This window comes from Drosophila gunungcola, chromosome 3R, assembly GCF_025200985.1.
Source record: "Drosophila gunungcola strain Sukarami chromosome 3R, Dgunungcola_SK_2, whole genome shotgun sequence".
In the NCBI taxonomy this organism is placed as follows: Eukaryota; Metazoa; Arthropoda; class Insecta; order Diptera; family Drosophilidae; genus Drosophila; species Drosophila gunungcola.
The window spans coordinates 14704931-15260139 of NC_069139.1; the positions used below are offsets into that span (position 1 = coordinate 14704931).

At 40.7% G+C, this 555209-nt stretch overlaps 65 protein-coding genes, 4 long non-coding RNA genes and 6 other non-coding genes across 148 annotated transcripts in view; 38 read left to right on the top strand and 37 right to left on the bottom strand.

Moving 5' to 3' along the window:
* Nucleotides 1-12870: 12870 nt before the first annotated feature.
* Nucleotides 12871-15620, bottom strand: LOC128251925 (RNA polymerase-associated protein LEO1). Its single transcript, XM_052979198.1, has 3 exons — nucleotides 15389-15620; nucleotides 15289-15325; nucleotides 12871-15233 (listed from the first exon to the last, which is right to left on the bottom strand). Exons 1-3 carry the CDS (start codon nucleotides 15429-15431, stop codon nucleotides 12935-12937), a joined length of 2379 nt encoding a protein of 792 aa, XP_052835158.1. The 5' UTR covers nucleotides 15432-15620; the 3' UTR covers nucleotides 12871-12934.
* Nucleotides 15621-16628: 1008 nt separating this feature from the next.
* On the top strand, nucleotides 16629-17513 carry LOC128251931 (uncharacterized). 3 transcript variants are annotated; one of them, XM_052979210.1, is made up of 4 exons: nucleotides 16645-16825; nucleotides 16887-16904; nucleotides 16961-17107; nucleotides 17158-17513. In XM_052979210.1, coding segments are annotated over exons 1-4 (369 nt in total). In that variant the 5' UTR covers nucleotides 16645-16823; the 3' UTR covers nucleotides 17360-17513. The 3 variants fall into 3 exon arrangements, with proteins under 3 accessions (XP_052835169.1, XP_052835168.1, XP_052835170.1); XM_052979209.1 differs by having other exon boundaries at nucleotides 16629-16825; nucleotides 16887-17107; nucleotides 17164-17513; XM_052979208.1 differs by having other exon boundaries at nucleotides 16634-16825; nucleotides 16887-17107.
* A 24666-nt stretch (nucleotides 17514-42179) lies between these two features.
* On the top strand, nucleotides 42180-43553 carry LOC128251928 (opsin Rh3). Its single transcript, XM_052979202.1, has one exon. The coding sequence runs from the start codon at nucleotides 42180-42182 to the stop codon at nucleotides 43329-43331; it is 1152 nt and encodes a 383-aa protein (XP_052835162.1). The 3' UTR covers nucleotides 43332-43553.
* A 7579-nt stretch (nucleotides 43554-51132) lies between these two features.
* Nucleotides 51133-70191, bottom strand: LOC128251929 (E3 ubiquitin-protein ligase RNF113A). 4 transcript variants are annotated; one of them, XR_008267258.1, is made up of 3 exons: nucleotides 69199-70191; nucleotides 68766-69136; nucleotides 51133-51846 (listed from the first exon to the last, which is right to left on the bottom strand). XR_008267258.1 is itself a non-coding variant. In XM_052979205.1 (3 exons), exons 1-3 carry the CDS (start codon nucleotides 70095-70097, stop codon nucleotides 68899-68901), a joined length of 1074 nt encoding a protein of 357 aa, XP_052835165.1. In that variant the 5' UTR covers nucleotides 70098-70191; the 3' UTR covers nucleotides 68705-68898. The 4 variants fall into 4 exon arrangements, 2 of the variants coding, with proteins under 2 accessions (XP_052835165.1, XP_052835164.1); XR_008267259.1 differs by lacking the exon at nucleotides 51133-51846 and adding an exon at nucleotides 55880-55917; XM_052979205.1 differs by lacking the exon at nucleotides 51133-51846 and having other exon boundaries at nucleotides 68705-69136; nucleotides 69199-69925; nucleotides 69989-70191.
* Nucleotides 60550-61310, top strand: LOC128251934 (uncharacterized). Its single transcript, XR_008267260.1, has 3 exons — nucleotides 60550-60753; nucleotides 60815-60977; nucleotides 61040-61310. It is a non-coding gene; the product is annotated as an uncharacterized LOC128251934 (long non-coding RNA).
* On the top strand, nucleotides 67978-71701 carry LOC128251930 (S-formylglutathione hydrolase). 2 transcript variants are annotated; one of them, XM_052979206.1, is made up of 2 exons: nucleotides 67978-68194; nucleotides 70732-71701. In XM_052979206.1, the coding sequence occupies exons 1-2, from the start codon at nucleotides 68066-68068 to the stop codon at nucleotides 71593-71595; spliced, it is 993 nt and encodes a 330-aa protein (XP_052835166.1). In that variant the 5' UTR covers nucleotides 67978-68065; the 3' UTR covers nucleotides 71596-71701. The 2 variants fall into 2 exon arrangements, with proteins under 2 accessions (XP_052835166.1, XP_052835167.1); XM_052979207.1 differs by lacking the exon at nucleotides 67978-68194 and adding an exon at nucleotides 70591-70660.
* Nucleotides 71702-72303: 602 nt separating this feature from the next.
* LOC128251933 (uncharacterized) lies at nucleotides 72304-94763 on the top strand. The gene is made up of 3 exons (XM_052979211.1): nucleotides 72304-72861; nucleotides 79770-80026; nucleotides 91258-94763. Exons 2-3 carry the CDS (start codon nucleotides 79966-79968, stop codon nucleotides 91401-91403), a joined length of 207 nt encoding a protein of 68 aa, XP_052835171.1. The 5' UTR covers nucleotides 72304-72861; nucleotides 79770-79965; the 3' UTR covers nucleotides 91404-94763.
* LOC128251927 (protein I'm not dead yet 2) lies at nucleotides 81409-85096 on the bottom strand. 2 transcript variants are annotated; one of them, XM_052979201.1, is made up of 13 exons: nucleotides 84970-85096; nucleotides 84779-84911; nucleotides 84608-84724; nucleotides 84252-84400; nucleotides 84088-84202; nucleotides 83742-83797; nucleotides 83558-83683; nucleotides 83159-83494; nucleotides 82908-83089; nucleotides 82655-82848; nucleotides 82228-82560; nucleotides 81997-82098; nucleotides 81409-81939 (listed from the first exon to the last, which is right to left on the bottom strand). In XM_052979201.1, exons 1-11 carry the CDS (start codon nucleotides 84975-84977, stop codon nucleotides 82306-82308), a joined length of 1671 nt encoding a protein of 556 aa, XP_052835161.1. In that variant the 5' UTR covers nucleotides 84978-85096; the 3' UTR covers nucleotides 81409-81939; nucleotides 81997-82098; nucleotides 82228-82305. The 2 variants fall into 2 exon arrangements, with proteins under 2 accessions (XP_052835161.1, XP_052835160.1); XM_052979200.1 differs by having other exon boundaries at nucleotides 81997-82102.
* Nucleotides 85240-87899, bottom strand: LOC128251926 (protein I'm not dead yet 2). Its single transcript, XM_052979199.1, has 13 exons — nucleotides 87748-87899; nucleotides 87575-87692; nucleotides 87399-87515; nucleotides 87108-87256; nucleotides 86891-87005; nucleotides 86781-86836; nucleotides 86599-86724; nucleotides 86211-86546; nucleotides 86046-86140; nucleotides 85902-85988; nucleotides 85654-85847; nucleotides 85454-85591; nucleotides 85240-85395 (listed from the first exon to the last, which is right to left on the bottom strand). The coding sequence occupies exons 1-13, from the start codon at nucleotides 87759-87761 to the stop codon at nucleotides 85255-85257; spliced, it is 1686 nt and encodes a 561-aa protein (XP_052835159.1). The 5' UTR covers nucleotides 87762-87899; the 3' UTR covers nucleotides 85240-85254.
* A 298-nt stretch (nucleotides 94764-95061) lies between the features above and the next one.
* Nucleotides 95062-96906, top strand: LOC128254309 (endoribonuclease ZC3H12A). Its single transcript, XM_052983333.1, has one exon. It carries the CDS (start codon nucleotides 95211-95213, stop codon nucleotides 96861-96863), a length of 1653 nt encoding a protein of 550 aa, XP_052839293.1. The 5' UTR covers nucleotides 95062-95210; the 3' UTR covers nucleotides 96864-96906.
* On the bottom strand, nucleotides 96828-103233 carry LOC128252193 (uncharacterized). The gene is made up of 10 exons (XM_052979718.1): nucleotides 103077-103233; nucleotides 102530-103008; nucleotides 102336-102470; nucleotides 101983-102180; nucleotides 100494-100647; nucleotides 99115-99306; nucleotides 98042-99057; nucleotides 97642-97776; nucleotides 97473-97583; nucleotides 96828-97117 (listed from the first exon to the last, which is right to left on the bottom strand). The coding sequence occupies exons 1-10, from the start codon at nucleotides 103200-103202 to the stop codon at nucleotides 96970-96972; spliced, it is 2694 nt and encodes an 897-aa protein (XP_052835678.1). The 5' UTR covers nucleotides 103203-103233; the 3' UTR covers nucleotides 96828-96969.
* LOC128254318 (zinc finger and SCAN domain-containing protein 12) lies at nucleotides 99878-102118 on the top strand. 2 transcript variants are annotated; one of them, XM_052983352.1, is made up of 6 exons: nucleotides 99878-100124; nucleotides 100182-100978; nucleotides 101037-101171; nucleotides 101241-101351; nucleotides 101409-101602; nucleotides 101991-102118. In XM_052983352.1, the coding sequence occupies exons 1-5, from the start codon at nucleotides 99978-99980 to the stop codon at nucleotides 101563-101565; spliced, it is 1347 nt and encodes a 448-aa protein (XP_052839312.1). In that variant the 5' UTR covers nucleotides 99878-99977; the 3' UTR covers nucleotides 101566-101602; nucleotides 101991-102118. The 2 variants fall into 2 exon arrangements, with proteins under 2 accessions (XP_052839312.1, XP_052839304.1); XM_052983344.1 differs by lacking the exon at nucleotides 101991-102118 and having other exon boundaries at nucleotides 101409-101915.
* Nucleotides 103234-103363: 130 nt separating the features above from the next.
* On the top strand, nucleotides 103364-104847 carry LOC128254331 (transcription factor Ouib). The gene is made up of 5 exons (XM_052983367.1): nucleotides 103364-103535; nucleotides 103594-104087; nucleotides 104149-104283; nucleotides 104415-104525; nucleotides 104587-104847. The coding sequence occupies exons 1-5, from the start codon at nucleotides 103389-103391 to the stop codon at nucleotides 104723-104725; spliced, it is 1026 nt and encodes a 341-aa protein (XP_052839327.1). The 5' UTR covers nucleotides 103364-103388; the 3' UTR covers nucleotides 104726-104847.
* Nucleotides 104848-104916: 69 nt separating this feature from the next.
* LOC128252247 (phagocyte signaling-impaired protein) lies at nucleotides 104917-109751 on the bottom strand. Its single transcript, XM_052979834.1, has 7 exons — nucleotides 109367-109751; nucleotides 109076-109300; nucleotides 107559-108051; nucleotides 107102-107501; nucleotides 105756-107039; nucleotides 105480-105678; nucleotides 104917-105415 (listed from the first exon to the last, which is right to left on the bottom strand). Exons 1-7 carry the CDS (start codon nucleotides 109431-109433, stop codon nucleotides 105231-105233), a joined length of 2853 nt encoding a protein of 950 aa, XP_052835794.1. The 5' UTR covers nucleotides 109434-109751; the 3' UTR covers nucleotides 104917-105230.
* Nucleotides 109752-110228: 477 nt separating this feature from the next.
* LOC128252249 (N-acetylglucosaminyl-phosphatidylinositol de-N-acetylase) lies at nucleotides 110229-113463 on the top strand. The gene is made up of 4 exons (XM_052979836.1): nucleotides 110229-111240; nucleotides 111961-112251; nucleotides 112398-112491; nucleotides 112549-113463. The coding sequence occupies exons 1-4, from the start codon at nucleotides 110721-110723 to the stop codon at nucleotides 112724-112726; spliced, it is 1083 nt and encodes a 360-aa protein (XP_052835796.1). The 5' UTR covers nucleotides 110229-110720; the 3' UTR covers nucleotides 112727-113463.
* Nucleotides 113443-118514, bottom strand: LOC128252251 (uncharacterized). The gene is given in 6 exon segments (XM_052979840.1): nucleotides 113443-113782; nucleotides 113848-114628; nucleotides 114948-115145; nucleotides 115208-115850; nucleotides 115853-117868; nucleotides 118351-118514. Coding segments are annotated over 6 exon segments (3882 nt in total). The 5' UTR covers nucleotides 118387-118514; the 3' UTR covers nucleotides 113443-113574.
* A 348-nt stretch (nucleotides 118515-118862) lies between these two features.
* LOC128252250 (uncharacterized) lies at nucleotides 118863-120572 on the top strand. The gene is made up of 2 exons (XM_052979839.1): nucleotides 118863-118997; nucleotides 119761-120572. The coding sequence occupies exons 1-2, from the start codon at nucleotides 118941-118943 to the stop codon at nucleotides 120457-120459; spliced, it is 756 nt and encodes a 251-aa protein (XP_052835799.1). The 5' UTR covers nucleotides 118863-118940; the 3' UTR covers nucleotides 120460-120572.
* LOC128252248 (mediator of RNA polymerase II transcription subunit 25) lies at nucleotides 120550-123380 on the bottom strand. Its single transcript, XM_052979835.1, has one exon. It carries the CDS (start codon nucleotides 123261-123263, stop codon nucleotides 120747-120749), a length of 2517 nt encoding a protein of 838 aa, XP_052835795.1. The 5' UTR covers nucleotides 123264-123380; the 3' UTR covers nucleotides 120550-120746.
* A 483-nt stretch (nucleotides 123381-123863) lies between these two features.
* Nucleotides 123864-202728, top strand: LOC128252980 (heparan-sulfate 6-O-sulfotransferase 2). Of its 3 annotated transcripts, none has more exons than XM_052981232.1 (6): nucleotides 123864-124246; nucleotides 125923-126306; nucleotides 193921-194250; nucleotides 194339-194887; nucleotides 194952-195136; nucleotides 201925-202728. In XM_052981232.1, the coding sequence occupies exons 2-6, from the start codon at nucleotides 126121-126123 to the stop codon at nucleotides 202058-202060; spliced, it is 1386 nt and encodes a 461-aa protein (XP_052837192.1). In that variant the 5' UTR covers nucleotides 123864-124246; nucleotides 125923-126120; the 3' UTR covers nucleotides 202061-202728. The 3 variants fall into 3 exon arrangements, with proteins under 3 accessions (XP_052837192.1, XP_052837191.1, XP_052837193.1); XM_052981231.1 differs by having other exon boundaries at nucleotides 123864-124231; XM_052981233.1 differs by lacking the exon at nucleotides 123864-124246 and adding an exon at nucleotides 124565-124752.
* On the bottom strand, nucleotides 154919-162418 carry LOC128252978 (retinal-specific phospholipid-transporting ATPase ABCA4). Its single transcript, XM_052981227.1, has 7 exons — nucleotides 162014-162418; nucleotides 159882-160276; nucleotides 159361-159820; nucleotides 157548-159276; nucleotides 155952-157361; nucleotides 155539-155751; nucleotides 154919-155481 (listed from the first exon to the last, which is right to left on the bottom strand). Exons 1-7 carry the CDS (start codon nucleotides 162059-162061, stop codon nucleotides 155069-155071), a joined length of 4668 nt encoding a protein of 1555 aa, XP_052837187.1. The 5' UTR covers nucleotides 162062-162418; the 3' UTR covers nucleotides 154919-155068.
* Nucleotides 183135-183796, bottom strand: LOC128252983 (uncharacterized). Its single transcript, XM_052981235.1, has 2 exons — nucleotides 183677-183796; nucleotides 183135-183613 (listed from the first exon to the last, which is right to left on the bottom strand). Exons 1-2 carry the CDS (start codon nucleotides 183733-183735, stop codon nucleotides 183421-183423), a joined length of 252 nt encoding a protein of 83 aa, XP_052837195.1. The 5' UTR covers nucleotides 183736-183796; the 3' UTR covers nucleotides 183135-183420.
* On the top strand, nucleotides 190284-190813 carry LOC128252981 (uncharacterized). Of its 2 annotated transcripts, none has more exons than XR_008267358.1 (2): nucleotides 190284-190414; nucleotides 190473-190608. XR_008267358.1 is itself a non-coding variant. In XM_052981234.1 (2 exons), exons 1-2 carry the CDS (start codon nucleotides 190329-190331, stop codon nucleotides 190685-190687), a joined length of 297 nt encoding a protein of 98 aa, XP_052837194.1. In that variant the 5' UTR covers nucleotides 190308-190328; the 3' UTR covers nucleotides 190688-190813. The 2 variants fall into 2 exon arrangements, 1 of the variants encoding a protein (XP_052837194.1); XM_052981234.1 differs by having other exon boundaries at nucleotides 190308-190410; nucleotides 190473-190813.
* On the top strand, nucleotides 197608-200395 carry LOC128252979 (myosin-10). Of its 3 annotated transcripts, none has more exons than XM_052981229.1 (2): nucleotides 197608-199595; nucleotides 199668-200395. In XM_052981229.1, the coding sequence occupies exons 1-2, from the start codon at nucleotides 197802-197804 to the stop codon at nucleotides 200295-200297; spliced, it is 2424 nt and encodes an 807-aa protein (XP_052837189.1). In that variant the 5' UTR covers nucleotides 197608-197801; the 3' UTR covers nucleotides 200298-200395. The 3 variants fall into 3 exon arrangements, with proteins under 3 accessions (XP_052837189.1, XP_052837190.1, XP_052837188.1); XM_052981230.1 differs by having other exon boundaries at nucleotides 199686-200395; XM_052981228.1 differs by having other exon boundaries at nucleotides 197608-200395.
* Nucleotides 202729-203575: 847 nt separating the features above from the next.
* LOC128266547 (solute carrier family 22 member 19) lies at nucleotides 203576-206302 on the top strand. Its single transcript, XM_053003136.1, has 4 exons — nucleotides 203576-204458; nucleotides 204522-204676; nucleotides 204928-205554; nucleotides 205612-206302. The coding sequence occupies exons 1-4, from the start codon at nucleotides 203893-203895 to the stop codon at nucleotides 206160-206162; spliced, it is 1899 nt and encodes a 632-aa protein (XP_052859096.1). The 5' UTR covers nucleotides 203576-203892; the 3' UTR covers nucleotides 206163-206302.
* An 885-nt stretch (nucleotides 206303-207187) lies between these two features.
* LOC128264824 (solute carrier family 22 member 13) lies at nucleotides 207188-210958 on the top strand. 2 transcript variants are annotated; one of them, XM_053000533.1, is made up of 5 exons: nucleotides 207188-207581; nucleotides 208751-209457; nucleotides 209513-210019; nucleotides 210235-210378; nucleotides 210437-210958. In XM_053000533.1, exons 2-5 carry the CDS (start codon nucleotides 208782-208784, stop codon nucleotides 210832-210834), a joined length of 1725 nt encoding a protein of 574 aa, XP_052856493.1. In that variant the 5' UTR covers nucleotides 207188-207581; nucleotides 208751-208781; the 3' UTR covers nucleotides 210835-210958. The 2 variants fall into 2 exon arrangements, with proteins under 2 accessions (XP_052856493.1, XP_052856502.1); XM_053000542.1 differs by lacking the exon at nucleotides 207188-207581 and adding an exon at nucleotides 207732-208490.
* A 25-nt stretch (nucleotides 210959-210983) lies between these two features.
* On the bottom strand, nucleotides 210984-214016 carry LOC128264836 (putative fatty acyl-CoA reductase CG5065). Of its 2 annotated transcripts, XM_053000552.1 has the most exons (8): nucleotides 213565-214012; nucleotides 213285-213509; nucleotides 213157-213224; nucleotides 213002-213097; nucleotides 212490-212944; nucleotides 212161-212438; nucleotides 211895-212105; nucleotides 210984-211806 (listed from the first exon to the last, which is right to left on the bottom strand). In XM_053000552.1, the coding sequence occupies exons 1-8, from the start codon at nucleotides 213635-213637 to the stop codon at nucleotides 211740-211742; spliced, it is 1473 nt and encodes a 490-aa protein (XP_052856512.1). In that variant the 5' UTR covers nucleotides 213638-214012; the 3' UTR covers nucleotides 210984-211739. The 2 variants fall into 2 exon arrangements, with proteins under 2 accessions (XP_052856512.1, XP_052856519.1); XM_053000559.1 differs by lacking the exons at nucleotides 210984-211806; nucleotides 211895-212105 and having other exon boundaries at nucleotides 212301-212438; nucleotides 212494-212944; nucleotides 213565-214016.
* A 529-nt stretch (nucleotides 214017-214545) lies between these two features.
* Nucleotides 214546-216950, top strand: LOC128254631 (solute carrier family 22 member 13). 2 transcript variants are annotated; one of them, XM_052983818.1, is made up of 2 exons: nucleotides 214546-215501; nucleotides 215751-216950. In XM_052983818.1, exons 1-2 carry the CDS (start codon nucleotides 214808-214810, stop codon nucleotides 216752-216754), a joined length of 1698 nt encoding a protein of 565 aa, XP_052839778.1. In that variant the 5' UTR covers nucleotides 214546-214807; the 3' UTR covers nucleotides 216755-216950. The 2 variants fall into 2 exon arrangements, 1 of the variants encoding a protein (XP_052839778.1); XR_008267571.1 differs by lacking the exon at nucleotides 214546-215501 and adding an exon at nucleotides 215540-215694 and having other exon boundaries at nucleotides 215751-215887.
* A 571-nt stretch (nucleotides 216951-217521) lies between these two features.
* LOC128259667 (uncharacterized) lies at nucleotides 217522-218183 on the top strand. The gene is made up of 2 exons (XM_052992199.1): nucleotides 217522-217848; nucleotides 217918-218183. The coding sequence occupies exons 1-2, from the start codon at nucleotides 217623-217625 to the stop codon at nucleotides 218049-218051; spliced, it is 360 nt and encodes a 119-aa protein (XP_052848159.1). The 5' UTR covers nucleotides 217522-217622; the 3' UTR covers nucleotides 218052-218183.
* Nucleotides 218105-218531, top strand: LOC128259677 (uncharacterized). Its single transcript, XM_052992211.1, has one exon. The coding sequence runs from the start codon at nucleotides 218105-218107 to the stop codon at nucleotides 218447-218449; it is 345 nt and encodes a 114-aa protein (XP_052848171.1). The 3' UTR covers nucleotides 218450-218531.
* A 649-nt stretch (nucleotides 218532-219180) lies between these two features.
* On the bottom strand, nucleotides 219181-227956 carry LOC128257089 (rho GTPase-activating protein 92B). Of its 3 annotated transcripts, XM_052987912.1 has the most exons (5): nucleotides 227754-227956; nucleotides 227278-227534; nucleotides 224483-224658; nucleotides 221166-222132; nucleotides 219181-220682 (listed from the first exon to the last, which is right to left on the bottom strand). In XM_052987912.1, exons 1-5 carry the CDS (start codon nucleotides 227801-227803, stop codon nucleotides 219907-219909), a joined length of 2226 nt encoding a protein of 741 aa, XP_052843872.1. In that variant the 5' UTR covers nucleotides 227804-227956; the 3' UTR covers nucleotides 219181-219906. The 3 variants fall into 3 exon arrangements, with proteins under 3 accessions (XP_052843872.1, XP_052843881.1, XP_052843889.1); XM_052987921.1 differs by lacking the exons at nucleotides 224483-224658; nucleotides 227278-227534; nucleotides 227754-227956 and adding an exon at nucleotides 223117-223939; XM_052987929.1 differs by lacking the exons at nucleotides 224483-224658; nucleotides 227278-227534; nucleotides 227754-227956 and adding an exon at nucleotides 222260-222351.
* Nucleotides 222481-223961, top strand: LOC128257105 (uncharacterized). Its single transcript, XR_008267836.1, has 3 exons — nucleotides 222481-222796; nucleotides 222849-222944; nucleotides 223054-223961. It is a non-coding gene; the product is annotated as an uncharacterized LOC128257105 (long non-coding RNA).
* A 270-nt stretch (nucleotides 227957-228226) lies between the features above and the next one.
* LOC128266832 (surfeit locus protein 6 homolog) lies at nucleotides 228227-229458 on the top strand. The gene is made up of 2 exons (XM_053003636.1): nucleotides 228227-228491; nucleotides 228547-229458. The coding sequence occupies exons 1-2, from the start codon at nucleotides 228323-228325 to the stop codon at nucleotides 229362-229364; spliced, it is 987 nt and encodes a 328-aa protein (XP_052859596.1). The 5' UTR covers nucleotides 228227-228322; the 3' UTR covers nucleotides 229365-229458.
* Nucleotides 229459-229596: 138 nt separating this feature from the next.
* On the top strand, nucleotides 229597-234405 carry LOC128266830 (ATP-dependent Clp protease ATP-binding subunit clpX-like, mitochondrial). The gene is made up of 6 exons (XM_053003633.1): nucleotides 229597-230253; nucleotides 231625-233000; nucleotides 233059-233208; nucleotides 233386-233607; nucleotides 233664-233858; nucleotides 234144-234405. The coding sequence occupies exons 1-6, from the start codon at nucleotides 230196-230198 to the stop codon at nucleotides 234177-234179; spliced, it is 2037 nt and encodes a 678-aa protein (XP_052859593.1). The 5' UTR covers nucleotides 229597-230195; the 3' UTR covers nucleotides 234180-234405.
* A 546-nt stretch (nucleotides 234406-234951) lies between these two features.
* On the bottom strand, nucleotides 234952-242965 carry LOC128266828 (uncharacterized). 3 transcript variants are annotated; one of them, XM_053003632.1, is made up of 9 exons: nucleotides 242575-242965; nucleotides 239858-241363; nucleotides 239657-239784; nucleotides 237099-237187; nucleotides 236780-237013; nucleotides 236031-236301; nucleotides 235486-235935; nucleotides 235271-235429; nucleotides 234952-235212 (listed from the first exon to the last, which is right to left on the bottom strand). In XM_053003632.1, exons 2-9 carry the CDS (start codon nucleotides 241134-241136, stop codon nucleotides 235147-235149), a joined length of 2676 nt encoding a protein of 891 aa, XP_052859592.1. In that variant the 5' UTR covers nucleotides 241137-241363; nucleotides 242575-242965; the 3' UTR covers nucleotides 234952-235146. The 3 variants fall into 3 exon arrangements, with proteins under 3 accessions (XP_052859592.1, XP_052859590.1, XP_052859591.1); XM_053003630.1 differs by having other exon boundaries at nucleotides 239858-241379; XM_053003631.1 differs by having other exon boundaries at nucleotides 239858-241379; nucleotides 242371-242965.
* A 2978-nt stretch (nucleotides 242966-245943) lies between these two features.
* LOC128266831 (opsin Rh1) lies at nucleotides 245944-248052 on the top strand. The gene is made up of 5 exons (XM_053003634.1): nucleotides 245944-246138; nucleotides 246204-246764; nucleotides 247100-247247; nucleotides 247309-247586; nucleotides 247646-248052. The coding sequence occupies exons 1-5, from the start codon at nucleotides 246131-246133 to the stop codon at nucleotides 247770-247772; spliced, it is 1122 nt and encodes a 373-aa protein (XP_052859594.1). The 5' UTR covers nucleotides 245944-246130; the 3' UTR covers nucleotides 247773-248052.
* Nucleotides 248053-248151: 99 nt separating this feature from the next.
* LOC128266827 (mitogen-activated protein kinase kinase kinase 15) lies at nucleotides 248152-254919 on the bottom strand. The gene is made up of 10 exons (XM_053003629.1): nucleotides 254520-254919; nucleotides 254236-254430; nucleotides 253328-253497; nucleotides 251769-252666; nucleotides 251367-251705; nucleotides 250509-251311; nucleotides 250294-250440; nucleotides 249096-250001; nucleotides 248749-249021; nucleotides 248152-248691 (listed from the first exon to the last, which is right to left on the bottom strand). Exons 1-10 carry the CDS (start codon nucleotides 254637-254639, stop codon nucleotides 248454-248456), a joined length of 4089 nt encoding a protein of 1362 aa, XP_052859589.1. The 5' UTR covers nucleotides 254640-254919; the 3' UTR covers nucleotides 248152-248453.
* Nucleotides 254920-255205: 286 nt separating this feature from the next.
* Nucleotides 255206-256826, bottom strand: LOC128251673 (short-chain specific acyl-CoA dehydrogenase, mitochondrial). The gene is made up of 3 exons (XM_052978762.1): nucleotides 256653-256826; nucleotides 256355-256564; nucleotides 255206-256295 (listed from the first exon to the last, which is right to left on the bottom strand). The coding sequence occupies exons 1-3, from the start codon at nucleotides 256684-256686 to the stop codon at nucleotides 255322-255324; spliced, it is 1218 nt and encodes a 405-aa protein (XP_052834722.1). The 5' UTR covers nucleotides 256687-256826; the 3' UTR covers nucleotides 255206-255321.
* Nucleotides 256827-257091: 265 nt separating this feature from the next.
* On the top strand, nucleotides 257092-258513 carry LOC128251674 (uncharacterized). Its single transcript, XM_052978764.1, has 2 exons — nucleotides 257092-257276; nucleotides 257340-258513. The coding sequence occupies exons 1-2, from the start codon at nucleotides 257201-257203 to the stop codon at nucleotides 258332-258334; spliced, it is 1071 nt and encodes a 356-aa protein (XP_052834724.1). The 5' UTR covers nucleotides 257092-257200; the 3' UTR covers nucleotides 258335-258513.
* Nucleotides 258514-259175: 662 nt separating this feature from the next.
* On the top strand, nucleotides 259176-268080 carry LOC128251668 (probable multidrug resistance-associated protein lethal(2)03659). The gene is made up of 10 exons (XM_052978751.1): nucleotides 259176-259415; nucleotides 260142-260295; nucleotides 260361-260446; nucleotides 262879-263038; nucleotides 263120-263316; nucleotides 263377-263558; nucleotides 263951-265542; nucleotides 265598-266091; nucleotides 266159-267354; nucleotides 267423-268080. Exons 2-10 carry the CDS (start codon nucleotides 260219-260221, stop codon nucleotides 267459-267461), a joined length of 4023 nt encoding a protein of 1340 aa, XP_052834711.1. The 5' UTR covers nucleotides 259176-259415; nucleotides 260142-260218; the 3' UTR covers nucleotides 267462-268080.
* A 188-nt stretch (nucleotides 268081-268268) lies between these two features.
* LOC128251676 (transmembrane protein 256 homolog) lies at nucleotides 268269-270712 on the bottom strand. The gene is made up of 3 exons (XM_052978766.1): nucleotides 270454-270712; nucleotides 270072-270380; nucleotides 268269-268534 (listed from the first exon to the last, which is right to left on the bottom strand). Exons 1-3 carry the CDS (start codon nucleotides 270544-270546, stop codon nucleotides 268391-268393), a joined length of 546 nt encoding a protein of 181 aa, XP_052834726.1. The 5' UTR covers nucleotides 270547-270712; the 3' UTR covers nucleotides 268269-268390.
* Nucleotides 270713-271189: 477 nt separating this feature from the next.
* On the top strand, nucleotides 271190-272988 carry LOC128251672 (venom serine carboxypeptidase). Of its 2 annotated transcripts, none has more exons than XM_052978760.1 (2): nucleotides 271190-271347; nucleotides 271424-272988. In XM_052978760.1, the coding sequence occupies exon 2, from the start codon at nucleotides 271445-271447 to the stop codon at nucleotides 272891-272893; it is 1449 nt and encodes a 482-aa protein (XP_052834720.1). In that variant the 5' UTR covers nucleotides 271190-271347; nucleotides 271424-271444; the 3' UTR covers nucleotides 272894-272988. The 2 variants fall into 2 exon arrangements, with proteins under 2 accessions (XP_052834720.1, XP_052834721.1); XM_052978761.1 differs by having other exon boundaries at nucleotides 271222-271355.
* Nucleotides 272989-273016: 28 nt separating this feature from the next.
* On the bottom strand, nucleotides 273017-273973 carry LOC128251675 (rRNA methyltransferase 2, mitochondrial). Its single transcript, XM_052978765.1, has one exon. The coding sequence runs from the start codon at nucleotides 273966-273968 to the stop codon at nucleotides 273129-273131; it is 840 nt and encodes a 279-aa protein (XP_052834725.1). The 5' UTR covers nucleotides 273969-273973; the 3' UTR covers nucleotides 273017-273128.
* A 546-nt stretch (nucleotides 273974-274519) lies between these two features.
* Nucleotides 274520-282228, top strand: LOC128251669 (serine/threonine-protein kinase/endoribonuclease IRE1). Its single transcript, XM_052978752.1, has 7 exons — nucleotides 274520-274953; nucleotides 275093-275207; nucleotides 278333-278776; nucleotides 278839-279061; nucleotides 279122-280391; nucleotides 280557-280721; nucleotides 280787-282228. Exons 1-7 carry the CDS (start codon nucleotides 274825-274827, stop codon nucleotides 281663-281665), a joined length of 3225 nt encoding a protein of 1074 aa, XP_052834712.1. The 5' UTR covers nucleotides 274520-274824; the 3' UTR covers nucleotides 281666-282228.
* On the bottom strand, nucleotides 282204-289191 carry LOC128251670 (calcium uptake protein 3, mitochondrial). Of its 19 annotated transcripts, none has more exons than XR_008267224.1 (11): nucleotides 288865-289191; nucleotides 286031-286172; nucleotides 285864-285974; nucleotides 285340-285387; nucleotides 285197-285279; nucleotides 285019-285084; nucleotides 284738-284815; nucleotides 284202-284294; nucleotides 283695-284097; nucleotides 282708-283629; nucleotides 282204-282570 (listed from the first exon to the last, which is right to left on the bottom strand). XR_008267224.1 is itself a non-coding variant. In XM_052978755.1 (11 exons), the coding sequence occupies exons 1-11, from the start codon at nucleotides 289114-289116 to the stop codon at nucleotides 282487-282489; spliced, it is 1518 nt and encodes a 505-aa protein (XP_052834715.1). In that variant the 5' UTR covers nucleotides 289117-289191; the 3' UTR covers nucleotides 282204-282486. The 19 variants fall into 19 exon arrangements, 6 of the variants coding, with proteins under 6 accessions (XP_052834715.1, XP_052834713.1, XP_052834716.1 ...); XR_008267223.1 differs by having other exon boundaries at nucleotides 283695-284100; XM_052978755.1 differs by having other exon boundaries at nucleotides 283472-283629.
* Nucleotides 289192-294754: 5563 nt separating this feature from the next.
* Nucleotides 294755-295976, bottom strand: LOC128259997 (uncharacterized). Its single transcript, XM_052992672.1, has 4 exons — nucleotides 295747-295976; nucleotides 295339-295690; nucleotides 295167-295280; nucleotides 294755-295093 (listed from the first exon to the last, which is right to left on the bottom strand). Exons 1-4 carry the CDS (start codon nucleotides 295818-295820, stop codon nucleotides 294920-294922), a joined length of 714 nt encoding a protein of 237 aa, XP_052848632.1. The 5' UTR covers nucleotides 295821-295976; the 3' UTR covers nucleotides 294755-294919.
* A 4548-nt stretch (nucleotides 295977-300524) lies between these two features.
* On the top strand, nucleotides 300525-346206 carry LOC128262079 (uncharacterized). 5 transcript variants are annotated; one of them, XM_052996135.1, is made up of 5 exons: nucleotides 300525-301123; nucleotides 308723-310007; nucleotides 339602-339705; nucleotides 342797-344112; nucleotides 345942-346206. In XM_052996135.1, exons 2-5 carry the CDS (start codon nucleotides 309227-309229, stop codon nucleotides 345997-345999), a joined length of 2259 nt encoding a protein of 752 aa, XP_052852095.1. In that variant the 5' UTR covers nucleotides 300525-301123; nucleotides 308723-309226; the 3' UTR covers nucleotides 346000-346206. The 5 variants fall into 5 exon arrangements, with proteins under 5 accessions (XP_052852095.1, XP_052852086.1, XP_052852101.1 ...); XM_052996126.1 differs by having other exon boundaries at nucleotides 300525-301075; XM_052996141.1 differs by lacking the exon at nucleotides 345942-346206 and adding an exon at nucleotides 344778-345933 and having other exon boundaries at nucleotides 300525-301075.
* On the bottom strand, nucleotides 337193-337266 carry Trnat-agu (transfer RNA threonine (anticodon AGU)). The gene has a single exon. It is a non-coding gene; the product is annotated as a tRNA-Thr (tRNA).
* A 3040-nt stretch (nucleotides 346207-349246) lies between the features above and the next one.
* On the bottom strand, nucleotides 349247-349319 carry Trnaa-agc (transfer RNA alanine (anticodon AGC)). Its single transcript has one exon. It is a non-coding gene; the product is annotated as a tRNA-Ala (tRNA).
* Nucleotides 349320-349510: 191 nt separating this feature from the next.
* Trnav-cac (transfer RNA valine (anticodon CAC)) lies at nucleotides 349511-349583 on the bottom strand. Its single transcript has one exon. It is a non-coding gene; the product is annotated as a tRNA-Val (tRNA).
* A 650-nt stretch (nucleotides 349584-350233) lies between these two features.
* On the bottom strand, nucleotides 350234-350306 carry Trnav-cac (transfer RNA valine (anticodon CAC)). Its single transcript has one exon. It is a non-coding gene; the product is annotated as a tRNA-Val (tRNA).
* Nucleotides 350307-355854: 5548 nt separating this feature from the next.
* LOC128252196 (uncharacterized) lies at nucleotides 355855-360946 on the bottom strand. Its single transcript, XM_052979725.1, is given in 8 exon segments — nucleotides 355855-356970; nucleotides 357359-357475; nucleotides 357540-357934; nucleotides 357993-358203; nucleotides 359048-359240; nucleotides 359243-360027; nucleotides 360080-360591; nucleotides 360647-360946. Coding segments are annotated over 8 exon segments (3324 nt in total). The 5' UTR covers nucleotides 360791-360946; the 3' UTR covers nucleotides 355855-356003.
* A 300-nt stretch (nucleotides 360947-361246) lies between these two features.
* On the bottom strand, nucleotides 361247-363845 carry LOC128264684 (luciferin 4-monooxygenase). Its single transcript, XM_053000315.1, has 2 exons — nucleotides 363049-363845; nucleotides 361247-362525 (listed from the first exon to the last, which is right to left on the bottom strand). The coding sequence occupies exons 1-2, from the start codon at nucleotides 363714-363716 to the stop codon at nucleotides 361565-361567; spliced, it is 1629 nt and encodes a 542-aa protein (XP_052856275.1). The 5' UTR covers nucleotides 363717-363845; the 3' UTR covers nucleotides 361247-361564.
* Nucleotides 363846-365270: 1425 nt separating this feature from the next.
* LOC128252726 (luciferin 4-monooxygenase-like) lies at nucleotides 365271-368160 on the top strand. 2 transcript variants are annotated; one of them, XM_052980686.1, is made up of 4 exons: nucleotides 365271-365390; nucleotides 365456-365691; nucleotides 365749-366260; nucleotides 366314-368160. In XM_052980686.1, exons 2-4 carry the CDS (start codon nucleotides 365548-365550, stop codon nucleotides 367269-367271), a joined length of 1614 nt encoding a protein of 537 aa, XP_052836646.1. In that variant the 5' UTR covers nucleotides 365271-365390; nucleotides 365456-365547; the 3' UTR covers nucleotides 367272-368160. The 2 variants fall into 2 exon arrangements, with proteins under 2 accessions (XP_052836646.1, XP_052836647.1); XM_052980687.1 differs by lacking the exon at nucleotides 365271-365390 and having other exon boundaries at nucleotides 365443-365691.
* A 145-nt stretch (nucleotides 368161-368305) lies between these two features.
* Nucleotides 368306-399291, bottom strand: LOC128252727 (glutamate-gated chloride channel). Of its 19 annotated transcripts, none has more exons than XM_052980695.1 (13): nucleotides 398993-399291; nucleotides 385841-385984; nucleotides 384648-384760; nucleotides 380895-380965; nucleotides 378622-378691; nucleotides 378311-378547; nucleotides 377658-377792; nucleotides 375105-375257; nucleotides 374305-374469; nucleotides 372931-373038; nucleotides 372004-372160; nucleotides 371036-371152; nucleotides 368306-370813 (listed from the first exon to the last, which is right to left on the bottom strand). In XM_052980695.1, the coding sequence occupies exons 2-13, from the start codon at nucleotides 385900-385902 to the stop codon at nucleotides 370804-370806; spliced, it is 1398 nt and encodes a 465-aa protein (XP_052836655.1). In that variant the 5' UTR covers nucleotides 385903-385984; nucleotides 398993-399291; the 3' UTR covers nucleotides 368306-370803. The 19 variants fall into 19 exon arrangements, with proteins under 19 accessions (XP_052836655.1, XP_052836654.1, XP_052836656.1 ...); XM_052980694.1 differs by lacking the exon at nucleotides 380895-380965 and adding an exon at nucleotides 382560-382627 and having other exon boundaries at nucleotides 374290-374469; nucleotides 398993-399290; XM_052980696.1 differs by lacking the exon at nucleotides 380895-380965 and adding an exon at nucleotides 382560-382627 and having other exon boundaries at nucleotides 398993-399286.
* A 17698-nt stretch (nucleotides 399292-416989) lies between these two features.
* LOC128262965 (uncharacterized) lies at nucleotides 416990-417664 on the top strand. Its single transcript, XM_052997569.1, has 2 exons — nucleotides 416990-417208; nucleotides 417260-417664. Exons 1-2 carry the CDS (start codon nucleotides 417097-417099, stop codon nucleotides 417424-417426), a joined length of 279 nt encoding a protein of 92 aa, XP_052853529.1. The 5' UTR covers nucleotides 416990-417096; the 3' UTR covers nucleotides 417427-417664.
* Nucleotides 417665-426559: 8895 nt separating this feature from the next.
* LOC128253707 (nicotinamidase) lies at nucleotides 426560-454233 on the bottom strand. Of its 2 annotated transcripts, none has more exons than XM_052982362.1 (7): nucleotides 454093-454233; nucleotides 438447-438614; nucleotides 437381-437567; nucleotides 429115-429219; nucleotides 428373-428507; nucleotides 427849-428289; nucleotides 426560-427258 (listed from the first exon to the last, which is right to left on the bottom strand). In XM_052982362.1, exons 2-7 carry the CDS (start codon nucleotides 438530-438532, stop codon nucleotides 427139-427141), a joined length of 1074 nt encoding a protein of 357 aa, XP_052838322.1. In that variant the 5' UTR covers nucleotides 438533-438614; nucleotides 454093-454233; the 3' UTR covers nucleotides 426560-427138. The 2 variants fall into 2 exon arrangements, with proteins under 2 accessions (XP_052838322.1, XP_052838407.1); XM_052982447.1 differs by lacking the exon at nucleotides 454093-454233 and adding an exon at nucleotides 438763-438858.
* Nucleotides 452832-452904, top strand: Trnav-cac (transfer RNA valine (anticodon CAC)). Its single transcript has one exon. It is a non-coding gene; the product is annotated as a tRNA-Val (tRNA).
* Trnav-cac (transfer RNA valine (anticodon CAC)) lies at nucleotides 453293-453365 on the top strand. The gene has a single exon. It is a non-coding gene; the product is annotated as a tRNA-Val (tRNA).
* A 27-nt stretch (nucleotides 454234-454260) lies between the features above and the next one.
* LOC128253326 (uncharacterized) lies at nucleotides 454261-474764 on the top strand. 3 transcript variants are annotated; one of them, XM_052981755.1, is made up of 6 exons: nucleotides 454261-454382; nucleotides 470028-470195; nucleotides 470818-471510; nucleotides 471788-473104; nucleotides 473453-474062; nucleotides 474514-474764. In XM_052981755.1, the coding sequence occupies exons 2-6, from the start codon at nucleotides 470073-470075 to the stop codon at nucleotides 474762-474764; spliced, it is 2994 nt and encodes a 997-aa protein (XP_052837715.1). In that variant the 5' UTR covers nucleotides 454261-454382; nucleotides 470028-470072. The 3 variants fall into 3 exon arrangements, with proteins under 3 accessions (XP_052837715.1, XP_052837790.1, XP_052837643.1); XM_052981830.1 differs by lacking the exon at nucleotides 454261-454382 and adding an exon at nucleotides 454439-454570; XM_052981683.1 differs by lacking the exon at nucleotides 454261-454382 and adding an exon at nucleotides 468551-468990.
* LOC128253475 (plasminogen) lies at nucleotides 454901-460581 on the bottom strand. Its single transcript, XM_052981933.1, has 7 exons — nucleotides 459996-460581; nucleotides 457422-457508; nucleotides 455930-457358; nucleotides 455763-455873; nucleotides 455389-455701; nucleotides 455229-455328; nucleotides 454901-455173 (listed from the first exon to the last, which is right to left on the bottom strand). Exons 1-7 carry the CDS (start codon nucleotides 460036-460038, stop codon nucleotides 455115-455117), a joined length of 2142 nt encoding a protein of 713 aa, XP_052837893.1. The 5' UTR covers nucleotides 460039-460581; the 3' UTR covers nucleotides 454901-455114.
* LOC128253549 (glycine receptor subunit alpha-4) lies at nucleotides 462034-466725 on the bottom strand. Of its 3 annotated transcripts, none has more exons than XM_052982149.1 (5): nucleotides 466392-466725; nucleotides 464591-464678; nucleotides 464068-464522; nucleotides 463306-463952; nucleotides 462034-462678 (listed from the first exon to the last, which is right to left on the bottom strand). In XM_052982149.1, the coding sequence occupies exons 2-5, from the start codon at nucleotides 464659-464661 to the stop codon at nucleotides 462394-462396; spliced, it is 1458 nt and encodes a 485-aa protein (XP_052838109.1). In that variant the 5' UTR covers nucleotides 464662-464678; nucleotides 466392-466725; the 3' UTR covers nucleotides 462034-462393. The 3 variants fall into 3 exon arrangements, with proteins under 3 accessions (XP_052838109.1, XP_052838197.1, XP_052838016.1); XM_052982237.1 differs by having other exon boundaries at nucleotides 466633-466702; XM_052982056.1 differs by having other exon boundaries at nucleotides 462035-462678; nucleotides 466396-466725.
* Nucleotides 474765-475285: 521 nt separating the features above from the next.
* Nucleotides 475286-477781, bottom strand: LOC128254908 (spaetzle-processing enzyme). Its single transcript, XM_052984275.1, has 3 exons — nucleotides 477682-477781; nucleotides 475893-476460; nucleotides 475286-475833 (listed from the first exon to the last, which is right to left on the bottom strand). The coding sequence occupies exons 1-3, from the start codon at nucleotides 477746-477748 to the stop codon at nucleotides 475422-475424; spliced, it is 1047 nt and encodes a 348-aa protein (XP_052840235.1). The 5' UTR covers nucleotides 477749-477781; the 3' UTR covers nucleotides 475286-475421.
* Nucleotides 477782-478031: 250 nt separating this feature from the next.
* LOC128257922 (spaetzle-processing enzyme-like) lies at nucleotides 478032-480527 on the bottom strand. 2 transcript variants are annotated; one of them, XM_052989210.1, is made up of 3 exons: nucleotides 480459-480527; nucleotides 478604-479189; nucleotides 478032-478536 (listed from the first exon to the last, which is right to left on the bottom strand). In XM_052989210.1, exons 2-3 carry the CDS (start codon nucleotides 479092-479094, stop codon nucleotides 478137-478139), a joined length of 891 nt encoding a protein of 296 aa, XP_052845170.1. In that variant the 5' UTR covers nucleotides 479095-479189; nucleotides 480459-480527; the 3' UTR covers nucleotides 478032-478136. The 2 variants fall into 2 exon arrangements, with proteins under 2 accessions (XP_052845170.1, XP_052845161.1); XM_052989201.1 differs by lacking the exon at nucleotides 480459-480527 and adding an exon at nucleotides 479852-480120.
* Nucleotides 480528-481109: 582 nt separating this feature from the next.
* LOC128264817 (developmentally-regulated GTP-binding protein 2) lies at nucleotides 481110-483039 on the top strand. Its single transcript, XM_053000503.1, has 4 exons — nucleotides 481110-481398; nucleotides 481517-481717; nucleotides 481799-482463; nucleotides 482837-483039. Exons 1-4 carry the CDS (start codon nucleotides 481335-481337, stop codon nucleotides 482996-482998), a joined length of 1092 nt encoding a protein of 363 aa, XP_052856463.1. The 5' UTR covers nucleotides 481110-481334; the 3' UTR covers nucleotides 482999-483039.
* Nucleotides 483002-484783, bottom strand: LOC128264810 (nuclear pore complex protein Nup58). The gene is made up of 2 exons (XM_053000491.1): nucleotides 483875-484783; nucleotides 483002-483817 (listed from the first exon to the last, which is right to left on the bottom strand). The coding sequence occupies exons 1-2, from the start codon at nucleotides 484649-484651 to the stop codon at nucleotides 483101-483103; spliced, it is 1494 nt and encodes a 497-aa protein (XP_052856451.1). The 5' UTR covers nucleotides 484652-484783; the 3' UTR covers nucleotides 483002-483100.
* Nucleotides 484784-485240: 457 nt separating this feature from the next.
* Nucleotides 485241-491224, bottom strand: LOC128262678 (polyadenylate-binding protein-interacting protein 2). Its single transcript, XM_052997080.1, has 5 exons — nucleotides 491044-491224; nucleotides 490562-490809; nucleotides 487010-487161; nucleotides 486849-486949; nucleotides 485241-486786 (listed from the first exon to the last, which is right to left on the bottom strand). The coding sequence occupies exons 3-5, from the start codon at nucleotides 487151-487153 to the stop codon at nucleotides 486657-486659; spliced, it is 375 nt and encodes a 124-aa protein (XP_052853040.1). The 5' UTR covers nucleotides 487154-487161; nucleotides 490562-490809; nucleotides 491044-491224; the 3' UTR covers nucleotides 485241-486656.
* On the top strand, nucleotides 488667-491961 carry LOC128262688 (uncharacterized). Its single transcript, XR_008268363.1, has 3 exons — nucleotides 488667-489022; nucleotides 491551-491807; nucleotides 491858-491961. It is a non-coding gene; the product is annotated as an uncharacterized LOC128262688 (long non-coding RNA).
* Nucleotides 491634-494134, bottom strand: LOC128262663 (sialin). 2 transcript variants are annotated; one of them, XM_052997059.1, is made up of 6 exons: nucleotides 493606-494134; nucleotides 493126-493359; nucleotides 492754-493062; nucleotides 492158-492440; nucleotides 491856-492097; nucleotides 491634-491798 (listed from the first exon to the last, which is right to left on the bottom strand). In XM_052997059.1, the coding sequence occupies exons 1-6, from the start codon at nucleotides 493882-493884 to the stop codon at nucleotides 491634-491636; spliced, it is 1512 nt and encodes a 503-aa protein (XP_052853019.1). In that variant the 5' UTR covers nucleotides 493885-494134. The 2 variants fall into 2 exon arrangements, with proteins under 2 accessions (XP_052853019.1, XP_052853027.1); XM_052997067.1 differs by lacking the exon at nucleotides 493606-494134 and having other exon boundaries at nucleotides 492754-493007; nucleotides 493126-493264.
* LOC128262682 (uncharacterized) lies at nucleotides 492322-492973 on the top strand. Its single transcript, XR_008268361.1, has 3 exons — nucleotides 492322-492452; nucleotides 492536-492665; nucleotides 492736-492973. It is a non-coding gene; the product is annotated as an uncharacterized LOC128262682 (long non-coding RNA).
* Nucleotides 494135-498456: 4322 nt separating the features above from the next.
* Nucleotides 498457-506385, top strand: LOC128252703 (uncharacterized). 2 transcript variants are annotated; one of them, XM_052980647.1, is made up of 10 exons: nucleotides 498457-498894; nucleotides 501965-502272; nucleotides 502327-502444; nucleotides 503038-503673; nucleotides 503990-504109; nucleotides 504170-504289; nucleotides 504358-504762; nucleotides 505213-505344; nucleotides 505404-505556; nucleotides 505880-506385. In XM_052980647.1, exons 2-10 carry the CDS (start codon nucleotides 502162-502164, stop codon nucleotides 505978-505980), a joined length of 1896 nt encoding a protein of 631 aa, XP_052836607.1. In that variant the 5' UTR covers nucleotides 498457-498894; nucleotides 501965-502161; the 3' UTR covers nucleotides 505981-506385. The 2 variants fall into 2 exon arrangements, with proteins under 2 accessions (XP_052836607.1, XP_052836606.1); XM_052980646.1 differs by lacking the exon at nucleotides 498457-498894 and adding an exon at nucleotides 500538-500675.
* Nucleotides 506386-506514: 129 nt separating this feature from the next.
* LOC128252704 (probable aminopeptidase NPEPL1) lies at nucleotides 506515-528482 on the top strand. Of its 2 annotated transcripts, XM_052980648.1 has the most exons (7): nucleotides 506515-506775; nucleotides 506871-506996; nucleotides 516762-517792; nucleotides 518051-518207; nucleotides 520311-520487; nucleotides 528016-528126; nucleotides 528194-528482. In XM_052980648.1, exons 1-7 carry the CDS (start codon nucleotides 506629-506631, stop codon nucleotides 528323-528325), a joined length of 1881 nt encoding a protein of 626 aa, XP_052836608.1. In that variant the 5' UTR covers nucleotides 506515-506628; the 3' UTR covers nucleotides 528326-528482. The 2 variants fall into 2 exon arrangements, with proteins under 2 accessions (XP_052836608.1, XP_052836609.1); XM_052980649.1 differs by lacking the exons at nucleotides 506515-506775; nucleotides 506871-506996 and adding an exon at nucleotides 515481-515678.
* LOC128252707 (uncharacterized) lies at nucleotides 506873-509127 on the top strand. 2 transcript variants are annotated; one of them, XM_052980654.1, is made up of 4 exons: nucleotides 506924-506996; nucleotides 507660-507711; nucleotides 507824-508001; nucleotides 508459-509127. In XM_052980654.1, the coding sequence occupies exons 3-4, from the start codon at nucleotides 507952-507954 to the stop codon at nucleotides 509057-509059; spliced, it is 651 nt and encodes a 216-aa protein (XP_052836614.1). In that variant the 5' UTR covers nucleotides 506924-506996; nucleotides 507660-507711; nucleotides 507824-507951; the 3' UTR covers nucleotides 509060-509127. The 2 variants fall into 2 exon arrangements, with proteins under 2 accessions (XP_052836612.1, XP_052836614.1); XM_052980652.1 differs by lacking the exon at nucleotides 507660-507711 and having other exon boundaries at nucleotides 506873-506996.
* LOC128252705 (probable cytochrome P450 304a1) lies at nucleotides 509502-512489 on the bottom strand. The gene is made up of 4 exons (XM_052980650.1): nucleotides 512208-512489; nucleotides 511900-512151; nucleotides 510306-511162; nucleotides 509502-509923 (listed from the first exon to the last, which is right to left on the bottom strand). Exons 1-4 carry the CDS (start codon nucleotides 512299-512301, stop codon nucleotides 509594-509596), a joined length of 1533 nt encoding a protein of 510 aa, XP_052836610.1. The 5' UTR covers nucleotides 512302-512489; the 3' UTR covers nucleotides 509502-509593.
* On the bottom strand, nucleotides 512973-515378 carry LOC128252706 (kinetochore protein Spc25). Its single transcript, XM_052980651.1, has 3 exons — nucleotides 515155-515378; nucleotides 514872-515088; nucleotides 512973-513695 (listed from the first exon to the last, which is right to left on the bottom strand). The coding sequence occupies exons 1-3, from the start codon at nucleotides 515279-515281 to the stop codon at nucleotides 513377-513379; spliced, it is 663 nt and encodes a 220-aa protein (XP_052836611.1). The 5' UTR covers nucleotides 515282-515378; the 3' UTR covers nucleotides 512973-513376.
* A 17022-nt stretch (nucleotides 528483-545504) lies between the features above and the next one.
* The window catches only part of LOC128266510 (uncharacterized), a 14198-nt gene continuing 4493 nt past the window's right edge, over nucleotides 545505-555209 (bottom strand). For both annotated transcript variants that reach the window (XM_053003082.1, XM_053003083.1), the window contains exons 3-7: nucleotides 551869-552022; nucleotides 548873-549081; nucleotides 546999-547132; nucleotides 546641-546941; nucleotides 545505-545901 (exon numbers count right to left, since the gene is read on the bottom strand). In XM_053003082.1, coding sequence (XP_052859042.1) covers nucleotides 545759-545901; nucleotides 546641-546941; nucleotides 546999-547132; nucleotides 548873-549081; nucleotides 551869-552022 — 941 coding nt within the window. In that variant the 3' untranslated portion in view covers nucleotides 545505-545758. The remainder of the gene's footprint in view (nucleotides 545902-546640; nucleotides 546942-546998; nucleotides 547133-548872; nucleotides 549082-551868; nucleotides 552023-555209) is intronic.

The window sequence follows — 555209 nt, forward strand, 5'->3', positions numbered from 1 at the left end:
CTCTGTCCCTTTCTCACTGGCACTATGCGTCTCTTTCTTTTGGTTGCTCGTTGGCAAAGTTTTTGCATGGCGTTGATGGAGTTGGTATCCGGTTTCTGCACTCGTCTTGCTGATTGCCTCAAGAGCAGGCGCTTTATCATTTTTTTTTGTGTGCCCTCCAGAAGTCTCCGGATTCACCATCCTCCACATCTATGCACACACTTGATTATGTGCATTTACAGTGAAATTAATTTCTACTTTACAGTTGCTGGCAAATACGGCAAAAAAAAAGAGAGTAACTGGCAAAAAGAGGGAAAAGTTTTTATGCCGCTTGCGGCTTTGCACTGGCAATTAGCAAAACGAAAACAAAAGTTCGAAATGCACATGGAAAAGTTACTGCGCAACCGATAAAATAATAAGAGGGCGGGAAATTGTCACAAATGCCCGTTTGTGACATCAGCTAAGGGGGCGTGTCGTAAGCGGCTTAACAAAATACTTTTTTGTGTCCCGGGACCGGTCTCCATTTTATCATATTAGCTGTGCGTTCGAGTGCATAAAATTTATTTTCGAAAACTTTTAACGAGATTTTTTATTGGTCCAGTCCAGTGCCAATGAACGTTTTCAATGCACTTACTTAATTTTTTTTCAGTGTGCTGGCAGGGATAAATAACATGTGCGGCAGATGAGGCGATTGCGATTAATCCGATTTTAGTGTAACGCAAATGTCTCAACTGCCAGACAAGCTAAGACGATTTAATTGATGGCTCTTTTCCGCTAAATTTTAACTCTTTTGACCTTTGAATGATAAATGTAATATGCATCGCAAATGAAGTCGAATGTAATACAAATTTCGGGTTTTCCCTTTATTTACAACCTGTTACGGCGTCAATTCTAACACATACTTAAATGTAATTTTCCGTAAAACGGCCGAAAAACCGAGAGCCAAAAGCCAGAAATAGCCGGGCACACATGATATATAGCCCCAGAGCCTGGCCAAAAGGAAAAAGCGCGGTAACAACAACAATGAGCTCGGCGATAAACAGAGTCGGAAAAAGAAAATAATGGGGGTCGATGGGTGGGTGGAAAATAAACCAGCCCGAAACCTTTTTATTGATGCTTTTTACATGTCATAAAATATTTTTATAACATACTTTCGGGCCCAGGCCAGAAACATTTTGTAAATGCTCCGCACAAGAAGCAGCATTAAGCACACACACACCAGCACCCACATCTATAGTGGCATTTGCATTTACATGATGAAAGGCAACCACGAATGAAATTTAAACAATTTAAGCTCTGTTTTTTAGTTGTGTGAAGCAAAAGACAATTTCTGCCTCCGTCCATTAAATCAACTTGTCACTTTTCAAAGCATAATTTCCCTGAGGTTAGGGGAAAAAATAAATTTGTCTTAGCCCCTCCTGCCAACTTTTGGGACTGTTGTTTAGCATACTTTGAGGCCCTCATTTGTAGCATGTGTGTTGGAGATGTCAATGAATATGGTCTGCTGCGCTTGAAAATATGCAAAGGTTGGCAAGGATAAAAATGTTTGGTCAGATACATTTGTCGAATTCCAAATGTGGTGAAATGCAAATGTTTGTCAGACCTTGACTTTTTCATCTTTTTAATCCCACAAAATGCTACTTTCGTTTGTTATTGAAATTTGTTTTAAAACTGTAGCATAGTTGGCGAGCCAAAGATTTTTAAAATTAATTCTTTGATGTGAAATATTTACAAATCGAAAAGTTCCCAATCCACCCCACCCATATGAGTATGAAGAGCTGGCTTTTGAGAGCCTTAAACAAAATTCTAAGCTGCCTTTCTTACTTTTATTATGATTATGGGCTTTGTGACTTTTCCTTTCTACCATGTATTAATCTACTTGTCCTCTCGGATTCAGCTTTAGTTTTTGATTGAAGCATTTTTGTAATACTTTAAGTGAGTGACAGGAAACGTCACACAAGGCGTATGCTTAATACGCAAAGTACGTGAGCCTGTTCCGAAATAAGCATATTAAATGCCAGAGTGGAAGGATTCCGTCAAAGGAGCCCGAAAGCCAGGAATAAGTTAAAGGGTTGCCATGCATCGTGCTTCAAAATGCCATAAAGAACATGTTGGCCGGCCAATAAAGCGTAGACAGGAGAGGAAATGACGGAGGTCTGTAGGAGAACATCTAAATGAACTTCGCCAGGGACGAAAAATAACAGGGGTTTCGGCAGAGAAGGAGTCACGTTTCAGGAAGGACGACATGCGACATGCAAAAGGCCACAGGACGATCGAGCGATAGCACAACACACTCGCACAGCTACGTGAGGTCATTTGGTAAATGTTTTAACAATTTAGATAAAGTTAACACATTTCGGTTTTTCTTTTTGCCCCGAAATTGTAAAGGGCTTCTGCCGCAGGGCGGTGCTCTGCAAATGGGCATAAAATTAGTTGGGTCAGTCGAGGGATGTGACCAGAGGCGAAGTCGGATGCCCTTGACACAGCCGCACACACAGCGAACTTGGCCTTCAGCTGCCAGCGTTTATTATTCCGATAAGCAAAGTATAAAAAATCTACCAAAGAATACAATAGCAAAAAATACTCAACTCATTTGCCCCAAATTTACTGCCCAAAGCTGTGACTGATAACCGAGCGGAAGTGAACTTGTATAGAGATATTCATCTATTACTTGTCATGCAGATGGGTGACTTGAAGCCATAATTTAGGCAAATTTACACGAAATTTTTCACTTTAACCAGCGGTCCTTAAAGTCCGAAATCGTGGCATTCAATGTTCGTAATCTGAATCATTTGCATAATTTAACGTGCATTGCTTAAGCTGATATGGGCTTATGAGGCGAAGGCATAATAGCCACGTAATTCCAGCAATTAGTGCATGTTAAATAAACAATTCCACTTTGAGAAAGGTTTCATGCAATTTTGCATTTTGACAAGAAAATGATTTTAAATTTAATACCTATTTTGGTAGTATAGTATTGATGAAAAGCAATTTAAATTTCAAGATATTTCCGAGTTTTTGCCCCTAGTCTACTCTCCGGTGCATTTGACTTATATCGCTTAAGCTTATACCCTTTGGTTACTGATTTTGCCCTTAAATTCCACTCAATGGAGTTCCCTTTACAAACAAAAATATTCGCTTCTATACTTCCTATCACGAAAGTGGCTTTCATGATGCTTCCGAATAATGCTTACCCACAATATGCCCACAAATAGCGCTTTTTTTCGCATTGTAATCAACATTGCGAGGGCCATAACAAGCAGTGCAAAACGCAGCTGAAAAGGAAAATTAAACTGCAAAAACAACCGCATTGAGTTTGCCAGGCGAAAAGGCTCTTAGACACATTCCCATTCATTATGCAAGCCATGTGCAAAGGGCAGAAGTCTTCGAGTGGGCCGGGCCAAGTGATTCCGGGCCAGAAGCGAGGATGCACAGCTCTGAAAACGAGATCGCCGTTGCCTGCTGCCCGCAGACATTAGCATCCGAGCGATTTGGACAGGCAAGCCGAAAGCGAATCCGGCATTGCTGCTTGGAGAGTGCTTAAAATATAATTTTATGGTTTCCTTTTTTCCGCCCAGCTTTTGGCCCCTCCTCACAACTGGCTGTTAACATTTCGATTATACTTTTTAATTAAATTTCCAGACACTCTGAATGCTGCGCCATAAGTGCATTCAATTATTAAACAGGGCAAACATCTAGCAGCTCGTTCAATGACCCAACTCTATAAAATGCACCCTCTTCAAACGTTCGACTTCGATTGTTGGGTATTTTATTTTTTCGGGAAATGGGTTAAGTATTAAGCCACTCGATTGTTGTTCTTATTTTGTAGCCTCGGATTTGGTTTTTTTTTTTTTGGGATATTCCTGCATCCGTCAGCAGGCTCCAGGTTTTGGTCTCTGACGTCCTGTCCGGCTTGGCTCTTCCTCAATTTTGCATGAAGTGGCTGGAGGGGTGGGGAAATGGAGAAACAGAGAGTGGAACTGCCGGGGCCGACTGGGAAAACTAACCGGCAAATCAGAAAAGTGCAGACTTTTCAGCTGTCATGGCTCGCTCCCAATATTCCCCTTTTTTCCTAAATTTAGTTTCGATTTGGACACACATCTAGAACTTCGGTATTGATCTTTTGATTCGTTTTAAGGCAGTTGCAAATTAGAACAGTTGATAGTGGAGTAAATCATAAATGCATAAGGAATCTTTTGACATCCGGCTTGACCAACCCTTCTCGAATGCCTTACTTACTTGACTGAGCCTAATTCTAATTCAGTTAAGCTTTCGAGTCTATTTACCAACAGGATTCCCCAACCTGAGATACTTGTCCGAAATCTACATAGGTAACCAGACTAGCCATCTCTAAAGAGCAAACGTTTTGGGGAAAAATGGAAAATGCGCTCAATCTCCATCGTAGGCAATTTCAGTCTAGACGGCATCAGAATCAACCTAACAGCTTAATTATTCATCTAACGTTTGATTAGAAAGTACGGAAGTGGATGCACACGAGTTGAGTGATTGTAACGATGTTGATGAGCAGCAAGTTCAGTCATCGGTTAATAAAAGGAAAACAGACTTGATTTCCGTTTGACGGAAATATATGCCAAGATGACCAGGACTTTGTTTATGATTTTAACTAAAGTTTTACCAGGTGTTGCTAGAAAAATATATAAAAAGATGATGATTGTCTCTCATTATTTTGTGAGAGCCACATATTTCAGCTCAACAGCTTTGTCAAAATAAAGTAATAAATAAAGCACTCCCGTGAAATAATTATTTAGCTTTTGTTTAAAAACATTTTTTATTTCATTTAAATAAAAGCAATTTTTAAATTCTAATTTTTTGCTGCGATATAATATTAAACAATATTTTTGTATTTATTTCATTAGCAATAAATACATTAAAATTAGTATGCCCTGCTACTGTTTAATCTCAATAGTAATCAAAATTTTTCACATTTTCCTTAAAATATTTTTCAAGATTTGCAAAGAAAATTTTTCAAAATGTAACAAGTTTTTTTTTTTTTGGAAACTTGCTAGCAATTAGGAACTCGTGGTTCTGTGTCATATTGGGGATGCGAGATGAAAACGAAAACTCACCACGCGCATTCAATTTGCGTTGTTTGGCAAGCACCGGCTGAGTTTTTGAGCACGGCCTTAGGCCACAATTTTTGGATGCTAAATCACGGGACGGCAATTGGCGACGCGTGTCTCGGGCCTGTTGACATGGCATCATCGTCGTCGTCACTGGGCTCCGGGTCCTCATCATTGGACACCCGCATGCTGTAGCCGTTTTTTCTATTTCATAAGCCGCAGGTCAAGTCATTATGCATGCCCTTTGATTGGCGGGGGGTCGAAAAATGAAGCTAATTTCGTTGGCATGGCCAGCCGGCGTTTGAATGGGCTTAGAGTCTGGCAAGCCACTTGAATTAATTTATCTTATCGCCGGCTGCCTGCAGTGGGAGCAGAGATGTGGGGGGCTTACGGGGAAATAGGTCCCTGACCAGGGCCAGTCCGCATCATGCATTGTTGACGCTCAAGTTCCACTTATCAGCATCAACAGCAATAAAAGCAGCAGCAGCAGCAACAGCAAAAGCAACAATGACTGGCAGCCATCACGGGCTTCATTTGAGGGCATAAATTGTTATGCCATGCGCTTTTCACGCGACGACCCGGTTTTCTACGCCATTAGCCGCTCAAGTGGAGGGCTGGAAAAAAGTGTTGCATACTTAGGCGCGCCGTTTGTCCTTCGGTTGAAATTCAATTTGCGCTCTCTTTAAGAACGCTTCACATTGGCCCATAGTGTGTGTTTGTGTGCGGCCAGCGTGCCTCACATTGTGGCAAGTCAATTATTTTCTTGTTTAGCAAATTGCTACACATTCTGGTTTTGTGTAGACATTGTTGGGCCCGTGCTTTGCTCAAGTTCGTTTTACCCCAAGTTACCCGTGTGTCTGTGCCACATCCTTCTCATCACTATCATCATCATCATCATTGTGCCGGCTTCGTTAAAGTTACTTTTTCTTGGCATGATTTTTTGGTTAACAGACACGTTTGTTAAGCGAACAAATACACGAAAACAACCATAGACAAATGGGAAACAAAAACCAAAGTCTTATGAGGTTGTGCATCGCGTCTGTATGTTCTTCTTATTTAGATGCAAATCTGCGAGCTTCCAATTAAAAATGATATCAACACATTTAGTTACAACACATAAAAGTCTTGTATTAAAAAGGGATAACAAACGACTAAAACTGACTAAAAGGCTTATGAAATATGTTGAAACTAAGCTTGACATAAGTTTTTGGTTATGTAAAAAGGCAAAAGCAAAGCATTTCCTGTGCACAAACAAAAAAATTTACAAAAAACAATAACAATTTAATAAAATAATATGTTTTTGTGGGTATTTAGGAGTATTTTTACTGCATTCTTCGTAAAATAAAAATATATTTCTCTATAACTCAAAATACCCAAGAAACACAACTGAAAAACAATGAAATGATATTTAAAAAACAAGGATTTTAATTTTTTAGAATTAAAGGCTTATGCCATTGTTATACATTAAATATCTTAAATATTTTATCTCTCACAATTTGTATTTGTATATGCTGAATATGGTTTTGTTCTAGGGTTTTTTGAAATATATTAGTAATAGTTTTTATATAACCAATAGATCGAGTTACTTGGAAGTTAATTAACCTAAATGTAGTGTCAATTTTTAAACTATACCAGATGGGTTATTGAAAGTGGGTTGTTGATTTCATTTGGATTTTTTCTCAGTGTTATTAACTCCAAAACGTGTCTGGATTGAACTAAAGTAGATTTTGGCGATAGCCGGACTCTAATGCTTGATAGATGCCTTTCGCAAGTGCTTTGCAAGCTTACTCGCATTCAGCTTACCACTAGTAAGGATGCAACTAGAAATGCAACTGACAGCTGTAAGCCATTGATGGGCTGTGGAGGGCCAAAGATTGAGCTTAAATAAAATATCCTCAAAAATGTCCCATTTTAGGTCGTCAATGGAGGGTAGCCAGGAGAGGGCAGCCAAATTGACCAATTAGAGGAGCTGGGTGGGGTCGAAATAGTTTTTGGTTGTTAAGGCTTGCATAATTTTTATGCAAGCGTGCATTGTTATTTGCCTTGTTAACAGCAGCGTCAGCAGGAGTCGGGTTCAGAGTTCTGGCCCATGCATTCATGGCAACCTCAACGACAAAGTCAACGTCGTTGTTCAAGTGCACCATGAAAAGGACACACACACGCAGCAAGCAGGAGGCAGGAGTCAGGAGGACGAGGAGCAGAAAGCCAGGCCAGGCAGCAGAGTCATAATGCAAATATGCCATAAACTCAAAATGTCAGAGCAAAGTGCAACAAGAACAGCGGAGGACGAGCAGGAGCACAAGGATATAGGACACAGAACGCAGAACCCAGGAGGCAGGACGCAGGACCAGGGATAAGGACAGCAACGGCAACATCTCAACATGATGTGCCTTTGTTGCTATTGCTACTCAGAAGACCAGGCTTGCAGAATGGCCAGGAAGACAGGTTCTGCGATTGATGGATGGAAGCAAAGGATGAGAACGAGACGGAAGAAACGACCGAGGAGATGCCACAATCAACGTCATTATCCGATGGCATTGAGCGTGCTTAAATTGTCACCTCAAGGAAGACCGGCTGACCAGGACAAGGCGAAGGAATTTCAATTAAACTCTGCAGCTGATAGAAATATTTGCACATTTATTTTAAGTGTTTAAGTAAATAACACCAAATCTGTTTAATGAAACACAAAGGCAGCTTCGTCTAAATTAATCTGTGCAGCAAGGACAACGGCCAGTTTTGTAGTTTTCCGTGTGCGTGTCAGCCCTAATTGGCTTAATATATTAAAAATACGTATGTAAATTGAGCAAAGCCAAAGAGGGATCAAAATGAAATTTAATAAATCAAAGCATATTGTGCATGAAAATGAAGGTAAGCTTGGGCTAAATACTCTGTTTTAAATTCCTGAGATATTCTCTCATTTAATGCCATTAAAGAACGTTTCCTGAAATGAAAATGAAACATCTTATGATCCCTAATAAACCCAAAGCGAGCTCGGGGATTATTTAAGCTAGGAAAATGTTAAGGATAAACAAACATAACCTCGTTAATTATGAAAAATTATCTATTGATGTGACTGGCCCGAAGGTCCAACTTCTGGGCAAGTCACGTGGCGAAAGGTAATTTTCACAGCCATTAAAATGAGCAATAAGCCCCCCGACAGCTGGACTCCAGGGCATTAGTGCGTTCTTCCATCGTTTTGTGGCTTTTATATAATTGCACTTTATTAAGTGAATTCAGAGTATACGAACAAAATTCTGATTGTGTGCGTTACAGTGTTGCGTTGAATTTGCAATAAAGAAATATTTAACAAACTCAACTTGTATTCGAAAAAAAATTACACGGATTAAAAAAGTTTACAACAGTACAACTTAAGTACAAATTGTTTGTTCGGCGTGTAAGTATAAACGCTTTTTAAATAAAGAGTATTACACAATCTTAAATTCATTCATTAATTTATCGATACAAAAACGTAAAAAAAATTTGTAATCTTACACGACTTAAAGCACTTAAAATAACAATATATTTAGAACTAGAATATTGGAAGATTATAATAAATTATTTAAATTAACTACAGGAAATGAGCCTAAATATTTCCAACATTATTTTGCGTCCAGGGGATAGTTAACATTGATATAATCATGGACAAATTCAAATTCATAAATTGTAAAATGTTTATCCTATTGCTAACAGAAAGTAAAGTGCATGAATTATACATTTTTATTATAATGTATATATGTGGTAGAAGTGTGCTGATTTAGGTGTAGATTGAGATTGCAGTTCTCAAGCATCAGATGATTTATGAGCTCCATAGAGTTTCACTTTCAAAAAGTATGTTTTTCTCTTAAAAAACATTTACACAGAACATTTTAAACAAATAATGAGATTGCATTAATTTATTCAAAAAACGTTTCTCAATTTGGATATTTTTCTAAAACATGTAACCCAAAACTAACAGAACTATTTAATTATTTTTTAAAACAAACTGCAAAACTATCAGTGATTGCTATCTATTTCAGCAATTAGTCGAATCAAGCAGATTTGCAATTTACAGTTATGCATGTTTATGTGAATTATTTATTCAATGAATACGGCTTTAATGTGATCAACGAAAAACGCTTAAATGCATTGCGGGTGTTTGTGTTCGAGTGTTTGTGAGGTGGCTAGTCCGCCTGTTTCACATTAAGTGTAGAGTTATTTATGAACATTAATACATATTCAACTAATGACCCTAAAACACGTACACATTCGGTTTAAAGGCTCTTCTCTGTCTGCAAACATTTGCATGGTAATGCCATTAAAACCATCTCGCCTGTAAAATATAATAAAATTAAATGGAATAGTTCCGCTGCCTAAGCGTTCATTGATTTAGGCAAATATTAGCTTAATAAACGAGCACATACGCATTGAGACTTTTTGACATAATTGGCTATGGTTAACAGGATACTCTGAAATTTCAGCAACTGTCATAAACAGCAAGGGACAGTGGCACTGAAATGGTTTGAAGTCGCCCAGGGGATCAAAGAGCCTACGCCCTTCCCACCCGCTCTCTATTTGCCACGTTGGAGTATGCCACTAATTTTATAATGCAAGCCACAAGACACAAAGCCAAAATACTAGAAAATACAAGTCAAGTTTCAGAGGTGTGACATAATAACAGGTAAGTACAATGCGCCTGATAAGGTCTGAATTAGGAAAACATTATTGAAGATTCTTCAAAATAAAATATTTCTTTGAAAATTAATCGAGTTCCGCAAGCAAACTTGGATTTATATAAACAACACACTAAAGTCAAAACATTTACTATATTTTACATAATCATTCAGATTAATAAAACTTAACCTTATTATTTAAATTATTTTTGTTTATTTTTTATTTATCTTAATAAATTAAATAAATGGTAAATATACTTTTTACTGTTAGGAAATGTATATAAAAATATAAGTGTACTTTCTTTCTTTTTTGTTTAATTGTAACTGAACATCTTTATTTACTTTGTATTGAAAACGATGATTCCTCTAATGCTTGAACAATTTATTTGTTTTATTTTAAAAGCTCGTAATGTTGCTTTAAAAACCAATAAAACAACATTCTTTTAAAACATTTTTACAATTTGTTATTATTAATTTTATATTAAGAATTGGCTAGGCTCAATTTTTTTTTTAAATTCTTGTTTATTTTTTTGACTTGCATTATATGTATCAAATACAATGTTATTAATATTTCTGTCTCGCACTGTTTTATAGTTTTCCTGCTCTAATGGTTTGTCTCGGTCAGCATTTGGCTTCGTTTTTGTGGTTTCACCATTCTTGTCTTTGTGGAAATGGATATATCTGGCCATTTCTGTGCGGGTCCTGTCAAATTGCTGCGTTGACAACTGACATGTGCCTACAGTCTCCTTGTCCCTCCATCTGTTTTCTCGAGAAACGTTAGCTTTATTATAGCCTTTAATTACTGTTGGCCAGTTAGCCAGCTTGCCAGTTGTCACGGCCAGCAAACTTAATACCGCTTTCACTTGCTTGAATTTCAAAACCTTTCGTGTTTACAGCATTTGCCTGTAATTTTATTACATTCCTTTCTCGCTCTCGTCGGCCTATCTTCGACTCTTTCTCCCTCGCAGTGTCTTCTATTTCAGCCTGTCTCTTCATAAATAATTAATGCCTTTGAGGTATGTAAACTAACAGGATACGGTTGTTCAACGGCATGTCCTTGAGTGTGTGTGTGCGAAAACGAGTGTCTACTTTATGTCCTGTAAATAAATTTGAGTGCGTTAGCGTAATTGTGTTTGCTTTGGCCAACAAGTATTACCTTCCTGCATATGTATAATGGCTATAAAGCCAAGACTTTCGGGTTAATGAGTGTATCTAGTTAACGGTTGTAAGTGGTCCTCCTGGTTCATCAGACATAGTTAGAAATTTGAAATGGACATGGGTCGATCGTAAAAAGTTTGTTGCTTATAATTTTATTAGATTATAATACTTAAAGCTTAACCATTGAGTTAATTAATTTTTAGTGTGGTAGTTATTATTTTGTTTACCAAGACTAAATGATTTAAAATACATTTAAACGTTTTTCAATTAACTAGGTGTATAACGCTCCTTACGACAGCTAATATATTTATTACTACAAGTCAAGGATATTTAAATTCAATGTGTTTTACTCAATGGCAAATTATTCCCTTAGTTCAATAAATCATTGCCATCAATTTATGTTCATTTTGAAAACCATTGAAAATGTGTTAAGCCATTGCATATCGACAAAAGTCGGACACTTAACTTCATGTCTCGAAACAAATCGATAGAGCACATAGGTGCACATCTCAAGTTTCTATTCTTTAATCAGCCCTATCGAAGTTATTGCTTTTTAGAAAACAAAAATGCACCTGCATAAATGCAGGTAAACCGACAAGCTGATGCTTATGACAATGGCGTGCAATTTAAATACGCCAGCCAGCTTAAATGAAAAGCAGCCGCCGGAGAAGAGGCCACATCGCAACATTGCAGTAGGCGAAAATTGGTGTCTAATAAACACATAATCAAGGTTCATTTGCTGCAGGAGGAACTGAATTGCATTAGCACAAAGGCTGACATGCCACCGCCCACTTGCCACCTTTCGCCCGCACAGTTTGCCAACTTGTCGACAAATATGTGTGCAACATATTTGGCCTACAGGCGTGTCGTGTGGCTGCTCATTTCTCCACCCGTCCCCAAAATCCGTGACAGTTTAGTTTATGGCCCATAGCATTTTAAGGCGTATCTCAGTTACATTCGAATGCACTGCTTCGGCAAGGGCAACAACAAAGTAAGAGCATTGTAATGAGCTTATATGCCTTCGAAGCATGAAACACAATGCTCCCTTTGGCAAGAAAGCTCTTAAGCTCCAGAAGCTTCTGATCCAATTTCACCGGTTAAGTGAGCAAATACAAGTAACACCATCCCTTCAAATAATGATTGAATGCTCACCATAATCAATAGTGTCGGGCTTATTATTAATTAAAATAGATTTAAGATCAGAAGCCGGTCAGGCTGGTATTAACTTAAAAGAGAAGGAAAATTGCGTTAATAAGGTTAAAATAACAAAAGGAAAACCAATTACTTTACTGATACAATTTCTCGAAAACGTTGTACAGATTTTTTATTCCATTTGTATTTAAATATAATTAAAAATCTGAAAAGAATGTTCATAAAACAATTTTTTTTTTTTATAATTTTGTGAAATGATTTTTTTATTTTTCTACAGCAGAGCATGGACAAATTGTTTTAAAAATGGTTTGATGAAATCCATAAACTATTGCGATCCATTTCCTTTTTTCCTTTCCTTTTTTCCTTATTATTATAAAATAAGTTTGAAGTCAGGCATCAATGGCAACAATTTTACGCATTTTCAAGTGCCATGGTACGCAAAAATAGGCAAAAATACCAGAAGTTAATCGAAAACAATTTGCTACTTAATTTAAACTTCACTGTTACATAGTTTTCGAATATGTCTGGTACAGACTGCACTTTAGGTCTTGAGAACCATAAGTTTGTAATCAGAGAGCAGAGCCCAAACCACCCACTTACAGAACCACCTACACAATAGTCACCCAGTAGCCCAATTTCCCAAAAACACCAGGCAACACTCTAGTGCACCTACCCACTAATTGCTTTGGGCGTTGGAATGCCGGCCAGTTTGGCAGTCGGACAATGGCACTCGGTTTAGAGTGCTCCTCGCTGCCATCACGACCCCATCGTGACCTTAAGCAATGGCTTCTAATATGTGCCACGCCCACTAATTACAGCAATGGCTGTTCGCCCAGCGGAGTGGTTAGGGAAATTGTTAACTAATTATCAGTGAATAACGCATTTATTTATTACGCTTTCGAGTACAGCGGATAACTAATCGGAGTCAGAGTCGGAATAGAACAACTGCTTGGTTTTGCGCTTAACACATCTAATCTTGGGACCCTCGTCGGAATCCGATTCCTTGGCCTTGGAAGTGCTCCATCTGGGTTCATCGGACATTTCCCCGTCGGCCTCATTCTCACTTGAATCCTCTTTGTTTGAGTCATCTACATCTTCATCCCCATCACTATCCTGCCCATCGATCTCCGCTGGCTTTGTGGCCGTATTGCGGTTGCTAAGTATGCCTTGGGTGTCCTTTGCTTTGGCACCAAACTCCCGACCACGTGGCCTATTGCGAGTCATCTCGCGACTTTTCTCTCGCTCCTCTTTTCGAAGTTGGGCCAGCTCCTCCTTGACCCGCTGCTCACGATCCTGCACGGGATCAACGCCCATGTCCATTACCACCTTGACACAGCCTGTTTGCGGCTTATTCATCGCGCGATTGCGCATGCCTTGGACGTGACTCTGTCCGAATTTAGAGTCCAGTTTGGGGCGCAGCGTCATCTTGTCCTTGATCAATCCCTGGCCTTGGTAGCATGTCTCTTGGCGCACATACAAGTGGCTTAGGTCATCGGTCACCGGATGGTGCATCACATCGAAGACCTCGGCGCCCACATGGAAGGTCTCGCTGCCGTCGGACCAGCGAACCAGCCTCGAATTCGACTCCATCACCTTGTATTGGTTCTCCCGCCATCTCATTGTTGTCTTGAGCCGGTTAATGAAGTCCCCGCGAGACTGCTCGTCCTTCAGATCTTCTGCCGTCATGCGGTTCTCAAACAGCTGAGCTTTGTAGGCTGCGGATTCCAGTGGTATAAAATGAGGTACCCTTAAGAAATGAGACGGACCTCCAAGAAGTCCACTACTATCAGCTGGTACGGACATCTTGAATTTGCCCGTCAACTTGTCTCCAAAGATTTTCCGGTACTTATCATCAATTGAATTTTCTTTGGGTTGGCCCGTTTCATCCTCGCTGCTAAAGGAAATCTCCATCTCAGGCGATTCATTGCGAAGTTTTTCCAAATTTTCTTTGGGTTGGCCAGTTTCATCCTCGCTGCTAAAGGAAATCTCCATCTCAGGCGATTCATTGCGAAGTTTTTCCAAATTTTCTTTGGGCTGGCCAGTTTCTTCCTCGCTGCTAAAGGAAATCTCCATCTCAGGCGATTCATTGCGAAGTTTTTCCAAATTTTCTTTGGGTTGGCCAGTTTCTTCCTCGCTGCTAAAGGAAATCTCCATCTCAGGCGATTCATTGCGAAGTCTTTTCAAATTAATTGTTTCTCTTGACTGCTGATCGGAATTTATATGAAGACTGTCAAAAGAATCTGATTGGTCTTGCAGTAATTTCATCTTGCCTATAAATTCGGTCGGTTCATCTCCTGAGCATGGACTTGGAATGTCTGGCGATGTCCTGGAGAGCAACGATAATACATTGCCATTTGAACTAGAAACTGGAGAAATTGGTATTTTTTCCTTGTCATTATTATCTCCTTTCGGTTCTTCTTCTAAGCTTTGACTATCAGGAAATGACTGGTCCTTGGAGTTCGATATTTCGGTAGGTTTCATGGAGAGTGATGAGGGTACACTCCCACTTGAACTGGGAATTGGAGGAAATACTCTGGGCATTATAATCTTGTCATTATAATCTCCATTCGGTTCTTCTTTTATTCCGTGGCTATCAGGAAATGACTTGTCCTTTAAGTTCGATATTGGCGAGTCTTTCATGGAGCGTGATGAATATACACTGCCACTTGATTTGTAGCGATTTTTCTCGATTCCTTCCAGTTCTTCCTCTGAGCTACCCACGACTTCTATTGGTGAAATGTTTCCTATCTCGGATAAGATTGTTATGGAGTCACTAGAAGAGGACATCGAGACTGAATCAGCTTGTTTTGAGGGCAATATTTCGTCCCCATCCACGCGTTCATCATTTGGTTCCGTTTTAACGATCAAGCTTGCAGAGTGCTCAACATCTTTTGGAGAGTGTTGGGGGGATTTCACCTCGGGGCTAAAGCTGGGGCTTGAGCTGGAGCCAGATCTGGAGCCAGAACTGGAGCCAGAACTGGACCTTGAGCTGGAGCCAGATCTGGAGTCTGAACTGGAACCAGAACCGGAACCGGAACCCGAAGAGGTGGAGGACCGTGCCCCATCCGGCAGCTCTTTAAGGGGCTTTTGACCTGTGTTCCCCACAGCACCGTTTGATGTTGGTCGCCGGGTACGGGAACGGCTCTTATGCAGCTTACGGTTAGTTGGGTTCCCTAGTTCATCACCGCTGGGGGACGACTCTTTCCTTGAGCACCTAGAAAATTAATTGGTCTTACTAAAGCCTGCAAATTGACATAGCCACAACTCACCCATTATCGAAGATTCTCGAATTTTCCTCATTCAAGCCTAACACAAAAAAAAAGAGGTAAAAGTAACTTGCTGACAACGACACTTTTTATTTATACGAACCACGCAGACTTAAGCGATAACGCTGTGCATCTGGATCAACCATAAGTGAGCTTCCCACGTAGATGTGGTAAAATAGTAAAAAAAAAACTACGGCAACGGAAACTTTTTCACAAAAGAATGTATGTTTCCCGATGACAGCAGATACAATCGATAATAGGCAGAGTTGCCACCTTTAATTTTATCAATAAGTGTTGTTAAACACGTTAGGTGTTTAAAATTACTTTTATGTGTTGGTATCTACCAATAAAAACAGATAAACATAAAATGTGTTATTTATATAAACAGACAGAATAGTTGTTGTAAAAGGCTTTTATTTTAATTTAGTTAAAAACAGGATATTAATTACTCAACTCTGGATAAATTATGAAAATACTCATAATTACATGATGGTTTTTACTAGAATGAAGAATTCGAGCCATGCCATATGCCATAATTTCCTCCAATTAAAAAAGCAAAAAATAAAATCCCTTATTCATTTAATATTTTGCAGACAGCAAGGACCTTTGTGCCTTTGGCCCGCTCATGCCACTCGTTCCACTCATGCTCATTTTACATGCCAGGGCAATAAAACATGCATCGCCATTTCCCACTCGTCATCGACTCTTGACGATATGGCCCGGCCCTTTTCCATATTGGCATAAGCTCTGTGCGTTTTTCCATTTTAATATTTTTATGAGTTCTCGATTAATTAAAACTCAACAGCAAGCACCTGCCCTGCGAATCGGCGGCGCCACGGAAACGCATATTGGATATTATCCGGCGAAGAGGTCATCAACTCGAAAGCAGGACAGCCCCTGGCGAATGCGGATCAAATGATTTATTCATAAATTCCGCATACGCTAAGGGCACAAAAAATGCTTGTAAGCCGCAAATAATTATTTACAATAAGTCGCCTGTAATGAGGTTACCGTGGCAGCCGTAATAACATGAACCCGTCGTTAAGGATTTTCAGCGTAAATTAATAAACGGAGAATTAAACGAATGTGCCGAGTAGTTGATGGCCATATATGGGTGCAATAATTGCCTGTCAACTGCTTAACGCTTTGCTTGGCCCGAAGCACCTAAAGGTCACCAGAATGGTTTTAAATTAAGGTGATATATATGAGAGAATTAAATTTAATTAATTGATCGGAGTACAACTTTAAAATGCGAACGAAAACTTAATTTAATTTTAAAGTATGCCTTTTCTTTGGGTGTACCGTACGCAAATACAACTTTATAAGCATTTTAAAATGTATTTAGCCAAGTGAATTGCGTCAAAAATGAATTCAATTTTATTTACTCAAAATCATCCGTCTCCATGGCAACAAGCCAGTTCCGCTCCAAATTTCTGCTTTTAAAATATCAAAATTAACAAAGTTTTTATTTTCAAATTAATTTTTAAATTAAATTATGGCACACAGCGGCGTTCGGCTTCCCGGAATTTTTTGTCCGGATGTAAGATTACAGTAATAAAAAGTAGCCTATCAATTCAAACGAGTTTTATTTAATTTACCAGGAAAGCATTGAGCAGTTTGTAAAACTTTACGGAAATGATAATTTTAGCAATATGATAATGGCTTTGACCGTTAGTCCTCCACATGATCGTCCTATTAACGTGCACACCACACCAGCTGATCCGCCACCGAGTATGATGGAGGTCAACCCGTTCCGGCTTAATGGGAATCCACCACCAATTGATGAGAGAAATCTTAAATTTAATCCTCGATATGGAGCCCAGTAGGTATTCAAATATAAGTTTTTCTTTTTATCTTATTAAATTTTCAAAGGATCAGGCCCGCATCAAATGGTGGCTTTGGTGACCAATATAGCCATTTGTCAAGTTTCATAAACTTCAAGCCCGCAATTCCTGAGAGACATGCCCGGCCAGGTATCCAAGATCAGCGTGAAAAGTATTACCACTCTGAACAGTATCAGCATATGAATTATATGTATCCACTTCCACCTGGACCACGATTTCCCTGGCTTTAAAACACAAATTTTTGGCTAAGTCCAGTTAAGCGTTCCCCTTCGCTAGTTTGTTAGTTTTCATAGATGAACAGTGTGCATATCTGTAACGAAAAGATTATTTTGTATTACAATTCGGCGGTGAATCCCTGAACTAAGAATAAAACATAAACAAGTATGTCTTCAAATTATTATTTAATTCCGAGTGGCAAAAGTTCTCATTGGATCCAAAAAAAAAAAATCTGGTATTTTCTGCTAAATTTGATAATAGCACAAGCAGAAAAAGGAAAATAGTGCAGAAAAAACCTTATAACAGTTTAAAATAATTTCCACAAAAGTTTTCGGACAAAACAAAAGAAAAACAAAGAGTGAGCAAAAGTGAAATAGAGCTGGAATCGTTTGTATTTTCTTTCTGTTTGTTTGGAGCTCTCAACTGCGGCATTCAAGTTTGTTAAACATTAAAATGGAGCTGCAATAGAAAAACGTTAACTAAACGCGAGCAGACAGCAAACAAAGCATCCCGCTTTAGGACATGTGTGTATGTGGGGGTAAAGCCAACACAAACACACTTCAACTCACACACTGGCTTAGCCTTCCAGGCATAGTGCAAAATAAACCAACAGTAAAAATAAATATTAAAATTTGTGCAATAAAATGCCGAGCAATAAAACTAAAATAACTAAGAAAGAAAAACCGAAAAAAAAAAAATAAATGGAAATCATCAGAAAAGTTTTATCCCCAAAGCGAAGTGTTTTCTTATAGACCGCCAGCGGAAGTGGCAAGAGGCAAGCGCAACCACCCACACACAACTGCACCACTTACTGTCTGTCTGCCAGTGTTGAAAAGCGCCTGGTGGGAGGGGCTGCCAGGCATTTAGTTTATCGCGCTTTCCAAATCTGAGGAACCGGCAGGATGTGGAAGGCACCAGGGCGCGGGCACAAGTAATACACAGTATATGAAAATAAAGAAAGAAATGCTGTAAAAATAAGTTTAATATATCCGCATTAAGATTGCCCAAGATTACCGCTCCCCGAGTGTTAACACACGCAGTGCTGTAATATTTTTAGCTCGAAAAAATGCATCCAGCGAAATGATATTTAAACTAAGTAAACATAACGTAAGATCTTAAATTGTGTGAATTGTGAACCTCACTGTTTTATTATAAGAAAATAATAATGTAATTTTTATAAACGAAACTTATATTTTCGAATTTTTCCAAAAGACTGAATTCGGTCAGCTGTTCGTCAGCTGTTCCATACAAATTCAACTATCTGGAATTTCTGCATTTCAGCAAACATGATATATTAACAGTTTTGCTTGTGCGTCAATCCAATAATTCGTTGTTTTAGCTTTACATAGGCAATTCAATCAAAACTTAGATTATAAAACGCTATTGCAGTTTACAAATTTAAAACAGCTGTTTAACATTTTCAGCAGGTAACAGTTTGGGACAGTAAACCAATTTCAAATTAGTTACATACATCATAATTACGCCTATTTTTACAACAAAAAAAAAACTTTAAAAACTCGACAAATTTTTAAATTTGCTAGTTTCCGAAAAAAAGCCAACTTGGGCACACTAGCTCCTTCAAGATGGCGGATGTCGATGGCGGAATTCATTTTGCGGTTGACTTTCGTCTTTAAGTATGCAACGTTCTCCTGCATTTTTTTGGCCGGGCAAAGCAAAGCAAACAGCACGAAGCAAAAGCAAGAAGCCAAAGCTTGCATGTGTTGTGTAGGAAGGAATATCAAGAAAAAAAAATCGAAGCGGAAAAATGCCAAGCAAAGGCCATCAAGGGGGTGGGAGCTGGGGCGGAAAGCCAACACCTGCCGGTGGAGGGCGGAAGTAGGCGGGGCCTGTTGTGCGGGCTGCTTTCGGTTGCCGCTACCGCTCGGAATTCAATAAAGTGCCGCAAATGATTACTGCATAAAAGAAATGTGCAATCCTGTTTGCCGTTGTTTTTGCAGCTTGTGCATCCGGCAGCATTTAGTAGATGAGAAATGGTGGAATACAAGATAAAAGTTATGTGTGCACAGATGTGGTTAAAACAATAGCACCGCCAATCGAAAAATGAAAATGCTTTCCTAGTTTAAAAGTTTTCAACAAAAGTAACACACAAAAAACAGCATTTCAAAAACAGGTGCAATTTCTTATGTACAAGATATTAAAAAAATGTAAACGTATTTTAATCGGATACATTCTTTATTTATTGCTTGAAAAAGCTTCAGAAATTTGCATATCAAATTGTAAATTGGCTTTTATATTGTAACGATTTGCTTTGGTTATTTTGTTTGTTGTTGCTGTCTGTTTATAAAAAAGTTTTATAAACATTATTATTCTTTTTTTGGGGAAGATCATTTATAACCAAGGTTAAGCCTATTATATTTGCTGTCAAGCCACCGCTATGTTTTTAACCTTATCTGTGGTTGTGTATGTAAAGGAATAAGCAAGTGACGAATTGCTATGCGGCGGTAATAAAAATTAGATTATTCCATTGGGAATGAAATTGATTCTCCTCCTGCATCCCGAGGCCAACACAGAAATCGATTTGATGTGCACTGAGGGCTTCTTCCCGTCTCCACTTTACCGCCCACCCACCTTGAAGGTGGACGTAGATAACCAAGCGGAACTGTGGCCTTTTTCCACTTTGCTTGGCGGCTGCTCGCCCAGTTAGATGGCTATCAACGCCCTCGACAGACAGTCGGGAAAACATCTCGATGGCATAGGGACGAATGTCAAAAGCAAATGCAACGGAAAAACGTCAACTTAATGGTCCACAACAGTTGTAATGTTCGCCACGTTGCTGACGATGTTGCTGCTGGGTTTTCATGTTGCCGGGGTGTCAGCATTAGTCAATGCTCGAGGGCGGGGTGGCACAAATGATTTTATGTATGGCTTGAAGCATTGCACCACCAGCCGCGACAACAGTGGCGACAGCAACACCAACAACGGCAATGGTGCAAAGCAACAAACATGCTACAATAAAGTTTTGTGAAACAACTGCAACTACGGGAAAAAAAAACCCTTAACTTGTTGTTCTTGCTGCTATTGCCTCTGATACTAGTTGTTGCTGTTGCTGCTGCAGTTGCTGTTGCTGCTGTTGCTGCTGTTGCCGCTGCACCTGACGCTGCGTTGAACTCATCTCCGACGGTGCTGTCGCCGTTGTTGCTTTCGGCCATTTCCGTCGCCCAGCGCACTTAGTACGACGCAGCAATACAGACATGAATACACAAATACACTCAACGAATTCATTTTTGATTTTTGGAAAACACCAAACTAATTTCAAAGGTAAAACATAAAACCGAAAACACAAAAAGAAATATTTTAATGTGTAAAAAATTTTTAAAGCAATATTAATTTTTATTATTTAGAGCACCGCTTCTTAACTTCTCAAATCCCTTTTTATATGCAAGTTGTTGTGTTTTTTTGAATTTTGAACAATTTTGTTAACATTCTTTTAAATTTTTTCTAAAGAAAACCTGAATGGCACTTTATCCAAAACGCCTTTATATATATTAAATTTTAAAATTTTACAAAACTGAAAAATCGTTTGCATGGCAAAGCTAGATAACAAACAAATTAAATTTACTTATAATGCACCTCAGCTGCAGTTAATCATTTCAGTGTACAGACTGAAAATTGTAGACGAGACGCGCATGCAAACTTCCCAGTTAATGACGCAACTGTGGCGTGTTTGTAAAGTGTTGAAATTGAAATTATACCTTTGGGGGCTTTGGAGTTGTTTCCATTCTTATTGTTGTTGCTGGCGATGTTGTTGTAGCTATTGCACAAAATGCATTGAAGTGTAGTTGCGTCAATGTTTGTTGTTGTTGCTGTTCTTGCTGGCCGAACAACAATAGCAACAATAATGTTAATGAAAACAAACATTACCGAGAACAGCAAAAGCAGCAGCAGTTGGGAAATAGAAAGGATCGCAGCCCAGGACAACAAAACAGCAAAACGCCCTCAGCCAAATTGCCAAAGCAAAGACATTAGACCTCACAGACTGAGCAAAGTTTAAGCCTGGGTTTCAGCAACGGCAACTAATGCATATATGAAGGCAATTCCAGTTTGGTTGTTGCTTAATTAAGTTATGAAAAGTTCAATATTGAATGAATAAAATATACACACCGAGTGCAAAAGGGAAAACTTAATAGGCTAAACTAAACTGCTGATTTAAAGTTGGTTTTAGATTACACATAATCCTTGAACACATTATCTTGGCACTAAATTGATATATTTTTAAAGGATTTGTTAAATCAAATGGCGTTCTCTGATCTTAAAAGCAATAACGGGTCTTCCTATACATTTTTCAACCACCCAAGCGACTTGAGTAAACAATGTGTAAAAAGTATTATTTTCAATCTAAAAAATTGTACCTTAAAGCATAATTATATTATATTATATATATTTTAACTTTCTAACGTTCGTTCTTTCTTCTAAGTGAATGTGACCATGCTGTTACAATCTAGGGTAATTATTACGACATCAGCTGCAGGAAACTTTATTTTACAATTTTTTTTTGTCTTGTAAAAAGTTTGAGCCATTTAATTAAGTTCAAATAAAATTGGCATTCAATTTGCCTTCGCCGCGCGATTCGTATTCATTGTCTGTGCAATGCCGTGGACGTCATTTAAAGGCACTAATTCCGATTTACGAGCACCCATCTATGTAGAACGCCCAAGCCATGAACACGCTCACCTCATCTCTCAGCTGGCATTCTCATTTGACATTGCCAACCAATAAACTAAAATAAAATGCCAACGCAGGACACTTAAAAGTCTGTAACTTTTTATGGCCAACGGACGAGCGCTGATGATGGCTGGCCACATCATTATCAACGTCAACGTTGGTGCTCGCCCCATCCTTTGTCCTTTTGCCCGCCGACACTCCACCATCACATCACTCCAATTCTCCTCTATCCTCGTTTTGCCGCTCGCATCTCATCTGCTGATGAACCGAAGCCGGGAAGACAAAGGCGACAAAAAAAAGAACCTACTCAAAGTTAATCAAATTAAGTTTCGGCTGCTTTTGTAAATCTGCGCAAACAATGAGCCCGAGTCCCATTGAAGGCGGTAGCCCCTAGAAAGGAGAACGGATGGACCAATGGACGCGTAAATTAATCATACTTTTTGCCGCACTCCTCATTCTCCTGCTTTTGTGTCTAGCCTAGAACTTTGCCTTCGGATGGAGGTTTTGCGGCTTGGCGACAGTTGAATGATATTTCCTCTTATAGCTGCTAAAAAACGTGCGAATTTATGAAGAGCATTTGCTAGATAGTTAAAAGGATACTACGTTTTCTATAAAGTTTACTTTTTTAATTAATCTTGTATGCCTTGTGTTCGCTAGGGGACAACCGTTAATTCTCTGACCAGAGCTCTGGACTTTTTAATTTGGGTCATTTAAAAATCAAGAGATTCTAAAACAAATGTACTTCTTTTCTAGAGTATTCTCTTTAACCCCACTAATCAGGCTCCTTAAATTCCATTTGTACCACACTTTTTTAGCCGCTTTCTTGGGTTATTTATGTCCTTGCGGTTGCTTTATATCCATGGACATCCTTTGGCCCTGCCCGGCAACTTATTACGAAACTTATTAACAAAGTCAACACGCTTTGAACGCAACAACAAAAGTTCCGAAACGAAAGAAACCAACAGTTTATTATGCCAAGCAGCGTTTCCCATTAGCAATAACCCCGCGTCAACCCTTCACGATAATCCCCATTACTTGGGCGGAAATGTAATGGCGGTCAGGGATGGAATACTCTTGGCCAGACTTCCGCTCACTTCCGGTGCGACATTTATTCATTATGATTTGCTCATTTTTCGGTGCGTACTTTTCGGTTCTTAATTGCAAGAGTTCGGACGCCTTTTATTTGCAAATAATTAAAAATGATTTTCCCCGGCTACCGTTGGACTCTAATTTATTTACCCAAGGAATTGTACAAAGTTTTGTGGCTCGCATCTGAATGGAAATCTTGGGTCCGACCGTTCGTTACCCCAAAAAATGTTGACCCGCATTCGCAATTGAATCAGCAATTTGGTGCGCTGATGTGGGTTTGGTGTACTCTGAGTTATGTGTGCCTAATTGAATGGGAAGTCTGTTGTGAATCGGGTGAGTGAGGTCCCAGCAAACTTTGCTGCCATGGCAAGTGTATATCTGTCCACATCTAACTAACTGCCCTGCTGCAGCCTTTCCAATTCAATCTTCTGGTCCCCAACAAAATTGTAATAAATATTTATAGACACAGACAAACGAAAACACAACACAAAAAAAAAAAAATGCTTAAATAATAGCCAAAGCCATAAAATTGCTAGCCAGCACTCACGCAGCAACAAAGTTGGTCGATGTGTTTGTCCAGTTTCTATACACACTGCACTTTGCGTGAGAAGCCCACTCATTTTTAATAGAAAACCACAATTGCCCATTCAATTTACTCTAAGTGTGTGTGTATATGGGACAGGATTTCAACGGACTCCGCAACATTACTGCATATATTTGTACTTGTTACTGGCTCGGTTACAGTTAATATGTAATACAAATGTCGGGACAGAGCTAATAGTGTTTGCATTGCATAATAAAATAATGAAATTGAATCAATTGAATCAAAACAAATATTTGAAAAATATATAAGTAATCAGAAGCATGCCTGTTATTGTTAGGTGAGCAGAAATGTATTTATAATGTTGTCTTTTAAATAAAAACCAAAAAATCGAATGAAGCTCACGGTCCAAATGGCAATTTATTTGATTAATAATTATAATGATTATAGATTAGATGATATTATATTAGATTTTATTAATTTTTTCAAGTACTGAATTTCTTGTGAAAAATTTATCTTAGTTAAATATTTTCAATTGCAAACAAATTTTCTGAATGCTTTTAATTTTTCTCTCATGAATGAATGCCTTTTAATTACGGCAGCTGCGTTAAGAACCCTTTGTCGATCCCATTTCACACGCAACGTGTGCTCAAGCCAAGTCAAATTAAATTTTACATTAATTGTGAAAAGAATGCAAACGGAAATGGCCAAATACAAAAGGCAGCCAGAGTCAGTTACTTAAAATTCATGACTCGGCACAGGATGGCATTGGAAAGTCTTCTCGGCTATAACACTTAAGTGGAGGAACAATCTGTGTTTCTGTATGTGTATTGTTGTAGGTCATAAATTAACTCTACGCGGAAAAAGAAGGAAAAAAGATGGGAATAGAGTCGCTGAGGGTATTTTATTTATAGGGAGGGACTCTAGAACTCTTTTGTTGAGTGTGTGTAGCGAGGCCAAGCTGTAAAAGTATCTTTGCTGGTGCTAGTGCTGGTGTTGCTGTTCTTTTCCGCTGCTGCCTCTTTCTGTTTCGGATTTGGTTTCTGTTCTGTTGCCACTTCCTGGCCTTTTTTACGGCCCTGCACACATCTCTTACAGCTTCACTTTACGCTCCAATTATAAGCGGAGCACGAGCATATCCTGTTCAAACACAAGCACATGCCAAGTACTGAGATTTGAGCCTGTTTCCCCTCATTCTCCATACCCCCACTTGCTGATTGCTCCCCCTTTCTCCGTTTGCGGTTTACTGTTTTCCCGTTGATTTTGTTTGTTTATTTCCGCTAAATTAATGGCGTCCACTACTGACACTTCCGGCTCACTCGCACAAGCCCACAAGTGTGCTGCGAGAGCTTAAATGAAGTTGTGTCCTGCCTTCCCTGTTAATCAGCCTCTTGCCATTATCCTTTTACATGCCACTCCGATTATGAACATCATTAGTTACCGCTCGCTGATTCTCCAGGCAAGCACATTGAAGATTTATGGCCCGCCCGCAGTGTTCATTCCCTGTCTTCTATTACCCCCAGCAGATTCTATTACTTGGGCGTAGTTACACTTAATTTGACATGCATAATTGTGCGTGTGCTTGGTGATACACTTCTAACTAACTGGCAAACAACTCCTGTGGGGCTCTTGAAGGAGGACCTATTTAAGCCTGAGAAAAACCAATCAATCAAGACATGCTCTAGGTCCACCCTAGAAAGCATATAAGGGTTGGACCATTCATCCTCATTATATAAGTTATGATTGGGGATTTTCATCAACTACTTCGAGTTGAGGCATCGCAGGGTAACGCTTTAACAAAACCAACAGCTATTTAAAGGACAATAACTCAATGGGAGAGAAGTGAAACTTGTTTTTATGTGCCGTCCTCGGTACAATTGACCCTGCACAATTCAACAACTTCTGGGCCACTCCCATGCCCCATTGCCCATTTCGTTCAGTCAATTGACGCCAACTGTGGCCTGGCTACTACGCAACGTGTCGCTTAATTGATAACGACGTCAACAAAATGGATGCCATGGTCGCAATTGGGCCGAAAACAACAATAACAGGCAGCAAGAGAGCTGGAACTAAGGCTTAAACCGAAACGGGCTGAATTCGAACAATCAAAAGGACGACAACAGAAATGCGTTGGCGGAAGCGAGAAAAAAGTCCAAGTTCGCACACACACATGGAGAGAAAATTGTTTTCAAGTAGACGGCCACTTGACATCAAAAACATGCACATGTCGAAAACAATATGGCGACCAATACGCCATATATTTGTGTTTGTGTGAGAGGTCAAGCCGGAAGTAGCAAACACAAACGCACACACGGAGACCTTTATTTCTTCCCGAGAAAAAAAAGACTAATGTATTTTTAAGAGTTACAATTTTCCAAACAATTATTACAATTTGTATTGACCAAATAGCGTGGACTGCTCAAAAGGGAAGTTCTGTACAAATGTATAGATATTAAAGTGTTAGTCAAGTGTTAATGGGCAATCTTCAAAGGTTAAGGGTTACAGTTTTGTGGCAAAACACTTATGCAACTATTTGGATCGTTCCGTATTGCTAGTTTCAAAATAAAAGAGAACAAAAACTAAATGCCATATAAAATTAAAGAATAAGAACTTAATCTTAAAACAAACCTTAACAACGACGGCTAACTCATTTTAAAAGGTTTTTTTTTGCAAGTAATATAAAGTGGAACATATTGATATCTAACGCTACCACAAAATTAAAAATAATAGCGATGGGAATATATTTTTTATCAACTGACTAAAAGTATAACTTTCGTAGAATAAAAATTAAAAAAAAAAATAAAACAACGCGTACTTAAGCAGTAAGCAAATAATGACAAGCTCTTAGATTAAGACATAATAAAATAATATAAAGCTCAGAACAGATAAGGCCTAGGTTTATAAGTCATATTTGCTGTTGAATTTTTGCACACTTTTTTGCGCCTTGTGTGAAATTTTAAAATGCCTTTTGTATATCCCCAGGCTCTCTGTAGCCCAACAGAACGGAAAAATATTAAACACAAATATATCCATGGCTGCTGCTCAACCGCCCACTAGCTGCTGCCCGGAATTTATCTGCATATATTGCAATATCGTAAAAAAGAGATAGGAAGAGTACACAAAGACTTGTTATATTTGAATGAAATTTCACCACGGGCGCTGAAAATTTATGATTTTAATTGGTTTGGTCAAGTGGAAATTTCAAAAAGCGTTTTTAATATGTCGACCGAAAAGGACGGATACTTTTTGGCTTTTGTAATATGCTTTTCAGCAGCCTGCCCTCCATTTCCCTTCCCTGGAGCCATAATTCCGCTGTTGTTCTTTATAATAATTTCTCGCGGTCATGCATTTCTATTGATTGCCTTGTTCAACCGGAAAATGCGTTACAGAGCAAATAAAAGAAAAGTTTTTCCCCCAACTTTTCCCATTTTTTCTTTTTGATCAATTGGGTAGACAAATTTGCTCTCAGAGCAATGAAAAAGTTTATTTGCAAAAACAATATTAAAAATGCATAAATACATTTGCATATGGGCATAAAATGCGATGTCTGCATAATGCTGGATGATGGTGGGCTCTGGTTGGCGCAGAATTGTTTAACGTCGTTATGTACATTTTTATTTCATTATTCCATGAGTCATGACTGTCTGAAATATCATTCATTATTTTTGAGCTCTTGTCACAGCACTAATTGATAAATTGATCTACCTGTTAAATACTATTGGAAGCGTTTTTAAAGGGACGCTTTTGCGATATCCCACGAAATTTAAGTCAACAGAACTATTAGGGATTAATGCTTCTAGCAATACGGAAAAATTTTTTGATTTTGAAATTTTTGGTTCTCATTTTCTGTTACCGAAGCATCAACGGGCTCATGTTTCAAAATTGAAATAGAGCTGTAAAAACCTAAATAAAGAAAACAAAAGGCATAAAAATCCTCATAACAAAAGCATATTCCGAAATGGGGAGTTCTCGTATAGAGATACAAACATACATGAAAACACAAGTTAGAACTGAAAGTAACAATGAGGTCTGTAACATATCTGTGTATTTCATAATTAGCAACTTAAAGCCGTTCAAAAGTTGGTAAAAAAAATTGTTTTAAAAATTTAATTTCGTTATGTATTTTACTTTATTTAAACTTTAAGCTTTAAAGAAATTCAAATACCCTCAATAAAGCTATAAATATCAACATCTCAAACAGCCCACATATTCTCTCAAAATATTTTGCAATTACAAAAACTTGATGAAACTTTAAATAAAAATCATTGCTTGTGTTTTGGAGTTGATATTCATTCCATTCCACCCAAAACATTGTTTTAGTTTTTTTTGATTTCTATATTCGACCAAAATTAAAATGAAATTATGGTTTAAATCCTTTTTTAATAGCAGGTTGGTTATACCGACGCCATCCCCATTTATATTTTTTATTGGTTTTGGTTTTCCTTTGGCTCCTGTGGGTGGAAAGCCTTTTATTTTATTTCTACAACCGCTGAGCATGAAGCAATTGTTGGATATAACAATGCCATATAAATGACCATTAACAACAACAGCAAATGCAATAAAAGTCTTGCTGCGAACGAATATATGTGAAAAGTCTGAAGGAGGATGGGGGCATGAAGGCCCACACACAGAAAAATTGCCTTGGGTTTCCGGCATTTTTCAGAGCATTCAATTTTGTTCTTTTCGGTTGCTTTAATTTCGAGTATGAGTGCCTGTCCTTGGGTCCCCGAAAAGCGATTAATACGCCTTAACTTGTTGGAACTCACACCCCACCGACACGCCCAATGCCCCAGGCATTTCACGTTTGCTTGGACAAGGTCCTCAAATTAAATTACCCCCCCCCCCCCCCCCCCCACCAGAAAAATGAAATAAAAATGGCTAGCAGATCAATTGATTTCCAGTCCAGCCAGTGGCAAATTCATTCAACCGGAATTAGTTATTCGGCCGGGCCATGGGGTCCCATGGTCCCAGGACTTCTCCCCTCCTCATACCGCTCCGCCTCGCATTACCGGGCGCAATTAATCAAGCGAGCTGCGTGTCCTCGGACGGATTGTGAAATGCGAATTGTGCTTCGGGCCGCTCCAACGGAAACAGTCCGGGCATTAGGTTTCCTTCCTATCCGATCCGCCAGCGAATCGTGCAACGTTTTGCGGTTCCGTTGACAACCAATTTGATGACGGCAATTTTGCCCACATCCACATGATGTGTGTGTGTGTCACAATCTCCGCTGTCCGTGCTCTGATTTGCGATACAATTGGAATAATTATGTGTTTACGGCATTTATACGTCGCCATTCGGGTATGCCGAAAATCGGGTTGTGGTATATAATTCTGATGAGCCACCAAACAGGCAGCAATTATGGCGGGATTTACAAGTAAAAGGATTTGGCATACAATTTGTAACAAAAGATTTTAATGGATATGTTTAATTTCGGAAATTTAATTGGCCACACAAGTCTATAATAAGTCTTTGGTTATATAGAATATTGAATTTTCAACACTTTTTATAAATTTCTAACCATTTTTTATAAGAATACAAATATTGAACTTTTACATAATTCTTTTTATTTTTAAAAATGTGAACAATTTTTAATATTTATACTATTTTTTTTGGGTGTTCTCTGAGCTTCGGACGAGCAAATATTAATATGTTTACATAAATGATAAAAACTAAACGTTTCTTTCCTGTCTTCATTTAACATTCTCTTCTGTTTCCACATCATCCATTGAATTACAGATAAATCAATCCTTACTTACCTTTATACCAGAAGCTTTCTTTAATTTGTAAGTGCTTTGACACCTCATCCAAGCAGCTAGAGCCCCACGTTGTCTGTTAAATTGTCAAAGACAATTACAGTTCTATCGTTCTAAAGCAGTTCCAGAACTTGGGATTTGGCTCTTTGGCAATGAATACCCTGATTGATTGTGTGGCAGCGATTCATATATCAAATCATCATGTAAATGCGTTGATTCCACAGAAAAGGATTGAGTGGTACGCAGGAAAAGCCAAACAGTCAAGACATTTAAGACAGACAACTGGCTACACGCAGCAATTTAAAAGCCCATTTGTCTGCGCAAAGCGAGCGGAGCAGGTTGGGAAATGGGGTAGTCAAGCGAGGTCACTACGAACCCTTTTATCAACGGTTTCATTTTCTAACACCCTTTCAGAGAGTTTAACAATTTCGATCCGAGGTTATATATTGTATTAACTCTTGATGAAAACTATAATTTATAATTAGATATGATAAAATAAAAAGATTAGAAGAAAACAAATTAAATTACCAAAAACGAAATTTGGAAGGTGCACTGAAATCACTTTAAAATTATTATTAAAAGGTGGCTTAAAGTTTCAAACTATAGGTATTTCTGTAACACCTCCCATGTTATTCGAAATTTTTAAAGCAGGGTAAGTCTTATTGCAGTTCACGAATCAGAAATTTCTTTTGAATTTTTATCCGCACTCGGACATGACCGTCACATGCTGGCCCGAAACGTGCTGGGGCCCAAGATAGTGAATTTTTTGCCGGCTAGCGGGCATAAAACATGGCGGACGACACGCCACATAACAAGTTGGCGAACGGAATCCCGTCCAGACTCTGTCCCCGGGTTGAGTCAATGGCCATGGAAATGGCTGTGGCTCTGATTCAGAATCTGAATCTGCTGCTGACGAAGTCGCTCCTGTGGCTTTTTAACTGGCTGCGTGTGAAACAAGTTAATTTCCGCTTAGCCCCGCCTTCGGCAAAACTCCGGAGTTGGAACTTGGGAATTGAGAGTTGGGGTTGCGGAGTCCGGGAAACCAACTCTCCTGCTCTCGCCGTGTTCACATGCGTGTAACTATGCATGTCTGCCCGAAAAGAGGAGTGACTTGGTGTTAAAAATTCAATTTACACTATTTGGAACGCAATTAAATTGGAGCTGTGCCCGGGTCTAAGTCCGCAGCCGACATCCTTTGCGCCCTCCGATTAAGCCATGATGCACGCAACTTGACTGTGGTTTTATTTTGCTTTATGGCATTTTTTTTGCGAAACGTTGTGGTTTTTGGGTTTTTACGCTCACATTTCTTGCACACATTTAAGTGCTCTATTAAAATTTTTGTTGTCCTCCCGCTCTTTATAACCCATTCGAAAGATAAGGAGTTGTATGTATGAAATAGCGATTCCATTTCAATTTGAACTCTGTCTGAGACTTGTTTATCGGACGAAGAAATGGCATAAACCTTTGGCCACGCGGCGTATGTGTGATATTTAGTTGACTTCCATCATTCGTAAAGAGATTGGGATCTAAATGCAAAGTATTTTTGATTCGGGGCTCTGCGGTTATTATATTAGTTAAATACAGTATATAACTAATTTTATTTTATATTTTAAAAGCCTAGAGAACATAACTTAATGCTAAATTGTTTCGAATTACTTAACTCTACCAGCTGTTTTAGTTTGTAGACTATTAGAAAAATGGTATCTTATCATCTCGACTTTATTTTTAGAACTTATTTCTGCTTTAATATAACAGGGCCGTAAAAATGTTCTTTAAATTAAACTTACTCAGTTATTGACCTCTATTTCATTATGTGTTCATCACGACCGCTGCCCATGTTTTGTTGAAAGCCGAACTCTTCAATATCTTTCAGCCTTCCTTTACTATAAACTTTGACCCCATAAACATTGACAACAGGATCACGATATCTGTTTATTTGTTTGCCTTGTTATTGTGAACTTTATGACCGCAATGCCTTTGATGACACACACATACGAGAAGAATTTTTGGGCCATGTAGCGGAAATCGGCTTAAAATGTACTCCATCTCACACAAGTGCAGACCAGCACCAAAGGCAACGCGTGCGTGATTTATGGTCTCCTTGCAGCCGAAAAAGCGAAGAGAAAGCTGGTGAGAAATAGAGGGAAAATAGAAGGTTTTGGCCAACACTTTTGTTAAGACTAAGCCTGGTCTTGGTTTATGCAACTAATGCAACTGAGCGCCATTGTTGCTGGCCCGCACCAAGTGGCAAAAGAAAAAAGTTATTTACGGCAAACTTCCGCTAAGAGTGGATGGCGGGGTCATTGTTGACTTGAGGCCTAACACTCGTACCTAGGCAAGTTTTTAAATCATTTCTCTTTTGCATTTGCAACTTTTTTCGAGCTCAACTTGGCCGCCATTTTGCAATTTTGCCCTTTTGCCACTTTGCAATTGCACAATGGCGGCCGCCATGGCGTTTTGGGTTCGCGTTCCCGTTATTTGCAAATTATGTTACTTTGGCCAACTCGAATAAATCTTGGGGAAAGTGTGCAAGTAGCTGCCTCCCACACAAATCACAGGCAAATTAGTTGTCCTCCATCTCGCTCACTCGTTGGCGCCGTCCCTCTCGCTCAGGCAAACTTGTTGAGCTGCAAGTTGGCGCTCTTCTAAAATATATATGACCAAAACTTGCTGCTAATGAGTAAATGTGGGAAAAGTTTAAATTAATTTTTGAAATGTGTTCCACTCTAAAGATTTTCAATTTCCTCTGTGACCAAGCTGGCCATATCTGTTTTAGTATCATGGCACACACTTTATAATTATCTTTTCGATACTTTCGGTTGACCCCATACATTTTTATGGTCAAACTTTGCACCTCAAGAGCTCCATTCTTTTCTTTGGTGCCGGTGCGTTGCCGGATGTTCATTGAGACTGTCAAAAAATGAAGTGATAATACAGGATAACAACCAAAAAAATCTGGGTTGACTTTTTTATCGCCAGCCATAAAAACAGATTGCTTTGAAAATTGTTTATATATTCCAGTTTCTATACCTTGAAAGAATGTTTCTCCTTAAAACATATTTACGGATTCTGGTAAAACTATTAAATTAAATTACATTACGTTAATAAGTTTTTATTAACAAATACGCCACAGTACGCCATGTATAACAACACTGTCAAGCCGAAATATTTGGTCGTGTATTAGTAGTGCCTTGTAGGTAATTTACGGTATTAAACTTTCCGTTATTTATATCTAGTGTAAAATTCTGTTTTTGTATTTTAATTTCAATACGATACAGAAAATATATTTATAAAACCCTTTGCCAAAGGTACATTTCCATAATCAAGTGTAATATATTAAATCAGCAAATTTACTTTACAAATTCTACCATGATTTTCATCAATTAAGGCAATTACACAGGATAGAGATTCAAAATGGCATTAATATTAACTTGAATTTTCTGGCTGGGAAGAAAAGGCAAGGTAATAACAATTGCCTTAAATCTATTTGTGCATTATTGATTGTGTACGCTTCGATTGCGCTAACTTTTGCATTAGGAGCAAAATCAATAGAATTTAGATATCAGGGGCAGAGGCAGAAGTTTCCCTCAAATTTACCGAGCTGGTTGTCTTCACTCCTGACAAGTCCGCTGGCCATTTCGACTCATGTGTCACTATTTTGTATATGCTGCGAATTTCCGGCTTTTCTTCCTAGATGTCTGTGTGTGAGTATCTGTCTGTGTAGCCAGCTCTTTGTGTGAGTTTGTGGCTCACTGCCTCGCTTTAGCTGCCAATCACAACTGCTTGACAAATTGCTTTTGGACACGACTGACATGTTGACAGGCTTACTCAACTGTTCTGTTCCCACCCCGTCCACCACCGATTTCTTATCTCACGAGTATCGTTCTTTATTTAAAGCTTCAAAACAAATAGTTATGTCACATTTTTTAAGTAAAGAGTCACGTTACACATTCTTGGATAATCATTTTTTGTTTCAGATAATTTAAGTCGTTTAAGCTTATCATCAGAAAACTAAATTTTAAAAATATTTAAAATTTACCTCTTTCATTATTGGTCTATTATTATTAAGCTTAAATGTCATACTGCAAATAGCACTTAACAATACCGTGGTTAAAGAGTATGTATGCCTTTCCCAACACTGTTATTCAAGCGATTAATTATCATTTTCTAGATTATTAAACTTTTGCGAAGTAAATTTTAAGTTATCACCGTTTTTTTCTTCTTTCCCATCATTATTAAGCTCCAAAAAAGTCAACCAGTTTTTCCCTCTTTTATTGCACTAACCAACACTGGCATTGAAGCGACCCACGTTATTCGGTTTTCCCTTTCAGAAAACTTATCCATCCGCCAGCGGGCAACATTTTCAGTTTTCCAGCTGAGAAACCACAGACAAACGCGCAGTCGGCCCAAGGTGCAAAAAATACTCGTAGAAGATGAAGCAATTCACGTTAAATTTAATGTCACACGAACCCAAAAGTGAAAGTTGCATTTGGCGAAGGAAAAGCAGAGTGAAAGATAGACAGAAAATGGGAAAAAGAGAGGTCAGGCAGAGAAAAAAGTGGTGCAGTTAGAAAATTACTTTTACTTAATGCCATTGAAGGGTTCCCCAAGGATATTCGAGAGTTTTAAGTGCGACGTTTGCATTTCCTCCTCTGCTCCAACAATGTGCAATAGTTTCGCTTCGCCATTGTTTCGCTGTGAATACGAATAGGAATACGAGTTCAAGGACCACTCGTCCGCCAAGAAATATATTCCCATGTCATGCGAGAGTTGTTCTTTCGTGAAAATTTCTCATATGTAATAGTGTCGGGCGAGTGCACATTAGGAATTTCGTATTCCCGTCCTGAAGCTAAGGCAAGATCTTATACAAACTCGGTGGTTAAGCTGCTAGGTGGCATAGATGGCTTTCCAAGAATTAGATTTCTGCCATGTCAATAAATGATTACTTTATAATTTTTAAATATAAGCGAAGGAAGTGATGCTCTCAAATTGAATTATATATTTCTTGGCCTTACTTTCTTTCTTATGAAGATGTCAAGGCATGTGCTTGCGGTATCCTGTCATATATCAAAAAACGTCATTATTTCTTAAACACTCTGGGTTCAGGCCGAGTTCAGTCTGGGTCAGGGCCTAGAATGTCTACTCGGACTGTTGCCAGCGAGAGGGAGAGTGACATAATGTGATAAATGATGATTTTATAATCGTTTGCATGACAAACACCAGCGGCGGACCAGCAGTTTGCCCGCCTCCTCCCCTGCTCGCTCAAAAGAGTGTCCGTTTTCCTTAGTCAACTATCCTTTGCAGACATGTTTGTGTCAGCCTCGGCTCAAGTGACAAGCCCCGAGGCTGAGCCACCTTGCATGTAACGAGAATTTTGGGCTTTGCCCAGGCTGTGGACATGTCCTACACTTCCTACACCTGCTGGCAAAGCCTTTTTGCACATTTTCGTTTGCGCTTCCAATTTCAAAATCCCGAAACCCGAGGCCGAAGCTTCGTCCACCCGGCAATTGTATTTCCTGGACCTGAAAATGATAAATTATCGTTTGTCTACGTTCTCTGATGCAATATGATGTCGTCCGCTGTGCCCGAAGTCTCTATGGCCCGCTCCCTTTTTAGCCCATCTAATTCACATTTTTGATTAATTGGATTTCACCCTGGGACAAATAGAAATTTCCATTTCATTTTCTATTTGCTTTGCGGGCCGACTGTTTGTTGTGACATCTTTGTCGCTCTTCTTTTGCTGAGAAGTATCAAATTGAATTATGGGCTGGAAAAAAATTCATATTTGATATTCGGGATCAGATTGCCCATAAATATATCTTCGTCTTGATAGTGGGAGTTAACTGCACATAAAGCGAATGTCTCCATTCAATGCCATTATCGTTGTCCTCGAGCTTCGTCGTCAATGCATTAAAGTGCATTTTAAAATAGAGCAATAAATATTTACTCGTGGGCAGAAGTGGGGGCGGTTTGCAGACAGGGGGCGTGGCTGATTGCCAACCCATATCGTAATTGCAGATAAACTTTATGCCATTAACCTTAGCGTTGTCTAGGCAGCCCCACGTTTCCCTCGGTGCGCTGCAAAGTGCTTTAGAAACATTTCATGATAAGCTTTTGCCATTCGCCGCCCCCTCCTTTAGCCTTTTTGCGCCGTCAACAACTTTACATTTGCGGTCCTTCCCGGGAGGATAACGAAGAAATATGCAGAAAGTGGAGGATGCCATCATTAAACTTGTGCGCAAACATCGGCAAAATGCATTAAACTTGGCAAATATCGTAAAAATTAACGACAACATTATGTGGCAGCCGGCAACTCAGCTCCGGCTCTCGTTTTTGCCAGTCGTCCTGACCAAGTTCAAACCATAAATTGCGACAGTAACCAAGCCAAAACATGCTCTAAATAGTTCTCGTTGCCCTGAGTATGCAGTTGATTCGTACTAGTAATTGGAAGTGCGATTAGTTTTCTGGGAAAATGGTTTTCTAAGTGGACTATTATGCAAATCGGAAGAATCAACTTCTTAGCTGTGCCAGCTCTATCAAGATAGGCTGGCTTTTCGCACTTTTCCCGTCTTATCCGTGGAAATCAGCACAAGGCCAACACAATTCGTAACAAACTGAAAACAGTCCCGCAGGAAGTGACAGCAAGGCCGGCGTAGAGAGCTCCTTCTCTGAAATGCATTTGTGCACTTGCCTGTTGACATTGTGGCATGTGTAGCAGGCGCAAATTAAAGGAAATCCAACCAGGACAACGACAGACAACGGACAACTGGTCGTACACAGAGAACAACTTAGCAATGTCAACTTCATATTCCATATTAAATTATTTTGAGAGGTTGCATTTGGACTTCGAAGGGACTAAGTGTTAATAGCAGTTATCGCTTGCATATATAAAAAGCGTATTTGTTCTAAATAATACAAATAAGAAAGCGTTACTGAATTAAAGCAACTAATCAAAAATCGTAAAATAAAAGCAATTGTTAAATAATAGTTCCAAACAACAGAATTTTTAAGTGTCATGTTGGCAACTCGAAAATTTAAACAAACTTTTCAGTGATGCTGTCACATTTTTGCCTTGTGTCCTTGGCCATGTGTGTGGGCGGGTATTTGGGCTGTTTGTTTAGCGCCAGCATAAACAGTTGTAACAGTTGGCCGTACAAGCCCGCCCGGCTCGCATCAGGATCCGAATCACAGTCCGAATCCAGGGGCTCGTCCACAACGGTAATTACATAACAAAAGTGCACACAAAACAAACTGGCAGTCGAGTCGAGCAGTGAAACAGCAGCAGCCTAACCATGGTCATCTGCATCTGGACCAGCACTTAAATGAGTTATACAAATAATTGTGCCGTGATTATTCCACTGACCACGTACACACGGGCACAAACAAGCCGGTCACAATGGTCATTTGATGAGTTGGCAAAGGGCCGATAAACCAACTGCAATGAAGATAGCAAAAACATATTAAAGTTACTTTGTGTAAACACAAACGTGCAGAGATATGCGAGCGAAAAAAATTGAAGTTAATCATGTATTGACTCATGCTAACAGACAGGAAGGAAAAATATTAACGTTTTACTTCGAGGATCATCATAAATCTCCCAATTCGTTAACGGATAAGCGGGGGTTATCGCACCAAATGACGCATACGCAGCATGAGCCCGCACACAATTGCCTGTAAACATTGCAATTTGTTACAGCCCATCTGAACTCTATGGTGTACAGTGCGTGGCATTAAAAAAACGACAGTTAACCCTATCTTATGCAGAATAGGTTTTCTGAGTTTGGAACTAAGACCACTATTAAGATAATATAATATTAAAAATTTAATTGGTTCAATAAATTTCATTAAATTTTAAAACTATATTTCAAAGACATTTTTTTTTAAACCAGATATTATTGATCCCTTAAATCTATTAATATACCTTTACATTTTTACGTTATTACTACACATTCTAGTTGTTTTATTTATGAATAGTATTTTTTATCTACAAATGCATAAAGAATAAATTAAATTAAATTCGCTTGACTTATACATTCGCTGCACACTGTAGCTGCGAAATCAACTGTAGTAGAATTTCAATTTTAGCGGGCCCACCGCCTTTGATGGGACCACTTGTCCGAGTCGAAAGCCATGACCAAAGGCGTGTGATTTATAACTAATTGATGAACACAATCATGCAGTCGATGGCCACATGGCCAAGTGCGGGACGTGTCCTTGTGGCCGAGTACAGTTGTGCTCAAGGTCACGAGTTGGCGCTGCCTCGAGGCAACTCAAGTGTTCAGTCAAGCGTTTCGCCTGAATAATTTGCGGCATAACCAAGTTTATTATGCTTAGGAACGACGAAGGACAGCAAGGGGAAAGTTTTGACTGGGGGCTCGCCTGAATGGCGTGCTCGCATTTCCGTTTCCGCTTTAGGTAATCAATTCGAAATTCGCTTTTTATGTTGCCTCTTTGTTGCTATTGACGTTGCTTAGCTTTTATTTTTAATTGATGAATAAATTTAATTGAACTAAATGGATTTCGATTTGCGTCGTATATATATATATATATATACAGTATTTGTACTTTTAGAAGCCATTAGGCAAAACACCAACAGTTTCAGTATATATATATATTCAACCCCTCCCCCCATCACTCTCTTAACCCTTAACCCTTACGCATTTATATTTGTGGGCTTTCTACAAAAGTTTTAGCCAGCTGGCAACGTATTTTAATTGAATTTCAATTGATTGCAAAAATGTTCAATTTGGTGCCGCAGCCAAATTTCATTTTAATTAATTAGAATTGATAACAATAACGGGTTTCCATGCACTTTTTTGTTTCGTTCTCTCTGAATAATAGATGCCTTAATGGCTTTAATTTTGTAATAGCCAGCGGTGAAGGGAGCCATTGTTACATCAAGATCCAACCGGAAAAGTTATTATTGGGAATTTTGGGGTGAGGGTCAGAAATGTATACCAACCAATGGCCGGAATAATTATTGATTGAACGCGTCAAGATATTTAAATAATCGAATTGATATTGCGGCTATATTGAATGCTGACAAAACAGTAATTATACAAAGCCTTTGGGGAACTTAATAATTAACCGTAAATTGCGTTTGCATGTCCTTGATTTTGACATGGAATACAAGCAGAATTTTATATAGCTTCTATACCCACGAAATTTATTAATGTTATGCAAGGTATGAAGATAAACTGCTTACGCAATTTTAATATCTTCGCTTGGTTTATTGCTGAAATTCGCATGGTTTTCACTTGTTTTCCTTCTGGTTTTAGTTTAGATAAGTGAAAGCATAGTATTTGCATACAAAATATCGAAAATTGATTCCGGCTAGTTGTTTAATAGTTTTGCTAACTGCTTTGGAAAGTTTTTTCGATTTGGCGAGCACAAGCTTTCGCAAAGTGAATTCACATCTTTCGCTTTGCTGCAGCACACACCAAACACACATGCACATTAAAATATGTTCACCAAACTGCAATCAAAGCGACATAGCACAAATTTCACAGATTTTTGCACATTAAAAATATGTTCGCTACTCCAGCAGCTACACACACATGAGGCCACGCCTCCCATGAGCCCATTTTTAGCATGCCAAAAAAAAAAGAAAGAGAGCAAAGTTTTTATGCCAACGAGGAGAAAAAAAAATGTGAATGTGTTAAAGTAATCGAGGAGCGGCAACCAGAAGAAGCTGCCGGGCAGAAAAGAGGACTTTGTGGCCAATGCTGCGATGCGGCATCGCACCCCCTCATCCTCATCCCTCAGCCCATCCTTTTATGGCCCAGAGCCATGGCAAAATGCAGCGCTGAATTTGATAATCAATTACCGTGCCATAGCCGAAGGGATGGGGTCCTGGCGAGGTTCTGGAGCCACATATGGGCCACATTTAGTACGGACAGCAGACAGCCGCAAACACAAGTAAATGCCCTCGAATACACTCGACTTTGTACAACGCCACGTATGAGTAATATGCGGGATTGTCTATGCAAAGGGCAAGTATGGGAATTGCAGGAGGTAATTCACATAAATATTCAAATTCCCTCAGATTTGCTGAAATTTTTCATTACAAACTGCAAATTGGTTTGTGTCTCCGCAGCAGCTGCTGCCCGCTGGCCATGTCCGTGTACATTTTCTTGTCGTTGCATTTCTTAAACCAATTAATGGATTGCCAACCATAAATGCTAAAAATTCCACAAATCTTGTTCGCATTTGGGAGCTAGGGATTTATGACTGGCAGCAGTTTAAGCCAACAACTGATTGCTTTGTAAATCTGATATGCAGAAATACATGTATTCTACCTAAAGTGTACCAAATAACAAGACAAAGGTTGATTAAAAATACAAATTTCATATTTTTTAAAGAAGTACATTTATTTCTAAAAGCTTATCTTGCTTATCTTAGACTAGTTAAACGTTGAACAATATCGTAGTTTATTATCAGAGCGAATAGAATAGAGTTATTAAAGCTCTTCAAGCTGTTCTTTCTTCGGTTCGCTTTGCAATTACATTTAGTCCCGATTTTTTTCAACTCCATCTACTTCCGCTTGTCATTAAATGACATGCTCAGCTTTGGCAGCAATCACTTAATGAAATCATTTAATCAGTGCCGGCGACAATCGACAAAGAGGAAATAACAGCTCCACCTTTCTAGAAACATATGTTCCATTAATGCTCCACACTGCGAGCTCGATTCTGGTTGTGTCGCCGTATCCTTTGGCAGCTCCAATGACACTAGGGAATTGTGGCCCGCCGACAGCTGTCCTTAATTACATGGAAATCCACACTAGATTCGTACCCCCCACTCAGCACTGGCAAACGAATTCCCCACAGAGTCATTCACCTTGCCATCAAAAAATAAAAAAAGGCAAGGAACAGAACACAAAGTTCATTTCAAAGGCTGAAGCATACCCTAAAAGATCGAAATTCTAACTTTATAAATGATTGTATAATTCTAATAAACTTTTAATATAAATGCTAACAGGATTTTTATAAAAACACTGCTTTATGTTCTGATTAAACACGATTTGTAAATTCACAAGCCATCAACAACGAGTTTATCAAGTAGCACACACTTAGCTATCATTATTTTATTTAGTTTGTTTTAATTGTTTGGAAGGTAAAGAGAATAGCGTGGTGATGCTGGATAAGGAATATATAGTTTATAGGTACTTCCCTAACTGAGTTGGCAACCAAAATGATTATACCCCAATCTAGGGAATGCAGCGGAAGGCAAAAGGCAAAAATCGAAATCAAGTGAATATAACATATTATTTCAACAGGCAACTCATTCAGCATATAATATTGCCACCCGTGGCGTTGTGTGTAGTTGATGTACGTAGCCCAGTGGGTGGTGCCCGCGATGGGGGATCTGCGGATGGGGATGGGGTTGGAGTTGGAGTTTGGAGGGGTGGTAAAATGGGGGCTCGAGGGAGAGAGTGTTATTCCATGGCATGGCATCGCGTAGGCCTGCTGAATTGAGGTGAATAAGCGAAGAACACATTCACACACTAAAAGGCAAACAAAGGGAAATCAATCTTTGTACATACTTTTAGCATATGCACACGTATGATCCCCTCCCCCTTCCGCCTCTCTATGCCACACACACACACAAACACCCAAAAATACCCACAAAGCCATAAATGTATGTGTGGCTTTTGGCTTGGCGGGGAATTGGGGAATATTTGCATGCCTTTGTGTACTTTTTCCATATGATTTATGACCCAAATTGTTGCTGCTCGCTCACATATAATTACACACACATCGCTGGGGCAATGTGTGAGTTTGTCGTCTTGGGACGCGCGCCAAAGTATGCTACACTTTTTGTTTTATGAGTTAATAAGTGGGCGTGGCCCGAGCCCAATTGCTTCACCATGATTATGGCGCCCGATACCCAACGCCACCCCACTGCTAGATGGGGAATATTCAAACCTATATGTGTGCAGATCAGATAGGAAAGCACAAAACTTGTTCAAGTATACTTTTGGGGCAAGCAATTTAGAAAATGTACCTCGGCGGCAACGAAATTTTTTTACGCTCGACTGAGCTGCACTTGCTTGTGGGATTGAACGCCGTTCCATATGGAAAAGTCTTCTAGTTCAAGTTTAAAGAAAACAGTTAACAAATTGTTAAAGTGGTTAAAGTAACGAACATTTATCCATTAAATATTTATAATGCTTTTGTCAACAAATAACATTGCTTTAAACCTGCATTATTTAAACTTTTTCTGCTTTAAATTTTAAAAAATATATTTAATAATCCGAATCGCGTAAAAAGTTTTTTTTTTGGGGGTGCCAAGAAAATGGTCAACACTAGAAAAATGGTATAGGAAAGTTGGTGCAACAGATTCAAAATGCATAATTTTAAACACTTTTAAAAGTAATTTTAATATCTTCGTGTTTTCTGTGACACCTTCGCTTATTTAACCCAAAATATACTTTTATTTAAGAGTAATATCAATAAAAATGTATGCTTTGAAATTGGTCAGGAAAATTATTTATATGTAAAAAGATATCTGGGACATGTCACCTATTCAAAAAAAACATCAATAGAGACAACTTAAGTAAATCAGTTGTTCACACTGACCTTCAGTCGAACTGCACCCTCAATCGAGAATCAATGCTAATGCAGTGTCAGCGAAAATGTCAGCAACGGATTAGGCCAATCCACAGCGGCTAATCCCCTTGCAGCAATGCTAATCCAATTCCGTAGGGCCGTATAAAAGCCACCAGCCGTGCTGGCTGTGATTTCGTCTTGGCCCGAAGACCGGAGCATGGAGTCCGCTAACGTGTCATCGAGCTTGTTTGGCAACGTGTCCACCGTGCTGCGGCCGGAGGCGCGACTCTCCGCCGAAACGCGTCTGCTGGGCTGGAATGTGCCGCCGGAGGAGCTGCGCCACATACCCGAGCACTGGCTCACGTATCCAGAGCCTCCCGAATCGATGAACTACCTGCTGGGAACCCTCTACATCTTCTTCACAGTGATGTCGATAGTGGGCAATGGACTGGTCATCTGGGTATTTTCGGCGGCCAAATCGCTGCGCACTCCCTCCAATATACTGGTCATCAATCTGGCCATCTGCGACTTCATGATGATGATGAAGACTCCGATATTCATCTACAATAGTTTCAACCAGGGATACGCCCTAGGTCATATGGGCTGTCAAATCTTTGGAGTTATCGGCTCGTACACGGGCATTGGAGCTGGTGCCACGAATGCCTTCATAGCCTACGATCGTTACAACGTGATCACTCGTCCCATGGAGGGCAAAATGACGCACGGCAAGGCCATTGCCATGATAATATTCATCTACATGTACGCCACCCCCTTTGTGGTGGCTTGCTACACGGAAACTTGGGGTCGATTTGTGCCCGAGGGCTATCTGACCTCCTGCACCTTCGACTATCTCACCGACGACTTCGACACCCGCCTCTTTGTGGCCGTCATCTTTTTCTTCAGCTTTGTGTGCCCCTCTACGATGATCTTGTATTACTACTCCCAGATTGTCGGCCATGTCTTCAGCCACGAGAAAGCTTTGCGGGATCAGGCCAAGAAGATGAACGTGGAATCGCTGCGCTCGAATGTGGACAAGAGCAAGGAGTCGGCGGAAATCCGGATAGCCAAGGCGGCCATCACAATATGTTTCCTGTTCTTCTGCTCCTGGACGCCGTACGGGGTAATGTCCCTGATTGGCGCCTTTGGGGATAAAGCCCTTTTGACGCCCGGTGCCACAATGATCCCCGCCTGCGCCTGCAAAATGGTGGCCTGCATCGATCCGTTTGTGTACGCCATCAGTCATCCCAGATACCGCATTGAGCTGCAGAAGCGATGTCCCTGGCTGGCGCTCAACGAGAAGGCGCCGGAATCGTCGGCAGTCGCCTCCATCAGCACCACCCAGGAACCGCATCAGACCACCGCCGCCTAATGCAAAGTGCCATGCCACCCACCCGAAAAACGCCGACAATGATGATGAACTGAGAGGCCAACGAACTTGTAATACAAAGTGCTGCGGAAAAATTGTATAAATGTTTCACTGAGTTTAAGCCACTGTGCAAAATGTATTAACATGTTTTTCCAATTATGTTTTGTAGGTTATTTTATGTTTATCAATGAAATATAGTCGAATTATTGCAAGCAACAGAGAAAAGCGTACCAAAAATTATATTTTAATTGGAATGGGGAAGAATAGACATAATAAATACTGCATACAGCCAGAGAAAAACTGCAAAGTAAAATTAAACACGCTCATATATTTTCCCTTGATATATAAAATAAAAGTTAAGTGATTAAATCGAATCGAACTAAGCCATCATTAAATTTCAAATGGGTGTAGAAAAAATTGTCTAGAATTTTTTTTGGGTTGGGTTTAATAAAAAACACGAAGCCAAAACATGGATTTCGTTTTTAACTTATTTATATATAAAAATTGTCTTATTTTTCATATTTGTATACCCTTGCAGAGGGTATTTTTAATTTCAGTCAGAAGTTTGCAACGCAGTGAAGGAGACATTTCTGACCCTATATAGTATATATTCTTGATCAGCATCACTTGGAGATCTAGCCATGTCCGACTGTCCGTCCGTCAGTCTGTCTGTATGTCCGTATGTCAGTCTGTCCGTCTGTCCGTCCGTTTCTACGTTTTTAAAGCTATGTGCATGAAACTTTCCCAAAAGTTGTCTTTCTAAAAGTCGGAACGAGCCGGATCGGACGACTACAGCATATAGCTCCCGTTCGAAAAAAATAAATACAATAAAATTATAACTTTGCTGTTTTTATACCCTTGCAGAGGGTATTATAATTTCAGTCAGAAGTCTGCAACGCAGTGAAGGAGACGTTTCCGACCCTATAAAGTATATATATTCTTGATCAGCATCACTAGTAGAGTCGATCTAGCCATGTCCGTCTGTCCGTCTGTCCGTCCGTTTATATGCAAACTAGTCTCTCAGTTTTAAAGCTATCTGCATGAAACTTTCCCAAAAGTTGTCTTTCTATTGCAGGTAGTATATAAGTCGGAACGAGCCGGATCGGACGACTATAGCATATAGCTCCCATAGGAACAATCGGAAAAATAAATGAAAAAAAATTATAACTTTGCTGTTTTTTAATTTTTTGTTTAGTTCTTCGACATATAGAAATGATTAATTATTTCAGAATTATGGTATACATTTTATCAAAATCGGACGTCTATAGCATATAGCTCCCATAGAAAAATTAAAAATATATAAAATAACTATCTAATAATTGAGCTGCAAATCATCATAGTTTCAATGTTTTTTTTTAGCACATACTCAAGTAAATCATAATTTAAATGTTTTCAAAAGTATTTAATTAATGCAATAGCTGCAAGGGTATATGAACTTTGGCTTGCCGAAGTTTGCTTTCCTTCTTGTTAAATTTTCTTGTTAGTTCTTCGACATATAGTAATGGTTAAATATTTCAGAATTACGGTTTAAATTTTATCAAAATAGGACGACTATATCTTGGAAACAATAAAAAAAAAAAAATTTTTAATGTAACTTCTATTTTGTAATTTTGTTTAAATTCTTTTTGATTTATTAATAATTTGATAGTTCAGAATTACGCTTTTAATATTATTGAAATCGGAAAACGATTTCATGTAGCTACCATAGGAACTATCAATTAATTAAGCTGCAAATCGTCATAGCTTCAATGTTTGTAAATATATACGCAAGTAAATCATAATTTTAATGTTTTCAAGAATATTAAATTTTGCAATAGCTGCAAGGGTATATAAACTTCGGCTTGCCGAAGTTTGCTTCCTTTCTTGCTTCTTATTACATAAATCAGTTAGGTTAAAGTAAACATTAAAAAGGTATATTTGCGTAATGCGCAAAACTTAAAATTTTTTCCTAAATAAAGAATGATTTGATTAGGATTTGATAAGGACTTGACGCAGTCCTTTTTTAAAGAATAGATTTTTCAATAACACCACTATAGTTTTTAATACCGAATGAATATTGTAATGTGAATTTTGAATTGCCCATTTTAAAGTTTTTAAAGAGGGACCGTAAAAAATGCATATGACGGAAGTGTGCATTCGTCCTCTATGAATAAATCATATCTCCCCCATGTGGATAATGTATAAATGTATAAAAGCCAGCCCAGCCCCGATTTCTGAACTCTGGCCCGTTGTCGGTTGTCAATCGGGCACTTAATGCGGCCATTGCAGGTCACTCAGACGAACCGAGGAAGCCGTCTTTATGTTTTCCCAGAAGCGGAGATGGCCAACAACAAAGGAGTTGGCCAAGAACAATGGCGAAAATGTGCCAGATTCAATGCGATCCACAAAGGGGAAAGCTTTCTCTCTCTCTCGCTCTGCCCTTCTCTTTTACACTCTCTTACTTTGTCCCGAGAGCGACAGCTTTCCAGCTGGAAGGATCCTGCGCAGGAAACGCCTGAAACATTTTGGAAATGAAACATAAAGAGGGAATGGCGAATTGAATACCGCCTGGATATTACACGAATTTTGATAAATAACAAACTTGGGATCCACACACTTAAATACCTGCACGTGCCACCCGAGGGAATTTGCATTTATTTGCTGGCCATCAAAGTAAACAAAATAACGGGCAACGTCCACATGGAGTCCACTTGCGATCCAGCCTCATTAATCACGCTGCCTTTTGCATTTTTGAGCAGGGTAACTGGGTGCAAATCAGAAGCTCCATGGCCACAAAGGATTCCTAGATTTGTGTGGTGGCTTTTTCCCATGCATGGCTTCCACATGGCCTCCACTTTGGCTGACGCCCACCGCTTACCACCCACCAACCGCCCACTACCCCCAGTGGCATTTAACAATTTGTTGGCCAAAGTGTTGCACCGTGTGTTTGTATGGCGCCTCATTATTATTGTTTTCCCAGCTACCATTTCTTCCGCACTTTTCCCCCCGTGTCTATCTCTTCTTTTTTTTCCTGTATCGCCCTCTTTGTCTATCTCCTTGGAGCCTAGCACGCTTTTCCACTTATTGCCTGGCGGGCATTTGCCAGAGCCTTTTTCCTGCGTCGTTTTGCGGCGAACCCAAAAACCGCACACAGACAGCCAGCGAAAACGAGATGGGGAAAAATGGCCGGGAAGGGAAAGCCAGGGAAAGCGAGGGAAAAGCGGGCGAAAAGCGCTGAGCGGGTAGCGAGGCCATAAACCAAAATCGGCCGCAGCCACCGACGCTTGCAAATGGTAAAAACGAAGTAAAATTAATGAAAATCACACACACCCTCACACTGATATATACAAAAACAGACAGGCAAGCCAGACGCAGCGGTTGGCGGGCAGAGACAATTAAAATGGCACCCACAGAACGTCCTTGCACCGCTGAGTGAATGCCGCCAGCCAGCTCTACCCAGCAAACGAATCCATCACCCATCCCAAGCCAGAAACCACCCACCGCACGACAGCCTGGCACATTTGTCTTCCACGAAATTCGCTTTGGCTCTCATTAATTAAGATAATTAGTCCTTTTCGACGCCTTCAAAGTTCAACGTGCAAAGCGAACAAAAAAAATGGAGGCAAAACGCACCGAATACAAAAATACAACAAAATGTGGGCAGTCAGGACGTCGCATTTAGTGACAGTTCAATGTTCAGCGTCGCATGTTCCAGAACCTTACAAAAAAAACGTCTCTACAATTTGCTTCAGTGCATACCTAGCGTGGAACACACTCTCAATTCACCTTAATAAGTGGTTAGCGCCGTTCTTGGGTTTGATTGCCCCACATGGTCGCAAAACCACTCACTCGAGGACCCCCATCTTCCATTTCCTTATTTTCAACAGCCCTCAGGACCCCGGAGATTGCAACCGCAACAGAAATAGCGGCGAAGGTGGTTAACATACAATAATGTTTCACCGGCAGGGTTAATGGTGAAGCCACTCATCTTGAAACAGTACAAATTAAGTTACTTGGCATTAACTCTGTTAACTTTATTCAATTCAAACATTTTATACCTTTGCAGAGGTATTATAATTTCAGTCAGAAGTTTGCAACGATGTGAAGGAGACATTTCCGTCCTATAAAGTATATATATTGTTGATCAGCATCACTAGGAGAGTCGATCTAGCCATGTCCGTACTGTCCGTCCGTTTCTACGCAATCTAGTCTCTCGTTTTTAAAGCTATCTGCATGAAACTTTTGCAAAAGTTGTCTTTCTATTGCAGGTAGTACATAAGTCGAACAGCCGGATCGGACGACTGCAGCATATAGCTTCCATAGGAACAATCGGAAAAATGAATGAAAAAAATTTTAAACTTTGGTGTTTTTTAATTTTTTTTTTTTTAGTTCTTCAACATTTTGTAATGATTAAATATTTCAGAATTACGGTTTATTATTGCAATAGCTGCAAGGGTTTATGAACTTCGGCTTGCCAAAGTTTGCTTCCTTTCTTGTTTTAAATGCATTGTTCATAAATAAGCTTAGTTTGTAGGTCCATATTCCTATAATATAAGTGCTGGCACCTTTAAAGGCAATTTTATTGCCGATTACTTATTATTAGTCAAAATTCATCATTCAAATTATTTTTAATATACGTTTAGATAGTATACTATTATTAAAATTGTTATTTAAGTATCATTAATTGAAACTGCCAAAATAATATTGGCGTGTTCAAAGTATGAGCAGCATAACTTCCTTGGAAGTCCCCCAATTTGCATTGCATACTTTTATATTGCTTACTGGTCTTTGATGAAGCGAAATTCGATTTCCTTTTGACTGGCAAAAGGCAATTTCTTTTCATATTTTTGCATATTGCCCGAACTGATTAAAATCACTTGCAGCTGCACTCTCGATGGCTCATAAAAATGTCAGCTAAATTAGTTATAAATCAGCGGGGAGGACCACGTCCCTCCCTATTTCTGGCAAAATAAACTTGAAATGCACAAGACACAAGGCAGCTCACAACTTTGTGAGCCAAAATGAAGCCATAAATTATACGAACTAATAATTATATGCCATCAAATTGTTGTAAGCAGAGGCAAAGCAGAAGCAGGAGGCCAGGAAGGCTGAAGTCAGCCAGCGAGTTTAACGGCCAACATAAATTATAGACATTTAAAAAACGGGGTGGCAGCCAGTGGAAGCCACGTTCATCTAGCGGATGCTAAAATGGGCTGTGGGCGGTTGGTTGGTGCGCGGAACAGCGGGCAATGCCGCGTGGAATATGCGATTTTTATCACAGTTTATGCACCTGCACACAAAGTCAACATAATAAGGTCAACACGCACAGGACTAAGGACGAGCAGCATGGGTGGCTTGGCTGGGTGTCGCTTTAATTAAATGGCAAACATCCCGCGCGTCAGAGAGCAAAGTTCGAGGTCAGCTGCCAGTCGACATGGCTACACGGCAATTTCGCTGAGCTCACCCCCGTCGCATTTTTTACTGCCGAGCAATTTGCAACAAAATTAGCCCGAAAACGTTAAGCGGCCACGGCCGTGCCTCATTGAGAATCCACATAAACAAAAGATTGGGTTAAGAATGGTACTGGAATGGTGGCGGCATACGTCTAAGTGTCTCTCCATGGGCCATCATGACAAATGCCTCTTTGCCACCTCTTTTTGCTGGCGATACAGCCTCCGCATACGCATCTGGATCCGCATTCTCATCCATAGTCGTAAGCAGTCGTAAAGTTCCTGCGATGGCAACAAAAAGAGCGTTTAAATTTTGTAATTTAAATGCAAATTGACAGGCAAATGACAAACATTGCAATTAACAAGGGACTAGCGGGCGTATACGCAATGTGGCCACAGACTCACAACGGCCGGACTCAACCAGCCAACAGCGACTCCGCAACAGGACATAATTTAGGCCCTGCTACGTGAAGCTCTAAAATTGCTGGAGCCACATCTGCGGGCAGCGGTCTGGCGGCGAAGGGCGGACTGGGATCCGGTAATGGTCTGGACTCGAAATGGGAATATGCAAATCTTTCCACTGGTTAGCGCCTGCATTTGCAAGTCATACTCGGAGTACTTGGGCTGTTGGGGGAAATGGTCCCCAACAATTGAGTGACTCGCTGAACCAACCTCGCTTGGAGCCCTAAACGAGGATATTAAAGGAAATTTCAGGCATTCAAATCCATTAAAAATTCATAATGGTGTTCTAAACTATTTCTAAATCAATGAAACTGTGATTTAGGCAAGGAAATAATAATTACCTTTCCACCTATAATTTCTCATTACTGACATTGTTACATAACATGTTGCTTGTTTATACTGTAAATAATTAAACACTTAAGTGAAATCAAAAGGCAAAAAAAAATCCTATTTAGAAACAAACACAAAATGCCCAAATTAAAAGTTGCTTTTAAAGTTTTAAAGAAACTAATCAAATAAGTTATTCGGCCCAAAATAATGACAGTAAAATCGCTAAATTGGCCACATTTGACATGACCTCTTGGCTTCATTGCCCAACCTCTGCCACCAAGTTCATTTTTGGTTAGAAAATGGAAATGAAAATGACACAAGCTGCATTGCGGCCCAGGCGCGTCAAAAAGTATTCGTTTGATAAGTTCTAATTCAGAGTTTGTTTTTGTTTCTGGTTTTTCCTGTTGTTTTTTTTTCCTTAACTTGAGTTGTTGTTGCCGGGCAAACAATGAAGAAAAGTGTTGGCCTGTCTGAGGCAGGCACTTGGCTGGCGGCCAAGCAAATCCAGAAGATACACACAGACACATCCATTTCCGCTGCCAAGTAAGTCAGGGGAGCACTCTACGACCAAAGACGTCTTTAAAGCCATGAAATGACGTCGCCAGGCATCATAAAAATGCCAACTATGCGCATTAATTATACGCAAATTGTTCATTGTTCGCAGTTGCCCCTAATCGCATTAACCATGGCAGCGAAGCGGGCTAAACTTGTGGTAGACTTTTCTAATTTATGCGCCTAATTGACTCAAAGTAAAATTTGCTCTTGCTTGACATATTTCGCGTGGGTTATCTGCCCCTCAGCGTTTCGCGTGTCATGTAAATGTCAAACTTTCAGCCAGATCCTTAGCCGCGCAGGGGAAACTTTCGTTTTATAAATAAATTTGCGAGTGGCAGAGAGCAGAAATACAAGCTACTAATTTATGCAAATTGTTTTGTTTGACAAATTAAATGAAAATTAAAATTATTTTCCCCTGTTTTTAAGACACAACATAAATATTTTCCATTAGCTAGATGATGAAATTCTGCGAAGCTGGGAACTAATGGTTGGCACGTGTTGTCTGAAAACTGATTGGCTGTCTCACAGCTGATAAATGGTTTTAACCCATTTTAGAAAGCTACTATGCCTGATAAATTAATAAATAACAAATTTAAAACCAAACGTAGTGTTTATCTTAACAAATTAAAAAAAATACATACGGTATCTTTGTGTTTATACCAAATTTGGATCCAATAATAAAAAAAATAAAATTACATTATTTATCACCAAGAATAAAAAAAACTTCACATTTCAATATTTTTAAAATAGGACCGTGTTTTAAAAATAAATTAAGAAATTTAAATTAAATCTTTGTTAATGCTTTTTACCACGGTAATTATTTAAAACGAGTCAATTTTTAGAAATTTAGAATAATATTTTGAAATAAAATAACATTAAAATCGTTAAAGATACATTTTTGTTAAACTATCATCTAAATGGGTTAAATTCAAGGTCAAGGGCAATGAAAAGCAAAAAAGATATCTTAGCATATTGTCAGAGCCAAAAGACCAAGTTGGGAACTCCTTTATTTAAGGCAATTAGCTCACCTGAGTGATGGCAGATTAGCCCACACACATTGCCTGCGTTGGGGCCACTAAGGAGTGGTCCGGGTTGCGCATACGCCCCGGTGTACGTGGCCCCACTGGTGATTGCCTCCGCTTTGCCAGTCATACGGCCCATACGCCACGTTGTATTTATTTGTTCACCCTGCAAACTGCAACTGAAACTCGTTAGCCAGCCTCGTAAAAATCCAATTGCCCGATCCAGAGTCAGCCAGGCTCAATCTGCTCGGCTGTAGTAGTAGTAGTTAGGCAGGAAGGTTCAGGCTCCCTACGAGCGGGTTGTTAAAAAGTTATCCTTGGGCGGCAGTTTTACGAGCTCAAGTTGGTATGTAGTTGCCTGCCATTTTCTGCTTGTTAGCATCGAGTTTTAGTTGACAATGTTGGCAGCTGCATTAGGCAAATATCCTACTGGCGTAGCACGATGTTTCCACAGCTACCGCCCGCTTGTGGCTTCTGCATCGGGCTGGTGGTCTTTGATTTGCGTTTTGCCTTTTATGCTCGCTCAACTTTCAACCAGTTCGATTTCAAGTTCAAGTTGCACAGATGACACAGAAAACCTTTAGCTTGTTATATTCTTAATGCAGGGCTTTCGCAAAAAGTTTTTATTACTTGCCTTGGCTGCTGATTTTGATCGCTTTTTTTTGGGCCGTTCGGGGAGTTTCCGTTGCCCTCGAGCACATTTCAATTTTCTGTGCAATCCTACAAACGAAAACAATATTTTATATATTTTAAGCGCCTTGTTATAGTTTGTGGCAACAATAACAGAAAGTTATTTCCTGGCAAAGCTTATTGGGCTGGATTGAGAGGACCCCAAGTCTAATGCGAAATTGATTTGTTATGCCACAAAGTATAAAAACTTGGCCCCGAGCTACTCTCAAATCGAACGACAAAGGAAACAAAAACTTTTGCCCTTCAAGTTTCGAGAATTCCTCAAATTAGGAAAAAAAAAAGCTTGGATTTGCTTGGTTTACTCGGTATAAACAGGAAATCGCCATTGTCTTTGAGTTTCCAAAGCAGATATTCGGCTCTTTATTTACAAGAACATGAGCGATTCATTGATAAGGTGAAGAAAAATAAATTGCAAATTTTGAAAGTAAATATTTTATCGATACAATTCTGTAAATGTTTTGATTCCCACAAAGTCGATATTACTTCTCTATCCCTGACCAAACTAAAGCAACTAATTTACACAGTTTATAAAATAATATTTCCATAACAAAGCCGTGCTCCCAAGCGACCAACTATTTTGCATATTGTCTACAAGTAGAGAAACAAAGTGAAATACAAAATACTCTTACGTTTTCCAACAACACAAACGTGTATGTGCACCATTCCCAGCACAGATACAATCAATAAATATGCAAAATCTCTGGTAAAAACATTTTATTTTAATCCCCAAAAATAGGAAATCAATATGCTGCAGTGCCATACAGAAAGTTGTGGCAGTAATTTCCACAATGAGACTTAGAGAGGGGGATAGACACAGTGCCGGCATGACAAGTAGCCCCACAACTTACATATAAATATATATATATTTGAATCCAGAGCACTGCATATGCTGGCAAGTGTTGCCAGAGTCAAGTAAAAACAATTTATTTTTATGTGTCTATGTATAAAATTAAAATTTGCATACAGCCCACCAGTGGCAGTGGCCGTGGTTCATCCCGGCTCCGCCTGTGGCTCAGAGTCTGGGCCATCATCTCGCAGTCTGGCTGTGGAAAAGTTCACAGAATCGTGACTGAAACTGAAATCGCTGCCTGTCTGCCAGTCAGTTAGTTTGTCAGTCTGTCGGTTTGTCAGTTAGTCAGTAAGTCGCTTTAGCGACGCTTTTGCTGTTGAGTGTGTGACAACTGATCTGATGGTTCCTAACTTACTATCCTTCCATTTTTCGAAACGGTGGTAAGCAATATATTAAATGATTGAGAAGCGAGAAAATTGAATGCTCAGCTAATATTAATCTTTATTAAAATAAATGAAAAACGTGAAACTAAAAAGCTTTTGACTTCAAATAAAATATTTTGTTATTTTTAAGAACACGTAAAACTTACTAAGTGTAGCACATTTTTTGAAATTCAACCGAAGTAAAATCATTAAAATAGTTTTATAAATTTAAAATATGAAATATTCAGCTTCACCCTCCTCAACAGATAAACTAAAGACAAAAGTTTATTCTGTTAACTTAAAAGCGAGGTTCGTTTTGTAGTTTAATGAATATTTTTAATATGACCATGTACATAATATAGTATATATAATATAATATAACAATATTTTATAAAAAGCAGTTCGATTGAGTTTTTCAAAACGAACGTGTACTTAATCATCCCTCATATAAACTATAGTAGTCATTCTGCCCACTGTGCACTTCAAGTGCAGTTGTGTAAATGACTACGTGATGTCTGCTACCGATTGTAAAGCAGACAGTCTGAATGCTGGTGGGTCTAAAGTCAACGGATTTTGGTGGCTATGCGTTGGCTTATGGCACATTTAAATGATTTCAATAACTTGCCATTTAGAATCATTAGCTAAGCCGCTGGCCACCAGCCACCAGCCACTTGAGTGCGGCTTTGGGAGGTGCCCTCATAGACTGACTTTGGCCCATGCCCTGCCCCTCGTAAGTCAGTCTGCTAACCGGATCTGGATTTGCTGTCATTCGAATGATAAAGCCATTTGACAAAGGCACAAAAAGCACACAAGCGGACAAGTTGGGACGCGAAAAAATCCCCATTCCCTTCTCACACTTCCCCCAAGCGATGCAGCAGCTCACAGGACATGTCTGGGCGATAACAAAGAGCCAGCGGGGAAAGGAAACGGATGGTGGGGTACTGGGGATTGGGGACTCCGAGGGGCGAAACAAAAGCGACATATCAACAAATGTTGGCGGCATAGAAGACGCAGCTTCCGTTACAGCCGCACGCCTGTCAATGAGAAGACAACCGCCAGGGGCACAAAAAATAGAAAAATCATGACTTTTAGACCTTGAGTTACCCGGTTTTTATAAATAATTTAAACCTTAATTCAGCCGAAATCTATGAACTTAAAATCACAATTAACAGTCAACACCCGGTGGTAAATTAAGGTAACTTGTATTTTAAAGTATTGTTAAAAACCATATATCATTTATTTTTCAAGCTGTTATAATTTAAATGTTTTTTTTAGTTCAAGGGATCGTTTATAAAGATGCAACTATAGACAATTCATGTAAATCTGAGTATAGCGCACACTATACAGGGCTATATAAAAACACTAAAACGAGGGGAAAACACGACACGACGAAGAGGACTCTGCAGGGCCATCGCCCAAATGCAAATCACACGAATACGTTAGGCGAACGTGTTTAGTCCCCGAACATTTCATTGGAATTGAATGGAGGGGAGTGCCAGAACGTCATGAACAGCCCCGAAAAAAAACAGACTATAAATTTATTGTTAACTTGGCTCATGCAAATTGAATCCTTTCGCTTGTCCTTGTCGACTGTCCAGACCGGTTGTGGCTTCGGTTTCGGCTTACATTTCTTGGCCAGCAAGGGGTAAAATGAAACTGTTTTGCTACTTAATAGGCCACGCTCGTTGTTATCTGCCCGGTTGGGATTAAACGTGACTGCTTAATGAGAGGTCTGCAGCATAGCAATAATCGTAATTTAAAGACAAACAATTGACCGAGAATATATTATGGGGCTCTTGGAATTTAAATTATTAATTTGAGATTAGAGGGAGCCTTTGTTAAAATGGTTTTTATATTTCACCGTATTTTCCAACTTATTCAATTTAATAATTGGAATTTAATCGATTCAAATAATATTTTATTTTCAGATCGTACTTAAATTATATATAATTCAATGCACAATCCTTAATTTTTTTCGCAGTTACAATGTATTTAAGTTAGTAAAATTAAAAGCTTAAGTCAACAGAAACTACGCAAAACAAATCCAATATTGACAATAGACACGAGCAACAGAAACACGGATAAATAGCACTCGTACCCGCCTAAAAATAAACCAATAGATGTAACTTTGATTGCCTGATCAGAAATTCCGTGCTGTCATGGGCAATTGAATAAGATTTTTATATGACAACAACGCGTGACCGAATAGAACATTTTTTGCCAGATAAATTGTGTTGTTATCCATCAAAAACGTGTCGATGATTTGCCCCCACGAAAAAGAGTACAAATCTTTAGAAACGTGGCCTGCCTCACATTATCCCAGAAATTAACATTCTATGTGGCCCCGGCCGAGTTGCCATTTGCCATCCAGTAGCCAATTTTAATGGCAGTCGCAGCACAATTGAATTAAATTATCAATCGATGGCCCTGGCACAAGGGTCGAGACCAGCAACAGAATAGGAGGACCAAAAAAAAGGACAGCACAATCAAATTGATTGTATTTACTTTGACACCAAAGCCAACAACATCCACAACGGTCACACCTCCAACCGGTCCCACACTCCTCGACAAACGGCCGGGACATGGGTTTGGGTTTTGTTTTTTGCCGCCTCGATTTGACTTAAATACGGTTTTTGGCTCGTTAAGTGTAACTAACAAGTTGCCGACGCTGGTTCGTTGTGGACGCCTATATTGTTTGCCATCTTGTTTCAGCCTCCTTTTTTCTTGTTTTCCGTTTTTTTCCCGTTTTGTTTTCGACCAACTTGAAATTTTCTACGCCCAACGAGGGTGGGCATATTGATTGGCCTTCTACTGGAGGCCACTCCTTAAAGCAGATGGTCGAATTTAAATGTGCCTTCGATGGCATATGGTTGGGTAATAAAATGGATCCTTAAATAAAATAATAACCGGGATTATTGTACTGGGTGTGGCTAAATTAAAAAGGGTTTTTAAAGTTAGGTATATCACTTAAGGTTAATGCATTGTTTATTTGCCATTGAAAATGAAATCAAATCAACAAGTTTGGCAGAACGCTTAAAGGTGTAAGGCATTCTTAACCAAAATTATTGGTTTAAGTTAACAAATTGTATAATATTAAAACAGTTCATTGAGCATGTTTAATTTAAGCTCCTGAAACTAATCCCCAATCTCGTTATTGATCGCCACAATCTGAATCGCTTCACATTATGGCTGCAGATACTTTTTTGAAGAGGTACAACGAAACAAACGAAAGGTGAAGTAATAAATAAAAATATAAGAAAATAAAATGCATACACCATAAATAAATAAAAACATAAAATAATCATGTCACGTGCGAATTGATTGAATTTCTTTCTCGGGCGTCTTTTGTTTCGTTTCGTATTCACTTTTTTTTTTGGTCATCGATGCCATAACCCTTGGCAGAAATTCCGACCAAACCTGGGCTATGGGTCGTGTAAAACCTTTGGTATAGGACCAAAGTCGTTTCACTTAATGGCCACAGACAAAAGGTATTTAATTTAATGCCCGCCCCACTTGGTCAGGTAATTTGAGCTATGACCACTTCGCGCACACTGACAACATGTAGCGAACAAAAAAAAATAGGGGGAAAGTCGAACTGGAAAAACTATCAACTAAATTGGAAAGCCAAGAATGCCAATATTCATGCGAGTCACAACGCTAGCTGCAATCGGAACAGAAACCGCGGCTTAGATCGTGACAAAAAAGCCAAAATCCTTTTGGTCTTATATAGCTGCTAAGTCATAAAAAAGAGGAATTGAAAGCTGCCATCAGCCTGACAGCAGCAAAATGTTTTCAGACGAAATTTTCAAAAACTTATCTTTCACTTTTTGCTCGGACTCGATTTTGTTTGCGTTCTTTTCGACAGAAAACTGGCCAACGGTGCAGTGCAAAATTGTTTCAAGCCAGCGTTCACACAAAAGCTCACACTACGAGTCCCCAAAAGGGGATTCACCCACACGCACACCCAAAATCACCCACAAACACTCAGGCGCACACACACAATCACACAGTGAAAGCCATTGATTCCCTTGCAATGAAGGTGTCATCATATTTTTTCATTCATTTTTTGCCCTTCTGTTGCCTTAGACCAATAAAATATGCACAAATGAAAGTGTTTCACCAAGAAATGGCCCTTTAACTGTTTTCGCATCTATGGCAAATAACTTAAGAATTACTTTGTATTAATTTTTTTTATATTCATAAATATTTGTCTGGTTTTTAATCAAAATATTATTTATAAAGGTCAACACATATAACTCTGAAATATAAGAATATCTCTAAAACTTTCTACTAAATTATTTTTAAAAAGAAATCTTTTTAAAATAGTACCTTACATTTCAAGTATTGGGTAGGGATAAAATATACAAGAAAAATATTTCATATATACGAAAATATTTATTACAAATATCATGCCTTAAAAAGCCTACCCAAAGGAAAAATAACCATAAAGGTGCTACCGACGTAGTAGCAAAACTCCCTTTCATCGCCCTTAAAAAATAGAAAAAACTCCGAAAAGTCAGCAAAAATATGAGCGCGTGTTTGTAAGAGCGGTAAAAAACGAAAGAATGATTGTTGCAGTTTATGTAAAAAACTCCAGCAGAGCTTCAGTTTTCCGGTAGGCCTGGGAAAAGTGCTGGATGTGTGCAAAAGAGAAAGTAGGCGACGCTCACGCACCATGCAGCATGCAGCATAAAGGCTGGGGGGATAGAGAAACTAAAAATGCGCACACTTGCAGTAAAAGCACGAAAAACTCGTTACAAAAACCGTTAGTTTTTCAATTATAGCGCGTAGATTAGTATTTGAAAGCAGTGCCAGTGTCTGTGTGTGCGTAAATCCCTCTTTCACTTGCCTTCTTTCTTTCTCTCTCTCTCTCTCTCTCTCTCGCTCTCTAAGCCATTATTGGATTTTGGCTCGCTACTGGCGATTTCAGAAGGTGGAGAAAAAAAAGGAAACTTTCCTGACAGCAGCACAATAACTTTTGAATAAGAAAAACGTGCAACGCTTCAGAAAGAAGACGCAGAAAGTGTGGGCGGAATATTGGCATCAGGACCGGACTAAAGAGGTTGAAGGTTGATCCAATACAGTGACAACAAGGGACAGAAAAAAACAAACTTTTGCAGCTGCAATTTTCTATTCAACTTTAAGCTTTCTCTATCGAGAACTGGGAAAATCAGTTTAGGAAGTTAGCAGTTTTTATGAAATGCCCTCTGTCCTTCTGCCGCTTCCATCTTTATTCTCTTCTTAGCTCCTTCCGTTTGGGCTTTTGCTAATTTTACAACGCACATTACGTATATGACGTGGTGGAAGCTGCAAATTTATGCAGGAAAAACAGTCAACCAGGTGGCCCACAGAGTTGCCACACTGTAATTTTAACCGATTTTTAACGAATAACGCACAGGATATATTTTTAAAAATATTATTTGTCGAAGTGGTTAAAAAAAATTTTAAATACAATACACTCAAAATAAATTAAATACAATTTTTAAGAAATATAACAAAAGTACATTTAAAATATAGTTCAATACAAATAGTAGAAAATATATAAAATGAACATCTCCAAATTTTAAAGTGAATGATTCTAAACTTAATAAATCATAACTTCATATCTTAATAAATTATAAAACTGATGCACTTTCTAGAATAACTGATAAACTTATTTGTTATTAGTATACAATTAGAATTAGAAGAATGTACTTTAATTAAAATGATTTTAAATCTATTAAACACTTATTAAGTAAAGCTAAAAATTAGAAAATAAATTTAAGTAGACAAAACAAAATAGGCTAAGTGAATACAAAAAAATCTATCATCATTAAATTAGAAAACATACATCAATGTGGCAATAACCGAAACAGTACAGGAACTTTTAAAAACGCCTTAAATAAACTCGACAGCTAAAAGAACTGCTTCGACCACAAAGAATCCTGGAAGATTTTGCGCATTCGCACGCCGGCACTCAGTATATCACATTGCCATCTCTGAATTCCCGGCAAAGTCCTCGCCTTGATTTTCTTTTATGGGATTCCCATTTCAGTGGCCAGGTCCACGCCAGAGCCCGCCTTTGTACCGTCTTTAGCGCTGCTGCAACGCCGTTTTATTGTTGAATGAACGGACTTACGTGTGAACTAGTAGGCGACAACAACTTATGCCATTTCCGTTTCCGCTCGCATCGCCATTCAGCGCAAAAGGCAGAAATAGCAACCGAGGCAGCCAAGGAACAGGAACACAATTGTGAGGTCATGTATGTGACAAACAATAAAGACGATAACTTAGTGCAGGGGAAGCCGTGCCTGAATGCAACAACGGGCGGAAACGGAACTGCAACTGCAACTGCCTTGCCTTGCCTTGCCTTTCCATGCCTGGATTGCGTAGGTGTGTACTGGTGTTTGTGCTTTAAAAATAGAATTAAGTTTTTCGTAAACTTGGACCTAATGCGCCCCTTTCTGGCTTTGCTTGGTTTAAAAGTTTGAAAATATATATTTGAAAAGCAAAGTTTATTCCTGTTGAAAGAAAATATGTCTGGCGCTTTTTGTATACATACAAGGTGTCCCGCCGGCAGCACAAAGCACCAGCTGCCAGTTGCCAGTTGCATGGCAGGGTTCTGGTTTTAGTTCTGTCTCTGGTTCTTGTCCTGGTCTTGGTCCTGCTAGTCCTGGGGGTCCTGGTTGTCCCGTGGACTCCCACGGAAAGTTTTGTTTGCCCTGACACTTAAAAAGTCGTAAAATGCACATTCAGCATAAAAACCACTGTTGGAAATTATGGCCACACTGCATATACCCCCGTTTTATTTTCTCACCCCATCTTGGCTATCCTCTGTTGCCTTTTGTATCATATTTTCCAGTTTGAAGTTGCCCGAGCTGCAGCGGCTTTTATCTTTAATGCATTCTACGTGCACTCTGCACACTCGCAGAAAGACACACAGATGCACATGTTTCCGAACAGTATTTTTTCAATGAAAACTTGAAACCATTCACTTGGCAATGATTCCAAATTTGGATATATGACTTCGCCGAGAGAGTATTGAAAGGAAAACACGTTTAATGCAATTTTAAGTGACCTCAATTTTATTTATATGATTGAGAAACATTTGAAAGCCTATATTCAATTTTTGCAATTGTGTTCATTGATTTTTTTGATTTTTTTTTGCTTAGTACTTAAATATTTATTAACACACCAAAAATTTCATTAATTTGAGCGCGATATTATAATTGACTTAATATTTGAAAAATTCTGACTGTAATTATAAATCCTTTGGAAAGGGTACATAAATGCAATTACTTTTAATATCGTATTTTGGTTTCTGTGCAAGCATTGCTGAGTGATTTAAATTTTCTAAAGAAGTAATTCTTATAAACAAATAATAAAAAACCTAAATGTTGCTGATAACCTTATTAACATAATAATCAATTTTTTTATATATAGTCATTGGCTGATAGCTTCCGATTCTCAGTTCGCTTCGAGCTGATAGCTTCTGATTCTCAGTTCGCTTCAAGCCTCTGACAAAAGAGATTCATTCCAGTAGAATGTCAGCCACTTATTTTATTTTCGGATGCTTCTTTCTAGGCACCACAGTGGCCTTGATTTTTCCGCAACATAATTGCTCCGAATATTTTACGTATGGCATAGGACGAGGACGGGAGTAGCATAGGCATTTTCACGGCCAAAGAAACAACACGACCGCAATTGAATTTTAGTGTGATTTTCGCATGGAAAGGATCTGCTGATGTAAGTGATAACCCGATCCAATTGGTGTTCTAGCCAACTCCATTCCCTTATTTTCCGGCAGATCGTGCCTATAAGGATGTATCCCAATACTTTTGAACTATATCAGAATGTTCAAATGGGTTTGCGTGCCCAAGCGTATGTCAAATTCGTTAACGTCACCGAAATGATGCCTATGCCAGCTAGATTCTATTTTAACGATGAGTTACTCTGCTTCATAGAATTACGTGAGTATAACAACACTTCATCGCATAAATTTTAAATTTATTTTTTGTTCTCTCCATTGAAGGAAGGGGGATCGTACCATATCAAGGAATAGCAATGGAATTATCCATACCCCTTCAGACTTTACGCAATGTCCAAAAGTCTCGCCCGAAAATGCACCCAATCTTTCCGAGAATACAACCCTCAATCAACATTGTATAACGCAGAATATGTTAGGAACTGTAAAAAAATTTCTAAAAACATTTTCCTGCTTGAAATATATGCCCCAAACAAAAAAAAAAGCAGTTCCCAATTCAAATGTGTCAAATATTGTATTTCCTATTGAAGGACAAAGATATGGTAAGTTTATCAAAGATATTGTATAGTGTATTGTATTAAGTAAAACATAAATATATAAAATAGACTCATAGATTCATAAGTATTTCAATCTTGTTTATTTGAAAAGTGCTGAGGTGGATTTTAGAATAAAAACAGAAACCGCTTTGGGAAGCAGATAAGCTTGAAAACCACTTTACTTTCATCTGAAAGTTTAATTCAGTCAGCAGAAAACTAAAAAACCAAAAAAAAAAACAAAGAAGGGCACAAACCGCAAGCAAAAAGAACCTACTAAGAAGGCCACTAGGAAACCACCTACTTTGTATCAACAGATAAAAGTAAAGTTTTTCAACATCGTTTACTCAGAACCAGAATCGTAGCCGAAGCGAAGTCTGACTTAATTCGATGGTCGAGAGGTGAATTTCCTCGGAAACCTAAAACAAAATACATAAAAGTGTCTTCTTATTTTTTTGGGGGGGAGCGACTGTGGTTAAAAATACTGTACAACCTGTTGTCGGAGTTCAACTGGCAGCGGAAACTTTTTTAATACGTTACGAAACCTAAGGTCCCCCGCAGCTTCGCAGCTATCGCCAACAAACTTATTTCACTTCGGGCTCCATTAAGGTAAGGAAAACTTTACTTTCGACGGTAATGCTGGGGCACAAACCATGATTGAAAGGTGCAGACGTACACCAACCGTCGGAGACTCCCTCTTTTTGTGGGGGTGTATAAATATTTTGACCGCAGGGTCACTGCTTCCCGCTTTCTTGCTTTTTACCATCCACCTTGCGGTTGTTATTGTTATTGCGCCTGATATTAGCAGGACATTATTGAAATTATTTACCTCTCCACCCCTCTCAACACGTGCCATCACTCCACAGCCCTTGGTTTCACCCCACTTCCGTCGAAAAAGTTGCATAAATTGTTTTGTTATTAATCCCAGGCCGGGCCATTGAACGCTGAAACGGCCGACAGGTGTTTAAATTTCAAAACTTTTATTGGCAGCGGCAGCCACAGCAATGATAATTATTATTATAATTATAATGGATAACAATAAGTTTTGATTGCATGATTATTAAAATAAGTTAGGGAGAGGAATTTAAAGGGAAATTAAGCTAAGATGTGGAGACAATGTGTCACTTATTGTGTGCTCAATGCAGAAATGTAATTGGATTAATGTATTCATTTATGAATGAATTTATATTGTATTGATCTTTTTTTTTTCAGCTAAAAAAGTTGTATAAACAATTAAATTAAGTTATGCTACTGTTACAAGAAATATTTTTTATTATTTGTTGTTTGGAGTACTGAGCTATTTAAATTTTAAATAAACGGATATATAATGAAATAGTAAAATATATAACTATATCTAAAATATAACATACATTTTTGAAAACAAACCATATTAACTCTAATTTTTCGTTGATTACGGTCAAGCAAATCAAAAAATTAGTGTTAATCAAATCAAGTAATTATAATTGTGCCATAAATTAACTAATGAAAAAATTAACGTATTCAATTATTTTGAGGTAAACGCAAATGGAAAAAAATTTACTATAACAAGCCTCAGTTAAAACTTAATTTTCTCTATTAATAACTTTGTACTTCTTTGAGGCGAGCAATTAAAAATTTTCATTTTTCACCGGGCTCTGTGCCATTTTCTCACTATCAACTTTCAATGGACTCTTTAAGCTGCCCCTATCAACGCCTGGCACATTGTCAATTTGTCAAGTTCTCAGTGTCTTGTCCACACATTCTCGCTTTCCCGGGCTCAGTGCCATTCCTATTCCCATTCACATTCCCACTTCCCATTCCCGATCCCGTTCTCATATTCGCACTCATCTGGGTGTCGAGTAGGAGTCAACTATCAAGTTAGTTCCCGAATGGAAGCTTGGGTCACTTTCCACAAAGACCGGGAACATATTGTAGCACGATTTTTAAAATAAAATTAACTTGAATTTGCTCTCTGTGCCGGCGGACTGAAAGAAAGGCTGTTCCCTTTGGCATGTTATCCTTGGCTGTCACACAATCACCCGCAGACAGAAGCACAATGTGGAGAAAAGTTCTCCTTCAGCGAGGAAAGAAAAGTGCAAAAAGCCAAGTCAGTAAGTAGCAAAGAATTTCCAACACAAGAAAACCCAAGTATACTATATGTGTGAAAGGCACCGCAATAGACTGTCTGTTGAGTAAAAAAAAATATGCCACAATTGCAACATAACTTTTCAGCTTATTATTTTTTATTGCAGCTAATAAGCTTGACTTGCCAGTTAATGGCGCATTTCCGTTTCCGTTCACCGACACACAGTCACCCACACACACACGCGCACACATTCAGAGGGGAAAACCTGTCGCAAAGTTTTGAGCTTACCAACGACCAAAGAAAGTCCGGAAAACGGCAAATGGCTACTTGTTGTTCAAACCTTCACAAAACTCTCAAAGAAAACCCTTGACACACCCTAATACACACATTCACTTAAAAACATTTTGCTTTTTGTCTTTTCACTCTCGAGCTTATTAAAGTTACATTTTTTAGACACTTTTCATTTATTTTATTTGCCCATATTTCCTTATTGAAACTTTTTAGACTGGACAATGGTTTTCCATCTGACCAAACCTCCCTGGTTTTCCTCCGCTTTCACAGGCTTATCCCAGTAAAATGGCCTCATTTGCTTAGACTGAAAAGGACACGGAGACCAGTCAACCATTCTATTGTTGTCTTAGTTCCTAGCTCATTGCAGACATGCTGTTATTATTGTGGGTGGAAATGTATTTTGTAGCTCATTTGTGTGCTTGGCCGGAAGTTGTAACTGTGCACAGGATACGTTGAGTGCCCCGATTTCACACGAGAATGGCCGGACCTACAACATTCGTGCCGGAGGTTCACGGGCAAGGTGCTAACATTACATTCGGACTTAGATTTCTAATGTTTTTGCTTTTAGGACAATTGCTTGTTGGGCGGTCATTAAATTGAGTTTAGATAACTTTCCAAAATAAAGTTAAAAGCTATTAAATGAAAAACAGAACTGCCCTGTAAAAATATAAAAATGCATATAAAAAAACCGAATAAAACAATGTTTTTTTTTTTGGTAGAAATCTCTCCCTTTTGCATTTTTTTTTTTTTGTGTTTCCCCTTGAACATTTGAGTCTTAATATATTCACCACTCTATCGCTTTTAAAAATATCATATGCTTAGACCGTAAAAAATTTCAATTTATTTTTTATTCGATAAGGATACATTTTTACACATCAATAAAGAAAATATTGATTTTTGCTGCCACTGCTGGCACTTGTTGAAACTTTTCACGCAATTGAAAAAATGTCAGATAAAATGACACAAACTCTTGTTACATTCTTATTATTTTTGTTTTGTTCATTTTTTTTATTTTTGAATACACCGCTGCGTTACGAGTGTAATAAACATCAATATGGTGGAAACAGCAGACATAAGGCATCTGGTCCTGCCTTCAATAAAGAAAGGGCGACAAACAAACAGAAAGCCGAGCTGACAAAAGTTTGCGCCAAAATCATAAAGTGCAGGCAAAAGTTTTTGGCCAAAAGCGGGCAGCTCTCGTGAAGTCGTAAACCAGAAAACCGAAGGGGGATACTGGGGGGGTGGGCTAGTGGGGCCGAAGAAATCGACCAACATCAATTCGAAAATGGCTTAAAAGTAGCAGCGATCTGTTTGCTTTCTGTAGCTGCTATTGTGGCTATCAAGCATCCTGGTGGACTGCTGCATTTGGCCAGTTTTTGCCCATTCTGCATTTTATCTTTATTTGCATTGCGGCTAACCAGTGACAAGTATTCTTGCGGCCGGACATGTCGAGTGGTTTTTGTTTTGAAGAAAACTTTCTATTTCAGTTTTCGAAGAGGAGCGGGGAGGGGAACTTTGGATAACTGCCAGCGCAATGCCAGTGTCAAAGATTCGTTGGAGAACCCAATCCACCCACCAAAAATAATGTTTGTTATAAATTAAAGCTGCGGTCGGGTCTGCAGGGGCATGAACTTTTATCAGAGGCACAGATTTGTGGGCCATAACTTGTGATGCTCGGCACACACATTCGCTCGGGGCCTTGTTTCCGTTTAGAAAATGGTTTTTCTTTTCAATTGAGGATTTTCATAAATTGTTATCTCTTTAAATTTGCATTTAATTGGCCGACAGGGGCCGGTGCAATTGTTGTGCTTAATTATTCGGTACTATTAAGTGAAAGATTAATGAGTTGAGGTTTTTGCGGTGGCATAATATTGTTGTTCTCTATTATTTATGGCCAGCAGTTGGGGGTACATTTACACAATAATTACACAGCCAAAGAGTGCTCTCAATTGTTCGATTTTAAACTAAAGTTAATCCTTAACTGAAACATAACTCCTGGTCAATGAGCAAAACTTAATATTGAATAGACAATAAATTATCAAGAGTCAAAGCATAAATACAGATGGCAAAGTTTGGGAAACTTTAAGAACGCCAGGTCACGGTGTCCTCAGTGTCCTCGGTGTTTTGGTGATAGAACGCACAGGCAATAACAATTTATACGGCCGAAGGTGACATTTCAACATGGCCAGGACACGTACTGGCTCAGGGCAGTCCAGTTTCATTCAAAAAGGTGCTAGAACCTTGTGCGGACAGGAGAGCAGGAGAGCATTTAGAAATTAATGATAATTGACACAATAAGCGACAAGTTGAGCTCGAGCCCAGGCAGCAAATCCAAGTGTAGGGCAACTTGGCCTCGACTCTTCGTCCCGTGGGATAATAGTCAACGGCATTAGAAGCCAATAAATAAAAGCGAATGAAAACAAACAGCGTGCAGTCCAGCAAAACGTGCAGACAGCTGCCATTACATATACAAATACACACAAAGAAAATTATATATCACAAAGAAACGAAAAATAAACAATAATATTTATAATAATCTTATATAAATATAGTAAACATGTGTCTTTTAAACACAAACATTGTCACACTAATCCAAGCTTTAAGAGCAAATAACTAAAATTATTATAAATAATTAACTGTTGCCATTTCTATCTATTTCTTTCTGTCGTTGCAAAACTAATTTATACCTTATTTGGGTATAACACAATTTAAATTTGAAAGGTAACAAAACATTTATGTAATTTAAAGAAAACATTTTACAATTGTATTACTTTTTCTGCGTGCAAATATATGCTTTTACACAAAACAAAAATTGTATAAACTAAACAACAACATGGTGGCCTTTAAAGAACGAATCATAATCAGACGAAGGCGACAAATACATTTAACGCTTAATTACAAGGCAAGCTGAAAGGCAATCGTGTGAGAAAACCGCACACAAATTTCTACTTCCTAATTAGGCGGAAAAATTAACCACCCTTTCCCAAAAACCAACCATATCCCCAATCCGCTTATTGCGCTCTGGCAATCAAAGCCACTGACAGAAACTATAAAATTTCAGTGCTCACGTATGCCGCTTACTTTCGCATTTATGGAAATAATTAAAACTGATTTGGCGCCCCTCTCATTGGCGCCTCAGCCTTTGGCCATAACAATCATTGCCGCCCCTTAATTAAGTTGCGTTCATCATGCACGACTTTCTCATTCAATTAACCATTGCACTGCCAATAAGTGAGTGGCACATAAAATGTGCGAAAAAGCGAACGTGCCTTTCTATCAGCGCAATACTGTTAAATGAAGTACTGTGATTGTTATCCTAAAAGAATCCTCAATTTCGGTGAATTTTCTCTGAAGATAACTCCATCACACCACAATTAAGCTAATATTAAAATCGAGGGTTACACAGAAATCTCTTCGGTTTAAATTTGTTTGATATTAAAAAAATTGACAGAGCCAAAAATATACAAATTGAATTGAAGTGACGATTATAATCGTATTTTCTTTACATTAAATATATAAAATACCTTATAAATAAGCATATGATGTATTTGAAATGTAGGCAACTATCTCAAGAATTTTTTCTAAAAAAGTGGGTATGTGCATTGAAATATTAAAACAAGTTATTTAAAGAATAAGGCTTATCAAACTTTTTATGGATCGAAAATGCGACCTGACTTAATGAGGAATAACTTCTTGCCAACGCCTTTCGCCAAGGCATCATTTCAGAGTACCCGCAGATTCCCTTGATGCTAAGCAACTATCCCTTCGACATTGCGGACATCTACGGGCCATTTTTGACTCAGATCATGGAAGGAAGCCTCAACTTTTTGGCTCAGCCTTGGCAGTTGCTTTGTTCCTAGAAGCTTATACGCTCATATTTTGCATGTCCTGGACTGGGAAAAGGGGTGGACATGGAAGCCGGAACGGATTCTGGAATTTGTGGCTTAGCTTCGATTCGTTACAATTGGCCTATATTTCGGCTTTGTGCTGTGGAACAATGCGGCCTAAAAGTTTGGCAAGAGATTTTCGATTTTAGCGGACCAAAACCAAATGAATTCTCTTATGTACACGTTTTGCCTCTCGGTTTTTCTATTCCCTTACTTTCTTTTGCGCCTGTGCTTTTTGATGCGCACGAACCCGGAAATGAAAGTTCTGGCAATTGAATTATGGATATAAAATTGCGCTTGACTTTGGCAAGCAGCTTGTTCTAATACCTCACCCAACTGCAACATTGTGTTTGATTGTTTTTCCCTTGATTGCCCCCGCAGGAAAAGGTTGAAGTTGGCCGTGAATCATTCAAGCCAAACGTCAGGCAGTATTCGTATCGGAATTCTAAAGTTATTTCAACTCCACTAGGCATTTGTCACATTAACACTAGCTAAACATTTTAAGCGGCCGTTGGGCATGGGAAGGTACTCTGTACGCCTGCCAAGTGTTAGTGGAAGAAGTTCATTCGCATATTCCATAACCGCGTTCTCAAATCTTCCCAAGCGAGTCAACGGAGTACTCAGCTTTGGCCATATCATGACCGAGGTGAGTAATTTTTTTTTAAATTGTAATTTAAAGGTAAAAGGTATAAAGTACATTACTTAATACAACAAAATAATAAACACCTAATATTCTTTTAAAACTTGTATTTAATCGGCGTTTTATCTGTGAGCTGTTTTATTATTTTTAAATTAAAAGCTTGTTTTCAAAAGTAAGAAACACATTTTGAGGCGCAAATGGTTAGAGCTTTATGTACATTCAAACCGATTTTTTGGAGTATGTCCTTTTTGTCCTTAAGGCGCCATCTTTTGGTGTTGTATACTTTACATTACTTTTTACACGTCAAAAAAGAGAGAGAGAGAGAGTCCTTTTTCAAAGATTCTTAAGGGGGTATTCTGGTCTAGAAATTGTTTATCATTATTATTATTGTATCTCTCAAAATGTCAATAACAAGCATATACAAAATTATTTTTGTAATCTTTTTTGAAAAAATGTCCAATATGCAGGCTTCTAGACCAGAATACCCCCTTAAGAAATGCCCACCTTACAAGATAATTTCCTTTTCTTTGAAAATACGTAGAAAACATTTAATAAATACAGTTTAATATATTCTTACCATCAAAACTGTGAAAGTTTTCGTAGTAGATAACAGTAGCGAACTGCTCAACAAATTGTTGACCCCTGAAAAATTGGTTTGCCGCTCGCAAACTGATGGCTATAAAACTGCACGCGCTGAATTTGAATTTAATTTAATCACTCTCGTCAGAGGAAATTTCTTGAGCCTCCGGCTCCTCTTCGCCCTTCTCGTCCTTTGCTCCGAGCTCTTCCTCATCGCTATCCGAATTCTCCATTGGATTCGTCTTAAGGCGAGCAATCAGATCCTTGGCGGGGTTGAAAATGCCACTAGTTTGCTGGGAGCAGACAATGCAGCGCTGTGACTTTTTGTACTGGGCCAGGGCGCACTTTTCACAGAAATAGTGTTTGCATCTAATAAGAATCGGGAGTTTTTATACTTTCACTTGATAATGTAAGTTTCTAATTCTACTTACTTGGTAACCACGGGATTGACAAAGCTCTGTCGGCAGATGTGGCACTTAAAAGGCAGCGACTCCTCGTCCGAGTGAATCTCGTACTTGCCATCATCGCCATCGGAGTCACCATCTCCCCTCCGCTGATTCTCGTGGTCCATTTCCATTTGCCATCCGGCTTTGTAATCACTGCGATCATGCAAAAATTTGCAACTGTCACCGAAGCCACAGTAACCCGTTTCCTTGTAATCCTTGCAAATGTCCGGTTGGTAATCCCACCTCACAGTGGCTCTGAGATGGGCGGGTGCCCTAATGGGACCACTTCGCACCATTCCGGAGCTGGCGTTTCCCGCCGCCGTATCCTGTTTTTTGTAGTACTGGGCATAGTTATTGATTCCGCGGTATATCTTATCGTCCGCCTTGCCCTCCAGTTCCTCGTTGATTTTTAGGGCACGAGCATGGATTGCCTGGGCGTCGCGGTCCAGTTCGGTGTCCATTTCGTTGACGGACGTGGCACCCTGATCCTGCGGCCCACTGGGCAGCCCCTCGCGCTTGGATTTGTAGGCAATGCCCAGCTTATCATCATCGGAGGCCGAGGATGTTGCTTCCTCATCGTGTGCTCCTGCCTGGCGCTTCGCCTTGCTCAATGTCTTGGTGCTCTGAAAGTTGGGATTCGTGCGCTTCCTGCGGTTTTCGGCTCGCACTAAGGCACTGGCTTTGCCTTTTAACTCCTCATCGCTGCTTTTTGCTGGATTTCGTTTAAATATATTCCCTATGTATATCACTTTTTGGCGGTACAATATTTGCTCACCTGATTCGTTGCTGCTACTGCTTTCCTTTTTGCGACGCATTCCAGCTCCTTTGTTGATATTGCGCTTCTTAAAGCCAAAGGCCGAGGTGCTGGCCGCTTCTTCCGACATTCTCCGGCTTTTAATTAAGCGTACTTTTCTCTAAATTAATGGCAAAATCAAACAATTACAATTTCGACAATCATCTTGTATTCTTCTTCTTGACTAGTGATGGGAGTTTTTGTGTCTATCGTTTTTGGTGTTGGTATATTTTATAATGTGCCAAAATACTTAAATAATTTGGCGGTTGATTCAAAATTTAAGAGACAAAAAAATATTTATATCATTAAATTTGTCATATCATGAAAATAAAAATTACCATATGCCATCTAAAATATTAAACACTGCGCTTCTTATTCAGCATGAGAGTGGTTATATTTAAATCTATAACCACTTCTTCCTAGGAACAAATGTATCATATATTACGCAAATTTCTAAAACTTTTTATTATCAGAAAACGTTTTAATTTTTCGAAAACATTATGTCTCCAAGCAAGGAGACAAGGCCAAAAAACAAAACCTATGCTGAACATCGATACTATCGATATTTTGAAAGCTCAAAAAAAGTTTTTTTTTGGCGCTCTGTATACGGTCACACTGTTTGTTATCGTTTATTTTTAGAATCCGCCGAAACACGTAAATTAAATGATTTTTGATTAATTTTGAACTGTTGTATTTGTTTTTTAATATTATCTTCTAACCCGCAGAACATGACGCTGGAACTGGTCTCCACTGCCAAGTGCTACGAGGGCGAGCAGCGGGTGTACCGCCACCACTCCGGCACGTTGGACTGCGACATGACCTTCGGAGTCTTCCTCCCGCCGGCTGCGCTGGAGGACAAACCCTGTCCCGTGCTCTTCTTCCTCAGCGGACTGACCTGCAGCCACGAGAACTTCATCCAGAAGAGCGGCTTCCAGGCGCACGCCGCCCGCCACAACCTGATCGTCGTGAATCCGGACACTTCGCCCAGGGGCGTGGAAATCGCCGGACAGGATGATGCCTACGACTTTGGCAGCGGGGCTGGTTTCTATGTAGATGCCAAACTGGAGCCGTGGTCCAAGCACTACAAGATGTACAGCTATGTGACCCAGGAGCTGGTGGATGTGGTGAATGCCAATCTGCCCGTGGTTCCCGGCAAGCGGGGAATCTTCGGTCACAGCATGGGCGGCCATGGAGCTCTGATCTGTGCGCTCAAAAATCCCGGATTGTACCAGTCGGTGTCGGCCTTTGCCCCGATCGCCAATCCCACGCAGTGCCCGTGGGGCCAGAAGGCCTTCGCCGGATACTTGGGACCCAATCCGGATGACTGGGCCCTGTGGGACGCCACTCATCTGGTGTCGCAGTACGAGAGCACGCCACAGGAACTGTTCATCGACCAGGGTGCGGCGGACAACTTCCTTGCCGGCAAGCAGCTGCTGCCGGAGAACCTTCTGGCTGCCGCCGATGGCAACGACCACATCCAAACCATCTTCAAAAAGCGGGAGGGCTATGATCACAGCTACTTCTACATCGCCACCTTCGTCGGCGAACACATCGCCTACCATGCCGCCCTGCTCACCGCCGTCGCTTGAGGGTCTCCTTCGAAATTTGATGCCCCTGTTGATTGTACTTATCCATCGGTTTGTATTCGACTAAAAATATGATTATGTGAATAAATCAAGAGTAAAATCAAATCTATATTCCAAGTAGAACATATTTTGACTGTTCACAGACTTTATTCACAAACTTCTTAAATGTGTGGTAGACCTGGTCACAACATTAACTGGCATTTTATATAGAACACTCAATTTTCAATATACATTTAAGATTAAATTTTAATAAGCTTGTTTGACTGGTTGTAGACAAAGTAGATACGATGACCACTTTTACAGCTTTTTATATAGTACAATCCATAGAAGAGCTTGAGAATTGCAATAAACATTTATTTTGTTGTTGATAACTTTAACTTACATTTTATATACTAAAATCTATGTGTTTGTAGTATTTACATTTCAATCGATATATATTTAAATACATTTTGTTGACTTAATTACCAGTCAATTAAATTCTATTCTATTAAATTAATTAAAGTAGATACGATGTCGACTTTAATATACAATAGTACAGGCTTTGCTTTTAAGGTGCTTTCAATTTTTAATATGTATTTAAAAGTAATTTTTAATAATTTGATTGGCTATAACAAATTATATAACAACCAAAATAACATTCTATACAGTTGTGGCTCTTCGGGGTTTTATTATGAAACCTGAAATAACCTTAATAATTGTTATCATTTAAATATTAATCGGTATAGCTAATTCGTCGAGTTCCGCAGGACTTTGGCTTCACCCCGGACCTAGTGGTTGGGGTAAAAGCTTACATCGTAGTAAAAGCTCTCCGGCTGTTGGTCCACGGCATGCTGGGAACTTTCCGCATCCTGGCATCCTTCGGTGGGTCCATTCATCAGTAGAACAAACGCCGTCAGACGGGACAGATGTGCTAGTGGCACAAGGGCACAAACCGAAGCGAACGGAGGCTCCTGAACTCGACATCCTCGACTCGTTTGGCGCCATATTTACTCGGACCAATCGGAGTCGGTTACTCCGTAATTGCGTGCCTGCGTGTGTGCGCGAAATAGTCCTCTTTTTGACCCTCCTCCGGTTGTTTGTGTAATTTCGCGCGCTTTTGTGTCGCCCGCTGTCCGGACGACTTATATACCAACGGGTCGGAAAATCGGGTTCCAAAAAAAACGGATTTGAAAAAGGCGTGAGATTTGCGGCCAACTGCTGGACGACTGCCAGTGGGCTGAAATTTTAATTAGCCATTTGATGGCAGTTGGCAGACAACAAAGGCTGATGGTAAGCCCCCGCCATATGGCCTTTATAAATCAATTATATACCGCGCGCAGATCTTGGCAGTCTGTCAACCTCCCAGGTGTGGTATTGGAAACACATTTCTTCATTTTTATGGACAACTGTACGACTTGTTTTATGGGCGACGTTTTACTGCTCGCTGGCATTTTTACACTTTCATCAGCACTCCATTTTTCACAGTTCAGAGCCAAGTTCACGCTTCGTCTCCCACTTTACAATCCATCCATCAAGTTGGCCGAGGGCCTTGTGCTTTAAACTTATTTAAAGTATTTAAGCCTTATTCTCACTGGCCATCATTTGCATTCTGTGATTTGGCAATTGAATTTAAAGGTTTTATTATCAAATGGGACTTTGAAAATGGCTTGGAAGCTTTTCAGAATTGTTTTAGAACTTATTATAAACAGTCTTTTATTACTCTTTAAAGTATTACTCAACCTTATGCTAGCTTTTAGCTAAAAAAAATAAATGTCTGCTCTTGTTTGGCTTCTCATTACCAAAGCTTCATTTGCATTTTCACCAATTTGTTTAAGATTGCGATTGCTGAGATTCTTTGACAAGCGGCCATGAACTTGATTATTGCAAGCAAAATAAATTTTCAGATTACTTTGGTATATCACCCGTCAAATTGCTAAAGCAAGTCAAATTGTACTACAAAGAACTAAGCCTTTATTTTAAATGACATCCCGATTAAAATTAGAATGTTACAAGGTTGCGTCTATGGTTAGCTTTTCTTATTTGCGTTAAGCAAGAAAATAGTCGCATTTAATTTGATTTACTTCAAGATAATAGAAACATGTTGCTCTGGGTATATTCCCCCATAAAATATTTGCATTAAAAGACAATATTTCAAATTATCTATGACCATAAATATATAACTTTTAGCAAACTTAAGCAACGTGCTGCCATAAAAGAGCTTTGAATTATATCAAGTTATTCGCTTAAAGTCGCGCTTATGCAAACACTGAACGGAAACAAGTTGATCTGACTCTACTTTCAATTGACATTTAATCAACAAAAAACTAATGAATATATGGTATACCTCAAGTAAATTTCCATGAAAAGTGTCGCGCAAAGCATATAAATTTCTTCCCCAAAAAATAATTTCTTTCTACTCTTGCGAGTACCGTATATTAAAAGGAATTTCTGACTTTAAAAAGTCTATTAAAAATAGATTTATTTCCTTAGCTGTATTAAAAAAATTTGCATTAAAAAGGAATAAATCAATTGAGTGCCGACCATTAAAATATAAACTATACCAAACTTCCATAAAACAGCTGTTAGCTGTTAAACGTTTTCTGGTTAAATTTTTTATTAGCGTCTTCTTCTTACTTCATACATATAATTTTTCAAGGGAAGTGGAACACTTTTCGCCGTATTAAATGCAACCGACTCGTGCATTGTTTCCTATTCTGAAGTGGTTATTGGTGCAAAAGGCTCTTAAACTCCTGGGTTTTCAATTTTTCAAGAAAAGCCACAACAAGCTAACCATCAAGTGTTTGAATACGTCGGTTTTCCTTTGACCTGTTTGGAATTCAAAAAGAAGAAGATACGAAACAGGAGAAGCTGGGAAGGTGGCTTGAATTTTTGGCCCACACATGTACAATTAATAAACATCTTGGTCGTAAAGTTTTCCCCAGTCTAATTACAGCAAAGCCTGTTCGACCATCTAACCAAATCCCTGGTGGATCAAAATATTGTTGACTGAGGTGGCCAAATGCGATAGGTAAATAAAAGTGTTTACCTCTGCAGTTGAAGAGAAAACCGATTTGTTTGGGAGACTTTACAAGGGAAAATTCTAATAAAATGAACGAAAAATCAATAAAAGCCAATATAAGAAATGTACAAAGAAAAACGTTGTCATTATTTGCCATTTCGCGAATCTGACTACGATTTATCTATTTGAAGAATGATATCCGCTTATTTGTCAAAATTGTGTCGCTTGATTTCCATCAACTTTCTTCGATTCATGTATCTAAAGTTGCAATTGTATTAAACTTAAATCAATCTAAAATGGTTAAAATAATAAAACACCAATACACATTATTGAAATAGAGTATGTTAAAACCAACTTAAAATGTTTTTAGTTATTTTCCAATTAAATAGCATCGACACAGTAGAAATAAGAGAAATTCTAAAATAAAGCATCCATTAGCACATCAATTAAGTCCGTGTACATATTGTACCTGGAACACAAGCCACACGTGCGTGCTAGGGTGGACCTTGGTTATACGCTTATCAAGCTTACGCTGTGTTGACACATTTTATTAAATTCAGTCATGCTAAGCTTTATACGTTGATTTTATTGGATCATATTGGGAGGAAAAAGTAGTTCTTAGAAAAAATAAAACACAAACAATCAAGAAAATTATTATTGGCTCAATATAACTGTTTATTGTCATGCTTATGTATAAGCTCACTTTTTTTAAAGATGTAGACTAAAGATTTGAATGGTGCTTAAAGGGTTTACTTTAAAATTAAATATTTGAAAACTCCTTTACCTGATACAACCATAATATTATATATTTTACTTATAAGCTGATAAAACGTTAATTCTTTATTAACAGAGATAATATTGTCATTGATAATATTATTAGTTTTTTTTATACCCTTGCAGAGGGTATTATAATTTCAGTCAGAAGTTTGCAACGCAGTGAAGGAGACGTTTCCGACCCTATAAAGTATATATATTCTTGATCAGCATCACTAGTAGAGTCGATCTAGCCATGTCCGTCTGTCCGTCTGTCCGTCCGTTTATATGCAAACTAGTCTCTCAGTTTTAAAGCTATCTGCATGAAACTTTCCCAAAAGTTGTCTTTCTATTGCAGGTAGTATATAAGTCGGAACGAGCCGGATCGGACGACTATAGCATATAGCTCCCATAGGAACAATAAATGAAAAAAAATTATAACTTTTCTGTTTTTTATTTTTTTGTTTAGTTCTTCGACATTTAGTAATGGTTAAATATTTCCGATTTACGGATTAAATTTCATCAAAGTCGGACGACTATATCATATAGCTCTCATAGGAACAATCGGAAAAATAAATGAAAAAAATTATAACTTTTCTGTTTTTTAATTTTTTGATTAGTTCTTCGACATATAGCAATGGTTAAATATTTCAGAATTATGGTTTAAATTTTATCAAAATCGGACGTCTATATCATATAGCTCCCTTAGAAATAATAAAAATATATAAAATAACTATCAAATAATTGAGCTGCAAATCATCATAGCTTCAATGTTTTTAAACATATACGAAAGTAAATCATAATTTTAATGTTTTCAAAAATGTTTAATTCTTGCAATAGCTGCAAGGGTATATGAACTTCGGCTTGCCGAAGTTTGCTTTCTTTCTTGTTTTTAATATATTTTCGTCGTTCCTTGCATTTACTTCTAAATTAATTTATTCAGGTTTCGACTTTTATTACTAAAACCTATAGTCTTATTAAGTCTGAAGAGGAACTGCAGCTCTTTAAAAAACCAGCCCAACGTAAAATGTACTACTTAAATGTAAACTACTTGAATTGAGTAAGGAGAAAATGAAACGATCGAATCGGTAGTAGTCAGGGGTGTGGGAGTTTCTGACCTGACTGACAATTAGGCCAATCATGAGGAATCACTTGCCTTGACAAACACCCGGGCCACGTGCATACGTACAAATTGATGTATTGTTTTTGGGACGTCGAGTGCCCCATCAGAAGCCATCAGGGAGCTCTCCGGAAAGTGCTGGGTGAGAAGTAGGATCCATGGACAGGCACTCGGTGCAGAGAACGCAAATTCAACGGAAAATGTACGCCACCCAAATAATTTAGACAATGGCACTCGTGCGCACACGCCATGCCCAGGAAACAGGATGTGACGAACTCCACACATATACTCGCAGCATCGCAAACCGTCACCACACTTACAAAAGCCACCATAAACACACACCCCAGTGAGGCCACACACAGATAGAAAGCGCCTGACAAAATTCAGAGAAACAGAGGCGACAATTTTAGTGCTATTTTCGGTCATCACTTGGCTTTTCAGGAGGTCAGAGTCAAAAACGGCTGAACCTATTGGGACCCGACATAGAAAACCATCATTCTGGCCAGCCTCCACGCTCCCACCTTTTCCATCTGCCCCCCTTATCTTATTCCTATTATACGCTGGTGTGTATCTGCTAGCCAACATATGTTCTAACTAAGACTGCGGTCTCCTTTCTTTGCCTGCTATCTCAACAGCTGCAACTACACTTAAGGAAAAACAGACATTAAAACCAACAACAAAAAGAAAAAGTATGCGCTCACTGAGAAAATTTTCCAACAATATTAGAAAACAAATCATTAATTTAGATGGCATCACTTATGAAGGCTCTGTCATATTACTGCTTAATTAATATTGCAATAATATTTTCTGCTTGGTAAAACATTTTTAGTCCTAACTTAATTACGTTTTGTTTTTATGATTCAACAATACTGAGCAATAAAGTTTAAATACTTCTATAGTGTTTCTGCCAAGTATTAAAACTAAATTTACAACAAATTGAAAATTATTTTGTTAACAAAATTTAAATAGATAAAATTTAAGTGATCATTTTGACAATGGTTTTGAAATAATTATAAAGGTTACTACCAGTATGCAATACTATATTTAAAGTAAAGAAGTCCAGAGGATACCAAAGATGACGGTTTATTTTTACTGCATACTGTAGAACACAATTGGAAGTGATTTCAAAACACAAAACGTTGAAAACGTGAAACGTTAACCATTTTAAAATTAATATTAATAATTTTCAGGTCGCAGTTTATCTTAGCTATCTGAAAATGTATTTCTTAGTGTGTAACAACAGCGCAGTAGAAAATACAAAACACACAAACAGCAGAGCGGAAAACTTCTATTATTATTTGTTTACCACCTTTCTTGAAAGGAGGACCAGGATATGTTTTTGGGGCGCAAGAGGAATTGCTCTTTGAACGTGTAATTGAGTTTGCAGGCAGTACGTGCAAGAAATTTTCAAAACTGATCCAGTGAAAACTTTGGCTCATAATCGAATTTGAAGCCCCGAAAGAAGATGCAAAAGGATGCGTATTTTTATTTAAATAAATTTAGGGTTACAACATATTGTTGTGCGTGGAAGTCAATAAATTGGATTAGGCGATAGAAATTGCCCAACAGAAAAGTTTCCCATACAAAAGTTCGTCTGAATTGGCAGGAACCTAACAGCACTGCCGTAAATGGATTGTTTCTAAGTGAGTGATGTGATATGGTACACAGATAAGCTGTCCTAAAAGTTGGACTCTGTTCAAACTTTCACAGCTATTTAGCCAGACAACCAAACTTGCCTTGATTGATGATGTAATATTAGATAAGTTGCCTATGATAAAACCTGAGTGTATCAGATGAAGTTTCGCAAAATGAATTTTCATTTCACGAAATTAATAGAAAATCCCATTACTACACTTTATTATCTTAACGTTGGTTGACATATGCATGACAAATATCCAAATAATGAAATGAAATCTTTATTTTGGCCTTGAGACTTTAATTGAGCTAATAAAACCATATACACCTTTTTAATATTTTCTTTAATGTTTTATCACAAGTCCACATGTTTAATTTGCTTAAAACAAATTTCTCTAGCTTAACAGCCTTTTAAACTATCCGATAACACGGTTCTGCCACTTGATTCCAACAGCTTTCGCAAAGTTTTAATTTAGTTATAGCCACACTTTGCATACTCAACAAGGGGAAACCAATTTGTGCTAAGCTCTGATTTTAACTCGGAATTTATAGTCAGCAAATTGCAATGTGCCCACTTGCCATGGCAAATCGCAGAGCTCATTTGGCGCAATCCGCCCCCTTGTACTGGCCCCATCAAAAGACCACGAGCGCAGTAAATGGAGCAGACTAACTAGAGAAATGCATCAGGCATAAACCGCACAGCCTCCACCTTTAAGCCCTCCTGTGATCCCTGTGCATGCAATTTCCAAATTGCTTTCCCTTAGCTGGGAAACAATTTATGTGTGTAAATTGGCCACGCCCACTGACACACAATCGCACACACTCTACGCCCATTCACCTTTGGTTGGCAAAGCTTCTTACACTAATTACACAAATTGAACACAATTTATTGTTGCCCTGAAAGTAAAACGCGATGGTCCTGATGTTGCTCCTGGCGACACGCTTGAAGTGGCAGCAATTTGGTTAATATTAAATAAGTACTTGCATATTAATTATATGCATAATTACACGACCAGACGAGGCGAGCTCTTCTGTTTGGGTGTTTGCTATAATTAAAACATGCTGACATTGCGTATACGTATTGTGACTAGCCGCTCAGCTGAAGTGTTCTCAGAAACAAATTATCTTAAAGCTGAACAAAGGAAAACAGATTTACATGCTTTAATAGCTCTATGGAAAGACTTATTTAAAAATTAAACATGTCGCTGCTCTGAAAAAATTTGTATGGAAAATCACGTATGCGCAACTTTGACTATGCTCTTGGCAAAATTCAACCATGGGAACGTTAAATCTTTAAGTTTCGAATCTATAATTTCAAAATCTCCTTTAGCTTTAATTAAAAATATATATATATTTTTATTCAGCTCGTTGGAATTTTAAATAACTAATATTTTTTTAATATTTGTTTCGAATTTAAGAAAATATTAAATTCTCATTTATAGAATTTTTTATTCTTTTCATTTTTGATCTTTCCAAAACGCAGAACACTTTATGAATTATTTTCATATCCTGTTTCCCGATGCCGTCGGCATACGTTGCCTCTTTGGGTGCGGGATTTGTGATTTCTGCGTAGTACGGAAGTTCATTATGCTTCAGACAGAATCATTAACAATTTGTTGGTCTGGATTTACTGAGATTTTATTTGCATTCCATTCCGCTTTTCCCTGTCAGTTGTTTTCCCGGAAGCATCAGAAGCAGCAGCAGGAGCAGGAGGAACCAAAAGCCGATCAACAAACCATTCAGCTCTGAGTGTTTTATGGTCCCGGAGTGGCAGCGACAGCCCTAACAACTAACTAACAAGAACAACACCGGCCTAGGGCTGCAGGAAGTATCAGCACGAGCCAAGGAAACAAAGCAATCTATAAAGATGGCCGGCGGGGGCAGAACAGCCGGCAAATACGGTTATTCGGACAACAATTATTACAGTGGTGAGTAGATGAAGATAATACGGACAGTGGCGGAGAAATCCAGATAAGATTGGGACATAAATATAAGTGGGCTATGTCGGTAATGTTCTTTAACTTTGAAAACATGATAATAATATTCTTATTCCATTATAAAGGTACTCTTGTATTTGTAAAAAGTGTCATTGTCCGTGCAAATGGAAAAAATAGCATTTATTGTATTGATTTACAATATCTTCGAGAATAGGTACTCCATTTTATTGGGACGCATTATTTTAGGTTTGCAATAAAATTTTCATATTTTTTTTTTTATTTATTGGCTTATAGTTAACAATGAAATAATAACTTACATCTACAGGGCTACAAACTAAATTAAGTGTTATTTAAATTAAATTAAATGATTATCCAACGATTTAACAGGATATACTGCATTATAATTTAAACAAAGGACCTGAAAAGGCTCACGGAGGGAAAAGTTGGATCTACAAATTGGCAAGTAAATATATGAGTAAATCTTGCGGGCACAGCGATGTCAATATAGCTTCGAAAGGAATAAAGAGTTCACTCACCTATAAGAAGCTTATGCAACAAAAATGACTCCGCTGCACATTGGTCGATGTTTTTAGGACTTTAAAATCAATTAATTTCAACCGTGATGAGTAAGGTGGCAAACGCCTCACCGGATCTTAATTTTTGTTGTATACGGGTCGTAGTTGGGTAAAGCTCATGTTGTGGGTTTTTAAGTAGACGTGTTCATATTTATTCCAAAACCATATAAGGTGGTGAACAGGCTTTTAAACATACGAAGAAATATGTTAATTATAATATGTTAAAATAAAAAAAAAACAAACAAAAAACGCAAAAAAAAAAAATGAAATAAAAACACGCTTTTTCAGCCTCTCAACAATAAGCTTGTGAAATATTTAGTACTTTCACTGTATTTTCACCGCTGTGCCTTGAAAGCCTCTCAAATAAAACATCGTTGAAAAGCTTTCAATAATGTAGAATACTTTAACTGAGAGCTATTGTTATTTATATCTGTTTATTAATAATTGATTACACCCATTCACCTTCTCTGCACGAAACGAACTGAACTTCATGTCTAAATAACAAAAATTATGTTCATTGAAATCTGTCATAATTATTGGTATATGAATAAATGACAAGCCTCATTGTTATTTCAACCCCTAACCACGGTATAATATGTACATTCCCTCCAGGCATTTTGGGGTGGTGGGTGGTTGGTGGTTCGTTGTCCGCACTGTCGCCCATTTGGCGGGCTTATGTTGGCCCGCCGATGGCGTCGTCCTGACATCCTGCTGATGAAGTCCTGCCGCATGCCTCACCGTAATCAGTGTTGAAAAGCGTGTTTTTATTCGTGTCTTGATTACGTATGTATATTCCGCTTGTCAGGGTTTTTATTACATTTATTTCGGTGCGTTTCTTATACACATGAGTAGTACTCGGATTGGAATTTTTGTGTGCTTGTACATTATTTGTTTATGCGTGTGACGGCTGGGGATTTGTGCGCTATAAATGGTACCTCATTTGCTCCGCACATCATTCATGCATGAAAGCAATATAATTCAGTTGCTCGGAGTAATGATGTTTGGCTTGATTTTATCTCACCTTAACGCTGTGAATGTGAATGAGTTTAGGTGAAGGGCCAGCCGAAGTACTTTTTGCTTTGTTTGCACAAAGTTTTTGTTTTCTTCTGGTCCAAAATGTCTGCTAAGTGAGTTTGCACGTCCTTATAACGCCCACCCGCAGGCTAGATTTCCGCCCATCCCCAGTTATCATTTAGCCATCGAGAAGACTCTTGTACTTTTCAACAAGTTCGCCGTGTAGTTTTTATTGCCACAAATTGTGCGTTAAGTATTTATTGGTCTTCAAACAAGAAACTGAATAAGCTTGACATCAAAGCCCAACACCTAGAACTGAAAGTAGTATTGAATAAAGGAACATTGGCAAAATTTAAGATGAGTGGTACTTACATTTTGCAATGCCATCATATCATAACAATTTCTGTCAAAGCTAAAAACGCAGTTCTTTTATTGTTGGTAATTTGATTTGACAGAAATGTTTTGTGAACTAGCCTGTCTGGAAAAATATTTTAAATTAGTTGGTGTTCTTACAGTTTAAGTAGATGTTTTAATTAGATGTAGTTGTGTTTTTTCTGGGTGCATACATACTAAAGGTTTTTTTGGTTGTGGGTTTCATTTTACCTTAGCGCGTTACTTGTACTCGTCATAAAAACATCAAGATTTTTTAAATATTTTTTCTGTATGGATAGATTTCAACGTCTACTCAGCCCATTCCGGGAATTCTTTGGTACCCGGATAGATCAGCATTGTCCACACGGTTCCGGTGAAAAGCAAACAGAAGAAGGACCAAAATGTTGGCAAAATGCCGGCCAAGGCCATGTACTTAGTTTTCAGACCGGTATAGCCGGATATGATGGCATTGGGTGGAGTGCTTACGGGCAGATGAAAGGCCAAACTGCAGGCCAGAGCAGAGGGAAAAGTCAATGTGATGGGATGTACTTTGATGGCCAGGGCCTAAAGCGCAAAATTAAATAATAAAATAATATTTAAAAATTAATAAAACTGTAAAATTAGAAGTCCAAACCACTTTAAAGTGTCAGCAACTTACCATTTCCGAAAATATCGGAATCAGAATGTTGCAAATGGCCACGTTAGAAGCAAAGGCGGTGCAAAATAGTGAAATTAAAATGCACATAGACACAACCAAAACGTAGTTCATTTTTGCGGCAAATGACAACGACTCTCCCAACATTTTGGCCATTCCGCTAACACGGCTTCCCTCGGCCAGAGCAAATCCTCCACCTGCCAAACAAATTAAGACAAATTAATATATCATTTCCTTCTCTCTGATTGTTACATACCCAGTAGAAAGCATAGACCAAATGGCGTATATTTGTGACAGTACAACCAGGAGAGACAGGCATCCAACGTTTGTCCTGGAAACGGAGCCTTTCCGCAGCAGTACTTAAAAAATGTATACTGCGTGGGCAGGGCGAAGAGTAGCATGGTACAGAAAAATACAGGCGGGCCACTGCCAATTTTTCTAGGATTCATTGAAAACAGACGGGAATGGTAAATGGGAATCAAATGGTCAACCAAAAGGAAAACTTACTGAGCATTCAGAAAGTCAGCCCAGCCGGTAAAGAAGCCCGGCTTGCGGGTGAAAAGAAGGAAAATCATCAGAAGGAAGAGCAAACCCACTTGGATCTCGTGGCAGCTCATTGGGCCCAGCTCCTTCTTGCGCTCCTTGATCAGGGCCTTGACCACGTTCTGACCCTCGGCGCCCCTTTTCACCTCCTGGCCCACCTTGCTGTTGGGCCGGAAGAGACCCATGTGGGTGATTTGCAGGGAAAGGAATGTGAGAATGATGAGCACAACGACCACAAATGGAATGGCGTAAGCCATAAAAATGGGAAAGTCCAGCTTCTCCTCGGAGTTCGGAAAGCGCCTATGGAGGATCAAAGGTGTGGGTATGGCGTCAGAACAACCGACCATATCAACCCATTCTTACGTATCGTATAGCCCCTTGTAGGTCAGATTTGTTCCAGTTCCGATCAGGGTTCCACAGCCTCCGATTGACGAGGCATACGCGATGCCGAAATAGAAGGCCATCGATATGGTAGATGGGTGCGGTGGGCTGAGATAGCAGGACTATGAGTGAAATATGTTCCTATCTGCGAAAATTCAACACTTACTCGCCCTCCTCCACCGGCTCCTCTTCCTGTGACTTATAGATCGCAAAAATATTTTGCTAAAAATAAAAAAAGTTTCCCTTAATAATATACAAAATTGCAAGGCATTGTTACAAAGTAATGAAAACATTTTTTTTTTAATTTTAAGCACCCATACTTATGCTATATTTTTTGTACCCTAAGCAAATAACTATTGTTTTAAGTCTTCAACAAACACTTTATAACTTAAAATGGAAAGGTGGGCTGCAATTACAAATATCACCTTTAAATATAATAGGAAATATATTTATCGGATCCATTTAGTTTTCAAATAAGCCAAGTTATATCAAAATATTAATAAATATCGTACCGCATCCATTTCATTGAGCACTGCCTTGACAATAGGGCACATCATGGCGGTGGCTGCCGAGTTTGAGATCCAAAGTGATATGAAGCAGGTTACCATGATTAAACCAAAGTGCAAGCTGTTGGGACCGATCTTAGTTAGCAATTGACTTTTGGTCAGAGACTTACCGCCTTGGACTGCAGCCCACTATAAGGATAGTGGTAAGTGCGATGCGCTGATGAAGATTGCTGTATTCGATGGCCAAGGCTATCAACAAGCCCCCTAGAAACATGACCACGGTATCGCTGAAGTAAAAGCTGCACACCTTTTCCGAGGGCTTTGAAAATGAAAGCGAGAATAATTGTAATGGTTTATGGTAAACCATTTGGAAACTTAGATATAAATTGTAATAGTTTGTAGTAATTTAGGGATTGAGTTAATTCTTTATAGCAATAACTAGAGCATGTTTAATAAACACTATTATTGGGTATTCAAGCTTTAAAAGGCGATCCCAACATGTACAAATTTTTGCACCAACACTTACCAAAATTCCAAAAGCTGGCAAAAAAACAACCGGAAACAAGGCGGTCAAATATAAAGGAATGGCCTCCGTAATCCAGAAGAGCGCCATATTGACCACCAGGTACATGCATACCCATGCCTTCGAGAGCGGAAATGAGTCAATCCACTATAGGATGTGGTCTATTTTACTTACTTTTACATCTATCATATATCCATGTACCAGCAGCGGCAACGTGACGATGGGTATTATGATGGACGCTTTGCCCCTCCAATGGAAGCCGCAACAGTTTTTTATTGCCCGGCCACTTCCTATTTTATTGTCAGCACTGCAAGACAAGATCTAAAGTCAGCTGGTCATCGCAAATCGGTTTTTCAAAAACTTACTCAGCCATTTTGTCGTGGCTTGTACCACTTTTGTAAAGTATATCTTGTAATTATGAATACAAATTTCTCATGGCTCACTCTTTCACTGTATAACGTTTAAATCATTCGTTTGACCTTAATACCTTTGCTATATTTTCAACAAATCTAGATTTGCATTTACCAATTATTTCGACTATCACCATTTTACTAAAATAAATATTCTTTAGCGAAATATGTTCAATAATTTTTTAGAGAACAGATTACAAATTTAATTTTGAAAACAGTTTTTTAATAAAATATTCTTCATCAGATTTTGCTCTGGTTCTTAATTTCCTGGGCCCAGTCTGGAAAACTTTTGGCTTCCGGAAAGATAATCATTCCCCAAGTGTTCGTGTTCAAAATAACCAGCCAATATCCAATAATAGTGGGCAGTATTCCGCAACAGGCCTAGAAAAAGTGTGTTCAAAATGGGTGTCACGACAGCATTTGAAAATGCTCCACTCACAAAGTATTTGGTCTTGATGTTGGCATAATTGCAAACAATTGCATTTGGGGGCGTGCTCACTGGTAGAAAGTAGCACATACTGATGCTCAAACAAGATGGCAGAGTCAAAACCAAGGGATGCATTTCCAGAACGAGGGCCTGTATAAGAAAATGGATCAATTGGCATGATGATAGATTGTATACATGATTATTTAGCTCACCATTTCGCATAAAATCGGTATAACAATGTTTGCAATGACCACGCTTGAGTTAAAGGTGGAGAAAAACATGCTTAGTATGATCGTGATTAGCTGCACCGGAATTGATGGCATTCCGATAAGGACTTGCATGGCCCTGGCTATCATTACGTTAACACCACTATTTTTGCTGGCCTCGGCCAAGGCGAATCCGCCACCTGAAATAATATGGAAAATTATACAAAATATTTTAACAAATCCAAGGAACCTACCAAGCAGAAACAGTAGACCCCAGGGTATTTGGTCATGCACATAGTGCCAGGATAGCATCGCATCTAGGGCCTGGCCGGGAAAAGGAGCTGTAATTCGGGATGTTAAATGAGATCGAATATTGCTTAAGGACTAGAGAGGCTCACGTTTGCCACAACAGTATCTAAAGAACACATATTGGGTTGGCAGAGCAAATAAGAGAAGAACGATAACAAACACTCCAGTTGAACTACCCAATGGCCTAAAGTGGATGTAAGAAATTGATTAAGATTTTGAAATTTTCTTTTGTATCTCTGTAACCGAGCACCTACTTGGCACTGAAAAATTCACTCCATCCTGGAAGGAATCCTGGCTTGCGACTAAAAAGGACTATGATCATGATAGCAAACAAGATGGACATTTGGATCTCGTGGCAGCTCATTGGGCCCAAGCTTTTGTAACGCTCTCTTAAAACATCCTCCAATAACTTTCGGTTCGCGGTAGCCTCTTTTATGATCAAGCCCGTCTTGCTTTTGGGTCGAAACAAGCCCATGTGAGTTGTCATTATAACGATGATCACCAGCGCTATGTTGCATAACACCATAATGGGGATGGAGTACATCATGAAGTTGGCAAATGTGACGTCCTCTTCGGAAGTGGGAAATCGCCTGTGAAAAAAGCTCGACTTTGGCTTCGGCCTAATCAGATGCATTATCTTACTGAGAGTAGATGCCCTTAAAGACCAGATTCGTGCCGGTTCCAATCAGAGTTCCCAGTCCGCCAATTGTGGAGGCGTAGGCCACGCCAATATATAAGGCCATGGTAATCATGGACGGATGTGGTGGTCTGCAGGAATTTGGCAGAAAAAATAATAATCCGATTTTAGATTCACCATAACTTACTCGCCTTCCCCTACTGGCTCCTCTTCTTGTGTCATATATACCGGGTATATATTGTTCTGCAAATACATAAGAATGGTGGCAACGTTATATTTGAATACCGCAATACTTACGGCGTCCATTTCATTGACAACCGCTTTGACAATGGGACACATCATGGCTGTTCCGGCCGAGTTCGATATCCACAATCCCATGAAAACGCTAACACTCATCAGTCCCACAAATAACCTAGAAGACGAAAATGTTTTTGTTAAGTTCTTATGCATATAAATAATTTATCAGACAAAAAAGTGATCTGAAGTTAATTTTAGTAATCCAAAGAATTTTTACCGCCTTGGACTTCCACCGACGATCTGGATGACACTCAGGGCGATTCTAGTGTGCAGATTGCAATACTCAATGCCCAAGGCCACAATAAGACCGCCCAGAAACATGACAACTGTGTTGGAGAAGTACAGTTGACATACTACGTCTATACTCTAAAAAAACAAAGTTGTATAAATATCAAAGGTTTTTAAAAAATCCGATTATTCTAACTTCAGTTATGTAATGGTAAAACATTTTTAGATGTACTCTTCATACTTGCTATTATTAGAATAAATATAAGTACATTTTACTCACCACAAGACCAAGCATTGGGCAGAAGACAATGGGAAAAAATGCAGTAACGTAGATTGGTAGGGTTTCGGTAATCCACAGGAGAGCCATGGTAACGATGAGGTACATACACTTGTACTCCTGACACATTAATTCGGTATGTTTTACGGCAAATCCAAAGGACATAACCTTTAACTTACCGCCATGTTGTATTTGAAACCCATCACGAGAAGCGGCAATGTGATAAGGGGTATTATAATGTTGGCCTTTCCTTTCCAGTGGAACTTACAGCAGCGGTGCAGCAAAAACTTCCTGGGTCTAAGGGAATCGGGATATAAGTAGTTCGGCTATTTGAGCTACTTTCCATTTTTACTCTGGTTCTGCCATCGTGTTTGGTCTTCAGGCCTGTAGCTTGAATTGAGGCCTAAAACCCAGTTTAATATGTGTAGGGGAAATATTTCTGATCTAAAGAGCAGGGATCACTAAGTTATTCTAACATCTTCAAGGCCAGTGTCCTCGATGCTCTTTTTGTATCCCGACAATCAGCGTCAATTCAAAGCAAGAAATTTAAATCTTAACACACTTTGATGTCATCAAATTGATAATTTCCTCTCGAACCCTCACAATCAAAGAAGGTGAAATGGAAATTAAAAAGAGATACACAGAAAAAATGAGAGCAAACTATTTCGTATAATATTTATACAATAATAACGCAAAATAATTTTTTTGGGTTAGTTTATGTTATTTGTTAAGTTAAAAAACATAAAAAAAAAATAATAAACAATCAACAATGCATATTGAATTACGGTCCCACAAAATTATTCTCGTTCAAGTATTTGTGTTCTTTTCGCGGTGTGCCCATCATTAAATATTTACTTCAGGCGGTCGCATTCTTGTTTGAGTGTTCTAGAAGTCCTGCTTCAATCTGGCCCAAATGAAATTCCTTAATGTTGGGCAAATCCTTGTGGCCACAAAACATTTCGAAAGATGTCAGAGACAGCACAAACAGGACGCACACATACGCACGAACGATGAACACACTTGCCAGAGGATATTACATAATGCTAGACGAGTGTGAGACCCCTACTTTTATATCTTTTGTATTCTGTCTATTCACATAATCTGTCAAATGACTTTATTGACTGTATTTTCGGTCGGGAAGAAAACAATAAATGGAATTTAATACATATCGGCTGGCAGGACATGTGTCCTTGGCCGGAGCACCGAAAAACGGTTAGGCTCATACACTCGTGAACCCTAATAATTTACGCTCAGTTTAGCTCAGTTTAGCTCAGTTTTTGCCCACAGGCTCCGACAGTTTCCATTTCGTATTTCAATTTGCGGATGAGGCGTTCGCCTCTTGCATTCGTTTTGCATATTTCACGCTATCATAACTTACGTTTTGACAGCCTGAACTTTGTCAGGCATTTCGGTTAGGAATCCCCATGAATTATTATTTTATATGCCCAACTTTTGTTGCGCTTTTGATATTTTAAGCAACCGCAAATTCGTGGTCTTGGAATAAAACTTACAATTGTAACAAGGAGTGTATACATAGCAAAAGCCCATAAACTCTGACCGCACTTGAATGCCATTGAAAACTTTGGCCAAAGTGGCTAACGATACAATTGTCGGTACAAAGCTATTCTTAATTGGTATATGATAGTTTTGAAACTCTTGGGAGACTTCCATTTCCCTTGACTTAAAACGAAATATCCCTGTGGTTTATTCGATTCTAAATCGTTTAACTTTAGCTACTCCAAGAGTGTTGTCATCAATTCGGTTTTTAACTGTCATTAATTTAATTTATTATAATTTATTTATTGAACTGCATTAATAATTATATAAATCACAATTTTGCATTGTTTAATTTTTTTGTGCTTAATACAATTATGATGTTAATGAGTTTTCTATATTTGATTTAATGTTATATATTATTTGTGTGCACATTTATTTATTTATCTTCTGATTAAAAATTCACGTTCGTACGTATCCTTTAACAAAATCCCATTGTACAGACTTATTTGGCTACTCTTGATTTTCTCTACGTTTTGTCTAGAAACACTGATCAAAAGCTTAACTAATCTTTCCGCTTTTGAGCTTTTTGCCAGGAGTTTGGGTTCACGAACAAGCGTTTCAAGGCACTCTCGCTTTCCGTTCTATATGGGTCAAATTTGTCGGCAGCAATTTCATCCTGCAAGCTATACAAAATATTTTCTCTGCTAATTAACACTCACGGGGAAGTACACATATGTACTGATGTAGATAACCACAACTTGATAACATAAAATTCATAAGATTAATTATTATAGAAAACTCAAAATAAGTTTTAAAGTGGAATTTAAATAGTTCATTGAATATTTCAAATTGAATATTTCAAGTTTCTATCTGTGTTTTTAGGAATTTAAGTATCTATGATTAACAAGGCTTGGAAATAATACTCTTCCATAAATCTTGTTTATCTTTAGGCAATTTGCACACCATTTTTTGCATCCATTTGAATTATATGGCCTGCCCAGCAGGTGAGGCGTTTGGCTATGGGAAAGCAATCGAAATGATTGCCTATTTATCAGGGCCGAGTGAACGTGAACTGTGAACCATGAAGAACACTCAACGCCTCGATGACGACAATCAGGCACATTAACCGCAAAAACATTCGTATGCCAGACCATGCATATATTTTATGTACATACCATATATTACATTATACATAAAGAGAGATTTATGGTTAGCCATAGCTTTGGGCAATCGGCCATTGGGCTTTGAGCCTTCGTAATACGAACCTTCTAATTAACAAATCTGTGACGGCGTCGCTTTGGCTGCCTGTAAACAAGATTTTAATTTGTTTGATGTGTGTAGGGCGCTGAAGGCGAGTGAGTATGCTCGGCATCGATTACGTGTTAAATTACCCATAAAGCAAACATCTGGCCCAAATGGAGCCGAACAATGAGAGCCTATTTGCAAAAAGTCGGCAGAGTGGAAATGGTTTTGGTTACGCCAAATTGAAATTCCACAAACCGCGTTTTAAATGAACGATTTAAATTTGCAAATGACATATAATTAGAGCCAAGCCTCTTAATCCTAATGGCATTGAAATTCATTAAGCCGCAATGCAAATTATACAAGAAATTAGGATTAAAATGCTGGGATGAGAATAATTATGATAAATGCAAATTAAAAATTTGAGACATGGTTGAGTTGTTAAATCAATACATATTAAACTTAAAATAAAAACATTAAAAACTTGGAAAATTTTTTAAATGATTCTTTGATGCTTTAATAAATTATTATTTTTGAAAAAAGCTGTCTACGCTTCGTTGACTAAATTATACTTTTTATAACTTCAGTTCAGTTATATTTTCATTATTTTTTTTTGTTGGCATGTCGGTAAGCCTTTTAGGTTTGATAAGTTCAAACGTAAATCAAGATTAAAACTTAATCCCAGACATGCAAGCATTTCGAACATGTTGTTTTCCCGATAATTGCGTTAATAATCCAAACCGTATGTAGCGAGCTCGTGAAACATATAAAAGCAGCTGCTGTCATGAAAATGTGAATTGGAAATCCAATTTTCATATTATTTTTGTTTATGGCAAATTTTTATGTCTCTTTTGTGTGTGCGTGGGTTGTCATCCAGATTGCTTCTGGCATATGGCCATCGTTTATTCTTTACAACAATGCATTTGTCATGGTCCGGCTAAATTTTTTGTTTTCCGCATTGTTTGAATATGCATGGGAGCCCTTAAACCAGAAACTTTGATTGGCAAACAACAGCAGGGAATAACCTTTTTTTCCCACCCACTTTTCCACCTGACAAGAATAATTGCCGGTAATTTGTCAGCGAGGCCTCTGAATCGTTCTCTTTTCCTTTTTCCTTTTGCAGGTCACTCGTACAAGAGCATCAACGACGAGATTATCCTGGTCAGCATCATAATGGGGATTACCATACTGGTCCTCATCACCATCGCCCTGTGCTACATTGCGTATGAGAAATGCCAGAAGAAGCGGGAGTATTATATCAACGCCTAAGAGGCTTCCATTGGAATCGGAATCGGACTCGGCACCGTAGGATGGGTCTTCTTTTTGTTTTGTCCTGTGTTTGTTTTCTTCTGCAGCGGTGGCACTGCAAGGCTAAATGTCAACACGGTCTGCGACAATGTTGACGTTGACGATTTAGTTGGCCAACAAAAATAACCCAGAGTGGCTGCAACCGGGCTTCATTTTTCCCCCAGAAGCCCCCAGAAGCAGACACGTACACAAATCGGAAGGCAGTGGAATTTGTGCTGCTTAAACGTTTCGCCATCTCTGTTGGTTTTGCCACAGTTACAGTTTCTCGAGTGTCAGGCAACATGGCTCTATTGTTTGGCCACTGTGCACAGTGGGTTTCATTTGGCACTTGACATTTGTCCAGCCAATTAGGCTTTCGCGTTCGCCATTTTTTTGGTCGTATTTTTTTAGAGGTCGTTAGGAAAATAATCAGCACAAAGGATAGCTTTGTGTTTGGCAAGCACTTTTTAAATTTTGCACTATTTTGCTCTGCCAGACAAAGAACTTTTTAGGACATCAATAAATTCGAATTTTTATGCCGCACCCTGGCATTTCAATTTAAAATGCAATGCACTCGAGGTCTCCACCATGCAGCAACCTTTTGTTTGTCAAACCGAGAGGGAATAATAAAAAAGAGCCAACCGAAACCTCGCACCACGCAATAATGGAAGCGAAAGAAATATAACCGATACTTTTGCAAGTGCGCTGTGTCGATATTGTTGCCTTTGCCTCCCAAAACTGAATGGTGGAAACATTGTGCATATGTAACACTGAGAAAACAGTTAGTTTTAAACTGTTAGTTTTAACTAGAACATGAAATTTATTATACAACTGGTAAAACTTACAAATCAATGCAATAAATTTTCTATTATTTTTTAATTTAATGAGTTTGAAAATAAAAACAAAAATGGGTTAGAATAATTTCTGAATTTATTTTTAGTTTCAAAATATTGCCAGGAAGCAAACCATCATATAAATTACGATTAAACTCTTTTAAATTTTTTTAAACCAAAAACAGTTATTACAATTAAAGCGATATCCGAACACAAAATAAAAGTTCATTTCGAATACATTTTGTAAGGGTTAACATCAAACCATTTAAAAACAGTGGTACCGGTTTTTTAGTTTTTTCATTTATATTATGTTTTTGTTTTGTATGTTATAGTTTAATCTTTTCAAACCGTAATTGACTGTTTTTAAATGCTATTAAGATTTTAATTATTAACATTCAGTTCTATATCATATTACGAAGCTCTAACTTTATTTTTTGTGTGTTCTGACACAAATATTCCAATTGCCAATATTGACAGCGCGGGAGCATTTAACCAACCAATGGATAGGGACAAGAGACATTCCCAGCTAGTGAGTGACTTTTCTTATATCCTTTTTTTGTCCTTTTTGTCAGCTTTCTGTGTTTGTTTCCTTTTTTTAGATAGGGGGTGCTTAAGACCGTAGCTCGAGGCTGTAATAACAAAAACAGTAAGGGAAACTCGGTGCAATGCACACGAACAAAGCATAAAGGAACAATAAAAGAAATCGTCCTGCGATATCGTGGTAGCAAAGCGATTCCGAACCGGAGATAAAGGCCAGAAAGAGTTGGCATTAAATTAGAGCAAAATGGACCACTTTTAAAGGTCTTTCCACAAGCTGAGCTGAGCTGTGGGCATAAATTAAGGCTCTTGTCGGCCGGAAGGCCACAAAAAAATATATGTATGTTCAATATAAAACGTAATCCGGCTCACATCCCAAATAAAAACCGACACACATCCGCCTTTTTGGGCAATGTGTCGGGAACTCAATGTTAATCAGCTTAGACAACCTCCGTCATCGGTTTCAGAGAGTTTTGTTGTTGTTTTTCCTGCTTTTTTTAGGCACATCAAGAGGGCTAAGAGCAAACAAATAACTCGAGTTTGTGGGCTATGGGGCCGTTATCCCCTGGAAATGCTTTTAAAAATTAAATAACTGATAAATGACAAAGTTCGTTGGACCAGAAATTATCGTTTGACAAATTGGCAGGCCATGATGAGAGCTCATCAATTGCCTGGCAACCACGTGGCGACCGAGTCTTGTTATATCCTTCGGCTAGAAGGCACTTACGGCAAAGCCAGACGAATTACTTATGACTAAATGGGTCTATTGACATGGAAAATTAACCCTGAGAAGATTTTTCGTTCAAGGATTTACGATAAATTACGCTTTAGCTCAAATGGAAACTTTTTGTTCATAAAAAAATAAATTTTTCATATTTTATTTTTTTGTCTAATGTTAAAGTTATTTATTTTCTCTGATATTATTTTTAAACCAGTATTTATATTTCAAAGTTGTAATACTCCCGCCAAAGAATCCCTTCTTTTCACAGCACAAAACTTTGACCACAAACTAAACACAAAAGTTAACTTGACACTCAACCACCGAAATGTAGTTTAATAGTGCATCACCAACAATAGCCATGGAAAGCGAAAAATGGAAAGATAAAAACTTTACTAATGATCAGTTAAGCAAAAAAAATCCCAGCGTAAAAACGCAGACACGCTCAAAGAGCAACAATAAATTTTACGATGACCATAATAAAAAAAAAAGATTGGAAGGACACGCGGAGCACATATTTTAGCACTTGTCGTGTTTCTGAGTCAGGAGAAAAATTGAGTTTGGGGGCACTCAAAATGCATGCTTATCCTTTGAAGGAAACTCACTTTCACTATTTGCGAAAAGAGTGACTCGTAGCTTTTTAAGCGCTCCCAGATACATAGCCACCCCAAAAACCATCCCACCCCATCCAACCGTAGTCAACTTTACGTCCAGTTTTATAGTTTTTTTTATGTATGGCTGTCTCACTAATTGCCGCATGACTTGGCCAAAGATGAAAAGAATGTTTCCGGGCGAAACGAAATTAATAAAATTACCATCGCTGGAATGGACGAGTATTGTGTATTGTATATGCATTTATCCAATTGCACTTCTAGCGTAGCATATAGATATCTATGTAACCAAGATAGATGTGACCACTTATACCTAGTAAACTATTGAATTTGTAGCTAATTCGAAGGCAGTGCATCCTTTTTTGTCATGAAAAGGGGGACCAAACGTACAATGAAACAAAGAATTCAATACGAAAAACGTGTACTTTATTTTAACTAATTAAATCTAACATAAGTGAGATCTATAAATGTTGATAGTAGTGTGAAAATTGTTAAAACTATATTCGATATACTTTATGTACAACAATACAATAAAGAAATGTTTATGCATGTTATTGAACTCAAGTTGGGGTTTTAATTAAAAGAAAAGTTTTACTTTGCATATAAGCACATATTTAAAAACAAATGCAACAAAGGAGTAAAATAAAAACGTTAATAGAAATGAAAAAAGTGTTGTTTTTTATGGGCTTCAATATTTTTTGGTATTTAGTTTGATTGGCTTTGCTTAATTTAATTTGTTTAAAACTGTTATTTAAAAACACAAAAGCTAAATTAAGCATATCCAACTAAGTACTTAATAAATGTTATTATTTGTAAGTCATACATGGTTTTCTCTATTTAAAAAAAGTTCAAAAACCGTTACAACTGCTATGTGACCAGCTTATGAGAGCGCAGAACTGAGGTATTTTTTGGTGCCCAGCCTCTGGTCACACTACTCGTCAGCAAGCACCAACAAAAACAACAACAACACGGAAGTCTGTAAATGTAAATAGACGGAACTTGCTGCAGAGACAGCTAAAAACACAACAAATCGGAGTTCCCGCACAGGAGAAGTGAGCAGCCGAAGGAAAGCCAGCCGCTGGACAATTAAATGCGCATCAAAATGAACTGTGAAGTGCAGGAGCAGCAAAGACATCAGCAACAGCAGCAGCAGCAACAACAGCAGCAGCAGCAACAACAACAGCAGCAGCAGCAACAACATCACGGCAGCAGCAACAAGTTGCCAGTGAGAAAGCAGGAGAGCTTCTCCGACGACGATGAGATTTGCAGCCGGACGACGGAGCGCCAGAATCTGGAGTTTGCCAAGAAGCTGGGCTACAGCGAGCAGTCCATCCACTCGGCGTTGACGCGTCTGGGTTCGGAGGCCAAGCAAAATGAGCTGCTGGCCGAGTTGATCAAGCTGACAGCAGATGCACCACGACCCGCCCACATTGGAGGCGGTAATCCATCCACCATGTCCTCCTCCTCCTCCTCCGCCTGCTCGCCCAACCCAGCCGGAAACAACATCTCCGCCTTACGACACATTGTCATCGATGGCAGTAATGTGGCCCTGTCACACGGGAACAACGTGATCTTCTCCTGCCGCGGCATCCGCATCTGTGTGGATTGGTTCCGGCAGCGGGGTCATCGCGACATCACCGCCTTTGTGCCCAATTGGCGCAAGGAGCTGGCGAACAACAATATCGCCGACCAGGAGCTGCTCTACGAGCTGGAGCACGAAAGGTACTTGGTGTTCACGCCATCGCGACACCTGGATGGCAAGCGGGTGTCCTGCTACGATGATCGATTCATACTCAAACTGGCCGTGGAAACCGATGGCATTGTGGTGTCCAACGACAACTACAGGGATCTGATCCTGGAGAGCAACGAGTTCCGGCGCGTCGTTCAGGAGCGCCTGCTAATGTACTCGTTTGTGAATGACATCTTCATGCCGCCCGATGATCCGCTGGGCAGATCGGGTCCAAATCTGGACCTGTTCCTGTGCTCGCAAACGCAACAGAAGATGGCGGATGCCCAACAGTTGTGTCCCTATGGCAAGAAGTGCACCTACGGGCAAAAGTGCAAGTTCCGGCACCACAACCAGGGTCCGCTGCTGCAGCGTCTGCCACTCCAGGCCTCCCACAGTGCTCCCCTGCACACGAATGGTGGTCAGCAGATAGTCAGTCCGGGTGGAAACAACAACAATGTCAAGATCAACTCACCGATTAGCCGGGAGCCATTGGGCCGCACCAAGTCCAATACGATCGAGCAGGTGTGTCAGGGCTTCTCGGCGCAAATGGAGCTGTCCGAGGGGTCCATGGAATCCAGTCAGCCGAATCGCCACAAGAAGCTGCAGCGCCAGCAGCCGCCGCCCTCCTACCGCCTCCTGGTGCCCACTTACAGTGCTCCACTCCAGCAGCAGCATCAGCAGGTGCAACAGCAGCATCAACAGTCCAACTCCAGCTCCACCTATCACCACCAGTATCTGACTCGCACGCCATCCGCCCCGGTCACGGATCAGGGATTGGGTCTGCCACTGCCCGCTCACAACTTCGCCCATCTGTCCGCCTCCGATTCGCGCATCAACGAGGAGCTGCACGCCTCGCAGCAACTGCCGCGGGAGGAGCAGCGCCGCCTGCTTCGCTATCACCTGGGCAGCCTGTTTCCGCCGCACCAGGTGCACGCCGTGCTGCAGCTCTATCCGGAGGAGACCGACGCCAAGACCATCTGCGCAGCTATACTTAATTTATTTCCGCATAATTAGGCTAGGCTTAAATTTCATCAATATACTTAGATGTATAATTACACGAGTGTGTCTGTTTAATATTTAAAATGTCGCTTTGGAACGACGAGGAGTCCTCGCTCGAAATTTAAATCTCCAGGCCCACAATATTGGCCGTATCGTATGGCATCAGCCCGCTGACGGATTCCCGTGCGGATTGACCGCGTCGCTCGTGGATGATCCGGTGGTTGCGCAGCTTGTACGCCTGCGGGAAACCCTTACCGCACACTTCGCACCTGGAGGAAGAACGGAAAGTTTACAGTTAATTTAGCTATATCAACTGTTTAGCCACATTAAAAATAATGTATGAAACATAAAGTACTATTAATTATGAGTTCAAAAGAATCAACAAGGACAAAAATATAGCTAACTTTCGCTCAAACTATTTCTGAATTTAAATTGCTTTTTTTGCATTTTTGTACATTTAAATACATTTTGCACTTTTAAACAACATAAGGAAATCATAACTAAAGGTGACAATGTTAACTTATAGTATAGTATGGTATCTGGAATTTCTAATAGTGAATCCCATATAGTGAAAGTTCGTGCTAGAGAATTTGGACTGTATTTGCCAGGGAAAGCTGAACTTACACATGCGGCTTCTCTCCCGTATGAATCATCTTGTGGAACTTCAATGTGTTGGTGTAGGTAAATGTCTTGTGGCAAACATCGCATTCATAGGGACGCTCATTTGTGTGGATCCTGAAGGAGATAGTTTTGGAATCAGGTCGTCTAGCTTTCCATTCGTTCACCAACTCACCTGTGGTGCTTGTTGCGGGTGGACAGATCCGCAAAGGCTGCCGGGCAATAGCTGCACTTGTACGGTCGATTTCCAGTGTGGGTGTTCATGTGACGCGCTAATTGCTGAGCCTGGGCAAAACAGTGACCACAGATTCTAAAAATCAGAAATTCTTATTAAAAAAAAAGCTCATTTGGTAATAAAACCTAGAACAAAAAAGTTATATTATAAAAACTATTAACCAAACTTAGTTAAGGTAAACAGAAATTTGGAAATTATACAAAAATATAACTTTCAGAAATAGTCTCTGATTTAAAAATTTCAAATTTAAGATATTAAATCAGTAACAACAAAATTACTATTTTTCCTAGCCATTTCGAACTGACATCATCTTCATGATTAATCTCTCTCAATAACTTACTCGCACTCGTGCGGCTTCACGCCGGAGTGGACCTTAATGTGCTCAGTGAGACGACTCTGGGAGGGATACATGTTGCCGCAGACGTCGCAGATGTACTTGAACTCCTTCTTGTCACCGACGAGGATCTTGTGGCCGCCCTTGGTTTTGATGCCGGCGTGCTTCCGCGCCAGCACCTCCCCAATGGAGACGCCCTCTTCGGAGTTGATGACGATCTTGGTGGCAGACGCATTGCTGTTTCCCCGCCGCACTTTAAGAGGATTGCCGCGAGGGGCGGTCTTTGAGGTGCCGGTGCCCGATGCTGCAGGAACCGGTGCTGAGGATGCGGACGCGGCTGCCCTGCGGGGATTAGCTCTCCGCTTATTGCCGCCTCGGGCATTGAGGGAGGCTAGAATACTTTTGGTGGGGACGAACTCCTCCTCGGTTGAGTTCATGTCGCCTTCCACCTCGTCTTCGTGAGCACTTTCGGTCAACTGGTCCTGATCGACCTGGTCCAAGTACTCGATGTCCGCTGACAGTTCGGAGAGCGATTGATCGGCCACTTCCTGGTCGTAGGCGCCCTGCTCTGTGATGATATCGCCCTCGTAGGTCTCGTACACGTCGTAAACCTCCTCGATGATGCCGTCCTCCTCCACCTGTTCACTCTTCACATGTACAATTCGATCTTTTTCCAGTTCCACGAGGATGCCCTCCTCGAGTTCGTCGTTAAAGACGCCGCCCTGGGCCTCCGCGGATTCGTCCGCCTCGGCCTCAGTGTATTGACTCTCGTCCAGGTCCTCCTCCTCCTCTTCCTCCTCGTGTTCCTGCTCCTGCTCCGTCTCCTCGGACTCCTGTTCCAGTTTAGGGGTTTGTTCTTCACTCTTCTTCTCCGGCGTTCGCTGCTCCACCTCCACGGGACCCACAAACTGCCGCAGATGACCGTAGGATCGCTGGCAGGTCTCCCGGAACTTGAATGCCATTTTCAGAACCCTAAAGCACTTCTCGCAAATCTTGTCCGGATAGTGGTCGAACTGCTTGATCTGGGAAAGATATTGCGAGGATATAAGACAGTGCGGGGAAGAGTATGACGTGCTTACGGGTACTCCGCCGCACTCCCGGATCATGTTGGTCAGGTCCTTCTCCGCGTCGTCGTGGAAAATACTGGCCATGGGCTCCTTGGGCTGCTGCAGGCAAACCCGGCAAACGATCCACTTCTGCGTGGCCGCTGGCGCCGCCGCCGGACTCGCTTGTGCCGCCGAGTCTCTCATTGTTGCGAATAGAACGTTAATCTATTCCGGATTCCTATTCTCCGCCTTAATATTTCGATGAACACCCTCGCTGGACGAAGACGACGCCAAAAAAATATAATGTACTCTGGAGGCAAGATGGTTGCGTTGCAACGCGAATGGCTGTGAAACAGGGTGACCACTGCATTTGCGGTTATAGCATTAAGGGTGTTTTGTTTTGCGGGTACAAATAGTTTTACTTAAATGTAATTAATTTAAAATTGTATCCTTTTTTAGTGGGAAGTTTTAATACTGACATTTTCTTTAATAAATTAGGCTGCTTGTAAGACTGTCTAACAATTATATTGTCTGTATTGAACCCATTTAATGTATCGGATTTAAAACGAAAAAAATATTAAATAATTTAATTATTTACTTCCATTATTTTTATTATTACCTATATAAACATATGTTTAAAACATGACAAATTTTGTTTAAAATTACGGTCAGTAAAAACTATTTTGTATAGAAATTGTTGAAATAGCAATGTTTAAAGTACATTTTAATTATATTTTCGGTTGAGATTTAAAAGTAATCTTCAATCCGATACTCACTGTACCTTCGCAATGACCGCGTTTCATTGTGAGTGGCACCCGGACGCTTGCATTCAGCTGTTGGAACTTGAGTTCTTCCCTAAACTACGTCTAAATAAAAATAAACAATAATAAGTCGCCATGAAAACGGAGTCGAACGAGAAGTGGGTTGTGTGTCGCGTCTGCCTGAACAATCCCGGCGAGGGTGAGGAGCTGCTCCACGACATATTCAGCCAAACGGCCATCACACGCCTGGACCAAATGCTGCACATTTGCGCAGGGATACCTGTAAGTAGGACTACTGGGTTGTTTAGCAGTTTAATTGGTGAATCTTATACGGAAAAGGTCAGTCTGGATGACAAATTTCCGGACAAGATGTGCAGCAAGTGCGTGCGCTGCTTGCGACTGAGCTACAAGTTCCGGCTGACGTGCCAGCGATCCCATCAGCACATCATGGATATGTTGGAGCGTGAGGCCAGCAATTCGAGTGCTCCCGGCGAGGACCAACACCTTGACCTCTCGGACGACATTACGATGGAGAGCGTGGTCAAGATTTGGGAGGAGGATACCAGCCAAATGGATGACAGTTTTAAAACTAAGGTGGCGAAGGAGGAGTGTCAACCGGCGGGACAGCAGCAACAGGAGGTTATTACCTACGTAGTGGAGGGTGCAGAAGGTGTCGAAACCATTTTGTTCGATGGAGAGGATCCCACGCAGGCGGTTTTCGATGTGGAGCAGACCGTGATCGAAGAGGCGGAACCGTATGCGGTTTATGAGGAATACGAGCTGCTCACCAGCGAGAATACCGCCACTTTAAGTGAAACCGCCGAGAGCAATGTGGTCAAGGAAGAAGTTGCAGACGATGATCTATGCCAAGATATACTTAGCTCCGACGAAAGTTATGTGCCGGAGACCATAACAGCTACTAAACCGCCTGCAAGCCGTCAGCGATCGAGCAGAAAGACGGCTCCAGCCAACATATCGAGCCAAGAAGATGAAACCGCCAAAAAGAAGCTAGGCAGGAAGCCACGCAACAAGCTGAGCAGCTATATATGTGACGTATGCGGGAACATCTATCCCACACAGGCCCGCCTCACCGAGCACATGAAGTTCCATTCGGGCGTCAAGCCTCACGAATGCGAGTGAGTCAAAATTTACAAAACAAATGGTATCGCTTGCTAATGACAACTTTTTTTGCAGGATCTGCGGACGAGGTTTTATCCAAAACCAGCAGCTGGTGCGGCACATGAACACGCACACGGGGAACCGGCCCTACAAGTGCAACTACTGTCCAGCTGCCTTCGCGGATCGATCCACCAAAACGAAACATCATAGGTACATCATATAATCAGCACTTCTGCAGTGAACTAATCAAGAAAACTAACAAAATGTGAACCCTCTCAGAATTCACACCAAGGAGCGCCCCTATGAATGCGATGTGTGCTCTAGAACCTTTACCTACTCGGACAACCTGAAGTTCCACAAGATGATTCACACAGGGGAGAAACCACATGTGTAAGGTTTTCATTGCTGTTCCTTTGATCCGCTTGAATAGTCCTCATCCTTTTCCAGTTGTGATCTTTGTGGCAAGGGCTTTGTAAAGGCCTACAAGATGCGTTTGCATCGGGGGACGCACGAAAGGCGAGGCGCTTGTTCCTGGAAGCCTGATGTTGAAATGGGTGCCGAGGGAGAGGAAGTCAAGGAAGAGGAGCAGGAGTTCCATAGTTGATTTTTATCTCGTATAAATAACAAAACAAGGAATTATTGTAAGTTAATAGAGTAAGCATCTTTAGTATTAGGATTTAAATAGCCATTGTTAAAGCTTCGCATCAAACAGTTTGAGCATAAGTTAGGACTAGAGCTATCTGTGAAAACAAGTGTTTTTTCATTAAATATGCAGAATAAAACAAAAATTATATATGAATATATATTTAAAGCCTTTAAAAACTACTTATTACAATGATACAATTTATTCGTTATTTGTGCTTTTTAAGATTTATATTTCTTTGCCATGACATTTAGTTACTATGGTAACGTATGTTTTCAGTAAAAATATATTGTATTATAACTTATTTTTAAAAGAACAATGTCTAAAAACAACTTATTGTCTATGTTTTACAAAGTTTCTCTTACGTGTCATCCCCACATTTCCAGGTCTTTTTTGGGTTTGTGCGATTTTTCATGGGCGTTTTTGTGGTGCAGTTGGGAAAAAGTCTTCTGGCAGTACTGGCAGCTAAATGGTCGCTCACCCGTGTGCGTTTTTAGATGCACCCGGAGCACATTTGAGTAGGCGAAGGACTTGCTGCAGAACTTACACTTGTACGGTCTTTCATTGGTGTGGATCCTAAATTGTGTTAAGGGTAATATAAGGTTTTGAAGAGTATGCTTTACAGCAAGGGTGTCATAACTTATAAAAAAATTTCTTAATGTTTTCATTTTAAATTCTTATATATAGCTTTTTTGTTTTAGTTATCGACACCTTTATGAAATTATACTGACCTCTGGTGCTTGATGCGCGTAGATGGATCTGCAAAGCTGGCGTCGCAGTAATCACACTTGTAGGGACGATTGCCGGTGTGGGTGTTCATGTGCCTCGCCAGCTGCGGTGTCTGCCGGAATCGTTTATGGCAGATTCTGCAAGATATGTGAATTAATCTTTAAGCGAATGCTATTAAACCAAATCATCAGCTTACTCGCACTCGTGTGGTTTCTCAGTGCTGTGGAGCTTCATATGGGTTGTCAACTTCAAGCGGTTCGTGTAGACATTCTGGCATATGTTACACGCAAATGAGGGTGCCTGGCTGGAGTCCTCCTCACCACCGGTTTCCGCTTTGGGACTCAGTGAATATATGGACTCCTCCGGGGCAGAGTTGGTTGGTTCGATGCTGACCACTTCGTCGGCACTATAGGCGGCCTCTTCGCCGCTCTCCAGCGTTACATCGTACGGTTCCAGGTACTCGTACTCCACCTCGCTATCGCTGAGATCTTTGGACTCCTTATCCAGCTCCATTTCCTGGTCGTTGCATATTAATTGAATGTGAACCTCCTGCTCCTCAGCCTTCAAAAGCTCCTTCTCCGCCTCCTGACAAAGGGATCGTAGTTTGAGGGCCGCCCTAAGGAGCAAAGCGCAGCTTGTGCAAATGTGATTTGGCCAGTTGGGGTTCTCACTCATCTGAGGATACGAAATCAAGTTTTTATTGGTCAGAAGATAAACCATAACAAACCCATTTGGAAACTTACCTCAACACCCGTGCATCGTTTTATTTGCTCCGGGAAATCCGGCTCTGTGGGCAAGAGGGACTCATCCTTCGGCTGCAGCAGGCAGATGCGACACTGCAGATCATTGTTCTCTTTCTCGGGAAGCATTCTTCTGTTATCACAAGTCAAAATTCCAAAATACCAAAACGATTGGACCAAAACAATTACAATTTATGCGGCTTCGGGGCGAATGTCATTTGGTCTAGCGATAAATATCGTCGAATGGCAAAATTGCAAAGAGGAAGCAGAGTTATTTTGATCGTTAATTTTGGTCGTGACATTCGTTGGATTTAAATGGAGCTACGGCTGGATATGGTGACCCTTTGCAGGACCTGTCTGCAGGATGGTGAGGCCCATATGGTCTCCATTTACGATGCGGATGACAAGCTTCACAGTGGCATTTCTCTCTGCGAGAAAATCGAAAGTTTAAGCGGAATTCAGGTGAGTCAGTGCGGTTGAATTCTATTTAACTTTGTAAGAACCCAGTGTTTATTTACAGATAAAGCCCACAGAGGACCTGCCCACCAGGATATGCTTTAGATGCAAAGCCTTTCTATCCCTGGCCCACAAATTCCGTCAGATTTGCCAGCGTTCCAACGAATTTCTTAAGAAATATGTGGTAAAGGATGGTCCAGTGGAAAAGGATGTGGCAGAGACGGTGGATACAACTAGGTCACCTACTCCTCCTCCTGTGGAAACTGCGCAGTACGAACAACTGGAGGTAGAGGTGCTTGAGGAGGGAGCTTGGTCCACCGAAGATCTAATGGAGGAGACCACAACACCACCGGCGGACATGGAAAAGCCCATGGTTCTGGTCGTGCAAACGGTGCCTGCTCTAGATCCTGCTCCTAATCCTCCATCTGATCCTCCTTCTGTGCCTGCAGTCAGCGGTAAACTTTATGTGTGCGACACCTGTGGCAACGGATATCAAAGGAAAAGCACCCTGGACACCCACATGCGAAGGCACAACAACGAGCGACCCTACGAATGCGAGTAAGTGTGGTGTTCTTCGTTACTATCTATGTTTCCACATGTTTACATCGCCTCCTTTTAGGATCTGCCACAAGTGCTTTCACGTCAACTACCAGTTGAAGCGCCACATTCGCCAGCACACAGGAGCAAAGCCGTACACTTGCGAATATTGTCATCGCAGCTTCGCAGATCGCACTTCCCTAGTCAAGCATGAAAGGTAGACAACATAAGATAGCTTCTATTTTATAATTTTTATTTAAATTTTTATGATTTATGATATGACCTGAAGTAATCATGAATTGGGTTTGTTTCTAAGCAATAACTTATATGAAAATGTATCCCCTACAGAACTCATCGAAACGAGCGACCTTATTCTTGCCAGACCTGCGGAAAAACCTTTACCTACGCCAGTGTCCTCAAGGTTCACTACAAAACGCACACGGGAGAAAAACCTCACACGTAAGTGGATATAATTTGAACTCAAACCTTATTTATTTTATTAATTTATATATCCCAAAAGATGTCGACTATGCGGCAAGAGCTTTGCTCGCATTCACAATCTCGTGGCCCACCTGCAGACCCAACAGCATCTCAATGATCCGCGATTGGCTGACTATCTAAATACGACCAAAGTAGGAAATACTTCAGCTGTTGCCTAAGGACATAATTTTAATAAGAGCATATTTTTAGTAGTAAGGAAAATTAATACAAATTTTTAAAGACGAAAAAATATGACTAGAAAATGTGTATACAAATTATGACTTTGAAAATTTATAGAGAAAAGGGCTTTAGGATAAATAATTTCTTTATATATTGTTTAGTTCATGAAAATAAATTAAAAACGTAGTTTTTTTTTTGTATTTTTTACAATTTCTTCTTTTATTTAACTTACTCGCAAGCGGTACGCAATCTTTTTTCTTTGTTTGGTTTTTTTTAATTATTGTTTTACAAATTTTACAACTTTTTATATGTTGTACGAGAAAAATGCCGAAAATTGATTGAAAATTGCTGAGTTGGCTCTTGTGTTCAAGATAATTATAGTGTGGGAGGAGTAGGAGGTCGGTTGTATTCGTTAACAAAATTAAATAACAAACTATGAACTTGGATCGTGATTGGGCAGCGATGGCCGGACTGGCCGATGGCCTTTGCACAGCAAAGAGACATCTACTTGGCCACCATGCGTATCTTGTCCTTTAGCAGATTGCGCAACTCGGTGACCATCATCTCGTGCGAGTCCTTAAAGGTGGCCGAAACATCTCCGATGAGCGTGGCCTCCACCTCCGGCTTCAGCGACATGTCCGACATGAAGGAGCTGAGGTCGCGTGGCAGCACCGGTGCTTTCCAAGTGCCTGCGGATTGAGAAGTTGGTAATACGCATTTCTTACAACATACAAATGTAACAGTTCTACTTACGTATGGCCGCGTCGCAGGACTCAAGTTTGTGCTTGAGCTGTCGCATCAGCTCCTGCAACATCTGGCTTCTCTCCTTCTCACTGATCGGCTGGGGTCCATCCAACTTGTTGTCCACCGGCCTCTTCTTGGACTTGGTCTTCGAGCTGACCTGCAGCTTGTCGTTTAGCACGGACAGCAGAAAGGCATAGAGGGATAGCATCTGGAACAGCAATGCGTTGAAAGAGTACTTAGGATTGAATAAAGATCACTTTAGAGGTTGCACTTTTAAGAACGTACCTCCAGACTGGCAGCCACCTTCTGCTGTTGCGCCCGCCGCTTCCACAGACCGTCCATGCCGTTGCACTCGTTGCTTTCGTTGATGGTCTGCACGCACATCTCCATAACCGATATGACATTGTCGCCCACCCTCTTGCACTGCTCGGCCAGCTTTCCGGATCCGCTCTGCAGGTCAAGGACCAGTTGGGCCAGGTCGTCAAAGAAGCGTTCGTACGGCAGATCGAGCAGCAGGTGAAGGCGTGTGGGCAGCAGATTGACTAGAAACTTTTGCGCCAACGGCTTGTAGTTCATCAGACGCAGTCGCTGGAATAGTCCCGTCCAGGACTCGCGCAAGAGTTCCAGGGTGGCGGCCTCCGCTCCCGCTGGCGAATCTTTCGAGCTGGCGCCGTGATACAAATCAACAAAGGAGGCAAATAGTCGGAGCATCAGCGATCGCACCTGCAGCACCTCTACTTCTTGGTCAAAGGACTCCTTGCGCTCCTCGCCAGCATCTACCTCGTGAAGGGGATCCCACCGGATGACAGCCTCTAAGTCGCGATTGTCGCTCAACTCATGCCAGGCGATCCGGTCTTCAGCCGGCTCAATGCTCATAGCGGCATACGCTGTCAGGTTCTGCTGGATATTGCCATAGCAACTGACTAGGTCGCAGATCTGCGCCTCAACCGAGCAGGCCACGTACTGCAAGCTGTTGGTCAAGCGTTCCTTGAAGTTCATGAACTCCTCCATCTTGGAAAAGGTGCAGAAGCGATAGGTCAAAGCAATGTACTCCAGGCGTTCCTTGTAGCTGTTGGTGAAGAACTTCAGAGTAGCATCGAACACATTCCGGGTACCCGAGAAACGACCGCCCAGCGGCAGCAACTGGCAGTGCACATAGCCCATAGAGTCCAGCTGGATTTGCTTAATGTCCAGGTACTCGTACATCTCCTGGGCGCCCACCTGGCAGCCAAACAGATGATAGATCTTCAGACTCAGCAGCTTCACGTGGAAGTTACTCGTGCTGTTTCGCAGGACATACTGCAGCAGGCACAGCGCCTCGAACAGGTGATCCGACTTGTTTTCTCGTCTACTCAGGTCGTACATTACATTCGCCGCCAGCAGGGCATATGCATCCGATGGTCCCATTTCCGTGGACAGCAGCTTCTTACCGAAAGTACTCCGGCCGTGTTCGTAGTGCAGCTTAAGGGCCGTGTAGAAGGCAAGCAGGTGGTCCACGGGCAGATCCATTTGGGAGCCGCACATCCGCGAGATTTGCAGAGCGCAAAGGTGCTTTTGCATCTGCTCTTTCTGTAAGAATTTAATACAAGTTATTTAATAAAGAGTTTTACTTGTGATTCGGTTCTACTAACATTCTTCGGAAGCGACGTGGAGCTGACTCCGCTCTCCAACAGCAACTTGCTGGCCAACGCCTGCCGCTGCTTCATGCTGATCGAAGGCAAGAACAAGGCGATATCATGGGTGCAGCAGGATTTGTCGCCAAACAGACGGAAGTACTCTATGACCATCTCGTCGAAGTCGCCGACGAGCTTTTCCGCCGGCAGTTGGTCAGCTCGCATGCGCTGGTGGAGTTCCAAACGCGCCAGATAGGGACCCCGTTTCTTGCGCTCCGAGGAATCGATGATGCCCTGAAGGAACTCCTGACATCTGGCCAGCGAATCCTTCTCCCCGTTTTCCTCAGCCTGTGGCGCATGTTTCATCAACTCAAACGAACTTTGGATGTACTCCTTGTAGAAGTCCCAGCGGTCACGACTAAGGAATTTATGAAACATTTAAATATGAATTTATCTACAGTCTAACAGAACTCACTCTGCGTCAAGGAGCTGCTGCAGCAGCTCATTCAGCTCCCGCCAGTTACCCAGTTCCTTGAGCAGCTCAAACTTCATGCTGACTGGAGCACCCGGATAGAGCTTGGCGCACAGCTCGCCAGTGAGGAATTCCCACGCCTCCTGGAACTTGTTCTGTAGCTTCAGGATGTGCAGATAGAGAAAGGCCTCCTGCTCCGTCTCCAACTTGCCCTCCTTGATGTGCTTGTCGACCATGCGCTGCGCCAGCCCCAAATAGATTTTCCGCTTCTCGGGCAGCGCCGACTCCGGTCCTCGAATCCCCTGGAAGACTACACTGATTACGGACCAGAAGTAGTAGGCATTCTTTGGCTGAGCCTTGTACAGCTGCAGGGCCACCGCCTGCTGCGCCTTGTAGTCCTCCACTCTAACATGCGAGATGAAGAGGTGGGCGAGCAGCTCCTCGTTGCCGGGATTCTGCTTAACCGCGTGCTGGTACAGCTCCACAATTTTGTCCACTGCAATGAGGCGGAGGTTTGTATATATAATTAGCAATTTCTTTAGCAGGTACAATATATATTCAGATCGTTGGCACGCACTTGCCACCGTCGTCCGACTAGTAGAATGCGATTTTAATTAGTCGGGCGAGGTGCGCGTGCCAAGAAAATACGAAAATATGAATTGTGGGCACTTCGTGTGCGTGCCAGGGGCGTCCCTGGGGGATAAACTTAGCGGATGCGAATCGGCGGATGTGGGAATAAGAAAATGAGTGAATCCAGATGTTTTTGGCTAAAATAATCGGACTTGATTATAATAAACTGTCGAATATGTTCTAGGACGGTTTTATCATTATTTGTTTTATTAAGGCTAAACTTTTGTTGTCGAAAATTTTATCTTATTTGATGAAGAAATATTATATATATTTCCCTTGAAAAAGGAGGCATAAATCCAAATTCTTTCTTTACAAACTTTTTTTCCTTTTTTTTAAGACGAAACAAATTATTGACTGAAGGAAAAACATACATCGATTTTAAATAAAATCTATTCGTTTTTTAAAAATCTTTTTGCATCTTTTTTAGGAAATACTAATGAACTTGTTTAAATATATATTATAATTTCTAGAAAGTAATTTAACCAGCAAAATGTAACCATTAACATTTTCGAAATTGCATAAATGATTTATTTAACCTATTTACTTATCTTTATTACTGAAGTAACTTATTTGTTGAGCTGAAATAATGTCATAAATATATTAAATATTAATTTTATATCTTTCGTAGAAGTTAAAGTTCCCTAAACAAAGTTATTAAAGATAGTTTTCATATATTGTCGTAGCTCACTAAACCGAGATATTTGACAGAAAAGCTGTTTGAACTTAATCTTATTTATCTATTCTTTGTCCAATAAAAAATCATGCCATGTTTCTAATTTATCCAGGTGATAGGTACACAGGGCTTTTAGTTCACAATTGTCTATACTTCTACCGTAAAAAAGTTGTTTTAACTCAGCCGATTAGATGGCCAAAGTCCGACCCATACGTACGTTGTTCCATTTCGCGGTAGCAGAAGGATAGCACCTGCAACGTGGAGTCGTCCGTGGGCTTCTCCTCGGCGACCGTCTGGAGGCATCCGTGGCTCTCGTCGTAACGACCTAGTCGGAGGAGGGAGAGACCCTTCAGGGCACGGGCGCAGAGCAGGGTGGGATGTTTTCGGAGCAGCTTCTCGGACTCCTGCAGTGCCTTGCGGTTGTTGCCCACTTCCAGGTTGTCTGCGGATGAGGATTGGGGTTAATATGAGAGACCTGAAGGCCATCCGAGTTCCACGGCACACTCACCGTAGACCGGCCGCAGTCGCCGCTCAAACAAGGCCGAGTCCATGCCCTGCTGCTGCTGCTGTGCCATGTTAGTGTGTTATGTGGTGCTGCTATATGCTGCTAACCTAATTACAACGTGCTGCATGCACCTCGCACTGAGATCCGCTCTCTTTGGCTTGCGGCACGCTGTCGGTTTTCCGATTTCTGGCTTTTACTTTTCGGGGCCTCTCCTTGGGCTGCCCGCAATGATTGGGTGGTCGGGGGTCGGGCGGCTGGCTCTTGGACACACGAATCGCTCGGTCAAAGGCTAATTAAATGCTTAATTTCATAGAAATTAGTGACTTTAAATTTGATTCAAAATAAAAAAAACCTCAGACTGCATGTTCGGAGAGGAGAGAGCGGTCTCTGGTATTTTCGGGGGGTATTTTTATGGTATTTTACTGGCAAAGAGTGCAAATAGTAGGGGTGTTCACAGAAAAATCACTGATTTAACTTTTAATGAGACAAATTTGTATAGGACTGTATTATAAATGTTGTATTTTTATTTATTTTTATTTTTAAATAAAACAAGCTTAAGGTTTTAAACTAAAAGCTAACTATTAACTTAGAGCATAAGCAAGGTGATTTTTATAATTATTACAGTTAGTTAGATATTAGATATAATTTTTTTTCATTAAAATGTAAACACCAAAAAAATAAAGTATTAAATTGAATTATTTAATTTAATTAAGGAGTTGCAGGTTTAATTTTGTATTGCTTAGCCATCAAGTTACTTTTATTTTTTGTAAAATCTTTTCTATATGTAGTTATTTAAATACTTTTCACAAAAGTGCCAAGAATACCCCTTCTGCATACACTAAGCCCAAACAGCTGACCGCTAGAGATGGACCAAAGCGTTCTCAGGACGCTCTAATAGCGAACGTACGATGAATGGCAGAATAGTGTTTATCAATTTATTCGAGTGCTAATTTGATAATTTCACCTTTATAAATGCACGGCGCACCTGACAGGTCTATAAAAAGCGGAACGGAAAACTTGAGAAATCGTCGTGACTCACGCACCTGCCACGCACCACGACAGTCGCCCATCGCTAGCTGCTGCCCCCGAAAGGCGAAAACACGTAAAGTTTTCGACTAAAATGCAGAAATTAGCCGATTAAGAGGCGCGCGGGCTCGTAACCAGACGTTTTCAAGTATTAAACTACCGATTAAGCAACACATCCACTTAGTGACATAGTTTAAGTACCCGCCCGAGCACCGTAATCGCCGCAATCGCCGCTTTTCCGCTTTTCCTTGCTGCCGAAAACCGCTGTATGTCCATTTTTGGTGAAGAATTTCTCGCCAAAATTCTCGCCCTTGGCCGGTTGCAATGAGAGATGAGATTTAACTGGCTGAGCGAGTACGTGGCCAGCACATTAAGCAGCATCGCATCAACCTCTCCGTGGCGCCAACTGCAGCAGCAGGTGCTTCAGGTGCAGCAGCTCGTCCCCAATCCGCAGGCCATCTACTGCCGTATCAGGTCCTCATCCGCCGAAGCACTGGAGCACGTACTGATCGCCTGTGCGGTGTACTTGCTAGTATGCCTTGGCCTCTACAAGCTCACCTTCTGGCTGTCGGGATCCGGAGCGCCCAGCGACAACAACAATGCCGGAGGATCCAGATCCGGCGACGAGAGCGGAGATCGGAATCCAAATCAGGAGGCGGGTGGCGGGCTGAAGCAGGCCCTTCAATCCGGACTCCGGCTGCGTAGCGTCCGGCTGCCCAAAAGGGCGAACATGGAGCGCGTCCTGCTGATCACTGCCCATCCGGATGACGAGTGCATGTTCTTCGGACCGCTGATCTACTCGCTGACGCAGCGCCAAGGCTGCCAGGTGTACATACTATGCCTGTCCAACGGTGAGAGCCTACCAGCAGTGACATCATCCTATAACCATTATAGATACGGAGGCATTAAGCGAAATTACACGTTTCGAAAGCAGTAGCGAATCTCAATTAGGCTTTAGTGCGCCCAAATGGCTACGACCATCAATAGATCCCCTGCAATTTAATCCCATATGGAATATTTATTTATGTTTAGTTAGAAGAATAATTGTTTTACCCCGTAAAGGATTTTGGTAAATCCTTTGGTAAAGTAAAGCTTTAGGACCATCATTCATTATACTGTTTTGAACCTTAAACTAACATTATTTGGCTTAAGTACAATACAAATCTCATATATATTGATATTGATTAACAATCAAAGGATTATAATTTCTGGGAGTAAAAAACAGATACATACATATTTATTTTATATAAAGGTTTTGGGTCGATCTTTTTCACACAAGCTATTAATAAATCTATTGCCACACAAAACCTCAAGTCATATTAGTTTATATTCAAATTTCCCAAATAAAAAACCTTTTTAATGTTATTGAATTTTGAAACTAAAAATTAATTTTATAGATGTATACTACTTGAAAGCAATTATTTTACAGCTTAATACTCTAAAGGTTTTCAAAACGTTCATTAAAATCATATAAAAATTTGATAAGTTAGAAATATAAATTTTATTTATTTCTATTGTAAACCTTATCCGTTCATAAAGAATTGTATTAATCAAGGGTATTTCTCGTACAGGCAACTTCGAGCACAAGGCTAAGGTGCGGCGTCAGGAACTGTGGCGCTCCTGCTCGAAACTGGGAATTCCGGAGTCGAACATCGTGCTGATGAATGCCACCAACCTGCCGGACGACCCCTATGTCGACTGGCGCCCGGATGCGGTGGCCAGCCTGATACTGCACGCCGTCGAAAGCCTCGACATCCAGGCGATATTCACGTTTGATCGCGATGGCGTCAGCTCACATCCGAACCATTGTGCCGTGTACTACGCGGCCGCTTCGCTCTGTTTGGCCAACCTTTTGCCCAAAGGTGAGGAGGCGTGTGAGTCACGCGGGTGGCGACGGATGCAAACAATGGGTGCATGTTAATTGGCGTGCCCATCGCTGCAGTTGGTGCTATTAATAGCCTTAGATATTATAGTATACAGCAATTTTTTATGTATCTTCCCAATGCAGATTGCAAGTTCTACACCTTGGACTCGATCAATGTGGTCAGAAAATATCTATCCATCCTCGATCTGCTCTGCACGTGCTTTATGTCTACGCATTGGTATGAGATGTGGTCCAAATACTATAGAAATTCTAATGTGAGTGTTTTGTTATTTAGGTGCATTCTTAACTGGAAGGAGGCTGCGATTGTGAGGAGCGCGATGAAGGAACATCAGTCGCAGATGAGGTGGTTTCGTTGGCTCTACATATACACTTCGCGCTACATGTTCATCAACTCGATGCGGCAGATAAATCTTTCGGATGTGGAACTGGAAATGCAGATACATGACAACTAGGAAGGGAATGGATACGAATGAACACCAAAAGACAAACTACCTTCAAGATCGGATGCTCCAAAGGGCAGAGCGAGTGGTTTTTATTTTAGACTCTGACGATTCTACTAGTATATATGTTTGTAACTACTGTTGGCCAAATGATCGATAGTAATTGGAAAGCAATATCCAAACCAACCAGGGAACAAAAAACCGGCAAAGCGGCAGTACCATAGGCAACCGAAACCACAAAACAGTCCATTAATTAGTTCCACACTCACATACAAACTGGCATATCTTTAAATCTTATTAGTTAGCTCTAATTATTATTTATACTCAGTCCAAGCAATGTTCCAAAGTGTGCGATGTAGTCAAATGCTTAAAAATTAAAAATGTATGCGCTATTATAATTGTTGCTAGATTATGTTATTTTCATTTCCGTTTCGTGTACATTTATTCCCCCCTTTAGCATACACACCTTTAGCAAGTCACTTTCGTTCTTGTAAAATTGTAAAATAGTTTGTTGTAAGCAGCGAAGTACAATAATAATTTTATAAAATATATTTACATAAATATATATGTATATGAACGTATGTATACAGAAACAAATCAATTGATGAGCCAGAGAGGATAGATTATAGAAAGCTGTTAAAGAATATTTATTTAAAGTATTTTAATGAGCGCACTTTCAAATTAATTGTTTTATGGGCCCACGCAGAACTTAGTAAAATGCGAAGCGATTTTTGTTGCAATACTTAAAATTTATTGTTTTATTTTCGTTCCCTATTTGAAATCGAAAACACAAAGTTGTCTTTAAGTATAATAGAATTCTTTGATGCGTTCTTCTACACAGCTGTTACAATCATAATTTTCTACGATGTCGATTTGGCATTTTTCCCCAGACTATCTCCAAAATCCACTTCTTCCGCACAGTTAACAATGATCTTCCCCAGCCCAATGTTGGACTCGTGCTGGGCAGTTCGGAAGGCCTCGTCCGCCCTGCTTAATGGATATGTGGTCGTGATGAACTTGTGCATAGGTGCTCGACCAGATCGCATGAGTTGCAGGGCAGTGGGATACCTATGAAGTCAAAGGAGATACCAGGCTAAAATGGGTAATTTTTGATTACTGGTTAGTTAACCCACATATTGGCGGACCGAAAGCTGGGCACCAGGCGGATGTTCTTCATCAGGACGTCCAGGGCATTAAAGCTGGCACACTCCGAATCGCATTCAGCCAACACGCAGACGCCACATGGCTGCAGGGCCATCACCGCCAGATTCATCGTCATGGCCGATATGGAGCAGTTGATGACGCAGCTGGGCCAGTCCTGGAACTTGCTGTAGATGGCCTCCAGCACCTCGCCGAACAGGGCGTTGCTGTCGAACTCGACGGCCTGGAATCCAAAGTCCCGGGCCACCACATCCAGCGCGGGAGCCATACATCCGGCAATGGCCACACGCTTGGCCCCGATGGCCTTGGCGCATATGCCCGCCGCCACTGCCGTTGGACAGGATCCCAGGATCAGGACGTTGCTGGTGGGCGTGATGTTGCCCTTGAAGCATGCCTGACAGCCCAGGGCAAGGGTTTGGGTCAGGGCACCCTCCTCCATGCTGATGGAAGGCGGAAGTCGGTGGCACAGGTCCGCCGGATGCGTTTGGTAGGTGCTCAGAAAGCCATTGTACACCAGACTGGAGCACATGTTGTACAACCCCTGTTTGCACAACTCGCAGATGCCGCAGGACAACGCTGACTCCACGACCACGCGGTCACCCACGTGCAGATGGTGGACGCACCGACCCACTTCCTCCACAATTCCCGTGGCATCGTGGCCCAAGGACATGGCCTCCACGTCGCGGTTGCCGTTCTCATAGACATGGATATCGGAATTCGAGATGGCCACTGAACCCGTTCGAATGAGGACATCTGTTTGTAATGATATTTGGGAGAAACATTAAATTTATGCTAGATCAAATACGATATATTTTCCGCAATTAAACAATCCTAAATAGTAAGGACTACATTCTACATTATAATCGAATCAGCAAAAGCTAATTATTAATCGTCAATAATGTTAGTTTTAGTTTACCAATTAGGTCGAGTTCTTCTAGTCCTTTAAAAAATGACTTCCTTTTTACGGTCAAAATTATAATGGCTTAACATTAATTTGAAATTATTATATTATTAAATCGTTTTTACTTTTACTATTTAAAAAACAATTTTAAATTTAGAAGAATTTTCTTACCGAAATCCTTTGGTGAAGGTCTTGAAACGGGAACCACTTTGATCTCGTAGGACTTGGAAATTTGCAACGCATATGCCTGTTGAGCAAGGATGCGTTTATCCTCCGACTTTGGATGGCAACAGACCCGCGTGCTGAAAGATCTCCGCTGCGGCTGCAGTTGGTCAAGAGCATTCCGGGCCAAGAGAATGCTTATTCTGCCTTGGGGAGAGAAGACCAACCTGGGGAAACTGATGGCCACTACGAACTGCATTTCTACGCACCATCATCCTTTTTCTCCTTGCGCTCGCACTTCTTCTTGGGGAACTTGACCTTGGCGCATTTGCCGGTGCAGCTCTTGATGCCACAACCGCCGTCCTCGTTATTGAAGCAATCCTCGCGGAGACCAGTCCGCTCCTTGATGTCCTTGCCACGGCTCTTGGGGTACTTGGGCGCCATCTGGCCGCACTTGCCGCCCTTCTTGTCCTTCTTTCCCCGCCAGTTGGCATTGGCCAGGCCTCCGGGCAGGATCTTGTTCGTCAGTCCACTGAAGCGTCGTCGCAGGAAGGTATTGTTGATCGTAAACTTGGCCGGAGCAGTTGCCTTGTGGAGCTGAAGCCTCTGGCACAAGGAACACTGGCAGAATTCGTCGTTCTTGGCAGCAGGGACACGATAGTGACGGCGCACAAGAGTGGAGTAGACATGGAAGCGGGGGCCACCAGGAGCGGCATCGGATTCGCGGAAGACCTGGTCCAGAGCGGTGGACAGGTAGCGCCTTGAAAAGGTTGAAAACTTGCACTTATCCTTGCCATCTTTGCCGCCTTTCTTGAACTTGGCGCAAGGATCTTTCTTTTTCTTGTCACCCTTTCCGCCCTTGGCACAGGGATCCTTTTTCTTGTCATCTTTCTTTGCGCAAGGATCCTTCTTTTCTTGTCATCTTTCTTTGCGCAAGGATCCTTCTTTTTCTTGTCATCTTTCTTTGCGCAAGGATCCTTCTTTTTCTTGTCATCCTTTTTGGCACAGGGATCCTTCTTTTTAGCGCAAGGATCCTCCTTTTTCTTATCCTTTGCACAAGGGTCCTTTTTCTTTTCGTCCTTCTTGGCACAGGGATCCTTTTTCTTGTCATCTTTCTTAGCGCAAGGATCCTTTTTCTTTTCGTCTTTCTTTTTTGCACAAGGGTCCTCCTTTTTCTTGTCCTTTGCACAAGGATCTTTCTTCTCCCCGGACTTAAATTTGGCGCAAGGATCCTTCTTTTTCTTATCGTCTTTCTTGGCACAAGGATCCTCCTTTTTCTTGTCCTTGGCACAGGGATCCTTCTTTTTATCCTTGTTACAACCATCCTTCTTGTCGCCATCCTTGCCACCCTTTTTGAACTTGGCACACGGGTCTTTCTTCTTGTCCTTGCCTTTGCCGTCCTTTGCACAAGGATCCTTCTTGTCGCCTCCCTTGGCCATAGACGTTATAGACGTGGTACTTTCGGCCTTTTTCTTGGGCGCTTTCTTCTTTTCTGGACGCTCGCAGGGATCTTCCTTGCAGGGATCAGTGATCAGTGGACATTTGCCAGGACACTTGCGCTTTGGCTTCACGGGTGGATTCTTGCAGCCATCCTTGTCCACTGGAACCGGCACCTCCACCTCCTGGATGCCCGGCAAAGCGGAGTCCTCTTCGGCGATCTTCTGCTGGGCTTCCCGCTGATGTCCTATTTGGGTGGCCGCCGACATGAAGGACGTATCGATGATTCTGGTCGGAAAGGCCTGCTCACCCTTGGTCAGTTCAAGATCGGCAATGTAGGTGTCCGAGGTTTTCGAGTTTCCCGAGAAACCCCTCTCCAAGGCGGTGCTGCAAAGGTTGGCAGCCAGCGTGGTGAGGTCATCATTGAAGCCGGGCATCTTGTCGTCCGTCAGTTGGGCGGAATTCAGCTTCTGGGTATCGATCTCCACGACGCCAGAGATCAAGGCATTGAACCTGAGCGGGACAGTTTGTTCCACTGTTCCAGACGCGTCTAGCTCCACCTTGGTGTGCATACAGATCATGGGATCCTGCCGGGTCACTGCATTTGAGCCCTTGTTGTCCAGGGCATCACGCAGGCTGGTCATGTCCATTTCGAACGACAGCTCCATGGACGAGACGGCCATATCGTTCAGCCGATCGGTCAGATCCTGCGGCACATCCACTCGCATCTCCTCCACAAAGTCTCCATCCTGTACGGCGAACTCCGTGGGATTAGCCTCCAGAGTAGATTTCGGAACGGGTTTGGCCTGGGTCAGTGCCGACATCGCCTTGGTGGTTTTCAGCGAGGGACTGGCAACTCCAGGATTGCCCATAGCGTTCTGGAGGCAGCTACTGACCGCTGCATGGCGATGCATGGGCATGTTGGTGGCACCCAGGCCCGCGTCCACAGTGGTTCCCACGGCATCGATGTCCGACGCTGTCGCGGAGGGGTAGGTCTCCCAGAACTTGCGATCATCCGCCTTGACACCTTTGGACTGGTCCTCCGATTTCACATCCTGCAGGGCCTCGTTCAACGCACTGTATTCCTCGACCATGCTGCTGGAGAACGTCTCGATGTGGTTGGCGTACAGCCTCAACTGGTTGATGGTATCCAGCGTATCCTTCAGCGCATTGGCATCCATGCCAGACAGGTCCAGAGGCACGATGACGATCTTCAGGTCCTTGCCATCGCCCGTTTCCGGTGTGATCAGGCCAATGGGCAGGATCTTGGGCGCTTGACCCGAAGTGCCGGAGCAGCTGATCCTCTTGCGCAGCATGTCCGCATTGTCGCTGATCGAAAAGACACTGTTGCCCTTCTGCGAATATTTCCGGATGCGACCCGTCGACTTGGGCCCGTAGGTGGCACTACTGCACAGCTGCTTCAATCGCTCGGCATGGAGCAGGCTGCGTGGGCGGAAGAGTGGTGGAGCATGGTAGCTGAGACATCGCGATATCTGCAAGAGATGCAGTCCAAAACGATTAGACGAAAGGCTGCCGAATATCCGTGGCATTTTATATCTTTATGTGTTAAGAATTTAGTTTTTGCTTTATTAAAAATGCATAAGGTAATCACGGTAGAATTTCACTTTGATTAGAAGGGAGAAACCGAAAATTAGTGTGGAGTGTAAGACGTGAAGAAGGAAACTGAGAATCGAATCCAGTGACAGGCTAACATACAAATGGGGAGCCTACTAATTCTACGTTGTCTGTCCATCTTTCCATATTTTAATAAAAAGCAGATTTTTTTCTTCAGATTTTACTTTCTATAAATTTAATTTTTATTTTTAATTGTACTTATTTTAAATGCAGAAAACATTTAAAAGCCCCTTAAGAACAGCGCTGAGAATAAACTAACTAAACTCTTATTAATAGTTATTATGCCATTACTAATCCATTCTCTTATTAACTATCTCTGCCATTAAATTTCTAAACTTACCTGTATAAAGTGTGTTATTCTTCCAAACAAGCGCATCCTTAAACAAGCAAAAGTATTGAATGGTCTAGAACTAAAATTTGGAAATTTGGAATTTTGGTCGAATTTTTTTTAAGGTTTAAAAAAGGTTGTGCCAGCTGAGGGCTATGCTTAAACTGAATCAGATACATGAAATAAATGTCTGAACTTAATTCTACGGCCTACTGTTTTCCTTTAAATTTCGCTTTTATCCGATGTGAAATTCAAATCGATCCCAAAGTCCTTGATAATCCATAATGTTATAGAGAAGGGATACCATATTTCATACCTGTGGATCTATATTTATACATGAGAATCAACATTTTTTGGAGACCTCTAAATGCACTTTGAATTAAGTTTAGGTACCACAATTGCCCCTACCGTTGCTGCATATTAATTAATTGCTGACCGGCCGACTGCCTTCAGCTGGGCTTTGGTCACCCAAGTACTTGTTGGTCATTCGTTCGATTTTAGTTTGATTTTTGCTTTTGCTGGCTGAGGTTTCGGCACCGAGTTCGGCTTCAGTTTCAGTTTCGTTTTCTATCCAAGTGCTAGATCCGTGTATTTCATTGACAATGTTGCGATTGACCACCTCCACATATAGTTCCATATGTTTTATTGTCTTTTTAAATGTAAGCATACACTTGGCTTTGTTTTCGAATAGGCAACTTGATGGTAGTTTGATTCATAACGTGGGTTTTTTCAAAAACAAATAGTGACTCAGAAACTAATTCATTTTTTTGTAGGTCAAGCATAGATTTTTTGTTAAAATGTATTGTTAACCTTTTGATATTTTATCTGCAATATTTGTTATATGTATAAATTGGACAGTTTTTGAGCCTTGGTGACTCTCTATGTTTAATATTTTTTTATATATAGTAAGAGTTAGACCGTTTAAAACAAATTTAGTCCTGTACAAGGCTTATTTACATAGTTTATAAAATTGGTATTACTATTGTAAAAAAAGAAATTACTCAAGCGTTTCAACGTTCTTAAAACAACGAAAAACAGATTTTCATGGCCTTTGTTTTGTTTTTTTTTTTTGAGAATAGGTAGCATTAGAATCTTTAAACAAAATGGGGTGGTAAAGTATATATATATTATATATTTATATTATATATTTCATTAAATAATTAAAATATATATTTAAAATTCTTAGAAATATTCGATTAGCCCCATTTTGAGACTTTTTTTGTAACCCCAAAAAACTCATCCGTGATTTGCAGTATAGTCATATCTTTTAGAATGATTTCAAGGTCTAGAGACGCGTGTGCGCTTGGATTTGAATATAGAAAGCCTCATTATCGATCGTATTTCATATTTATTTACGTACGTGTGTGTGGTCGGTCATTAAGCGCCATTTAAAGATTCCATTTCTCCCGTATATATCTGCAGTTTGTGTGGCTGCTGCTGCTGACGACGACGTCCGCCAAGCCGGCCAACTCCAGTGAATCCAAGCCTACTAATGGAATGCAACACGTGACCAGCTTTGTGGACCAAAAACCGAAAACTGGAGCCCGTGAGGAGTTCGACTTCGAGCGGAATGAGGCGGAGGCTGTGAACTCGGCGCAGTTGCAGGTTCTCTTCGGCAGTTTGCTGCAACTGCCGGGTAAGGGGAATATGAGTCTGGAGTTATCCTTGGAAACGGATGACGAGCCGGTCAGTGAACGCAACAAGCTAGACGATGAGGTGGAGGCCACTGGGGAGCAGCACGAGGGCCTCACCGAATCACCGGATGCCTGGCATCGCGTCAAGCTCAATATTCCCGTCCTGGAGCCGGTCAAGCACTTGATCAATGCGGTGGGCGGCGGGGGAGTCAATGACACCCATGTTAAGAGCAACACCCATCGGCTAATCGGACATCATGGCGTCCACGAAACGCATCATCCCGCCGGGAACATCAGTTCGCCGGCAATCGAAACGGAGGAGGACCGGGAGACGGCCATCGACAGCACTGGCTTCGATGTCCTGGAGACTTTGGGCACTGCGGGAACGGTTCTCTTTGGCATTCTGCAGAACCTTCGAAAGCTATTCGCTGCCAGCGCTGGAAATGCCAGTACCGCATCTTCGGGCGGCGGCGGTGCAGCAAATTAGTTGGCTTCTTGAGGGGATTGTGTTCTGTGATTAATATTAGCCCTACGTTACGTCCATCAATCTTGATTTTAACTAATAAAATAAACGAAATATGATGAAAGTGACAAAAGTAATTGCGGTTTTATGTTTTAGTTTTGGGAAATTTTAATAACTAACCGACGGGAAAACCTTTACAGGTATTCGGAATTCCTGTATAGAGACTTCGCGATAGGAAAGTCATGGTATTGAACTGTATAAAATATTTTAGTGGCTTAATTCTATTTTGCAATACCACTTTTTGAAGGAACCTACATATTAAACTCGTAGCTACCGTCGTCAAAGTTGCGATTGCCGACCATTGGACCGCCGGCTCCCATTTGGTTAGGATTCTGGCCGCCCATCTGCGGGCGGAACTGGTTGCCTGGCGTGGTCTGGTGCTGCAGGAGCTGGCGAAGTCCGGGGTTGTTGTTGCTCATCATGGGTCGAACCATGCGCTGTTGCTGTTGTTGCGCCTGCTGCTGCTGCATGGCGGCCACGTTGGGCGCCACCTGTTGCAGCTGCTGCTGGAGATTAGGGTTAGGCACGCCACCGGGACCAACGCCCACGCCGAGCGGCATTCGCTGTTGCTGCATCATGTTCATCTGCATCTGGTTCTGCTGCATGGGCATGCCGCCCGGCCCAGGACCCGGTCCTCCGCCCGGACCTCCTCCGCCCATCTGCATATTGAGCTGGTACTGGTTGTAGTGCTGTTGCTGTGAGTTGTCCTGCTGCATCTGTTGCTGCTGCTGTTGTTGCTGTTGCTGCTGCAGCTCCATGGGCGATTTGCCCTGCTGCTGCATCATTTGTTGCTGTTGCATGTTGCCGTGCTGCTTCTGCTGGATGACTTTGCGCAGGCGCTCCACGAACATCGCCTGATTGTTCGGGATGAAGCCCAGGAAGGCGTTGCGATCGGGCGTATATAGCAGGATGAGGACCTTGAGCTCACAGGCGGGCAGGTTGGGAATGGATGAGAAGTGAACGCAGCCAGCGTATCCCGAAGTCATCATCTTGGCCAGCGAATCAAGTGCTTCTCCCGGAGTCGGTCGAAAAACAACCATCTTTGAGTCCTTCAGGAACTGGCCGCCGATGTTGCCCACCAAATGCTTGGGCATCAGCTGCATCAACAGCTTAGGCGGCCAGTTCTCAGCCTTGATCTCGGGCTCGCCGTCTTTGATGTTGGTGCAGACGGTGCACTGGAGCGTGTGCGGAATCTTTTGCTGATCCGACTTCGGCTTCTCTGACCACTCCAGAATTCCGGTCCAGATCTTTTCCCTCAGGGAGGCCTGCTCCTGCTGCGAGTTCGGCTGCTGTTGCTGCTGGGGATTGCCTTGCTGTTGGGGATTTGACTGCTGTCCCACTTGTTGTTGCTGTGGATTGGGCATATTGCCCGCATTGCCCGACGGCATCATGTTGTTGCCGGCATTAGGGTTGCCCTGTTGTTGTTGTTGCTGCTGGGCCAACTGTTGTTGTTGCTGTTGCAATTGCTGATGGTTGAGCATCTGCTGCTGGTTAAGCAACTGCATCCTCTGTTGTTGTTGCTGTTGGGCCTGTTGCTGCTGTGCCTGCTGCTGTTGCTGCTGCTGCAGCGAAGTCACGGTTTGGTTTGGCGGCGGCGCATTAATGCGCGAGATTAGAGCAGAGTTGGGATTCTGTTGCATGCCACCGCCTTGGCCGACACCGCCCACATTGCCTGCGCCCTGCATGAATTGCGGACGGGCCTGTCCCGGCTGATTGGGATACATCCAACGGTTTTGGCCGGGCACCACGTTTTGCTGGAAATTGGGATTCTGCATCTGGTTGGGCACAAATTGATTCTGCTGCTGTTGTTGTTGCTGTTGCTGCAAGAGTTGTTGCTGCTGAGGATTAAGAAGGCCGGCCTGGGTATTTTGACCCGGCTGCTGTTGCTGCATCGAATTCATGTTCATGACCTGGGGATTGCCTTGCTGCTGCTGCTGTTGTTGTTGCTGCTGCTGCTGCTGTTGAGCGGGCGTAGTGTCCATGGACATGCTCTGGCCTGGTTGCTGCTGAGCGGCTGGGTTCTGTTGCTGCTGCTGCACTGCAGCTTGGGCAGCGTTGGGAGCAGCCATCTGGGCCGCCATGCTGTTGGGACTGGGAGCTCGCTCCTTGAGGCTGTAGCCCTTGAGCAGCACTAGGTGCCGGATGTTCTTGGCATAGTTCTTGCTGGTAATCGGCTGATCTCCGTCGGCCTTCATGAACAACTTGAACAGCACCGGCATCTTGCGGGGAGCAATGATGGAGAGATTGATCTTTCGCTCGTTAAACAGCGCCGCCAGCTGTTCGCAGGATTTGCCCGAATACTTCCACGATTCCGTGGTGGGCATCTGGTACGGTGGACTGTTGCAGATCAGGATGCAGTGCCGCTGGACGTTGGTCTGGTCCAGCAGTTGGCGCCTTTCGCTAATGTCGTCGAAGCAGCCGTGGGCCGCGGCAAATCCCTCTGCCATGTGGGCACAGGACTCCATTCCGCCTCCAACTAGCGGCAGGCGTTCGATCGTCTCCATTACTTTCTGGGGCTGCAGGAAGGGTCCGTAGGTGGCGCACACGGGCTCCAGCAGATTGGCCGCGGTGCGGTAGACCACAATCCCGTACAGCGTGGCGAAACGCTCTGCGATGAGATACTCCCGCTCGTCAATGGAGCCAGTGGTGAAGTGCTCCAGCGTCGGCAGAATATAGTTGGTCTTGAGCTCGTTGATGTACGCGCCGTTGATGGCGCTGCCCTCGATGATGAAGACCACGTCGGCCAGAGGCATCTGGTCCACCTCCATGGTTAGCCCGGAGAGTGGGAGTTGGCTTTAAATGCGAAAACTTGTTGCAATAAATGCAAACTATCTTGTCTGTTTTTCGCTACTCTTCTTCTTTTTCTGCTGTTTGTTATGACTATCGACCTGCTGTTATCGATAGGTTGATTTGTGGGCATCAACTAGTGTTGTCTAGTTGGCTTAATACCAAAACTTAAATTGAGTCTATTAAATTCTGTTATATTTTTTACTTATGAGTTTTTAAAAATCTAACATACATATACAGTTTGTATTTTGTGGTATGGTTAGTATTAAATTTTATTTTATAACTTAATTTTTTGCGAAATTTATCACTCTATTATATTAAAAAAAAATTTTGATATATAAGTAAAATAAATATTTAACAAATTTTTAATGGAGGTTAATAATATTTTTCTGTTTGCATTAAAAGTGTTTTTTTTTAATAATTAATTGCTTAAATTGGAGCTGGTACCCCTTTGCACCACGAACAACGGGAACCGTATGGCAGCTCTGTCAGCTGTCCAGCATGCGCAGTTTTGCTTTGTTCATTTCACCTACCCGATGAGTCTGGCAGCCCCGTCAGCTGTTTCAGAGGTCCAACTTGTGCAGTTCCGTTTTGTTTAGTTCATTCGCCGATTTTGAAGAAAACGGACGTTGGCTGTTGGCTTCGCGTTCTCTTATCTAAGAAATTCGTAAAAAACTCATTCAAAACGCTTAAAAAGTGACCAATTACCAAACAATAGCTGGTGAACAGAGCAAAGTGCATGAAAAACGATCGTTAGGCGCGTTGGAAACAGACACAAGAGCAAATTGCGGGCTTTTTTTGGTGGCCGTCTCCGAAAGGGTGGCACAAAGCGGAAAGCCCGCTAAACGGACGTGCGAGCGCCTTAAACGCAGAGAAATGTAAATAAATAAACGTGTGACGCCGCGATATTTGTGAAAAGTCAACAAACACTCCAGTTGGCCAGTGAAAAGTGAGTGAAATCTGGGTAAATTTGTTCAATTTGGCCAATTTGGTTTTTGGACAGCAAAACAGCTGTTGTTTTCCATCTCGCTCTGTCTGGTTGCACGCTCCCTCTCTCTTTCGATTGCCATCTCTCTGTTTTTATTGTTCCTCTTTAGTTAGTCTTTTTGTATTGCAATGTTGCAAAATCGTTTGGTTCTATTATTATAATTATGCTCTTTGCACTGACGTCACGCATTGGCAGAAACCGATAATTTAGTTAGGCAATTAGCAATGTTTAAAGTGTAGATTAGAGTACAGCGAAGTGAATTAAATGGCCATGTGTCCACATCGTTTGTTATTGTTGCCTGGCAACATGTTTCGCCACATCTGCGTTTTCTTGTCTGGTTCCCCCGCATTTTTTTTTCCATGTTGCCAATAAGCAACTCTTGCCATTTGTTTACAACAATTGCTTTCTTGGCAAAATTAAAGCGCCTACATTTAAAACAGCAGCAGCAGCGGTTTGGGAGTCACACTGACTACCGATTGCAGGTTAGTTGGGTGTTACTACACTTAAATACACTTCCTGTTGAAGTGGGTGCTTAACTATCAGTTCTCAGGTGTGAAGTCCAACATACAAAACAAACTTAAGTCAAAGACATCATAACTTTTACATATTCCAATTCGCAATTGGTGTTTGCAAAACCCGTCGTGAAAATTCGTCATTATAATCTTTGATAATAGTTTTGCATAAGATTTGATCAAAAAGGTAACATTCTGTTAGTTTATACAATTTTTTTTTAATTTCGATGTAAATATCTCAACTGATAAATATAATTGTTACAATAACACTGGGATTTCTATACCCGTTAAAGAGTCACATGTTAAATTGTTATCTTAGGAAATCAACTAAACAAAGCGTGTTCAATGTATAGATTGTGTTTATTACATGTTACATGTTAAATTGTTATCTTAGGAAATTAACTAAACAAAGCGTGTTCAATGTATAGATTGTGTTTATTACTTATAAATTAATAAGAACATTTATTATCAGCTTTTTTATTTTGACATAATGGAATTTTTCTAATTGGATTACATACTCCAAATATTTTGTATTTACTTTACTCTCTAAATTAAAATCGTATAAACTTAACAGATGTCAATCACTAAGCACAGTCAACTTTAGTTTATATGATTTGGGTTAGGGTCTACAGAATTCGTTTGTTTTTTTTCTCATTCATACATCCTACTCTTCCGTCATGCATTTCTGATTTATGTGTTTTATCTTAATGCTATATATTTCGCAGATCGCAGTTGCTTGTGCAGTCTATTTCAAGATTTCCCACACAAATAAATATCATTTTTTATTGCACAAGCAGAAATTTCACGCCATATCTGCAATTTTAACCTATGGGTTCAAATAGCGGCAGATTTTTAAATAGCTTAATTGTATTTCTGTGTAATTAACAAAAATTTTAATCTTATTTAAACTAATAAATTAGGACGTCTTATCAGTCAAGACTATAGTCAAACTCCTTTGAATTGATTCTGTTCTCTTTGAAAAGCTTTTACTTTCGAAGTAAGTGCTCCGATAAGAGCTAGACAGTTTGACAGACCTATCTATCTGCCCGGTCAAGTGGTAACTAGCCGGAATTAGCTTGCTCATAATTTAAGAGCTCCCAAAAACACACATTAACCATTTGCCACTCGCTCTACTTGCAGTTTACTGGAAAACACGGGACAAGGAAACCCACTTCCGCGCTGACTATGATGGGCGAAGGTGTTCCCATTTTCAGCATTCTTATCGGGCAACGACTGCAGTATGATTGAGTTGGCCTCGCCTCCGATTCGCGGCTGGTTGTGGGTTCGGGTGGACCTTTGATGGTCTGGTGCGATTAGGTGGAGGCCAGGGAATGGAACATGCCCGTGGATATGCATAAGAACGTATCTGTTCAAGTCGATAGTGATTTTGCCTTATTGCTACCCAGTGGAGTTTATGAAATCAAGAAAATGGAACCGCGCTCCAAAATACGAACAATCATTGTATTTTGTCTTTTTCTGGCCATCGCCGGCATCATTGGATTCGGATACTTTTGTCAAGATCAGGTAAGCCCCAAAGCCCCTCATTAATTCTCATTGCGTTGACCATAAATTACTTATCCCTTGTTTTTTTTCTGCCCCTTGGCGCCAATGCAAATTAGGCACCCATTGGCAGAATGCTGAATTTCATAATTTATATTTGCCGTTTTGTGGGATTTTTATTGAAATTACCATTCATTTTTTTTGGGACGAAACTTGTTTGTCTACAGCACATCAATAAATTTATTAGCTCGAGGTTCGCATATATTCGCACTATAAATACACATCGAAATGTTTCCCAGCGGATTACAAGCATCTTTTTAATACAGAATATTTCTCACTGTTTATCTTTTTTGTGAGCTTTAATTAGACAAAACAAAATGTTTTGTTTATAACCTTTCGGTTGGCGCCTTCGGATTTTTTAAATTGTTTACTCAAATGTGTGAAAGAAGTTTGCCCTGAATGAGATTTTTGTTTTTATTTGGGAAATCTGTATTGTAATATAATACTATTGCGCTTGCTTTTGATTTCATAAATCTACAACACACGCCCTTTATTAAATGCATCTAATATTAAATATACAGAACTATTTTGAATTGTCCTATTTAGGTCACTCTTCACTTTCCGTCTAGCCCGTAAATCATTGGCGCACGCACTTGATTGAAATTTGTCTAATCTGTTGGACTAATTAGGCGTCTTCCACGTTTTAATGAATGATTTAATGGCCTAGGTGTAAAGTGCATTCGTTGGCCATAAAAACCAAGCCGAGAACTGACAATGGAGGCAAAACAGCGCATTAAATTCCACCCTGGGGAGACATAAACTCAAGTCAGACAGAATTAACTCAACTTTGGCATAGTGCGGTATGAATATTGCTGTGGAGATGTGGATTTAACAATTAATCTAGCTCGTGCCAGTCATGTCTAATAATAGTCTCGATAAATTTGTTAAAGGAGGTCATAAATTTCCAATGCAGCCCTAAAAAATTTTGCTCGAAAATGTTATATATGTGGCTGATGATAAATGTTTCAATTTTATTTTGTCGATCTTTAATTAAACAAGAAATAAATTCGTTGTTTCTTTAAAAACCGAAAACAAAATCAAGTGGGAGGGGCTTTAGAATGAGTTCAATGTCATGTGTCTGTGTTTTATGATGTAGATATTTTGTATATGTTTATTCTATAGATTCGTAAGTCAGCTTGCAGTATATATGAAATATTTCCCAAATTGAAATAGCGAGCAATATGACATAAATTGAGCGCAGCTGCCTCTCTTATATTTTCCTCACGCGATCTTGCCAGACATAGCGACGAGCAGGGCGTGGCCACGCCCATCTGCCGATGCCCTGTGCGTGCGTTCGAAAATTCGCCTTCTTTAAAAATAGCTTAATTAGTTGTACGCGCCATAACAGAAAACATGCTTAAATGAATAGTGTGGCGAAAGCCAAACATGAAAATGAAACTCATTCGTTGCGTGTCCAATGGAAAACAGACAGATTATTCTATTATTTCGGATGTGAGGGCGGCCCATTGCTGGAGTACTCAGATTTGTATTCTTAATGGGCCAAGTTAAACATAAATTACTCGGTCTCTGCTTATCGGAGAGTTGATGTGGAAGTATTTTATTCCCAAAATACTTGAACCCTTGGTACTTTGTCTGATTAATTACCAACGATTTTTAATTGTCCTTCCTTGGGGAAATTCGGTTGCAATTACTGCCTTTTTCAGATCATTAAGTCAGTAATGTTACTACTGTAAGATAGGGAAATTTTTGTTTATTTGTCTAATTCTTAAGAAAATGTGAACAACATTTGTGTATTTTTTATTTCTATAAAATGTGGACCTTCCTGATAAAAGACGTCTTTAACAACAGTTACGCTTAAAAGTGATTCGCCATGATGACTGGATTTTCAAATAAAATAAAATAAAATAAAATAAAATAAAGTAAAATAGAGATTGGCTTGTTTGTTATAATTTTATTTGATATTATAATACTTATTTAAATCTTTTATTAATTATTTAGATATTTGATTATTTTACTTAAGTTAGATTAGTTGCTTTCTCTGTAATTTTATAAACTCTTCTATTTTATATATTTCCAACCTTTTGTTATCTTACACAACTTTAAATGGCTGCTAGGAATTCGATAGTCTTTAGCACTTTAATAAATGTGCTAATACTTTGTCTGGCACTGTCTTGAGGTAGCCACAAATGTGTAAGCACAATCGGGCACTTAAACACAAACAAAATCGTTGACTTTTACTCCGAATATTCAGTTCTTTAGTTTTGGTTTGACTATTTCTTTTTTCTAATTTGTCTTTATCTATTTCAATTTATGCAAATTTTAAATCACTGAATATTTATTTAGTCTTGATAAAAAGTCATTAATTAAATGCCGCTGTTCGAGTGGCTCGAGTTGTAAATAAATTGTGGTTAGAAGATTTTGTGATTGTTGTGACGTCCGATCTGTAATTGTTTACGCCATCTTCGAATAGGGTCCAAAGTTCAATTACAGGTGTCTGTTTTTGTTTATGTATTCTTCTTTGCCTCTTTGGTTTACCTGATTGAATAAACAAAACCAATGCTTATTATTTCTGTACGGTTGCATATTCAGCTTTCATATTTGTTGCAGTGGTTGCCTGAATTTCTGACCAATTTACAAAACGTAGCTAATGAAATGAAAACTATTTATGAGTTTTTCGGTGTTGTTTGGCCTATTGTTTTTCGAAATGTATACCATTGCCCGCAATCCACAATGAAAATGTTTTGTTTTTAGTTTTTATGGCGCCTTTTCCACATATCTATGCGTTTTGTATAACTTTTTTGTGGGCTTGGTTTATTTACTAAATTACAGGGCATTGAACAGTGTATGAAATTCCTGTATTTATTGCTGTTTTTACGTCTCTATCAAAACTGCAAAACACTTGTCGTTACCGACTAGATCGTGCCAAACTTTGCTTCAGCTTTTGGGGCATAAAAAGTTAACTCCATGAATACATGTTTGGTTTTTGTTTATGCGTTTTATTAGCAAAGATTTGTTTGTTGCCTGCATTTTATTGTCGCCTTTTTATGGCAGCGTTAATCAATTTAATTGAGTGTGGGACTTATGGGTTTATACAGATTTTTATAGGAAATTTCGTAGAATGCTTTATCAGATTTGTCAATGAACATTTCAGAAATGCACCTCAAGATTTATAAAGCTACAAGAGACTTAAAATCTTTTTAGGGAAATTGAGGCCCTGCTGCGACTTAAATGTCTCAATTACCTTTAACTCTTTGTTTGCTAGCGTGTATACGGTTTATTGTGTGATTTAATACTGCAGTGTAGGAAATGTATCGTTTTAAACGGTGTGGCTCGCATTTAACGTGGGCTTTCCTTAAAATTTCCAGCGGTCTTTGTGTCAAACGCCCATAAACCGCTGGAGAATTCCCTGAATTGTTTTGGCTGCACGATCAAGATAAGTTTCAGAGGCTACATAACTATTTCAGGAACTTTGGCATAATCAATTAGCATTAATATGCCTGCCATGTGACGTCTTCATTACCCTCGAGTCAAAGACCAGTAGCTACAGTAGAAAAAAGGCACAAAAGCAGCCAAGAAATAAGACGAGGGCAAACAAAAACCGCAAAGCACATAAAGTCCAGACCAATTAAACTATCAGCCATCTGAAATATGTGCGGAAAGGGAGGGGAATAAAGAAATTCAAGCACCACACATGCCGCAAAAAAGCAAGAGCCGGTCATAACTCAAACCGCACATGTCATAAAACTTGTCGAAGGGCAGAATCCAAGGGGAAGTGTGTCAGGCGGCACTTTAATGTGGCCTCTGTGGGGCAAATGACTTTCCAGATTCCCGAAAAGCAAAAGACAAAAGATCAGCAGGGCATTATTCACGCCTGTTTGAAGTTAATTCATGCGCAAAAGATCAAAAAAATGGTCAGCCTGCAAATCAGATGCTCAGATATCAGTTCTCCTTCCATCCGAAAACCGAGCTCTAAGGATGCCAACGTCTTGAATATCGAAACCCCTGGACAAATTAGCCAACAACAAACGACCGAAATAAAAACCCGTTGACTGGTTTAGCTTTTCTTTGTGATAAAAGATTTTTGATAGCCCAGCTTTCGTTCTCCCTTTTTCTCCCCTTGCGAGAAACAGGTTTTGTTTTTGTCTCGGCAACTTTTATTTTGGTGTATGTGTTCGGGTGAGGTGTTTGTAAGGAATATTAAGTTTTAGTGACTATTTTAAAATTTAAAAAAAAATGCATGTATTTTTTTTAGTAGACTTCATTCTATTTCACTTTTAAATAAAGAACAAGTTATAAAAACATTATTAAAACACTATGAAGGGTGTTAAATAGTCTTATCTATTTCATGTTCTGTGTTTTTATTGAGTCCCTGAAGCCGGGTCTTCATGATGTTTTGAAAGCACTGTAAACTGATTGCCGTTTATGATCTTAAATGGCAATGCAGGTAGATAGGAAAAGTGCCGATGTATATAATTTTTTAAGCCTTTAGGACGTTCATCAAACGATAACATTCAGCGTCATAATCATAACTGTTTGGCCTTTTAAATTCCATATATTTTTCTTAAATTCCCATTCATGCCGTCAGAGATCGAAATAAATCTAAATTTGTGATGCCTTCAACTGCATATTGATTTGATTGAATGGAAACGTAAAATTTTTGGCGAATTTGTTTTGAATGGTCATCAGTGGTGGTAACAGATGTGCGCCGCCGGCATTTATAAAATTTCCAATCGTCTGTTTTTCCACTCTTGGCGTTTCAGAATCCATTTAGAATTATTCATTTATGTGCAAAATCATTGTGCCGCAGCAATTGGCAATTAGAAATTCAATTCAAACGTTTTGTAAAATGCAATTAGCGTTTTGTAATACTAATTGGAATCATTTCGTCGTTGCAGCAGCATGTGCATTTAAGTCCTGGCTAATTGGATTATTTTGGGCTCAGCATTATGCAATTCGGGCGTTAGGGAATCAGACAAGGTGAATTATCATTTTGGTGCAGAAACTCATGGTACAATGATTTGTATAAGTCGGACTCTTGTGAGCAGCGCTGAAGCCTGTTTATGGCTTAAAATATCTTAAAAATAAGAAGCTCTTAGTAATTTCTGTATAGTAAAGGCATTGTAAAATCTTCTTTGTTAGGCTAATGTGTTTTTAAATGAACATGAACATTAAATGTGCTCTTATTAACTGTTTAAAATTTGCATAGCTTTAATGAAATACATTGCTTATTTGGTAAACGATGTTTTAAATAATTGTAAATGTTTTTCATTGATTTTAAATGAACATGAACATTAAATGTGCTCTTATTAACTGTTTAAAATTTGCATAGCTTTAATGAAATACATTGCTTATTTGGTAAACGATGTTTTAAATAATTGTAAATGTTTTTAATACTTTTTCTACGACTTTATTGGCCTCAATAAAACATTCAAACTCACTTACTTTTGACTTTTTTTCTGCCCATTTGGGTTCTAACTAACAAATACCATTGCCAACAAAAAAAAAATGTGTGGAGCAGAAAAGAAAACGAGCAAATTTGTGTAATAAGCATCCAATTAAAACTTTTTCACACAATGCAACCCAACCCAAGCAACTAAAAAGTCTACGGACTAACATTGAATGCAGAGTGTCTAAAAGCGGGAAAGAGATGGAACTTTGCTCTCGACTGTCGCCAATTTAACGAGCTGCAAAAATGTGAGTTGGCTGGAAAAGCCGGGCAAAACCGTTAGTATTTATTATAAAAGGCAGGGGAGAGGGGGTTTGGGTGGTTAAAGGGGGCTGGGGGTGATGAGTGAGCGGTGGGGCATAAAGGATTTCCGCTTGGTTGACTGAAATATGAGCAGATTTTTGACAATGCTATACTTTTCTAAGTACATCGACACCGCCGCATTGCAAAAAAGATAAACCAACAATTCATTATTCTGCGTGGAAATGCTTTATATTTCATTCTACACACTAAACTCAATCATCGTCATCGCCATAATGACAGTGATAATTACAATCATTGTTATTTTCTTCCCCATATATACATTATACATTATACGTATACATATACATATATAGATCAAGTTGTGTGACAATGTGAGAGGCGTGTTTGGGTTTCGCAATTGCAAAATGTTTCGCTTTATGGTTTCTATCTATGTTTCTCCCGTTTCTCCCCGTTTCTGGTTTAACTTCTTCGTTTCGTTCTTTATGTGAGGGATTTGTGAGCTGTGATAAAAATAATCCATTGGCAGACGTTGGAAACAGAAGCCCAAAGATGAGAAACAATCTGAAGTTTTTGCACACTCCAAATGTTATGATGGTTTCATCGGCTTGGTGCCCAGTACTTTTTGGGGTATTAAGAATCTGTGCTGCGATACGTACCTTAGCAATCTCTCTTGTGTCTTAAAAAAAACGATTAACTTTTTGTTTTTTCTTAACCTATTTGATCAGTTTTCGAGGACAGAGTTTCAAAAAAGTTCAAATCGATTTTCTTAATATATAAATCAAACGGTCTAATGTTTTTTAAAGATTTACTCTGTATTGACAGTCCAACTACTTAGGCTTACATAGATTTTCAGTTTTGGAAGTTCAAGTTAACTAAGTTGGATTGCACATGATTTCTTGATCAGGACTTTACAATGATTATTTATCGACCTGTCTCTTACCAAAGAGATTTTTTTATATAGTTTGCTTTGAGAGTGAGCAATAAATAATGGGTAATTACGAGTCGGGACAATCGTTCTTTCTTCTTCATTTGTTTTTTTTTTGGTAACAATACAACACTTGAACATTGTTTTGCACTTGGCTATGACGCTGCTTCTCTTTCTATACGACACCCCCTAAGTAGCACTCACTCCACCACATCCCTGACATATTTTTCAGTTTGCTCACGTATTAATTGCTCAAGTGGAAGCGACAAGCAAAGTGAAAAAAATAGAAGTAAAAAAATCAATTGCCATTGACCGAAACATGTTTTTGATGTTTCCCAGCACTTGAACCCAAGACATACTTCGTATATACTCGTAAGTAATATGGATATCCTTAATGGTGGCTTTTTCTTTTTGATTTATGAAGGGTTTCTGTAGGTGATTAATTGGGTGTGGCGTGGGAGAGGGCAAAACAAATTAGCTGAAATTAATGACAGTATTGTGTCTGAAGTGTTGGGGTAATTTAATTAGTCGCGGTGTGCAAAGGGTAGGTGCCAAGATAAGAGTTTTAATTATGAAGTTTAGCTAAAGGAAAGTGAGTGGATTTCTTGGCGTTAACATTGCCGAGCTATCCTGTATATTTATATTTTCAATTGCTGCTTCAGTTGCATTTTACTTTCTATCATAAAGCCACTTATTCCGCCTCAATATTTAACATTCGTTTTCATTGCAATATCTTTTCCTTATCCTCTTTGGATTTTCTTTTCGCACAAAATCTATTTTCAGACTGATAAATCAGATTAGATTCTTGGACCTCCCAAACAGATTTTGAGTGGGTTTCCATCACCGCCAGCACACCCATTTCATCTCGGCTCCCCCACTTTTTTCTTAACCCAATGCTCTCTCCTAAACTCACATTTCCAGAGTGCGAAAGTTGTTTGTGATATGTTTAAAAATACAGTAAAACTTCGAACGGACGCACCAAGGAAAAGAAATAATCGATTTGTTTGTTTAAAAATAAGTATATAATTCATAAAAAGTTCTTGTTAAAACTGCAATGACATAACACTGCGACATAATCTTGTTAAAGATTTTATAGAATTTATTTTTCTAGCTCCATTTAGAAATATGACATAATTGAAATTCTTTGTGAAGAAACTATGAACGTTTACTGAAGTTTAGGCTGCAGAGATTACTACGGAATGAGGTTTATTCCAGGAAGTTGCGACTGTATATCTCTTCTGCCGCATTGGATACTTCTTGCAATTTCCATCAATGCAGACATCCGAGGCATGAGCTGCATACCAAACACGCACAGGCAGGCTTCTAGACGTTTAGGTGAATGTCTGAGGATTTGTATATTTAAATCTGAGGCACTCCGTGAATGCCGATTGCATACTGGCCACTGAAAGTGCTTCACGGAAGTCGTAAATTGCCTCAAGAAATCGAGCTGACCGAGGACTTTGAGGGAGCGGTGCAAATGTCAATAGTGTGAAGCGAGGGCTATTTATATGGAAATATCAAACGATTCCCCAGATAGATACCGAAGCACAAGTGTATTTATAGGCGCAACCCATTAATGGATCTCAAGAAACTCCCGTCCCTAAATCTGGCTATCTGTTATAGTTCAATAGCATTTGCCACTCATCTTTTCATCTTGACCGACAGGCCATCAGCAGATGCCGTCTGCCACTGCCTCAAGCCATTCATCATCGCAACTTCAAAAAGTGCAGCCAACTTTCAACACCCCATAACGAATGGCCACTTAGACAGATTCGAGATGCCACACATTCACCAGACTTTCGAGCGACTGGCTGCCGGAATTGTTACAAAAATGTGTTTGCCTATTTAGCATAAGCCGCTCAAGTGGTCGAGAACAAAAAGAAAACAAAAGACACTACACAAAATAAAGGAAAATCCATTCAACTCATCGAATCTCCTCGAATTAAATTCCAAATGCAGAAAATTGAATTTCGGTTTCCACTCCCTTTGCCACTCGGATTTTTCTTTTCTCCTTCGATGATGTTTGTGTTAAAGTAATACCCTAGCTTGTTTGTGATTATGTTGAACATATGTTGACAAAATCAGAGGCAAGGGAAACCGACCCAAAACCGAACATGGACCGCACACGAGAACACAAAAAAGCAATTGAGACCAAACGGAAGCAGCCTCTGTCCGTCTTTATGTTTGGCTTATTCTTTATTCTTTATTCTCCTATTTTTCCTTTTCTACTAAAGAATACGTTATAGTTATAAGTATGGTATATGTTTCATGGGTAGTAATGCAATGCAGTTTTAGGTAATGGGAATTGGAAAATAGTTTTATTTATTTGGAAATATTCATATAAAAAGTACTATACATAAGGTCATGTTTCTACTTAAAAATTCATACTTAACAATCTTATGTTAAAATTCTTGTTGTTCGTTATCTTTCAATTAAATTTTTTTTTAATCATAACTACTTATGGTTCTTAAGCAAGCGAGTTTCTTCATAATCTGCCACAAACAATTATTGTTCTGTTGCCAAAAACTTTGCCCATTCTATTCTTTCCTTTTATTTAAATGGGAACATAAATTAGAGAAAAATGCTTTTTCAGCATAGAAAAAAAAAGTTCTGTGGTGACTTCTATTCATATTATGGCCTCATTGTATCCCATGCAAATTGTCACATGAATATGAATGCAATTCCGCTGTTGCTGTTGCTGCAGTTTAAAATGCGTACTGGGGTTACTGGAACTGGAAATGGAGATGGAAATGGAAATGGCAGTGGGATGGGGTCAGGCGACGGGGAACGAAGGAGACGGAGAGCTGGACAAATGGGCGGCCAACGAGGCGTTGAGGCCCCGCAGGAGTCATGCAAAATATGTAAAATATATACAAAAAAAAACAAGGCAAAAAAAGAAAGTTTTGCCCTGCAACCACGAATTCAGACACGCTAAACAACAATTTTTACATTTTAGAATTTACGAGAGATTTTTGCTCATAGTTTTAATTTATTTTTAGACATTTTTTATATGTCAGAACCATGGCAACTATTCATATTTTGCGTAACAAAATTGGGAACTAGAGCAAACATTTTCAAGCCAAACTGATAGGAATAATTAAAAAGCGTCTTTTTGTTGCATACTTAAATTCCGTATGCTTGCCTAGTCCCTTCAGACCAATAAATGTACCATTTGAGAGAGTATTTGAACGAGGGACAGAAGAATTAAATCGTCTCTATGCGTCACGCGGCATTTGAGGCAGTTTAGTGGAACGAAGAGTGAAGCTGACTCCAATGACTCCGACTTCGGCCTGGCATTTGGCATTCGGTCGTTTGTCGTCACTTGAGAGCTAAACGAATGCGGGTTCAGTAAAGCAACAAAATAATAAAAAAAGAAATGAGACAACGCAACAACAATGGCAAAAAAAGAAGGAATTAAAATTGGCATGGGCTGCCAATGAATTTAGCAATGTGGCAATGTCAATGCACTTTTGTGGTTACGAAAATAGACAACGGGTTTCAAGAGGAACTCCATTTAAGAAGCGAATTTGAAATTGAAAAGTAGCCGATCCCAATTGAGAACTTTTGAAATACTCGCAGGCAAAAGAACATACGAAATTCTGGCCCAACCAAAACATTAATCTTTCTAACCCTTTTCTGGAATTCATAACCAAGAAATTTACGTATGCCAGCGACATACGGAAATGTATAATAAAATTAACAACTTTTATTAACAAAACAGAAAAATCTACAGGTTATTAGGCTTTGAAAATTTCGGTGGAATTGAAAACAGTATTTAGGCATTGCAGTCACGACCCGGTTTCCTGTCCTCGAAGCATGGACAACAAACAACCAGCCTAATATCTATTAACACGTTCTTTTCTGTTCCCTTACGCCTGGCCTGAGTTCAGATAAGATCTGGCTCTGCCTGTGCCTCTGCCTGTGCCTCTGCCTCTGCCAGTGTCCTGTGGTACGTGGCCATTGTTTGCAGTCCCCACGAGACCCTTGCACACCAACCCACACACCTACACACTTTGCCGGGGCTTAGGCTTTGTTTCTATTGATTTCCCCGGACCTTCTTTGTGGCGATATCCTGTGTTTGTGCTGGACAATTGTGTGTGTGGAGTACATCTACCTAAGAGTGCAACTAAGAAGGACATCAGCTGCCACAATGACAACGGAAAGGTGTCGAATCAGGAAGGAAATATCGATTTCTATTTATCCATCATCAAAAAGTATTAGAGCGTGTTTTGTTTTTAAAGAGTAAACAGGAAAGAAAGCAGACAAAACTTTTAAAAATTTCAGCCAGTAGTTTTTTGTTCTGCTTAATGCTAATAATTAAGATATATTTAGTCCTATATTATATCGTTTAAAAAATAAACAAAACTTAAAGGATTTATTCTGTACTGCACATTAATATATTCGTTTACTAGGCTGGACGTTCTTTAATAGCCATCCTTAAATTGAACTTAATCTCTAATGAAGTGGAGGTAATTGAAGCGATAGAAGTGGCTTTGGACTGTAAACTCAAAGTGGTCCGTGTCAAAGACAAGTTGCATATTATTACACCTCAAAGGCTATGATGTAATTGGTGTCTTTAATTTAATTGAATTTAAAATTTTACTTGTTTGATTTAAAATAGTCCAAATATAAACTGAAATGTAGCAGATTGAAAAAACAACTAGATTAAATTTCAGGAATTATATTTAAGTGAATACTGACCATTAATTGTCTTACTATCAATCAACCATTATTGAGTTTACTACTATACTATACTGACTTTATTAATATTTATTCAATTTATGTATTTATGCTTGTGCCTCTTCAAATTCACTTAACCCGCAGATCGTCAGGACTGGGAAATTATATAATACAAATGTCGATTATCTTAATCTCGCTCTCTTCGTCCGGACTACCCATCAATCATGTTTGGCTGTCTGCTCGGGGCAAATGCCACTTCAGCATGTCCCCATCTTGTTGGCAGCTTGCTGCGGGATCCAAGGGGTTAGAGATATAGGGGTTGCGGGTGGATGTGGATGATATATGTACGCATGGAACGCATTTGTCCCAACCGAGTCGCCCCAGTGAACTTCGAGTGATGGGGCGGTGTGGGAAACATTGTTCTCAGGCCGGACAGACGACGTTTGTTAACATTAACTACACTTAATTCAAATTGCCAGCAGTCATGTCACATAACAACTCCCCGTTTTGCCGCTTTTCACCGCCCGTTAACGTTGAATAAATTACACCATAAAGCTGCAAATTGTCGCCAACAATTGAAGAGTTGCGCTGTGCGTTAAATTGCATAAAAACTGCAACAATTATCGCATGTGTACAACAATTAATGACCAGCAAGTGATTAGAGCTCCTCAACTCTACACTTCATTCAACTGAACTGACCTGGGGGAAGAAGAAAAGAGTTTGTATTTCCACAATTTGCATTTGCAAGGCGGCTTCCGTGGGGCGCGTTTCTTTAATTGCCGATAAGCTTTTCTGTAATTGTTCTTTGTGTTTGTTTGCTTTTTCTTCTCGTTTTTCTTCTCTCCGCTTTTCCTGTCCAGTTCTTCTTAGTTCTTTATTATTTGCATGCCTGCGAAGTGTTGAAGTGCAGCTGCAGCTGCTTCAGCTGTCGACTCCAAGTGCTTGGACGCGGGGAAGTCTGGAATGGATCCAAGTAATTACCAAGTAGAGTTACTGTTAACAATGATTTTACAAATTTTTATTGGTATCGTTTAATAGTTCAAGCTACTAAAGCTCGATTAAGTAAATTAACGTTGAAAATTATAGTACCATTTATTTTTATTTGCTGACTTAAAGACAGCATACTACAGTCGCAAAATCAAATATATTAATTAACTTCGTCATTAAAATTAAGACTACTTTAAGGGAGAGATATATTTAAAAATTCTACTAACCGAGCACCCACCAACCTTTAAATCTAATTAAAGTATTTAGAATTAAGAGCAAAATTTAACCTTTTCAATCGCTAAACTCAACATAATGCCCTTTCAGGGAACTTGACGCACATTCCCAAAAATTCATGGCACACGTGTCATTGTCAGTGGGGCAATTTAATTAACCCATACGACATCCAGTAATTTGTTTGCACGACCCACCTTTTCCAACGGCTGCGTTACATTACCAGGATAGCAGTGTGCTCCGTTCACCTTTCACCTTTTAGAAACGCATCGCATATAAAACTAATTTTCTACGACTGAATATTAAAAGCAATTTTCAGCCTAAGATAAGATTGGGTCGGCAGCTGTGGCTGTGTATCCCAAATGGGGCGAAAACTCAATCTTGGCAGGACGTTTTATTATGAGACAGAGGATTGGTTAACCTTTCCCGACCTTATCAATATTCATAACTTTTGCCGGTCGGTGGAAGTATGTATCTCTAAGATATTTTCGTCGGTGCTAAAAGAGATTTATGCTTTAAGTTCTGTCCTCCCCCGACGATTGATAAGATTTAACACAAATTGTCTGCGGCACATAAGCCTCGAACAATTTCTGGCGCCCCGGTCCTCTTTAATTTAACGCCACGCCTAGCTTCAATCTGGGCCACTCACTCACAATCCAAAAAACCGAAAGAAATGAAGAAAACATTGAATCAGCATAAAATCTACATTATGAAAAGCTTGAGCTCCACGCTTCGAGTACGAAAATTTTATTAAAATTATCCACCCCATCCGGAAGCCTGTAAAACGGCATGCGGCAGCCCGATTTTGGTCCTGGACTCTTCTACCTGGCCCGGTGATAAAATTAATAGCCTACGCCTGGTTTACGACATCCACACAGACAACGCCAACGAAAAAAATAGCTATTGCCTCGAAAAATGTTCAAAAGCTTTTTTGGGGGATATTTTTCAGTCCTCCAGTCTTTCTCAGGCCCAAAAATGTTCTCCCTGCCATCCCTTTGATGGCAATCACTAGGCTTCATTTCATGGCGAGGCAGACACGAAAATATTCTAAGTAATTTCGGCTAAAATATGTTCACGATAGCCACGGATAGGCCATGGCTATGCTATGTGGCTAATTTAGTTGGTTGGAGCAGAGGCAGCAACAAAAATGTTAACTGCCATCCATGGCAAAGATACTATTTAGGCGGAATTCTGCCACCAGATTGTATCAATGTGGGACAATCTACGACAGCTACCAAGCCTGGTTTAAGATTTTTGGACTCAAATACCAAATTTTATTACATGCCAATGAATTTTGGAATATGTAATATAAGTTTCAGGAAGATTAAACATTCTAGTAGCTGACTAGTACTTTTACGTACCCATTAAAAACTGATTTTAACTTAAGCCATTATAAACCCATATAATTTAGTTAAATTTCATTGATTTCAGTATTTTTGCTTATAACAAACGTTCAAAATCATAAACATTTGACATAAGCCAATCCTGTGTATAGTTGAAAGTTCGAACAAAACATTTTTGTTTCCATATTTGCCTAGCATCAAAAGAAATAAAAGAATAACCCAAAAACACAAATATTTGCGCGAAAATAAAACTCGTTTTTAATATTATCCCTCTTTCATTTTATGGTGGCAATAAAAAATTCATCCTTTTTGTTACAAGTCAGTGAATCCGGCAGCCAAACGCGAAGGATGGGTGAAAAACGTGGAAAGCGTGTGAAAAGGAAAAATAAAATGCAGTTGCATCATAAGCCTGAGTTATTGGTGCGAGAGTTTCCATTTTTAATAATTTCCATTAACTAAATACTCGTTGAGGTCTGCAATTTGTTTTTTTGGTTCGGTTTTTTGTTTTACCCTGACCTCCATCGGACTGGAAAATTCGAAATAAAAGAAAGACACCCGACAACAAAATGGGGAAAAAGGAATTGCGTAAGGAAAATTCGCTTGTAGGAAATGCGGGCATCAACTGAGGCATCGATGTAGGTCAGTGTATATGTCTATATGTATATTGTTGCTTGTTCACACTCACACACTGGGAGCCAAAGTCAACATGCACTTGCACCGCATGATATTACACATTCGCTCCATGGTACGGAAAATGGGAGGGCGGGAAATTGGGACGACAGGCAGTCTTTGCCAAAGCCCATTACCCATAAAAGTGTGTTCGGGTTTTTAGCGCCTTCGCCTTGCCCCAACATTCGAGTGTTTGACTTGCCTCACTCACTTTTTTACTCTTCACTATTTTCTCCCACTTTTTGGTTAATTTCTGTAGTCCACATTTTTATTTTTTTTTGGGGCCATGCCAACGGAGGGGCAAGTGCAAGTAATTGTTATAATGGTCCACGAATATTCATGGCCTGTGTGTATGTGTGTTCCGGTTATTTACCTACTTTACAATGCGCCACAGTTTCCGCATAGGGCTTTAATTTTCCCTCGAAAACTGCGTCTGTTCCTCGGCTTTTTCCTTCAATTAGCAGCAAGCATAATTGCGGCTTATTTACATTCTTTTCGGGTGCAAATTTTAGTTGCGAGCTGGGTTAATTAGACGGCTCGTAAATTATGAAGTCAATAAATGTGCAAATTGGTGCACAAACTCAAACGAAAATGCTAAATGGCGTTCAGCTTTTATCAGATAATTGTCGATAAGAACTGCGATGTTATACGCTTTTAAATGTATTTGGAGTAATTGTTGTATGTACAAGAATAAATTGCATACTAAAATAGAATTGGCTGATAATAAAATTTTCAACCTTGTTTACTTGTTGTGTTTGCTAATCAGTTAACTCACAAAAAAACATGTTTAAACATAAAATAAGGATATTATTATTATCAATTAGGCTAGTTTTAATTCAATATGCAAATATTCCCATTTCATAGGAGACATACAATAATGCGCACTAGCAAATTGAAAACTTATTTCAAAACTTATAAAAAATTGCCAATAAATAATATGCTTTGATAACATAATTAATGGACAAAACTGTTTGTTTATTTAATGCTAAAAAATGTAAACACAATGTTGTATTTCCCAACCTCGATTACATTTTTATAAGAAAATACATATTTGAATAGCAACAGCCATTATAAATAATATGGTTTGATAAAACAATTGAAACAAAATGGTGTATTTATATAATGGTAATATTGTATTCTCAACCTCCAGCAAATTTCTCTTACAAGTAAAAAACATATTTGAATAGCAATAGATACAAACTTCAAAAGCCATTGAAAATCAGCAATGACGCTTTTGTTTTGGCGCCAACTGCCTAAAACAATAAAAAGGTGGAGGAGAAAAAATCAAACATCCGTATAAAATTTATGCTGGCGCCAGTTTTCATTCAGTTTCCATTCGCAAGGCACTCATTAAAGTCGAATAAAAGTTGGCTAGAAAATCTCAAACAACAGCGGTCGCAGCGTGAAAATGTGTTAAGCATATGCAAACTGTTGGGGCGACAAAAACGTCAAAGCGACTAGACAGTCGGGGAGACAAACTGACGCGTTGACACAGCCACAAAAAAAAGGCAAGTTGCGAAAAAAATGGTAATAAGATAACAAAAGATAACTAAACAAAACACCAACTCAGAACACCGCCACAATGTCATTAATTATATTCCATATTTACGTTATGCTCTGCCGATTGCAAATGATAATTTATCTCTGCGATGTGCATTGATAGCATTCAGCCATCAGCCATCCACATGTGAGATGATAGAGGGGCGTGGGGTCGCGTTAAGCGGCTTGTTGAGTTGGCTCCAATTCCAATATCTCTCGCCTTCTCCGGCTAATAAATCATTTCGTTTATGACCGCCGACGTTGTCGTTGAATTATTGGCGACAATGTGGCAGCTTTTTTCCTATATTGGCGCCGACACTCCCAGCTCCCGACTTACCCGATTTCGCAGCTCCCATACTGACAATGACGAAGGCCAACTTGAATCTTTTGTACGTCTTCATATACTGTGCATATATGTACGCATGATTTTGTGGGAATGTGTTTAGGGTGTTGGCTGCCGATGACTTGCCGTTTAGATACTTTTTTAAGGACGCTATTAATTAGGGATTGCTCAGCTACTTTTAAAGAGTTAAAGCTGTAGAAGAGTTTAAATAGAAGAAAAAATATAAACTAATTTTTTCCCATTTAATTTTCTAATTAAGGTTGTAAGACTAAGCGAAAATACCTTTGAACTTGTTTTCTACTCACCTGGCCGACAACCCTTACAAGCCATTTGACAAAGCTGTGACCCAAAAAACGTAAATGAAAGGCAAAAACTGAAGACCCAAAAAACTTTTTTACCTTAAGCCTTTAAGTACTGGGAAAAGTTAGACAAATCCCTATTTTTCTAATGGGATGGGGGTAAGGGGATTGCGTACTTAAGTAAACTGAATTGAAATAAAACTAATTGCTAATTGAGCGGCGTGGAAGAAGGGGATCAAACCCAAACCAAACCAAAATTGGGCTAATGGCCCAGAGTTGTCTGTTCCGATGACGTGTAAGGAGTCAGTCAGCATGGACACACGTAATTACCATGTTCGACGGAAACAGTGGCCAACTTTGGTCTGTCCTGTTCGGCGCTGTCATTTTCGCTCCCTTTGCCTTTAGTTTAGTTTTGTTTCGACTTTAGCTGCCCTACTTCAACGTTTTAAATCCTTTTTTATGCTGCCCCTAGTTGGTTGCTATTGCTTGTTGTTTTTGGTACAACTCGTTCTTTTTGGCCATGTTGTTCGTTTGCGGCTTTCTTGTAATTTAATTTTGCGGTCAACCGACATGACACAGGAAGAACGGAGGGCATAAAGTAGCTGGCAGCCCGGACCACAGGCCATCGCCACAAAAGCATCCTTTTCTAGCTACTTTCCTTTAATTTCATGCCATGCCTGCTTTGGCTTCTGATTTTGTTTTAATGCACTTGCAAAATGATCTTTTATTTCAAAAACAGAAAACCAAAATGGTGGGCTACGAAATTTGATGTTTTGGTTCTTCAAGAAATATTAATTACTTATAGTTTCAACAATTAAACGTTTATAGATATTAATAATACACTTTTAATGAACCCACAATATTTATTTGTTAATGTTAATGTTAATATTATAATACGAGACTAAAATAAAAAAAAAAAGTAAAAAAAAAAACAATTTAGAAATGGTATTGCTTTAGAATTTTACCTATTGTCCAGGAAATTTTTGCAATGAAAAATGTGATAAAATCTTCACACCGTTTTTTCGCAGTGTATATATGCTAGAAGACGCATTGCAACCATTTTACAGATTTTGCCTGAATTTCTGTCAAGAGCGTTAGCGACGACGTCGATGTTCGCGTTGACGTTTCCGGTGATGTTGGCACGTGTAACAGCAACATTTTGCTTTTCTTTCACGCTTTTCTTCCTCAAGGGTTTTTTGGTTTTCTAGGGGTAGGCTTTAGAGGGTCTTTGTGAGTTTTGACACTCTTTTCGCATTAATGACGTGACACGAGCAACATTGTTGTCTTTTCATAAGGTGAATTTGATTTAAGCTGCTGAAACACAATTAAAAAACATAATATTCCATTATCGAACTTTTTAATTTAACAATTTATTTATAAATTTATACTTATATACTACTTCCTGGTAAAATAATTTTTTAAATTGCTTAACTAACTAGTTAAGATTAAAATCTGTAATTTGTTTAAAAGTCACAAAAGGTTGATCAAAAATTGTTAATTAAGCAATTTAATTATTTTTCTAATAAATAAGGGATGCCTGCTCTTGTCATCTTACCCCAGAACTCTGACCCCAGAACCGTGATACTTAAAATATACTTTGTATATTTGTGGACTTAAATGAGTGGTGCCCTGGAGTTTTCTTGGACAAACGTGTGCCAACGATTTAGCGCCTGCTAAAAAAAAGATACATGAAAAATATTAAGGGTCTTTCTTGGGCAGTTTTCCCCGGTATTTGTTTCGTCAACTTTCTCAAACTCATTTTTAATTTTTCCTTTTCGGGCATCCCTTTTGACCTTCCCTGACTGTGTGAATGTGCATTTTAATAGGCTTTTGGGATGGTCTCGGGTTACTCGCCTCTGGGCCGACCCAAAGAAAATGAGCCGGGCGGAATATAAATTGTATATAATTTAGAATACACAAACCAGATTTAATGACTGAAAATATTTTTCTTTAATTTTTTTCTTTGTCTGTTCTTTCAGGTAAGAAACGAGCTTTCAATTAACGACGATTTTAAAGTGGTAAGAGTAAAATATCAACTATATAACTATCTATAATTAAAAACTTAAAAAAGATAACTTAAGTTACGATTATTTTAGTTTGTGACAATTGTTGATTTGTTTCATTCTCCTTTTGTCCTAAATTGGGACATTTACTGTTGCCGAAATCATTGTTCACAGCCATTATTAATAAATATTAGTGTGTTGTCTTTCTTATAGAGACAGTTTATTAAATATAATTAAATTGAAAGGCAATTTCCTTTAATGATTTCCCGATGCGCTCTTTGCCAAACAAACCGCGTTCAAAGCTTAAATTAATTTGAGCAGAGACAAACCCAGTAATGTGCTTAAGCGCCAAAACAATTAAGCAAATCATAAAATCAATTAGGCGAGCATTTCATTTCATCTTAATGTCCACTGGACTTGACAAATAAAATGGCGAAGCCAAAGTCAAACAATTTGACATGGAGGCACGCACACCACGGCACGGGCACCCCATTAAATACACACAAAACACACACGTTGGAGAGCGGACAAACATCTGCCCAATTAGAGCATTAAACCTAATGCCAACACGATTGCAATTAATTACCAAAGAAATTAAATTCCATGTTCAACACGTAAATGGCGAATATAAAGCGCGTTTCCCCCTCTTTTCCATTGCTTTTCCCGTCCTGGACGCTCGATGAAATGGGCCACCGTTATGTGCGGTTATTTTGTCCCCCCTAATGCCACGCCCCCACTTCCACCTGCCAACTACGCCCCCTTCGCCCGTCAAACAATAACGTGTTGCCACGTTAATGACGCCACATGGCAGCGGACTAGACCAATCCATGGTTGCACTTAACGTGTCCCGCGTTTTATGTCTTTTTTCCGCTTTTCTCGCGTTTTATCTGAAACTCGACAGCGCGAAAAGTTTTCATGAGCTTTGGCTGGAGGTATGAGTTCATGATGGTAAACCATGGGGTCCAGTCGCCAAGTGACTATATGACATGACCTGACCTCCATGCCAGTACGACACTACAGTTCAGTTGCCGAAAGTTATTATGTGTGGTCGCGTTAGATATCACATTTATGTTTGCTGTTTGGCACTGCTTAGTGTTCAGAAAATCGTTTATTGGTATGATAGTTTTGAGTAGAAATTAAGAATTGCATTGCATTGTCCACTTTACACTCCCCAATTTAGCCAAAATAAATTGTGTTAGCACTTAGTTTGATTACTATAATAACATCCAATAATGTTTGTACCTGGGACTTTGACTTCAAAGTCTTAATCTTGTCATTATGTCAAGTCCGTGCTTCATATAAGCCAAATCACTAGGAGGCGTTAACGGGGTGTGTATATTTTGACTTTGACCACGCGAGGCACATTCCCTGTTTGTTTTCTAAATATATACCCAAGCTGAAATTATTGGCTAATTGGTTTAATGCCAACTCGTCGAGTTCATGGTACAATGGTTTCTTCGTTTCGAGGTCATTGAACTTCGTGGTTCGTGCTGAAATATTTTTTTTGCCAGTAAAACATAGAAATTAAATAATTCTGATGGAATAATCGTTACCGTTTTAAATTCACTCTACAAAAAGTCTAAAAGTATGCTGTATAAAATCCTTGTTGATTCTTACCTTATTTATGGCCCAAACACTTTAATATTAATAAGAATTACTCTTATACTCACACAAATTTCTCGGCCTATTATACATATCAATTAATACCCTTCACATTTTCGTAATTTGAAACCTGTACAAGCCTATTGTCTGGCCTCAAGCAAGCGTCCATTACCAATGATTAAGTTGATTGAAAACAAATAAATGGGGGATTGTGGGAAGTACATATTTGGGGTAGACGTCGGGGCAGGAGGTAGACGGGTTCCGATAACGTTTGAGGCCAGGTTCATATCTTTTGACAGGCTTTGCCGTCCATTTACAGTTCATTTGCTAATGAGCCAATAAGGGGGCCACGCGACTGAGAACGATTCAAGGCTTCTTCTCAACCCGTTCCCCTATCAAATGGGGCGGTGGTTGTCCAGATATTTATGTTTGGGAAAAGCTTGTCTTTTGTTCTTGCCCCATGGAGGATGGTGAGTGCTGGTGGTGGTTGTTTGCTAGCTATTGTTTGTTTCCACTGCATTGTGAACACGTCTTGTATTTGCACTTTTTGTAGTGGTGCAAAAGTTTGCACTGCAAGTAAATCTGCTGTAGTCACATCATGTTGCAAAGATTTTATAAAAAAAAAACAGTAACTTTAGCTGATGTAAAAAAATGTATGGCATATACTAATTATTAAAAAATAATTGAATGACCGAATTATATTGTTAAACTAGTTTTAAAAACAGCTTTAAAGCTAAAATAATTTCCAATTCATAAAATTGTTGTAAAAGTGAAATCTTGTCAAGCCTTTGCTGAAACTCAAAACAAACAAGAAGATTACGAAAGTTTTATGTTAATTGTAATTACTCTTTCAATCAAGTTAATTACACAATTTTCGTAAGATGTAAGGGTGAATTGCCACTTTATGTTTTATTCAATTTAAACTGAAACAGAAAATTAAAGTCTTCAATAAGAATTACTGGTTGATATAAGAGGGGTGCAAACCAAATTTAAAAGAAAATCAAAGTCAGTCCTATAACAGATTAAAAAGTACAAGAGTAGAATTAATCCACCATCAGCATTAAAAACAATCTTGAGGGGTAAAAAGTTTCGCAGAAAAGTGTTAAAGGGGATTTTATTAACCTTAGACTTTTATCCATTTAATATGTATTCATGTTTATGTTACACCGAGGCAGGTGTGCAGCTGACAGATGTTACAAGGCGTATTAAAAAAAGAAAACAGAGAGCAAAAAGTTAAATAATGTTGGAGGAAAATAGCAGCAGCCAGAGAGCAAACAAAGTTCCTTTTTACAGCCCCGCCATTTTTTTAAGGGGTTCCTCGGCAAATCATGCGAAAACGCTTTAAGCTAAAAATTCGCTAAGCGGAAACATGTATTTTTTCTTTTACCAATTTTTGTGCGCCAAATAATAAAGCAACTGAACCGTAATGAGGGAAGGAAGGGAGATGGGAGTACCTGTGCTGAGTTCCATAAAGTTTTCCAAACTTGTAAAGTTTTTTGCACTGAGTTTATGTTGCCTACTTTGTGGGGCATTTTTTTCAAATTTTTAACCAAAAACAGTGTTGCATTCTGGCAAACGGTTTGGGCTTAAAGAATTTAAGAAGAATAGGTTTAAAGATAATAAATTTATACATCATTTTAAAACGCCAGGAAACAAAACTGTAACGTAAAACATTTTACCAACTAAAATTAAGGTTTTTAAAATGTATCAAAATATAAATAATGCTGGAATTCTCTATAGTATTTAAAATTAGTTGTATGTCGATTAGGGGGAATCGCAGAACGCACAGATGCAACTAACAGCACATGAGCATAGTAGTAGTACCAATTTGCAAACAGATGCTAAAAGCCCATAATCACATGTCAAACCGAGAGTCTAGAAGTCGTGGTGTTTCCCCTTCTCTCTGTCTAACCATCAGAGACAAGTGTAATTAATTACTTAATACGTGTTTGCAATGCTTAACTGTGAGCACTGACATGCACACACTGAAACGAAGACGATTGCTTGCCTAAACTATTCGCACTTCAAACGGAATATCTCGTCGAGTACTCCTGTCTGTCTCAAGTGTCCGTGCTTGCTGGTCCAGCTATCCTATATAGCTATGTAGCTATATTTTATTCTCCCCTTTCCTGAATGTGAACTTCTATGATATATATATATATAATTGAACAGCCCTGGCCACGCCCAGTTGTCAGTGCTCGCCTTGCCTGGAAAGTGTTAAATAACAAGTTCAAGTCTAAGTGGCCCACCCCAAGAAAAAACAACTTTTTGCCTTCCAGCCTTATAAATGACTCTCAAGGCTTCTGAGTTATGAAATGAGCTCCTGTACACCCGCTTCCCCTCACCATGCTCACCCACAACTGGAGCAAAATGATAAATTGTGGCTGGGTGCTCCCCGTGAGACATTCGAAATATGCTGGTAATTATTTTGTTGAATGTCGCTCAGGTTTTAGTGCGAGAATTTATTATCTTCATTTGCTCGCCGGACGACGCCCATAGACTAGACCATAATAAATGTGTGCGGGTTAGCTTGCATCGCCCAGGATAGCATTTAAAAACTGTATTCAACGATAGTCTTGGCTTTGAGGTAAACTAGTTGAAAGTTCGCACTTCTCTTAGCATGAAGATAGGGAAAACTACAATATATGAACACTAAATAGGAACTAGTTTTATGCAATTTACTTATTTACCATAGTTATAAATTTTGATATGCAAAAAATATTTGTAATTTGTATTATTATTAAATCCCTTCAAATCCTGTTCATCTAAATTGTAAATAATTTATTTGTCAGGGGGAAGACGAAAAGTGTAAAAGTTTCTTGTGTGCCTGTCAAAACGGAATAAGAATTATACAAGTGGTTTTGGAAGTTCACTGGGAAACAGAATATGACAGGGAAGCCATTTGAATCCAGCCAAGTCAAGTCGAGACAATTACAGACGTTGGCCAGCTGGTACGTAAAACAGCCACAGCGATTTATCCTCCCTGTGAAAAATGTCAAATGCAGACAGGCTGAAGAGTCAACAAAACCAACTGACAACAAAAAAAACTGGCAGGAAAAAACCGAAACCTAAGGTAGAATTGTGTTTTCCTGCGACAGAAATTTGTACACTTTGGCAATAATAAATATATAGCCGTTTTCACCATCCATCTCTGTCACATTTCTTTTACCTGGTCAGCCAGCTGCTGTCTGTTACAATTAAAATTGTGTACTTGATGGCATTTAAAATGCATGTCGGCTAACTGCCAATCGCAAAATAAATTAAATAAATTAGCAAACTTAATAGAACATTTTGTGGCCAGGGCATTTTAACCATTAGCGGTTAAATGAAACACTTTTTGTTGCCTACTTTTGGAATTAGCCTAATCCATGCTGGACTGCTGGAATAAAAGTTTTTATTTGACCCCCACTGCCGGTTTAACAAACTAGTTTCTCCGTTTTTTTTACTCAGCTAATTGCTTGTCCATTTTACGGGCTACGGATTGTGAAGAAGGGAAGAGGATGTTAGTAACTTCGAAACAGGTTGCTATGTAGGTCGCCAATTGGATTTCAGGCAATTAAAAGCGGATTAAAACTGCTGTGCGTTACGGCAAATGAAAAAGAAAACTTGGTTCTTTTTGCATTGTTTTTTAATCTGATTGTGTTCTGTCGCTGACGGCAAAGCTGCTTCATAGGGGATTCTCCGGCTTTCTGGGTTCAAAGAGGGATCCAGTGTCTTCTGTCCCGCTTGTTACAGCATTTTTATGCGTATTAACAAGATAATTGCAGCAGCTTTGACGGGCTTAAGCGGGGCGAGATATTTTTATATAAATGGTGACAAAGATTGCGGTAGACAAGACTGTGCGATGTTAGCTTGTTGTTGTTTATCATATAAGAGGAGGCGGCGGAGAAGCACACCGTCTGGAATTGAAAAGTATAATACTCTCGAGTGGTTTTGTAAAGCTGCTTTAATGAAATCAAAAGCAACAATATTTTCTGGAATCCTTTCCGGATTTAGGCCACGCAAATGGATTTAAATTGACCATTATATTTGAATTAATATGAAAGAAAATCAGTCAGAATTCGTTCGTCCTATTCGTTCTGTTTACAATTTATTTTACAAAAAAGTATACAAAGAATAATTTAAATTTATTATTTTGTGGTGGTCATTTTATTGGGTTATTATAAGTTGCAATTGTTATATAAATTTTTAAATTTCTTTTAAAATTTTTTTTTTTAATTTTTAATAAACTTAATAAAAACTTACACGTAATAATATTCAAAGAATTAATTCAAATTAATTCTAAGTTTTCTTTATATAAATTTATTATTTGAAAGAATAAAAAGCATTATGTTAAAATAGTGTAGCCTCAGGAAAACTAAATAAATGAAATAAAACCAGTTTTTTATATTATATTCCTAATAGAATAAGTTACAACACAAAACGCCCACGCAAACTTTTACGCCTACTGAACCCACGCCTGTTCATTTCGCTGTGCCTCAGTGACGTTTTTGCCAGTAATTATTGCAAAGTTTTTCCAGTTTCCGAGTTATGCGAGCATTAAGTAAACGTCAGGTATAATGTTTATGCATTTATAATACATAATGGGGCAGCAGACCAGACCAGAACATAACAGAACGGGAAACTGTTTTATGGAGAGCTGGGGAACATGATCCTGGGACGAAACACGCTCAAAAGTATGCAACAAAGTTATGCAAAGTGCTGCCAGCAGACGTGGCAAAGACAGCTCCGCTTGCCACTTGAGAAACGCTGCGAAAATTCCCAAGCAACGGGGAATACGTTAAAAAGTAGTGTCACAGTGCATAATGGGCTAAGAGGCAGGGGAAGTGCGTCTGGTCTGCGACATTTTTGCCTGCCAACTGCCTGCAACAGGATGCAGGTTAAGTTCTTGATGCCAGCGCCACATAAAGTGGCAAAAGTTATGCATGAACATGGACCAGTGCTGGAAAGCAGGGCGTGGCAAGTGTCAACTTGTTTGATTTAGCTTCCAAGAAGGAGCCCAGGCGTAGGAAAATGGCGCAAAATAATCAGCACAGAACTTCAAGCGGCAATTTCTCAGGCACCAATCAGTGCCTCATTACATGTAACCCGGCTGGGCAGCCACTCCGCCGAGCCCAAGTATATGTGCTTTTTGCTGCCATAACATGCTGACGTTGTTTCCGGCACACATACGTTAGGAACATTAGGGCAAAAACAAAGTGAAACGAGCGAACAAGCGTCGAGCGAATATATTTTCTGTGATTTATTATTTTATCCCGTCAACAGTGAAAAAAAACGTTAAAGTTGCTTCAAGTTTGTAGAGGAAGTAAAAATAAAGAAGAAAGCAAGGCAAAATCCGTAGTCCGCAGATTGTAATACCCTTGTACCCTTTATTATACCCTTTATGACACCTTTATAATGTGGAAAAAGGGGGTGTCAGAACCGCCAGAAAATGCAGGAAATATTTAAAAAAAATTACAAAAATTGTCGTTGTAAGCAATATTTATTAGTGTTATATAAAATATCGTTTAAAATGTGGCTAACATTTTTAATGTAGTCCCCCTCTTAGGATCTATTCATAATTATACTTATACTTTCATATTGATTAAAATACACTCCAATAACATTATTTTAAAAATATATAATTAAAATAAACTTGAAAAAGTACTCTTGAAAAAACTTATTTGTGGGAATAATCTTTCCAACTTCTTTAAAGCTATAAGCTTATTTTCCCTTAATCTGGCTACAATTAATTCTTTACTTCAAAAGTCAACCAACGGTAACAAGTTAATATATCAACATTACGCCGCTCTAGATGCCAGGACCGAAAGTCAGCGCCTTGATTTTGCGCTTGACTAATTTTAGCTTTCGCTTGTTGCTTTTTCTTTAGCATTTTCTTTTTTCTCATTTTTATTTTGTTTCGGAGAAAGTTTTGTGAGCGAACTCGTGCTAGTTGTCCTTGCGTAGTTGGGCATTTTCCGTTTCCGCGTTTCCTTGTAAAATTAGAATTTGCCATCGTTGTCGCTGGCTCCCCAGCTTTATCTTCAGCGCCATTGCTTGCAGACCAGCAACAATTTGTTTTTCGCTGTGGCAAACGCAAACTGGACCAACACTTGATAAGCGGGAAACTTTCGACTTTCAGTTGCCATTTTTCAAAAAACTCCCCAAAAGTTGAACTTTAATTTAAGTTTGTTGCTTAGCTAGAGCTGTTTTACTATGCATTGCTTCAATTCAAAACTAAACTAATATATCTTCGTTTCCCTTTTCGTTTCAGGTAATAACCAAAGGCTACAAAAACATTATGCGTTAACACATGAAAACAGTTTCATATTGAATAAATTATCAAGTGGATAAGTAGTCACATCGTGATTGTTTTTTTACTGGATTCCTTTTGACTATTTTTTTATTTATAACAATTTATAGTAATTAATAGAGGATTAAATAACCCTAAGACTTTTTTTCGATGAAATTTTCTAAGTTTACTTATAAATGTGTTAAACTAATCTCGTTGTCTGGCATTGATGATATATGTTTACAAACTCAGGTACAATTTTGGTATAAATTGTAACAATATCCCCAAAGTCAAGCTAAAGTCACCACCATATACGTAATATTTAAGCACCTGTCAGCTTCTAGATGAGGCAATTAAGAATGCGCAATTCTTATTGTGGAGCTCGTCCTTGGTTTTAGCTGGTGTCTTCTCGTCCTTAATTGCCCCGTTGTATGGTCCTTGCTGGTTTTCAGCTTGAGCCTCAATTTTCGGTTTAATTTTCCTCTGGGGCTGACGCGATGGCATTTAAAATATTCAAGGCATTTGACATTTTAATCAACCGTTGCCCTCGGAACGCAGCCAGGCTCACTGAAAAGCCAAAGTGCAGGGTCGAAGGATGAGAGAAAAAGAAATGCGGGAAAACTTGCGGAAATTCCTTAATGAATACAAATACGGTCGACTGCTCCGTTTTTTCCGACTGTTGTTTTACTGTTCTGAAGTCGAGGTGGTAAAATGTAAATTGTTGCATAACCTTTAAAAAATATTATATTTATATATTTCTACTTGTACACTTACTAATTCCTCGGAGGCTGGTTTTCAAATCTTAATTATTATTATTTATTATTTATTTAGTCTTGTCATTTCTTAATGTTTTGGTTTTTCTGCAACTTCATTATCACTATCAATACTTTCAGAGGAAGATGCTGGCCTCCTTACTTTCTCCTTTTCTTTTGTTTTTTGTTTTTTATTTTCTTTGTTTTTCCTTTCTTCTTTTTCTCTTTTCTTCTCTAGCTCTTGATTTTTCTTATCAATTTTTTCTTTTTTTTCTTTTTGTTTATCTTCCTTTTCTTTCTTTTTTTTCTCTTCTGCAATTTGTTTTAGATCTGCGACTTCATTAATTTCTTCAGCTAAGTCTGAGTCAATGAGTTTACTTAATTCTTTGCCATTTAGTTCCATGAAAATCTCGTCCAGGGAAGGCTGAGTTATGGAATAATCTTCCAATATTCCATCGCTCCGTTTCAGTTCCATCTCGTAAAAAAGGTTGGACCACGTTGTATCATCCTTACTTATTTGATATCTAAGACTGTTTCCTAGTGCTTCCCTTTAAACGAAACACTATTAATTTATAATCGCCAATTAGATTGTTTAATTTGATCTTACAGTAAAAGTCCCGATGGAAAGAGTTCAGCTATTTCAGCCTTGACTATTTCAATAACTTCTTTCTGTCTGTAAAAAGTTGAAAAAGTAAATTAATGAAGTGAAATTATTATTGTCTTTAAGGAGAACTAATGCTCTAAGAATGGTTATTTCGTACTAAGTTAAACTTTATCGAATATTGATAGTTTTTTTTTCTCGTTTTTAACTTTTTCAATGCACATACTCACTCTTCCGGTTTTTTCTTATGCTTGACCTTAAGCTTTAGCACCATGACATGAGAGACTTCTGATCGCACTTGCTGCAGCGACCCGATTCGTTTCATCTCGCCGGAGACCAAAAAGCCGACCCTCGAGCACAGGGCACTGACCTCTTCCATGTTGTTAGTGCTTAGGAGTACTGCCCGGCCATCCGTGGTCACGGCCTCCAGCTTCTTGCACAAAAATTGGCGGGTCATGGGATCGACACCGTTGTTGGGCTCGTCAAGACAGACGACCCATCCGCTATTGACGGCCAGTGCTGTATTTAGTTTTCTCTTGGTGCCGCCACTATAGGTATAGATTTTCTCATCCAGTTGGTCCTTGAAACCAAAGTCGCTTGCCAACCGCTCGGAGACCCACTTGAAATGGTACTTCGGCACTCCACGGAGCAGGCAGAAAATCTTAAGCACTTGGCGACCGGTGAGAAAGCTGTGGAAAGTGTCAAACTGCGGACAGTAGCCGACCTGTTTCTTGACTCTAGACCTGTTTTCCCGCAAGCTATAGCCTTTGACGTAGATGTTGCCAGCAGACATGCTGGTGTCGCCCACAATCATCCGAAAAATAGATGTCTTGCCGGCTTCATTGGCACCCAAAAGCCCGAAGCACTCACCGCTGTCGATACGCAGGGTAAAGTTATTTGGGTTTCAAAAAAGTGTACCGAGTCCAGTACGTACGGTTTCATCGCGAATGATACCAAGTTGACGGGTTGCGTGCAGCAGAAGTTCTTTTTAACTTGGTCCACAATTAGGGGATATTCGTCTTGTTCGTACTTAGGAATTTCACCCACTCTTTTTTCTTCGTCAAGCACCCTGCTGTTTTTGTGATTTTCTTCCCAGTTTCTGTTTGATTTGCTAGATGTAAAAATAATTCTGATATCGCGGCTAAAATCCGTAATCCAGAGAAAGAAAAACCAGATAAAGCCATGGATCAGCAGTAACCAAAGCTCTGCCCATTTATATTCCTCTGCACAAAGAAAAATATATATAATTAAGGTAACAATAATAAAAGTAAAAGCATCACCTTGGCATGCACAGAATACGTTAGTGCTTTGAAACTTGCATTTGATTTGATTGATTGGAGGAAGTATTTCACGGCCACAATATTCGTGCCTTGAAAGACATCTAAAAATGCCAAAGGCACCAACGTACATTGGAAAAATCGCAAATATTGCAAATGGATCATCCGAACCGACAACGAATCTCAATAAGTAGATACAGGCAAATAGTATTCCACCTATTTAAATAAATCAAGTTTATTGTTATAGTATTTAAATCATTTTGTTTTTTATTGTGCGCATATCTGCACATATATAATATACTGTTAAGTCCCCAAATTCTTATTTAAAAATGTTCGTTAACTCACTGTCAAACTTATTGCATTATTGATATGATCAGCCTGACATTTAATTCCCATCCATGTAGCTATTTACTTACCCGTTAGCAGTTGAACCGTAAAACTAGCAGCGAACGCAGTAGCTGGCCTAGTAAATATCAAACTGCAGAGATAAATAAATGGCAAGCAAGCGAATCCAATAAACAAAAAGATGACTAAAACTTGGTACCATACTGTGGATTGATATAAAGCAAGGGTTAGAGCCAACATAAATAGACAAAATATCAGGAAATCCCATAAAAAGTGGGTCAACCAAAAAAAGAATGGAGTTAATCCTTGCATTTCCTGTTGCAATTTCATTTGCTGCACAAGTTCCTCCTTAACAAAAACGGCAAAAATGCTCAAGGCCAAAGCTAAGTATGCAGTTATTACAATAATTTCACCGAAAACTATGTTCATATTATCTTTTTCATCGAATAACAAAGTGGCTGATTGTGCAACAGACATCTGAGGTGTTACTAGAAAATAAGCATCAGCTTTAGAAGGCTTATAAGTAACAGTTTCCCCAACCCTACCGATACCAGGATTATCATTTTCTTGCGTTTCATTGTCCACACTACGCTGCCGCTTATATCGTTGTTGTATTAACTTATTAGCTTCCACATTATGATATCCTAGCTGTCCTCTGTTTACAACAATTTCGAATCCGTTTCCGTAAACTACTTTTCCGAGGGCATTATAGACCAGATTCATGGCAATAGGTGCCGAGTGTTCAAAGGCAGCACTATTAAACCAGGCTGTGAAAGCCGATTTATTGTTAAATGAAGCACCACAAACAAACTTTCGATTGATATCACGGCGTATCAATGGTGAAGCTTTAACAAGGTACGAATAAATCGAGTCTACCTTTTCTACCGTGGCAGGGCTTTCGACGGATTTCACAAAGGCTTCCCCTTCTCTTCCATACAACGTTTTATCAACTTCGAGTAAGATGATCATGTTATCGTAGTTATAATAGTCCAACGACAACGGAAGCACAATTGGTAGACTATGTTGTTGGTTATATTTTGTATAATTGCCGGTCGCAAGGACAATGCAAGAATATATGAGTGGTAAGATCAGGACCATCAGAAATATGTAAACATGATGGGCTGTGTAGTAAGCCTTCTTTATCATCATTGCTTCACACTGACGCAGGCATCTCCCTTTTCTTCTGGGTATTATCGTTGATTTTTCTTTTGGAACGGGTTCTGTTGGTTTTGGCGTAGCTTCAGCTTCTTTTTTAAATTCCTGTTCCTTTTTCTGTTCTTCATTTTTTTTCAGTTCTGGCTCGTTTTTGGGTTCTTGTTCCTTTTTCGGTTCTTGCTCCTTTTTTAATTTTGGCTCCTGCTCTGGCTGGGATTTATCTTGTGAAGTTGTTGGCGCTTCTGCAGCTGCCATCACTATAGCATTTTCTGCCCTTGTTTTTGCTCGTTTCGATGGCTCAGTTTGGCCTCCAAAATCAACTCTGCCTGCAAAACCAAATTTCGACACTTTATTATTTATTTTTCAAAACAATAGCAATACCTGATGTAACTTTGTTTATTAATAAATATATGAGTATTTTTTTTTACTCAACAGAGAAAATAAGCCAATCAAGACTAGTGCACAAAATAAAAAATCTATAGAAATCACTTTCTGCGCCCAATATGTCTTACCGTTATCTCCTGGATCTGTACCGCCTTTAGGACGTCGCTCCTGGCTCGAATCCAGACTCTGGATGATCTCATCCAGACTAGAATCAGACAAGCCAAAATCGATGACATCAAGGCTCTTTTTGTTATCCTCAAGCTTGCCAAACAATTCCGAAAATTTGTCAATCATGTTCCGTGGCAACTTGTAGTTAATATCCGATCCACGGACAATTGACGTGGTAATGGGCACGTAATGTCTTACGAGCTCCGTAACCCTACCCACTCGGCAATTGGGGCCCATTTCGCAGGATAGCGTGTAGCTGGTGTTGTGCGACTGCTTGAGGAATCCTAGTGTGCCGTGGCAGTGGAGCTGACCATCGCTCATAATGGCGACGCGATCGCCGAGGATCTCGCCCTCCTCCATGAGATGGGTGGTCATCAGGACGGTGCGCCCAAGCTTTTCCTGCTGCAACAGCCGCCACACCTCGTGGCGTCCCACCGGATCCAAACCGGAGGATGGCTCGTCGCAGAAGATCACCTTGGAGCCGCCGCATAGGGCACAGGCTAGGGACAATCTTCGCTGATTGCCAGCGCTGAGTTTAAAGGCATCTTGCTTTCTAAACATTGTCAAGTTGAGCTTACCGATAAACACATCCGTCTCTATTCTGGCCTCTATTTTTTGGTAGCCCTTCAAACGGCTAAAGAAGTATATGTGGTCATTCACGCTCAGTCCCTTGAAGAGGACACTGTGCTGCGGACAGATGCCCAAGCTACTTTTGGCCAGCTTTCGATCCTTAACGATGTCATAGCCGTTAATTACTGCTGTTCCGGCAGTGGGTGTCAACATACCGCAGAGCATCAGTATGGTAGTGGTCTTTCCAGCACCATTGTGTCCCAGCAGAGCAGTAATCTCATTCTCGTACATATTAAAAGTTAAATCCTTCACCACGTCGCGATGTCCAAAAGTTTTGCTCAGATTCCTTATTTCGACACCAATTTTGTTGTCTTTTGCTGCTGGGGTTCGATCGTTTTGATTGGCGAAGGACAGTCCGAATGGATTTGGAAAAATAAAATTCCTTGATTTCGCCAGAAACGATTCCTGACTGAAAGCCGTTGGACCAATTCGGCGTGGACACCAGTAACTTCTTTGACATGGATAGTACCATGGGTGAGGAACTGCAAACTCGCCGGGTCGCACCTTCTCAATGTACAGGCATATCAGCAATTCGATCCAACTGATTGCAAACATGATTAACATAATGGCAACTATGCTCATCTTATGGCCATACGATGCTGTTTTTGCCATGGTGTACCACTGGATACCCACAGATTGCGCCTCCAAGGTGGCCACGGAATGCAAAACATAGAACAGGGCAGAGTTCAATCCAAAACAAGCAGCAATTTGAGCCGCAAGACTTGAACTTTCCGTGCCCACAATCACAAAGGGAATTACCGTGGCCACATAGAGCAAAAGTGCCGCCGTGACGGCCCAATAGCTGTTAGAGCAAAATGAGCTTACTAAAAAGGCAAACAATATGAGTGAATGAATGTACACTAGAAGTACGACGAAAAGACAAAGCAGGTTACTGAATTCATAAACCGTTCCAGTTGCAAATATAATTATCATAATTAACACGCATAAAATAAGAAGCACCATCGATTTCGTATACCAAGCCAGCCAATGAACACTGTTGCTGAAGCCCATTGTATTCAATATAGCCTTTTGCAAGTTCTCCCTTTCGGCAACTATATACTTTGGAAAATCATATACAAAAAAAATTGTCAAATGAGATTAAGAATAAGAGTGGGATTGCTAGCTTAAGCTAGCTAATCATACCTTCGCGATCGTTATGCAGGGAAGAAAAAAGGATACTAGGTACATGTATGCCATGAATTTAGCTGATTTTGCATAGTGATTTGGCACATATCTGGGGTAAGGAAAATGATTCATCCGCACCATCGGAATATTTTTGCCACCTTTATTCTTCAATTTAATAAATAATTGTGATAGCCTTTCTTGCAATAATAAAAATCCTGATTCGAAATATTTGAACCCATTACTTTTTATATAGACTGGCATATATAGTGTAAAATTTAGGGCGTCGGGAAGGGTTTTAATACTTTCCCAGTCAGATGGAAACACTATTCCGACTGCTTTTTGGTTTTTAATCATGTTCTTTTGGAGTGTCTCAGTCGCGTCAAAACTTTCGATTTGTGTAAAGTCGGAGATATTAGCAAGTTCATAAATAAGATTCTCAATAAGCCCATTGTAAGGTGAAAAATAAATATCTTTAAACCTGAAAATAATAATAAAAAAAAAATCAAATTACGCTAGTCTTTTAATGAATATAAACTTACAAACTTGTTTCAATACTTTTAGGACCTGGCGCTTTTTCCAGCTCTATATCGAAGTGAAACATCGATTTAGCGACCTTTGTTCCAATTGTTATCAACAAGGGCATAAGGGCAGCAAGTAAAATTATCAAAACGAATTCAATAACGTTTGCCAATTGTAGTTTAATGTCCTTCCATAGCAGTAACTGATACTTTTGACAAAATGTCAAGTGTCGTCTCATTATCGAATGCCTTTGCCTTTGCCACCACCGATAAAACAACCGTGTTAAGTGTATGCAGTGCTTGATTTTGAAATTATTTACTGAATAATTAATGTATTTTGTGTTTATGAATTTTGACTTATTGAGGTTGGCTTGCCGGATAGATTCTCGCAGGTTACCGGAATCTTCTCGCAAATTCTAGGTGTTTTTTTTAAATAGAGTTAAGAAAATACAAATTGCTGATTAAGAAGAAAATTTATTCACATAAGTGGGAAAACAAGAGCAAAGAGGTAGAGAACATTCGAATACTTTCTTAAAAATAACTAAAATTCGGTGATTTAATATAAGGACAATTTTACGAAAATTTATGTATTATATATTTATATTTATGTAGCATACTTTTTTACGCTTTTCGTAAAATTGTCCTTTCTACTATACGAATATTCACTGGTGCTTTAACCGCACACAAACTCTTTCCCACAAAAGGGAGACACATTACTTGCGAAATTTTGTGGGTGGCAACATAACTAACGGTAATTAGCTACTTTATGCCATGTGTCACACACTGCCACATACTGCCACACATCCACGGTCGTTTGTCAAAGCCCCCGACTCCGGTCGAGTTTATGTTGGAAATTTTATGGCTCATGTTCGTTTTGTGGTCAATTGGGAATTGCAATTAACGCATAGTTTCGTTTTTATTGCAATTCGGGTTCCATGATTCAAGTGTGTTTACCCAATATCAAAACGAAATCCACTCAGTTATTTGCTTGTTATAAACGGGTAAATAAATTGTCCTGGGGAACATCTTTTATAGGATTTTCATTGAGTTTATTTAAAAAGAAGCTAAAATATATGATTTTCGTAAAGTCCAAAGTAACCCAAACGTTACTGATGAATAACAGTAAAAAAAAAAATTAATTATAGAAAAACCGATATCATAATAATAGTAAACTTAAGTTAGAAGCATTTAATACAAATCTATTGGAAAACTCTAAAAAAGTATTGCTGTAAATATAAACATCATTAATTACAGTTAAATTCAATTCAACTATGTCCATTGCCAGTGAAACTAATTTTCAAACTGTGTTTTTTTGTTCTACACTTTTAAGCCCCTCAATTCAATTAATTTGAATACTATATAAAAAGAACCGCCCTCGATAGGTGTATTAGTCAGGTAGTTTAATTACCTTAAATGACCATTAAATGTGGGTGCCGAAATAGTATTGCTGCTGAAATGTCTGCTTTACCTTCACACACGCCATGAAATGAGGAAAAATTCGTGCAGGCTTATAATTAAAACAAAATATTTTTCTTTCCTGCATTTAATTAAAATTTAAAAGTGTAGCATAAGCAAGAACAATGCATGAACGACAGCTAATTAAGTATAACAAACTGCAGGGTTTTTAATTTCAAGTATATTTACACATTATTTTTCTAAACTCACTTAACGGAATTGCTAATATAGATTTCTTGACTTTTGAGTCTAAAATAGGTCAAAAATTTAACCATAAATAACTTTTAAATTCAGTGGACTTTTAATAATTTTGGTCCTAAATAATTTTTTTTGTAAGTTTTCTTTTGCTGCTGCATTAGCTGCTGCATTTATGTAAATAAAATGATAGCTCTCCTGAGAAAATAGCAAAATTGGCTATATTTGAGGATGTAGTAAACACAACTTTTTCTAAATTTCTTTTCCTCTCTTAAAAAAAATCGAAAAATCGTTTGCATTTTAACAGCATCATTTCCATGTTTTCCATTGCCTATCAAAATAATTTTTCTATTTGCATTTAAATTTGATGCAGGCTTATGATCTTGTCAGCCCTCGAAAATGTTCACATACAGACTTTTTGTTAAACATAACTGGGAGGGAGGAGCAAAGTTGATAAGCTACGATTCACTGAAAATTCGATTTGTATTTGCAGACGAACTCACTATTTTGAGTGACTGTAATTTCCTTAGCCTAGCCATGCTCTTTTGCATTTTAATTCAATATGTCAAAACGAGTCGTTAACAGCAGTGTGCGGTCGTCAGAGCTCCAGCAGTCAACAGCTGCCAGTCAAAGTCAGTGTAGGCTCGTCGTGGTTTCTTCTGAAAGGTGGGATACCAGTCCTCAGAGCTCCACCCGGTTCTTGTATGTGGTTTTCAGTGCCAGGCAGCCAGTCAGTTAGCCAGTCAGTCAATCAGTCTGCTAGTGTCTGTTGTCCACCCATCCAGCCATTTAGTTAGTTAGTTAGACGCGCCACAAAACGCGGCTTCAGACATGGCCAGAAGCTCACAGACAGAGTGTGTCTGCCACTCATAGTATCTGTCCTTCAAGCTGAAGCTTAATTATCTAACTTTTTCAACGGCTTTTGATAGAATTCTCACAGCCACTCATACCCTATAAATTATTGTTAGGGAAGGAAAAATAGTTAAAACAAAAATTTATTATTGTAATGAAGTAGGAATTTAATTTAAGATTTTTACTAAAATAAAAAAAAAATTATGTTTTAGTTTATTAAAGCAAAAGAATCCTAATTGTTATGGTTGCCCTTAACCAAATGTTGTAACTGCAGTATAATACAAACTTTATTTCGCCAGGTTATTTACGCACTTCCAATTTTGCGTATGCTTAATGCTTGCATTGTTTATATTTCAATTGAAACAGCTAATTTATCTTGTTCTACTTTGCGATGTGTACAATCTTTCCTCGTTTAATGCCCCCTGTTTGCGTTTGAAATAAAAATTTCAAGCAATTTCGGTGCGGTGGAAGTACAATTTATCACAATGACGCTGATGAATTGTTTGCTTCACACTATGACAACTTTATCGTTGACTCTGGTTGGCACTGGTGTCTTCCTCTATCCCGAAACACCCACTCCCTCTCCTGGTTTACTACTTTCTGCTCTTGTCTCTGGGTTGTTTCTGTTGAATTGCTTGTAAAATGTTTTGTAACTGTCACGGCATGTGTCCTTCTAGTCCTGGCTTCCAGCTGCTCCTTCCGTGTTTTCCGATAATGATTTGATAGCGTCGGTCTTTTTGCAAATTTTATAAAATACTTTCTGAGCAAACTGGATCGTTTAGGGCATTTTAATGGTCAGGCTTTGAAATCATTTAAAATGTTTCACATTCTAGGCCCGGCGTTAATAAAAAGTCCCCACTAAAAATCGAACCGAATAAAATCCTTTAAGCTCTAAAGGATTTGCTTGCAAACCATTACTTCTGCCAGTGGGTCGAGAAACACTTTAAAATGGTTTTGCTTTATGAATTATTCAGCGCAAAATAACCACCCTTTGTTTTGCAGCGAATGTGAATGTGTGTCCCAGCGAGTGAAAAATCACAATCTTCCAAACTTCAATCAGGCGCACATTTTGTTATTGTCGGGCACATGCTTTCCGGCAGCTGTTCCTTCCTCTCGACACACATGAAGTAGACCTCCCGATGATGTACTGAAGGGCTGGTTGCTTTTGGCGTTGTAACTGCTGCCGTTATAACTGTCACTTGTCCTCGATACACTTGTCTGCCTGTCTGCCATGATGCTGCCCCTCATGGTGCTGATGTCATTTCTGCAAAATCCTCTGGCTCCGCTCGTTTCCGGCTGTTCGGGGCTTGAATTTATGCGCGGGAAACCAAAAACTGTAGACGAAAAATTGATATTTTATGGTTATGAATTATTACCAGCGATTATCTGCCAGAGTTCTAGGGATAAATAGTTTTCTCCTTTTTTTTTATTGTCTAAAAGTCCTGGGATAGAACTCACAGCTCGGTAGTAAAATGCATGATGGAGCCATCAATATGGAATCACTTTTCAAACTCTCAGCGGAAAAGGCACATGAAGGGTGAAGTCAACTTACAATGGGATTGTGTTAAAAAGTTTCAAACACAATAAATAAACACACACTGAGGGCCAGAGGATGCGTTAGCGAGAGTTATTGAGAAATTGCATTACCCGCTGTTGAGTATTTGAATTGTAATAATATTGCTGAACGGCGCAATATTGGCTTTGAATGGATATTGTGCACTCGTCGGTAAACAAATATATTGTTGTATGCATGTGAAATGCGATTATAGTGCTCTTACTCGAACCAAAGCTCATAGGAATTTTGTGGAGTGTTTTTAAAATGGATTTATTTGAAACAGCTAAGTGACATCCAACGCTGGTAAATAAAACAATTGAAGTGCACAAATTGCGAGTGAGACCATGTGTATTTGCGATTGCAATTTGATCTTTGGTGGCTTGGACTTGTTTAAAATCAAATGGATGTCAATACATTTTTGCGGAGGAACACTTGACTTGCTCCACTTAAAATTCCTCAACTTTGTGCAGTGCTCAAGTCATTTGGCCGAATGGCTTTTTGAAATAAAGCCAACTACTTGTCACAGCCACTAGAAAGCACATGAGCCAAAAAGAAAAGGAGGCCAAAGAAGACACTTAACTTAGCTTGACACACTCCTCCGCACTCTTCAAGGCTTCAATTGTTTGCCCACCACGGCTGTTTGACATGTGGCGAACAAAAGTATTATCTAAAGATAGTCTCAACAGTGTCGGCAACCTCTTAAAGTCGAGACATATACATTGTGGACAAATATTTGTATAGTGCTTTGTCTTGTGAATATATATATTCTTTCTAAATTATGCAAAAAAAATAGGCATAGAAATAAGTTTTTCTTGAAAATTGAATTGTGAATTAGTATTTAAGTTTCGTTTGTGAAATTAGATATTTGTACAGAGACTTTTTAATTCATGAATAAGTCCTAATAAAAATGTAAATGATAACACTACATATACAGTTTATAAAAATATGCATCACTTTGAATATAAGAACTGAATTTAAACAAACGATTGTATTTATTATCACAACTTGTTTGGAAAATACCAGTAAGTATGGGCAGCTCTTTTAAATTTTTGTTTTGAGAAGCCATCCAAAGATTGATAGGATCATATCTAGTCAAGTCTAGTGCTCATCTCTCTTGTCACCAGGGCAGCACTTCCAGCTCGGCGGAAGTTGACTGTCTTGTCAAGGGTTCCATTCACTTCCTGCAACTCCAAGTGCTGCAGCAGCAACATCAATGGCGTCGGAAAATGCATGTGCCGTTGCTCCGGAGTAGGCGCCATTGAAGTGTCTGACATTCACGTGTGAGTAGCAGCAGCGCCAGCTGACAGTTGACATGCTGACAGACTCTAACTCGTCCTGCGACACGGAAAAGTCCTGCAATAAGTGATGGAAAGTTAGCCTTTTTTAAAGGCATATCAGGTACCTCCTTTTGAAACGATACGGGCGAAGCAAATATCTCCTCTAATGAATAATGTTTCAATGCTAAAATTGAATTTATACTCGGCAAGCCGAAGTTCATATACCCTTGCAGCTATTGCAAGAATTAAACATTTTTGAAAACATTAAAATTATGATTTACTTGCGTATATGTTTAAAAACATTGAAGCTATGATGATTTGCAGCTCAATTATTAGATAGTTATTTTACATATTTTTAAAATTTCTATGGGAGCTATATGATATAGTCGTCCGATTTTGATGAAATTAAAACCGTAATTCTGAAATATTTTACCAGTTTAGATTTAATTTTACCCATTTTAACCAAACGATTTTGTAAAAGCTTAAAGAATTCAATGACATATATACTCCATATATATTTAAAAATATATAAATGTATGTAAATAATATATGTTAAATAGTCATTATTTAATTTATTTTTTTCGTTTTCGGCATCACTGTCCTGTTATATGACTGCGTGCTTGCGGCTCCCCTAAATGTGTATGCCAGTGCTATATAACATTTAATAGCTGCCCTCCCTAAAACTCTTCGGGCATTCAATTTATGTCCCGTAACAAACATCTTATACACACGTTGTTGTGTCGAGCTTTTTGAATTTTTCATATTCCCCTCTCACCACTCGCTCTTACATAATTGCTTTCGGGGCGCTTTGCTGCTGTGACTTTTTGTTGCGATATGCTGAAAGCCATGATTTCATTTTAAATGAGTTTTTGATTTATGCATTAAACACATAATTGTAGCAGATTCCATATTTCTCCTTCTGCCCATTCTCGTTGGCCCTGTTTCCTTTGTCCTCAGATCCTGCCGGCGGATTTGTCTGCCATTTGGTGTGCATAATTTAATGTTTGGCTTGATTTATGCCAAGACGCTAAGGCAGCAAAACTCCAAAAAGGTTTTAATGTAATAAATAAGTTGGGGATTTAGTTAAATGGGTTCAAAAGGCATTTGATCTTTGCCAAGGATGATAAAAAGAGTGCTCAAAAGATTAAAGATACTATTGTTTAAAAAAAAGAACACAGTATGAATAAATGTGAACTAGTCCTGAGGCTAATCGTTCATTAAACGTTGACTAAGTTTTCCAACCAACGCCTCTTGAAAAATTACTTTGTAACTTTTTAGAATGTAGAATATTTTCCATTTTCCACTTAGAATCAGCTTTTGGCCCTAAGCGCATAATTCCATTAAAAGGAACCCCCTCAAAATCTTTCGCACAAAGCAGAGTTTCCAAATCCTTTCCCACTCAGCAAACTCACAGAGATAGACAAGCCCCAAAAAGGCGTCCTTACAGCAATTAAACTAAAAGCAATTAGATGCACTGGTAATAAAAATTAAAATATTCATATTTTTAGTGCAAATTAAATGGGGCATGTAGCAGGAGGGTTAGCGAACTGAGATTACGTACTGCAAAATTATGTCAAATTATTGAGAGCTCGTTAAACATTTCTGCCATCCGCCTCCGGCTTACTCCATTTTCCCCACTGGGCGTAATGGAGTGTAAAGCTTTGAATATTTCTGTACGAACTCGTAACTCGCAGGATGTGGCTAATAAAATGTTGACCGAAAGGTGTTTATGTCGAGGTCAACATGAGGAAAGTAATTAGATTTGAGTTGAGAGAGTTACTAATGCAGCAGTGCTTTTTTGCGGGTTCAGCAATTTAAGAGGATTATAACTGCTGCCTGGCTCCGTAAATCAATAAGGTTGAAAGGTTAGGCCAGATCGTTGCCAATTTCATTAGGTTTGGGGTCGTTTCTCTTTGCTATTTACGCGTGCAAGCAAAAGTGTTTCAAACATTTATACTTTATTGCTATTTTGCATGCATAAATAGTCGTCGAAGGAGGTTGTGGAGCTCCCAGAATAAATTCCGTATCGGGGAGCGACTCTGAAGAGTTTGCCAAGTGGGTCACGTAACGCCAGTATCTGTATCTGCTTGACTTTAACTACACAACTTTGGGAAGTTCTGCAGCATACTTTTCGGCTGATATATACACACATCTATAATACCCCAGTTCGTTTTTCTTGTTCATTGAATCGAATTTCGAACGTTTCTCTACCGCTTTTCCTTGTTTCGCTGCAGAAGATAAAAATTCAATTATGGCTGCTCATTCCTGCCGTTTGTGGAACATACTTTTAGCATTCGTTAATATATTTTTTGTTTTGCTACAAAGTCGTTGTAAGATATTTATTTAAATGCAAAACTGGACTTTTTAATTAACATGTACCAATTGATTTTCGTGGCATTAATTGTCATGTCACACACTCGCAACCTACAAACTGCAATTCTTTTAATTAATGGCTAATGTACAAAAGTTGAGAAAGTATTCGATTATAACATACCCTTTCCGTTGATTTTATTACACGAAAAATATTGAATTCTGATGCGGTGAAATTAAAAGGCTTAAATAATAATTTAAATTAACATTGCCATCAAATTATCGAATCATCTGCCTGTCATGCGTAACTTCTTTCAGTTATTATACTCCCTTTATTATTGAAAAAAAGCCAATTTGCATAATTATAATGGATTATCAATGTATGTACAACATATGTCTGCTCGAATATTAACCGTTAATCAATATAAACATTGAATTTAAGTATTAAACGATGGAAGCAAATAAAATCGAAAAGGCCTGTGAAATAAATAAATGACATATGGAGAGATCGAAAAAAAGAACGATGAGTTGCCCTGGCAGGCAAGTGCGGGCCAAGTGCCTCTAAAATAATGTGTCAATAATGTGCGATTATATCAACTACAATCAGTCCAACTCCCACCCGACTTCTAAAACCCTTAACGTCAGTCAGCCAGCCAACATATTGCGGATAGAAAAAACGAGCGGCACGAGCAAATTGTGTGAAGTTAATAAAAAAAAAGGGAATCGGCAAAGCGTCCCTCCTTGAATGGGGTTCAATGGCGAAGTGGTTCGACTTTTGGCCTTTTTTATGTCTCCTATTTGCTGCCGCTGCTCATTTTTATACTTTTGATATCCCTAAAAGTCACGTATTTATTTTTATATCATTTTTTTCCTGCCCGCCTTGTTTTTGCCAGGGCTAACGGAAAAAATCAATTGCGCTCAAATTGAGTTAATGTCATTTAGACATCCGCTATTCCCGAACAACAAAACTGGCTCAAGAACATAATCATGAGCACAAAGGCCCACACTCACACGCCTGCCACAAAGTATGCGACAATGTGGCATCTGATCCCACCATTGCATAAATATGTAAGTTGACAATTTCCAAGGCTTTAAATAAATATATGCGTGTACTTTAGGGTGGACTGAAGTTGTGTGTAATTTTTATAGTCATATTTTCAAAGCCTTAGAAGCGTTAAAGAGATATATAAATTGTAAGAGATTTGAGGTGGTAATTACTTTTTAATTTTCTTTCTAAAAATAAATTAAATCATTCAATTGTCAGAAAACTTGAATTTTAGGAGTCAAAGTAGAGAATCTATGTTTGTGTTTGTGTTTGTAACAGTGAGTTTTTTATTTTATTTGTATTTTTATGCAAAAACTTCTCACTTTTTGGATTTAAAAGGTTCACCCTAATGCTGATATGTGTGCTTTACCGCTTTGAACACAATCTAATGTCAACAGGACAGACAACGAGAGACTCCTTCACCTTCAGGCATTGCACCATACTATGTCGCCTGCCCGTACCGACTTATAAATGCGGTTTAGCTTCCATCTGGTTTTGTCATAAGTGTGCAGACCGCAGTCTATGTATTTGAGTGTGGGCGGATGTGTAAGTTTATGTGGCTTATGCGTTTCAATGGAGCAGTTAGTAGAGTGGCACTCCATGCTTCTCTTTGACTTTATTGGATTATCAGGCAAATTTAGTAGTATTCCTTGGTCTCATACCCCCAGTCAAAGCATATTGAATATATTCGTGAACTTAAAATGGCTTTACTTCGGAAATGAGTTTTTTTTAAGCATATTTACTTTGAATGGATATGGGATTCAGGGTGGATAATAGCTGAAAAGTAAATATGGCAAACTCAAATTGAGAAAGTTTGAAGCACGTATATGGACAAGTAAGAAAATGACTACTGAAGACTTTGTGAAGCCGAAACATATTGATTTTACTGGCTTTGATGTGTAATGGCTTTTTAATATGTAAAAGATTATTTTCCGGTAAAATTTTATGGGCACACTCATAGATTTTTTTATTTAATTAATAAAGAATTAGTTATATGCTTGATAATAATTAAAATGTTCTTAGCGGATATCAGTTCTCAAGATGACAGTGTTACATTTTCATTCAAGCGATTTTACAGAATAACATTTTCTCGCCTTATTTTCCTTGTCGCAGTGCATTAAAAAGATTGCACATTGACAGACTCGTTTCCTTGCAATATTTCTAATTCCCTCTAGCTTCTGATGTCTGGCAGGAATGTAGTTGACGCACAGCTGCGCTTCTGTTTTTCTCAGCACATATATTGCCAAAGGAAAAAATGTAAAAAATATACTGAGTAGAGAGAAAGAACAACAAGCTCACATTTCGTACAGATTCACACGTACACATGGGTAAATACCGACAAACCCACGACAACTAGATGGGGCGGATTGGGGGAAAACGCTTCGTTTTAATTGTTGAACCACACAAGCGCCCACATAGGGGTTGGCTGGGGAACCGGGCACATCTACCAATGAGCAATGGAAACATTTCCATTTCATTTCAGCTCCAGTTGAGGCCAGACTTTGCCTAACCCACATTAAGATAAATCAACTTGAGTTGCATTTTAATTTACACACCAAAAATTTCCTACAGCAAATACCCCACATCCAAGGGACATAAATAAATAAAACTTCAGCTAAAACTAAAGCAAATACTTTCGGCAGCTCAGATACTGAATGGAGACCAGAGGGACTGGGAGAACTCAATTTGCCAGCAGAAGAGCAAATTCGTTAGAAACCAGGTGCAGGACGGGCAAGGTAGTCCTGCTAAATCGGCGGAAAAACAAGGGCCAGGAAGCGAACAGCATGCAAATCAGTTGGGCATGCGGCAAAAAGGTGTAACGGCATCGGCAACGGCAGCGGCAGCCCAAAAACGAATAAAATCGCCAATCGAAGTTTGGGTAATCGAACAGTTGAGATTCGTCGGGGAGGGATGCGGAATACAGGCAATGGATACACGTTCCTCAGTTGTCGTATTCTTGCGCTTTTCTTGCCCTCCATTAGGTCCATCTGCTTCTAAGAATCACGAGAAAAGGCATTTGCCTTCTACCTGGAAAGTCGTTCAAGCTGGTTTTAATTGGATTGTTTGCCAAAGGGAACAATGAAATTGGAGAATGCGAAAGTCTCAACGAAATCGGTCGGCTATCTGGAATTTCGTAAAAGAATTAATTAAGGTCAAACATATAATAGCATCTTAAAAGATAAAATGTAATTTAAAACAAACCCTCTCAAATGATTTGTGAACTTACATTTATGAGTTTAAGCATATTTTCGATTCAGAGATATACTAACATAAGAAATCTTAAAAGAAATATATTTAATAATATCACATAAAAATAAGAATATGTTCGCTTTAAAAAGACAGATCATAGAACAACCAAATTCCCGTTTTTTCGCCAAAACTCCTACCACAAACAGTTTCCCCCATAAACCTTAAAAAGGGACAACCGGAGGACTGAAGTGAATGCAAATAGCGCAGGTCGGCGCAATAAATTTGAAACGTTTTCACGTCGCAGTTTGACTTTCTGCAGTTCCCCATTTATTTGTGCTAACAATTTTGTCGCTTGCAAACCGACCCCTCCCATCCCCATCCCCATATACATATATATATTTTTTTTTTAACATTTGCCATGACAATTTGCTGCTCAATTGAACTCGCACGGATTGCAGGCTCACCTGTCACAGGCTCTATCTTGCTTACTTTGTCAGTGGCTGCTCACCTGTCCCATTGCACTGTTTTGCATAAGTTTGACAGCTTTCGCTATGTGTGCATGTGCCGCTAACGAAGTCATTCAGCGTGCGTTTCAGGGGCGTTACGTGGGGCCATGGAGTTGGCCAGAAGTGCGGGAGTTTGGTTGAACGCACCAGGTACCAGGTTGCAGATGCAACTTGCCCAAAAAGCCCGTCACGAAGCTGCGTTCATTATGTTGCCACTCTGCCACGTCGATGCGGCATGTGTGTGTGCAAGAGAAGTGTTTGCCGGCATCCGCATACCATTCTATGCTACTGTACCCTTCCAAAAAGTCAGTTGATATTTAGTTTCATTTAATATTTATTTATATTTAACTTTGTTCTTGCGTTTAGCAGAGCAATGAAACAATTTGACATTTAGCACGACTATAAAAATTGAAATTTAATAAAAAAAAGATATTTTTTAAACTAAATTTAAAACAATAAAAAAAATAAGTTTAAATTTCTTAATTTTAAAATCGGGAAACTCCAAGCTTATTTCTCTTAATAAGTTATAAACTAAGAATCGTTACAATTAAAAAATTATTATATTGTTTTTCAATTTGTCTTATTAAATTACTAAGAGCGATTGTACAACAAAATATTTCCTATTCATATAACAAAATTTGTTTTTCATTGTTCTTTGGGGCTTTTGGGATTGACATAAATACCACTGCCATATCGTTTAGCTGGGAGGGTATTTTAAGCTTTGGTCTGCGAGGCCTGCTCTCCTAACTTGTTGTTTTTTTGGGTACTATTTTGCGGCCATTGCCACTGTCGGGCTGTCAGACGGATTGGGGCGGAACGAAATGGGGGCGGGGCAGGTGGTGTGGCTTCTGCTGCGGCACTGCCTGTCCTCTCTGATTTATGTTGCCAATCAGGCATTTTGCTTGCGGTTGCACTATGTAACGCGCCGTGCTCCTCGCTCCGTTGATTTGTTACCCGTACGCAGCGTAAACAAGGTTGCAAATGGATTTGGTGAGCCGCTCTGGCCAAGTTTATGAGCTCCACTTGGCTGTACATCATCCCATTTGCTGTTTTCCGGATAAACCGCTTACTGAATCAAACGGGTCGAGTGGACCGAGTCTCCTAGAAAGAGATTAAACCGAAACGAGCATGCTGTCGATTACTCCCAGACATCCTAAAAAAAATTGCATTTGCCCCAGCTGCTCATCGGATAATGGCAAATATATAGCCTACTTTTCTAAGCTACGTTACCTATAAAATATTAAATGCATTTGCAAATGCACAAATATCCAGGGAGCCAAGCGAAGAAACGAAATCCATGTCGGGACCCATATTTCAACGTTTGAGTCAAGACACTTGCCAAGTTATCTAAATGTTAGCAGGAGCAATCTCCTCTCCGTTTTCGTTTTCTGGCAAGCATTTGGGCCAAAATCTTTCCACTTTGCTAGACACCCGTTTTTATTTGATTTCTCCTCTTTGTCTTCGGTCTCTCCGAAGATTGAACAAGTAAAACGCATTACGATTTTCCCTGACTAAAGGGAATTATAACCTTTTGGTGGAAATTTTAAAGCGAATCTTTCGTGGCCATCATAAATACTGGCAAAAGTTTCCCAAAACGAAGAGGGGTTTTCCTTATTTTCCTTCCTCTTTCGATTAGGCTCCGTGTACTTAATCGCCCGACATCTGTCACGTTTACTCGCATGGACGCACGTGTGATGAATACTTGGCAATTAGGGAGGTCGGCGAATCCCTGTTGACATAACCAGGAAGAAATCATTTAGGAAACGTTCTTCTCAATTCCGGCTGACGTTTGATCCTGGGCCCCGTGGTGGGCTGGAAATGCCAGTACGTATATAAATATTTTATTTATTTACTCTCCTGATTTTGGTTGTCAACTACGTGCTGCAAATGCCTAAAAAGATATTCAGAGATACATATGATGAATTTAATTTTTTTTTTGGGAATTGGTTTACATGTGCATGGTGGGATTTGATTGATCACTTATTGTTGGTATGTTGAAAAAAATTCCTAGTCCGACTCTTGTGTGTTTATCATTTTATTTTGGGATTTCATTGGACAAGTAATGGTGATAAATAATGCGAACCATTTAGGGAACTTACAAACAGAAATATTAAGATTTGCTATGATATGATATATTTTGAAAGATATAAAAATCCAAAAACATACTTATTCTTATACTTTAATAAAAAATATATGTTATAAAAATAAAAATATCTTTTTAATTTTTTTTGTTTGCAGGTATGCTTCCAATCCAATGCCCAGGGTAAACAAATCTATGTGTATGCCTTAGATATCTCGTCATTTGCGTGGGAAATTGAAAGGTATAATTTGTGGGTAAGTTATGCACTCCCAGGGGAGTGCAAAGTGGCACAGTTTAGTGCTGAACGCAGTTGCCAATTGTCGGATTATTTGATTTGTGGTTAAACACAACCTAGACGCAAAGCAAAGCCCCAAACATGGAGGGGCTGAAGGGGTGCTAAGATCAAGAAGTTGTCCCGGCAACGGGTAATTGGGGAATAGAAATATCGCCAAGCCAGAGGAAATCCACAAACGCATCGAAATCCCCTGCGGGAAGGGTGAATCTCTCTCTTTCTCTGATCCACTTGCCAATCCCCCATGTGTGTGTGCAGTGCATGTTGTTGTTGCGCCCTGGCGCTTTAGTTGCTTTTTATGAAATTTGTATTTGTGCGAGTAAATTCCCTTTTGCCGGTGCCACATGACGTATGAGTAATGGCTTTAGCCTGCCCTGCTTTTGTCTCGCACTGTCGGCATTTTTGTTGCAGCTTCTGTTCTTGTTTATTCTGTGGTCGCGTTTACCACCGGGCCCAGCACCCCAACACCCCACCACCCCCTCAGCGGTGCCTGTCCGCAATCGCATATGCATGGATTTTTTCTGAAACTATAGTACATATATCTGTTCTACGTCTGTGTCTGGGCTGCTTTTGTTCCTGTTGTTGCTGCTGCTGGTATTACTGTCTGCCCCTTTCCTGCATTGTCAAATTGGTTTGTTTAAATTGAATACTCTGTAGCGTTTTGTTATCAGGATTTTTTCCCACTAGTGCCGCTGGGGGATAAAATGAATTGTTGTTTAATTTCATCCAATAAAAAACATAGCAAAGAGCTTAAAAGAATAATCGAAAAGTAAAATGGTTGTTTTCAATTTACCTAGTGCTTAAAGTCTATACAACGAAATAATCCCCAAATGAGATTTAATTTTTTTTTATGTCTTTTTATGTATTTTTATCCAACACTCTTCAGCGTCGTTATGTTTGCCCTAATGAACCCTTCAACACAATTCAAAAGTTTCATAGCCATTCATCATTCTGGCGAAAGATTTCGTTGCTTCTGCGGGGCTAAATAAACTCAGAAGGCATGCACTTGGGACCTAATCTGCCGCATAATTCAAAAGCCTCTGCATCACGGTCTGACAGGCCAAAACCGAAGGAACCAAGAAGAACCCACAAAATCAAGGCGAAAAAAAACACGAACCCAAACCCAAGCCCGCACCCAAACGAGCAGCGAAAAGGGAAAGAAACTTTCCTTGGAGGCAGAAAACTTTTCCTCCCATTTAACTGTGCCACCCACGCCGCTTTTTGCTGTTGGTAACTTCATATTTATATAATAACTTTATGTTTATGTTGTAGATTTTCTTCCCATCCACTCCCTTTATGAGTGGGGGCAAATTTACAATAACAGCGATGGGCAAAGTGGATGGAAAGCAAGCCAAGGACAAAGACTAAAACAGCAAACAAAGTGCAAAAACACACATACTGTAGCTGTAGCTGTAGCCATAACAAAAGGCGCGTTGGCGTCTAAAGTTGATTTCTTAATGTCTTCCAAGGATCCACTGTTTGTCTTGATGAAGAAAATGGCAGAGCCCAGCGATGATACACCCACATATAGTCAAGTCGAAAGCCATTGCCCGTGGCAATTTACACTGAAGCTGTATATTTTGAAACACTTGCCTGGGCGAAAAGCGCTCAGATCCAATATTGAATGAGCCACTACGACAAAGGCAGGTCCTTGTCCTTGCCGTCTTTAACAATCGCAGAGCGGAAGCGGAAATGTGCATTATTTGATATGACTCTATTTTTGTTACTTGTTGTTGCGCTTTCGTATGTGCATACTCGACTGGTTTGGCGGTGAAGCAAAGGCACTTTGACATTTCTAGCTGTTTTGAAGGAAAAATGTTTCAATGATGTATGAAGATTAATTTAATTAAATTTCCTTGACCGCAAAGAACGCTTTGTGGCATATCGAAAATTGAAAATTGCTCGAGCATGATAAGGCAGCTTAAGCAATAAGTTTCTTTGCGAAAACTCAATAAATACAAAAGAATTCCCTTATACTTGATTTTAATTAAAGTTTGATACTGATTGCAAGAGGTTTTTAACATAAAACAAAAAAAAATTCTTTCTATTTAAAATTTAAATGATCTTTGCAATTTTACTCTTGGTTAGCTACAAAAAAAGAAATTAGTTTTCGTTTACCTTTTGGGCGAGCTGCAAAGTTTTTCCCAACTAACTTGGATTTTCTCCCAACTCTTCTGTGTTCTTACACATTTTATTATCACATTTAATAATATCCTTGAGATCCATCCTTCAGCCGTTTTAAGTCAATATATAATGCAATTCAGATTTTTCTCCTCAACAAGTTGCAAACAATGGGAAAACTATTTTTGTACTTCCTCCGCCATAAATTTTCTTTTCTGTATAACTTTCACTACTCTTGAGGGTGATGAGAGGCTGCATTTGACAGACTTTGAATTTTAGGTGTAGTTCACATCCATTCTCCACTCATTTATTGTTGCTAGAAAATAGTATGTGTGTGGGCAAAGGCTTCATTCAACCGCAGGCGCTGGTATTCAAAAGCGCACAAAACTTTTTTCGAGGACATAGCGGGAAATTTTAAGCACCTTAGTTTGGTCAAAAGTTTTCGAGCGCCAAATAATAAAAAATAGCACCGAAAAAACTATTTTTACACACAGCTGAGCGGGCTAGACGGAAAACCAATATTCAAAGCTTGAAAAAAAAGACTCTGCTAAAATTGAGAGAAAATATGCAGTACAAAGTTTTGGGCATGCCAGACTCTGTGGTAAATGAAATTTTAATAAACCCAAAATGGTCTTTGGCTAAATCGCTTTTTCGGTTTCTGTGGGAGTACGGCAATGTTACGCATACGCCGTGTGTGCCGCCTTGTGGTACATTTTAATTGGCTTGTCGCGAGTTTTGGTTTTTTCCCCACTGCTGCAGCTTGATTTTGATTTTGCCGCTTGCCGACAGAGGCATGATTAAAAACTTTACATAGTTTCGCGCTGGTTTCGGTTCTGGTTTTGGTTTCTGTTTCCCATTTGTTTTTGGCATTATTACAGGCAGAACTTTTGTATGAGAAACTTGGCTTCAAATTGGCCACGCCCACCCGTCATGGAAAAGTTGGGCCGCTGTCGTTCGTCGGTTGGCATGACAGCGATTTTATATAAGAATAGTTGGCTCACAGTCCTGGGGATACAGGTAAAGTTTAGGATTTTAATTAGTTTCGGTCGTCGCTTAGTGCCAAAGCAATTTGTTAGATAGGGCTAACTCGCTTAATATATATCTCACTCCCCGCTTAAGCATTTAATGTTGCCTGTCTTCTGTGCTTGAAAGTGTATTTCTTTGGACACAATTAATAGTTGAAATCCCTTAAGAGGATTGGTTGCCCAACTTATATAGTTAGCAGCTTACTTACATCAACTCAAATATGTGCTTTTGCCAATTTCACCTGGCTAATAGTATTTACATAATCAATTAATCTATAAATTCTCTACTAATGAACTTGGTCTTAATTACATGGCGGTGATTCTCTGTAATCGAAATCAAAGCCAACACTAACGAATTGTGCGTACATTAAATGACAAATTTAAATAATTCCTCTTGTTTGCTCTTTATCACTGCCATCGTTTGTTGACTTTAATTTATCACCTGGCTTGACGTGAAGGTGTCAACAATATCGTTTACCAACCACTCACATTCCTTATACAAAAAAGCTCAGTATTTTAATTACATTTACCGACACCGTGGTCTAAACTCTCCGGGATGCCAGAAGCATTTTAATTTGTGCCGCAGACGTTGTGCCTTTGGGTATCCATTAATTTGTTGCTCTTGTTTGGTATTCCCCGGGCTTATTATTATGACTTTTCATTGGCTTCTTCACACATGCTGTCCTGGCAAAGCATTTCCCTCGTCTGCTTTTATTTATTGGATTTGGGATTTGCTGATGCTGCACGAGCAGAATTGGGATTAAATTTTTCCAGCGCTTCCAGCTTTCCTTGTTTTTCGCCAGTACCTTGTATAATTAAGTTTGGCCTTTGATATATATTCACCCACCTGTCTCCCATTGGACTGCCATCAGTCACTTCTTATGCAAATGTTGTTGGCCGTCGTCCTGCTCACCCAACCACACGTGTGAAATCCGACGAAAAAAGAACAAACAGTGACTTTTGGATATGCTTACAATCGCGTTTTTTTTCGAAACCTTAAGAATTAATTAAGTAGATTAAACTCTAGTAAAATTAAATATATAAAAACTTTATCTTAAAAATTTGTTATTGTAACTTATCAAAACACTCTTTAACCTTTTTACTTTTTTGTCATTATTTGAACAACCAATGACTCTATTTTAAGATAAATATATTTCCAATGAAAATAAAATATATACATATATAAATTTGTAAAAAAAAAATGATTTCCTAAGCGAAATGTCTGCAGCGCTTTATTAACTGAACTACCTGCCATGCCCTTTATTTCCACGAATATATATCGTTTACTTTCGCATTCAAAATGGCTCCCAAATGTGAAATTTCCTGCCGTTGCACGAGGGCGAAATAAATGTCGAGAACTGAGACGTGGGGTCACGTGCGTGAAAAGTTGTGTGTTGTGTGTTTGTCTGCCGGCGGTGTCCACGGCAACTGCCAGGACCTTCTTGCAACTCCCTCTTCGTAGCTGAGCCAGCAGCATATTCAAATGCATATTGATTCTGCGGTCCATCAGCTGTCACTGTGTGATCCCCGTGCTGCTTGTTTACAAGTGCCGCAATCATGATACGCATCAGCAAACGAGCCACCAGCCAAGGGTCCACCTGATGGCATCAGCCAAAAACCAAAAAAACAGCTTCGAGGGAAAAAGGAAAAGTACCCACAACATACATTACATAGCTGCCAGAAGGCCAAAGCTAAACATATCCCCAGCCAAGTAGACAAAAGTTGGAAAAATTTGCATATTTTCCCCCGAGTGTGTTGTGTTTGCTCTTCTCTCCGACTTCTCTGTCTGGTTTTGCACTTTCCGGTTCTTTGCTTTTCTCCACTATCCCTCATATTGCTGGCCATTTTGAAGCTAAATGCTAAATAGACCTTTCGGTTTGTTAGCGACCTGGTTATTGGCAAGTGGGGAATGTAAGTCAGAGCCACATGAAATCAAAGCAAATTCTGTGCACATCGGTGGCACTTACTATTGTTACTGTTGCTTAGTGTGTTAGTTTCAAATATACTTTCAAATTTGAGAAAATCATTGAAGCTAAACAAATCAAAATTGAAATTTACAAACAACCCCTCAATTATTTTGTCCAGTATTACCTCACTTTAATCCTAAATTGAACAAATATACTTTCAAATTTTCTATTTGAGTGATTTGCTATGTTGCTAGATTTTGGTCTACTAAAACTTTGCACTCAGTAATGAAGGCTATTTCTTTAAAACCTGAAAACAGAAACTTCAAATGGAAACTCGTCTACATAGTGCCCATTTCCAAGCAAACTCAAGCTTCATTAATTTCCTGCCAGAATTACCCCATTTTGGTTTTATATCGAACACCAGCCCTTTCCCCCTTCTAATTGTTTGTTTACGTCCTTCGCCATTGCAGCACCAAATTTGTAGCGTTTTGCTTGTCTCGAAGGGGAAAAAATAAGGAAAGCAGAGTAGAAATTTGCATGAAACAGCAGCAGCAGTAGCTCCGATAAATCAAAAATCTGCAGCCAAGGCAAGAGAGTTACCCCAACCACGGCGCCTTCATCCTTTCGGAGGCGAACGAGTGAAATACATTGGCCATGCAAACTTTGCTGATTGTGTAAACAGCAGTGAGAAGCGGACTGAAGACTTTTTAGGGGAAGGGGTGCCACTTTCTGCACAACAATGAAATTGAATTTCAATGCCATCATCTTCCTTATTGTTGTCAGCCCTGGCAATAATTGTTCGTGCTCTCAGCACGTCTGCATATGTGCTGCATATACTTGAGGCCTCGACAATGGTCCTCACTGCATTCCACGCTATTTGCCAATGATTGCATCTTTTAACCAGACCCGAAACAACAAGGAAAACAGTCGCATCCCGGGAACCATTATCGCCAGCAGCAGAGCAGCAGTGCGACAACGTCCCGATCCTTGGCGCTTCCAATTCCCATTTGCAGTTGCCATTGCATTTGGCATACGTGTAAATCGTAAATTTCCGTCCCCAAAACGAATGGTAACCGGACGGCAATGGAAGACCCAGAACCGGGGCGCAAACCAGTCCAAGACCCGCGCACAGGGCAATAGCTCATTGTGGACAGCGACAGCGGCTGCGGCAACAGAAAACAAAGGTCACTTCCCCGGTAATGGAATAAATATCCATGAGGACCATCTTTCTCTGCTCGCGCACACACATACGGATTGTCCAACATTTTGCGGCTGTTTATGGGACGAACTTTATGGTTGGCAATTGAAAAAAATGGTGCCGAGATGAAATGCATTGTTGCCAGATTTATGTGCACCTGAGATAAAATTTTAATTTCGGAATGCGGAGTTTTGTGTTTTGGTCACTTTACTACCACAATTTAATTAAACTAAACCATTCTGATGAGTGTTACAAAAGTTCTCATTAAAATTACCTTTAGGTAGAGAATATTATGTTCATATAATAACTACATAACAATTTCTTTGCATTTTCCAGTTGACTATTTTCGAAATTGATTTAATTTTAGATATTAATAATATTAAATTCAAACTTAAACCGCGTTTTACTTAAGCAAAATGTTTTTTAATCAAATAGGAATAGTTCCTTAAAACTAATATTTTCCCATTAATAAAATTACTTTAACATTAAATCATGCAATTTAATATGCATTGTATTTAATAATATGATTAAATTTAAAATATCAATTATTATATTTATTTTTTCTGTTAAACAGCAAGTATTAATAGTAGTTTTTAGCTAACCGATGGAGTTGAAAAACTCAAATCATCTTGTTTTACTTACGTTAAAATTGTGTCAAGGTTTTGAATTGACCTATTAAAGATCCCTGCTTTAATAGAATTTAAATTTGAATAGTTCAAATTTCGCGCACTGATTTCCCGGAAATTGTTATTCAAAAATCCAATTTCATCGCATCAATGCGCAAGCAATCCCCAGCTCATCGCCGTTTTTGTATATTTTGCATATTTTTTCACATTGAAGATGACCAGCTGTGAGCTAGGGCACCGTCAGCATCCGCAACCGCTCCTGCTTACCTGTGCTCACTTTTCACTCCTGTTCGATTGGGCCAAGAAGGAAATGCGAGACATGAAAGCTCTTATGACATTGCACCCAGAGATGCGGATGCTGGAGTAGATGCTGACTGTCTTTTATTGTCGGCGGTGTATAATTTTCACACTCCTGGCGCGGGGGCGGATGACAAGGATGGTTGTTTGTGCCACCGTTGGACCTCCGGCGGTTTGGCCCACCCCATCATGGCTGATTTGATTGCACTGAGCTTTGGTTCTTGGTGCTTCTTTTGTGCTCCCTGCGTTTTGCTTTTGCTTCGTTCACCATTTTGATTATGTTGCAGCATTTTTGCATCATAATACTCATAAATATTTATGAGGAAAGTTGTCTAAACATGAAACGGACATAAAATACCGCTTCCACAATCTTTTCTTTCTCATGCATTTAAAGCGATGCCGATATCAAGTAAAATCAACGAAAATGTCTGGACGGAGCTTAGACAAATGATGTCGTATGATATGTGGTCAGAATTGAAATGCAAAAAGACAACATAAAATCACTTTATTCGCACAGAGCTATTGATTTCTGGCAAAATTCATTTAATCGAACTGTTTTTATATGCGGAAAGTCATTTCGTTCACCAAAAAGCCAGCACAATAATCTATCCATTCGTCAACGATATTAATTTGCCTCCGATGTGTGCAAACAAAAAAAAAAAAAATACCGAGATTATTTGCCACTTTGTTTTGCCTCCAAAGAGAATTTCGATTTTTGTCGATAAAATATGTTTTGATTTGCAGACATTTGGTTAGCAGTTAGTTTTCTCTGTTGGGCGAAGTTTTTTTTAGCCAGAATGACAATTTGATTAGTTCGGAATAAGTTAAACTTTTTTTTTTGGCTCGTTTCTGGTTGGCCACAAAACTTTGCGACAGGTTTGATAAAAAAAAATTGGGGAAAGTGTCATCTAGTTTCAATGATAAATTCTAAGGAAAACCTTCACGATGGTGATGACTATATGGAAGTCAATTATTTGGGCAAATATGCCTCCTATGGGCTTATTTTTGTGAAACTTTTTTTTTATAATTAATTATAATGATATTAATAACAGTTCGTTTGTGTATCTGATTATAGTTTTATATTACCTAAATTACACTTCTATTAAACTGCAAAAAAAAAATTTAAATAATGTTGGCTTACATGGCGTATGCGTGATGCCAAAGAACGTTGCATACTTTTAGGACCTGCATAAATCCCTTAAATCTTCTCCAACAGACAAGTGATGCATTTAAACATAACATGCAACAGCATGCTCAAAATTTCTAAGACTACTGCCGACTTTTAAGTTTTCTTTTGTTCAACTCGTAGCTGTATTTCGGGGATTGTCGGAAACTTGTCAACACTTTTGACTTGTTCTTTGTGCGAAAGGAACAACGACGGCAACTACAACAAATGACTCATTTTCCACGCACTTCATTCTACTGTTGCCGCCTTCAGTGGCAAAAGTTTCCGTCAGTCTGTGCAAAAGCAAACAATACTGTCGAGGGGGAGGATGAGCAATCAAACTCGCTCCCACTTCTGACTTCCTTGATATACACAGTGGTAGTTTTGCATTTCAGATAGCCTGGATATTTATCATAAATTTGACTTCGCAGTGCTATTGCTTTGATGCGGCTTCCTCTGGCTATACCGCTCTTATCTCTCTGGCAATCGCCTTGATTCATAAATAATTTCATATTTCATTTCCTCCGCGTGATGCAACAAAAAAGAAATGCTAAAAAAATAAATGCACGCCGAGGAGCCCTGAGAAACACGCAAATATATATCTCTTTTCCGGAACGACTATACACATTTCAGTCTCTGCCTTTCGGCGATGCAATAAAATGTCTGCTTTTTGCTGATTTTGTCTGGTCTTGTCCAAGCATTGGCCAAAGTAAACATAATAATAATAATAATACCAACTGCAACTTCAATTTTCCTCTTAGGGATTCTTTAACATCTCTGAAAAGTGCATAGAATAAATGTAAAGTGATAAAAGGGGGAAAAATTGGCGGTACTTAACAAAGAATGCGTAAAATATATAGAATTTAAAAGAGTAAAACTAAAGAGAGCGTGATTGCGTTTAGCTTTCTTTATGAATACATTACTTGTTTTTACTCATTCATTAATTAATACGACTTGTTGATAGAGCTTACCGCATTTCAGTATCATTAGTAAAATAAACTTTTCTCTACCTTTTTCTTATTTTTTTAAAAGCTAATTCTCATTGTACTTTTAGGTTTTATAAATAGTAAGGATAGTTCGAGTTATGGAGTTCGTCTGTATCTTAAAAATTATCAAAACATAATAAACTGATCAAATTTCCCAATTTAATTTCCCTATAAAAGTAAAACAATGCTGAGTTTTAAGTTCATATCCTGTTGTTTATGTTATTGTAATTGTATGATATTTTAATTTTTTTAGTAGTTTGATTAACTAGCACAAAATTCTCAACATTTTTCTAAACAAAAAGCAATACCATTTTTACGACGTTACGTTTCTAGGTAAATAAGATAGCACATGTTACAGATATTATTACGACTTGCTTAATGAATGTTTTCGTTACTGTGTTTCCTGTAATCTTGTCGCATATATTTTTGATTAACCGTTTAGTGTGAAAAATCACACTGATTGGGGGCCTCCAGAAATTTACTCCTCTATTTTTAAACCAGTTTTGCAATAGAACCAAACATCTGTAAAGCAGACGCCTCCTTTTGTTAGAGCTGCCCAGTAGGCATCCTTGATGTTGTCGGTCACATACTTGGGCCTGCCTGTTGGCACGAAAAACCAGATTTCATAGGTGGGATTGTACGACAGCACCTTGAGTTCCAAAACCTCTGAACTAAAGGAGATGTGAATAAATGTATTAATGTAATGTTATTGTATATTGATGGCAACAAATTACTTTTGCTGGCTGGCTGGCAGCAGCAGGATAATTGCAATTATTATTGCAGCCGCTTTCATGTCGTAGGTGTCGGACTGACTGGTGGCGAATGTGAGTTATTTGTGTTTTCTCCAGCTATTATTTACGCGCCACTCGAGGTTATCGCCTCGCTTTACTGTTGAGTTCGATAAGGCAGTGTGATGTCGGAGTGGCGGCAACGAAAAAAAGCAGAAAGTTGCATGCAATGCCAGCCAAAACGGAATTGAAATAAATTAGACCTCACCTCTGTGTTGCCAGCATGTTTTGGCCAAAAGTGAAGGATAAAGCCAGAAAAAAAGTAGAATGAAATTTTGAGCTTTTTTCTTTTTTTCTATTTTAGACTAATATTTAGCTAGCAGGGTATTATGCAGTCACGTATCTTGTCACCTGCATTCAGCCTGTGTCTACCCATTTTACTGGCCAAAAATGCCACATTTATTTTATAAACACTACGAATAAACACATTATGAACTTAGGGCACCAACAAAAACGTTAAGCCTTTACTTTTTCTTGCCCAGAAATGGGTAAATAAATAAACAAAAGGAAAAATGGGAGCAAGTCAAATAATGGCCAGGAAAGTAATCGTCTATAGTACGTATATCTGTGCGGTATATGAAAGAGCAAACAATTGAGCCAAAACCAACAAGAAACCTAACAATACCATCAAATGCAATCGTAGACAATGGCAGGCACGTTTTTGCAAATTTTCGTGCAAACAAATATGTGTGTGAATATTTGCCTTGTCCGGCAATAACGCCCACAAAGGTATCGCCGCTCATATAGAAATTCAAGTTAGATAGTTTATTATTTCCAGAAAATTTTCGTTTACTTTTCAAGGTGCCTACGCTTTATTGCTCTTATTTTTTTGTTTTAATGCCAACTTCTGGCAGTTGGTTTATTTTCTAGGACAATGGGTTGTCATTCTTCATGATTTGGTGCGGCCTTGCATGCGATAGCACAATAAGCCAAGCGAATAGCTCCACTCCGCCCCCACGTTATGCATCTCGTGCGGCAGTCAACACTCATACGCCTCGTTGCACGGGTTGCTGCACGACTCGCTTCATTGTTGTGGCATATTGTTTCCCATTTTGAAGCAGCCCCACAACAGGCAACAGGCAACTATGCACGCAGAATAACAAAAACAAAAAATTTTATGGAATTCTGAAATTAAATTATTTAAAATCAAGCTCTTATTTAAGTGAATTTTTCTTAATTATAAAAACTAGGTTTGTATTTTAATTGGAAAAATAAATGCCGATGATAATTATACTTGCCATGTCTCTTGACTATGTCACTTATCTTATTTATAGTTTACTAAACCTCTTATTTTGTTTACGTTTGCTACCTTTATTGCATATATTTAAATAAATGTTAAAAATAAAAAAAACAACATATCTTTCTCTAAACTAACCCAAGGCTATGCTCTTTTTTAACAACGAATATATATAGCTTTGAATTAGGCGAGCTTTTAATTATAAAACCTAACTGGCTATAAATTGAAATGCAGTTTTCATGCTGATATAGTGTCCTTCTCTGCACTATTTCATGCTCACTAAAGTCAGTGTTCTCTGAGTGCAGAACTAAAAGCATATCGCAGCGAGGGCACATATGTAAAATCTAGAAACGTGCCCGGCATGTGCTCGGGCCGACAACTGACACGGCTCCGGCGTGGAGTTTTGAGATGCCAGACGGTATGGAATGTGTTGGACCCGGAACTGCCAAAATAGTTGCATATAGAGTGCTTCGAATTTAATTAAATTATAAAGGGACACTGTGACCGGCTGATGGCCAGACAATGTGTAGTTTAGATTTCTGTTTCAATTACAAACAAAATCCCAATTAAGTTGCACTTTGGTGTCCAGTTATGAATAACCGGGCTGCAGACTGCTTGGCTTTGGTTCTCGGTAAACACTATTCTGGCATATGGGTAATACGATAAGTGCTTCCCCTGACTTCACGACTATAATAACAACAACAGAAAACAAAACCCCAAGGGGCAAAAAACGCTTAGCAGATTAGCCTGGGCATTATTTTCCTTTTTGATTAAAGTGCGAACATTTACCAACAAAACTGAGCTGGTCAGGACAATGGCCAAAAGCCAAATCAAATCAGCTGCAAACACGAAACAAAGCGGTCCAAAAACCGGAATAAAATACAAGCACACAAACAAAAGGCAAAGGCAAAAAATGCTGATGGAAAAAAGAAAAAGGACAAACCCAATGTTTTTCTTCCTTATTTTTTTTTTTTTTGACATTTCAATCAGCATTTTTCATGGGACTCACACATAAACACAAACACATAAAAGAAAACGTTAAGGAAATCGCATTATAGGAAAACATTTGACCATTTTTCATGTCCTGCCAAAAGAAATGTCATACAAAAATTGAATTGTGGCTAAAAGATGACAGTGCCAGAACGCACAGTAAATGTTCAAAGTTAAAATATCCGCATTAAATTGTGTATAACCGGCGTGTAAGTAATTTCATTGGGAAAGCACTTTTCTCACTGCATGTCCGCGACAGCAAAGTTGCGCAAAAAATGAAATAATATTATTAGTCAATTAAAAAAGAGAAACAGAATTCGATTACAGTTTGCGGTCGCATGAATGTCAAAGCTTTGCTACGTGCGGATATTTTTTATTTCGCTCAGTTTATCCTATTTGCCTTAAATTAATTCTTTTCACTTATTTCCCTCCAATTTAATATTTAAATTCCTCTGACAGACCACAGACAGAATGCTTACCTTATCCGTCAGCCTCAGACCTTTGTTGCCCGGGAAATACCTATGATTCAGCAACTTCCGCTTAAAGCCTTTTGAAAATCCAGACCTGGCATCGCCGGAAATACATGAAAAATGGCCAAAGTCCGCGGAAATGCTTAGCCTGCAACCCCAGCCAGTAAATTCTGAAAAAAATGGTCTTTCATTTAAATTTACGCGCCAACTTGAGTACAATAAAAGCAATGTGAAACAGTTGCCCCGCAACGAACAGCAGCGCCAGCAAGCAAAATGTAAAGTCCAAAAGTCCACTTAACAAGAAAATTGTTTCCCTGACCATTTTTTATTCAGCCCTGTGCATTAAAACCATTTCCATGCCCTTCGCTTATTATTAGCTTTGCCAGTGTGTAGGTAAAGGTGGCCCCATACAAAATACTTTGCACATTTTTATGACCGTGACAGTGCGACCAAGGAGCCCATGGAAACTGCCGGCTCCTCCTGGCTCTCCCTTGCTTTTCTCATTTCCCAGGCACCTCCGTTATGTCACACTGCTCACCCACGCCAAGGATACCCAAACAATTTTCCCCAAAGTTTATGAGCGTGAAAAAATGTCTGCTGGTTAGAGCTTCAGATGTTTTTTGTTTCGCTATTTTATTTGTTTATTTTTTTGCGAAATAAAGTCACTGTTTTATGCTGCAGGAAAAATGGTAATTAAAATGGCTTTTTTTTTAGACCAAAAACGAAGCATGTTACCGGGAGATAAAGTGCTTTATTTTAAGTTACAAAGCTTGCATTTCTCCTAGGACATCAGCAACGGTGTACTGTGTAATATTGAGTTGCGTTGTTGGAAGGTAGTTTTTCCTATCGCGTCCTAACAAAAATCTAAGACAAAGGAAATTAAACTACCAATCCCAGAAACTACTTGTATTTCAAATGTTACGTTCGTTCTTTTAATTTTGAGCACACTCAATAATTCTACAATTGCTAGTTTGGCTTTCGAAAATCATACGGCAATGCCTAGATGAAAAAGTGTGAAAACAAAAATAAGGACATTGATTTCGTCCTTATCATTCGTTACAAGCCAATTCACTTCATTTACTTCGTTCGAAACAGACACCAAAACACCGAAGCCTAAGTCCAAGACTAAATTCGTTTGCGGTCTGTGTTTCAGTTTCGGTTTGTGATTGGGATTGGGACTGGGATTGGGTTCAGTTTCGGGTGAGATTTGGGTATTTCCTTTCGCATTAGGCATCATCAAGGTCCCCCATTCGAATGCCCGTTCACCGCATCCTCATCAGTTGCGCTTCATTGTGTTTTATTCGCTGCCGCTGTTATCGCATGTTAACACTTCATGGCAAATCCCAGCCAGCCAGGCTGGGATGTCCGCCTGATGTCCTTTCTCATCATCATTGGAATGACCTTTCGTTTTGGGGCGTGTATGGCATGTAGGACTGTGTGAATCCGCAACACGCTTAGTTAGTTTCTGGCACACGCTTTGCGTGCAAAATGTCAAAATACATTTTACTCGGATTTATGGTCACTGGCCGCCACCAACTCCTCCCACTCCAAATGCTCGTCATATATACATGTGCTTGTGGGATTTGTGCTTGTCTTTGGCTATTTTTGGGGATTTACACGCTTATCATACATACACACACATGCTCTGGACGAAATGAAAATATTATGCTACATTTCATTAAAGGCGCTTTCACACACACCCACACCCGAAGTAACATCCGCACATCCTTGAATGCTTTACAGCCACTTAAAATAGATTAGCTTTCAAAGTTTCGGGCTCTTAGGCAAAACAAAACTGACGGGAAAAAGGCAAGACGAATGCAGGAAATAATAAATAGCACAACCATAATTCATGTCGGTTTCTTTCTTGCGAGTCCTCGTCCGCAAATGTAATAGAAAACCCATTGAAAACATAAGCAACTGTCAATGATTTAATGTCTGAAATCAGAAATAGTTATACGTGACAGGTCTCACAGATGCCAAGTTCGAAGACCCCGACAAAACGACACTTTGATAAATGAAATGGCAAACATTTGAAAGCCAACAACTTCTCAATCATGGCCGGCAGCATCCAGAAAAAGTGGCCACTGTGGAATAAATACATCAAGAAGGTGCGGATATAACAGCCATTATAAGAGAATTCTTGGTGTTCGAAGGAAATCAATTTATTTCCTTTTTCAAGCCTGAAATCTTTTAGTCCCAGCGATTGTTAGGCCCCAGACTCTGCCCAAAAGTGAGACTCAGTGAAAGAGATCTGCTCACTTGATGGCCAATCCAAACCCCTTCATATTTCATTTCATTTGCCATGGCTTCTTCAGAGTTATAGCAGCATTTTTGGCCCTTTCGAGAGCCCTTTCACATCATCTCACATCAAGTCGGCGAAAAGGCCAAACTAAAACTGCTCTTTCGCTCCATGTGGCCCCATCAACGCAATCTGTGTCCTGCTGTTGCCGCAGCTTCCACTGCTATTATTGTTCCCTCAGCTTGCTGTTGCTGAGCACCGCCATGGCGGCCCACAAAAAAAAGGGCAAAAATATTAGCTGCCTCTCAATCGTTTGGCCAAGGGAAAACCCTAGCAAAAAAAAAGGGGGGGAATGAAAAGGGGTCAGTGTAGTGGTGGGTTTTAAAAAAATATATAAAATGGTTTATTTATGCAAATTGTCAATGGTTTTTGCTCTTCAAAAGATAGACGAATTGTGAGGCCCGACTGCTTTTAAGCGAATTGCCTGCCAACGGAGTGGCAAGGCCATTGACAGTCCAGAGGCCGTCCCAGGATCTCCTTCTAAACCTTTAATTGAAATATATGCCAATGAGCTGGAGTTGCCGGGGCCATTGTCCACAGGTCCAAACCAAACAAGCGCCGTCGGAAAGCAATTGGTTAGAGCAAATGAGCAGCGCCCAAAACAGGCCCATAAAATATTTACATTGCCCGCTAAAAGCGTGACTTGGCTCAAACCCAAACATACTCGCAGAAACACTTAGGCAGAGGATTTGGCATGCCAAAACATCATAAACTAAACCCTACGATGCGAGGCACTGTTATGCCCGCAATCTACACAATTTCAACTGCATATTTGTTTAAATGATAATCAAATGCAGAGCTCTACCCCCATTTATCACCTACGCGCCAGACGGTTAGGGTAATATTTTGAACCTTTTCCGTTTTTCAAAACCCCGGTCGGCGGTATAGGCTAACAGTATAGCTTTATCTACACCGCAGTGGGGGCTTTGTGTTTTTTTTTGCTTACCTTTGCTGGCCCGAATGACAGTTTGAATAGCCCTTTGGCAGGACACTTTATATATGTGTCTGGGGGGATGTGTGTGTGCCCGAGTGGCTGTTGACCATTGGAATGGCCCGCCATCGTCAAAGCGGATGCCCTCAACATTTATAGCTAACCAATGACAGTCTAAACCATTAAATGCAGCGGAATGTGGTATTTGAGTGCACTTAGCTAAACATAATTGCTGCCATATGTTGTCGGACTTTGGTTTTGTTTATAAAAAAAACAAATTAAATATTCTATGTTATTGTTTCTTATGATTAATTGGTCCCTAATTACTTAAATATGTTACACATTTTTATGAAGTACTTTGATTTAATTAAAAATCATTTTTAAATACATTTTTTGAGCACTTAAACAATTTAAACTTCTTAAAAACAACATTCTTTTTAATATCTAACTAATAATAACAATTATAATTTCAAGGAGTGTTCGTTGAATACCTGTAAATATTATTCAAACTTTATAACAGCGTATCACTTTATTCAATGCTTTTTTTAACTAACTGGAAGTATTGTTCGAGCCATAGCTAATTGTCCTAGACAAACAATTCGTTTTGCCTAATGACTCTGAACGCTTGCCCTTCATTTCACTAAAGACACGTATCTCACACTTTGTCCATGTTGTATCACCAAATAACTTTGGGGCTTATGCAGCTGTTTCTGCTGCTGGGTGCGTCCGCCACTTTCCCGCGAAGTGAGCGTAGGTGAGCGAAAAAAAATAGAACCGCAAACAAGTTTTGGACTTTTTCTCCGTTCCCTCAGCTTGCGGTGAACACGAAGAGCGGGCCTGTTTGCCCTGCACGGAGCCCAAATGTTCGCATCCCTACATCCAGGAGCCGCTCTGTGCGTTCTTCAAAAAATGTCACTTAGGATGCGGCTGTAAGTTTGGCTATGTGCGCCACGATTTCAACAATCGATGTATTTCTGCCCTGGAGTGTCGCCGCCCAGTTCATCAGTTGCCCATTCCATTTATATAAAGTGTCCTCTGTGGGACTATTGAATGGAATTTTAATAATAGGGGTAGCTGTTTAGGTATCTAAATCTTCATTAGATTAAAATTAATTAAAATGTGTTTGCACTAAATAAGAAATAAATCAAATTGTAGAGCCTCTAAGTTTATGGCCTCTGCTCTTCCTATCCAGTCTTTTTGTCTTTGTCAATTTACATGCGACAGGATTTTTACGACCTTGTATATTTGTGCTTCGTTTCTATTGCTGTTTCATCCGCTGGCTTTCAACTCACTTTCTTTTTACGACGACGACACGAAATTGTGTCTTGGGAATTCTATGTTTTTAGCAGCGAAAGTTTTATTGTTGATTTCTGCGGTGCTCGAGATTTACGACGCTGTCGGTGTCCTGACCCCATTTCGAGGGAATGCTTTTTGTGAGCTGCCACCAGTTCATAAAGCATACAATCTTAAATCTCTGCTTCCAGATTTCTCCTCCTTGTACCACATAAATATTAATTTAGCCGCAGTTACTCTCGGTCTTTTACGTTCCTTTCACTTTGGCTCTGGCTTTTGATATGTGTCATTTGTTTGCTTGCACTTTACTTTATGAATGAAAATTATTGCCCAACATTTTTATTTTTGAGCTTGTTGTTATTGCTGGCTGTCGTTATGTTCATACTGAAGTTAAATAGCATCATTGTTGACTTTTATGAACGTAATCAGCAGCAAAGTGATTGCCAACATTCATAAATAGAGAAAATAATGGTCATTTTATGAAGTCAACCTGTTGGGAAGATTGTTGCCTCCCATCCTCAAATTTAGCATTACCGAGAATATCCACTCATCACCTCTGTGGGAAATTAAATGCGTTAATGCAATTGCAATTTAAAGTAAACAATGTAATCTTCCATCTAGGGACTTAAAATGCAATTTCTCTATTTCTCTTTACAACCTTTTGAATATCTACAAAAATGCATTTCCGTTTTATTTGAACATAATTATGTGGATTGGGCTCTGTTTTGAATCCAAAATTCAGTGAATATTTGTGCATACTCATCAATTATTTAGCATATCTGGCTGACAATTTGATTACCCAATGGAACGGGAAAATAACATTTTGCATTTCCGCTAAGCTGAATTAAATGTTAATACTTCCGCTGGATGAGCGTCCACATGCGCATAAATTTCTAACAAATTTGGCACAAAATGGTTCTTATTATATCATTTCGCTAGACTAGCCATGGGTTTTGGGAGGACCTTTAATGGGTAGGCATAAAAACAATTACAGCCCAGGAAAAAGAGCTCACACGATGGCAGACACAAAACTGTTACTATTATTTTTTTTTTTGTGTCGCTGAAGCTCCGAAAATAAAATTTAATTTCCCATTAGTGGTAGGTTTTTCGTCTCATTTTTGCCGCACCAAATAGTCTTTAATGCGTATTTATGTGCTCCATATTATGTTTTAATTTATGGCTTGTCATTAAGCCCTCTTCGGTCTTGGCCATACTGTTTGAGTCTCTTTTTTAAACTGAAACATTTTAATGCGCTTTACAATCAAGAAACAAGAAGAAGTGTGTGTTTTTAAAAGCTCACTTTAAGTGCTAGTAACTGACATAAGCCACTAAACAACTCGACAACAATATATTAGAAACAAATAAATCGAACGAGAGCCGCAAAGGGGATTACGGAAGAGAGCCCTTGGACAGGACTCCGGCGATTTTCCCGGATCCGGTTGAGGGAGTTGCTGCTCTGGTCCTTTCCTATCCTTTTCGTTCTCTTCTCCCTTTATAATCGAAACACAGCAAGCTGTGGTAGTGGCCACAATAAATTCAAAACTTTTCGCCCTCAGGACAGCACACCTCTTTAGCTGAGGATTTTTGTTTTTAGTCCTCTCTCTCGCTTTTCTGGCCATTTAAATGGCGAACTTTTATGGAAACAAGCTTACACGCATTCCTGCTCCCACCCATGCACGGTTCGGTGGAGAAAGGACTTGAGGATAAGCAGGGACGGACCATGGCAACCCACGGAGCTTTTAATTCCTTATGGCCAACAACGATTGCGCCCGCCTGCCAATTGTTTAATGAGCTGAGTTTTCCCCGCTTGTTTTCCCCACTTTCTTGTTGCTCATTTCGGGTTCTGCTAAGCAGCGGAAATTGTCTGATAAGAGAATTTCACAAAAGTTGCTCATTTTAATCGAGAAACTTTTGTCTAGTTTGATTGCTAAGAACTAAGAAATAAGAGCAGTTCGCTTGTCAATGTGTGGCAGTCCTGACTTGTGGACAGCTGAGGTCTTGTTTTATCTTTTATTGAGGCCTGGTTGTTCGGAAAATTGACAAATAATGATAGCAACAAGAAGTTGATGCTGTTGCAAACTTATTGTAATTATAAAGTTTTCAGACGCAAATAGTTGGCGGCTGTCTAAAAATTTTTGAATATTTCTGCAGATATATAATAGATAGCAGCTGTGACAAAAGTTTAATAACTTCAAAGAAGTAAAATGTTTAAGGGAAATTTGATATCATTGGTTACATTTACTGTGTAATCAACCATAAATCGTATAAGCTTAAGCAATTAATCCAGTTAGGAACTAGCAGCCCTCCAATAAGAATTCCTTATTAAATCCTACCCAATTATGTTTTCAGCCTGAAATTATGCCACAAAATGTTAACTATCCTTTAAGGTTCTCAGTTGTGTGCATAAATATTATGGCCATAAATATTATGGCAAGAAACATTAAACTTCTTCAAACAGCTCATGTTCAATTTAATTGATGTGAGTGCAAGGAATGGGGTATAAACCCTTGTTCGATATTAATAAGCCTTGAGTGCGTGCCATTAATAAAAGTGCACATTCCGCCAAGCGAAAATAAAGGAAATGCAAAAATTTTACAAGCCTTAACTCTGTGTTGAATGAAGTTGTGAGCAGTTGGAGGACCCACCTGTTTCGAACCAAAAATATGCATATAATCCTGATGTGAATTTAATTAATGCGAAAAATAAACACTCCTCCACATGCACGTACTTTAACTTTTTGCAATTTTTCCATCCAATAAATTTGTTTTAAGGCCCTTGTCGGTAGTGAAAATTAAAGATGAAATGGCGATAAACATTGTTGCACTCTGGGCGCAGTGCATCGTACAAAAATGAACTTGCTCCGGGCATTAAGGGCTTAATTTAAGGGCTACACCCACCGACCGCCGATTTTCCCTCGCCTTCAACTCCATGTAATATTTAATGTTTGCCCTCCTCTTTAAACCGCAGGTATGCGCACTATCCAAACGCGCCGTGATACTGCAATCCTCGGATATCCTCGCCTATAATGAGCTCCCACTTCATCAGTCCAACAGCCTTAATGGCAATGGCAATGGCAATGGCAACGGCGGCAACAATTTGGGCGGGATTACGGCTATGGCCTCCAAGTCGTCTGCCCCGCAGAACATCATCGCTAATGCCGGGTTGAGCTACGAGGATGTGCTGAACGATGATTTCCAGTTCGACATGGATGGCCACGACGTGATGGTCTTCCTGCACATCCAGAAGACGGGCGGCACCTCGTTTGGCCGCCATTTGGTCAGGGATCTTGACCTGAAGGTGAGTTAGCTACTTTCTATATACTATATATATCCCTGATTGAAGCCTAGATACAATGGTAATTGACATACATTCTGTTTACTTTCAGCGTCCCTGCGAGTGCCAGCGACAGAGGAAACGCTGCTACTGCTTCCGGCCGCATCGCAACGAGAACTGGCTCTTCTCCCGCTACTCGACGGGCTGGAAGTGCGGCCTGCACGCCGACTGGACCGAACTGACCAGCTGCGTGGACGTGGAGCTGGACAAGAACGAGGGCGAGACGGCCAAGCGGCGCTACTTCTACATCTCGCTGCTGCGGCAGCCCATTGCCCGCTACATGTCCGAGTACCGGCATGTGCGGCGGGGAGCCACCTGGAAGGGATCGCGCCACTGGTGCCTGGGTCGCCAGGCCACCGCCGCCGAGCTGCCCGCCTGCTACAAGGGCAAGGACTGGCTGGACGTGGACCTTGACCAGTTCGCCGGCTGCGAGTCCAACCTAGCGGCCAACCGGCAGACCCGCATGCTGGCGGACCTCGCCCTCGTCGGCTGCTACAACAAGTCCTCGATGCCCGCGCACGAGCGGGATCGCGTGATGCTGGCCAGCGCAAAGCGCAATCTGGCCGCCATGGCCTACTTTGGACTGACTGAATATCAAAAGGTTAGCTCTTAATGGCTATATTTTGGGGGACAACATTGAAATGGATTTTTCTATCCCGATTTAGATGTCTCAGTACATATTTGAGGAGACCTTCAACCTGCGCTTCGCCATTCCCTTCGAGCAGCACAACACCACCATCTCAGCGACTGCTGTCCAAAATCTTCGACCCGACCAGAAGCGTCGCATCGAGAAGCTCAATGGCCTGGACATCGAGTTGTATGCATTCGCCAAGACGTTGCTCTTTCAGCGGTAAGTTTCCGACCCTATACTGATATTTATAACACCCAGTTTAATTGGCTTATGTGCCGATGGTTATGTTTTGATTTGGATGCGCCCCTTGTTAGTTACTGTCTCGGCAAGTTTGTCTGGTCGGAAAACCCGATGTGCGGAGTCGTGGGTCCGGTTCTCCGGATCCCTTCTTGCGTAGCATCATCGGGACGTCTGGGCGAAGGTCGATGACTCAGGACCAGGTTCTTTGTAGCGCTTTTATATCCCATGAGGGTGCGAAACCCCTTTGATCATCAGGGGCCAAGCCAGTAGACGCGTCCTTTGTTGCCGTCATTTTGTGCTGTGTTGACATTGGTTCTGGCAAAGGACATGACGTGGAAGGGAAGGAGAATGGATCCCATGGAAAAACCATCATTAGATCGCCTTGCTCTTTAACGCACTCAATGAACAGCGGTTATGCATGAGCAGGCATGGGAAAATTATGTTGAAGGTGTCTCATCGCAGCCATGGTGTCATTAACATCATTTATATTACTTTGGGTTAGCTCCATTAAAGGATCAGCTAATTTTGAAACCCTTTTCCGTTTTCATTTGCAAAAAGTTACAATCATTCTTTCGTAAGTGCCTTTTTTTATTTTTTTATGTATTTAAAAGCAGTTTTATTCGTAGAAAACTATTTAATTGTACATTCATCGGGGGATTTTTCTTCTTAGTTCCATTCTAATTTCTTTATTTTCTGTAAAACTACGAAAGCGGTTAATTATTCTAGATATAATAAGAACAGTACTGTTTTTTGCAACCAAAGGATATCCTCTATCTTGATTTCGAAGGAATAAATCTTTTCTCCTTGTTTCTGGCACAGCTGTGTGTGGTTGACCCACCCAGAATTTCATCCCTGCCTGCTTTAACCTAGAATTATCGCCTCCCTAGTTGCCAGAATCTTCCGGCCATTGTTTGCCATCAAAGGAACAACCAGCTGAGCAGTTGGCAGTTGTGACAATCTCACTGGAGAGAGAAAGAAGGGGAAAATGGCATAGAAAACAGGCAGCTACCGCAGGATCAGCAGGATATCATGAGGGTCTCTCGTCAGATTAGCGTTGGCCGATTGCCCAACTCTCTAAAGTGATCACAGAGGAAATCAATTTCCATTTTCCATGCAACTCAATTCGCCTCAATTCAGTTACCGACACATTTCCTTCTAATTATGCGGGCATCGGATTTCGTATCAAATTAACAACTTATGCTGGTTGCCAGCTGTATTGGAGCCAACGGAAAGCCCATCAAGTCCTATCCTTGTACTCGTAGTCGCGATCCTCGAAAGCAATCGCATTTGTAGCCGCCGAAGGGAAGGAGAACTTCAGACAGATGTGAGTGTGTCTCTGCTCGTTCGCCACGGCACATTTCTTCCTATATCTGAGTCAGGGAATGCGGAACCCCGTCGTCCCATGTCCTATATACACCCCTACCCGTCTTCCTACCTTCCTACCCCCACTCCGAGTTTGAACCCTCCTCGTGCTGTCTTGAGCTACAATTGCAACATTTGCGCGCGCTAAAATGAAAACATTTTCTTTACGTATACAATGCCGACGTCTTGACAAATACACAGAGATATGACGACTAGGGATATGCAATTGTGGCACGAACTACCACCAAAACAAGCTGATATAAACACATTTTACTTGAGTTAATTTGACTGAGGAACACCCTTTTAATTTATATATTTCTTGTAAAAAATAACAAATATTGAAAATTAAAAATATTAAAATACTTTAATTAACCAAATAAATTGTGTAAATAGGATTTACTTTAAATAAATACAGTAAATACAAGACATTTAAATGAAAAATTGAAAACTTATTCTCTGGAAATGGTTAAACCAAATATTAATTTAATTGATGAGTGAAGATCTTGTTTTTATTGGTTATTGTAACAAGACTAGAGAATTTACAAATTTATAATTTTAGATCATGATCATATCCAAAGAGTTTTATATTTTATTCAAAATATCAATGCGAAAGTATAGAACTTGTTTACATAAATCTTATATTTATTAATTTAACTTTTTAAGGGCACGACTCAATTTAAATGCAGTAATTAGTTTTTTTAATCTTTGCTGACCAAATATAGTGATTTTCCATTTGCTTAAAGTTCTCGGAAATACCCAACCTGATTTAGGGTATACCTATACCGCATAGAGGTGAGACAGCATAGGATCGTTGCAGCGACCCTTGCTCGAGGGTTGTTTTCTTCGCTTCCCGTTCGCCCCATCTCGTTCCCACACTCTGTCCATCCCGCTCCGTCTCGCTGCGCCAGCTGGACGCGATGTCTGCCTCGGGGATCTTGGTCGGAAGGTGAGCTCAGTTAGGTTTTGACAGCGGAACGCGTAGGTACAGCGAAACGGGTAGCAACGGGAAAGCGGGTTTAGTGTAGAACAGAACAGACCACAAAGTACAGAACAAATTTAAAACGAACTACAGACGATTTGTTAAACAGTTTACCTGAAAAAAAATAAGAAAAAAAAAAAACCAAACCAAAAGTTAAAGTTGTGTTTATGTTTGATCGTTGAGTTATTGTTATTGCAAAAGTTAAACGAGCGTTATTTATCAGACATTGAGACGAAATCCAAAGAAATCGTACCAAAGTTAAGCGAAAAAGCCAACCACACAAAAGAAAACAGAACTTCGAAAATGTCGTTCTCCAAGGCCAAATTGAAGCGTTTCAATGACGTGGATGTGGCCATCTGCGGCTCGCCAGCAGCCTCCAATAGCTCGGCTGGTTCGGCGGGCAGTGCCACGCCCACAGCGTCGACGACAGCCGCTGCTCCTGCTCCGCCCACCGTTCAGCCGGAACGCAAGGAGCAGATCGAGAAGTTCTTCAAGGACGCCGTGCGCTTTGCGTCCAGCTCGAAGGAGGCCAAGGAGTTTGCCATTCCCAAGGAGGACAAGAAGTCGAAGGGACTGCGCCTCTTTCGCACTCCCTCACTGCCGCAGCGTCTGCGTTTCCGTCCGGCGCCCAGTCACACGGAAGCGGGTGCCAGTGGCAGCGGAAGTGGTGCCTCCACGGCCGCCTCCACGCCGCTCCATTCGGCGGCCACCACGCCCGTGAAGGAGGCCAAGTCCGCCAGCCGTCTCAAGGGCAAAGAGGCCCTGCAGTACGAGATCCGGCACAAGAACGAGCTGATCGAGAGCCAGTTGAGCCAGCTGGACGTGCTGCGCCGCCACGTGGAGCAGCTGAAGGAAGCGGAGGCCAAGCTGCGGGAGGAGCATGAGTTGGCCACGGCCAAGACGAATCAGCTTATCGAGGCTCTGACCAGCGAGAACCACTCGCACAAGACCCTCAACGAGCAGATGGGTCGGGAGCAGGCCGATCTCCTCGAGCGTTTGGCTGCCATGGAGCAGCAGTTGCAGCAGCAGCGCGAGGAGCACGAAAGCCAGGTGGAGCAGCTGGTGGCCGAGAGCGAGGCCCTGCGACTGGCCAACGAGCTGCTGCAAACGGCCAACGAGGAGCGTCAGGTGGCGGAGCAGCAGCTGCAGGCCCAACTCACTGCCCTCCAGGCGGACGTGGCCCAGGCCCGCGAACACTGCAGTTTGGAGCAGGCCAAGACGGCCCAGAATATCGAGTTGGTGGAGAATCTGCAGCGGAACAATGCCTCGCTGTTGGCCGATGTGGTCCAGCTGAAGCAGCAGATCGAGCAGGATGCCCTGGCCTACGGGCAGGAGGCGAAGAGCTGCCAGGCGGAGCTGGAGTGCCTGAAGGTGGAGCGCAACACGCTGAAGAACGACCTGGCCAACAAGTGCACTCTCATCCGATCGCTGCAGGACGAGCTTCTGGACAAGAACTGCGAGATCGACGCCCACTGCGACACCATACGGCAGCTGTGCCGCGAGCAGGCGCGCCACACGGAGCAACAGCAGGCGGTGGCCAAGGTGCAGCAGCAGGTGGAGAGCGACCTCGAGGGTGCCGTGGAGCGCGAGAAGAGCTACTGGCGCGCCGAGCTGGACAAGCGCCAGAAGCTGGCCGAGAACGAGCTGATCAAGATCGAGCTGGAGAAGCAGGACGTGATGGTGCTGCTGGAGACCACCAACGACATGCTGCGCCTGCGCGACGAGAAGCTGCAGAAGTGCGAGGAGCAGCTGCGCAACGGCATCGACTACTACATCCAGCTGAGCGATGCGCTGCAGCAGCAGGTGGTGCAGCTCAAGCAGGACATGGCCAAGACGATCACCGAGAAGTACAACTACCAGCTGACGCTGACCAACACGCGCGCCACCGTCAACATCCTGATGGAGCGGCTCAAGAAGTCGGACGCGGACGTGGAGCAGTTCCGGGCGGAGCTGGAGTCGGTGCAGCTGGCCAAGGGGGCGCTGGAGCAGAGCTACCTGGGCCTGCAGGCGGACGCGGAGCAGCTGCGCCAGCAGCTCAACGAGAGCCAGGACGCACTCTCCGCGCTAAGGTCCTCGTCACAGACGCTGCAAAGCGAGGTATCGTTGAAGGAGTCCTTGCTCCACGAACTGCTCGCCGGCGAGGCGGAGACGTTGGCCAAATTCAATCAGATTGCTAACTCGTTCCAGGAGCGCATCGACGGCGACGCCCAGCTGGCCCACTACCACGAGCTGCGGCGCAAGGACGAGACGCGCGAGGCCTACATGGTGGACATGAAGAAGGCGCTCGATGAGTTTGCCACCGTGCTGCAGTTCGCCCAGCTGGAGCTGGACAACAAGGAGCAGATGCTGGTGAAGGTGCGCGAGGAGTGCGAGCAGCTGAAGCTGGAGAACATTGCCCTCAAGTCCAAGCAGCCGGCATCCGCCGCCTCGCTGCTTGGCACTCCTGGCAAGGCCAACCGGTCCAACACCACCGATCTGGAGAAGATCGAGGATCTGCTGGGCGACACGGAGCTGCGTTCCGACTGCGACAAGATCACCTCGTGGCTGCTCAACACCTCGGAGAAGTGCACTGTGCGCCAGGACAGCAGCAGCGAGATCAGCGAGCTCCTGCTCGCCGGCAAATCCTCGCCGCGTCCCACCCCCCGCACGCCCAAGGCCGCGCCCAGTCCGCGCACGCCCCGCACCCCGCGCACCCCCCGATCGGCGGCCAGCACACCCAAGAAGACCGTCCTGTTCGCCGGCAAGGAGAACGTGCCCAGTCCGCCCCAGAAGCAGGTGCTCAAGGCACGCAACATCTAGGTCTCGGACGATCCCTTGTACCAACTACTATACTCTACTATTATAAATTACATACCTTAGCTAAGATCTGATTCGAAATATATTCATATGTTTCTGAACTCCGACTAAATTCCAAATCTTCTCGTCTTTCATTTTTTGAGTTTATTCGGGAAATCTGATATGTTTGAGGTGTTGCAAAAGTTGCAACATTCTTCCTATCATTCAAATATCATTTGTGAATTTCACAGAAATTTGATATTTATAGCCTGTTTACAAAGGACTCAATGAAAACTCGATCGGTTGTTCTTAACTCCCTCTTATTATATTATAATAAATAAACACCAAATGATTTGTACTTATCAATTTTATTATATTTATGTTATATTTCGTCAAATAATAAAAGTTATTCTTCGAAAATGGGTAATTTTTGAAACTTAAAGTGTACAGTTTCATCAGTATTAAAACCAAACATTATTTTTGAATTTGAAGACTGTACCCAAACAATGGGGAAATTGCTAACGCTTTTCCTGACAACCCTGTAAGGAACTCGTTTTGATTTCGATCCACGGCTGTGATGGAATTTTCTCAGGCTGAACCTCCTCCAGGGAAGGCAGCCATGCAATCCGATGGGTTCTTCTTGCGACGCTGATTACGCACACGTGTCCCTCGGCAACGCCTTATCCCCCTGGCTATTCGATGGGAACGAATTTGCCTGCTCAGTTCCTTGGTTCCTCGAGCGAAACGGAACAGCTGCGGCTGCGACTGCGCCTGCGCTTCCTCCTCAAGGGTGGTTTAACCCAACCGTCTTGGGTTAAGGTAGAAAACGAGGAGAAATACCCATGCACCATCGAACATCCACCACTGACGGACAACAAGCTTGCTTCATTAATTGTGACTTAAGCCTGTTGACGGGGTTTTCCCTTCACATTTTTTGTTTTTCCGCTCCTTTTGCTTCCCCTTAAAAATCTGTGGCCTTTTGTCTTGTGCCGCATAATGGCCGCCTATGACCTTTGACATTTTCTGCAATGCTCGTAATGCTCACAATGCCCCGGGCAAGGTAAGTGAAGACTTGCCCAAGACGTGGATTTATTCATTGTGCATACAGCTGTACCTTGGGCAGCTGCATCAACAATTGAGGGTTTCTTTTTTTATAGTGGGGTGCAGCACACATAAGAAAACATTCTATGATATTGCGCAGAAGTAAATTGAGCAGCTTTTGTAGGACACAAAACGACAATGCAGAGGGTTGGGTGGTAAAATGAAAAAAGGGAAAACGGAAGGGAAATGCCAACACAAGTTGAACCGTAAATCCCAGAAGAAAGTAGATTACGCATTCAGACAACCGGTGATTAAGGTACTCGCCTACCTGAGTTAATAAGCGGAAGAGCTAGAATTTTCAACAAATTACGAGGGGTCTTCCATGAAAATTTGCGTTTTCTTGTTTCACAAGAGTATACATTTTAAGCCTGGATTTTAATGGCCAAAGATAATACACAAAATTAATTATTATATGTTACTCTTACATCTGTTTATATTTTCCTTTATTATGGTACTAAATTTGGTATATTTAATGGAGTTACGCATTACTTTATAAACAAATATTTTAAATATATCTAAAATCCTCCAATGATTGCATTTCTCGTTGCAGTTTCGAACACCTGAAGGCAAAGGACACGAACTTTGAGCAACGCTATGCCAACCTGGGCAACATCTACTTCAAGCAGGGCGTCACGGAATTCAACTGGGACAGCAATGTGGAGGATGGGCTCAGCACGGATCATTGAACTCCAAACCAAATATTACCGATTAGAAACTAGCTGTAGGACACACCAACTCATTAATATGTAGCTGGACAGGGCAGAGTATAGATAGAGGGGTGGTCACTGAGGTTGCCACCACAACGCAGAAGCATCAGCATGAAAATCAACCGAAGGACTTTAAACTAGCGTCTAAGCATAATGTTAATTAAGCAGATAAAAACATCTAGCGGACTTGGCTTGTTTCACTCATAAGTAACACAACAAAAGGGCAGATGAGCGAAATCTCAGAGCGCTTGTTGTCTCTAAACCTAATCCTAAGCACAACTATAATAACTTTGAACATAAATGTACTTCTTGCTGATACGTCGCAATCCGAATATTTTTGGAAATGTAAATACTTTGCATAATATGTGTATTTTATAAACGCGAAGTCTCTTTCAATACCTTGTGAGGCGCGAGCACACTCGAATTCAATTTTCACCTTCACAGCGCACCCACATCACATCGCCATAAATTAGATTAATTAATTAGTTTTTAACACGTAGCCTTTCGTTTATTGTTACGCCAAGTCTCTGCAAAGCCAAATCCAATGCTTGGAAAATGTTTTCGATCCTACAACGCATTTATTTTATTTTACTACTTAGACATCACTGTAAATACTGCAGAATAAAGTTAAACACAAACCAATTAAATAGGAGAGTGCAAATTTTTGTCTTATTGTTTTCGCCAGTCAAAGTGAACAAATGTAGAGTTGTTAGCAGGCATCATTATTTCAGACAATAATTAATTGGAAATTGATACCAAGCGAAAATGCAAAATTTTATAAACAAAGCCAACGAAATACACACAAAGCCAATTGCCTAAATCATAGACGAGCATTAACACATTGCCCAAAACAAAAGTAATGTAAAATATTTAAAATATTGATTAATAGCATAATAATCTATGAGGCATGTTCCATTTTATATAGCAACCATAATTGAAATTTTCATGATTTTGAAAAAAAAAACACAATTTTGTAGCAAGCAAACACACATTGAGAATAACAAAGAACAAAGCAAACACAAAAAATTAAAGCAGGTAAAATTGAATAAAACAAATGAATTATTGAAAATATAATAGCATCCATTATTTATTTCTCTTTCTGGTCACCAAAAGGCATTGAGTGGGAAAATAAAACTTAAGCATGGGTGTTTGTTTATTGTTCTTAGCCAGAAAAATATTTTTAAAAAATACGGTTTTTATGTCTTTCATATTTCAGAAAAAATAAAGTATTTCTTTTGGGCTATACAATTAATAACAAAAAAAAAATTGCATTGCATTGGTTTTGGGGAACTAATGAATTTCGGTTTCCGTAGCAGGCTTTTAGGGATGTAAAAATATACATTTTATAAATATAGTTTCTTAATAATTTTCTAAAATTTCTACCAGACACAAAAACGTTAGTCAGTAGTTATTTAAAATTAAAATCAACAAAGCATTGTTTGGCAATAATCAAGTTGATTAGGAAGGTTTTAATGACCTAGCAAAGTAATGGAAAATTATTATTTGTTCATTTTAAAGACAATAAAAATTTATTAGGCACTAAATTGATCTACCTCATTTCTCAACATCCCTTCGTCATAGATGTTATAAATGCGAGGAAAACAAACCTAATAATAAGACATCACCCAGACGGAGCACAAAATCGCCGACTAATTTGCACCAATTTGAGGGAACAACTAAACGGAAGAGCAAACATCGTTTTCCCTCCCGTCAAATCCAAGCCCATGGGATCGGATCGATGAAAAATTAGCAAACTCAGTGCGCATACGTACGCCAAGGTGTAAGCTCGATCGGTAAGCTCGAATACGGATATGCCGGAATCGCAGTCAACGGGTAGCTATCCGGGCAAATCCTCCCCCGGATTGGATGTTGTGGAGCAGGTGAACGGCAGCTTTGGACGCTGGCAGTTGCGCACCATCCTGCTGATATTCCTCTGCAAGATTCCCAGCGCGTGGTTCACGGCCATCATCATCTACACGGCTCCGTATCCCTGGAAGGGGGAGCTCGTCTGCCGCCCGGCCGAATGGAATGTCAGCCGGTCGCGTGAGGATCATGTCAGCCAGATCCATCCGCTTTGGCAAGATGCGCGCAGCACGGATCGCTTGTTCAACGTGGACGTGTGCAATGCCTATTCAAACTCCCTGGCCCGCGGATTTGTGCGCAGCCATGGCCGGGAGTGGAACGCCTCGGAGTCGAAGGAGCCGGATGCCCAATCTTCGCTGCCCTGCAAGCACGTGGAGCACATGACCGACTACAAGTCCCTGATCATCCAGTTCGACCTCATCTGCTCCCGTCGCGTTCTGGTGGCGATGACGCAATCTTTTCATGCTCTTGGTGCCCTGATTGGCGGTCTGATGGCCTACTCCGCCCTCAAAATGTTTGTGTTTGCTTAAAATATTCTTCTTATCTCTGTATGTTAATTATGGCTTTTATTCCCCAGAATCAGTCCGCGACGCTTGATGTTGCTGGGCATGATTGGCCAGATATTTTGCGGAAACCTTACTGGATTGGTAGACACCTACCAGTTGCACATCTACTTCCGCTGCCTTACATCCATATTTTGTGCTCTTATGTATACTTCCGGACAGTTTATATGTGAGTATAGTAGACATTTGACCTTAGAGCTAGGTTAAACTATAATTTAAAATTTAAATGTTCAATTATTTACATATACATTTATTTTGCAAGCTTAGATAAAACTATTTATATATCTTTGTACTTGTAGGAATAAAATATTTTTATTAATTTATTTGAATACTAAAATGCTAAGTTCCATTTTGGTTACTTCCTATACCATTCAAATCAAAAGACCCAAGACACGAACTAATTTCTGTTTCTCACTTTAGTAAACGACATCACGTCGGGCAAGGCTCGCATCATTGTGGTCACTCTATCGGAGTTGTTCTGGTCCATGGGTCTCGTCCTGCTGCCCGCCATTTCTATATATTTCGACGACTGGAGCTACCTGTACGTGGCCATCTCATCCTCACTCATCGTGCTAGTTTGGCTGCATCGTTGGATAGCGGATGCTCCTCGCTGGCTGCTGCAACATCAGCGAGTGGAGGCTGCACTGCGTCAGCTGCTGGAATCGGCCACCTACAACAACCGGAAAGTGCCGCTCACCCTCGACGTTCAGCTCACGGTGTACGCCAATGATCTGGAGCAAAGGGCCAGGCAGAAGCAGGGCTACTGCCAAATCTGGGATGGCGAGACGAAACGCAGCCAGTTGGTGTACATCCACTGGATCTGGGGCGGAGCTATGGTGCTCTATAACATCACCCTGCTGATGATCCGAAATCTAGGCACTCAACAAGTGCATGTGAACACTGCGGCCCTGGGATTTGCCGAGATGATTGGCGTTTTTGTGGGTCTCTATCTGATCCTATACACACGTCGCCACTGGCGCTGGGCAGGAAATTTAATGATTATAGCAGGTCTCAGCACATATTTCATTTGGCTGCTGCCCGAAACTGGTGAGCATTAATTGTATACCAAATATGTATTATTTAAAAGAGATATATTTCCTATAGAACGAAATTCGCGTCGCGTGGGACTGGAGCTGGTGTTTTGGCTCACACTAAAAGTGGCAAACTCCGCCTCGATAGCTGTGCTGACCACCTGCACAAGTGAGATTGTATCCAACGAAAAGCGCGTGTTCCTGCTGCTGTCCGTGATCTCATTCAGTCGCCTGTGCTTGGTCTTTAGCCCGCTGCTCAGCTGCCTCACTGTCATCCATCACCTGGTGCCCATCACCATTCTGGGCACAGTTGGCTGGATTTATGGCCTGGCCCTGCGTCGCCTCAATCGCTACTATTGGAACACGGAGCAGCCGCAGATAAGCCGGGTGCCCACACCCAACACCTATCGTCGCCAGTCGGCCATCATAATGCGCCGCTGCAGCACGGCCAGCTCGGAATGCAGTGCCTACAGCAATGAGCTCTTGAGCCATCTTGAGCGGAACATGGCTGTTAGTATAGCCGACATTTGGCACATTAATTTTCATCCTTCGAGTGAGATCGAAATGGAAATGGAGCAGCATATACCGGAAGGTCTCAGATCGCACAGCTCGGAAACCATTTGAAGAGCTTTTTTTGCTGCCTGAAAGTAGGCTTGGCGAAATAAAAGAATCTATGTACATCCACTATAGTAAGACTTATTGTCATTAAATTGCTTTACAATAAATTTAATTAATTAAAATGAAAACATGTTACACGCATAGGAAAATGATTATTAAATACTAAAGATATTAAGAATACCAGAAAAGAAACACACCCACTTTTATGGGTATAAAATACAGCATTAAAATATGCCAAATTCTTCAGTTTCATTTGACTAATAAATTTCGCCACAAAATCAAAGGCTTTCTTAAGACTAACCTGTATCCACCAAAATTAGAGCATTCAGCGTCATGTATCGCTAATTAAATTAAATATTTTCATTTTTTTTTTTTTTTTTGAGTCTGCATTATGGTCTTAATTAGCAAACGGTGCGTTACCAATTATATAAAATTAACCTATTTAATTGGATAAATTTATGATAATTATCTGATGACGGAGTTAACATCCTGAAGAAAGGAAAACTCTATTGTGTGAGATTAAGAGTAAAGATTGTGTACGAAATTAATGTAGGTCAATGCATCAATTGAGGAACACCACCATCGATGTGTCACTAAGAGCGCTAAAAAAATCGACTGAGACAATAAAGATTAAAATAGAAATCCGCAAGAAAGGCGAAGAAGAATTTGTACAAGCCCAAAAGGCAAGCGCTGATAGCGTAAAGTAATAATGTTATGGCTTCCAAGCTATAAACACCCTTGTTGGACACCCCCGCTCACCTGAGCGCCCAAGATAATGCACACTTGATAGGGGTAAACTCGAACGAAAACTAATAAAATAAAGAGCATTGAAAGACACTCTATCGATCCGTCAACTATTCAATAAAAGCAAATATTAAATGGACAAATAAACGGAAAATGACTCAATCCCTTAAACAAAATCTATTCAGTTTTGACTGAGCCAAATAAATTATGAACTCTAAAAGGGCAAAAACTTAAGCGAAAATGCCTAAATAACTCAATCGCTTAATAACTTTTTATTATTCAAGCAAATTCATTAAGAAAATTAACGCTTGGAGCATTCGAGTGCCAGAGTGAGCCGACTGGCTATAGACCCCGCTGCGACATTGGCGTCAGTTGCCATTTGATTCTCGGCCGATTGAGACGCGAGTGCTCCAAGAAGAAAATCGGGCCGGGACGTGCGAATTGGAAAGCTGCCTTTTACGAACGGACCAGCAGAAATACAAACGCGTGCATAATTTTTATTGTCGCTTAATTAATTTATATTCATTTGTATACAATCAAATGAACAAACAGCAAAGAGACATCGCGAGTTATAAATTGTGTTGTGAGTGAAAGAATAATTAACGGAAATATTTGGCTGTTTGCCGTTTCGAAATAGTGAACGTGGAAAGAAGTAAAAAAGTGATCTTTTGCTGGATTAAGGTCGGTTGGTTTTTTAATAATAATTGTTTTAAATATACTGATTTTAATAAATATCGAATATTAACAAATTACCTTGGGAAAGTCCATCATTAAGGTGCGGTTTTAATTTATTGAATAAATTTCTCTACAACCCACTTAATCATACTTCTGTCCAAAACTCGAGCATCCATTAACTTGATACGAGTACGCCTTTCCAGTGGCTCAGTGGTCTGCCCCATAAGCAGTTATTAATTTGCATTTGAGTTCGAAACAAGTCGTTCAACTATTAGCTCAACCTGCCGTCACTATCTTTGCCTAGATCTATATCACATATGAAATAGGAAATTCAAATATTCAGCACGACCAGTTTTCTACAATTAGCACTGCCTGGAAAATTAGAAATTAAAATATTTGCGCTACCAATAGGTGGACAGACAGATGTGCCGTGTTAGCCGTACAATAGAAAATTAGCACCTGTGAAATTGAAGCATAAAGAGTCTGTCAATACAGATGATCCACCAAAAGCGGTGACAAGCGAATCTTTCGCGAGTTAACAACTAAATCTTATGACTGCAAATTTTTCGCCATGTTTGTCCTCGGAAAATAAGGGCTAACAATCAGATAATGGCATAAAGCGAAGTGGAACTCATTATCTGTCTATAATCAACCTCCTTCTGGCTTATCGATAAGACTTTAATCATTGTAGGGCGTGATTTGTGATATGATATCAGTGGAAAATATATTAAACTTGGCTAATTTATTCATGAATGGAGTTAAATCAAAAGATAACAGAGTTACTTAAGATGACTCATTTCAGGTTCATAACTAAACATAAAGATAAATGTGACTGTTTTGTTTTGCATATAATTGAATAGAACAAAAAGGTGTCACGAGCTAAAGTTTTCCTACATTCTCTTTTTATAGCAAAAAGTAAGTTATAATTTATTTTTTGTTTCCACATGTTTTTTATGACATTCACTTGTCGATGTAAGAACGAAAGTCAATCAAATCAATAGTAAACGCAGATATTTCAAGAATCTAGAGTGATATTCAATGCCTTTGATCGACTGAATTCAGCTGTAAACCGCTTTCAATTTATATCAATAAGACGGCAGCGAGTGAAATAAAAAAAATAAAAGCAAACAAACAAATGAAAAGTCATCACGAATGTTTCCCACTCGTATTTCTAGAATGTTCCATTAGAGAGGCGCCACTGGAGCCATGGTCAATCCTTCACCAGCCCGAGGTGGAGAATCCACTGCCCCCCACATACTCCCCAATGAGATGGAGAACGAACTGGACAAGAGGATGGCATCAGCACCACCTGCAGCACCTGCGAGTAGCGATGTCATCGGGGATGTCGTGGGCGACTTTGGCATCTGGCAGCTGAGAACCATCCTCATCATCTTTCTTTGCAAGATCCCCGCCGCCTGGTTCATGGCATGCATCATCTTCACCGGACCGGAGCTCTATCCCGGTTCGGAGTTCGCCTGCGACACCAGCTATCTGGTTACCAGCAGTAACTCCAGCTTCAGTGTTTCGGACAACCAGTGTTATGTCCTGGAGGAATCATCGGGAGTAAGAAGCGAGTGCCAGCAGTTCACCTACGACTCCAGCTTCGACTCCCTGATCATGCAGTTCAACCTGGTCTGCCTGAGAGACATCTTCGTGGCCTGGACTCAGTACTGGCATCTGTTTGGGGTCCTCGTGGGCGGCGTCATGGGCACCAAGATGATGCTGGCCATCAGTCCGAGGAGCACCTATTGCGTGGGCGCCATTGCCCAGATCGGTTGCGGAGTGGTCACTGGATACGCCAAGGATTTCAGCCTGCACTGCGCATTCCGCTGCCTCTCCGCCGTCTGCTGTGCGATCATGTTCACAAGTGGTCAGGCAATATGTAAGTTCACTCAGGATTAGCAGGAATATTGATGGTTTAACAACTAGGTTTCCAGTTGCCGACATTACGGCGGGAATGCATCGCATTGGTGCCATCATTCTGTACGACACCTTCTGGTCCATTGGGGTCATCCTGCTGCCCGGTCTCTCCTCGTTCTTCAACAACTGGTCGCTGATCTATGTGGGGATCACGTTTCCCACTGTAATGCTGATAGTGCTGCTCTACTGGACCCCGGATTCGCCCCGCTGGCTGCTCCGGCATGCCGTGGACCGGTTTTCCATCGACCACGTGGAGGAAATTGTGCGCGAAGGAGCAGCGATCAATGACCGCACATTCAAGATCCCTCCGGACTTTCGACTTCAGCTGGAGCAGCTGAATGAGCGGCTGAAGGCTCAACCTCCACCCGCACCCTGGCGGGAGTTGTGGAAGGGAAAACGTGCCAAGACGCACATGGTGGCCGCCCACCTGGCACTGGCGTTCTTCGTGATCAACTTCATGGGCATGCTGCTCAACATACGGTCGTTCGGAAGGGACTATCTGGTGCCAAACACCATCGCTATGGGTGAGTACTCACTCTGGAAACCATTTCTCTGTTAAGGATATGAGCATATAAGTATATAAGCTATTCAACAAAAACATCTTTTAACCAGGTAAAAATTTCATTGTACATTTCTGATGTCAAATTTTGTGACGAGTTAGTAAATAATCATTTAAAATGTTGTATTATATGACGTAACCACGTGTATTCATATATATATTTTAATCTTTATTCCTTAGGCTTTTCGGAGATCATTGGATGCTTCATGGCGCTTCACTTTGCCCTCAAGCACAACAAATGGAAGTGGCAATGTGCTGGGGTCTTTAATATATTAGCCGGAATTCTGGGCTGCATGGGCTGGATCTTCACCAATGCTGACTCGAGTAAGTTGTTCTTATAACTATCTTAGCTATTCAGTTATTTGCTATTGTTTCTCCCCAGTGGATGCTGATCTGAAAGTCAGCCTGTGGATGATCATCGCCACCATCCCCAAGGCGGCTGTCTCGTGTGCCCAGTCCATGATCCTGGCCTGCATGAACGAGCTGATGCCGGCGAACAAGAAGCAGCTCTTCGTCTTTTCCGTGGTCACCTGGGCCCGGGTGTGGCTCCTCTCGGCCCCGTTCTTCAATGTCCTGAAGAAGATCGACACGGCTATGTCGTTGACCTCGTACTGTGTGTTCAGCATCTTGGGCGGAATCTGCACCAGCCTACTCCTCACGCCCAGGACGAGTGTGGCTCCGATCGTGCCTCAGGTGGAAGCGAATGACAAGAAGGAGCAGTCCCCCCTAAACGCCGCCGTTTGGACCGTCGAATCCGATGTGAACAATACTCGATTGTAGGCGGAGAGGATCGCACTGCTTTGCCAGCCAATAGCCTTTGTATAAGTCAGCTAATGAAACAACATTCTTCTGTGATTAGGTTAAGTGAATTGTTATTAAAAATGCCTGAAGTTAAACTACAGAATATTAATTGTTTTTTTTTTTAACTTTTAGACAGCTGCTTTACGGGGAAATTCTTAGCAATATTGTATACTTGACTTATCATATCTGGCTTGGCATTTTACCCATTCCAATAACTGCTTTCTTAGGACTTAAATTTTCACCAAAAACCAAACTTATACTATAATTTGCATTATTAACTCAGTAACGGAATAAGAAGCTAATTTGTGCATTAATAACAAGTGTTTTAAGATTGAACTTGTCAGGTCTAGCCAACTTTATCGATTTAAATAAATAATGTAGTACTATAGTTGGCTTACAATATTAAATATTTTATAAATTAAATGAGTGTATCATCGAGGGTGGAGGTCTGAAGCAGCTTTTTGAGAATGGCTATCCGAGTCCATATTCAAAAATATGATGCTTTTAGTGCTCAGCTCAGTCATCAATCGACCAAATGCCAAGATTACGCATCATATCCACCTGATTCATCGCATCCTCTTCAACAAGGGCGTTTTTTTTTGAGGCATTTTTGAAATCAGCACGTATAGAAATGTTTAAATATAAGCTGCTGTCGAGTTTTAATGACGTGTTATCAAAAGGCAAGCTATTCTGTTGAAAGTAACCAATATTTAACAAAAAGAATAAATTTATCCCACATATATTTTGTAATCTAAATGTCAATAATAATTTAAAATACCTGTCTATAGTTAATCTGTTAATTCTACATTTCCAAAAAGTAAACTCTACAAGTTTTTTCCCTAATCCTAATTCACCTGCTTAAAAGATACCCATAAGATATTTGACTAAAACATGATATACACAAGCATCATGTAAAAACACAAATGCAGGAAAATCCAGAACCAGTAAATCCTGTAATTTTTAAAATAATATCAAGTTAATATAAAGTTTGTATGGAAAAACATGGAAGCACAGATAAACAGATAAATAACAAACTCACCTGGTAACCATGAACTTGTTCGAATCGACGGTGAAGTTTTCGCGGTGCAGGTATTTATTGATCCCAATCATGTGACGCCGCACATAATCATCGTAGTCCAATTCCTCCAGATTCCAATAGAGTGTGGGATAGGTGCCATTATCAATCATTTTCTTGAAATAGAAGCGGCTTCTGTTCTTGAAGATCCATTCGTTTAGCGAAAAAAAGCTACCTGTAAGAAAGTCCATGAAGGATTTAATTTTTTTGGAGATTTTTAAAAGAATTACCTGCCAGACATGCCTGCCGGAATTTCTTGGCAATGGGGGTTACTAATCGCCTCTTTTGGGCCAATAGAAGGGTTTGAAGATCCATAAGCAAGGCGGGCACAAAATGAAGAAGCCACACGGCCAACTCATGCTTAAGGGCACTACGCCGGTACTTGAAATTCGGAAACATAATCATTCGCCGTGTGGGAAAAATTCTAGACCACTTCATGGTGAGCTCGCCCAGATGTTGCCAGGTGATGGGATTGGTCACTCCCGAAGTGGCGTTACAGATGCTCAAGCTAAAAAAACGAATATATAAGTTAAGAAGCTAGTAAATTACATGAACTCACCTGCCCAACTTCGCCTTGCCGACCATCATGATCATGGCATTGACCACAAAGTCCACTGGTATGATGTCGCATATAAGATCTTTGTCCCCCAGAATGCTGCTAATTCCCCCCTTTCCGATCTCCATCATTATTCCGCTAATAGCCTGGATATTGTCAATCCAACCGGGATAGGGTTCTCTGTAGGCAGCAGTGACTATGGATGGTCTTACGATCACAATGGGAATCACATGTCTATATGCATTCACGATCTGCTCGGCAATTGATTTGGTAAAGGTGTAGGTGTTGACATGCGGGCCCTTTATATAGTCGGCCAGGCGATTCAGATAATCGTCGGGAATTTTCTGGGTGGCGGCCAGAAACTGACGCCAATCCACCGGCGGCATAGTGGGATACACCTGCTCGTCCACGTACTTGCGACCAGGATTGCAGTAGGCCGTGGAAACGTACAAAAAGCTCTGACAAATATAGTTTTTATAAGTAAAGCGCAGTTAATGACATATAACAAATCTTACCCTTAATTGAGCCATCTCTTTGCAAAGCTCTAGAAGATTGTAGGTGGCCTGTGAGTTGACACGAGCCGATACTTTTAGACACTCATTGAAACGCACCTGCAATTAGTATACCAAATCAGTTGAGAGGGTATTGGAGATACCCAAAGCACACCTACCGTTGCTGCACTGTGGAAAATAATGTTCACCTCGGCACACAAGACGGCTCTGTCGGACTCATTTAAACCTGTTGGTGGAAGCGTCTGGTAAATACATGAGGTTTCTTTGCAGTTTCACTGGGCCATACCAAAGTTGTCGTCCTCAATGTTGCCAGAGAAGTGAAAGATCTTCTTCAGCCTCTCTGGATGCTGTGCCCTCAGGCGCTCAAAGATGGGATTCAGGAGGAATCCCCGGAAGCGTTCCTCCACCGTGACCCCACCCTTGGACCGAATTAGCATGTAGATGCGCTTGATCTGCGGAAAACTCCAGAGCAGCTTCTCCAGCAGTGTTTTGCCCACAAAGCCAGTGGCTCCTATTGAAGTTCATTACCTCTGATCAGTTTATTTTGGAAACAACCTCTTCTTTACCCGTTATAAAGACCACTGCATCTTGGTAAATATCCGTCTGGTGCTCCACAATTTCCACTCCAGCTTTGTCCATGTTGCGGCCACTCTGAAGCCACAATTGCTACTGATCCGGTGAGGTGCCCACTTTCCACCAGCCAGCAACTGGCTTTGCAAAAGAAAATGCCTTGGTCCTCTTGAAACAAGTTTTCCATGAAAACGCAAGTGGAAATTTCAATTGGCCAACGAAAGTAGCAACTCAGACGTAACATTTGAGCACAAACAAATTACATCATATATGAATGTGGAAGTGGACAATACTGGATCTTTGGTTCATGATCAGCATTCGAGCTCATTCAAGGAATTCTGAACTACGAACTCAATTTGCAGGTTGAAAATGGCCTACTAAAAAAGTAGTTCTGAGCTCTTTAAAAATGATGGAATTATAGGCAGTGAATTTTATAATTCTGGGCAGCCATTTTTATAATATAACGCAAAAGAAGAATTCAGAAGAATATTATATGATTATTTTATACGGTTTAAATCAGACATAATTAATTTAACATATGATTCCTTAGCAAATGTTATTTTTAATGTACATTTTTAAGTTGTATCAAATAAAAACAGATATGAAATTAAACAAAACCGGAAACTAAATTAAATTAATTAAACAGGCCAAAAACACACTTTGAAATAGTGTTAAAAATAATTTTTGATATGGTTTAAATTAGACATAATTGATTAAATAAATGATTCCTTAACAAGTGCTCTTTCTAAAGTACATTTCAAGTTGTTTCTAATAAAATATGCTTTACAAAAAGTAAGATGAGGGCTTGGTTCATATTATATAATATTTAGGTATGTCATTAAACTCGATCAAGAAATTTCCCCACCTCAAACTAGACCGCAGCTTTCAAAGAAATACGCATACCGATGTTGTTTGCCTGGCCAATTCATTAGCTCCAATCATGACAATGGCCCGCCTTCGCGAACAGTCCTACCAAACAGTCATCTTCGCTCGATTTCGTTCGGATCAACAACAAAAATAGATCGCTGTTTGCACAATCGGTTAGGAACTGTGCTCCGCTTATTTGGCATTTATTGGGAATGATTTGATTAGCGACGACGTCGTAGGCAGGCACCGAAGATCACAGAGCGGAGCCCTCGAGATTAGCTGGCCAGGTGAGGTGCTAAGCGAAGTCGCAGTCATGCTGGAGGGTTTCCGCTCCCAAGACGTGCTTACTAAATTGCGCCCTGCTAACGAAGGATGAAGGATGAGAATAAATTCCAGGGCTGGAGGCCTAACAGCACCCTGGACTTGGACTTGCACCTCACGCACATCTTCACCTGCTCAGATACGAAGGCCAACGATGTGCCTCCTAAAACCACTGATCATCATCAGGATGATGTCATTACGCACATCCTGGGCGACTTTGGTCCCTGGCAACTGCGCTCCCTGCTCATCCTGTTCCTCTGCAAGATCCCCGCCGCCTGGTTCATGGCCTGCATCCTGTTCACAGCGCCGGATCTCTATCCCGAGGAGGAGTACACCTGCGACACGAGTGCCTTTGGACCGGCGAGCAACTCAACCGTCTCCCTGGACCACTGCTATGTGATGGTCAGCTACGGCGATTCCGGCTACGCCATGCTTCAGTGCCGGAAGTTTCTCTATACCACGGGCTTCCACTCCCTGACCATGGAGTTCGACCTGGTGTGTCTGTGCGACTTCTTCGTGGCCTGGTCCCAGTACTGGCATCTCTTCGGGCTGCTCATCGGCGGAGTGGCGGCCACCAAGTTGATGCGCGTCCTGAGTCCCCGACAGATTTACGGAACTGGCATCTGGTGCCTCCTCGTGTGCAGCCTGCTGATGGGCATGGTCAAGGACTTCAGTCTGCACTGCGGACTTCGTTGCTTGGCTGCCGTTTCGTGCTGCTTCATGATCACCTCGGGGCATTCTATATGTGAGTAAAATGTATAAAGCCAGAAAGAGAATCAAACTTTGGCAGGCCGAAGTTCATATATCAAAAAACTGAAAAACAATAAAGCTATTTTGATTTTCGATGAGTGACAGCGTTGTCCGATTATAAAAAAATTAAAATCATCACTTTTAAATAGAAAACCATTAAAATATTTCGAAGTATATTCTTATAAAATGTAAAACAGCGAAGTTACACATATTTTATTTATTTATTTTTTTGCTTTTTTATCAGTTAGCGACATTACGGCGGGAAAATATCGCCTGGGAGCCCATCTGCTCTACGACTGTTTTTGGGCTTTGGGCTTGATCCTGCTCCCTGGCTTGGCTCACGGAGCTCCCAGCTGGCAGCATATTTACGTGGGTGTGACCCTCTCCCTGCTGGTGATTGTCTTCCTGCTGCCCTGGACGCCGGACTCACCGCGCTGGCAGCTGCAGCACAACAAGGACACCCAACTGGGTGTCGAACGGACGGTGGGAATCCTACTGGAAGCGGCCCGCACCAACGGAAGCATTCACAAGGTGACCAAGGAGTTGCCCAGGCAGTTGGGTCAGCTCAGGGAGAAGATGCAGGAGCAGATGCCGGCCGGGCATTGGGTGCAACTGTGGCTGGGCCAGCGATGGAGCAGTTTCCAGTTGGTAGCCGTGCACATGGCCCTGGCCACCTTCATGGTGGTGAACACCGGACTGCTGCTCCAGGTTCGATCCTTCGGCAGGCAGCACCTGGTGTCCAATACCCTGGCCATGGGGCTGGCCGAGATGCTGGGCTGCCTGCTGGCCCTCCACCTGACCTTCAGCCAGAGCGAACGCAAGTGGCAGTGGGCAGGAGGATTTGCCATCGCGGTCGGGTGCATTGGCAGCATCTGCTGGTTGCTGGCCGAGGAGGACATGCCCGAGGTGTATGGACTGACGCTGGGACTGCTGATGGCCTCGCTACCCCAGGCGGCCGTGGCCTGTGCCCAGTCCATGATCCTGGCCTGCCTGGGAGAGCTGGTGCCGCCGGAGCAGCGTGGCTGCCTCTCCTTCTCCGTCGTCACCTGGGCCAGGGTGTGGCAGCTGTCCGCCTCCTTTCTCACGCTGCTCAGGCAGGTGAGCCCCGCCCTCTCGCTGTCCGCCTTCTGCCTCCTGGTCATCCTGGGCGGCCTCTGCACCTGCTGTCTGGTCACTCTGCACCGGAAGGAGGGGGAACCGAGGGGGTCTGCAGTCCACAACAAACAGCAACTCATTGCGTATACGTAATAACGCATACGTAGTGGCTTATTTGCTGAGATAGTTTTAGTGTCAGTCAAGTATTCGCAATCAGTATTCGAATTTAGCATACCTTTGGGAATAAATCAAAAGTTAAGCATCTTACTGGTATTCGGTTATTTACCTCAATAACTTTACTTTACTTTATCACTAAGATTAGTTTATGACCAACAATTGTTATAGAAAATCAAAATGGAAATAAATTTGACAATTTATGAGCATTTTTTGTTGTATTAGTATATTTTTTGTGTCAAGATGCATCTGTAGAAACAATTAAAAAGGGTTAGCTTACGATATCTCGGAGCTAAGTGGTAAGCTTATGAGAAAATTAATATTTTCCTTAAATCGTTAACCATATTTGTATTTATAAGTTTTATGAAAAAGTATTTCTTTGGTAAATTTTGTATAATTTTGCAACTTATTTTATTGAAGCTTTTGCCAAACCCATAGTTTATTACAGGAATTCAGTCATTGGGGACCAATGACTGCCAACACATTTATCCACTAAGTTGACACACATATATATAGGTGTTATACGTTTAAACAGCACACATGCCTGGCTAAATATCCAATCGCATTGCTCTACTAACAACACACTTATATTTGGTCACCTGTCCCGCCCCCAATATTCCACTTTTCCATATTCCCAGCCGCTCAAAGCGACAAGCAAAAATCGCAAATCAATAAAATAGAAACCATACAATTGCCAGAAGCGGCGCCACTGCAATTGGCCCCAGAATGAGTGTGTCATTCGCTGGGCAGCAATTGGCGAGGAAGGACCATCCGAGGAGCACTACTATCCTTACATAAAACCAATCCAGTGGTTGATCCGCTGGCCAGCCACTGCGATCTGGATGCCATGAAACCGAAGAAATCCGCCTTTGCCAACACATCCACCGGATACGGCAGGCACAAGCACAGCGGGCACGGCAAAGGACACTCCCACGGCCAGGGTCACTCCGGCAAGGATAAGGCCGACGGCGGGGGCAAGGAGAAGAAACGAGAGGCCAAGGATCAGCATGAGCAGAAGGAGGAGGACAAGGACTTGAATTCCGGCTTCGGCGACTATCTTCGCACACCGGAGGGTCTGTAATTTGCTCCACTCTAATAAATCATCTTTATTATCTAAATAATACACTTTCCTTCATAATTAGCATTTGAGATGATGAAACTATTCGTATTTGCCAATACTGTTATGTTAATTGTGACCATGGCCTGGCCGCATATCAAGGAGCAGTTCTACATGGTCAATCAGTGGCTAGAAAGCTTTCGGGAAGAGCATCAGTAGTAGTAGAACTGGACAGTCTATCAACCCAAAAAAGTTTAACTCAAGCATACAAAATGGTCGGACCCTTTATGCAGGGCCTCTTTTTGATTGGCATCATCTACTGGTACTCCAAGGGCATGATGTCCATGATCAACGACTACTATAGGAGTGAGTTCCAGCGAAAGTTGCAAGTGGATCCGGCAAAGGCGAAGGCAGAGGTACCCATCAATGTGGACAACTTTATGGACTATGTCAGGGAGCTGGATTCTCCAGCCGAGGTGGCTAGGAGTCCAAGCGAAGGAGCCATAGCTACTCCCCTAAGAAAGCCTCTTAGCCACACACTCCAACGATTTCTGGAGATCACAGGTTCGCTACCACATGCTTTTGATGTTTGTCTCAGCACGAGCAACATAAGATAGCTTATAACTATAATGTAACAATAATTTATTTATGTTTAATGTATTTTATATGACTTTCGTAGAATAAAGAACAATACTACAACTCCGATTGCATACTTCTAGGTTTACACATAGGCGCACTTTACGCCTAAAATTCTTGAACAAATTGTTTTCTTTTGGGTAATTTCCAAACACCTTTAATAAAAATAACAATGTAAATATTTCTCCAACTTGGAGTATTCAGATTTTTTATTTAAACTTTAGCAGAATATATTCATGGTTTTCCGACATCAGCTCACTTACTAACCTATCCGCAAGACTGTATAAATATACTAATTTCTATAAATACCATGGAATATATATCGAATTGGTCTGTTCTATGCATTAATCCAAATATTATATTGCACTTTCATAAGTAAGCTCCTGTCCGATTAAGATCTGGTCATTGCTAGTTATGCCTTTAAAGCAGCTTGTGAACATGTAGTTATAGGCAGATATGATTGAATTGTTGGGTACTTGATTTGGAAGTAATGCCAACTGTTGTCCTACTTAATAGGTGCTGACTACAAGTCGTCTGTATTCAGGTATTTTTTATGTGGCACACAGCTGAAGATATTTTAAAATATCTTTTGATTTCAAGAGGTCAGTATGTGATTAATATTTAGTAATTACCAATTTCACAAGTTATACTAATTCCACCTACTCCTCAACCAACTTTTAAAAGTAACATAATAAACAAAAAAGATAAATACTTTTCTGGTAAAATCATATTCATCATTTTTTTAATGTATATTCTATATACACAACAGTTTATCATACATAAGTTTATTATTAAATAAAAATAATAATAGTTGCATTACAAATTAATAAAGCAAAAATACAAAACATAGTACATCGTACATCAAATTAATGGTTCGATGTAAATGTACATGGTGATTTGAATAAATCAAATGAATACATTGGAATAAGTTCTGTACTTGCCCGAATTCAGAATGGAGCAATAGCGTTAATGCTTTAGTCGAAATCATAATTTTAATAAAAGGAAATCACAATATCTTTCGTTGGAAAAGAAACAAAATTGACTCGAGAGCAATGCAAAAAATTAAGGAAACACAAAACCTTTCTGATGTATCACAACCTTTCAAACAAGGATTAACAATTGAGAGCTCGCTTGGGCTAACAAATCAAATTTCGACAATTGAGTTATGGTGGCCTACTACACACTATATATGCATACACATAGGTAAATGGATACCGCTTGATATTGTTATATGGCTAAACACGTACAAATTAGATTGCTTATGATCAAGGCAAAAATACAAATGCAGAGGCTCTTCTCTCTATAATGCACAATGTCTCCCTACCACAAGGATCGTTTATATATATATATATATTACTGTGCGTTCAAGTCTTAACGAGTAAACAGTAACACCTAATGACTCTGGCTCCGCATCCGCCGCAAAGCTTCACTTTCCACCCTACTCCGCGGGCTTCCAGTTTGTGGGAGGTGGCGGCGCTGGCACCGTTGGCCTCTTGGGCGTTTGAAACGAGTTCGGAGAAATGGGTGTCGTGGGTTGGGGCTGCGCCTGCTGCTGATTCTGCTCTGCAGCCGTCGGCGGCTGATCCTGGTTGTGATTGCTCTCCTTGACCGCTGGCGGCTCCTCACGCGTTCCGTTCGTTTCACCGTTCTCCTGCCGCAGCTTGTCCAGAAAATGTTCCGTTTTGATGCGCACACTGCCATTGGCATTATCGATGGTCGCCTGGGTGGGAGTCGTGGCGCCCTCGTCGTCGCTCTTGCCATCTGCCGTCTTGGGTGCTCCCACGCCCAGCACATTCGGCCGCTTGGGCAGCAGGGGCTTCTGGGGCACATCAGGCTTGAACTTGAAGCTGCCGATGCTATCCGTGCTCTTGCGATCGGCCGTGGGAGAGGGTAGATTGTCCAGCCCGAAAAACTGCGTCCTCGTCATCGGAACGGGCTTGGCGGGTGTTACTGGAGGCGGCGGCAGTGGTTCAAGCTGCGTCTGCGTCGGCTGGCTGACGGCTGGTGATTGAAACTGGGGCAGATTCGGTAGCGGCGGCTTGACGGGCTTCTCCTGCTGCCCCGACGGCTGCTGGGGGAACAGCTCCTTCGCATGGGGTCGGTGCGAGGTCTGTGATGTGGTCATACTCGTGCCGTTTCCATTGGTTGTGGGCGGCGAAGGCGCATTGGCTTTCTGCCTGCGTAAGGTCCCATAGCGGGGACTCTCCAATACTTCTACAAATGAAAATTGAAAAAATCGTTAATAAATGTAAGAACTTTTAGTATACTGCAGTCGAACTTATTTAACTAAACTAAGTCGTTTTATACCTTCTCTGAAGCTAATAATTTTGATCTTAAGGAGCACTCTTGTATGCACAATTCTAACTCTGTTTTAAAACTTGCTCTGAATATTTATTAAAAAAATATTTAATTTAAAATTTTTCTTTGAATGAGTGTTGGGTGTTATCAGTCTATAAGTTCAATTTAAAATAAAATTTTCCCGAAGAAGAATTTTTTTTATTTGGATCCAATCCATTTTATTGCACAAAATAAAAACAAAAATAATGCATCATGGTATGTAGGAAAACGTTTTAAGAAATAACAGGGAGATACTGACAGAGGAATTCTCCAAAAAGTGTTTGTGATAAAGGGCAGATCATAAGTCGAATACTGTATAGTGGCCCGTTTCATAGAACTTCGACTGTGCAGTGTGCTTACCACTATCGTTTCTGTCCAGGTTCTCGTTCGAGGAGTTGGATTTGCTCTTGCCCTCGACGAACAGCTTCTGCCTCTGCAGGGTCAGGTAGAACTCGACTTCCCCGCTGAAGAAGTAATCCCACTGGCTAATGAGCAGCTCCACGATGATGTTGGCTGCCGAGGAGCTGTTCACCTGGCCGATGTAATCGGCCGGGGCATTGCTGCTCTTGTCGATGCGTGGCCACAGCATGTTCGGCGACATAACGATGGCCAGGTTCTGGGAACTCATCTTGTTGTGCACCGAGCGCTGCTGCACGTGGGACAGGAAGCGGGTGAGGTAGCGCAGGTTGGCGTAGTTCTCCTTCGGCAGCTTGCTCAGAATGGCCTTGATCTCCGTCTTGCGCTCCGCCTCGCTGTGCCGTTCGGCAATCCGGATGAAGTCCTTGTAGAGTCCGTAGGTGAGCAGTGGCTCGGGCAGCTCGCGCAGGTAGAGCTTGAGTATGGAGCCAATGACATGGGGGTCCTGGTAGTCCAGCGGCAGCGGCGTCTTCACGTGCTGCGCCTCCAGGGCGTGCTTCATGCGGCGCAGCTTGGTGCTCGCGCAGCCCACCCGCAGCAAGCCCTCCTCCTCCAGGCCGTGCTCCAGCAGGCAGCAGCAGCACAGCTCCACGATGTAGGAGATCTCGCGGCTGGTGGATGTCAGGTGCTCCTTGAGCGAGGTGCCAAAGCGGGATTTCTCGGTGCCCTGGATGGTGTCCTGGATGCGGGCCAACGAGGCGTTCACGTGCTGCAGCGCCCGCTCGTGGTAGTTTCTTTGGTTGAGTACATAGTCGCGGATGCAGCTGACGATCTCGTCCTCTTTGGCAATCAGCTCCAGCATCTGGGCCGCCCAGGCATCCCGCTCCTTCTCCAGCTTCAGCTCGCACTCCTCCTGCTGGCTCTTGATGTGGTTCACCTTGGCCGCCGGCTCCTCCAGCCGGATTGCCGCCTGCAAGAGTAGAACGGAGCACTGATTAGTCTCTGACAGATAAACGGCAATGCCAGGGAAATCGTCACATTCCAAAAGGCACAAAGTTCAAGTACACTAACTATCTTATCTTATAGCTAGCACCCACTACTGGAAATAGTTTTCCGAGTGACTAATGGTAGAAGCCAGCGTATCAGGAAAAATTTGCGGGCCATATAAAAATAGATCGACCTCAACCGCAACCCGAACAGCTGTTACTGCCTGTCATCAAGGTCTTTGTTTCTAGCCGGACAATGGGTTTTGTATGGGATAAAGTGCACATGCGCCGCTAAATTAGGGCCACTGACTTAACATTCAGCAATGCACCTGTATCACAAAGGTAGATAAGAAAAGCAATTGAACTCAGTTAATGTCAGTTTGAAGGGAAAGGGGGATTCATGAAAAGAAAAACAAACAATAAATTACTTTATGCCCGTTTTAAGACATTGTACAGTTTAAAACACTGGTATATGCATGAACATTTTAACTATAAATATGTATTCAGCTTAAGAGATTATGAGTTGAAAAAATATTGAAACTGGGCTAGCTTTGAAGGTATGAACATGTTTTTATGTTTTTGAATATTTGGCATTTGAAGTTTGATCAGAGAATAAACTTTTAATGACTGAGATAATCCACGTTCAGCGTAAGTAAATAACAAAGTGCCCGCTCTATGATGTAAGTTTTGCTTACAACAGCATTACCCATTGTGTGTAAACAAACTGGTGCTGGCACTCATCACCCTATCCCGTATCATAACGCTGCTAAAAATAAACAAATCGTGACAAATTGCAGTAAGTACATTCAACGCTATCTGCAGCCAGAAGACAATGGCATCCACATCCACCTAACTATCAATTTCTGCGCCTGATTCCCCCCACCTGCGAATCGAATCGCTTGCAGTGACAGAGTGTGATGTGAGTGAGTCACATCGTTTCCATGAGCCGCAACCTCTCGGTGACCTACATCTACATCCCAGTTGCCACCACAAGCTCTACACATTCCGGGCCCCAAAGTTAGCACTTCCAAAGGCGGCCGTGTGCATATATAGTACGTATTGTTTTCGGATCGGATCTATGTCAGGGAGTGCAATTGGAACACACCAGGCCGTCGGTGAGCGTCTGATTAGCGAATTATGGCAAGCCATCAAGCGTTTATATGGGGCTCAGCAGGCGGCGATAAGATTACCGGGGGAGTGTAAATAACTTCGGTTTTGAGTTTTCTGATACGGTGGCGGTGGTGCGGCGTCCATTTCAATTATGATGTCACTGCCGCCAAGTCAATGAACGTCTTCCAACACCCTAAACAGACATCATACATCAACAAATACAGCGGCTAGTCATCCCCGACCGATGGCTCGATATGGCACAAACGGCGTCGTGATTTTTACAAAATAAAGCGAAAAGCAAAAAACGAGGGAACAAGTCAAGAAAACAGAAAACCGAAAACAATGAAACTCAAAAAGTAACTTTTTGTGTCCAGATAGACGATAGCCGGTCATAACTGTACGGCTCCACACTTGAAGACACCAAATGGCAGAACCAATCGGGTGTCAAGAAATTGGAACACAAAACAGCCGTTCATCCCAGCCTATTCGGACCACATCCCACTCCAGATTCTCCCACTCGGCGATAAGGCAACAAAACGACAAGTATCGGATTCGTATCATAAAAACGTAACGACGACAAAATCGAAACGCATGGCAAACAAACAATAGAAACTGGCGTGAGATAGAGCCAGAATGAAAGAAAGGCCAGCGACAGCAACAGCAACAACAATAGTAATAATAATAAATTGAAATTAAAAATTGATTGCTTCTTTTGCCGGCGCTTCTTGGCATCCGCTTCAGTACAGTGGTTGTGCATTGATTGGAAATTGCGGGGTTTGGTTTTGCTTGGTAGTTATATGGCATTTCATTCTGGGAAGGGCTTATCGAGTGTTTTTATTCTGGAAACTCCAATTGACACTTTAAAAGTCGGATGAAGTTCTCACAAGACAGATTTTTGTTTACTTTTTACCGAACTTGAACTTGTTTACTGCACCACAGTGCCATTTAACTCTTTACCGCCAACTACCGGCCGTCGTTGTTTTTGTTCGTTAATCAGAGACAACCACGCGATTTGATTTCATTGGGAAACCGAAAACGGTCGAATCACTTGACCAGCTGAGGTAACTTTTTGCGGCCCATTATTCCCCGACGAGCAGATTTCTTAATTAATTTAACAATCTCCCATTGTCATCGTGCGCAGTTTCGTGAAAACGGAAATCCAACATTATTCACTCTCTCTACACGTAATGCCTAATCCGCGACAGATTTATGGTCAGTACTCACCTCATGACTGCGCTTCAGCGAGGTGTACTCCTGCAGAGTGCGCGATACGTTGCGCTTGAGCGTCGATATCTCCTGGATCTCCTTGTCCAAGATGTTCTTCAGCCGGCGCACCACCTTGGTCTCCGTCTCCAGTTCGCTCTCGATAATGCACTCGGCCATCGTCTTCTCCAGTTCGCCTGCAATTGCGAAACACACAGAAATGAGTACCCGACTCGGGAATTTCATATCCCACACTTATCGCCATCTCAAAAGTGCACAGAAAACAAATAATATGCTGGAGATAACATCTTTTTATCTGTCCTTAGTATGTGCCAACAAGAAAAATACTTGGAATATGTTAAACAAGACTCAGCCATATTTTTGTAAAAGAGCGATTGTCATTTCTATAAGATATGTTTTTGAAAGTCTATAATAATGTAATCATAGCATATGCTATAAATGCATTTCTGCTCATATGAAGCACCTTACTCGAAAAGCCTAGACAGCTCAGACCCAAATATCTATTATACATAAGTACACTTTTAAACATGACTTCATCCATGCATACATCTACAAATTGCTACCAATATTTGTGTCAATCATTTCTGAAAAATAAAAATGTATAAAGGTACTTTTCTGAGTGTATCTTGAAGACTCTGCTCTATTCCGCCCGCAAGTGAGGAAGTCAATGCTTATTTAAGACCTTATCGCCAAGCGGTAGCTGCAAAGATGTTGGCGTGCCGGTCTCCAGTTGCCGGAGTTACTCCGCTTTGAAGCGGTGCGAGATCCGGGCAAACCGAGGGGGAGGTGGCAGGCGAATGGGTTGACGAGCTGAGTAAGCAAAATTGTGATAATTGTGTTGAGTGCTTCGAGACTCGAGGCGGCCAAGCAGCTGAACCCGCAGCTGAACGGCAAAGGCAAAGGCAAAGGCAAAGGCAAAGAGGTCGCACCACAGAAGCGGGAGGGTGTCCAAAACGAAGACGTCGTCGGCACTGGAGTATAACATTCGAGATACGCTCGCTTCTCGCTCCCCCTGGTGAATGGGTTGAATTGAGGCGCATCGTGGCTAACAATAAGAGTTGCAAAGGGCGCACAGTGGGTTAACGTGAGATGATATCGCACTGTAATTACGGGCATGGCATAGGCGACAAAAAGCTAATTTTAGTGCGGTAATTCTTTTGTTTTTGTGTGTCTGGAGCTGTTTTTAATCGAGCAACTTAGGTGCTTCCCGCCGGCATTAAAGTTATTGACAATAGTGGCTAACATTTAAGTTAACCCGCACAAAATGATATGGCCCATTTATACTCAGGAACGTTATTTACCAGTTCAAACGTTTCTGAAATTGGTGCCTTAAAAATGCTTTAAAACAATTTGAAGCTTAGATGATTACGTAACTTTTGGAAGTTGAATAGCATTGTTAAATCTACAACCAATAATCTTTTCTTTGAATTTGACATTTCATAGTAAAGTTGGCAATAAATTTGCGAATAATAAACTTTGACAAGCAACGACTGAATTAAAAACTGTAATACAAGATGTTTTCCCGCATTTGAGTGAAAGGAAATGGTCTTTCCTTACACCAAATCGTTATTTATTACCCTATTCCGACCCAATTATAAGTTTCTATGCGTACGGGGTGAACTCACACATAACCCATGGACACACGTTCACTGTGGCTATGATATACATATGCATGTGGAACCGTTCGTGTCTAATCAGCAACGTGGAGAACTGGGGAAAACAAGGGGTTTTGGAGATCCCTGGCCGTTACACAACCAGCTATGCTCTTGAACCACTGCGAGGTTGCAGCTGCGACTGCAACAGAAACTGCAATTGCGTCCAAATTGCAATTGACGCACACGCATCTGCGAATATGTGGAATGCAGAGTGCTTGCAAAAGGGAAACAGCGAATGGAAACAGTTCAGAAAATAACACACCGAATGAATAATACGGCCTAGGGGAGCGCCCACAAAACAAATGAGCAGAGACGAGAAGACGCGGCGCCTGATCATGACGATACGATGATGTATGAATCGGGCTTAGACTTTTACTTTTACTAGCCCCAGTCAGCATAATTATCGCCGTTTACTGGGCTTTGTTATACCACATTGTGGGCTATGTGTAACAAATTTAAATGAAATGCTCAGTAAATCACATAGAAAAAGGGCAATAAAAGCGGGCGCAAGTGGGGGCGGGCTGGACTGGTTGGCAAAACAAAAGTGGTATAAATAGATAATGCCGAAACCGCAAATAATAACCAATACTGCGGGCGAACGGCGAACGGCGAACGGGCTGCAAAGAAAGCAGCGAAAAAGTCATAATAAAAATTATAATAATGATTAAAAAAAGCCGTCGATGTTGATGTTGCTTTTTGCAGTTGAGAAATGTAAATGCCACAAGGCCAAGCGACAAGGCGAGGCCTCAAATACACAAATGCACAAATACAGAGAAAAAACCGAAGCCCGTGACACAGTCATCCGCGAGTATTCTCCATTCCATTACCCGTCCCATCGAAACCCATACGTGTGCCATTGTGCATGTTTGGCGGCGATTATCGGATTTGGAGCGAACGACAACCACTGTGCGCCTTATCAGTAGCGCCAACATGACTCCCACAAGGGGCGTAGGGCGGAGGGGGATAGGCCCCCCTAGAGGGAAACTTTAGGAACATATTTTTAAATGTGTACTGTATGGTTGGAATGATATCTTGAAGTTTTTGAATTATTTTGTCTTGGATAAAACTCAACCACCCCTTGGACTACGCCACTGAGTCCCAAACACCCACACAGGCAATCCCGATAACCCGATAACTAACCGCAATTGGCGAGGACCTTCTGCAGCGGCATGTCCTTTGGCAGCTCCTTGGCCGATTCGTCCAGTGCCTGGGCGATCTTGTAGTGGCTGTTCTTCTTGGTCCGCTTGTCCTGCTCCTCACTGCTCCCGCTGCCATTTCCACCGCCTCCGCTGAGCGCCGGCAGCTTGCGGACGATCTTCTCGATGGTGTCCCGATATCTGTCCACCTGCCGCTCGATCGTCTCCAGCTCGGAGTCCTTGCAGTCCGATTTGGTGGATCTGCGGGATGAAGACGGTTGGAATTGACATGGTTTAACCACGGGTTAGGTCATCACTTGTTCACTTTTGTTATTGTTTTGTTTTTGCTGGCGTTGCAGTTGTTGCTTTTGCGATGAGGCAACACCTGTCTGTCCACCTGGAGCGCATTTACACACACCTCCGCACACCGCACACCGCACACACGCACACAGACGTCTGATGGCTGGCCTTTGAACTTACCTTGACAGATTTTCGGCTGCTATTTTGATTTTCGCAAACTGCCTCTTCATCTTGGCTGATTCGCAATTGCCGCTCGCGTCTCCAACGTTAACTGAACTTCTGCGTGTTTGTTTGCGATGTGTAATTAGCTAGGCATTGAGTAAATACTTAAAACTGGCAAATTAGTCATTCTTCAACGATGTTTTACGGAAAAGTGAGACGAGTGTGACCGCAGCGGGAGCGCTAAGAAATGCTGAACACCTTATATGAGGGTTTTTCGAAATTCGGTGCCTGGTCTCACTATAGTTGAATAGTTTAATGGGTTTTCTAAGCATTATAATGTAAATTAATATAATAAACTTTCAAAAGTGGGGTTCTTAAAAAAATCAACTCTTATACATAAAATTTTAGATAAATTGGCTGGGTTAAAAACTTAGCTGAATACCCTTACCTACTTACCTAAGCGCTGCCAGATTTTTGTCTTAACATTTTTACCACCTTGTTTGGGGTCACACTGCATTCCACCGCTTTGCTGCACGTGTGTCGCCCCGTCCGTAAATAATAGTTTAATTATTGTTTTACTGACCAAAATGATCCAGGCGGAGATTGTGAAACGTCTCCGGGAGGAGTACGACAGAGGGCACAGCCAGGAGCAGAAGCCCAAGAAGGCGGAGGATCTGCTAACCCTCACCAAAAGGTTCCACCAGCGTGTGCTCGATCTGTTGACCACTCATAAAGTGCCCTACTCCAATAAAGAAGGTAAGGCCCAGGCTTCATAGTACTTTCATCAGTAAGTAAACCCTCTTAACTACAGATGAAGACACCTACGAGGATTACCTTCTGCCGGATACTGAGAAATCGGGCGGCAAAAACAAAAAAAAACAGAAAAAGCAGGAAAAACTTAAAAATCAGGACTCCGACGACGAGGATGTGGACGCCCGCATCGCCTCCATTAAGAACAAGCTGCGCCAGAAGAAGGGACCCACCACAGAGCGCCAGCAGAAAAGGAGAGAGTCCAAAAAGCTGAAGCGCAGTAAGGGCGTTCAGAAACTGCTCCTTTCCTCGGCCAAAAACCTAAAGAACGAGAACGTCAAGCACCAGAAACTGAAGAACGGAATGGTCAAGGCGGAGCAGGATCCGGAGGACACCAAGGAGCAGATTAAACCGGTCAAAGTGCAACCGGTCTACAACCAGGAGGCCAAAATCGTGTACTCCAAAGTGGACTTTGCCGCCAATCCGGGCGGTAAGGTTAAGAAGTCCCACCAAAATCCCAAGGAGATCCTAAAGAAATTGCGCGACACCAAGAAGCACCTCACCGAGCTGCGCGAACAGGGCGAAACGGAAAAGGCCGCCGAAATGCAAACGGACATCGCCTGGCGCAATGCCTTCGACAAGGTTGAGGGCAAGAAGGTCAAGGACGACACCAAACTTCTGCAGAAGGCCATCAAGAAGCGGCGCGTCGAGAAGAAGAAGTCCAAGACCAAGTGGTCCGAGCGCAAGCAGAAGGTGGAGTACGACAAGGAGAAGCGACAGAAGAAGCGCCAGGGTAACCTGGAGAAGCGCAGCAAGGACAAGAAGACCAGGAAGCTAAAGACGGCCAGCAAGAAGGGCCGCATCATACCCGGCTTCTAACTAACTAACTAGCCTTAAGTTTAAATTAATCTAATGTATGCCACGTTGAAATTCAACTCAGAATGCTCTAGAAAAAAAGTAATTGTTTGGAAAATCTCGTTCTAATTCTTTCGTATTAGAAACTTACTTTTCCGGCCTCGACTCAATCTAAATTCCCCCGACAGAGCCAAATTCCAAGTTCCATAGCCCCCAGTTTTGGTGCCTTGTTTTTGTCCACTTAATGTTATTTATTGTTCCACTGTGCGTTGCGCGGCCCCATCGAAGAGTAGGAAGAAGAAGAGCAGTTAAACAGCTGTGGCCGATAGCAACTATCGATTGACATCGCAATCGCCCAAACAGCTAGTAGCGATTATTCCATATTTTCCAAGAAACGCAAAGTGGAATTGTAAAGTTGAAGACCCCACAAATTGGAGGGGATCTTATATCGCGCGATTTGAGTGTCGCCCATTGAAGAAGAAGCACAGCGAGTGCCGCAAAGCAACGAGTCACACGCACGCACACAGCCACACAAATTACGTGCAGAGCGCAATCTATTCCCCCATTTTCCACCGAAAATAAAGCAAGGCAGTCGGAAAACCAGCCAAATTGCGACGCATTTTGCAGAAGAGAGGAATAGCAAAAAGTTGAAACTAAAAGTGAAACTCCGAAAGAAGTACAACCACTGCAGGAGCCTCAACAATAACTTCGCAGATCAGCACAGAGCAAGAAGAAGCGGCGGCCAGCTGAGAAGTGAAGCAAAGAGCAGGGTCGCAGGGGAAATCAGGAGTAGCTGCAGCAGGGGGCGAGGAAGCGGAGAAAACAGAGGCGTAGAGGCGGCGGGGAGGAGCTACCATGAGCATGGTGCGGCGGATTATCCTGCTGGGCCCAAAATACAACGTCTGGGCGAAGGGTAAGTGCTTACTGCCTCTGGTTGTTGTTACTGTGCCAATCGCATACGTAACTGCGTCATTAGCCGTGAATCAGGAACAATAACAAGAAAAACAAGTCAACAACAACAGGCAAAAAAGCCTGCAGTATACCAAATCCAATCCGAATCCACCCCCCATCCATTTGGCTTATCAGAATTTTCTAGCTGCTGTGCTCGCTGAATATTTATTGTATAGTTCAACCAAAGCAAAACACAGAGTGAAGGTCGTCTTCTTTTGGTATCAAAAACTGCTCGCGGTCAACAGGCAACAGTGGCGTCGCACCAAAGGGGATTCCCACTGATTTTACATTCACAAAACACACATCTGATTGGAAGGCCACTTGCCCCGTTTCCAATCAGACAGATATTCGGTCTTGCTTTTAGACAAAATGAACTTGAATTGTTTTATAAGGGCCGAACGGCCAACTAGCTTAATAATTACTTTTGCCGCTCTGATGCAATGCTTTTTTATTATTTCATGTCTTCGCTGGAGCAATTTCTTACACATTTTTAATAGCCAACAGTTGGTTTTTAAACATGTTGGTCTACGGGTTAGGAAAGCCGAGAGGCGGAAGTTTACCTAACAAAATGCACTGCGAAAAACTAGTACGAGTACAGATTACTTTCTGTTTATATATTTACAACACCTGTTGTCTTTGAAATTAATCATATTTAGGCCCTGTTTGATTCGCAATACTGCGAAAAAGTTGCAAGTCATCTGCGATATCGGAAGATGCTAATTGCCCTTGGCCTTTATTTGTTAGTTTATTTATTTTGTTGGTCAATCTAGAGCTTCTCTTTCTCGCATCTCCTTTGTTGTTATCAATTGTCTGTTCTTTAGGAAACAATAACCCCGCTCTTGGGGTCAATGATTCGATTTGTGCTTTTTTTTGCACACGAAAGGCATTCCAATTTCTGCATCCCCTTACACAGGGAGAAAAATTGAAAAACACTTACAATAAAGCTGCAGCCAAGTAACCATTCATTAAATTAAATCAATCTCGTTAGAGCCGGAAGCACTTGAGATACAATATTTTGTTTTAATCTAATCTTATTTTAATTTTAATATATCGGCTGTGCTCCAAAAGCCTCCCCCAACATCCGAAAAAACGTTGATCAGAATTCGGTTGAATTGGAGATATTGTGATCTTATCTAATTTAGTTCCAAATCAATAATCCAATTTTATATGCATAAATATGGGAATACAAACTTATTCCAATCAAATTTATTATTCAATCCAATTTTTATATACAATCTTTACCAAAAAATATTGTCTGATAAATTTTAAATATACATATGTGTTTTAGTATATGTATTTTAAATTATTTAACTTTCATTTCGTCTTATTCCAGGAAGCGGAGTTGGTCAAACACAGCACTCGGCGAGATGCGTTATCCTGAGCGCAGGCGATGCGGAGGTCAGCGTTTGGGGCGTCCGACGCTTCCACCCAGCCACGCGGAACTGCACGATCAATCGACTGATGAGACTGGAACCCGCGATGGCAATACCGGCGTACATTGATGTCACCAACGCCACCTCACGAACGCCAGAGGACTCCAGTGATAGTGGGAGTGGCAGCGGCAGTGGAGCCAGTGCTTCGGGAGGCGGTGGAGCCAAAAGCCCCGGCGGTGGAGCAGGGTCTGGAGCAAGTACAACCAGTGGCGCCGATCCGCCAGGCGGCGGCAGCGACAAGTTCCTCTCGTGTCCAAAATGCGGCAGCGCCTGCACGCAGGTCGAAACTTTCGTCAGCTCGACGCGATTTGTGAAGTGTGCCAAGTGCAACTACTTCTTCGTGGTGCTGTCCGAGGTGGAGACCAAGCAGCGCACTAAGGACGAGCCCAAGAATCAGCGCAAGCCGCCACCTCCGCCGCAGAAGATCATGGAGTACCTCGACAAGCATGTCGTGGGCCAGGACTTTGCCAAAAAGGTGCTGGCAGTAGCAGTGTACAACCACTACAAGCGCATACACCACAACCTGCCGCAGCTTCAACAGCAGGGAGGAGCTGGTGGCGGATCCGGCAACAACGGCCTGGATGGCATCCCGCGTCCCGACCTTCTACACATCACCGGGATCGGTCACACGCTGAACAGCTCGCCGGGCAACGAACTGCCGCCAAAGCCCGCCCAGATGGGCATGGGTGGCGGAATGGGAGGCCACGGACTGGGGGGCGGACTCACCGGCGCAGCATCCAGCAACTCACGTGGCGGCGGCGACCACAGATCCGGATCGGAAATACTTGACCGGCAGTCCAACGATGTCAAGCTGGAGAAGAGCAACATCATCATGCTGGGACCAACGGGGTCCGGCAAAACACTGATCGCTCAGACGATCGCCAAGTGCCTGGACGTACCCTTCGCCATTTGTGACTGCACCACGCTGACTCAGGCGGGCTACGTGGGCGAGGACATCGAGAGCGTCATTTCCAAGCTGCTGCAGGATGCCAACTACAACGTAGAGCGCGCCCAGACGGGCATCGTCTTCCTCGACGAGGTGGACAAGATCGGTGCCGTCCCCGGAATCCACCAGCTTCGCGATGTTGGCGGTGAGGGTGTCCAGCAGGGCATGCTAAAGATGCTCGAGGGCACCGTGGTCAACGTGCCCGAACGCAACTCCCCGCGAAAGCTGCGTGGCGAGACGGTCCAGGTGGACACCACCAACATCCTCTTCGTGGCCTCTGGTGCATATACGGGACTGGACAGGCTAATCGCGCGCCGCCTCAACGAGAAGGTGAGGCTAATATATTCTCCTGATTTCATTTACTAATTATTCAATTCTATTTTTGTAGTATCTGGGTTTCGGCATGCCCTCGACCAGCGGATCTGGCCGTCGTGCAGCTCAATCAGCCGCCAGTCCCATGGACAACGATCAGGAGGAGCGTGATAAATGCCTGACGAAAGTGCAGGCACGTGATCTCGTTGAGTTCGGAATGATACCGGTAAGTATGGATTAATGCTTGTATTAAATGTTTTAGGACATAGATACTAACATTGTAAATTGCTATTGCTTTTCTTTATAATTGGTCAAAATATAAATAAATGGACAAGCATTTATGAATCCTCTAACTACAAATAATGTAATTTAAAATTAATCTTAAACCACATATGTCTTGCAGGAATTCGTTGGACGGTTTCCGGTTATCGTGCCCTTCCACAGTTTGAACGTCAGCATGTTGGTGCGCATCCTCACTGAACCGCGCAACGCCCTGGTGCCGCAGTACAAGGCATTGCTGGGTCTCGATGAGGTTGATCTTACTTTCACCGAGGACGCGGTCAAGTCGATAGCCCAGCTGGCCATGGAGAGGCATACGGGAGCCCGTGGACTGCGCTCCATAATGGTAAGATGTGATTGAACATTTTAAGCATGTAATACAAACTTTAAACTATTTTACAGGAGCAACTGCTGCTGGATCCCATGTTCATAGTGCCCGGCTCAGACATTCGGGGGGTACACATAACCGCCGACTATGTCAAGGGCAGCTCCACACCGGAATACAGTCGTGATGCGGACGCCCCGGCATCCGGGACTGTTGCCACGGACTCCGATACCACAACCGATAATGATAAGAACTTTGAGAATAGTGAAAAAGTACGACTAAAACAGTAATTCAGACAGAGATACCCACATCCAAAGCCAATCAAAACAGAAATCGGGACAAAACTTAAAACAAGCAAATATCCTTCAATTCGCAACGCTTTCCGAATTTTTGGATCCTCTAGAGCTCATTTGTCTTCTATTAGCTTTTTTAATTGTTCCAAATGCTTGATTTCGAATCGTTCTCACAGTTGAGCGCTTAGTACCATCTGCAAACACAATTCAATGTTACACCTCGAAGACACTTTCATTTCCTGTTTTAACATATATATTTTTTAGTCTGGTTTGAATGATAAATTGGTTGGTTCGTCGTAGCTCCTTCCCTGCAACCCCATCACTTTGTAAAACATGACCTACTGTGGAGTGAATGAAGGCTCCCGCAAATATTTCTAAAGAATATCCTCAATCCCATATGCATCTGTGATTCATAACCGACAAGCAGCGCAATCTTTCGATCCCCGAGCAATTGTAAATGGAATTTCAAATCCTACGATAATGTTAAAATAAATAAAATCAACATATTTTTAAATATATAACTAAATGTAGATCGTAAATCTGCAATGTTGGCAGTGATGTGGTCAAGGTCTATTCGAGCTAGGATCCTCTCTTGCATAAACCAATTATATATAAAAACGTAAACATATATTTAGGCAAATTTTGCATAGTGTAAACTGAGTTTCAAAATGAGTTCTGGTTGTTAAGATGACAAACGAGAAGCACGTTCTACTTTTAAATAATTTAAGTCAAAAATCAACTTTGAAATAAAAAATTATTAAAAAAAACAATTTTACTAATCTTTGGTTACTCTTTGTTTAGCAAAATCAATAATGACACTGGATGGATGGTATTTATTTAATTAAGTTTGGTGGCTATCGACTCATGGAAAAATTTGAAACCTTAATATGATATACGCAGGCGAGGCTAACAATTCATTTTAGTTGTAAAATCTGAATTTCCAAATACGTTCGGAATATAATATACATATATATTTTAACCAGCATAGAAATGTTAGCCATAAAAGCTGCAAGGGTATTTGAACATAATAACAACCAAATTCACTGCCAACAGAATTATACCACTTTTTAAATTTTCATTAATTTTATTTTATTCGTCATTAAAATTTAACTAAATCTGCAGAACTCATAATAAATAATTTGAATTTATTGCACATGTGGACTAATAGTAGTACCTTCTTTTTGTTTCTTTTTCTGTTTCATTTTCATTTCGTAGTGTATAAATTTGTATAAAAATTTGTAAGTTAATAAATATCTCTTGGCGACCCTTAATCGTTCTCCTCGGATATGAGCAGCTCGTATTCCTGTGCCGCAAAGCGATCCCAATCGGAGGTCTGTGAAATAGGGAAAACAATTAGAGGGACTCCAAATACAGAAGCCTTAGAGACTTACATATTCGTCACGCTGCGAGGCAAATGGATCTCGTTGTTCGTGATCCAGATATTTCTCCAAATTGAAGAAGGTATCGAAAAATACATGCGTCATTTTGCAGCGCTTCAGATCGCCCAAGGTTATGCAGTCGCGATTCGCCGGCTTAATCATATCCAGCATCTGATAAATGGGAAAAATAAGGAAATCTCCAGAGAGACTAAGTCCCATCCTCTCACCTGACATAGGCAGTCTTCGAAGGGTAGACACTCGATGCCGATTCCCTCCATGCGTTGTTGCTGCTCCTCGTAGAAGTATTCCAATTCGTACATGGAGAGCACACCATCTCCGTCGACGTCCATACATCGAAACCAGTACTCAATGGCCGTCGGCGTCCGTTTGTCCTCCTCCGACAGGATGAACCACACAAAATCCGTGTAGGACATCTTGGCCTCGTCCTCGGGGGCCTTTTTGTTGTCGCTGCGCGTCACACAGCCCGAGAAGATGCGCTCCACGATGCGCGACGACAGGGCATGGTCACTGTGCTTGGCCAGATCCTCCTGGTTGACCAGTAGGTCGTGATCCTTGTCCAGCTCCCAGAACTTGCAGTAGATCACGTAGAAGTGCTCGTAGCTGAAAAAGGCCATTATCTGGTTGATGTCCTCCTCCTCCTCCAGCAGACTGATCATCTGTGGGCGCGTTTAAAATTATACATTATGAAAATTAGTTTGATTATTTCACAATATTTGTAAATATTTATAGATCATGGAAACATTCATCGCACCTCCAGCAGATCGGACCGCTTTAGTTCGGCAATGGTGATCTTGCCGCTCCAACTGCGGTTCACCGAATAGAAAATGCGCGCGATGACTGTGTGCACGTATCTGGAATGGAACTCGGTGGCTTCCTTGAGAAAGGCCAGGCCGGGGTGTGTGTCCACCACATCCTGCACCATTGGCACCAGGTCCTCGGGCACGATGTACGAACGGAATCTCTGGCCTCGCGACAGAATGTAAACGAATCTCGAGGCCGCCTCATGGCAATAAACATTCATTCTGTAAGATTTGCATATATAAATTTACGAAAATGGATGCTTTTGATTATAATTTGATTTTTGATAACAGAATCTTTTCAACAAGTAGTGCCATGTTTTTTATATTTTTATTTACAAGCCAATAAAAAGTATATTTATGTGCTCTGTCAAACAATTGTTCTACACTTAAGAAACATTTTTAAAATGTTTAATTTTAAAAAAGAAAATTGTACATTTCAATCGCTCATATGAAAATAACTTTAACTACGAACTATATTTTTTATTTATTTAATGGCTTTTATGTCGAAAGTATAAGACTAATTGTTGAATACAAAAAATGTTTTTAATTTTGCCATTTTTAAGTTTGAGTATACCAAATTATGCGATCTAAACGTTGAAGCCTTCTAATTGTTCATATTTACTTGTTTTAAATGTATAAAAAAACCTTTATTAAAAACTAGAGCATCGTAATAGTTAGATTATATATGGGATGAACTTACTGTTTCCAGAACTCGACGAACCGCTGGCGCTCGACGAGACCCGAGCTGGCCGACTGGCAGAAGACCATGACCGGCATGCGCCAGTAGAAGGGCAGGCCGCAGATCTTCAGGATGCGCGGCAGCTCGTCCTTGGTCACCTGGTTGTTGGGAAAGCTGTCGAAGGCGGAGAGAATGCCCCGCACCACCCGTTCCATGGCGATGTTGGGCTGCGGCTTGCCATGTGGAAAGTAGAATCTGCCGGGTAATGGCAATGGTAATGGTAATAGTAATGCACACCCGAGAAACCACATCAAAGGGTTTGAATTGTGGATCCGCTTACCTGGGTATGTAAACGCTCTTCGTGGAGCGGATCTCCTTCTGCAGCAGATTCTGCTCCGGCGGAGGGGGCGGGGTGGCGTGCAGCTTGACCTGTCGACAAATATGCAAACGCAAAATTAATTTCACTCACTAATTGTTTACATTCCCTTCTTTTGTTGTGTGGTGGATGCCAAAGCGCCACTCAACTCAATAAAATCTGCAATTTATTCTCGAAGAATTTCATTTGTTTACGTTTTCGGGGAAATTTTTCTCACTCTCAACCGAAAAGCCGCAGACAGCCACGCCCATATCGACGTACATTCGCCCTTTACCTTTGAATTTATTATTAAATGCTTGCCGTTCAAATAAACATCAACAAATTGTTGGCCAATTTAAGCGGTGAGTGGAGGCGCAAATGCAAATAATTTTTGTTTAAATTAACTTTTCGCTTTGGTAAATAATGGAAACATATTTGGTCCGTAGGATTTTTATGTTGCGAAGTTTTGGTGCTAAACAAAATAAATTGTTTTCGTGGAAAAAATGCATTAAATACATACATAACTTATTTGGCATCTATAAAACAAAAGAAAGTGCTCCTATGTGTATAGTTTTAAGAAAACTTATTGAACATATTTTGCTATGCTGATACATTCAAGACAAAATTGTTAGAAAAGTAAAAAGACAAAGAAAAGTACTCAGCAATAATAAATGTTAAACTAATATTTTCAGTTTGGTAACAACATTCTTTTGTTCTTCTACATTTTTCCCAGCCAAAATAATATGGCTTTATTTGGTTTTTATACGTATGAGGACATTTCATCGGTTATAATCCATGATTTTAAAACTGTCAACGGTGACATAAATATTAATCTTCTCACTCGGCCACAACGAGAAGCGCCTACAGAAGAGCAAACAATTCATTGGCATGTGCGCATATTACGTATACGCCCGGCTACACATCGTTTATAGTCAAATATTACGCATACGTATTGTTGCCTAATTTCTAGACAAAAAGCAAAGATAAGTAAAAAAACTAGTGAATTGAACGCATACTATTTGTGTCTGTCCCTGCCCAAAACTTAATTGCAAAAAATAGTTTTTGTTTTTTCGTTGAGGATTAAATTTTTAGCTGATTTGTTTGCTTTGATCAGACGCTTGGTCCGAAGTGAGGAATTTCACAAGCAATCGTAGTAAAGCAAAGTTCAATTGTTGTGGAGAGATTTTTGGTTTGGAACATCATTCATAAAAAAAGCAGAATATGCCGTGTCCGCCCGCACATGTAATTAAGCAATTAAACAATTCTGAAACAAAAACCCCCAACCAAAGCAACAATCAGCACAAAGCCAACAAAAAAGCGAATTGCATTTCGAAGTGCTCAAAAGTGATGATGATCATGTGCTTGGGTTGTATTGAATTTGGTTTGGTTTTTGTTTGGTTTATTTTTGTTATTTCTTCACCCGTTTCTCTCTCACATTTGGATATTTTGCCTTTGCACGATTGTGCTGATCGTAAATGCTTGATTTGATTGTTTATATACGAAAATATGCACACAACACTGGGAGCTCTCGATGTGGGTAAGTGAGACCACTATGCATACCCAATAAGCCCTGCAAAGGGGCTGAGTAGTCAACAGGTTCTTGAGCGGCTAAGCAAATTTTAGCAGAATGTGTTTTGAATATATTAATATAGTGCATTGCAAAACTACGAAACAGGGAATAACTCTTCCGTCTTCATGACTACTTAATAAATCCCAAAAACTGTTTTGACTTAATAATCACTTAATTCGTTTTTTAGCTTCTCAAAGTGCTAATCACTTCGGATCAGAATTCTTTAATAAAAATTCATTTATTATATACATTTTGAATCCGACTTAGCATTGGCTTTTTGTCGTGACGTAATTAGATTAATTTGTACTTATATAGAGGGAATACAATAATTTATTTGGCTAGGTGAATGGAATTGTATTTGATACCGTCATTTTACTATGTACTTTTACATTAGATACTATTTTTTATAAATATTTACACAATTCTGAGGCTACCCAAATTATTATATATTATAGATGATTGCTTAAGGCAATTTGGTACGTCAACTTAATGATTATTTGAAGATTGCTTTGATAATCTACACACATTCTAAAATATAGTTTTCCATATCCAACATGCTTTTTTCGCTGACTTGTAGTTGCTTATTTTATTTTATTTTATTTTTTTTCATAGTGCAAAAGCTGAGATTGTGATTTAGCTTTTTAAAATGTAATCCCCTTTCTTTTCTGAACCTTTTTTGCTCCTTTGGCCGCCGATCTTCCCCAGCCATTTGGCAAGCGTTTCTCGTGAGGCGTCTTGGGGTAACCTTAAATCAATCAATGATGCGGTTCGCTCGCACCGATAAGAGCAGCCCACAAAAAGTCGAACGAAAACAAATGGGCAATTGCATTTGCAATTGGTTCGATCTGCGGCGATTTTTTTTGATTTTTTTTCTTACATTGCTTGTGGCATTTTCAACTATTAGATAACACCACGAGCACACGATTTTCGCCCCTCGAATGGCTGAACGGTATGGATATAACTCATAACTCACCTTTATGAGGCTCTTTGGCGGAGTGTCCGCCTGCGGGCGCTTGATGTTCAGGAAGGCGTGCCGCACATCCGGACACTTCTCGAACATGAGGACGCGCTCGGCCACGGAGCCGCGTGTGAGGAGATTCACTGGAAGAAGAGACCGAGAGATCTGGAGTTGTGGCGCGCTCAGGAATATGCGGACTCGATTCGGTTATATTACTTTTATCCTGGCCATTGGTGAGGGCCGCCCGCGCCCCGCTGGTCGGTTTGACTTTATTCAACGTTGGCATAGTTGTGCTGGCCGATGTTGCTGGCGTTGCATCCATCGATGTTGCTGTCCCTGCTGGTGTTGCTGTTGCTGCCGATGTTGCTGCTGCTGCTGCTGCTGCAGCTATGTTGCTGGCGTTATCAGTGGCGATGCGACTTGTTGATTTGCGTGTCGTGGCCACAGTTGCCACCCCCGTTGTTGGCTTTTCTTTGGTTGCCGGCTTCGTATCGGCGCTGTTTTCTTTGGTTTTGCTTGACTTGCGATTTGTGGCCGCTGGCTCGCCGCCCTTATCACTCACTGCCGCCATGCTGTTGCTGTTGGCCATTCTCGCGGATGATGGCCCGTCAACAGCATCTAGGCTAACAGCCAGAGATCCGTTCCTGCTGCTGGCCTTGCTCTGCTTTTTGGTGGGTTGCTCCGAGGCTGTTAACTTGCTTGCGATGGCCGAGTTTGCAATGCTTATGCTGTTGCTGTTGCTGTTGCTGTTGCTGTTGGCCATGGTCTTGCTGTTCTGCCGCTTTTTGCCCACTGTGGCTGGGCTCTGGGCCTCCTTCTGCTGCTGGATGAGCTCGCTGATCTTGAGCAGATTCTGGGTTTGCTGCGTGGACAGATTGTTCACGTCCAGGTCCAGGCTGATGTCATAGTTAAGGTTGACGTCGGGCAGGGGTTTGCTGACGGCGGCCACCTTTTTGGGCGACTGCAGGACCTGATCCGGCACAGGACTGAAGCTGGAGGCCACCGCCTTTTTCACCTTGCCATTGGAGGTGATGTCGGATTTCTTCAGGCTGTTGGTCTTGCCGCGCTGCTCCTTGTCCTTGTTGACGAAGCTGGTGACCATCTTCTGGAGGCCTTCGGTGTCGGCGGTGGGCGAGGCCACGTTCGAAAGGTCACCGGAGGCGGCGGCATTTGTGTACATCTGCAGGAGCTCGGGTGGCGGTATGCCCTGGCTCTTCCACGTCTCATAGATGGCATCGGCGTGCTCGTTGATCTTCTTGGTCAGCTCGGCAATCTCTGCATGGGAATCGCTGGTAGCTGCATGCGACGTACTCGATCCCTGGGACTTTGGGGACTTGGGACTGGCTCCGGAGCCCGCTGGCTTTCGTGTCGTGGTGGTGGTTTTGATGGCACTCGTCACTGCCACCGAGCTGATCATGTTGCTCCCCGTCCCGCTGCTCAGCTTCTTAGTCTTGGTGGTCGTCGTTGTTGTGGTGGTGCTCGAATTGGCTTGCATTTTGCTTAAGTATCTCGGAAAATGTGTGTTTATCTGTTTTTTCTCTCGCTCTCTGGTTGGATATTCACATTTTCACTGCTCACATTTTTATTTCAATAAATTATTGAATTCTTAATTAAGTTTTATCTAATTTGCCCGGCTTTTGTTGCGCTATTTGGCACTGCGAGATTCACATGCGTTTCATTCACTTTTCACATTTTCAGCGTTTTCAACTTTTTCTCCGTAGACTGCGTATGGCGAAATCTATTTATATAAAAGAAAATACCAAAATTTCCTATTTCGTTTATTTCAGACGCCGAAACCGAAACATACAGCCAAACACTCGAAACACAGACGGACCGCACAAAAATACACGGATACGGATTCGAGACCAGGCATCGCATAAGCGGAATATCGAGCAGATACGTAAGACGCGTACACGGCGGGCACAGTGGTCGCAGAACCACTATAAGCAATCAAAAATAGACGTTCAACTGCCAGGAGCAATTATCATATCGTGGGATTAATTAATGGCCCCACACCTTTAGCGCCGAAAGCGTGAACGATTATCGTGCCACGTTGAATCATCTCGACATTCCATCTGGTTATGCTTGCGCAAAAACAAACAATTAATCAATTGATTTAATTGAATCAATATTAACGGGTCAAAAAATTAACTAGAACCCACCGTGCATGCGTAATATATAGACAAATGCGGGCAAAAGAATAGCTCTAATTGGTCTACCGAAAATTACCTAAGATCTTTATTTTAATCTTTTCCATTTTTATAGGATTGTTGTTCAAGGATTCGATTTCTACAAAGTAATAATACTCTCCTAAAATTAAAATGCATACATTTTATTTATTTTAAGTAGTAAAAGTTACATTTTTTTGAGAGCACGATTCGCTTCCTTTTCGTAATTAAATGCCAGAATAAGATAATGCCATTAAATTTTGTTAAGTGTCTGTCGCAAATCTCTTCACGGAACTGACCTACGTATTTACATAAAGAATGAGCTGTCTAAGTATTTTTAAACCCATTTGATAAGTCTTATTTGTGTTCATCGAAGTCAAGTTTTTTATCACCCTCAAATGGGATGTTAATTCGTTGAACAGCGCAGATAAACATTTAGACAAACAACGAATTCTACTATAGTTATTCGGTGAGTAATCCCTTCAAGTGGCGCTGTGAATTCATTTAGCATTTCTATTATCTTGACCGCAGCTGTCGATTGTACTATTTCGCTGTTTTTACGTGGGGTTGCGGTGGGATGGGATGAGACCGGGAGCTGCGTCTGCGACTGCTGCTTCTTCAACTTTGTACTATTTATTCGAAAATAAATTTCGAAGTAGTTGCGGCTCACAGACACACGTGCAATGCACTTTACATATGTTTAATGTTCCTGTGTGGTTTACGTGTGTGTGTGTGTGTGTGTGTATGGTGGGGTGTATGACGTACATATAGTTTGATATTTGTCTGCCTTTATTAATGATTTAATTGCATTTGGGACCGGAGGCGCGCGTGCTGACGACAACGGCGACAACGTGAGATTCCGTCATTAATTAATTAACCAAGCCAAACCGAGCAGAGGTTAATCGACATTTGCGCGGCACGACATTTTTTGCGAATTTTCTTGGTTCGAAATTCGCGAATTATGGACGAATGCTTTTCAATCAGAAGGGGAAAACACACGCGGCCGCGGGATATTTTGGAAAACTCTGGCAAGCTTCCGCTTGGCGAGTCTAAAATTAACAGCAAACAGAGCAGAATTCTCAGATCACCGATCGGAAAACAGTTCGTCGTATATCCGAGCGTATAGCGGTGCACGCGATGCTGCTAAGGTCCGTGTTGTTACTGTAAATCTTCAGTTCGGCCGCTGAAAATAACATCAGCCTCCGTTTAAGTTCTGCCAGCGATCGAGCCAACGGAGCGGATGAGCGAGAGATCGCGGTGATCTCAGCTGTTGCTGTTGCTGTTGCTGTCGCTGTTGCACTACGCTAATGACGCTCGCAGCCCCCAAGAACAAGCGCTCCCACACACTCGCGACCTGCGATCGTATCGGAGGTGACCGAATCGACGAAAAATAGATAGTGACATATATTGGGGTGAAAAAGCGCCAGATGGATTGATTTTAATATGCCTTTAATACCGGAGGGTGGGGCCCAACCGATCCCCAAATGGTAAAGGCGCTGACATTGATTAAATAATCCGTTTTCTCTTTAGTTTAAGGATTTGTTATGGATAGCTCAGTAAAACCATAAAACTTACTATATATTTAAATTACCAAATAGCTACCGAAAATTTCAAAGGTTTGATTTCAATACTATATAACTTACAGCAGACGACAAAAGCCAGAGATCAAGGTTATACGTTTTATCGTTTTCGAAACAATTCATTTAGTTTTAGTTCAATTTAAATCTGTCAAAAACCACTTAGGAATAATGGGTACTAAATAATGTCCATAAAAACACAGATGATATCATTACCCAAACATGCTTTAAAAATTAAAACAAATACATAATTCATTTTTATTAACAATAATTTTAAATTAAAATTTTGTTCTTTTAAAAATTCTTCAAATAGTTAGCAAATAGCTAGAGCGGCAACTCAATCGCAGCGAGAGTGAAAAAGAGAGAAAGAGAGCGCCGAAGAGAGCGCCGCCCAAAAAGATCGCCCATTACTTTGGCGTTCTTTGAGCAGCAGCTCCACCGAAATGATTTGCTCTGTCTGCGCTCTCACTTTCTCACTTACCCCCACACGACGGCGCAGCGGCAGCGACGTCGGCAGAACACTTGCCGTCGTTTACCCACTCACACGCATACGCACACACATTCGCACACCAATCCATTGTCGAACGAAAAAAATACAAAAATCAAATCATAGGTGTTTGTTAATTATACACTGTGACCTGGAGGCAGGGTGTCACGGTTCAGTTGGAAGGTTTGACAAGTCACGCTTACCCTTATCCACCCGAAAATCTGTTAGACTGCATGGTTGAAATAAAGCCTTTCCTCTATTCTCAAAAAACTCATATAATTAAATGATATGTCCCCTAGAATGATCCACCCGAAAATCTGTTAGACTGCATGGTTTAAATTAATTATATGTCCCCTTCAAGGATTCTTTTGATCTAAAGGTCATAGGTGTCAGAGAAATCTGATCAGAATACAAATAATATATGTATTTCTATAATACAATTTTTTTTTGTTATAGGTTTACGATATAAACATTACGTAGACAGACGTACATATTTCTAAAAATTTAAAGCATGCTTTTAGGCGATTAATCACTGCAGATAGCTTCTTTCCCCTTAAAAGTATATTGTTACCAGGCTCTGCTACAAATTAAATATGTTGTTTAAAAAAAGTCTTCGAACATTTCCAATTCTGATTGTTCCATATTTATAAATTGTCGACATGTATAGTGTATCTTAAGGTCTAACCTAACCTAGCAATTCTTCTCCAGTTTCGTTTTTGTCTGCCTCATTGAGCAGGAAAGCAACAAGAAAAAAAAAGACGACGGATCGAAGCATTTATCTCGCTTATTTGCTAATGCTAAATGATTGTCTTCTTCTTCTCCTTGGGCCGCCTTCTTCCTCTTCACATCGCAATGTTTGTTGCAGTTTGCTGTTAGCTCTTTATTGTCTGTCTTTATTGTTGCTGTACCCATTTTGTGTCTTGGCTTTTTATGTTTACGCCATTTAGCAGGTGGGCGGGTGACTTTTGTTTGTTTAAAGAAACCCAAAAATGCTGAATAAATTGAAATGCGATTCATGTTTTGTTTTATACTGTGATTTGCTTTTTTTTTTTGGAACATTTTTATATACAGAGAATTATACATACATACTTTGATATGAAAACCGCAATTGCGGCTAACGATGACGCCGATAATGATCATAATGATGATGCCGATCTGAGCTCAGCTTCCGGTTTTGCGCTTTGCTATTTTTGTTAATTTTTTTTCGCGTCTAACTTCATATAAATATGTATTACCAGCTATGTATTTTTTGTATTGTTTTGCGGTGGGTAATTGATTTAAACCGAAAGATCTGCCAAGCCTAACATGTGTCGACTGTCACACCGAATGACAGTTATTTCGGTTTAGTTCCATATTAGGGCTGGGCATTAAGCGTGACATCCCGGCCATCTGGATTAGTCTAAAACTTGACCCAATTCAAGCTAACGTGTTGAGCGAGCGGACAAAGGCGAACAAAATGCTTTTATGCCAAAGTTGGATTGACAAAATAAAATCCAAACGGCCCACGCGAACAAAACATGTGCGGAAAATTCAATGGAGGTGCGAATAGATCAATCGCCACAGCAAAATCCATAAGCAGCTTATTGCTTGGGAGAGGGAATTCATTTTTGGGCATTTTAAGAGATTTTTTAATGGTTTTTTTTTTATTTGTGACAGTCAAGGCTCTCGTTTAATCCACGTCAAGCGGGGCTCGCCAAATGTGCGTTCATCCACGCTCACGCTGCGTATACTTAATTGCCCATCTTGGCAATTCTTCTGCTGCTTCGTTTTGCTTTATTGTTTTTCATATTTTCCCAACATTGACACATTAAATTGCCGAATTTCCCCCCCACTTTCGGCACAGTGTCAGCCAAAGCAAAAGCTCGGCCAGAACCCTTCTTGGAAGCCTTTGAAATGTCTTAACTGTTGACATTGGCCCATTGCGATGCGCGCCCGTTTTTGTTATGGCTATTATGATTATAAGCTGTCGACACTTTCCTTTGCACATGATGTATTTTAAGGTCTGGGCTAATTGAATTTGAAAGCCAAGGGTTCTCCGAGTCAGGGAAAAACTATAAAAGCCAGAGTGCGAAATGCAAGCAATGCAGGTTTCCAACGACCAATCGCCGCGAATAGTCCGCTCCAGTGAAATATTCAGAATCCAGGAATCCTTTATGTAAAAAGTGTTAGAAATATTGTTAGTGAATTTGCAGCTTTTTATGTAGACAGTGTGATATAGGCGGGATATAGTGACGCAGCCAGACAACAAAAAAACACAATGGAGAGGTACGAATTCGAAGAGATCCATAGATTTCCAGTCCTATATACTGCATTTTGGTTCGGTGTTGCAGCTTTGCAGTAGCAGCCGCGCAACTGGGGCCACACTTTGCCCCCCTGTCCAATGGATCGGTGGTGGATAAGGTCACGCCCGACATGGCCCACCTGATCAGCCCGTACTGGAACCAGTTCCCCGCCATGGACCCCATCTGGGCGAAGATCCTGACCGCCTACATGATCTTGATCGGCATGATTTCCTGGTGCGGAAACGGCGTGGTGATCTACATATTCGCCACCACCAAGTCGTTGCGAACGCCCGCAAACCTGCTGGTCATCAACCTGGCCATCTCGGACTTTGGCATCATGATCACCAACACGCCGATGATGGGAATCAATCTGTACTTCGAGACCTGGGTCCTCGGTCCCATGATGTGCGACATCTACGCCGGTCTGGGCTCTGCCTTCGGCTGCAGTTCCATCTGGTCCATGTGCATGATCTCGCTGGATCGCTACCAAGTAATCGTCAAGGGCATGGCCGGCCGGCCGATGACCATTCCGCTGGCTTTGGGCAAGATAGCCTTCATCTGGTTCATGGCGAGCATTTGGTGCCTGGCGCCCGCCTTCGGCTGGAGCAGGTGAGTCCCCTTCAATTTATATATTTATTTCTTTAGTTACACTAAAGGTTTTTTTAAAAGTTCAACAATTCCTTAAAGATTACAAAGTTTTAGTCTTTTTTTGGAAATAAAAAATATTTTTAAAATTATACGAATAGAAAAATTAATATTTCAAAAAAACAAATAATATTGGATAATTTGGAATAATTTTCCAAGCTGAATTTCAATAGTTCTTTTTATCATTAATATCAAAATTATTAAAAATTAATTGTTAAAGATTTTGAAGCTTGTAGAATGGTAAACTATAATGCGAGTGATAAAGCCTCCCCTAAAACTATACCCTCTATACTTACCAGGTATGTGCCGGAGGGTAATCTGACATCGTGCGGTATTGACTACTTGGAACGCGACTGGAATCCACGCTCATACCTGATCTTCTACTCCATTTTCGTATACTATATCCCCCTGTTCTTGATCTGCTACTCTTACTGGTTCATCATTGCTGTAAGTGGCAAGGCGATGTGATTTAACCATGTGACCTATCCTAAAATATATCCTCTCCCAGGCTGTGTCCGCCCACGAGAAGGCCATGCGCGAGCAGGCCAAGAAGATGAATGTCAAGTCTCTCCGCTCCTCTGAGGATGCCGAGAAGAGCGCCGAGGGCAAGCTGGCCAAGGTGGCTCTGGTGACCATCAGCCTGTGGTTCATGGCGTGGACTCCATATCTGGTCATCAACTGCATGGGACTGTTCAAGTTCGAGGGTCTCACACCACTGAACACCATTTGGGGAGCTTGCTTCGCCAAGTCGGCCGCCTGCTACAATCCAATTGTATATGGCATCAGGTGGGCATCTATGGTAGAATATACTGCAGTCCTAAAACAACATTTATTGCACCATCTAGCCATCCCAAATACCGCCTGGCCCTCAAGGAGAAGTGTCCTTGCTGCGTCTTCGGCAAGGTCGACGATGGTAAGTCGAGCGATGCCCAATCTCAGGCCACCGCCAGCGAGGCCGAGTCCAAGGCATAAATTCTTTGGCGCAACAACCAGAACAGCAACAACAACATCTAACTACTTACAACAGCAACAACAACAGCAACAAAAACAACAACAACAACAGCAAGAACAACTGCAGCAACAGAACGAAACGCTTTCGAATAACATTAAAAACAACAATAATGAAAAAATTATGCAAATTTCTTACATAACAAAAAGCAATGTAAACTCAACTATCAAATCTTCTGCAATGTCACTTAAAGACAAAAAAAAACTAAACAAAAAAATAAATGCAAACGAACTAGAAAAGTTACTTCACCATGCTGGTTTTTATCTAGTAGTAAGTAGTTTTACCCTCATTTACATCCATCCATAAATAGAACCTATTTCCCAATTCATTAAAAATTCAAAGTTTTGCAAAGCACTTCACAATGTATTTTCTGTTTCAGTTTTGTATTAAATTAAAGGCACTTAAATTCCATTTTTTGTTTGATAAATTAACATGCAATGGCAAAGGATCGACAAACAGACACATGTCTTTTCGAACTCAAAGTTCGCAAAACCACGAGTCAATTCACTCGAATTTTACCCAGGATTGCTGGAAACTCACTGAGCTGAGCTTCATAGCGGTTAGTAGCACATGGACAACATTAACAATTAATCTGTATAAGTAGTATCTGTTAAGGCACAACTATAGAGGTTCCAAAACTCCATTCACTCGCTGCAGGAATCGTATTCGCTTTCGCTTTTTTTTATTTTCGTTTTGATGCCTGGCGTACCGGGTGTTGTTGTTGTGGGTGATGGTAGCGTATTGTTGTTGTCAATCAGGGCCAAAGAGCAATTGCCGCCAATTGGTTTGTGGTAAGTGCCGGGCGGACTGTCCACGCATTCGGAGGAAGTGCAGACCCGTTCCTGTATTATAAGTTTCCACAAACGCACCTCGATGCCAACGCTGTGAAATACAAGTGTTAGTTATAGAAATAGTTGTAGTGATACGTTTTCATCCTACCGCAGGCCCAGTCTCATGAGGTCCAGCTTCTCCATGTTGTAGATGAAATCCTCAAACGTAAAGCCCTCATTCAAGATGAGAGTCTTTGAGAACTCGTCGATTTCCTGCTGGGTCAGCCACTGTTCCAACTGCTCGTCTATTTCGTGAAGACCAAAGTGGTGCTTGTTTAGCTGCCTCCGGGGATTGCCCGCTTGGGTCGGACGGGCTCCAGACATTCCGCCCACACTGGGACTCATTCTATGGCACTTTTTGTTAAAGCCGTTAATGGTGCGTCTGGGTAAATATAATTATATATTTATTATTTGAAAAAGAATAAAAAAAATGAAACTTTCAAATGTTTTACCCACCTTAATCTCTTTCTGCCGCCCATGTAGATGTGGGCCAGTTCCTGACTAATGTTGTGCAGGGCCTTCATGCTCTGCCGCTGCTGCTCGAGCAGTTGACGTTGCAGCTTCTGCTGGTTTTCACGGATGTCTCGCAGGATGCGGGCACACTCCACCGAACTGGCCAGTGCATCGCCACCCGAGTCCACTTGCGTTAGTCCGACACCTCCTCCCGTGCTGCTCGAGGGCAGCACCTTTTCCAGGCTCTGCTGATGCTTCTCCTGGCTGTCTGTGGAGCCCTGCTGCATGAGACTTATGTGCACGCTCTCATCATCATTTCCGGACAGATCCTTGTCCGCCAGGTTGGCGCCCAATTCAGGCGAGAAAATCGTAACCGCCGCCTGAACGGCCCGCTTAACGAGATTGTCCAAGGCGAACATCCAGTGCGGTTTAATGCAGTGATACCGCAGCACACAGACAACGGCGTCTTGAAAAGAGTACAGGGCCAGATGCAGATGGTCCAGAGCCACAGCGTCGTTGTTCAGCTTTTGCTTCAGTTCGTTTATTGTCGCCTCCAAATGCTTTTCGTTCTCGTTCATAATGTAATCCCGCAGGCCCCGGATCAGCACCTCCAAGTCGCTCTTCCTGATCGCAATCGAGTGTTGATCGGCATCCACCTTCTTGAGCCAAATATCGCAGATCTTGGATTCATCCAGTGCCAAAACTTTCGAAAGCGTCGTTCGCCGCTGTGAATCCTTCTTCAGTCGATAGAATCCGTCAGTCTCACTCGTCTCACTGATGCTCGTCCGCAACGACGGCGTGGAGGGCTCAATTTCCGGCGACAGCAAAAATCCTGAAGAATTACGTCGCTCCAAGAGAAACTGGTTGCTGGGCAGCTCGTCAATGTCCACCGAGGATGTGTGAGTAATGCTGAAATGAAAAAGGGACAGCAGAGATTAAGAACAATACATTTTTCCATTTGCCCTTTTCAGTAGCAAAATAAACATGCCAATCGTTTTTGATGCACTTGACTGATAACACCAATCAATAAACACGCCATTACACTAGCAGATGACATAGGTGCAAGCAAAAACAATGTTTTTTATAAACTTAATTTTTGGTAAGCAATATGTGTTCCCAGATAACATATTTAAAAGAAAGGCTGTCTTAGTGATTGAACAAGGTTAAACTTATTGTTAGAGGACCCCAATGATTAACTTACTCCAATTCTGGCGTCGTCGGCGTATTGCAAGTTGTGTTGTAGCTCAGCGGCGGTGTGGTTTTGTGCACAAAACGATCGGCAGGCACTGAAATGCTTCGTCCAAACTCTGTATTGATGGGCAACGCCGGACGCATTTTGCGTGGTTTACTATGTAGATAAATAAATAGTGAAATCAAAGGTTGAACAGTACTGAGCAAATCCGTATAGAAACTCACTCTGCCAAAAACGGATCATCGAGCAGTTGCGATGCAGACGGTCGGTCAAGCACGCTAATGGCAAAACAGCGCAAAATAAAGTTCTTGGCGTTGGCGGACAGTTCTTCCGGTATGTTTGGGTGCTTCTTGTAGTAGCCCACCTTGAACATAGCCGCCTGGGCACAGCCCAGCTCGATGAACGGCGGCTTGCCTGTGGCCATCTCCACGTTTGTGCAGCCAAAAGACCAGATGTCAGCCGCAGGGCCGTAGCCGCGTACGCCCTGGTCAATGACCTCCGGTGCCATGTATTGCAAGGTGCCCGTGAAGGTCTCCGTCATGGGATTGATGCGGGCCAGCCGCTTGGAGGTGCCAAAGTCGGAGATCTTGACCACGCCGCTGTAGGTATTGACCAGCACGTTGTCGCCCTTGATGTCGCGATGCACGATGTCCTGCTCGTGGAGGTACTTGAGCCCCTCGAGGATCTGCTTGGAGTAGAAGGCCATGGTGGACTCGTTGTCCTTGAGCGGACCCCATTTGGTCTCCAAGAGGTCGGAGAGCGAGCCTCCCGGCACCTGCTCCATGAAGATCTTGAAGAAGCCGTCCTCCGAGCGTGATCCCAAGTAGCGAACGATATTGCGGTGGCGCAACTGCGAGTGCAGCTTGATCTCCTCGTGCAGCGGCTGTACGTCCTGTGAGTTTTTCTCCGGCACCTCCTTAATGGCGATTCGCACCTGGGTCTGCTTGTCGCGGGCGGCGTACACGGTTCCATATGTGCCTTTGCCCAGCACCATCTTACGGTTCTGCTCATCGTAGTCGTACTCGTACTGCAATAAGGGATTGTAAGTGATTGCTGGGATAAGGTAATGCTAGCGAACCCACCTCAATTTGCGCGTCATCATTGCTGAGATTAACAAAGACCACCTGGTCGGCGGTCATCTCCAGGATCATATCGTAGAACTTTTGCCGGCGCTCGGTGGAGGGGAAGTATATCTGGAAGTCATCCGAGTTGTGATGGACGTACAGATAGGCACAGCGATCATCCCGCTTGTACAGGCTAACGGACTTGATCTTTGAGGCCACGAAAAGGAAGTCATGGAGCTTCTTGCAGGCATTCTTTGCGTGCGCCAGACAGTTGTTCACTATCTGAATAGACTTTTCGTCCGCATCCATATTAATGGTCACATAACTGGGCATGTAAATCTTCTGCGGCTCGAGAATCTATAAATTAAATTGGCTTATAAGTGACCAAAACAGGTAAAGGTGTATTTCAGGGATACCAACCAGTATGGGAAAACGTATGCTGTTTTTAACCTCTTCCGTGTTGGTGGCCTCCAAAAAGAAGTCCATCCAGAACTGGAACACCTGCTCTTCGATGGGAGGCAGGCGTTCTTCGGGCTTCTTGCGAAACCTGTGGATAAGTGAGATATTTCCGATGGTGGACTTGAGATACCAGTTGGGTGGCTTCAGTTTGAACATGCACTCTGCAGCCTGAATCGCCTTGGCGTAATCCTTAGCCAAAACGGAGATCTCGAAGAAGGTGGCCACGTCCCAGTACTCGCTCAGCGAGGACAGGCTTCCCTTTTTCCCGATCAAATTGTTTAAAGTCATTCCAATGTGCTGCAGCTCCTCCGTATTGGTGAACTCCTTGCCCTCAATGACCAGCAAGGTGGCCAGATTAATGCCCGCGTACTCATTTGGCTGCACCTCGAAACTTTGGCGATACCACTTGATGGCGTGCGCCAAACTAGTGGCGTCCGTGTAGTCGGACTCCACGAAGATGTCTTTGTAGATACGACCGCACAGGCAGAGCATGTCGGGAAAGTGGTTCTCCTTCTTCTCCAGCGCCTTTAGCGAGGATTCCAGTGCCTTCTCGCGATCTCCTTTGCGATTTCTGCGGTTGAGGGCAAAGGCGTACAGGAAACTCATGTTGCCCGTCTCCACGTACTTCCTGGTGTTAGGTATGTTCTTCAGGTCGTTCACCAGCCGCACCATGGCATCGTAGTCCTGCACATCCCTCAGCGAGCACATGAAGCTGTGCACCACCTCGCCGGAGAGGACATGCGGATCGTCCAGCCGTTTTCGCATCTCGTGCAAGATGCTCTGCAGCTTGGCGCCATTGGTGGCGTATGTGTCCCGCGCCGTTCGCATGTCGCTGAGAAATTTCTCACGCATGTGGGCTCTGTAAGTAACCGAAAATAGTTTGGTTTAATTTGTAGGTACATAAACAAAGCACCAGAAAAACATTTTTCCACGTTCTGGCGGAAAAACAAATTAAACTAGTTATTTTTTGGTTTACAAAACTCAAATAAAATAATATTTTCACGATAATAAATATTTATGGACGCATTGAAAGGATTTATAAGATTTATAATTAAAAATGAAAGGTTTTGAAAGATTTTATGATATACGGGGAATCTTTTTAAGGAACACATAAAGGGTTTTAATAATTTAGTTAAGTTCTTTTATATATATATATATATTTTTTTTTTTTTTAAATCATAATAATTATAATCATAATTTTAATAAATGCTTTACTGAAATTTTGTTCTATAAAATCTAAAGAATTAATCAGATTTAAGAATATTATAGTCAAATCACTCTTATAATTGCAAGGTTAATATATTAAAGCTGTAAAACTTAATTCCTTTTTCGGGTTTCTACGTAAGGTTTAGATTCTTCTTAAAGAAATTAAATAAAACGGACTGATTCACTTTGCATTCAAATCGTGACTTTTAAAGAAAATCGTTCGAAGGGAAATTTATAAATAATCGGTTCGTGTTTTTATTTTTTTAATCGTCATAAAGTCTTATTGTTATAGGGACTTCCCCTGATTTACTCACTTCGACTGAATCTCCACATCCTGCAGCTTCCTCTTGAGGCGCCACTGCAAAGTGGGCACCCGTGCCTCGGCGGCGGGCTCCTTGTTGCTGTTGGGCTGGCTAGTCAGGTGGCAGGAATTGCTCTCCGCATTCAGTTTGTAGCTGAGGAACAGGTAGTTGGCACACGAGAGCTGCAGAAGGGAGAGGGGTTCACCTACTTTATTGACCGCCACTGTGAATGCAGGCCACTCTGCGTTGGTGTACACCGCTGCTGAGAGTGTGTGCGTGCCTCTTTGAGTGTTTGCGTGGGCGTGCTCGCATTTGTTATTGTTATTGTTGGGGCCAACGCTTTTGTTGTTTTACGGCCGCGGCCAAAACAAAAATAACGAAAGCGATTTCAACGGAAATACAGTGGAACTTCCATATTTCCAATAACTAACTACCGCCAAAAAACATTGAGTAAGGAAGGGAGTTTTAAAATATAAAATTAAGTTTGTTAATTATACTTCTTATTTTCAGAAAAACTATTTCGTTGTTTTTACCGTTTTTTTGTAAATCTCTTGTGATTTAAGTTAAGTTTCAATCTGTGTTGCAGTTAATTTACTTTTAACTTTTTTTTGCACGGCGTTTAGAATTTAGGTAGAGATATTTTCGTATTTCGTAGTAAAAATTAAAAAAAATTTAACATAAGTTTATCATTCGGGGATAATTAAATTTGTCTTTTATTATTTGTCAATTCCTATAGAAACTTCTAGTTCAGCAATTCCGACTTATGGAAGTTCTACTGTAGAAAGGTCGGCAATAACAACTAGCACAGGAGTCACGACTTGGCTGGCGTTTCCCCACATTTATCTTATCGGAAACGTACTCCGGATCGCGTCCGCAGACGTTTGCCGGACACACCTGGACAGGTAAACAGCGGTACGCACCTTGAGACTGAGTGTCTGCTTGGACTCCACATCGTTGTAGATGAGAATGTTCTCCTTCATGCCGAAGCTCTCCCGGACGCCGTAGTGATAGGACAGCGGGCGCTGCTGCGTGAGGATGCTCAGGTCGATGACGGCCACATCGGCGTTGTAGAACGTCTCCAGCACGTTCGTCTCACCGAAGTCCAGGCGCTCGAACTGCAAGGATTGGTGAATTCACTGGCATATATGAATATCATCGACATGGAGCCCCGTATCTCGACCATTGTATAACCCATCTGGCGCACCTGAACCCGCTGAAAATTGGCGCCCGCCGACTGCACCGCCTGCTTGATCTCCTCCAGCGCGCAGAGGCGATCCTCCAGATGGTCGACCACCGCCGTATCGATTACACACACCACATCCATCGCTGGTTCGATCCGATCCGACCCGTTCCGATGCGATCGCAGCTATTCTTGGCACTCAACTATTCTGTTTTTGGACGGATTTCGCGCACTTGGGGGAATTAGCGCACTTTCTGCTGGGCGGATGCGCGCACCTCAGTGGCAAACTGGCTCATTATCACGTACTTGCTGCAACTGCATCGCGTTAATTGCCGCGTAAGAAAATAGTTATCAAATAAATAAAGAAACTTGTGGAAATGCCCAGAGCAGTGTGACCGTGCGGGGCTACCGAGAATATACCAAACGATGCCGAAAATATACCAGAAAAACAGAACAAAAAACTTTGGCGCTAACTCCAAACTCCTGTAGACCGTTAAAATCTGTTTTTTAAAATATAAATATAAAAATAGAAACGCTTGGTTAAAAACATAGTTTAAAAACCATTTTTCTAAATTTATTGAATGTGGCAAGTGCCTAAGTGTATATTAAACTTACATTGGCACTTGTTACGTTCATATTTATATATTTAATAAAAAAATAAATTAAATTCGTTAACAAAACTGTCGCATTCAAAAACCTAATCCAGAAAATAATTTTATTATAGACTGTAATTTTAACTTTTAATTATTATTTTCACAAATTTATCGAAAGGGTTTCTATAAATTGAATAAACATTTTGCTTAATTTTAGGTGAAAACTTTGAAATTTAACTAGCATATTCCTTAAGTATAGACCCCGCGATGACCAGTCGTTGGATTTCGGAGGTGCCTTCGTAGATCTCGGTGATGCGGGCGTCCCTATAATGACGCTCGGCCGCCATGTCCGTCACATAACCCATTCCTCCCAGGATCTGGATGCACTGATGGGAGCACATGGTGGCCGCCTCGGACGCAGCCAGTTTGGCCATTGCGGCCTCCTTGGTGTACGGCTGCTTGTTGTCCTTCAGCCAGGCGGCGCGCCAGGTGAGCAGACGTGCCGATTCCATGGCTAGCGACATATCCGCGATCTTCTGCTGGATGGACTGCAGTTTGGCTATGGGCTTGCCAAAAGCCTGGCGCTTCTGGGCATAGTCGACGGCCAGTTCCAGGGCAGCTTGGCCAATACCCAGTGCCTGGCCGGCGATTCCTATCCGTCCGGCGTCCAATGTTTGCATGGCAATCTTGAATCCCGAACCCGGTGCGCCCAGCATGTTCTCCTTGGGCACCGCGCAGTCTTCGAAAATCAGCTGGCAGGTCGAGGATCCCCGGATGCCCAGCTTGTCCTCCTTCTTGCCCAGCGAGAAGCCTTTGGTGCCCTTGGGCACAATGAAGGCGGATATGCCCTTGTGCTTCAGCTGCTTGTTGGTGGTGGCAAACACGATGGCTGCCTCCGCCTCAAAGGCGTTGGTGATCCAGGCCTTGGTGCCATTTAGGACAAAGTGATCGCCCTTTTCTGTGGCTATTGTTGAAGCAGCCCCAGCATCGGATCCATTGCCTGGTTCAGATAGGGCAAAGCAACCCACACGCTCGCCGGTTGTAAAGGGAGTGATGTAGGCCGCCTTCTGGGCATCGTTTCCGAAGGAGAGAAGAGGTCCCAGATAGAGAGAGTTGTTCACCGACATTATGACTCCAGCGGAGGCACATCCCCGAGAGATTTCCTCCATGGCAATAGCGTAGGCCACATAGTCAAGGCCGGTTCCACCTGTTGAGCAAAACATTATAGGTAAAAGTGGGGTTTGCATCGGGATTGGCATAAATTACCCAACTCCTCGGGAATTGCCACTGCCATTACGCCAAGTTCGCCCATCTGTCGGATCTGTTTTTCCGGATACAGGTGCTCCCGGTCGAACTTGGCCGCATTTCCACTCAGCTCATTGTTGGCGAAATCCCGGCAGGACTTCTGCAGCATCTGGTGAGTCTCCGAAAGGGCCGACAATGAGGCAATCTGTCGTACATTTAAAGATCTACGGGCTGAATATAATTATCGGGTTAATAATCTTGCATATAGAATACATTTGATGGTTGTGGGGCTCAAAGTCCACCGGCTGCTTTGCCGTACCAATATTTAACGAGCGGGTGAGTGCGGACTGCATTGTGACGTGGGATTGTTTATTTATAAAATATAGAGCAATATATATTGCATAAAAAATAGGATGTTATACGGTTTTAAGAAAAGTGTCGACTATTAAAAATAAATTAATATTGAACAGTGTGGCCAGAGGCAGGCACCGGCTTTGTTTTGTATGTCTGTATGTAACAAGTGGTTTTACAGGGTGCCTCTTGTTTAGGTGTATTTATTTATTTTCAAAGTACGACACCAAAATAACTTTAAAATAATTGCAGCCTATAAGTATTTATTTATTTTTTAAATTTGAAAAAACTATATTAAAATTTCTTAAAATAAAAAAAAATACAATTGTAGAACGTACAGAAAAAAAACTCAATACCAGCATACAAATCTCCTTAAAAATACTAGATCCCTAATTGATACCCCCCTATGGCCTCTCTAATGCGCATTTTCAAGCTTAGACATCTTGGTAGCACCATCAACAATTGTTGATTTGTTATTCTTTTAATTACTTAAAACCTGTTACCAAAGATCCAAAAATGTCGCAGCCATACGAGGCCACCGAAACCCTGACGATAGAGGCCCTCGGCTTTATGTACCAGGATGAAATGGAATGTGGGTACCAATGGAATTCCAAAGCCGATTGTCAAAACATACAAATCATTGTCCGCTTTTTAGTTTTGGACATCAAACCTCCGCCTGAGAATCAGGATAATCCCAAGCAGGCGCAAATAAAGCGACTGATCTGCAACATTAACGGCTGCAACTATGCGACAAACAGAAGGAGGGACCTGAAGCGCCACAAGCGCACACAGAAACACGTGCTGGAGAAGTTTGGATCCGAGGATTCCGATTCCGACGACTTGCTCGAGCCTTCTCTGTTCTCGTGTGCACTCTGTGACTACACCACGGCCAAAAGATTCAGCTACGTGCGGCACAAGGAATCGAGGCGCCACATCCGAAAAGAACTAGATGAATGCGAAAAGCTAATGGACAAGGCTGATAAGGCGGAAAGCCCCATGAAACGTAGGAAAAGAGTGGACGAGCCAGTGGACATGTTTCAGAACACGGATGCCATCCTGTACACCTATGATTACAACACCACAGAAAAATCTTGCCTAGAAAGGCAAAAAAACACCGTGGAGCACAGGGAAAATCAGCTGGAAGCAAACGAGTTCATGGAGTATGTGCCTCAGGCGGAGGAGTTTGCGGATACAGAGGACGAATATGAAATCCACAGGGAAGGCTTCCACGAAATCAGCAACACTTTGGAGTGCGCGCCCTGTCAGTACAAGACAGCCAGGAGATTCTGCTTCGTTCGCCATCTGCAGTCGTCGAGGCATCTGGCCAAAATGCAGGCTGAGATTGACAATCTGGAGCAGAAAGATGGCTTGGAGCAAATAGATGAATTCGAGGTGGATAATGGCCTAGAGGAAATTGATGACATAGGGGAGATTAATGGCTTGGAGGAGGCTGATGCCTTGGAGGAGAGAAATCGAGTGCATGAGTTTGACGACCTTGATGAGATCGATGGAGAGGTTCAAACAGCTCACGGCTTCGAAATGATAGAACATGCACTTGTAGAAGAGAATGTTTACGAGGAGATCGTGTACCTGCCCACCGAAGACAGTCCTGAGGAGAACTGCTGTTTTATAACTTTGAACAATGATTAGATCAAAGAATACTTTACATATTTAAACGGCTCTTTTTGATAAGTTAATACATTTGTAAGTTCATTATTATTCACTGAGTAAAACATTTCTAGGGGTGGAATACCAAATGATACGTTGTTTAAGCATTCTTAAAACAAAATCAGAAACAAGGATTGTCCAAAATGTATTTATAGTGGTTCAAATCAATATACATTGTCTTAAATGTCATTAGCGCCGGCCATGAATAGAAACGTTTCTTTTGTATGTGCATACAGGGTACTTTTATCTTTTCCAAAACTAAATGGAAACTAACTGTGGACACTTACTTAAAACTAAGCATGCGGTACAAAAAGAATTAATTTGACATTTAAGATTTTTTAGATGTATACATTTTTTTTTTATTTTTAAAGCAGGAGCATTTACGAAAGTGGGCATGATAAACCTGCGCTAGCACGAATACTTCCGTGAGCGACTGTGCATCTGCCAGTTTTCCGTTCTGGTTTTGACAGCCCGCTTTTCATCTCTGCGCAGATTCGACGCGCACGCACTGGAACTTGTTTAACGTTTTTTGTTTTTCACTGCACAATTTTGTAAATTCAGCACACAAAAAAATAGAACAGCGTACTATTATTTTCAAGTGTCCTGTGGGCGAGAGAAAGCACTTTCACCAGCACCAAGAAGAGCCCAGCAATAGGAGGTCCCGTTTGTTGTCCTATTGATTTGCCCCCACTTTTGGAGTTTTTTCGGTTTCCTTTGCACGCCATTTTCCGCATCCACCGCCTGCTGCGCCCGCGAAAGAGAGGTAAAAACGAAATGCAAGTGCAAATATAAACAAATCCGAATTGCCGGAGCAACAATAAACCAGAGAGGAGAGCGGTGAGAGCTGCTCTCCCGATTTTGGGTGTGTGGGTGAAAGCATCGTTCTTATCGCCAACAAACCCTCTCTCACTCTCCGACGATCTCTTGATAATACGGTGTGCACTGGTGTGGGTGCGAGTTCATTCTTGGGACGCCTATAAAAGAGCCGTTCATTCATGGCAAGCGCCATTAAGTTTAAACGAGAAGCTGCCACCGGATCCGATCTACCAGGTGGAAAAGTACCGTGAGTCTTCGACCTGCAGGACTTTCCCATTACTAAGCTGTGCCGCGAGTGAAAACCAAGTGATTACTAGTACATTTCGGTTACTGAAACTTGTAAAAAACGGTTAAAAAAGTGATCTAAGCAAGGAAATCCAAATCCAAATAAATATCCGGCAAAAAAAAATACAATTTTTAGCAAAAAAGTGTATTATGTTATTAATGGAATTACTTTGCCTAATTTAAAAATAAATATACAAATAATAGGATAGATCGAAAATGTACCTTAAATTATGCATTAAACATAAAAATTGCTTAAATAATTTTATTAATAAAAACATTTGGAAATTGTATATTTAGTATGTCTACTTAAAGATAAGTAACTAAAAAGTTAAGGCTAATGAATATCTTAGACTTACATTAATTTTTATCCGAAATAAATTTGAGTATAAAAGTGAATTTTGATTTTATATTCAAAGTCTAAACAACAAGAAAATATATTCATTATATCTCAATGAAAATTTGTGTGCATCAATTTGATTTAAACAAAATATATAGGCCATGATAACCACCTCGTATTTATCGCCTCAAACGAAAACAAACCGCTAATAAAAATAGGTGAAATAATAAAAGAACGAAAAAGAGCGTCATCATCATGCGTTCACAATCTTTAGATTAGGCACTTTAAGTGGGAACCTATTGAAATAGGAACAATGTACGATGTTTTTAAACTCATGTAGTTATATTACAGCGGCACCTGAGATACACCCCCGACCAATGACCTGGAACCTCAAGTTTGGGAAATTGTAGAATTAGAAAACGACCAAAATGCAGTCAATGAAAGCCGATGAACTGCCGGAGAATCCGCGCGAGACGTCGAACATCTTCTCATCCTTGATGTTCTGGTAAGTTTCTGTAAATACGTGACTTCCCTTTGGTCCTTGGCTACGAAACTCTTTTTTCCCCCTAGCTTTGCCATGCCCACATTCTTTAAGGGCCGCAAAAAGACCCTTGACGAAAATGATTTGTACCGGGCCTTACAGGAGCACAAATCAGGTGAGTTTTAGAGGAGTTTGGTCGAAAATCTCTAAGTGATAGCCTCTTAGTGCGAAAGCACCAAAAAAGACCTGCCCTCGTGTCTTGCATAATAAATTCGCTTGGATTCGGCCCAAGATAATTTATGGCTATATCTGGGGACCAGTCGATAATCAATTTAATTGAAATAATGGAAATCACCAAGGGATACTGATAAGTTGCTTTGTTCCCAAGGAGTTTTGAATGAGAGAAGAATTTCTTATCAGCACGTATGCCAGATTAAGCCATACGTGACGTCATGTGGTCATATATTCCATTAGATTGTGATTGGATTTTCCAGGTGAATATACCATTTATTAGTCACCTAGTAAAAGTACTTCTTACCATGCACTCTTCATTTCTAAGGTGCAATGATCATTCGAGTTTCGATTTCAATGCCCTTTGCCCAGTTATGAAGTGCTTCCTCAAGATGGACATAAGTCGCGGGTGAAATCCCTGATAACCGACGCGGCTCGAACGGTTCCTTGTTTTTCCAGCTGTAGTATACAGTTTATATAATGGACTAAACCGCATATTTAGTGCACTATCTGTACTATTCTGACACTACCCAAATGAAGTGCTGGGGAGACACTTCAAGGCACCCGACGATTGCGATTAGATAGGGCTTAGCATGCGCCCACTTTTTGTGGCTGTAAAGGTTTTCGGGTTTTCCGCTAGTTCAAAGGATCAGCGAGCATTGAAGGGCTCTTCTCTAAAGAGGAAGTTGCGATTAGATTTTCGTGCATATCACGTCTGGTTTATTGCTATTTGCGCCATATATATGTACATACTTTTCATTGAGATCGCTTAGCGGAACTATAGCCGGTCCTAATCCGGATGATAAGATAGGCCTTGGATACACACATTCTGCACCATCACCCATTCTTATTGAATTATACGATGGCCACAGATAGCGGTATCCAATCCGGCACATTAAGACCTTTGATTTCCTTCTTCAAAACTTTGGAAGTGCCCCGAAAAGTGACAAATTTGATATCTTTGACAACGTCCGCTAGCCACAATTAATTGAATTTACTGCCCAAAATATTTGATAACACTTTTTCAACACCCCCGATATTGTATACGCAATTAGCCACTCAGGCTTATTTACTTACTTATAATAAATGGGCCCGTAGAGATACTATATCGAGTGGATCGTGCCATGGAAATTATGCAATGCCAACAACAATAATAGAACAATAATGCCGCATATCTGGGTAAATAAGAACATATGCAAACAATATCAAATGTCGAGCTTTTGTTTTACTTGCTAATCGGTTAGCAATCTAAGACCCTTGAAGGCTGATATAAGCCTTGCGGAAGTGCCGAAGTCGGAATCCCCATATGGAGTGCTATTGAGTTGTGGAATCTCGCGGTCGATAAGATCGATTGGTGGCAATGCAGCTGGCAGCTGACCAGGATTTGTGTTTGCTTGTGTTGCCAGCCATAATTTATTATTAAACCAAATCACAAGATATGACAATTTACTGGATTTATTGCCCACGGCTACGGTCGCAATGGTAGCAACACTGCTACTCACTATAACCATCAGATACTGTAGCTTAACAATCCATAATCAGACTAGCTTTTTTCCGGACATGACATACTTCATAATAATCCTCAATTGATTATATATTGATTAGTTGCCTTAAGTGCTTGCATTTTTTAAAAATACTTCACAAGTTTAATTAGACTATTCAGAACAATCCGATCAGAGCCTGTACAATTTAGTCGTACTTTATTAACTGCAACAAAGTTGTTAAATTTCATTAACTTTAAATAAATGTATATTACTTTCTCCAAAGAAGGAATAACATTATTTATCGACTTTTACGACAAAACTGTCATACATAATCTGTATTTTATCTCTCGGATTGTCCCAACTTGACAATTTGAAGGGTTTATACAATGATAGGCCGATTTAAATTATGATAAGCTCCGAAATGAAACAGACCCATTGATTGCTTTCCCACTTAGGAATTTATATATATCCGGAGTGCGAGTACAAACAATAAAGAGTAAATAAATCTATTTTTGGTTTTTCTACTGGTAAGACTTACATCCATATATCCCACTGTATTTATTTTGTATAATCAAAAAGTGCAATTTTTTTTTTAGAAATTTTTATGATTTCGAATGTTGCATATTCAAAACACATTCTCTAAATCAACTTAAAGTTTTTACGTTATACAAAAAAGGATAGTTTCTTATTAATGCAAGAACAGAAATAGAGCTCAGGTGTTTATTTTTGTAGCATCTTTAAACACTGCAGTATCATCTGCCAATTACATGCCAACCAGCCTTGTTGTTCCGTCAGCCGCAATTTATTATCTACACATGGGCTGGATCTGTGGCTGGGGCTGGGTGCCCCTTGTTGATATCTCAATCCCAATCTGAGTTCCTATACTCTCCAGATCACCTGGGCACCAAGCTGAGCGAGGCGTGGGAGAAGGAGGTCGAGAAGAAGCGCAAAAAGAAGAAGACCCCCAGCCTGCTGAAGGCCTCGATGCACGTGTTTGGCTGGCGCCTGGCAGGTCTAGGCCTGGTGCTCTTCATCTTGGAGATCGGTTTTCGGTAAGCTACCTCAGCTTGAGCTTCGGAGCCCCGCCCATCTGGCTGATTTATAACCCATCTCAATGCCCTAACCACTTTCAGAGTTACCCAGCCGCTGTTCCTGGGCGGTCTGGTGGCCTACTATGCGGACTCGAGCAACCAGGAAGGCGATAACCAGATAAAGGCATACCTCTACGCCCTGGGCGTGATCTTGACGAGCGCCTTCAACGTGCTCCTCATGCATCCCTACATGCTGGGCATGTTCCACGTCGGCATGAAGGCCAGAATAGCCATGACAAGTAAGTTAGGGGCCTCGGAGGTGCTCCCTTTGTGACACATGAATAATGATCGCCCCGCAGGCATGATATATCGGAAGTCGCTGCGCCTGAGTCGAGTGGCGCTGGGCGATACCACCATTGGTCAGGTGGTCAATCTCATCTCGAACGATGTGGGCCGGCTGGATGTGTCCGTCATTCACATGAATTATTTATGGCTGGGTCCCGTGGAAATTGGCATTATCACATATCTTATGTACAGAGAGGTAGGTAATCTGGAATATTTATGTACATTAAGAAGTATATATTAAACAGAGAAGTTACTTGTTTATTTTGATTTAAATGTATAATATATCACCTTATTTTTTTATATGCATAAATCATGATTACATCAGCCACTTGAGTTAAATCACTTGAAAGCACTTAAGATAGACCAATTCAACGAATAATTGTTTATAGAACTCAGTTTTGAACTATTGTTAATAAGACTTTTGAGTAAGTTATAAAAGTTCAGATTGTGGAAATATTAATTATATGCTATCAAGACGTAGGTATAGAATTTGTATAAATTTTAGGTTGGAGTATCTTAAAAGCTTATAAATAATAACAGTTCTCTTTAGAAAAATAATAATCTAGTAATGCCCCTTTTCTTCCACAGATTGGTATCTCCGCCTTCTTCGGCGTGGCCGTGATGTTGATGTTTATACCCCTGCAAGCTTATCTGGGCAAGAAGACATCGGTGCTGCGATTGAAGACGGCTCTGCGGACGGATGAACGTGTGCGCATGATGAACGAGATCATCTCGGGAATCCAAGTGATCAAGATGTACGCATGGGAGATCCCCTTCAGCAAGATGATCAACTATGTGCGCACCAAGGAGATGAACGCCATCCGCAATGTGAACTACATCCGAGGCACACTGCAAAGTTTCATCATGTTCGCGACGCGGATATCGGTGTTTGTGAGCTTGGTGGGATTTGTGCTGCTTGGCAAGCTTCTGACAGCTGAAAAGGCCTTTGTGATAACCGCCTACTATAATATTCTCCGGAACACCATGACCGTCTACTTCCCCATGGGCATCTCCCAGTTTGCCGAGCTCTTGGTCTCGATCCGCCGTATCCAGACTTTCATGCTGCACGAGGAGACGAAGGTGCGCGACAAGTCGGATGATCTGGACGAGCAGAAGCTGGGCAAGGCGGGTCTGATATCTGAGCCCGCTGTGGCCCAGACCACTGGTGTCCTGAAGCCCAACAGTCGGCGCAGCAGCGAGGCGGAGCATGGCATCATCATCAGCAAACTGAAGGCCAAGTGGGATCAGAAGAGCACGGACAACACGCTGGACAACATCTCCCTGAAATTCAAGCCCCGCCAACTGGTGGCGGTCATTGGACCAGTGGGCTCCGGCAAATCCAGCTTGATTCAGGCTGTGCTGGGTGAACTGAATCCGGATTCGGGTTCGGTGAAGGTCAACGGTACCCTGTCGTACGCCTCCCAGGAGCCGTGGCTCTTCACCGGCACCGTGCGCCAAAACATTCTCTTCGGACTGCCCATGGACAAGCATCGGTATCGCACGGTGGTCAAGAAGTGCGCCCTGGAGCGGGACTTCGAGCTGCTGCCGTACTCGGACAAGACGATTGTTGGCGAGAGGGGAGCCTCTCTCTCCGGCGGACAAAAGGCGCGCATCAGCTTGGCCCGGGCTGTTTACCGGAAGGCCGACATCTATCTGCTCGACGATCCGCTCAGTGCTGTGGACACCCATGTGGGACGCCATCTGTTCGACCAGTGCATGCGGGGCTTCCTGCGGGAGGAGATCGTTCTGCTGGTGACCCATCAACTGCAGTTCCTGGAGCAGGCCGACGTCATTGTGATCATGGACAAGGGCAAGATCAGCGCAATGGGCACCTACGAGTCCATGGCCAAGAGCGGCCTGGACTTTGCCCAGATGCTGACGGATCCCAGCAAGAAGGACGAGGGCGCGGGCGATGCTGCCGACAAGAAGAGCCTCTCACGGCAGAACAGCAAGCTGCGCGACCGACACGGCAGCATCTCCTCCATGGAGTCCACCGCCGAGTCCTTGGCCGCGGAGTCGCCCATGCAGACGCAGGAGGCACGCGTGGAGGGAACCGTGGGCATGAAGCTCTACAAGAAGTACTTTGGAGCGAATGGCTACGGACTGTTTATCGTGTTCGCCTTCTTCTGCATCGGTGCCCAGGTGCTGGCTTCTGGTGGCGATATCTTCCTGTCCTACTGGTAAGTCAATGACCCTTCCTAGCTTTCGTTACCTATTAAATTTTGTATATTTCAGGGTGAACAAAAACGGTGAAGCCGAACGTGACACTTTTATGGCCCGATTGCGGCGCGCCTTCCCCGAAACGCGCATCAATGCGGACACTGACCCCGTAGACATCTACTACTTCACCGGCATCAACGTCTCCGTGATCATCTTCTCGCTGGTGCGGAGCATGCTCTTCTTCTACCTGGCCATGCGCAGCTCCACGACGCTGCACAACACCATGTTCCAAGGAGTGACCCGGGCGGCGATGCACTTCTTCAACACGAACCCCTCCGGCCGCATCCTCAACCGCTTCTCCAAGGATTTGGGTCAGGTGGACGAGATCCTTCCCTCCGTGATGATGGACGTGATGCAAATCTTTCTCGCCATTGTCGGCATCATAGTGGTCCTGTGTATTGTAAACGTTTGGTACATCCTGGCCACGGTTTTCCTGGTGATCATCTTCTACATCCTACGCTCCTTCTATCTGAACACCTCCCGAGATGTGAAGCGACTCGAAGCTGTCAGTAAGTATACTTGGGAAATCCACCCCAAAAAAACCCTATATATAATGCTGGTATTCCATTCCCACAGCCCGATCACCGATTTACTCCCACTTGAGTGCTTCCCTGAATGGCCTGCCCACCATCCGTGCGTTTGGAGCGCAGAAGGAGCTAATTGCCGAGTTCGACAACTACCAGGATATGCACAGTTCAGGCTACTATATGTTCCTTGCCACGAGTCGCGCCTTTGGATATTGGCTGGACTGTGTATGTGTCGTCTATATCGCCGTTATCACACTGAGCTTTTTCCTGTTCTCCCCGGAAAACGGAGGCGATGTGGGTCTGGCCATCACCCAGGCCATGGGCATGACCGGAATGGTCCAGTGGGGCATGCGGCAGTCGGCAGAGCTGGAGAACACAATGACGGCTGTGGAGCGAGTGGTGGAGTATGAGGATCTGGAGCCGGAGGGTGACTTCGAGTCTAAGCCAAACAAGAAGCCGCCAAAGGATTGGCCAGAGGATGGAAAGATCGTGTTCGACGACCTGTCTCTGAAGTACTTCCCCGACAAGGCAGCCGACTATGTGCTCCGATCCCTGAACATTGCCATCCAGGGATGCGAGAAGGTGGGCATTGTGGGACGCACTGGTGCCGGCAAATCCTCGCTGATCAACGCCCTATTCCGGCTGTCCTACAACGAGGGCGCCATCCTGATCGATAGCCGCGACACCAACGAATTGGGACTGCATGATCTTCGCAGCAAGATCTCCATTATTCCCCAGGAGCCGGTACTCTTCTCCGGCACAATGCGCTACAATCTGGATCCCTTCGACGAGTTTAACGACGCCAAGCTATGGGAATCCCTGGAGGAGGTGAAGCTCAAGCATGTGGTGGCCGATCTTCCCAGCGGATTGCAGAGCAAGATTTCCGAGGGTGGCACCAACTTCAGCGTGGGCCAGCGCCAGCTGGTGTGCTTAGCCAGGGCCATTCTCCGCGAGAATCGCATCCTTGTGATGGACGAGGCCACGGCCAACGTGGACCCGCAAACGGATGCCCTCATCCAGACGACAATTAGGAACAAATTCAAGGATTGCACGGTGCTCACGATCGCGCATCGTCTGCACACCGTGATGGATTCGGACAAGGTGCTGGTCATGGATGCTGGAAAAGCGGTGGAGTTCGGCTCGCCGTTCGAGTTACTCACAAACAGCGAGAAGAAGGTGTTCCACAGCATGGTGAAGCAGACGGGAGACTCGACATTCGATGCCCTGCTGAAGGTTGCACAGAAGGTGGGTTAACTTTTAAAGATCCATTAACATTCTCCCATATAATATCATTTTAATCGTATCCCCCACAGGCCCATGACGACAACCTGCGACTCAAGAAGGATTCTTGACATTTCGCCGTGCCGAAGGCTTTTAAAGACTACATACTTAAGATACTGGAACCAATTACGAATCATCCGGCGGCCAATGCGGGCATTCAGAAGACCTTCCTCTTTGCGGAGGCCTCCAAGCAGAAGTTATTAGGATAGCACAGCATCAGCGGCCCCGGCAGACATCCACACTGAGCGGCCGCCGCTGAGGAATTTTTTACAATACGTGTACAAATCAAATTAATTGTTAGTCAGGTGTATAAAACTAGAAAACTGATAAGAAATCAAACAGCAAGACAATAAGCTGATGTTAGACGAGCGTAGGGAGTAAATGTTTTTATACCTTAAAAAAAAAAAGAATGATATGAAACGCAAATTGTGCAATAATTAATTTTAGCTGAACTTTGTGCATTGGCCTTCAAAAGGTCGCATTGCATTTGTATTATGTGTTCCAGTAAAACGACAATAACAACCTTAACAAAAAAAAGAGAAACAAAATCCCAAAAAAAAAGATGAAAAAAAACAAAAAGAATTCTATGAAATGTTACGCCTAGTATTAATATATGTGTGTTTTTATAGTAATTTATTAATGTACAGGTATACAATAAATGTAACTGCTCGGTTGGTTCTTTTGTTAACACGTTTTTATTTTGATTATTTCATTTTCGCGATATACATTCGGCTAACTGCTATATACTCTAAGAAATTGTACGCATTTAACTCAAAAGTATCTTCCATTAGCTGCAAGGCCCTCCTAGAGTTCACTTTAAAACTAAGTATATGTATTGTAAACTGCTGCCTGTCCTAGTTAGAGAAACAGACACGAGATTCATTTTTAGCTGATGTTATATGTTAAACGTGGCATAGCTTTAGCTGCCTCTCCGACTACATAACTGTTCAGTATGCGCTATATAAGATATAAATAAGTAGCCTCCTTTCCGCACATCAGTCTACAGGACCAGCGTCAGCCACGCGGCCATCAGGCAGAATCCTCCGACGGTCGCGTATGGCTGAAGCCGCTTTTCGCCAGTCAAAGCACGGTAGTACATGCATCCGCTGAAGAGCATCGTGCCCGTAATCATCAATGTTCCAGTCTGCGGGAGAAAATATATCAATGTAACTCAAAGTAGTCAAAGTCATGTCTAGGCCTGTTCCCATTTCCTCTATTTTCGGAATGCAAATCGAATCTAACGACTATTTTAACTAAACGATTTTAGGATACTAACCTTAGCAAATTGTTCATGAGGCAAGAAAATGAATTTATAGGAATAAAATGTCCACAGTCAGGAATCAAACTAAATAACTAACAAGCAAGAGAGCAATCTGTAAGCATATTCATTTATTCACTTTATCTAAAAATGCATTTACTTTCCAAAGTTGTAAATTTTCAATAAACAAAAACCCGGAACAGGCCCCATAGTCATAGTTTAATGTAAGATTAGAAGTTAGCAAAGGAGGCAAATGTTTTGTGTGCATATTTTGATGTTAGCTTTAGTTGTTGGCTTTAACCTGAACAAACGGGAGCGCGAGCAAGCTCCACATTTTACTTATCGAATAAGGCTGATAACAACAAAAACCAATTACAAAATAACAGCAAACAAACGAGAGAATCTATGCCTTTTGGTACATTTTTAAATACAATTGTAATATTGAAGTAAATTAACAAATTCCTATCCAAGACCCCGAACCCATATCAGCTATGAACCTGCTCATATCACAAAAAAACTATGAATTATCCGAATTAATGCAATTATACATGTATCGTGTGTGGTATTGAAAATTACTTTGTAAGCTGCAATTAGTGGTTGTTGAACATTTAGCTTTAGCTTTGAAAAATTTCATATACAACATCAATATACATTTCGCATACCATATAAAGAATGAAAAAAGAACTTGGGCGCTTGGCCGAAATCAATGTTCATTCATAGTTCAATTTTTGTAAAGTCAATCAGCGCATTAGACTAGCTAAGCAGAGTGTCAATTATACGAGTATCGCAGTTGGTGTTTCGATTCGAGAGTAACGCGAGTTGTTATAAATTCCGTTCAAAGATCTAACTTTACACAGAGTTTATGTAAACAACAAAACACGGCAAAGAAAAGCTTTACAAATAAACCAAATACGATCGAGATTGAATTTGGGAGGTGTTTTTTGGGTTTTTTTTTGGTTCGGCAAAAAGTTTAAAAATATTACAAATTTGAATTTTTTACTTTTATGCTAGTAAATTTATATTTAGCTTCTTAAACCATTTTCTGAATTGCGAAGGTTAAGAATATGCCAAATTTCTATGGCCTGCGGTTCTTAAACTCACGAAAAAAATCAAGAAATACACCCCAGTAGATGGTGTAAAAGTTCGTATGATGTCTTTTTTTTTTAGTTATTAATCAGTGTCTTTTGATTGCATTTTACATTATTTCACAAGAAAACTGCATGAAACGCAGAAAAATTATCATGCTCTTTAAGCATACAAAAATTTAAAGACTAACTTATAGCTAAAACATATAGATTGAGTACTAATCTTCATTATCCTGACAGAATCTAAACAGATCCTATACCCGTTGCAATCACGGGTATTACAGCTCCCTAAAACATACTGGAATGATTTAATGGGGTTTCCCCTGAATTAAACTTACGAGGACGGGGTAGTGGGCAAGTGGCATGGCCATCATGGCGAAGGAGTGCAGAAAGTGGATGCGATTGGCCACGTCGGCGAAGGCCTGCGAGTCCACCTGCTCCTTGGGATCGCTGACGTCCTTGAGGACGTACTTGCAGTAGGCGCCCATAAAGATAGCCGACGCCCCGCCGATCCCGGCCAGCCGCACAAAGTGGTAGTGGCTGCCGGCCAAGCCGTAGAGAGATCCGTGCGGATGCACGTAGCTGTGCGCGGCAGGATGCATTGCCATGTTCGTGTCCTGCACTGATACCTTCTTCGGGCGCAGTCCCTGCAGTCCAGAGAAGAAAAGGACAATTAGTAAGCAGCCACGGAAGGGAGCGTGGGAAAATTCGTCTAGTTACAAGGGTGCGGAGCAATCCGGATGCGGAAGCGGCGACCATTTTGCTGACAGGATTGCCAAGGGTCACGTATTCGATGGTGTCGGCGATTGACATTGTGTTTTGCTCCTAAAACTTTGTTTGGCGCTGGAAAATCAGCTGCTGTGCTGCCAACCTAACTTACAATTTTGACACAAGAGCCCGGGCGTTGCCGGATCGATGTTTCTTATCGTTTGTCCAACAACCTGACTTGGCACTCGTTCAAGAATATTTTCGTATATGATCCTAAACAATATTGTGATATATATTTGAGAGTTTACTGGGGTAGAACTGTAATTGGGAAAAGAATACAATTATATAAATCTATATTAAAAATTCGAATATTTTGAATTTTAACGGTAAATACAAAATGTAAGGGGAATTCCTAAAATGCACAACTTTAAAAATTATTTAGCTTTGAAATCCGTTTTTAATTCGCTTATTATTTTAAAGAATTTTGTGAGCTTTAAACATTTTTAAATTTTAAAGATCCTAAAGCTTGCGAAAAATGTTATAGAAACAAATAATTTAACACGTTTGAACCATTTTAATTTAATTAAGAACAAACAGTATAGATATATATATATATATAAACATACATATGTTTTTAATAGAAAATGTTATTTGGATCGCAGGGTTAATCTTAATTTTGGCACTGATACTCATTGTTTTAAGTAAATTTAAGAATTTTGACGTTAAAATAATATTTATTTAAATCACAGCTGTTATAAATGCAAAACTCGGCAACTCTGCCATTTGACCGCTGCGGCTACACTGAAAAATAATTGTCTAATCAGTGTGAAAGTTTTTGGCCGGCTCTGCGAAAAAGGAAGAAAGGCAAAGTGCAAGAACTGATTAATACCCCTTATCGGCCGATCGGTGAGTAGGTCGGGGCGTAAACATCCATTGGAAGCCGAAACAAAGCAAACACTGACAATTTCGTCCGTTTTTTCAGTCGAAGCAACACCGCCTAACAATGAAAACTGCAATTCATTGCGCATTTATATTTATCGCGGCTCTAGTCTCCGTATGTGGAGCTGTAGATGATCAGGGGGAACGCCCCTATAAGCGGAGCTTCATCAATCCGTATCCCCGCTTCCGGTTCTTTGAGGATGGCGTCGATCCCGGGGAGCCCTTGTTCCTAACGCCGCTGATCAACAACGCCTCGATGTCCAAGCAGAAGGTGCGGGAACTTGCCCGCGTCACAGGCTCCCAGTTCCACGGAGTTGAGAGCTACTCCGGCTACCTGACCGTGGACCCCGGCTTCAACTCCAACATGTTCTTCTGGTACTTCCCCGCCGAGCAGGAGCCGGAATACGCGCCAGTGGTCCTATGGCTGCAGGGCGGTCCAGGTGCCTCCTCCTTGTTCGGCTTGTTTACAGAGAACGGTCCCCTGGAGCTGGACGGCCACGGAAAGCCGCAAAAGCGAAACTACACCTGGAGCAAGACGCACAACCTCATCTACATCGACAATCCCGTGGGCACTGGCTTCAGTTTCACGGACGATGATGCCGGATATGCCAAGAACGAGCAGGACGTGGGTCGCAATCTCCACGAGGCTGTGATGCAGTTGTACGAGCTGTTCGAGTGGAGCAACTCCTCCGGATTCTGGGTAACCGGCGAGTCGTATGCCGGAAAGTATGTGCCCGCCTTGGCCTACCACATTCACAAGGTGCAGAACGCCATCGAGACGCGCGTCTATGTGCCGCTCAAGGGCGTGGCCATCGGTAATGGCCTCTCGGATCCGCTACACCAGCTGAAGTATGGCGACTATCTCTATCAGTTGGGTTTGATTGACGAGCACGGTCTGCAGAGCTTCCACGATGCCGAGGCCAAAGGAGCCGCCTGCATCAAAAAGCATGACATGGAATGCGCTTTCGACGTTTTCGATTCCCTGATCAACGGGGATCTCACCAATGGTTCACTGTTTAGCAACCTTACGGGCTACAACTGGTACTACAACTACTTGAAGACGCATGAGGATGATGGCGGCATCTTGGGTAATTTCTTGCAGGCGGGAGCCACTCGTCGGGCCATTCATGTGGGCAACAAGCCATTCCACGACCTGGACAAGGAGAACAAGGTGGAACTCCATTTGAAAAAGGATGTCATGGACAGCGTGGCCCCGTGGATAGCCGAACTGCTGGCCCACTATACTGTTTGCATCTACAGCGGGCAGCTGGACATCATTGTGGCCTACCCACTGACCCGCAATTACCTCAACAACCTTAAGTTCCCCGGCTCTGACAAGTACAAGGTGGCTCCCCGTGAGATCTGGCGCATTGATGGCGAGGTGGCCGGATATGTGAAGCACGCCGGACATCTGGTGGAGATCATGGTGCGCAATGCCGGGCACATGGCTCCCCACGATCAGCCCAAGTGGCTGTACGAGATGATCAATCACCTTACTCACTACAAGCACTAGGAGCGGCACACTTAAAACAGTTTTTAAAAATTAGTCTTTTTTAAAAAGCTTTATATATAATGTTAACTATATTGAAAAAATCGGGTGTTTTGAATTAATATAGGAGAGCTAGTAAAATTTGAGTTAAAATGAAATACCCCTTTATTTATCTTATCCTTTATAAATTATAGAATTAACAACATAATCAAAAACAAGCGGCTATTAACTACTTTAGTTAGCATTCGACTATTTTTAGTTAACTATCCGCTATTCCTTTGAAGTTCCTGGCTACTAGGAAATGTTCGGAGGAATCTCCACGACTGGCGCGCGGCTTTACTCGCTTCACCTTCTCATAGAACCTCAGCATATCACGCTCCAGCTTGGGCACATCGCCATTGTCCCATACCTTGACCACTAGATGGGCCTGCGGGGCGGACATGGCCAGTGCGAAGCGAAGCACCTCGTAGCAGAGGTTCGTGATGCTTTCCTGGTCCAACATCCTCACTCCCGTGGCGTTGGGCGCCATGTCTGACAGCACGCAGTTGACCTTTCTATCCTTCAATGACTCCCTAAGTCGCTTTTGCGCCAGGGAGGAGGTAAAGTCCATTCCCCCAAAGATTGTGGCGCCAGGCACTGCATGGAAGTGCAACAAGTCGATGCTGAAGACGGCTCCCAGTGGCGACCGCTCCTGCTTTCCGTTTGCGTTGGTCCGCTCCACGGCCACTTGGGTCCAGCTACCAGGTGCAGCTCCACAGTCTAAAACCGTGTCCCCAGGACGCAGGATTCCGTATTTGTCATCAATCTCCAACAGTTTGAAGGAGCTCCGGCAGCGATAGTTCATCATGCGGGCCTTCTCCACGTAGGGATCGGCCAGCTGACGGGTGAGCCACTCCTGGGAGCTCTTACTCCGGCCCTTGAGGTTGCGGGGCTGCTGTTTGGCATAGTTTCCGGCAATTTCCGTGTGCAGCAAGCGTTTAAAAACCGAATTTCCCGTAAATACAACCCGCATTGTGTAATTTATCGAAGAAGGCTGGACTATCGGAATCGAATTAAGCCGGCACAGAGTTCTAGTCCGTTCGCACGGGAGCCGCAGCATAACCAAAATGTAATTGTAAGTTTAAATAAGTTATTATTTTGGTTAGCACTGACACTTATGGCCTTTTTCAACTATATTTGTTTTCAATGCTCTTAGTGCAAAACATTAACGTTTCATCAATGTTTGAAATAAAATAAAAAAGTTTAACAACAAAATATCACCGATGTTTCTTCTCTAACGAAGTTGTTGTTGTGTGCAGCCTTCAGTCGAATCAATTAAAAAATAAACAAGCGGTTATGTACTTAACTTAATTTTGAATTTATGTACTAATTTTGTATCTCTTGAACAAATAATTGTTTGGCTTTTAAGAATTAAAGGTTACTTTTTTTTATACGGATGGTTTTAATTTATAATGCTGCAACTATTTTCAGTTTTAAAATGTCCAAGACTTGTTAGACAAGACCAAATTTTTCAAAAACATCGCTGACATGTATGTTCCCAACATAGGCAGCGCTGCTGCAGAGGGAAAGCAGAGCTGAGATGTTGCCCCGCCAAACATCGATAAGCCGATGTTTTGAAAACATCGATGACATCGATGTTGATATCAATAATCTTCCACCTCCAACTATCCGCCCGCTCTTGTCTCTCACTCACTCGAATTCTCAACAATGGCGAACGTAATTGGAAAATACTGAACGCGAGTGCTAAGAAAATGTGAAATTACCCAAAGCTGCAACAGTGTTTAAAGATTGAAAAGCAATTAAAGAGGCGATAATATGCCAGAAACAACAAACCAAAAGTGACTGCAAGTGCAAACTGAAAACGGATCGGAAGTCGCAGATATTAGTTCCCTCTCGCTCGCTCTTTCTTTACCCCCTACCCCCCGACCGGCTGTTGAAGCAAAGTGTTTTGCAAAATGAGATTCTGCGTTGTGGTTTGTTGCGTGTTATTTTTGCTGGCCAGCGGGCCTATTGCATCAGCTATAGTCAAAGCAAAACAGGCCGACTCTGCAGAAGTCGTGAGCAGCGACGAGGATGAAAAGGCGGTAAGTGGGGCGGTTGGGGGCAGCAGAGTGCGGCATTAGACGGCATGACCCACTAAGGGTTAATATTGGGCCCGTCAATTAATATTTCATCACTTTCCCTCAATATGTTGGTCATAAGTGTTCCCATTTCCCCCCGCAGGACTGCACGGACCTCGCCCGTGACGAGGAGGCGCTGATGGTGTTCTCCACTTTGGGCGGCGGACTGACGGCCATCGATCCGGTGACCAGCGAAATACGCTGGACGATAGCAGATGGTAATTACGCCGGCCACTTTACACTTATAGACTTGCATGGCACCCATATTTTACGGCCCTAAGCGTGGGATTAGGAACATATGTTGACTTCTGAGGGTCCTTTATTTCTCAACTAGAAGTTTTCGGAAAAACTATGAAATTTGAAAGAAGGGTTTCCAGATAACCATTTTTTGACCAAGAAATAAATAGATTTTACTCGTAAAATATGACTTCATTATAAAATCATAATTAGGTTAATTCCAAGTCCAAGTCAATGGCAATACAATTAAACTATCAAGGGAAACCATACAAATCGTAAGTAAGATTAGTAAGGATTTCCGGATGAAAATATCTCAAAAATCAAAATAAAGTAGGTACTTGATAACAAAAGATGATTTATTACCTAGTCAAACGTTAAGCAAAAATATCAACTTAGATTTAAATATACTGTTAGGGAACTCTCCACTGTATTTGCGTAGTTAAGAAGCTAAGCCTACACAAATTTTCTGTACCTCATCCTCCCCTGCCTTAGATATTATCACCTCCTCAGTCTGTTGCACTCGCCATTTGAAGTGCAAAATGCGTTGCACAGACATGCGCTCGATGAGCTCATCGCAAGATTCGCAACGCACAGATGTAATAGCCTAGGAAAGATCTTCCTCCCGCTATTGGTGCTCTATTATTTCACTCTCGCCGCGGTGTGTTTTGTATTGTGTGTTGTGGCTGTGGCCTGATAAGAGTCGCACGTATATACGCAATCTCGACAACCGTTCTCGGCAGCACAAAATTCCTCCAATTAAGTTGCCAGCTAGTCCATGTCACCAGTTGCTGTATGCCCATACCCTTCCCATAGTGGGTGGTTGGGACTTTGAGCCAATTTCCTTGCGGTTCATTGAATATTCCTACGATTTATCAGCGTGACGTATTGATTTTCGATGGCAACAACACACGTTAATCTAGCAGTCATTGGGCTGTTTCGTATTAACCCCTAAGATTCGCGTGGAATTCGTTAGCTCCATATTCACATGAGTCATGATGGGCAAACACGGGGAACAGCAACAGCAGATTAAAGTGGTTGATAAAGCTTTCGTTTAGATCGATGCATTTGTAGGTTACTATAATAATGATGTTTACTCAATTATATAACCCATGGAATTAATTTCGAAAATGCTTTTTATCAAACCAAATAGAGAGCATTCCCAGTTCGATTTATTCAATTCCATCGGGCGTTTTTGATTAACTTGGTCCCAGTTCGTTTGGGCTCTCGCTATTAATAGCTCCCACTGGGTTTGTGATTGTTTTTCCACTATAAACTCTTTACTTCTTGATAAGAAATGCTTGAAAAACTATCCGTCCTTATTCTAAAATGAAATCGAAGTTATGGCTAATTATTCAGCGGACAATACGCCCTCCACATGTTTTTCTAAATTTTTTTTGAAACAAAAAACCCACGCCCCGGAAAGATTATTTTGTGTGATAGCTGCAATACACACATATGTATGTCGACTTGTATTATTAGAAATTTCATGCTGGCTGCTTGTCGTCTGACTTCGTAGAACTGCAAATGATTGAAAAATTCACGGCGATAAACATGTGGACAGCATCTGACCTGCGGTTTCCATATATTTTTGTGAGTTATTCAAGCCAATAATTTCTTTTTGATTCGCCGTAATTACACCGTTTCGCCGGGCACAACACGGCAGATCAGTGTTTCGATATGGGCTTCGTTCTATTACCTCATCAGAAGACGGAATCTGGTTTTGTCTACGACTACCGCTAGCCAATTAGAATGCCTATGCTAATGAAAGTGCCGTGGCGAGTTAAATGACCTGCCCAGAAATTGTGGCAACACTCGACTAATGCCGGAGTTTTGTACTCAGCCATGTGTTTGGGGTTGTAGCTAATTACTGATAAGGATGGGTACTAACCCCATTTGTTTGCTTTCATTATTCGGTTTTTGTCGGCGAAGGGACTTACGAATGCGCTTGGCAACACTTTAATTTTGTTTAAATTATTTCTTCATTAGCATGCACTTGCATTCGCCAAAGACAGAATTTAGCGCTGTTGCCCTAAGCGAGTTGTTGGCGATAATGAAAATTGCCAACGCGGCTGGCGTAAACGATTTGGAAATGATCAGCCACGACACTCCCTGGTCTATTTCTTATTTACTCAACTGTTGTTTGGCTTGACTTTGTCTCTCGCGCCAAAAGCCGTTTAATTTATTCGGCCTTTTTTTGGAAAATACTGATGTTTTTTATGTGCGACAGAAAATGTGTGGTTTAATTTTGAAAGGGGCTATTGTAGATTACACTTTAATTCCCTTATTATAAGTACATCAAGATAAGCGTTATCGAGAACATGTTCTGGCTATAATTTATTACATTTCCTTTACTTTAGTGCTCCATGTTATTTTGAACAATATCAAGTAATTTAATGGTATATATAAATACACCCGGCACAGCTAGAATAATGTACTAAAATGAGAGTGAAAATTGTTCGATTTGATAGATTAAAGTTTAACATTTTTTAAAAACGGCATATCTATTTAATATTTTTCATAATTTTGAATTATAGAAAGAACATTAAAACACATTTTTTAATTGGCTGGCATCTTTTTATAAGTTATTGTAGAAATAATATTTTTCATGTTCCACACGGTGGTCAAATTTTTGATTTAAAATTTAAATTGATAATAATAATTCTGGGTATTAGCTTAAGTAAATCTTCATAGAAATTCATTTATTCCAATCTTGGCTTTATTAATCAACAGCATGAATTGTTCCTCTTTTATGAATCATAATACCAAGTACTAAAATGTAATCTGTTTTTTGAAATAATATACATTTTTATAGTTTGAATACATTTGGAGTCCGGCTTAAGAATGTTTTTAGAGCAGGATTATATGACTTATTATGTAGGTATTTTATAAGTAACTTGTAACCGCAAACGAAAGCTGTTTAATTGATTCGCTGCAGTGAGCAAAACCTTAGATTTACAATTTATATAAAGTCAGTTTGCATTTGTAACATTTAGTATAGGTCCATACAAATAAGTTTTTTATTTTAAAATTGTATATTATATTATATTATGTGTGATATTCTTTGTTTATTATTTAGATTGTTTTAAAAATATATGTTCTGTTTCAGATCCCCCCATAGTAGCGGAACCTCAGGAGAATGTGCAGGTTCCACACTTTCTGCCCGATCCGCGGGACGGCAGCATTTACCAGCTGGGCCAGATGGGCAGCCTTAAAAAGCTACCGTACACCATTCCACAACTGGTAGCCAATGCTCCCTGCCGCTCCTCCGATGGAATCCTGTACTCTGGAAAGAAAAGCGACACATGGTATATGGTGGATCCCAAGACAGGCAGGCGGGAAAAGGTCATGGGTTTCGGAGATGCCAGCGTGGATAGCAAGGAGGGCGAGCAGATTGGCTGGGCTACTTCGCGGGCCATCTATCTGGGTCGGACCCAGTACACGGTCATGATGTTTGACAGTCTGGCCAAGAACAAGAATGCCAAGCCCTGGAATATCACATTCTACGACTACAACGCTGTGAGTGCCCCACCAGAACTGGCAAAGGAATATGGTAAGTGTGGAATGCAATAAAATTAAAATACACTGTGAGTGATACTTGATCCATTTTTGCAGAATACATTCACCTGACCACCACCAGTAATGGACAAATAGTGACCCTGGATCGTAAGCAGGGTAAATTTCTGTGGCAGCGGGATCTTAGCAGTCCAGTAGTAGCCGCTTTTCTCTTGGGACCAGATGGTCTACTCAGCGTACCATTCACCACAGTCTCCGATGAGGCCTACCAGGCCATTCTAGAGGAGTCTAAAACTGGAAATGTGAACACCGTTAAGCTATTGTAAGCAAAAAGTCTTCTGTGTTCTTTGTTCATATACTAAAGATTCACTTTATTTGCCAGTCAATCGCTGTACGTGGGCGAGCACCAAAAGGGGCTTTATGCCCTTCCCTCGCTGGTTGACAAGAATACCCCACGAATTTCCACGGCGCCACCAATAAAACTACTCGATGGACCTGCGGGCGATACGAACAGCAACCAGGAGACCGATCCCCGCACCATTTACATAAACGATGTGCTGCAAGAGCATCCAGGCATAATGCTGGGGCACTACAACATGCCCAATGAGGGAAATGGCAATTTGCAGTTGTCACCCACGCCATCAAGCGGCAAGGTGGTTCAGAGTCTGGCCACCATACACAATTACAACGATGGCTACGGCCTGCTGGCGAACAACGAAAAGAATGCCGCCGACATTGGTGTGCAAACGGATCCGGAACTGGTGGAGATTGGCATTGATCAGCGAGCAAATGGAAACACTATCAATCGGACCAAGACAATCATCCTGCAGAACAGCAACAAGGTGCAGGCATTTATTAACGAGTGGTTTATGGAGCATCCGAGCGGAAAGGTGCATCAGATTCTGATTGTCATAGTTCTGGGCATGATTGCCTTGTTCTGGTACACCTGCAGCACCATGCGGGAGTTGCAAAAGCAGAGCGAGAACGGTTCCAAAACCTCTGCTATAGCTCAGAATGGTTCCAACGGCAGCACCGGCAGCAACGGAAGCAACGCGAGTGCCGAGGACCTGGTGGATTTGGGTAACGGACAGGTGCGTGTGGGCAAGATCAGCTTCAGCACAAACGAGGTGTTGGGCAAGGGCTGCGAGGGAACCTTCGTCTTCAAGGGCACCTTCGAGGAGCGTTTCGTAGCCGTCAAGCGGCTGCTGCCCGAATGCTTCACATTCGCAGATCGCGAGGTGGCCCTTCTTCGGGAATCGGATGCACATGAGAATGTGGTGCGGTACTTCTGCACTGAACAGGATCGCCAGTTCCGCTACATAGCCGTCGAACTGTGCGCGGCCACTCTACAGGATTATACCGAAGGAGATCGCTCGCTGGAGCTTCAGAGTCACATTGACGTTTGGCAGGTGCTGAGCCAGGCTTCCGCCGGATTGAGCCATCTTCACTCCCTGGACATTGTGCATCGCGACATCAAGCCGCAGAATGTTTTGATATCACTACCAGATGCTAAGGGCAAAGTCCGGGTAATGATCTCCGATTTTGGACTGTGCAAGAAGCTCAATTTTGGCAAGACCAGTTTCTCACGCCGCTCGGGTGTAACTGGTACCGATGGATGGATAGCCCCGGAAATGATGCGGTCCCAGCGGACGGTAAGATGTGTTCTTTGATAATAATAAGGTTCTCACACCTTCTTGTTATAAATAATTTGAGGATCATAAGCATTACGTTCATTTATTATCAAACTAGTTTAATTTGTTTTATCTCATATTATTAGCAGAATTTTTCTTTAACCAAAATCTCTATTTTATTTACAGACAACTGCGGTGGATGTCTTCTCACTTGGTTGTGTCTACTATTATGTCCTGAGTGGAGGTCACCATGCCTTTGGCGATAATCTAAAGCGCCAGGCCAACATACTCTCGCATGAGTTCAATTTAGCCAAGCTGCGTACAGAAGATGACAGCGAGATTAGTCGAATTGTAAGTGATAAAAACTATTAGGCTATACTTATATGTATTAAATACTTGTCCCTGTTCTTATAAAGATACTTGCTGAGCAGTTAATATCTGACATGATACACAAGGATCCACAATCGCGCCCTCCGGCACGCTGTATTGGCAACCATCCGCTGTTCTGGGATGAGCCCAAAATGCTCTCGTTCCTACAGGACGTCAGTGATCGTGTGGAGAAGTTGCAATTCCATGCCGAGCCACTCAAATCGCTGGAGAAGAACGGGCGCATTGTGGTACTCGAAGATTGGAATGTGCATCTGGACCCGATGATCACAGACGATTTGAGGAAGTATCGCGGTTACATGGGCGCCAGTGTGAGAGATTTGCTTCGTGCACTGCGCAACAAGAAGCATCATTATCACGAGCTGACGCCAGCCGCCCAGGAGATGCTGGGATGCATTCCGCACGAGTTCACCAACTACTGGGTGGACCGCTTTCCGCAGCTCATCTCTCACGCCTACCACGCGTTCAGTATTTGCTCAAACGAGCCGATCTTCAAGCCGTACTACAGTGCCGGCTATCACTTTTCCCGTCCGTGGTACTTCGATGCGGACGATGCCTTGTTCCCCATGCTGATGCGGGATCCCAAGCCGCTGCCCAAAATAGGGAGTCCAAAGAGGACGCCCCCGCCTGCTAGCAGTCAGGCTCAGCAGTTGAAGCAGAGGAAAGGGCTTTACAACTTCCGCAAGCCCAGCGATGAGCTGCCTATTGCCGGAGTCGGGCTGCAGCGCAATTTGGAGCTGGATGGACAACCACTGGAGCCCGATGGCAAGCGAGATGTGTTCGCCAACTTTAAGTTCCGGCGCTACCCAAAGCCGGGAAACAATCGCAATTACAACGGTGGCCACAAGGACATGCAGGAAAAGGAGAAGTTCGTAAGCTGGACGCTGCCGCCTTCAACGCAAGATTAGGGCAACGATCCCTAATGATCAGCATAGATAAGATCTAGTTTTGTTCATTTATTAATTTAATTATTATTATTTAATTGTGCAATTTGTGTATATGCAACTATTCCAAAACGATTCCCATTTCAGTTCTTAGCTAAAATATTCAACGATAACGAGATGACGAGTAACTATTTTGTATACCATAGTAAGAATAATGTAACGTGTGTCGTCTGTCGAATGCACGCAATTTAACTGTGATAATTTATAATTTTTTGTTTAATGCCCAAGTGCAAATTGATCTAGACAAATAGTTCGAGTTTTATATATAGTACTTAGACTAATTGTATATTTATGCATAAGTTAAGTGACCTATCCCAACACTCCTCCGATTTCTGGAGATCTTTGTGAAGCGAAATATTTTTAGTTTTTAATATTTACCAAACAAGCACTTAGTATTAAAGTTAGAGAATGGAATGTTTTAGTTGACGGACAACTTATGCTTGATTACGAGCTGCATTTTCTATGAAACCTTAAGCTTAATCAAAATCAAAACTAAATAAAAATGTAATACAAATTTTACAAAACAATTTTATTTGCGCTATACATGTAACAAGGTGGCATTTAGTAATTGCCGATATAAAACAATTTCTTAGAATTTTGGCTATAAGAGATGGGAGCTTAGTTCAGTAACAAATTCATTAAAAGTTCAAGGGGTCAACAAACATAATCACTATTACTATACACGAGATTTTGGTTCTTTAGAAGAAAAATGTTGTAACTAGAATTTGTTTCACTTTGGCGTTGTTTGCTCGTTGTTTGGTGCGATTTCAGCTACGTTGTCCATTTTAATTGGCCGATTTCATCATGGTTTTCATCTCATTGCGCACACAGTATCTAAAGGCATCCCAGCCCTCCGATTTGGCCACTGACTGTAAGGTGATAGTTTTAGGATTAGTATTGAACCACGGGAGAGTGGACAAGATTGGAAAAATAAAATAGGAGACACAAAAGTGAGTAAAAAGCAGCAAGAGAAAGAAAAGAAAGTGGGTTTCCGCTGCCCACTGACCTCTTCATCTTTTGGCGTGACTACCTCAATGGAATGCTTTATACGCTCATCGGGGTCTACAACATCTTGCTAAATAAAGAAAATACAACGCTTTGCTTATCAGCTGGTGCTTGGACTTTTAGCCTGGACAATATAATCGGCGTACAGTTCATTGTTAGACGTGTAGTGAGTCACAAATGTCAGACCTCCGACAAGCAATTTAATGAAAATGGAAATGATAATGATAATGATAATGAAATGATAAAAATAAACAGCAGTTTCTAGATACTAAAAATTGATTAAAAAAGTTCAAAGGTCTGTCCTTTGCATTTCGTAAAATGTTTTTCAAGGACAAACAAAGGTGCAACAAATAAAAAACCAATTCTGTGCATGTTTCAGTGTTTAATGGTTATATGGCCAATTCAAAATAAAGTTAATATTAATATATGTAAAATAAATATAATTGAGTTGGTTTGATATCTTAAGAACTTAAATATAAGTGAAGGAGGTAAAACATTGAGCTTAAAGCATAAAACGCTTACAGGCGAGACAATTAACTAAACAAACACACACATTCAATGCTGGTCGGCGAGATTAGGACACAAGCGGCAAACGAAACAATGAAAAACTTTAATTAAACTAAAAAATCAGTGCCATAGCGCATCGCTGTCAATGAAGTAGTCCAGGTGTCGGCACACCCGATGTTGCCAGGCCACAAACATGGGATACGCGGGTTCATCATAGCCGTCCAGAGCTTCGTTGTAATCAAAGAAACGACCACTTACTTTAAAGCCGCGATGCAGGCGGTCTTTCATGATGGCAATGAACTCCTTGTAGGACAGCAGACCGTCGCCATCCGCATCGAAGATGGCAAACACGGTGTCGATCAAGTGGGGACTGAGCTTGTAGCCGGTGCAGATCTTCACAGCGCGTGAGAATTCATCTGTGAGGGCACACAAGATGGTATTTATTTATTTATTGTAAATTGTTATTTTCTAGGCCACCAACCTTTCGAAATGGCCCGATCAGCCAGAGTGTACATGCGCATGGCGATCGTGAAGTCATCCAGATTGTTTAGGAAATGGCAAAAGTCCCGGAAATCATGGAACGATATGCCCTTCTCATCTTTGACCCGCTCGAGCAGTCGCTCCAGGAAGACATCATACTCATCCGTGGCCAGATAGGTGTACCGCAGCAGGATCTTGGCAAAGTCCAGCTCGCTTATGACTTGGTTGCCCTTGGAGAACTCGTGAAACTCTAGTTCGAGGACCTCCGTCTGCAAATTGTCCATGAAGCGGTAGAAGTTGTCGTAGTTGATCACGCCAGTACCCCGCTTTCCAAAGAAGTGCAGTTGCAAGGTGGTGGGCACCATATGACGCCGCTGCAGTCCCTCGCCATCGTTCACATAGTTCTGCTGGAAGAGATTGCAGGCATAAAGGATTAGGAGCTGTTTGGCTAGAAATACCCATTAGTTAGTCACACCAGGCACATGCTTGGGACTCGGGAAGACCTTACCTCCAGGGGAGTGGGCGTTGAGGACTCGGACTCCTCTTCCGGCTCTTTCTCGCCGTGCTTCTCCTTCCAAGCGCCGCTAAAAATGCGCTCCATCTGGGATTTTATGTACATGCCGGTTTTGGGAGGATAGTGTTTTTTTTTTGTGCAGGATTTAGGGTTAGGTTGGAGAGAAGAAAAGTTAGGTAGTTTAGTAAGGGTCAACACAGAGGTGGAGCATTTCTAGGGTGTAGGCCTGTTTTTTTTTTGTAAAAACAAAACAAAAGCGCCAGGAACAAAATTGTACATAACATAAGCTAGAAACGAAACAGAAACTCTAAAAAAATAAACTTTTTAAAAACATAAAGACATTTGGAAGCAAAGCAAGTAAAAAAACGTATCTTTCGTAAAAAGAACAAAACACATGGTAACGAATTCGAAATAACACAACGAAACTAAGCCTAGCTTCTACATATGCTCCAAGCATATATCGAGTTTTGAGCGGAGTTTTCGCGAAGCAAAGCCAATACTTATGGGGAACTCTGGTGGCTAACACTTACTAGACCCCTTTTGGTTTGTGGCACTGCCATCGGTTTCGTCATTTGACTTTGCTCATCGTAGGAAACTAAACGCGACAGCTGCGATTGAAATCGTTTTTCAGGGGTTACAGATAAAATAAAATACACATAAATCAGGAGGTAAAAATAAGAAACTAAAAGATAAAGTATAAGTGATGTGCAGCTTACTTCAGCGCCCTAGGGCCGGCTATTTCAAATGAGTTTTCATTATTCATAAATAATACCATTAAATTAAAGCTTAACTTAATAAATGAAATGCTTACAATTTGCTTGGTTTGTGGATCGACATTTTGAGTGTCTTTTAAAGCGCCGGCCAAAATGGAAATTATCTAATGATAAACATTTTTTTGAAAATTATATTAAATAATAAGTAAATAAAATCAATTTTAGAAACCCATATGAGCTATGAGTATGCGATGGGGAACAAGATTCCCTATTTACCACTAGAAACTCGTCCTTGTCCACCCGCTGATTTCCATCGGTGTCGAACATGTTAAAGGCAATGCGAAATCCAGATTTTGGCTCTAAAAAAATGGTTAGCTTGTATATAAAGCACCAACTTAATATATATAAGATAAACTTACTTGTTAAAATGGAGAGCAAAAACAAATATTCCGTATAGGAGACAATGCCTAAAAAATTAAATTAGTTTACTTCAATTAAATATATGTCAGTAAAAAGATTTTAATCAATTATATAATATAATAAATAAAATATATTTCAATACAAATACTTAGGCGTTTGTAATCTTGGAGCAGTCCATAAATTAACGTAGTGTGCTGGTTTTATCAGATCTTGTTTGCTAATTGAATTGATTGAAATGGCCAGTGTTAAAGTCAACCCTGCTTGACAATTCTAATTTATTCGAAATCGCATGATAACTGACTAGATTCCACGAGAAAAACGAGTATTTCTCCTGTAACTATAGTATTATTTTTGTTTGCCTCCTTACATTGAACTATTAACTATCCCATGGAAAATGATATTATAGGTTTACATTTTGATAAGAACTTCAAACTAGATTCTTTAAGCTCAGTTAAACATTCCTAGCATAGACTCTCAAAGAAGTCTTTTAAAGTTACAAGTGTTTTTTTTTTTGCATTATTACCTTTATCTCTTAGGTTGCGAAATAGTCGAGTTGAGCCCTTTTTCAAAGCGGGAGTACCGTCCTTGTATTTGTCGACCTCGTCGCTGGAGAGCTGTCGACGTTTTAAGCGAGCTGAAGGATAAATTATACTATTAAAAGGCATTTAATAATGTTGTATAAGCACTTACGTCGCGGCTCCTGTTCCACAACGGAGTCTAGAAAGTCCTGCGGGGTCATGTAGAGCTGGTCGTCAAACTCCACGGATGCGAACTTGATGAAGCGTCGCTCCCGAGCCGTTAGCTTCACATTCTCCAGCTCGCTATCGTCGCGCTGTGGGATCAGGATTGGAGGAGATTAATCAGGTCATCGATGGATGGTAACTTAATATGCCGATGTGCGTATTTGGTGGGAAATGTAATTGAAATAAATCAGCGAACGATTGGATCGTCGCGATCCGAATTTCCGCCGCTTGGTCACAAAGGCGGACCGCCAGAGACAAAAGCTGCGATTGCAATCTGGACGGTTTTGATCTGGTGACGTTTTGATTAATGCCGAGAGGTGTCACCTCAGTCGCGCTCAGAAATATTAATTTGATCCGGTTTGCCGTACTCCCCATGCATCGGGAATTACATGTATGATCTGCATTTAATTCGAAATTCAGATTTTGACGAGCCGCCGGACAGGATTCCCACGTTGGCCGTTTGGCAAATAAAGTGTCAAATTGATTTGAGAACATGTTGTGACCGGTGATCCTCCATAAATCTGACATTTAATGCCACCCACAACAAGTAATCATTTTTCCCGCATACTCGTAGACAGGGCGAATGACTCAATTGTATTTTATTTGTGGTGCAAAGTCAACTCCCAGGCCATAACTCTCGCTCTGGGGACACCAGAAAACGCTGTCTGCCGCCTGGCCCCAAAAAACTGATCCGAACAAAGGCCACTTTGAATGTTAGACATGTGCAGCAAACACTTCGCGGCCACGCCCACGCCCCCAAGAAACCACTGGGGGCCAGGGGCAATTCCTCATAAATCCAAAGCTGACATCATTCAGAATGCAGCAGAGGATACAGTAGTATGGTTCCAGATACGAAATGGATTAGTTCAATTATCCTCGAAGCAAAATATATACAAATTCTTTTAAATCAGAATGGCAAAGTTTAAATTTAAGGTTAAGTGAATGTTACAATCTAATTTCAAATTTGTAAAAATAGTTAAAGCTATGATAAGTCAGAAACATAACTGAAGTTAGAAAAATAACTGACTTACTAAAGTTTTAACTAATTTCACAAACTTAAAAATATAATTTAGTCAACTTAGTTATCAATCAACTTTACATTTGAACTTATTTAGCTGTGATTTTAGTTTGATTAAAGTTAACGAAAATTTGTGTTACAGTTTATAGAATTAATTTCAAAAATATATTAAGAAGGTTTTCTCAAAATCATAGTTTTTAATCATACATAGCATTTGACTTTAAACATTAAAAAGTAATAAACAGACTTTAGTTCAAAATGTAAATACGAAAATTATACCCATGATTTGTAAATATTTTTTTAACATTTAGAATTGTTATTTAAATTTAATTATTATTTAACCACTGTTCTGGAAGCCTGTCCCAAGAACAAGGAGAACCGAAATGACTGCAGGCTCTGGATTTATAGGCAACAATTAAAACTCATTCATCATCATCAGGCGCAGTCGCAGCCGCAGTTGTCATAACACATGTCAGGGCCAGGCCAAAACCAAAACCATAACCAAATCAAAGCCAAAGCCAAAACTCGGGCTCCAAACTGAGGCTTATATTGCAACCGAAACCGAAGCCACGCCTGCGTCTGGCATTGGGCATTATTGTTGCCACGGATATTGGTGGGTGTATCGAATCGGCAACCAGATCGATTGATAGATAAATTTTCAGTAACTGGCATTCTGTCAGCATTCGGGGGAGTGATCTCCGCTGCACTACGTATTATTTGCCGCCTGCAGGTGCGTGGGTGTATCGTACTAACTACTTTGCCACTTCATCAGGCACTTTTCAAGGTGTGTGGCTGTGTGTGGCGCTGGAATTAATTCCAAATGGTTACAGCCTTGGAAGTTTTAAATATTTTCGATGACAAGATATGCAAATTTGTGAGGAAGATTTAAAATCTGGGGAGAGGAATTCTAGAGATCTTATAAAAATTTCGCTGAAAACATTTGGGTTCTATTGACAAACACAATAACAAATTTTGTTTTCAAGTATTTGTCTTATTTTAACGATTACTTAAAATTTCGATGACTTGCATCAAAATTTTAAAGGACTATTATTTTGCTGACGCTAATGAAATTATACTTTTAATGGTTTACTAGGGTATAATTTTTAAAACAATTCAGTTTCATAATCTTTCAATATTTATATTCAATACTTTAATAACAAAATAGTTTAATACGGTTATTGTTTTTGGGGTATTCTCCGCCCTAAGCTCTGATAAGCCATTTCCGAAACGCGTAATGTAAATATTTAAACTTCACACCCTGAATCACACAACAAAACAGCTTATCAGTCTGCCACTCACGTCAACATGTTTCTTGTGTTTTTTTTTTTTTCGTAGACCCAAATACAATGTCAACAGGTTGACAAATAGTTTTGTGGCTCTTGCTATTTCATTGAACTTGGACACGCACAACAACAACCAATTTACATCAGAGATAACGACCTTGAGCTTAATTCCTTTGGGCTTTATTTGTTTTGCCGTGTAATAAAATGAATTAGGTTTGCAATCAATTTTGTAGTCTAATTAAACGCCGATTAGCTAATAAAAACAAAAATAGTGCATCGAACGAGCGGAGCAAAACAAAACGCCCAAAAACAGCTGATAAGAAAACACTTCCGTTGCGTTTCGTAGAACTTTACGTCGTAACGTAAGAGAAAGAAATGCCACAAGCTAAAAATAGCTGCGCAGGTCTTTTTCGTCCAATTATTGACTTTTCCACACCAAAATCTTGGCACACTTGTTATCGCTTTTGACTTTGCAATTACCATGCGCCTTTTCAGGCTAACTGCATTGACGGGATTTCCCGCGGATCGTAGTTTAATGAAAGCCGCTAAGGCGGCTACCGCACTGCCACCTACGATTGTCAGCAAGAGTCGCGATTTTTTCCCCGGAATTCCACTGGGATTCGACGTACTGCTGGCAAATCTGGCCGATCGGCCAACGGCCACGCCTACACTCGACCGCTGGGCAATTATAGCGCCACTTTTAACCGTTAATCTAGCCACCGCACTCGCCATTCTGTCCGAGTTTTAACGAGGAAAAACTAAACTAGTGACAAATAGAAAGACGTGATGTGTGTAACGTAAGGTCAGTAAGCGATGCGGAATTAGAGTTGCTAGGTGTCATCGAAAATACTAAATATCGGCTGTAGTGCGATTTATACGATAGCTATAACGTTTTCGATTCAACTGAAAATAATTTAAATGGTTTTTATTCACGAGTTTAGGTTTAAAATTTAATTGTATATTAATTATTTTATGTTCATAACGGAAATATATTTTACAAATTCTATTAAAAACCGAAAATAAAATAAATATAAAAATAGTAGACAAACACGTAACGCGTCAGCTCTAGTCACGTAGTCATAAGAGTGTTGCCAGATCAACAAACGTTTGCCTGCGGGCAAGTTGGCGGGCATTCGAAATGAAAGGGAGGAAGAGGAATTTTGTATTGATAGATGGCCCAACTTTAATAAAGGATAAATACTAAAAGAGGTAATCAAAAAAATGGAGGAAAATGTAAATAAAACATTTATAATATATTTAATGATGTTAATGTAAGAATAAATGTTATGTTATAATATAATAATTCTTTTCTGTTATTAGATCTAACAGCTATTCGAAGCTGTCATTAAAAGTACATTTGTGTAAAGTTAACAAAACACTCAACAAAATAAATTGTATCTTTGAAATATATTTACAGTTCATAATGTTTTATGCAAAATTTAAATATGAGTAAGTTGCTAAAACACCTGAGAGGGTGTTTTTTTTCAAATTATTTTCGCATAGCTGACAATATGATTGTAATTGATTGACTTTTGCCAATTTTGAGTCACTAGAAAAGGGGACTACGTGCCTAAGACCACACAGGTTCGAGCAAACATTTCCAGAAACTAATTAAAAATCCTGCCGACGTGAAATTCTGCGGTGAGTTCTTGACGCAAAAGTGCATATATGGCCGCAAACTATTGGGGATTTTTATTGGGCATGTCCAAAATCCGCTTGTGACGCGTCTGGGTCTACGCAAAAACCAAAACAAATAAACTTATTGACCGTCAAAAGTCCAAAATTCCAGTGACTCATTTCACTGTAGCGGCGGGGCAGGCATGAAATATGACAAAAATGCAACTAGAAATCAATAAAAATGTCGAAATATTTTATGGGAAAACAAATGTCCCCATTGAAAGACGATAAAATGATCTACGGAAACCTGTTGCACTCCCCCGCCTTTTGAAAATTCAATAGAAATGTTCTCTGTTCCCGACGGTTCCATCTGTTTTCGAAATAGAAAATATCAATTTCACTTGATTTTCCGTTGTCGCGCGAAACCCTATACGCAGTCTGTCCCTTTCTTCCTTTTCCACAGTTCGATTCAGGTGAAGTTCGTAACCCAGGATAGTTGACACTTTGGGGCTTTGCTCCACAAACTCGATCTTTGGCCGCCTTGAGGACCAGCTTTTTTAGCTGGTTTCGTTTCGTTTACTCGCCAGTTATGAGCTCGTAAATTATTAGTTTCATTTTTAAGCTGCGCATTGTGTTTCCTTTTTCCAATCCATTTCCTGCGAAAGTTGTAAAAGAAGTGACTGTTCGGGCGCCAAGCGGTTTGAAAGAGGATCCGATGGACCAAAAGATCCGTTGGCACATAAAAATGTTTGTGTTGACGCCTTCGACGGGCCTTGGCTTGTAAAAGGGCCCAAGGGCAACCGAGAGTCCACAAAACGATCGATATAAATGCTCAATATTTTGGTCTTCTTTTGGTAGGAATAAAGTCGCTTAATTCGCAATTCTTATTTGGCTTTCCTGTTCCACCTTTCTTCTGGTAGTAATAAAGTCGTTTCAATTAGTGTTCGCAAGTCCCGAAAAAAACGCAGTTGTTCAACCAATTTCGGTTAGCGCCAGGCCCAAGGGTTTTTTCTTTCATAATTCATGCGGTGGTTTTCCTATACTGGTTAATTAGTCTGGCACTTTAATCGTTTTCGAGGAACTGGAAATGCACAAAGAAAAATATCGTGAAAATGTTTTACTATTAAATGAAATTAATTACATTTTATATGTATGCGTCAATTCATTTTACTTTATATATATATATATATATATTAGTTAGGAAAATAATTCTTTAAAAAAGCTTAACATATTAACATTTTCCCTCTTTTAAAATTATATAATATTTATTTTTATAATGGTAAAACGATAATACTTCGGATATTCAAAATCTTATTTTTTAAAGATTAAAATATTTTTGATACTAGAATATTATGTAGTACAAAAAATTAAGATTGTAGAAAAAGTTAATTTTTTTTCCGTGGTCCCGATATGCCTTCGATTTCTATCCGATTTGGGTTGGGTCTTATGGGTCTTTAGGCCGTGCGATTAGGTAATATTTTCAAGGGGGTTGGGTTGCCTCAGAGCACATTCTTCGGGTTTGCCGCATCATTTAACGGTAAAATTGAAATTGATATACGAGCCGACATCAAAAATAATACAAAAAAAATCCCCAAGAGGGGCCAGATACCAAATAAGATTTTTGATTTCGCTGGAACCTTGTAGATGATATCACTGGCCGATCATATAAAAAGTTCAATGTCAATGCTTGATGGGCGGCTCAATCAGTTTAAGAACACTTTGTGTGAGGTGAGAGAAAGGGGCCCACCTGTTGCGCCAGTTCACTTGAAGTTCATTGAGATGTAATTAAAAAGAATAAACAGAGCCCCAAATAATGGAAATATACAGAATCATAAGGGGGATGGGGACCACACGCAATCCGTTCACGAGAGGCGCTGCCTGTCACACATAAATCTCAGTGGAACATGCGGGACTCGCGGGGGGATCGCAACTTCTGGGAGCTGATGCATCACCTCCGGAAAAGAAAAAAGGGTGCCAAGCGGTCTTGGCCAAGGATGCTGCTGACCAAGCCGGTTTTCCTTTTTGTGTAGCAAGTTCGGAGGCCCCTCTAACATTGTGATTTATGAGAGCCCAGGAAAGCGGGCAACCAGGCAAAGGCAACCAGGCAAAGGCAACCAGGCAACTGGCCAACTGGCAGCGGTCACCAATAGAAGCCGCTCCAATTACATCACTCAAACTACAGTTAAGGTGACCAAAAAACACTCCCAGAGAACTGGAACGCCGCGCGACTGTCACATTAGGCCGCTCTAATCAGACACAGAGCCAAGTTTATCGCCGGACAAGATCTCCGAAGGATTACCAGTCTAGACTTGGGATCTGCCTAGATCTCCGATCAGGCTCCCCCTTTCTCTATCTATTTCTCTTCTTGTGATCTTAGCTGTGTTAACGGTCCATCTGTTGGCCACCGGCCGGTTTTGGCCAACTTTACGAGCGGCGCTTTATGCTTGCCCACCCACCGAAAAAATAACAAAATAAATGAGGTGAAAAGCAAAGAAAATTTACATTTAAAAAAAAAATATTTTTTATTATAACGTTGCAAAGCATTAAAATACATAGGGTTCAAATACATAGGGTTCGATATTTTGAAAGTATATGATATGTACACATGGAGTTATTGAAATTGTTTAGCCTTAAGAGAGGTTTTAAATCTTAAATATTTTTCTTTTTTGTAAGTTACAAATTTATTTATTATAATTTTTGTGTTAATATTTTTCCCTGTGCATAATACGTAAGGGAACTTCTCAATGCTCTTTTGTTTTATCTGCTTTGATTAAGTTCTGATACCCATGTTTCAAGGGGGCTGGGTTGAGAGTGTAACCCGAGCTCTGGCCACCAACTTTGGACCTCAACGAGTTTTTCTTTTAATTTTATTAATTGTTATTGCCGCAAAGTTACATAAATTTCTCTCATGTATGGCGATAGATAGCCGTTCCACTGATTTGGTTAATAGCCGCGATACCGATATCGATTTCGTTGGCAGGCACAATAAAAATTGCTCACATTTATGAAGATTGTGGAAGAAAGGCGATCTATTGAGTGTCTCCGACATTCTTATGAGACAGCTTGACTGATTGTGGGAGACGTGGTGGTAGAATCTCCTCCAGCAGCCCAAAGACAAGAAGCTTTTCCAAATTTGAATTTAGTAAGATAAGATGGAAAGGTTGTTTTCTACAAAGGTGGATAGATATTGATGAAATCGAGGTTACCATCTTACTAATGGTTTTATACGATCCACTGAATCTAGCATTTTTCTATTACAGTTTTCTTATTAGTGTATTGTTCTATATTAAGGGATCTTTACGCATGGTAGTTTTTTATTTGATTTTCTTTTAAACGCGACCTGTAAAATGTTCTACTATTTAATGAATATTCATTTAAAAATATAGGTCAACCATTTATTTTACTTTAAATGAGAATCAAAAAATTCAAAATAGCCTTTTTTGAAATGAAGATTAAATAATAAAGATAAGCTTATATAAAATGTAGAAATATGTTCGACACTGTGGATTTTGAACTACATATGTTATCTACAAATAAGTTTTCTAATTTATTTCGGGCATTGGCTTGTGCAATTACCCTCGACGCAGTAAAATCCCATGTTTTCGGTGATGTAAAGGTAACAAACAACCCTAGTCCTGATCCAAAAATAGTCCCTTATATCACCCCACAACTATCCCAATGCCATTACCTAGTTCAAGGTGCCCTTTACTTGGGCCCAGACCAGACCAGATCATACCATCAATTGCTCAACACTTCTCCAGCCGAACCCAATTAAAATCAGGCAGCAAATTTATTAAATTGCCATCGATGGCTGCCAAATTAAAATGTCAACGGCTTGCCGAAACCCCAAGGAGAGGGCGGGGCTGGGGGAGGGCGCAAAAAAGTGTCATAAACTTGTTTGACAGATTTCTTTTGATTCATGGAAACCATAAATAAAGCTCGCCAAATCTCTGGGCGTGGCCCAAAAGCCGAAAGCCCGAAACAAATTGCAGAGAAATCAAAGTCAATGCGAACGATGCATAAATATTTTGGCGAACCAAATGAGATTCATTTGGCTGTCATCGTCATGTGGTAAGCACCCGCGCCAAGGAATGCAGAGCATAACCACTCCGATCCCGGTCCGATCTCGGCCAGATCTGATCATCCGACGACCATTGCATGTGTCGCCCCCATAATTCTTCAGCGATTCGGGCCACTTGATGATGACATTCATTGCCCCCTTCGAAGGCGCCATCCAATTGGCTCATGAATCTTTTACTTGCCACAACCGAAAAGGAGAAACTATATAATGACTGCAAGAACCAACAATCCAAGCACCTGCCGCCAATATAGAGTACGGATTTAGTGCCCAATTCGAAGATCATAAGTTGTAACTGGTTTCTCCTGGTGATTCCATCTATCAGTCCCATCCAGACTTCTTTATGTAGAAAGCCACACCTTGAGGCCCGAAGTGTACACTAAATTCGAAGTGCATTGGCTGAGACAAGAGTTTTTTAATATTAGAAACTGCACTGGAATATAGTTGGAAAAGAGCGTTTGATCTTGAGATTAACATTACGAAGCATAAGTCAAGAATTCGTCATTTGAGCAAGTCAAATTAATTTTTTTATTTTAATTAATTTTTAAGAATAAAGAATTCATCAATTTAAGCTACGTTTTTTGTATCATAAGGGTATGGGAAGGTATATTTAAGATAAGAAGACAATCATTAAGAATATAAATATGATGCTTTAAATCTTTTTTTTTAAATGTGTGTTATATATTCTTTTAAAATGTTTGTATTTTAGATAATACAAATTTTATGTTGATTTTGATTGGAATAATTTTAAACTAAAATATGTATTATTTTTAGTGTACAAAGGCAGAGCTTGTCTTTTGGTTAGCTGACTTTTTTGTTTTAGTTGATTTTGAAGTTATTCTACTCCGTTGGCTCGCTTTTGGATTCATCGACCCTGAGAAGATAGTCTACCAGGGCATTGTTGATGTGCTGAAATAAGTCGCGAATGTCGATCAATTCCATGGCGGGTGAGGTGTTGATGTAAGTGGGCCCGTGGCCATTACTGCTGAGGGCCAAGTCAGTCCGATTGCATATCTAAGAGATATAAGAAAGATATAAGAGATGATAAGAAAAATTGTATCTGTAGATACATGGTAAATTAAAATACCTTTTTTAGGGCCTGCCTCAAAAAGCAGACGAGCAGAACAATTGGTGGATCCGATTCCTCCTCATCGTACAACCCCAAAAGCGAGTGGCAATAGACTGAAGACCCGCAGCCGATCTGTAAGGTAGTTGGGATTAAAATAACATTGCTGTTCCATCGTTTATTACCAACTCACCTGCATTGTGGCAGTCATGAGAGTAAGCCAGCACCTCTGCCACCAACAGCCCCACTGAATTTGAAACACTTGGCGGGCATTTGACATCAACGGACGGTTTTGGAGTCGACGGCGATTTAACAGATTTATCGAAGGAGTTGTGGCCGGTTCACGGCTCAAGGTTATCGGAGCAGGGAATTCGCTCCTGGTAAAATACTCCTTTAGTTCTGAGGAGCCAACACTCTCTTCGCTATTCTCCTTAATGGGAAAACGATTCCTTCGCAAGCTGCGTTTGCTCTTTACAATCCTGCGACGGTGTTTGACCAATTTTTTCAGCGCATAATGAGCTTGCATGTTGGGCGTTCCAGTTTGACTAAAAAAGAAAGAAAAAACTAAGTCTTCTTCAAGGTGTGAGTAAATAGTTTGTACTTTTCTGGGCCGAAGAAACTTCGCAATCCATGGTAGACGTTGTCCATAACAACAAACATTTCCAGTAAAGGCATTGTATTTTAATGCTCACTACGAATTTAGTCTTTCAATTTCAGTGTGACTTTCAAAACTGAGAAATGCTTAGGAACCCAAAAAAAAAAGGGGAAAACATTTCTTTCTTACTTTCGCACCATGTTTTTTAACTGTCAAGTGCAAGGCCTGCCCAGAAATATATTTCTGCCATAAAGAAGGCAATTCTTTTGGTGAACTGGAGTTGAACATTTTTCGATTTCTCCAACTCTATATATTTAGGATTTATACATACCCTCCAAGTGGTTGTTAGGAAACACCAGGATTGAATAGAAAATTGGGTATTTAATGATTTCCAAATTTAAAAAAAGTCCTTGCCATAACATTTTTCCCAGAAATCTGATTTTGAAATGGCATACCTTTCAATGCGAGCGGTTTAATTTCCTAATTATCTGGACTCAAGGCAGCACATGACGTATGTTTTCTGTTTTAACCCCACCAACTTCTTGCCAAAACAAAGAGCCGTTCGCATTTCCGTGTGCGGCGGGACTTTTGATTAATTTCTGTTCCGATAGATCTGCGTGAAGACTCAAGGCCCTGTCGGATAGTGCACTCATAATTTATGGCGGCAGTGGCTGCCATCATAATTAGCACTGCAATCTAAATCAAAATATTTACAAATCAATTATTGTGATTAGCGACCGCCGCAGTATAACTTCCACCATAATCGATCACCCAGCTGGGGCACTTCTCACTCGGGTCTCCACTCCATAATCCATATTCCGACCTCAGCCTGAACCCCACCCCCAATCGACTTTGTGGCGACGACAGCTTTTCACAGTAATCATAATTTGCATTGGCCTTAACCCGTTGGAAGAAAATATATATATGTTCCTGCTATATATTTTGTCAGAAAAAGTTTATAAAATCCATTAAGCTCTACGTATTAATTATTTGCTTAGTGTACGACTAATGGACCTGAAAAATTTTTAATTAATCTTTGCTTGACTTTTTGTGCTTGTTTATTTATTTAAGAAATAATGTTTATATTAATGGATATTATACTGTATATTGTGGATTGACTTATTAATAATTAAGTTAAAGTTTTAATACTAGATTGGGTCCTTTTTAGTTTTATTCGCCAGATATAAAATACTAATCAATTTTAGATACAAGTTAGTTTGAAAAACTTTTGAAAAATCAGACAGAGTGAAAGATGATTTTTAATTTATAAACACTTTACTCATTTTTTTTGTTAAGAGCGATTTTAGAAATTTTTAGTTCGACTTAGAGGGATTTCACCGATTTCATAGTTGGATTTTTAATTGAAAGTGATTTCATAGAAATAACTTGGAGAATTCTCTGAAAGTATTTTGAATAAAATTTCAACTTAAATTATTTTAAATTATGAAATTCCTTTTTACTATTTAAGAATCTAAAAAACAATGTTTTAAAAGGCTATTTGGGGGGTTAACGTGTTTTCGTATCAGCAGCCGTCTTGTTGCTGGTCACTTGGCTAAAGACAAAAGACAGCCTTTGGCGACACAATCAGTTTGAGATTTGTTTTTAATTGATTCGAATCGATTCGATTCGTATTGAATTGACTTTCTGTCAGTCGGTGTGTCGGCTGCTGGCTGCATGTTCGTCGCCATTTGCTGACAGGCGACTATTACAATTTTATTAACATAAATTATTGCGTTCAGATCGATCCACTTGCGATATAAGTCGCCTACGACTAATGGAAGCCTAATGGTTGTTAATGCTTCGTGACGGAATTCCTCACCAAAATTACTTTATTGACTGAATGTGAGTTTGATTGGCGATCTGCTATCAATTGATACGCGAAAATATCATATCGGCGAAATAACTTGAGATATTATTCGCTACCACACTGTGAAATCATGTTGGCTGACAGTGGACATGACAATATGTATTCTGTAATTGAATATCGGACTGATAGCAATCTAAATACGATTCTGCTGTGATCTGTGAACAAGAAAAAGCCGCCAACCTTGAGGCGAATCGCTAGCGCGTTTTTAATCGCTCGGGAAACGCGTGCGATCGGCTCAAGGTGTAAAGTCAGGTTTTTGAGGATCAGTGGAGCGGTGGGGGGGTTGCCCAAAGCAGCTGTCCATTGGATTGGACTATTTAAACACCTCAACGGGCATCACTTGCCACATTTTCGGTTGACTACGGTTTTTAATTAATCTAACATCTTGCCATGGACCTTCCACTTGTACGGTTTACGCGGAAAAAGGGTCCGAGGTCGTTGAGGCGAGCACATTAGGCTGGAGCACTCGACTCCCGGGTTAATTAAGTCATTAGCCCGAAAATGTCCTGCTGCTGCCGCTGCTCCTGCGCATAATTAATCATTTTAATTGTCTGACTGCATACCGAAGGACAATGGGGAAAGTATGGAGAGAGCAAGGGGCAGATCGGCAGTCAAAAGGTTGCTTTCGAAAACTGCGGGGGAGTTTGCCCTTGCCCTGTCGAGGGTTATTTATAGGGGCAACCAGGAATTGGGATATTTGGCATGTGCTTCCTTGTTTCACAGGCGTCAAATTCTCGGGCACAAAATGTTGTCATTCTGGTTAATTGAGTTAATTGTTTTGGGGGCCAGCCCTTTCTGTGGCCTGGCAAAATCACTTAGACCACTTACAAGCAAGCATTTCAAAAAATATTTTTGAGTTTGAAGTTTTACAAATAGAGTAAGGTAAGGTAGGAACAGAAACATTTAACAGAAGTAGAAACATGTCAATTAACTTAAATCTCTAAGTTCAGAACATTACTTTTTTTTTTGTTTTTTTAATGTTGTGTAAATAATAATGACTTATACACTAATACTTATTTGTATAGTTTTTACTAATAAATGTCAATATAAATTTAATAGATTTAAAATACTGAAAATACTAATACACAAATACTTATTTGTATATTTTTTACAATTAATTGTCAATATAAATTTCTTAAACATTTCAATATAAAAAATGTACCATTTTCACTGTAGATAAATACTATTTTGTGTATTTATATCAATATAGTTTATTTTTCAACGTCAAATACAACTAAAGTCTTTGTTATATGGCTGTGCTTATCGGTAGCCGACCAGCAGTGTTTACCACCTGCAACGCCCACTAACTGACGTACTCATCAAGTATGACGTTGGCGATTCCTCCGGCATATTTCTGCAATTTGTGTATTGCCATAGACACCGTCAAGTGCATATACATATATTTTTTCACCATGTGATTTTTTTTTATAAGCGCCATCTAATAGATAAGATAGCATTTATTCAAAGAAATTCGCGCATAGCTGAATAAACTTCCATTTGACGTGGGCTGCTTTTTTTGGCTACACTTTTCTTACCATTTGGTCAAGACTTTAAATTATCAAGGGGTTCCGGTGACCAGAAATAGATATGCTGATATATCGTTGGTTTACTGGTTTACTATAGCTTATCAATACAATAGAATCGTTTTGATTAGCACCTCCTATTAGTTGGTTCTCCCACGCAGGTGATTCACGGGTGTTTTTACGCCCCATAGCGCAAGGCATTAACTGACGTTCATCGTTGCACTTTGGGACGTTAGTTAATTGGTATTTGTGCAAATCAACGCTCGCTGGCGAAATACGAAGTACTGGAAAATGTCTACGCGCCAAAAAGCACAACCGCCAGCCAGCCAGCAAAAACAAATATAATCAGGGAAAAAGCGAATATAATCACACCGCTCTCACTGTCAGGTTGCAAACTGGCACGTGATGGGGATCTATCTCTGGGACCGTTGATTTGGGAGCGCAGAATACCACCAAAGCTAAAACAAATTATCTGTTTCCTCACTTAATTATTTATTCTTATTTATAAAATTATGGGAACTAGCTTTAAATGTAAATTAAATTTTTTATACTTGTGATTTTTATTTAAATAAATCTTGAAATAATTAAAAACTTAATTGCACGACCTATGTTTCTATAATATTTATATTATAACAAACTTAACTAAGTCCTACGACTATTGGATACCTCGTTGTCTTGCCATAATATATGTAGCCTACATTCAAGCGTACATTTTGGAAATAGCAGGAAACCTTTCTTAAACGGTTCGATTGTCTTAATTAAAATGTTATTTCAAGAAAAATATGCTCTTATATGATGCTTCTAAATTTTCTGGATTTTATTTTAAATTAAACTCTAGCCCAAAAAAATATACATAACAATATTGACAACGAAATGGTTTTCAAATTTGAGAATATTTTTAAAATCCCATGCTCTGCAAATATGATCTTTTTAGCTAATAAATATAAAATATTATTAGGTGGGTATTATTAAAAACCGAATTGAAAATGTCACTTGTCTTTATGTAATAAAAAAATTATAATTGAACCAAATTAAATAAATGCCTTGTACAAAGTGTCTAAAATTTGTGTTGTTCCCAAAAATACTGCTAATGAATGAATCAAACAATTAGCAAAGTTTTATTCGTCAGATCATAAGGATGAATTGGGAATCACGGTCAAACCGAACGATGCTAATACTTAGGACCCTGCCATATTAGTTCCATTGACTATAGCAGACCATTCTTTTACCTGATTCGCTCTCACTCACTCTCTCTCACTCCCTCCCGCCGCACACTCTCTCTCTCGTTCGCGCTGCCGCAGCAGCAGCAACAGTGCTCGGCATGAACGCACGAAGCGTCGAAGCGCCCCATCGACAGGGTCTATACTCAGTTTTTCAGTCTCTGACTAGCACGCTTTGGGAACACACAGTGAGCGGAGCGTCCGCAGTCGCAGTAGCACTCGAAGTCCGCTTATCCGCAGCCGTATTCGCATCGCAGCGTTTTCGAATTTTTCGAACCATCCCATCCATCTGGCATATCCTAACCATCTTATCGTCGAACCCACAATCGTGATCGCGTCCGTAATCGCGTCTCAATGTTCCGGTCTTGTGTGAAACCGTGTCCAAAGGAGATCGAAACAATAATCTTAACGGATAGCAAATTTGAAAACGAAAAGTTAAAATCCAAGTATTGCTGGCCAAGAGAGTCGTTACAATTTGAAAAGGCCGCTAAAATCCATTAATTTACGACCAGTTCGAAGAGGAGAAAATATTTACCAGAAAAGTATATGGTTAGTGTTGTGCTTTTAAAAAGAGAAAAATCCAAAAATTTATGAAAATGTTGAATTGCTGTTGCCATAAGTTTTGAAGTGTGCAAAGTGTAACTCTCTTAAAATCAACGAATTATACAACGCGTCCAAAAAAAGAATCGTAAAATTGAAAAAAGGCAAACAAACATAAAAATAAGGTGCGTAATTCTCGTCTATTTCAATGCTGTTGCATAAGTTCTTTTTAAGTAAGTTTGTTGTTCCTTGAAATATTTCTTCAAATATTGCAAAATATTTCTCTGAGTTTTTGTCTTTAGTGCGACTGTTCCTAGCCCAATAATTAATGAACGTTTTAAAGGTTGTCGAGCGGAGAAGAAAATGTTTTTTTATATTATTAGATTAGATATTTGAAAATGCCGAAATTCATAAATAGCGTCCGCTTTTTGCCCTTTTCTTTATACCAAGGCGGTTTAATAAAATACACCCGAGCTAGTGAAAATGTGGAAAAATAATTGGTATCTTTGAAAAAAATTGAAATCGTTTTCCATTTGGCAGCGAGCCGAGCAATAAGTGTATTTAAATGTCTCATTGGTGAAAGTAATTAAAAAACAAATTGCTTAAATACGAAATAAATTTATTTCAAAAAAATAGCGATCAAAAGCAAATTATGAAAAAAAAACAACAAATTTTCTACTATTCAGATGCTAATTGAGTTAAATTTAACCCATAATCGATTAGATTTCAACAACTTTGAGGAATTTCACTGAAACCGTAATCTGAATGCACTTAGTTATAAACAAATTAAATTTTATTTACGGCTAAACAGCAACTAAGCTTTTCCAAGTACTTTTCCGCCTTAATCTGGACCAACTAAACAATAAGTAAGACAAACAAAAAAATGGCAAAATATTTTTTGCAAACTTGTGAAAGCAAACGACCTTAGGAGAACCCCCACTTTATAAAAGCGAAATTTCGTATAAATTTAATCACACACACTTTTGGATTATTTATAGTTTTTGCAAAAAGCATCCACATTCGCGTATCTTTATCGCTGTCTGCAAATGTATCTGTATCTGCGCGAATTGTGCGTATCTTTATTTGCAAGCGCACGCAAGCGCTTTTAATCTAATTTCGCAAACTATTTTTCTATATTTTTGTTGTTGTCTGCTCTGCGCGTGCAGTTTTTTGTCTTATAAATTGACGGCGTCGACTATTATCTAACATTGTGCGCTATTATCTAAGCTGAGTTGTTGTTCTTGTTCCTGTTGCTGACTTGCGCGGCGTATCTGTGTGTGAATTTGCGTTATTGTCGCGTGAAAAGGCACGCATGTGTGCGTCGGGTTCAACAACTGCTAATCACATGGCGGATCATAGTTTTGACAGCAGACCGAAAGACAAACTGTAAAATGTGGGAATCGAGATATAGAATAAAACTGAATGAACTGTAGACAATGTGCTGAAGGTGATATCCTCCTTAATTAATGGCAGCATTGAGTGCTTAACTCAAGTCAAGCATTACTGAGATATATTTAAAAAATAATTTTTCAGTCTCTTTTTGAATTTGTGGAAAACATTAATTCTTTCGCCTTTTTTATTTTTAACCATTTTATTTTACAAAGAATGCAAATGTTTTTATAATTTGCTTTATAATTTTTTGTATATTATATAACATTCTTTCTGCGAAAGTATGATATTTTTCCAAGCAAATCTAATGAGCTTTTCTAATAATTTTAAATATATCGTGCATTTTAATATCCCTGATCTAATACATTTTGCTCTTTTACTAAAGTTCTCCCGTCACAATTTCATTAACTAAAATACAAAGAGTTCTCAAGGGCAAAGAAAAGAATTCATTAATTGTTTAGTACCCTCCACAACAATGCTTCTGGTTAATAATTTAATTTTAATGGAAACTCAATTTTCGGTAGAAAAAAGCTTTTAGGTCGGAATTTATATTCCGAATTCACCCCGGATACTGGCGTGCTTGCCGTTGGACTTGAGATGTCGTAAAGCCAGCTAATTATCAAGTTAAGTTCTGAAACGCGTGTGTTGGGTAACATTTTGCTTGATTCTGTGACACATTTACAAATTGTGCTTGATTGATGGGCCGGTAAAGGCAAAGTTTGAAATACAACAATCATAATTCCCAGATAAAGCTTATCGCATGCAAAAGAAAAAAGTTTTACTGCCGTGCGTAAATAGTTTTGCGGTTTGTTTTTCTTTTGGCCAAAAGTGGCGCATAATACTCGGAATGAAATGTCGACAATAACAGCGAACAAAAAAGTGAAATACAGTAAAATAAACCGGGGAAAGAAGAAAGAAAAATGCGGGAAACTCAGTAAAATTGCAGCGTTTGTTTTAATGAAGCGTGAACACTAGACCACATAATGTGCGGCATACATTTAGAGAGACACACACACACATACACGATACAACATGGCAACAACTTTAGGTACTCCCCTCAGTTAAAAAAAATAGCAACAAAAAGCCGAAATGGAAACGAAAAAAAGTCGCGTATTTTACTCAGGTTTGATGTTTTTTTTTTGTTTTTGGCTGTTGGTTTTTTAGGTTGTTTGACGCATTTTAAAAATATCCTAGACGCAATTGCTGCTGTTGTTGCTATTGTTGTGCTTGGCTGTCTGTTTGTCACATTACTAATACGTCGCGTTGTCTTTGATTTTTGTCGTTTTCTGTTGATTTTATTTTTAAGCGACGGTTTTCCTTTTAATTTTCGCACGTAAAGTGCGTGACTTTTAATTAGACTACAATAAATGTGCGAAAATGTGTGGGAGATGAGTCTGCCAGTGGGCAAGTGTGTTAGTAAAGGCAAGAGATACATTTTTAAGTGAGATACATAGGTGTGAAAGTGGCCGAAACTAACGAAAACTTCTCAGGTACTACCACTTAAATCTATATGCTGAAAAATATAATACGAATAAATAAATTTACACAAAGGTAAAACTAAAATGTGTAATATTCGTCCGCCAATATATTTAAGTAATTATATATTATATTTTATAAAAATTGTTAAGAATAAAATATAGAAATTACCCCAAACGAAAATAACATCAAAGTCTTGTAGAACATGAAATTTAACATGAAATATATTGACAGATTGCATTTAAAAAACAACAAATACCATTTCTTTGGGAAATCTCATTTACTGATTAAATTCTTCATATTTTGTCACAAAACTTATAAGTTTTGCTGCCTAGAACATTAATAAAAAACAGTTCTTGGAATGTCCAAAGATTATTTGAGCTTTTACACACCCAATGATATTCTTCACCTATTTCCTTTGAAATATTTTGTAGCACAGGAAGCATAGTATCATTAATACTATTTTATTTTATGCTAATAGAATGTTTAGATAGGAACTTTAAACTTAACTACTCATTCTAGTTTTCTTATTTTTAAATTAATATTTCATGCAAATCTGTGTCTGTTTTGAATTAAAAATAAAAAGCTAATATATAATTACCTCAGAGGTAATAAAAATTGTTCTGTATATTGACAAATTCAACTTTAAATTTTCTAGCAATGACAGAAAGGGCATATTTTCTCATTTTGTAATTTTTACTTTAGTATTTTTGTACTAATCGCTGGGGCTCCCAACTTTCTGTATGATGTCAATATATCTGGCGACCGATATTTGTTTTGTTGTTAGCACCGCCGCATGTGATTGAATCGCTTTCAGACAGTGTGCGTGTATCTTTGATTCTGCCCTCGCCTGTCTCGTGCACTAAATATTTAAAATAGCTGCATCTTGAGAGGATTTTTCCCGCTGCCGTTGAGACTGCGGCAACCCAATTGCTTCCGGTTCAAATCGATTACACAAAAGCGCTGCCTTTGTGCGCTCAGGTTTTTTACTCGTACTTTTCCTTTTCCCTGGCGGCAGTGCTTTCCCCGTAGATTGTTGGCAAGTATCTAACAGTGATGCCTTCAAGTATCTTATGCCCGTTTCCATACAAATGAAGTGCACATCGATTAGTGCATTTGGCTGGCTGCCTGAGTTATGTTTCGGTATCTTTTTCATTTCCCCCGTTCGCACCGTTTCTTGTTTTCCAAAGAAAATTAATTGTTTTGTAAACAAGGGAGTCGAATGCGGGCGGGGAGGACTCCATCCGAAAGACTTTTAGATCCGAAGAGATCCAGATCAGCGACAATTATCCACAGCCAAATGCATCGTCTTGTTTGCATTCTGATAGATATTCATCTATAAGGCAGTTGTCAGGAATGCCACCGCACATCAATCTTTTGCTTAGCATTCCATAATACACAAAAGTACGTATGAATACAAGTATATTTATTCTCGTTCAATCTTGTGACAAGTGTTAACACGATAATGAACGTCAGACACTTAACGGGGAAAATAAATACAAATTTATCTTCTCTTGAACTAGAATTTCATTGTTAAACTCATATACCTATCTTTGTATGTTTGTTAAATTCTTTTCGCTTTCAGTTTGGCAATGAAATACTTTTTCACAATAGGGGAAACAAAATTAACTCAAATTGTTGCAACACAACATTGTTTTGTTTATTCTTGGGCCTAATTTATTTTATTGCCCAAACTAAAGTTGGGCAAAAACTAAAACCACAAGCCATGAATAAATTGCACATGTAAGTGTAGAGTCTGGGAATTTGTGGTTTTTGGCAGTGTTTTTTACTGCCAACCGCAAGAAGAATGAGATACGACATTACTAAATGGTTTTCTGGGTAATAGATTCTGGTAATAAATATAGCGAATTAGCTCGGCTTCTAAAAACAACAACATAAATCATTGGAAAACAAAACAAAAAGCATTTAACTTAGTAAAATGAGCAAAAAATAAAAATAATTAAAAACAAGAAACCATCACTTTCAAACGCTCAAACAGGTTAAAATACATATAAAACGTAAGCTTTATGCTAATGTCAACGAGTATTTATTTTATTAGGCTATGAAAATTTTTATTCACCTGTTATAATAAATTATTCAAAATTTTGTTGTCTGGCAAAATGCGTGAATCATTTGCATATTAGCAAAAACCACAACGGAATCTTATAAAATTTACATACGTCCGACATTTCGGTCTGTAATAAATGTCCAATGAGCGTATTTCCCTTTGTATTTTTGGGGGGGAAGCCAAGCGTCTGACATGAACTAATTAAGTTGCGCAGCTCGGCTTAGATTTATCGCCGTCCAGGCTTTCCGCCAGATACTTTCCAAATGCCCCAACCTCAAGCCCATCTGTCAGCGGCGCCATTAAAACAGCGGCTAACGCAAATGTCAAACGCATTTCAAACGCATAAATTTGGCGTTGTTCGAAATGCCGCAGAAAAAACAAAGCAAAACCAAACAAAACATAACAAAATTTGCTAATCAGTTTGTGGAGCGACTGCCATTTCAGTTCAATGACTAGGCCTGGCTTTGATCTCAGTGGCTTCCCAAAACGAAATGGAGACTCATAGCTAGAGCCACTAATTTAAATTTTTACTGTGCCTTTTTGCTCTCCGACTTTGGTGACTTGTTGTCAAGCTATTAACGACGAAAAGCCGAAAAAATGTTATATTTAATATTTCAAACAAGATGCCATTCGGATCGAACAATGGGCTGCTCTTATAAAAATTTTAATAACAATTTAAAATTACATTTTATTGCTTTTTTGTATATAATTTTTAGGATATGTATGAGTATGTTTCTATTTAAAACGTTTTTTATAATATATAACATAATTAATTTCGCATAAATAGCTTAAAGGCTTAATTGTTGTATACAACAATAGTAACGATAGTTACTAGCTTTGCTTAAAAGTAAGGCATTCTAAAATTGATTGTATTCATAAAAACCTCATTTACACCCTTTGTTCGTTCAAGATAATTTTATTATAAATTAATTCAATCGCAGACCAAAGATGCCGCCACACTTCACTGGTCATTCATTTTTATACATTTTCTTTGAGTTTTTTGGGCTTTGGTTGTCGCGTTTTTTTGTGATTTGGACGTTTAAGACTGCCACCGAAGATTGCCACTTAAATTTGGTTAAGTGAATTTCAAGTTTTATAACGGATCCGAATTTACTCGAATGACAAGTGTTAAGTGAACTCGAAGAGTTCTTTGGCTTTCCCATACTTGTATTTATGGGGGCTCGGTGGTTATTGGACTTTCGCTTTTGGCTTGAGGGCAATGTTTTGCCAGAGCAATCACAGCAATCAAGTTTGGACTCTAATTAAGTATTGCCTTAGATTATAGGTATCATTCCTCATTATGGTCAGTTTGGGAATTAAACGCACCAGGGGGAAAAAAACAAAAGATTTCATTATATTTTATGCTCCTCATAATTTGTTGAATTGTGGAGGCGTATGAATGACAGAAGGACCGATGGGCTCAAGTCGTAAAAAGCTGATACATTTGTGTTTTTTTGGCTCTACCAACCATAGGTGTGATTTTTATATTTCATTTACATATTTAGATTTTTTTCCATAGCTATTTTTACAACTTTCGGCATGTGTCAAGACACGCTTCCCTTTTGGGTGTTTTTATCTTTTTTTTTTGCCGCTGCTTTTGTTGCTGTGGTCTCTGAGACTGGAACTTTTGTTGCCCTTACATAAATTCTACTACTGAAAAAAAAACATAAACAACGCCTTGAGACCGAATCTGCGGCTGGCTTGGCACACATTTTGCCTGATGTGGCACATATACTTTTTATACCTACTCGTATTTGGGTGAAAGGCATTAAACTGGCAAAGGCTTTATATATTTCTTAATCTGAGATGATGGAAACTTAAAGAATTTTGCGTATTACACATATAGTATTGGGTTTCTCTGATTCATCGGTTTTCGGGGTTTTTATAACTTTGTTGGATGCAAATGCCGTTTTTACGATCTAAAGGGCTCTCAACTGTTTTTGATGGTATTAGGGGCTTTGAAATAAATATTCCTCAAAGTCAACGTATTGCAAAACTTCGCCGGCAGTTTGGACAGAAGGACGCAAAAGCAATTAACATTTTGATGGCACAGAAGTCATGAGTTTTGAGTTGTCTCTGTTTTGTCGCCAATCGGATTTGGTGCTCTTCCTGCTGTTTTTGTTGTTTATGGTAATTAAAACGGGGTGCACTTAAATGTTGCATAAAAAATGCTTCTGCGTAGGCTTGCTGAACACGTGCCAAAAAGCCGGCAGTCGAGTGGAAGTGCACCGGCAACGTCACTCAGGCGCCCCGTTGCCCTGCGAGTATCACATATATACAGATACAGATACAGATGCAGATTCAGATACTCTGCCGCTGCAGTTAGTGCGTGATTATTTTCAAATTCGACACAGTTTTCTGCGCGAATTGTTTTTGCTGCCCATTTTATTTTTATCCTATTCGCCTGTCCGCCAATCTTGAGGGGCTTTTCCTCCACCTCTCTTTCTCTCACTCCGTTCGGGAAAGTCATTTTCGATGTTTTCACCGAGTTTTTTCTTTGCGTAACTGCTCCCTTTGGCCAGTTTTTATGTAACCTCTTGCTGATCACTTGTCGCTCTCATAGATACAATTGTTTCTTTGGCCCGTTGATGGTCCGTTGGCTAAAAATAAACTGTGCCACTTTGTCGTCGTTGTGTCTTTATATAGCCGAACGCTAATTAAAATGTCAAAAATTGCGTTAAAAGCGCTTAGCTGAAGAATTTATGTACAATTTGGCTTAATACAATTTGAGTTCGCGATGGAATTTCAAAGCCAATTCCCAAGTGCCATAAATTTTAGGCTGAGCAAGTGAGTGTCGCGTGATAAGTTATTTTATGATATGGATAATCTGTTAGTTAATGATAAGTCACCAGTCAAGCAAGACCAACTAAATTTTCATCCAAAATTCTTCTTATTGCAGCTCGTCAGAAAATGTTAGTCAACCAAACTTAGGCCAACAAGATTGCTTCATTCATCGCTCCCCAAGTTTATGGCGGGAATATCTGACATGACAAGAAAGTCATTGGCGTTGATAAGATGCATTATCAGCGGGGAAGACGAAGATGAAGATCCGCAACAGCAACAGCAGCAATTGAAAAGTGTTAAACAAGTCTACGATATGATAACCTAATTTCCTGCCAGGAAAGAGGAAAAAAAAAATTATTAAAAAAAAATATAACGGGCCCAGAGAGAGACTCTTCAGTGAAAAGAAAAAACGTAAACGAAACGAAACGAAAGTGAAAGATTTCATAAACGGGGCGTTCATATGTTTCAACGACATCCGAGGGCGTGGCGAAGGCCCAATAAACTGGCAAACAAACAATAAACAACATAAACAGCGACATACACAGAAATTATAAACATTCGGATTCGGGCGGAAAACAACGGCTCGAAAATCCCCTGTGAACCGAAGTGGTGATCTTTGATGCGAAGAAACCTGCGCTTGGACTGGAGGGCCCTGGCGCTGCTGGGCGCCCTCCTCTCGCTGATCATCGACTGGCCGGGATTGGTCTTTGCGATGCCCTTGATGGCCAGCTTACCAGGCTCATCCACATCCACAGCGTCAGCCACATCGAACAGCACGAACAATAGCAATCTGTTTAGTAATAGTTATCTACAAAGTGATCATAGTCGTAGTAGTTTAGGGCCGAGCGCATTGAGTGAACGTAGTGTAAATCAAACCACAAATCAAAGTATTAATGTTGAATTTAATCAGAGCCTAAGCACGCAATTAACTGCCATAACAAGCACACCCCGATTCGCCAGCGAGGAGGACTCCGATCAGCTGGAGGAGCCGCTGGGATTTGTCATCTCGGCAGTGCCGAATGAGCATTTGGCTGTCCTGTCGCGTACCGAACGCAGCATTCGTCACCAGAATCACCAGCAGCAGCAGCAGCAGCAGAAGAAGCACCACCACCATACGCAAAATAATCATCATCACCAGCAGCATCAACAGTCGTCCGCTGACAATAATTTCATTGGTTCGAAATCGAAAAGACTGAGCAACCCTAGGAGTAATCTAAACATAAATAGTAGTAGCAGTAACACACCCATCAGCAATCTGGACCGCAACGAGCGCTCCACGGTGCCCCAGTCCCATTTGGCCTGGACATCCCGCAAGATCCAGCTGTACATCAAGAATCGCATCCTCCAACTGATGCGGGATGGAACCGTCAACGGAACCCAGGACGAGAACAGTGAATTCAGTAAGTAGACTAGTCACAGTTGTAGAAAAATTCATACCCATAATATTATAATTTGATTTGAATTCAATTAGAGTTATAAAAATATTGAATTGTTTTTTTAAAAGACCTCTTTGTTCAAAAATAAAACAAAATAAATGTAAATTGTTTTCTTTAAAAACAAGAGTACTAAGATAGTGTCGTGTTATACGTAAAATTTCCTAAACATCCAATAACAAGCTAATCTGAAATGTTGTTCCAAAAACCATAAATGATACTCGTGTCCATTCAAAAATCGCTTTTTTATTAAATAAAATAGTTAAAAAAAAGAAACAAAAATGATGTTTCCAGATATTAAATCTATTTAATGACCTTGTAGTATGACATTGTATTAAATATCCAGAAATATTTAAAACAGGTCTTAATGTATAGAGGGAACAGGGACAGTGTCACTAATTTTGGTCTAAGTTCCCTCCTGTGAATGTCTCTGCCTTGATGGCACTTCCCACCCACAATGATCTTCAAAGTGGACGCCACCCATCATCCCACCCCCTCATTACTCACATATTTTTTCGGTTTACTTTGAATATGTTTTATGTTCAATTTGTTTCGGGGGTTCTCTTGTTTGGTTTTTTTTTTTCTCTTCCAACCACCCATTCCACTTGCAATGCATAAACAACTAAATAAACTATTGCCTTTGGCTATATGAAATATTTAGAATATCAGAAATAATACACGCCTACGCACACCATGCATATGTATATTTCAACGTAGTCTGGGTGATGTACCTATAGAGCGCCCACAAGTTGAAAGTTCTCATAAAACGCTGCGAAACTGCGTAACACGCACTGCGCGATCTGCCAAAGAAATCGTATTTTCCGTAGCTCGCCGCTCTCGTCTGTTTATGTTGGGCATCATTAAGTTAGACACTTGATTTGGCAATGCGGCGGCCCAAGAATTGTATTATTTGGCATATAAATTCTTTAGTGTGCTAAGGGCATAAATCTTGCCTTAATTAACCGCTCGGCCTGATTAGGTGGGCTCCCTCCGGGAAATGAGTCAGTCTGATGAAGATCATCATCATGGAGAGCTGCTTTGCATAACTTTTGGGGCCGGTCGATTTAATTTACAGCTTCATTTTCATTGACTTCCTTGCAGCCATCAATTTGCGCCACTGATAAAGCCACCAAAAAGCAGAAAACAACTTGTTGTACAACTTGGGTCCGGTTTGCGGGCGATTTAAAAACGCGCTCGCTTATCGGACAAGCTCATCGCCCATGGGAAACATCGCCAGCTGGAGATGCCGCTTTGATAGCGGGGATTTCGTTTCGCCGGAGTACAAATTTTTTAATTCACCACCGTTGTGGTACTTTGCATACATGTCTCCGCCGGTGCTTTTGCCCCTGCCTCAGGTGTTAATTTGATTTTGGACTCGATCTGGCGGCGATAATGCGAGTGGAGTGCGATAAGATTGAAATTGCCGTATAAAAGAGCTTTGTATAAGACTCCTCTGATGAAGTGTGTCTGCTGTTCGATTGTGGGTGTTGGAGAAAGATTTTTATGGTCACGGAGCTGAAAGTGAAAAATGCTGGGAGGTTTCTCTACTCATTTCGGGTACCCGCCACTCACTCTGACCCTCGGACTTGGGACTTTCACAAGCCAGATCAGTGGCAACTAACAAAGCAATTTGTGTTTATTAGTGACTGAGTGAGTCTTTTATGGGCTGTAAATTGTACAAAGTGCACCAAAAGTCACGATCGCAGCACAATCTTCGAACATTGTGCTAAACTTCTGTTTGAGATGTAAATCTTTATCGCTTAAAATAAACTTGATTCGCACTTGATACGGGAGAATTATGGTAGATTGGGTTTTAAGAATTTCTGGAACATTTCATCAGTTGTCGAAATCTTAAATTTCGAGATCAAAACAAAAGAGATCAGGAAATGAGGAAGCAAACAGTATATACTTTTATTCGGAGGGCTTATTGTTATTAGTTTATTATAACTTTCTTTTTAGAATGGAACTGAAAATCAATCTATTTTTAAGCAGATACAAATAAAATAAAAAATGAAACGACTACCAAGGATTTAATTTTGATGTGTTTATTCAAATCATTTAAAGTTATTTACTACATAACTTAATGTATATTTTTTCTTACTCTTCATAAATCTCTGGCTAAACAAATGTTTAAGCCATAAACCCGCTAACAGGGAGCGACAAGTGCTGTAACATGAAACTGTCTAAACAAAGTGGAAACTGCCAAATTTTGTGAATTTTCCACTCCGTCAGCTTGCAGCTTCAGTGGCATCTGGCGCGGCTCATCAACCAGTTGACCTCCAAAAGTCGTCTGAATCTCGACACCAGTTGCTTTTCCCACAAATTGCAGCGGCGACTAACGGTGTCCGAGTGGCAGGGAGCAGACTTTATAGTATATACCCCGACTGAACCTGAACTGAACCAAAAGACCCAGGTCCGGGCTGAAAAAACCTTTGCACGGGGGGCGTGCATACCATATTTTCGAGATGATATATGGAGAGTACTTGGCCCGGCGGGCAGACGGCAATTATGCGACTGATTTAGTGCGTGGAGCGAGGTGTGAAGTTGAGTGAAGCTCAGCTCAAGTCGGCCGAAATTGCAGCAAACTGAAGCCGCTGGTGGATGCTAAAAGCTTCCGACAGCATCTTTTGATAACTTAATTTACTGCACGTCTTTCTTGGCCGTTGAAGTTGATGAAGTTGCTCCGACAGTTTGGCCAACATTGCATCGATCCAAAAGCTGATACTTTCACTGTCACTCGACTCTTGACTCCAGCATGTTAATTGTCTTTTTAAATACAAAATCTTCTATGTTATCATTTATTTACTACAATAGAGAGCCAAGCCTTTGATTTTGAAGGGGTGTTCTAGAAATGCCACAAAGTCTTTGTCCAATGTTTAGTGCGTAAAATTCAACAAACGTTGCCTTTGTGAGAACAGTTTTGGGAGGTGATCTCGTTAAATTTGGTCTCAGTTCATGGTGCATTTGTATAACAAAAATATTTTATCAACTTAACAGAGTTTTTATATCTAGTCTAAAATTTGTTTGTAAATTTAGATATTTGCATCAATTTTAATCTCCCGAGATCATGATAAATAGATTCGGTACGGCAATCAGGCATGAAAAGAATAAAGGAAATTTCAACATTGTTAATTCCAAAGTATACCAAATGGACTGACTATTATATCACTTTCGGCACATAATACGATAAATTAATTTTACACAAACATTTTGCCGCTGGCTACGTCACGGATACAAATGAATCTATTCAGCGATCTCGCTTTTTCTGACTAGACGGCGGCCAACAATTTATTGATGGAATTTTCAGATTGGACAAAGCTGTAGAGGGAAAAGAAAATGTATATTTTGGAAAAACTATTCAGAATTTGAAATACTCTTTTGATGGCTGAAATGTTTGGCTAAGGAAACTGTTTTAAAGTTTGTGGCATTAATTTTGCAAAGATCTAATACAAATTATTTTTATTTTTTAATTTTTACGTGAGCAAAAAGAAGTAAAGTAGCATTCTGAAAATATGTTTAATATTTTGTAAAATAGATAAATGCTTTTCAAGGTTTATAACATAAACCAACACTTACCATGGATCTTCAAGGGTAGAAAATATTTGGAACACTATCAAAATAAATTAAAGCTTCTTATTTTAAAATAACAATTTAATATACGAATTGAAGTGCAATATGCTGATTACGAATAAGCTTGGCACTTTTCCATCTACCGTTTGGGGGAAAAATCTCTTGGAGATCCAACTTTTGGTGGATATATCTGCGTGTAAGTGAGTGGGTGGCGGGAAAATGAGGAGACAACACTTGACAAGCTATTGTCAGCGGTGTGGCTCATCATCAGTCAGCGATGGCAGCAGTGGTACCGGTGGTGCCGGTAGTGGTGGCTGATTTATGCGCCGGCCAACATGGGGACTTGGAAATACCGCGAAAGTGTTTTGTTTTAGATAAGATTATGTACGATAGTTTTCGGGGAGCAACAGGGATGGCAAATGGGCGAACGGACGACGCAATATGTCAAATGGATTTACCAGCAAGCTGGCGTGGGTTAGATGGAGGCTCTTCCTCTGCACAAATGTTTTTCCGGCAGCCGCTCGACTTTTCGGCTCGTGCTGACTTCTTTATTTTTAGCCAGGTGGCAATGAACTGTTTCGTTTTGGTATCCTCTCCACTTGTCGGTTACATAAAAAAAAGGTCTAGGCCAGATCGGTTGGTTAAAGCAAAAATCCATTTTTTTTTTCATTGACAACAATATTAAATTATGCATAAATTCGTAAGACCGAAATGATTTTGTAAGCGGCCTCCGAAGTCGTCGATGGTTTATGACGCTGGACCCTCTATATAAATTACAATGATTAATGACATTTTGCACGCAGTTCTCGGTGGCGGTTGCCGCCGTGGTTATTGGCGTTGTTTTACAATCATTTTTACGGGCAATTCATTTTCACCCAGGTCGATTTGGATTCAGGTCCAACCAGCAGAAATTCAAGTGGTGCCCGGTGGCACAGAAACCACTCGAAACATTCCATATATTTGGCAATGAATAAAAAGTGAAGGCTGCCAGGGAAAATGGGGCGTATAAGTAATATGATATTATAACTCTCTTTTAATGTGATTCCAAGGAGGCTTTACTAGTTAGTTTTTTGTTAAATAACCCAATTTATTTTTTATTTAATTAAAAAAAAAATAAAAATAGGCCTAAAGCAATAATTTTTAGATCAGTAGCTTAAAAACAGTATTTTAAAATGAAAACAGTTAATATCTATGTAAAACATATTTTTTAAAATTAGAAATATTATTTTAACAAAAATTACTTTTCTTTAATTTATCAACATTTTCTAAACTTACGGTAAAAGAGTTTTCTTTGCATTCGGCTTTGGTTTGCGGTTCGCATAGCAAAGCGATAATTTTTAACAGATACGTACCCGTCTATATAGACATTTCCATACCGACACGTTCATGGTCATTTGAGTCGTAAATCTGGGGGCCCAGACATGCGTTTCGCGGAGCTGGGAAAATTTGGGTTGGCACGAAATCGGATGGGTATCCAAATAGCGGCCAACTTCACAGAGCCCAACGAACAAGTGGTAAACAGTCAAAACACGGCCACCTACAAGTTGCAAGGAAACAGGAAAAACCCAGGCCGAAACTGGATCAATTTATTAATGCACTTTGCGTTGGCGATGCAAATGCATTTTTTCCACGATTTTCATCTGTAACTTGAAGCCTTTTTGGCCAACCGGATTTCGTGCAAATATAGTGATTAATTCGAGCCAAAATTGCTCACCGATAGCGCAAATAATTTGACTCATTGCCCAACACCTAAAGTCAGAGTCGTTCGCAATATTGCACATGAAAATTCCAAAGGCGCCGGGAAAAGATTTCCCCCGGCTCCGAAGTTCGACAATCATAAATATCATATCGGAAAGCTTAAGTGTGTTATCTTCGGAATTGCCCCCATAAAAAGTTTGGTCCTAAGTGTGTCACCTACTCAGCGGCTAAGTAGGTCTCTTCTAGTGGAAGTGCACCCGGGGATTATAAATTAATTGCACTGTAATTGCCAATTGCCAGTGGTATAGTAAATCTAAAAAATAAAAGTGAATGCAGTTGATAAGAATGTCTTGGCATCACCGAGTTCCGAGAATTATTTGAGTTAGCTGCAGTCACACCTTCGGTATCTATGCCATTTACCAAACTTCCTCAAGAGATGTGGGAAACGGTTGTTTACTCAAGCCAAACATTTGGGCCGAGAAAAGCGAAAGTTCTCTCTTTCTCTATGGGTGCTGAGTGATTTTGATTGAAAGCGAAATTGATGGATGGGCTTGGGAAATTATAGTTCTTTGATACTTAATGAACTACAGGTTTATATTTGTTTGATTTTTGATACATCTTTATTTACATTCAATCAAAAGGCAGTCACTGAAACCCTTTACACAAATTGAAAATTCAAATAGATAGCTGCTAAAGAGCAGTGCACTCTACTGTCTGAGAAAATTATTTCTATGCAAGCTAAAAACAATTTATTGACTACAATTTGCCGACTTGTAAATGACATATTAACGATCGTATCACTGCAGTAGAACCAACACCAAACCAAACCGCACACACGCGCTCAAAATAACAAAATTTCAATTTACAAGAGGCGTATGCTCGTTATGAATCCGGTTTAAGCGAAAGCCAACTCTCCTTGGGATCGCATTGGATTATATTGGATACACCTCCTCCTCAAATATGTTCGCACTTAATAGCTCAAGTTTACAGAGCCAATCGACAAATTGCCGCACTAATCTACCAGGCAAAAACAATTTTCGGGGCGCTGAATAGATTTTTGCATGCAAATAGCGTGCTCCATCCCCCTTTTCGCACCCGAACCCCCCTTCTTGGGGGGACTCCTTAATATGCGCCACTATGGTCGGCCATAAAAAAATGTGGAGAGAGGGACTCCAGACCCGCGTGCCTCGGATCCCGCTCTATTTTAGCTACTGGAAGCGGGTTAAGTGCGTGCGCAATTTGCGTAGATAATACGCGGCTTCAATCGCGATGGTGTCGTGTTGTCTCGAAAATACCCAACTCGAAAATGACTTCCGCTGGAAAAGTGAAAAGCGAAATGCGACTAATGGTGGCCGCGCATCTTGCAGATACATTTCGTGATCATTGCTCGTCCGTGTCTGCGTCTTGTAGAAGTAGGAAGTGAACCCAATTGAGGTGATGACACACACAGCGAGTCCCAGTGCGTTCTGATGTTGTGCAGTGTATACAAAATTCTAATGACCATGCTGGGGGTTTCAGGCGGAGGGGGCAGGGGGGGAAAGGGGTGGCGTGTGTCTGGGAGAAGGTCTGAGCCGGCACTCAAAAAAAAATGTTCGAGCATAAACTACACAGCATACATATCAGAAAAACATTGCCACAGAAGTGTCTTTCAATTAAAATCTAAATATTGGTGTCACATCCATATTTGTTGAATATATAATTTGTTATTAAAAGGCGATGATGAAGACAACAACCCAAAAGATTTTCGGATATTTTATTTAAGTAAAATACAATTTTCAGAGGTTCAGAAATATATTTTTCTTTTTGCTAAATTTATTTTGTAATCTTTCTTGGGAATATTACTAAATTATAAATATTTATCATGTTGAATACTTTGTATTTTTTATACTTCTGATTTGGAAAGAAAAATCTTATAATATTCTTGAAGCTATTGACAGAATGAAGAGAAGAAAGAAATTTTGATGATATGTTTTTGTAAGTGTGGGCAGGGGTCTGGGCCATTGACTCTAGCCCGTTCTCTGTGTATACACGCTTTATTTAAACTAATTGACGCCAGCGGCATGAGTGCAAGGTGTGCGGGTTCCCCTGACATCTGCAGCCCCCTCAGCCCTCATAAGCTACGCCCCCCCACCACACACAACCATGTGTGCAAAGGTGCAATTGGAAAAGTGTCAATTGTTTGGGCTGGCCGACGAGGGCAGCCTCGTCATCGTTTCGCCGGCCAATTGATGGGCGTCAAAAGTGAACAATGAGTTTCAATTAGTATCTATGACTGCGTGCTGGATTATCCAGGGCAATGAGGAAGTGGTCTAGCTGGTGGACTGACTGAATGGGGAGCTGATTGAGCCCAACTCCCCCCCAATCTCCGCTCCTCCCAGAATGACATAACATTCTCCACCGCAGAATTCCTTTGGAAAGTGCTTCCGCATCGGTGGAAATTCTTTGCCATTTCATTCACTTTCGGATTCACATTACGCCCCATTCACAGGCGGAGTATTAATTATACGATTTGATTGCCCGCTGATCATCATCGGATCGAGGGGCTTTATGAGCACCCACCATTTCGTGGAAGATCAAACGCTTTCCCCAGACAGCGGCAAAATGCTTCCGTGGCAGGTCAATTTTATGAGCGCCACTAAAGTGCTGGGCGAAGTTTTAAGAGCTCTGCCCCAAACGCTGCAATCTGTTTGTTTTCAATGGCATTTTTTGGCCAGCCTCAGTGGCTTCTTAACGAGCTTGCTAATTTGGCAAACAGCCGTCGGAGGACCGATATCTCCACGGTGTTCTGCATTATTTACAGCGGGCAAACAGAAGAGCTGCGGAGGAGATCATGCCTGAATGCCTTCTTCGAGTAATTGAAGTGCACAAGCTGGATGGATGAGTCTTGGTTTTATGACCGGATTTAATGGCCAGTGAGCAGTTGCATAATGAGGCAACGGGCAACAGTGACCCACTAACTCGGGAGGCTTTCAAAAAAGGGAAAATGACCACCCACGTGGGCAGGCCGGCAGATTGACCGATTGGCACATTGGCGGGCAAACGGGCAGCGACAATAAATTTTAAACGTTCAATTTGCTGGACCCCCGACAATTGAAAGTGCTCCACTGCCCAGGGGCAAACAACTTGTTAACTTGTTCAACGGTTTTTTCCTCAGCTGGTCTTGTTCTGGCTTTCTTCCTCTCTCGTCTCGATTACTTCCCTTGATTGACCCATTTATAAGCCGCAGTTCGTGCATTTATGAATGATAATTTGGAGGCTGGTAGAGGCCAGTTCCATTAGCATTCTACAATGTAAGTAATACGGGGAGCTGGGCCGGCCTTTGTTTGGCCATTTGGGGAATTGATTACTCCCACTGAAATCGTGCCCGTCTAATTGACCACTCCATCGTCGTCTAGTCGTTGATATCGCATATCAACCAAACAAATTGCTCAAACCCGGTCAATAGGCATTGCATTAGATTTATGACCGTCGCCACGGCCTTTGTTGCATTTTATTTTGACAGATTGTTGACAAATGTCACCGGAGTTCGTATTGTGGGGTGCCATGCTAATTACCTTTGCAATGTCTCTGGCAGTCCGTGACAGACGGTGTCCGACTACCGCACACTCCCACGCGATCCCGCGATCTCTAGGTCTCCCAGACACCAGTGATCTATGGGAAATGTCGCCACTGGACTCGCGGACTTGAATTGTTGCCGAGTGCCAAATTAGCAGCGCACCCACTTGGTGTCCAAGTCACACAGATGCTAACAAATAAATTTTTGGTAGCCTGGGAATGTAGCCACAAGGGTAATCCGTCATTTCGGTTAGAAAAAAACTGATCTTGATGTAATATATATGCCTGCGATCAATTAACTAAAAGATAGCAAGCAGACTTCCATCACATAATATTTATTTGTTTGTTTTGGATAACAGTTTTTTTTCGAATAGCCTCTTAAACATCCAAAAGTTAATTGAATATTTTAGTTTTAATTATAATTTTTGAATTAGCATTTGTTGACAAGCATTTAACAAAAATTTTAACATTTAAAAAAAATAGTCATTTATCTTTTACGTCTATTTTTTAAATAAAAAATTAAACTAAGACATTTTAAAAAAGGTATTACATAATTAAAGCCTTTTTGATTTAAAAATCAAAATAACTTTTCCTGGGCCTTTACGAAAATTAAAACCTAATTAAAACACACCAGTACTTTTAATAAGACGCCCAAAAAACTATATATAATTTTTTAAGAAATCACCTTGGGACCTGGAATTTCCAAATGATCATTACAACGACAAGATTTATGGAAATGTTCCCATTTTAAAGAGTATTAGACAACAGTACTTTTCGAGTATGTAATACTCAGCAGCAAAAAGAGTTCGAGGCAGACGGCGGATTAGGCTGTTAAGTGGCTGCACCGCTGCTCCCCAAATACGAAAATCCGCTGCACTTAATCACCGAGGCGGAGAACCACCGGGAATCATCGCTGCTTAACATTAGCACGAGTCACAGCGCCAGCCCGCATCCAAGAAAAGAGGCTTTCATAATCAGTTTTAAGAACTCGAAGCACACTTACTGTAGCCATGAATTTAGACATATATCTGTATCTGAAGATGGCCGATTTTGTAGCCGTGGGTGGCAGCTGCTGCTCTGTTGTAACACCGAAATTGATGTACTTACGGCATGATCAATTAAAGTATTAACTCTATTTGAATGCGAGCGCCGTGGGTGTCGATTGAGGCCGCTGATCCCCGACAACTGCATTTGTTTGCCCTGATCTCCGGAGGGGATCTGGCGAGGTGCCGAAGGGTGGAGAGTCCGTCAGGGGTCTGCCTTTTAATTGCTTTGAAATTCTGTGGACGGCTCCCGATTAGATACTGATCTGGGGGATTTTGGTCTAACGGTGTCTTGATTTGATTCGGATTTTCCCCTGGCGCCCGCTTTCGATTCATTTCAGATACAATTTTACTTTGATTGAGATTGAGATTGAGTTGGAGCTAGGTGAGATGCCTCACTACCAGTTTGTCCAGTGTGTGGCGCCCGTTCAACCTGTTGATTTGCTTATCAGGCTGGCAGGCTTTCCACACCATTGCCACACAGTTGGCCAAAAGTAAAACCCACTGGGCCCGCCTATCTGCGGCATTACATCAGCGATCCGTCGATTTTTACATATGCCTCCATTGAGCCTCCAATCTCCATCTCTCCCATCTCCACCCTCGATGTTGGCCGGCATTTGGCGGATTGATTTGCATCTTGGCCGTCTAATGAAGATAAATGCCCTCGGATTGGCCCGTGATCAATAGCTGGGCGGTCGCTACCGCTTAATTGAAATGCATTAATTCATTGGGATTTACTTTCTTCCGCTAGTTCGTAGTCCGTAGTTCAGGGCGTGATTGTCAAATAGTTTACCTTGTCTGCCGCCTGACGTATGCGTGATTATTTGCTTTCCGCTCGGGCATTTTGCGTCATTTTAATGGCTTTTTAATGGACATCATATAGTATGTTAGCTTGTAATATATAACATTACCTTTAAATTAACACTTGGTCGAGGAGGATTTGTGAGGAAAATAAATCTAAAAGTAATTAGGAAAATTTAACGATTAAATTGTTGTTAATGTACCAGGTAAACCCTGCACTTTGTTATATTCAATTTAGTTTTATAAGCTTTATTTGGTTGATAGGAATCATAAGGTAAAATTAATGTAATTAATTATCAAAAAAATATATTTTTAACAAAATTATATAATTTAATTACTCTTTTAAAAGTAAATTTTTTTTAAAAATCATTTATGTCTCATAATTCTAAAACTATTCCACTTCAGTGCCAATCTTTGGCGTTCCCAACAAATAATTACGAAAAACTTTTAAGTTTTCGCACCTGGCACAGCCATGTGCTCCACATAATCTATCAAATCAGCGGGGAATCTGCCGCAGATACATCTTCATATACCCGTTAGTCTGGCCATTCAAGCGAAATTTGTTTCCCATGAAAAGTGATTTCATGTTGACCACAAATCAGGCAGGGAAATCTGAAGATCACATGTGGGCTGTGGGCTGTGGCCCAGCCTCCAAGCCAATTCAATTCGATGGCAGCGACTCCGGGCCAGTCCAAAGATGCTAATAGAAAGAACACTTACGGAACCCAAAAAAGCGTTACAATTTCGAGGTGTGAAAATCGCAGCCAGCGGACAGTTTGCCATCTTTTCTCGCCACTCTTCGACAAGAAATTGCAATTTAAATGCCATAAATTAAAAGGAAAAGCGAGGATAGAATCCACATTCACAAGCACAAGGCACAAGGCACATAAATAATGCCCTAGGGCAGAGGAATTGACGCGCCGCCTCGTAAGTGAAATGAAAATTGAAATCGTAACGCGGCCGCGAGTTGAAGGCGGTTTTTATCGCTGAGCTAGAAATCGGGCGCTGGGATGCGGATGGCAGCTTGGCCTGCAAGTCGCCGACGGGGTGATAAATCTTTCTATTAGCCAAACTGCGGGCACGTAAGGAATCGCAGGGCTAAAAGGTATACCAGTATATGGCCTTAGTAGCGCCGCCGACGCGACTGTTCAGGCGATTTTAATCGCGCCGCTGCATAATTTATAAATCCATTTTAATCAGCCAGCGCTCGGCAATTACTTTGTCTGCATTTAAATGCCGAGAGTGGGGATGAGGATGCGGATGGCGGATGGTGGATGGCGGATGGAGCACTTGAACTTGGCCCAGCGGGGCAGGTGCTCCAATGGCATCTGCTACGTGGCCTAGGTGTGTTAATTCGAGCTCTGCGATTGCGTAGTTTGCTCATTGAGTTGTCAGCCGACTCCAGTTCAACTGGCCATGATAAATAGCCTGCAATTATGTCCATGTCATCGCTGGCTTTTCTGCCTGCGGATCTTCCTCCTCCGGCAACTATTTGTTTTCGTTTTTTAGCCCCTCTTGCCAAATAGCAGGGCAAAAATGGGGAAAAAAATAAATGCTAATTGAATAAACACGCCGACACACAATCCGGCGCGAGAAAGCAACCCACAGTGGCCATAACTATATGTGCACATAAGGCTGGGTACTTATAGTTATGCTCTGCACAAATTGACACTAATCGCTTGACTAAATAGCTGAAAAAACAATGCTAGCTAGCGTTTAAAAGAGCGCGCGATTTTTTCCAAGAAATTTGTATCATTGAAAGTTAGCTTTAAGAATGAAAATGGCTTGCGAATCATGGAAAATTTGTTCATTGAAATTTTACTGATCGGTTATGCGAGCATTAGCATAATTTTAAGAGATTTTGTAATTTTTTTTGGCGTTTATGGCTTATGGATTGTTATTAATCTGTATACACAGTTATTTAGGTTTTTTTACTTTTTTTAATTGATAACCAAGAGATGTTAATTTTTACTTTTTTCGTGTGCCTTAATAGTGTTGATTATTTTTGGCAATGATTCACATCACTCAATATTTCATGCATTTACTATGCGATTTCTTTTTGCTTCTTCTACTAGCGAACTTCCTCGATCGATTTCAATTAAATAGCTATTGATCTTGGGAGTTCCTCGAACTGCACTAGGTCACTCAGTCACCCCGTCAATCATCGGCAGACCAATCAAGCCACTCAGCCGTCAAAGTTCAGTCTGCATTTGTGTGTTAGGAGCGTGTGCCTTAAATTGATTTCAATTTCTGTGCCGATCGGTTGCCTACTAACTTACTGAAAGGCCATTGATCTGCGTGGAAAATCAATGCAATATCTATGCAAAATCTATGCAGAAAAATAGAGAGTGGGCAGGGTCATTAACTGAGCTTTCTCAACCCGCCTTGCAAATGGTTCGGCGGTCAAATTCATAAATCAGTGAGACAAGAATGCAGTTCTATCCGCACCGTACTACGAGTGCAGGGAGAATTTTGCAGATAAATTGATGATAGGCAGCTGGCAGCCGATCCATTGACTAATAGTGTTAGATTCAGCTATGGCCGATAAGCGTTTTGTTACGAAACAACGCACCAGAAAACACCAGCCAATTGTCATCAATTATGTTGATTAATAGAGGGGCCCAAAGCGCGAACTTGTGTTAATAGTCGGTGCGTTAAGAGGGCGGCTCTTTTGGCGGTTATAAATAAAATGTGGTGCCTTATCGGCTATTGGCCTGCCATTTCGCGATAGCAATCAAATTCGCCGTCAGCTGACAAGTTTTGATGGAATTTGCCGGAAATTTATACGTGTGTTTACTCCGAGCAGCAGGTCATGTGGAGAGTCTTAGTTTTGAAGAGGGCCTAAGCCTCTTTCTGCAGTCTGTAGTCTGCAGTCTGCAGTCGGCAGTCTGAATTCTGAATTCCTCAGTGGAGCTTTCCCACCATCTACTGATCGGCTTATCTGCATCTCCATTAGATAGTCAAACATATCGGGGCCCCACCCAAAGAGAGTCAGCATAATTGATTTGTCTAATGCAGCACGGCATGTGCTTGGAAATTACGCCGAGGTCTGTTTGTTGATGCAGATACAGAGAAACAAAGATACAAAGATACATTTCTGCTCGCTTAATTGCGGGCTACATGCTGGGATCATCCACACCCCCCCTTGTTCTCCCGATCCTCACTGATTAGCTGTTGAGTTATTAGCAAACATAGACGTATTGCCGTGAGAGAGATCGGAGATGGATCCGTATGATCTGAGCTAAGGGGCAATCATTCATTTGTTCGTGTTTGGCAATCAGCGTCAGAATTATGCAAACAAAGGTGCCACACGGAGCGTGGAAGGCGATCTGGACAGGATTGACAGACGCAGGCCCACTTGACAGGAAAGACAAAGCCAAACAGAGCTCAAAAGGTTTCATTGCTTAATGTCAGGGGTCCAGGCGAGCTAAGGCGACTTAAACTGATTTATAATTGCGATACGTCTTTGCAACGCGATACCAGCCTTGATATTCCCATAAGCCATTGCAAATAAATAAGCGCCTTATTCCAGGCGATGACAAGATTCCCGATCCAGGTACTCCCATGTGGGCAAAGCACCGGCGACAAGTGGGTAAACTGAAACCCATTTGGGTACAGAACTCGAAACGGAACCCCGACTCCGGATGGGTGTTAAAAACAAGCCAAGTACTAGAGCTCGCTGCGAAAACACAAAATCGAACAGACCACCGACTGCGTCCGTGCCATTTAACAGCTACTAAAAACCCAACGATGGCCAATCCTCACGCCAAGACAATGCCCGCCATGCTAAATGGAGTGTAGGAAAATAAAATTATAACTTCGGCGGCGCATTTTTTTCGAGGCGCCGAAGTTTTCATGCCCTTGTCGATTATTTTCCTTCGCCTTCACTTGTGTAAACTATCAATGATAGAGGTCAAGAATAACAAGATAACTAAAAATAGGTATATTATATGGAGAACAAATTGCCTTAACGGTCGATTAAGTGAGGGACAGGAGGAGTGAATCGAATAAATGAGCGAAGAATCTTATATTTCCTTAAAAAAAACAAACTTACTTCAGATTAAACAATAGAGAAGCAATATAAAATTCCAATATTTATAGTATATGACCTTTAAAAATACATTTCGGGTTCCCGTTTTTGGCACAAGCCAAACACTTAACTATATAATTCTCAAAAATAGTTGAGCACTCGTAACACTGCAATTTTACTAGGACTCACGCCTTTTTTGAAAATCTTCTGCCATAAGTTTTTCAAATCCAGTTCTCAAAGAGCAATAACTGGAATGACATACATTAATTGAGAGTTAATGGTTTTAATTGGTTCATTTATCTTGTCACTTAAACCAAAACCATATTCCAAGCATACTGGACTAAGGTTGCACTATTTTGTGACTTTTACATTATGATTATGGGGCTTTTAAATATATAGCCTCGCATAAAAGTGAAAATTTATCTGCTGATAGGCAGTCCTCTTTCACAGTCAACCAAGCTCTCGATACCCTAACCCACACCAGACCGCATAAAATTGAATAAAAATAAAAAGCAGCGTCAAAACAGGCAACAAAATATGCGTAATTATCGACTAGTATTGGTAGCCCATTCAGTTTCAGTCGACCGCAACCGACTCAGACAAGTCTCGGGTCTAAAGACTGAAGACAGAAGACTGAAGACGGGGCCCAAGGGCCTTTGTGTCTGGATTGGCCGATTCCGATCGACTTAGCGGCATCCTGGCGCTAAACGAAACCTGCAAAGAGCCAACAATGCGATAAATTACCCGGCAGCTAATTTAAATGGCATCGAATGGAGCGAACGGCAGGCGGGGCGCAACGAGCCGTATAGAACCCAATCGAAACTAGATCTGATTAACTTTGATTTATCGTAGGTGGCAAGCCGTGAAGCTAGGCTTTCGGCCCGGCCGGCTAAATTTAGCCAGACTTCGATCCAGGGTCCCCGAGGATACGCTTCAACTTCATTAGCTGGCTGCGACCCCGGGCGGACCTCTGGATTGAATTGTATTCGGAGGCGTGAGCTTGAGTAATGTGGAGGCGTCGGGTGGCCACATATTTGCACTTTGAACTCCCTGACTCGTTGACTTTGTGACTCCAACTGAGATTCTGGACGGGGAATCTGACTGCTCAGCCTGGGCCAAGTTTACTGGCCTTAACGGCCTTGTTAGCGGCAACTTCCGCGTGCAATTTGCATGCAAATCGGTGACATTATTTTGGTAGGCAGTCCCAACTCATCAACTTGGTCTATGACTCCCTCACGACTTGAGCCTCGGGCCCACACTCAAAGTACATATTATTTGGATGGAAAAACGTGCACTGAGAAAAGTAATGCTTTTCCAAAAGAAAATTATGATTTCGAGAAAAATAACTACAAATGTTATAGTAAAGACGTACAAACTAATCTTTGTATACACACTTATAATATCAAATTTGATTTAGGAATACATGATTTAATAGTCAACACAGAAATTTTTTAAAAATTCTCCGAATTTGTTATCTTTTTATTTTTTGTTTTTAACAACATATATAGTTCTGCTTATATTCGTCTTCTTCTGATTGATTTAATAGTAACTTTTTTCGGAATAACTTATTTTCGAGTGTACCTCTTAAGAATGCATTCTATAATTTAAATTGTGGCTTTTTTTCGTTCTGTGTCCTTAATGGATGTAGTGGGTGTGTCTCTGTGAACGAGATTGTGTATTGCATAAATCCTCCGGCAAGAAAACTTCATTCGGTGGCTGAAAACTTGACAGAAATCCCAAGAAGCCCGATGAAGACATCCCTTGAAAGTTCAATGCCATGGGGATTTCGTTTGCCTTCTCTCATAAATGGCATGCAAAATGCGCATAATTCGCGGATCGGAATTAAAAACCGCAATAACAATGACAGTTGAAAATGCCATTACCGAAGTCCAATTTGTCAGCTGGCGAAGTGCAATTAAGGCAAACAAGTCGTCTGAGAATGGAATAAATTAATTTTCGGTAGCTGGCATAAGTATATTGGTTTTATGCGCTATAAACGCGTAAGTAGCTGTCAGATACGCACGCCACCGTGGCGCCACCGACATTGATCTTGGCACATGTTCGCCTTAATTAGACTCAAAATCGAAAGCCAAAAGCCAATCCCTGGGCCACCATTAAAATGACAGAACGCCCGCCAGCCAGGCCAGTTTTGGTTTCGGTTTCGGTTTCAGGATCCTATCCTCGACTCCAGTCCGATCCAGTGTCTTCGTTTTCCATTTTCCGTTTCATTGGCATCGGCGGGGCAGTAACAACTTGTTTTTCAACACTTTTTAATCAGGCTGACAACACACAGTTAAGGTCAGTCGGTGGATCACATTAATTACAAAAGAGCAGGCACCGAAACACGTAGCGACCATTAAGGAACAGAAGCGGAGCAGATATCGCTGCGATCTGCATTCGCATGCTAATGAAAGCGACACCGGGGAGTCGTCCAATTAGCTGATTGTGGGACGTGTTTTGGCAAACGGTTTCGCAATCGCATCGGTTGACAATCCTGCGACGAGTTATGTGATCGCTGCATGATCCGGGGCCAATGGGGTTATTGGAGCAAGTGCGTGAATGGGCCACAGACACCTCCTTCCATCCAAAACTTCCATCCAGCCATCCAGCTATCCATCCATCCATTGATCAGCAGTCTAACAAGGGGGCTCCCATGTGTGGGATCGAGGATCGAGGCGGTCTTATCGCGCAGTTCCGCCTCCGCATCCGACAAATGAAAGGCCATAAAATTAATGAGCGATCATAAAAATGCACTCGAGTGGGACAACAGCCAGAGTGTCGCCCAGTAGCCACAACACACACTCAACGGATTAATAAGTGGCGTTCCACTCATAATTTACTCCTTTTTTGGCTCCGTAATCCTCTCATTCCTTACGCACATTAGCGCGTTTGAATCTATGATTTATGCCATGCTATACATTCGTAGAATGTGTATACGCGTCTAATACTCAGAGCAAATAAACTTTGAGAAACGAAACTGAAACAAAACACAATTGTCTGGAAAATGGCCTACAAAATCCAGCGAAAATTATGGCACAGACATTCATCCGAAACGAGAATTTCAGGTGTTTCATTAGGCAACAATGTTGCATCAGTGGAGCAGATGTAAAAGATGAGATGTTGAGAAACTGAACTGAGACTGAGACTAAGCGATAGGAATGCACTAGAAATGAATCGGATCATTACTTTGAGTTATGCAGTTATTCAACCAGTTGGCTGATGATTGTTTATAGGCTCTTCTAATTTTATCCGTATATGTTTTCCTGATGATTAAACTGTTGATAATTAGCTGGTCATAAAAAATTATAATATAATATAAAGTAGATACTTAAATACAGCAATTAGCTACTAAAAATATACATTTTTGTTTAATAAAATAACGAAAGGTTTTTAAGCTCTGCTAAAGTTTGTTTACAATGTATTGCCGTTAAATGTACTAATTATGAATTCAGGTAAATAAATATTATGGCCAGTCGTGGGCACTTACAAAGATAACCTTCTGCAAACCAGTTGGTAGATTCACAGCAAACTGGCAACCTGGCAACCTGGCAAATTTCTCACTCCATCTGGCCAAACATTTAACGAGCCCATTCACACATCATGAAATCAGAGCACGCATAAACTAACACTAACACCTATTACCAATTGCACTTGCCACACTTGGCCAGGAAAGTGGTTAGAAGACGCCTGTTGCCGGGCCGTGAGATAAGCAACGATACCAGATATCAGATACCAGATACTGAAATCCTCTAACCGCTTTTATTGCCCACTTAGCCAGAGAGCCTCATAAAAATACAGGAAAAGCATCTTCATCTTCATCATTCGCGATGATGGCTGCAAGCAAAGGATTTACTCTATCGCATCGATCGATACGGAATGGGGTTATTGACGCATGTTCCGGCCTCCCCACACACAGTCCCATCTGCAGATATTTTGGCCACGTTTGGCTGTTTTCATTTCGGCTGCAAAAACACAGGCACTATGCAAACAGAACTACTTCGATTGGCGATTCCAATTCTGATCATTCTTTTTTTTTTTTTCTGCTCGCTTCTCCCCCTGATTAATGCCTGTCCGTGCCACGATTGTGCGATTTTTTATGGGGTGCAACAATCATTTTCCAACGAAAATATTAATAGAAATCAAAACAAGCTGGGAGAGTTCGTGTGGGTTCCTCAGCACCAGCACCAGCTTCAGCTTCAGCTCCAGCCAATTATTTTGTTTCGCAGACCAAGTCAATAAACAGTTTCGAGATGGCCAAACATAATAAGCAAATCTCCTTCCGAGGAGAAAGAAGAAAGTCCGTCGAGGTCCGAGAATTGGGAGGTGTTCGAATTGAATGCCAGCATAAATATTCGCCAAAAGGTGTCCAGCGCGGCAATTTGCATAAATCACAATTACATTGTCAGTCGATAAACGATCGATGGAGGAGAGAAGTTGTTGAGCGGTGCCAGTTCCACCTGAAGTGGGCTATCTGCATCTACAAGTGGTGCCGAGTTTGACAAATGTTCCTTGTTAAGCGTTTTATATACAAAAGACTGGCTGTCAACCACATCGGTGGAAATCGCGTGCTGTGGCAGCCCACTATGCAGGTGGTCTGCTGACAATGAAATTTGCCACATAATGGACGCGATAATTGGATCCATTGGCGATCCGATCATCATCCGGAGCAAAACAGCAGCCAACACTTGGGCAATAATCCATTTAGGCACTCTACATTCAAGTGTAATCCAATTTCATGACACATTTTGAGGTCGAATTAATGCAAACACACACTTTGGACCAAATTGAGTCAAAGGCAGAGCCAAAAATAGAGGCCCCAGGAGTATCTAAATATCTTTAATAGTCTAGCACATCGTAAAAATTTTCAGGCAGAGGCAGATGGCAGCGCTGAAAGCTGAAATTTCTTCGCTTTTTGGATCGAAACGAATCGGATCGGATCGAATGATGCATGGCGGCGACAATAAAGCGAAACATGCCATCCCAGTATCTCGAAGATATCTCTGCGAGTCGCTTATCTAAATTTGTGCTTGTAGTCTGTTGTTTATAATGGCCAAGAGTTTTTGTTGAATAACAATTTAGTTAACAATTTTAATGCTGATTTCTGTTTTCGAACTGGAGCGTCACTTTCACTCTCTACGGAGGGCGACTAGTCATAGGCTTGGAAATATTTATGTACATCTTTATTGGCTGGGCGCGCTTTAATTGTCTTGCCGTCAAGCACTGACAGATTTCTTATGGCTCTATTATATTTTGGAATTTTTATGGCCTGTTTTCCATGACCATTGAGCAAGATTCTATGTCCAATAATATCTTTATGATTATCTAATTAATGAGCATTTAAATGGTGATTACTTGGCAGAGAACTTAAATTCCCAGAATAATCTTCAAACATTTCTCATGAAGATTGACGCGACCAATAAAACTTAACTGCAGACTGGTCAATAATTTCAGTTTTCCAGTATCGTTTCGATTTTCCGAGTAACTTGATAGCCGCATACGGGCTGTGTTGGCCCGTAACTCAATATTCCGAAGAAGTTCTTGTGAATTCCGATGGCAACCTTGATCGGCTGATATATCGGTCTGGTCTATAACTTATGCCATCCCTCGATGAGGTAATATTTTCTGTTGTTTGCCTTTAAATTTAACTGCTCATAAGGCGTCTGGCGTCAGGTTTGTTTATCACATTTTGCCAGCTACTGCAGTCTTGTATCTTGTATCTTGCAGATACACGGCTACACGGACACACAGATACGAGTGTGTACATTTGGACACATGCACGTCAGGGTGTGAAGTGCGAATTACCGAGCGGCAGCGGCAGCAACAACAATTTGCATTTGCGTTCAATGAGCCACTGACCTAAGTCAATATATTTTGCATTGTGCCTGGCAAACAAACGTGGTATTAAGTTTATCTGTATCTGTGCGCCCTGTATCTGTATCTGTAAAAGTATCTGTATCTGCTCACTTGTTCGCTGACGGCCCACTCAGCTATCCCCGATAATTATGACGTTTTCCGATGGCGTTTCAGTCCAACTCTGAATCACCGAAATGATTGTACTCTCTAATTGATCAAGTATTTAATAAAAATTGGCAAAAATATTAAGTTTTTCAAAAAAAAAAACTACTGACACTTTTCATAAATGATTGAGTTAGAGTATTCTCCAAGCAACAATATCTTAGATTTCCGAATTTTACAAAATATTAAGGTAAATTTTACGCATTTGTAAGGACGCCTAACTATCAAGCTATTGAAATACATTTCAAAAATATATATATATTTTTTTTAACTTATTGTTTTTAATGTAAAATAATCATTCAATTGGGGAACATGATAAAAATTGGTTAAAAATTACATAGGTGTCCTAGTTAAAACCCTAAAACTTAAAAGAATACAATTTTAAGTCCTCCAAATCCATCTTACATATCGACGTACCCCTCCGATTAAAAGGTATTCAAAAAACCGAAACGAATCGAAACACATTTGACGTTGGCAGCCAAAGTCGATGTTAGCAGGCGATAAGCAAAGTGACTGTGTCGCATGCGGCTTCAATTGCATTTTATGCGGCTCAGACTCGGTTTTGTCGCTGTTTTCACTTGCAGATACTTTTTGTCGCTGCTAATTTATTTGCAACATTTGCTGTTTACTGTGAATTAATTGCGAACGCAACTGAGCGCGCTCTGCACTATTTACGCCCCGCACAAACACAGCTGCAGCTGCATTTACATGGGGTGTATCTGATAGATACGGCTGCATGAGGCCTGGCCCGTTCGGCATTACACTTTGCGATATCGCACGAATACCCACACATTAGCACGTGCTATCTGGATCACTTGCGAATGTGTCCGGGCTCCAACATTTGAGGAGGCATTAAGCTTGGGCTATTAGCCATCCGCATTCCTCGCTCCCTTTTGGGACTCACTTGGCTCCTCCATGGCAATTTGCCTCAAATCGAGCATTCGATCAACTAATTGAAATGTTATTTCTCATGTCAAAAGTCTCCGAGGGCTGGCGACAGCTAAAAATACAAACTCTTAGCTCCCAGGCCCATTTCGAGTCCCACTCCCATTCCCACTTCCAATTTCATCTTCCCAAGTTGACAGGCGACAGTTTGGCTACGGAACCCCGTCGCATTCGCCTCGCTCCAGTTTAGAGATTTCCGTTTTGGCTGGCTATATTTTGGGGAACTGCATAATATGTGTGTCAGCGAGGCGGGAACAAACGAATCGTTTGCCATGTCAAATGTCGTCGAAGGGGGAAAACTCTTTGAACTTTGACTGCGGCTTAATTTATCTGGTCACGGCTGGGTGAGAAACTTCCTAATAGCTGCTACACTACGAACTATTCGGCTAATATACCGTTTTGTGAACTTTTCGGGACTGGAACAAAAGCTTCAAAAGGAAACAGCTCCACTGAAAAATATTTGGATAGAAAACTTTTGAGCTATTGCTTGATTAGAAAATCAGATATAATGATATAATAGCAGCCTAGCTTCAAAATAGTTTTTATGGTCTGGAAGAAGAGATATAAGAAGAGCTTAAAAACAACAAATAAAACTCAGCAATCCGCGATAGTATATTTTAGTGTAGTTCTACCTAATTTACTTAAACCATTTATTTTTATATTTATACATGTTACTCAATTTTTATCCCAATTACAAGATTTACACTTTATTTCTATAGCCTGGCATAATGTCAACATTTAAATTAAAACTTAGCAATTCAATTTAACACAACATTTTTTTTTGCGTGTCATTTCCTTAAGTCCCAAGTGCTCGATGGACCATCATCTATGAGACCATAAAATTCGAAAACCTCAAACCATTGACATGACCAGATCATCAGCCCGCATCTGTCGCCTCAGCCAGAGTGAATAATTTTAAAAGCCGCCAGTCTGCACATGCTAAAAATGTTTTATGGACTTCTGTTTTCGTGGCTGGCAAAGGCCGGCAAAAAATGCCGTCTAACCAGACACTGGAACGCCGCTGACAACTTGGGGCAACTTGGCCACAACGTCCAACGTTCAACGGTTAACAATTTGACAACCACGGCTTTGACAGGCAACGCCAGCTAAATAATATATATGTGACTTATAACAGTTTAAGTTTGATTTTCCTTGCCCCGCGTGTCTGTCGAATAATTAAGAGTTTCCATTTGTTGGATTGCATAAATCAGCAAAGCGTATCTTACAAAATGTATGTTTTTTCCCCATCTCGTCTCGTCTCGGCTAATTGATGCGAGATAGGCTGTTGTGGCACAACCAGATAGCCGAATTGGGTTAGGATCATTCCGGGAATTTGAATGATTGATTCTGTATGCAAAAGGCTCGTAAATTTGCAGAATTTACGCAAATACGAGTGCGAGTTTCTCGCACAATGAGGCCCGCTTGTCTTTGCCCGCGGATGAGGGCGTAATGGGGCGGGGACACGCCCACCCGGCTAGGCTCTGGACCCGGTCTGATAATGGCATAATGCTTATCTCTCGGCCACGGCGACAATGTTGACAACCTCCCACTCCCTTCGCCGAGTGACACAGAATCGCAATCGAGCGGAACGGGCTTTAGTAGACTGTTGGGTCTAAAATTTATGATCGACTTAATGCCAAATGCAAATATTTGGCACAGAGGTCAGAGATCTAAGGCAGAGCAGATAGTTGCACCATCGGATGGTTGGGGGATCCAAAAATGTGGCCCTGAAATTGCAGAGGAAATTTATTGCAGGGGAAAGATGCTACAAAAGATGATTCAAATCGTGTGAAACGGAGGGACTCAAATGACTGTTTAGACATTCGAACGCAATTTTAACTCTAAATGGATAAAAAAATGATTTGGTACTTAAAGTAGTAAATATTGAAGAGATCAGATAATTTATTTGAAGAATTGTAAAATTATATGAATTTATTAATGTGTATTTGCTTCTATATAAGATAAGCCAATTTCAATCTCATTCTATCTTTAAATAACTTTAATTAAACCTTAACAATATATATTAGCTAGTGGTTCGCGTTATTAATGGTAAATAATATAGGGTTGGGCTTGGTGGAAAACGAAACCTATATAATCTGTTAATGTAGATTATATAGATAAGATCTAATTTCCCAAATGATGATCACTCACTTTAACTTTAACCATTATGAAAACCAATGATTAACCCTCCCAAGGCAATCAATGCTTCAGAGCTTCGACCGATTCAATCAATGATCGCTGATCAATGGGGACTCTAATGACCAGTCAACCAAATGACTCAACACCTGCCAAAGAGCAGGTACCTCCTCCAACTCCGACTTCAGTTCTAGTTTCTTGGCCTAAAATTCGAGGATCAGGAGGGGATCAGGTGGGGATCAGGGGATCACAGGGGTGGAGGAGGCGGCGGAAGAGGCAGACAGCGCTGTCGCAGACGCAGCCACAGACGACGCCACTTGTCTTGTCGTGTCTCAAATTAATTAAAGACTCATCTACATATTTCATTTCCACTCCAACTGGTTGTTTAGTGGACAAGAAAAAGCCGCGGCCACAACAACATCCACGTCCACTAAGAAAATCCGGAAAAACGAAACCTGGAGCGGTTGGGAGTGGGAACTGGGTCCAGAGAACGGGGATCACTGCGGGCGCCTCCGAAATTGGCCTGTCATTGGTCACGCACTCCAAGGCGGAATGGAGGCGTGGTCGAGCTTGTCTTATTCGGGCCTTTTTCATGCAAAACATTTTATTTACAGTTTTAACATCTTGCTTATGTTATTTTTCAGACATAATTTTGTACATATTTTACATATGTTTGTTTTACATTTTACAACATTTTTTTTTTGCTTTAACATAATTTCTTCGTTTGTTTTTCTTAAGCTTGTATTAATTTGTAAGAACTCACATTTGGTGTTATTCAAATGTCGTAAACTTTCACTGGAAAACTTTTACCTAATCGGCTTTAATTTCGGGGTTCTCCTTTGGTGGGCCACTCGATTGGACAATGCTTTTCGATGTGGAACTGCCCATACTTTACACGTTATTAGTCTAATTTAATCAAATGAAGGCATTCTCAATAGCCGCATTCATTTTTCATTAATGAATTGGACCCAGATGGAAGCCTTTAGATAGATGGAAGCCTCTAGCCTAAAAACGGTAGCGTTGATAAATCTAATTTATCCCAGGGAGAAAGCCAGAATCCCCCACGTGTGGAATGCCCAGCAAAGAAATTCCAATCCAAAGTGGTCGTGTCGAATCCCATCAGCTCGAATTGATCTCATCCCGGAGATATTGCACAGTTTTCCATTATGATTTGCCATTCCGGAGATATTGCAGCATTTCCCATTATGATTTGCCATATGCAGCAAAATGGATTTTAGTGGGCGTTTTTGGGTAAACAACCCCTCTCAAATCTCTCTGTCCTGTCAACGCGATTGTAATTTATTCTTTTGCGCATTTGCTTTTATCGGAAATTGGCCAATAAGGTATTCGGTTGCAGGATATCCGTTCCCTCCCGTAGCCCAAAAATGCATTTCGATTGCCCAAGAAAAAGGCACACAATGCGGCGAGAGGGTGCGAGGTTTAGCCAACTGTAAATTGAATTTGGCACTCAAGCGATTGTTTGTGGATGGGTGCTAATTTGAGATGCGAATACCGGAATAGATACGGATTGCAATTTCTCCAGCCGAGCATGAAATGCCGCAGATTTAGGGTGAGAACTGGCAAACAGGCGAACTGGCCCTGCTTTCCCATCGCGCACATAAGTAGCTGGCTTTTTCCCATCAAAAAAGCAATCACCTGCAAATGCTAAATAGATCGGCTTATCGAACCGCCCACGGTTTGATTTACGGCCGTTTATCTTGGCAAGAAGTGCAGGCAGCAGGCGGCACAGCCTCAGGCAAAGATTTATTGCCCGGCCAAACGACAATTCAATAAAGTGCCACTAATTGGGCTTTAATAGACAGCGTCTGTTAACTCTTCATTGTCATCTGGTTTTCGGTGGACATACTCCATGTGCAGGAAATCGAGTGGAGCCTCCATTGATTGATATGCTCGCTTCCAGTTTAAATCAAATTGTCAAAATACGCTGCCCACCATCATAAATTAGGAGGGCCACAAAAGACCACAAAAGACGGCGTGGCACAGTAGTGAAATCGGGGGTGGGGTTCGAATTCGAACAAAGCGGATAATGCCTCGGTTAGATATTCCCAGAGATATTTTTTACGACCATTGATGGCTGGCATACCATATTATGTTAAATAACCACAAAAGTGATCGTAAATTTTCATAAAATGTCACGCCAAAACGTCACACTTTTTTTGTAAGCATAATTAAAAATATAATAAAAGGCAATTCCATACATATATGCATGGATTTTTTTAATATCTGACTATATCATTTTTTGTCCACTTCAAGTTTTATTGAGTGCCTGCACATAAATTTCGACATTACCAAAGCTGTCGTCTGGGGGAAAATTAAGGCCTCATTTGCATAAATCGAGCGTCTGCCCCTTTAACGGTTATCAAAGAGTCCCATCGATCCATCGATGGCCAGGAAAAGAACCCATCCCAACATAACTCAATCGAGCACCTTCCGAAACTCCGTTTTGACAGGCATATTTTTTGACATTTTAATTATTGTCAGAGCGTGACAACCATTGGAGTCGATTTTATTATTGTGGTTTTCGGGGTCTGGACCCTCTTTCCCCGCACTCGACCGACTACGTGCTTAATATGTGGGTAATTTAAAGCAGCTCAGAAGCGTGTCAGGAATTTGGATACATTAACATTTCGACTTCAAACTTTGGGCTTCCCATTTTGGTTCAATGAACTGCACTCAACGCCTGATTGAACTTCCACACGCCCGCTGATTGATCAATAAAAGATCATTTGATTATCAATATGCACTTTTTTCACACCTCAATCAATTCCTTATTGTTATTGTTGCGCCTGCAATAACACACATAATAATGAGCTGAGCAAATCGAATAGATTTCAATGAATATTCCTGGAGAAAAAATGGATTTGATGGGAAAAAGGTGCAAAATACCATTTTCTTTCATCTTATTAAGTTATTATTTTATATCTGTATTAAGTGTCTTGTTTGTAATAACAAATTTAAATTAAATATGTTATGGTTAAATATATGGAAATTAAAATAGCCCTAATTACATTAATAAAATAATTAAACTATCGTTTCAAAATATATTAATATAAAAGAATGCTTTGAAGAAATAGACTTTGAAACTGTACTTCTTATATAAATAATAACGTCAGTATTTAGTTTAATTGGATTATTTTGTTATACATAAGTGCAAAAGACTTAAAAAATATACGAAATAATAAACTCATAAGGATTATTTAAATATTTATTTTATTTTGACATAAAGATGAGGGAAGTAGTATACAACAGCCAATTCCTCTTACAAATGGAAAATAATAATATTTAATGCAATAACATTAATAAAAAAAGAAAAAAAAGATAAATGCTTCCAGAAGCATAGGCCCCGGCGAGATTCGAACTCACGATCTCCTGTTTACTAGACAGGCGCTTTAACCAACTAAGCCACGGCGCCAGATGTTATGCGTGTGGCCAGAGTTCACTGACAAGCTGAGAGAGAGCCGCCTCTCCGACTATCTCTCTTGCGCTCTCGTCTCTTACGCTCGTTGTTGTTATGTTGCGCTAAAATTAGCACAGAGGGAGAGGAACGAGTGAAAGAGGGAGAGCGATATACGGCCAGAGGAAACTTTCCCCCAAGAATAAATATAAATTATTCTTTTTAACAATTTAATACGCTAAAAGTTGTCGCTGTTCGACCGCACACATGCAAAGACATACATAAGTATAACCGAAAAGATAAAAAGAAGAAAAATTACTTTTGTTAACTCGAGCAAAACAAATCGTTTTTTAAACGAGCCTTGAAGAAAAAAAGTCAGACCACGACAAACACGACGCAAGTGAAATGCAACACCACATGGCATTCGAAGTGAAAGGCTGTCACTGGGTCTGCGCTCCACCCCCTTCCCCACCCACTTAAACCCCGCCCATTGCCGCTTTGGGTGACCTCTTCGATTTTAACAAATGAACTGACGCGCTTAGCATGTCATTTGTTTAGTTTATATATGTTTTTAGACTTTTAAAAGAGTTGAAGAAGCGGAAAATCCACTAAAATTTACTAAAAGGCAATTGCCAAAGACTTCAGAAAATTGGAATAATTACTTATGCACTTGAACAAATAATTGAAAGATTTTATGGTCTGTCGGATAATTTTATTTTGAGAAAACACGAATAATAGCACGATAAGGTATTTATTAAGTAGACAATTTCAACCTTTAAAGACGTGTTAAATTTTAAATTGTTTTATATAAAAATTTGTATTTATAGGGTTGGTTTCCAAAAGAACAGATCAAAGTAATCTCGTTTAATATATCAATATATAAAAAATATAATATTATTATTTATGTTTTTTTTTTTTATAAACAAAATTATTTATTCAAGTGCAATTGAAACAAGTATTTTAAAATACAAACCCAAAACGTTTTTGAATTCATTTTTCCTTGTGTCTGTGGGAATTTTCTGTGGGAGGGAAATAGTAAATGCATCGGGTAAACGGGAACAAAACCGAGAAAAGGAAGGGGATCGTATCGTATAAGCAATGGCATTACAGCCTCTTGTTTTTGTTGTTTCGGTTACACTATTTATGCGTTTTTCCTTTTCGCTGAAACTTTACAATTTCCGTATTTAAAAGGGGATGGGCGATTGATGCCCTGTAAATAAAAACGCATGCCTTTCAAATAGTCCGCAGTTTATAGCCGAAGTTGCAACCGAAGTTGCAGTTGCAATAAAAGTTGCATATACGGGATAAGCATGTGGGCTATAAATTGCCCACCTATTGACAGCTATATTTTATGATATTTTGGCATATGTTTATACGCTGGCATAGTTTCTGGGAGATGAGATAATTATTCTTATATTGGCTGGGCATTAAAACACCAGCATGCCATAATTTATAAAAGCCTTTTTTAATGACAAGGATTTTAAATCAGCTGCCCCCAAAAGGCACATAAATAATGCATAGTTAAGGTTTTAATTACATGTTCATATGATATCATTCATATAGGGAATCAATTTTGCCCTCTCTCAAGTGGCCACTCAGCGACTCCCTTAGATATTATTTTCTTCCTGGCGTACTCCATAATCTCTAATAATAATTTTTATTAGGAACAACGATTTCCTTGCCGCAGCAGCTGGCTAAGATTTCAATTTCCAATTGCTCCCGTAACAAGCTGCGTATTTATAAATTGATGTTTATTATGCACGAAGTGCATAAAGTTCATTGAACGAGTGCGCTGCCTCAAAGTGCTGACACACTTTGGCCAGGCAACTGCCAACTGACAAAGAGGCAGGCGGTATTTTCAGCCTGCTCCTCCGGACCACACAAGTGGTTTGACCTTAAACGATGTTGAACTTGAATTTGGTGTGGCTGCGGCTTTTATGTTCGTTTCTCAAGTGCAAGGCGGCAATTTCAATTAACCCGCCGCGGAACTCGCCATAAATAATATCCGTCATAATCTCACTTAAGGCATCTTCGATTCAGTACAGTTGACAAATTTGGCCGAGCAATGGAATCTATGATTTAGTTGGTTCCCAGCTGGGTATGCTTACTTTATCGGTTTTTATTTATTTCTTAGCCCCAGGCTGAGGGGCGACCTACTCACTCTTCTGGGCTGACGGCTCACCAGGTGTCGGATATGTAATTAACCACTTTCTGGACGGGCCTTTTGGGCTCTCGCCTCGCTCTGACATCCTGACACCTGCGCCCAGATTGTGGCCCAGCCTTTAATCAGGTCTCCTCTTCTGCCACTCTTGATTGATAATTAATTAATGTGCTTTCTCCGTTTCATTTGCAGCGATTCTCCAGCGCTCCACTGTGGATGTGGGACGCATCAAGCTGCAGAGTGTGGCCACTTGCCTGTATCTCTGCATGGACGCGTGCGGTGTTCCCTACGGCTCGGTAAGTAAGCTTTACAGGTTATAGTCCGTCTTATAAAAATTGACGAAAATAAAGAAATCATTTTAGGAGCTTACCAGCCTAATTGTATACATCCGATAATAAAGTGACCTGCAAAATTGTGTAACATGACCAACAAATAAGTTTAACCTATTTATTTGTATTCGATTTTAGATAGTTTTGTTTTTAGGTATTTGTACACTGAGGCCCAAAAAGAAATTCCAAAAAGAAAAATAAAATTAAATTTAGCTTTAAATGATTAAAAAGAAAACCATTTATATATATTATTTCAGATTTTGTTAGATATAAATACAGAAATGGAAAATTGCTAACCAAGTAGTAGATATATATATTATAAGCTTAGATATCCTTATTTTTAGTATTCCCTGAACCGCGAAATCGATTTCGAATTACAATTTGCCGCTTCTCAGATATCTATATTTTGTATATGGAGCGACCAATCTAGTCCATTGTATTGGCACCCCTCTAACGAAAACAAAAACAAACAAATGCCTGTTAAAAGATTGAGGTAAACCGAAAATGAACCCAAAGGGACACTCAAATAAATGAAAGAGCGACCGAAGGGCTAAGGGCAATAAATAAAAAATTAAATGTGAACAAAAACAAAGAAACACGATCAGCAGCAACAAAGCGAGTCCTGGGCTGCGTCCCTTTTGCTCCGGAATGTGTCCTTATGCGCGGTCAGGTCGTCAAGTGGCAACTGCTGTCCTTGGGCTTCTTTTCCTTCCCCGTCCCATAATTTCTCTCAGAAATAAAGGCGACACTTTATCCCGCTGCGTTTCGAAATCCACGATCCTTGGGATGCCTTTTTTTGGGCTGGCGCCATGCGACCGCTTCGGCTGCGCTTCATTGGTCCGTCGGACATTAGTTTTTGGCTTAATTTATTTCATTTCTTTCCGCCGGCGCAGGCACTTTGACCTTTCCGCATCCGAAATAGCAGCGAGTGTGCCAATTCTGTCAGCCTAGGCGTGTCTGCAACTGCATTGGCGTTTTCTGTGCGAGTATCTCGCGGATACAACGATACTTGCTGATTGATGCGCTTCACCAGCGGCCACTTTGTAGGCGGCCCTTTGAAGGCGCCGCATACCGCCGACGGGCCTATAGCCCATAACATAGCCGACATATCTCTAAGTTGGTCAAGTGGGCGGTTATATTGGGCCGCCTTGTTTATTTTGGCGACCAAGGCGTCCGGTGCTCACAGCACGAGATCTCAGATCTGAGAAATGGCTGCGTTCTAAACTTACCCACTAGTTATGGGCCCTGATTTACTGGTACTTTTAATGCTTTTCGTCGGTGCTATTCATAGCACCTCTTGCCTCGTGACTGATTTTCTGACATTTCCCCATAATGCTTAAAATGTTTCCGTCTTGTGACCACCGAGGCAGGTGATTTCGGGCCTCGGCTAATTGAGCAAAGGAAATATAAAATAAATGCCCAAAACGTTTGCCAATTCATAAATTTGAAACCCAAAAACCCCGGTGAGTCAGCGTCTCGGCCAATTAAAATGTCGTAGCCATAAATGTTCACATTACGGTTTTGCTTATTAATTTGCATAATTTGTTCTCCGGCGAGAAATGTGACCGCCCGCAGAGCACACGAACTTGGGTTTGGTCAATTAATGCCGACCCAATGGGGCCCAATGAATATGTTGCATCATTATCATCGTTATTGTCCTGTTCAGGGGCGATAAGTGGTTTCTTAGTATATTTTTCGGTCGTGTTTCCTAAGTGGTTCCGTTTGTAGGTGTTCCCCGTAATCTGGACAACAGGTTGACCCTTTCTACGCTCCTCGCCTGGCGCCACTCGATAAGCTCCGATAGAGAGACCACGCAGCGCTAATGGTTCTGGGTATCGGCAGAGCCCTCTTCCCCGGTGTTTTCCCTTATCCAAGTACAACTTCATTTCCCTTTGGTGTCTGCCAATTTTCACTTGCAAGCCATTAAAGACTAAAAATATACGAAAATGCCTGGAAATACGAATCATAAAAAGAGTTTTAGACTGGGGCGTTGCATCCACATTGTTGTCACATATGTCAAAAAGTTTGTCTCGACTTGACTCGACCCCGAATGGCGTCAACATACTCCACAAATGCTCCTGGCCTGGCCCTCACCCATTTGATGGCTCATTGCGGCTCGCCTTTCGCCTGATTAATTTCTAAATTTAAGCGGCGACATTTTCCCGGGTAAACAATCAGGCAGGGAATTGCCTGGCTGCCGTTTTATTTCCGAAACAATTTTAATTGCTTGACAAGCGAATTAATTCAATGTTGTTAATTGAATTTGATCTGCAGATGTCTAGCAGTCGGCGCATCCAAAAGGCCAATGTAACAATCCTTTCGCCGCTCTCAATTTACATTTTCTTTACCTAGCCCACAATTTCTCATCATCAGTCGGTCAATTCTTTGGTCCTTTTGTTCGGCTGTCATGAGGTGTTCATAAAGTAGAAATGTTTATGGTTAGTAGGGCTATCGATGGTCAACGCCGATAGGAGCACATCCTGTGATAATGGGCGCATTTATCCATCTGATTTCTAAGCTGATAGACAAAAGAAACAGACGCCGCCCCTGGGCAGCAAATTCAAAGAAGTTTTTGTTCGTTTGGGAAATTTGGTTCATTATTGGGATTCTGAAGAAGTTGGCTGCTGAAAGAAATGCCTGGTAGACAACCCTTCTAAAAAGCCTAGAAATTTTGTTCTCTTGGTATATTCATTGTTTTTTTTTTACTGAATATTGCTACTGAGGGATAACCATTACATTGCTTGATAAAGCGAAATGTTATTTTGCGAGGGCTAAGTGAAATGATTAAATTTTAGAAATATTTGGATGTATTAAGAATTGGGGTAGTATATTAAAAACAGGCTAAACTATTATGTAGTTGAACAGAGTATATTTAAAAAATGTTTAAAATGTTATAGATCGTTAAAAGAAATGTTTTACTTTACACATTTCGATGTAATCATAAATTTTTGAAAAATCTAAAGTAGTAACCGGTATTTATTTGCATTATTTATTAACCAACATTTCCGCCGCCATTTATTTTGCCAAATCATTTAATCATAGCCCTTGATTGTTGCAGAAAGACTTCACCGACGACTGCGTCTTCAACGAGAACATGGGTCTGCAGAACTACAACACGTACTCCTCCACGTACCACTCGCAGGCGCGGCGGGTCTTCTACTTGGCCCTGAACGGAAGTGGCCAGCCCCGGCGCACCCAGATCCCCGCAAGCCGATCGCTGGGCAAGCTCAGCACCTATACGAACGCCATCACGGAGACGGTGCCGCAGGAGCGGGTCGAGCAGCTGATCGCCAAGAATTTTGGGGCCAATCGCGTTAAGCACGGCGTGCGGCAACTCTGTGATACGGGCAAGCCGCTGATCGAGCTAATCGATGTGGCCAAGTTTAAGGGGCCGCCGCATTGCAACAGCAACTCGAGTGGCAGTAGCAGTAGTAAAAGTAGTAGCAGTAGCAGTAGCAGTAGCAGTAGCAATAGCAGTTACGTTCCTGTGTCTGCGATCAGCAGCCTGAGTAGTATTAGTAACAGTAGTCAAAGCGCGAGCGGCCATATTAGCAGTAGCAGTAACAGTAATCATAGCAGTAGTAGCAGTAGCAGTAGCAGTAACAGTAACAGTAACAGTAGTAGTGGTAGCAGTACTAACAAGGCCAATAAGAAGAAAAAGCACCGATGCAGGCCGCACGAGCAGGAGGACACCCACAATTGCCAAAAGCGCGCAGGATCAGGGGCGGGTGCGGGTGCCCTGCGAAAACTGGGGCCCAAGGCGCAAAGGTGCAAGGAGCTGCGTCAAAAGGCGGCGGCCGAAAAGCGAGCCCCGCCCAATTGTGGCAAGAAAAATGGGGCGAGGAAAACGCAAGAGGCGGCCAAAGGTGTGCAGCAGCGAGCCAAGGCCAATATCCAGCAGGGTGGGAAGAAAAAGCTCAACAAGTCGGGAAAACAGCGACAAAATGGGGGCAAAAAGCAGCAACAGCAGCAACAGCAACATCAACAGCAGCAACATCAGGCCAAGGCTGTTTCCGGTGGCAAGCGGAAGCACCGGAAAATGGATCAGAGTTTCAGCACCAGCACCAGCACCAGCACCATGGCCACCAGCCTGGCCACGCCCCCAGCAAGCCACTGGGAGAGCAGCTCGCCCCTGCCCGCCTTCGCCCTAAGCGAAACCAGCGATCGGGTGGAACGCAATGTGCGCACAAACAGCGGCGAGGAGGAGCCGGATCAGAACCAGGATCAGGATCAGGCTGATCCGACGGAGCAGGGCGAGGAGGAGGGTGACAACGACGGGGGATCCCTAGAGGATGCCAGCTACGAGGACGCCAGCTCCGAGGCTCAAGGACGCAGTGCAGCAGCAGCCGGCGACGATTCGCTCTACTACGATTTGTGAGTTTACCATAAGCAATTTCCCAGCTAACTCCTCATCTTTTTCTCACAAACAAAAACGATAACTAAGTAGAGATTTTTCTAAATTATTTCTACAATTATACAAATAACTTGTTCCCAATTGGCAATAACTTTTTAATATACTTTATGGATTGGAAGTTGAAATTTTCTAAATTTTTCAAAATTATTAAATTATTACCCTTTGGCATTAACATTGATTGGAATTTTTCTGTAACCTACAATATTTCTAGAACTTAAAAGTATTTTTCAAATTTATTTCGCACATTTTGTACTTTTTGGTTTATTATTTTTTGGTTGCTGTATATTATTTTTATATTTTTCAAAATTTTACTTTGGGCTTGCAAACAAAATCAAAACGTTCAAAATGTGGAAAATGCAGTTGAAAGAAAAGAGGAAAGTTAAGGGAGAGCCGAAAGTTTCTGTAAAAATTCTGGCCTGAGTATGCAAAAGATATTGTAATTGCAAGTTTCCAAAACACATCCACGATCAGATACCAACAGACACGTCATAACACTGTACATCCAGCACATCAACATCATATATATACTATATCATTCGCCATTCGTGTGTACATATTTGATATATCACCAATATACCCAATATACGCAATACGACCGTGGCTCACTAAAGTATTTTTGATGCAGCGGACGGTTGTCCCCCCGGCGATGATCCAGGTCAATGCCAGCCCCACTAATGACGATGAATATCAAATGTATTACGACGGAGTCTCGAGTATTTTATAAGAACCTCTCAAGCCAACAATTTGGAGTACAATTACCATCGAAATGTATAATAATCGCACGCCCATTCAATCAAATATATCCTAAATCGAAGCCATTACCTTACGCAACACGAATGACCAAAAGAGTCTATTGAAATACTTGAGTCTCTGTGGCGGAACTTTCACGTTCGGTTGACGATGACGATGAAAATACTCAAAAATACGATCATACCGATAAGTCTACTAGAAACGAAATGAAAACTTGCAAAGCGCTTTCCCAATATTGTAATCGAGTGAAGCGATGAAATTCGAATGTGTCGAGGAACACCATTTGTACATAGATACGCGGTTTAGTCGTAAGATACGTTTTTTTTGTCTCTTTATTGTCGAACCTCGCTGTCTCTCAGTGCGTAGCCTAAGTTCTGTAACTCGCTTTTGAATGCGAATTTTCCCACGGTGAAAATCGATGTTTACCCTTGGAAAATACGTATTCGAATCATTGAAGCCAACGACACATCGAAAACAACTACATATTCACAAATCAAAATATTGTATTTTATTTAAAAACTACTTACGAAACTAACATGTAATATTAATTTATTTGATCAGCGAGAGATAAGCGTGAAATTATAGTCTGTAGCTTGAGTTATTTATTTATTTCAAAATATTTATTTATAAACTACTGTTAAGATTAATAGGCACTAGACTTACAAAACTTTGTTATAAAATAAGGCGGTAAACAAACATTTTCCAAATAAGTGAGTAAATGATCAGCGAAAAAGCATGAGAAAAACGCGAAAAAATACTAAACTAAAAAAATAAAATTAAAAATACTTTAATATCAAATTGAGAGTGTTTTAGTCAATATGGTAAGAGGAGTAGTCCTTGTCAAACTGGGCTTTCTGCATGGATTTTAATTATTTTTAGCATTTTGCACGTTGCCCGCGTTAAATTGAATAAATTTACAAAATTGTCACAATTCACTCATTTAATATTTGGCATGGTTTTCTGTAATGCAGTTGCTACATCTCGTCTCTATAAGTCTGCACCCCGAAACTCCCTCTATAATGTTCTGTGCCATTTACAGCCTGTGCCTGCAGCTAATCGCCCTGGCTTTGCTCCAGAGTCCTCGAATCATCCTGTGAGGGTATCCTTCGATCCATCGCCGAAAACCATTGGACCTCCGATCCACACAACAAAGCTAAAGTTCCTGATCTTTAAAGCATAAGAGTTCTAACTTTAAAACTACATATAGAATCTAATATTTTCGTATTTATCGTTTAAGACTGAAGCACAAGCGAAGAACTAAGCTAAAACTACTGTAAATAAATTAAAATATTCTATCAAGCTAATTAAGCACTGTGTAGTCTTTTAATTTATTGTCTGTCCGAACCACTTGGATAATATTTCTTTATGCTGATTAAATCCCTCTGTCATCATTATGGGACACATTGATTACGCTGCGAACAGGTGAGCAGATAGAGCTTATTACTCTGGGAGAGCAGATAGCACCTCGCCAGCAAGCTCTCATAATATGCTGATATCAGCTGGCTACAGTCAAAGACCTTTTCTAGAGGTGCCAGCACGTGCTGAATACGTATGGATCATGTGGTCGCGAGAGAGATCGCAGATCGGAGAGCTTCAGCTGTTAGAAAATAAAAGTCAAACGTTCATAAATCATATTTAAACGAGTAAAAGTTTTTGTAGAACTTAAACAAAATTAACTGGTTCCATTTTAAGGGCCTACCAGAATTCATTTGGCACTCCGCAAACAAAATTTTAAGATAGATAGATAGATAGATTCAAATATTAATACACCTCCAATTTAAAGTCTGTTGCATCTATAGGTTCCAGTTGCAGTATCTTCCTTTTCATGTTTTAAATGAGTATTTTTGAGTTATTTTATAAAGGTAAATTTTAAGTAATGATTGATTTTTTCTCAATTGTCTTAAATAAAAATTATAATTTTTAAAAATATTCAAACAGCCCAATTCCCCAGTTTAAAATCCGTAAATTCCAGTTTCTGTTGCTCCCCTGTAAATGGATAATAGAAGAAAGTGAAGCTAACTGCGCTCGGATTACGGCGAGAAGACCCAGACCCTGTACCCCTGTCCGCCTGTCGGAACCGCAATATTAGCAGTACCCAGTTCAAATCGTTCCGATTTTCCTGTGTGAGACAAGTCACGTAGGCCTTGAAATGGCGAAATTGCTGCTCGCGGTCGCTCATATTCCCGCGTTCGCATTCATTCAAACGCTGCTGAATTTTCGCATGAATAGGCGAAACACGAGGCACGGCCAGCCCCCACAGCAGCCAAAATATAACACAAAAAAAAATGGGAGGAATGAAAAGAACACCGCGCACCCACTCGAAACCGATCTGTAAAGTAAAGAGACCGACCGGAGACCCCGGACAAGCCAAGAACCCGAATCCGAATCCGAACCCGAGAATCCAAGTTCCCTTGGCAACCTACATGAAATGGAAGCAAAGTCCCCCAATTGAAAAGCTGGCGTAAGCATAAAAGAGCGGGTGACGATCGTTTGTCGCACGCTCTCCACGCGCATTTCCGGGGCCTATCAGTTGCTCCGGCGATGATCACCATTATCATATGGCTGCCACGCCCCTGTTGGCTCCCTTCTCCCGCCCACAGACACACCGGCTATAACCTGCTATCAAAGTCAGCTGTCTGAGAGCGTTAATTGGTGGTCGTCGGTCGTTGGTCGGCTGATTAAAAGAGTTCAATTGTGAGAAGCTAGCGAACTAGCCGACGCTTACGTATTAAAAATACTTAGAAGGAGAGCTTTGCCAGCACGCTGTTCCTATTTACCTTTCGGATTTGCCGTCATCAGCTTGTGACCGCCATGTTTGGAATATGCCCCCAACACTAAAATTGCTTTGCTTTTTTAAAAGTTCTTCAACCTAAACACCCGTCGATAACCAAATAGGGGTATTTTTAACGACTTAAGTTGATTTAAAATTTCAAAAATGTCAACTTAGACATTTGCACTTTTCCAGTTCAATCTTGTTTAAATTATTATTAAAAATAAAACACAGTCATGTATTTTAATTTTTTTCAGATGTTGTTTTTAAACATTTACTGTAAGAAAGAATTTAAGTTAACCCTTCTGAATAAGGGTATATAAGCATCGGATTGGCAAAGAAAGATTAATTTCTGGTTATGCTTTTATTAAAATTTTGTTTTCGATGATATTTGCACAAATATCACAGCCAATGACATTTAATTTCGGCAGATTCCAGTTAAACGTTTACGAAAGTGAGGTCTACGTGACTCATGGAGAATACACCCGTTGCTCAAATGCTGATTCACAGCGATCCAATTTAGTGTGGGCATGCCCCAAACAGCTCCACCGTCAAATCAACTGCACCTGCTCAATGCCATTGCCATTGCCATTGCCATAGCCGGTGCCAATTGGTGTACAGTGAATTCGAGTGGCAGATTAGATAGTTTTATTAATGAACACCATCACGAAAAAGGAGATATAATTTGCTGACGTGACATCCTACAACGGTTCACCATCATCTCGTGTGGGATGTAGGCATGGAATTTAAAACTAAGTCAGTAATCATTAAAATTTGGAATAGAAATTTGAGATGTTTCCTTAAACATCTCAATTTTGGAAACTTCAACTCATTCAGCCTTATTTATTATTATTATTTATTAATACTATTTAAAGGAGCTTGGCGGCACAAGGTCGAAAATGACTTGTTACTCAAAAAATAACGTTTTATTTAAATTATAGTATGGTATTTAATGAGATAAAGTAATTGGACATTAAATTTAAATTTTAAATTATTGGACTCATAACACTAGTTTACAGAAACACAAGCAATAACCAGACACCCACAAAGACGAATTTAATTTAAAAACTATTAACAGACTACATGGTGACTTTAGTGGAATGTGATTGAAGAGTCATGTGCTGAGAAACGCATTCCTATGTTAATTTCAATTAAACAGATTTCAATCATCAATGACGGAAATGTCAGAATCTTCGCCATACCCGTTGGTCTCCCAGCCACCCTCTGAAGAGGCCGGTTTAGTTGCATTTCTAGTTCATGGCCTGCATTGCGTGAATATGATGAGTCCGCTTAATTGGATTAGCTGCGATGTCTGCCGGGAAGTGGACACGGAGACGAGACGGGGCTAAAGAGCCAAAGTTACTGAGCGATTGCATAACGAGCCGGTTCGGCCAGTCGCTTGGAAAAGCGTGTGAAATGGAGTTGTAACCGGCATGGTATTCTATTTACTAAATAATTGGACACAAATGTCGCCGATGATGGGAGAGCATGTCCGTCAAACTGCCAAGTGGCTTATGCAAATGATTCTCATGCTAAAAAATAAATAAAATACTAGTGAAAAAAAAGATCAACTTTGGAGATGCGGGGCATCGATCCCCGTACCTCTCACATGCTAAGCGAGCGCTCTACCATCTGAGCTACATCCCCTGATGAAAAGTGGTTGTCGTAGTTCCCAGCTGAATGCTTCAGCCGCTTTTCATGGTCGTGTATGAACCCTTTATGTGTATGCGGAAAAAGCTTTATGCATGAGCTTTTAAGTTATAAATGCAAATGTTAAGAATTTGTAAAGCAAAAAATAAGTAAAAAAAAATTTAAGTAGAACAAAAAATATGTTAATTTGTTCCCGCCCGGGTTCGAACCGGGGACCTTGTGCGTGTGAAGCACACGTGATAACCACTACACTACGGAAACCTACGTCACATGCTCGTCTAAAACGCAAAAACAAACAAAAGCTGACATTGCCGCTTTTGAACAATCAAACAAATAAAAAACTTAATACAAGATATAGTTAAATACACATTGCTGTGTGAATACTGAAATCTCGAAAGTTAAAGCTAAACTACGACCTTATTTGTAGCCCTCCTTGGTTTCTTTGCCAAGTTCAAAGCAATGATAATGATGCACGCTCTGTCAACGAGACACATAAAACTCCCCAGGATGCAACATATTTAGGCCGTAACAGCACTTTCTTTAATGGGACTCTGTCTTGTTTCCAGACAACCTTTCGCCTTGGGTGGCTTTCGGTGAGAGCTGTAACAAATTAAAGCCATAAAAATGTCCGGGAATCCGGAGTCATACCCGGGATGCTGACATTGCGGCGAGTCGTAAAACAGTTGATATTCGGTGCGTGCTGAGGGTCGGTGTGTTTATAAATACAGCACACCTGAAATGATCGTAAAACCAGCCATATTAAAACGATATAAAAATTATTGTGGCTGTGTGAAAATGAATTGATAAATCTTTAGTTTCACAACGGAAGCGGGCAGGTGTGTTTGAGGTCAATTGACCGATTGTTAACAAATAATAAAGCACGCAAGAAAAATATAAAAAAGTACCCGATTTGTTCCCGCCCGGGTTCGAACCGGGGACCTTGTGCGTGTGAAGCACACGTGATAACCGCTACACTACGGAAACAACTGAAGATCCGGCGGTAAACAAACTAACTTGGGCTTAGCTGCTTGCCATCGATAAGGAATTCTGTCCTAACGTTTTCGAACCAATAAATCAACGCCCGATTTGCATAATTTCCATGCGGGGAAATGTTAGAATTTGTTGACAGAAACTCTGATTTATGGTCATTGCGATAGGCGAGTAAAAGTGTTTTGACTACGCTGGCGGCTATAATTTCCTCGATCTTGGTGTCTAAAGTTAAACTAGTTGGGAATTAGCTGGGGCATTAGCGAGTTTCCCTTTTTTGATGTGAACAATCAATTCTGCTGGAGCAAGGTAGCCTCTGAAAAAGGAAAACTCTTATATCATTTACTCGGGCGGTGCGTGCGGCGGCCCTATAAATAAGTATGCAAAAGCAATTAGGTGGCTTCTTGCCAAAATTGATTGCAAATTGTGCCGGGAGGATGCGGCAATGGCTGTAGCAGGGGCTCTGCGACTGATAAGGACAATCGGTCGGATGCGGATTCTAAGTGGAATGGACACCCGCAATGGCCGGGCAAAACGGGTTCAACTGGCCAATGGCGATACAAGTGACAAGTGAACATGGAAAACTAATTTATGTGGCGCATGCGACAGGAAATGCAAGCGGCGCGACTCCCCCCACTCCACTCGATTCGATTCGATGAATCGGAATGCAATATGCAATGTGCAATGGAAACCCGCCGACTTGCCGCTGTAGTTGCTCAATGAAAATCGGTTCTTGGGTCTTGGTTCTTGGAGACACTACACTTGGCACCAGGGAGAGAGACCTTGACCGGGTCCCGGCTGGACAACGGTAATACGAAACCACCGCTAAAACGCAACAACTGGCGAACAAGTGAAGAACACATAACCGCCTAACAACACTTTGCTCTTAACAAGACCAACGACAGCCACTTTTGGCCCCGCCGGCTCCTCAATCGAAGACGTGTTAAGGAAGCGTATCTATCGCCGGGATCAGCATTACGAACTGCACTGAGAGGAAAAGTCATTGTTCTTAGAAGGATGTCCTATTTTTACATTAAAGCCAAATGTCCAACTCTGAGAAGGGCACCATTAAAATATAAATCTTAGCTAAAGTCTTACGACCGCTTTTGTTGCCTTTATGGTAATAAACGGAGGAATAAACGCAATTTTGCAGTTCAAAATGAAATTGTATTTCTTAAATGCAAAAAAATATTAGAGGTATAACTTAATTTCAGGTCTTGAAATCAATTAACTCATTTCAGGTCTTCATTAAATCAAGTTTTAGTACCAGAAGGTGAGGGCTACAATTTGTATGAAACCAGTTAGTATCAATGAACTTAATAAGATCGTGAGTTTCAATTAAGCCCAAGCTCTGCAAACGTGTTTCATTTAAAAAAAGACTTAAGTACTTAAAAAGAAAATAAACATTCATAGATAAGTTGAGTAATGGTCGGGAAAGTTATTCCCTTAACTGAAGCTTTGCATTAATATAAATAATCCTCCTTAATTGCATTTTTATAATCCGTTAAATTTATACATGTCAGATACAATTTTCAGAAAGCGTCACAGAATAATTATAAAAAAGACATTGTTGAGTTACATAAAAAATATCGTACTTAGCCCATTTGTTTCTCCCAGTGTTCGTGGCAGCCAGTTCCAACTGCGGTTGGCTGCAGGCTGAGCCATCACCTCCATCATCATCAGCATCGGCAACTGGCCGCATCTCAACATCATCGCTTGTTGACCAAGTTATGCTTTGCGAACAACAATGTGTCATGTCGGCTATGCCAGCTCCGGGCAAGATGTGGCCAAGTTCCTGGAGTCGCTGGCACAGGGGATATTGCCGCGGCCTTTCTTCACACCTCCCACAACGGGCGGCCAGAAATTCGCACGCTCGGGGCGCCAGCCGATCCTAGCCAGCTGGCCAGGCCAAGAACTCCCGATTTGATTCAATGCGATGCGATTCGATCGGACCTAGACCCCAAACTCCGCTGCGGGCCATCAACAGACGCATTGATCTTACTTTTTCCCAACGACGACGACGTTCGCGGTTGCATCTTCATCTTTTATTAATCGCCCCATTTATTTGATCATCTTGGGGGCCAGCGGACGACCGGCTTGGGATAGATTTATGCCTCGGCGGCGTAATTTACTCGCTAATCATGCAACACTTTTCATTTTGACACGTTCGGGCGGCTCTCACCAAAGCACCGCCAGCGGTAATTATGTAAATTCCCCCACCGATCACAGTCGATCCGATCCGATCCGAATCCGTCGATTGCCGGGGGTGCCATTTTATGATCTATGCCTGCTTCGTGCTTTGAAGCGAACTTAACACAAATTGATAAAAGCAACAGCAACATCCACAGCATCCACAACATGGGGCATTCGACCGGGGTCTTGGACTATTTTTACGATCATCGATCCCATCCCGCGTTCTTCTTGTTTTCACTGGCGAACACATCGCTTACATAAATTACGGGCAAGGACCAGGTCCGGTATAGAATTCCAGGGAAAACACATCGAGCATCGGCCCGCTTGTGTTTTGACACCAAGCATCCGCTCTAAGCCGCAGCCGCAGCGAAGGGGTTAGGGTTAGGGTTAGGGTTAGGTTTAGGGCTAGCCATCGTGGGGCGGGGTGCGATTCTGATTTTGATCCCAACCAAAATCGGGTGGGGGCAGCCGATCTTGTTAGCCGTTGCCGCTCATGCGCATGACTGCAATTTAAGCGCCATAAATTCTCTACTCAGCTCCCCATGTAGGAGGCAATATGTCAAAGTTGTTATGCCCTAGTACTTCGTAGGGTATCAGGAGTATGATCAGTTATAGAAAAATCATTTTTAGTTTGGCATTGATTTAAATTTCTGTTTTGAAAAAATTTACTCTTTCCAGTTAATGTTTATCTGACTAAAAACTCTAAGCAATATGTCTGTTGGACGGTAAAATTAAATTGATGATGAAAAGTAGTTCCCTTTTCTTATTCGGTTAAAAAGAGATCCTTGGAAAATATAATTAATCCACATAAGAAAGTAAGTTGGTGTTCCCAAACAATTTGACTTAATGTTAACTTTCCCTATAGAATCCTAACATGAAAAAATTAATATACACAAGTTTAAGTTTTGTTTTACTGTCTATCCTTTGTAGTTATCACAAACTTTTATATAGTAAAACGGATTTGTAATATAATATTAAGGGTTTTATATTTAATTTAAAAGTTATTATATTTCTAGTCTTAAACTAGGTTTATAAAATATTATTTTTATTTGTTACCTTTAATTTAAGCAATAAAAAACAATAGGTATTTTTTAATCGAATCACTGGTATAAGTATAAGTATTCCCTGAGCCTTACTCGAGCGTGAAGCCCTTTCAGACATATTTCGATAATATGAGGTTGCATTAGATGACTTAATAAGATTTTCATTGCGCATGGTTGGCGGAGAGTAAGCAGCTGTGTTGGATCCGTTTTCAAGTAGTTCTAAGGGGGAATCGGGGGCAACAGTGGCAATAACAGAGAGATTAACTTTGCTGTGACATATGCAAATGGTTAAAGTAATTAAACAATCCTTCAAGCCATAACTTCGAGAGACATAAATTAGTGCTTAGCATTATAAATAAGCAAAAACAATTTCAGCATTTTCTACACGATTAATAACGCCAATTAATCGCAGCAATGGCGGCAGGCAGAAGTGATTGCCATGTAACTGACAAACTGGTCGACAGTTGCTAATGAATTAATCAGCGTGGAGATTAGATCGCAGATTGCCGATTCTGGATCTGCGATCGGTGATCGGTGATCAGAAACCATTCAGGCAATCGCGTAAAGAGCGTAGGCATTTAAATGCGCGCAGCACACTATGTTATTAGCGGCGCAACTGACAAATGATAATTGGTATTTGCATGACAATTAGAATCGCCGTCCGATCGCTGCCAAGATCGGATCAGATGGGCGCCAGGCGTCTTTGAGAAGCTGCCTCCGAGTCCGAGGCGAATGCCATTGGTCACGCCGGGCACTTCCTGCATATTTGAGCCGGTTTAAGAGCTCCATTCAGCCATTCAGCCATTTAGCCATTCAACCAGTCAGTCAGTCAGTCGGTCCATGATCAATGGCGCAGGCTGAAACACTGATGCCACCGAAAATGCGCCACAAGGATCGTATTTCTTGAACTTGACATTGAAAACAACAACGGCACAGATGCAGATGCTCCGTGGCCTGCCAATCCGCTTAGCGGGCGGAATGGTGCGATCGTTATCGCTGATCCCCAACCAAATTAATTCCCGGTCCTAAGTGGCTCTTAATTGTTGCAGTTTATTTCGGGAGTGCACCCAAGCATCGATCGCAGGGGCATGTCACCCAGTTCATATGGTAAAAGGGGCAGGGCGAGTGCCGGGGGCAAACGTATCCAGTTGCAATGCTGACAAGATCACGTACAAAGTGCAACTTTGCTCGGCTGTCAATCAAATAATGATGTTACTCCGTTCGCCCATCACCAAAGGGTTTGTTCAACTGGAATGCGCACCATTAGGTACTCGATAAGTCGCTGCGAGGGCCGCTTGATATCTTCAGCTGTTTGCCTTTCTAAAGGAGATACTCTTATCTGCCTTTGTTTAAAGTGATGGTATTTATATCAGTGTTTCGATTGTGATAATATTAGTGAGAACTGGCTGTTAATCCTTCTGAATTGTTACACAGTAGGATTAACTTATATGTGATTTGAATATGTTTGTATTTGTCTCATAGAGACTTCAGATTTCGAAGTGGTATTCCTTTAAAGTCTTGTGACTTAAGTTCATAAACATCTGCGTTTAAATAATGCTTTGTAATTTTGGTAAAATATGTGTGATTTTTATAATTTTACCCTTTTCTTAATTTCCGAAAAAGACTTGGCAGAAAAGTGGCCAAAAAATGAAGTTCAAATTCTATAACTTTCCTTATAGACATCCGATTCCGAAGTGGTATACCTTTAAAGTCATTTAGATATTGGATTTTAATTTTGGATCGAATTTGTATGATTACTAAATTTCTGAAATTTAATTCTAATTTCATAAATTTGTTTAGAGACATCCAATTTTGAAGTAGTGTACCTTTGAAGTTTTGTGGCATTAGTCCCTTAAAATCTGCATTTAAATATCGATATGTAGTTTCGGGCGAAATGTATTTTAAGAGCCTTAATTTTCATTGGCATTCCTATAAATAAAGAATTTTTCAAAATTTTCTCTTTGTGTTATGTTAGCAAGTATTTGCTAAATTTATCTTTTTTTTCAACTAGTCGTGTGTAACCTTGACGCTTCTAATTAAGTTTAGCCTTATCATTGATAAAGGCGCGTCTTCACTAGATGATCTAAAGCAATCTTGCTTAACATGTTTGCACACAAGAAATGTAATACCAACTTATGAATAACCCCTTATCGTTAACCAGGAATGCTGACCTCTGGCGGTGGCATTACCTTGAACGCCGAATGGTGATCAATGAGTGCCCGAACGCAACTGTCGCACCTGGGAAGCACTATCACTGGGAGATAAGCCGCCGATATCAAACAATGGCCTACGAATGTGTCGGCCATCGAAACACAAAACAATTTTGTCTGCTTATGTTTGGGTTTATATTTGGGTTTCACTTTTTCGGCAGTACTTGAACGCGCTGACTGGATGAGTCACCTGTCGTCGGTAATAACTAATTGTCTTTAAGCCTAACAGAATTACGTCTATCAAAAGATTAGTGTCCGTTGCCGTAGTCGGCCCATTTCTTGCCCAGTGCCTGATCGCGTGCCTGCTGCCGGAGTACCTTGCCACTTCCGGTTTTGGGCAGCTCGGTCAGGAAGAAGACGCCGCAGTGGAGCTGCTTGTGCTGGACCACCAGGCGCTTGGCCACGTACTCCACAATGTCCATCTCGGTGAGGCGGCTTCCCGGGACCTTGACGACTGCCGCCGCCGCAGGATCACCATCCACCTCGTTCCACAGCCCAAAGACACAGGCCTCGATCACATCCGGCAGCTCGGCGATGACCTGCTCCAGTTCGTGGGGACAGTACTGGGCGCCATGGAAGCGCAGCAGGTCGCCCTTCCGCTCCACGATGTGCAGGAAGTTCTCGTCGTCGAAGTAGCCCATGTCCCCGGTGTGGAACCAGCCCTGGTAGTCCTGCATGCGCTTCGACTCATTGGGATTGGCGTAGTAGCCATTCCACAGCTTCCCATTGTGCACCAGTATCTCGCCCGTTTCTCCATGTCCCAGACTTCGGCCGGCATCGTCCAGGATCTTCACCCGCACCCCCGGCACAATCCTGCCCACGGACGAGGGCTTTGACACGCCCATATTGGCCGCCACTCCCCCGCACTCCGTCAAAGCGTAGCCGTAGGATATCTGTCCGGTGACCAGGAAGTCCTGCAGCTTCAGAAGATTGGCCACGTAGCAGGAGCCTCCGCCCACGCTCACAAACCGAATGCTGGCCAATCGCTGCTTGCTGAGGGTGGGCGCCTTCAACAGGGAAGCCACCTGCTGCGGCACCACTGTCAGCAATGTCACCTTGTACTTCTCCACCAGCTGGAGCATATATTCCGGCGTGTAGGCCCGATCCGTGATGATCCGCGTGGAACCATGACAGCAGCTGAAGAGCATGTTGAACATTCCCGCTGACCAGTCGATGGTGCTGAAGGACAGCAGCACATCCTGGCCAGTCACAAAGCTGAAAGGGGGTTACAATTAAAAATGAGTCATGGTTTTATAATATTATATAAGGGCTTTCCTAAAAATGGGCTTCTTCTGAGATCATCTATGTTTATTTAAGTTCAGTACAATTATAATGCTAATCAATATATTTGTAAAAATTTCAATTTGAAAAGTCTGTATATTTCTTGAGCTGCAGTTTGACTTCAAAACTTATTTTAATTATTTACAGCTTGGAGTATCTATAGATCTATATGATTTAAATGTAAATATATTTAAGTACTACAATGAACTTTATTCCTCCTACCACAAGCTTTATATAAATCCTTCTTTCAAAATATACAAATTATGTTTCTTTTTCTATAAGCAAAGTTGCAAAGACCTCAAAGTTCCGCACTAGATCTTACCCAAAATCGAAGAGGCAGGCGGAGTTGCTAATGCAAACGGCCTTTGGTAATCCCGTGGTGCCCGAAGTGCAGAGAATGGCCACTGTGTGATCGCCGCCCAGAAGAAGGGTTTCGGGTCTGTTTGGAATACAAAATCAAAAGTCATAAGATGGTTTTACAAACACCCGGTAGAAGTCCTTACACATAGTAGAGCTCAGCTTTGGTGGGTTCCAGCAGATCCTCCACCCGCGGCATGCCCAGTCGATGATCCTTCAGCGTGTAGACATGGCTCTTGAGTATCCTGGCAATGATGCTCAGCCGCTGGTAGACGTATCCATCGCAAAAGATTATCCTCGGCCGGGTGATGGAGAACAGATGCTTCATTGTGTCCTCGTCGTGCCAGGGACTGACCGCGTGAAAGGGCGTTCCGTTCAGCAGACAGCCCAGCACCACGGGCATGAGGTAGGTGGTGTTGGTCCCAGCGATGCCCACCACATCGTCCTGTTTCAGCCCCAGGGCCTTGAGCTGCTGGGCAATGCGGATGGCAAAGGTTATGGCCTCGCCATTGGTCAAAGCGGTGCCCTCTGTGTCTGAAATCTGTTAAAGAGCCACCATTTACTTTGAATTTAAGGCATTACAAGGGCGTTTGTCATACCTGACATATGCTGGACGGGTGGTTCCGCATAAAGGCGAACAGAATTTTACCAATCGAACAGTCCACATCGAAGAAGTTCGCCGGCCTTGGTCCACTCCAAATTTTAGTGTATTTATCGAATTGCGTGCTCGAGCGTTCCATTGTGGCGGCTGATAAGACGGGGTTTTGGCCGGGCGTGAATCCGAGTCCGGGTCCGGGTCCGATAGCGGTTCTTCAGCAACTGGCGACCGCTTCCATGTTCGGGCCATTTGAAGTCCAGGCGGAATCTTATCGCTTCCAGCCGCCTTCCAAGCGGTTCGCTACGTCATCGATTTGAGGGCGCAGCGAGAAAAGCTCGGTGATAAGCGATTTCAGCCAGATAAGCTCAGTTGGAAAATGTTCGAGATATTCTCTCTGATAGTGGGCACCAAATTGTGTGGGTAAATGAGAAGGCCTTGACTGGGTGAATGCCCCTCTCATGACCCATTTGTGTTTGTACGTACACTGGGAAAAAACGTCGTAACACTATAAATACTTAAAATATAAATACTAAAATAAAATACTTTGTAAGGTAATTCATACTCAATTTAAATATTTTTCAATTTGATTTTCAGCCATTGCGGTATTTAATCATTTTAAATATGGATACATAAACATTTTTTTAATATTTTACTGGCTCTTTTAAGTATAATACTTAATTAATAGATTTTAGTATATTATTTTAACATATTAAACTTAATTAAACATATTAAACATACTAAAGTTTAATACGTCACATATTTAATTTTACTATTCCTTTTTTTATATTAGTGTTATAGAAACTAGTTTTTAGAAATACAAAGCTCCCACTCGGATTGAATTAAGGCAATTTATTTGGTAAACTAGCAATTTCCAACTAGACACCCGGATGAAGGGAAAACAAGCTTATACTTAGGTTAGATTTATTTACTTAACAATAATTCACATCTATATATTTCGAAAATGATTTCGTTTTCGCTAAAAATAGAATATACACACTTTTTGGTTTTCTAGTTAAAAATTGTGACATTTGATACGCAATATATACATACCATTAAGATGAACATGTCTGATTTTCGGTTGGGGTGGAATTTTTGACCTCCAAGAAAAAGGCCTTGGTGCCCAAGCGGTTGGTTTTGCCATTAGGACTGCGCACCAGTTCCTCCATGATGATGGCTCCTCCGTGGAGGTGCTTGTACCTGGCGTCGATGTGCGTGGCCACATAGTCCACAATGTCCTGGGCTGTCAGGCACTTCCCTGTCTTTTGACCACAGCGGCGGCGGCCTCGTCTCCGACCAGCTGGTTCCACACCCCGAAGACGCAGACCTCGGCCACGTCCGGCATCGCCGAGATGACCTTCTCGATGTCGTTGGGATAGTACATGATGTTCTGGTACTTCAGCATGTCCTTCTTGCGCTCCACGACGTACACGAACCCGTCGTCATCCACGTATCCCAGGTCCCCGCTGTGGAACCACATCTGGGCATCCCGCATCTTGTGCGTCTCCTCCGGATTGCCGTAGTATCCAGCCCAGTGCTGGTCATTGCACAGGCACAGCTCGCCCACCTCATCCGGGCCCAAGGACTCTCCCTTTTCGCAGATTACCTTCAGCTTGAGTCCTGCCACCAAGCGACCCACCGAATTGGGCTTCTCGTCGAAGTGCAAATTGATGGAGGCCATGCTGCCCAACTCTGTAAATCCGTAGGCAAAGTGTAGACAGTCCTTGCTCAGGCGACTCCTAATGCGATGCTGGGTCTCCACGGAAGCCCGAGATCCTCCGAAGAGGTAGAACTTTAGGCTCGACAAGTCGGAAGTTCCAAATGCTGGGCAGTTGGCCATCATGGCCATGTGGGTGGGCGGCTGAATTATCCATGTGATCTGGTGCTCCTCGATGAGTCGCATAATCAAGGCCGGATCGAAGACATTGTCGGCTATGATGCGCTTTGTGCTAAACACCCCGGATGTGACGGTGGTCAGTAGTCCGGTGATCCAGTCGAGGGTGCTGTGCGTGTACTGTACGTCGTTGGTGGTCAGACGGCTAGGGGAGCAGGGATTACTAGGGGATCTCAGAAGGCAAGGACCCTACTTACTGGCTGGAATTTAGGATCTGCCTACTGTTCGTAATGGTTACAGCCTTGGGAATTCCAGTTGTGCCCGAGGAGCAGAGAATGGCCAAGGTCTGGTCATTGCCCTGTTCCAGTTTAGCTGGCCGGAAGTTTTCCTCCATGGGAGTGGCCAGCACTTCATCGATCCGGATGGAATCCTTGGGGTGATTGCGCATGGTGACGATCTTCACATCCAGTTGAGCTGTGGCAGCTCGCACTTTCTCGAATTCATCCCCATCACAGAAAATGACTCTTGGCCTGGTGATGCTGAACAACTTTTCGATGGTACTCTGCTCATATGAGATATTGAGCGAGTGGAAGGCCACGCCATTGAAGAAGCAAGCGTAGGCCACAGCGGACATGTGGGTGGTGTTCCTGCCAATAATTCCCACCACATCAGACTGGAGTAGGCCCAGGGATCGCAGATAGCTGGCCACGCACATCGAGTTGACATGCAGCTCCGCCCTGGTCAAAATTGTGTTCTCCGTGGCTGAGATCTGGAAGGTGTTTTACTTTAATATCGGGTCATCGAGAGCCCTTTAGTGCACCCACCTGGGCTATCAGTTGCGGATGCCGTCGCATCTCTTCGAAGACAATCTCCCCGATGGACAGATGTGGGTCAAAGTAGTGCTCCAATTTGCCACTGCTCCAAACCTTGCGGTCGGCGTCGTAGAAGCTTGCCGGTCTGTATGGCATTCTGGGAATTGCTTTGCCTTTGGGCTAAATTTCTCGACTGAATGCAAAATGCAACTGCATCTCTCCTTTTATAGAGCCGAGCGCTCTGTTCGCAAATTGTTTTAGATAACTTTCGGGGCGTACGAGTAGGTTGCACTGATTACTGACACCGACACGCGATTACAGCCGCACTCGTGATTGTGATCAAAGTAGTCGAGCAAGTGAGGCAATCTCCATAACAAAGCACTCGGCTTCTGAGCGAGTAATTGGCGGTAGGCCTCCAACATCTGTAGACTGGCGTTCTCGCCATGACTAGGCAGATTATCTATTGAAAGTGCGGTGCATGTGTATATAGCTGTTAATATTGCAAATATTGGCATATAGATTAGTTGTGATGAATGTTTTCAGATACAGAGAGTAAAGATGTCGATCTGCTACAAGAGCTCTTTCCGGAAGCTCTGATTGACGATCACTTCAGAAGAACTATTAAGTGACCCGTTTTATAATAATTTTTTGGATTTTCTGTTTATTAGTTGATGATGTAGTTTAACAAGTTGTGGCAGATATTAAACAGTTTTAATGACTTTAACTAATACCTTGCTCTCAGTTGAAATGTAGGTACTAATATGTCCGAGCATATAGCTAATAGAAATTGTGTTTGAACTTGTTTATTTTTCTAATACAAATAACGGTGTAACTGAACATTTTAGTGTGCCAAGTCTTGCTTTGTCATCTTGATTCGTCATGTTTAAGTTTATGCTTGGTAATGGTTTATTGTGTGCCTATCAGTGGAATTTAAGGCTTGGTCGCATCGTTCAAATAGGATGCCTTCACCGCCTGTCGATTGACCTTACCGTTGGCGCTCTTTGCCAACTGTGGAACGATTCGCACTCCGCCGTGGAGATGTTTAAATGTCACGGAGACGTTCTTCCGCACGAAAAGCTCGACTTGCTTGGCATCCAGATTGCTGCCGGATCGGCGGACCACGGATGCAGCCGCGGCGTCGCCCTCCGACTCCCGCCAGATGCCAAAAACACAGACCTCCGCAACGTCGGGCATTTGGGCGATGACCTCTTCGACCTCATGCGGATAGTACATCATGCCCAGGTACTTTAGCATGTCTTTCTTGCGCTCCACAATGTGCAGATAGTGATCCTCGTCGAAGTAACCTATGTCGCCGGTGTGAAACCATCCCGCTGAATCTCTCATCTCCGCCGTGGCCACGGGATTTCCCACATACCCGCTCCAGGGCTGCTCATTATGGCAGAGGACCTCACCCATCCCCTTTGGACCCTGCAACTGGCCCGAGGAGTCCACGATCTTCACCCGAATGTTCGCCACTAGGCGACCCACAGAGGTGGGCTTAGATTGGGTGTCGTTGTTGTAGGATATGAGAGTGCCCACCTCGGTTAGGCCATAGGCATTCCTCAGGATCCCCGATCCGTGCAGGAAGGATTGCATCTTCTTCAACGTGGCCACCAGGCAATGGCCACCAGCGAAGAGCATGTGCCTAAGGCTTCTCAGCCTTTGGGCTCGTGTACTAGGGCAATTGGCCAGCATGGCCACATGGGAGTTGGCCATGATGGTCCAGGAGATCTCGTGCTGCTCGCAAATATCCAGGAAGTGGGCGGTACTGAACATTTCACTGGAGATCAGCCGAACTGTGCCAAAGACACCAGCTGTGACCAGGGTAATCAGTCCTGTCAGCCAATCCAAGGTGCTGGGGGCATACTGAACGTCATCGGAACCTAGATAGCTAAACATAAAAATATATTTAGAGATTAAAAGTGCTTTTGGGGGCTCTAGGAATTTGCGCCTCTAATATTCGGACTTAAAAAAGAGGGCAACATAAGAGTCTCAGATTTCAACGTCGCGAATTGAAGTAAGGTTGTCAGATGGAAATGTGTTTTTTTTGTAAACAAAAAATCAAATCCTTAAAGCCGAAATATAAAAAAAAAGTTACGTCATATTGATCTTGTTTGGTTAATCTATCCATTAGCTACAAGAATTTCATAGGTCTATAAAAATGTTTACGTCAAAACTGTGCACTCAGCAGTCTCAGTTTTAAAATTAGTTTAATTTTGTTAAAAATATATAAATAATCTTCATTTCCTTATCATTAGGAATAGTTGTTTTGCAGGTAATAGTTATTTAAATATGGCCCTCAATGTGCTTGGTCATTATTTCTATTTGTAAAGTTATTTAAAATAATATATAATAATATATCTTGTAAAGTTATTTTAAATAATATATAATAATATATCTTGTAAATACTTTACCTGTAAATCTCGAAGAGCTTGCGGCTGTTGGAGAGAGTCACCGCCTTGGGGGTTCCGGTGGTGCCCGAGGAGCAGAGGATGGCCATGGTGCGATCGACGCCTCGCTTGAACTGCGCGGGCTCATAGTCTTCGGGGAGGGGATTCTGCAGCAGCTCTGCCACACTCAGCACATTTTCGAGCTTTCCATTGACAGTCACAATTTGGGCTCCCAACGAGGCGCCTATGTCCTTGATCTTTTCGAAGTCAGCCACATCGCAGCACAGGATGCGGGGCTTGGTGATCCCGTACAGACTGGCGATGGTCTTCTGCTCCAGATTGGGGTTGACGGCGTGGAAGGGAGTGCCGTTGAAGAGGCATCCGTAGGCCAGGGCGCCCACATGGGTGGAGTTGCGTGCCAAGAGGCCCACCAGGTCGGTCTCCTTTTTGAACCCCCGATCCCGCAGATAGCAGCCCACCTTGGCGGCATTCTGCAGCATCTGCGAGCGGGTCAGCCGCGTGTTATCCGTGTGCGAGATCTGGAATATCCTTTGGGGCTGCCGCTGCAGCTGCCGGAAGATGATCTGGCCCACGGTCAGTTCCTCGTTGTACAGACTCTGCTGGCGGGAGCCACTCCAGACCTTCTGAGCCTGATCGTAAATGGTCGCGGGATTGCCGTCGAGGTCCAACATCGTGATGCACGCGCGGTTTGCAACTGCTGCACACTAGGTTGTCGGCAGCTCTATTTAAAGGTCATCGAAATTGGAGAAATTAGTCGCCAATTTAGCAGTTAAAGTGTCCGGATATTTAATTTCACCTATTGATTGCCCAGCCGTTCGCTTGACACGATATCTCTGTGGAAAAACGTTTGGCGAATAAGATGATTATCAGGCTGAGCTCTCGACAGCCGTTATTCGTTATTTAAAAATGCGTGTTCTAAGATAAAGCGCAGCTTAACAATTCATAAAAATCATGTTTTCAGTTTTATTTGAGGGAAGTCGGGATTTGTAAACGGCGTCACTTTTCGTCCATCAAATTGGCTTGTCGAATTGCCTTTCAATGCGCTTTGTGTTTTAAAGACTTATGTTTTAAAGTTTTCAAGGCAACAACATTTCAAAGAACCGCTATACGAATATTTAGTTATTCGGATAGCGCCAGCTACATGTTTTCTTTTGGAACTATACGGTGTAAAATTATCTACATGAAGTTTTTATAAAAGTCCAATGCTGCCAGTCTACTATTCTAAAGTCTTGAATAAGTTTACTTATACAATGCATTATTGGCTTTATAATGGCGATACCTATTATAACACCCAAAGATGCTATAAAGTGGTGCTATAAAATAACGCCACCTGGTGGAATAAACAAAGCTTACATATAGTTCTGAAAATACACACGTAGGTGGCGCGTAGTATAAGTCAAAAGTTTTAATGTATACACACCAGTTTGATAAAGTCATTGATTGGCAGCATTGAATATTTATAGCATCTATCATGTAGATAAAATCAGATCATATAGTTCTGAAAACACCATGTAGGTGGCGCAACCCAAAGAAGAAAATAACCGTTACAGAGTAACCGTTAAGATATTCACCAAATCTTTTTTTTTAATTTGTTGTGGATTTGGAAATTAACACTTTAAAAGTAAATTGACAAGCCAATTTTATACCAGTTAAATACAATTCTAATTAATTTCGCGACGAAAAGTTTCGATTTCATTTAAAATATAGGTTCCCCAATCCCGACTGGTCTGATTTATAGTCAGCCAAAACATAAATAAATAATGGTGCACATAGTTATTACATCAAAGATTAAATACAAAAAAAATTATGCAATGTTTTTTGTGTCCAATAAACATACAAACATATATAAACCCGACTAGAGGCCTGTCTTTGCCCAGTAGCGGGCTCTTTTAAATTAAAGAGCAAAGTACTTTTCGTCAGTTGCCGAGTAATTTCAGATAAAAGTGTCATTTTCACAGTCGGAGAAAACACAGATCGGAACCAAGATTGCGAACGCAGAATGAGTTGTAGAAACTTGTGGGGACCAAAGAACAACGATGATAAGACAGAAAGTGAAGCTGATATGTAATGCAATCTCTTCGTGGGGTTAGCTGATAAGCATTTGGCAAAGAAACAACATATCCCAATACTTTTATGATACCCGAGTAAGTTTACGTAGATGGGACCCAAATATATATATTATCTATAATATATATAGTTGATTTTTAATTTTATAGATAATAAATAAGCCAATGTGAAGCAATACAAATAAAACCTGATATAATTTTGTTGACCCGCAAAAGAGGAGACTGCTGTCTTTAAATTGTTTATTCAGCTTGGACTAGTTCCTGTTATATGTTGTTAAGGTAATTCTAGCTTTAACCGCTTTTCCACCTTAACTTTCAATCTAAATTTGATAACTGCATGGAAGCACTCGGATCTATAAAAGAGAGATAGCAGCCGCTAGTCGTCAACAGTTGAGATCTGACTTTACTGGAAGAACAAAGTGAACCTGCTTACAGAATGCCTTACACCCCAGCAAATTCGTACGACGCCGATCAAAAGATCTGGAGCGGTGGTCAAGTGACACATTATTTTGATCCCCAGTTGTCCATCGGAGAGATTATTTTCCAAGAGATGCGGCGACATCCGCAGCTAATAGCACAGGTGGGTACTTCTAAAGGTTATTTGTTAAACATATCTCTGACACTTTAAATCTTCTAGATCTCGGCTACGGAGAATACAGTGCTGACCAGAGCGGAACTCCATGCAAACTCAATGCGGGTGGCCAGCTTTCTCCGATCGGAGGGACTCCTCCAATCCGATGTGGTGGGAATTATCGGCAGAAATACGACTCATATGATAGCCGTAGCCTACGCCTGCTTCTTCAACGGAATGGCCTTCCACTCGCTTAACAACACCTACGATCGGAACACCATTGAAAAAATCTACAATATCACCAAGCCACGAATCATTTTCTGCGATGGCGATGAGTTTGAAAAGGTGAAGGACGCCACTGCTCACCTGGATGTGAAGATCGTCACCATGCGCAATCACCCTAAGAATTCCATCCGGATTGGTGAAGTACTGACCACTCCCATTGAGGAAAACTTCCGGCCAGCTAAACTGGAACAGGGCAATGACCAGACTTTGGCCATTCTCTGCTCCTCGGGCACAACTGGAACGCCCAAGGCTGTAACTATAACCAATAGTCGCCAAATCCTCGCAAGCAATGAGTAAGGTTCTTATTGACTGCTTTTGAGCCTTATAACTTACTTTGTTCTTACAGTCATTTGACCACCGCTGATGTCCAATACTCACACAACACCCTTGACTGGATCACCGGCCTGGTTACCACCATCACATCTGGGGTGTTTAGCACAACCCGCATCATCGCAGATAATGCCTTCGATCCCGCCTTTGCCATGCGAGTCATTGAGCAGTACAAGGTCACCTGGATTATTCAGCCGCCCTCCGCCATGGCCATAATGATTAACAGTCCGGAGTTTGAGACTTCCGACCTGTCCAGCCTACGCTGCTACCTGTATGGAGGATCTCGGGCTGCCATAGAGGTGCAACAAGCCATCCGCAGTCGTCTGAGTCATGATTGCCTGCAGTTTGCCTACGGATTCACGGAGCTGGGCGCCATGGCCACCATCAACTGCCATTTTGACGAGAAGCCCGGATCGGTGGGTCGTTTGGTCAGCGGTCTAAAGCTAAAGATAGTCAATGACCAGGGCGAATCGCTCGGACCCGACGAACTTGGCGAGGTGTGCATTATGAACAACCAGCATTGGTCTGGATACTTTGGCAACCCAGAGGAAACGCGCGCCATGCGCGATCCCCAGCGATGGTATCACTCCGGCGACCTGGGCTACATGGATCGCAATGGCTTCCTCTACATCATGGACCGCAAGAAGGAGATGCTGAAGTACCAGAACATCATGTACTACCCCAGCGACATTGAGAGTATGATCTCTGAGATGCCCGAAGTGGCCGAGGTCTGTGCCTTCGGGGTGTGGAGCGACATCTATGGAGACGAGGCTGCCGCTGCCGTGGTTAAGAAGCTGGGCAGCGAACTCAAGGCCCAGGATGTTGTGTATTATGTGAGCAGTCGTACGGATTCCAAATACAAGCACTTAAACGGCGGAGCCATCATCGTGGAGGATTTGAAGCGCAGTGCCAATGGCAAAACCAATCGGATGGCCAACAAAAACCATTTCCTTCAGGTGAAGAGTGGGAGCTAACTGTCCTAGTATTTTAAATACATGTTTGACATACTCGTACGCCCTAGAGAACTACTGTTAAATAAATGATAAGCCCAGCTAAAGTTAAAATCTCTCTTTTGTGTATTCTTTCATTTCGTTTTGCATCATTTATTTATAAACATTTCACAAACATCATTATTCTGGGGGTTTTACACAATTATTTCGTTTTTTCCTGGTTTCCATTTTAGGATTTATTCGTTCCTTTCGGGTGACAACAATTATTTCAACTATTTTGTAAAATTAGCTACTAATCTTTCACTTAGGCATTTGATTTGCTGTTTTAATTTCTCGCCGACGGCCTTGATGTGTTATTGCCAGGTCTAAATGTACGTTTAGAATTTATTTCGTTTGTGGTTTTGGCGTTGTTTCTTACTGGGCTTGGTTTACGTTCCAGCATTGGATTGCATTACAGTGAAATTGATGCGATGTTTTGCTATGTATCGAATCGAATCGAACCGCTCTTAAGACTATATGTGTGACTGTGATCTGTGATCTTTGCTAAATCCTCTCATTGTCTGGGGATCGTGGTTTTTTCTGGCTGTGAGTGTGCATGTCCTGACTTAGCTCTATAAAGTAAGGTGATTTTCAGTGTTTATTGATTCGCTTTTCGCTCGCCATCGATTGCAATTTCGATTCGAATGATTTGGTTGTTTTTTGTTCGTATTTACACTCCATATCTAGAAATTATAGTTTGAGTTGCTTGATTGTTATAAGTGGGCCATGAGCCGACCCCTTTTTTTTTGGAAGATATGTGTTATGATTTATCTAAATTTTAACTTGCATTACTCAAACTCGTTTGCCCCCTCAAACTGTGCAAAGATAAGGTTTCGTTTTCGTTTTCGATTTCGATTTGGGTGTCGTTTTGATTTCATTTGTGTACGTTAGCAAAGATTAAACATCGAGTGAATGGTGAGGGAGTGATTCAAGTAAGTTCAGATAGTGGGTGGTGAACGCAATTTGCCGTGGCGCTTAGTAGCTTAGTTATGTGAATGCTTTATCTAGTCTGGTTTCGAACTGCCTCTTAGGATCTACGCATACGTTAACTTAGGATCTACTCGTTCGCATAGTTCTGCTCGTGTTTACATCGCATTGGTAAATGATTTAATCTCTATGCTTCTCTTTGTTAATCAAAACCTGTAAGTCTTTTTTGAACGCATCTATATATAAAGTTGTGCACATTTCGTGTTACGATTTCCCGTAGTTGTGTTTCTCGTTAACCTAACCATTAAATGACATTTACATATTCTGACCCAAACTATTTACATTGAACTGGACTGCCGCTGCTAAACGATTTGCCGGAAAAATGATAATTGACCGAATTGGAGAACGGCAAACGAAGAGCAGCACACAACCTAAGTATGTTTTTCCACTAAAAATAAATGCCGAAAACCGTGTTTCGCCCTCCCATTGTGTATGACCTAATTTAATTGTTCTTTTGTCTTCGTGATTAATTTCTTCTAGTACGTCAATCAACGCATTTTAATCAATCAACCCGTTCCCGGCTGCCCTCTACTTTCTTCGGTTTCTTTGATCTTCTCCTGGTTCATCAACTATATGCTCACATTTAAAAACCCTGTATGTTCAATAGCTTCATATACAATACAACTATAGCTAGAATTATAGTTATAATTCGCGATCTCTTTCAATATTCTTTGACTAGTTTTTGGTTTCTCTTTGCTTGGCACAACTTTTACAACATGAAAGTGTCTATAAATATTTTCCGCTTTCGGGTTTCTTTATGTTTTGATCGTACTTATGACGCTTGTTTAATGACAACAATTGTTATGCAGGGTGCCTTGTGTTGTGTCTATATATTAGAATAAGTTTCAATTGATTTTTGATTTCATTTTACGTTTAATTTCTTACCTTTAGATTACAAATGAAAGCAAACAAAAGCATTTCCAAAACCAAAGGAAAAGTTTAAATAAACATGAGAATAAAACAGGCTTCGAGTTAATAAAAATTTTAAAAAAACTACTAAAATATTTTATTTGATTTTATCTGAAAGATTTAAGTTGTTTTTGTGGTTCTGGTTCTGTTTCTGTTGTTGCTATGTAGAATTCACTTTAATTGTAGTTCTAAAATTAGAGCTCGGTTAGTGCATTTCTTGGGGAAGATCTTCAGTGTGAAAGTATTAGAGTTATTCAAAAGAGGGGAAGAGAGGGAATGTGGGGAGAAAGTGGGGGAGAAATCTTCTTGGCATACAAAAGGCACTTAAATAACCAAAGATATTTTTCGATATGAAAAGAACTGTATATACTTGATCTAATTTATGTCTTATAATACTGATTTCAGTAAATTAAGGTGTAGTATTCATTAAGTTCTTCGGGGATTTTTACTACTTGATAAAACATTTTGTATTGTCTGTTATTTGGTTTATGGTTTTCATGTTGTATATTTTTATTTTGTAAGTCTAATTAAGGAAATTAACTAGCTAAGTGGCCACTGCGACCCAATACATAATTAGATAATTAGATAATTGATAATTTATAATTTATATTAATATTCTAAGGAATCAAATCAAAATGGAATTAGAATTCGAGGGCTTAATTCCCAGTAAGTATAATAACAGTTTAACTACTATAAATATTCAACTCTAAAATCAAAAGCAAGCCGTTTATAAATAATGAAGAACGTCTCTAAGAAAGTTTTAGGAAAAGTAACTTGCAGATACCCACCAGTTTCAGTTGAACTTATTAATTAAGAGTAGTTTGGGCAAATAATGCGAAAATAAAATTCTGTTTTTGTTTTTTGTGTGCTTTGAAGGATATTCTTCGATATTTTCGAGTCGATTCGATTTTTATTTACTTCGATGGTGAACATAATTAAATTGAATTTACCTAGATTTTCTCGCTTCGGTTAGTTGTTCGTTTATCGACTAAACTTAAATTTATCTACACGCTTTTTACAATTAGAATTCATTTAAACTAGTTCGCTTAAAACTTATTGTATGACATATTTACAAACGTCGAACTTTCTACGACCTCCTCTCGCTGTTTGCCGCTTAACTAACTTAACGCTTTTAAGTACAAATCAATTGCAATTTTTTAGAACTAAGCTAGAGTCCGAAACAAAACTCGATTATCGTCGATTACGAGCTAAAATAATTAATCAATTCGTAACAATTTGGAGCATCCTCAGAACAAATCAAGTCAAACAAGTGTGGTGGTGTGTGTCAGTGTGTGTATCGTATAATTATTTATAACATTATCTACTATGCAGTCACTCTTGATCAATTCAACTTACAATTAACTATAATTTTGTCATTCATTTCATCAAACATTATTTGTTCGTTTAGTGGAAGTGCGTTGAAGCCTTGCCGATACCGGATACCGTTCTTAATTATCCTGCACTGATCCGAGACATAACCATAAGTAAAGCATACAGCGTTTAGCATTATCGTAACGTATTCCTCGATCTCGATCTCGAGCTCGATCTCTATCTCGTTATCGGTATAATTAGTTAATTTCATGTTAGATTCTACATAGCCACTGGATTTCAGAGACGCGCCTTAGAAGGTCCTTTAGCGGTTCAAACCATTCAATCAAGGTGTCAATCAAGAAATCAACCAAATTGGAAATGAAGCCAACAAAGCCATAAGCAACACAAAGCATGAAATGAAGACAACCGAAGTGGAAAAGAATGAAAGGAATAGGTTAGTACATTCGTGTTGGCCAACAGCGCCAACAGCGCCAACTCTTCTATAAAGTAATTGGTGTTTGGCAATAGGTAACGGCATTTACTCATCCTCCTCCTCCCTGAAGAGATATGTGCTCCAGTAGACCAGGTTGAACAGGGCGAAGACCAGCGGGAACGTGATCCGAGATATAACATCGATTCTCTTGGATCTAGAACATTGTCTTTGCATATTAAACAAGTACGAAAATGCAATTAATTGATCATCTAAAGATTGGCTTTTTGATTTTTGTGATTACTTGATTGGTTAATTCATTTGTTTTCTTCGTTTTGAAAAGTTCCAAATTTGGCAAAATAATTTGTTTGTTTTAAAAGGGAAGTGGAACACTACGTGCCGGAAACGAAAAGTGCGATTTTTCTGGGGAGTTAAAAACTACATACAAAGGGGTAGGCTAGCATCGGTGGGTCAGGATGCCGGTGTTTGGGACGACTATTTAGGGGTAAATTGAATCACAAGGTCTACAAAACAAAATGGTTATTTTAAAACAAACAAATCACACTCAAAATGTCTGAAAAAGGCAAAGCATAACTTGTCGGACAGCCACGGAAAGTGGTGCCGATGCAAGGGACTCAATTTAACTCAATTAAAATCATATGGAAATTTATAGAATTTCAGTTCACATATACTTGGCTCAGTTCAGCAAGCAATTAAACCACGATAATATTAGTATTTGATTTGGCAACAAAAGACAGCGGGCAAACAGAATCGAACGAACAGCAAGCAAGCGGTTGAGGCAGAGGCAGAGGCAGATATCGGGTTTGGTATTCTTTTGTTTTTCGATTTTTGGTATCTTTCACAGGTTTTGTCAATGACTGTTGAGTTATGTGATAGCAAAAAGTCAACAAGAGTTAGTGAAAGAGATATAAAGAGTAGAATAGTACATGTTCACAACATCAAAAAGTAAATCCATTAACTACTACGGAACACACAGATATGGAAATGGAGAGCACTAAACGAGGTATCTACATGGAGGGATCGAGAGTGGTGCTTCGGGATGCGGAGTCCCGCAGTTACCTTGTGGGGAACTTGGACAGCCAGGTCTTGCAGCAGTTGGGGCGCTTCGGGGCCTGCATGTGCACCTCGCACTGGAGCCGCTTTTCCAGGGCCAGCGGATCGCCGGGATGGCGAACCAGTGGTTTCTGTTGGCCACCACCGCGCGTAAATTGCGACGCCGTTTGACATGAAAGTTGCGATTGTAGTCGGATGTAAATGAGGGGCGCAGGTTGTTGGTTGGTTTGGTTGTTTGGTTGTTTGGTTGGTTTGGTTGGTTTGGTTGGTTCAGGTGGTTCAGTGGACGATGATTCGATGGATTGGGTGGGGCAAGTGCATTGGCATGTGCGTAATTTCATTTAATTTCGTCGCAATTTTTCAATTCAATTCCGGCCGAGTGGTTGGTTTTGGTTGCCAGCGATGTTCGGTGATGGTTTGTAGTGGAAGGTTGGTTGTTGCAGTTTTTCAGGTTTATTTGTGGTTGATTGTTGATGTTGAGGGTGGTTTTTTGTTGTTGTTGTTGTTGTTGTCATTGTTGTAGTTGGGATGAGCACGTTTGAAAAAAGTTGTTGAATTTTGCATTTGTTTTTTGGTTTGGGTTTTGTTCGGTTTTGTTGAGTGGTATTAAAAAAGAGGCAGATATAAAAAGAAATAGTTGTTTTAATAGTTTTATCATAACAATTTTGCCAATTAAAGTTTGTATTTTGTTTTAAAAACCAAAGTGAGCTGCCGAAGGCTTCATTGCCCAAAATGGCGAAAAACACAAAATAAAAATGAAATGATACCCCACCAATAGCACAAAAATTTTAAGTAAAAACAAACATTATGTATAGAAGGTGAAAATAAATAGGTAGCCCCCAACTTTTGTGATATGTTTAACCACCTTTAGCTAAGACCCCCAATAAACCATAAGCTGTTTGGATTTCAAAGAGATATATCAAGAGGTAAGTACCATTGCGAACGTTGCATTGCTATCTGTATCGAGCAGATCTGAAGCGGCATCTAAACTGGCCTGCTCCAGATCGCGGCGCTTCTTTTTCATATTCTCCTTATGCATGTCTGCGGCCCGATCCGTATATATCATAGGATATATGTTGCATGTGATGGAAGATGTTTGACAAGAATTTATTTGTTCCACGGCAGTTGGATGGATTGGTTTTGGTAATTGGTTTTGATTTCAAGTTTTCGTTTGGTTTAATTTTGTTTGGTTTTTTGGATTTTTTACAGGTTTTATTGGGTGTGTTAGTTTAGATGCACAGTTAAACACGGTTAATAACAGTTAGACAGCGATAGTGTTAGGCGAGACAGAGATAGAGACAGTCAGAAAGAAAAGACAGAGACAAAGAAAGAGTCACACACACAGAAAACGTTAAACAATTCGAAATGTCCACAAAAACAAAAAGGAATAGGAAGGAAATTTAAAAGAATTGACCAGGAAACCAAACAATATTTCGAGTGCAATTAGATCGATAAGGTCGAAGGTACGCAGGATGGTAAAATCATTGGGAAATCATAAATCGATTACCACAGCGATCGGTGGATATACACACACAGTTTGTAGTTATTTACAAGCATTGTATTACAACAGCAAGGAACCGAACAGAATTCGTTGTAATTCGAAAGGAAATTCGACCAATTTGTTTACATATTTTGTTTTTTTTTTTTTCAAACGCGTTAAAAGTTCGTGGTTCGTGTTTAGTTGGTTTTTGGTTTTCGGTTTTTGGTATTTTCGTGTAGAGTGCATGTTGGGTGTGGGTGTTCGTATGGATGTCGATGAATGGTGGGCGCACAATGAAATAAGAGAGTAAAACAAAAAGTTGGATTAGTTTCGATACACACGATGGAACCATTTTTTGGTTAGATATCAAAGTGAAAAGTAAATAAAAGGAACAAAATTGATTAAAATTCTACGACTAGATCGTTGGGCTTTCGCCTCAGACATATAGATATGTAGGTACGTTAGGAGTACTCTTTGGATATACTATATATATGGATATAGCCCGAAACTTGTTGTTCTTGTTGTTGTAGTTGTTGTTGTGTGCCACGCCGGTCCTGCGTGTGTGAGTGTTCTGATATAACGGTCCACAAAGTGAGAGTACTCGTGTGTGTGTGAGATTGAGTGTGACGTTGGTTCAGAGTTTCGTTGGGATTGTATGTACAGTATGCGTAGACATTTATATAATGGCTACTACTTAGATATGTACGTATATTCGTTATCACTCAGTACAATAAAAACAACAGAAAAAAGATAAACACCATCGATTAATTAACATTTATAAGTGGTTAAGAAGCATATAAAAGTTCAATTACTAGCTTTATTCGAACCTGAACGGGATGCATAGTTCACCAGGGCGAACTCGAGCAGGGCCCCGAACACGAACGTCAGGCACACGCCAGTCCACACGTCGATGGCCTTGGTGTAGGAAACGGGCGGCAGGGAGGCGTTAATGCCCGACGTCTGGGTGGCCATGGTCAGGAGGGTGGTCACACCTGCAAGGTAATTACGCGATGCAAAGGGGTTAGGTAATGGTATAAGCTACAGACGCTGAAGGGTTACGACCCTACACTACACTGCATTTTAGCTTAAGTCATATGACACTGAGAGATGGCGTATGACCTATGGATAAACTGTCTAAAAGCATATTAATAAATATCACATTTATCACTAGAGCCAGGTAATTTATTTTAAATAAACGGATTCAACTGAGGTTAAGATCATTTTCATCTCTCAGTGCATTTATATTCATATTAATTTGGGCCACCTAAAAAAAAATTACTGTAGAGTTCTGGCGTTTTACTTAGGATTGTTTAAGGTCCTATCTTGAGGACTTACATTTTAGCTGATCATGACTCGTAAATTATGTAAAATTCATCATTTTTATTTTCATTTCAAAAGAATGCAGACAACTGTTAGATCTACTATAAAAATGCAAATTAAGAGATTGAAGAAATTATAATTTTTAAGTTTTCGTCGTAAAGAAGTTAAATGGGAAATTCATGGATTTTATTCGATAGTTCATATGTTTTAGACTCGTACTTATTATGAAATATTTTAATATTTATCTTATTATTTTAACATTAATTTTCGTTCACAGATTTAGTTAAAACTGATTTTGTGGACTTACCCAATGACACACGCGCCGGCACTGCTCCTTGATCCAGCCAGAATGATACCCATGATACAATGACCAACATACAGCATGGTATATAAATTTGTATTAAGTAATATGAGAATTCTCGCTTGAATAGTAGATCGACTTTGAGGCAACTGTATTCACCTATGAGTATACAAGGTATATAAAACGTGTCAAACTCAAAATGTACGGGAGGATGTTCGTTTTGCAGCTTTTGGCTTTCGCTTTCGCTTTGCTTAAATTTCACACGCACACACAGTTTTAGTAGGTATATACACACAGATAGATATCCAATACATGGTACAAAGAAATGCCATCCAATAAAGAGGGAACATAAAAAGTGTCTTGCTCGGAAATTTTGCCAAGAAAAGAAATTAAAACACATTTACAGACCATTTTTTTCGGGTCGAGTCTTTTGGGTATGTACAAAAAGTGGGTTTTTCCGAAACAAAAGGAAATAAAAAGTGGGTAAAACATATCAAACAAAGTGGGCGGAGTAGGCGGCGGGCTTAAGAAGACATAAAGTATTTACAGGAAAACACAAAACTCAGTGGGAAGAAGGGGGTGGTGGCACACAGAAAGTGGAAAATTATAAAATCAAATGAAAAATTGCATCATAGGCAAAAAGTATCAACATGAATTCAATTTCTGACTTTTGCAACAAAAATCTTAACGGAAATGAAGTTCGACGGCTTTTGTGTGCTGGTTCTTGTTGTAGCTACTGATTTTCATTTCGTTCGCTTCCGCTCGACAGGCGCTGCTGCCACGCCCCATGCCCCGCCCCCTGCGACGGCCCCACGCCCCTTTCTTGTGCTTCATTTCCGTTAATTTGTTGGCAAAGCGTTCCATACTCTTCAAGACAAAGTTGTTTATTATTTTACATTCTCATATTTTTTTGTTTAGCTTTTTCTCATTTTCAATTTCGGCGATTTTGTGCGTTGAGCGTGTGCTGTTCATTCAAATTTCTCTCAGTGTCTGTATGTGCGGGCTGTGATTGGCCCTGTTTGCATTCGACTGATGCGCGTGTGGTTTATTTGCTTGGCTCTTTGGTCTGGGTTTTGGGTCTGGGTCTTTGGTCTGGGTCTGGGTCTGGTACGCTCTCCATATAATCGCAGCTGGAACAGTTCGCACTGCGGCTTTGGTTTTTGCTTTTGCTTTGCCTTTGGCTCTGGCTTTGCAACTGGATTTGCAACTGGCCATCATCAATCAAACGATGACTCTCATTCTCTTGGCCGAGATTCGTTCGACACTTGAGCTCGTTTCGCCCTTTAAATCCGTTCAACGCTCATAGAAGATATAAAATTAATAAACTTTATGTGAGCAACTAAGTTCAAGGCGAGAGATCTAAATTGCAACAACTACGCAACGTCTAGGTGGAAAAAGTCATATTTAGTTGAGATTAAATATAGTTGAGCTAAAAATGAGTTTGTTTTTGTTTGTTTTTTTTTTTTTTTCTATCGGGAGTGATGAATTTCAGGCTCATGCTAACTTATTTTTGGATGGATGATGGGTATGATGGCCCTACGTAAAGATAGTCTTTGCCTTGCGTTCGCTAATTGGCAAACAAACAAACTTCGTGTCAGCAAGTTTTGTCTTGATTTAGGTAAGGCTGCCCCCAGATGAATACGCGATTCTATTTGCTCAGGCTCCCGTAAACTATCCTAATATGCTGACACACAATTGCCAACTCAACTCGTGAAAAAATCTGGCCCTCTTGTTTGCCTGCATTTCCACTTCCAGTTCTACTTCCTCTGTCACATCTACATCTACATCTATAGCACATCCACATCCTCGTCGCCATCATCTTTGGTGCAGCTTCTTTGTGCAAGTTTAAACAACGTCGCAGACAATTTCCTCGGTTAATTTACTTTCCTTACGGCTTTTGCCATTTTTGCCTTCATTTTCCGTTTCGCATTCGATGGGGAATCCCCTCGATGCCGCCGCTTCACCCCCCACTGAATAGTTGTTCGCCAAGGTAAATATTTACTTAAAGCGCGCGCAGATTTCAAAGTGCTCATAAAAAACGGCAAGGTAAACGATGTGTACGGTGTGGGGGTTTGGGGGAGTGGGAGTGTAGTCTGTATATATAGAGGCACGTGTGTGCAAGTGTGTGAATTACATCGTAAAAAGTTGGTTCTATGCGTTTCGGGCATTGATAACGGCCCAAAACGATATGCTCATTGAAATGGCGCATGTGTAAACGGCATCTTATGAAATTCGCTATTTCGTCTAAATATAAATAAATGTGTGTGAGGGGGTGTGGGCTATTGCGGGTGTATGTGTGCGCTATGAAGTGGTTATGGGTCCGTTTATAATATTTTCCAGTTGGGACCCAACGTTTACGATATGGTTAGAGCTAAAGTTAAACCACTTGGCATGCAATCTCAAGGGAACACTTATTACAAATGCAAACAAAATACGCAACGCAGCGAGGAAACGTTACAAGCCGAGAACGAGTAAATAGGGGAATAGTTAATTATATTTTATTGTGGGCAAAAATTGGCTGAAGGAACACTGTAGAACACACATTCTGAACATACGTACCAGTGTTGGTTTTACTGTTGCAGTAATCAGTCAGAAACTTCTCCAGTGTGAAGCGAGGTAGGTGTAAGTTCTTTACCACCTGCACAGGATCGCCCTCCTTCCACAGGAAGACCAAGTCGTTGGTGGTCCAGCCATCTAAATAGTGGACATTGAATGAGTTTCTTTGAACAACATAATTATAAATTGTGAGTAATGGCTTAATGCGAGCTTTGATAAATAGTCCGAGAACAGGTCACCTTAACTAAGTTTAACTAACATTACTTAAATGTATGCATTAATATTGTGAAAAGATTTTTATTGATTTAAGTGACCTCTAAACGATTATAAAAAAATCGAAGTTGCCTGCCAAACTCGACGTCACGGTTGGTTTAATATTTTCATAACACAAGGGTTAAATCATTTATTACTAACATTATTAAAAATATTGTATTTAAAACCGTAAAGAGGAGCATTTTCATAAAATCGGAACTGTAATTGTTTATTGCATAGTTTTTGACAAATAATAAAGACACTTATATTGTCTACTTGTACAATTATATTTGACAAATACATAAAATTCGACAAGACAAATGTATTCCTAAAGTTGCTTAATTTTTCTGTTCATTAAAACTTGAGTTAATTTAATATGTGAGATTTACAAGTCTACTACTTACAGCTTGCCATCCGCAGTGAGCAGATCTGTCTATCCAACGGATATAGCTTTAAGTTCATTGGGCAGGCCAACGTCAGCGAGATACGTATACTATATAGCACTGAGCCATTGGGGAAGATGCGGATATACACATTGGGCATGATGATGTTATGGAAGTGTCCCTCCTTCTCGTTTGAGAAGAAAAGATCGGGCATCCACACGCGGTTCGCCTCCGTCAGGGTCAGATATTTCAGGCGACCTGTGGGATGGAGAGGGCGGTAAGTTACCCTTAAGTTCCTTTAATCAATCTTTGCTTATTCAACTTTAACTTACCCTGGATATCGTCGAACTTGAGGCGTTCATCCGTCCACTGCTCACGGAAGGTTAACTGGACACTGTACTCCTGCGGACGGTGAAATTGGAGGTGGATGGTGGTGTTGGCCAGAGAAAAATTTTCATTAGTAGACGAATTAAATTAAGTCTTTGCGGGAATTCAATCTCAACTACAATGCAAATTTCGCTTTGTCGAATCGAGAAGGGAGTTTCTTTCAAGTTTTCTTTTCTTTTCAATTTTTTAGATTGTGTGTTAAGAGGACTTTTCAATGGGGGGGTGGCTTGCAGTTCGATTTATTTAATTGAATTTGATATTTGGTTTGGAGGGGCTTTAGCTTTACTTTTGCAAAGATTGTTTTTTGTTGGAGAATGAAAGAGCGAGCAAGGCGAGGCGAAGTAGTTGTTATTTGTATAACTGAGTGGTTTATATTGATATTCGTATGTATATATATAGAGATTATGGTGGTTAACTGTCGTTTGGCTTGGGTTTCTGCTAGTTTTGGATGTTTTCGGCATTGTTCGGGTTGATGGTATATCTTGTCGTGGCTAATAAATATTTTATATTTCCATAAAATGCAACCAAATGCAGCATGCGACGTGTTGCACACTCAAACGAGCAAGCAGGCTAAAAGCAGGCAAAAAACACGTCAAGACAAAAGCATAACGAGCAGGCGAAGTGGGCAAAAGCAAGGCATCCTTATGCATACATACACAACTTTGAGTAAAGTCGTTTTCTCTTAAACAAAAGCTGATAAGTATTTTATAGATCAACTTAAAAATATCTTAATAAATCCTTATGTGTTGAAAGAACGTATGAGAAATGAAAGAAATTTGAAGTGACTTCCATCAGCTTATAATATACAAAATATAAATATTATTAAACCCTCAGTGGAAGGCAAGCGCATAACTTCTTAAAAGATTAATTCAACAAGAATTCGCTAAAATGCATGCTTAAATATATATCTAATTGGTTTTTTAAATTCATGCCATTCCATGGGACCTTAAAAAGGATATGGGATTTTAATTAAAAAATCAACAAAATCCAACTGAAGTTGAATGGTAACACTGTTAGTTTAGTAACAGCATATTGTTCAATATTTTTCTCGTGATTTAATAAATCCCAGAGGGATGAGAGTGTAAACACTTCCCAATTAAGAAGAGTGAAATCAAATAAATTTGAATAATTATTACAAATAATAGCTTTTTATTTATGACTGGTTTCTTTTATGCATTTTATCATGGCGCAAATTAAACGTGACGTGAGTTTTTTTATGCCAGCCGCTGGCTGTCGGAGCTGTCCGCTTTTTACTGGCGGTTTTCCTGTCAGCGGAAACCAAACTGGACAAATGGAAACTGTGAATGGTTTTCCCATTTAGTTTTTCTGCTGGCGCTGGCGCTGGCATGATATATGTTAGTTTGTACTTACACTTAGCCCTGTCATATTATCTAAATGAAGCTATAATACTCTCGTTCTTATTAGTGTGTGGAAAGCATTTTCAATAGGTTTCATTGAGCCCAAAAACTGGCTGGAAAGAGGTGGTATAAAATGATGAAGTTAAGTGAAAAAACCGAATCGAACAAAACTATACGGAATGAGCGATGGTGTGGGCGGCATTTGTGGGCTGTGGTTTTGAATGTCGGTGGTGCTGGTGGTGGTGATGTTATGCGTCTGTTTTTGTCGTGCGGCGGTTCCGACCTATGCCTTAAGTCTAGCCTAAGTTACAACTTAAACTTAATTCATAAAATAGTGGTTTCGTTCAGTTTCAATTGACTCGCTGGCAGTGGCATCGGTTGGCGGTGGAGACAAAGCTTTAAGCGGGTTTTGCTGTCGAGTTCGAAAATTAAAATAAGGACGTTAAATAATATCAAGTATTTTTATACAATTCGGTTCAATTACATTGATTATTTATGTATATTTATATTTGTATAATACAGGTACATTGAAATTGTTAACATAATCAGCTTGCTCAAGTTGTACAGGTTGCAGATATAAAGACAATTAAAAGATTTCACGGAAACAGGCCCGACGACTCGTCGCAAATCGACTAGAGTAATTTATTTTACACCCATGTACGCCCACACAGACACACCGAAGGACATGTATTATTAATGCAATTATTTAATAGGCCCAAATTACTGGGATAACTTTTGTAGACACACACACGCACGCACAATTACAGCAATGTGATAGTAAGCGCTTGGGATTTAAACGTTTGTATCTGTAGTAGTTGAACTGGGCGTGTGCTTATTGCAGTTCTTGAGCCGGGACTCACCATTTTGTAGTCGTCGATTTTCGAAATGGAGCGCAGGAACATGTTCACCTCCACAGTGGTGGCCTTATTAGCTAAAATCAATCATCATATCAAAATCGGTTCTTCCCTTTTTCAGTTTTCCGCCTTCCTTATGTCGAATCGTTCTTAGCCTAATTACTCTTACTAGCTAACTAGAAATATAGGATATGTTCGAGCTTAAACAGGCTTAAATTTTAGAATTTTGATGAATTTTATGTGTGGACGAAATGTATGTTTTTTTACATTAAAAACCAAACATAGCACATAAAAAAACTGGAACACATTCGAACGAAATTGAATAATCTAATCAAATGTTTTGAGAAAATGTCTGCATGGATCTCGTTGAAAGTGATTTTGGTTTACGTTTTGGTTTGTTTTAGTTCAATATTTATGTTTGCGTCAATTTAACTCTAAAAATGTATTAGATTTTTTTGCTAATTGGATTTAGTTCTTTGTCGATGTCTGTGTAATATTTCTGTGTTTTTGAAAAATGAATGCCACACATTTTTATTTAGTTTTTCTTCTGTTGCCTGGAACGGATTTATTAGAGTTTGCTTTGTAATATAAATGCATCAAGTAAATTCTATGTTGGCGGTCGGAAAATAAACGAATCAGTTTCAAATACATTAAATTGTTTGAAACAATTTTTCATTGGGAGGAAAAAGTTTTATTTTGTGGGGTTGGGAAAAGAATAGATGGGGAACACACATATAAAGCACACGATTAGAATTAACAGATTACAATTGAATTTATTGTTTCACTAAGTACATATAATAGCATAAATTAAACAACATTGTTCATTTCACAGATAAATTTTTAAATAAGCAAAAGGCGTAATTAAAAGTAAATCTGTATATAATAATTAGGCCGAGGCTAAATAGATGGTTGGCACCACTCATCACAGTTATAAATAATTAGATATGAGGTTAATTAATTAATTAATAATTAATAGTAGAAATTTGTAAATTTTTACAGATAGGTAGAGATAGAGTGAGGAAAATTAATCTATTATGGATTATATTATGTTTTGAAAGAAAGGGATAGCGGCGGTGAGAGAGAGACAGTGTGGGAAAGAGATCCAAAAAGACATTTTTTCACAATGTTTTGTATATCTTTTAATTGTCTAAAAACGTCAAACTTAATGGTTTATTTTACAATTTATTAGTATGGGAAAAATCAGTGAGAGAAATCCAATGCAAACTGATAAATGATAACGTTTAATTTAAAATGCAAATGTTAACTTAAAAACAAACTAAATTCGCTTTCGTTTTCTATAAAACCCAAAAACGAATGCAAATCTTACATAAATCATACAACTCAAGTACGAAATCATATCACATCGATAGTCAAACAAAGTGTATATTGTAGATACCAATATCAAATAAAGTACGTTAGCATATATATTATTTGTTTATGTTTATACATATAGTCTTGTTTCAATTTGAGTGTCTTGGCTGCTTTCCCGACGCCTAACAGCAGTAGCACGAGTAGAGGAGCAGAACACGGCCTATCACAAAGAAGGGACAACGGATGGGGGTTCTCTGAACCGGATTAGGGGCACGACTTGAGCATCCAAGGGAACTGGGGGTCTGACTTTCTATCGGGGTTTTAATTTGGTTTTGATAGTTTGCGGATGCGCCGACTTACCATGGTTACATCATCGATTTTCGATATACTCCTAACGAATATGTTGACGCGCACCACAGCCGGACCATCTGCAGGCGATACATGATAGATAGACATATTCACCGATTTGCACAATACTTTCAATGTAATATACTACAAATTTTAACAGCTGCCGCAGGGTCCAACCCCTAAAACAAACTTAAAATGACCAGCGGAGGAGGTGAAGGAGGCGGAGGGCTCCGCATCTCCTCCTCCCATATTTGGCAGTCCTTATGCCTTTATGTTGCTCCCTGTAATAAAGTTTTATTTTATATCCTTCCTCTCGGTTGTTGTTTTCCTTTTTGCTTACTTGCTACGGTACAAAAGTTGCTAAGCAAGTTCGCTTCCAGTTTTGCTTACAAAGCTAAGCTAAGTCAAAGAATATTTTCTTCTCGATTTTTGTTTCGTTTTGTTTGCGTTTTTTATATACCTAAGTTAAGCTAGAATTTATGTACGTTACTAAAGTTGCGTTGTTTGTCTATGAGTTGTTTTTGTGACCTTCGGGGGTGGCATAAAGGGGGTGGGTACTCTACGAATGGGTGGTGAGAGCTTTGTACGTATGTGTGGTATGGTAAAAATACAGGAAAATCAGTGTGATTTGCTTCCAAACGTCGAAGGGCAAAGTGACTTGTGCTAATTGATATGCCTTAATATTTAATATTTATCGATCTGGCCAATATGTATGGACCATGTTTATAAGCTTATTTGTTGTTTTTAATGACCTTTTCCAGTCGGTGCTTCAGGACTATAAATATGTAAATGTGACTGTGTCGGGCTTTTTTCAAATATTTATGCTGCCTTTACATTATTAATGATGTCATTGCCGCGGTAAAAGTCAACATGACGGCAACAAAATGAACTGCAAATGAAATCAAAACGGCTTAAACATGAAAAAATTGTTTGAAAAAACAGAACACTTGCAACTGTGTAACATGGGTGGGAAATTAATCGATTTTAAATATAAAACACATTTACTTATTACGTAAATAACTTTTAATTGACAGTTCCTGGTTGTGTAACTTTGAAAACTATTACCACGTTTAAACCTTAGAAAGCTAAAAATTTAAAAAATAGGCAATGGCATAACAGTTTTGGAAAAATGAGCCCTGAAAAGTAGGCAGCGATATATTCGTTTCAATCATATGTGTTTTTATGGTGAGTCAAGCCAGTTTATTTGATTTTAACCTTAAACGAAACACAACAAACGCTGTTTATAGTAACGAACGGAAACGGAAACATAAATGTACAAACAAGAGGACAGGTATTGGTAAAAATTGCCGAAATGGGGCACAAAATCAAACGCAAATACTTAGCATCGGATGTTTATACGCATTATATATATATATGCTATGTATCCAGAGAATTAGAGAACGAGTCAACGCAAAACGCAAAAACAAGTGTGTGTTTTAAGTGACTAGTGTTGGCTATATGTGTTCTTTAGTGTGTGTGTGTGTATGAGTTGCAAGAGCTACCAAGGGAACTTAAGTGTTTTCTAATTCTTGATGATGAGGAGGCAGAGTGAGAAAGCAAGAGACAGAGTGAGAGATTCGTAGCAGGTGGTGGTGGGAAACATTCTATCGATTTCGAGTGCCGATATCGAATTTACTGGCTCCGTTTCAGTGCAACTTACCATTTTAATATCACTAATCGTCATAATACTGCGTACGAATAGATTGATTCTGACTATGGCGGGACCATCTGGCATAAAGTTTGGTTTAAACGTGAGTTTTCGACGTAAATGTAAAACGGTTAACTTATTGAACTGATCTAACTAAGCTAATTCACGCTTCAATCTGATTGAAGCACACTAAGCTAAATTAGAGATGATTCGGTATAGGATTTTCTTTAACTTAGGCAGAGGCTTAAATTAGCTAAGAATTTCATAATTTTGTTATATAGCTTTCCTATAGATTCGTACATGTGACATCGTAAATAAAAAGCGAAAATAACATCAATTCATAAAAGCAAATACAAAATATTAGATACTGAATCCAACTGAATTATTAAAAGTTATTAATCGTACGATTAAGATCTAAAATAGGGTTAGAGGATATTTGAATTCATGCTCACCTGTGCCATTTATTCCGGATGGTCGTATTCGGGCGTCGTATTTGCCTGCACCTAAAATTTGATCTAAGACTTTTTTCTCCTTTTCTCGGAAATTTATTTTGGCATTATTTGCTCTGAAATCAGGATACGGATAGGTACGCATGTATAATTTAAAAAATGTTTGCTTCAGTTTATTGGGCAAATTTGAAAAGTTTAGGATTTAAATGGTATTGAAAATTTGGAAAAAAATTAGCTGAGCAATTTGTTTTTTTATGGAAAAATCGCACAAAAGCAAAGTTTTGCATAAAATTTACAGCAAGATATTGTTTTTTTTTTTTTTTTTTTGAAGATAAGTATGTACAAATAGATTGAAAGTGTGGGGAAGTGTTCGCTTTTATTGTTTTCGTTGGTATCATACACTGTCGCACTTATCAAAAGCCAAGGCAAAGTCACATAGCTGCTGACTCTGACCTCGACTTGAGCGTAAATAATTCCAAAATTTATGCTCCGACAAAAAATTACACGAAAATTAATTACATTTTAATGAGGTGTCCTGTTGGAGTGTGTATTTGAGTGTCTGCGCTACAGGGTATGGAAACTCAAGTAGATAAAAGCGGCTAAATGGTGGGTGTGTGTTTGTAAGTCAGCAACAACTGAAAAGCAAACTACAGCTTATAACTACATAACTAATTCAGCGTAATGGCAAAGCCACCGATGTATATATATACACAGAGAGAAATTTGAGCTTGTATAAAACTTAAAACTTGACATAAAAGTCGGCAATCTGGTATTTATATAATTACTTGTATTATGCATACAACCTTTCATATATTTTATGCTATATTTATTTAAATAAAATTCTCAAAAGACATTTATTGTTAATTTTAATACTTGGCATAATGGCTTTTCGGTGTATATAGATAGGCATTTGGTTAAATATATCAGCTTCGCTACTTCACGGCAGGGCGAGGCTTGGCCAAATTAACGACAATTGTATGTAAATTGTATTTTGAACGCCACTTCCCCGCCAAGTGCTGTGTGAAACACGCGGAACAAGGGCCGCTCAACAAAAAATGAAGCAAAAAGTAAATGTAAAATAAATGGTAAGTGGAGCGGGAGACAAATTATGAAGCGGCTTAAATACTGCAGCTACTGTTTGCGAGTGGAGTGGCGTGTAATTGTCTGTATGCATTGGAAGTCGGCGGGGTACTTACAGTGATGCACTGCACAGGCTGGCAAAGTATAGGATCGCCCAGAAATAGTGTCCGCTGCCCATGTTGGGGGTTGTGGTTGTGGTGTGCCGTGCGTCCTGCCTTCTGGATGGGGGCGTGGCAGCCTTCTGTGGTGGGCGGTGCGACCTGAAATGCAAAGCAACAACTATTAAATTCAGTAGCAACTGATTCGATCAACGTATCGATGTCATCGACTCAAAATCAAAGCGTCTACTGAATCATTTTGGCAGCCCAAACTCCTCTGATTTAAACCACTGCCCGGTCTTGTGTGGCGTGTGAAATTGAATTAACCATCGAATTAGACCAATTAACATGCCATTTGGCTATCTGTGCCGGTGCATCAAATGCATTTCAATATATGCAATGCACACCTCCTCCGTTTCAGCCTTTGTCGGTGTGCTAATGCGTTTTGCGAATGCGAAATCTTGCCGTAAATGCAATTAAATTTTCAATATCGTCATTCCCAGCACTAGAGGCGGGAAATTGAAAATTTAAAAGGTCTTGACACCATAATGTTGCTTTAATCTGTTGCCCAGAGAACCCATTGCGTCGTTTGGCATTTATGAAAAATTCAAATTGCACTCGCAGCTCAACACATTCGACGAGATCCAAAAGACTATGTCAAGAAATTTCGTTTGAGCGAGTCATAGTGAACGAATGCTCTTTTAAAGGGTACGAAACAATATTTTATATATATGACTTTAAAATAATGTCGGTATATAAATACATAAAAGGGCTGTCTATACATTATTTGCTTGCATTTTCGGCGAATAGACACGTTATTATTCCTAGATTTTACTATTTTAATGAAGCATTAATAAGATTATTTTATGCAATTAAGATTTTCTCCTTTCTTCGTTTTAATTGAAAACTATGAGCAGTCAACATAGAAAAGGTCACCTTTGGGCTCGACTTTCTGTGTCTTTGGAACGACAACGTACTAATTAGAGCGATAGTACCTTTATCTCGGCCTTGCAGGATGCATAACAATGGCCATTTGCCTTGCAATACCCTGAATACGTCACTCTGTGCTACTCGTTTTCATTTTGCAACAGTCATTATGGTTGGGGCATTTAAAACAATGCCAACAATGACCGACAGTATCCCAGATATATCTGCTGACCAGCTTTCGGACAACCGGAGATGCAAAATACGAATACGAAATGGGAAATGCGTTTGGGTATGCGAATATTGGAATCGAATTAATCCTTTATAGGCATTTTTCTCCACTACAATGGACGACGTGCTGTGCATGGGCGATAAGTGCGTGTGGTGACCGAACTGCCACGCCCACTCCTGACGCCTGGGAAGGCCACACACACGCATTGGAACATTGGCGTGGCCATGACCGAGTCGGGCTTTCACAGTTGTTGCCATGAGGAGATCCACATATCTCCCCCTCCCATGCAAATAGTCAATTGGTCGAAATGGGAATGGGCTTTGAAATGGCAACAGGCTGGCCGCTCGAAATTTGCACTCGTGCTGTGTTAATTTGCCGCTGCTGTGCGTGCAATTTTGTGCCATAAATACATTCACATTCACATTCACATTCACATTCGCATTCACATTCACCCAGTTACCAGAATTACAGCTGCAACATCGGCGCTGAGTTGAGGACATGCACCCGGGTGGTCCTGGGCTCCTCCTTTTTCCCTCTTTCCCTCTCCCTTTTCCACTTTATTTTTTGGCCCGCTGTCAAAGAAAGTTAACAATGCGACTGCGACTGCCAAATGTCCCACATTTGCAGCATGCCAAGCAGTTGGCGCCAATCCCCCTCTTGAAAAGCGAAAAAATAGGACTGCCAACTGTGTGTGTGGTGTAAATGGGTTTACTTTTATTTCATTTGTTTGTGCGTGAGTGTAGGTATGTTTGCGACGAGTCGACACACTTTTGAGCTTGGCAATGTTTTTACTGTTCGCCACCAACAAAAAAAACAACAACACTTGTGCGCGCTTGTCTACCTCAGCGCCAGCTTTTTGAGATGTTTTGGCCGCTTGTTGTTGGCAAGCTGCGAGTTGAATGAACGTGCAAACTGGGAAAAAAATAAGTAGACCCAACTTATTCAGCAAGGGATTGGGAAGGATGGGGATGGTAATTCTATTAAATTTTAGTTGGCTCATGCTTGTATATCAATCTTGAAAATCATTTCTTACACAAGGCACCTTTGTTGCGCACAACGTCGGTATCTGTGATGGATCATTTTCTTAACTTTGCAGGTAATGTAAATGCTAGCTACAAGTCTTGATGTGAAAAATAATTGAAATACATTATTAACTTATTTATGTATCATTTAATTAAATTTAATAACACTATGTAATTATTTGTTAATGGATGCATTGTTCAAAACTAATTGTTAAGCAACAAAAAAAATCACAATAATTATTTTAAATTGAATCTCAACTATAACGATGTTTCATGTTTTTCCTTTATTTAATTCATTAAAAAGTTTTAGCAGAAGTAAAAAAAATGTAATCTAATTAAGCTTACAACCTGTGACTTAATAAAAGTTTTTGCATGTCAAGCTTAAATTTTGTATTTGATTGGATTTCAGGAAAGTCCTTGAATATGATATCAATTTTTTGACACTCTGCATTCAGCGTACAAAAAGTCGAGTGGCGCACAAACAGTGAAAAATAATTCCGGCTTATTTATAGTGATTTTGATATTGCTTCTTAGGAAACACTTTCCAATTTATTCTGGATACTTGGTGGAATTAAAAAACAGAATTTTCCGAAAAGGTGATTTATTTGGCTCAGAGTCTGCTTTTGGCTTATAGCCTTTATTCTAGTTCCCGGCAGCTTAGTTTCTCGCAGTGTTGTGGCCAAAAGAGCGTACTATATGTGTGCAATCTCAACATACACTCGCACACATACACCTCATACAATCACAGCCCGCACACAGACGTATATATTTTTTGCGTTTTATGCCGCTCAGCGGCGCTTGTAGCTCGTTATGTTGATTGGATTTTGTGCCGCCCGCACCAGAAAGTAGTCCACACACACCCACATTAGCACCATGATACGAGAATACAAGGATACACACGCACACACACTATTAAGGCACTTGCCATAGCGGCTGAATAAAGTCAAGTGCCGTATGTGTGCGCCTGTGTGGGTGCGTGCCATAAAGCTGGATTCATTTTGCTATTGCTGTTGTTGTTTTATTTGCTGCCCTTACGCTTTGCTCCTCGTTTTATGTATGCAAAAAATTTTACACTCTCGTTTTCGCCATATGATGTTGTTCCTCTCTTCCTGTATCTCGTTCCCTTTATTTTTCTGCTAAATTGTAAGTAAGTGGGCTTAGTAGCATTTTGCCATTTAGGACTCTCCTGTGGGTGTGTGAGTGTGTGCGTATGAGTAATATTCTACAGCTAGGATTTGCCTAAAGCTCACCTCAGTCGTGAAGCCTTAACTTTAACATTTAGGAGACAGTTTGATAAACACCGAAATCGCTGAGGCTGTTTGTGTGAGGTACAAACAATTTCGGGCGCTGGCAACAGCTGATGACACGTTTGGGTGCCCCAAATGAAATACAGGATAAACAAAGTATGCTGGGGAGTGAGATCGAAAGGTCAAAGGATGTTGCATACGTGAGTGGCTCGAGCAGATTGCAGAAAGCTTACTAGTACCAAAACTTAATGCTTTACCAAGCAAGTCCTTGTCACATCCCTTTTCAAGACCCCTCGCTTTTACTTGATAAATATTACAAACAGTAAACTGCAGTAATGAATTGTGTCAACTATTTACAACTACAATTCATTCAAACATTTTTAAATTTTTTTTTAAGATTTTGAAAATAATTATGTATTTTAATTTCCGAGCTAAAAAATGAGTAAGTATTCCAAACTAATATCCAAAAGGATTTTTTCAACCAACCTCGATAACAGTTTTTTATTAACAAAAAACATGGAACATTTTTAAGAAACTTGAAATGCTTTAAAACTTAAGATATTTAGATTTTTTCAATTTTATAAAGCTAGTTCTTCAAAATTTGAAATTTATTTATGGAAAAAACAACGTTTATTGTTTGCGGCATGTTTTTCTGCGTCACTAAGCTTTTTAATGTCCAATAGGAAATCTTTTCGAAACTTTCCGCTCACATCTCGCAAGTGTCAAGCCAGGATTTCATCAAACGGTCACAGCTTGCGTCCAGTCGACTCATCCCCTTGCCTCTGTTGCCCACTCATAATTAATTGAAATGTCAATACATTGTTTGTGCGACGCAGGAAAAATATTAATGAAAGCCGAAGCCAATTCCTGGCATGGGCGAGTACTAAAGGGACTGAGGACTGGATTGTGTGTGCCCTATTATTAGCTTCGAATGGGGCGGAATCATATATCAAGCAGGACCCTACTGTCTGTTCTATTTTTAGGATGTTCGGGCGGAATCTGAACTTTAACTGGAAATTAACTCGCATGAAAATTGGGCTATAATTTGCTGGATTTATTGCCACGAACAAATTGCCCCTTGCATGGGCCCCCTTTCACCTAGTCGAATGGGTCAATAAACTAAACAGCACCCCGAAGGCGATAAAATTGATGTACAGAGGCGTTGTAGGGGTAGGCAATAGGAGTCGCGAGATAAGCGCGAATAGAAGTTCGTACCCCCGCCTGTCTGTGTGGGACCCTTTTAAAAATGCACACGCACGCATCCCCACCTAAGCACCAATATATACGCTTACATAAATCACATATTCCAGCGCTTTGCGGCCATTTAATGGCTGTCAAGATAAGCTTTCGGGGCTCTGTATATGGGGTTCCATGTCAGCCGCTGGTGTGTTTGTTGTGCGTGTGTGTTTGTGCCAACCAAAGTAAATAATGGCCTAAACATTGTGCAAACTGTTGGGCAGCCAGCGGGCAATCCGATGTCTGTCAAAGTGCATTTTAATGTCAGCAAATGTGCGGCTGGCACGTCAGTTGAAGTAAAAAGCCATATAATGACTATGCAGAGACCGAAAATCAAACTCACAGCGAAACCCAATGTTTTCGAATTGGAAAAGTAATATGAACTTCAACTTTTGTCACTTTTGACAAACTTATTTTCGGCCAAACTTGTTTGCTCGCCGGCGACTTCTTGAAAACGTATACAAGAATGTGTATATTGATTGGAAACGAAATCAGAGAAAATTCGAAATATCCGAACTTGTTCGTTCCTTAATCATTTATTGCCCATTGATCATCTTTGGCAAACTTTTCCATGCGAGAGCCTTTCACTTTAGTTGATGGGTAATCGGAGTTATCCATAATAACTTTTTGCTAGCACAAACACACTCAGAAATGTTTTAGTTCGCATTTCAATTAAGTTGGCCAAGAGCAGAGCAACTCTTAAGATTGAAGGCTCCGATGGGATGGTGAGATGGTGGGATAGAGCGATATGGGCGCCAAACTTTTTACCCAAATGTCCCAAGCCCTGAAAATAGTTGGCATTGCGCATACGCCCCCATGGCAGCTGATACCCCAATAGGTAGCGGATGAAAGTGCTTGGCCAAATGGCCAAATCGTTAACCGAAAGCAGACTCACTTACTGGGGCGGGGATTTTATGTCTTGCTGACTCACCCACCGAGTGACTTGCAGAAGGACCTAACCCCCCATCGCCGACGCCATCGCCATCGCATTTCGGTTTCATTGTCAATTGACACTTTTTGTTGCCTCCTCTGGTGTCGCTGGCGATTTAAGCTGCAGCTGCAGCTGGCTGCAGCGACTTGATTGCGTTTTCACAGACTGAAGAGTGGATTGGATGGGGTGGCAATGGGTTGCTTGATGGTAGCTGGTTCCCCGCCGGGTTAAGAGCAGTTAACCCCCCACCCTGCCACTTCGCTGGCTGTTTGTTTATGGCCCAGTGGCAACTGCTTATTGCTTTCGGTTTGCTTCAATGATGGCAACGTGTGCCACGGCGGATCGTCAACAACTCTTTGTTGTTTACGGGCAAAGTTTTGAGCGCTTCGCTTGCTGCAAGTTAAGGCTGCAAAAGGAAATTGTTGCAACTTGCTTCGATTTATGTGTTTATGTGTTGGCTGGGGAATATTCACCGTACCGCAGATCCACTTCCGCTAATTAATTGCCATAGGAAATTAATATCAACTTAAATGTATTTAGTGTTGATTAATGCATAATTGATGCCGACTTTCGACCAGGTGCAAAAACTTCGCCTCACCTTTTCGCAGGGAATGGATGAATGGACGGACATTTTTTAGCTCATTAATCATTCAAGCGGGCTGACAGGTGGGGTGGCGCAAAACGTGGGAGAGAGAAGGTCGTTATTAATTACAGCAATGGCATAAAGCTCAACTGAGCAAACATTCAAGTCAATTACGATGGGAAGGTTAATAAAGTAACACAAGAAAAAAGAGAAAATGAAGAGGGTATTAAACAAAATCACGGCAATATAGCAAAACAAGTTATACATTTCTCTACCGGGAAATTGCTAGAATTCGATTCATGTTGATTAAAAAATCCGTAACACAGGTTATTTAAATTAATTTACCCACTGTCCGAAGGGCAGCAAATAGTTTTCATAATCTGCAAAGCGAGTACGTTTGCAGGCCGCACACGTTTGTGAATTGCAATTAAAATGCATGAGCCACAAATATTTAAAATCATTATTCGCCACTTGAATGCAGGATGTGACCAAATCATCAGACCTCTCTCTTTCCATTTTGACACTTTAAAATGTGATACAGCAGCATCAACAACATGGCACAAACTGTGGCCAAAGTTTGTCCAGCTTCCTCCCCATCTACCTCCTTTGGAGAGTTTCCTGCTTTTGTCCGCTTGGCCATAACCAGAAAATGACAAAAGCCATGTCAACAGCATGTTTAAGGGTTCGGGGTTCGAGTTCCCGTTAAGACAATGCCCTGGGTGTGCAGCTGTGAGTGTAAGTGTATGTGTGTGTGTTTGTTGGTGTGTGTTCTTATCCGTGTTGCTTGTGGCCAAAGTCTTATGAGTAAAACAAAACTTACCCGCCTGGCCCGGGCCCAATTTGGTTACTTTTCCCAGTTCGGCAAACAATGGACACGATAATTTATTCATATTCGGCCACACACTATCTCCACCACCTTTAAACTACGTGTGTGTGTGTGTGGGGATGAATTTTTAAATAACCATAAATTTCTAAATTTACACAAGAGACACTGAAGACACATTGCACTTGCGATAAGCCACACACCAAACAAAAGGGACACGGCACAGTAAAAAAAGTGAAAAATATCCCAGCAAACAATGGAAATTTTAATGAATATTTTCGGGTCGAAGCTCTTGCTCCCTTCAGAGTGTTGATAATTGCCACATAAATTTGCCGAGCAAAAGAGGGAGAGACAGAGAAGCAGTGCGAAAACTACAAGATATTTTATTATAAACATAGTGTCAGCACTGGCCAAACAATTTGCTAAATATTTATACATTTGCATAATGCATGCAATCAAATTTCCTCACACGACACGACCTCATGGGGAGGGGGGCGGTGAAATATGGGCGTCAACTGAAGGTCGCCGCCAGCAAACTATAAATATTCAACGAATTATTTGCCAGGAATGTACTTATATAAATACCATGTGCACACTGAGATTTGAAATTGTTATCTTAATTTTTTCTCGCTTTTAATCTAGTTAGTTATAATATTTTCAACACTCTTTCCAAATCGGAAAACGTCTATATAAACAAAGGTTTTTACTTTGACAAATTTTATGAGATTTTAACAGAAACAAATTTGTAATCATTTACAAAATCAGAGCTTGCTCATTAAGAAATTGTATTGAATAAGTTTTACTATAAACATTTTATGTGATTTGTGTACATTTCGAACTGAACATCATTTAATTTTAGAATCTTAACGTTGAAATGCTCACCCCAGCTTAATTATTGCACAAACTGGATTTCATCAGAAACCTCCTTTATAATTAAATCAGTTTATCAAAACTTATTATCAATCTAAGCCCTTTATAATTTAAAACAGAAGCACTAAGCCTTCTAAAATCCTCCATTCCACATAATTACTTAAAAATTCGAAATCAGGCAATGGTTTATTAATTGTAAATACGTCGCTTGCAATCTGAAAATCGCATACAGTGTGAAATCTGTAATAAGCTTTTGTGGTATATTATAAATATCATTCAATTCGAGAGTGTTTACCCATGGGTCTCATCAATTGCATAGAGCACACAGGCGCACCACCCGAGTGTAAACACACACGCAGACACGCTGAGATGTCTGCTGCCTTTGGTTTTTGGCATTGGTGCCAAGAAATTTTGCGGAGGGGCAAGGCCAGCTAATTGCGGCGACATAACTTGTTGCGCCCCTTTGAGCCACGCCCCCGTGCTCTTCACCCACCACATGTATGCATATGTGTGTGTGTGATTCCGTGGACGCGTGTGTTTGTTGTGTGTGTAACGAATGCCGCAGATAGACGGACGTACGGTCTCATAGCGGCTGTCGTCTGTCTAAGAACTATTGCCAACAACAGCAGCGAATTGCATTAGCGTTCGTGAATGTATGGGTACGTAGTTCGCAGTGAGGGTAAGGGGTCGTCAGGGGAGAGGGCGGGGCCCGAGGTCACATAGATTGTCGGTTGTTTACAATAAACAGAGTCAAATGTCTCCTGCTTGGCAAGCAGCCTGACAAGCATTTTTGTTTGATTTTCCCTGCTAATGAAATTTATCGTATAGGTATACCTATTTACTATAGGTATATATCAATTGGCAACTGGGGAAGAACTAGAAACAAAACCTGGCAAAACCAAAAAGGAATTATTGATATACATCGTATGCCTGCCAATTAAAAAGTTAAATTTGTGAATAAAAAAACTAATTAAAAGATTTCTCGAATTTCCAAGGACTCCAGCTCACAAAAACCCAACAATTGTGACAATTAACTGTATGCAATCAACACCTTTTTATAAAATTATGAAAAAAATCATTTTCTAGCAATAAAGTAACTTCATAAATGGAAAATCCTTTACTGAAGAGGTAACAAACAAAATTGTGTATTTCACTTGGAAAACAAATGTCGAACTTATCAAAAAACAATTTCTGGCAAGGAAAATTTATAAAACAAACTTTTCGATTTTACTAAAAGCAACGCAATCAAAATATTATGAAATGAAAACCGTTAAACTTCTCCAGCGAATAACAAAAGAATAAATTAGAAATTTGATCATCCATGCTTAGTCCTTTTTATTCATGTGAACTTTGATCCCGTTCGAGTTCCTTTCACTGTGACACTCTCCGCTGAGGGTCTCTATTAAATCGTAATATCGGTATAAACAGTTTCTGCAGCCTGCAGCATCCTTACAAAGTTATTTGAAACCTCTTGATGGGCAATAACCGAAGGCATGTGGCCAACCGCAAAATGGGAACCGAGCTGAGTTGAACCGGAAGAGGCGCTGCAAAAGCGGGAAAAGGGCTATTGGACCAACTCCGATTCCGGTGCTAGTAGCTGCGATGTCTGGGCCAAGAGCTTAATAAAATTATGTGACGATGATTGCCGGCGGAGAGTGGAACCAGGAGTCAAAACCCACCGCCAACCCATGTCCCTCGCCGAAAGCGGCTGCTGCTTGGCTGCCACTTGAAAAACGCATTAAGGCTGCAGTTCTGTGTGGCATTTGTATACCATATATAAATATATATATTATATACATAATACGCTCTTGTATGGCTGCCCTATATGCATGCCAGAGTGGTTTGCTGATTGCATGTTAAAAGGCCTTTGCCTGCGACTCTTCCGCAGCTGCTGCTGCTGCTGAGGCTCTTTTTGCCATGAAATTTAATTAAAAACTTGTGTGCCATGAAATTACATTTCAACGTGAGTTTCCTCTCCGAAACTGGGTGCTGCTGCCAGCTGCCAGCTGCCTGCTGCCGGCGCAAAGGTAGGAAGCTCTTGCACACACCAAGAGTTGATTTTTATGTAAAAATGCTCAAAAGGTTTTCCATTGCGCAAAGGGGACTGACTTCCGTTCGGGCATCGTTCGAAGTGAAGTCGTTTGTGGCGGAAGTTCGGAGCAGAGGCGAAAAAGAAATCCCTGGCCAATTATTAAATTGATTTACCAGCCATTAAGCGGGTAAATTAAACGGGAAATACATTTTTATCGATCTGCAGTTGCTCTTCTGAATTATTCAGTACTCAGTATTCCGGATCCCGTATTCCACTTGTTAATTTTTCGCAAAAATGTTGACAGCAGAAATCAATTTATCCGTTGACATTTTATTTGCAGACCGACCGATTTCCGGCTTTCATTTGCAATGGATATAAATGGCAAGAACCAAAGATAAACTAACTAAAAGCCAAGAATATTCTCACCCACCCATGTTTTTGGCCAATTATGCGAAGCTCAAATCATAATTTATTTACAACCAACTCCGCATTATGAATGCAAATCTGGTTTGGGGAGCTAGCAATCAAATTGCAACACCTTTTGTTCGGCTTCTGCCAGTGGCTGTTGCTCGCGGTATTTGTTATGCAAAAATCGCTGAGCTCGCCGCTTTAGCGTTTTGCATATTTCAATTAAGCATTACACATACGCCCCGTGCAACCGAAGGAGTAAAAAAAATGAAAAGTAAACGGAGGTGCAGAGCAGATGTGTGGCTGGGGAACGCTCTTGAAAATCCGCTTAAAACTTATTCAATTAAAGTTCCCGCCCAGAGGCAACAAAACGGACGACAAATTCGAGTCGTAAAATGGTGAATGCAAATGGCGACCAGCACAAACGAGCGAGCAGCAACGAAAGTGCCATAACTACGGGCAAGCCGCATAAAAATGTGTATAATATTGACGCAGGAACGTGGAGTGCAGCTGCAAAAAAGTTGTAAGACCAACTGAGGCAGCACACAAATGTGGCAAATAAATCAGCAGTCACTTTTAGATGTGTGAGTGTTGGCGTGTGAGCGCTTGTAACCCATTTGCTGGGTATATTTGCGTGACTTCAGAGTTCGGGGCGGAAAACATACGAAATGGGACAGCTGTCTAGTATTAAAATTCTTGGGAAAATTTTCTTATTTCAGGAAATGTAGCCAGCCGAATTAGAACTCCGAGAACTCTAAAAATAGTTAAATGCAGACCAGATATTACTGTGCTTTCTGGTAACCAAATCTATTTTTATGTTCTTATATATGCTTGTTGTGTTTCCAATTATACTCAATTAATATAATAAAATTCTGGAAAAATTAGTTACATTTAAAGTAAATCAATTTTAGAAATGGCTTAACTTACTGGACAAACAACATTTGTTATATGGGATATAGTCATATATATGCATGATAGTCATTATAAGGCTTTACATTTTTATATATAGGGACTTAAAGTCCTTTTTTATTTTATACACATATCTCTTCGTCGTTTTTATTTGTTTTTATGATTATTTTTCCCCTGTTGTTGGCTAAAAATAATCTGCAAATCAGCATAAAAAGGAATACTGACCACCAAGCAACAGCACACTCAACTGAGCAACTTAACAAATCAAAAAAGTTTCACGAAAACAAAAATAAGGACTGACAGAGGGACCGAAGTTAAAAGTTAGAGCGACAGGGAGCGAGTCACAGTCAAACTAAGCTAAACAGGCGAATATTTTGTCCGATTTAGTTCCATTTTATATTCGAAAAAAAGGCGTGGCCGACGGGGGGCACGATAATTTTTTTTCCTATTTTTCTGTTGGCCGCAGACGCCACAACAAAGCAAAATTTTAGACGCCATGCAGGCATGTGTGAGTGTGCGTTTGTGTAAACGGGGAATCTGTCTCTGTATGCGTGCTGGGGCACTATGCCGGAAACGTGACTTATTTGAAATTTATGTACTTTTTAGCCAAGCGCCTGGCAAAAAACAAGGCTACATCCTAGTCAGGGGTAAGAAAAAAAAGGAAAACAACAAACAGAGAGTCCGAAAAAGGGGCAAACAGCGCGATTTATAGAGCAAGTCCACCCTTATCTGTTTCTGTTTTTTTTCGGGGACTTTTAATTATTTTTTATTTGTTTGCTGGGGCTTGATTAGAAAAACATACAAGAATGGTTTGCAAGCGTTCAACGTGGCGGATGTGCAATATGCAAATGCATTCGCCAAAGAACAACAATTCACAAATTGAAATCAACGAGCATACAACTTGATAGGTTTTTGTTTGTTTCATTCCCCCCCTCCATGGTCTCTGTTTTAGGTCCTGTGTGCCCTCCTTTCTGGCTCGTTCGTTTCGTTTTTCAGCTCGTGTCACACACGCCATTCACTTGTTGTTGGCTTTGTTGCTGCTGTTCGACATACATCGATTACATAAATGGAGGAAGAGAAGGCGATCCTGGCTGGCAATGGATGCGGGGTTGGGTGGCACGAGAAGCAGGAGCAGGAGCAGGAGCCGAAGCAGAGGTCGGACGAACAGCGACATAAGTCACGAAGCTTTTGCTAATGATGAGGGCCTTGATGCTTTTTCAATTAACCAAATGTGTGACATACGACACAGATAGCAGGCAGGTCTGTGTGTGACAGTGACAACAACTTGGCTTGGCATAAATCAAAGCAAAAGCAAACCAAAGAACAACTCGAACAATAGGCAAGCCTGATTTTAGTGTTTTTCTCTTGGATTTTTTCTGCACTTTCAATTGGCCTAATTATGTGGCAACCGATGGATGATCAACGCAAAATCAAGATTTTTCCAGAAATTGGCCTAGATGACATCCATCGCATTGAGAATGAGGCTGTGAAGGAGCTCCAGCTGAAGTACACCAACGAAAAGAGGAGTCCCTCCACTCAACGGGATGCTGGTGAGCCAGTCGTAAACGGAAGTGGCCAACCGAAATGAGCCAACAGTTGACTCCTGATGAATGTGCAGCCAATAAATCCATTCATGCTACTTGCATAATTATTCTTATAATCCCCTGAGCCGCACACTTACTATATAGCTAGAATCACACAACACCCCCACCCGCCCAATGCCATATACACACTCGTGAACATCCAACCCTAATTTGCATTTATGTGGGGCTGAGGCCAGTTGTGATTACCTGGCAAGCTCTTTTGTATCGTTCGTCGTCGGCTTCTCCGCAAAATGGCAATAAAAGCAATTTGCAAAAAAAATGTATATGTAGTTTGTATGCTCACCGACCCGCAGATATACACCCACATCCAGATTCACACAGCAGCACAGAAGGCTACTTATAAACTCACCTTAATTAAACGTGATTAAGTAGATTTCCTCGTTTTTCTGCTCAACGAACTGTTTAGTTGTCGATGGTCTTTGTGTGTGTGAGTGTTTAAGGGTGTGGGCATTTGTGACCTGTGCTTATTAGTTGCCATTTATTGTTGTTCTTGCAACTTGCGAAGGGTACAATAACTTGCCCGTCGAGGTTGGGAAGAAATTAGCAGGAATACCATGACCAGAATATAATTTATTAATAGAAGATTTAGTCGAATGAATTGACAAAGCGCCGAGCTGCCAGCAAGAAACTCTCGAAAATAAAATATTTATGAACTGGACATCTTAGCTAATCCCAAATACCTTTTGGAGACATTAATTTTCAGAAAATGTCTTTATTTTTAAGGTATTTATTTAAGAAGACAGGCACGTATTTTGTATTATTTCGGATAAGACAATTTATGGGAGAGTGGAATAAAAGTTGTTAGTTTTAACTCTATTCAATAAAAGCAACAAAATCATTATAAGATATTAAACAAACTACTTTAGCTTAATTTACACCACTCTGTATACTTTGTATTTACAAAAGATATAAATGAAAATGTCCCTAGACTTTCCTTAAGTCTCGAGAATCAAATTATGTTTCGTAAAATAAGCATGCTTGCTACACGAAATTAAACAATAAGACTCAAGTGCAACAGAGCTTATAATATTTAGCCAGATACGTTTATGCATCAAAGCTGAGGACAATCATGTGTACAAATTATAAAAGAATTGGAAAACCCTCCAGCACTCAATTTAAATTATTTTCTCTCCCTCAACTATCTGTGCCGCAAAAAGGTCCAATTAAAGCAAAATCTTTACCAAGTTTAATTTGCCCCAAGAACATAGCCAGTATACCCAGGAGGGTATTCAAGTTTTCGACTCAACCCAAATTAGCATTCAATTTCCATGCTTTTGCCTCGCTTTGTTGGATGCTTGGGCTGAGTTCGCTTGGCGCACGTTGTTGTAATTTAGTTTCATTTGTGCACGAAAATGAATTTGTATTATTGTTTGCATTAATTTGCCTTATTAATTACGTTTATGCTTCTGACTATTATGTTTTTTTTGCTCTGGCTGTGGCCTGTTCTCTCAATGGTTTTTGCTCCACCCACGGTTTTTTCCCAGGGGGTAATTCGAGCATTGGCTGTGCGGGCAATCAAATAAATAATGAGACGGCGACTGCGGCTGCCGCTGTCTGAGTTCTGAGTTCTCAGTCCGGAGACTGTAGTGCGGAGTCGGGAGTCCGGAGAGCTCGGTCCGGAGTTCTCGGTTTGCTGGCCACTGCCGGCGTCTCTGGCGGCGTCGCTGTCGTCAACTTTGTTTAATATGCGCAAAACGTCGCAGAACTTTTGCAGCTACTTGTCGTCAACATCGTTGCCAGCGTCCCCTCCAATCTTGCCATTTTCCCCCGTGGTTGTTGTGATTGTCTATGGCAACTTGCTTTTATTATTTGTTGCCGCTCTCGTCTGTATTTCTATAATTGCCTTTTTGCCTTTGTCTAGCCCAACGTCAAGTGTCTGTGTATCAGTGTGTGTCTATCGCAACATTTTCAGTTGTCCTGTTTATGAAATTCTGACTTCGGCTTGCCCCCTTGTTGAGTTGGCGGTGAATCAGGCTCGATGACAGCTTTCAATTTGCTTGGGCCGGGAGGAAAATGCAATTTTCAATTTTCAGTTTTCCATTTTCCACTGCTGCCTGCCACGTTCATTGCAATTTGGCCCCGAGTTTAATTCAATTGATTGGCGAAAGATGTGGCTTTTAGCTTGACAGAACGACGTGCATGGGGCGTATGCGCTTCGCATTGCTCATACGCCCCGTGCACGTTGAGTGGTAAAAGTTCGCCAGGGAACAGGAATTCCCAGAACTTGGCTGACTTTTGAACTTTCCCAAGCCAGACGCACATGCACACACTGAATGACGGGAAAGAAACAACTTAAATGTCAACCCGATGAAGCTCAGGCACTCCGCCATAAAACTCGCATTTCACGGCACAAAAGCACCCAGCTCAAGCAGCGCACTAGGCCACGCTGATTTGTACACAGCCCGGCATAGAAAAAACAACACAACGGCTCAGAACAACAACCAACACAGCACTACCCAGCGCAAAAAAAAAAAAGAAAACAGAAAAAGCAACGACAGGAGTGAAGAACAACAAGGAATCTGCTTCCGTGTTGATTGTTTCGTTTTGCCCGGCTTTGGTTGAGCAAGAAGAACTGCAAAAGACGACAGGACGACGCCCATAAAAAACGACTATGTCTGCGGGAATCGCTTTAAAAACAAGTGAAAGGAGCCGGCGGCGAGCAGGGAAAGCGGGAAAACGGGAAAACCTGTCCATCAGCAGAACTATTGCAACAATAAGCAAGAGCAATTTGACAATTGAAGTGCTTCTTCGTTGCAAGGAGCACAAGAAAGAGCCTCCGAATAAAAAGAAAGGAGACTTCTGGCCAAAGTAGCCTCCTCGCTTGCCAGGGAGCACTTGAGCACAGCTTCCGGTCATTTACACGTACACACAAACACACACCCTGAAACACTAGCACGGTCATACATTCACACACAATCAGTGTGTGTGTGACACAGTATCCTACATTTTTATTGGCATCCTTCGGCCTGCATGTGTGTATGTGTGTGTGTGTGCGAGAGTTTATCAAACGCGTTGCATTAGCAGTTTACCCGTAATTGTCGAGGAATCCCAAATGGAATTTTACCAATCCGGAGCAAGGTCAGGCTGGTGTGGAAATTGAATTTTCCGCAGCTTTGTTTACACATTGTGTCAATTTAAAGCAATTACTTGAGCTGTTTTCTATCCCCCGGGCCAAGTAGCGTGGCCCACAAAAGTGGGCTATGAAAAATCACCAAAGACAATTGGACCGAACTTTCATAACTTTTTTGTGTATGTTTTTTTCTACTACTTTTTATTGCGAGGCAGTGGGTGGAAAGGCAGTGGGAAAGTGAAGGGGGAAGGGAGAAGGGGGAAGGACAAGGGGACCTGTGTTGGATGGATGGACGGATGGGAATTTCTGTGCATGGCACAGACTCCACGTGAAAAGCAGCACTAATCTGGCACTCTCCGTTCTCTCTCCGCTCTCCCGCTGCACGCTTATCTCGGGAGAAAAACCTCTCTCTCGTGCTTTCTCTCTGGGAAAATCTGTGCGCAGCTGCTGGCGCTGCCTCCTGCAGGATCAGGGTGTGGTGAGTTATGCTGCCGCTGTGGAAAAAGCAAAATGTCCTGGCCCTACCTTCTGCTGGCGTCGCTGCTGCTGCGCGGCTGCTGCGCTGCTTCTGCTGACTTCGTTTACAAATTTTCCTGCTTGGCTGCGCGCTTTTCCACTGAACTTCGGCTGCTGCTGCTGCGGATGCTTCTTCTTCTGCTGCTGCTGCTGCTGATATGTGACTCGCACTTACACTGGCACAGTTGCAAAACACTCGCACACACACACACTCGCGCGCTCTCTCTCTCTCTCTCTCTCTCACACACGCACACACACGGGGACACGGACACACAGGCGCTTGTTGTTGTTGCTGCTGCTGCTGTTTGTCTTGCTCTATTTGCCAGTGGTAGTATTAGTTGTTGTCGCAATTATTTTCACATTTTTCATATCATTTATTTAGTTGCTGCTGGCATCGCTGCTGTTTTTTCCCTTTTTTTATGGCTGGCTATCACCTCTCTATCTCGCTCGCCCACTGCAATCTATCCTGCTCTCTCAAGCGCTCTGTGTGTGTCAGATGTTTTTTTGTATTTTTTTTTTTTTGTGTTGTATTTGGTTAAATAGACTAGTGCACGTTTCCGCTTTTGTCAACCGAACACGTCAACTGTCTGCACCTGACTGTCTGCACTAACGGACTCCGCAGTTCTCAAGTTCCCAAGTTCTCAGTTCTCTGTTCTCAATTCACAGTTCAGTCCGCTGTTCCCAAAGGCGTCGCTGCGCGAGAGACGGAAGAGCGCCATGTGGATGCTGTTCATCTCTGCTTTTGGCTCTTGGCTCTTACGTCTCTCGACGACGGCCTTTGTTTTGATTTATTTTTGTGGTAGGTTCTTGTCGAGATTCGCAAAGAGCGGTTGCGGATGCTAAGAGCACGGGCCACAGCCTCAATCGTGGGCGCCCAACTAAAAATAATACTTGTAGCTTAACCTTTTCCATCCAGCACTGAAGTTCGCCCTCCCCAAAAAACCCCAAGCCCCCCTCTCTGAAATCAGCATTCAAAATTCAACTCGCAAAAGTATTCGAAGCGCAAAAATTTGCGCTGCCGGGGCAAACAAAATACCAGCCCCAAATATAAATATCATAAAAATATGAAAAATAAATAAATGAGCAGGGGGTGGGTGGATGGGTTGGAATAAATATAAATATTTGGACAGCTACAGTTACGCCCCGGCTTAACAAAAGGGCTGCTGCCCAATCGGGTTTACAATAAGCGATGATGGTAGAGGGGGCCCTGTTGATTTTTTTAAGCGGCCTCTGCTGCTCTTTATGCAAACTGCCGCCGCTCCACTTTCACCTCCGCCCTCGCAGCACCACCCACCACCCACCGCACACTTCTTGCCCTTGTGTTGTTGCTGCTGCTGTTTGCGGGTCGGGCGTCTCATGAATATGTAAATTGTTATTATTGCATATTGTTAGGCGCCAGCAGCAGCCGCGGAGCAGGATAACCGTGACAGCAAGGACTCTTTCGTACTTTCTTAAACGCAGCTCAGGTAGACGAAAAGGCGGAGAATGCAGAGAAAGCGACGAGCGACGAACGTCCGCCGGAAATAGTAATTCCCATAGATTTGACAAATGTCGCTCAACGAATTAAATAATGAATACCAAATTTCTTGATGCTACATTCGCTTAAGCTCTCTGCACTACTAAAAGAAATGCCCGATATTACCGAACAGCTTTTCATTGTTTATGAATACTTGATTTTAAAGGGTTTCTGAATCTCGTTGAGTCCTTTAATGCTGAAGAAACGAATCTGTGGCTTTAGTTTATCTATAATGTTTTTTTTTTTTTTTGTATTCCATCAAATTATTAGCCCCATTTATTTTAATGGCCCTTGTTCGTAGCATCATAAACTTTAATTTCCCAAAGGTAAATAGTACAAATAGCTGAGAAGGTAATGAAAAAATGAGCACAGACCTTAAAACCATTATTTTCAATCGTCTTACTTTATATTATTCATGTTAAACTTTGACTTTTAAAAAAGGATTTAGATGGCAAAAAGAAAAACAACTATTTGTAGGCCTATTTCAGCCTGAGGCGAATTAAATTCCTGGTGAATCGGGCGCCTTTAAGCCAGAGCAAAATATTGTCAATGGCGATGGCAAAACCTAGGCAACAAAGTAATGGCTGTCAAACGAACACACTCATAGTAAAAAGAACACAGACACAGACACACACGCATGTACTTGAGGAGCCTTGACAACCTGAACAAACCAAGGAACAAGACATTTGCCGCGGCGACTTTGATTGGCAGTCTTCTCAGTAAAATGAGGATGTTCTTTGGCTAGAATGAGGGGCAGGAGTCTAAATCATACTGGCTGAGGGTGCGAGTGTGTACGGGTGTGTATGGGTATCTGCGACGCGCTGTCGTCACCGTCATCATCGTCATCGTCATCTATAATAACATCAAAAAGCGCACTGCCCAGACAGCAGAGGCCCACCAGATTCCAGTTCGCCAGATCTCTCAGTTCTACGTACCGCTCCGCCATTTGCCACGCCCCCCGTCCTTCGCCACCTTAGGACAATTCCGGCCACCAGCCACCCCGCTTGTTATCACGCGCAATAAAAAGCTTGCCAGCATTTCGCTTTTTCCCATCTTTAATACTCTGCGAAAAGGGTATGGAGCGTTTGTCGAGATTCTCCAGGGGAAACATGGTACAGACTTGCAGATTTCCGCTTATGTTTGCTCTGGGTTCTGGGAATTTTTTAAAGGAAACAACAAGCAGCAGGACTTAAAGTGGCACAGAGGGTAATGTTAATGATTTACACTCGGTTTTAAGCATTTTCTTTTAAGTTTACTTTAAGCTTGTACACTTTTTAAAATATTAATACAGAATGTGTTGATTATTTTTAACAATTTTAAGGCGAAAATATATATTTTTTCACAAATATTTTTATTATTATTTTGATTATATCTTATATGTCAGGGTCATATCACTAGTTCTTAAAATATTTATATTTTTCTGTCATGAGAGAAATTTTCCACAATCAAGGTCATATTATACAAAGGATTTATAGCTATGTGTTCTGATTTCTTTTCCGAAATCGGTTATCATCCTTTTTAAAATCCCCCAGAGCATCAAAGCTTCGTCATCCCCCATCGGTGCTTTACTTTTTCGACCGATGCTTACTTGATTTTTCCTTCCTTGCGATTTTCAAACATTTACTTTCGCTTTTTGCAAAGGAAAACATAGACAAACACACACGCCCACGCACACACACACACAGACAGAGGAAAATGGCACGTATTCAAATTGTGGGTGGCAATTGGAGTCCCTCCCCCTCGCGTTTTTCACCCCGCTGGTCATGGGATAAAAGCAACAACAACGTGGAAAAATACGCCCCGTGTTCGCAGGCGAAAATTGTTGTTGGTGGGTGTGGCAGGCTGTTACGTCGACTGCGGCAGCGGCTGCGACAGCGACAGCGGCGTTGCCTGAATGCGCGTTTAGTTTCAAGTGTTATTTTTGTACTGGAAGCAGCAGCCGAAGAGATTGAGGGGGTGGTTGGGCGGTGGGTCGGATGGGCGGTTGGGCGGGTCGAAGGACTCGTTCTGCGTCTTCGTCGTTGCCGGGCTGCCTTTCTTCTCCTCCTCTTCCATCATCCTCGTCGCCTATTTCGGCTGAAGTGCGTAATTGATGTGAAAAGTGGCAACAAACTGTTTTTTATTTGCGCTTGCTTTCAATTTGTTTAAATTGCTGGGCGCTGTCTCTCCACTTGCCACACTCACACACAGAGACACACAAACACATACGCACACACACACACACATTTAAACGCTGATTGAAGTTTTATTGAATTTTAAATTGCGCTGGCCTTGGTTTGAGTTTGCTTTCCTTCTGCTGCTTATTTTCACTTTCCACTTTGTACTTGTGCTTATTTGCAGCCAACTCTCTATGTACACATCACCAGCTTTAAATAAAATACAGACACATTTCATATATCTTTTGAAAAATCTTTCTATAATTTGTATTTAAAACATTTTATTGCCCTACAAAAATGAAACTTAAATGGTTTTACACTATCAAAAAACATAAGTTCTTATAAACAATTTAGAAAATCTTTACTTATCTAAAAAATTTTGAAAAACTTGTCTATGATTAATGCCCAGTAACCAAGTGCTAAAAAATGATGTATTGGTATTTAAATTTTCTCTCAGTGCCCTCGCACATTTTTCCTTTCACTTACCGTCTTCATCTCGCTCTTGCTGCCTGAGTGTTTTATTGTTGACACAAATAATGTCACTCAAAATGTCAAAAAGAGGCCGCTGGAATTTTGTACCATTCCTACTGGTGTTTTTGTATTTTCTTTTTCCAGCCAGTTGCCAAGTGCTGAGGTTTGACATACATTTAAGTGAGTTGTCAGGTGCGTGTTTCTATAGGCAATAGAAATATAAACGGCGAATATAAATACCAACTCCCAATTGAAGGCGCCAATCGTGCGCTGTTAGCCACTAATTTTCCGCCAATTTTCCCGGCTGGGAACAATTTAGCGAAACTCCCCAAACTAATTGTAATCAGCTGCCTCCTCGCCACGCCCCCTCCGCCGGGAGTTCGGAGCGTCAATTACTTAGCCTTCATTGAGAGAAGCAGCTGCCGCAAGTCAAATAAAACATATTACAAATGACTCTGCCAGCCCCGATCTCCCCTGTTCCCACGGTTCCCGGCATTACTCAGCCTTAAGAGCTCGTCCGACGCTGTGGCAGCAATCTGACAAATTTCGCACAAATTATGCGTTGGCCACAAAAATGATGACGACAACGATGGCACGGATGGCACGGATGGGCGAGGGGGATGCCCGGCGACCGGGCTTCTGATTCCAATCCCGTGGCCGGCAACAAAAGGCGACGAAATTATTATTGCATTAAGTGGAATTATTAAATTTCATCGACGACGCCCACGACGGCTCAGCGAAAATAAAAATAAATAAATCTAATCAAAAATAAGCACACAAATAAAATGGCAAATGATAAAAAAGGAATGTGCCAGGAAGAGGACACAGACCAAATAAATCAATAAAAGGAGACAATAACACGAAATTCGGTCCCAGTCCAGTAAGCACTGGGAGAAAATATTTTAAAAGTTGTATTATTATAATTACTTTAGTTTCACATTATTTTACAAACATTTTTAGCAATAAAAGCTAATACTAAAACAATATTACTTCTAAAGGGCTACAAGAAAAGGAACAATTTATATACATATTTGTAAGTTTTAAAATCAGGCCTAAAAAACCTGAGTATGCTTAAATTGTCTTTGTAAAAATGTATCACAAAATAATATTATACTCTGACAGTTTTTTTCTTTTAATAAAATGTCTTACAACATTTAAATATATCTAAAGATAGATAAAATATCATTTACTACCGAATTAATACAGAATTTCATTAACATTTTGCTGTGTGTGGCATTTTTTTCGCGGCGAAAAGTTTGCTGCGCCACTCAAATCAACATAAACTTTGATATATTGTGTGCGGCAATAGGCGCAGTGTCCTGCCAGGCATGTCCTGCGTTGATTTAATGGCCGCCACCCGTGAGGCTCAGGGACAGTGGCGCGGAGGGGGACGCAGCAGCCAAACTACTTATTACCAGAACGCCGCTTGTCGCCATTGTTGTCAATTTGGCCCTGTCTTTGACAGCTGCGGGACGAGGATTCGGGGATTTGAGGGCAAGGATGGGACTTCGAGGAATCGGCGGCTGGGCATTCAAATTGTAGTCGCATCATCATCTTTATGGCTATTGTGATTTTGGAATTAATTGCCAGCACACACAAACAAAGGCGGATATTTTAGCCGGCGCCACACTGCAGAAGTGCTTAAAGGATTTGGTGTCTTGTCGCCCCGAGTTCAACGGAGTTAAGTTGGGTCCGGTCCGGGATCAGCGGCAGCAACAGTTTTCCCCCCAAAAGAGGGAAAGGGCGATCCTTTGCTTCATCCTCTACCGAGCTCTGGTTACTTGATTGCCCTCAAAAGTATGCAATCCTAATAAATTCAGTTTTATGTGGCCAACGCTCAATTTTCGCTACCACTCGCCACTCGGCACCGGGGCCGCTTTTATGACAGATCATTAAAATTTTTTCGGGTCTTATTTTAAGTAGCCTGTTTGTCTTGCTTTTATGGCGCTTGATTCGGTTAACTCATCCCAGTGGCCCGGTCGAGTCAAAGGGTGCATTAATATTGAACTTTATTGTCTTTTAGCGGGTCAGTTTTTGGGCTCCGGTTGCCAGTAATTCCGAGGGATTGGTTTAACTGGCCTCGGCAAAATGTGTTAATGGCGGTCGCGGGCAAGTGTTTACTAGGGGCCGAGATGCGGAAACGGATATGGCATAAATATTGAAAACAGGCCAGTCTAATTATGGGGGCCATAACAAATGGGGTAGGAAGGCAAATGCTGGCCATGAATGCGTAATGCTGGACCGGATCCAATTATGATTCTCAGCCAAGCAGGCCATGGAAATGCGCAGCCAGCTCCGGCTTCAAATCCCATTTCCCAAAGTCTTAATGCCCAAAAAAAAAAACACCCGAAAAAGCAGCAGACTTCAACCGATTTACTCCACTTACACCATCATATGGTCTCTGACCTCACATTACGTATACGCCCCAGCTGTTTTTCTCCGCTCTCTTTTCGACAGCAATTGTCTGCTGGGTTAGTAGTGGTGGTACACCACCCGCCGAAAAAGGGCGAATTCTTTGGCAAGCATTACGCATTCGCAATACTTGTAATAAATGCTGTGGCATGCTTGCAGGGACGTCGTCATCGGCGACACTTTATTATTGAATATGTCATTCGCCCCATTCCTATTCTCATCCCCATCCACATCCCCATTGCCATCCTCAACCCCGCCCATGCCCAATCCCATTTGCATAATTGATCGGCAACGGAGCGCGAATCGCAAGCGGGGATTGTAATCGCCAGCCAGACGACTTGGTTCCACAGCCATTTCCATCTGGAGTTAGAGGTCCTAGTCGGGGTAAATGAAAACCGCACCGGGCCGTGTCCCAACCCCTCTTTTCGGAGAGGAGCGGAAGTGGATGAGAGGTCCTGTCTGTGTTTTTTTTGCAACATCAAATATTGATGCACAGCTACGTTGACGACGAGCGTTCCATAATTGATGCATGTGTGATTTATGTGCGTCCTCGCCACCACGTTCAATTGTGCAAATCAATTTCAATAATCGACAACCAGTTGGCGGCAATGATCGAAATGAAATAATAGATACATGTGTGTGCCGGGGTGTGGCACCCACGACTGTGCCCGGAGAGCTCTTCAGCCCAAATTTGCGGTTCCATAAAATGTTCTTGATGCGGAAATTGATGGCGCTGGGAGCCAAGAGGAAGGACACAATTTGAGATGCTTTGTGTTGTCGGAGAAAAAGTCTGGGCTGTACACATTTGTCATAAAATATCCGATTTTCGATACTTCCTTTAATTTTTTTTTTTACAAATTTCGATTGTATGTATGCTGTCTTTTTAACAACACAAAGTCTTCCGATTTTTTCCTTTGTACACATTTTTATTTTTATACAGACAAATTGTAATCTTTGAAATAAATTGTTTAAATCGTTTTATCAGCAATGCTATACACGCTTCTTAAAAGAAAAACATTTCACTCGCTGCATTTTTTTAATTGCACACTTCTGACACTGATCCCTTTTGATACTGCTGCCTATATGTGTATTTATTTAATTGCTTATTATGGGTTAAATGCCAGATCTATATACGTTCACCTCTAAAGAAAAGCTACGTTATCCTTAAAATAGCAATAGCCATTAATGATCAAATGCCAACAGTAAGTGTTATCTACGATGAAGGTAACTTCAGGGTCCACAGCACATCGCACTCACACCACGGGCCATCAGTCAGCCTCAAATTGTTTCTAATTAAGGCTCCGACATCGATGGCTAGAGTGTCCTGGCTAGTCCTGCCAAGTGCCGAAGACACACATACACACACACTCCTTCTGGTCGTGCACTCAAGTGTTTTCTATGGCAACGGCTGCCAAATGTGTGCGGACACAGGTCCTCAGGCCTGTTAACAAGCTCCGTTTGCTGCATACTTTTACACAGACATACACAGGATGATAGAACGAGGACTCACATGCATCCAAAGGAATTTAATTATAACTTCTGTAACTAATTTCCGTTTTCAGACTAACGAATGGGCGGGTAACATGCAAATTGCACGACTGGCCGAAAATGCTGCACAAATTAATATTTAATGCATCCGAAATTGGCAGGCAGCTGTTTATTGAATATTACGCATACGGCCGATTCGCCGGGTTTCTTTGACGGTGGTGGGAGTTTTGCAGGGATAAAAGTTTTGGCAACGCTGTCACAGAAATTAACACGTAGTCGGCATAAGCATAAGCATCATCATCATCATCGCCGTCGTCGTCATCGTCGTCTCATAATCACCGACCTCATTTACGTGACTCGCAGTGTCCATTAGGACAACAACCACACGGACAAGACAGCCCAAAGGATTACAGCATCCCAGGGAGTTATTAGACCTATCAGCATTAGCAGCGGCTGGAGAGATGGGCGGAAAAATGAATGAAGAGCCAGGCAAAACTTTTTTTGCCCCAACTTTGGCCTTGGCTTAACCCACCGCCACGCAGCTTAACCCCACTTATGCACAAGGGGATCGTCGTCAGGACCTGTCGGGCTAATTTAAAGTTTGTTTTATTTAGAATAAAATAAAATATTAAGCAAGCATAAACGAAAAGGGACAGTGCGCTGAACAGGCAAGAAAGCAGAGACGGCGAAACCAATTTTCATTTGCACTTTTGATAAATTAATTAAATGCAAAGCGAAAAAAGGACGAAAATCTTTAAAATAATTAATTAAATAAACGGACGCCCGCCCGTGGCTGGAGCAGATAGCTGGGAATCAAGCCAAAGCAAAGCGGCAAAACCGAAAACAAAACCAAACTGAATGCCAAATGATGAATGCGCGTCAAAGCAGCCCAAGCAAATGAATGGAAATGTATGGGGCGAAAGGGGGAAAATCAAGGAAAAGGCGAAGCATGCTAAAATTATGGCAACCAACTGACACAGAAATCCATTTTTCATTTTCAGTCACAAGACTGGCCCATAGCCACGCCCCCTCACGCCCCCTGGCCCTCGTCCATGGGCCTTTGCCTACTTATTTATGAGCTTGTATGTTGTAGTCGGTCAAACACACCAAATACGAACGACAACGACAACAGCAACAGCAAATACAACGAAAAACTGCAGAGCAAAGAAAAGCCAGAAAGATGGAACAAAAAAGGGGTAGAGATTACAAACGAAAAATAAATAAAAAGCAACAGCAGTAACATGCTGCTTACTGATTCTCCTTACTGATTGTTGCTGCCTTTGCTGCTGGCAGGCCAACAAAAAATACAAAAATATGAAAAATAAAATCGGAAAACAAACCGAAACAATGCCCGCGAACTGATGAACGAAGTTTGGATTCCCTTGAGCCTGCGGAGCGGGAAAATGTATTCAAGTTGAGTAATTTTTCCAGTTTGTATGAAATACTTGACATAACTTTTGGGTCGGGTATACAAAAACTTTTTTCCTATTTAATAAGGTAACTTAAGTAGGAATATTCAATGCTGCACTACAGAAGTGCCGAAATCTCTTCATTACTTACCATTGTACGGCAAAACCACTGTTCTCGTAGGCTTTGCAATAATCAACCCTTCTGTTCCGCTTCCTGTTGGGTATACACAATTCTAAGCAACAAATACCTCTTTATCCGTGGAAAGCCGAGAAAATCATGGTCAAATATTTGCATGTATATCTAGAAAATTTATCAAATTTATTTTAAAATCATTGTTAAGCCAATATTAAAAATTTAAATATATTTTAATATAAAATAATATAATATAGTATAAAAAGAACCAAGAGAATTTAGAACTCTGTCTGTTGCTGTACAAACAAATTTTGTTGCGAAGTTGTTGAAAAATGTATCAAAAGTGTATGAGTCTTAAGTTACCTGTTAAAATCTTTATGAAAACTATCAAAACCCTTCCTTAAGCTAGGGCATCTCGAACAGCCTCAGTCAAAGACCTTTCCTGCTTTTTTTATCCACCTTTTTTGCGTTGTTTTGTTTGGTGAAGCGCCTTTCCTTTGCATTGGTCTTTCGTCTTCGCTTTGGCATTGTCTGTTAAATTACGTATACGCCTCGCAGCGCACAACTTCCAACCGTTGGCTGATGTGAGTGTGTGTGGCATGCAAACAAAAGCCGATTGTCTGTCAGAGTCGAACTTGAAAACTTTCTTGCGTTGAGATTTCTTCCTTTTTTTATTTTTTGGGTTTTGGGCTGGGCGCAAAACATAGGAACAACAACTAAAATGAGTTGTAAATGTCAAAAGCGTTTGGAGCATGCCGTAGACAATTCTCAAATGCTGGCAATCTGCAAAGCAATTTGAAAAGAAATGAAAATATGTGCAATAATTTACACCCTAGGCAATTTTTTCCCGCTATGCCACGGCCCCATACTAATATCAATTCTTGTTTGGATTTTGTCGTTATTTTAATACCCGTTACATGTGGAGCATATGGGAATTCATAATATATTCGATTGTCTCTCATCATCAATCGTATTTTTGTATTCTGTTCTTAGCTTTTATTTTATAGAAAATAAAAGTTCTTTATAACAAAGTAAAAGAAAGAAGCTTGATTTTTGTATTTATATTGGTGTCTTTATGTAGTATGCAGGCATCAAAAATAATAAATAAAAAATAATCAAATTAAGTAACTGAAATTGTAACAACAAATATCCTTTGGCTGTTTCGTAAATATTTTTTATTTGGTTCATGTCCATAAAATTCCTGTTACATTTCCACGAACTGTTAATAAATATCAGAACAAATTTATTAAATATTTTTCAATGAAAAGTAACATATAATTGAATTTCCTTATCCTGTTTAATTAAGTGATGTTTTATTGGTTGTGCTACCGAATGAAAATGAGTATTGGGTATCACAAAGTCCAAAACCCCAACTGGGGGTCTCTAGCTTCCATTTGGTCCTTGTTGCTCGTGGCATGACAACTCTTCAGCAGCCGAATGACGATTCTGATGGCCACCCATGTCCTCCGCTTGCCAGCGTGTGTGTGTTTTGGCTGTAAGCAGCTGTCAGTGATTTCTGACAAATTGATTTGACAGTCGACAGTCGACAGGCGACCAAGGGGAACCGAAATGCGGGGGTGGTACGAACTTTGGGCCAGGCAGCAAGTCGGGCGCGTGTGCTAAAAAAATATGAAAGCCGTCGCCGTTTGCCGTTTGCTACCACTCTTGTTGCCATGTCTATGCGTGAGCGAGACGGAGCGAGAGAGGCTGGGCCGCTCTCCTAGCCGAAAAAAAGAGAAAGCCACGAAGCAGAAGTAAAAGCAGCGCCAAAGAGTTGTTGGCCCAAAGAGCGAACCGTGGTGAATTTTTTTATGCTGCCTGTGTGTATATGGATTGTTATTGTCATACCCTGCAGGCCAAAGGGTATGCCGCACTGGAAAAAAAAGTAGTAATACTTTGGTGGAACCCGGTGGAAAAACTTGATTGCAACACCACTTTCAGTTAGCCATATAAATATTCAGAATTTTAGCTTTCGTATTTTAAGTACATAGCAAGAGGAATGATTTTCAGTCATATATACAAACTCTTTTGAAAACATTGTTTTTAGTTTAATTTTTTCGATTAATATTGTTAAAGTATTGATAAACAAATAACTGTAACCTGTTTTTGTTTTACTTTTAAAAATATTGGATTTAATAAAATTAAAACAACAAATAATGGACACTCATTGCAAATGTTAAAATACTTTTACTACAGCATTAAATTAATTGTAGGAAAGGGGTTTCAAAGGAAAACCACCTTGAAACTAATTTGAAAGTATTCAAAAAGAATGGTACAAAAAATGTAGTCTAAAAATACAAAAACCCCCGCACACACCCAGTCAATAAAATAAAGTTACTTTAAAGAGTTTCCCGGGCACTTCGCTTGGCATTTTGTTTCGCTTTCTGCTGCCAGTTAGTTACAGCTAGTTACCTGCTGCGCTGAGCTCAGCGCAGTAACTTTAGGTCCTGCTTGATTGACGTTCCAACTGATTGACTAGACTAGTGACTGACGGACTGGACTGAAATCGGAGGGGGTGCGCCCTGCAGCATAACAAATGGCTGCGGTGGGTGGGAAGTGGGAGTCAGAGTCGGAGTCGGAGTCGGAGCCGACTTTAAAAAGGCATGGGAAAATGCCATTAGATGAGCAGCTGCCAACGTCAGTGAACGGCGTCTCTCACTTGACAGTTTTATTTATAAACTGTGCAAATAAAACTGTAAATCACTAGGGACACAGTCAGCGAAAGCGGAGGAAAAGTGACCTACATCGATGGCAGGCTTGGCCGAAAAAAAGATATACGATATAATACTCGTCACACTGGGAAAACGAACGAACGTTGCCGCCACAAATCAAACAATTAATTTTACTGTCTGAAATTCCAGCACTAAATCAACAGCCAAACAATTGAACCATTTAACTATGTAAATAAAATTAATGCTCCCTGAAAGTGGAAGCTGGCTAGGTATGGGCGGGATGGGGACAAGGCTTAGGTGGGAGGGGCCTGCACGCCGGACAGTTCCACCTTATGCCGCCAGCAAAGCAAAATATCCATTAAAAAGCAATCAATATATGGAAAATAAATGCCAGTCACCCTGCCTACCATTCGTCCTCATCTCATTTCATCTAGTTAAGAGCCTCTGCCAGCCGCATAATCTGAATTTAATTTACCCCGCAAACACACAACAACAACAAAAGCAACAACAACAGCAACAAAACAGCAACAACAGCAGGGAACCAAAAAATAAGGCAAACAAAAAGTGAAAAATGTCAAAAACGAAAATGAACTTTCCAGGGGGTTTTAGCCCCAGTGTTAGTGTTGGCTGGCGAATGAATGGCCATTAAGTAGCACACCCATAGAAAAAGGACCCAAGGAGCTCAAGCTCAAGGTGAGTTTGCCAGAGAGGGAAAGGACATGGTGAGAGAGAAAGAGAGAGAAAGGCGGCCGAAAATATTCCACAGTGAGTTGCCATTTTGCTGCTCCAGCATAATTTGTATGCCCCAGCATCCAAAAGTCCCCCTCCCCCCTTCATCACCCGTCCTTACTTGACCTGATTCTGGTGACGTCATTCGCAGGGTAGGCCTCACTGCGAATACGTAATGTGCGAATCGGGCTGCATTAGGCTGCTGGTGGAACTGGCGGAGCAAGTGGCTAACTTGATTAAATAGGAATACATTATATATATTATTTCATTTGTTCGAGCACAAAGGCGGCGGAGCACAAAGGGTATGAAAGACCAGCCACGAAGTATTCCATTCAAGTTGACTCCTCGAAACAGAACTGAAAGAACGCTGTCGTTTTTCTCGTCTATTTGATTTTGACGTGCCATTGACCAGCCACAGAACTGATATCTTCAGTTTTCAGCTGCAACTTCGTGCGGGAAAAAGGAAATGCCGTGGAAGAGAAGCAGCCAACATGCAACTTTTGAGGCAGGGAGAACTGACAGCTGGCACCAACTTATAACTCAAAGTGCTATGGCTCCGGGGCAGCTCCTTCTTTTTTATATCCTACGAACAAGAAAAAAAACACACACACACACACACACACACATCGAGAGGATGACGGTGAAAAGATACAAAACTTGCAGAAAACGAGAGGGAAAAAGAAAAGTTTCAGTTACGTGCTGTTGCTTTTAATTGAATTTTTTTCCCACTGTAGCTTCTGCTTTCTCCCTAACTAGCCGCTGTGGGCAGCCAATGGTCCAATGGCCTGACCAAGCACATCCGCCCGCCACTTCCGCTGGTGCCCCTTTTCCCGTCTTTCCCGCATTCCCAATTTCCCTGACCCCATTCTCCGGTTTTCCCAACCTTCCTCAGCATGAGCAGACTCGAGCTGGAGGGCAGTTTTCTTGTTATTTCCAACGCGCAGCCAAGTCGCAAGTCCTTAAGCGGTTTATTTTGCTTCACACTGATTTGCAGGCAGCGGAGGTATCCCGAGGATACCCGTCCTTGCACACCCTCCTTCCGCCACCCTTACACTTGAAATTAAAAATAAGGATTACTGCTATCTAAATACAAGTTATGCGATTATTTGGTGAGAAAAGTAGGTGCCCTGAAGGAAATTTACAGTTGACCTTCCACCTTCCACAGCAACACCCAGAAGTGGATTCTCTTAAGTTAGAATTACATTTCCGGGTCGAAATTAATTAACATATTTTCCTAAATTGGCCCTTTTTATTTGGATAATAAGATTTGTTCATGATAAGCAAAGTTGTTAAATAATTTGCCAAACTTTTCTGTAGCTAGCTTCTGTACTTATAAACTCGATTTACAACCAAAAAATTTTGAATTTTATTTGGTTAAAAATTGTAATGTGTTAACAAAATCTATTTAAAAAAAAAATAAAGACTGTAAAATGTTTTAATATGTTTGTATGTTTAATCTAAGGAACAAAAACCTTAAGGAAATTATGGAAATTGTCTTCCTAGCTAACACTTCTGTCTGGATTATTTGCTCCCTTTGTTATCTCAAAACATTTTTCGCTGTGCAACTATCCTCGATTGCTGCTGCCAGTTTTTATGCAGCAAGTTTTTAATTAAGAAGTTTCAATTTAACATTGCCCATAGACTGCACTTCGCTCTCCAAAAGCGTATTATCATAATAATTTACTTACTCACTTAGCGGAGCGGGGCACTTCAGGGCATAATAGTGGGCAGGCTTTTTGATGGCGCTCCATTTAGTTCCTTAGTTCCCAGTGGCAAGGAGATAGCTTTCAATTTGGAAGTATATTTGTTTTTTTTTTAATACAATCATTGCCGCACATAACGAAGATTGGGGACTACTAAAAACCGCATGGTGTGCTTTTGATGCCATTAAAAATGCGAAATCATTTGCCATGTCTTGTGGCCCTGCTAGTTTTAACCGTATGTTTCTTAGCAGTTTGCGCTTACTACACTATAATGCACCCGAAACAGATTCGTAAGTTGTGGACCTTGTTTCCTGCTTATCCTGAAATCCAATCGCCCCCAGATCTGGAAAGCTGCTATCTCAAAGGAGGCTTTTGCAGGGAGCTGTGGAACTGCGAGGAGAGGTACCAAAGTCGCCTCCGCACCACGTGCATCAACAAGCGAAAGGTTTGCTGTATGCCCACGATCCAGATGAAAAGTCTGCAGGATGCCGAAGATTACGCCGAGTGAAGGTCACCCGCATCAAGGACTATCAGCCAGATCGCTCCGAGACCATACGATTTCATTTGCAAGTACTATGTATTGAATGTACCATATCGTAGGCAATTTTTATTTTAAGAATAATCAACTGAAAGTATTATTCCGGAACGCATATTTCTAAATTTGATGTACTGTCCTGGGATATTTTCAAGAAAGGAAATTCAAAAGTGTTGTTTACTATTCTAACTATTTTATTCTGTTCTTCTGTCCATTTTCCTTATTGATATTAACGTTTTAACTCTAGAATATGAATTCAAACCATTTTACTTAACTACTAAAAAATTTTATAATTCTTAGATAATCGAATGCTATTTCACATCTATGGGAACACCTAAAACGAATAACGTATAAACAGATTTTTTGTTTCGTGCAAAGGGAAAATTTAATCTTAATTATTTTTGTGCATTTCAATGGACGACTATTAATTCCAATGGTCCTTCAATTGAATCGTTATGCCTGCGATAAGCTTAACATTCTGTCTGGCCAGCATCCTTTCGCCACCGCACTTCGACCCCTCTTCCCGGAAGGCCCTGGGCTAATTTAGTGAGTTTGCTTTGCCACTTTCGCCACCAATAACACTCGCAACTCATTTGTCAGGGCCGGGCACGACGGCTTAGTCCAATCCATTCCCACCGGGCACTCGACGAGCAACACTTGGCATTATCCCACACATATCGGGCGCCTCACCGAATACCACTCCACCCCTCATTGCCATTTTCCCATCTCTAATGAAGCGCAAATGTTGATGTAAAAATTTAATTTAGTTCGTAACCCAACGATGCCGCACACACAGGTCCTGGCGATTGGGCTGGGGCGAATGGAATGTCCAAATGTTTATGCATCGTGTGGCGAAACGCGTGTTTACCTTCTAATGTGTGCGTGACATGGACCCATGGGCTTTATATGTATGTGCACACCCCAACAAACACATACATGCATTGAATATTACGTACACGCAGGGATGTCCTTCGCTTCTGTCCCTCCGTTGGCAACACAAAAATAATAATAAACGATGCCCCCACGTACATGTATTAAAAACAAAGCGCAGCACAGAAAACGCTGACAGGCCCTTTGGCTTCGGTTGCTCCAGCTTGGGCTCCATCCACGGATCCTGGAGGACACCTCCTCCTCCTTGTGCTGCTCCTGCTCCTCGCTCAAGCCATCCTTTGGCGACTCCCGTGAAAACCATGGTCGATGGGACGCTGCGAACCGGCAACAGAAGCCCGTCACAAAGCAAAGCTAACAAACTGTGAGCGGAGCGGAGCAGCGACCGGAAGGGATTGGAGGAGGGGTGGGTGTGAACTGGAGGGGCGTGACATGGACGTGGCTAAAAAAGGGGTGGCTGTCGGCCCAGACATTCAATGTCGTTCGCTGACTGCCAGCGATGTTTACGAGCACACAGTGTCCGCAGGCAGGGCGAAAACTATTAAGCCAAGTTTGAAAAATGTTTTACTTAATATTGATTTAGCTAATAAATCCTATAACGACTGGATATTGATTATATTTCATAACAATTGCCAGTGGACATTAAAATAACTATGATTTTATCCAAAATAAATATCAAATGAAAAGCTAAATTAAGTTATTTTAGAAGGACCACTAAAAAAAATATCCGAATTTTATTGAATATCTTATATAAAAAATCTTATATGTAGAGTCTTATAATTAATTAGATTACCAATTATTTTTAATGAATTTTGAAAATTTTCTTAACACTTAGCATAACCAAAACAAGTTACTTAAATGTAATTACTTTAAAAATGAATTAAAAAGACCAACAATTTGTTGAAACCTATCTCAAACATTAAGTTTCGTTTTGTCCACACCTTAAATCAATGTACCCGACACACTGGCAGGCAGGCAAAACTAACAAACAACATCGGCGGGTCCTGGAAAAGGACACAGCTCTTGGATGGGGAGAAAGTTTAGCCCCTGCTACCCCCACCCCTTCCTCCCACAGCCACCTGCTCTGAAGTCCTCCTCTTGTTTATGGCTTTGTTTGCACTTTTGTTTATGGGTGTACATTTTAAACGCTATGAGCACCTGCTCCGCCATCCGCCATCATGTGTGGCTGCCTTTGTGTGCTGATGCCGTTGCCGTTGCTTATGTGACCGTTCCGTGACTTGTACTTCCATTCCCCTGGTTGGGGTTTAGCCACCAACCACCCCATCCCAGAATTAGGGACCCCGTTCAGCGATGGCCACAAAACGAAGCCAGCTCCAGTGTCAGCTGACAGATGCAGTGATTTTAAGCGTCCATCAAAAGCTCCTGTTTGACATTTAATTGTTGCACATTGTTGTCGCTGTGGCCGAGCACCGAGAGTCATGGAGCCATGAAACTTGGAGCCTTGGTTCTACATCCACGTCCACGGACAATCAGGGTTTACTTCGGTCATTGTTCCTTGGGTTCAAGGTGAGCTGCGGCCGAATTGAACACGGCCAAACCGTAAAAGACCAAAGTCATGTGCTTTATTACGCATTCAACGGCAATGCGGCAGAGGATTATACCAAAACCCGTAAAGCAAACACAGGAATCCAGGTGTGTGCATTGTCGTTAGAGGTGGGAATCAGAGCGTGACTCTTTTGGATTCCTGGGCTTGGAATGGCAAATTACAGTTCGTTTTTCAGCGGATTGAAGTTTGAATTTAAAAGTGTCGTACTTATAATAATAATGAATATAGAGTTTCATAATATTACAAAAAAGTTACCAAAAAGCGATATTCTTCTTACTAAATGTAAAAATGTGTAGAATTTGTAGTTCTCTTCTTTTATCAAAAACTTAATCGTCAAATGAAAAATTGTTTGAACAAAGTTTTATGTAAACAATTAGTAAGTGTAGAGGTCAAAACTTACATAGCTAATTCGGATTTTTGAAAAGTGTTTTTAAATAAAGGTATTCCAAAGTAAATGTAAAATGCCAGGAGAAGAGGTTCTTCTCAAATGAAAGGGAAAATAGAGTAACATACAAATAAAAGTGTTAAAAAAAACGAAAACCCTTGAACATGAAATGCCGTCCCAAAATAGGATGCCATTTAAAATATTCCTTCCCAAGTGAAAGCAAGAAAACTATTTAATAATATATTAATGCTTTTAAATTAATGTTTAAAAAGCACAGGTGGGTGAAGGAAAAGTCCTCGCCGACAAACGTGTTACAAAATGTCCATTTCCTTGGTAGAAAAACTTGCCAAAGTTTACACGTGTTGGCTAACGTTATGTGGCTTCAGTTTTTGGATTATTTTTAGTTTTGTCCTTCGGGTTGGCTTTTGCCTAATTTCCAACTGTCACCCGAGATGGCTTCTGGACCCGGAACTCACACACAGATACACTCGCACACATATGCGACCATTTTCTAATGGCCTTTGCGTGGTCAAGCATTTAAGCGTTGCGGGCCCCGAACCCCAAAAACCCGTTTAGCCCTCACCTTTGACTCTATGTCACTTTGGTTTACTTTTGTGCAACCGCAAAAGTCGTCGTTGCTGTTGGACCATCTGCACACAAACACACAAACTTATCCATGTGCACATCCTCACTCACATACACACACCTTTTCTGACCATTTCGCACACGATGTTGCGGTCGTGTTGACATTTTAAATGCCTTTTCATTTGTCTCCCGCCACTTGAATCGCTTTGGGCGCTAATTTCCTACCATTTGCGCTTTAATGCCGCAAAATTTGACTAGACATTGAATTTAATTGAAAAGTGCGGTCTGAATAAATCGTTTAAGTAGAAGTCTGTTTAGACAGCTCCGCATCGTTGACATGCCAGCAAATGTAGCATGTTCGAAATATATATAAAACGTGTTTATAGAAAGATCGAACTATTTGAATATTAGATCAAGTGCATTGACAACTTTGTTTTTCATAACAATTAAAGAAATCCATTACTAAAACTATGTCGATAGGTGGTGTTTGCGGTCACCTTTAAATATTCCCTGAGAACTCAAAAATACTTCTATCAACAACATCCAAAATTAAGCCAATTATTCCTCCCAACTTAGCTTACGAAAACATTATTCTTATATTTATATTTTTTAACTTCTGCTTTAGTGAAACTGACATTCTAAAAAGTCCAGGGGAAAACAATATTCTAAACAAAACTATATATACATGCGTATTACCAACTTTTCTCACAAAAATGAATCACTTGAAATGTGTAAAAATAGTATCTCCAAAGAAATGTTTCTTTTTCCTCAAGCCTAAACTTTTCACAACTGCAGCATGTCTGTTTTTTTATGACATTGTAGATATGATGAAAAAGTTTGAAAATTATATTAAGATGTTTTTTAAACTCTGCATATTAATGACTCTAGAGTGACATAAAAGCTTTGTCATGCTCAATTCTCATATGTGTGCATTATCCTCCAGACACTAGCAGCCTCTCTCTTTCCAACATCTTACCTCTCTCTTGCACATATTTTTTCCCTTTCACATCCGCTTTGGCTGGCCGCAGCTGGTGGAAAGTTTTGCTGCAAATACAAAATATTTTCCATATTAGTTTAGAATTTTCTCCCCCCCAGGGAGTTCTGGTTTTTCTGCTTTTTAGTGGTGGCATTAATTAAATTTTCATTTGCCTAAGGATACTTCCATCTGTACTGGGGTAAGAGTTTTTAGTTTCCAGTTTTCTTCGCTTTTGGGACACATTCCAATTGAATTTTTGGCAGAGCCGTTGGGGAGAAAGAGTCGAAAGCGTTTGTTGGTGGGGCAATTAAAAGCGAATTTTCTGCACGCAGTACTCACAAAGCATTTTGAATGTAATTAAAAAATATCACGTATACGACGCATGTGCCCCAAGGGGCCGATTTGCGAGGCCTATTTATCACCGCCCAGCATGGCCATATTTTTTATCCCAAGCTCAGGAGAAGTAATGGCCGATTGCCAAAGAAGCACGCACATTTTTCGGTATTAAAGTTTCATTTTAATGGGACGCAGCTAATATTGCCAAATCTATTTGGACGACTCATTAGTCATCTTCATTGCCGGCGGGTGTTCTCTCCCAACTTTCCCCCATCAATGACTGCGATTTGCCAATTCTCACACAACCACGAATGACGAACAATTAAATCATTTTCGATTGAATGATTTTAGTGTCACTCACGAAACAGCATTTGCCAAATAGTTTCGTAATAAATCTGTCGACAAATTTTAGCACGCTGTCATGCATGGAAAATGGCAAATAATCAAGTATACCAACAAACAGAAAATAAATAAATAACCAAGCCAACAGACATGGAGGAAGATGAAACGCTTGCCGGCAAATATTTGTGAAATTCTAAACTGTAATCAGGGCACACTGATGGCGGCAGCAGCAAGTGTGCTTAATGACAAAACTTTGCAAATCAGTAAAGCATTTTATTGCCACACACTTGCCAAGAAAAGGGACGGACGGACGGCGAAAGGGTGACACACATATTTGTAATATTAAAACGCCATAATCACATCCTGCACAAATGCACAAACGGAGCCGAAAACTTTCTATCTCTCCAGTCAGTTAGTCAGTCCGTCAGTCAGTCAGTCCGTCAGCCAGTCAGTCAGTCAGCCAACCAGCATGGCAAACTCATTTGACTGCATAAGAATTAAGATGGAAATGCGACGAAGGCGTTGCCGGGGAAGACGGAGCCACAGCTTCCCGTCTGCATTTCCCCTCCGTGCTGAGGCGTAAAAACATTGCGCATACGACCCGTTCAACGGCGCTCAAAACTTTACCACCCAGAACTCAAGCTGCTGCACCTTCACCTTCGTCGTCTCCAGCATATTTGTCGCTAAATCAGTTATGAAAACTGAACAACAACAACAGTAAGGCAAGATTTTCACGACCCGCCATCGAAAAACTTCGTTTACCTGTGCAAAAATTTAATTGCAACTCGCTTCGACAGCCAGGATTGCATGCAGTTTTTCATATTCATAATTAAAACTTTTGGCCATGGCATCCAATCTAATCAGCGACCGAAATTTTCCGCAGCAAATTGGTTTGACATTTTCAGTTTATTCACAACCCTTTGCTGCACTCTTCGTCCAATGGCTGCTGCCGCTAATAAATAAATTATAATTTCAATAAGGTTTTCGCTGGCAGCCCTGAAAACTGAAAAACTAATTTGCCCCCCTAAAGTGGCAAACAGACAGCCTCCCCATTTAAGCCCGGTTGTTGTTTTAGTTGAGATCGCCTCTGTTGTTGTTGTGCCAGCTGATTTTGTTGTTATGAGCTCTGCATTTCCGTGAAGATGAAACATTTCGTGGAGTTAAACTAACAATACGATAATTTATGTTATTTTACTGGTATCTCACTTTGTTGGAATTTAAAGGGTAAGGTTTTATATTATTCTGTTGACAGCTTAGTTACCTTAAGTTCATGGCTTATGATTTGTAACTTTAATTTACACAAAATTGCTTATTATTATTATTTTAGATTATTAATAATTTTGTCCTTAAGAACATCTAAATAAGTGTTTAATGAACAATTTTGGTCGATTTTTAGTAATCTATAATTATTATATGGGTATTCAAATAGTTAATGATGAAATTATGTTTAATTTATAAAATGGAACTACAGTACTTAATTCGTTATTTATGTAAAAGTAATTTTTATTTAGTGTCACTACATATTGTACATTAAACCATCTAACATTAGTATAAATTGTGTAATTAGACATTTTTGTGAGAATATCCGTCTGCACTTGCTTATTCCTCGCATTATTTTTATATTTGTTCACATTCTTAGAAATCTCTATACTGAAAAGTGCTTTTGCACTGATATTACAATTTTATTCATTTTCGGATTTTTTCAAATTTCTCGTGAACCATTAATCTTAAGAAACTTTCGACAGGGTTCCGTGAAGCACTGCGGTTTGTTTTTCGGCGAAGCTCTGTCAAAACGATTAGGATCTCAGGCACAACACAGTAGTTTTGGCCCCTTTTGGGCCACGAACAGGCAGCTTAGCGCCTAAGTACAAGCTACAAGTCAAGCAGTCGCCTGCAGACAGCAGCTGGGGATTCTGCTCGGCTTCCCAGCTTCCCAGCTTCTGAGTTTTCCGGCTTCATCTGCATGCGGCTCACACAGCTACACACACACACACACACACATCAAGTAGAATTTGCAGTTCCAGGTCATGGACAAAATGGCGACGCCTACGCAGCAGCAGCGCCAGATAGATAGATAGATGGATATATAAAGTGAGAGTGCAAGAGAACCGGTGGAGAAAAATTTTGCTGTTAAGAGCAAAACGCGAACGAAGCGCACATGTCCGTATTCCGCTTTCCGTGGTCCGTAGTCCGTGGTCCGTGGGTCGTAGTCCGTGGTCCGTAGTCCGTGGTCCGTAGTCCGTGGTCCGTAGTCCCCAGGCCGTGTCCAAGTCCCGGCCTCTTGGCAAACGGCCAGCCCACGTGTGTGTGCTTGTGCCACAGCGCCTATGTGTGCCTGACAATAATCCAAAAGTTTTACAAGCAAAACGAGAGACCATTACATGGCAAAAGGGCTGGCAGAGTCAGAGTCAGAGCCAGAGACACAGAAACAGAAACCACTTGCAAGCAATTTTCATCAGCGATTCTTCCTTTTTCTATTTTTTTTATTTTCTGCCTTTTGCCCATGCGTGTGTGCCTGCTGGTGTGTGAGTGGAACATTTTCCAGTGCCGCTGACAGCTGGCAGCGTGTGGATTTCAGTGGCATGACCACCACCACCATTACCCCCACCACCATTACCACCACCTACATCGCCATTTACAACAGGACCCCCAACAAAAGTTTGGTGCACAGACAGAAAATTATCCAGCATACAGATCTGATAAGCTTCAATAATCTGGAAATCAAAGATAGTTAATTGTACCTATTTCATAGAACCATTTATTTCGCCCTATCGTTACATTTATAAAAAATATATAGTTCCACAAATATAATTTACTAGTTTAAAAAAAATAAAAAAAACTCTTAAAATGTGGCTTAACAGCTAGCTAAAAATATATATATATATATATATTTATATATATTTTAGTAAAGGATTTTATTTTATTCCTGAAACATATTCTATTTTGTTTTGATATTTTTGTTTAAGTTTGTAGAAGAATTCCTAAAGCAATAAAAACTTAAAATTATTTCCCTCGGCTTTAAGCATTTTATTGAAAAGAGCATTTTCATGGGTGAGCCAACAATTTCATTATTTTATTTGAGAAGGCTTGAATTCATTCATGTCGGGGATAAAAACGTAGTATTCACATTTTTCCCAGTACCGCTCTGAATCGCAGGCTAAAACTGGGAACTAGAGCCGAAGCTTAAGTTCATTGTCTACGTCAGACGACGCCACAAAAGGTAAACGATTTGAGGTTCTGTTCCCGATCCAAATAAAAGACCAAAATCCAGTGCTTAGTAGGGGGAAACCAACCACAAGGGGCAGCGGATTCTGCTTACCATAAAGCTTGTCCAGACTCGGACTCGCCCATTTGGCAAATGGAAAAATATGCTGAAATGTGGAAAATAAAAAGTTTGCACTTTACACCGAGCACAATGCATCCACGCCCACTTCGCCTTTGCTTAGTAGCTGGGTGTTAATAAATTTAAAGTTGGTTTTAGTCGCCTGTTGGAAAAGTAACAGCCGAGAACTTTCTCCTGCCCGTTTCAGGCCTTCAAAACAAAAACACCAAAAATTGGTCAAAAACAAAATCTCGGTCAGAAGGGAGGGGAGAGGTGGAAACAACACAGACACATAAAACAGAAAACAGAAAAGTTTCTTTAAACGCTGCATGGATTGTTATTTCTGTTTTCCTCAAGCTTCTCCTGAGCTGGAAACTCTGAAAATAAAACCAGAAAAAACACATACGAAAAAAGAACGTTTAACAGTCTGTGCCACACTTTCGGCCAGGACATTTATACGGTTTGTTTTGAAGTTTTTTCCATTCAACTTGCAATTCGCTTAAAGAGAACACGCATATATTCATCCAAAAGTGAAGACAAGGAGGGTGTAAGTAAGCTGGATTTCTGTAGTTTCGAAGAGATCTGAACATGACATCGATTGAACACTGATTTGACGGATATTCAATAAGCTGAAGGATGTGAAAAGCGAACTTATTTTTAGTCTAGGAATTTGAAGTATTGTGACCTTTAATCATCACACATATATCCCTTGAGGACAATTACCATAATTTTTAATTTGTCTTGCATGAATCTATCCATTTATTTCCATATCAACGTTTTTAAGTACATACAGTAATTCCCACAGAAGCAGTTGTCATATTTTATTTTAAAATAAATAATGATTTCTACTTATATATTTGTTAGTTGTATGTAATATATATAATCAATTTAATTCAAACAGGTGCAGCGCACAACATTAAGAACCTTTAGTACTTCTTTGCTCTTGGAATTGTATTTAAATGTGCTTGGGTTATATAAAGAGCTCGGTAATACTTAAACGTCATTTGATTTACCTTATTATCTCCGCTGGCAAGAACTTTGCACTGTTCGTTTGCGATTATTTTAAGTACTGTAATGTCATGTAAAATCCACATGGATAACAGGCTTAGAAAAGAGTGTACCAATTCTAGATTGTTTTTAGCAAAAGCTAGCCAAACTACAAAGGCACTTCACAGGTGTTCTAAACTTATCTAATCAAAACGCTCTAACCGTTGACTACATAGAAGCCTTTTTGTCTTTTTGATATCCATGAAAATAAGCCTAGCGTGATTTCGCCTCTACGATTTAGTATGTGGGTCTGAATCCGTTGCGTTGCGAAAGAACCGAATCGGGACTCTTGAGCTCCATGGCCAGCTTGTAGCCCAGTTCGGGGCGTCGATCCCGACCTTCAGCCATGGCCTTCACCTAGAAATAAGGGAGTTAAAAAATGGATATAACAATCATTTTTTAAGGCTTAAAAAGCAACCAAATATTATATTCTAAAACTAACTCTTTTAATTTTTTGATTAAATATAAGTGAACTTATTGTGAAAAATAAAAAAGGTTTCCCAAAGTTAGCAAAAATCACTAGGGTTGCAAAAAAAAGTTTGTGTGCACAATGTATATAACAATATGTTTAAAATTTATAAGTATGTCGGACTTTAAACTCCATTGATTTCTATGGCACTGCCAAAAAAGCTTTTAAACTCTTAGGGGAAAAACACTCAGTTAAAAACTATTGCTTAAAACAAATTTGTAAAGCAAGTTAAGACTTTAAATGACTTTGTTTTGATTAAAACTTTATAAAAAGTAAAACATTTCTTTTGTTAAAATATTACCTAAAAGCAAAAAGAAAATCAATAGTTTTGTTTACTTCTTAGCACAAAAGCATAAACGGGCGCGAAACAGCTTGTAAAACAGTTAAAATAAATTCGTAATAGATTTTTTCATTTAAGGACAATTTTTTAAAAGGTGCAGTGAGCTTTGAAAAGAATTAGAGTTAGATCACATCTCACCTCATTGGTGTGGACGATTACGCCATCGCTGGTGTTGACTTTCTCCTTGGTGTGCTCGATGTCGTGGACATCCGTGCCGCGGCAGCAGTCGTCGATGAGGATGGTCCGGTATCCGGCGGACAGGGCGTCCACGGCCGTGGCGCCCACGCAGACGTCGTAGGCCAGGCCGCACACATAGATGTCGGTGGCCCCCTTCATCTTCAGCTGGGCGTTCAGCGTGGTGTCCGAGAGCTTCTTGTTGTCCCAGAACACCGAGTACGAGTCCACCTCCGGATTGGTGCCCTTGTACACTTTGATGCCGTGGTCCACCACCTTGAGGTCCTTGTGCAGCTCGGCTCCCCACGAATCCTGGACACAGTGGCGGGGCCACAGGCGCTGCTTCATGGGCGGCGGTCCGGCGAAGATGACCGTGTCGAACACCTGGGCGGAGTCCGAATCCAACTAAAGGGGGCGGGTGGAAGGAACCAAAAGCGGATGTCTGTTAAGTGTCCGGTACTTCCGTTCAATTACCAGCGACGTCTTACCGAAGAGGACTCGTCCATGGGGCGCATTTTGACATTATCAATAAATGAAACGTGATCGCTGGGATGCCAGTCCAATGAGTAGAAGACGGCATCAAAGTCCACCGTATCCAGCAGCTTGTTGATGGGCTCCAGTATCTGCAGTGAAGGAGGGAAGAGGTTAATGCCAGCGGAGGTGGCACATTCCACAGAAAGTCAACTTCAGAGGAGCCGACGAGACGGAAGTGCGTGTTATTAATTTTGACAAATTTTCATGTACCAGCCGCAGCAGAGTCAAGTCGGTTGCCAGATGGAAATAGAAATGGAGTGGGTGTGGGCGTGGGCGTGGGCTTGTGCGTGGATATCTCGACGACTTCCGGCGTGTGTCGCAGCGCGGAAGCGACTTAAGTAAAGCATATCCGCTTCCGCCTCTGCACTCCCCATCCCTCCTTCCTCTTATCCCTCAAAGTATCTGGTATTGAGGTCTGACATGCAGAGCTCCGGCAGCCCACTCCCCCAACTGGCTTATCCTCATCATCTGGAGCGGCAATGACTTTGGCTCTCATCCTGCCAACCTGCCATCCTGGCCCGAACCCGGAGCCCTTCATTTTCATTTCTTGTTAAGTTTTACTTTTTTTTATGTCCTTCCGTCGTCGCCGCTTACCGCACCTGTCGGGGCTAAGCTGCTGGCCAGGCAGCTGCCAAGTTAACCACCCAAAAGAATCCATCCCCCACCCCCTGCACCATTTGTGACTCCGGAGCTCACCTCGTGTCCTTGCTGCTGTGCACTGCAATTACTTATATCCAAGGAACCACTTATAAAATCATTTTGTACATCAACAATGAGGAACGCGTTCACCGGTCGCACAATCTGCCAGAGAAAAAAAAAGAAGAGAGATGGTGAGTATCACGAAAATGTTACAGCGGGAAACATGAGCAGCAACGAAAAAAAAAAAATGAAAACGTAAAGAAGGAAAGGAAAATAGGAGCAGGGACAGCAGGAAAATGAAAGAAAATTGTAAGAAAAATTGTATGGGCAAAGTAAGTGAAGCTGACGCCACAAAGGCGATGAGGTGAGGGTGCGGGGCTGGGATGAGCGAGCGGAGCGGAGCCAAAGTACACGGAGCACAAACATGAAAAGCTAAAAAGAAAATTTGTATACATATATGAGCTCTGCATTAGCGTTTGAATGTGTATCGGAGTGTGTATATGTGTGTGTGTGTTTGTCGGCTGATGAGTTTCTTTTTTTGCCGCCTCGCGTTATAAATGCGTTTTAAATGAAGTAAAGGCCAGCCAAAAAATGGAGGAATACAAAAAATATAAACCTTGTTCGAGTATAACGAATTAAGAGTACTCTTGATTTTATACGTAGAGAAGAGTTCTGGAAATATTTTCAATTTAATTAATTGTTGTTTGTATTTGCTTATCAGTTCAAACATTTACCCTTCCAGTTAAAAAGCATTTCATTATCACATAGAAGCAGTCAGAAATACTACAAACTCATCATCATTAAAAGTCCCGGTAAAGGATTGAAAAACTAATTTAGTTTTGAGTTAATTTTTGTTTTTAGTACAGAAGCTTGTTATTAACTTTAGTTTTATTAAAAGCTTAGGAGCTTTTCAGATAAAATTTGTTTAGTTTGAAAAATCATTTAGTGCCACTAGTTTGAAATAAATGAATAACAATTTTTTTAATTGGCGTGTAAAGTTGTTTTTGTATTATAATTACAATATATCCCTGTTAAGTTTGCTGATTTGATTTTTTTATGAGCAAACTTAATTCGACTTGCGCCATATCCTTTTTTGAAGAGCATCTAAATTTCCCGAACAAACACTGGCAAACACACTCGCACAGACACACACACACAACAGCTCGTTAGGTTGTCATTGCTATCTTGACTGGCAGCAGGAGCTGAGGCATCATCAACAGTGGCGAAAGCATCATCAACAGCCCCATCCTGCCGCACATCCTCGTGCTCGTCCTCATCCCTAGAACCCATCCTTGTGGCCCACTGTAAGCTGATTATGTTCGAGCATATTTAAAATTAGTGAAGCGCTTTTAATTTGTTATTTATGTGCACGCTGATTATGAATGATTATGATCTATGCGCAAGCACAGACGCAGTTGCAGCTCCTGCTCCTGCTCCTGCTCCTGCTCCTGCTCCTGCTCCTGCTCCTGCTCCTGCCCGTGCTCCTGGTCCTGCTCCTTTTGATTTGTGTTGTTTGGGCTGGCAGGGCATTTAAAATATGTCATCCAGCTAAATGCCTTAAAGCGCTGGAACGTGAGCTGCAGCAGCAAGGATCCGGATCCACAGGCAGGTGGACTCGGGTCTGGGCAGCGGGGCGACGGATACGGAGCTTAAGCAGTTGATGATTTATCACCATGTTGGCAGTCGCAGTTGCCACTGGGATGCAACCAACCACTTTGGATGCCAGGAGCGAAGAAAGGAGAGTGGCGAGAAGCCCAGAGTCGAGAGGAAGTGATTTACATTTACATGGCGAACATTCTCAACATTTTGAGAATAGTTTCCAGCTGGATGGAAAGCGAAAGCGGAGCTGCAGCCAGATAATAGCCGGATCAAGGTAGTTAATGTATCAATTTAGCCCGGTTCGTGTGCGTCGGTTGCAAGCCGAGTGTCTAAGTGAAAGGAAGTGTTGGATAATTTGGGTTCAGGGAATGCCTGTGCAGATTAACTGGGCGGGACAAGGCTAGTGACAGCCGACGGAGGATATGCAGCTAATATGACAATAACTTTCAACTCCTGCCGGGAAAATATTCGCCACAAGATTGGTTGCCACGCTAGTACGCCTTACCTTGCCGTTTCTTCAGTTGCTTAACTCAAGAAACCTCGAGGCCACTGGGCTCTTGTTAATTTAAATTCAAATCAAAATAAACCCAACTCCGAACAATTAAGCCAGACACATTAGACAAGCCAGCGAACGGAGCCGAGTTATTAACTGGGGGCAAACACGTCTAAGACCACACAATGGCTTCGAACAACAGAGAACGGGGCTCCTTTGCCAGCCGCATTTTGCCCACCAAGTTGCTCCTCGCTCACCTCAAGAAATCAGGGGAAGGCTTCCAATTACGAACCATCTGGTGCAGATGCTGCCTAAGATCCTGCTCATCATCATCACCCATCATCATCGTCCTGCTGCTCCTGCTGCTCCTGCTGCTGCTGCTGCTGTTGCTGCAAAACTTGGCAAATTAACACGCGCCCCATACCCAAGCTCTGGCCAATATAAACAACTGACCTCTGGGCCTTTGTTTTATGGCCCTGCCCCCCGGAAATCAGCATCTTAATTTAAAGTTAAAACTATGAATCTCTGATGATGCTTCCCCCACGTCCACAAATATGCTACAGTTAAATTAATTATTAAAGGGAATGGAGGGAATGCGGGGGTTGAGAAAGCCACAGCGAGCGACTTGAGCGGTTTTGGGCGGGGAAAGGAGTTCTTGGCACCTTTTGGTAACCACAGCAAATCTTAAATTCAAATTACACTTCAACCCGAACAAAAGGAAGAACAAGTTGTAGGAATAACTTAAGCAGATCCAAACACACACACACCAACTCAAACTGACAGGCGAGAGAAACTTTCGTCTTTTGGTTCGACTCAATTTCGGTGGCAAATAAATTTCAAAATCCGTAAAACCTAGTGCGACGACGTTTTCTGGGGTTACCTTGGAACGGGAATCCCAAATCGGGCTCGCAGACCAACTTCAATTCAGCCAGGCGGAGAAACTGTCAAAGTGTTCGTGTGTGTTTGGGCCAAAAAAGTTGCCAAGCTAAACGAGTGACGACGAGACGAGCGCCACGAATCGAATCGAATGGAATTCAACTTGCTATTGAAGTATGTGCCAAAAAGGCGAACGTGCCGAGCCCAGGCCAGACCAGACACACCCACATGCCAAATATATATATATATATATATATATATTGGTATCACACATATAACCCAAAATGTACACCTTTGGGGCAGGGGCGGAGACAGGTGCTAAAGCAATTTCCGCTCCGAAATTGTTGCATAAGTTGGTGGCTGCCAGTCGCCGGAGAATCCCCAATATATATAAATGTATATGTACATGAATGGCGCGGGTAGGATATATGCACAGATATATTTTTGGCATAGGCAGACAGTCCTCATCGTCCTGACAGTTTTGTGGATTTGTGGGCTGAGCCGGGCTGGGGCTGACAGTTGCTGGAAAATTACATTATACAATTTATGCGGCTGCCAGACAGCGGGGCCAAGGAGTCGGCAGGTGGGAATTGCAGCCGCCAAAAGAAATGAAAACTAACTATAAATAAGCGCCCAGAACTTGCGGGGATATCGAGATAAAGGTGGGTCGAATTCCGACACAACTTATGGATAGTGGGGAAATTGTTTTGCTGAGCCGATTTCGATTAGGGCAAAAATTTGGAAAGGTTTTCCCCAGTAACTTGTATAAACTTGCAGGTGGGAAAAGGTATTGCCCGAATTGCTTAACATTAAAAACAAAAACATTAAATTATCCAAAGTACCATTGCATTTTGTAAATCTAAATGCTTAAAATAAAAATAACTTGAGAAGTCTGCTGATAACATTTCTTCAAACAATGTTTTCAAATGACTATTTTTATTTCAATTTTAAGAAAATATTCAAATTATACATGTAGATCTCATAATTTGTTTAGTCAATTTTCCATTCATCCAATTTATTTTAAACTATAGTTGATAAATTAAAATTATTATTTAACTATGACAAAAACCTAACCGAATTCACTTAATAGCATTGGTCACCCAACTGACAGAAAATCAAATGGCAGTCCCTCGATTTCTGCACAAATTTACATTTGAGCCAAGATAAATTGGGCCGCCCTAGTTAACCTTCCATTTATCGTGTTTTTTCGCTGATTCTGTTCAAGAGCTTAAGAAATGGCGACTCATTTTTCAATAAAGTCCAATCAACTAAAACCAACTCTCAGACTGGTCACTAAATCAATGAATCTTGCTCCTCCGGTCATCTGGCACTCGCTCCCTCCGATTGCCACCAACTGCTCTTCATTTCCTGCGACTTTTTTTGGGGCATGTTATAAGTCATTAACTTTCTAAATAATCGCCGCAGCGTGTCAACTTTGGTCGTTAAACTTTCATCAGTCTACGGTGGAAATGGTGCAAATGGTGGAACGGTGAGGCCGCCAGGGGAAAATCCGGCAGCCAGCGACCAGCAAAAATTAAGCTGGGAAAAATCGGGCAAAGGGGGCGTCGAGAAAAACTGAGCGAAATTTATAGCACGATATTATTTTCCGCTCGATGAGCAGAGAAGTTGTGAGGCGACTTTTGGCACTCACTGTAATTCTCCTGCCGAGAAACCAAGATAGAGGACTCGCCGTGTCTTTTTCGGTGTTGGTGCGTAACTGAGCACAAAAAAATGTGCCACATTTTGTGTCATAAATGAAGACATTATAAACGACAATGTCTGAGTTTGTGTCTTTGTCTGTGTGAGCTGTGTGTGAGCTGAGTGCGTGTGTGTGAGCGCAAGTAGAGGCCAAGATTAACGGTAGACATTGTAAGACACTTAAAGCTGTTGGAGATTTTTGAGTTGCTTTATGGCCAGGGGGTTCAATGAACTATATGATGATGCCGTGTATGATATATGGCTGCCACGCCCACCTCCCAACGTTAAACGCCCACCACCCACCGCCTGCGTGTATGTTAGTGTGTGTGCCACAAAGAAGCAAACGAGCAGGTGAGGTGGCCATAAATTTATTATACGAGAAATAAAAGCAGTTTAAAGAAATGAAATATTTACGAACAAAGGAGTCCCAAAATTAAAAAAATGGTATGTACTTGTGTACATGAAAAGAACGCCTCTTGCAGTCAATTGAGAGGGCCGAAAATGTCAAAGGTAGGCGCTCAAACAAAAGAAATAGATTCGCATTAAATAATGTGCCGGGCCAGAAAGTTTATCAGTAAAACGAAGCTGTATAGTATGTGTCCCTTCACCTTTGTCAATTAGTATTTTAAGCAGAGCAAAGGGACCGGACCCAAACCCGAGCACAAAATGGAACCCAAAACTTCAGCTCAAGGTTTGTCCCTCGTCAAAAACATGGCTCCCAAAAATGAAAAAGCCGCAGCGTTTCACGCTTGGGGCTACGGCAACTTTAGCATGGAAAACCTCTGTGCAGTTGGTTAAAAAAGCATTTTCTGCACATTTGAGCACATAAATTACGCATTTTCGGGCAAATACAAACACAATAAAAGCATCAAAACGTAAGCGCTCGTCATATTACATTATATTTAAATGAATTCTGGACACGCGCAATCAGTCAATGGGCCCTCAGTCGGATTATTTCCATAAATTTGCTTTCATTTCCACAACCGTTTCCGCAACTTCAATCGATTTCAATGTGCAATCCCATCCAAACAGATAGAAAGAGACAGCCGCAGGAGCCGCAAAATATTTAGCGACCGATGCAAATGATTTATGGCGTTAATGTTCTATTTATGCGTTTATTTAATTTGCGTCTGTGTGTGCCAAAGTTTCATCCTCATAATTCTAAGCTCAGCTCCTCCACCCCATCTCTTCCACTCGTCCGTCAGTTGATTTGTTTATTATGCAAATTTTTCGGCTTGTTTGTTGTTTTATCGTTTTTTTGCCACTGCGTTTCTCTTGCTGATTTCCCCCCGGCCCCGCCCATCACGCCAACATTAAACTGCAAAATTACCATTTATGCAATTCATGCGGAAATACAAACAAAAGTCAATTTTATGGGGCGGTATTTTTCCTTTTCGGCCCCCATATCCCTCTTGAATTTATTTTATTTTTCGCACAAAAAACTGCGATTACGTAAGGGGCTGTCATTTTTTTAAGTGTTTGCCGTTATTACAATATCAGCTGCCGGAAGATTTCATTCGCTCTGCTTTTTATACGTTAATAAATTTTTTATACAATATTACACAATTTGGTGTGTGCACTGGGAAGGGGCGGTGCCAGTGGGCGGGGCTAAATGGCATATCAAAAATAAAATGATTATTCTTTTTCCTCGCTTCTCAAATAATTTGTCGCGTGACAATGGAGGGCAGGACTCAACAGGCAACACATAAGCTGCCATCACTGCGTATACGTAACGAGGATGTGGCTGTGGGTGAAGTGTATAGAGCAGGTCATATAATAAACACACTGCTGGTATAAGACTACAAAAATATACTCAAAGAATTATGAAATGTTATAAGTATGGTCTATAACTCAAACCTTAATCTTGACTACCTTCAAAACATTATGTTTTTTACCAACAATTTTTGTAAACCTGTTCTTCAAAAAATGCTTAACTTAATTTGTTTGTCTTTACTTAAAATAGAATAAAATCCACGCTCAAAATTGCTAAAAGTTGTTTGTTGGGTGGAAATTTAACATTTAAAGTTTGCCTTTGTGTAAGACTGACGAAAGGAAAATAAAACTATATTAATGGCGGTATATTTAAGTATAAAGTAGTTTCAGACAGTTACTAGTTTCTACAAGGTTTGCTTTTATATAAACTGTGATAAAACATTTACAAAGAAAAACTATAAATAAACATGGCAAATAGCTGTTATCAAATAATTTATTTAGCTTTCATTTTCTATTAATAAAAATGGAACAAACTTCAGTATGCTTTTAGTCGAAAAACTAATTCAAAAGCACCCTTAAGCTGTTGAGAAATAAAAACATTCATATTTTAATTGAAAAATACAAAAAAACATTTGTAGACCACAAGTGTGTTTAAGCAACAAGCTGAAATGTTCTAAAGAGATAGACATCCTGAGCTTTGATTGCATTTGAAACGTTAAGCGCTAGGGGAAATTTCTGATATTTTCAAGCCGAAATAAAAAAGAAGGTTTCTAGCAATGTTGAACTCAAAACTAAAACTTCGTTTAAACGGAAAATCTAATAAAGACTCTTGTACAACCCACCTAGAAACTCTTTTGCTTTCTTTTTTTTTAACATGAATTTTATAGCGATTATTTTATGAACAAAGCAAACTTTTGAGAAAAAATTCTTGGTCGAACTTTGATTTTGCGCTCAGGAGAAACAAAACCAAAAAAAAATCAAAACTTGCCGAGCGTCAAGTAGCTTAAAGCAAACCACGATAAATTAAGAAGTCTTTGCAAATCGGTACCATCACGTACGCAATTTTATGCCAGCGACTGTGGCAAACAAAGTTGTGATGCGGATGGAGATGTGCAAAAGTCATAGACTCCGACAATAAAATTATTTGAAATTTTTTGCCCATTTCTATTTTAATATGCTGGTGGAAAGCAGACTTGAATGCAACCGCCGCTGCTTCTTCGGCCATGTTTCATGCTACCCCAGTTCAGTGGCATTTTATTTGTCACGCGTTTTTATCACTTTACGTGCGGAGTCTGGCCACTGTGGCTGTGTGTGTATGAGTGGGTGTTGGTTGGTGTGTGTCTTTGTGTGTTTGTGTGTGGCAGTCCCGGCATCGGATTATCACATTTGCATATGCCGCCGCCGCCTGCTGCTTCTTCTTCGTGACAGGCCAGCGCCACAATGATGATGATGGAAGTGGAAACGGGAGTAGTTGAGGCTGAGGGTAAGGGACTGGGACTGGGAATGGGAATGGGAATGGAAATGCGGATGCGAAATACGAAATGCGGAATGGAAATGATGATGAAAGCATCCCTGGGAGCCCCATGACGTGTGACATTCGCTGTAAGCGACATTTTACCACTGCCCAAGTCCCTCGAAATTCCCCAAAAGCCCCGCCCCGAAAGTACGGAGACTGGGACTGATCAGGATTGAATTACACACACAATCCGAGTACTCGGCCACTTTGATTGCAAATTTTAGCGCCGTGTGCGGGTGTGTGGGGGATACATGTTGACAAATATTTTATTATCACATTTTTTATGATTTTATGAGTCCCCGGATATGAATCACTGAATAACGCAAAACGTTAACCGCAACACATACCATAACATAACATAACATAACATAAATAGTGCACGAAACCGATATGGGAGGTTGTGGGAAATGTGTTTGATTCCGGCTCACCGTTTTTATCCACTGGTTCCAGCAGAATTTAAACTCCTCTCTATCGATGAAGCCATCGGCATTCGTATCGAAGACGGCGAAAATTTGCTCAAGTCGTTCGGGCGGCACATCGTAGATATGTCCCTTGTCGTTGCGGAACAGTGCTCGACAGATAATCGAAAATTCGGCAAGGTTCAGGCGGTCATCGCTGCGGGAAAGGATGAAAACATGTTGGAAGGTTAAGATAAATATTTAAAAGGGTTAAGATGCATAAGAAACTAACCAGAATTTTGTGGATAATTACGAAAATATTCAACATACCGACTTTCTATTTCAATGTAAAAGGAAACCTAATTGTTTATATAAAAAATATTATTTTAATATGATAGATATGCATTATTGAGTCCTTAAAAATCAAAAATCATTAAGGAGTTATTTTAAAGCTCTTGTCCAAAAAATATTTATGTCAATAGAAATGTAAGCATTTCTAAAAGCACTTTATTTGCTTAAAATTTAGCTTCAGTAATATGAACATATTAACAATTTTTACAGTCGCTTTAATTTAAATTTAAAATCACATATTCTGACGTTGGGTTTTTTTTTTTTTTGTCAGAAATAATTTGTTTAAGCTCATTTGCATTTATTGATTCTCATTAAAAATGTCCCATTTAATGTGGCTCAAACTGTCAATTAGATCTAATCTATATAATAAAATAAATTGTTTTTCCATTTGTCCAAATGGAACAAAAGCATTTGGTTATTTATTTATGTTAGCTGGTTCTGAATGTGCTTTGAATATATGTCAGTTGTAGTTTTAAAATTTGATGATTATTTTGCCAAATAATCTACTTTGCGGCTCTTGGTGATAGTTTTCAGCACACCTATATACAATTATATAGGTAATTATATAATTATAAAACTTGCACAAAAACCAATAGCTTAAATTTCAATTTAAGATTATATAATTACAGGATTAAATTATAATATGTTGATTATTTGTTGAAGGAGATAATTAAATTTGATCACAAATTGCTTTGATTTGCTTATATTTTTCTCTGTTGAATCGTATGTGCTTCTACCAACTCACCCGTCTTTGTCGAATGCCGTGAAGCAGGCGTCCATTGCTGAACCGTTTGAATCTTCGATGACAATTGGCGGTGTAGGTGAATCCATAACGGCGACGATGTTGCCAACGTCCAAACAAAGCCAACAAATCCAGCAGCGAACTCTCACTTAATGAAGCTCCCGCAGCCAGCTGCAAGTTAAAGTGAAGCCATCAATAATAACAACCGCACACACAGAGGCACACACGTAAACACTGCGAGGAAAAGCTATTTTTCTGCGGGTGGAAAAACAGTAAACAGTACACAGTACACAGTACACCCACCGCCCAGCCCACTCACTGCCTGTCCTGCTCGCTCCTGAGGTGTTTTTTTTTTTTTTTGCTGTCCTGGGCCCGGCTTAGCCCGCTCAGCTCGAATGCTCGCCAGTTACTGATAATCGGCTGCCTCGCTTCGCGCTTCTTTCAGCTCGTTTCCATGCTGGCCAAGCGCCGCTCTGCCGTTGCCTTCACATAGATTTATCGAATAAACAACAGATCCGCCCCCGCCCCACTTCTTTTGGCCGGGCCATTGTCATGGCGACGACGTCATCTTGTGGTTTATTTTATTTATTTGATTTTCACCGTGTACAGGCAGGGTACTCCCACCATTTCCCATTTTCCATTTCCCATTCCCGCATTTCCACATGCCGCCCAGCGAAAAGCTTTAGTGGCAGCGCCCGCAGACGATTACCTGGCGTTTTTCCTAATCAAAGAAGTGCGCATTTTACACTGAGCTAGATCTGTTTAACTCCCAATGTTTTTTTTGCCAATTTCGCTAAATTTGACTGGACATGAGCAGCATACAATTAAAGTATTAAAGGTAATTATAATATTATTGAAATCGATTTACCAGTCATGTTTTCTTGATAATTATGCAAGCTTTAATTCATTTATGTTTAACATGTGCTTTCAAAAATTTAATTATATATGTATATATATATATTTGATTGAAATCCCACTTTTACAATGAATCAATGCTTTGTTTCCCATTAATTAACGGTTAACAATGTCTAAAGCTAACAATAAATTTAATTTGCTTTGCTTGTAAATCATAATCTTTATAAGGAGCTTAGAATGCACAAAGTTTACAAAACAAACATTATATTTTAATCCGTTGTTATTGAATAGCCATAATTTTTTCCCCTGTATATGCAGTGATTTCCTGATTTTCGCCCGCGTTTTGCGGGCAGAGAGTTAATGGCGGGAAAGCGGGGGGGCGAATATGAAAGTTTTCGACATTTGGCCTCGAAATGCGGGCCCTCGGCACGTCACGAATCGCAGTTGATTGTTGTGGATATGTGAGAGAGTTTTGAAAAGCGTCAACTAAGTGGAAGAAGTTGAGGGATCCGAAAAAAGGAAGAAGTTGAGTTGGGCCAGAAGAGCAAGTACAGTTGCGCACAGGGTTCTTGAGTTGCCATCTGCTAACGAGGCCAATTGAGTTGGCTGCTTTGGTATTTCTGAGTGAATTTTCCACGCCTGGGTGTCAACTTTTCATCTAAGTTAACAAGGTAACTTCGTCTTCGGCACTCTCCTTTCATTACTTCCCTTTGTTGTACTTGCGTTTTTGTGATATTAGTTTTTAAGCCCATTCTCGGTTTTTATTCTTCTATTTAAGTTTCGTTTTACAAAAAATCTCCTTCGGCTGCATACATTTACCTGCAGCTTATAACATTTCCCTTTCCCAAGGCCCAAACCCTTTTCGCATTCTTCGTCCGCCCGGTAAGCCACAAAGCCATAGATTTCCATTTAACTTTTAGTCCTATTTCATCCAGAGCTTGCCAGCTAAGCTCCCAACATTGTGTCCTGCTCCAGCTCCTTTTGCCATCCTTTTTTCTAGTACAACTAATGCGCAGCAGGCGATAAATTTAAATTTAGACGGCAATATATGTGTGTTTACTTAATATTAAAGATTTATGCACAACATGTTGGCCGCAAAAGGTACCAAATTCAACAATAAAATAAAAAATATGGTCCATGATTTATGAAGGAAGGCAAAGTCAAAAGCAGCCCCCAGTCGATGGTTGTAAATGATCACCTAATATCGCTTTAAATTGCCCACAAAATACTGAAACGGATACTGATACAATAACAAGTTTCGGTTTAATTTAGCCAATAACTTTTTCCCAGAGATAAACAAACATAAACCATGAAATGAAAATGCCGGCGAGCGATAAAAATGCGCATAATTTCGCTGAGCTCTGCAGAAAGTTTTGGCCAAATAAACTTAAGTACAATTCGCCCCCCCGCTCGGTAAAAATACAATCAGAAACCCATGCTCAGTCAGAGGCGCCCCGAAACACACTAATTGAAAACTATTTTTGGACGGCAGCCCTCCTGGGAGCCAAAAATCCGGGCTTTTGGCCCTGGGCCTTGGCTCTTGGGTATTTGGGCTTTGAGTTTCGGGTTTCGGGTTAATATGTAAATGGCGGATAACGCTAAATGTGCAAACTTTGGCTGCGAAACAATTTACGCGGCATTAAGCGAAACGCGTGCGCACACCTCACCTCAGAGACCCGCCTCCAGATTGCTTTCGATTAAAGTTGTCGACGTCAAAGTCATTGACTAAATAAAGAGCATCCATAAAAGCCAGCAAAAAGCGGCAAAGTAGTTAGCCCCCGTGCCATAAAAAAGAAAAAACTTTGACAATTTGAAACGGCGGAGGGGACGAAAGTTCCGTAAATGAAAACCAACCAAAAAATAAAAGAGAAATAACGAAGCCAGCACGTGTCCCGATTATGAGTTCGACTGCCAAAGGTGTTGCAGGGTGGGGTTTTTTGGGGGCTCAAACTTCAATTGTGCCGCAGAACAGATTTCAAGTTTGCCCCCAATAGATTTTGATGGCCATGAATTGGCGGTAACTGCGTGATACTTCACAGCTCTGGAGGTTAAACAGCTTGAGCTCGCAGTGGAATGGCTTTATTTGGGGTGTTTAAAGCCATCTTGGAAATGTTTTAAAAATTGCACTTGGGTAAATAAATGTGAAGTTAATTTCTAATTTTTAGGCTTTCTTTAAGAAGTTTGTTTAATTTAAGTATATGATGTATTGTTAAGGCGTTAGAATAAGATTTAATTCATCTTTGCACATAAATCAAATTCATTGTAAGTGATCGACAATTTTCGATTTAATTGGTTCTCGAAAGCCATCAAGAACATCTACCCCAAAAGATTAATCACACAGGTGCGAATCAAAATTACACTTGTAATACCAATTTTCATAGGAACATCCGCGAAGCACTTGAAAACTTCTAATGCTTTTCCCGAACAGGAAAAAAGTGGGAAACTTTAAGCAGCCAACCTAAGTCAGCAGCCGAGGGAAAAGCGGATGCGGATGCGGATGCGGGGCAGAGTTAAGACCCTGGGAAAGTGGCGGTGGGGGCGGAAAGTCTTGCATAATTTGCCTGCAGAGCGCTGAAAAGTAAATTACCGCCTAAGACTTCCTGTATTTGTTGTTTCGGCGATGGGCGTGTCAAAAGTAGCTTGTCAAGGCGATGGGTTCAGCTAATAAACCACGCAACCCGGGCCAAAACTCAAGTTGCAGGAGCAGCAGGACCTGAACAATGTTAGCAGCCAGCAGACACAGGAAGCAGGAGCCAAGTGGAGCATTTAAGAGCAAACGCCTTTGGGGTTCGTCAATTGAATTGCCAAAAAATTTAGCAGCTTCTGCTTGGGTGGCTCAGGATGGGTTGGATTGGGTGTGCTGGGATTGGGGAAACCGGTGTATTAGATAAATTGTACACCCAGGGAAAATTTGTAAAACAGGCAGCAACAAATTGGTATTAAACCAATTGGTATTAAAACTTATACATTTTTAGACTCCTAAAATTTTACATTAAAAATCAAAACGACCTAAGGATTTCGATTACACACAATTTGGAACATATTTTAATGTGCAACTAAGTGAAATACCAAAGTTGATAGTAAAATCAAAGAGAACACAAATCCATTATTAAACCTTTTTCTTATTTTCATTACCATAAGTTATAAAAAGTTTGTTTGTGTGTGCAATAACATGCGCATCTCTATAATATTTTCTATCAAATCTGTATCTAAGTCAAGAAACTAATATTTTATACATAATTTCTAGATATTATTTGAATAATTAACCTTTCTTGCCAAATTCAAACAAAATCAAGATTTTCGCAAGGTGCAGATTGGGCTGGGCCAAATATGTGTGTTGCCTATAAAAGGCTTTCAATTTTTTGTGCTATCTGCTGGCGCCCCGTTCTTTGTATAGGTTTAATGCAGGCACGTCAGCAGCAGCAATTTGGAAAGGAGCAGCCGGAAAAGCAGAAGGAGTGGCGGCGGCAGGATCAGAAGGACGACAGGCTACGACATTGATGGATACGCAGTTAAGGAATGCCGAGTCAGCCTTTGCCTGCAGTAGGTGTCAGTCAGTTCCTCAGTTCCTCAGTTCGTGAGTTTGTCAGTTCGTCAGTCATCGCATCCATCCATCCGTCCAACCGTCCGTCTATCCATCCACCGAAAGTGTGAGTGCTTTGTGTGTGTGCCATGGGTGGTACGTGGTTGGCTTTTATCACTTGTTAGTATCTAAAAATACGTGGCTCACATGCCGCCTTTCATTTCATTTCACTTGTTTCGCTTCGGTTTGGTTCGGATTGGTTTGGTTTGGTTTTTCGTTTGGTTTTCCGTTTTCCGTTTGCCCCAGCCATTTACCATTTACCACTTACCACTTGCCACCAGAACTCTCTCACCTGCACCGCGCTTAAATACAAAATGATAAATTGCCATTTTGAATTCGGTCCCTGGTGCGGCCTCCAATTGAGGACCCCCTGCCTCCACATCCACCTCTGGCACTGCAATAACGCAATGAACTCCACGCTTCTGAGTCCCAGTTTGTTTTGGCCTCGCCTGCTGCTTTTTGGCCTGCAAACTGTTTTTGGCGCATTGGCTGCCCTGAAAAATGTTCGCGTTACGCGCCGCTGATGTCGACGCCCAGATAACATTAAAACGCGAATACGTGGCTTTGCAAACACCAGGACCAATACCACTACCACACCAATAGCTAGAGAAGCACATCTGCATACCCAGATGGAGCAGATATAGAGGAGCGTTAATGGGGAGACTCGGATCGTTGATTTTCGAAGGCGAGGAGGGCACAGTGGGGCAATAGTGGCAATGGAATTACTTCGCTGCTGGCAAACTAATGGATTCTAAGAAAAGGCGTTAAAAAAAAAGTGTAAGCTGATTTTTAATCATAAAAAAACAATGCATGGTAATAGTTAAGCAACCAATAAAATCTCTTTAAGTTGTGGAACATTTTCTAAAAAACTAACAACATTTAAAGATCTTTCTTATTGATTTTGTAATCCTAAAAATAGCAATTATTAAAAACTATATTGGTTTCCAGGAGGCAATTTATTTTAAGCAATAATAAAAATAAATATTTGATACAAATTTAAATAGCTTACGAAAATAAGGACGCAAGTATATGCTCATCCACCAAAATCTATTCAACTTAAATTTCATTAGAATTGGGTGCCAGCCCAAAACCAGAACTATTTAAAATCAAAGGTCACCACAGAAATGTCAAATGGCAATTGAAGCTCACACAGTTTCATTAAGTTTTCAACAGCTAGCTAACACCGGCAACCTTTGCCCGTTTCCAATTTAATCTTCATTGAAATCGCACTCGAGTACGGCTTCCCACAGAGTAAACTAACACAATCCTCCTTGGCCATCGGATTTAGTGATAAACACTTTGCCGCACTCTCGGCCACCTCGGTCTTTAATATAAAAAACCATCCACACACAATTACCCATAAGAACCCTTTTGGCATTACACCAGCTCTGCTCAAAGGCCATGAACCCCGGTCCTCATCCAAATCTAACATTGCAGCTTATCCCCCAAACAAAACGAGGGAGGATGTTGGCCAAAAAAGCAAAAAAAAAAAAAAAAAAAAACAAGAAAACCACTCACCGCATAGCCAACTCAATTTGGTGGCCATCATTGCAAACGGCCAAACATGGACAAAACAGTCGCAGCAAACTTCAAATGGCAAATGGCGCACAACTTCATTTAAAAGGCATTACGACAAACATTTGCAGCAACAACTCCAGCAACAACAACAACAGCAGCCAAAACAACAACGATAACAACAACGGAAGGGCAACAACAGTTTGCACCTTTTTGGCAAAAGCGTTGACATAAACGCTGGCCCATTAGCATTTTTTATGCATTAATGACAAGCCACAAAAATGGACACATCGTCATGCATATGAATGAGCCAAAGGAGGCGCAGGATACCTATCAATGTGAGAGTGTGTAATTGTGGGTGGGTGTGAGTGAGTGTGAGTGTGGGAAAGGAATGACTGTATCTAACAGGACATACACGAATATGCGACAATAGACACTAAAACTCATCAAACGAGCGAAGGATAAAAAGGGTCCAACGAAACGGAAGCTGATTGACTGAATACCCTACATACAAGTTAATTTAACTGCTCTGGACTGATTGCCCTCTATTGGAGACTGTGCATTATTTTTGGATTTCAATACCACGAATACAACTTCAATACAAAAATCTGTACTATTGAATAGGCAATCAAATGCATGTATCATTGATTTTTTATGTATTCAGTACAACTAATTTTCCACTTAATTTACATAAAATTCTTTTTAACCCCTTTTATATATACCTATATATATGATAAATGACATGATTTCAACCTTAACCAGGGCATTGAATAAAAATTAAATTACAAAAACGAGTATTAATATGTTGGACATATCAAAATCCATTTCCATGGCCCAATCACTTTCCAACCAATGTGCATAACTCATCCTTTCATGACCTGTCCGTGGCTTAATAAATTTCGACTCTGAAAAAGCGGAGGAAAAAATATTTTTGACAAACTGCGCATAGGCGACGTACGATGTAGATAGATGACGCCCTGTGTGTTGATAAGAGCTCCCAATTGCGGATGTTTTGAATAATCGATGCTTCCTGATTGTGTGTGTTTTGGCCTGGCCCTAGTTTATTTTCCTTTCTATGGCAAACTACGCTTTTTTCTTCCTGCGCCACGCTGATTTTTTCACATAAATTTCAATTTTGAATCGCTCATATTTTGCACTCGTATGCAAAACGCCATGTTTCGTCTGCGCATTTTTATTTGCCAATTAAAAACAGCCGCAGACCCTGTCCTCTAAACTCTCGATGTCTGCTGCAGCGGAGAATTTAAATACAAATTGTTTGCAGTTTCTTCTATTTGGGCGGATTCCCTCGGCTGGTACACCTGCAGCGGACAAAAGGCAAAGCCAATTGCAGTGTACTGCATTTAAATTGCACATTGAACTCTGACATTCTGATAGCAATGCGGTAGAGGCGAAGCGATTCGAGATGGGATCCTGCCTTCCAGTTGCCAGTGTGTACGGAGAGCGCAATTTATTGGCCAAATATGCAGGCGAAACGAACTGCAGCCAAATGCAAGCAAAATGCCATTCAAGAGTTAAGAAATAGCACTTCCACTCAGCTGCAATAACAGTGAAACTTCAACAGCCAGAGCTTTCTTGTCACAATTTTCTATTGACATATCACAGGAGGCAGCATTTTTTTCTAAAAACTCTAGAGGTTTAGAGAACGTCAATAATGACATAATATCAATAATACCAAAAACAAGTTTCCAACGTACAATTTGTAAAAACTTATTAAAAAAAAAATTATTAAAAGAATGGAGTCTATGAATTTCTTTGACTGTATTTTCAACGTTTGTTAGGGCACGTGTTGTTAGCTTACGTTACTGATTGCGTCATGAAATATTGAAAGATTGTATGGCAATTTGTGAATGGATTGGTTGGGGGTGCCTGGTGTTTCTATGGCAAATGCAGGTCATGCATTCAACTAGCAATTGATTCAAGGCCGTTCCAGAAACCTGAAAAGGTCACAGCAAATTACCGAGAGTTCGAGTAATTTCATTTCCAATATGGCAAACAGAAATAAACTTGACGTGAAAAGTTGACGTTGCAGAAAAGGTCATGAACTTTATATATTTGCCGGAAGTTAATGCAGTTTCCAATCGGTTGCACAAGTTATTTATAGGGAGTAGTTATTTGTTCAGTACCTTATAAAAAATATATATAGCACTGATTGGATTTGATTTCAAATTCGGTCCACTTTAAATTGTCTTAGCCTAAGCAATACAGCCCGGCCGAGTGAGCAGGAGGCAAAAACTAGATGAATATACGCAGATAGACCTTTTGTAGTGAATCGTGCCAAATAAATTAAGTAGCTTAGCAAGACAAAGGGCTGGTAGGAGACACGGTCATTGAGGCAAACGGTTAAGCTGCTTAAAATCAGTACCCCCAAAATATTCATGGGCTCACCCATCAAACTAAGCCAGGACTAAAACAGTAGAAATTGGGGGAAAAACTAAAATAATAATAAGCGAGGCGGGTTGAGGCCGACAATCTCCCTTCAAGTGGAAGCAGCTGCTTGATTGATTGATTGATTTAAATTAAAGGCATTAAGTGGTCGGCCGGACGTTGAATTTAATCGATCAAGGACACCAAGGAGCGGCACAAGTTCCCAATGGAAAATTGCTTTATGTGCGCCTTCGGCTGCTTAACTTCATCGTAATGTCATTGTCAAGCTATAGCTCCTGGTCCAGGACACTTCACTACAACGGCAAGTTCATTTTATGTCCCCTCGAATTTTATGACACAAACAGGCGGCGCCTGAATTTACGTGGCTCCTCTGGGCACCGTCTTCTGGGCACCGCCCCCGTTCGCTGGCATACCAAATAAACCAACAAATCAATTTGCCAGGTGCCAGGACACCGACGTCAGGAGCTACGCTTAGCTTTATTTCACTCTTGGCCGAGATTTATGAGCCAAGGGCGCGTGAGCTGGAAAAAAAGCATCGGAGCAGCCCGTAAGACGAAGATCGAGAGTGTGTGGGCCCAGCAAATTGTTTTTGTCTTTCCTTCGTTTTTTGTTTTTTTTTTTTTTTTGCTCTTGCCCCGAGAAAGGAAAAAGGACACATCTCCTGTTAGTCGCCCGGCTTTTGCTGACCAGTCAGCATTTATTATTTATAATAGTCGACGGCTTGCCTTTTTTGCCTGGCAACCTTTCCTAATAGATGGCACCCATCTTGAACCCCATCTCTATCCCCATCCCAGTCCCAGTCGCACGAGAACCCAATGCCTGGCCAATCCACCACCCACTAGAGCACTTTGTGCCACATTCAATTGCTTTACCGGTTTGTTCCTAGCCGGGCTTCTTTTTGCCCGACTGGTATTGCTATCAGTAAACATTTTATTGTCACACACTTGGCACAAATGGGACATCGCCGGCTGCCTCTATTTCCCCCCATTTTCCTCTGACCCCAGTGCGAATCCCTGGCTCGTAGATCTCGACTCTTATGCGGCAATCACGGCAGCAAACAGTCAACAATGCGATTTGTTTTTGGTCTAAGAGTCTAAGAGCTTTTCAATGCAATCTGCAGTAGTCAAAGGTAATACAGGAATCAAGTGAGTGCTGTAATGGATTTCTATTCTGTGCAAAGAATTCCATAAAATATGGTTGCTAATAAAAATTTCACTGGAATGTGAAGAAAATTTTTGCTGGTAATAAAGGAGCTGCTAAAGGGAAAAACTTAAGTTTAAGTCACAAGGGTTTGGATATTATTCATGAATGAATTCGTGTGCAATCAGTTAACTGCAAAGACAAAAACATTTCTATTGCAGAAATGTTAGTGAATTGAATATTTGAGTACTTTGATGAGAATAAGTTTTGATTGCAATTAAATGAAAAATATATAGAAATGCCTTCTAAATAAAATCACTTGCACCTATAATTCTTTTTTTTTCCTTGACAAATTTAGCACAATCCGGTTTTATATAGATATACATATAAACGACTGAAAAGGATCCAAAATCCTAAAATAATATTAAAGATAGGTGTGGCAAAACATTAAATTAAAAGAATGCTTCAATACTCGCTTTGGTTTATTTATTTCCATTATGTACCGGATGGATCATTTATGCAAAATACTTCATATAATGCTTAAGAATAAAACAAATTTCTGTATATCTCAACTCACACCCTGCGGTATTATAAAACCATTGCTGTTTATTTATCGTTTTTAATTCGCTTGTTCTTTATTAATTTTTTCATCGATTTCCTGCCAGGGTTTTTGTGATATTTTCCTGATTTTCCGCTTATCGTTGTTGGCTTTCACCACCCAAGCCCCCGTTTGGCTTACCTTTCCTTCTTTTTTCATGGTCTGTTAAGCCTTTTCGGTCATTTGACTTATTGGTTTTTGCGTTGCCCTCCGTTGAGAGGCGAAAAAGAGATTGGTAGTCCGTCGGTTTCGGCATAATGCAACGGCCAGAGGGAATCGTTGGTCCGTACTTGATGGGAAATGCGTTTACACAGAGCCCTGGGCTGCAGTCTGCAGATGGGTCTGTTTGCCCACCCACTCACATGGAATGGGCGCGGTCTGTTTGTCTTGTCCACTTCCCACGGTCACGAGTCCTTGTGTGTGTGATTGTTTGTCCATACACAAAGATGGCACGGTGTGCGAAGCTCCAAAGAAAAGGTCGCCATGGCGTCCAAGCACACAATCACCCCAACACCACATAATAGAGAAAAATATGTGTTGCACAAAAGAAATTGGCGAGCGACTGCAACAAACAAGGTATCAGGTTACACTCTCTGTTTATTGTCACGAGCTATTTGCCATACAAATTTGTGTATCATTCAAATTGATATAAATAATACAGCACACATGTCCGCAGACAGGATAGACAGGATATATATTTATGGAAATTTGATTTGTGGTGCATATTTGTCTTAGTAAATTTGAGATATTTCCTTCGTTCATTGTTGTTTAAATCGGTTTAGGAATGGCAATAAAATAGTGTATCACATTATATTGATGTACACTATTAAAGTGTTGGGGGAAAAAGGAAAGGAAACAATATCAAAATATAAAGCAGAAAATAATAAAAAGTCTATTGAAATACGAAAATAAAAATGTGAACTTAAAATTGCTTAATGGCTTCTCAAGCCAAAAAAAGTATTTCCAAAAATTCAGAAAAGCCTTCTCAAGTCTTGATAGAGAGTCTTATAACAAACGCTAACCAAAAAATGGGTGAGTATTAATAAAACCAAAGGAAAGGGAAGAGAACCAAAGAAATTCTGCCCAATGCCGGAAAACAGGTGCTTTACTTACAAAAACTTCAGAAGAAGCTCTTATTAAAGGGTCGGTAATTAACGTAAGACTTACAAAACAGAAGAGACAACTTTATTTCAAAACAGACCCTGCAAAGTGGGACACCCTTTTTTTCTCTTTTTTCCCTGTCACTTGAAAATGTTTTATGAAATATGAAGAACATTTTGATTGTGTAATTTAATTAGTTTCAGCACTCAAACTGTGGAAGGGAAACTCCATAAATAACCCATTAAGTGGCCGCGGAAACTTTATCTTTCCGTCGATGGTAATCATCCAAGTTAAGCAAAGCTGCCGGGACTTCAGTCCATTTCAATGGCTTCGTTCAATTCCAAACTGTTGTGGGCAATTATTGTAAGTTTTTCGCTTGCCATCCCATCTGTTCTCAATTTCGCTTTAAGTGCTGCCGCTGCTGCCACGCCTTGTTTTCAATTAAATGAACACACCCCCGCAGATGCCCCCCGACGTTGGTTTCATTATTACCGAGTTGCCAAATACAAACAAGCCAAAAAACAGAGCAAAAACAAAGAAAGCGTAAAATCCATGAAAATTGTTGCCGCAATATTGAAAACGCGCCGTATTTGGGTCTCCCAAAGTAGCTGGCACTGCCCCCCATCGCAGTCCATTTTACACCACGCCCCCTGTACAAATTTAGCAACAAATCCGCCCAACGCCCAACTGAAAAAGTAAGAAAAAACAATCGGCAGCAGATTAAGTTCATGCCATGCTGCAGTTACATTTACAGCACCCCCTTTTCATATTCATTTTTGCACATTTTGTGTTATATGTGGGCCAAAACAAATGTTGCCCGAAACCGATTTTCACCCGCACTGGGAAAAGCCATTCTGAGCATCCTTTCAGACTCTTTTCGTTTGCGCTTTTCAGGATCATTGGCGAGGCAGCGGGTTCGCAATCGTTGGCAATGGAGCAGGGCGGTGGCCTAGGGGATGGCGGTGAGCTGAGCAAACGTTTGCGAAAATATGTCACAACATTTGTTACACATTTTCGGGTCAATTTTTTATTGCATCTGGGGATCTGGGGAGATGGGGAGCTGGGGACTTCCCCTCCTGCATAAGCCGGGCAACCCACATGATCCGAAATCTTGTCACAGCTGCTGGCAACCCATCCCGCATCCCCAGTATGCCCCTCCCCGAACCCTTCTCCCTTCGAGAGTCATTGACACTAGCGTGTCTTTCGGTGCTTTCAATTAAAATCCATTCAGCTGTAAAATCGTAAACAGTTTTGTGCAGAGAACAGAACACCCATGGGTCTGCTGATGATGGTGATGAAAAAACTATTTAGTTACTCTTAAAAATACATTGCTATTGAGTGGGGAAAAACAAGACGAAAACAAAGTTAAGCGGGTTTCCATTTTAAATGGGTTTATTTTTTGTCAGTAGTAGGAAAAATCTCTTTCTTATGCAATCGCTGCCAAAAGTTTTAGCTTAGGCTTCACAAAATCATTTTTTTAAATATGTTGCCACTTTAATACCCGATAATATCCAATAATATCCAATTTAATATCCAATTAGTTCGAGATTTAATACCATAACTAACCATTCAAAAAAAGAATTAAATTAGCAAAAATATTATGTTAAGTCAATGAAATTTTTAAAGTTTGATTAAAACAGTATAAATTGTTTTTTTAAGTAACGTAAAGATTTTGCTAAGCTTTTGGTGACTGTATTAAAGAGATTTGAATGGGGGATTTGCTTGTCAATTCAATATGCCGGGCCCATTGGCCTTCTACCTACTGGATATCAACACGCGAGGCAGGCACAATAACTGCAAATTAATTATGCACAACAAACGGATGACCCCCAACCGGCGACCGCCGACCCGAGAGGCGAAAACAACAATAAACATTTACCATGTACTGTGGCACAGCACAACAACGCAAAATCCAAAGCCCACTGTCCACTGTCCAGCTGTCCAGTAATTGTTGCTTTAATTGTTGTGCAATCCCCCAATCCCAATCCCAATCCCAATCCCAAACCTAAACCCAATCCCAAGCCAAGCCCAGAGCTTCAGAGAGCGCCAAGACCCCACCCCAAAAACCCGACACGAATCGGACTAAGCCGGCGAAAAGGGGGATGGAATGATCTGAGGCTGCTACGCCAATGTCGACCGCAAATTAATTTACAACGTAAACTGCAAAATTGAAAATTATGTTGTAATTACTCAATTCTGACGTTTTTCCCATTGACCCAAATTTATGGGGCCGTGCTCCAATACACTCATAAGCGCCCTCACACACACACACACACACACCGTGCCGCACACACTTGCGAATATACATATTAAACACAAAAGTCGAAGGCGCTTCCTTGTGGCCGCTTCTTGGCTTGGCTTTTGGATTTGCTGACAGTGAGAGAAAACTGCTTCTAAGATTATAAAAAGTTTGCACTAGCAAATTAAATATATTTCTATAACCTTAAATTTGAACAAGTATAGTGTTTTTTTTAATAAAACACCAACAAAACAACGTTGAACTCTAATAAAGTTTGGCTAACTCTCACAGTTGAAATGATCAGTAAACCAAAGCTGGGAAATCTCCATCTAGTAGTAAAATGTTAAATTTCGTATAAAAAAATTGCCTTTTTCGGCTCAGTGTGTGCTCCCTCTTCATGTCTGGCCTCAACCTTTGTGCCAATTTAAATGCGTAATTATAACGAGGGCCAGAGAACAGTTAGAGTCCGCTCTGGCCTGCATATTAATTACGTTCACGGCGCCGCACAAAAGCGGAGCAATGAAAGGGGAGGAAATCTTGGCAGAACCAAAGCAGACAATAGGAATTTTAATCAAGGATCAGCATGCTCGAATTTATTTAAAGGTGGGCCATCCAGAGAGCCCCACCTCCAAAATTAGCCCCTTGGCGCTTTGGTTGGTAATCTGGTCAGCGTGTTTCAGGCATGCCATGAATGCCTTTCGCTCGCCTTCTTTCTCCTTACAACATAAGTGCTGGCCAATTGTGCAAGGCGCCGTCAGGTGGGGGACAAATAAAGGCTAATTAAGAGCGAAATGAAAAGGCGAAGAAATGGGTTTTCATTGTAACTGCTACGCAACAACCATTAGTACTATGGATGAAAAAAACTCACGATCTACTGATATTAGACTGGCCTTCATATCAATAGCAAGCAGCTAAACTCGAGTTGTCTTTTCTGCCGCCAGATCTTCAGTTGTTTCCGTAGTGTAGCGGTTATCACGTGTGCTTCACACGCACAAGGTCCCCGGTTCGAACCCGGGCGGGAACATTCGTAATTATTTTTTTTCTTCTTTTGTACTTTTCTTATATTTACAAAATTACAATTACTTATAGGTCTATTTAACTATCTACTCGTACATATGTTCTTACGTTTAATGCCGCTTTTAACTGAATTTCTCGAAATATGTTTATATCATAAATCTTGTTATGAAATCTTGAGCTGTCAAATAAAATATTCTGCAGCAAGCACAACAGACTAGTGTTTAACGGAAAACGTGAATTTTAAATGACTAAAAATCTTTAAAAATACCACTTATTGCAAATATAAAGATATGACGATAAGCTGTTGACTTCGTGTTGTCTCTTAAAAAATGGTGTTTATTAATTTAAAATGCAAGTTTTACTATGAGGAGCATTAAACCGATCAGCTTCCAAGCGTTTCCGTAGTGTAGCGGTTATCACGTGTGCTTCACACGCACAAGGTCCCCGGTTCGAACCCGGGCGGGAACAACCGTTTCTTTTTTATTAATTTTACGATAATATTTGAGTTCTTGAATAATTTAATTTTTAATTTTAAAATTCTTTAATTTTTAATACAACAAATGTTATAACTTATTTTTTAATTGAAAAACATCGAAATATTTCACATGATATTTAATACAGTCGGTATCTTTCTTTTCTTCTAAAAATTCAGGTTTATTAAAAAAAAAAATGAAACGCTCGTTCGATGTTTAGCCTTTAGAACCTAACTTTATAATTCGATTTAAGAACATTTTATACATTATATTACAGAACATTATTGTTAATGTAACACAATTACATGCTGTCGCAATTTCCCCAAGCATTTTTAATTGATATCAACTATTTGCTGAATCATAGCACTAACCATACAACATGTTGTATAAAAATTTATTTAAAAACATTCGATTTGTTAACAGATTTAAGTTAACAGAATCATAAAGCTTTAGTTCGAGTTTACATAACATATGTATGCTAGAGCTTAAGGAGCTTTTACACTATTCAACTAAATATTAATGTTTGAATGGCAAAATGTGGGAAATTCTCTGCGAACTTAATAAACCCTTTTTCATTTCTAAAATGACTCATTTTCTTACAACCCGTCTAAAGTTCCCTCGACCTTTTTGACCCTTTTTATAGAGTCAATGAATCACTCTCTCTTTACCCTCACTCTTTTTCCTAATAAAGAGTGCCTTTCTCTTAACTTTCAGATACTTACCACGCGTTTGCACAAAAAAGCTTTGCGTAAACAAAACACTCGGAGCTTTCAGATCCACGCACAGAAGCAGCAACAATGTCAAATCGATGAAAATCAGCGATAATTGTACAATATTATGATTTATAAACGTTGTAAATCACAACAGTAAGTACACGTTGTAATTCAATCACTCGGAACTCGCTGAGGTGGTCAATTGTATAAGTTATTTGGTAACACTCCCGAGAAATACGCTAACGTTGCCGAATGGAGGGAAAAATACGCGTCCGTCAGCTGTGAAAGCTTATTGCCAAGTGAGTATTATTGCACAGAGTTTTCAAAAGCAGGAAAGAGATATAGACAGAACCGGCAAAATATACAGAGAACCTATCAATTACTCACGTTTATTTACAAAGTGTTTAGCCGTTAGTGATACAATTAAACTGTGGATGAATGAAATTATCAGTTAGTCACTTCCCCAAAGATTATTTCCGAGCACATCGTAAGTCAGTATGATAATACACATTCCGCTACATACATATGTATTTCGTTTGCAGTTGTAAATCCAAATGTCTAAAGCAAAAACTAATAGGCATGACACACCACACACCCACTCGTTGATCTACTATTGTATATCCAAACTCAATTAGCTATGGATCATTGGGTTCTATTCGCGTTGTATTACAAATCAATTGACTCGTTTCCCCACTATTCCATTGTTGGTTATTCATGACAGATACAACTTGCTTGCAAATGCTATACTCAGAATTCAGAAATCAAAATAATAAAGCATTTGATTTAACTTCTTCTTAACAACTTTTCGCCTTTAAAGAATATTTTGTCACTCAATTTATTTGTCAAAATTAAATATTTAATAACTTAGTCAACAAATGCCATGCATCATGGCAATGGGATGCGGTTAATAAATAGGACACTGCCCATAGAACAGGAACGGGGGAGGGGGCATTAAGAGTACATAGACTAGTGCGTACATAAACCTAGGCTAGAGTTACGGCTAAGGTGGATCGGTTGGATTAGATGGACGATCAGTCCCGCGTATGATCGCGTATCCAGTCCAGATACTCAGTGACACGTGTGTAGACGCCTGTGAAAGGTGTTTAAATTAATTTGTGCAATTTAAAATACGGAGAATATCTTACCAGGATAGCCAGGCTCCCCACACTTGTTGCCGAAGGACACCACTCCCAGTTGAACCCAATGAGAGTCATATCGCATCATCAGCGGACCACCAGAGTCGCCCTAATTTAATAGGGTATGTTAGAGAACCCATTCAATGTGTACATTTTTATACCAACTCACCTGACAAGCATCCACTCCACCATCGGAGTATCCTGCGCAGATGAAGTTCTCGTTGATCGGCTGGAAGTAGCTGCGATCGCAGTCCTCGTTCCGCCAAATGGGAAGCTCCGCCTGCCGCTGACTGGTGGACTCTTTGCCGCCGTAGTAGGTGGTGCCCCATCCCACGACGGTGGCTCTTCGTCCGGGAAGACGCTCCTTGGGCGGCATGCGAACACCCTTTGGCAGGCAGACGGGGATCACGTACTTCGACTTCCTCACGGGCTTATCCAGAACCAAGATGGCAATGTCGTTGTAAAAACCAATGCGGGAGAAGCTGCATTTGGAGGGTCATTTAATTTAGTAAGTAATACCTTTTGAAAGCCAGAAAAACCTACCGCTCGTGGGTGCGCACTTCCTTGACGGCAAAGGTCACGGGATCGGAGGGCTCGGCATCCGTGGAGAGATCGATGTCACCCAACCGGACTGTAAACTGACGGGCAGCAAATCTGAATGGAAAACCAGGAATTAAAACCCATCGTGTGATGGTCTAGCAACCTCTTACGGTTTCTGCCGCGAGTCGCGGGTGCAATGCGCCGCCGTTAGAATGTATTTGGATCCAATTAGAGAACCACCGCACCAGAACTCCGTGCGCTTGGGTCCGTGCAGGAAAATAGCCGCCATCCAAGGCCACTGGCCATTCGGCGCCTCCACTCCGCCCACAATTCTGCCCGTGGAGTACTCCTGCTGGCCACACTCATCGGGATCCACGATATTGTTGCCCATCTCGTCCAAACCTTCGGGCTCCAGCGGCACCTCCGTTGTGGTGGTCGTCGTTGTGGTTGGTGGTTTCTTTTGGGGAATGAGCACCAGGCCCGAAGTGGGTCGCGTGGTGGGGCGGACAGTACTCTTCTTGGTGGGTTGCGTGGCCTTGGTGGTGCTGGTGGTGGTTGTGGGTCGCGTGGTCAGCCGCAGAGGCTTCTGGGTGGTCAGGACAGTGGACGATGCGGCAATGGGACAACACACGCCCGGCACATAGAGACTCTTGAAGCAGAGCGACTCCCTCAAGCTGCTGAGATTGAGCAGCAGGGCGGGACAGCTGCTGAGATCCTCGCAACGTCCGCGCCTGCCATTCGGCGTCTTGCAATGGTTCTCCACATCCTTGCCCGTTCCTGCCTCTTCGCTAGCATCTGCGAACTGATCCGAAGGACTCAGGGTGATGGGTGCTTCTGTAGTCGAGGTGCTTGTCGTGGTCCGCGGGGTGGTGGGTATCTTGATCTTCTGCTGCGATTGCTGAGCTCCCTGAACTGCAGGGATTGGGACTACCTCTTCACTGGGCTTCTTAACCTTCAGTTTATTCTTGTTCTTCTTCTTTTTCTTCTTCAGCTTGAGCTCCTTGTTCTCCACAAACATGGGCGATGTGTCATCTATGCCGATCCTCTTCGTGGCCACTTGGATAACACTTAGATTAGCAGGCTTTCCAGCTGGCAGTAGACTATTGGCAGAGAGTGTAATGGGTAGAGTGTCCATCAGTTTGTCTGAGACTCCTGGAAGGGGTTCTGATTTTCCCAGAGGTGAGGAAGTAGATGATGGAGCCTTTTCAGTGGTGCTGGAAACACCCAAGGCTGGGCTGGAGGACTGACTGATGTCCTGACTCTTGTCCTCAACCCCTTCCGTTTTGGCCTGATCCTGTCCACCGCGGGTTATGTCCACCAGCATGTGGCCCACATGATTCAGAGCTCCCAGGGTCTCAGAGATCCGATTGAAGGTGGATTGTGAGAGCAAACGGGGAACGGATTCGTTGCTGCCCTCCGACTGCTCCTCATCGCTATCGTAGTACTCGCTGGAGCCCTCCACATCGTCTTCATCCTCGTCGATTGAACTGGATTGACTGCTGCTACTACCACTGCTGGCCGAGCTCTGACTTAGTCCCAAGTCCTCGTCCAGCTGGCGACCCAGTCTTCGGTCGTGCAGATGCGGCTGAAAGAAAGACGCTGCCTTAAGGGTTAAAGTTATGAATGTCCGTGTACAGCGAACCGCATCTTGATCACACTTACCGTCGTTGGTCAAATGAAGAGGCTGCTCCTCATCGAGGGCGTCATTCGGTTGCCCTCGAACAGGCAGAAATGATCCTAAAGAGAGCACTAGAAAGGTAAAAAACAAATTAATATATAATCCTTGCAATTAATTTAATCAGCATAGATAAAGTAACAAAAATAAATAAAAATCATCGGCTAGCTACTAATTATCAAACTTATAATAGTCATTATATTTATAGCTATCGGTAAAAAAAAACTGAAAATTTACTGCAATATAGTTATTCAGGCAAAATTAACGAATTACGTTTATGAAAATCCATTATGAATAATTTCTTAATGAACTGGACGATAAACTATAACAAATAAATACCAATAATTATTTTACAGTCTTTTCAATTAAGCACAAAATTATTATATATTTTTAAAGCAATAAAAGCAAATGCTACTGTAAAGCATTTAGATAAGTTATTAATTTTTGTACAAGAAAAAATTCACTCTTTCCCATTTGTATGCCCCATAATTAAAAAAATGTAATGTAAATGTTTTTGTAGTAAATTTCATAAATATTGTGAATTCAAAAAAAAAAACAGTGCAACTCTTAAACATAACACTTCAAAATGGCAACCAGTGTTATTTATTCACTTTGAACGAGAAAAGTAAATAGATAAAACTTTTATTATCCTATTGCCATTGTCTGATGCACTTGCAATTTGTCCGCTTGACAGTTATGAAACGCACTGCTTACACAGTTTTGTAAGCAGGAAGTTTTGGAGATTCGCGAGCTCTTAACTGACCTAACTCACTTCAAACGAAACAATGGCCCTATGCAAAGTCTCTCGTTGTCGTCGCCGGTTGAATAATGTCACAAATTGGCATTACGCATCTGCGGACCACCCCCACCTCCCTTGGGCCTCAAATGAGAAAGTATGTCGTTGTTCAACTGAAGCGCTTAATGTTTATTTAGTTGTGTGCTTATTTTGCTTGGCTGCCGTGACATAATCTCAGTTCGTTTGGGTTGGATTGCTTGGGTTTTTTAGGTGGGTTTTTCTCTTTCTGCTTAATGACTCGACATTTTTTGGTGGAGAAGATCTCCCCGAAGAGGAACTTCCTCCGGGATGATTCTTTATGTAAGTTAACGCGCCTCAAGGTCGCTAAAGATTTCACCTCGCAGCGAAGGAAAACAAAATTGATTATCTTGCAGTGATTTGGGTTAAGCTGCTACAGTTTCGGTTTTATTTCGCCTTTTTCTGCTTTATTTTGATTTTCTTGTTTTGCTTTTATGCCAGATTCGAAGGCGGCTCATTAACATTTTTCGAGGTGTGCACTGCAACTTTGCCACTTTCACTTGGAATAAAATTGCCCATACCAAATGGCAATGCTTTATTTTGTTGGTGCGCGCCCCAACACAATGAAATATTGGCCAATTATAGGGCTTATATAGAAATGATTTCTTGGGAAAAGTGAATGCCCCGGAGGCCCTAGACAGACTAAGTACATTCGCTATGGATATGTGCTCTCTTTTCGGTACATTGTTGTTCGGACTTTTGTGCATTTTGACCCAAAAAAGTGTCACACATTGTGTTGAAAGAAAAAAGTGAAAATTATTTGAAATATCAGTAAATCAAAAGTATTTCTCAAGAACTTTAGTAAATATATGATATGTGACATATCTTAAGCCACTGAGCAACCGACAAGCGATTGGCTTAAAGTTTCAAGAGATTTTATAGCCATCTTAAATACAATAAATTCAAAATAAATTGTATCTATATTTTTATCCTAAACGTAAACTTAAGTTTTAATCCAATTAAGGAGTTTCGTAAGCTGCAGCCAGCCGATTTTACTGTAATTGCATGGTGAACGAAAGTGAAATTTCATAAGAAAGCAGTTGAGATGTCAACGGTGCTGCTGGAAAACTACCAAGTAATCCCCACAGAGAGGCAGAGGGGAACCAAAGAAAAGCACAGCTGCTGCACATACTTCCGAAGCGGCAAAAATAACAACATATTGAACACTTCATGGTCAGGCAATTGGCAAAACAGCCTGTAGTTTTGGCACCGGCAACGGCCAAAGCGACTTTAAAGCCAACAAGCATCGGCGTTGACAAGTTTTTTTTGTTGTTGCATAATAGATGGTCAAGCCTGGCGTTGCGGTAATACCAAGAAACACGTACACAAGTGTACTTCGGGCCAGGTGAGATCTGCGATTGGCCTTGGTGTTCGTATCTATGTGATTTGCATGCCAGCTGGTTTCATCGGCTCTGACGTCACCGAGCGGAAGTTTTATTGGCACTGGCGGGCAAAGAAAGTTGCAAGCCACCTCACGTTGCACGAATCATGGCGGTGGCCACGAATAAAAGCCATGTTTACCCCGATCATCAGCTGCATCCAGACTTTCGATAGATGCGTAAGTTCGTTGCTTAAGTCTTTTGTTTTCCTTTGTTATTTTTTTGCGCAGCCCATTAGCACAAATTAACCATAAGCCGACCATAAACTGTTACCAAATTTCAAATACATTTTTGAGATGCCCAAATCTAGGTTAATTTTGGGGCCAATCTTCCCAGCATTTGCTGTTCGTGTTATTTTTTATACCAACCTAGGCAGAGCAGAAACACCTTCGCTTGCATCGTGCCGAGCATCAACTTAAAATGCAGTTTCCGTTTTTAGTTCACAAAGCTGTCGAACATTTGCCGAATAATGTGGTAGTTTCGTTCACTTTTTTGTTTACTATTATTTAACACACTCGACGAAAGGCGACCGCGCTGCTTGTGATGACGAACCCAACGAAAACGACTATGAACGAAAATGAAAGTGTTAAAAAGTGTTAAGCTGCGGCGACGTTTTATTTTATTTTCGGTTTCGTTATCTTGGCTTAGCTGAAACCGAATTTAGCCTTGGCGTAAACTTTTATGAGCTGCCAATTGGTTTAATTGAATTTTGTAATATTTATTTTTATTAACGCCCCGCTTGGATTGCGAAACGACCGAGAAAAGTGCACGAATTTCACTTTTTTTTCCCTGTCTGCACGACTTTAACAAGGTGTTTTTGGCAGTTCACACACCGAAGTGCAATTGTATCGAGATCATAAGATCGGTTTATTTTTTGGGGCCTCTTAAAGGGTTTTTCGAAGTTGGAACGGAGTGTGCGGCCTGCTTCCGTGTGCCGTTGCTGCCCGAGTTCGACTGAAATTAAAACTGAAACTGCAAAAGCCGAAGACAACATCACACCAGCAGCAACAACATTACATTTTGTGGCGTCGTTGTCAGGCAGCTTTGGCCTTTATTGTTGTTATTGTCGATGGAGCATTTCGTTTCATTTTCGTTTCGGCTTTTAAAGGGGTGGTGCGGGGGGATGGGGATTGGGTTTGGGGGAACTTAAGAGCCGCGACGGTAGCCGTGAGGTTGTCAGCTGTATTTTTACTTTCTTCAGACTTTAGGCATTGTCTGTGCAAGAGCTGAGACTTTGAGCTCTGAGAGAGCGATTTTCCTAATTAAAAAAGAGGTAATAGGTTTATCTATTAAAAACTAAATTAATACTTGTATTTGACCAACTTAGCCATCTTGGGTTCCTTGAAAATTCAGCTCATTCAACCAATTTGCATTGAGCACGCCCACATAGTGCTCAACCTTAGGTATTTCCCAGTCCAAAAAAAAAACACAATATTTGCGCAACCTTTGCTTATTTTTCCGCTCTCGAAGCCTCTGCCAGTGCAATCCACTCCATCGAGTACTGGGCCCGTGTTCAATGTGGTTTTCGGATGGGTGAATCATAGTGTGGTTTCCCCAAAACGAAGCGAACTCTTTGGCCTGGCCTACTTCAAATGCAAATGGTTAAGCCGCAAACATACAAAGAAACATATGATTGATCGTCGCACCATAAAGAGGAGAAACCCAAACAAAAATTAAGAAAAAATTTAAGTGGAATTGAGGTGGTGGTAAATAATTACAAGGCTTTAGGATTAAATTATAACTTCCATCTCTGATCTCTCGGATCCGCCATCTCTTCCACAATTTCCATCTGCCTATCTTTGGCTGAATAGGTGAATTTGGTTTTCGTTTCTTAACCCTTTTTTACTCTTTGCTCGAGCGTAGCTAACGACCGTGAAAAGACAAAAGCGTAGAGCGTGTGACCAACATAATTAATTGGGTATTCATAAGTCTGTTCCTCTTCACCCTGCCGTTGTTTTACAACAACTGCGAAAGGTAGAAAATCGAGCAAGTTCCATTGTTCCACACCTTTAAAAGAAAAAGCAGCGAAAAATAAACTTAAACTGCTACTGCATAAAAGAAGACGATGAAAAGGTGTTAGAAAATGAATAGTTTGGCCAAACGGCTGAGAAATTATTATGCGAGAATATAAACTAGCCAGTTACCTTCCCCAACTACCAGTTGAACCTTAAACAGTACTCCTTTGCGCAGCTTGCGTTTAGCTTATGCAGCATAAAAGCTTTTTTCCTACAAAGGGTTTCGGTACAAATTATTATATTCAAAGTTTACAGATAAAAGAAAAAGCTTTCTTTCTGCATTTGTTTATTTCAAAAAGAAAGTATAAAGCAACATTTTCAAAAATATTTTTTTGATAAAAATACTGAAATAACAAAATGTATTCAACCCACAATGTTAAATGGATTCTCTATTTATTTACAATTAAAAGCATTTGTTTGAGACATTAAATTACAATTCACTTAATCTACATCAGCTACTACGTCACTTGATTAACTTTAAGCATTTTAGGAATTGAATTGGTAATTTGCAATTTATCCTGCCATCCTCTCCATCCATTTTTTTGTTTGTTTCGTGGTTCAACAATCATCTATGTTTAAAATTCATTGACTTAAAGCTTGTGCGTGAAAGCTTAATATTAATTTTGCGATATACGTTTCAATATATGTATGCGAACAATCAACGTTTAGCACTCGGCTGGAGCGCCAGTGCCAGAGTTAGCTAGCGAAGTGTATGTACAGGGCAGAGGTGGTCTCGTAGGTCTTGCAGGTCTTACAGATACTCATAGAACACGCACCAGTAGATGCCGTTCAGGCTGGCGAAGAGGGCGGGGAACAGGACGCGCGAGGAGCGGTCGATGTAGATGGCCCGCTTGAGCCGCTCCTGGGCGGGGGTCAGCTTGGGCTTGGGAAGTTCCGGTTCCGGTGCCGCCGGCGGCGGAGGCGGTGGCGGCGGCGCAATCGTGGGTGTCAGAATGATGCGCGACTCCTGTCGCGGAATCCACGGACCGTCGGCGTCCAGCGGCGGTCGCACCACACGACGCGTGGTCGTAACAATCTAATAAAATAATACGAGGTACAATTATTAATGATTTTAAAAATGCAAATAGAAAAACTATCTTAATGACATGATTCATAAACTTTTACACTTATTTAGTATTTTAAGAAAAAACTATAGAACAAAAAATTAATTCAGCCGAATTTCAACTGCATAAGTCATGCCGCTTTTTTTGATAAAAACATTTATTAAAATTCTGTGTTTCTTAAAAAGACAAACAAAACTCTTTTCGGTTGGAGTGCACATATGCTGTAGATAAAAATTTCAACCAAAATAATAATAATATTTTCTATCCCAGTGTTGCATGGAATATCCGACACTTATTTCTACACCCAGAGAAAATCATGGTGAGTCCTAATATTTTCCCTTTCAATTAAATAAATGTCTTAAACTTTAATTTCTTTTTTAAGTATGGAAAAAATGTAGTTTTAAATAAAAAAATAAATTAAATCTTAATTTTTCCTACTGGATAAACCAATTAAATATGTTAATAATTACATTATCATGTTTTAAGTTTATTTTAAATATCGTTTCACTTAAATATTTAAATGTTCAATATTACTATGGGGTTTTTTCTGGGTGTAATCTTACAAAACAATGAAATATTTCTAAGTTACTTTAGCTTACCCTCCTGTTTTTGGTCATCTCGTCGAAGATCTTCTCAATCTTCTCGATTTTCTCATTAGCCAGTGGCAGCATGGTTGCTTGCTGTTTGCTGGCCGTTGAATTGCTGCCTCCTGGAGGAGCTCCCTCACCCTCCTTTTTTGTCCCATCACCGGCCACCGGCTTGGGCGGATAGGCCATCGGCTTGGGAATGGGCGTGTCGCTCAGGACGATATTGATCAGACAGTACTCCATGAGGGCCATGAACACGAACACCGTGCAGACGGACATGAAGGCGTCCACGGCCTTTAAATAGGAAACCGGTGGCAAGGACGACTGCGATTTGGCGTGCTGTGTGGATAGGGTGAGCAGGGAGGTTACGCCCAAGGTCACGCGGGCAGGAGCCGCCTCCGGTTTGATCCAGAAGGATACCCACGACATAATTACGATCATGCAGGTGGGTATGTAGGTATTGAAGACATAGTAGACCAAGCGACGTTTCAGGGTGAAGACCACCTCCAGACAGGTGAAGTTGCCCGTGGAATACACCTGTGTGCAGTCCGCCGTTTCATTCCGGATGAGAGCCACCTGCGGCAGCTCGATGTTTTCGTCCACAACCAAGGGCGTGGTGGGATCCCACTGGAAGATCAAGTCGTCCGTGGTGTGGGAGACTAAATAAAATGTTATAAATTTTATCAAATTAGTATTGATACTGGTGGTAAACGATGCATCGGCAGCATAGCAGACAACTGACCCACCGTTTACAACCATCTTGAGAAATCTTACGGCTCTCCATTTGCAGTTTGCACTCCTGGGTGTCGTGCGGATAGATGGCAAAGTTCATGATGCAGGACAATTTTAGCGTCAGCTTGACCATATAGAGTATCGTCTTGTCCTTGTACAGCCACATGTAGTGATTTGGAATGGTCATCGTCTGGAACGTTACCGATTTGGCGTTTTTAAAGAACGAATCGGGCCGCCACATGTTCTTTAGCCAGTCCACCTCCAGCAATCGATATTCCTGCGTCATATTCTCCGGCAATCGCAGACGGTGATCCTTCCAAGTCTGAGCAAAGAACACATCAGCCACATATGTCATGGAGTTCTCGTCAATAGAGTCCAGACCCATCACAGTCACATGAAAGTAGACTATCGTGGGCTGGCCCTCCTTTTTAGGCGGTCTCATCTTATCGTAGCGCTTGATGTCCTCGGGAAGAATGTCGGTTATGGCCAGACTTTGTCTTTATTTAACGCAAACATTAAGTTTCAATAATGGCAGGGTTGGCTAAAGTCGCGCTCCTATACTCACTGAAACTCCCCTTTGGCGTAGTGCTTCAAGCAGATGGTGCAGATCACCAGAATAATTATTTGGACCACCATTACTATCTGATCTATTCCTGTTATGAAGGCACCAATTTATAATATTCATTAAAAAATACTTAATAGGTGTAATTCATTCATTATTTGTACCCTTATCAACTTTATAACTAATGAATTATTTAAAGAAATTTAATAAAATAAATTCAGAAGTTCTGAATTCTGAATCAGAACATCTCTATTAAATCTTTAAGAAAAATAACTGATTTAGAAGAAAATCTTTATAGAAAACAATCACTGCTTTTAAATAAAATTCTCCGAGTCCTTCCTGAACCCTATTTTCGATGGGAATTAGTATTATTCTCAGGGTTCTTCCTGCCGAGTGTGTGACGAAAAGTCGTCGCCGATGCAAACAACTTGAAACGATTTCCCGGCCTTTTCCGTGACCTTGCCACCAGGTGCGGAGGATCAAAGGCTTTCGAAGGGTCTGCCCTGGCATTGACAATGCATTGGCATCGAGAGCGATTGACACGAAAATAGAAACAATTATGCCGCTTAACCAAGTAAATAAAATGGGGGCGAATTGAGGCCCAGACAAAGGAACAGTTGCCTTCGACAACGGATAGCCTCGGCATTGGGAGGCATTGCGTCCGAATGCAGGATGGCAACCCTGGCCGCAGGGCACAGACAGCAATACCTGTCGTCCTCCCAGTCGCTCGCTGCACAATACCGTCTTAATTCACAATTAAAGCCACTCGAAGGGGCACAATGTGGGAGGTGGACGTGGGCGTTCCGTGCCTTAAGTGGCCCATGCGCCTTTTTATGCGCTCGCGAGGGTGCCACGCCCCCTGCTCATGCACATGACGAACACGGAGAACAAAACGGGCAATGAAGGAATCCTGCCAGTGCTGCAGAGCCCCCATTAGACAAGGACAATTGCCACTGCTCTCGGCACAAGTCTGAGGGTTTCCTTCTTCTGGGGAAATTGGGACAACTTAAAGAATCAGCGATTTCGAATAATGAATTCGCTAATAGGATTTAATCAATTTTGTCCTTTTAAACTGTATTTGAGAATAAAAAATATGCAACAACAAATTTACTAAGTGACTCTTTTATAGTTGCGAAAGTTGCGAAAAACTTTAAGATTTAAATCAACTACAATTTATATAATAGCATTAAATATATGAAGGAAATCAAATCAAGGAAAGTTAAAATATAATACTTTTAATCTCATTATTGTATATTAATTACAAAAAAAAACTAAATTTCAGATTTTTTCAGTTTATAAACTACTCTTAGCTTAGCATAGAACTAGGAAACGGGCTGAAAAAAGTTGAACTAGATTGAATCTATATCTAATCATAAATTACTTCAGTCAATAACTAAATTTGAATTACAAATTTACTTGACTAGGAATAATGTATTGTTTACATTTCCAAATATTAGATTTTAGTTTCTTTCAATTTTTTTTTTATCCCAGAAGATGTGTCAAACCTTTCAATAGGTTTAAATATATAAAATTTTGTTTTAGTTGTGAGTAAAATGTTGTTTAGACATGACATGAAAAAGCTTATGGCATTATTTAGTTCTGCTTTTCTCTTTAATCAACCTATAGATGTTTTGAAAAAATTAGCCATAGAAATAGGCTCAACTAATTTTGCAGCTTGAAACAAATGGAAAACCAAACAATTTTATGTTACATCTCTTAAATGGTTGGGGAAAGCTCTCAATTCGTCAGTTTCAACTTAACATTTTTTAATTTAAAAATTATAAACAGAATAACAAATTATTACACACTTAACGGATGAATTTGAAAATGCCTCTTCCCTCGCAGTCAACTATAGTTCTTTTTGTGTTTGAAGCGAAAGGTTTCTGTTTGATTTCTGGAATCTTCACAGAGATTACATAACCATCAGCTTGACGCCCTTGATGACATGTTTAGAAAACACCACTTTTTGTAAACTTCCCAAAATATTTTAAAATGTTTATAAATGTGTCAAAACTGTATTTTATGTTTCAAGAAATATTCTGTACACTTTAGCATTTAATAGATGATTGAATTATTTTTCAAAGATTTAGTTCTTTCCGTTTTGAACGTCTTAGCCGTTCGAACTTTCGCTGACAACTGACAGTTGGAGGCGAACAGATTTGAATTTAAAACGTTGCCAGGCACGAACAGAAAGTTCACCAACGAAGGATGCAGGATGCTTGACGCGATGTTGGTATGAGTGTCCGTGCATGTGGGTGAGTCCTCTTCCGACGAGGGGGAAAAACAAAAGTGAAAGCCGCCGGAAATGTAGACTTTAATATTGGGAGAACAAGGAACTATCTGCGAAAAACCGTAAATGTTAGCCTGATTGCAAATGCGTCTATATATAGGACGGGCAAATATCCTTCCCCAACCAGGGCTACATCACCATGGGCCTGTGTGTTTGTCACTTAACATAATTTCCTCGAGTGCTTTGGCATTGCTTCTATGTGCCACATAATCTGCTCGGCTCTGTCGTCATCGACATTGTTGTCATCTTACCCTTCTTGCCCAGAACCTAATGATGCACTGCAGGATGTGGAGGGCAGGACCTTCAATTGTCATCATGGCAGGATGCTACATATGTGTATCGATTCGACGTGTTTAATTCGAGGGTAAAAATTCTTGAATATGTTGCAGTAGTTTCCTGATTTTATTTGTCTACACTTGGATTCTTTAGTTCTGAGCACTTTTCAATCAATTTGCTTGTTAGTCCTTCCTTAACAAGTTCTCCGCAAGTTGCCAAGTGGCCCCACAAGTGGCATTTGTCGCATCAAAAGTTGGGGCCAGTGGCATCCACGAGGGGATGCAACACTTGGGGACCCTGGCTAATGAATGCAGCCCCACGGTAATCCGATGATCCCCCTGCTGACGTCACACGGAGTGCACTAGTTGAACAAATAAAAATTGGGAAATAAAAGCCAGAGGAAAACTGCTGGGAAAATCAAATTTAATGAAATGACAAAAAGGCTTTGGGTAGTGGAAATTTCGTATTGAAAAAATAGGCAGGGAAATCGAAAATACAAAAGATTTATGGAGGAACCAATAATGAGAACTTTGCTGCAAATGTATAAGTCCTTTAAAGAACAAAATTATAAACACAAGTAAATCAAACTTGTTTGTAAAAACAAATTTATAATAATATTATTATTACATTCAACAGCTTTTAAATTAAATTAATTTCAAATTTTGTATATACGTGTAGAAAAAAGAAAGAAAACTTTGTACTTTTTTTTATCAAAAATCTCCATAACTAAAAAAACTCATCTTTTGAAAGAGTCTGGAAAAAAATTACTAAATTGTTTAAAAATACAAAAAAAAACTAATTTTCGATTATTTAGTTACCTTATTAAGTAATTGTGTTGAAAGAGCCGAAAAATTTATGTATAAGGTAGAGAACCATAAATTTTACAATTTTGTTTTCTCATTACCTTTTTTATGGGAAATAGAAAAGCATTTTTATAACACTAATTTAAATTTTGAAAAAAAAATTTATAAAGTTGATTTATTTTTAGCAGATTTTTAATTTTATACGTCTGAATTGGTAGGCATAAAAATAATAAGTTATAAACAAATAGCTTTCTTCATTGAATTCCTGGCGACCTTGAGGCGCTTGTCACACATACGGGGCCACCATTACACATGTGGTTTTGTGGGTGACCCCCACCCAGACTACTCAACGCCTTGCCGCAACACTCTCGAGCGGATTTAACACATCCTTTCTGGCCTCCGACCGAAGAAGAAGACTCGTCGTTATTAAATTATCTCAGATGCGATAATAGCATACTTAAGTTACCACCACACCTCGTGCTCGTCTTCTGCCTCTCTCTCTCTATTGATGGGGCAGCTATAAAAAGCCGCTGATGTTTCTATAGTTTATTCGAATGCAGTCGAGCTTGGAACCGCACTGAGTGCTCCTGTTCCCCGCCAGAACCCTCATCCCAGCCCCTCTAAGTGGTGCTCTTAAGTTTCTGCTGAGGGCAGCACCAGGGCGGTGGCTATGGCAGATTCGCAAAAGGTTTTGGCGCACTTGCGATTTGAATACTTCGGTTGGGGGGAAAAACTAGGCAACTTTTCACTTGTGTGTTTGGCTTTTGACAAGCGCCTCTACGTCATAGAAAATTTTGTAAAATAAATTATGAGATAAATAGATATAGAAACGGAATCTTGTTTAGTCGAATGCATTTCGCAAGGCAAGGAAAAAGCTGTGACGTCAAAAGAGCCAAGGTGAAAAAGTAATTAAGCCTAAGTCCAGGAATTACCTTGATTTGAAGATGAGTGTCAGTTGGATTGTATTGGCCAAAACCAATCGCAATGTTGGCCTACAAACGGAACTCGGAGATGATTTTATTGTCGTTATAGAGGTAATTTAACTGATTTGGCATTATTAGTTGTAGTGGTATCACAGTGGTGGTAACACAGTACGTATTTAAAAACTACGTGATTATAAAACTAAAGAAGTGATCACTATATCCAAAAAACTAAAATAGATATCATATTCATTAATTTTTAAAGAATTTTATCCATTAATATTTACGCATCCTTGGGTAAACTTATTTGTTTAAAAATTAATACCAGATTTTTTGTATGGTCTTCAAATTGTAGTGTTTGTCGTTCATTAATTTTGAAATTAAAGGCCTCATTAAAAAAGTGTTGCACTTATAGATCTACCACCACAAAATTAGCGATAATCGAACGCTGATATATATGCCTGAATTATCATTTCCAATTCACTTCCTGCCAATGAAAGGCAGACAAATTCCCATTAAATATTAATCGCTGGCTTTGGCGAGCGGGGAAACCACACACAGTGGCACATAAGATTTGACCCACATTGGCAGTATGCGGAAGTTTGGTGAATGGAACTCCTGCTGCGCCACCCACCACCCACAACCCACCACCCACCATCCACATATTTCAACTCCACCCACTTCATTCATGAAAAGCCTCAAAGCGAGGACATTGAACCGCTGGGGAGGAGCTAATCAGGGAGTTTCGGAATGAGGGTGGATGCGTGGGTGGCTTTGGGGTGGTGGGTGGCTATGGGGTGGTGGGTCCATTCAGCAACAGATGCCGCAGGAGAGAGCCAAAGATAGAGAGAGAGTGAGAGAGCCAGGTGGGCTGCCACATTGTTGACAAACAAACCTGTAGCCGCTGGCCAACACGTGGCCTTTGCCCCAGTGGGTGGTGGTTCGAGTGGTGGCAGTGGCGAGCCACCAGGGCGCATGCTCCGCAATCGCAGACAGCTGAGCGCGAAGCCGTGACGTCGCTATTGATTTTTACACAATCGCCGGACGCGCATCGCTGCAATTGGAGTTGCACGGAAGAACAGGAGCCACAGAATGCGCTAAAGGATCCGCAGCGCATCCTTCGAGCGGCTAAAACAGAGGCTTTCTTGCAGGCGCAGCTTGGTGGTGCATCCGCATCAGCGGAATCGAACCGAAAGATGATCAAACTGCGACCATATGTGCCCTCCAAGCGGATTGCCATACGGGACTCCTCCATCGATGAGGATGCCAGCGACGATGTCGAGGACGAGGTGTTCATCAAAGATGCCAGGTCAGCGAAGGTAAGTGTCCGTACATCGAAAATCAAAACGAGATGTTCGATCTGAAAGTGAAATAAAATAATACGTTAGAGGGGATAGGCAAAAAGTGGATGGACTTCGTCCCAACTTAGATGTGTACAGATAAAGAAATGTTGTGTTCAATTATACCTATGAAGTTTTTTTCAATTCAAATTGCTTTTTTTCGGTTAAAAGGAATTCTGGTTTTAAATTCTGCTGAAAGCTGGCTTAAATATTGGCTGCCATATGCCAACTTCGGTCTTGGTATCTTTTAATCTTAATTCCTGAGAAAAGTTTGTTTGGCCCAACTGATTAAATAACTAATTTCATTTAATACATTTAGTTTAGCTTATGAATTTGTTCAATTTATGTTTATAAAAAACTTAACAGTAGCTGTCTTAAAAATCGCACACAATATAGTTGTATTTATTTTTAGTCTCAATCAATTATACAAATAATATTGTTGATGCATCAAAAACAAAAGGCCTTTTTTAGTCTGTATAAAAGCAAAAGAATATTTATGTAAATAGCAAACCTGTTAGAATTTATAAGTTCCCTGAAAGGGAGTGTAGTTGATCCTATGTCTCCTGCAATGGACTAACCCTACTCCACTTTTCCCCCACAGCGCAGCGAGGAGCAGGGCCTGAAGCGACCCCTGATGGCGCCGCGTCGCAAGCACAGTCCTGGGTCCGGTGCCGGATCGGGATCGGGATCGGGATCGGCTCCCATTATGAAGCAGCACAGGAGGAGGCGCTGCTGCCGCTGCTGCGAGCCGTTCTGCTACGCCCTGGCCGCCCTGACGGTCCTCTGCGCCCTGCTCAGCCTGGCGGCCCTCATGCTGACGCTCTTCCCGCTGCCCCTGCAGCGCATCCGCCACTGGTGGCGCCCCGATCCCGCCCAGCTGGTGGGCCTCTCCGCCGGCGGCTCCTCGCGCATCGCCTACGGCAGCTCCCTGGGCAGCGAGTTCGTGCCCTGCACCCAGATCAGCGTCCAGAAGCGCTGGAGCCGCAGCTTGGCCCGGATGAACAGCGAGAGTCCCGTTCGAACGGCCGATCTCAATGGCGACGGCATCCGGGATGTGGTCTTCGGATATGGCGTCGACGACAACATCCACTACGAGGGCATTCCCCTGCCGCGCTGCCAGTCCGCCCAACAGGGCGAGGAGGTGCCCTGCGAGGGCGGAGTGGTGGCCCTCAACGGCATTGACGGATCCATCCTGTGGCAGTCGTGGAGCGTGGCCAATGTCTTCTCGCTGCACTGCAGCGCGGATGTGGACGGAGATGGAGGAACAGACTGTGTGGCCGCTGGCAGACTGGGGGTAAGTTGGATCTCTAGAATTACATACCCTGTTACTCAAAACAAGCAATTAAAAACAGATGGCGCCAGCAATTCTTATTGAAATTCGTATCTAGTCGAAAGCGCCATCTGTTGTGAAAAGGTCACGAAAGCTTATCAGACTACTTGCACTGACGTCACTAGTTGTATTTGATTAAGTCAAATAAGTGTAATCAAGCTCGTTTGTTTTCAAAAATTATAAAACAATCCAAAACGTAGGTGGCACAATTATAATCCCTAATTGTTCTTCCAACTTACAGATGATCTACGCCATAAATGGCCGCACTGGCTCCGTGATCTGGCGCTTCCGGGAACTAGAAGTGGAGACCAACTCACCCATCGTGATGGACCTTTACACGATCAATGTGCTTCGCGATCTGGACGGAGATTCGGTGCCGGAGATAATAGCCGCCCATCTGGAGGAGCGCGAGGAGTCCAAGGCGGGGCACATAAAGCTGATCTCGGGGAAGACGGGCAAGGTGATCCGGAGTATTCCGACGCCGTACCGCGAGGAGATGTTCGTGCCGATCCAGCTGCTCACGCAGGCGGATGGAACGGAGCTCCTGCTCATCGTCACCGGGGGTCAGAACACACCGGGTGGCGTTTACTCACTGCGACTGCACTCCCTGATGGCGCACACCAGCGAGAAGCACTTCACGCCGCTCCACCGACAGCAGGGATCGGGGATCATGGTGCCAGCCGTACTCACCGACCTCAATGGCGATGGCATCTCGGATGTGGTGGTGGCCGCCTTCAACCGGAGCGTTCTCGCCTTCGACGGAGCCAACTACTCGATGGTGTGGAACTACACCTTCCCGGCCAGCGAGTGCGTCAGTGCCATTGTGCCCGGACTCTTCGACCACGACAATGTCACGGACTTCATGGTGAAGTACAACACGGGACCGGGTTTCCCGGTGTACTACTACTCGCAGACCACCATACTGAGTGGCAGAACCGGACAGCCGCTGCTGAACGCCATGATGACGGATGCGGGTGGGGCGAATAGCCTGCTCGGCGGCGTCTCCATCTCGCAGAGCTTCGGCGGCGACTTCTTCCTGCACTGGCAGCTGCAGTGCCGCAACCGTCCGGATGCCCGGGATGCCTACGAATTCGTGCCCGACAGCGACATCATACTCCAGGCCAGGGCGGATACTTGTCGTCTGCGCTACAACGAGTCCACGGTGCTCAAGCTCTACGGGATTGCCAGGCACATAGAGCCGCCGGGAGCGGTGCTATTCAGCACCGATGATTTGGAGGTCCAGCTGAATCGCACACAACGACCGGCGGCCGCCGGAAAGAAATCCCCCCTGAAGCATCCCAAGCTGCTGAAGAAACTGCTGGCCGGGAATCGTGAGCAACTGCTGCGCCAGGTGGCCGCCGTTGCGGGGATGGGTACTGGGATTGGTACCGCTACCGGTAGCGGCACGGAGCAGCCGGGCAGGCGACCAAAACCCCACCACCGACACAATCCGCTGATGGAGCAGCAGCTGAAGGAGCTGCTGCCCCAGGGAGCAGATAACGAACTGCCCGGCTTCGGAATGGGTGGTGGTTACCCCAAGGAAGCCTTCAAGGAGTTTGTAAGTGGCTTACTTTTTATACAAAAAACCAAAACCAAAAGTAAACTATATAGAAGGAAAAATTGGCTAACCCTAACAGGGAAGTCATTGTTAAAATATTATAAACTAAATTTGGACATCAAAATGTCAATTTATAATAAACTGAATTTAAGTCATTCACTTTGACTTGAGATTTAGAATTCCTAGTTCTACAATCTTTAAATATTTTCTTAAACAATTTTAACGTGTATAATTCTTTGTTTTCTATTTTGAAAAAAATCTATTTATTTATTTTCTGCCTAAATATGTTTTTTTTAAGGCTTTTTTTCAATACTATGTTATCCACTAAAGACTCGCTTCTCTCCGCAGAAGGACTACGATAACCTGCCGCTGTCGCCGGAGAATGCGAATCCACTGCGTCTGCCGGAGGAGTACGAGTTGGTGTACAACGACGAAGTGCCTCCGCTTCTGGAGCAGAGTGACCGGCCCATCCACCTGCGGTCCAAGTACCCCAGTGCCGGCAGTCGGGATGTGCGCAGCGGGTTCCTCGAGGCCGCCACCACCACCAGGACCACCACCACCCAAAGGACGCCCAGCACCACCGGACAACCGATGTCCGCGCAGTCACCGCTGAGCCTGTGGGATCTGGAGCTGGACAACGAGGCGCGGGAACAAGCTGCCGATGCCCAGGCCCAGGATGCCAACAAAAAGCAGAGGAGGCGTCGCAAAAGACGCGAAAGTGCTTCCGGAACCACGACTGCCGCTGGCGAGGATTCCGCTGGGGCAGATGAATCCGCTGGCGCAGACTGGTACTTGGCTTCCATCTCGTCCACCGGTGTCCTGCTTAAGGCGCTGGGAAACGCCAGCTCCTCGCTGGATTTCGCCTTCGTCCTCAACATCCGCGAATCGGAGGCCTATCCACCACTCTTCTCGCCCCAGGATCTCAGCTGCGTCGAGGAGAAGATCAGCGCCTATAAGAGTGAGTAACTTGAATAATTTAACTATTTAAAGTTATATTAAAATTATATATTATGATAAGATAATCTTGATTCACATCCATAAAAACTAGATTTAAAATGAGAATAAACGAATGAATTTTCATAGGTTAAAGGCAATTTGTTAGAAAAATTAAATTTAAAATAAATATTTATATACTGGTGCTTGATTTATGGCCGATCTTATGTTAGATGGTAATTTTTTTATATTTTAGTTTTATTTTATTACTTTAAAAAATGGTATATAGTTGGCACATCACTTTAAGATACATTTTTATTTGTTTGTTTTTAAATGTAATGTTTTTTAATTAGAAAATCGACTCTTTGATAAACATTTTAATTAAGTAAGAATGGGCAATTTAACAACCACAATTTAAATTTATTTCTCTAATTTGTTTTAACTCACTGTAACAACCAAATGTTTTCCATTTGCAGGCTACACCATCGACAACCTACGCGTGCTGCGCAAACAGTTCCTGAAGCAGTGCCTCAGCGAGCGCCTGGTGGACGCGGAGCCCGCCCTGCCCAAGTTCGAGTCGCAGCTGGTGGTGACCCGCATCGGGATCACGTGCACCTGCCGCTCCCTGCGGCCGGGTGAGGTCTGCTCGGAGCTGGATCCGGTGGACTCGCAGCGCTGGACGGAGTTCATGGGGAACTCGGGGCATGGCTTCTATGCCAACCACTAATCGCTAATCGCTAATCGCCGCTGGCGGCGGAGGAAGTGGCAGTGCAGGATTGGGTCCTTTTGGCCACCGTCGCTGGAACTTTCCGCCCCGGCCTATCTCTTTCTCTCGATGTCTCTGTCAACAGTCACTATTGTAATTTATCGTCATTTGCGTGTTGTGGGGTTTCTTGTAATCGTAACAGTATTTACCTGCGTGTATTTGTGTATATTTTACGAGTTCTTTTGACAAATAAAACTAATCCAATTTAAAACGTTGCTGGGTTTTAATTCTAAAGAATTAGTGGCGAGAAATCGCATCGTTAAAAGGCTTTAAATCAAATTTATAGTTCGTTGGAAAACTTTAAAGTTGTGTTAAATTCTGAAAAAAACACCCGTAAAAAGAAAACCGTAGTAAATCCAAATATTTCGAAAAACTCTTAACAAGTTTTTCATTTGACTATTTTTGAAATTGATTTTAATATCTGCAAATTTAATTTTAATAAAAACCTAATATTAAATCGTGGAATTTAATACGCATTGTATTTAAAATTTAGAATTTAATACGCATTGTATTTAAAATTATGATTTAAATATTACATTTTTATAATATTCCATTGTTTTATCTTTGTAAAGTGAAGCATATTCTTTAGACAGATAAAAAGAATTTTTTTTTTAGCTTTCAAGGCCAAATATTGTTCTGTATCCATTCGACGAACGCCGAAGTTTTTGTGTAAACGGCTGGCCAACCAATCATTCCGCAAGCTGGTGGTCCATTTGATGTGATGCCGGCCAGATATACATATTCGTTGAGGCCCTGTCCCATGGTGGCCATCAGCGGACTGCCAGAGTCGCCCACACAGGTGTCATTCCCATCCAGGCCGCCGGCACATATTTGGGAATATATATCGAAATTTAGGTCTGGAGACTTCTCTGAGCACCGATCTAAGTTCCTTTTCCCAATGATGCCGCTTAACAATACTGGACTGTGTCTTCCAGTTTCCGTCTTTCCCCAGCCGGCTATCCGAAAGCCATAGTTGGTCCGGATGTTATGGGGTCCCCGAACACAAATCGGTCTTATTCCCCGCGAATAGCTGGAAAAGTTGGATAAACCTAAGTCTTATCATTGAGTGAATGGGGAATGATTACTCACCGCACTGGCATCCGGAGTCGCAGCAGGGCGATGTCGTTTTGGTTTATGCTCATGCCGCCCATGTGAAATTTCTCGTGCACAACAATGGTCTCCACTTCGATTTCCATATGGGGGGGAGCACAGAACCGCCGTGCTCCGTGGAATGTGCAATCGGGATTGCTGGTAGTGTCATGCTCGCCCAGTCGGACGCTCTTGAGGATCAATTCCCCTGGCATGTTGTAGACACAGTGGGCTGCGGTCAGAACATAGCGATTGTTGATCAGGGACCCCGCGCAAAACGAGTTTATTTCCCGGGATGAGAGATTCCGGTATAGAAGCATAGCCATCCAAGGATAGGCGTTGGGAGCCGCCTCACTGCCACCCATGATTCGCACCACGGCTTCACTTTGTCCGCAAATCTCTGTATTTGGCAGCTCGTTTCCCGGCATTGGGCAGCAAATCGTTTGGCTCCGCAAATCCCTCCAATTGTCGATGTTGTATGTCCTCTGCCCTTTTTCCGCGAGCATGCTAATATTGAACACGTGCGGGCAGAATTCCAAACTTGTTCTTTTCTCATCGGGTTGACAGTCTAAAAACGCATCAGGAAATTTTAAGTGCCGACTTATACAAAACAAATGCATGTCAAAAACAAGAAGGAAAGCAAACTTCGGCAAGCCGAAGTTCATATACCCTTGCAGCTATTGCATTAATTAAATACTCTTGAAAACATTTAAATTATGATTTACTTGAGTATGTGCTAAAAAAAAACATTGAAACTATGATTATTTGCAGCTCAATTATTAGATAGTTATTTTATATATTTTTATTATTTCTATGGGAGCTATATGCTATAGACGTCCGATTTTGATAAAATTTATACCATAATTCTGAAATAATTAAACATTGCTATATGTCGAAGAACTAAACAAAAAATTAAAAAACAGAAAAGTTATAATTTTTTTCATTTATTTTTCCGATTGTTCCTATGGGAGCTATATGCTATAGTCGTCCGATTTTGATGAAATTGAAACCGTAATTCTGAAATATTAAACCATTACTATATCTCGAAGAACTAAACAAAAAATTAAAAAACAGCAAAGTTATAATTTTTTTTCATTTATTTTTCCGATTGTTCCTATGGGAGCTATATGCTATAGTCGTCCGATTTTGATGAAATTTAAACCGTAAATCGGAAATATTTTACCATTACTATATGTCGAAGAACTAAACAAAAAATTAAAAAACAGCAAAGTTATAATTTTTTTTCATTTATTTTTCCGATTGTTCCTATGGGAGCTATATGCTATAGTCGTCCGATCCGGCTCGTTCCGACTTATATACTACCTGCAATAGAAAGACAACTTTTGGGAAAGTTTCATGCAGATAGCTTTAAAACTGAGAGACTAGTTTGCATATAAACGGACGGACAGACGGACAGACGGACAGACGGACAGACGGACATGGCTAGATCGACTCTCCTAGTGATGCTGATCAAGAATATATATACTTTATAGGGTCGGAAACGTCTCCTTCACTGCGTTGCAAACTTCTGACTGAAATTATAATACCCTCTGCAAGGGTATAATGAGTTTCATAAGAAAAATGTAGCTATCAGGCCACACAGCCTGCCGCAGCGTGTTTTCTATAACTTAAAATAAATGAAAAAAAAATCAAATCTAAACTATATATCTGTGAAAAGCCAACGTTTAAATCACATTTATTCAAGGCTCAGGAAAATAAATCAAATGCAAATAAATCAACAAAGTTAAACTTTTGTTTAACTTTCTGTCTTTTGACAGTCGCTAATTACCAGACTCGGCTGAATGTGCCGCAAGAAAAGCATGGATCACAAGCAAGATACACAATTTAATGAACATGTTGAGCAGTCAACGTTTGCAAAAAGACTGATTTTTTGAATACCACCAAACCCCAGACGATATATTATTATCGCTTTCACAACCGCCTTTCAGCAGAGCTTATGAGTTGAGAACAAAAATCGGTGCCTTATCCCAAAACTGAAATAAATATTTGAAGGAAATACAAATTTCGGAAGAGCAGTCAAAATAAAAAGCGGTTCAAGGCTTTAAAATAAACAATAGTTTGATTATAAAAAGAATTACATTTAATTGTTATATATAAATTTATATTTAGCTGATACAACCGTTTCTGTCTTGACTAATCCGAAAAATGACTTTTTAAATAACTTACAAGTGTGTTTGTAATTCGAGGATGTATGATTTAATTATTAATTATATTTGTAAGCATCTAAGCCTCCAGATTTCTCTTGATCCATTTTGTAAATGCTTTAACTTTTGTGAATACCGAAGGATATTGTTTCGTTCCGCATTGTTGACCTCCATAAGAGGTGATTCCGACAACAACTTCGAATTCATCGAAGCCCCGACCATAAGTGGCCGTCAGTGGTCCGCCGGAATCACCATTACAGGTATCATATCCAGCACATATTTGTATCGAAGATGTAAATTGTAAGTGGAAATATGCCTTTTGGCAAACTTGAGCATTTTGTTTAACAACGGTGGTTTGTAGCAACACTGCACTGGGTATTCCGGTTTCCGTTCGACCCCAGCCGGCTACTTTTAATTTGGATTTGCTAAGGGAAAAGCTGCGGACCAGCACACAAATTGGTCTGATTTGTGGCGTGTAGCTAAAGTTGCAGAGGAATTTCGATCAGGATGGGAAGCATTTCGTTGGGTCAGGAAACCATTACTCACCGTACTGGTATTTCCAGTCTCAGCAGGGCGATGTCGAAATGAAATACATCGCTTTCGTTGAAGCGCGGATGCAAAATATACTTCTCCACGTCGATTTCCAGTGGACGGGGAGCACAGTGCTTTTTTAGGCCTCGATCCTCGCAGTCGATTTCCGAACTGGTGTCATGCTCGCCCAGGCGCACCCTTTTGAATTGCAAGTCCGACGGCATCCTCGGTCCTTTTATCAGACAGTGGACTGCGGTCAGGACGTAGCGGTTGTTGATCAAGGAGCCCCCACAAGCGGGAACCAGCGGCGCATACCAAGTTTTGGTGTTTCGATATAAAAGCATAGCCATCCATGGCAGCGAATTAAGCTCCACCTCTTTTCCACGCGTAATTCGGTAAACGGGTGGACTTTGACCGCAGGTCCTATCATTTGGTAGCTCATTTCCCGGTTCGGGACAGCAGTAATATGAGGAATGGTGTTGTCCACATTTTCTTTGCTCAAGCATTTTCTTTTGGACCGAGGTTTTGCCCTCGAGCTGGGCAATCTTTTGCAAATGGTGGCAACGAACAAGTTCGACACATTGCTCGTCGGGTGGACAATCTGAAAATAACATTGACGAGATATTATTACAAATCATAAGCCAAACTTTTCTAAAAGCTTTTTTATTATCGTTTGAAATAGGTATTGCTGTCATAATAAGGTTTTTTTTTTTTGTAATAATATAGTAAATGGCATCATCCCCAAGTACATTTGTATAAGTTTAAAAACAATGGAGTTTTGTTTTTTTTTTAAATAATATTTTTTGGTACTCTGTATAAATTTTTTTCCCTCTGATGACAAGCAAAAAAGAACTAGTCTTTCAGTTTTAAAACTATCTGAACTCAAATATCTGAACCTAAATATCTTTTTTAAATGCCGGAAAGGACAACTAGCATTAACTAACTAACTATAGCTCTCTTGCAAAACTCGGATAAAAATTGAAAAAAAAAATTATAGCTTCGTAGTTATTTAATAATAAATAATAAGAATAAACTACGAGAAATTGTGATGGCTTGCTATTTCTGAATAACACTTTTAAGATCGGACAAGGATTTCATTGTAATCGGACACAGCTTCATTATTTTTTAAAGTTTACGCAATAAAAACTCTAATAGCTGCCATGGTACATAAACTTCAACTTGCCGACGTTTGGTTTCTATATTGTTAGCTTTGTAAATCACATTTTTTGAAGTATGCCGATTAAGTAAACAATTCCTACACACTTTCAATAGATTCAGCTAAAAGTACCAGCAGAAAAGCCAGCTGCGGGATCAAAATAAAAACTTTTGTTTTAAAAAACATGTTCTCCAGTCAACGCTTGATATGATACTGTTTCTTAGCAAGAGCATTGGCCTCTGAGCATGAGTGGGTTGAATGCATGGAATTTTGAAAAAATCAAAGCACAAAAACATTTAAATTTCTGAATAATCAGCTGACAAGAAGTAGGCTATTAATGTAAGTCAGTAGTTTTTTTAAGTAAATACTATAGTGTAAAAAATTCGCTATTTATTTGGTGAACCCCTGCAGGTTGTATGTATGTATATATAGACCTGCAGTATTTGTATACGTTAAATTCTCGTCAATGGTAATAGTGCCAGATACAATATTATAACTAAAAACTGAAATATTTGTATTGTATTTGTATCTTATTTACATTAATAAAAGTATAGTTTTCATGTGGTGCCCGTATTCTTCGTTTTTTTTGTACCCTGAAAACATAGCTCGTGAGAAAAGTTAATTTAAATTATTTGTAAAGTGTCGATTATTAACACATTCAATAATAAAGTGCAATCAAAGTAAAACAAATAAAACCAATACATTTTATCTTACTTGAACTGTAGATCCAAAAATTTGCATACTTTTTTGTTTGAAAAATATTTAACAATATGATATATGAAAGTTAAGTAGTACGAAAAACAAATTTATCACAGTAAAAGAATGAATAACTGAGGTTGTGATTAGTCACCCATATCAATGCATTGCGATGACTTTTTTCATGGAAAAAAATAGTCAATAGCAGCAGATAATGTTGACCGGAGTCATATGCTCGCTTCTCAAAAAAAGACTACAGAAAGCAACAGTTATTAAATTTGAAATATATTGAAATTAAAAAATAACATTTCGTCGTTGTATTTGCAAACTTTGCTCCTAAATTTTGATATGTATGCAACATGATCTATGCCAATACTCTACCTCTTTCCTAGTTTTCAAGATATGATAACTTAATGTTAATACAAAACTTTAAAGTAAGCATATTTCGGTAAGCTGAAGCTTGTATACACCTGCAAGGCAAAGAAAAAAGGATTAGTCTCTGAGGAGATGAAAACTCCTGACTTAGGCCATAAACCATAAAAAAAAAGATTAAAATATGAATTAGTTTATATAAGTTCGGAGGCACATAAGGCTAAGCCAGGTAAGTCAGTTTATAGGGGCATCTTATAATATTAAAATGATGTGGTGTCATTAAATATTTGTCTTAGAAAGTTTGAAAACATCTTCTTTAATTTTCCAATTGGAACAGAAAGAAAGCCCAGTGATCCGATTCAGCGTTCCCTGGGCTACGTCGTCTCGCTATCTTGACTGGCAAAACAGCTGATCAGGGCTGCAGACACCCGGGCGACGCACAGCGGGTCAATAAATAAAAGCTAACTTTTGTTTTATTTGAATTTTTGCATGTCCGGCCCTTAAATCACAAAATCCAACAGCATGGGCATCCTTGAGAAGATTGCGGAGATTGAGCGCGAGATTGCGCGTACACAGAAGAACAAAGGTTTGCGAACATATCAAAAAATAACTTGACACCGAGAAACGCCGCGCTGGCCATCGGAATTTAGGTTAGGATTTGCCGACTACCGTCTAATTCGGTGTGTTTTTAAACATTACCCCAGCCACCGAGTACCATTTGGGCCTGCTGAAGGCAAAGTTGGCCAAGTACCGCACCCAGCTGCTGGAACCATCCAAAAAGGGCGAAAAGGGCGACGGATTCGATGTGCTCAAGAGCGGAGATGCGCGGGTGGCTCTCATCGGCTTTCCCTCCGTGGGCAAGTCCACCATGTTGTCCACCCTGACCAAAACGGAATCGGAGGCGGGTGAGTGGATGAGTGGATGAGTTAAGGCCCCCGCCATAATCCCTAATCCCTAACCCAATGTCCATACCTTCATCCTGGCAGCAAACTATGAGTTCACCACTTTAACCTGCATTCCGGGCGTCATCGAGTATCAGGGTGCCAACATTCAACTGCTGGATCTGCCCGGAATCATTGAGGGCGCCGCCCAGGGCAAGGGGCGTGGTCGCCAGGTCATCGCCGTGGCCCGTACCGCCGACCTGGTACTGATGATGCTCGATGCCACCAAGCCAAATGTCCATCGGGAGCTGCTCGAGCGGGAACTGGAGTGCGTGGGCATCAGGCTGAACAAGCGCAAACCCAACATCTACTTCAAGCAGAAGAAGGGCGGCGGCCTGAGCTTCAATGCCACCTGTGCGCTGACTCGTTGCAACGAGAAAATGGTCCAGACCATCCTGCACTCCTTCAAGATCTTCAACGCCGAAGTGCTGTTCCGCGAGGACTGCACCGAGGACGAGTTCATCGACGTGGTCACCGCCAACCGAGTGTATCTGCCCTGTCTCTACGTCTACAACAAGATCGATCAGATCTCCATCGAGGAGGTGGACCGCCTGGCGCGCCAGCCGAACTCGATTGTGGTCAGCTGCAACATGAAGCTCAATCTGGACTACATGCTGGAGGCGCTCTGGGAGGCGCTGCAGTTGATCAGGGTCTACACAAAGAAACCGGGTGCTCCGCCGGACTTTGACGACGGCCTGATTCTGAGAAAGGCAAGAAAACCAACTTGGCACTTTGCGCAATTTTCAATTTTACCTTGAAACAAATCGTTACAATTTAGAACACACCCCAGAGACCCTTAAAACTCGTGCTAAGAAATGTCCAATTCTGAGATAGGCCATCTTGTCATCACCATTTTGGCTCATACGTTAATCCTCATTCCAAAATTCCAATTCTAACATTTCACTTGAACAAATCTTTTCCAATCTAAATGAAATTTTAAATTGAATTTACTTCTTTTAAAATAGCATAAGGAAGATGGCATAGAATCTTCTATTTTTGAAGAGTATTTCAATATTCGGTCCCCGAAACTAGCCCGATATCATGCCAAAACCCATCTAATATTTGACTTCCCTTTTCTCCCAGGGCGTCAGTGTGGAGCACGTGTGCCACGCCATCCATCGCACGTTGGCGGCCCAGTTCAAGTACGCACTGGTTTGGGGCACCTCCACGAAATACTCGCCGCAGCGCGTCGGAATCGCCCACGTGATGGCCGACGAGGACGTCATCCAGGTGGTAAAGAAGTGAAGCTTGTTGCAGATGAAATATATATTCTATGCTAAAACTAATACCGAATGTCTGTACTGTCTTGTAAATAATGATTTATTCAAGCTTGATAATGATTCCATCTCACTTTGCTGCCGCATTGCTGGCGGAACTGGCCGCCGCCGCATAGGACTTGTTCATAAAAGCCGAGATGTTGGAGAAGGGCGTTGGACCGCTGCTTATCCTCTGGGGCTCCACCGAAGGCAGCGGAGGATTGTCGATCCGCTCGAAAACGTTGGTGGCGTCCCGCAGGCGATAACGCCTTAGGTTCAGATAGTGCTCCTTCTGCTCCTCCACCCGCTGGTGCAACTCGTGCAGTCGGCCTGCCAGCGAGATGAAGCTTTCGTTCAGCTGGCGGAAGCCACGTTTAAGATCCTCCGGCGAAATACTCTGCGGATTGGACAGCGCGTGCATGTGGCGTTCGGTCAGGGCAATCTGCTGGCGAAAGGCAATCAAATCCTGCTCGTACTTGGCCACCAGGCACTGGAAGTACTGAAAGGGAGCACTGTGCTCGAACTGCAGACCAGCGGGCGTGTCCTGTGTTCGCTGGGCCATCTCCAGCGACTGAATCGCCTTGGCCGTTTCCTGGCGCATCAGCCGAATCTGCTGGTTGTTGCCCTCCACTGAGTTGGCCATGTTCTGCAGTGCCCACTTCAAGTTGGCGATCTCGTGGCTCACGTTGGTGAACTTGGATGTGGAAGTCCTGCCAATGTCCGAGGATATGGTCTTTTGCTGCTTGATGTACGCTTTCAAGGCATCCACTGTTTTGACTATCTCGTCGGGCACTTGGGTCTCCTTGATCTGGAGGGGAAAGATAACTTATTATTCGACTCTAGCATGCGACTCCCATGAACTCACCTTAATACCATCCTGCTTGTTATCGCCCAACTTGGGCTGCGTGGCACTTACGTCAATCCCGCCCAGACCCACAAAAGTCGAGGCTGGCGGGGCGGCTACCTGCCCCGCTGGCTTGCCAAAGATTCCGCCTCCTCCGAGGGCCGTCATCGTGTTGGTGGTTCCCAGCTTTAGACCCGTATTGAAGGGCTGCGCCGTAGCCGTCGTCGTGTTGGTACTGAAGTTCAAACTGGCCGCCGTTGTGGCCTGGGGCTTGGCAAAGGCGAAGGATCCAATGCCGGTGCCCAGAGATGCTGGCATCGCAGCTGCAGCAGTCGTGGCTGTGGCTCCAAATCCAAAAGCGGGCGGCGCTGTGGTCGGAGCACTAGTGGCTGGAGTGGCAAAAGAGAACGAGGGGGCCACAGTGCCCACGGCGGACGCAGGTGCTCCAAAGGCCGGCGCTTGCGAGGCTGCTGGTGCTCCAAAGGCTGGAGTGGCAGCCGGTGCTCCAAAAGCAGGCGCAGCAGAAGGAGCTGCTCCAAAAGCTGGCGCAGCGGAGGCAGCTGCCCCAAAAGCAGGCGCTGCACCTGCTGTTCCTCCAAAGGCGGGCGCGGCAGCTGGCGCTCCAAAAGCAGGCGCGGCCACAGGAGCCGCAAACAAGGTGCCGCCACCAGGAGCAGCTCCAAAGGACGTAGTGGAGGTGGCCGCTCCAAAGGAGGGAGGAGGAGCAGTGGTCGTCGCCGGTCGCGCGCCAAAAGCAAAGGCGCCTCCAATGGGGGCGTTTGCGTTGGGTGTAAACATCTTGGAAGAGGCCCCTTAAAGATTTTCACAACAATTTATAACTATTAAATATACTTTACTACGACAAATTGCGAAATTAAATTCTGTTTTTAATGTGCGGACGCATCTGGACAAGAATAGGGATGTGAAAAATATATATCGATATTTTTCGATAGCGATAAATAGTTATATTTTTATCTAAATATTTTTGTAATATATTCGATACAAAATATATAATAATTTCAAGCTTATAGCCCCTCTCCACAGAAATAGAAAGTCCGCCGTTAAAATTTGAAGGACTAATTTATGCGATAGTTAGCCGATGGTGCTGTGGTGCTACCCTCTTTCCACGCAGTCCATCCCTGAAAAACAGTTGGGATTTTTGAAAAATGTTAAGCTCCGGGTTCGCTTTTCCGATTTCAGCTGAGCTGAACAGCTGTGGCTTATCAAAACATAAACAAAGATGGTTACCCTGTTGACTTGGGTAAACCGCACTTTGATAAACCGCTAAACCGATTAATGATTAATTAAATTTGATAATTAACAAGAATTTTGGTACTTATTTTATCGCCAGACATACTCTTAACTTAAATTATATTAAAACTCAATCTTTTTATGCTATAATAATACTTCTTTTTATTGAGATTTTTAAAATCATTTTTGATATTTTTTTGCTTGGTTTTTTTGTATCTTTATATCACACGTAACGTAAGTAATGTAGTAGATCTTTTAATGCTGTCTTAAGTCACTAAATCTAAGCTGATTGAAAAATAGAAATTCATCTTTGTCTACATGCCGAAACGAAATTAAACAATGTTAACAGAAAATCATTTAGGGGTTTGTGCAGTTGCTTCAGGGCAAACGTTTCAAAATATTTGTTCACTTAAAATTACAGACTACTTGTTATTGCAGCGGTTTGTCTGTTATCATCTCCATTAACACTAAATATACATATTTTATGCATGCTTTTTGTATAAAGAGGCGTTAAACATTAGTATCTCAATTCGTTTTAGTACACTAAGTTACAATTGTAAATTACAAGTATTGCGAGAGTCAGAAGGGAAGTTAACAAGCGCTTCTTGTTACTTGGGCGTAGAACGTACAACGAGTTAACAATGGTGCAAAATTATAAAAAAAAACTAGTAAACACGTATATTCCACAAAATGGTCAACTTAAAACGAGCGTAGACAGTGGGCGGGACGTTAAATTAAATACAGTTTAAACTACAATTAAAGTCTTTGAACAGAATTTCAATTAAACGACATGACGGCTACAAATTCTGCACGTTTCTTGTTTTGTTCTAACACAAATCGAGTCTTGTTTGTTGCTTACAGTTGCTTTAGCTGGAAATTGGCGTATTTTAGGTGTAATTTTAGTTTTCTTAGTTATCTTCTAGGTTAATAGAAGTCACGACTCATTTTGTCGCGTGTAAAAAGTCATTTGTTTTCGTTTTGTACGTTAATACCAAAGTTTTCACTAGCTTCAGCAAGCGCCCGCGTCTGCGTTTTCGGTAACATTTTGATTTCGAAATTTCTGGGGCTCCGGCTCCGCATTCCTCGGCAAACAATTTTTTGTTTAACTCTAATTACAATGTACTATGATGTACGTGGCATAGTTGTTAATTGTTGTTTGTTTGTTCTTAGTTTGTAGTTTTTTTTTTGTTTCTTGGTTTCTTCTTTTGAAAATTTTTCGAATATTTCTGCAGTGATTTTGTGTTTTTTATTATGATTTTTTAAAATATGATTCGTTTGCATTTCGGTCGCCAGCATTTGGAGTTGGTTAGAATCTTTAACGTTCTTTTCCAGCATTCTTGTATCGAGAAAGTAGATAATCATGAGCTACTTCCTCCGAATGCTCTCGCTGCTCAACTTGGTCAGGATGTCAATCTCAATCTCATCAGCGGATTTCGTTAGTCGGGCCTTAGCAAAGGATCTTGAGTTTATCTTAGGATTTTCGCGTATGAGGTCCACGTGTTATGGGGCGGGGCGATTTGTGATTCCGTGGCAGGAAGAGGATGAGCAGGCTTTATGAGGCAGGAAAATCCATTATGTGACTACGCGGAATAAACTCATCGGCCATGGGATTCAGGACAGACTTTTCCACATTACATTCGCTTTTCGGCAGTGCGGAAAGTGCCGTGTTCTGTTCGTCCGTTCTGCCAAGGGCGACAATGGATTAGTTTTTACATATAAGACGGAGTCAGATGATACAACTTACTTTGCCTTTTCCCACTCGTTGATCTGCTCTTCCAGCTCGTCCTCGATCATTGCTTCAAAACACTCCTGCATGATTTCCTCCTCCTCTAGGCGTTGGAGTTCCTAAATCAAAGTTTGTTATCAATAAACCTTACGATATTTATAATGGTGGTTTAGTCTTACATTTTTGTCAAACTCCTCCTCGTTCTCCATCCACATGTATTCGGAGAAATCTGGCTCATCGTCGATGTCTGACAGCGAATCGTCGTCGTCCACCACGTAAATTATTTGGTCCGTCCAGTCCACAGATGGCACTTTTAACAACATGATATTTGCTGAAAAAAAGAGTTCATTCGGATTTATTCTAGCGTATTTTTTAAAGCCGTTGGTCTCATATATCACTTGAAGTAAATTAAAATCATATTTAAAATGTCTAGACCCAGCTTTTTCGAGGTTCCACTAAACTTAAAATAACGATCATTTGGTTGAATAACAAATAGCATAAAACACCTTCAATCTAAGGAGTTTCAGAGTTTTTTCTGAATTCTTTTTTTCAAAACCTCTTTTTCTGGACACATTTTTTCTAATAGAGAAGCAGCAACGTATGAAAAGAACATTATTGCTTTACAGATTTATTAACTGCTTTCAGTCTAGACGACAAAATTGAATTTTATTAAGAGTAACCACTCGAAGTACAATTTAACAAGAAGGAAAGCAAACTTCGGCAAGCCGAAGTTCATATACCCTTGCAGCTATTGCATTAATTAAATACTTTTGAAAACATTTAAATTATGATTTACTTGAGTATGTGCTAAAAAAAAACATTGAAACTATGATTATTTGCAGCTCAATTATTAGATAGTTATTTTATATATTTTTATTATTTCTATGGGAGCTATATGCTATAGACGTCCGATTTTGATAAAATTTATACCATAATTCTGAAATAATTAAACATTGCTATATGTCGAAGAACTAAACAAAAAATCAAAAAACAGAAAAGTTATAATTTTTTTCATTTATTTTTCCGATTGTTCCTATGGGAGCTATATGCTATAGTCGTCCGATTTTGATGAAATTGAAACCGTAATTCTGAAATATTAAACCATTACTATATCTCGAAGAACTAAACAAAAAATTAAAAAACAGCAAAGTTATAATTTTTTTTCATTTATTTTTCCGATTGTTCCTATGGGAGCTATATGCTATAGTCGTCCGATCCGGCTCGTTCCGACTTATATACTACCTGCAATAGAAAGACAACTTTTGGGAAAGTTTCATGCAGATAGCTTTAAAACTGAGAGACTAGTTTGCATATAAACGGACGGACAGACGGACAGACGGACAGACGGACATGGCTAGATCGACTCTCCTAGTGATGCTGATCAAGAATATATATACTTTATAGGGTCGGAAACGTCTCCTTCACTGCGTTGCAAACTTCTGACTGAAATTATAATACCCTCTGCAAGGGTATAAAAATAACCGTTACTATACTATGAATCAAGTATTTTATTTGTTTAACTGTTTACAGTAGGTTTGTCTTGGACAACCAGTTACAAGCAATTGCCGTAAGGTCATAAGCAAATGAGCTTGGATTGACTTAGTCAAGCTCCTCTGTATCTGAACATATAATCGTATTTAACCGGCAAGAAGCCGACCAGTTGTTTTCGTTCTAAAAAACCGGTTTGCCGTCAATCTCACGAGATAAACAAAACAAAAATCACACTCACACAGGTAAAGCATATTACCTACACTTATACCTATTTGTTTATATAAATAAACGAACATTTTCTCTTTTCTTTTTGCGCAACGTTTTTTTGTTTATGCGCGAGCGATGTCTATTTTTTGCGTTGTGGCCGCGGCACACAAAAATTTGAAAACAAAATGACTCAGCTTTTAGTGCAAGAGCGAAAAGAGCCCCAAAATAAGTGCTCTACTTGTATATACATATGTACATATGTATGCATATTTATTTCGACTCAGGTCAGAGTAAACTTATGCCGAATGACGGTAAATCAGTCTCGTATTACACATAACACTCTTTAAGCATTTTACGGCGTGTAGAAGTGCCGTTATCAGCTAAAAACACAACGAAAAAACGGTCAAACGTGTGAAAAAACACGAAAGTCAAAAGAGGGAATTTATGCAAAAACGCAATAAGCCAAAGGCGATGATCGTCATCGGTCAAAGCTGGTGGGTTCATGGGCGTAACTATCTGTTGGCCGTGACAAGTGTTACATTTAATTATAAGTAGATTTATTTTCCATGAGGTGTCTAAGGTTTTAATTAACAATTTTGAATACAGTAAAATTTAGCTGTTAGTAATTCCTTACACAATATTGCCAGACATACAAATTATTTACCTTTACTTTTAAACGTTAGTTGAACATAAATTTACATATGTATGATGTATAAATTATAAACTAAAACTATCTTTTTCTTTTTGTTTAAATAACAATTTTTTGTACATTTATTTTTTAGTTAGATCAGCTGGACCGATCTAACCATGTTCTCTTGACTCTATTGACCTTTGCTAACGGTTTTCTTTTACTTTATGTGCTTGTGGGTTTTAAAACTTAATATCAGCTAATTCCTTTTATTGGCTTTGGCACATCTTATCGCGCTATCAATAAGTGGAATTTTTTTGCCTTTCACGACTTGTTTACTTAATTATTTATAGAAATCAGCTGCTTTTTATCAGCAAAACAAAACACTTGCAAACAAAAGATCTAATTGGCAACTCTGGCCCTTGTTGGTGTACTTGCTGCCGCACACACACGCAAAAGTTAGTCCATCGAATCGCGCGTAGAAGTTAAGCTGCCATATTTTGAATAAAATTGCGAAAATTAAAATATATTTGCACGGCGAATTCGACGATATTCATGCATGTATTGAGTAAATATGCATAAAACACAAAGGAGGTAAACAATCGCACCACACCATACACTTGGGTTTTCAAGTACACTGGTGTTGGTGTGCCCGATTGAATGAACCTCCCTCAACCCAAAAACAACAAATACAGCAGCGGCAATGATAATACAACACGGCGCGTTTCGCTCAAGGTAACAAGTGTTTAAAGTTTAAACATTAATATTCCTTGGGTTCATGTACTTGAAGTCTAGCCTACGCACAAGTACACAGGAAAAAATGGATGGTAAGAATTCGACAGTTAAGATTTAAAATACACGAATAATCTCTTTTATATATCGAAGTTTTTAGAATACAAATTCTTGTTATTTAGTTATGAAAATCAGAATAAATTGACAATTTTAAACTATTTTGATATGTGAAAGATAATTTCTACGTTTGTTCAAACCCTTTCGCTGTTCATTTTAATATCTGAGAACAAAAATATAACTGTTTTGGATTTGAGTAATAATGGAATATAATTGTAAATCATAAAATTGATTGTCAATTTTTAATCTCCTTTTTTGATTGGTCAACTCTATCTTACATAAATTAATTAAACTGATCATAACAAGGTACCAATTTTTAATTGTGTACATACGGGGACGCCAAATTAATGGCCGGACCGACACTTGGCCTTTATTGATTTGTCAAGAAGCGTTTTAAGTGAGCGTTTAAGTGTTTTGGCGGAAGCGCCAAAAGGCAAATGAAAAACCAGGAAGCCAAGTTCTCAGACTTCCGCCTTTCCCTGTATTCGTGTTGTGGCGATTATTTAACTTCGTACAACCCGATTCCGAAACGATCCCTTCGATCTGATCTACTCACTTCCAATCGCGTCGAGAAGCTTGTCCGAATTTCCACCTTATGTTTTGGAGCCACTGCCTCCGGGCGACTTGTTGTTATTATCGATGGCGAATTTGTTGTGCTGCAAATGGTCGTTTTTTTCTTGCACTGAGAATTTTGCGTCGTTTGAAAAGCGGGAAAACACTGTCAATTTAGTGTTGCATCCGATCCAGATAGAATCCACACGAAGAATTTTGATATATCTATTGCGAAACTTATTCGAGTATGTGCTATGTGCGGATACACGTCCGTGAACGTCAAGCAAACGAATTGAAAAAAAATTGAAATGATTAATAAAGCAAGTAGGGCAGGAGCAGAGAAACATCGATTGCACTATCGATGCATCGATAGTTTGCTATGTATATCGATGGATGTTTCTCCATCTTCCAGGTAGAGTTGCCGCAAAAGTAGCTTCAGTATTCGAAAACGTCCTTAAAATCGTTAAATTAAAAAAAACATTTTACCATTTAAGTTGGTGAAACCAAGGTTTCCGCCTCTGCTTAATTGCCAGTCGCGACTCAAACCCAAAACGAGGGCTGGCAAAATTATACGTTAAAACATACAGCTATTGATAGATTTTCAAGAGATCATTCGCACAGCAGCCGCCTTGATGCACCATCGACCTTCAATAAGTGTATGGTTTAATTCATATTTTTGTCAAATTTAGTATTTATGAGTAGTAAACCGAATATGTGTATTGAAAAAAAATGTTCGCTTGCTTTGTACAAACTGAAACAGTCGATAGGTCAATCAAACGGTACTAACCATCAGCTTCAAATCTCGCAACTCTTTTTTTTGTTTAAACCATAAAAAAAAATATGTTGAATTTGAAGGTAGGAAAAACATATGCACAACGAATTCGATATTCGAATGTAGTTTTTTTAAACCTAAGTTTATTAAATACTGTTGTATATCATTGTTGTATGAATGTAAAAAAGCTTTTTTAAAGTTACATTTCTACTTAATTAAAGGCACAAGGGTTCATAAGCCTTCCGGCGCACATTTAAAACACCAAAAAGGAACAACAAATAAAACATTAATTCTTAACGAAGTGCTATCTACTAATTTGTTTGGCTGGTGTCGACCTAGACTTCTCCTTTTGGCCACTGGGATCCCAGGACTGAAGGTTGGTACTGCTGCAGACCACAAACACCAACATGGCCATCGTGTTGAAAGCAATCAGCGTGACTAGCACCACATTCCATTCGCCTTTGCTGCCCTGGGAGGTGTAAGAGACTATTAATCCAAAGCTCCATAACATTATCCTTCATTTTACAGTGTGCACCAAAGCGGCGACTAGATGAGGAGCCAGAAACCCGGAGAGATGAGCCATTCCATTGGCCAATCCCGAAAGTAATCCCGCGAAAGAGGGCGCAAAGTAGAGCAGCGTGGGCCAGTACCCACTGAAACCAATATCCGTAGAGGCCATTATGAGGGCAAACATCACCAGGACCAGTATTTTGTCGTCCTTATCCGCCAGGATGATGACTCCAATAAAAGCAGTGGTCAAAATGCTGCCTAGCATTGAATAATCGGAGATAGCAGGGTAGAATAAGAAGTGCATTCCATAAATCTTACATATTCCATACAGCACTCGTCGCATACAGCTCTGGTCGGGACCAACGCGACGCTCCACGTAGCTGCCACCCAGGATGCACACCACCTTCGAGCAGGCCCCGCCCAGATAGGGAGCCGATGCGAGGTAACCCACTTTGGCCAGATCGAACTCCATGGCCTCGCGCATGAATCGCGGCATTAGCAGATTGATCACCAGGAAGCTGTAGGTGTGGAACATGTGGGTCAGGACGAAGGCATATGCGGCCGGAGCGGTCAGCAGGCTCTTCCACGGAATCCTTAGCACCTGCAAGAAAAGGTATGAAATAATTGAAAAGAATTATATCTTTGCATATTTTATTTTAACATTCTTTGATATATAGTAATGCTTTGCTATTTTAGATCGACGTTTTTATTTTATGAAAATCGGACAGCTATATCAAAAGGAAAAATTCAGTAGAAATATCTTTATTGTTTTTAAAGTATAGCCTTAAAATCGAAATATAGTCGCTGTAAGGAATATTTAATTTTGGTAATACATTTTCATGACAATAATTATCCGTGTAAATGTTTGTAATTTAAGCCGAATTGTATATCATTAGCTTGACTCGAGCACTCACCTGCTGTGTCTGAGTCCCTAAATGGATGTTTCCTGGTCGCAGGTAGTCCACCTCCTCATCCAAGATGCGAGGATGCTGCTGCACAGTGTCGTAGATGAGAAAGCAGCAGGCGATGCCAAAAACAAACGCTACCCCACCCACCACATAGAAGGGCAGCTCCCAGCCAAAGTTGCTCAGAGAACTGGCCACCGGGTAAACCAACATGGATCCCATCAGCAAACCGCTGTAGGCGAAGGACAGGAGTGCCGTGCGCTCTGTGGGATGAGCCCAGGTGACAAACAGTTTGTAGATCGCCGGGTTACCGCAGCCCTTTCAGGACAGGGCAATTAGTCAAATGGATTTAATACTTAATAGGTTTTCTTTTCTCCTCACCGCCAGCAGACCGCAAATGACCAGATTAACCACCGCCATCTCGTAACTGAAATGGGCCATCGCTGGGAGCAGGATATAGGTCAGCCCCTCGAAGGCCAGCGAAACGATGAAGAGCACTTTGCTGCTACATCGATCCGCCAGATAGCCGGACAATAAGATGGAACCCACGTAGCCGTAGTAGTAAACCCCAGGGAAAGTCAGCTCCTGGTTACGGGTCCAAGGCAAGTCGCCTGTCTGCAAAAATTAAATTTAATTTAAATATTAAAGTAGGTAAGTAATAGATACGGAGTGAATGTTTTTGTTTCAATTTAAAAGGTTTTTTTATCTGTCTATATAATATAATAATATTACTTTATTATTTTCATTGCTATTAATATTTTTGTAATATTGTAGAAACTCTGCTTGTTAGTGTCAATATTAATTTGAGTATATTTTATTATTGGCAGATTTGATTCCACGGCTTTCGGTTAGTTTACTAGCCTGAGTTTCTTGGATCAGTGGCTTAAGAATAGACCGAGGGCTTGTCGTGATATTGCTCCCACTCCTCCGAGACAGCTCTGCCGGAATATCAAGTGCATCCTCCGGCCGTGGCATAACCATTTTCAGGATGATCATGCCGAGCATGTTCCTCATGGCAGCGTGGAGGCTACTGGCCAAGAAGGCGCATATTGCGTAGGTTAAACGTACGGATCCCAGGAGCCTGTGGGTGGACACACTCGACTGCGAGAGGCGTGGCAGGGTCCACGACTTGCGGACCATTTTGCTGCAATTTTAATTAAACACTTTCAAACATGTACACAAAACACTAGTTAAAATTTGGCATTTATCCAAGCGGAACCCGAGCTATGGAGCGACTGATTGGCATTCCGTCGGTAAAGCAACTGCAAACGCCTGCCGATCGGTTAAAGATGTTACAACGCGAAATTATTTGCAATTTGTCACGAATTGGGGGCTAGTTTATCGTCGCGCTCTCGCCGGAATATAGAGAATAGAATTTATCTGGAAACTGTAAGCAAGACAGCGGCAAAAACAACGAAAGTAAGACACATGTAAATCGGACGGACAGAGGCGATAAGAATTCGCCACAAAAACTAAGCTCAGAAAGCTTTAACATCATATCTTACACCTTTCTTATTCGCTTCTTATAGAGCCGCCTAAAAGCTCTGACCTGAAGATGTTCAATGGACAGGCCATTGTTACGCAACGATTTAGTGGATCAATTCGATACTAGGGTCTGTATCAAAAATTTGTAAGCTATAAGTTGAACTCTTCTGGAAAAACGTTGTATCGAGTGTCTGCGATATCTAAAAGATCAGATAAAAGTTTTCTGATTTATTTTATATTAAGATTCTTTCAAGATTTCAAACGCCTGACACATCATCTATAGTGTTTTTCTCTGTGTAAACAATTAAATGATTTATTATGAATTATGTTTCTAATTAATTAATTTTGTCGCATTTGCATATCAAATAACCTAATTGAAAAACAAATTTTAGTTGATTAACGTACATTTCAGAATATCTGTAGTTACGAATAACTAACACTAAATATCATACAGCTTCGTGAATTAAATTAATTCCTAAATTAGTTTTTATTTCAGTCTTCATAAAATAAGACATTCTCTTAAATTAATGGTTAGTAATGATTTATTTAAGTCGAGTGTATTAATTAATTATGACACAGCAATTACTAATCCCTGCTTTTATTGTTCATTTAATTTAAGGTCTTCTGAGGGATTCCCATCCCTCAAGTTGCTCACCTTGGTCAACACACACTTTAGAAAGGAAAATGAAAGGAAAAGTAAAAAAAATAACAGAGTGAAAGCAATCTTAAGAACAAAAACTGTAAACAATATGTTAGTGTATCATGCACGGCACGTCGGAAAACGTTTTTCACGTTCCTTCTTGGTAGAAAGGAGGGAGGGAGAGAGGTGCAGTCGGGTCAAAGTGCACGCTTTGACCAGTCCAGTCCTGACAGCCAATTGGCTTTCACATGGCCCGTGACAGCCTTGTGTTCCCCCATAAACTTGGATTCACCCACAACGGGCACTCAACCAGCTACATTGCGAGAAATTGGTAAGCTATTATTGGATTATTATGATATATTTATATAATATATATACTATGATTTATATGTTTTTAACGTCCTTTATACTAAATTGATTAAACAGACGATAATTTAAAACACTATAGTAATTTATAACTAAGATAATAAAAATAATGTTTACATCTTGTATCATCTATTTTATTTTTATATATTTAACCTGTAATTCAAAACGAATTTTTTTAGTAAGCCTTGAATAGCATTTAGTTAAGTGATTTGATTTTGTAGCCAAATTTTTTTTATTAAAAATATTTAGAAACAAATTTTTAGACCAATTTGTTTATATGTAGTGCTAACAAATTTGTATTGTTTTAGGCTATCAAAGTTGTGCGACGAGTTACTATATATGTATGTATAGTTATTTTTTATTATTTTTTGCTTATATGCATTTGCAGACAACTGTATGCACTTTGCTTATCTAGTTGGACGCATCGCTTAGTCTCAATGCGCCGTGTTCTATTTTCGCTACGCCTGCACTATGTTTCGATTAAAATTTTGAATTTTGTATGAGTCGCACATGTTAGTTGTCGTTGTCGTTGTTTCTGTTTTTGTTTTTGTTTCTGTGATGTATTGTCGTTAGCTCATTTGGCATGCATATGGTGGGGGGGGGTGGGCAAGGTACACGGTACTACAAAAAGGACTGGGACGTTTTACACATTTACAGACTTTTTGATTGATTTTTTATTTATACGCCGCATATGTCGCCCCATTCGAGTGACTAAACTTCGCGACCTCCATTCCGTTTTCCACTTTTTGGATGGATTCATTATTCCTTATTCAGGTATTCCTATTTGCTGTGAGCGCATATGTCGACATCGAATCTCGAGGGCAATGCATTGTTTGCATTTGCATAGCCAGCATGTTACTCCACCGTAAGCGTTACCTTGTCCTGGTCGCGTGTCCTGGCCAGAAGAACACTTTGTTTTCGGTCTAAAAATAACCGTTTTGGCCGCCAGGGAGTCCAGTTTTTGCCGAGCAAATTGCGAGCGGGAAAATCCAAACAATTTCCACACAAATACTCAGCCACTTTCCCTTTGCTCGTAAAAAGCAAATGTTGTGTACTTTGGACATGCTTGCTTTTCCTAAAACTGAAAATGACAAAATTTAACACCAATCGAGATGGTGACGTTTTGCACATGAGCAACAGTGGAACTTCTTTAAAACTGTTTGACATTAATACAATTAAGCGGCCATTATTTAAGTTACAAGAATAGGCAGTTTAAATATTTTGGCAGTTGTTTGCAGTGAGTTTTTTGTTGGAAAAAAACTCAACGCAATAGGGCAAATATTTTAAATGAAGAATTGTTTATTTGTAGAATTAATGTTTAAAACTTTTTCTGCAATATATATTTAACTCTTCATTTATAAAATTAAAAGTTATTTACATAAAATGAACTTTAATTAAATAGGAATAACGGGAAGTTATGACGAGAGTGAAGTGTCGTCAGGAAGTAATTTGCATATGAATGGTTAAATATCCTATTTAAGTAATGTTTGTCAGAAAGTGGCGCAAATGCAGCAAATGGCAAATGGGCCCATTAAAGGCCTCTAAGTGACTTAACAAATTGTCTAGAGACGGATTGACTACACAATGGCATATGATATGCCTCTAATCGCTATTTTGAGACTGTTGTAGCTTTTAGTGTATTACCAAGGATGGCAATCTAATGCAATCGTTATATTTATACGAATATTTACTTTATTTTATGTGATTGCGATGTTTTTAATAATTAATGAATATTTTAAGAACAATTTTTAACTGGTAACTGCCATTGTATGATTAATACATTCATTAAATTTAAATTCTTACCTATCTTATTACCAAGATACCATTAGCTAGCAAAACCCTAATGAAGCCCGGATATGCTCCTTATATGGTGGTATATATACTTCAGGAAGTGACTCGGTTAAAACAACCTGACTTTCGCTGTCCAGCAGCATTTTCCTATCGAGTGGTACAGGTTAGCCCCAGCCCCACTTTTAGTCCCTTCTTTTTTTTTGTGGCTAACCATATCCGACACATCCTTTGTATTCCCACCTGGCCAGAAGAGAGCGAGAGAGATGGAGAGCAAACAAGTGCTGTCCGAAATTCGTAGAGGGTTCAATTCCAATGCGGCCACTTGACCCAAATTAGTTCCTTCTACAGTTTCTGGCAGGGATTTATGGCGGCTTATGTCAAGTAGTTGACTCCTTCGGTCGGAAATCATTATTTTGTAATCAAAACTTTGCAAAGAGGTTGAAAGTAATTTTCTATAATTTATTTTTGCTGCTTCATTTTGCTATCTTTTGTGAGTGGTTTTTTGCTGCGAGAACTTTATGAGCCCCCTAATAGTGCATGCTTTTCCATGACACGACCGTTGAAGGGCGGAAAATTGTTGCTCTACTCAAAATATAGCTACCTTAACAATTAGGGCCCGAAGACGTGACTGAATCACGAGTCGAGTTTTAAGTGTCTCTCGCTCTCTTAAAAACACTCGAAAAATGCCAAATTTTTATTTTTTACATTATATGAAAATAAGTTATAAGTAAATAAAATGGGTATGAAATTTTTGAGCACCATCTATCTTCCCTTTTTTCACAAACATAAGTTGCCTTCTTTTAATTGGAAAAATAATTAAATTACGAATAATATAGATAAGTGAAAGTAATTTTTGTGTGTGTACTTATCGCTTTTGTCCTGTTTTGACATTCTCACAAGCACTCCTGCTCTCACTCTCACTTTCGCATTCCGCTCGGTTTTTGTTGGCCAAAAGCCGAGAGTCGTAAACATACGATGTTAAAGGTAAAACCATTAGTAGCGGCTTGAAGCTCGCTACGAAAGGATCAAGGTTCGTTCGTGGTTGGCAGTGCCGCCTTAAAAAGGAGCCCTTTTTAACTAAGTGCGCGTAAAAGAATGCAGTGATATTTAAACGAGTGCCCAATTATTAAACCAATCGCCAACGAAACATAATTTTTGTAATTAGTTAACTATATCAAATATTTCGTGTATAAGCAAACAAAACAATATGAGGTATTATCGGTTTCACGGTTTTAGAGAAACGAAATTAAAATTTTACATTGCATAATTAAACCCATACTGCTGTAATTTATTCTCAAAACTTTAATGAGTATCGATTCTGTGTGAAAAATAAAAACGTGTTCCCCGTAGACGACGGGTCATGGAGGTCATCACATTCGGCGCGCCAACGCTTAACGTATTACAATTCATTATATGCATAAGCACACCAAAATCACCAACACACCAATAAAAAATACACGAGTGGGGGGTTTCACCAATACAAAGGCATTAATAGGGCGTCATTTATTATATATCGAATGTGGAACTCATTCCCATTACGATTCCCATAACCATCCCCATATCTCCATATCCATTCCCAGCTAACTAACGAGTCCAATAGCATGTGTTCTTGAAATCCACCAATTTAGGTTATTATTAGTGTTATTTGTTGACTTCATTCTTGCATGCATTAGTTGATTAAAGATGGATTTGAGATGTTAACCAAACTGGCAACATTTTTAATCAATGATATATTCAGTTTAATCAGTGATCCTTTGATGGCATAAAAATAGCCATTAAACTGTGCTAAGGAAAAAAAAAAACAGTGAACTGTGTGTGTTAAAAACTGTGTGGATTAAACCATCAACAGGAGTCAGTTAAAGCCAAATGTGAGTAGAACGACAATCGCAGCCTGAACTTTATTGGGACAATACAAGTCGATAATTCCAAAGAGCGTCCTTGCACTTGTACCGAATAACTTTGGGCATATACAAATCCATATCTAAGTGTGTATAAAAAGTGGTATATAATATGTGTTGTTGGGGTGGAAGGGCTATAATTTCTCGTGCACCTGTCGCTGCTCTTTTCACTTTATCGCGTGCGTGGCAAAGCATTTTTATAGCCACAAAATGTCCTTTTACGTTATGTTTCTGAAAAAAATAAGGGAAAAGCTCGAGCAACAACCAAACTAGCTAGCGGGAAATTAGAAACGCGGTCAGGAAAAGAAAATAAATAAATAGAAGCCTACGCATTGTCACAGCCCTCGAAACCCCATTCATTACGCTCGGTATTTTGCTCAAATGTGAAGGCGTCCGAACTGTGTTTTTTCTGGGGAGTCTATCGCCATACAATTGCATATTGCACTCACCGATTGAATCGATTGCTTGAGCCAAAACGCAGCGTTAATTGCTTTTGTGGATGTTATTTATTTGTCCAAAAACTAAACCCTCTTACATCCATTGCGCTTCACACAATTCAATATACATATATTTTCAAGGTCGCCTCGTGCGACATTGGAAGCCGACGTAGTTCCGCTATTTTTAAGACATAATTCAAATTAAATTATAAATACACTTTAATTAGTAATTTACAAGCCCGTCATCTTTACGACAGAATCGATGGAATCTGAACAGACGGAAGCGCAGGCTCAGAAGACCAATGAGAAACGAAAGACCCTAAATTGACCTTTTAATTTAAAAGAGACCCAAAGTTTTTCTTCGACATGGATGTCAACATAATGAGTATATAATACTTTATCAGTTTCTTTAGATATTATGTATTCCATTTATGCAAATAACAAGACGAAATACTGCATCTTTGAGGCCATCTTTAAGCACTTTATTTATCAAACTGAAAAAATGCCTTTAGAAAAATGTTGGACCTTAAAATAAAACTGAGCTATCAAAATATCAACACCACGTTTCCATTTCCAAATGTTTTTAATTTAAATTGCGGGCTAAAACTTCAATGAGCTATCAATATATAAACGCCGAAAATGGTTATCAGTGATTGCTGCAAGATTGTTCCATTACAAACTTTAATTGCAATTAAATCTAAATTAGACGTCTGACTGCGCGAGTCATAGATTAGTTATTTTGTTTAGTGTCGGAGCAAGCAAAATGTAGTCTAACCATCGATATAGAACGGCTGTCTCAGCGTTATCAGCTTACCTCTTGGAAGGAGACCAGAAAGGGGTTAACATTTTACTACAGCCATTAGGCCGAAGAACAGGTGTGCACAGCCAGGTGTGGACGCTGATAAGTGGCCTCTTTCTGATACCGCTTAAAATAGCCACCGACTGGTGGTGGGACAACAAAGTGGGTAATCACTGTAGCCTTGGCAACCAATTCCGGTGACATTTGGCCAACATCGCTGGCTGAAACTCCACATCGCGATAATTCATAGTCAGGATTATCTGGAAAAACCATCGACCAACACTCCAATTGCCACCGGTTAATCATCGATGTATGAGTATTTTTACGGCCGACTAGCAGATAAGATTAACCGGAATTGGGCCCTCGACATAGTCCAATCCCCACACAAAATGGTCAGTTGCCTTTAAACCATATTGGCCAGCAGTTCGGGACAGTTTCTCTGCTCGGTAAAATGTCAAACTTCCAATGGTTTCTCACGCTCGGCGTCCTGTGTTGTGCGGTTCTCAATCCTCAAGGTAACAAAAAGAGAGAGTTAAATAAATACAAAAGTCCGGGGAAATCATGTGGCTATGAGCGATTTCCGGTAATTGAATTAAAGCCTCGATTAATCGGGTGTGGGTCCATCGAAAGGGCAGCACAAATTGGTGGAGAAATATCGTAGGCGTACGCCAGTCATAACATTAAAGAACCCGGAGTAATTAATGCAAACGCAATCAAGGTCAAGTACTTTGCCCTATTCACCTCACCGCCGCCCTCCCCCAAAGGCGCCTCTCACGAAAGTCCACGTCCCAAGGTCCTTTGCGCTTTGAGAAATTGTTTTGCCGGCCACGGAAAATGGAAATTAAAGTGGCTAAGCGTCGAACGAAATTCAGCTTTTCTTTTGCATACTATTGTTATTGTTATTGTTATTACCTTTGTTTGCTGTTGTTGCGTCTGTGTTGGTATTGTTTTGCATGGAAATTTTTTCGTTGCCGCAACCTCTTCCGGAAGTCGTTGGCGTATACGTAATAAATTGCGGCCCCGACACGTTGCGTGCCAGAAGAAGCTTTGCCTCAAAAGGATGGGGTTGCCTTTTATGAAGTTAATAATCAGCTGCAAAGGTAGATAAGAGGGCGTGGCCACGCCTAGATTGACGAGGATGTTCAATCAATTAGAGATTTATCGCATCAAGGATTACAACAAGAACTGCTGTCATTGAAAATTTTTCAATAGATTTTCACGTCGATTTAATTGTTTAAAGTGTTTCCAACTTACAAAACAAATTTGTGGCGGAGAAAAAATAAATGACCTTATTTCGGTTCTAATTAATATTGCAAAAGACACTAAGAGCCTGAAATCGCATTTAAGTCTTTTTGTTGCAGCTTATAAATATTAATGAAAAATTGCATACAACGCAATTGGGTTACACTTTTTCATTAAACATTTTTTCATCTTGACGAGGCCATTTAGTTGCGATATTATTGAGCTTTCGAGTGGCGGAACAAAGTCTGATGTATTTTTACACTTATTTTGATCAGAATATTGCCTTCTCAGGGTTTTCCCAAATTAAATTTTGTTGGGTCGATGTCAAAAATTATAAGTTTATCAGTTTACGGTTTCTGCCGATTTGTGCAAGTTAGAAAAATGTGCCAAATCTTCTGTGGGAACTGGAGCATGGCTTGAATAATTACGCGGCTCGAATCGCTACTGAAATCTGGAGGACCCGAACTAGGCTGACACATCCGAGGGTGACCACTGCCACCGGCAATACGTAAATTTTTAACCAACTCGGCTGGCGTTTCGCCTGTTTCTTAACCCATTGCAGGCGGCGGAGGCGCGTTGGCCGTATTTTGGCCATGTGAAAGCGCTGCGGACTGCACAGCTGACGGTTCGAGCTGCGACTTGGCCAGCGGGCAGTGCGAGTGCCCCACGTTCGACTTGGTGCTCGCGGAAAACTTCTCCCAATGCCTGGCGACGTCTCTCATTGGTGAGCGGTGCGACGACAGCGTCCAGTGCAATCTTATGCCAACGGGGGCCAGTTGTAAAGCCGGGGTCTGCGATTGCGCCGATGGCCAGAACTATCTGCGTGGCAAGTGTCGCCCACTGAACGGACTCGGTGAGTCCTGCGAAACGGTAAGGATAACTGCCCTTTTGGTCTACCTATGTATTATACTCCTAATACCGCAGGACTTGGACTGCTATTTTGGATACGATCGTGCGTCTGTGAGTTGTCAACAAAACGTGTGCGGCTGTGCAAATGGCTATTATAATAGATATGGAAACATCTGCCGTCGCAAATCAATGGGTGAGTAAGAACTAGCGGATTTTTAAACCAATCAAGAATATGGAGTTACAATAGATAACAATAAGAGCTAAGTGATATAGAGTAAAGTTCAAGCATTGTTATTATTTATTAATAAATATTAAGGCAAAAATTTAATTTACCTGAGTCCGCGATCCCCGGGCAAATAAAAAAGTGTTTATTTTAATAATAGTCATTTAAGAAATATGTTTTGTTTTGAAAATTTGGAATTGACTATCATTAATAACCTATATTTTCAACAGGCTAAAGGCTGTTTTCTGGCCTTTGGGGTAAGCATTAAAGTAGGGTTTAAGCTAAAAGTACCACTCAAAGCTCAGTTTTAAATACGATAAAATTGCTAAATTTAAAAAATAGCAAAAACAAATCATATTTTTCAAAATAATTTAAGGGGTCTGTTCAAGAAATATATACGTGCAATGTTTTAAAGTTTGAAATTTCATCAAACATTAAATATTAAAAACTTTTTTATATTGAGTTCAATGATTACCATCATTAACCGATTTTTGTATTCAAAATTGATCTGTAAATAATTATTCAAAATGAATCTGTAATTAATAATCTCCTGGAAATTGCAGAGGAAAACGATGCCTGCGTCGTTAACGAGGACTGTGATGCACTGGGCGCCGATGCCGAGTGCGTGGGCCTAGTATGCACCTATGTGGACGAGATCGCAACGACTCCGGGCCCGGGGGCCGAGGACACGGAGACCACCAATCCGGGGTCGCCGGGCGACGACGAGGACTCGACCACAGCGGAGGCGATCACCGAGACCGCCGAGCCTGATCCCGAGCCTGAGCCTGAGCCGGAGTCCGAACAAACGACCTTCAGGAGCCGCAGGCAGCTAACCAAGGCCTTCGTGCACGCCCCCCCGCCCACTCACAGTGATGCCGCCGCCCAGGTGTCCTTCGCCCAGCTCACCAACGGCGACACCGAGCCGCTCATCTCACCCCGATCCCACGAGATCGCCGTCCAGACGAGCATCGAGAAGTACGAGCTGAGGGAGCTGGGTCGCAGCGTGCGGAATGCAGCCACCACCACCGCCACCGCATCCACGAGCACCAGCAGTCGGCGCACCTCCAGCCGCAACCAGAGCCACGCCCACAACCACAGCCGCCGCTTGCCCGCCCTCTTCCGCTTCGATGACGAGGACATCAAGACATACTCCACACTGGGATCCAGCCGTGAAGACGACGACGCCGATGAGAAGAAGTGTAAGTACTTACCCAAAAGGCGCAACTTCTTCAGCATAAAGGGTCTTTTTAATTTTAAAATTTTCTTTACTAAACTAAGATTGATTTTTGGAGCTATGTGTCCTCAACAAATACCTCTTGATAAATAAAAAGCAAAATATTAATATAGTTCTCAGACCTTAATATTAAAATGGAATTTAAATAAATAGTTTGTTATAAAAGAAACATAAACAGAAAACAGTCTCATAATTTAGTTTGAGATTATATAATTATTATGAGAGTATATATTATATTTATACATATATACTGAATATTTTAATTTTATTTTCCTACCCAGATGGCAGCAGCTGTACGGATAATGGAAAGTCATGCTCCGGTCTGCCGCACTCGATTTGCACCAAAAATGTTTGCCTTTGTCGCCAGGGGTACTATGCCAAAAGTGGAAAATGTTTTGCAGGTAAGTGAAAAGCATTTTCTCGTTTAGCTATTTAATAATACTAAATTCGTATTTTCCCAGAGTTGGGAGAAATTGCGGAGAGCACGGATGAGTGCGAATATGAGTTCGATGAGTTGTCCAAAACTTGCCTTTGTCAAAAGAACTATTTCTACGAGCGAGATCTGCGCAACTGCAGGAAACGTAGGTGGAGTCCATGCTGGTGCCCTTTGCATCCACGTTAATCGGATCTTACTTTCCTCCAAAAACAGCCATCCAATACCACTTGTCCTGCACCTCGAACAGCCAATGCAGTCCGTTCGGAGCCTCCTATTGCCATCCGGAGATCCCGAGGCGGTGCACCTGCGAGGAGTACGCCCTGTACGATGCCATCAAGCAGCTCTGCGAGTACAAACAGGGTCTGGGGGCCGAGTGCGAGTCCAACGATGCCTGCCCAGTGGATCACTCCGTCTGCTCCAATCGCCTCTGCGTTTGCGCGGATCACTATTTCGAGAAGGACGAAACCTGCCTGCGGGGAATCGGTGCCGACTGCTCGTTGGAGGACGACTGCATAGCTGAGAACACCAGCTGCCAGGAGAAGGACGACGAGGATCAGACGCGCACCTGCCAGTGCCGCAAGGGATATGTGCATTTCAAGGATCAGTGCCTCAAGGAAGGTGCGTACATAGAAACATTCAGGAATGATACCACTATTTAAGCCCTAGTAAAGGAAAATTATATAAAAATGGTTAATATCTTAAATTTCAAAATTCAACAGTTCTATAAAAAAATGATGAACTCAATTCTATTAAAATTGATCTAAATACAAGATCTTAAAACAAATCAATTGAGCTCAGGCTAATATAACATGTACTCTTCAAATTACAAGATCTTAAAATAAAACAATTGAGCTCAGGCTAACATAAATGTTCTCTCTGGAAAGCAATGAAAGTTTATTCATTAATTCAAAATTTAATGGAAATCAAACAATTTGACTCTTTCGTTTATAGAACTTTAAAACATTTTAATTATTTGAACAATAAAGAAGCTTTCGTTTAGGTTTTCTTTAATTTGTAAAGGTAAATTGACAAATGTTCCTTTATATTATTTATTTAAACCCATTTCAGCTGAGGAGCTGGAGGACGAGTGTGTCGAGGACGAGCAGTGTAAGCCACTCCTTGCCAGTTGCAATTCGGAGGGAAAGTGTGGCTGCACAGACCAGCAGCACGAGAAGAATGGTGTCTGCGAAACGAAGCGAGGTAACTTATACCTTTGATTTCTTTAAGCCTTGCGAAAGTAACATCAACTGATTTTACAGAACTGGGAGAATCTTGCACAAAGGCCACCGAGTGCTATATAGAAAAGGATCCCGAGAACGTGGAGTGTCGCAACTCAGTCTGTCAGTGCAAATTCGACTACCAGGCGAATTCCGAGCAGAAGCAGTGCATTCGTGTGATGCCCAACAAGAAAAGTAAGCAATATCTTAAAAAAAATATATAGAGCCCCAGTAAATAAATAATTTAAATATTGGGAAATTCGAAAATCAATTTCGAAAATACAAATTTCTTTATTAAAAGTACTAAAGTTAGCAAAATCAATTACTTATATTTATATTTTAAAACTTAGTACACATACAAATTATCATTATTGTAAAATCCGGGAAAAGAATAATTTCGTTAGAAGAAAACCTAAATTTTTTTTTAAATATAAAAATGTATTCTTGGTTTTTGTAACTCTAAATTGTATCTTATGTAAAACTAACTCGCTCGATTAAAAATTTCCCTATATCCCCAGATTCTTCCGGTAGGCCCAGTGCTCTCAAAATCATCACATTCATGCTGATTGGCTCCGCATTCCTGATTACCAGTGCTGCCATAAAGCAGGCCTATTACTAAAGGCAAACTTAGCCCTTTTCCTTTTGGTTTGTGAGGAATGGCGAGCACTTGGAGGAGGAGCAGCTGGGACGACGGCTAAAGATCCCCGGGGGATAATGGGGATCGGCGGCCAACTGGACTGGAGTGGCCAGTATTAGCCAAGTTAGTGGCATGGATCCATTTCCATGTGCAACGTTAATATAAATCAAGTAGTCCGTAAGCTGATATTTAGGCGTCGAAGCAATATTTGTAGAAGAGTTCTGAACGGGACTTTCGCTTATCTAATACGACTAACAATAATAACAAATTATCTTTAAGTTTGAAGTTAAACTGCTTGTTGATAGGCTAAGCAAACAGTTTTTAACCCAGTTGTAATATACATCATAATAAACTAAGACCAACGAAGAGTTGTATCAAATCCAGAAACCCACTTGTTTTATTGTTTCAATCCAAGGTTTCGCTTGGCTTACAAAATATATATATTCATTAATTTAGTTACTTTTTGTTTTCCCTTCGAAGAACTGGAAAATACTATTTTACAACAGGATCCTTTGGAAAGATCATCACAATTTCTTTGAACGATAATGTTTAGAAAATTCATTCAAATTCAGCTAAAATAAAAAAAGTTAAAGTTTAAATTAAAATTTAAGTGAAATAATTGAAACTAATATGACGCCCTATGTGAACGCATTTTTTAGCTATTTAATTGAAAATCAGCACCAATTTCCGGATATTCCGAAGGAGGAGGCACTGCGTCAGGCTGCGCGGAATTGGAATGACTTAAGCTCGATGGAAAAGCGGACCTATCGAACAAAGGTGAGTTTGGAGTAGAAATAACTAAACATTTATTTCAAAACTTCTGATTTGTGCGCATCCACAATGGAAAACTAATGGAAAACCTAAACCCACAGATAGAGAATCGCAGTGAAAGCAAGAAGCATAATTGTTCCAATCGCCGTCATAGACGCAAAATGGAAAAACCTAAGCCCACAATTTTCCGCTTAAAGAGATTTTGCAATTTAAAAGCAACTAATGCAGTAAGTCCCACCATTAATTTTTATTTTCGTTATTTTGAATGGCCAGAAGTCAAATCGCAATGTTTGATAACCACAATTAACAAAATATATGATAATCCCACATTTTATTACAAATTCTATAGCATTTGATATATATATATTATATGTATATATATATATTTGATGTAATGGTATATATAAAAGCTGTTACAAAAATGACATTCTATTAAGCGACAATATCCGACAATTACTTTTTAGTGTCGGAAATGTCTCCACCAAGCTTTTGACTGAAAAATACGCTATTCAAGCGTATACAATTACTTTAAATATATTACAGCTGATGGTAATGCCAGCAAAGGTATAAACTTCAGCTAGCTGCGAAAATCATATTTTTAAAATCTTAAAATTTATTAAGCACACAAACTTATTTTCGCTTTCAACTCACTGATTCTTCTGATTCCTCGCAATTGCAAAGTTGTCGATATTGATAGGTACTTTTCCTAAATTTTTTGCACCTAGGGTGTCTTGCAGTCGTTACTTTGCTTCACTGCCTTGGCTTTCTTATCAGCGTAGCTGATTGCCAAAAGTAATTTTGAAGATTCCTGTTTACTCTATTCCACCTCTATTTACATTGTTGTTTTAAATGGGCTATCTAAATCGCGCGACTTCATTATCAAATTTCAGACGCTTTAATGTGCCTGCCAAAATTGCAGCCAAAAAAAAACATGGAGTAATGGTTAGTAAAACTTGTAATTTCTTAAGGAATTTTCAGTATCAATCTAGTCATCTAAGAAATTTAGTTAAAGAGACTTATATGTCTATAGGTCTCATTATTCGTTTGCACTCAGGTCGAAGACATCAGGAAAACAGTGTCAAAAGGTTTCGGGGGAAATTTCAAGGTACTAAAAATAGGTCAAGTCGATTTTGTCGAGAGACAATTGCTGAATTGAGTTGCCAGTAAATTTCAAGTCTCAAAATGTCCCACATTTGCCCGGTCCATAGTAAGGACTCCCAGGCCATAACCATGTAAGTTTTAAACCCATCTCTTGGTATATACAATATGTGTCCACGGCTTTTGTTAGCCATATTCAAATTTCAATATGAAATCAGATATATTGAAATTTGAATATGGCTAACAAAAGCCGTGGATACATATCCTTCCTAATGTTTATATGTTTTAAATATTTTCATTTTGAAGTCATTTTCAAAGCACTCTAAAGCTTTAAACATTTTTCTTATATAATTTAATTGAAATCGCTCAGTTTAAATATTTTCTAACAAAAATTCTTCTTCAAAGCTGATGCTTAAATATTCTTTTTTAACAATAAAAATAAAAATTGTCATAGATCAAACTTTCTCTGATCAAATCTTTGCTAAACAAATTGATAAAATCTGAAAGTCGTTTACAATATCTAGTCAGTCTGATTTGATTTGGAAAGGCAAAAATCTTATTTCTCTGTGTAACGCTATGGTTCGTACTTAGCACCAAATCCGCCGAGTCGGACGACACCAAAATCGCCATGTGCGCCTCCTTGGAGTTGGACAGCTGTCGTGCCGAGAACTCGCAGCTCAAACTGAAGCTGATTGAGTACGAGGCCACGATCAAGAATCTCGAGCAGCTGGTGACCACCATAGCGGACAAGCAGCACCAGATCCTCAGCGAGGTGGTGGAGATGCGCAAGGAGAGCCGCGCCGCTCCAATGGAGTCCAATCCCCAGATGGACACTTCAGAACCCTCGTCCGTACAACAACTGGATGACGACGAGGAAGAGGATGGCTACAGGCCGGATTCTGAATCCGAGGGCACTCAGTCCCCGGACCTCGACCGCCAATCCTCTGTGGCTTCGCTGATTTCCTTGTGCTTCTCATCGACCAGCTCGCTGGGTATTTCCATTGATGGAGCTAACTCCGATTCTGACTACGATCGGGAGTTATATGTCGAATTGGGCATGGGCCGCTATTCCGATCATGATCCCGAGACAGATCACTCGGAGGAGAATGGGGAAGACAACTCGGTTCCACTCACACCGCCTGTGATTTCGCCCATACAAGATTTCATTAATTCTGATACCGATAGCGAATAATAAGCCTACTGCGTATATACAAACATTTGCTGAAAGAGGGAATTATATGTTGATTTTAAAACAGTTCAGATATTTGCATTACTTGTCTTTTAAGGGGAATTAATTGGAAGGGCTACAGACATGGCTATTGTTTTGAAATAATTTATAAGAGTGTCGAAAAGTATGCAAATAAAAATAGGAATGCCGTCCCTTCCAATTAATATATAATTATGCAATTGTTATTGCATAATTAGGTGTCTAACTTTATAAATAATTTCAAAAACCCAGTGATTTTGGCAGCATCCCCTCAGGTTTCATTGAAAAGAATTTGTAATTTCTCCCTTCTTTAAATTAACCGTTTCTTTGTTAAGAACTACATAAAAAAATGCTTAGAACTAGAAAAAAAACATAGAACATAAAAACGCATAAAAACATTTTTGTTACACATTAAGAACGACGAATTTATTATTTACAAAAGAAAATTTAGTTGAAGACGTCTTAAAATAAGAATTCATTAAGTCGAAAATATCAAAGAATTTTATGGTATACTGGTGTTCAGTGCCGGTCCTGCAGTTGCACCCAGAAATCGGGCGGCGAGATTATCAAACCATTGAGGTTCTGTGATAGATCGGGCAACCGATCATTCGGGGCCAGGACGAAGTCGAAGTGCTGGCACATGGTCGCCGTCACCAGGAAGAGCATGTTGCGGGCGAAGGTCTCGCCAGCGCAAAGCCTTTTTCCCGCTCCGAAGGGCAGCGAGACATCCAGCTTTAGGCTGAGTTTGCCCTCGGCGTCGAGGAACCTCTCCGGCCGGAACTCCTCTGGATCCTCCCAGACACGACTGTCCGAGTGGAAGGCATACAGGCTGGGCACCACAATGGTGTCCTAAGAAAAGATATTAAGTTATTCATAGTCTATTCAAAATCTTAGGAAGAAATTAAATTTTACCTTTTGCCTTATACATCTTATGTTGCTTAAGAGCATATATTAAAATAAATAGTTTTGCTAAATATTTACTAGATATACATATTTTTGTAGTAAGTTTTCTTCAATTTAAGTTTAATAATTTAAAATAAAATAATTATATTGACCCACTATATTATAATCAGGAAACTATATAAATAGTTCTTAGGCTATGATTTTAATGACGAATTTTTTACCCTACAAGAGAATCATGATAATTTAATATTTGAGCAAGAACTTTCAAAATATGCTCTAAAAATTCTATCAAAAAGTCGAACTTTGAGTTTGGGTGTTTTGAGCTCACCTTTGGTATCTTGTAGCCCAGCAACTCGGTGTCCGCCAGCGCCTTGTGTGGCACATCCGAGGGAACCAGAGTCTCGATGCGTAAGCCCTCGCGAACAGTGGCCTCCGTGAAGGGCAGGCTCTTGCGGTCCTCCAGAGTGGGCAGTCTACCGCATCCGACAACCTCGTCGATTTCGCCCTGCATCCTTCGCAGCACATCCGGGTACAACATAAGATACTGGACAAGCAGCGACAACTGCACACCGATGGCCGTGAAGGCCGGAAAGGAGAAGTCCACCAGACCCATGATGAACTGATCCCGGTTGAATCCGTAGCCCGGAGATCGGCGCATTTCTGCTATGTAGACGTCCATGAAGTTGCGCTCCACACCCTCCTCGTAGCTATCCAAATGCCGATCCACAAACTCAGCGAAGAACTTGTGCACGAACAGATTGGCTTCGTTGAGTTTGTTGTAGCCACTCCAGTCGGGCCAAAAGTGCCGGATCCAGGGCATGATGCTCAGCATCCTTCCGTAGTCGTCCGCGTTCCGCTGGAACTGCATGCCCATCTGGCAGAGCCTCACCAATCTGCCCATCTCCTCGCGACTCTGGCACTCGTTGTAGACGATGTGGAAGTGGCAGTTGACCGAGAAGGGGTTGAAGAGTAGCGGCAGGAGCACGCGGTACCCCTCTGGCTTCACCATTTCGTGCTCATGCGGATACTTTGGCCCGTTGCGGATCAGGTCGAGCATGTCCGTCAACTGCTCCTGGATAACCAGCTCCAGCTGGTCGAATCGCCGACCGAAGCCAAAGTCGCGCAGATAGCGCAGGATGAAGCGACGCTGCTCCTTCCACAAGGGTCCATCCTGAAAGAAGATGCCTGCAGAGAGGAGCAGCAAAACAAGGAAATTCACTCAGCCATATTGACCATCAAGGTGGCATCCGTAACACTTAACTACTGGTTTTTAATCGCGATACGTTGATTAGAACTTATAATATACACCTCAACAAAAAAAGTTTCTTAAAACATTAAAGAGTTCAAAAGAATATTTATATTCGAGAAAGTTTAATTTACAAATATAAATTTATAAAACTGAATATATTTTTAGATTTTAAGAGAACTAAATTATAGTTTTTTGTCATTTTCTAAAATTTTTTGAAGAAATTTACATTAGATCTTTTGTGAGTTGACTCCAAAAATCAAAATTATTCAAAATTATTTAATTAATCTTTATGTTAAATGAATTGCATTCTCGTTTTGTAATTTATCCGATTTCTACAAAAAATCGCAAAGCTTACATTGAATGAATTTATAAATTAATCTATAATTTAAAAAATATATTTCTTAATTTTAATAAAGTTTTAAAGTATGTTTTTGGATGAACAACTTTGCACTCAAAATTTTCTAGCACCTTGGTCAACCTCTACCTATGGTTTTATTAAACTTTCTTTGAGTGAAGTGTGCCCAGTATAAATAGGTTTTAGGCGATAAGAGTGTTTTGTTCCCTCGACGCGACAATTAATTCACGATTGACCCCAATTTTGTCAACAACGCCATTATAAGTGGACGCTATCAGGGGCAGAAAGATCGATCACTCGGACACATTTCGAACTCACCTCGGACTTCTGGGCCGGAGTCGCGCATAGCGCCTACGAATATTTGAGGGCGTCCATCGAAGTCCTTGTTGTTGAGAATCTCGCGCACTCCTTCGGCATTGTGGACGACGGCCACCGGAAAGGGACCCATATAGAGTCCGATTATGTCCGACTTGTACCACCTACTGAGGGTCAAAGCAGCCTTGTGCAGGTACTTAAAGTTTATCATCAGCATGAAGAGGTAGCTGCCGAACATCGGAATCCTCGGAGGACCTGCGAATAATCCGATTAGCGCCTGGACTCCTGCCACGATGGTATCCAAAACGAACCGGGAGGGAAGCCAGAGGGTCTAGCCACCGCATACCGATACGAAAGGCAAAGGAACACCGCGGTGCAGATCGCCAGGAGAATTTCCGTGATCATCTTAAAGTCCGGCCATAGACTGAACCCGACGCTGCCGTGCAGCTGCGTTTTTGTAGCCACGATAAGTCACTCACACTTTCGCCGGACAAAAGCAATTAAACAATGCCAATCTATATGGATCGGCGTGTATAGATAGAGCGGTTAGCCGGTGCGGCGCGGTCAATGTGGCACTCTGTCTCGCTTATGACTTTTTTGATTTCTCGATTAACAGCGGCCGTCAAGACAAAAGTCCAATCTTAATTTCGCTCCCTTAAGAGCACATGTTGTTTTATCCAGAGGTATGTAAGCATCCTTTACTCTTGGAATGTAACACTTTTTTTTAATCTTCGAATACCTTTTTGTTTTGAACCAGAAAAAAAAATAATATTTTCCAAAAGTTTTGCATGTGCTTGTCTGTTCTTGATTGTACTGCAAAAATATAAAATGAGATGCTAATAATGTGGACTTAGTTTTTTATAAAATTAACTTAAGTACCCATGAAGAAATGTATTTAAATTGAAAGCGTAGATCTTGCTTAGCAAGTATTTCCTTTAAGCATTTAAAAATCGATCAATAACCTTGACAGAATGTGTATTCATTGTACATATTGATATATATTGTTATATAATTCTTAAGTTCAATATTTAAATAGTTTTTATAAAAAATTAAAATAGGATTTCATATTTGTTTTAACGATAGGCCTACTTTACACCTTGATTGCTATAAGACTGGTTTTAAGCGTGGCACAAACTTGCACCTATTGGCGATGTCTCCAAATCTGTATATTATTTCGGCTCACAATTAAAATGCAAACGTGAAATTAAAAAATGAAGTAGGAAACTATAAGACTGAAACTTTTTTTTAAATCTTATCTGTAATGTAGGTATATATTTATGACTGACAAATAAAAAACTACAAATTATACTTATCACGCTAAAAATAGCTGTTTAAATCGGTTAAACTGTTAGGCCTAAACGGCAATTAAAGTTAACTGTGCTATTATTTTGTCGCCAACTATTCATAATGCCCATTTAAAGTGTTATTATGGCAGAGGGGCTTCTCCAGCCAAAACAAGTTTGCTAATCGGAAGTCAATTCTAACTCGTCGGGGAGGTGAGATCAATCTCAATTATGGGATTGAACTTGGTGGCCTCCTTGGGCGGAGTATTTGGTGCACGCGAATCCGTCGATTTTTCCGTGGCCAACGAGACGAGCTGTCGCCATTGTGAAACGTCGATGTTGAAACTTTGAAGATGCTGACAAAGTGAAGCCAATCCTTCGACATCGGTTGCCTCCAGATCAAAGGGTATAAAGTGGTCCCCACTGGCTGCTCGCAGTGCAGTGACACCTTTCACACGTGCCGGCAACGCATCGTTATTTATGTAGGTCCCCGTTGTCTGCTTCAGCGTGTGGATGCTATATATTTAAACAAAGAAGCATATATTGCTTTTATTATTTCTTGTGTACGCTAATATGGGGCACTGCGTACGTGAGTGTATATAAGTAGTTGAATTTAATACTTTCATTGACCTTGTAATTGCAACTTGGGTTTCAAATTCTGAAAGTACTTTTGGAAGCTAGTCAAACTCCCTTTGGGCGTCATCTGGCTTAGCTCGCCATTGGATAATGTATTTAAATCGGCTATAAGCAAAAGGTATAAGCATTTTTTTTTTAAACAGTGAACTCCAAAAATTAACAAATAATAATTACTGTTTGTGTTTGTCCGACATTTTTGAGCTAATTTTTCAATCAACCAAGCCTTAAGATATAGCCAATTTTTACTTAAATATCACAATAAAATCCAACATCAAGCGAAGCAGAAAAAAACCTTAATGGGTTTTACCTAGTTTCGATGAGTACATTCAGAATCGGAATGCTAAACGACGGTTACACTCCAAACCCCTAAAAATGTAGCACAGTGTTAAATTTGTCGAATGTTCATGCTCGAAAGCATCCAAACGATTTTGTTAAGACATTTCTATTCAAACCAGTTACTAAAGTTTATCTTAATATATTCACGGGTTGTTTTTTTTTTTTATGTATAAAGCATAACTTTATGGCAAAAAATCTTAAAATATAATTCTGCAAACTATGTTTAATGTGTCCCGATTATAACCTTAAACTAGCCGTGATCGGAGAAATTGGAAATATGAAATAAAGTTACAGGCAGCACACAACCCAACGAGGACTTTGGTTTGTCCAATCTAATTAACAAAAAAATGTAATAGGTAGGGAAACACGCCTATCCAGTACACTTGTATAACTTTTAAGTGAATTCAATATTAGTTAAAATTAAAGGGAAACTTCAAAGTCATGACACATGAAAGTTTTAAGTACTATCACATAGCTTTGATTACGATCCACAAGTAATAAGTTTTTTGGCACAATAAGTCCTTTCAGTTATATTTTAAGAGGATTGTTAATAAATAGTATGCTTTTAAAGATCATCGGGGAACTATACTTATAGTTATTTTACAGAAGTGTAAATAATTCTGTAGTATGATCCTAGAATAGCTGATCCATGGGAATGGTAGTCATAGAAGAGTTCTTATATATACGAATCCTTGAGGATCATTATTCCTAGTTGCTGACCTTTCCATGAGTTTGTTGTTGCGCTGTGTGGCCAACATTTTGTGCTCTTTTAGCTGCTCCTTCATGACCGAATTCCTTTGTTTGGTGGCCTCCAGTTCCTGGGACAAGTCCTCCATGAATGAACAACGCTTTTCCATTTCCTCGCTGCGCTGCAGGATAACTTTTTGAAACTTTTCCACTTCCCGACGATGGCGAACGACTGCCTGTTTGGTATCCACTAAATAGTTTAATAAAAAGCCACTAATTTAAATCGAAGCATGGGACACTTTGTGCTGCAACTCACCCAAATTGCTCTTGAATTTGGAGATATTCTTGATTACGTTTGCCTCACGAACTTCCAAGCGAATCTGTTTGTCAAAAATGGCCTTTAGCCGCTTCTCGTAAGAGGATTCATTCATTGTTATGGCCATTTGCTAACTTATATTGCTGCGTTTTCTTTAATTCTTTAAAAATTCACCGCCTTTTGGCTTTCCAGACGCGTTTATTTTGCTTTCCAGTTAGAGATGGCCCATTGGCCTAGAGATGACACTTCCAGACAGTAAAAGAGCTGCCAGACCTCCAGATTTAGGTTTTGTTCGGTATATCGATAGTTGTCATCGGGCAGTCGCCTCTTGAGTCACATCTCTAGAAGCCGGCAAGCAAAAAAAATCTGCAAGTCAAATTGGCAATGCAAAAACACTAAATCATCCAATTTTCTGCAACATTTTTTGCAATTTCTAAAGTAATCAATTAATGCGTTTGCTGTTCGGCGCCCAGGCCATACGCAATCTTCTCGCTCGCACTTACAGCAGCAGCCGTTTTGGAAAGGTGAGCAAACAAGCAGGTAGAAATGTGCAAAAACCATTTTACAAAAAAAGAAAACTCGAACAAAGAGTCTAAAAATAGAGAATGGAGAATTTGCATAATACCGTAAGATATAGACATATTAGATTTGTTTTACCAAAATTGTTTTGCAACGAATCGGTAAGATACCGCCCCCCTTTTTTTTAGAAACCCCGCGAATCGGTCAACGACCCACTTGTTGTTCTTGTCGCGCCGAATTCAAGGTCACGCTGGCATTTCAAATTTGAAATTGGTTCAATTATACTTGTATTGGGTATACAGACCATTAAACTTTATAAAGCATCGTAAAGTTACTTGGCAGAACCATTGAAAATTCATTTTTACAGTAGTTTTTAGTTTTATTGTCTTGTCATCGCCAGAACAGAAAATAAATAGTGCTTTTTTTAAACTATTCCTTGTAATAAACTACCATTTAAGCCGAAAACTAACAAAAATATAATACATTTTATTCTTAAAATTTTTTAACCAAATTATGTATCTCTTTCATATTTATAATTATGGTATTTGTATTGTTTTGTTATTTAATTAGGCTTTAAAAACACTTTATAGGCCGAAAGAGTTTTAAATTTAGTAGCCTAATTTGATAAATATATTTTTTTGCCCTCCCGTTTCTTTTCTCACATTAACTTATTTAAGTTTCTTAATAAAATACTCATACGGGGTAAATTAAACAGTTTTAAATATGTTTAAGATGCACATTATTATTTTTTTTTTTTAAATCAATCTTTTTATACCTGATTATCAGGTATCTTTTCTCTTATTAGTCCACACCAGCTTGCTCCTTCAGTTACTATTATAGCCCCCCATAACACAAACACCCTTCTTATCTCGCCGCTTTGAGCTCTCGTGATTTACGGGTGGCTGCATCAATTGACTGCCCCTGTGGTGCAAAGTCGTCGCCTGATAAGCAAGTGGGGCACTTGGAGTGGTAAACGCGAGATTAGCACCGATAAGATACCAGCAGTGGCTTATCGCTGGGATTGGGCAGGCATTCCCGGGTCTCGCAATCCGAATCTTTACTCATTCGCCAATCATCTTCTCTTCCAGATGGCCACGGACGTGAAGTTCAACGAAACGCTGAGCTGCAGCGATCCGCAGTCACATCCGGTGTTGATCATCGGCCAGCTGCGCCATCTCAATCTGCTGAAGTTCAGCCACCTGGAGAGCAAGCTTAGTCCGCGGGTCAGCGAGGAGACCTTCTCGCATGCCGTGGCCTGTCTGCATCCGGCTCCCACGGACAAGGTGTCCCTCTACCTGGACACGGCCACTCTGGCCGCCCTGCCGTTGAAGGCCTCCCGCCATAACACTGCCTCCCGGGCCCATGCCATCACCCGTCTGGTGAAGAACCATGTGCTGAACGTCGCCGAGGAGAGCGTGGTGCTCGTCTGCGAGCGGGAGAATCTCTTCGCCAGCGCCTGTGCGGTGGTCCGGGCTTTTCCTCTCTATTCCCGCAAAACGGGAAATCTGCACGCTGCTGCCACAGTTAAGCAGGAGTTCGGATGCGGTGATGATGGCGATGGTAACAAGGATGCACGCAACGTGGTGAACGTGGAGTTTCTGCTGATCAACAAAGAGGGCGGCGTGGGGTGCGAACCTCTGACGGCGGACGAAATAAAGTGCCTGAATGAGACGGCCCGGGGCATCCGACTGACCGCTCGCATCGTGGACATGCCCTGCAACGAGATGAACGTGGACCACTTCATCGAGGCCGTCGAGGAGGTGGGCAGGAAGCTGTGCCTCCAGCCGCAAGTAATCCGCGGCGAGGAGCTGAAGCAGCGCGGCTTTGGCGGCATTTACGGCGTGGGCAAGGCTGCGGCCGTGCCACCTGCCCTCGTGGTGCTCTCCCATCTGCCGAAGGGCGCCCAGGACACCATCGCCCTGGTGGGCAAGGGCATCGTCTACGACACCGGTGGCCTGAGCATCAAGGCCAAGACCGGCATGCCGGGCATGAAGCGCGATTGCGGTGGAGCGGCCGCCATCCTAGGCGCCTTCTACGCGGCGGTCAAGTGCGGATTCAAGGACAACCTGCATGCTGTCTTCTGCTTGGCCGAGAATTCAGTCGGTCCGAATGCCACACGGTGCGTTAAAGTAACAGATAAGCATGAATATTTTTCTAAGAAATGTGTTAGAATACAATTTTGTATCTTGAGTATCTACACAGAAATCGTTGCTTCATGCGCATAGCTATGAAACACAACCACAAAGATTTTTCTGACACCTCGCAAAGTTTTTTATTAGATTTAAATATGTGTATTTTATATACATATATATGTATATATTTATTTTTAAAAGTTAGTTAGCTAAGATTAAAATATATGTTTTATTTTTTGTTACAGTCCCGATGACATTCACACCCTTTACTCGGGCCGCACAGTGGAGATCAACAACACAGACGCCGAGGGCCGCTTGGTGCTCGCCGATGGCGTTTGCTTTGCCAACAAGGATCTAAAGGCCAATATCATCCTCGATATGGCTACATTAACTGGAGCTCAGGTGAGAAATTCTGTTACATTTTTACAGCACCCTCTTAGAATAACAATATTGCGTTATAATCATTTTCAATTACATTTTTAAACATATTTAAATATTTCTATCTGTTTCTGCATTTTACTGGACGATTCATTTTATTGTCAGAAGATTATACCTATATAAAAAAACTTTTGCTTATTTAGTTATACAAAATTTAAACCACAAGTGTTTTTTTTCTTGAAAATGTTAACCAAAATTAAAGTTTAAAGTTAAGGCTTAGATAAATAATATTAACTTGAATTCATTGCATTGTTTAGATGGTTAAATTTATTGAGTCTGCCAGCCCTCCTATTGGTTCGGTTTTTCCACGAAACTACAATTGTTTAGCAGCTTCCTTTGAATCCTTTTAATCGCATCAAAGACTAAAATTCAACAGAATGAATGCAACTTTCTGCCACTAATGCGGCTAGAAAATTATTTTGCCAGTTTCCAAGTTAATTTCGATTTCGAGAAATCTTTACCCCAAGGTAAACCAAACCCGGTGGCCTTGGATGTACTGGGTCTGCTGCCTTGTTATGCGAGAATTTATGCCACGCTTTATAAAAGTCACGAGGTTAATTGGAAAAATAAATTGCAAATTTGGTTTTCGCTGGCAACTTGGAGGAATAGCAGCGGCAGCATTGGCAGACCAACAACAGCAAAGGATTCGTCGTTTGTGGTCGCTTTTGGGCTGCATTGGTGGGTGGGTTAGTGGGTGGTGGTGCGGTTTTTTCGATTTCCATTGCTGCGAGAAAGAGAGAGAGCGAGGAGCAACTGAGTAGCTGCTGCGATGGCGCACAATTACCATAAATCTTGACTGCAATTTGCTTAAAATATGATGCCAATTTACGTTATTTGTGGTTCGATGGGAAATAAATCGAAACTGGTCATGGGCGTGGCATCCCGCCTCCCGGAATCTGCATTGTTCGCAGGGAATTCCTTGGATAGCCAGCCTAAAAACAACACTATCCAACACTATCGCTTTCCCTTCCTACACATTTCAACGTTTTGGCATTTTGTTCAGAATTTCGTTGCTGGCGCTTGTTGTGCTTAATTTCATTACACCCAGACACACACCTAGACGGGATGCAATAATATTAATTGCCAGCATTGGGGCAACTGCCACAGCAGCATCAGCAGCATCAAGAACAAAAAGCAGGCAACCAACACTTTTTCGCTTTTACATTTTATGTTCCTGCTGCTTGTTACACCTATTCCTGTTGTTTTCAGCTGTGTGTGGCGGCTCCTGATGCACTGGGAAAAATTATTGCAACCTCTCTTAAAATTAGAAAGTAAATATAGACAATAATTAAAGCCCTGTGATTTATGGTAAGAGTTTGTAATTTTATTTTCTGTTTGTGATTTTAGAAATATTTTGAGATTTTGTATACTGATTTAATGTTAATTAACAAGCTTTTACATTTGCTTTAATATTTATAGTAGAATGTTCCTTGAAATCTAATATTGAAGGCTAAAAATCATTTAAACTGAAAATGCAACTGTTCTCTATTCTTATATTCCACATTAAGGTCACATTATTTTTTTAAGAAACCTTGTTAAGTGAAAAGTTAACTAAAGTATAGTATTTCTAGTCCGCAATATAAATATATTTACAATCACAATTTATTCTGTGGAAATTAACACGCAAAGTAATAATTTATATTATGAAGCCTAGTCCTATATGTTTTTTAGAGTGTAGGTCTGCTGCTGCTGTTGCTTTTGGTGCAATTCCTGGTGTTGCCTTCATTTGTCCAGCTGCAGTTGAACACGAGCCACGGAGTCCTTGCCTGTTGTTTGGGTGTTGCTCGTGCTAAATAACCTTGCACCTTTTTATTGCCGGTCGCGTCGGAAGCTCGCAATTTTCGTGCATCCCCAGCCCAACACCTCTCCCCTTTGGTCGTTCTTCTAACATTGTTAGTTGCTGTACAGTTTTATTGCTGGCATTTTGTTGATTGTTGCTTGTTTTCTATCAAATCCTCCCGAGCGGGTGCGGAACATTCCTATATATATTTCCACCGACCAGGTCCTTGAATATTTCATTTGCGATTTCTCACATACACACCATATCTCTCTTTATCCTCGTTCCAGGGGGTAGCAACAGGCAAATATCATGGTGCCGTATTGACAAACTCGGAGACTTGGGAGGAGAAGTCGTTGCAGGCTGGACGCAAATCCGGCGATTTATTGGCGCCCATAATTTATTGCCCCGAATTGCATTTCTCCGAATTCGCTTCGGCCATTGCTGATATGAAAAACTCGGTGGCGGTAAGTACTTTTCTTGCACCATTTAAAACTACTATTAATAAAACTGTAAACTTTATTTTATCCTGGTTCTAAAACAAAAACGCTTAAGAGAGATCCATAGCATTGGAATTTATTCACTTTCATTTTCTGCATTGTACGCCTTGTAAAATGCGGAAAATAATAAATTGTGTTTTCCGGTGGCTCCCTAAGTTAACCATATTTTGTAAGAAAATGGTGCGGGAATTTTCGCATATTTAATTAAAAAAATTATTTAATAGATGGAAAGTAATTTATTTTTTCCATTAAATTTGTAAGTTATTAGATACTTTTACATTTACCACCCCAGGATAGTCGTGGGATTATGCAAGCACCACTATTAAACTTTTTTTGAGACTATTATTTTAAATGCACTACTGAAAATTTAATTTATAAACTCCTCTTTTTGCCTACTAAGTATTTAAGCACGAAAACAAATTAAATTTGATTCTCTCTTGCCCAAAAAATGCATTAAAGTTAGACGGATTGAAAAAACTTGGGTAAACATACAGTCAGTCAGTCTATTAAAAATTAATGTCTCAGTTCTTTGTAATTCATCAAGACCCATAAAACATTTATTTACAAATTCATTTTCATTTCATTTTTAATTTACATTATTTTTTAGACATTTCTACCTTTTTATTCCGATTCTCCTGACTTCAGTTTAAAAGTATTTTACTCCTTAACTTTAATTGAAACTATCTGCGACTGCCATCTCATCCTCGTCACTCCTTTCCTCGCCATTTCTAAGATAAACAGTGGTCTCCCTCCAAATCAATCCCCAAAAGTACCTTAATTTATGCATTATCGAAGACACCCGTGCTGAACTTTTTCGGCCGCACGCATTTGATAGAGAGACACAGTGACTTTGAGAAAGTTTTAATCAAGTTACGGTGTAACTTTATTCATTTGTTTTCAATCCATTTTCATTTTGCGTTCCCCCACACATCCTCTGCCCTTTGCACTCCAGAGATATTTTACACACATTTTTAATTAACTTTATCGCTTGCACTCAATGTTGTTCTTTTGTCTTACACTCGACCGCACCGTTGCGGAAAAATGATGAACGTCATGTTTGCTTTAAAGATTGATTAGTATTACTCTGATTTATGCCCCACACACCGATCTCCGCACTCCGTACTACGACCTATGTAGCATTCGCATGTATCAAAAACTTTGGCGTTCAATCTACGCCACCAGCAGCCATTAGAAAGGCCAGTCAGTCCGAGCGGCGGGTTCTGCCCAGAGTTTGGGTGGCGTATGGGTATGGGTCTGGGTCTGGGTCCTGGGATGATGGTACACTAGGTGAGCCATAAACCCGTCTATGGATCCTGGCCACCGGAGCGAGGTGCGTCGTAGCCCCGGGACTCTGGCTCGACTCGGTTTGGCTCGCTTCGGTTCCAGTTCCTGCCACAACAGCCAACCAAATCGAGTTACCTTATTGTACGTCGCAAGCGCCTCGGATCAATGGTCATTCATCATTGTCACGCCGTGGGCGTCGTCGGGCGTCGTCGGGCGGTGGGAAGCTAGGCAGGTTGTAGCCTGGATTGCCAAAGAGCTGCCAGGAGGGAGTAGGAGTAGCAGGAGTGGCAGGAGGAGGACTGACTGGTGCGTAGATGCCGGGCAGGTCAAGTGGCGTGGCAATTTTGGCTACCTGCCAATCGCCCGCCCTGCCACCTTTCGATAAGTACACGTTCCGAAAATGAAGCCATCTTCTGAAAGATAAAATAGATTTTAAGGATGACATATTTGTAACCATTAACATTATTTGAGTTTCATTTATTTAATATTGAAGTTAAAATAGCTGTTATGATTTTGTTTTACAAATTAGCGTTTTGATACCTTACTTAAATACCTTACTTACTTTTAATATTTTAATATTATATGCACTATAATTGAAAACCTGGTATTAACCAATTTATTAATCAATTTTTTAATCAATTTAAACAGGGCAGCGAGAAAGCAACTAATAGGAATATTTTGTATAAAAATTAACCTTTTCTTTAAAAGGCGAAAATGAAAAAGGCTAATTGTCTTAAATTCATTTGTTCTATTTATTTCATAGTTTAAACTATTTTTGACGAAGTTGTTACACAAGTTGTTTACTTTACATTATTGTTCAATTATTTGTTTGGTAGCTTGAGTTTAGTTAAGTAGTTTCCATTGTTTTTTACATAAACATTTTTGCTTTTGGATTTTTAGATTTTGCTAAGATTATTTGCTCTGTGTCGTTTTTTTCGTTGCCTGTTTGATTTTTCGTCAGTCTACCACCCTATCTCCCCGTTCGAAAAAAATGGGAATCAAGTCAAAATATCACACCGCTGCAGGTTGGCCATGCCATACACACACACACACACACACACACACTACACACACTGATCACCGCACCCCTTCACCCCTTGACGCCTCTGCTGCAGTTGATGTGACAGCGCCGCGCACTTTGTCAATGGTGTCTGTGATAAAGTGTTTTAAATTCCAAATGCATTCAACGTTAAACGCGAAAAAGGTGAAATACCAGGCCACCCATCAGCCATTACTACCCATCACCGTCGCACTTTTTCTGGCTTTCAGGCAAATTCCCACGCGCTGAGTTTAAATTACATGAGCTAGCTTTTTGCGTCCTACTCCTTTTTTTGTGTTTTTATTTTGGTCTTTCGGGTGTCTTTCCCCCTAGTTGGCCACTAAATGGAGGGATTATGAGTGTTGTTAGCGGTCGCCAGGGCGCTTTGTTGGCCGCTGGCTTTGGCTTTCGTTCTGCGGCGCCATTCAGCTCATTTTGGCAAGCCCGAGCAGGTGGTTACCAGGTGACCCCCATCCTTCACCCCATCCTGTCTGGTCCTTAAATAACCGATTCCCATTTGTTTCACGCTCTTTTCGAGTTGTGATCCCCCGGTGCGTGGTGATATCTGCGGCTGTTGGCTGTCAGGCTATGTCCTCGATTACATGCGGCGTATACGCGAATTAAGCGAAACCATTTAAGCTGATAATTAGGAGGGTCTCTTTTCGGGCTGAACTGCAGATTTCGATGATGGGGATTTTGGTCTGTTGGGGGTTCGCTTTTGAATTGTAAATTATGTAAGAGTCTGCCTGTGGATTCGCTTTGCCAAATTATTGGTGACACTGGGAGGTGTTTTGTGCTATTGTTTAGTATAAACTCATTTATAGTTTTAAATTTCAAAGATAATTGTATGTTTTCTTCCAGTTTGATTGATTTAAATTCAACAAACTAAAGATATTGTGAAGTATATAGCTTTCCAGCTATAAAAGTGATTAACATGTATCACTCTTGTGTTTTTTTTTAATTTCTAGATAAAATGTTATAATTACAAAAAGAGAAAATACTAACAAGTAAAGAACCGAGGGGGAACTGTATTAATTTTCCATGAACAAGAATGTGCGCAGTATTCAGGGGTGGCAGCAACTGCTCATTAAATTACAATATTCTGCGAATTACTATTCGGCTGCCTTTAACCTTTGGGCATTTTGCTTTTTAAAACCAAATTCCCTCTTCCAGGCCACTAAGCAGAGGCAAACAAAAAGTGGGGAAAATAAATATAATATTATCCCGAATTTCAACAACTTTATGACCGCGAGACAGTCCGACCCAGAAATCATTCATCCATCCCCTCAACCTTCGGCGACTGGCTTCTTTCTAGTAAATCAGACTTCTGGCCCTTTTGTCTGCGGCTTTCGATTCTGTTTAACATCTGGGTGGGTATTTCCGTCCACTGTGTTCTGTGTCATAAGTAAAACATAAGCAACACGGCGGCGGGACAATAAAATTTGCTTAAACATTTCCAATTGTTTCTCAATTTCCCGGCGACGGCGCGAAGGAATCTAAGTCGAAAGTTATTCGTCGTTTTATGATTGGGAAATTTTCCCATTGTTGGTAATTGATTTTTATGTTAAATCGTAAAAAGCTGTTCCCAGTTTCCGGGGAAGAGGCATGAATTTTAGATAAACCCATTCCGCGGCAGCAACGTGTTGCAGTCTTTTGCCGCACACCCGGCGTATGCGTAATTGTTTTTGTTTCGCCAGACCCCCTCCCCCTCCCTCGACTTCATTCCATTTTTATTGAGCGTCGACATTTTAAATTCAATTCTAAGGCGACTTTTTACGTGGTTTAATGAATTAAATTGAACTTTTTATGTGGCAAAGTTTTTTACGGCACGACCTCCAGGCGCCAAGTATTTTCATTTTCATCGTTGTTGCGGTTATGCTTAGCCGGGGTTAAGTTTTTTGATTAAAGCCAGCCGCATCAGTTTATAAATAATGCTACCCAAGCTCAGTGGTTTAAATGCAGATTTCACCAGGGAGGTCGCCTTGGTTTCCAAAAGGGGGTAGAAGGTCACGTAATTTGCGAAATGATTCCCATTTCCGTTGCCTACTCGAAAGGGGCGGCGACTGTGTTAGCACAAATCTTTCCGCTTGTTATTTCTCGGTTTCCGTTCAACTTTTCAGCCGCCAGAGATGCCAATAGCTTTTTTTATTAGGATACAAAAAACATAACGTTTTCTGAAAAATATGGCTTAAATTATAACAAAGAAAATTGATTATTAATGTATTTAAATACCACCTTCTCAATTAAATTACCTCTGCGCAAGGCAGTTACAAGCAAATATAAAAAAAGTAACATATTTAAATTTATTTTGTGTTTAGGTTTCTTTTAAAAAGTGTCTGCTTAAAATCGAACGGGCATCACCAGATTTTACTAATATTTTTTTTTTCTTTTACTAAACTGAACCCATCTCTTGGTATATATATATATATATATATATTTCTGCTTTTCCCTGCGGCGTCAAACTTTTTAAAGCGCTGGCTGCGACATTGCGAAAAAAAATTGAATAAAAACTGTAGCCGCCTTCAGCGAAACCATTTGATGGCATTGATGGCAAATCCTTTTCAGAGCTCGCTTCGATTATTGAATAAATGCGTAATTGATACTCGCATTCGCGACTCCCTGCCGATTGATGCCACGGGGCGTGAATCAGTCACCGATGTAATCTCTCGCCCCCTCCACGCCTCATAAATGCAGTTATCATAGATTGAATATGGCCAACCGCAGCTTAAATGTGAGACAATGTCGCCCGGTTGGCTAATTTCAATTCAAGTTAATCGCAAATGAATCGCATCATCGCCAAATACGGATATTTTGGGATGCGGGATGCTGCGAATGGTGTCAGTCTGGGATAGTGGCGTTGAATGTGAAACGGGGTGGTTTTCGAACGGTCACGTTCCTAACCGCAATTAGTCGGCGACCCATTGTCAAACTCTGGTGGAGATTTGGGCCATGGGTCGTGGGTAGTGGGTGGCTGGGAGATTTGATGTTGCTTCGTTATTTACAAAAGGCCAAGAGAGATACAAACACACATCATCGGGCACACAAACAATCAGGACCTCCCGGGCCTAATGCAATCAATGTTAATGACATTATGTTGACAAATGTTTGCCATTATTGATGAAAGGCCGACTCGATTCGACGGGATTCAGCTCGGCCAGAATATAGCACAAGTGCGTGAGTGCTCTGACCAGGCTCGACAAACGTCGAGTTACATTGAGACTTTTAATTTTTGACAGTAGTACCATTTATGGTCATTGTAATACCAAACATTTCTTATGGGAAGGTAATATAACACTAACCGTGTAAAAGTTATTTCTAGAAATACTTACATTAATTATTCACAGTTTCCTAAACAATTTCTTGTTAAAAAATGCATTTTTTTATAGACCATTTGCCCGAACAGCAACTTTGTGGCTTACCACTTCCGTTCGCCTTCGACTAAAATTGGTTCATTGGGAAACATTGCACTTGGAAAGTTTTGGGGGCACTCCATCTCCAAAGCAAATCAAACCGTAGTGGTTATGTGCACCATCGGCCAGAGAAGCGTCAGCCGCAAGTTTCATAACAAAAGCTAGTTATTAGCTGCGAAACCGCCAAAACCAGTAGCGGCCATGTTAGGCGAAGAAATAGAGTTTCGTCAGCATCAACAGGAACCCAAATGCACTGAAAAAACTGCTGCACCGAAAAAGCTCAAATATATATTTCATAAAAAATTTACTTAAATCATTTACTATACAAATATAAACGATTATTTTTTAAAAAAGCCAATTTACAATATACAATATTGAAAATATTTTATTAATTTTAAATTTGTGCGCAGAAACAGGACATTTGTTTGTTAAGACCTTGCTGTCTGTGATATAAAATATCATATGGTTTTTATAAATAGCTGAATTTATTTATAAAAACAAATTTCTTCCAACTTAAGTTATTAACAATATAAAATTATTGCCTATATTTCTTTTAATTGAATCATTCCCGAAATCCAGGTTTTCAATTTTAAAATTTGTTCTGTGTTTTGTCAGGAGGTAAACGCTGACTGCAGTCTTCAGTTTTCAGATTTTGTTCTTCGAGTCTGGAGCTCTGTTGCTTCAATGGACTTTTGACATCCGGTGCTCGACGGACGATGTTTGCACGTGTGTGTGTGTGTGTGTTTTTCATCTTGAAAGGGGAACTGAGCGCGTTGTCATGTAATTTTCACAGCTCTGCATCCACGAAATGTCCTGTCCGCTCGGTACCGAGTCTCCTGCTGCTGAAGTCTGCCAGTTAACTCTTTTTTTTTGGCCAAATGTCAGCAGAGTGTTCGCATGTGTGTGGCCAGTCGCTAGTGTGTGTGTACGTGTGAGTGTGTGTGTGTGTGTGTGTGTGTGTGTGTGTGTGTGTGTGTGTATGTGTGTTTGTGTGTGTGTGTGTGCAAAGTGTACTTTATGTTTGGCATTTAAGCGCTGCAATTTCCGCTCAAGTTAGTAGAGCGACTGCTTCCGCTACGCAGCTGCCAGTGCATGGCATATAATTTAGGCATTAGCACACCCAGTCTTGCCACTGGCGAGGTGAGTTCGATTGTTATTTGAAGATTTTAAAAATATAGGAAATACAAAGTTTTAATTGGTGCTTTCCATGGCTATCGCTAACTACCTTCAAATCAAAAATCCTTGTAAAGAATAAAAAATGTTGCTGGTCAGCTCTTTATTTAGCAATTGTAGTTTCAAAAAAAGCATTTAGATATTAAAATATATGTATGAAACGAGCTTAATGGTGGATTTTTTCACTTTTCGTTCAAAGTTTTTGAACATTAAAATATAAAACACCAGACTAAAATATCCATGTTAAAATTTTTAAAGGTTATTATTATGTTTAATGCTGTGTACAAAATTATCATATTTTAAAGAAATCAATTAACTTTTCCGTACAACAAACCCCAAGCCCTCAATTTTATTTGAAACACCAGAACAACAGTCCGTTTTCAAGCTACCCTCGTTTGTTCATCTATCTCTATAAATATATTTTCTTGTTGCGCTGCACCACAGGACGCTTTTTTAATAAAGCGACGCCAAGTTTTGCTTGTTGCGTGCAGCACAGCACATCCAGAAAATGTCGCATATAGGAATAGGAAAACACACATCCGAGCGTATAAGTCACCATGTCTAACTGTGATTTCCTTTCCGCTTGCAGGATCGACAGAACGCGCAATCGTCCTGCGCCGGCCTCTTCATCGCTGCCCATCTGGGCTTCGACTATCCCGGCATTTGGATGCACGTCGACATGGCCACGCCCGTGCATTGTGTAAGTGCTTCGACGGCAATCCGCTTTATTTGCCAGCGTATTTAATATGATTTCTGTTCTGTTTCAGGGGGAGCGTGCCACTGGCTACGGCGTCGCCCTGTTGCTGACCCTCTTCGGTGGCCACACGAATTCCAAGCTGCTGCAATCGATCGCCCCCTCCGACGAGGAGCCGCCCTCGAAGCGCCTGTGCCGCGACTAACTCAGCCCGCCGCCGCCTGCGCCAAGTGCCTACCCGATTAATATGCATTTCAATCATTTGTTTAATTGTGCTCCAGGGCTAGCAGCCAATTTGTGTAGCCGATAGGCACCAAAAAAGGACCATTGTAATTTAGAAATAAACGAAGTACGAAATTAAACTAATTGTTTTGTTGTACGAATATTTAAAAAATTGAGATAGTTAATACCAGATTTTAATCATTTTGTTTGTTACAATGATTTACGTTGATAGGGCATTTTAAGCATATTTTGTAATATTTTAGGTGTTTTTAATACTGTTTCAAGTACTTCTCCTTTAAGTCTACTTGAACAAAAGTGTTAAAATAAAAGATCATAATTTCTTTTATTTTATCCTTAACAGCTTAAGAATTAAATTTTTTTTATTAAATTTAGTCCTTTAATATTCATTAACACCTGTTTTGAATCAATAAGAGTGTTGTTTCAGAAAACAGAAAACTGTATACTGTAAACCAAACCAAAACCAAAATTTGTTTTTAGGAAAAAGGGTCTAAAGCTTAACATTTTTATAAGGTAATCCAAAGAATTAATTGATATACAACTTTTCTCTAAACCCGCTTAAATTAGTAGTGTTTTTCGAGCAAATTTAATTTGCAGTTTGTGTAGTTAACACGATGGAGAACGCACCCCCATGTCCATGTGTAGCTCGCCAGCTTTGTCTTTGTCTGTCATTTTGTCCTTTAGCTGTTCAATTAAGCGACACTCTGGCTGCTCCCGATGTTGCTGCCGTGCAAGTTGCTGTGCTTGTGTTGCTGCTGCTGGTGTTGCTGCTGCCGTTGCCGTTGCCAGGCGCCCGACATCTAAGTGGATTCATCAGCCGCGGCATGGCCATCGCCATTCTCATCATCATCAGCGTGATCATCACCAGAAATGGCATTCTCTTTGCCGTCAGTGCAATTGTGTCGGTGGTGCAACCATTCCATTTTATTCCGTCTCCATCTCCATCTCCATGCCATTCGCGCCGACAACACAAATTAAATTGCAACATCATTGTGCCACGTCGTCGCAATCGCATTGCATTGCTGCTGTCTTTGTTGCCTACTTTTGTGCGCTCCAGAGTTTTACGCTCGCGAGCTGTCAAAGGTGGGGGTCTAGATTGCCACGCCCCCTCCCGATAACGCCCACCAACTAATGCCAATGCCGTGCACTTTTATTTGCTGAATTACCCAAATCCACCGTCCCATCGCCTTCGTTTTTATTTGCTTTGTTATTCCATTTGCTTTTTTGGGACGGGCGCCCTTTGCGCTTTTATTGTTTAATTAGCTTGAAATGCGTTTATTTTCATTCCTGAGTGGTGTAAACAACGTGTCAGGTGAATGGGACTTCACCTGCATATATATCTATATCTGTCAGGTGATTTGTTAAACCCTGGCGCTGGTTTTGCCACCGATATCTCCTCGGGTACCATTCACCATCCTCCATTTTGCTTAAGCCAGCAATTGCACTCCCATTCGAATGGGAGCACATGCTGCAAGTGCAGTTAGCATTCCGTAGGGAATTTCAAGTGTTTGCCCCTTTCTCATGGCCTTATCTGGGGTTTGCTCTGCGAACAGATCGGGTGAAGTCGTCTTTTGGGAAAGTGGCAATATCAAGTTCATCAAATTGTATTTTAAGCGGGTGAGCTTTCGATTTCGAGGTGAGCTTTACTTGTTTAAAACAGTGGGTCAATAATGGTTCGAATTGGTCAGCAAAAAGGGAAGGAATATATAATGTCATACAACCATTAAATTTAGGTATTTCCTTTATTTTTATGGCTAAAAAGTTCAATATGGGGTTATAGTGTGTAATCGCAGCTTAAAATGACTGATTGTTTTCTAGCTACTGTCAATTATCACGCGATTATTTTGTAACTTGATTCAATTTAGGTTTGCTACACTATTTACACAAAAAAAAAACACAAATATTTTTTGTTGCCATGAAATGATTTGCATAATTCAATTACTAAACATAAAGTTTTGTCAGCAAAGCAGTTGGGATTATTTGCGCTTTGCACACAAGCCAAATTATATTAGCGTTTTATGAAAAGCGCAGCAAAGTTAAATGGTGTTTGACAGATTTTATCTAGTTGCTAGTTGTACATATTTGTGATAGTTCCCTCTAAGGAATTTTGGATCTAATGCATTAATTGTTTTAAAAGTAATTGCTTTTATTTTTATCAAAATAAAAACGTAATTTATTTATATTCGTTTCGTTTAAATGAACTGGTTGGCCATGCCAGATTTACTAGCATCAGCTGCAAGGAAATTACAAACAGCCATTAAATTGGTTTGTTGACTGCATACGTATCACTCATACGACGCGTTGGCGGCTAACGGTGGACCTCGACCCCATTAAGATTGAACCCTAAACGGCTTACCATCGGGGCTCAAGGCTTAAGGCTCGATGGACGGCACTGTAGACACCATCTACAACTCCCTTGACGTCGGCCATAAATATCTTCACACTGCTGTTTGGAAAACAGACTTGAATCACACTAGAAAAAATATTTTAAAAAATTTTAAAAAAGAAAAGAAAAGTGGAAATGTTTATGCAATAAAATACCTTTACCTATGGTTTTAAAATAGAAAGTGATGTACAGTTTACCTGCTTAAGAAAATTTTAAAAGTTTTTAAAAATGTTTTTGCTCTTAGCAAAAAGCGTTTTGAATACACAATGCTTTGAATCAAGACACATAGACACTAAGTGAACTAAAATATTAGTCTTTGTTTTTATTCCTTAAACAATGAGAACGTTTTTTTTTAGTGCAACATCCCTTACTGTCCTGTGGAATCCTCTGCAGCAGCAGTTGACTTTTGCCGCATTGGCGCTTGGCCCCCAGAGCATTTGCCCGGTTTTTTATGCTCACAACTCAATTTGAAGCCAACTGGACGAAGTGCGTGCCCAACTGGCCGAGGAGCACAAGGAGCCGGCAGAAGGAACAAAAGCAATATTAGAATTTGTTGCCGGGCCGTGCGGCTTTTGTGGCACTTCTCATTGTTTTTCCCACAGCATTCTTGTTGCTCTGCTGTTACTTTTTCTCCGGCTGCTCCAGCCGCACGACAGCTTAACCCCAGCACAGCGTTTAAGCTGCACAAGTTTCAAAACAAATCCTGCCCAGATCCATAATTCTTTTCCGCACCTAAAGTGACAGAGATCTCGGCTTTGTGTGCCGTAGCCGTTGCCTTAGCCTTTGCCTTAGCCGCCTTAATGTTTAATTTTTATGCCAGCCTCTGAATTATGCAAGACACCAGAGGGCTACTGAGATTTCCCCCATTCCCCTTGCTCGATATGAAAAATAGATAATAATTTTATCCGAGCGGAGAGGTGAAGGGGGAAAATCACAGATAAATAATGGAAAACGATGAGAGACATATAACAAATTGTCAATTTATAAAGTGAAAGTTTTTGGCCGGCTAATGGATGCCAAAAGTTGAATAAATAATAAATTAACCGAATACTTTTGCGGTTAGGCCCGAAAAACAAAGCGAAATGAATTGAAGTAAAATGCGGCGATGATTCTCCACGGAGCAATAGCTGTCATAAAAAAACACAAAATAGAAGGCCGAAAACGTGAAGAGACGCAAAGAAAACCGCAGAGCAGGTGGCAGTGGGGGCAGTGGTGGATTTTCCTCCAGTGGCCATGGAGCAATAGCTTAAAATTAGCCATAAGCAAAATTACTGTAAAATGGTTTAAATGAGTGTAAGGGCAGAATGTAATAAGCCCAAAAGAAGCGCATAATAAAAAGGGCAGCGCCGAGTGGTCGGCGAAACAAAGGTCGCGATGGGTGGGCGCCACATAGCCACCCACCTCCCGTGGGGCGTGCTGTTAAATGAAGAATAAAGCAGCAAATACTAATACGAAATGTGCTTTGCAGCCTGCCTTCGTACAGTCATACACAAAATAATGGAGTCCATACTTTAGTATGAAGGTTTTTACTTTCGGCTTAAACAAAATTGGAAAGCTCTATTTTCAAGAATAATCGGCATATACTATATATACATATATAATAAAAAACAGTTAGATTACGATCATATTTACAAATCAAATCGTAAGGGATATGACAGTTTTTAAGTTGGCTTAAATAAAATAAAGAGGAAACCAAGTAGAATAAAATTAAATGAAACATTTTAAACGGCAACAACAATTTTTGAAGTTTTTTACTTTCGGTCTTTCATTCCATTTCATATTTTAAATTATCTTTTACGTTGTCATTTCATTTTTTTGTCCACAACTGTATTTTGCTGTGTGAGTTGGTTCTGATGGCAAACATATTTTATGAGTTTTATTGTTGCTGCTGCTTTTTCTTGTCTCCTGGCGAGGCTGATAATAAAACTTGGCCGCTGGCAGGCAGCGCAGCCCGCTGGGAGCATAATCGAGCCTTTTACATTGGTCCTGGGTGCCGGCACATGTACCTGTGTGGGTGCCAGGCAGAGAGAGAGTCTGTGTGTGTATGTTAGGAGTGTGTGCGAACGCAGCTTGATTTCACGTCTGCAAGACAAGAACAAATATTTTAAAGTCCGCACCATTCTACGACTTTCACACACACTTTTAAATTTTATAAATTTCGAAATATATATGCTTTTTTTTGAAGTGCCGAAAAATACATTTATAACTTGTTGGAATTTAAAAGCGCAGACAATTCACGTTTTCTAAAAGATATCCAAGATTTTATGAGATAAGTTGTATTTATTAAAAAAAAAACATTAAAAAAAGGAGATTAGAGGCGGTATAAAAAGGTGCGCTTTGTGATTTTAATTGTTTAATAGCTGACAAGAAATAAGTTTGAAAGAATTATCTCCAAACACGGTCAAAAGATTACACTTACTTATTGACAAATAATACCCTTATTTAGAATTTAAAAAGACCTACTCATATCTTTAAAATGTGTTATATGTATAAATTTATATGCTTGCCAGGTGGTAGGACAGAACTCTTTTCTGAGGTAGATACTCCTAAGTGCATCGGTTAGGTTCATGTGGTGTTTTCCATTTTGTGTATTGTTCGTGCTCTTGTTTTAAAAAATTGAAAATGCAGGAGTGCAGCAGGAGCAGGAACAGATATTGCCCCGAAGGCCTCACCTTAAATACCCAATGCGACTTTGACAAGTCTCATTAAGGATACAACGACTTGAGCTGTAATATGGTGGATAATAAAATAATGCTGTCGCATATTTGCTTCCCTTGTCGGTTCAAGTACAGACAAAATTATGCACTTATGCTTCTTAATATGCTTTCTGCTCACGAAAAATGCTTTAAGGCGTGGATAGAGGACCAGCTAAGGGATTGACAACAGCATGAGCATATTCAAATTGCTTTCGGGCAGTTAATAAAAAGCTTGTAATGAAGAGGGACGGCAGTTGGGATTGGGTGGCAGCAAACTTTTAGCTTCACTCAAGTCACAAACTTGGACATGTCAGGCAAAAAATAAAATAAAAAAATAAAAAAAGAGGGGAAATATGCAACTAGGATATGCATGAGCAGCAGCTTATGTACAGCATAGCTCATGAGTTTTGCATGGAGCTGTGCAGTTGATAGTTTGTTGCAGGACGAGATGGAAAAGTATTTGGAAAAGGAGCAGGCGGCTCCTGGCACTTATCCGAGTGCACAAAACAGCTAAGCAAAACACTCGTTGCAGCCAACTTAAGGCTAATTTAAGTGACTGAATCTGTATCTATCCGAGTGAGTGGCTGTGAGTGTGGCATGTGCCAGGGTGTGTGTGTGTGTGCAGAGTGCGTGTCTCTCGCTCAGCAGGACTCTCTAAGGAGCTGCTCCGACTTTTACCTGGTCCAAAGTATCCCGGGTTAAGCTGCTCGCCTGCCTTTTCCGTTCGGCTTGCCATCATCAATGAAAATGCTCGTAAATTATGCAAGCCTAGGAAAATAAGCTGCACTCAAGTGCGTTTCCTTCCTCGCCTTTGCAGTCATTCCTCCCGTGTTCTTAGCCTGCACTTTGCAACGGGGCAGAACGGGGCGTATGCGTGATATACAATTAAATTACATAACGGCCACGTAACGTTGACGCCTGTAAACAGCGTTGGGCAAACAATTTTTATTTATCTCTTTATTTTTAATCTCCCCTGTGTTTGATTACTCTTTAAAATTACTACCTCAAAATGTAGGACTTTAATGTGAAAGTTAAAAGAGCTGTAATATAATTGTCAATTAAGAAATTTTAGCAGCAATTTGACGGTGCCGTGTTCTTATGATTTAAAAATTGTTTTTATAAAAAAGTGTTTGTATAGGCAAGTGCTTGGAACTCAACTGTACTCTGGGATTTTAGGAAAAAGCAATGTTGGGTCGATCTAGACGGATTCATTCGGAGATGAATTTTTTTTTCTAAAAAAGTGATTTACTTAAGTATTAATGAATTATAAGTGTAAAGGATTTTATGCTTTCCAAAACCTAACGTATAAAGTCAGCAGAAAATATATGAAATTCCGTTTCCTGTGTATTGCTTTTAAAAGAAATTTTAAAATCAGTGTTTCTTGTTTGTGGAAAAAACAACCACGATATGAATGACGAGGCAAAAATTTAAATTACCACTTGAAGAATTTTTAAAATTAATAATTGCTGTACATTCTTCATTTTATACCGAAGTCAAGAAATAATAATGCTAATGATTTTGAAGTATATCCAGGTTCTCCGATGTGATGAACGGGGTCTTTGGAATTCCTTTGCTCCTGAATTTCGCGGCATCCTCGATGCTCCTTGTTTTGTGGGATTCCAGATGACCGTTTCTGTGTGTTTTTCTGTATATATATAATTATTTATTATTTAATATTATTATTTATTGTCCTACAGCTCTTGCATGGTCGTATAAGTTTTTCTATGAAATTCGGACGATGTATCAGTAAATAAATTAAATATTTCACCACTAATGTCATAATTAAAGTTGCCACTGACGATCCTTGTTTTAACTTCACCCAAACCAACTTTTTAAACTATACATTTGTCGTAGAGATGTGCAATCATTACAGATATTAAAATGTAAATGTTTATTACCAAGCATAACTTTTTTATTGTTCTCGCTGTTACTCACAAAATGACGGTAAACTTTTTAATAAGGCTGACGTGGTTTGTTCGACTTTAATTAGATCACCTGCCAAGATGAAAAGTGATTAACGTGGGAAAGTGTGAAATAGCCAACAGTGAACCTGGAAACTCTAAAAAAGAGTAGCAATTTTCAATACCAGCAAGGACGACTTTAAGCGACGTCACTGGGATGTAAGCGGAAAAACATTGCAGAACGAAAAGCTGCACAAGTTAAGTTCCTAAAGATGAAGAGACATTCACATTCACATGCAAAAGAAGGCGTGACACGGTCGAAAACCTGAGCCACGTTGAACTCTGGCCCTACTAAACTTGGCCGCCTTTACCTTGGCCGTAAACTTGTCCCGGCGACTTGCTGGCAATTAGTGCGCCTTTCACAGCTCACCTGAGCAGACCTAAAAGCACTGAAACTTTTTCTACAAATTTATGAAACTAATATATATTTTTGTTGTAGTTTAAACGAATTTTTTAAATAAAACAGGTTACACTTTGTTGTGCTTTTTTATAAGTTTATTTGTAATTCATGTTATTTATATGTTTTATATAACTTTATTGTTTTCTGTACTTTATAATGCTTTGCTAACAATATTATATGTATATCCTAAAATTGTATTCCTGCAATATCTTTAGTATTGCAGTATACGATGTACTAGTTGCTACAAACTGTTTAGTTTTTTGCTTAACAAACTGAAAGTAATATCTTTCCCATCGTTTCTGTGTATGAGCAGCTCTGTGTGGGCGTGGCATTTAATTCATTTCCAGGAGCACAAGAAACAGGAAGCAGCGAACACTGTCGCTTTTGCACACAATTTCTCATTCAGTTCAGAAGTTTTGCTCGCTCACAAGTTTGTAATTCTTGGGCTGTTAACAAAGTTCATAAATACTTGAGAAACTTGCTTGGGTATACCAGGACCAAAGCCAGAGTCAAAGGATAAGCGACGGAGCCTGATTTCGCAGGCTCGTAATTGGTATTGTACTTGAATCCGGCTCACAGGTGAGAACAGGTGGGAATGCAGTTCATTATCAGCTGATTGGCGGGTCGAGTGAGTCTCGGAATTTCTCGGCAGTCATTAAGTTCCACAGATATTCACAGTTCCCTTTATGGCCAGCTAACTACCAGTTTTAATGGCCGTGGCAACTATTTGGTAAGTGCCGTAACCATAAAATCGAATCGGGCATATTGAATACTTAGTTTTATATATAGCTCGGCGTTCGAAGAACAATTTCGAGACCCCCTTCATCGATTTACACTCATCCGCAGTCGGCAGCACAGCAATTGCAATTGAAAAGCGCGGAGGAAAAGCATTTGGGGGGAACCCCATCCCACCGTTTGCCAATATCAATGAGATCTCCGGAACCCGGACTCAATTCGCTTTGTTGCTCACTCGCCGCTTTGCCCCGGCTCATCCATTTCCTTCTTCCCTCCAGCGAGCATTTGAAATTTTAATTATAAAATATTGCTGGCAAAAGTTCTCAGGTCGGCAACGCTAGACTGTGCTGATGTGTCGGATGTGTGTGTGTATCAAAGGAGATGGCTGGAGGTACAGTGGATACTGCAAAAAAGGATGCAGCCAAAAACAAAACAAAAAATTTCACAGAGGCCTCTTGGTGCTTTATATATATTTGCAAAAAAGGATTTACTTTAATTTTTTGTATGGCAAAATATTTCCTTCATATATTTCGTTAACTTTTTATTTTTATTGTTGAGTAATAATTTTTGGATTGTAACAAAATATCGTTTGAAATTGTTTTATATTCATGCAATAAGTTGAACCATTTCAGGCCACTGTTTAAATATTTATTTTGGATTCAACAATTAACATATAAATAAAGTTCCTGAATACGTAAATTTTAGGTATTTTGGTTTTTGTTTTTCATAGCTACTTACGATTAAGTGATATCCGAAGAAGTGGGCTAGGGAGGGTTTTTAAGTTGTTGGAGTTTTCGTGGACACCCTTGTAAGTTGTTGCTGTCCCGAGTCACCAACTCCACATACACCCGTGTCCACGGCGCTAGTGGCTTGCCAGCCAACCCACTCGTAATCACCTTACACACACTGGGTCCATGACCATGCGTCCTGTCAGAAGTTCGAGCTGCAGGCATTCCGTCGATGGTTCGTTATCTGGCATTTGGCATGGGGGTAGATCAATGTGGCGCAGGTGAGTGGCACAGGTGATGCCGTGGCTCTGGTCTGTCCAGGATTGGGGAAGGCGAAGGCGAAGGCGAAGGCGAAGGCGAAGGCGAAGGCGAAGGAGGCACGGGGCGTTTGCAGTACTTCAAAAAGTAATTGTTTGCGATTTGGAGAGTGTGGCGTATGTCGGGAGTCTTTGCCGGGTATTGGGATGCAGTCAGGCAGTCAAAGGACGGCGAGACTCTTGAGACATTTGAGTGGCCAAATGGGAGAAGCAGGAGCTGGCGAATAGCAGGAGCAGCAATCGGGGGCATAACGATGACAGCAAACGAGCTGCAGTTAAAGCTGCCTTGGGCCAAATCTCCTCTTTCCCATATTCTTCCATTTCTCCAGCATTGTCCCTGTCACTGGCATTGACTTTCTCTTTAGCAACGAGTTTATTTGCAGTCGAAATATGTCCCCAGACGGCAACAATAGCAATTAGTTCATTGTCAATAGTTTGCTCGTTGAAAATTTCAGGACCAGAAAGGCAAGGCAAGGACATCATCGACGGGGGAGGCGGCAGATTTAACTAAATTGTAATCGGAATATGCGCATGCAAATGGCATTAGTCTGAACTGAAATGCAAATTACTTTACGGCATGCCAGTCGGAAATTCAGACGAAGGATGCCTAGGACAACTGCCGCGATGATGATGCGGATTCTGGGGAAATAGGATGCATTCAAATTGCCAGCGCTTAAGTGAAGTAAGCTAATTAATTTTGCATTGTGTTCTGACCCTTATGCCACACCCTCCGATCCGGGCCCTTGGACTGCGAATCCTTTGTGCCCCGGATGTTTACTTTTCATTAATTGAGTTGTGCAAAAGTCGTCCATAATTTCCATGCGCCTGTCGCGTCTGCTGGCCATTAAACAATACGCCAATTTCGGACGAGCTGTCCCCGCACTTTTCCCAACAATTTTCCCAGCTACATCCCATGGCGCCACCCTGTTAATGACGTCGTTGAGTGTCTTGGCGGCAATTCTGCAAACTTAATATTATCGTCGCTGACATGGCCCAAAGAGCATTTACCCAAGGAAAATCCTTTTATTTTCGCCGTAATTTTATGTATTCCCTCTGGAAAAGTGGAGTGCGTTCAAGGATCGACTTTGCAGGACATCGATACGTGATTGCTTCGAACTGCTGTGTCCTTTGGGATGCCGATGGCTTAATGCACAATTATCCACTGAAAACTTGTTCATTTTGCATTGTCTCTCGGTAAAGAAAACGGAACGGCCGGAATGTTCATAATCCAATAATTGTTATTGTTTTGGCATACAAGGATTCCTGCAATTTCAATTTCAAGTTCGTGTTTTGCTTAATTACAACTTGTAATTGTCTAATTAAGCCGCTTTAATAGCCTATGTACACTGAATTCCATGTTATCTTTGAGTGTTATTTTGTTTCAGTTGAGTATTAAAATTCTAAGGTATTTAGTATTTATCAATTAAAATCGGTTTGTTCTATTATAAGGGTAAAATAGCGACTAAACATTTATTTTTTTGATTTTGCTTAGCTTTTTTATTTAGGAAAAAGGTTTTTAAAATTATTTGTGTATAATTTTGTTTCGTAAATTTCATTAAAAATGTTTTCAATTTGCTGGATTAAAAACTACACTAACACATTATACAATGAAATTTTAACTTATTTGAAATTTTGTATTAATATTTTTAATCTTTCTAATAAAAACTTAAATTGTGGATTTACGTATAAGTAAATACATAATCTCAATTATTCCTGCAGTGGTGTTTAAACGGTATTTTGCTGAAATAGCTCATGCTGCTCGTTATCATTTCTATTTGGTTCATCATTTACATTCATCATTATTCAATCAGGGTATCCATTAAAATGAAGCCATAATTTTGCAATATATGCCATTTCCGATGTCACTTGGGGCACAATTACCTGGAGGGTCAATGGTTAAGTTCTGATTTAATTTCTTTGCCCTAACATATGTCATCCAGCGAATTTCTGCTTCATTACGCTCGCAAACAATTTCATTGCGAGTGCGAGGGAATACATTCTATATGTATTATAAGGATCAGAGCAAAGTTCGGGATGCTTTTTTCTTGGATTTTGTTTTTTGCCATTAGATTGGCAAACTAGCAAAAATAGAAGATTGCGGGCTAGCTAAAAAAAGGAAAGCAGCAAGTAAAGGGAAAAGAAATGAGCGAAATGGTTTCTACGACATTTGTGTAACCAAGCATAAAGACGCTCCCGAGCACAAGCAAGTGGGCGGGGCTCATGCATAAGGGCCCGTGGGCGTGGCAGTGTGCGGGGTGTGGGTGCCTTTGCATTTAGGGGTGGTGTGTTGACGAGGTCGCGCCCAAGACGACAAATTGAGCGAATGGATGACAATTTCGATTTGTGTTGTAAAAACTGCAGTAAACTGCAAAAAACATCAAGCAATAGAACGGAATGTCAGCGAAGGCCGGGAAAAACGGGTGGAAAACACAGATACACGCGCAGAAAAAACGAGCTAGATCGGAATAGAAATAGTGGCAGGGGATTGGCCACTCTCGCATGTGCATAAACATTCGCTTGTTATATGTTTAACTTTTTCGTCGGGGCAGAAAAAACATTTTTATGGAGTTTTGTTTTCATTTTATTTGCCATGTTTGTTTATTTTTATTTGCCGCTCGTAGTCATTGGTTGTTTTCCCCTCCCATTTTCCTGCTCCTGCTGGTGTTTCACCATCTCTTCAGCTATTTTTCTTATATTTTGTAAATTTTTTGTTTGCCCTCCTTGTTTCGCCTGCACATTATGCTGTCTTGCGTTGTCCTGGCCATATCCTTCGATATCCTTTTTGTTGTGCGGCGCAACGAGCAAATGAAAAATAAGCTTCGAAAACATTTTGTGCCATTTAAAGAACAACATTTTGTTATTGTCGTCCCCTTGTTTGTCTTATATTACAAGTTCTGGTCACCCGAAATGCTGGACATTCCTGTTTTTGTTGTCCTGTGTCCAATTTGATTTTTATTCCCTTTTTTTTGTGGTGTTTTCTTGTTCGTGTTGTGTCATAGATGAAATGAGTTTCTCGGCATTTTCCAGTTGATGTGCTTAATGGTGTTTGCCTTTACATCTTTCTATTTGCCAGTTGTTCTTTGTTCGCATCTTTATTCTAATCTCATACAGATGTGGTCAAGATAATACAAGTGTGGTTTTTGAAAATATTTAAGAAATCTAGGAAAGATCTTGATGGTAATTTCGATTGTTACCTTTAAAAAATAAATTTAATTACCTATGGTGATAATAAATTAAAAATATTTTATACTATGTGCCATTATTGGTATATATATTACAGTCATTTAAACAAATATTTTGAATACAGGTGCCCATGAAATGAAAAGCTTTTTTTAATGATAAGAAGGAGAACAGCTTTAAAATTATCTAAAAGTGGGAAAACCAAAGGAGCAGTCTTTTACTCGGCTGCTGCTCATTTGCTTTTAGTGTAATTAAAAATGCAGTCTACAAATCTCTCACCACTTTCTCCGTCTTTCATTTACCGTTTTCCATTCGCTGCATACTTTCTTTTGCATTTTCCTTTGGGCCCCGCTGCGGCTTGTTGTTGTCAGATGAGAAACCTTTTGGCCATCACCCTTTCCGCCAGTTTTTCCTTAAAGGCTTTAAGATGCCGCCCTGAAAATGATTTAATTCACCGCAGTCCGCAACTAAACGCAAGGCGTGGGTAGAGAGTGCAACACTAATTGCATTTTTTTCACGCCATTTTCTGTTGATAAAGGGATTTGGTTTTCCTCGGCGCCTGCAACTGATTTAAGGGGGCCAAGGTTCCAAGGGGGTGTGGCATAAACTTAATTAAGCTCCAATGCCAAATGCCTACGGATGTGTGGGGGCGGTGGGAGTCAAATGGGTTGTGTGTGGTTCAGCATCTTTAATAAAACGTGGCCGAGAAGCCAACTTGGCCGCAGGTAATGAAAATCCCGATGACAATTTTTTAGTTGCCGCCATGAAAACATTTCAATTGCGGTTTCCATGCGGCGTCGGAAGTCGTTGCGCCTGATTGCCAGGAATGGCCAGCATCTGGCAGGACAACAGCTAAAAGCGAAGCGGATAAAGTCAATTCAAGTAAATGCCCACCATGCTATGGTTTCACTTCACTTCTCCGCACTTTCCCACTGAAAGAAACCTATTAAACACGGATTTCTTATTGCAATGCAAAACAAAAAGTCTTAACGGTTAAGGTTTTGCATGATTCAATAGTTCTTTTAAGAGTAATTATTATAGTAATTTAAAGAGAATCTAAGGACGATATTTGGCTTGTCAATTTAATTTTGTTATAGAATTAAGAATTAATAATAAATATTTTCGGTCAACCAAACCGAAACGAACCTTTATATATTTCGTATAAAGCGATTAAAAAAAAAATATGGTTTATTTTTACTGTACTTTATCAATAAAAATAAAACAAATATTTGGCACTTACATAAAAACCTTTGTTCTAGACTTTGAAATAGATTTTTTCTTCAGTGTTTTTTATCTCATTTAGCCAGTAATTACAATAGACAGTATTGTTGTTTTTTCCTTCGATCCAACACTTTCTATTATTCAGCACTTTACTCTATTTTTGTTGAAAAAAAACCTAGGGGGAATTCTACTGCAGCATTAAATCACTCTGGATGTGTTGGGAAAGTGGAATATTTAGATAGATTTGGCACATCTCGCCACAAGGACACACTCGGCTTCATTAGCTGCATTCGCTGAAGAAATTCGCTGGCAAGGCATATTGCGTGCAATCTCAGCATCTCCGTGTGTCAGCATCTCAGCATTCCATCCTGCAGGGCCCAATTTCTCTATTTTCCCCTCAGGAAGCTTTTGCGTGAGTGTGTGAGGTTTAAATAAATAATGTTCGTATATATTGCACTTTGATGAAGAGCAGATCGACTCTCGATGGATGTTATTTTCTCGATTTTCCTAAAGGCGCTTAATTTTCGTTTTGTCCCGTGCCCTTTCTGCGTGCTTTCCCGCCTTCCATGTACATATAGACCCTTTACCCTCAGTTGGCATAAATGCGTTTAAAACAATAAATGTGCAAAGTGGAGCGGCGCTGAAACGCTCGTAAAATGAAGAAAGCTAGACAAGAAGCCAGCCAGGATGTGCCAGTATGCTTCGCTGGCTACCCCTTTTCCAGCTTTTTCCCACCCTCGGGGGTTTTCCGACCCCAACTCCATCCCCCTCCCACCGTCACGGTCATTGCAAATTAATGGCCTTCAAAGTGGTTAAGCAGCAGGAGATGCAGTTCGCTGGACGCTCGCCGTTTGTTGGCTGCCCATTGAGTCCACAAAGGAGTGCCGTCGGAGGATTTTATGAGTTTCCACGGTGAAATAAGAAATTTTGCACAAAATAATATTACCCGAAAAGGAGGCAGCGGCAGCGGTAGCTCCTTTGCCTTCGGTTGCCTTTTTCCGTGTTGCCATTAAGTGCAAAAGGATTTTCATTCTTATGCGCATCCTGTGCATAATACAGCAGCCTCTGCACACGCAAAACTCATTGTGTCTGTGAGTGTATCTTCCTGGCACTGTTTGTCTGTGTGTTTGTGTGTGTGTGTGTGTGTGGGTTGGCAAGGATATGCCAATTTATTGCACACACGAGTGCATTAGAGTGCCAGAGTCCTTGCCATTCCCCTCTATATATATGTCTCCCGTTTCGCCCTCTGCCTCTTTCGCACACTCTCAGTCCGTCCCTTTCGCTGGGCTAAAGTTTTTGTGTTCATTTGGCGATTGCGGCTGCTGCATGTCTGGCAGAAATTACTTAATCCTTGCGGTTTTCTGGAGCAGCAAGTGCATTCTGTGACCATTTCCCTCAATCCTGCATTCCCTTCCTCCCCCTCCCCCTCCCCATCCCCTTCACCCGCCATTACATTCGCCCATTAAAGCAATTGTAATTGGCATTTGTTGTTATTTAAGCAATCTGGCAAAATTCATTCAATTTGCTACCCTTTAAAGACGGGATGTCCACATTTTCTGGGAGTTTCAACTGACTCTATGGAGTGGGGTATACTACTACTTATTTTCCTGGCTTGTACCCCCACTTTTTTCCTGTTGCCAGTCGGCTCTGCTGGCTGCCCCGTCTTAGCGCCTTTAAATATTTGCCAGAGCCATTGCAAGGACTCAGCTCCTGCTGCTGCTGCCGGCGCTTTATTGCCCCCTGAGATGAACTGGATCCTTTCATCCTCCTTCAGCCTTCATACACGGAAAAACATGATTGATTGTTTTCATAATTTTATAGAATATATAAACAAATTAAATAAAACCTGATATCTCTTTCAATGAAAGTTGTAGAAGTAAATACCTATCAATCCAAATTGCCTTAGAATAAATATTAAAATATTTTTAACTTAATATTGAAAACTAAATGTAACTTAAAAAAAATTATTGATTATCTTATTACCTAATGTGTACTCATACATATTTTACAAATTAAGGGTTGTCAAATTTAAAAATTCGAAAGTATTCTAATAAATATCAATCTTATTTTTATATTAGATTATAAAATTAGAGATATGCTATATTTAAGTCAAAGAGAAAAAAATTGTGTTGCATGTCTGAAAGCCTGTATTTCTACAATTCATATTTTTGCGCACTTTCTAAATTTCTTTCTGTGCACGAGTGCAGTGGTTCGGTCTCAGAGCTCAGTTGCAGGATGCTAAGGAGGACGTCTGTCCACGTCGCAGATTACAAATAAATTATCGCTTAATAGTCTTTTTACGCTCCTCGCTGGTGTTGATGTTTCTGGCCCGCAACTCTGATCCCTCATTTTTACATGATGGAGTCGGGAAAGCCCTGTCCACTGAATCGGTTTAAATACATACAACACCCTGTGATTTTGTGGACGCTAAAAATATATATTTTTGTAAATATTTGAGATTTCTGGTAATTTGTAAATTAGGGTAAACATTACTTAAAGAATACAAAACAAAACCGAATATTAAGTAAACTAGGAACCAAACTTTTTTAAATTTATTCACTTAAATAGTATCCAAAACAAAAATATAAAAATAAAACACCAATAAATTACCTAACCCAAATATAAGCCATTTTCTTTATATTTACATAATTTTATAATGAAATAAGATTACCTTGGTTTTTTAAGGAAACTGAATTAAGTTTTTTTATTGCAGGGACACATGTCTTCAGAGATCCTCATCATTTTTTCAAGCTTTTAAAAATGCTTGGAAAATAAACACAAAATTATACAAATTCGGAAGGCAATTCATTTCATCCGAGATAAATACTATCAGACAAATAACCTATACTGTGATTTTCGTAGTTATTCTGACTGATTTTGATAGTTGAAAGACTTTTTTATGTGTAATAAAAAATAAAATTAAAAGTTAATAGATGCTGTGTACTTCTATAAGACATCTTGGAAATAAAACAGATGGTTAATGGTTGTTCAATAACTAAAATCTTCAACACGCAGATGGAACAACAACACTTTTAATATATGTAAAGTAGACTTATGAAGCTAGAACCTAAGTATGAGCCCTTTTCGAAATGCTAGGGGCTTAACTTTGTTGCCCAGTGTCGGCAAGTGGAGGTGAATGGTGTTGCTGGTGCTCTGGGCTGACCCGTCCAATGCCACAAACTTGCGTATGCAAAGAACGATTGCAATCGAATTCATCGAATTCGATTCAAAAGCGCAATGAAAACGAGACTGACGATTCGATGGGGGCGGGGGCGTTGAATGCCTCTGTGGGCGTGGCGCACATAGCTGATTGCCAAAAGGCATGCGAGGCATTTGCCTCAAAAGGCAGCAAAAAGTCCAAAAAAAAAATAAGTGAAACAATAAAGCGCAATGCGAACCAGAAAAAGGGGGCCCAACAGCATATTTAACGGCACTTTTGCGGTTATCTGAGGGCGGCAAAGAGTTGGGGCGTGGCTGAGAATAAAGATAAAACGCAAAAAGAATTAATTTGTTTGTTTGCTTGTTTATTGACGAGGATTTCATTGTGTTCTTATATTTCGATTGCACACTTAGAGGCTATTTACAAGATTCGCTTGCCTAGTCTTAAGTTAAATTCCCCTCGACTTTATTTTGTGACATTTATTACAATAATACATAAATATTACATTGATTTAGTTTGTAAATTCTCACGTGCATTTCAGTTGCTTAGAGCTACAAAAATGGTTAACAAACAAAGGCAAAAAAAGCCAATAAAAACCGGAAACAAGGGAAAATTCATCGCGTCGCCGCCATTTTGTAGCGCGCCGACTTCCGTGCGCCATATTGAAATGTCAGCGGTGTGAAGAGTCGCGCTGCGGTCATCGTCATCGCGATTGCCACCAGCAGCAGATGTTGCACTTGTGCACTCCGAGTGGCAACTGAAAAAAGAGATAGGGAGAGAGGGAGAGAGAGAGAGAGAGATGAAAAGGTGTGGGTTACACTTTTATTAATTTGCGTTAAAAATCGTCCAAATACGAGACCGCGACCGGACTGTCAGTCCGTGTGGAAACGTATTTATTTTTAATTAGCGGCCGCTGACATTGCGGTCAAGTGCATTAAAAGCAATGGTAGAAAAGACTCATTAAACACTAAAATACACGAAACATTTTCAGGTCGTTTGAAATTGGAAATACAAAAAATTAGCATCCTTAGCATATGCAAATTTAAGTGTATTATAAGTTTACCGTTTTGTCAGTTTATTTTGAATTAAAACAAAAAATTAAGAAAGATAAGGTTAACCTTATTAGGTTTTGATAAATCTTTGAGTTAAGAAATATTTAAATAGTTTATCGATGACAACACTCAGAAAAAAAATTATTAATTTAAGGATTGCTTAAGCGACGAAACTACCATATATGGTACATATATTTAGGTAAAAAAGGTAATTTTCATGGCTCATGGTTTGAGCAAGCTTAGGTCATTGTAGCAAAAATAAAGGAATTTTTCCTAAAACTAAAAAAATGTCCTAAACTAAACAATTTTTTTTCCTGGGTGAGGATTTATTTTGTGCTCTTATATTTTTTGAAACACTTAAATAATTTTGAAGTCTATTTCTATTTGCTTTCTAAAGGTTTTAATCTATTATCTTCTATCTAAATTTAATTTGCAGAAATTTACCGGATCTTGAGTTGATCAGCTTCTGGTTCTTCTGGTCGATTTCGTCACGGAAGAGCTGGGCGAACATGCTTCCCTCGCGCTGAAGATGAGGAAACCGATCGACCTCCGCCACACAACGCAGTTCGAGGCCAAGTCGGGCCGGTGAGATTGTCCTCTTTTGCTGGATCAGCTTTTGCAATTGCAACTGATGGAAGCGCGGTTCGTTGGCGTAGAAATTAAGCTGAGAAATAATGCGACGCATGCTGTATCCATGGGCCACGATCGTGGTCTCAATGCTGGGCAGAAGATCCACCAGGGATACCTACAAAATACGGCGTGTTAAGTCATTAACAGGGCGACTGTGGTGAGTTTTCCTTACCTGTATCCCGTTGACATACCAAGTGATCCTAGTGAACAGGCTGGAAAAGTCTGTGCTGCAGTTGACCTGCACGAAGTCATCAAAGCGGTATGTCGAGTGAAAGCTGCTTATTAGTGGATTGTTCTGGGGTAGTGCTAAAAGAAAATACAATTTTATTCTTAAGTCTTCGAAGTTTTCTTTATTTGCTATCAGAAGTTATCATAATACAATATAAAATCTTGAATGTGAATTCTATTTGTAATTTTTTTTATTAAAGAAAATGGGTATTCAAGCAAACATGCCTAACTAGCCGGAACAATGTTGTGTAAAGCTGCTAGGACAAGTGACTGCAGTATCCTTGGAGTGAAAGGAGCCCACTCACATATGCGTGAGTGCGAGACAGATGACTTTTTCCCCGGCTGAGTGCATTCCAGATCTCAGTTACGTCCTTAGCTAATTTTAAACGCACATTACACATGCAAATGGCGCACCTTATTTGCTCCGGTTTTTCTTTTTGCGTTTGGTTCATTTTTCTGCTTTTCTGCTGTTGCTTGTTTTGCCCAACTTCTCTATTTGCTTTTGATAAATTTTTAAAAATATTTTAGCAACAGTAGCGCCGGGGAAAAGCACCAGAGCCCGAGGCATGACTGCCCCGCATCTACAAGATATTTGTTTTATATCAGCGGAAAAATAGATGATCATAAAACACATGCAGAGAAACATCCTGTGGGGCAAAAGTAAAAGCGAAAACTGGAGGAAGGCGAAACGCACATGCTGCGAGGGAAAAGGAGGAGGAGGAAAAGCGGAGGCACTGGCTGTGTCGGAGCTTTTCATTTTAGCGATATCCTTTTTAAGCATAAAGTGCTGCCGTAAATCACAGAAGCGCACACACACACAGCTGTAAGGAGGAGCAGGAAGGGTGCTCTGTGTGTGTGTGTGCGCGGATGCGAATCACATGCATCTCCTGGTTACATTATATGAACGCGAGCTGTTCCTCTCGCGAGCACATCCTGAATGGCTGGCTGCCTCACTTTCTGTTGCCTCTCAGCTTATCCTGTGCGTGTGCAACAACAGTGGGATGACCACTCCCGCTGACAACCCCCCACCCAACCACCCACTGCCCAACTGCAGAAGCAGCCACTTTGCCAGCTCGTCATATATGCAAACGGCCCGCCATGTTTCTTGCAGTTTTCTTTCCCCGTTGTTTACTATTAAAATATCACGGAAATTACACATTTTACTCTGTTTATGCTGTGCAGCAGCAAAGGAAACACAGTGGGAATACGCGAACGGAGAAGTGCACCGGAACACATATTTAATATAGTAATTCGACAATACCATTTTCAATAATTTTATATATTAATATTTTCCTCTACATTGATAAACTATTATAATTTGGATTGGTAATCTTTAAATAAATTGTGTTTAATAGTTAATTCAAATAGAATAAAACACAAGTTATTGCTAAAGGGGAAAACTCTTATAAATTATGTAAGACGTATTTGGGTATATGTTATTTAAAAATCAATTATTAAAAGCCTAAAAAAAATTCCTAGTCCTTAATAATTAAAAATTATAATTATTGGGAAGATACAAATTTTTTTTTTTTTACATAAAAGCAATCAACAAGCGTGAATTTTTGGCACCCAATTTATGTTGATTCTAGACCATTTAAATTACAAAGTTTGTTATTTTTTTTTGCAGTGCTTTAAATGTTTTTCTGCCTTTGCACCACGCCCCCACAGCTAGTTTTTGAGCACGTGCTTGGTGTTGGCGATGGTGTAGCGATTGCCCTACCCACTGGCCCACACTCGTTAATTTAGGACTAACACTTGCAATTGCATTTCATTACTCAAGCGGCACGCCCACTTTCGGCCCTGGCCATCCCGACTCACCTTCGACGGTCATGTTGGCATCGCGAGCAGTTAGCTGAAAGTGGGGAGCATCGCCGGACACTTCGCACCTGTAGACACCCGACGACTTGACGCCCAATAAATTGAGCTCCACGCGACAGGAGGATTCGTTGCACTCGTTGCCGTCATCGATCAGCTGCACGCCCTCCACCGCGAACGGGATGTAGGTGGGCGGGGTGAGGGGCGAGTATCTGCGAAGATTGCGTGGTTAATACACCTTATATTTGGCTGCAGTGGTGCCCATAAAATAGGCCAATAATTTAAAGTTAAAGTTCTGGATTTCAAAATGTAATATTGATTTATAAACCTAATATTATTTGTTGTTTTAACAAAATAGTAAACGTGCACTTTTGCACAACATAATTTTATTTCCCTGTTAATGTATAATACTTTAATCTATGTAAATCATTCTGTTTGTAAATTACGATCTTCCTGTCGCTGAAGTCCTATTCACTTATTTTATTTAACATCCGAACAAAACATAAAAATGTCATTAACGTTAAAAAATAACCGTATAACAGTTTAAAATAGCCAAGTTGACAGCACTTTATATAGTGGCAGTTGAGACGAGCTGGCAAAGTGGCCGCAAATTGCAAAGGCCCACCGCTCCCTTCCTTTCGAAAGCCAACTGATAACCTGCAGATGTGTGTCGTAGGCTTGGGTTAAAAGCTTTCAAAGCCATCAACGCAAACCGGCCAGGAAATGGAGGAATCGTTTCTCTTTTTCGCCACTCGCAGACAAGTGGCTTACATGCACTCAACCTTAACTGATTGCCAATGTGGGTTCGACGTGTGGAAAACCGGGAAGAGTGGGCGCATGGATCGGTGGAAAAAGGGAGAAAAGTGGCCAGGAACTGAGAGCTGAGGGCAGCCCTTTAATTTGTTTTGTATTGTGGATTGATGCTCATTAATCCCACAAATGCCTCAAAACATGTAAAAAGCGGAATCCACAACAAAAAGTGTTCAAGTGGAAAACTTGTCCAACGCACCCAACCACACACATACACACAGAGGCCAAGTGGTTTTCTCCTACTACAAAAAGCCACATAAATAAAATCCAGACTAAGGCAAAAAAATCGTAGCCTACTTTTGTGAGCTGCTGTAGTGTTGATAAGTCGCTTCGAGCGCTACTTGTTAATAGCCATGATAGAAAAAGGGGGCGACCAGGGTTGGGGGCGGTTCTGGGGGTCTGGGGACCGGCTTCGCATTATTTGCGGCTTAGGCGGTAACTGCGGTAGCAAATCAACAAATTTGATAAGCAATATAAACGGCAACCGCCGCCGTCCGATGCTCGTTACAAGGGGATTTGTTTGGGCAGCGGCTGAATAATGCTTGAGTTTCTCTGTTTGGGTTTTTTTTTGGCCCCACACAACATAAAAAGGCAAACTAATTTTACTAAAGAAAAAACAGATACGTTTGCGTTCGGGTCTTAAAGGCAGTAAATTGGCTTGGAATCTACGTAAATGAGTAAATTATATTTTTTATTTTTACAGTGAAAATTTGTCCAACTTTGGCCAATTAGTGTCAATGTTATAAACATTTTATCATTCATGATGCCTTGTCAGAAAAGAGGTTTTATATTTTATTACAAATATTGAATAATAGGAGTTTTTTTAGCTGCTAAAAAATCCTTGAACTGTAAGCCGTTGGCAATTAGTTGCCCTAAAATGCAAAGAAAAGAAAAATGTTGCAAGTTATTTGTGAACTTCTGGCGCTCTTTTCGTTGCACTAGTGTTTGCCTTAATTTGCATTCGGCTGGCAAGTGCAAGTGGAATTGCAATTTGCCTCCAGTTGACTTTTACGTGCTGCTGTCTAATTAAAACTTTCGCTTGCCCCATGGGACTCGCTAACTGTCTCGTTCCCTTTCTTCACTTCTGAAAGCTTTTTTCGTTGAATTTCTCTGTGCGCGGGAGTTCATATATGTTATACCCGCTGTTGTCTATGTGTTCTACTGCTCTACTCATTTTTAATTACGCAAAACGCTCTTAGGGCACTGCGGAATTTTAATTTTCACAGCCTTGTCGGAGGAGCCGGCGATAATAAAGTGTCATCTCGCAACTTGTTGTGGCCAACTTGGAGTCAAATGGCCTTTTAATCATCATATTTGGCCTCGCAAGCCAAACTACTATATGTGCTCTTTTGGTCAATTATTTTTTTTGTTTGTTCTTTGGACCGCTGCAAACGATGTGTGCATAAATAATAAATGCCGCTTAACGGGCAACTTGTTTGAGAGAACGCTCAATGGCTACTAGAGTTCTGTTTGGCCAAACATTTAAATTAATTTGCCAACACAAATTAATTTATTTAATAATTAATTGAGCAAGAAAGTCGTCCCGGCCGACGATGAACATATTTATGGGTGCGTGTGTTTCGTTTGCAGGGATAAGCAATCGGGGGTCAGAGGTCACGGGGACCATGGCCCAGATTCCCGTGCATCTGACAGCTGCGTGTTAAAATAAATATCATAAATTATGGTCAGGGACAGTTGGCCTCAAAATAATCAGGTTCACTATCATATTATGCATTTAATAAACAATTGCATAATTGTTAACTAATGACATCGTTGTGGAGTGCTTGTTTGACATACTAAACTGGATTGGTTTCTAATTGTTTCGTAATTTCCTCGTCGAAATCAAATTTTAATTTCATTTTATTTTATTGATTTTGGCAGAGTTATTTTATTGAACTTCATTGGACGAATAATTTTAATTGCAAAAAAGGACAGAAAAGTCATAAATATTTAATTTTCTTTTAATTATTTAATTTCAAAATGGTATACAAATGCAATGAAGTTTTCGTAAAGTTTCAAAACCACATTTAAACTGATTTATTATTTCTTTGATAATTTAAAGCTGAGATTAATTTTTTTTTAGCTAGCTAATAGTACGTTACACAATAATGAAACGGACAGTTTGTTTAAAGAATTTCGTTGGGGGGTTACCCACAAATATTCATTTGATGTGCCATATCCATACTTACCTAAAAAACTCCTTTCCGTTTTTGTACCACTTAACCGAATTTAACGTGTGACCACTTATGTCGTAGCTGCAGGATAATGTCACGTTATCACGAAAATCAACAATTTGTGGCACATTGATGTCAGTCACACGTAGACACTGAATGCGCCGCACAACTGGCAGGGTGGAAATGTTGGGATTTTCCGGGGAGAAAAAGAGCAGAACAGAGGGGAGAATGTTAGTCCCATGCAGCGAGATGAAAAACGTCAGATAAAATGATGAGAAATGCCATAAAAATGGTGAATAAAAAGAATAAATACGAAAAACTGGCAACGAAATGAAAGTGTTTTGCATTCGTTTGCTTTAAATTGAGGCATTAAACCAGTTCCACAGAATCTCGATTTCCTGTCAGAGATTGTGCGGTAATAAAAAATTATAATTTTATTCTTTTTTTGAACGAAGAGGGATCTAACTGATTTCATAAATTATTAAGGAGTGGCGAGTAAATGGAAATCTTATTGGGAAGATCCATATTCTTTCTCGATTTTGCTAAAAAAAAATGTTTAGTCTGTTTTTGTTATGAAATAAGTAAATATAAATAATACATAAATTTAATATATTTTTGCTGTTAACAGGCATACGTTATTAAAATTATTCCGTAAAATGTATAATTTATTTAAAAAAAAAAAAACTTATGATTTTTTTTTTTTTCAATTTCAGCGTGAATTCAATTTATTAAAAGGAAACTTCAGCAGATTAATTCCTTTCATTAAGGAACAAATTATCATATCCATAAATAACATAAAAGTAAAAAATTAAAATAAAAAAATAAACTTAAAGTAGGAGTATTTTATCAAAATAGTATAGCTTTTCAGATCTTAAACGTTTTTAATTTTTTAACAATTAAAAATAATATATGTTATTTAAAACATACATATATTTTTTTTTTCAGTTTACTAAATTTCTACAGATAATAATTCATGTTTATCCCGCTTATTCTCAACTTGATTCATTGTTGTAAATTGAAAAACACTCTTAATCGCTGCTCTGCATTTTAAGCTTATCAAAAGTAAAGTGAAAACGGCGCAAATTAAAGCTTGGCAGAAGGGGAAGGAGAATGCGAACAAGAGCAACCGACGCACAACTCCTAATTGAATGAACTTGTAGAAATGCTGAGCACTAAAACTCAGACAGAGTTTTCCAGCAACAAAAACACACTAAACGCTTCTACCAACAACAACAATAGCAATAACAGCAATAAACTGCGCGCTGGTTTTTACAATTTGCAGAACGCTTTTAAGTGCAAACAGACAGAGCAAGGGTAAAAGGGAAAAAAAAGGGAAAATGCCAGAAAAAATGGTTAATATCATTAGCTGCAATGGGATTTTGTTGCTGCAGCTCCCTATATTGCGCTAAATGCCGAAGTTGCTGCTGGGTAAAATTTCCATAATCTTGGCCAAGTCAGTTGCAGCAGTTGAAGCTGCAATTGCAACTGGAGCAGACTGCCGCATGATAAGCAAGAAATCCGCGAGATGTCGCCAAGTGGAAGCCAACAACTTGTGCATAATTTTCTCAAATCGCATTAGGTAACAGCAGCAGCAACAGCAATGGGAACGGCAACGGCAAAAGAACCACCAGCAACAGCAACACTACAAGCACAAGCTACATCAGCAGCAGCAGCAGCAACAACAGTACATGCAGCAACAGTTGCAATTGCAACACTCGTGAATTTAATTTGTCGCAGTTTACAGTTGAAATAACTTGCAAGGATGTCAAAAGTTGCGATTGCCAAAGGCACCACGAGCAGAGTATTTATTTTCGGTGAGGAAAAACTCTTTGAGTTGAATGCAGCATCTGGAAAATGGGAAACCAGGCCTGACAAACTTGTTTAAACTTTCAATAGACAAACAGACAAAAGTGCCTGCCTGATTCTGATTCCGATTCTGATTCGGATTCGCATTCTGATTCTGATTCTGAGTCCTAGTCTGACATGAGTCCTTTGAAGCATGTCAAAGCAGCCGACGAACAACAACAGGAGCAACAGCAGCAAAAACAGCAACAAGGACGACAATGGCAAACACATTTGCAAATGGCAGCGGCAACCGCAGCTTAATGACAGCCGTAGAGGAAAAGTAAATGGAAAACTTCACCTGCGCGACTAAAAGACAGGACACAACTGTTGTTTGCGGTTGCGTGTGTGCCTGTGTCTGTGTCCGTATCTGTGTGTGTGTGCCGAGGCTGCCTGCTTGTATATGTAAATAATAAAAATAAGTACATCAAATACAGACAAACGAAACTTTTTTGCACGGCAATCAACGCACTTGAGTGAACTTTGCTGCCTAACAACCAAAACCAGGAGAAGAACCAGCGGCTCAGACTCAGACTGAAGACGAAACCGAGTCGAAGGAACAGCCACGACATTAATTTGCTGTTGCTTCTATGCACCACTCTGAGAAAATGATGCAAAGAGTCAGAAACAATCGTTTAAGATTTTTATTCGGTTGAATTAAATGAACTTTTAAAAAGTCAAAAAGGTATTTTGCAAGAAATATTAATATCTGTGAAACGGTATACAAATTATAAGCAATGTAGACGTACCTTCAGCTAATTTTTTATGAAACCAATTCCTTTTTTGAAGCAATGTTAATTTAATTGCATTAAAGTCTCTTTAAGGAGCGGAGTTCATATTAATATACAAAATTGAAATTGAAATCAGTTTGTGCATGATTTTTCTTAGTGCAGTGCTTGTCTGGCGCAGCTGTTCGCCTGTGGCCCACGCAGCTCCGCAAACAAATAAGACGTCTTCTCGGTCGGCTCTAATGAAAGTCAAGGGCCAAAAGCAGTTCAATAAGCTCTTCTGCTCCGAAGGCTTTGAGACCGCTTTAAGACGGTCTGCAGGATCCGAATAGTTGGGAAAATACGAAATGTATTTTGCCTATACTTACCCGCCTGAGATCAAATCCGCTTTAAGCATTTGCCGCCAAACGAACGATAAACGCTCGAACAGACAAATCTGCAGTAAACCAAGGGAAAAGTAAGCAGCCCAAGGAGCCGGAAAAGCGGGAAAATCAAGGGGCCAGGCTTCTATAATTTGCATACAAATGCGGGGCCAAAAACGACAAGTGGAACATTGGGTTCTGGGCGCCAGTTTGGTTCGAGGTGGGAGTTTGTTTTAGTTTGGCTCTGGGCTGTGCTGCTGCGGCAGTCAAACACAAATAAAGATGCTAATCTCAGTAAAGCGCAGTGGCTTCAATAAAAAAATACAAAAGACAAGAGGAAAATCGAGCAGCTAAACGAGCAACACGAGCGGGCCAAGTTGGCCAGAAAAAAGCTTGGCCAAAAAGCATGGTCGAGATTCCTCAG

Bases quoted from the DNA above. Each gene is read 5' to 3' on its own strand.
- LOC128251925 (XM_052979198.1), bottom strand. From the start codon at position 15,431: ATGGTTGATCCAGATGCACAGCGTTATCGCTTAAGTCTGCGTG. The intron at 15,326-15,388 runs GTTCGTATAAAT...TTTTTGTGTTAG, and splicing joins TTATCGCTTAAGTCTGCGTG to GCTTGAATGAGGAAAATTCG. The intron at 15,234-15,288 runs GTGAGTTGTGGC...TTAATTTTCTAG, and splicing joins TCGAGAATCTTCGATAATGG to GTGCTCAAGGAAAGAGTCGT.
- LOC128251931 (XM_052979208.1), top strand. From the start codon at position 16,781: ATGGCACACAGCGGCGTTCGGCTTCCCGGAATTTTTTGTCCGGAT. The intron at 16,826-16,886 runs GTAAGATTACAG...TTAATTTACCAG, and splicing joins CCGGAATTTTTTGTCCGGAT to GAAAGCATTGAGCAGTTTGT. The intron at 17,108-17,157 runs GTAGGTATTCAA...AAATTTTCAAAG, and splicing joins AATCCTCGATATGGAGCCCA to GATCAGGCCCGCATCAAATG.
- LOC128251928 (XM_052979202.1), top strand. From the start codon at position 42,180: ATGGAGTCCGCTAACGTGTCATCGAGCTTGTTTGGCAACGTGTCCACC.
- LOC128251930 (XM_052979206.1), top strand. From the start codon at position 68,066: ATGGGAAGGTACTCTGTACGCCTGCCAAGTGTTAGTGGAAGAAGTTCA. The intron at 68,195-70,731 runs GTGAGTAATTTT...TCTAACCCGCAG, and splicing joins TTGGCCATATCATGACCGAG to AACATGACGCTGGAACTGGT.
- LOC128251929 (XM_052979204.1), bottom strand. From the start codon at position 70,097: ATGTCGGAAGAAGCGGCCAGCACCTCGGCCTTTGGCTTTAAGAAGCGC. The intron at 69,137-69,198 runs GTAAGTAGAATT...GATTCTTATTAG, and splicing joins GTCAATCCCGTGGTTACCAA to ATGCAAACACTATTTCTGTG.
- LOC128251933 (XM_052979211.1), top strand. From the start codon at position 79,966: ATGGCCGGCGGGGGCAGAACAGCCGGCAAATACGGTTATTCGGACAAC. The intron at 80,027-91,257 runs GTGAGTAGATGA...TTCCTTTTGCAG, and splicing joins GGACAACAATTATTACAGTG to GTCACTCGTACAAGAGCATC.
- LOC128251927 (XM_052979201.1), bottom strand. The intron at 83,495-83,557 runs GTAAGAATGGGT...GATCCTCCATAG, and splicing joins TACAAGGGGCTATACGATAC to GCGCTTTCCGAACTCCGAGG. The intron at 83,090-83,158 runs GTAAGTTTTCCT...AATGAATCCTAG, and splicing joins GCTGACTTTCTGAATGCTCA to AAAAATTGGCAGTGGCCCGC.
- LOC128251926 (XM_052979199.1), bottom strand. The intron at 87,257-87,398 runs GTGAGTAAAATG...TTGTTTTTTTAG, and splicing joins GCCCAATGCTTGGTCTTGTG to AGTATAGACGTAGTATGTCA. The intron at 85,592-85,653 runs GTGAGCTAAATA...TTTCTTATACAG, and splicing joins TACCGATTTTATGCGAAATG to GCCCTCGTTCTGGAAATGCA.
- LOC128254309 (XM_052983333.1), top strand. From the start codon at position 95,211: ATGCGCATCAAAATGAACTGTGAAGTGCAGGAGCAGCAAAGACATCAG.
- LOC128254318 (XM_052983352.1), top strand. From the start codon at position 99,978: ATGAAAACGGAGTCGAACGAGAAGTGGGTTGTGTGTCGCGTCTGCCTG. The intron at 101,172-101,240 runs GTACATCATATA...GAACCCTCTCAG, and splicing joins ACCAAAACGAAACATCATAG to AATTCACACCAAGGAGCGCC. The intron at 101,352-101,408 runs GTAAGGTTTTCA...ATCCTTTTCCAG, and splicing joins ACAGGGGAGAAACCACATGT to TTGTGATCTTTGTGGCAAGG.
- LOC128252193 (XM_052979718.1), bottom strand. From the start codon at position 103,202: ATGCTTCCCGAGAAAGAGAACAATGATCTGCAGTGTCGCATCTGCCTG. The intron at 100,648-101,982 runs GTGGGGATGACA...TTTCACTTAAAG, and splicing joins CCCAAAAAAGACCTGGAAAT to TGGCGGTATTCTCGCTGGTG. The intron at 99,058-99,114 runs GTAAGCACGTCA...TATCTTTCCCAG, and splicing joins GGGAGTGCGGCGGAGTACCC to ATCAAGCAGTTCGACCACTA.
- LOC128254331 (XM_052983367.1), top strand. From the start codon at position 103,389: ATGGAGCTACGGCTGGATATGGTGACCCTTTGCAGGACCTGTCTGCAG. The intron at 103,536-103,593 runs GTGAGTCAGTGC...GTTTATTTACAG, and splicing joins AAAGTTTAAGCGGAATTCAG to ATAAAGCCCACAGAGGACCT. The intron at 104,088-104,148 runs GTAAGTGTGGTG...GCCTCCTTTTAG, and splicing joins GAGCGACCCTACGAATGCGA to GATCTGCCACAAGTGCTTTC.
- LOC128252247 (XM_052979834.1), bottom strand. From the start codon at position 109,433: ATGGCACAGCAGCAGCAGCAGGGCATGGACTCGGCCTTGTTTGAGCGG. The intron at 108,052-109,075 runs GTACGTATGGGT...GCCTCATTGCAG, and splicing joins CTACCGCGAAATGGAACAAC to TGGACAAAATTGTGGAGCTG. The intron at 107,040-107,101 runs GTTAGTAGAACC...AAATTCTTACAG, and splicing joins CCACGTCGCTTCCGAAGAAT to AAAGAGCAGATGCAAAAGCA.
- LOC128252249 (XM_052979836.1), top strand. From the start codon at position 110,721: ATGAGATTTAACTGGCTGAGCGAGTACGTGGCCAGCACATTAAGCAGC. The intron at 111,241-111,960 runs GTGAGAGCCTAC...TTTCTCGTACAG, and splicing joins CATACTATGCCTGTCCAACG to GCAACTTCGAGCACAAGGCT. The intron at 112,492-112,548 runs GTATGAGATGTG...TTTGTTATTTAG, and splicing joins TGCTTTATGTCTACGCATTG to GTGCATTCTTAACTGGAAGG.
- LOC128252250 (XM_052979839.1), top strand. From the start codon at position 118,941: ATGTTGCGATTGACCACCTCCACATATAGTTCCATATGTTTTATTGTC. The intron at 118,998-119,760 runs GTAAGCATACAC...ATATATCTGCAG, and splicing joins GTTTTATTGTCTTTTTAAAT to TTTGTGTGGCTGCTGCTGCT.
- LOC128252248 (XM_052979835.1), bottom strand. From the start codon at position 123,263: ATGGAGGTGGACCAGATGCCTCTGGCCGACGTGGTCTTCATCATCGAG.
- LOC128252980 (XM_052981232.1), top strand. From the start codon at position 126,121: ATGCCCGTGGATATGCATAAGAACGTATCTGTTCAAGTCGATAGTGAT. The intron at 194,251-194,338 runs GTGAGTTAGCTA...GTTTACTTTCAG, and splicing joins TCAGGGATCTTGACCTGAAG to CGTCCCTGCGAGTGCCAGCG. The intron at 195,137-201,924 runs GTAAGTTTCCGA...TTCTCGTTGCAG, and splicing joins AAGACGTTGCTCTTTCAGCG to TTTCGAACACCTGAAGGCAA.
- LOC128252978 (XM_052981227.1), bottom strand. From the start codon at position 162,061: ATGCAAAAGAGCATGGCTAGGCTAAGGAAATTACAGTCACTCAAAATA. The intron at 159,821-159,881 runs GTAAGTTTATAT...TATTATTTTCAG, and splicing joins AAAAGTATTGAAACAAGTTT to GTTTAAAGATATTTATTTTT. The intron at 155,752-155,951 runs GTAAGTAAATAG...TTATTTAAATAG, and splicing joins TACGGTTCAACTGCTAACGG to GTGGAATACTATTTGCCTGT.
- LOC128252983 (XM_052981235.1), bottom strand. From the start codon at position 183,735: ATGAAAGCGGCTGCAATAATAATTGCAATTATCCTGCTGCTGCCAGCC. The intron at 183,614-183,676 runs GTAATTTGTTGC...CATCTCCTTTAG, and splicing joins CTGCCAGCCAGCCAGCAAAA to TTCAGAGGTTTTGGAACTCA.
- LOC128252981 (XM_052981234.1), top strand. From the start codon at position 190,329: ATGTTGTATCACCAAATAACTTTGGGGCTTATGCAGCTGTTTCTGCTG. The intron at 190,411-190,472 runs GTAGGTGAGCGA...CCGTTCCCTCAG, and splicing joins CACTTTCCCGCGAAGTGAGC to CTTGCGGTGAACACGAAGAG.
- LOC128252979 (XM_052981228.1), top strand. From the start codon at position 197,802: ATGTCGTTCTCCAAGGCCAAATTGAAGCGTTTCAATGACGTGGATGTG.
- LOC128266547 (XM_053003136.1), top strand. From the start codon at position 203,893: ATGCCGGAATCGCAGTCAACGGGTAGCTATCCGGGCAAATCCTCCCCC. The intron at 204,459-204,521 runs GTTTGTGTTTGC...TTTATTCCCCAG, and splicing joins GCCTACTCCGCCCTCAAAAT to AATCAGTCCGCGACGCTTGA. The intron at 204,677-204,927 runs GTGAGTATAGTA...TTCTCACTTTAG, and splicing joins TACTTCCGGACAGTTTATAT to TAAACGACATCACGTCGGGC.
- LOC128264824 (XM_053000533.1), top strand. From the start codon at position 208,782: ATGGTCAATCCTTCACCAGCCCGAGGTGGAGAATCCACTGCCCCCCAC. The intron at 210,020-210,234 runs GTGAGTACTCAC...TTTATTCCTTAG, and splicing joins GCCAAACACCATCGCTATGG to GCTTTTCGGAGATCATTGGA. The intron at 210,379-210,436 runs GTAAGTTGTTCT...GTTTCTCCCCAG, and splicing joins CTTCACCAATGCTGACTCGA to TGGATGCTGATCTGAAAGTC.
- LOC128264836 (XM_053000552.1), bottom strand. From the start codon at position 213,637: ATGGACAAAGCTGGAGTGGAAATTGTGGAGCACCAGACGGATATTTAC. The intron at 213,225-213,284 runs GTATGGCCCAGT...TTCCACCAACAG, and splicing joins CATTGAGGACGACAACTTTG to GTTTAAATGAGTCCGACAGA. The intron at 213,098-213,156 runs GTAGGTGTGCTT...TACTAATTGCAG, and splicing joins TTTTCCACAGTGCAGCAACG to GTGCGTTTCAATGAGTGTCT.
- LOC128254631 (XM_052983818.1), top strand. From the start codon at position 214,808: ATGAAGGATGAGAATAAATTCCAGGGCTGGAGGCCTAACAGCACCCTG. The intron at 215,502-215,750 runs GTGAGTAAAATG...CTTTTTTATCAG, and splicing joins CACCTCGGGGCATTCTATAT to TTAGCGACATTACGGCGGGA.
- LOC128259667 (XM_052992199.1), top strand. From the start codon at position 217,623: ATGAAACCGAAGAAATCCGCCTTTGCCAACACATCCACCGGATACGGC. The intron at 217,849-217,917 runs GTCTGTAATTTG...CTTCATAATTAG, and splicing joins CTATCTTCGCACACCGGAGG to CATTTGAGATGATGAAACTA.
- LOC128259677 (XM_052992211.1), top strand. From the start codon at position 218,105: ATGGTCGGACCCTTTATGCAGGGCCTCTTTTTGATTGGCATCATCTAC.
- LOC128257089 (XM_052987912.1), bottom strand. From the start codon at position 227,803: ATGAAGAGGCAGTTTGCGAAAATCAAAATAGCAGCCGAAAATCTGTCA. The intron at 224,659-227,277 runs GTTAGTTATCGG...TCGCAATTGCAG, and splicing joins GAAGGTCCTCGCCAATTGCG to GCGAACTGGAGAAGACGATG. The intron at 220,683-221,165 runs GTAAGCACACTG...TTTCATTTGTAG, and splicing joins CCTGGACAGAAACGATAGTG to AAGTATTGGAGAGTCCCCGC.
- LOC128266832 (XM_053003636.1), top strand. From the start codon at position 228,323: ATGATCCAGGCGGAGATTGTGAAACGTCTCCGGGAGGAGTACGACAGA. The intron at 228,492-228,546 runs GTAAGGCCCAGG...TCTTAACTACAG, and splicing joins GCCCTACTCCAATAAAGAAG to ATGAAGACACCTACGAGGAT.
- LOC128266830 (XM_053003633.1), top strand. From the start codon at position 230,196: ATGAGCATGGTGCGGCGGATTATCCTGCTGGGCCCAAAATACAACGTC. The intron at 230,254-231,624 runs GTAAGTGCTTAC...GTCTTATTCCAG, and splicing joins ATACAACGTCTGGGCGAAGG to GAAGCGGAGTTGGTCAAACA. The intron at 233,001-233,058 runs GTGAGGCTAATA...CTATTTTTGTAG, and splicing joins CGCGCCGCCTCAACGAGAAG to TATCTGGGTTTCGGCATGCC.
- LOC128266828 (XM_053003632.1), bottom strand. From the start codon at position 241,136: ATGCAAGCCAATTCGAGCACCACCACAACAACGACGACCACCAAGACT. The intron at 237,014-237,098 runs GTAAGCGGATCC...ATTACCCGGCAG, and splicing joins AAGAGCGTTTACATACCCAG to ATTCTACTTTCCACATGGCA. The intron at 236,302-236,779 runs GTAAGTTCATCC...CAAATCTTACAG, and splicing joins TTCGTCGAGTTCTGGAAACA to AATGAATGTTTATTGCCATG.
- LOC128266831 (XM_053003634.1), top strand. The intron at 246,765-247,099 runs GTGAGTCCCCTT...TATACTTACCAG, and splicing joins CCCGCCTTCGGCTGGAGCAG to GTATGTGCCGGAGGGTAATC. The intron at 247,587-247,645 runs GTGGGCATCTAT...TGCACCATCTAG, and splicing joins CCAATTGTATATGGCATCAG to CCATCCCAAATACCGCCTGG.
- LOC128266827 (XM_053003629.1), bottom strand. From the start codon at position 254,639: ATGGATGTGGTGTGTGTAATCGATACGGCGGTGGTCGACCATCTGGAG. The intron at 253,498-254,235 runs GTGCGTACCGCT...TCCCTTCTGCAG, and splicing joins AGCAGACACTCAGTCTCAAG to CTCTCGTGTGCCAACTACCT. The intron at 250,441-250,508 runs GTGAGTTTCTAT...TTATCTACATAG, and splicing joins GATGATCCGTTTTTGGCAGA to TAAACCACGCAAAATGCGTC.
- LOC128251673 (XM_052978762.1), bottom strand. From the start codon at position 256,686: ATGCAGTCCGCACTCACCCGCTCGTTAAATATTG. The intron at 256,565-256,652 runs GTACGGCAAAGC...AATTATATTCAG, and splicing joins CACCCGCTCGTTAAATATTG to CCCGTAGATCTTTAAATGTA. The intron at 256,296-256,354 runs GTAATTTATGCC...TTTGCTCAACAG, and splicing joins GGCAATTCCCGAGGAGTTGG to GTGGAACCGGCCTTGACTAT.
- LOC128251674 (XM_052978764.1), top strand. From the start codon at position 257,201: ATGTCGCAGCCATACGAGGCCACCGAAACCCTGACGATAGAGGCCCTC. The intron at 257,277-257,339 runs GTGGGTACCAAT...TCCGCTTTTTAG, and splicing joins GTACCAGGATGAAATGGAAT to TTTTGGACATCAAACCTCCG.
- LOC128251668 (XM_052978751.1), top strand. From the start codon at position 260,219: ATGCAGTCAATGAAAGCCGATGAACTGCCGGAGAATCCGCGCGAGACG. The intron at 266,092-266,158 runs GTAAGTATACTT...CCATTCCCACAG, and splicing joins GAAGCGACTCGAAGCTGTCA to CCCGATCACCGATTTACTCC. The intron at 267,355-267,422 runs GTGGGTTAACTT...TATCCCCCACAG, and splicing joins TGCTGAAGGTTGCACAGAAG to GCCCATGACGACAACCTGCG.
- LOC128251676 (XM_052978766.1), bottom strand. From the start codon at position 270,546: ATGTCAATCGCCGACACCATCGAATACGTGACCCTTGGCAATCCTGTC. The intron at 270,381-270,453 runs GTAACTAGACGA...TCTGGACTGCAG, and splicing joins CCGGATTGCTCCGCACCCTT to GGACTGCGCCCGAAGAAGGT. The intron at 268,535-270,071 runs GTAAGTTTAATT...TTTCTCCCGCAG, and splicing joins TTGCCCACTACCCCGTCCTC to ACTGGAACATTGATGATTAC.
- LOC128251672 (XM_052978760.1), top strand. From the start codon at position 271,445: ATGAAAACTGCAATTCATTGCGCATTTATATTTATCGCGGCTCTAGTC.
- LOC128251675 (XM_052978765.1), bottom strand. From the start codon at position 273,968: ATGCTGCGGCTCCCGTGCGAACGGACTAGAACTCTGTGCCGGCTTAAT.
- LOC128251669 (XM_052978752.1), top strand. From the start codon at position 274,825: ATGAGATTCTGCGTTGTGGTTTGTTGCGTGTTATTTTTGCTGGCCAGC. The intron at 279,062-279,121 runs GTAAGCAAAAAG...TTTATTTGCCAG, and splicing joins GTGAACACCGTTAAGCTATT to TCAATCGCTGTACGTGGGCG. The intron at 280,722-280,786 runs GTAAGTGATAAA...GTTCTTATAAAG, and splicing joins ACAGCGAGATTAGTCGAATT to ATACTTGCTGAGCAGTTAAT.
- LOC128251670 (XM_052978753.1), bottom strand. From the start codon at position 289,116: ATGGCGAGTGCGGTGGCTAGATTAACGGTTAAAAGTGGCGCTATAATT. The intron at 285,388-285,863 runs GTAATAATGCAA...TTAATTTTTTAG, and splicing joins TCGCAACCTAAGAGATAAAG to GCATTGTCTCCTATACGGAA. The intron at 283,630-283,694 runs GTTGGTGGCCTA...GTGCCCTCACAG, and splicing joins TGATCGGGCCATTTCGAAAG to ATGAATTCTCACGCGCTGTG.
- LOC128259997 (XM_052992672.1), bottom strand. From the start codon at position 295,820: ATGCCTTTACTGGAAATGTTTGTTGTTATGGACAACGTCTACCATGGA. The intron at 295,281-295,338 runs GTGAGTTGGTAA...ACTACCTTACAG, and splicing joins TCATGACTGCCACAATGCAG to ATCGGCTGCGGGTCTTCAGT. The intron at 295,094-295,166 runs GTATTTTAATTT...TATATCTCTTAG, and splicing joins TGAGGCAGGCCCTAAAAAAG to ATATGCAATCGGACTGACTT.
- LOC128262079 (XM_052996135.1), top strand. From the start codon at position 309,227: ATGCGAAGAAACCTGCGCTTGGACTGGAGGGCCCTGGCGCTGCTGGGC. The intron at 310,008-339,601 runs GTAAGTAGACTA...TTTCATTTGCAG, and splicing joins GGACGAGAACAGTGAATTCA to CGATTCTCCAGCGCTCCACT. The intron at 339,706-342,796 runs GTAAGTAAGCTT...TGATTGTTGCAG, and splicing joins GCGGTGTTCCCTACGGCTCG to AAAGACTTCACCGACGACTG.
- LOC128264684 (XM_053000315.1), bottom strand. From the start codon at position 363,716: ATGTTGGACCTCGACGGCAATCCCGCGACCATTTACGATCAGGCTCAG. The intron at 362,526-363,048 runs GTAAAGTATTTA...TTTTATGTTTAG, and splicing joins AAGCTCTTCGAGATTTACAG to CTATCTAGGTTCCGATGACG.
- LOC128252726 (XM_052980686.1), top strand. From the start codon at position 365,548: ATGCCTTACACCCCAGCAAATTCGTACGACGCCGATCAAAAGATCTGG. The intron at 365,692-365,748 runs GTGGGTACTTCT...TAAATCTTCTAG, and splicing joins ATCCGCAGCTAATAGCACAG to ATCTCGGCTACGGAGAATAC. The intron at 366,261-366,313 runs GTAAGGTTCTTA...TTGTTCTTACAG, and splicing joins CAAATCCTCGCAAGCAATGA to TCATTTGACCACCGCTGATG.
- LOC128252727 (XM_052980688.1), bottom strand. From the start codon at position 392,887: ATGAATAAATTATCGTGTCCATTGTTTGCCGAACTGGGAAAAGTAACC. The intron at 378,692-380,894 runs GTGAGTCCCGGC...CACCGTCCGCAG, and splicing joins AAATCGACGACTACAAAATG to GAGTACAGTGTCCAGTTAAC. The intron at 371,153-372,003 runs GTAACTGCGGGA...TAATATGCAAAG, and splicing joins CTGTCCAAGTTCCCCACAAG to ACAATGTTCTAGATCCAAGA.
- LOC128262965 (XM_052997569.1), top strand. From the start codon at position 417,097: ATGCCATTAAAAATGCGAAATCATTTGCCATGTCTTGTGGCCCTGCTA. The intron at 417,209-417,259 runs GTAAGTTGTGGA...AATCGCCCCCAG, and splicing joins AATGCACCCGAAACAGATTC to ATCTGGAAAGCTGCTATCTC.
- LOC128253707 (XM_052982362.1), bottom strand. From the start codon at position 438,532: ATGGATTCACCTACACCGCCAATTGTCATCGAAGATTCAAACGGTTCA. The intron at 428,508-429,114 runs GTGAGCTCCGGA...CCTTCACTGCAG, and splicing joins CACAGCAGCAAGGACACGAG to ATACTGGAGCCCATCAACAA. The intron at 428,290-428,372 runs GTAAGACGTCGC...CGCCCCCTTTAG, and splicing joins CCATGGACGAGTCCTCTTCG to TTGGATTCGGACTCCGCCCA.
- LOC128253475 (XM_052981933.1), bottom strand. From the start codon at position 460,038: ATGCTCGGCACGATGCAAGCGAAGGTGTTTCTGCTCTGCCTAG. The intron at 457,359-457,421 runs GTAAGTGTGATC...CCCTTAAGGCAG, and splicing joins TCTTCATTTGACCAACGACG to CGTCTTTCTTTCAGCCGCAT. The intron at 455,874-455,929 runs GTAAGAGGTTGC...TTTTCCATTCAG, and splicing joins CGCGACTCGCGGCAGAAACC to ATTTGCTGCCCGTCAGTTTA.
- LOC128253549 (XM_052982149.1), bottom strand. From the start codon at position 464,661: ATGGTGGTCCAAATAATTATTCTGGTGATCTGCACCATCTGCTTGAAG. The intron at 463,953-464,067 runs GTAAGATTTCTC...CATTTTATTTAG, and splicing joins CAAACTGCAAATGGAGAGCC to TCTCCCACACCACGGACGAC. The intron at 462,679-463,305 runs GTAAGCTAAAGT...TTATTTTATTAG, and splicing joins AGATGACCAAAAACAGGAGG to ATTGTTACGACCACGCGTCG.
- LOC128253326 (XM_052981683.1), top strand. From the start codon at position 468,901: ATGAGTGTCAGTTGGATTGTATTGGCCAAAACCAATCGCAATGTTGGC. The intron at 470,196-470,817 runs GTAAGTGTCCGT...TTTCCCCCACAG, and splicing joins AAGATGCCAGGTCAGCGAAG to CGCAGCGAGGAGCAGGGCCT. The intron at 473,105-473,452 runs GTAAGTGGCTTA...TTCTCTCCGCAG, and splicing joins AGGAAGCCTTCAAGGAGTTT to AAGGACTACGATAACCTGCC.
- LOC128254908 (XM_052984275.1), bottom strand. From the start codon at position 477,748: ATGTTCATTAAATTGTGTATCTTGCTTGTGATCCATGCTTTTCTTGCG. The intron at 476,461-477,681 runs GTAATTAGCGAC...ATGCGTTTTTAG, and splicing joins GGCACATTCAGCCGAGTCTG to ACTGTCAACCCGATGAGAAA. The intron at 475,834-475,892 runs GTGAGTAATCAT...CAACTTTTCCAG, and splicing joins CGACTCCGGATGCCAGTGCG to CTATTCGCGGGGAATAAGAC.
- LOC128257922 (XM_052989201.1), bottom strand. From the start codon at position 479,930: ATGTTTTTTAAAACAAAAGTTTTTATTTTGATCCCGCAGCTGGCTTTT. The intron at 479,190-479,851 runs GTGTGTAGGAAT...TGTTATTTTCAG, and splicing joins TTTAGCTGAATCTATTGAAA to ATTGTCCACCCGACGAGCAA. The intron at 478,537-478,603 runs GTGAGTAATGGT...CTGCAACTTTAG, and splicing joins AGACTGGAAATACCAGTACG to CTACACGCCACAAATCAGAC.
- LOC128264817 (XM_053000503.1), top strand. From the start codon at position 481,335: ATGGGCATCCTTGAGAAGATTGCGGAGATTGAGCGCGAGATTGCGCGT. The intron at 481,718-481,798 runs GTGAGTGGATGA...TCATCCTGGCAG, and splicing joins CAAAACGGAATCGGAGGCGG to CAAACTATGAGTTCACCACT. The intron at 482,464-482,836 runs GCAAGAAAACCA...CTTTTCTCCCAG, and splicing joins ACGGCCTGATTCTGAGAAAG to GGCGTCAGTGTGGAGCACGT.
- LOC128264810 (XM_053000491.1), bottom strand. From the start codon at position 484,651: ATGTTTACACCCAACGCAAACGCCCCCATTGGAGGCGCCTTTGCTTTT. The intron at 483,818-483,874 runs GTGAGTTCATGG...TTTCCCCTCCAG, and splicing joins ACAAGCAGGATGGTATTAAG to ATCAAGGAGACCCAAGTGCC.
- LOC128262678 (XM_052997080.1), bottom strand. From the start codon at position 487,153: ATGTTGTTAAAAGTGCCATCTGTGGACTGGACGGACCAAATAATTTAC. The intron at 486,950-487,009 runs GTAAGACTAAAC...ACTTTGATTTAG, and splicing joins AGGAGGAGTTTGACAAAAAT to GAACTCCAACGCCTAGAGGA. The intron at 486,787-486,848 runs GTAAGTTGTATC...CGCCCTTGGCAG, and splicing joins AACGAGTGGGAAAAGGCAAA to AACGGACGAACAGAACACGG.
- LOC128262663 (XM_052997059.1), bottom strand. From the start codon at position 493,884: ATGGTCCGCAAGTCGTGGACCCTGCCACGCCTCTCGCAGTCGAGTGTG. The intron at 492,441-492,753 runs GTGAGTGCTCGA...CTTTTCTTGCAG, and splicing joins TAGGGACTCAGACACAGCAG to GTGCTAAGGATTCCGTGGAA. The intron at 491,799-491,855 runs GTAAAATGAAGG...TACACCTCCCAG, and splicing joins TCGCCGCTTTGGTGCACACT to GGCAGCAAAGGCGAATGGAA.
- LOC128252703 (XM_052980646.1), top strand. From the start codon at position 500,612: ATGTCAAACTTCCAATGGTTTCTCACGCTCGGCGTCCTGTGTTGTGCG. The intron at 503,674-503,989 runs GTAAGTACTTAC...TTTCCTACCCAG, and splicing joins CGACGCCGATGAGAAGAAGT to ATGGCAGCAGCTGTACGGAT. The intron at 504,763-505,212 runs GTGCGTACATAG...AACCCATTTCAG, and splicing joins GGATCAGTGCCTCAAGGAAG to CTGAGGAGCTGGAGGACGAG.
- LOC128252704 (XM_052980648.1), top strand. From the start codon at position 506,629: ATGACGCCCTATGTGAACGCATTTTTTAGCTATTTAATTGAAAATCAG. The intron at 506,997-516,761 runs GTAAGTCCCACC...CTTCTCTTCCAG, and splicing joins ATTTAAAAGCAACTAATGCA to ATGGCCACGGACGTGAAGTT. The intron at 520,488-528,015 runs GTAAGTACTTTT...TTCCGCTTGCAG, and splicing joins ATATGAAAAACTCGGTGGCG to GATCGACAGAACGCGCAATC.
- LOC128252707 (XM_052980652.1), top strand. From the start codon at position 507,952: ATGTCCCACATTTGCCCGGTCCATAGTAAGGACTCCCAGGCCATAACC. The intron at 508,002-508,458 runs GTAAGTTTTAAA...GTTCGTACTTAG, and splicing joins GACTCCCAGGCCATAACCAT to CACCAAATCCGCCGAGTCGG.
- LOC128252705 (XM_052980650.1), bottom strand. From the start codon at position 512,301: ATGATCACGGAAATTCTCCTGGCGATCTGCACCGCGGTGTTCCTTTGC. The intron at 512,152-512,207 runs GTTCGTTTTGGA...GATTATTCGCAG, and splicing joins ACCCTCTGGCTTCCCTCCCG to GTCCTCCGAGGATTCCGATG. The intron at 511,163-511,899 runs GTGAGTTCGAAA...TCCTCTCTGCAG, and splicing joins CTCCGGCCCAGAAGTCCGAG to GCATCTTCTTTCAGGATGGA.
- LOC128252706 (XM_052980651.1), bottom strand. From the start codon at position 515,281: ATGGCCATAACAATGAATGAATCCTCTTACGAGAAGCGGCTAAAGGCC. The intron at 515,089-515,154 runs GTGAGTTGCAGC...TAAACTATTTAG, and splicing joins CAAATTCAAGAGCAATTTGG to TGGATACCAAACAGGCAGTC. The intron at 513,696-514,871 runs GTCAGCAACTAG...TTAAATATATAG, and splicing joins AACAACAAACTCATGGAAAG to CATCCACACGCTGAAGCAGA.